The sequence below is a fragment of the Brienomyrus brachyistius genome, unplaced genomic scaffold, assembly GCF_023856365.1.
Source record: "Brienomyrus brachyistius isolate T26 unplaced genomic scaffold, BBRACH_0.4 scaffold44, whole genome shotgun sequence".
In the NCBI taxonomy this organism is placed as follows: Eukaryota; Metazoa; Chordata; class Actinopteri; order Osteoglossiformes; family Mormyridae; genus Brienomyrus; species Brienomyrus brachyistius.
In genome coordinates this window covers 380,130-930,651 of record NW_026042319.1, presented here as the reverse complement: position 1 = coordinate 930,651, position 550,522 = coordinate 380,130, and the positions used below count along the sequence as shown (strand labels likewise).

Here is a 550,522-nt window from a genome sequence, read left to right as displayed (position 1 = left end):
GTTCCTTTATAACTTTGTGCAATGAGCTCAGTGTCTATACATTTGGTCCTTGGAAAATCTGAAAAGGTCACAAAAAGTAGATTATTTCCACGCAGAAACTACTGTTAGCACTAAACTCTAACATCCCTGTTTGGTGCTACATCGTGGTGTACATTTAAGTCTATCCAAGGCAGTAATGTGGATCTTAACCTCTGACCTGAAGGTTGTTGGTTCTAGTCTCCTAAATGCCCCTGCAGTAGCACAGATCATCTGCTGACTTGCTCTAGTACATCAAGCCGACTGCATGGCTTTTGTGAAAAGGGACAGAAACTGTACATCTGTCCCGTCTTGAACTTTGTGGTGGAGAAACCGACCTGACCCCTGGTGTGTCACGGTGAATAACGGCAGATTTCTTAGTCATTAACACATTTTAGACATGTATTTTTGCTCAGAACAGAGAATAAAAACATGTAGCAATTGATGCATTTTTCTTTTGTTTAAGCTAGGTATTGCAATAAGCCAGGTTACACTGGAAAAAAACTACTATGATTGCAGTAATTGTCTGGTGTCAAAGTGACTGTATCAATAAGTAACATGGTATTTAAGGTAGTGCAGTCAGTGCCCGTCGTCAGCCTGAATGCAGGCAAAGCGGCTGTTTGCGCCGGTTCTGAGATACCAGGCAGAAGCATTGTAAAAATGAGATAAAGCGAAACACTCTTGTCAGCTTTGTCGGTCAGATCTGGCCTGATCCTGTCTGTGTAACACAGTGTGCTGTGGCTTTGTCGTCCTTATGAGTCTGTCATGGTGTTTAGCCCTTTTGGAAAAGGGGGCTCGTCATTAACAGTGTCATTCGCAGACGAGGACTAAGGGAACGGTAACAAACCAAGGAGGTTTATCCTCACGCTGCCTGCATTTTGGGGCAATTTCTGGTGACGTGCTAACGCTGCGTTTGTACAGTCCCTGCAGCATCAATGTTCAAACAATGTAGGCAGTCGATATGCAAAACCTATCTAGTGGACAATGTCCCTTACAGTATGTGCTATACATAGCAGCTTCTGCCTTTTCCCTGGTGTTTGATAGCACTAGTCGCTTGAAACATAATGTACTGTATTGCTTGGTGTGTGCAGAATATATGGGTTTGCAGTTTGCATTTGCCTGGAATGGTGAGACTGTAAATAAGGGAGGCTGTGTGAGACAGGTGTGATTGAAGGCATTTACTTGTCAAAAGCAGACTTACCTTCTCTGGTATTTTCCTTCCCGATGCCCATAGCAAGCGTCTCCCATAATTTCTGCCAGTTCCAAACATTCCTCTAAACAGCAACAGCTTAACACCTAAAGATGGTTCTTGTTCCCGGTCTAATCACAACTATGGAGTGAGCAGATGAGCATTTTGTATCTGTGAATCAGATACGGCGACCTGGTGCTCAAATGTCACGTTCCACATGAGCCAGTTTAACTGAGGCCCTGAATTTTTGCATTTGTGCCTTCCAGATAAATAAATATGGTTACACTATCTCACTTGCCAATTGTTAAAAACGTAAAATGAGCTAAGAGTGTGGCCAGGAATGTTTGTGAAAGAGGAATCGGAAGGGGCGTAGAGGGGCTTGAATTAAAGGGGGTGAGCTTGGGTGCGGCCCTGTTAGCAGTGAGGGGGGGCTGACAGTCGCTTATTGATTTTGTTAGAGGCGGAGGATGTTCATTGGATGTCTCACTAATGATCAAGGGAGATTTATTTTTTTTCTTCAGTTTTTGGAAGGTGCCTTCTCTGTCATGCTGGATATAATCACTGTTAAAAAAGAATTGAGGAAAAGCTAATTATGCCTTGAAAGCGCGTGGTACTAATTACCAGAACGCCCACACATGCCTTTCTCGCCATTTACTCTGGGCTGCGTAACTCCGGGTTCATAATTCCGTCACAAAGGAAAGAGAGGACTATAAATCAGCCAAGGCTTTTACACATCACCCATAGTAAACAGTCCACAGCGCTCCGGATACACATCACCCATAGTAAATACTCCAGACAACAGTCCACAGCGCTCCGGATACACATCACCCATAGTAAACACTCCAGACAACAGTCCACAGCGCTCTGGATACACATCACCCATAGTAAACACTCCAGACAACAGTCCACAGCGCTCTGGATACACATCACCCATAGTAAACACTCCAGACAACAGTCCACAGTGCTCCGGATACACATCACCCATAGTAAACACTCCAGACAACAGTCCACAGCGCTCCAAATATGTCTTGCAAGGTTTCCTCGATCTTAATCCACATATCTGTGGCTCTGTCTATGAAGTTGTTAGTTTCGTGCTCGTACTAATTCTCTCTAGATGTAAAAAAAAAAAGACTAAAAATAGAATAATTAAAAAAGAGTTTATGAAATAATTCATTACTGTTGCTGGGGCCCTTAGTACCTGTACACATGCAGTGTGTGCAGATTTCTCTCTTCTGTCTGACACCAATTGGGGAGGCTCATGAACTCTGTTTCTGAAACTCTGGTCTCTCTCAATGCCGTAGCGGTAGAAGAATAGTTAATGTCAGTCATAGTATATTAGCCAACTTAAACTGTACTGCTTAATTTTTAGGAATTTTGAACTGGGCAGAGTAGGAATGTGATTGTTTTTTTGACAGTTCTTGGCAAAAATAAAGTCTGCAGGCTGAATTTCGATTGCTCTTATTGTTAAAGTGTGAGTTTTGTGGAGGAGGGGCAACTAGGGATGTGGTAAAGCGCAGAAAAATCTGAGACGGTTGGGGAATCGCTGGGCACGTATCCACGATTCTTTTCAGCCTATTTTGTTTCTTGCCTGTCCGCCATCAGACTCATTCGTTGCAATTCCAGTCAGCGCTCTTGTTTGTTTTGCCAAGAGGGTGTCCAAGTTACAGCAGAGAAACAAACGAACCCATTCAAACATGGCTAAAGAACACAGCCCTTCTGCTTTTGGACATTTAAGGCCGCGCTGAGCCGTGCTCGCAGCATCTCCGCTGGGGTAGGACCGCTTTCCATCATCAGTCTGGCTTCCCATTTGTATTACCACCCCAAACCATCAGCAATGCTACATTTCGTCTGGTGTGCTCTTCCTCGCCAAGCCAGTGTCCCGGAGAGGACGTGATATGAGCGTTATTAAAATCCCGGACAAGCTGCCCCGCTACTTCCCAGTCACTTAGAAACGGCACAGTGAATTACCTCGGCAACAACAACTGAAATGGCACAATAACAGCTTAATATTTGCATCTTATCTTGGAGAGAAAGCTAATGACACTGTAGGGACAGCATTTAGAGGATATTTCATTTTCCTTGGCTTTTGTTTTGGTTAATTAGCTGATAGATGTTCATTGGGAAAAGGCAATTTCACCAACGATAACAACTTCAGTAATCATCACACTTTGCAATATCCACAAAACATAGCATTTAAACTTTAATTATTGACTTGAGGGATTTTTGCAATGGGTCTAAGTCAGGTTGCTGTGCCCATCATTGCGCACTTGTTCAGTTTATGTATCTTTATTTCACAAATAGTACTACGTTATAGTCTTCTTAATAAATAATTTAATAACTTTGTTACATTTATAGTTTTAGCTACTGTCTACTTTGACTGAAATCTGCCTCCCAAAACAACACAATTGTCTTGTTAACCACTATTGAACAAGCTGGGACGTAAAAGGCGTAATTAAGATTTGGAAAATGTGCTGGGCTCTGGCCTTACAGACACACACCTCTGGTGTCACAACCCTCAGCTTCTGTCCCTGGGAGACATATTAGTCTTCTCTCCAGGTGGCTGAAAAGAGAAGATGAAACTCCACATCATCTCTGGACCCGGACCTCGGGACCACCTGGAACAAGAGAACACACAACACAGCCGCAACCCTGTCAAACACGGGTTGGGGCCGGAGAAGGGGGGGGCGGGAGAAATGCAGCATAACCTTGTAAGAATTTCCGAACTTGTAATTAACAACTTCACGCATCTTTAATTCCTTCTATATTCATGAGCACCTGTTTCAGATGACCTGGGGATGGAGACGGCGCAATGTTGCATGTTAAACACTTGGAGTTAAACTTGCCCTGCTCCTGTGCGAGAGTGAGCTTGCTGGAGATGACTCAGCGCAGAAAGGTGAATCAGCATAGCGGTGCCTCTTCCGTTAGCTGTTTCTGTCCAAGGAGGAACATCAGAGGTCCCACAACGTTCCTGTGAAGTCTTTTGCTGCCAGGTGTCCGATAACAGGTACAAGACTGTCTGCTTCACACTCCGGCTTTAGGTCGGGCCTCTGTGAAGTCGATCTCTGTTCTCAAATTTTTCCGTGATGTCTGCTGTCGTGCTATAAAGGTCAACCTTCTAATCACAACATTAAACATGGCCAAACGGAAAAGAGGTAGAACAGAATAGGCACGGCCGATGGTGGTCAGGAGTGCAGGCTGGCTGTTGGTTTTATGTTGGGAACAATGAAGAGTAAAAGGCATTTCATCTCTGATACTCATGTGAAGCCCAAAACCTTTCATGTCTGTTGAAGAGGGTAACGCTGGTTCTGTTGAGCAGTACGTATCACGCCTGCGTATATGTGGTAAGCGTTTTAGACCATCGATCCCTGTACTTCGAGGCATTTTCAAGTATGCTAGGGGTCTACACAGAACATACAAACCTTGTCAAGCTTTGCTACTTTGACACGGTGTGGACTGCCCAGTTTTGTGTGATTTATTACGGCTGGAAAGCAATTACAGAGCTGAACAAAGGCTGAGCAAACAGATGTTTCTACAAACAAAAGGCCTCAGCAAGCCCCTCAGTTCTTCGTTAGTGGCATCCATTGTGTGGCCTGGCGATCACAACAACCCAACTATACCGCCGAAAGTCAGAACACTGCACCATAATGCTTCTTATCAATAGGTGGGGCTTCTGTCTTTTTTAAACAATTGACAAGGGAATGGCGAGGATGTTCCTACAATGTGTCTGTCTGAGACAGCAACCAGTCTGCAATCAGCTCATTGCACCAAGGGCTCCTTGCTCTGTGCTGCTGTGAGGATTGGGCAGTTTGCTGGCTGAAGGAACCGTCCAGCAGATCTTATCCCTAACAGAACACAATCATTAGCAGACAAACCATGACGTCAGTCTATATCTATACACAAAGAACAGCAGACTGAGATGTCTGCATATGTCTATCAACATGGAATACCATTAGTGAGTCAGCCATGTGCAGAATGACTGCTTCCAACATACATTCTGGCCAATAGGGCAATGAATACAGAAGAAAGGAAATCAAATAAAGCACTGTTATAGTCCTGTGCCGTTGGATCCTAGTTTGAACCTGGAATTGAAAAATATTAATGAGGGGAAATAGCACTGAGAAGCATCTCAATGGACGGAAACGGGTCGCTTGCATTGGAATCTCCTCCAGAAAGTGAGTGTGCTCTGCTATCTGACAGGAACCATACAGCAGGAGATGGGTTCCACAAAATAAGGCGTTAGGCCTCACTGGGTGTATGAAAAAGCGTTAGGCCTCCTGCCCTCCAGGCGCAAAGCTAAGATTGCAAGCGCACATCACTGGGTGTATGAAAAGGCGTTAGGCCTCCTGCCCTCCAGGCGCAAAGCTAAGATTGCAAGCGCACATCGCTGGGTGTATGAAAAGGCGTTAGGCCTCCTGCCCTCCAGGCGCAAAGTTAAGATTGCTAGCACACAACGCTGGGTGTATCAAAAGGCGTTAGGCCTCCTGCCCTCCAGGTGCAAAGCTAAGATTGTTAGCTCACATCGCTGAGTGTATGAAAAGGCGTTAGGCCTCGTGCCCTCCAAGCGCAAAGCTAAGATTGCTAGCGCACAGCGCTGGGTGTATCAAAAGGCGTTAGGCCTCGTGCCCTCCAAGCGCAAAGCTAAGATTGCTAGCGCACATCGCTAGGTGTATGAAAAGGCGTTAGGCCTCCTGCCCTCCAGGTACAAAGCTAAGATTGTTAGCACACATCGCTGGGTGTATGAAAAGGCGTTAGGCCTCATGCCCTCCAGGTACAAAGCTAAGATTGTTAGCACACATCGCTGGGTGTATGAAAAGGCGTTAGGCCTCATGCCCTCCAGGTACAAAGCTAAGATTGTTAGCACACATCGCTAGGTGTATGAAAAGGTGTTAGGCCTCGTGCCCTCCAGGTACAAAGCTAAGATTGTTAGCACACGTCGCTGGGTGTATGAAAAGGCGTTAGGCCTCCTGTCCTCCAGGTACAAAGCTAAGATTGTTAGCACACATCGCTGGGTGTATGAAAAGGCGTTAGGCCTCATGCCCTCCGGGTACAAAGCTAAGATTGCTAGCACACAGTGCTGAGTGTATCATAGTAACACAAAAAAGAGAGAAAGTAACACAGGATATAAATAGAACCTTACGAGACAAATGTGGCTGAGGTCGATGAACGAAAGCCGTTGCGTGTGTCAGGGGCTGACGTGTCTCTAGCTTTACAGTGAAGGCAGAAGTGACTTCACTTGCTGATCTTTCACAGACGGACATGCCTAAGCCAGTCTCATTTGCTTACAATTAATTGCCTTGCCAATAAACCACTAACATTATAGCTCCCTGGAGGATTGTAGATTCCTCTCAATTTTTTTTCCACGGTTACAGAATTACAGCATAGAATGCTGTTTTATTAAGGGCCACTACTTTGTGGATGTCTGTGCCAGAATTTTTTGTATGTGCGCATTTATCAATGAACACAGTTGATTTTGCATTTCTCAGTCTGTATTTCTCTATTTGAACTTTAAAACTCTGAAATCGTGCGCTTGTTTGCTGAGGTCCGTGAATTTGTTTTTACCTGGAGGCCTGTCCTGTCACAGCCTGTTACCGATGGTCTTCTAGCATTATAATATCCAGTATCACGCTGCTCAGTGGGTGAGGAAGAAAAGGGGACACTGCTCCGTCTAGAAACCTCCAGCGAAGATTAAATGTAAGTTATTGCTATTCTTTGGCCAGACTAAAATATTGCTTCGTCGTAAAGCAGAGGGAACTAATTCTTGATTGAATGCAATCCCAGCTGAGTAAAACTGTCATACACATTCATCTTTACCCAGAGTGCCCCACTGTGTGCTTTATGTTGGCTCGTCAATACAGTAATCCTGTTATCGCACTATTTTTATTGGGCCGTTCCATTCCCTTGATAGAGGGGAGATTACCAGGTAGGATACACAAGGTGTTAAACCCAACCAGACAACTTGATGAAAATATCAACCATGGTAAGTAATGAGGCACTTACAAAATTCCTCAGGCTACACATCTCCGCCTGACTATGAAGCTCCAGTTACTTCTTCTGTGACACAAATGTGATTCAGTCGCTCTGTGATTTCTGTGACGTTGAACGACAGAACCATTTTTGTAAAGGGAGCTGTACTGGTTTTGTGAATACCAGAGCATATTTCATTGAAAAATGACATTAAACATTTAATATGGCCCAACAAGCATGCTTCAGCATGTAGCAGCGTTGCCTTACTGGTGTCCGAATCTCCCCATTGCTGTGCTGGATTCCTCTTGCAGTCCAAAGATGCGTCGTTAGGCTAATTGGCGTCTCTGAAATGCTCATGACCCTGTTCAGAAAAAGCGGCTGGAAGATGGAAGGATGAAAGTTAGTTTTCATGGATTAAAAAGGAAATAGATATAGAAAGTGACATCTAGGGATGGAAGAAGAGTCAGTAATTTAAGTGTTAAGGGTTTGAACGCTATGGAATCTGGAAGATTTAAATGAATATTTTAACATAATTATGGTTACATAAGACCTTCTCTGAAGCCCACTGGGCTTTTATATTCGGTAGAGACAAGCTTGATATTTTTGAGGCCTTTCTGCCTCGTGGTTACAGCCAAATGGTACGGTCAGAAACCCGAATACACAGCTCCTTGGAGTAAGGGGAGAGGTTGGCGGGATGGATCCCTCAGATTTCCCCGGTCTGTAAATATCAGCAGGAAAATGGGTCCCTACATCGGTGACTGCCTCTCGGAGACACAGATGGGGGCTGGATGAACCACCGGCTAAGCACAGCGAGGTGCTCATTCCTCAGGGGGAGCTCTCTCCTCAAGACCAACTGGAGAAGATGAGCCGTTGGGGACGAGGGCAGATGCTGTTTTCATCAGAAACCATCGAGGAGGACGGGGAAACCTGCCAGACCGCCGGCAGCTTGCAGCGGATCCCCGTTCGCACGCCTGAGGCTCCCGTGTACGAGCGCGTTTGAGCGAAACGGGTGAGAATCAGGCCTTTCAAATTTGAATGTGAAGGCATCGGAAAGCGGCACACATACAAATCACTTCTTCGGAATCCAAAGTTCATCCAAGTTTACAAGCAAAATAATGTCGTCTTCTGTAATGGTGGAAATTTTTGTACAGTTAAGTGAGGAATAGTGCAGATTGACTCAGTGTCCAAAAGAGATAATTGACTTTTTCACATCGTTCAATTTGATGTGAATTACGAACTTGTAGGGGGTTTCTTTCACAGGAACTGCCGTTTTGCATTGTAGTACTGCTGATAAATCATGCAGTTGGACTGAAAAATTTCACATAATTTCATTATGTGTATCAAGACAACTACATCTTTTACCAGAATGAAATAAAAATACGCCGAGTTGATTATGGCTGAAGGATTCTTCTGTTTGTTATATGGTTACCCTGTGCATGACTGTTTCTGCTTCATCCTGCCGGCGACTGTTTCACGGAGACCTTCTGTAAGCTGACAGAAGAGGTAACCGCAGCCAGAATCCACGCTCCGGTGCGCTGCTGTTGTGGGTGACAGAAAAAACCTAAATAAATATCTTGATACTAAGTTACTATTTCTGTTACTAACTCAAGAAATTCTTTGGTTAAAAAAATAGATTTAATTAGAAACAGGATGTTTCTAGCTGTTGAAAAAAAATCAGGGGCTGAGTCACGTTTACCTGGGGCTTTGGCTGGCATCGGGGCTAAAACACCCGGGGTATAGTCTCCAGTGATTGGACCTAACAGCACCCATGATTATAAACATATTAATAATATTAATATTACTAATTTTCTGTCATCCATCCATCTGCTTATCCTGATCAAGGTCAAACGGGGCTGTGACACGTATTCCAGTCCATCGCAGGGCACAGGGCTGGGGCTCACCTTGGGTATGATGCCAGGCCATCGCGGGGCACAAGGCTGGGGCTCACCTTGAACAGGATGCCAGTCCATCGCAGGGCACAAGGCTGGGGCTCACCTTGGGTAGGATGCCAGGCCATCACAGGGCACAAGGCTGGGGCTCACCTTGGGTAGGATGCCAGGCCATCACAGGACATAAGGCTGGGGCTCACCTTGGGTAGGATGCCAGGCCATCGCAGGGCACAAGGCTGGGGCTCACCTTGGACAGGATGCCAGTCCATCGCAGGGCACAAGGCTGGGGCTCACCTTGGACAGCATGCCAGTCCATCGCAGGGCACAAGGCTGGAGCTCACCTTGGACAGGATGCCAGTCCGTCGCAGGCCACAAGGCTGTGGCTGACCTTGGGTAGGATGCCAGGCCATCACAGGGCACAAGGCTGGGGCTCACCTTGGGTAGGATGCCAGGCCATCACAAGGCATAAGGCTGGGGCTCACCTTGGACAGGATGCCAGTCCATCGCAGGGCACAAGGCTGGGGCTCACCTTGGACAGGATGCCAGGCCATCACAGGGCACAAGGCTGGGGCTCACCTTGGGTAGGATGCCAGGCCATCACAGGGCACAAGGCTGGGGCTCACCTTGGGTAGGATGCCAGGCCATCACAGGGCATAAGGCTGGGGCTCACCTTGGACAGGATGCCAGTCCGTCACAGGCCACAAGGCTGTGGCTGACCTTGGGTAGGATGCCAGGCCATCGCAAGGCACAAGGCTGGGGCTCACCTTGGGTAGGATGCCAGGCCATCGCAGGGCACAAGGCTGGGGCTCACCTTGGGTAGGATGCCAGTCCATCGCAGGGCACAAGGCTGTGGCTGACCTTGGGTAAGATGCCAGTCAATTTTTTGGCACAGACACTCGCGATCACAGTTCAGAGACACCAGTTAGCCTAGTTTTAGTTGTTTTGTAACTTTGTGGGATTGCAATAAAGCAGTGTTTCTCAATTAGGCCCATGGGGACCCCCACACAGTCCACTTTTTAGTCCCTCCCAGATGGGGGGGGGGAGCAAAAATGTGAACTGTTTGGCAGGGAGGTTGGAGGGAGCAAAAATGTGGACTGTCTGAGGCTCCCCGAGGTTGAGAATCACCGCAGTAAAGGATTCTAGTTATGTGTTTTGATTGAAAGCCAATGGGAAGGTAGAGGCCACGCTTATGTAGCATATACAACACGAAGCAAGCCATGCATTTTTATGTTTTGCATAAAAAACTCCATTATTACACATTAGGTGTTGATACATGCAGTAGAAACAAACTGCCTGTAAATGCAAATGATTTTATGGTACCGAGCCTGAAAACCCTTTTCAGAGAGGGCTGCTGCGCATCACCCTTGTGGGTCAGGGGGGGTTATCCCCGTGGCAGCAGCCAGAGATATGTCATTATGGTGATATCACAGCAGAAGAGGGAACCACCAGTTTAAACCACAGCGAACGCCTTGCCACAGAGCATGGACACCGCACTGGGTGGCGTTAGCGTGACTGGGGAGGGGGCCGAGCCTGGGTCACATAGACAAGGCAGGGCTTGCTCAAGCAATTTTTCATTGAGCTTGAAAAAATGAAGGGTCCCCTGCGGGGTGCTGAGGCGAGTCGGGTCACCTCCACATGGTGGGTGGGGGGTGGGGGCATTCAACTGCGCATTTAATAAATATGTTTAAAGGCACAACAGAAATGTCCAAAGGAATGAAAAAGTCCTGCATCAACTGCACGCCTTCTGAAAGAAAAAAAAATACAGTAACTATATGGAATTATATTAAGAAGCAAAATTACTAAATAGACGGACACTGATTCATTCTGTTTATTTTCTCCCTCGACCTCCAAGTGTAAGTGTGTAGTAACAATAATAATTGGCTGGAAGTATTCCTGCTGTGTAAATAATGCGCAGAATGTTCCTATAAAATTTCAGTGTCTTGGGAATTTGATCTTCTAATTTATTCAAATAATTGCATATTGCTGAACATATGAAGCTGAACGACGTTTTGTCCTGAGCTACATCGGGCTTAAATGAGCATGTGGTGCCGATCCATAGAGTTCTGTAGGAATTAAGTGTGTTTTTCCGCCTTTAGAGCTTCTTTTGGCAAAGAACAGGAGTGTCTGCCCATGATATGAAACTGAAGAGCCTGATTTTTGTGGTCAATATCAATATTAAATTTAATCATCGTTTTGTTTGTTTTTTATTGTACTTGTCAAATTTATATGTGCATTATTTTTACTCAGCCTCAGTTCTTAATTTCTATATTGAAGCCACAGTTTGGTCAGTGAGTCTCCTCACTTGGAGATTTATCCGTAAATCCGACTCTAATGAACGTGTCCCATAAAACCCGCTGCACTTGACTTGACTGACCCTGACTGAATGTATTTCCCAGAAAGGTGTTGTTTGGAATTCGGCCATCATCCTGACAAGATCACATGGCCATTTTTACCATACGAGTGATTTAAAAAGCTATACTTTTTTTACACCAGTGTGCCGGCTTCATGCTACTGATATTTGCCGTTAGACTCCCCCCCCCCCCCCCCCCGCGCCCCCCCCCCACTTTGATTTTTCAATAACAAGATATGACCCAGTCAGTATTTTCACAGCTGCCGTTTAAAATGGTGTAGGCAATTATTTCCTGTTTCAGAAGCGTTTGCTGTACGATGTACGTTTTAACAACACACATAAATTTGCACATAAAAAGATTTTTTGAAAGTGAATATTGGGTCACACATTCAAGATTTAAAATACCTCAGTTTTTAACGTTTGACGTTCAGGGTGAGTAACTCTTTTTTTTTTAAGTTGTCTCCCATAATATGGAAAAATCCTCATAGATACTAGGGGCTCCTTTTTCCTCCTCAGGACACGATCAAATTCTCCCTGTTGGTTATCAAATGCTCCCACAAATAATTCACTTCCATCGTTGTTGCTCCTTAAACTTGACTGGCGACAGAAAGTCTATATATTTTCTGCGGGAGGACCAGAACCTTCCAGAAAAGACTAGCTGTAGTTTCTCTGCACAAGCCGCAGGCTTTGAGTAGGCATCCTCAAAGATAAACACTCGAGATTTACAACCGGGCCGAGCGTCTGATTATAAAAATAGGGCACCTCTACAGCACCGAGAAGCGGCAGCGCAGTAACCTCTCTGCACTGCAGATGCACTCAGGGTGGGAGGAGGCAATATAGAAATAATAATCAGGGGAGAGGATTATGTGCCTTGGGGGCCAGCAGTTTATTTCAGACACTCTTAGTGTTGCAAAAGACAAGGGTCCAAAGTTTACAATGGTAACCAACACTGATAGATGCACCACCGCACACCGATGGTTCTTCACAACTTTAGAAATAAAGCAGAGAGGAGACAGTGTCACAACGTGGGATTAAAAAGCACCGTTTAACAAAGGCTCTAAAAACGACCACATGTTCTGTGTATCGATTTTCAAAAAGCTATTCTGCAGAAGCATAAAGCCCCCAGAGCACTGGCTGGCAGGTGTCTTCTGGAATCATTTTCACTGGGCCTAGTGTTTTTGCTTTCGTGGGGGGGGGGGGGGGGGTGTGGGGGGAATGTCAGGCAGACTGCGAGCTCCACAGGTCGAGCGCAGACTTTGCCTTCAGCCGCTTTGCCTGTCACTCTGAGTCGATTCCTAAATGTATGATTCCTAAATCTACCCCCACAAAGTCCCCAAGACCCAAAATGGCACCAAAATCTTGTGGCAGTTGCAGTTTATATTTTAAGGCTGACTAACTATCAAAACAGAGACAAAAGATCAGATTCCAGGGAATACAGACCTTATAGTTTGGTGGCATCCTTTTCCTTGGAAAGGTCTGTAGAACATTCACACTCACCCTGTCCATCACCCCCACAAACTGGTGGTCCAGTTTCCAAGTGAGCAGTCATGCACTCTAATTCATCTTCAAAGCTGTGTTTGAGCCCTCACCCCCACAGCAGGGCTAATTTTCTTTCTGTATTTCACGTTTTCCTTTTTTTTTAAGCCACATACAAAATGCTATTATTATTTTAATAGAGAAAGACACACAGAAAGCTACACAGTTTCTAATTCAATTAACAAAGGATAATTATCGGTTTAATCCCTGTAAAGCATCAGAATGTACCGCCATTGATCATGCAGCGATTTAACAAGAATAGACAGTTCTGTCCGTACTCTTTATGGAAATATGCCATAGTAATTAAGACTTACCCACGCAAAAAAACGTCTAAGAGTTTGACAAGTTTGTCACATGTTTTATTTTTCTTTCCTTGTGATGAAAGCATGTACCCAGAGGGCTGTGTGTTTTTCCGCTCTGCATCTCTTGCCACTGCGGTTGTCCTCTGCTTTGCTTCGCCTTTGTGTGCAGGGTCCTGGGGTTCTGGAAATAAAGCTGTCTATCGGCGAGGTGCCTTAGGGGCCGGACCTGCTGGTGTGTTGAGGGCTTCCCGCGTGGGGCTCCGTAAACTGAATGCGCAACGCAAGACCCAGCCTGAGCCAGCAGCCCGGGAATGTTTGCCAGAGGGTACAGGTGACTCCCACACCATCGGTGAGCTCGGGGACGGGAACCACAGAGTAAACTCCTAGCAGGAAAGAGCTGTCTGCAAATTCCTGGTAGGATAATTCTAATCCAGGCCGAGGTGGACTTGCTGCACCAGTTCAGAACCTGGGACAGCTACAGCAGAGAAACCAGAACCAAGCAGCAGATTCAGGACCCGGAGCTGTCCTGATCACTTACAGTACAGGATGTGGACACTAGCTTGTCTAACATCACATTCTGAAACGAATGGTATTAATATGAAGTTAGTCAGTCTGTTATCACTGCCATAGCCTCTACTGTCAGTGTTTTTATCTTAATTTGTGCTCTTCTCTAAAGAGACCCCTGCAGATGAAAACTGCCGTATTTACAGTAATGTGGTTAATACACTGTATAGTGCCCCTGTCAAATTCACCAATAAACAGAAACAAGCGGCAATATAGTTGCAGGCGGCCATTAACGGGGTCCAAGCACTATGGCCTGAATAGACGCTTTGACCACATTTAACATCAAATGTCCCATTAGAATATCTGTAGATGAATGTGTATTAAGTGTAGGAGCACTTTGTGTTTGAATGACTTTATAACATCTGCATCACTGCATAAAGGCCTATGGACTATGGACACCACAGCGCCACCATAAGCTCAGCCGCCGTCTTTTTGTCTGGCCTGAGTAGTGGATGGAATATTCCACCAAGACCACAAATAAATCTGGTGATAATAGCTTGCTGAAATTTGATTGGCTGTTGCCAGCCATGTTTATTGAGTAGATATACCAATATACCAATGGGAACCCCCCCCCCCCCACCAATTGCAACAAATTATACCAAGTAGCCCTCCATGGTTGCTGCAGAATATACCGAAGCGGATCCCACCAATCACAGCAAAATATACCAAGTGGGCCTCTCCTGATTGCTGCAAAATTTACTAGGAAAAATATAGCACGTGGGTACCCCCCCCCCCCTCCTCAGTTTCAGAAAGATATACCAAGTCCCCCTCCAACATGATTTCCATATTTAATTGCAGGAACTGAATGATTTGACAGAAAATGAAACCAACTGTTTTGATCCACACTCCTAAAAGCAGAGCACCTGGCTTGTTCTTTTGTTTGTTGTTGTTTAAAAGAATAAGTGTTTCCTTTCTATAACCGGCGGGACATGATGATAGCTGGGGGGGGGGGGGGGGGGGGGGGGGGGGGTGCTGCCTTTCCCACTGTCAGGATCCCTCTCTCCTCATCCTTGGCATTATTGTTTGTCAGAAGATAGAGGGCTCCCTGTTCATGTTCCAGGAAATAAATCCAGAGAGCTGCTTTTGTGGCCTCTCCAGATAATCCTCCTGGTTAAGAGGAACAAAATAAACCACCTTCTTTGCTCAAATGGAAAATAAACAATTCTTAGTTGAGAGGAAAATGACGCGTGCCCACCTTTTATGTGTTTGTGGGTATATTTATTTTGCTGCTTGGTGGAGGATGGTGTAAGAACCTTATGTATGCTATCAATAATGTGGTGTAAAGAGCGATATTGGGCATATTTGGGACAGATGTGACAAAGAAGAGGGTTTTATGTTGTGAGAAGCTGGTGTTTGACCTCGAAATGGACTGAAAGGGTCTTCTCTCCGCGAGCACGAACAGCTTAGCGCGCTGCTTGCAGGGACTTAGCAAGCTTCAAGAGCTGCTGGAGTTAATCTCCGAGAGAGAGAGACAAACTCCATTCTCGCTTAGAGTTGCACTGCCATTACCCATAATGCCCTGCAACAACGGTCACTACAATTCACTGGAATTGGAAATTATTTGGGTTAGTAAGAAACTTTTTTGCCTCCTGGAAACACTGCGGTTTTGTGACGTTAAATTTAATTTATACACTTGCCGCTAATTTGTGCAAATTCTACTTCGTGAGAGATGGAAATACAATGAAACCGAGACAATAACTTGGCAAATAACTAAATGTTCCATTAGATTTACATTTATTTAGCTGGCAGTTTTTGTCCAAAGTGATGCACATGAATGAAAATGGTTGTATTTCATTACAGTGAATGAGCTGATTATACTTAGTGAGTTTTCATATAGCTCAGATTATGAAATGTATTAAATTGTTTTCTCACCCATTCGTCTTACTCTGCCTGATCAGCATTACATGTTGGAGCAGTATAACGTCGCCACTAGAGGGCAGTGAGCACCACAAGTGTTATCCGTTTTATGGCAGCTTTTAAGGTTGATAAGTGGGATCCAGTTACCGGTTGGTTTACAAGTTTCTCAGAGTTGTACTTCAGCTTTACATGAACAATAAATCAGCTATTTAAATTTTTACTTTTATTCATTTTTTTGTATTAACTCGTATAATTAAGTTAAACTGCTCTCAGATGACATTCTCTATTCTAATGATCCTCTGGACCAAAAAGTCACTCTTAAAAAAAGTGTAGCTCCAGTTATAAGTAAATGAAGGTTGGTGGGTGGGGTGGAGTAGGTGGGGGTCCACACTGGAGAGTTCTGACAATATCAATGTGCTGATTCTCAAGCACATACTGTAGTTCTCATCTTGTGCCTAAGTGGCCCTGTTTGACAGGTTTTTAAATAATCCTGGACATCTTATTTCTGTAATTAATCCTCCATCTTTCCAAGTGCAATTAAGATTGATGTCTCATTTTCGATTAACCTGATGACAAAGCAGGGCTGGAGATGCCTTTGTGTTGGAAAGCAAACAGTACCAACAGTCTCTCCTAGCTGTTGTTGTAAGCATTCACATTCACCCATGTTGTAACGAATAACGACTGCGGTTATTTGGGAGAGCCGGTGTCTTGGAGCTTGGGGGGACTGCAGTTTGGTGGGAATGGTGGGACGATCCCTGAGCCCCACAGCCTCGAGAGCCCCCTGAATCATCCCTACGTCACACGCCTCTCAGCCTCCGTTTATTTCTTATTCATGATGCGCATAAATTAACAATCTCACTTTTTTTCCCACCATATCATTCTCTAGTTCTGCAGGCACCCTGCTGTAAGTGTGGGTCACGTTTGTTCTTTTCAGTTCAATCTATTTTTATATAGCGCCTTTCACAACAGTCACCCCTGAGCACAATCACAGAATGGGTGTGTTGTGATACATTCCTGCATAATTTGTACAGAATAATTCAAAAACTGGGAAAAGGGAAGAAAAGAAATGAAAGAAAGACAGCCAGATGACAATGGAGGAGAGGAACCAAAAACTCTCAAGTAGGGACGGACATTTTTTTCTTTCTTTCTCCATGGTCCGTTTTGTACAACCCCCTCCAGAATTCCATCTTGGTTTGTTCCAGGGTCAAGCTGCTAGTTTGTTGCATTAGGTATGTATGTATCTAATGATTTTACTGCAGGAGTATTTCCCCCCCAAAAGGATTGGCGTGTCCAGGAGGAACTGAAGAAAACACAGCCAGGGGCTCCCCCCGAGATTTTGAGCCCCATCATCATATTTGCCCTCCAACACCCATCCAATCATGTTCCACATTTTTAGGGCTACATCCAATGTCCTCCTGAACACCGACTGTCCTGATTTCCACACTGGCTTCTATGGGTCATTCTATTTGACTGTGCTCCTTCGGCTGGTTCCGCTGACGGACTGTAGGGGGAGACTCTAACGGCCAGAAATGCAGCTTTCGTCAAAATGGGTGAAGCATTAATTGTTGGAGCCATTCATTATTTAGGAGAAACCTTATGGGGGGGGAGAGGGAGATTCTGGCACCTAAGGACAACAGCAGCAGAATGCAGACAGTGGCACAGAAGTGTAGGACAGAACAGCCCCAAAACTTAGTCTTTGTGTTCTACGTCTGGATCCAGCAGTGCTGGTATCAGTATATTGCTGTTTGTAGGCTATATTGAAGACCATATTGCATATCTCTTATATCTTGCTCTGTGTGTATTTCAAAGCCTTTAGAGATTCTGCTATGCTGTTTTCATTATTTATATTGATGTGTTACATAACATGTAATAATAATAACCTGTCAGGGAGACCAGGGGAGGAAAAATTGTAGCGGCACAGCAACAGGAGGTAATGATTTAAAAAGAGGCACTTTTAGCCTGAATGCTGAAGGAGCGTGGTGCAGGTAGGGTCCTTCACCCTAAAAGCTTATCATGCGCATCCTCGGTAAACATAGCACACCATGTCAATGCATAATGGATCAGATTGTAAAGTCATCTACTGTGGATAAAACACGGGGTGCATAGTGTCCACACAGGCTCAAGGGGCCACTGGCTTCACTGAGGCCACAAAGCTGAACACAAATGAACCTGGACATTTTCAGAGCCAGGAATTAGAGTTACAGTAGAACCTTGGAACTCGGACGCCTCTTAGCTCGACCAGCCCAGACATCAAGTGGGTCTGTCAATTTTTTTTTGACGTGTCCCTAGACTGAAATCTTGGAACTTGACTGTTCCTGCGAAAACTTTGTATGGATCAAGATGCGTTCAACCTCAGCAATTTGGACCTCAAATGGGTCAGTCGACAAAAAGCACCACCAAAACTCATGGCCAAACAAAACAGTCGTTCTAAAATGTGTACAGATGTAGACGCGTCTCCCCTTCGGAACAATAACCCCCCATCCCTCCTCCTCTTCACCTGTCACCTCCAGTAAGCCATCAGCTCGCATCAATACAGTCAAAGTGCTTATAAATGGTCATTCATTTCATGTTTATCATTAGTTAGATATGTAGATTCAGTAAATTGAAATAGGCAATCATTTGGGGATCTTGAACGAATTAAATTCATTTACATTATATCTTAAGGGGAACTTGGACCTCGACCAATTCGCAACTCGACCAGCCTTCTGGAACAAATGAAGTTCGTGTTCCAAGGTACCACTGTATGAGAAACAAAGGTTGGTATCGAGGGAACATGCAGCCCCCCAGAATATTGGGCAAAATAAATCTGTACGTTTTCTTGAATGCCTCACAAGCAGACTGTCAAGTGGTTTTCAAATAGAAAAACGAAAGGTGCCTTTGGAAATGTACTTCGTTATCCAAGCTGCCTATAATTGGCTTATTTTCAGAGCCATCAATATAGTACGTTTGCTGACTTAGTTGTTATTTTGGCTGGCCAGTAAGTCACTATTCTTCTTTAGCAGAAGATATCCAATTAATCTTGCTGCTGTCAAGGCCATTTGTAGTATTTTATTGCCTCCTGTAAGAAACACTATGAAGTTTTTTGTGTTTTTGATATCGACGTATTACGCTAAACACTGGACCTGAATGTGGGATCATTTCAAATTTGCTTTGATTATGTGTTTTATGGGGAAACATTGTAGCAAGTCCTTACGGTGGTCTGAAGTGTCGCCTACGTCAATCTTTTCTCGTTTCTCCTTCCCCTTTCTGGCACTAGATGTTTTTGGAAAGTTGCTGCTACAGGACTGTAGCGGCAGTGGGAAGCGAGAGGGTGTTCTGCTTTCAGCGTCCCTGGTTCCCGGCGTGGTCTTCAGGGATGCTGTTTCTGTTCTGTCTCTGGGGGAGGGAACTGGTCATTGCTGGAAGCGGCACGAGCGTGCGAGATGGTACCTTGTTCAGCTACTGTGCAGTAAGAGACACATAAAATGTGCTTAGCTCACTATGGAGCGGGGGCACGCTGAAATCTCCCGTGCCCAGACTCTGAGGTTCAACTGACAGCCCTTCAGCAGGCAAGGGCATGGGGCTGCTGGCGTTACGAAGTTAGCGCTCAAAGCTAACAGGCGTGACCTCCCCTGTTGGAGGCAAATCGAGTTAGCGGAGAAGCGGCAGCCTGAGAGCCGATTGGCCACGCCATCGGACGCGGCAAATCCAAGCTAGCGACGGGCAGACAGGGGCAATTAACTCCTTTCCCTCTAAAGAACCATGGAAAATCACATCAAATAAACACAGTGGGCTCAGACGCCAGAATCTGGGAAAGACAAAGACACGGGACTCTGCAGCATAGCCCTGTGGCAATGGGCAACCTAGATCCGCATTTCTGTATTACGCAACGTTTGCTTATTCACAATGACAGCTGTGCACTTTTTTGATCAAACCCACCACGGCACCGATGACACAGGTGACCTGAGAGCTGCTACAGGATTCCATTGGAAGTTGAGCCTGAACTTCTCAGGCTCGGCGATTTGACCTTCCTACCACATGTTGGCTTCAGAGGTCTCCTTCCCAGATGGACGCAGCCCCACCCCCCTTCACTGAGCCCTGCTCAACCTTGGGCACAGAATGAATTAGCCTGGCTGTGTGTGCGTGCGTGTGTGTGTGTGTGTGTGTGTGTATGTGTGTGTGTGTGGCTCAACAAAGGGGATGGGGAGGGGGGAATAGAGATTCACTCATATGCCTGTGAGGGCGCGGGGGGCACACAGAGGGTTAACGCTGCCGGTCCTTACAGCTGTCACCGAGACCAATGCCAGAAGCAATAATGTCACCATTTTCACCACAAACACCCTCGAATGTTTTCTTGTGATTATTTTTTGCACAGAGATGCTTGATGATACAGGTTAAATTGTCTCGTCGCTGCCTGCGTCAAACTCACGTGGCGAAGTCCTGTGTGTCTCAGTGCGGAACCAAGGCCGCGTTGAGGTATTTACTATTACATCAGCGGCTAGAGGCACGACACGTAAGAGAATGAAGCCAAACGATGCAAATGCGCTTAAAAGCTATTGTTTCGACATTTAAAGGATGGTACGTCGAAAATGGATTCATTAAAGAAAAAAAAACTGGACATAAGGATCATCCAAAACGTTGCACGAATAAGGTTTTTTTTTGACCATATACAGGTCAAGTAGTGATGCACTGCATCACTGTCCTTGAAGTGCTTCTCCATAATCAGATTTTTGGCCCATGTTTGCTACGCTGAGGCGCCTTATTCACAGCTACGATAGTCTTGGAGCCAGTTAAGCACCCAGACCGTTACTATGCAGTGTTCCACAACATGCAGCAGAGTTCTTTATAACCCCAGGATATGGGGATCTGCTAACTCACTGCGAATCTCGTGCCGCTGCCCTTTTAATTAATTTACCATGGAAACTGTTCCTTCCTGGCGGATATACCAGTGAAAAATGAAGCTCCGCAGTGAAGCTCTGGTGCAGCGGGGTGGGGGGGGGAGCTTAAGCTGATATGTTCCCAGGTGCAGCTCAGGAATGTCTGTGAGTGACGGGGGGGGGGAATTAGGTTGCAAGGTGGATGCATGTCTAAATGAGAATTTACCTGCTCAGTCAGTGCAGTCACCCAGAATGACTTACTGTACAGTGCTTAAAACATTTTTCAGTGGGGAGGGGGGCTAAAAGCCCCTTCAGCAACATGCAGAAACAGAGCGATGCCGGAGATCCCTGTGTTTGCGAAGCTGGAGCCCTGAATTTTTCATTACCCCCCCCCCCCCCAGAAGGGTAATGACAGAAGACAGCACTCAGAGCAAGGAAAGGGGACAAGTGAAGTTTTGCCCAGTGGTCTGAGGTGACCACATTTCATTGAGACAGGATCTTACAAACATGTCTGTTTACCAGAAACTGAAACTGACTGAAGCTATTTCAGTAACACTTTACTTAAGGGATCACAAATAGTAGTAACTCATTTACTACTGAAGTACAAATCATGAACAAATATGGCATCTACTTCAGATAAAAGATGCATCGCTATTCATGAATGATGAACAAACACAATCAGTGTTTCACTTGTGTTCATTCATTCATTACTTGCTCCTTCAATAGTTCTTCAGCAGTTCACAAAGGTTTACAGAATTAATAAATATAGTGACACATATAGTAACTGCTCTGGAGGAAAGATGCATCATGATTCATTAATGATGAACGAACATGAGATCGGTATGTAAGTCATACTTAGTTTGTGGTTAATTAATACATAAATAGTAGCTTAATACTACATTATTTTTGCTCCCCTCAAAGTGATACGTATATGTCTATCAGTGGCTATCAACAGGGACCTTAAAGTGCACCATTATATATAAACACAAATGAGTTCTCCAGCCATTCGTTGCAGGCTGTTTCTGGATCTGATGCCAATGTCAGTGAGCTGAGTTTGGATGATCAGTTGTGTTGCATAGTGATTGATTATTAGCCTACTGCTAACAGGTAACTCAACGAAAGACACCCAGCTGGCCCTGAGGAGATTAATCGTCTTTTTAGGGTTTTTCTTCTTACGGAAGACCTCTGCTCCACTGCATGTTTACATAAAAGATCCGAATAATTCATAGCAGCGTGGGGAAAGGGCTTCTCTTGTGTTCGTTGTTTTGTGTTCAGCCTAACGTGCAGGTATTGGAGCCCAATTTTGCTAAGGAACACCAAACCAAATCAACAAAATTGTTCATTAGAGCATCAAGCTGGAAATAATCACACCCCCTACAGATTTGCTCATTTCTCTGCTGCTAGATTCTGTTTTCTAGTCTTCCTGAATATGATGGGGATTAGGCTTTAAATGTGTAAGCTTTTCAAATATGTGCAGACCTCCCTGCTTCCTGGACCCCATTCCCCCCACCGCCTTAAGGGGGGGGGGGGGGGGAGGGGGTTTGAATCTGTAATTGAAGCATTGTTCTCTGTACTCGAGCCCGGCCTCTTCGTGGAATTCATTACTTGCGGTTCTTCCAGCCTTTAGCCACTGGAACACCTGCATTCAGATTTTCCCGCAAGCATCCCATAAATCAGGAAAGGCAAGGCAAACTGTAGGCTAAGAAGGCTGCACGGGTTACCGTTTCTCCCTGTAGTGCTAAAACATGAATGAGGTGATGCACTATCAGATTAGCGTGGCACTAAGTCTGACCTCAGAGGACCACAACTGGCCAGCCTGCTCCCAAAAGCCCAAGTGCTTCTTAAAAAGAAAAATGGGAGCATGTGTGCCGTCCTGACATGGTGAACCCGGTGTGGGAATGTACCTGTTAATGACTGTAGGGCAGGATGGCAGGGGGCATAGATATAGAGAGAGGCCTAGAGGAGACATTCGTCTATTGCACAGGATTTCAGTCTATTTAACTCTTTTTCAAAGCATGTCTACTCTTTGGGGAAAAAAAGTAAAAAACAATCTGTGTGTTTACTACTAAATGCAGTTAGTGTGTATTTCATAGCCGAATGATTAAGCAAATGATGCTCATCTGTGTTCCATAATGGCTCTTTTGAAATTTTCTCTTTGTCTTGAAGCCTGCTGGGTAAATCTATATCGAGTGCTAATTTCTGCACCGGACCTGCAGAAAGAAAACCGAGACACTGGGAGGGGGGGCATAAGTAGGACATTAAACATTCATATCTGCTGGAGCATCAGCCTAGTAAGTTGGCTGGTTCAGAGTCCAAGGTATGGTGAGTGGCTTCCTTAAGCCAAACGCCTGTGCCATTCCACACAGTCTGTATCCCAGTGTAGGTCCATGTAAGGGCTGTGACTTTGGTGACCCATAAATCTTTGATAATCTCCATGGAAACATGCTAAATAAAGTGTCTTTCCCCTTTCCAATCCCAAACTGCATTCACGTGCTCTTGGTATTCCCCATGCTCATCGACACAGCATCTCAGCTTGGCTCGGGATTACAGCCTGACAGATATCAGACTCAGCATCCCAGCCTCACATCTTTTTATTCGACAGATATTCTGCTTAGTGCCAGCGAGATGCTACTTCCCGCAGTAGGGTTGCTTCATTGTACAGAGATAGGACCACATTACCTCAGCTATTCACTGATGTTATTCACTGGTTGGGTTGATCTGAGTGGCAGTTCCTAACAGGTTCGGAAAAGCCCCCCCCCCCCCCCCCCACAGCCATTTTGGAAAATGGCTGCCATGGACACAATGTGAAAGATTTCCTATAGATTTTTGTATTTGTATTTTGTATAGATTTTTCTTGTGTACCAAATTTGGTGTTTCATCACAAAATGTTTTTTAAGCTGTGCCGCTAGACTACACCTGTTAATTGAAATTTGCCTTAAAATCCACTAGACATTGTGTGCATGTGGGGGAGGGGGGACAGTAGCAGCAGTCACAGCCTTGCTTAGCTTTCAGTCTGACCTTCCCCGCTGACAGTAAACCACAGGGGGTGAGAACCACCTAAAAAAACTAAAATGAGCCCAAAATCCAAGACCCCCAAAGATGACCCAAACCAATTTGATTAAAACACAAAACAAAATAACTAGGGTCACTGGTTCTTATATAGTGCCTTAATGTCGATCGTAGACTCTGAGAAGTCAGCAGAGATTAATCTGTTTGTGCAAAAGGCCAGTGTTAAATCCAGTTGCTCTGATGAAGTGAAACGGCAGGCAGTGCTCTGTTAAAAGCTGCTCTTTGCACATAAACACACACTAGAGCTTTTGAGTGTGCGAGGACAAACATGGCAGTACAAACGCAGTGATGAAGGTACAAAAGGCAGCACCCTGTGAAAGAAGCTTTCTTGTGTAGGGTGGTATTTTGGGATGGTTGCCAGGGGCAGGTAGCAGCAATTACAAAGGGATGCCAATAAGCACACAGACCTGGTCCACCTTGGCTCCCAGCATCCTTAGCGACGCCGAAAGCTCTAGAACTTCAGAGGCGCTCTGGGTGTTTGTGTCAGTTTAAGCACTGTTGACAATGACAATGGATTGATGGAGCATGAAATTGTAGTGCATTGGTTACACACGCACACGTTATTGAACGGTAACGATTTGAGCACTGACTATTCCGGTGGGTAAAGATCAGTCAAGCTATGTTGTATGGAAAAGTTTTTCAACATGTGTGTCTGTTAACACGGCTTTCGAGGTTATGTGTAACACAGTCCATCTCTATTACAACCAATGCCTTCATAATGGAGTCTTACGGAGCCACTTACGTTAGAAAAAGCAGACAACAAACCTTTGAGAGGTTCTTAAACCGGAATATTCTGTTGACTAGTCTGTGGCCTCTAATGCTAATTAAATATAATTGGCTTTAAGGTCAGAGTATTGATTTTGTAAAGCATTCAACAGAGGTAGAAAGTTCAGGTCCAGAAAGTACAAATCCAGACCAAGATCATTTTTCAGCCTATTAGTTGAGTATAAAGAGTCATAATCACAGAGTAACTCAACTGGTTGGTTGGTCTGGACTTTAACTTTCTGGACCTGAAACTTCTACCTCTGGTGTTCAGTACATGCAAAACATTTCATTTTTGTGTTCCATGACTTCTACTATAAAAGCTGATATTATCAGATGTGGCAAATACTTCTATGCCACAAATGAATGCTAGCTTAGTCTGCTTAGTCCTCAAGGCCCAAGACTCATCTCTTTTTTTTTAACTTTACCCTCTTTTCTAAATTGTTTAATTACAGTGATTATTCTGAGAGGAGGTCACCCCACCTGATGTTTTCACTGAGTAAATCAAGCGCTAATTGACAGATTTGTGTATGTTTTCAGTGACTTGCCTGATTGCGAATGCTAATTCATCATGTTCCAGGCTACTGACAATAATTCCTTTCAAACTGGCTGTCAGTGGGGTACTTGTCAGCGTTGTCTTTTCTTTCCAAAGCAGTATAGTCATCTTCAAGAATATTTAAAACCTAGTTTCCACATCCTGTTTCTATTTTGATATTTTGTGATGGATATTTTGTTAATAAATGGGCTGGATTATCATGTGCTATCAGTCAGTTCCTGGCTTAACCCAAATGGAAGTAAGTAGCCAATAGGAAGTGGGTTAAACCATTAAGTGGGTGACACACACAGAAGCCCTGGCTACTCTGGAGAAGGTCGAGCTTTGTGCTGCTTGGAGATCAGTACTGGCTTGCTCTCAGTCTCCACACCTGTCAGCAGATAGATTGACATCTGTTCTGGGCATCGCCAAGCTTAAATTAGTTGAGCTTATGTTCTTTATTAGAGTCTGATGTCCTTAGAGGAGTGTAACTTGCTAAGTGGAACAGACACCAGTTTGAAAGACAGGAGAGGCAGTAAACTGACATAATTGTGCGACATAGGAAAACTATCGACACAGACATAGAAAGAAACTTGTTAGAACTGTAGCCAATTAATACAGCCCATTGCTGCCTTTGCACAAAATTTCTCACAACTGTGACCAGTAATGTTGAGTGAAATAAGCCTTTGGACTTTTTGTCGTGTGATTTTGTTGATAAACAGCTGGTTACTTTAACTCCTTGACTTAAAACCAGGCAAGCCATTCCGCATTTCAAAAACTTTGTTTACTAGATTTGCATGTGTAAAATTTAGATGGGGTACATTCAAGACATGTGAGCCACAACAGTGCAGTTTGGCAAAAATACCACCAGGAGGCGCAGTTCTGATGGGCTGAGAAATTCCATAAGCTGTTCCACAGGTCTGAGTACTGACTCCACATCTTATGCAGCCAAGGAGCTGCCACTGGGGCGATGGTCGTTGAAGGCCGTCCCAATTACATTTTGGCCGCATTCCTTTTCCTGCAAAGGAAGGGGACTGGTCAGGGACTGGTCAGGACATCACACTCATCAGCTTTATGACTCCCCGACTCATCACCATGGAGAAATGAAATCTTCAAAAGCACTTCATGATGTAAAGGCCTTATAGTAAATCGGCAAATGATGTGGCACTGTGCACACACCTGCCCCCATTCGCGTGCTCTAGGGGGTCTGATTGATATCTATCGCTTCAGAATATCAGCTTTTGAGAGTCACCTTTTATCTGGGGGCCTTGTTGTCCTCGTATGACTCATATAAATGCTTGTGGAATTGGGTATATGTCCACTGGTGTTAATTTATTTACTCTGTGGACAACAGATTGTTTTTCATTCCTTGGATGGCTTTTTAAACCCACTACATCGTGGTTTAAATGGAGAAACAAAGTCTAATGCGGTGTAAACATGATCACTTATGGGTTACTGGCATCATACATTTTTTAAATCACTTTAATAAAACAAAGCAATTTAATATTTTTGGAATAATTGTCATAGGACACTGATTGGTTATGAGGTGTGTTTTGTTCATTTTTCTGTAAACATAAATATTTGTAAGCATGGTGGAAAAAAGAAAAAGAGATTATTACCCTGCTGAGAAGATCAGAAGAAGATTCTCTGCCTCTGATGCAGTCTGATAAACACTGTTGTCAAGTACGCATTGTAGTATGTAGCGATATAAATCGATAGCTGTATGATCATGGTTGTATTCATCTGTGATCGCCGCCCATAAGTGTTAATTTTATCACAATGTGTGACCAAAACAAAAACAGGCAAAGCTTGACATTCATTCAAATATTTTTTTTAAATAACCCTTGTGAATTTCTGGAAATGGAACCAAATGAACTTTAATTTTATGCTACAGTAAGTGCAAATTAGTTTCACAAAAATTATTTTTAATCACACCCTGGTGAGTTAATTTGGTATGCAATCACTTTATTTTGCATACTCCGTAACCCTCAAAGTAGCATGTCAAATTTCAAAGTTGATTTTCGTTTATTCAGATCTCTGCGTTTGTCCAACTCGTTTACAGCTAGCTGTGCTCTTCACTTTCCTTTCCACATCCATTCCAGTGCAGGTATTTTGGCTCTGCTGATGCCTATAAATTACCTTTGGTAACATGTTGATATTTCGTCATGGCAACAGTGTTCTGGAATAGAACCCCCAACTGTTCCTCCAGCCTATCAGAGCAGCAGCTGCAGCACCCCACTCCCACTCTAAGACAGTGAAATTATGGAGGAGTCTTTCCTCCGATGCATTGTGAAGAAATTCCCAGAGAAGAAGCCTGTTGGACTGGAATTCCTTATCTAAAAAAAGCAGCTGAAATGATGTATGTTCGAGCAGATTAGTGTGTTTTTATGCAAATGAAATTCTCAGTGGACTAATATACAGTTACTTTGATCTTTATCCTCAGATAAAGATCTCAACCCAGGAAACATTTTGCCATTTCAACAATTGATCATAAATCTCGCATTAAGGGAAAAAAAGGCTTATATATTTCAATAATAAAACATTCCATTAAAAAACATCTAAAGGCTAAATACGGTGCAAGCGTGTTATACTGACACTGCGTGTAATGTACAACAAATGAGCCCGAACTGCATTTCAAATGCATGTTTAATACACAGTAATATGTGACAAATACTAACAGCCAATCATTCGCATGCGCTGCAAAATGCACAAAGTGCATCCTTACAACGTGAGGATAATTCATTATGCAGTCTGCTAATTTAATGCATTGTGACGAGCATTCGTGAGGTAAAAATAAAGCATGGTTATTGGAAATGACTAAATTGGGATGATAAAGATTGTGGGAACAGCATTCTGGTGAGGGCTGTAGTGACAGTGTCCATACAAGTTAAGTTGTGGCCTGGTTCCAGATGATGGGTAAAACAACTCTGAGGGGGGTATAGTTCTTGGTACCTTTCCTTGGGGGTCTCTGCTGGGTCACATTAGATCTGGCTTCTCCACACAGATCTGTTTGTTCCCTACCAAGAACTGAAGCTCTGTGCCCGACCCCCACTGCAAACTGGCGGTTTTCCCTTGTAAAGTATGCGAGCTTTACCTGGGCCATACATGAGTCGTAACTGCGCTGACGTGGTACCGCTTACTATCAGGGCCGAAAGCGTGACCAAACCGAGCGGGATACATCACCGCCGTCTGATTGATCGCAATGCATGAAGATACCGATGTTCAGCGCGTGGATTATCTTTAGGAAAAATATAATATTCTATATATTATTCGTACTAGTCGTACGTCACATCGCGATGTATTGATGCATTCCCTAAAACTCGGGAGTCCTACTTTAAAAAGTATCATAGGAAGGCTGAATGGAAAAGATTTGTAATGCAAATTTACACAAGTGAATGGCAATTCCGCTAGTGTTTGATGCTTGTAGAACACGGCGATACTATAAAATTAGGAAAGTAGTAAACATTAAATAATGGCGCGCACCATGTGAACAGTAAATAAGCGCTTTTTCGGTTTTACGTCACTGTCACTCTCCAAACCCGGTAAAAGTCTTTCCCAAGCCGACCCGAAGGGAGTATAAAACCCTTAGAATGCGAAGGTCATGATCCTCATAGTGGACTGCGGGAAAAAAATAATTTAAGAAGAATACGGTGGAGGGTAAGCATGATCTGTGTGAAAAGTTCTGCTATAATCGTCTTTCTTTTCTTACACCACAGACAGTTATCATTGTACCATCGGCACTTCACAAACTGTGCAGAGTTGTTATAAACGTAATGGCAGTCACGTGGAACGTTTATCTGGGATTAACAGTAGAAACGTTGTAGTTCTCCTGACTATACAGTCGTGATAAACACAGACACCCCCGTGGGGGGGATGGCAAACTTCATAATATACGGACACAAGCGCCCTGTATTAATTACACTTCATTCACGTTGTGTACTCGTTTTATGATGCTTAGTAGAAGCTTTCGGTGACAGCTGCAGACATGTAGCGTTAATGAAAATGGAGTCGCGCAGAATACCGGTTTGGTAACTCACTGTGGAGAAGGCAAAGGGGCCGTGTCGCAGATGCTGAAAAAGCGCCTTCCGGGATCAGGTCTGCTCATCTGCTGCTGAGCTGCGTGGCTGCGAGGACAGCATGTATTGGTGCGCTCATCTTCTCATCATTGCTGTTTGTGATTGGAAAAGTTATCTATTGTTAGGCTTTTGTGATATAATTTTGCAGTTTGCAAGGAGAGCTGTGCAGCTGTGCAGTTGTGATTTTGGTCTCACAATATGCTACGCTCGTGTCCATCCTGAGACTGATGTTTTAGTTCTGCATCTTTAAGAAGCCTTGACCCCCCCCCCCCCCCCCCCCACACACACACACACACACACACACACACACACACACAGCGGCTAGTAGTAGGTGTGGTGAGAAGACAGAATTGTTGTGTCTTATGAAGGTGCTTCCGTCCCTTGTGCTGTCTGTGTCTGTTCTTCATAATCAGAGTATGAGTTTCTCATCGCATGCTTTAGTTTTGCATGACAGTTAGGTGTCAGTTTCCATGAGTTAAAATTCCCATGAAAGAAATAACACTATGTACCAACCCATTATTTGCTAAAAAAAATCTCTGTTTATGTCAATGTCAACACAGTTGGACAATGAGAGTAGTGCTTTATTTCCAAGCACATGCATCTAATTGTACAGTAACGGTGTAAGTGTCAAAGATTCTGCTGGCTAGTGAAGGTGCATTTTGTGCAGAAAACATTAATTATGAATAAACAGTGGCAAGAAACCCGAAGTTATGCTCCCTCATCATAATTATTAAGGCTATATATTTTCTTAGCCCAAAATAAACTAAGGATGAAACACATTTACCAGAAAATGCAAGAACCATGAAGTAAATGGAAGAAAATGTGTTATTATTGTATCATAAAAACCCCCAACTGCACTCTAAGTTTTCTGTGTTAGCCATGCGTTTGTTACCGTTAATGTGCACATTTTTTATAGTTTAATGCAAGGAGGGCCGCCCTCCATCTTCAGGTAATTGATACGGCAAGCTTACTATTGCGTACTTGTAAATGTAATAGTTTTCAAATCACTTTCCAGGGCTTTCTACAGCCGAGTATGAAGGCTACATCCTTTTCAAAGAGAGACAGATGGCTTATTTCAGTGTCCCCGCCCCCCACGGTTTCAGTCATCAGTAAGAAAAACCTAAGTTGTTGCTGATTCGGTCCATTATCACACCACACTTTTAATCTGTATGGGTAACTGTTCCCCTGAGATTTTCAGGGGTGGACTGACAACAAAAGCAGCCTGGATCCCCTTGGTGTAGTTAGCCACTCACCTGGGGGAGGGGGCTTCGTATTTTTTGCCAATCCAGATCAACAAGTTGGCCACCAATGAAATAAAGCATTATGCAACACACCGAGATTAACCGATGGATTGGGAATCCTTGGTATGTAGGTTTTATAATAATGTATAAAAGCTGTCTAACGGGGGGTCACTTATCTAAACAGCCAAGTATCATTAAGTACCATAGCTGTTTGGATAAGTGACCCTTATCCCTGATACTTATGATAGTTACAGTATAGCTATTATTATACAGTGTCACATGATACATTTTAAATACAATGTTACAGTGTAAGTGAAAGGAAAGTAAATGTTCCTCATTGTAGCAAATTCCAGAATCTACACAGGATCAGTTGTGCAAGCTAATGGTCATAAATGCGATACATTTAACTACAGTACCTGCCAATAATCTAGTTATTTGTTTCTGCAGTATCTGCTGAACGTAATTTTGAAGTACACTTAAATATCTTAAATGTACTAATGATTCTCTCCCTGCATGTCACTCTACAGCCACCTAAGTGGTTTGGCTCCTTGTTTCTTATGAAACAATTTTAAAGACTCAGACAAGAGAGCTGACAAGATCAGGCAGTTCTATTACAGCTATTTGAAAATTACATATAATTGCCTTCAAATGCAATGCAATACAAGGATATCGCAGCCGCTAATTAGCGCCTAGCAGCGGGCAGCGTCCTCGCGTGCCTTGACGCCGTGCCCTGAGCAGCTGCATCCTGTGGGATCTTACAGGCAGGCTGAGTCGGCACCTCATCACAGAAATGGTTTGTGTTTCACAGGACGCGTTTGTCAGTTAGTGGAATGGCTTTAGATGAGAGAGCTGGATTAGGCTCTGTACCAGCGCTTGGGGGGGAAAGGCAGAGATTACCTGATGCCTTGAACCTCGCCTGCACGGCCCAAGACAAAGCACTTTGTAGGAACTATTCAGCATGTGACCCGTGCTGGCAAAATGAGTCAGAATGAGGAAATTTTCAAAATGGAGTTATTGTTTTTAGATTCTCCTTTTTAAATCCTTCAAAATGATGTATGGTTTGTTGGAATCGGACGAAAAAATGACCGAGTTACATCCGTTAGAAGTTGTTTACATCAACAGAGCTTTATAAAATCGAGTTCTATTGGTTCAGAGTGATGTCAGTGGAAATTCTCTGCAAATTTTTAGAAAGTAGGCGAGCGTGGCTTCACGGTGATACCAAACAATCGGTGGGGGGGTTCCCAGTCATGCCGCGAGTGAGTGGAGAAAAACACAGAATTTCTAAGAAAATTTAAGATAAAGGACTAATTTCTGAAGACAAAGCCCGTACAAAACATTCAAATTATGATGGTTCAAGGTATTTATTTGCTATTTTGATTATTGGGATGGATAGATCATGACTTAATGGACTCATTTTTTGGGAAAATCTCAATTTCGACGAAAATTAACTTTGACATTTTTGACTCTATCTCATAATTAGCCTGTGCGCATTCCGACTCATTTTGCCAGAACGGGTCACATATTCTTCTGCCAGTGTGTTAATACCAAAAAACATTACGCTTCTGCATAAAATGCCCAGATCACCAATATCCTGCAGCCTTTTATAAAGTAAAACTGACATTGGGCTTCGGTAAACATAGTGTCATGTCACAAAATTACAAGACAATGGATCACATTTAGGGAGCAGTAAAGCTTAGACCTGCTCTTGCATCCTGACCCATTTGGCTTGATGCGGCATCAAGATGAATGAAGTTTGTCTGGAGACTGTGAGGAGCTGTAGAGCTCACTGGGACAAGTCGACAGAAGTCCCGCAGGCACGACACGAGGCCCCGCACAAGCTGCCAGCCGGATTTGGCACATTCTACTGCCCTCTGCTTCCTCAGAGGCTCTGCACATATGCTCCCCGGAGCAGAAGATGCAGGTCGTGTCGGACTGCGACGGGAGAAGGAGACCATCTGCTAGCAGATCCGGGGGTCAGCGCCTCGCCGTCTCAAGCCGAGGTGCTGTGCCACCTTTGGCGGGTATTACTGGAGGCTCCATAGCCACTGGTAACAGGTTTTAAAAAGCATCTTTGCCCTTTTAAACACCCCACCGCAGGATTTGCCGGTGAAAGCCGGTAACAGTGTGGTTGTTGGTTGATGGGGAGGTTCGGCTTGCAATGATCACCTGCCCGTTTTGCCCAAACTATTTAATGTGCATGAGCTTCAAAGGCACTGAGTGCCCCTGTAATAATCTTCAAGCAGCTGCTGTTGAAAAAGTCTGCACAGCCCAGTTGAGAACATTACCCTTCATTTCCATTTTAGAATGTAAAGCTCTATATTAACAATATAAGTCTCAAAACCATCTTGATTTTCTTTAAGGAATATAGAAATTTGCATTAACAATATAGAGGGAGTCTGACACGTGCCAGAAACCATCCCCCAGTGTGCAGTACAACTGATTTTCTTTCTAGAATATATAGCTCTATATTAACAATGTGTGCCAGACACCATTCTGCATGGTCCCTGGCTTGCAGTGTCTTCTGGCCTTCCGGAAGGATGAGCCGCTTCTCATCACACCACAGTGTCACCTCCCCCTTTCCCCGGAACTACCTCTCATGGGGAGGAAGAAAGGAAGCTCTATTTCTCCGTGAGCTGTGAGGCAGCGAGCCCCCCCATCTCCTTTTAGACACATGCAGGACCAGCGCAGGAGAGTCAGCCAAAAGCTGCCCACTGACTCAGGCTGCATTAGTGTGAGTGTGAGCGGAAACGAGGCTGACGACAAGGCGACTGCCTCCTCTGTGGCATCTAACGTCAACATATAATGAAAAAACATATCGATTGTGCTTTGAAAACAACATATTTACAGACGTCAATATTTTAAATAGGACAGTATTATTTCATTCCTGTCACTGGGCCTACTTTTTAAACGTAAAGGTAGATGTTACATTGACATTATGATACAGGTGCAATTGGCATCACATAACTGCTTTATTTAGCAGCTTATTCCTACGTTAACAATTAAAAATCACCATTGTGTGTCTTCTGAGCAGCTGTGGTGCATATTGTGCCATCTGCAGACCGCTAACCCTGAGCCCCAGCGCAGTAATATATAATAGCATTATATAATGCAGCATACTCTCCTAAAGCCACCCAGCTAGTTAGCTTGCAATAGAACTGCGATGGGAAAAGAGGACACTGCACGCAGTGTTACAAATGACACTCCCTGCGACGTCCTACACTGACTGGAGAAGAGAATGCAAAGTCTAAAGACGTTACAGTAACTCCTGCATACAATCGGACAATGTTTTCATGTTATGATTACCACGAATTTATCATCAGACTGCGAATGATTTACCATGGTCCCTGGTTACATGAAAAATGTTTTGTAGTATGGGGAAAAAATACATGAAATTTGAAACTAATTATTTGTAAAACCTTGCAGATGATATATACACTAAAAATGCCAAACATCTTGTTTTTTGTTTGGTTACTTATGGTTAAGGTTAGGGCTGGGTGGGGGTTAAGGTCGTCATTGTAATTGGGGTTAGGGTTATGCCCATAGAAATGAATGGACGGACCTCACTCAGTATAGGTTCATGTGTGGTGTGTGTGTGTCTTGAAGGGAAAGAAAGATCTTACCTAATTTACACAGTGTGTATGTGTATATACTGTATGACGCTGAAAATTACTGATGTGAAGCACAGGGATGCTGTGATTTGCCCTGTAGAGATTTTCCTGCAATGACCTGCCCAGACTGGCGGCCCTCCCGTGATCATCCTCTCCCATGTCAGCTAATTCTGTAGCACCCCCTCATGGCCGGGTAAATTCCTGCCTGATTGCCATTCATGTGAGTGCCTCGTTGGCTTGAAACTTAAAAGAATTTCCAGCTCCTCATTATTCATTTGTGGAGCAGCGACTTTGGGAGGGAAATCCGCGGCAGGAACCGGCAATTAAAACCAGCTTATCTGTCTGCAAAGCACAACCTCGGTTCATGGCACCAGTGGCAGTTGTTATGTATCACCGGGAAATTACACAAGTCAATATCTTGTTATCAATGAAGAGGCTAGATGCACTTTGTTATTCAGTACACGACTGGTTTAATCACAGACCATTGACTTTCATATTTGAGGGCCTGTTTTCGCATTATCTCTCAGTACAGTTTCGTGGCCTCGTGCCGATGGACTCTCGCGGTTTGTCATTTCATACGGCGCGCGCGTGGTGACAGACGCGAGATCGCTATGATTATAAGTCATGCGAAAACTGCAATTTTCTCTGTGAAAAAGAGCGGATCTGCCAGGACTGTGCTGCGCGAGCGATCGCTTTCATTCCCCTTTTATCGGAGGAGAGAGGAGAAGGTGGGAGCTCTGAGAGACACTGGATCTCCTGGCTGTGGAGTGATCGTTGTCTTCGGCGGTACATTTTTGCGAAAGTTTAGCAATATATTTCACTTAAGGTTATTTACGTGACATTTACGTCGTTTTTTGTCAACAGGAGACTCCGATCGGTTAAAATGCTCCTGGGGTTCTTTGTCTTTAGCCTCACACTGTTTCTGAAATAGCATAGTGACTAACTACGGAAAGGGACACCTGTTCTTTTTGGAACGGAAGAATCTTTTAGAGGTTTCTGTGTTTCTTTTCGGGAGTCGCCTTTAACTTTAGTAGTTGTTCGTGGGAAGTAAATGCCATGTGAAACCGACAAGCTGTTAAGTCGCAGTTACTTACAGTTACCAGACAGGCGAGTCGCACAGGTGCAAAGCTCAAGTCGATAAACTACAGATCCAGACTAAGATCTTGTTTCAACTAACCAGTTGAATACTCTATGACTGCGGCTCTTTATAATGAACTGGTTTCTCGAAACAAAATCTTGGTCTAGATTTCTACTTTCTGGACCTGAACTTTCCACCTCTGGTGAGTCGCATCCTCATAGGCAGCAGCAGCCCTGTCATTATCTGGTTTTCCTTCCATAATTCAAAAACTAGGCTATTAAGGTGAGTTGGGGGCTTAACATTGGGATTGTGAGAGTGCCACCTTGCACATTTGGGATAGATTCTAAGGAGGTAGTGGAGCAATTGTTGTTTTTCTGGCATAAGATGACGATAACTAGCATACATTCCATAAGAAGACCATATGAGGTAGGGATGAACAGGGTTTCCAAGGGGTTTCTCCACAATTTGTCTCACATCACGCATTACTTTGACCGATCCAGTTGCACATTCGTTGATCACTCAGTCCTGTATTAATGACTAAGGGTGAGGTTTCTTGAGCAGGCAAGCAGCCCCAGTAATGATGTGCACAGGTGAGTCCGACCTCTCCACACAAAGAGGAACTGATCCGGTGACGATGCAGCAGCCAGAAAAGGGCCTGAGAGAGTGGCTTGCTAAGTCGCTCAGGAGATGGCGACCTGTGCAGCCCGCAGTGTCGCCTAATGGCTTGACTGATACTGGGTGGAAGGCCAACAACTCATAACAAGAACCTCAACTAAAATCAATGCAAGGATTAAAAAGTTCCTCGGCAGAAAGGAACTAAATATATGCATGAATCTGACCTACAATGAGGTATGGGTTTCTCTCGCCTGTTAGATTTAACTGATCGCTGCGTGTTTCCAGTAAGTGCAATACCATACATGTACAGCAAATTGCAAAAATGCTCTAAACAATATTGAAGCAATACTTTATATCTGAGATGCCGCATTGCAAAGCGGCATAAAAAAAAAAATCACATTGGTTACAGTGACTGGCCACAAATGAGTCACACTAAAAAACCTAATTATAAACATGATCCCATTGTGTTAATTCTTGGAGGCAAAACTGCACATAATGAAGTACATGTGCCATAACTAAAGATTTTAAAGTTTCAGCCAAGCACTGTTGGAATGCCTTTCTTTTAAAAAACACTCAGTCCGTATTAATGTTCTCAATCACAAAGCCAGTAAAAGAACAATGGGATCTTGTACAGGCAGAAATGACAGAACGGTCTCATTCCAGACTCTTTCAGGCTGCGGACCGTGACCTGGGAGGGGCTTTCTGAAATGGTGGGGTGTCGAACTATGTAATTTTATGTTCGATTTCTGTCTCACCTGCAGTAAACCTACCCAGACCCCGATGTTCATCATCCCATTCGGTGCATAATTCCCTGAAACTGCCCCTGCTCCCTTCCTGAAATGGGAAACCCCATCCATAGTAAACAAACTTTTTCCACATCTCTCATCTGTTTGCTAATCCATATGGATCAAGTCTCACACTTCCAAGAAGCTTGTTATAATCACCCCTTTACTGACATGAATGGGAATCCATCGTTTTTCATGTGAAGTCGGTGTAAAAGCACCAATGACTTTAAGCAAATTATACAGATGGTCACAGAGTGTTCTCTTGGTTGACAAAAGGACCTCAATATTTTCATTACCATGGGAATTGTGCATTGGAATATATACTCAAGTCTGAAATCAGCTCTGAAAAAATTAGTGTCTATGTCCATGTAGAAGAGTGAAGTGCACTTTTCCTTTTAAATAGGAACATTCTGAGTTGGATAAACCAAACCAACATTAACATTGACTTGTTTCCTTGTTGACTTCAAGGACAGAGTCAAAAGAACATCATTCTGCTTAAAGGAAATCAAACAAACGAACAAGCAAACAAACAAACGAATACATAAATAAAACTCGAGAATAGCTAAAGGCTCCCGTTTCACAGTCCACCTAACAACATTAATTCCGGGTGTAATTTTGTAAGAATGTAGGATCAATCTAAAATACCACTGGTTCCTGCCACTCTAGTTAATTATTCATACAGTAGAACTTATTCCTCGCTAGGCTGGCGACACTACATCAATATTACATGGATGAACTGCAAGCAATAAACTGTTTGAGGGCTTTTCTGTCTTTCCACATACGCTATTAAGTTAATTAGAAAATACCACCACGCTCGCTATAACAAGATGCCTTAGATTCTTAATCAAACAAAACAATCTTGGGTATTTTTTTAAGTTATTTATATACTAAACTATGATTATGGATTCCAGGTAGAAAAGCAGGAGGTCGACATTTAGTTGGTTTGTAGACAGGATAACCTTCATTCACCTTCTGCATCGATGAGTCTCAATCACCTGACACCCACTTGGCGGTTGGTGGTTCTTCCCTCTTCGGACCTCTTGCAGTAGATTCTCACCATGGCGAACTGCAAGAACCACACAAGTCTTGTCGTTTCAGAGATGACATAGAGGAGGTTATCATGACATCGTTCACATAGAGGAGGTTATCATTGTATATATACACCATATGGACAAATGTATGGGGACACCAGACTGTTACAATTTTATAATGTCCCATTCTAAATCCATATACATAAGTATGGAGTTGAACCCCCTTTGCAGCTATAACAGCTGCCACTTTTCAGGGGAGGCGTTCCACAAGATTTTGGAGTTTGTCTGTGAGAATTTTTGCCCATTCATCCAGAAGAGCATTTGTGAGGTCAGGCACTGATGTTGGACGTGAAGGCCTGGCTCACAATGTCCATTAACGTTCACCCCAAAGGTGTTCAATGGGGTTGAGGTCAGAGCTCTACGTGGATCAGTTCTTCCGCACCTCCTCCTCCAAACTTTGCAGTTGGCACAATGCAGACAGACAGGTACCATTTTCCTGACATCTGCCAAATCCAGGCTTGTCCCTCAGACTGCCAGACAGAGAAGCGTGATTCGTCACTCCACAGAACACATTTCCATTGCTCCAGAGTCCAGTGGCAGCATGCACCACTCCATCTGATGCTTGGCACTGTGCTTGGAGATGTGAGGCTTGCATGCAGCTGCTCAGCCATGGAAGCCCATTCCACGAAGCTCCCAGCGCACAGTTTGTATGCTGGAGTTAATGCCAGAGGAAGTCTAGATCTTTCACGCATTATGAGCCTCTGTACACGGTGACCCCGCTCTCATGCTTTACGTGGTCGGCCACTTAGTGGCTGAGTTTCTGTCGATGGGTCTGAATGAAACCTGAATACACCTGAATTTAACAATTAAGGGGTGTGTCCCAGTACTCTCAACCATATAGTGTGTAGTGGTTTAATGATGACGCCTGTCTGCATGTTTGAGGAATCAGATGCTGAAGCTCGTTGTTCCGGCCTGGAAACCAATCAGACACATGTGTGAGGTATCAGTGAGGAGGAGTGTGTCCAAGTGCAAGTGGGTCTGTGTAAATGACAGTCGTCGCCCCTGTATTTATCTCCACTACTGCTATCTGAGCACAGCAATTGCCGGCACATCTGGGGGAGGTGCCGGCTGAATATCGATGGTCACCCACTTCGGTGGCTTTTAATGCGACTGACACCGATGACCCCCAATGCACAGTGTATCCTGTTCTCTGTTATGGAAAACTGCAGGCTGAGCAGAAATGGCACTGCATTAAATCAAAGTATAAAATCTTCAAAAAAAAAAGAAAAGAAATGCTGCTGGTTTACTTTAATCAAACTGGATTAATTAAAGTAAACCGGCTTGCCAGTTCATACTGCCTTCCCATTTCCTCTTTTTTCTCTCACTTTAGTCGGGATTTAATTAACACAATGACTCTGGTAGTGTGTAATGTTAAAATTCAAATGTTTTTTTTCTGTCTTTGTTTACGGCAAGATTGTACAGAATCCCAGATGTTCACAGATTGTGGAATTTTATTTCTGGACCGGCAGCTTGCATATATAATCAGCGTGTTACAATTAAAAAGATTAAATTTATAGTTACGATATTGAAATGTAAGGCTTTTGGACCATGATCAGAAGAAAGCTGTAAAATATGGAGACTTTTATATACAACAATTAAAGTCAATAAAATGAACAACAAACTTTAAACGACATCACAAGGGTGTACATATAATCCCGAGAAACACAGCATAAGGAGCGAAATACGCTGGTATTTGCTCTTCCAGTTCCTGCTAAGATTGCAGAATCTGCTGCTTTTAAACTGAACACAAAAAGTTGTGGCACATTTACCTTTTTATCACCTGGAACAGCAGCTCTCTTGCAGCAGGATTGCACGGGCCGTCCAGGTGCATCTCAGGATGAACACCAGCTGTAATGGTTTTAATCAGCTGACCTCTGCCCTTCTCCAAGCTGTGCAAGACTGGAAAATTTCAATTATGAGGATCAGTGGGAACCATCCAAACCCGCCTTAATTTTCCCTGCGGGGATTAATAAAGTCTGTTGATCAACAACAACAATAATAATAAGAGCTTTGTTAATGCTTCTCTCAGGAGGACTTACATGCTTAAGGGCACAACAGCAGAACCTCAACTGGCAATACTAAAGTTACAAAGTTCTTGCAGAGTCCTTAACTACCTCGCTGCCCCCTGCCATATTTCTGCGGCATGTGCTTCCATCAAGACTAAAGACTAAAGCACCCCAACATGACCTGCTGGATGGCACCTTAAGAACGATGGTTTGCCGTCAGTAGTTTTACTAAAGGACTGCATGCCTGCGATCATTTATTTCCTCAAATGGAATGTCAGGGTGGGAAATAGTCATAATTCTTCATCCAAGGCCAAATACTCACTTTATATCCCCTGGCCGGGTTTTGTATTAAACCTTAGAATGCCATATTTGTGAAGGTAACTCCTGAGCGCAGATGGTCTTCTGGTATGTGAGGCTCAGCTGATAGCCCAGGTAAGGCATCCAGAACATCTCACAATCTGGTTACTGTCCATAATGCCCAAAATGCCAAATTCAGATGAATTACACAAAATACAATTTTAAAAACTGTACAAGACATTATAACTGATATCTGAAATAACCCTCTGAAATAACATATAATATGATTATTATTTATTATTGTTGTGAAGTTCATGTGCTAGGCTGAGCAGATAATCCATGTCTGGGAGGACACGCTGAGGGGCTTCAGTTTTTACGGGCTACTTTATAACTGAAAGGCTCCTGCTCTTGGTTAAACATCTCAGTGCTTCTTAAGTTTTGACTGATATTATTCCTTGATTGAGAGACTCATCCAGCTGTTCCACATTAGCATTAGTGACACACGCATGATTACAGGAGACTGACCAATCAGCACACAGCAAGAACTCGGTGCTTAAGTGAAATCCGGGTCCTTTTGATTGAAAAGGTGGTTTACAAATCCTGTCCGAGCTTACAGTGTCCTCCCTGACATGGATTAGGTGGTCACTGGACCGTGTGCTGAAGTAACAGGACGCAAAACATAAAATCAAATCCATCCATTTTCCAAACCGCTTATCCTACTGGGTCGCGGGGGGTCCGGAGCCTATCCCGGAAGCAATGGGCACGAGTCCAGTTTCATGCAAAACCTTGAAATTCCTAGTTAATGTCATTATAAGGGTTTACTAAATATTATTAGTTATTCAGCTAAGAATAGGTAGCAACAAGCTTCTAGTGGCTGGAGCACAAAAACCAATAACCTAATTTTTGACAATGGGTACAATCCTCCTGCAAGATGCAGTCATGAACTGGAAGAAAAAACATGCATCATTACCCACGCAGGTGGGGTTACAACCCAGCTAGCATTGGTTCGTTGAGCCGACGTCGGCTGTTGGTCGTTATGTCGATGATCAAAAGCGGACGTCGACACAACGTCTGGCCAACATAATGGTCTACATAATGAAAATAAGATTTTTGGATATTGTTGTTTGTTAGATACACTAACTGCCTTTTAATAGGCTAATTTCCTTTCTTTCTGAATCAATGAAATACACTTGATGTCGTCCAAATTTTTCGTCGGTGTAACGTCTGGCAGACGTCTCATAGACCTTTACTCTATGTCCAAGATCGAATTTATACAGATTTCCTTTCAGATCAAGATGAACTGTACAACCCATACCTCCACAGAAAAAGTTTAAAGGATTCCATAACAATCCCTTTTCTTCGTTGGCTTCATGTCCTGACAACGTCGGGTATTGACTAACTCATGGTCAGTCCCGGACGTTGTCCAGACGTGCAGCCAATGTCCAGAATGTACAGTATACCACAACCATGACAGCTTCCCAGCTAACATTTAATGTTGGCCCAACGTTGGTAGAACGTCGGACATAACGTCGGCCCAACGTCATTAGCAGACGTTGGCCGGACGTGCATCTGCACATCGGGTTTACGTCAACTCAACGTCTGCAGCGAACGTCAAATGCACGTTGTCCCAACATGCAGTAAACCAAGTAGTGATAAGCAAATGTGTGCAATTCCCTGTGGCCAACGTAAAACCAACGTCCCACGGACATTATGGGGACCATGTGCCAACCTACTTTCAATGTCTGGGTTACGTCAACTCAACGTCTGCAGCTAACGTAAAATGCACGTTGCGCCAACTCTCAATTGCCAATTAAAGAGTTCATCATAGGTCAATATGCAAACTCTCAAAGGATTATTTAGACACTTAATTATATTGCTATTATCAAGGCGTGTCTAATAAATAAACTTCATCCTGTTGAAAGTTTTCGTCAGCTTACCGACAGACGTTCATCGCGTCTGTAACCCAGGTTACAAATATTGTAAATAATAAGAGGCTGAGACAACGTCACAACCGGCTCGAAGGGACACGGTTTGAACTTTATTTTTCCTACTAGAAGACTATCTCACTGTTATTGTGGTAGGATTGTGCAATTACCTCTCATTGATTAAATGGATGAGGACTGAACGGAACATTGAACTGAATCATATTATAAAAACATCCTATGTAATGTACTGTTCATTATTGAATTCTTTTGCCATGTTGTTCATATGGTTTGAGTTGAATAGTATATTTTCAGCTGTATCCTAAAAGAACACTGATTTAAAAGGTCAGTAATTCAAGAAAGGCGCTATAGTAAGAGTTGCAGACTCTTTCAGATTTAGAGTTACTGAAGGGAAGAAGGTAGTTTATTGAATCTAATTATCAACCCAAGACTAAGTATACAGACCGGTCTTAGAAAAAATAGAAACATCTAGTTGACAAAACTAATGAAAACTACAATAGTAATTACCAAAACCTATCCTAAACCTGTCCTATTTTTTTGAGTGACAAAAGTGATGATGAGATGTAAAGAGCACGTTTATGGGTACTTCCATTAACCAATATTTTACACAATGATTTAGTTTTGTACACAAACAATTTTTCTGCCAAATGAAGTTCTATAATTTTAAAGTTGATGAGAGAGAACTCTGTCTTTACCCTAGAAGATATCTTATTTTACCTTTTGAAAGTACATGTCTGGTTATTCGCTCGCCTCGTGATGAGCCTTTGCTGAGGTGAATAGTTTTGGAGATACAATTATTTCGATATTTCACAAATCTGGAGTTGTTCCTTTTTTTCTATCTATTTTTGGTGCTACTAATAAAGTTAAATTTCAGTAAATTTACATTATGGTAAGCAGGCAATTTGGTTTTGAATCCTTTTCAAGGTTGGAACATTTTTCATCTAATGAAGCATGAAGAATTAATTTTTGCTGATGTATCATATTGGTCATTGGTGCAATTTGTAAAATCACAAGTACTGTTCGAATTTTGTGAGATGAATCTTGTGTTACATACTTTCAGTTTCACTATAAATTATAATCTAGTCTATACTTTATAAATAACTTTTGTATAACTACTGTAGAGATTGGTGCAATATTCTGTCCATCCTTTATTTAAAAATATCATAGTTGCAAATGTTTGAAAAAAAGTTGTCATTTTGGCTGTTGAAACTGTGCCTATTTGCAGATTGTATCTCAAAATGTAGAGCTAGTCACTTACACTTACCTTATTTGTAACCTATCACAGCAAAACCGGTCATAAGTCGTGCTTAACTTGACAGCAATTTGTGAAATCCGAGTTAATCTGTTGCACTCTTATTTCACAATAAGCTTACAAAAGGGAAATGAACGACGAGTCCATATTAACCTGGTCAAGTTCAGAGCGACTTATGACCGGTTTTGTTGTGATGGGTCACATTTATAACTAAAAAAGGCTTTGATACATTATTTGGTCCTGTTGGCATCCACTATTCTAACTAGTCTTAAATGTTCCAATATTTGTTTAAATATCTGCTTCTGTCAAGTAGTTTATAATGGCTTTCATTTTGAAGTGTTCCTGAATATTAGGTTAAAATTGTTTGAATCAATGCCTAACAAGTAACTGATTAAAATAGGTATTTTATAAATGGGCTGTGTGTTAGGTCGGAGTACAGATACTTGTTTAACACATTCCACAGTTGTGACAGGGACCAAAAAACTGATATATAACTGCATATCTTTTAAATCATTTTCTGCATAAACATGTATTGTGTAAGCAGGGCAATGTCATATTAATATTTCTTTATTAAACTGTAGTGTTCGCAATGGACCATGTGTTATGTACATAGAATACAAGTATTACCTGTAGTAAAAGTACAAGAAAATTAACATAATTGGGTACAAATGTTTTAAAATTCAAGGTGATTTTATTATTTGTGATGCAATTTAATGATGTTCATTTTTCATTGTTACTGCTGAGCTGAATTATTTATCAATGTCCTGTTAACATAGCTGTTATCATAACAACTGGAATGTTAAGGGTTACCTGTTACCTGAAATAAATTGTCAAATTTATTTTAAGACAATATAATAAATTTAATTTGGAAAATTTGAGTGTGTCTTTTTGTTCCCTTTTTAGAGAATTTTGATCATTTTCTTCTTCATTATAATTAGTTTACTGAGAGTTGGCACAACGTGCATTTGACGTTCGCTGCAGACGTTGAGTTGACGTAAACCCGATGTGCAGATGCACGTCCGGCCAACGTCTGCTTATGACATTGGGCCGACGTTATGTCCGACGTTCTCCCAACGTTAAATGTTAGCTGAGAAAGGACGTTTTTATCACTTTCAAACGTGAAAACACAAATTAAAGTGATCCTGAGAAAATGCAAATATGTGAAATATCTATTTATCTATGTAAAATAGCTATAAATTCTGCCACACAAAGATAAATGACTAAAGGTAGAAGTACACAGAGGTGTAATAGCAAAGGCTAAAATATAATGATTTAAACTCATTTGCCAATAAGCTCCATAAAAGAGGGAGTTGACGCGACTTGGGGAAGGGAGACTTGCTACTGATGATGAAAGACACTTTATATACTGCGTTTCCATAGTGATTTACAGTCCATTGGCACAACATATCGATTGCATGTATATTTATAACACATATTGAGGTTTTTTTTTTTGGTCTTAAATGTCTATACGAATATCAGTGTGCTGTTTAATAAAACAAATGACAGTGCCCAATGTATGCATTTTAATTACAGGTGGCAGATCCAGGCGGTCGTACTGCGTGCCAATAAAACATGCAGGACCACAGGAACAACAGGTGACCAGCAGGAAGCGGCATGTGGGAAGCTGTGTGTCTCAGCCGCCTGACTCCGCGGGACTCCATCTGGAAACTCCTTTACGTCATGCTGGGCCAGGCCTCCTCCTCAGCAGTGTATATTTGGGAAAAGGAAGGCATCTGCTAACTTCCCTGTGCCTCTTTTTTAATAGTCTAATTCAGTGTTTCCCAATCCGATCCACGGGGGCCTACAGCAGTCCACGTTTTTGCTGCCTCCCAGCTCCCTTGCCACAGCATCCCACCAACCACACATACCACTCATGTTCCTGCCAGAATCCACCCCCCCCCCTCCCAAGCATGTGACAATAAAGAGCATTCACTAGACCCTGTGGACGTAGGCTTCCACTGAGGTGCTTATTTGCTTAACTGATGTTTTTGTATAGAGTGGCTCATGATTTTACCCATTTAGACAGCTGCGTCGTGCTGTTCCCAGAGCTCATACTGCGAGGTTCCCCTGGGACTTAAGCTAGCAAACTTATCCTCCATGATACTCTGTACACATGCCATTCATTTCCCAAAACATTACAGAAACACTGAGCAGGGCTGTGCTGTACGACACTGTTCTAGCTTGGTAAGTAGGGCACTACATAATGATGTCATTATGTCTTAAGATAGTGGCTGCTGTAATGGGTTGTTGTGTAATAAACAGCGGCTCAGGATCATAGCCGACTGGCACCGGGTTTGCGTCTGACCCAGTTCTCCACTGATTAAAAATAGACACTCTGTCAAGTGGATTACCGTCAGCTGTAGGCCGCGATCAAAGTTGGCGGTAAATGAGTGATGCGCTTCGCGAGGAGGAGGAAGGCGGGAACGATTCGGGCCAAGCTCTCTCAGCGGCGACGCACAGGGACGTCCTCCCATAATCCCACCTGCCGGTCGAGTGTGTGTGTGTGTCTGTGTGTGACTATCAGTCCCCTCTTCCACAGAGGGCCCGCATTCTGTGCTTCAGCAGATGCAGTATTCAGCAGTTACTCACAACCAACTCTTACTCATAATAAGCCTGTTGACATTCCCGTGGGGGCTGGCATGGCTGATCACGCTCATCAGGGATGGTACTACGCTACACTCCCGCTCCGCGTGAAACATTCCCTCCTCCAGCATGGCTGCCGTGCACCAGCATTTCCTTTTTGGAAGCGGTTTATACATCTTAATGAGGTTGTCTTGGTTATGTCCCATGCACAGAAGTGTACCGAATCAGCCCCATGGAGTCATAGAGGTCAGGTTTTAATAAGAATATGAGAAGTCCTGGGGGGGGGGGGGCAACATGCACATCACTATCCAGCCTCCTAATCCCTACAGCTTTCTCCTAAATTAAACAAAATATCAGCTTTTAAAATTCAATTTTTATTATGCATTCTAATGATAAATGGTTAATGTATAGCTGAAGGGGTGGGGTCTATTGTATGATAATTCAAGCATAGCGGGGGGGGCCTGCTTTTATATCCCTAAGTTTGAGTTCCATGAAGTGCTCTGCTGTGACCCCCCCTTCTGCAGGCCGGTTAACCTGATTTGCTCCAGTAAGCCGACTTGCATAGCAAGTCGACTTGGAGAAGCCACTCAGCTAAGAGAGTGAATGTATACGATGTGCTGGAATCCAGGAGAGGAGGCTTTGGGGGCCTCAAAGAGGCTGAACACCTATGAACAACGTCGTTAATCCTCAAAAAGAAACCAGGAAACACTTCAGCAAAAAAAGCTATGAAACTGACACCTGTACACAAGATCACAATAACCCGATCTAAACTTATTGTCTGTCATAATGATAAGGCGCATCAACCCAGCCTTTTCTGTAGTGGGTGGTAAGCAATCATCTCATTATCTCTCTTGAAGTTCCTGTGATCAGTCAAACATGTCCAGAGAGTAGAAGTCTAGACAACCTTTCACTGTGATAATTTCAGACCCAGTAATGAAAAGATAATGCACTCAAGGCAGATCTATTAATAACAAGGATGCAATAGCACATTGTAAACTCCTTCCACTATGCTGCAGTTCCATCACCATTCTGCAGAATCTCTATTGTAGTATCAATGGATTAACATGAACTGTAATTAAAGGGGGCAGCGCTTTACGGAAGCAAAAAAATGTGTGAGGGCTGAGACCTGCAGCTAATGTGTATGTGGCTTCTAACCTCTATCAGCCACTTGGAAAGCCATATGAATCAACACAGCGCTACCTGGCTCTAGAAATGCAAAAAAAAGGCTTTAAAACATTCAATGGGCACTGGTGTTAAAAACATGGACACGAATGAGGAAAACTGTCCGCAGGGAGAGATTCTGGGGGTAAAAGGAGGTGGGAATGAGACAGATGCAAAGGGTTATGGGAGAGGAGAGGAAGCATGAAGTTGTGAGGGTGTATGATGAAATCAGGGGCAAACAATGAGGTGCTGCTGTTTAGCTGTGTGTGTGTGTGTGTGGGGGGGGGGGGGGGTTGGAGGCAGACCCACAGCAGATGAAGCTGGATCAGGGTGGGGGAGCATGCTGAGGTGACAGGTTGGACATGGGGGAGATGAAGGTGACACGGCAGGACAGCCAGTGTCCCGTGAGTGACGATGACCGGTCATGGCGTCTGAGATGTGAAGTCCGACGGGCCGGGAGACAGTCAGTCTGCGAGATGGAGAGCGCAGCGGTCCCGTCCCGAGACTGGAATGCGAACACAGCGGGGAGCTGGGCCAGACCTGACAGTGCTAACAGCCAACCCTGCACCCCTGCGCTGAATTTGCCCCCGTCTGTCTGATTGCCACATTATCTCCAGCCAAGTGGCAGCCTTCGCACAGGGCCATGGCTGGCTCCCAACAAGGCCCCGGTCTGGCGCAGTCAGCACAGGGACAGTGTGATAGTGGGCTTTGAGCAAGATGCGTGTCGACCCCCATGACCTCTGGAGCGCGGGGCATTGGCAACATGCACTGGCTGAGCGAGATCAACAGTACGGGGGGGGGGGGGGGGGGGGGGGTAATGTCTGTCCACACTCGACCTCCAGTTAAACCAGAACACAACAGTACCATGCAAATAGTCCATTTTATGGCTGATAACAGCGAAACATTGAAATTGTGAAAAAAAGTAACAAATATAGTAAAGAGCAGCATATATGAAATAATTTCAGTATTTAAGTTTCATCGTTAAGAAAATACAATTCATCCATCTTATATTTGATTCTTTGATCTTGTAAAGTAAGTTGTAAAACAAATCCAGGGTCACAGAGGTCCATCCCAGGCAACACTAAGCGGGTTGCCAGACTGGAATGCCAGATTATTGCATGGCACATGCAGAAGTACTGAGGGAGTATAGAGACCCCGTTGGCCTAGCTGCCAGTCCTTGGACGAGAGACAAATGCGGGTGCAACGTGAGAAGAAAACGATACAGCGGAGGCAAGGTTCAAATCCCTACTCCTGCAGATGTGAGGTAAAAGCATGACCCATTGAGCCACCATGACACCCACTAATGCAGAAGTATGCCACCTAAAGGCGATATGTGGAACTGCGTCCATTAGGTCCTGCTTGTTACTGCAGTTCAATTTCTAGAACAGCATTAAAATTGTTGTGAGTTTAGAGGATTACATTTTCTGAAATGTTGGGGACTGGAGGGGACATGGTAGAGGCGGTCTAAGAATATCCTTCCATCATCATCTCTCAGCCAGATCCTCGATTAATAAAATGCACAAGTCATTTAACAACCTTAAAATAACCATGCAGCAGGGAGCATGACATAGCGTGACAGAGAACCTCTGGGCTGTGTTGCATCTTCTAAACACCATCCTATGTCCTGATTGGTGTTCATCCAGAAAACCTGGCAGCCAATGAGGGCTCGCCATTCCGACCAATGGGGATGCTGGGAGCACTCGCATGTTGGCCTGCTCATTTGAGCGTTTCCGAATTCCTGCCTTCCGCAACAGAGGGGAGGAATTATTTCACACCCAAAGAACAGGCAATAAGAGTAAACTTTCTCATAATTACACTAGCCCTGTCACCGTGTAACAGGATTTGGGGACAGACTCCTAGCCAGAAGCGGAAAACAGTCCTGCATTTTCATTTGACAACCATTTTTAGTCTATTTTTTTTTGGGGGAAAAGAACAGATTTCATTTTTGTGGTTTTGATTCACTTTTATTTTTGGCACAGCCAGAGCTGTAAACTCACGCCTTTGAGGATGCATGTTAAAAAGGGGTTTTATAGCCTAAGGGTTTCATGTTCTTAAAAGAAAACATTGAGAATGTATCACTATAATGGTTACCTGACTTGTATACAAGCAAATCATGGTCATTTGCATATTCCGAATGGTCACTTACTTCTACAGTTATAATGGTTTGCTATTATGACTATCAAACTTTATTTCCTTAAGCTGAGAAAAACATTTTTATTCCTAAGCATTGTCAAACATTTCTCTTGGAGACCTACTGTAACACTGAATGGTTGTGATGTTTCTTGTGATGTGAAAATTATGTTTAAGTTCCCTGTTTGGCCAGCGGGTGTCGCTGGTCATCCTGTTCTGCTTCCTGTGTTCCCCTAGGTTTATCCCCACTCACAGTGCCTACAGTTATCCCTGTTCCCTGGGCTGCTGCATGGCTCAATGGGCTGAGCTTGTGGCTGAGAACCATGTAGCCTAGACTTTACCTCCTACCTCACAGAGGACTCTTTTATTTAATGGACACTGAAGATAAATTCAAGAAACAAAATCAAATAACCCTGTGAACCTGTACTGGATTTACAGTTAGAAGATATATGTATGTTTTAGGTATGGATGGATGGATGGAAAGTCAACCTAATTCTATTGCATAGAATGTATTCAACAAACTGCTCAGAAAACATGAAAATGAGAACATAAGCTGCTGAATCATTTTATTCTCTACTTTTTAGAACATTTGATGTCACCTTCTTCTTCAGAGCATAAATGTGACAACTTTGACATTTGCGTTGTAAGACATCCAAAGACAAAGACTGAGCATTAGATAAGTGCATGAAATCCCCTCAGGAAAAACAAAACTGGGAATGTTTATATAGCTCGTGTGCTTCTGTGGTTTAGTCCTTGACAGTGTCTGTTATATAAGTCACAAGTAGGAATTTCACAGATATCCATGTATGCAAATGTGCATCAATCTTAAAACCCTAGCAAATGACAAATATGATCCTGACTCTCATTTTTGCACCAAGCATCATTATAGGGTGCGATCACCGAGACAACCTTAAACCAGGGCTGAATTTTAAACTATTTAATTGTTTTAAATTATAAATATCAGCATGTCCATTCAGGGGTAGTTAATCATTAGGCTGCCAACTGTTTTTGCAGCGTTTTGGAGCTTCTAAGCCCAGTGCTTAATAGATTTCCTCAGGCTAGAGTTAGCTCATTCATCAATGCCAATAAAACACTGAGATTAGCAGCCCAAACACACAGACAGGGATTGCACTGAGGTGCCTCCTTCTTCTTCAGGAGACCTTTCAGTAAACCAGCGCTTTGTAACACATTTCGAAATTGATTAAAGACCCATTGTGCTGGACAGCATCTTGCAGGAGCCGTTTCAGAAATGCAGGACCTCTACTTAGCGACCTCAGTGTTGTCAACCAGTAATTACCTGTTTAAGTTTACGGGATTCAAGGTATATGCTGGTCATGTTTTGTTTCGTCGTTGAAAGTTCAAACATGTATTTTGCCCTCTAACACACTATTGAAACCTATGAGGCCTTTTCGTATTTGATAAGCAGCTCAAATTTTACATCATGGGGACGGCTACATTATACAAAAATAAATAATGAAATTTTTGAATATATCAGCGAGGCGTTTGTCTTTTGGCAGAAAGTCATTTGCTGCCAGACACATTTTAATGGGGTGCAAAGTTAGTGCTGAAATCAGTCTTTGAAATGCCCTGTTATTCTGGCTGTCAAACATGTCTTGTCTTACCATCTTCAGTGGGATTTTCTCCTTCTAGAGGACATTGAAATCCTTACAACAAGGCTGACCTTCTGATTCAAAAACAGTCAAACAGAACAGGGAATAATCGGAAAAATGGCAACAGAATGGATTAATTTAGATCAGGGAGGCCCGGATCTCTCCGTCATCTATCATCAAGCTGTTCGTTTTTTTAAGCACTTAAATGTTTATCCTGTTGATGTTTATAGTGTCTGTCTTTTTTTTGTCAGTTTATAAAGTTTTATCGATGACGTCAAATTGCTAGACAGCTGCAAACATAGTGGCACCAGTATGAACATACCCAGGGGCGTCGGAAGCATTTTTAATGTGAGGTGGACACGAATAATTAATCGATTACATAATTCGATTGGATAATTATAATCATCCAAACGAATAATTATGAAATGCAAGGCGGACACGTTCCCCTCAGATTTAATGGCGGCAACGCCCATGAACATACCACAGATATAACCTAGAGTATGACAGCAGAATAAAAGAATCAAAAGGAAGATGGAATAATGGATCACCTTAGAAGTGTGTCCATATAACGGCGATTATAGCTACTGGCTACCTGTACTTACAGCTACATATGTGTGCTTATGTTTGAATACTTCAAGCTTCTCATGACTCAAAATTGAAATCCTGATTCTTTTCAGTCAATCGGTTCTCTTGAGTTCATTCAGTTAGCAGATTGTCCAATGATCGCGATGCATCTGCTAGGACAATGTAATGTTAATTTCATTAAGTACATTTGATGTTAAATAAACTATATAAGGCATACTGACTCATTCAGACATCTGTACATAATTTCACCAGTGGGTGGCAAATGTAGGTAGTGAACGACCCGAAAGATGAATCACTCTGAACAAAACGGTGCAGTGATCACAGGCGTCTTGTTCACTTGAATATTTAGTTTCAAAGTGAACAAAACGCTCATAAACCACACAAGCCTAGCGGCGGGAGAGAGGCTGCCCCGTGCCTCACCTCCCCTTGGTCGCTGCTGAAGGGCCGGTCCGCCTCGGCAGGACACCTGGTCTGGGAACAGCGGGTGACAGCAAAGGGCTTGTCACCCACGTAGGTGTGAAGAGGTGACATGGCCGCCGGATGGACCGCATAGCGCAGGTCAGAACTGTTTCCAGCTACTTGTACTGAAGCCTCATCACTGAAGCTACGCTGACCAATGAGAGTAGAGGTTAATGAAGGTGACCGAGGATGTTTTTACCTTTATAAAAAAAAGGCATACAACGCAGCACAACTCTGGGATGTATGAATAATTCATAATAAAACGAACAATGACTCATCTGCCCAAATGAAAGTGCAGGCGACCCTGAACACTTGGAAAAACAGTCTTAAGTTATAATGTTTTGTTCTGCTCTGAAGTACTTGCCGGACTGATTGCCATCATGGAGGTTTGCAGGTGCTGTTCGCGATTTTGCCGTTAGCATCCCTTTAAATAAGGTGGTACCTCAAGTTCGCTCCATTTGGGGGTCAGGCAACAGGTTAATCATAAATGAACACGTGAGAAAATATGGTAATTGAAGAGAATTCACTACAAAACAGAGACAAACTAAATTCCGGGAACTAAGGTTTCCTTAGAAATGGACGTTTGTGTTGTTCTGTGAGGCATCTGCTTGTCCTCAAACAGGGAGGTGGATACATTTGCAGCAGCTTAATTTAAGAAAGTCTTTCCACGGTAACGCTCCTCCCTCAGGGTGTCAGCCGACTGCAATCTCGTTGAAAGGTTTCTTGGCTTTTGTGTCGCTGCCATTTATCAGCGTTAGATTACCGAATAGACGGCAAGTGAGGCATCTTCCCCAGAATGCCTCTCTGTCACCCAGAATGCATTGCTTCACATGGCACTTTGATTGACCTGGTTTATTATGCTTTTGTACAAGGGTGAATGTTGGATTGTTTGTCCTTGGGTTCCATCTTCCTGTGACCCATGTTTTGTGTGTGGAGTAATGTCACACACTGTAAACAGCAGTTTAATAATTAAGCCCTGTAACTCAGGGTTTTATAGTGAGTAAGAGCCTTTTAGTATAATTTGAGAATTGAGAAAAATTTCATTACATATAGATGGGTTGTTGTTTTAGACATTTAAGGTTTCTGGTGAATCCAGAGCAAAAAAATGCACCTCCAGAGGCATCAGGTAGACATGGAAACAAAATGGAATATGGAGTGACACCTCTTCCATACCCACAAATGCTGTAGTAGTCAAGTAACTGAACTTTTCAATCAACATTCAGGATTTGTAGTCTCTTTGTACTCGGTAGTCCATGAGGTAGGCAACCACATTCTTTAAAGTAGTCCTCAGGGACTCTCAGATGGTCCATGTTTTGGCTCCCTCATAGCTCCTGGGAGCAGGTAGGGAGCAAAAACATGGACTGTCTGGAGGTCCCCGAGGACCAGGTTGAGAAACACTGCCTTAAACTCTCATTTAAATATAAAATATATGGAACAAACTGAAGACCAACTCACATTGCAAGAACTAGATTGCAGGTTCAGCGATCAATCAAAACCTTTCCTTGACCACAAGATGTTACAGTTGCAGTAGAAGCATATCTGCTCTGCAAATTCCCCAAACAACTTTCTGTGACATTCCCATATTATTGTGCTGATTAATTCTTCACCTCACACGTGGGAAGTGTACCATGGCTCTCTGCGTTTCTTTGTTTGAATAACTCGTAGTTCATCCCAACAATAACCCCTACAACCCATTTATATAAGGAGTAAGTAATAAACATGACAGGGTTTTACTCCTTTCTGTGGGAGACAGAATCCATTTAAAACATAAAGGCATTTAACAGGAAGGCATTTATCACTATAACACTGACACCAGGGCAGCCTGCTCACAGTATACTCAAGTTGTCTGTTCCTCTCAAAGGAACTGAAAGCTCTCCAAGTGCTCTACAAGACAAATTATAGAATGATTCTCCTTTATGTCCGGCTCATTGCGGCTCCTTTTACGCCGAAAACTGAATCCCTTTACATTTTGACTTCAGAATGATCTGCTGGAAAATCATGACTACTGATTGCTATGGAAAAGGTTAAACATCACAACATCTTCATCAATAGGACCAAAGATTCCACGGTCTAAGGTGATGGAGCTTGGTTGCTGTTTTATGAAATATGATGGCCTTGTGCTGATAACACATTTAAGTGATACTTCCCTAGTAAGTGGATGAAATTTAACTGGTAATTGAGGTCCTTAAATCGACACTGTTGCCTTGGGCAGTGCTATTACATTTCTGTATGAACTTCTCAATATTTTATGCACTGTAGTTCAACTTATACATCAATAAATGTGAATACGGAAACATTTTGCACCAATATTTTAATTGCTTCTCTCAAAGAGAGGGCAAGCCAAATTGCTTTGATACTCTAGAGAATTAAATCTTAATGAGATACTCTACCCTCCCTGCTTTTGTTAGGTCCCTGCCCAAGATTTGTCCATGGGATAATATTTGGGGATCATTTGTTATTTAACAATCAAACATAACTGTTAGTAGGTTTAGTGTTAGTGGGTCCTTGAATGGTTTGCACATTTAAATCCTAGGAGATAAGACCTATGTTGTTCTTCTTTTGTTGCCTTCAGAAAATACCAGTTTGAGTAAAAAAAAAATACTATTAAAGCTGTCATGAATCCAACATAATTTTAAAAATCCTTTGTTGAATGAAAAGTATCGCTCGCTTTTGAAACGTTCAGCTTACGCCACTTGGCTTTTACGGTGGACATACATGAGCACCTGTTTCTGCTAAACCGAAAGAAAGGAGCGAAAGAGTAAGAGCGAAAGAGTATTTTCCCTTTTACGAAAAATGGAGAAAAGTGAAAATAGCATTTCGCATTAGTTTGTCAGTGAGGCGCCACACAACGACATTCCGGTAACGGTCCCTCAAGACCATAATAGAGCTGTGAAAATCCTATCGCCTAGCAACGTCGTAGCTGTCGTGACGTCATATCGCAACGCAGTCCTCTCATGTTTATGGTGATGCTGGTGGAAAGGAAACCTACTGTGCTGGGAGTCTCATAAAAGAATAGCGCATATGATTATGTACAGTTCAGAATATTTGATAGTAATAATAAACAACAATATTACTGGTATATGTATTTACTGTACTATACTCTACTTTTTATCGTTATTTAGGCAGTACCGTATAGCCTAGGTGTACAGCAGGCTATAACATCTAGCTTTGTGTAAGTACACTATATGATGTTCTCACAATGGCGAAAAAGCCTAGCAGAGCATTTCTCAGAACGTATCTATGCATATATGAGCTGTTAATTCCTATATAATTCCTGCTGTTCCTATAGGCCAGTGTCATTTTAGATTGTATTTATTATTTGGTGTTTTATGCTAGCTTCCGAAAGGTTTCACAGGAACGCAAGGACCAAGAATGAAAAATAACCAGATCGTGACATAGACTGGACTCTGATTACACATAAAATGCCTGTAATGGAGTCCGTGTAGATAAATAATTTTCTAAATTATAACAACTACAGGAACAGCAGGAAGATGGCAGGCTTATTGTTCAGGCAGCACATAACCAATGTGAGCTAGACAAACGTATCCCACAGCGTCACATCGTTTCCCGTGCCATATTTTCACTCAATTTGAACTGCAGATGGCTGCAATAACACCTTAAAATGGCTAATAAAACAGTCCCAGTGGAGGTCCCAGTTAATGCTTCGACATTAAAAAATCACCTTTCTTCCCTGTGTGGAGACCCTTTCTATTCCCAGAAGCCTTTTTTTTTTTTTTAAATCTCTGGGCTTCTCCATCTTCAAAGCGTGCCGTGATTATCCTATTAATACAAATGCGATGTTGGTGATAGCGTCAAATCCCTCTCTGCCTGCCGCAACCACACGGGCCCTTTCATATGCTCCTGCGCTAAGCGGCTTAGCAGAAATACATCGCTATACTCCTCTCCTCCCAGAGGACTCTTCTGGAATTAGACAGGGAGACTACAGCCACAGGCCCCGCTTCTGAGCCATTCCTCCTTGTTGACAGTGGGTACAGTCATTGTTTAAAAGCATAATTAGACAGCAGGAGTGTAGCAGAAATGGCTAACCTTTTCATTTAAGCTCAGACTAAGCCACAATTAAAAGGCTGAGTACCTCGTTAGTTTTCTCCTCTGTAATTTCATATGGTCTTAAATAGGTGGTTTAATTTAACTTCTCTATAGCTACAGTACAATGGTAATGTATTTACAAATCTTTTATTCAGAGAACCTTTACTTTGTTCTATAAATGAACGCAGTTTATTCCCGAAAGTCACTTATCATGTGTATTAATTAAAATTTTTTATATCCACTGAAATGTCTATAGGGACCCATGAATGATTGTGATAGAAATACAATTCCCTTATATCTTGACATTTAGTGTAGTAAAATATATAAAAATGTCTGTGATTTGTAGAAGGAATATGTAATGACTAATTCATATAATTCTATACAAACATATCATTCACTGAAAAATGATGGCTTCTGTTCTGTTCAAAACCCAGTTGACTGGTTGATTTCTATACACTTACTCTTTTTGGTCGCTAATAAGGTTACATTTCAATGATATTTGACAATTATTGTAATGTATGAGCTGTGTATTGTGATTAAAGTTGGTTCTGTGCATGTTATACTTCCATCCAGTGGTAGGAGGACTAAATTACAATAACATCTATGACAGAAAATAATAACATCCATGACAGAAAATTATAACTGCAAACTCTAGCAGGACAGCTTATTTTTTTGTGTGATGATAATGGGAGGGGGGGGGGAATTCACATTAATAAAAAATGTAAATGTAAATAAAACACTTTTTGTGTTTTGACTGATAAGTGGATTTTATATACTATCACATATTAGGTCCTGCATGGGAACGCAATATATTCTTTACTGCAAGAGAGCCCTTTTATGTCAAATCTCTATACTTAATTATTTAATCATTGCAGTATTTGTAGAAGTTAGAACATGTTAGAATTGGAAAGGCTGCGTTTATAAAAAAAAAAAAAAATGAGTATGTAAATATGACTGTTAGTGAGGTCGGTCTTCCTTGTGAGATGGTTAATTAAATGGTATTTTGTGCTGATCTTGGCTCCATCCACAACCCAAGAAAGTCTTCGCTGATTTGGAGAAGTGTTCTGAGTTTTACAGCTCAGGCCAGTCAGCCATCAAATTTTTACATCGTTAGCCATCGTTAGCCGTTTCACAATAGTGGAGCCTTATGTAAGGCACATATTAACACTCACTGTAGTGTATTCCCTGAATAAAGCTGCTTCCTCAATATTCAATAGTAATGTACAACATTCAGTACAGTCATTTAAGTAACTTTCACATTACCAAGGAACTTAAAGGCTCTTTTCATTTAAAACTTTTTGATAAGAAGACTCCAAATTGCAGCCTTGTTCAAAAGCTGACCTACATCCCAAATTAAACTATTTTTTTTAATAGTTTTCCGGAAAAAAAAAGTTTTTGCCTGTTGTTATCTTTATTCTGTGTGTTTGAAGTTTTACTTGTGCGAATCCCTTGTGTTTGTGCTAAGTACTAAGCGGAAAAATAACCAGACCAATGAATATGTTTTTGTGACAGTATAAGAATCTAATTAAGCACTAACTGTGGATGGGAAGGAGCTTACTTCTGGATCCAAGTTATTAATTTGTCTCTGATTGTCATGTTCCGAATTTAGTAGGTTGATGTCAGCAAAACATCTGTTAACAAGAGATGGCACTAGAGTTGACCCAGGAAGGCATGATTATGATTGTTAAATATAACTATAATGTTTTGTAGATTTCACTAGTATCCCCAAAGTTCTCTCCATCCATAAAATATCCATCCATCCATCCATCCATCCATCTATTTGCTGTAACCGTCTTGTTCAGGGTCGCGGGCCCATAAAATATAATTAGAGCTTTTTTACAAGTTACCTGACTATCTTTCACACTAAGCTGAATGTTCTGCTTGGCATACAGTGGGACTTAGAGTCACTGGATACGCAGGAAGCCTTTAACTGGTGTGCTAATAGCTGAGGCTGAGCCTTAGCTTACAGTCAGGAGCCCACAGTCAGCTTTACCTGTAATTACCGACAAATGCCGCTGGGACTGGCTTTTTATGGCTGTTACCTGCTTTGGGGACGCGACCGCTGGTGAGTTTACAGCACAGCAAAGGCGAATGATGTGCAAATCATCTGCTCTGGCCTGATTCGTTAATCATATTCCACTGTCTTGTCCTTGTCACAGGTCACAGATTGCCACAAATGATTCTCAGCTGATTCCTTCAGCTTTACAGGAAATTAAACTGACTTAAAAATCAATTAATTTATTAATTAATCTGCCTTAATTAAAGAATTCCAAGTATACTGCTTCCATTAATTATTTATCGAGTAATTAATGGGCTGTAGTAATTAATAACAGCACTGATCTCAATTTTAAGCACATGTACGAATAGCGGGGTGAATGGCTAAGTATCCGCCATTGGCTGCCGGAGCTCAGTCGTCGTGGTCATGTGATGCTTTGCTGCACTGGGATTCTTCAGTAGACTTCATTAGCTTCTTTTTTACGTAGCTTCTGAATAGAAATGCACTGAAAACCATGTACACAACGGGTGAAATCAGCACACAGAAACTCATCTGCCCACTGCATTCCATTCCAGTTTTCTAATATTCTGTAATATATTGTCAACATTCCAGTGTAATAAATGGCATGTTTACATAAATGTAGCTGTTTGCTAAGTCTGTGACATACTTTCGTCTGTCAAATTTTATCTGTCAGCCCGCTGTAGCTGAATGAGCTTAGCACCTCTTCCAAGAATAGTGGATTATTAGTGCTCCAGATGGTCCAGATGGCCAATCAACAAACTGCTTTCACCTTATACAGAACATGAATATAGGTGGGGAAAAATCAGTTCAATTAGACCATTTCTAAGAGACCTCCGTGAGATGTAACTTCTGATCCCACCAAAAGTTCCAGACGGTTTTGAAAGGTCTCTGTGAAGTGATTATTTCATTTTTAACTGAACTGTTTTACGATGTTTCTCCATTTTCCCAAGCATTTTATGTAATTTATTCGAGTTCAGGGTCTCAGGCGAATGTAAAAACAAAGTTTCTTCTTACAAAGTCTTCTGGCGTATAAGATTCTAAAATGATTTTTAAGAATAGTTTCTAAATGTTTATGTGTTGTACAAGGGTAATTCATTTACTTGTGAAAAAGGACAGACAGGCCATAGGGCTAGTGAGATACATGCTGTCATGGTTTCCAAAAATCGGTTGTGTACCAATATTTACTTAAAGATAGACTGGTAGTCCCAATCAGGCTGATTAACCAGCTATAGTATTTTGACATCAATTCAACGAACCTACAAATTTTGTACTGCACTTTTAGAGCTTCCTGGTCTTCCCAGGGAGTGATTAACATATCCCAGGATTCATTGCGGAGGTAGAGTAAGCGTGTCTCAAGCAATAGGAGCATCGCTTCGTCATTCAAGGGCAAGGGTGGGAACAGCTGGTAAGGCAAATCCGAAATTATCCGTAGGCCAGACCATCCCGCCTTCTGTTTGACCTTTGAAGAACGCAGTCTGCAAAGGCTACGGCTTTTTAGCCCATGTCCTTCGAAGGATGCAGTCCTTGAATTCAGACACAGGCCCACTTTACCTCTGTACAATAAATCTTGAGATATGAGACTTAGTAAATGGAGGACGCATTTCTAGACTGCATTTGAAGGAGCCCTCGAAATGGGACAGACTGGTCGCACCGATGTAACACGTTCTGTCTTTGGATGCAGCCTTAGATGGATGCAGCACCAGAATTTGTACACAGCCTATATCTTAATCTAAATGAGCATCTCTGTCCCATGCAAAGAAAAGATGATGCTCGACTGGCTAAACAGTGTAAGTAAATGAACAAATAAAAGGACAACAAGCTCTATTTAAAAATCATGCCAACAAAGTCACCATGTAGTAAAATGTGATGGTTTGGCATAAGGATATGAAATGCAGTAAAACTATTAGTGACTGCATTCAGGGACAAATTATGGGTTGTGTGGGCCCCTGGGCAAAACGTTCGCGAGGCCCCCCCCCCCACCACCACCACCAGCACCAGCACCACAACCACAACCGCCCTTGGCAGCCAAACGCCCTCCCTATAGGGTCAGGGGCCCTTGTAGGAAGAGGATCAAAGAATGTAGGCCCTCTAAAATAGACAAACGAAAATACATTGTTGATAAGCGTTGCAAATTGTTTTGGGCTAGGGGCCCCACGGGCCCCCTGCACCCCAAGGGCCCCTGGGCAGCGGCCCCGCTGGCCCGCTCCGTAATCCGTCCCTGACTGCATTAGTGTTTCATAATTCAACTTTTCACTGTCACGGAGCAAAAGTAAGATGAAAAAGTTCAAAAGAAATCTGATGATGTGTCTCATACCGACTGACAGCATTGTTTATATATTATATACGTTTTAGGTTCTTCTATTGCCTTTGAAAATGTTTACCTTTCAGTAGTTTTAGAAAGAAACTAATTGGGGAAAAATTGTGCAAGCACAGTGTTTGCCAATTCGGTCCTCAGAGACTCACAGACAGTCCACATTTTGCTCCCTCCCAGCTCCCTTCCAGACAGTCCACATTTTGCTCCCTCTATCAAAAACCTGGACTGCTGTGGGTCCCTGAGAACCGGACTGGCAAACAGTGTGCCTGCACAATTTTTCCTCAATTGCATTGCTTAGCTTGTCATGAGTCAAAAGCATCGTGGTAAATTTCATGGTCACATATTCTGTGTGCAGCAGAAGCTTATTAACTTAATTTTTTTGTGGTGAAATTCCAGGAATGAGTTAACAAGCCAAACGAAATCCATCATGCACAGAAGTCCTGACCTCCAAGATGCCTGCAAAAGCTCAGATTTATCAGTAAGTAAAGGAAAACGCCGTTATATTCTAGGGCTGTGCAACAATGGCTGTTTTTGATGAGTGTGCAGTTTCTGCATCTTTAAATAAATAAAGCATAATGATTCTCTCAGAATGCCATGCTCACAGGCACAGTGGGCTGTTTAAAGAACTCACAGGACGAGGCCCCAAGATCCCTATATTGTGTGTGTCTCCAGTGCACAAAGTTTGATGGGTCTTTCAAATTCTGACTTTCAACTGCATATTCACAGAGTTCTTCTTTTCTTATAGGTAACACACAAATATCCCTGTTTTTAATTCCAGTATTTACTGGACAACAAAGAGCCAACTAAGAGTGAGAACTGCAAAAGTACAGTCTGTACTGGTCATCGCGGTAGTTTGGTAGAAAGTCCTTGTAATTGAACGACACTTCAGAAGTTTGAGATACTGGAGCGGAAAAGCTGGATAACATATCAAACTGAACTATCCAGGAAAGAATCCCACTGAATTACTTTTCTTACAATTTACAGGGAGCTAGACTGCTGGGTAGATGAGCTAACGCCTTTTAGCATCTCTATAACATCACTGACTGCCCAAGGTTGGCAGCTTGTGGATGGCTGATGAACAGCTAACCTCGGAGTTTCCAAGGCCGAAACCATGGGAGTCCGTGTTCCGTTACCGTGCTATTCCCGGTCGCAATCCCGAGACGACAGCGCTGTAACTATGACATGTGGTTTGAGCTACAGAGACTCAAGAAGCTCCATCCTGAACCAGCTTGGCATCTGCTGATTTCCCAGTGCATCTTAAAAGCCAGGATCACTGGCTATTCAACCATGTATTTCAACGGAGTTTTTCAGTGATCAGATTATGTTTATAACGTTTATACGTTTATAAAAATAATCTCTCCATTAAATCTACAAAAGAAATCGCCTGAGCTTCCTTTCTAAAATGTTTAAAATACATCTATAAATTAAAGCATACAGTAAACCTTTAATGGCATCGTATTAGAAATGAACAGGTTTAGTATCTTTTTCGGAGGCCTGTCGTGCCTGAATGCAGACGGCAGTATAACATTTGCCTTTCCGAAGGCTTTTGCGGCATCATCCTCAGGTCAAGGTTGTGCCTGGCTCACATGGGAGTGTCCATTTATGCCTATATGTTGACATTTTGCAGTATTTTGTCATAGAAATTTTACATGATCCAGCACAGCCTAAGCATGCGGAAGATGATCAATGGATGGATATTTGACACTGTAAAATAATTTCCATTAAAGTTTCAAGTGTGATTTTTTTCAGAGAGAGATGTTTTCCACTGTAATAACCAAACATATATATGATTAATCAATACATGCCAAGCCAATAAGCAAAGGTGGGTAGTTCAGGTCCAGAGAGTAAAAATCCAGACCAAGATTTTGTTTCAACCAACTAATTGAGTACTCTGTCACTCTTTATATTCAACTGGTTGGTTGAAACAAAATCGTGGTCTGGATTTTTACTCTCTGGGCCTGAATTACCAGCCTCTGCCAATAGCTTTTCATGAATCAATAATCCTGTAGAAAAGTTTGGGGCTTCATGGTGACTCAGCGTGGCTGCAGATGGCTACTGAAATGGTCGCCAATGAAACTAGATTTTTTATTTTGCAACTAGTTTTTTTTTTCATTCAAGTCGCCAATGCCGACTGCCTCTCACAGTCCAAGAAAAAAATCAAATAGGAACTATTAAGGCAAGAAACGTGGCCGCGTTTAATTAAGTGCACTGCTAACCCGCATCTGATTTTCCTGCTACATTATCACGTGGTTACAGTGCGGCTGCAGAGCAGTGTTGATAGACTGCGCAGCTTTTGTCGCTGCGCTGGAAGTGCTTCGCGGCATCTGGAAGCTTGTTACAGGGAATATGGAGCCCCAGAAGGGGCATGGAGGGAAAAAAAAACTGTGGCTGGAAAAAAAGGTGTCCGCAATACTTTACCGTCATCATTAACTGCACTGTGTCCGTTTAAAGTACAAAAGATAGAATTTATTTAAGGACTAATAAGTATAAACCTAAACGAAACGGACATGTCCGGTAACGTGTGTCTTAATCATTAAACTGGAGGGTACGATGCACACCGTGTAACTTGCATATATTACGTGTTTTTATACGTATTTACTAAAGATTGCACTGTGGTCATTCACTGCAAGTGGGTTACTGAACGTGAAATGCATTGAAAAACATTATAAACATTGAAAGATACTACAGTTAGAAAACTGCATACAGAGCTAACTTTGGTTTAAGGTTTAAACTCGAGCCCGCTTTCTAATATATTTCATTATAGATCCGCATATATCCCCACATACGTCACCAAGTAAGAAAAGCAGGAAGGTATGCCCGAAAGTCTTAAGTGTTAACCTTAGCTATGACACCGCGGTAAAGTTTGCTGTATATTCACTTTTCCGGCAGGAGTATATTGCAACAAAATCAAGCAACACCCCTTGGTTTTCCAGATTTTTTTACGGGTGAATTTTAATTAATATATTTCCGTGTTTGTGTGTGCACCGCACGTTCAATAGCCCAGCTGTCTTGCTTACATATTGCATATATTTCTGTGTCATTTATGTTATTATGTATAAAAATGCAGAAGGCAATAGCAGGCAGATCAGAGAGCTCAGACAGGAGAAAGAAAAGGCGGTGTGAGGCAGAGCGGAGACAAAATGTGCAATGTAAGTATTTTTTATTTATTTCACGTTTGGCATGTGATGGAGATTATGGCTCAAAAAAGAATTTGGCTCCTAAATATTTTGGGTTTAGGAGCCAATAGCTTCTAAAGTTTTTTTTTTTTTTCTTTGGAGTCCTGCTCAGTGAGCGCTGTTATTGGTTTGCAGTTTAACGAACGTGGGTTTGAATCGGTCTCTGTTGTAGCTCGATGTGTTTTAAATGTGTCTTTCTTTCTACTACCTGCCTGATTTCTGTTTTTCTGAGACGTGCTGATCAGTCTGTAGTGCCCTTCGTGTATGACTGCGTGAGGTGATATATGTGGGAGAGTTTTGCGATTAATGACTATGCCATCTAGGGCGTACCTCACCTGGCCCTCCTCTTACTCCTGTGTGTTTTGGATCACTGTAACCCTAATTGATTGAGCAAATTGATATTAGATTTGATTAATTTTACTATTGCTAAAATAATTGTTCTAGCAAATTAAATGTATTTGTCTTCATTCATTTTTCCCCATGACAATTTTCTACAATCTGTGCATTAATGCAGTTTAAATGAAGCTTGGGTCCCCGTAGTTGATATCGAAATGCATTTTTCAACTTAATTCAAATGGAAATTGAAGCTGAGCAAACATGTGGGACAACAATGTGGCAATGCTGAAACAAAACACAGATAATTTATTTTGCAGTAACCTGTTTGCTGCATTAATGCAACAATTATGTCTGCTTAATTGCGTCCGCAGGAGCTCGGTACCTGGCGGGCGGTGAGCTGAGACTGGCAGCTTCTCCGCGTAAGCTATTCCCAAACCTGCCGTAAAACCGACTGACCGGAACGTGTTTCCTCTCATCTCTGAAAATGTACAACCGCCCCCCCCCCCCCCCCGCTGCGATACTCTAACAAATGAGTCTAGCCAGAGTCTGAGTGCCTACTGAGTTGGAGGCTTGAACAGGTAACGGCAGGCTACCATATGCTGGGTGTGCGGTGGCCCCCGCCCATGAGCATGCTGGGAGAACATATCCAACAAGTTTGGCGTACACTCTTAGTGATCTGATTGGCTGGGAGATCCAGGGAAACAATTACATCACCCTTGACATGAATATGACAACTGCTAAGTATGAGTGTGGATTTCAAGACAAGTCAGATCCTCAAATTTTTTTGCCTACATCTACAGTTTTCTAATATTTATATGGTATAATAAACATGAATTATCTGAACAAGCTTCAAAGAAACATGTCACAAGCACTTTCTGTCCAACACAAAGCAGATATGCTCAAACTCAGAGGGATTCCTTAGGTACTTCTTGTGTCTTATGTTCCCCTGGCTGCTATTTACCTTTTACCTCCACACCTACTGCCCACCACATGCAGATGCATGCAAAACTGACACAAGCGGTACAATGCAACATGCATGATACACGGTCAGCATTCGGTTAGAGTTGGACTAACCAGCCCTTATGGTTTTACACACCTATGAGTGTAAAAAAGGAAGGAGATATTAGTGTTGATATCCTAGGAATATTAAGTACTGAAGATCTGCTGTACCTGTGAGAAGGTTTAGTCCTCATTTTTGTTTATATACACTGACCTTCATAAAGATAGAGGGAGCATGGTGCAGGGGGCTTATGGGTAATATCCCAGATGCACTGGGCTACTGTAACTGGAACTTCTGCTCAGGTGGGTGTCAGTGGTGTAGTGGGGCTGCTTATTATCTGGACGGATGTTTCTTGCCTCCCTTGGCACCGTACCTGAGTCAGCAGTGCACAGGGGATTCACCGCTGCAGGATAACGTAGCTGGCCAGAGCCGTGGGTAAGTCTTTCAGCCAGATTTCTAAAAGAGGGCTGCGGTTATGAGACTCCCCATCTCACGGGGATGGAATGGCTGCAGTGGCATGCGATCAGAAACAAAGGCAGGATGCGGCGTGGCATGAGCGTGTGTTTTGGGATTAGGCTGGCACGCCGCTCTTCTGGGCTGCGGCCCCCAGTTGAAGCTCTTTTTGGTTGTAGGAGCATAGTTCACGCTTCTGTGGTTTAGGAAGGCTCTGCGGACACCGAGAAGAAGCTGCCCACTCCTGCAGCAGCGATGGCCGCAGCTGAGTGGCAGAGTGCTGGCACCGTCTGAATCTAGGGCTAAAAGGCCCCCCCCCGGGGGGCTGGGGGGAGGGGAGGCGAGTGGCATGTCCCAGCGCTGCTGGACGGATCTGTGTGTTGGCTCCAGGCCTTGATGCTTCTGCCAAATCCAGCTCCACTGGGATGTGCGTGCGTGCGTGTGTGTGTGCGTGTGTGTGTGTGTGCGCATTTGTAGTGGGGGGGCATGCAGAACCAGCTGGAGGTGTGGCACATGCCGGTGATCGGCCTTCCTCCTCTAGTCAGTCGCCTCAGCACCTCTCCATTTCATCCATTGCCGCCTCCCTTCCTATAAGCCGTCAGTAACGACTCAAAATATCTGAGATTTGCTGTGTCGCCCTTCAGTTGACAGCACTTGGAGCTGAATGCATCTCTTGGTCCCGCGGTACTCTTTATTTAGACTTATATCTTACACCCCATCCATGCTTGTCGGCATTTACATTAAGCTACTATTAACGCTGCTGTGGCTAATTAGCAATGCAGCGAATATAATAAGACTCACTGTGTAGAACGGCATTCAAATCAATTTCTTTGCATTCTAGGTCTATTTTTGCACTGTCAACTGGAAGCCAGATGACTTTTTAATATTCTTTTAAAAAGATGTTTAATACAGGGATTAAACAGTTGATAACGTTTGTGTGCTCAAACATGTCAAAAAGATGTGTGCGTGGGTCATGTATATATTACATTGTGGGGACCCCACAATTTGATAGAAGCGTGTTATTTTAACATTGTGGGGACCATTTTTTCAGTCACACACAAACGTGTGTGTGTATTGTAGCTGTCCTTTGAAAATGGATATATTGCCAAAAATCCATTATTTCAGGAATACGAAAAAAAGCATTTTCTCAAAATTCTACTATTCAAAGTAAAAGAACATAATGATACCCTTGGTACCACAAAGACAAACCTACCTTTACACCGCAGTGAGTGAGGTTTGTTTTAAAGGGGTGAATATGAGGTAAATATTTCAGTGTCAACGAGATGCAAACTAATCTCTCTTTATATTTGCAGTTAAAAATGATGTTTGTTAGCTAGCTATTAACACAGATTAATATTAGCGATACAAAGTAATCTGTCCAAAATGACCATCACAAATACAAATCTTAACCAGAACAAACATAAATATCAGATAAATGGGTAACTTCATAAAACATGAGCTTTTCTTTGGTCAGTTAGATCTCAAACACTATCAGTTGCAGAATGGGTGTATCTTATCTATAGTTAAAAGGGTAGTACTTTACTTGAGGGATCACAAATACTTAGTAACTCAGTTACTACTGAAGAACAAATCATGAACAAATATAGTAGCTACTTGAGATTTTTGATGATGAACCAACATGTCAGTATTTTACTTGCGTTATTCATTACTTGTCTCTTCAGTAGTTCCTTCAGTAGCTCACAAATGTTTACAGAATCAACAGATATAGTAAAAAACACAGTGATTGCTTGAGACAAAATATGTCACAATTTGTTAATGATTAATAAACATGAGATAAGTATGGAACTAAGACTTAGTTTGTGATTAATTAATACATAACTCATAACATAATACTACATTATTGTTAATCATTACTGTAAAAGGTCACTATCGCCAAAAAGTTGACTTACATGGTTTTCATCGGACAGTGACGATATGAATGACTGTGAAGAGATATGTAATATCCCACAAATTCACGATTGTGTGTGGGGATGTGTAATATGCCACTAATTCACGACTGTGTGCAGGGATGTGTAATATCCCACAAATTCACGATTGTGTGTGGGGATGTGTAATATGCCACTAATTCACGACTGTGTGTGGGGATGTGTAATATTCCACAAATTTACAACTGTGTGCAGGGATGTGTAATATCCCACAAATTCATGACTGTGTGCAGGGATGTTTAAAATCCCACAAATCCACGACTGTGTATGGTTATGTGTAATATCCCACAAATTCACGACTGTGTGTGGGGATGTGTAGTATCCCACAAATTCACGACTGTGTGTGGGGATGTGTAGTATCCCACAAATTCACGACTGTGTGTGGGGATGTGTAGTATCCCACAAATTCACGACTGTGTGCGGGGATGTGTAATACCCCACAAATTCAGGACTGTGTGCGGGGATGTGTAATGTCCTGCAAATTCACGACTACGTGCGGGGATGTGTAGGATCCCGCAAATTCACGACTGTGTGCGGGGATGTGTAGTATCCCACAAATTCACGACTGTGTGCGGGGATGTGTAATACCCCACAAATTCAGGACTACGTGCAGTGATGTGTAATGTCCGGCAAATTCACGACTACGTGCGGGGATGTGTAGGATCCCACAAATTCATTGCATGGCTTATCTGAAATCAAACCACTGATTAAAATGTGCACTGCTGTGCTGGCTCCCCAAACCCTTTATCGCTCAGATTGCTGGGCATTGCTGGCCAATCTGGTGCCACTCGGATTCCTCGCTTTGCTGTCGTGAATTTATGGGGGCGTGAAAGCACGATTTAACTTCCCTTCAGGCATTGCTGGGCTTTACAGTCTCTTCCCTGTTTTTTTTTTATTTTAAGTTCAACCCAGCACTAATAAATTCAGTCTTCCTATCGCAATACAGCTGCCATCCGTTTAACAAGCCCTAACATGGAAACAAACAGAGCTTTTATGGCGATTAATAAAGCGTCATCGTTTAAAGGAATTAGTCAAGGTTTTTAATTTCACAGAAACGGCCTCACAGTTTGTTTCCTCACAGTGATGACTTTCTTCTCCAGATTTCTTCCCAAAGGTCAAATGAGCTACATTAAATATAAATTGATTTTTAAAAAAGGGAGCGTTTCACTGATGTGAGAAATTATTCACAGGCAATTTTAATATCGTTCTTTAAACCCTCCATTTCTGTTCTGTCGTCTGAAAAAACACAAACCAGAAAGTACAGTCTGACATGATGGCAGAAGATAACTAGTGAGTCCTACAGAACGCCAGATAATTTCTAAACCACAAGAAGTGCATTAGCTTAACCTTATGAATACAGTTTAATCACACTGGCTGAGAGTGACAGGATTACAAAATACCACCAACTGGGCTGGTTCAAAGGGCCCCCTTGGTCATTACCCTTATTGCTATTTGATTTTACAACCCATTCGCTGCCTTTTAATAAACTCCTGCTTACCGCCAGTGCCGTATCTCTGGCCTGCATGGGTAAGTCGTTCCAGTACTTCGTGATGTTTTATATTATGGCACTGTCCTGCTTTATATTCTTACAGAGGGCTTTTATCAAAGATTACAATTTGCATTATGCAGCTACCTTCATCTCGATTAAAAAAGAAAAAAAGACAAAACTTAAGGTTGAAAGTCATAACATTTAATTTTTAAGATGCGATTTGTTTTAAGCGCTGTCTGTTCATTAGCATTTCTGAAAGGCTAATTATAAAAGGAGATTAAAATAATTTAAGGCAAGTTGGGCAGTTTGGGAGTCTTACGGACATCCTAGTAGCAGAGAGCGGTATAATTTATGGGCTTGTGTCTGACTGGTGACATTGGATAGGTGACAGGTCTCCTTGAAGAATTCTTGCTCTAAATACACAATAAGGTCGTAAAAATTTGTGTTTTGGGAAAGTTTTTTTCTTTCCCCGTCTATTGTACTTGAAGTGAAAAACACACAGTATGGCAAATACCATAGCATGAGCTTCCCGTTGGGTACCGACACTGTCCACGTGTTTATCTGAGCACTCATGACCTCCGCAAGATGCCGTTATATATGTTTTTAATTCTTCGTTTTCATTGGGGCAAGGAAACCGATCAGCAGAAATCCAGGTCTCGTCAATTGTGCTTTCGGCACAAGCTTGTGAAGGTATTCACACTGCAACAGGTGGTATCAGAGGCGAGACACGACACTTTCGGGCCCCTGGAAACCTCTGCACTTGACCGTATACAGGGACACCGTATGCGGCTCTATCTAGCTGCAGGTAGAAGTTGCTCCTAAGTATCGGCCTGCTGCTGGCTGAATGCTTTGAACCAGCTGGCCCTGATGCTTGATGCCCCCCCTTCCAGCCACAAATGATATATAACCCACTGAAGCCCTGCTTTTTATTCCTTTCTCTTTTGGTTTAGCGGCAAAGTTGTGCTGCATTATGTCAACTTTATTAGACCGCAAGCGCTAATCTTTTCTCTTTGGCCTTTAGTGTGTCTGACTGTGGGGTTAGAGTGGTGGCTCTGAGGCTAACGGATCTGGAAGGTTGCTGGTTTAAATCCCATGATTGCCTGGAGTGATTCTACTCCGTTGGGCCCTTAACCAAGGCCCTTAACCTGCAATTGCTTCATCCTGAGTATGATGTTAATCTACATCCAGCCCTATAAGGAGGTCCTCCAACTGACAGGGAATAACTTGGGGATTGGTGGAAGGATTGGCACTCCAGCCACTGTAAAAACCTCACACTGGTCCATGTGGACTAGTGTGCTGCTGAGGTATCAATCATTGAACTGCACTCAGGTTCTCATCCCTGAGGTGGTTTGTCATGTGGTGGGTGCAGCAACACACTGTAATCAGTGCATGCACCTTACACACTGTAATCAGTGCATGCACCTTACACACTGTAATCAGTGCATGCACCTTACACACTGTAATCAGTGCATGCACCTTACCTCTTTAGTGTGTCAAGTGAGATGACTTATTGCTATGACACGTGGGGAACGTGTGGTGTACTGTGTTATCGACAGTATTCTTTATTCCTAATAAAGATGAACGGAAATAGCATCCTCTACTTACGAACTTTCAACTTACGAACTTTCTAACATACGAACAAAGAGGACTGTAGGTCCAAATTGCGTTCCTTAGGCTCCTGTTTCCTGTCCGCAAAATCAATAGTTTTTTCTACGCATCAATTCCGCCTAGTACGACCTCTGGCCGCTACTCCCGCCGCGCAGCAGCATAGCAGCATCCTAGTTCTCTGTATTTGCGTATACCGTTAAAATGATGTTGAATAATGACTTACGAAAATTTCAAATTACAAACGGTCTCATTCGTAAGTACTGTAGAGGAGCGTCTGTATAAGCATAGGGGATATCGCTGGGGATAGAGGAATCAAATAGACGGTAATTTGATTAGTTCAGTCGCCTTCTTGTAGTAAATAAGTACAACGCTTTTATTGCTCTGTTGCTCTTGACTAGCATGTCAGCTAATTTTATAAAATTAACAGATGTGCAGATCACTGACCTCAGACCAAAAATAGGATGGTGAGTAGTTATTTTTCTGTGCTTGTTACTGGCTGCATCACATTTTTCACTAACTAAAAGGTGATTTAATGCGTTGTTGCCACCAGCATTACCAGCAGTGATACTTAGTGCTAATTTAGATTGGTCACCTAACAGCACCAATCAAAGGGCTCCATGAGGGAATTATAGTTGAAGAATGGAGGGAAAAATGTCCTGATTTATGGCACAGCATCTGCTGTGATCAAACACGGGAAAAATCAGGGACCATCTGTGAAGGTCGAAAGCTAAGCAAGCCTTCGACTCAGATTAATTAAGTGTCTTACAGCCTGGTAGGGTTAAACGCAGTATGCTACTGAAGAAGACAAAAAAAAAACGGAAGACTTGAGCTGGTCAGAAATGTCTTCAACACTTTAATGATGCATGGAAATCTCTCTTATGGATTGTACATGAATATATCTCTATAATTTACTTCCCTCTAATAAAATTTGCTTAGATGTATTCCCTTTCCTGGTCCCTAATTGACTTTAATTTGTCACTGCTGTGCTCTGTAAAACAGACAAAGAGATTTGCAATTAACTTTCTTTCTCGTACCCCTGTGAGAAATTAAGATCTAAATAACTTCTACTCCGGCAGGTTAAGAAGAACTAAATGACAACATCTGTGTAGTGGGGTTTTGCTGAAGAATCATACTGTGTGATACAGAGGATATTCAGCTACCTCCAGATCTCACTCTGTAATTGATGCCTTTTGCCGCTTAATGATTCCTCAATGACAGGTACCGGTTTTGTCGTATAAAACAAAACGGATGACGGCACCTGTGATGGAAAGTCCGATATAATCGGAGCAGAACCAGACTGTTCTGCGATGGTACTAAGAACCATAATTTAGTCAGCAAATAATCTATTAACCTCTCACTTTGAGCCCAGCCCCCCACTTGGGGGAGACTTTGACGATAATCGGGTACGTCTGTATCGCTAACGGACCGGAACGTGGGAGGTTCTGCAGGTGAGCCGGTCCACAGAGATGAAAAATGACCTGTGCTGGATCATCCGACACCCTCCCACATCTCCACATGCTTCTTCGGAGACAGAGCCAGACTCAGAATGAAACTACATAATTAAAAATGGTATACAGGATGCCCATTTCCAAATACTGGGAACAATCAATAATGCAGTACATATGGGTCGACCTGCTGTCGTGAATGACATTAAATGTAAAAGACATTTAGAATATGTTATGATAACAAATTCATCTTTTTTCGGGAGCAAATGCCATATCATCCTCTCCCTGGGTTACGATGGGGGTAAATATCAGCTAAAGGCTAAAATGCGGTTTAATACGGCACAATACACTTAAAACAGAGAAAAAAATATGCGCTTTAATACCGATACAACTTAACTGCGTGAGTCGTTGGCGAGAGTGAGGCATCACATAAGGTAGGTGATGTGTACATCTTGGCAGCAGCCCAACGAATCGTACCTCATACGCTGTTACGTTGCCTGCCAGCGATGCCTGCCAGCGAATCTTAAGATATTTCACGATTTTTAGCGTATCCGAATCTCCGTCAGAAAAATCACAAGTCGGGCCATCATAACTCGTTGTATTTTCAAACAGTTCATTTATCATCTAGTTTTGGAAGTTGGATAAATTTGATATAATTTATTTCAATGAGAGGGGACGAGTGTGAATATGAGACTGATATTAAAAATGGGTGATCTTTTGTTAGCTATAGTGTAAGGTGCAGTATGCATCTTATGGGCTAAGTTTAAGGTTGTACTGCTTGGTTACTCCAGCCTAAAAAAGAAATCACTTTCTGATTAATAAAAACGTCAGGATCCACCAACTTGCAAAGGCGTGGAATTGAAAGCACTTTAGTAAAAGGGGAATAACCAGATATCGCCGTTTTCTAATCCACAAATGTAAAAGTAACATGGCACCAAAAAAGGGCATTTAGTCTCTATAAAATGACTCACTACTGCCCTTCAATTTGGGGCTGATGGGGTGGGATGTGGTGAGAGTCAGACCCTCCCATGACAGAAATGTCTGCTTAATTAATCGGGATGAAGGCACGAGTAATGGCAGCACTCAATTATGGGGGTTGGGGGGGTGGCAGAGATGTACCCCACCCCCCCATTTTGGGCCATCTCTGCAGGTGCGTGATCAATGTCACAGGGAGTTGTCAGTGCACCAGTAATTGCCATGTGTGGAATGCTGTTTGCTGATTGGACGGTCTCCAAACACAAATTCCAGGTTGTAAACTGGGGCAGCTGCAAATAACTAATTGCATATTTTTAAAGAGCTGAAGGTTCTCTGCATTATAGCAGCTATGGAAAATGATTTTTTTTTTTTTTGGTCTGTGTTTCTTAGTGACTTTGGTTTCTCGTTAAGCCAAATAGAAAGGCAGTGATTGTTTCAAAGCTATGACTGAGCACTTTGCATTATCGTATGAGAGCAAAGATGAATTCAGAGCTTAGTGGGAAAAGTCCTTTGCTTAATGTAATTCCTCTCCAACATTACAATGCAATATGCTTCCTGAATGCAGGTAATTACAAATTCAAGTAGCAGTAAGAACTTTAACAGTGTCCAAAAGGATACTGCAGTTCTGTTTGGTTTTCACTCGTCCTTCACGTGAGACATAGATGCACCAAAAATCCATTATTTCAGTAATGCAAGAAATGCATTATCTCAGAAATTACTTTACCAAATAAGTCTGAAGCAATATGATGCGACTCCCTTAGTATCACAAATAAATCCTGCCTTTCCACAGTCGTCAGTAAACGGTTTAATGTTTTAAATGGACTTAGGTGGATTGTTCTCGGTGAAGGAAGTGTATCAGAAAGAACTAATCTCACTATCAATGCTGTTAACATCAGCAATATAAAGTAATCCATACAAACAACCATCATTAATATAAATGTTAACGGGTACAAGCGGTACAAAAGTAGTAGTTTTATACATGACTTCATAAAACATCTTTGTTTAGGTCAATTAGATGTGTATCGCTCTCAGTATGCGGAGGAGAATAAGCGTAGTCCATCTATAGTAGAAAGTCAGAGTCGTCAAAGAGTGGCCAAATGCAGGCTGTGTCTGAATCCAGGGGCTGCATTCAAAGACCGAGCGCATCACAGCACATGGACGTGGCTGTCCCTTTTTAAGAGCTCCATCAAAGGCGATCTAGAAGTGCGTCCTTCTCTTGCTGAGTCACAATAGATGCACCCGATGGATCCATTGTAGCGCCATCTCTCCCAAGATTCATTGCGGAGGTAAAGTGGGCGTGTCCCAGTTAGGCTATAGGAGCGGCGCTGAGTGACTCAAGGGCAAGTGCAGGGACAGTTGGTGATGCAAACAGGAAAGTATCTGTAGACCAGACCATCCTATTTGTCCGACCTTGGAAGAACGCAGCCTGCAAAGGCTACACATTGGAGGATGCAGCCCCTGAACTCGGGCACAGCCGCGAGTTTCGTTGGATAACGGCGACGTACAGGAGAGCACGTTTTGGGGCCAGAGGATGTCGGGTTGTTGCCTTGCTCAGGGGGCCACTGTCGATATGGCCGCTCTGTTGGCTCTGCTTCTGTTGCATGGGCTCCTCACCACTTTTGGTTCCTTTAATTTCTTTTTTCTTAGTGTCCATGTGTCCTTTCAATGCCTTTTGTCCTTTCTTTCGCTGATTCTGTTTATACTCTGCTCCCATTGCGTTGTGTATTGACCGTTCACAGGATACTGATGCCGTAGTGAGTTTGGCCGAACGCTCTTCTCAGGGATTACCAGTATGACGGACTGGTGTGTTGTGGTCATACTTAAAAGCCATGACTGTCCACGTGTGTTTAATGCCTCGAAGCTTCTTGGGCAGGCAGCATGATTTAAACAGCCAAAATGTGCCAGACTGAAGGAGACGTTCAATGTCCTTGGCCTGCGTTACACGTTTATGGTGCATAAATACATTTTTCAAAGAGAGTCATATTTTTCCGTCTAGATATTTAACTATTCTGCACCACATTCATGTTTTCTAATATAATTTGCAAATTTCCGGAGACTGGGATGCACTGATAGGTTAACTTCGTACTGAAATTTCATAGCAAATGGGTGGTATAATGTCCTAAAGTGCATCTGAGAGGCTTCAGCGGGATTGTTTTAATGCTGCAGACTTGTCTAATGCTGCAGTTTGGTTAAGCATCTCAGATTTCACAAGAGACTTGGTGGCCTTAACCCCTCATTAGGTGTTAGTTTTTAATGGGATTTTTAATGCCGTTCTGTTTGCCGGCACTGATTTTTGTCTCTTTCTCTGTTTTCCCACGTTATTGGGTTGGCAGCAAGGATGAACTCTAATATCATAAAACAACTTCAAAAGGTTTTCAAAAAGAACGCGTTTTTTTAAATGTATTTTTTTGTCCTTGAGTCTTAATGATGAACATAAAAATCTTTTCGTGGTTAAAATTTTTATTGAGTTTCTCTTTCATGCCTTTTTAAACAACTAATTATTTTTATGCTGCGTTGGATTATAGATGTAATAGAAACTATTAAAGAAAAAAAAACATAGTAAATATAATACTTATGTAATGATTTAAGGTAATGGAAAGGCAGGGAAATAAAGGATGTGGAAGGTGCATCAGGAAATGCACCAAATGGGAAAGTTTTATGATTTTATTCTATAGCTGTAGCTGTTTAGCCGTGCTGATGTAATACTGGCACATTTGTCCTCCGGGTCTCAGCATATTTGCTGACTTGCACTATGATGGCAGTTTAGTAGGAAGAACACCCTCCATCACGAAGGCCTTGGCTGATCTGTATGCATCGCCAGGTGCCATTGCCCAGGTTTTTGTTTTTCGCAGGTGTGTTCACATTCGCACCTTTGCATATTCAGCAGGTGTGCGGACCTGTCAAATGAGCGGCCACTGCCCTCCCCCTCCCCCACTGCCCACCTACCCCCACCCAAAAGTGACACTTCCTCCCCTGCAGATGACAGGTTTTCCTGGACCCGGTGACACTGATGCTGTGGGGTCACCTCCCCAGGGCAGACCCCACCTGCGGCGCAGAAGGGCCTCCGGCTGTGCTGGCTCGGAGTCGTGCTTTCGGGTCTCGCTAACAGGACCCGGGGACGGTGCCACCAGCATTTTCCGCTAATACCGACTGCTCTCTGCACTTTGAAGCCCCTGGCTCCTGTTTTCCTGTTGCCTTCAAGATGCCTCTCTTTAGTTTCAACCTTATCTATTTCTTCTTTTCCCAGTGACACCAGTGCGGACGTCGATTTCATAGCGTAAAGCCGTCCATTCAGCCTGACTTGGGGGACTTCAGACCAAAGCAGTAGCCAGCCTCACAAAGGTCTTCGCACTTGATGCAAGGTAAGTTCATGCACGCCCTCATCCTGCAGCACTGGTCATGAACCCTGAGCAGTGAGTAGTAAAAGGAAAACTGTATTGGTTTTAATGATCTTTTCTACTACTTTGGAACATGAGTTTTATAAATCTACTGTAGACATGCTGCGCCATTGTACCAGAGAAACTCAATATGATATGCTGCTCCAAGTTGTAAATAATGAAATGTGTATTTTACACCATATCGTTCCTGTAAGTCACCTGTGAGAAACGGTCAGTAAAACCTACAGTGTGCTTTGGAATTCCAGACACCTAAGTTTTTAGGAGTGTTACGTTGTGAAATTTGTACCTCGCTGGCATGGAGCTGTGTGAGTGGAAGGGGTGAGATGGTGCCATTATGAATCCTAATCTCTGCTCTAGAAGCTCGGTCACACATAAACCTGTAAGAGCCCAACACCCAGAACAGGGTCTGCTTAAAGGAGATGTGTAACAGTTTGCCACCCAGACCGGGGTCTGCTTAGAGGAGATGTGCAACAGTTTGCCACCTAGACTGGGGTCTGCTTAGAGGAGATGTGCAACAGTTTGCCACCCAGACCGGGGTCTGCTTAGAGGAGATGTGCAACAGTTTGTCACCCAGACCGGGGTCTGCTTAGAGGAGATGTGCAACAGTTTGCCACCCAGACCGGGGTCTGCTTAAAGGAGATGTGTAACAGTTTGCCACCCAGACCGGGGTCTGTTGAACAGAAGTGCTCCTTCCTCACATTAGCAAACTGCGTCAAACTGTGTAACATTCTACCACTGTTGTTACAAGTGGTTTTGCCCTTTTAATGGAAGTATATGTGAGAAGTTCTCTTTTGCCTTTTTTTCTCTCGGGTTTTAAAGACTTCCATTCTGCTTCATATTTTTCAACATGTTCAGAAAAGAGAGGCATACACACCCACAATAAGAGCACAATTTCTGACCTCCCTGTCGCTCGTAATTTGCTTTTTTTTTAACGGTGGGATACAGTCTTTGCTCTTAATGTTTTTTAAAATGCAAGGTTCCTCCTGCTGCGTTAATGTGTCTTTCAGTGAAGATACCAGGACCTGTTCTATTGTATCTCGGATGTGATTCTTCATTGTGTACAAAAAGAGACCCTTTATATTAACATGCTCTCCAAATTTATGCTCTCCAAAGAGAGACCCCTTCATCTCTGCTTATCTTCCAGATCTCCAAATATGTTAATTCTTCTCTACCTAGCATAGAAGCTGTGCCTTTGATATAGCAGAGAAAGATGTTTCCGTTTTTTCGTATTTTTCATTTTGTAAGGTTCTCTGATGTAGAAGCACAATGGAAAGTGGCTGGCGAAGGTGGCTGACAATTTATTTGCCAGCAGATGGAAGACTCAGGTCAGCAAGTTCCCGGCTACTGCTGGAGCTGTGGATATCTCTCTGGAGCAATCAAAAGGCCTTCCGCAGGTTGCATGGATAGCGGTCGGCATGGCGATGAAATGGGCTGCACGGTCATGGGCTACTTCTGAGCATGGGCAATGCTTCAGGAGCAAAAGGTTATCGGGTGACTGAAATGCTTTTGGGGGAAAATGATACCTCTCCTTAGCTGGAGTATGAGCAAGAACCTGGGCTCCTCTTAGAATTGGTATTGATGTGTCCCCATGACGATGGGCTGGCCCCCCATCCTGGGTTGTTCCCTGCCTCGTGCCCATTGATTCCGGGATAGGCTCCGGACCCCCCGCGACCCAATAGGATAAGCGGTTTGGAAAATGGATGGATGGATGGGTGTCCCCATGACCACTCTGTCCCAGTGACGCAGGGCATGGAGCTAAAAATGGGAAGAGATTCCATTCCCACCCACCCCCCCCCCACAATGCTGTCAACCAGGGAGCTGTGTACCAAGGCTCCTGGACACCAAGGGGCAAGTTGTACCGTGGGGTTCACAAGCGTTGTTGTCAACTGATCTGAGGGTTCGATCTGAAAATGAGGTGAGGAAGGTGTGTTGTTCTGCCGTGTGGGACATGCATCCTGATACCGGTGCCTGTTCTTGTACCTGGTGGCCAGTGGCAGAGAACATGGCACATAAATCATATCAAATCCTGACACACTAGTGCATCATAGCTGAACTGGGGTGTTTGGTGGTGGTGGGAGGGGGGGGGGAGGTCCATCGGCAGTGGAGCACGTGCTGCGCCGCAGGATCGGACCCGCTCGCGATTCACATATGCGCCTGGCAGCTCTGCTCATCCGCAGCGTCCACATCAATCACTTGGGAACTAGTGATGGGGAGAGTGTCAGCGAGCTCAGGAATAATCATTCAGCAAGGGCCCCAGGCTTGTATGTACGGCTTAAACCAGCGCTAAAAAATGACAGGCGATCTGCAACACTCATCACACCAAGAGGTGCGCAGACTCCGGCGCCCACATTAGGAAAGGCGGACAGCTGCCTTTACACTGTCTTACCCCTTTTTCCTTACTCTTTATGTATTGATCTGTTTACATATTTATTTTCTTACGTCATCACTTGCCAGTCTGAAAAGCTTTTTAGTCGATTGCTCGTATGTTCTGCTTTTAGCTCAAGCAGCCAATTTTTTTTAATTCGTTTTATAAAATGTGCGTTATCCCTCATTCAGGCCATGAGTCGGAGCTTTAATCTTACCTATGAACAATCCTTCATTTGCATTTAAATTTATGATGTGACAAGAGCCGCGAGTCAGCATGGGAGAATTTTTACCCGATAGAGCCCTTGTAATAATTTATTCCCCGGAGACGGCTGCTCCTGCGTCACATGCAGCCTCCCGCTGAGTTCAGTCTCTCGCTTGGTGCCGCATCCCACAATGCACTTCCCGTGGGTGTGTCCTCCGCATTGTCACATCATTTTCCACTAACACAGCCCGCATTTCAGATTAATCACGACGCCCTGGATGTGGGAATGTCTCTGTGATGAGGAAAAAAAAAAAAAAAAAAAATATATATATATATATATATATATATATATATATATATATATATATATATATATATATATATATCAGCGCCTCAGGAATATATAAAAATAAAATAAAAATGCATTGAGGTTTGCCTTGCGGCTCTCAATCTGAGGGATGATTCCATTCCGTAGTTTGTCTGCACCAGCCATGACTAAGATGAAGACTGAATTCAAGAAAACATCCATAGTGGAGAAAGACGCCCCAGTGCCTGAATATGGACAATCAGACTGACGGATGTGAGTTGAGATTTTCCCTACAGTGTGGATCGGTGCAGACCTCTGGGCCTCTTCCCTTTCCGGTTACTGCCATTGGATGTGACGCACGAATACATATTCCTGCTGAGTTATGATCTGCATCGGGATTTTGTGGCTGCGCTGTGCAGTTCCATACGCCCTTAGCACAGGCGTGCTGAATGGGGCAGCGGGTGCTGTTGAAGGTTAACATGGTTCCAGTCCCAGGAGAGGCCCTGCTAGCTACCCTGAATCAATTAATTAACCTGAATTGCTCCACTGAAGAGTGGGAGGGGGAAACAGTGAATTCAGTTTTTTTTCCCCCTGCCGTCCAACTAAATGCATTGAAGACGGTGGGTTTTAAAGGGACAGAAAAAGCTAAATGGGACCCTTACGAAGTGTCTGACAACACGGTTACAGTCCGGAACACGCGTCTAGTTCTGAAGACGGAGAGGGCCGCTGAGCTGTTGCCATCACGTGGATTTCACAGCACCGTGCACTTTTATGAACATACCGTACGTTTGCAGCTTGAGATTTCCCGCGAATGCATTGTTTTGTTTGTCCCGGAAATGCTCCGAAGACACACGCTAAATATTTGCGCGGTTTCTGTTGCACCACTTCGCAGTTTGGAAAACGCCGGCCTCACTTTAACGTTGCTCCACACCTGGAGATGACTGAGCTGTCCATCGCATGGAAGATGGCATCCCGATTTAGTGCAGTGATGGTATTACACTGTTATTTCTGGAGTATTTTCCAGGTTTTGATGATCTGCAGCTGGTTGTTCGCCTTCATATCACCGATTTTCTTTTTTCTACCTAAGCTTCAACTTTTAAAATCACATGTATCACTTTTATCTTTTTAATCAGCAGGGTCCCTGTCATTTTATCACCGACGCAAAACCCAATGGATTTACGAAAATTAAACTAACAAAACACAGGCAGTTAATTTATTCCGTTTTTTTATTGCTATCACACACCAGCATTACGGCGCTTTGTAAATAATGGGAAAAGTGACATTTGCTTAAATTCATTAAGTCGGAGTTTGGAGAAAATGAATTGGCTGTTAGGCTGAATCACGGCCTAATCAAACCTTCCATTCTGCCTGGTACCTTATTCTGTGAGAAGCATCTTAATTCTCAGAAGCAGAATGGCAGAGCAGAGAACAAAAAAGTAAAGAAAAATACCTCTTTATGAAAAGCTTTATTACGAGGGGGTGAGATGGGGGGGGGGGTCACGGCAGCACTGTGCAGTGATTCGTTTGGCACTGTAAATGGCTTCTTTTTTGCTCTTGCCTGCAGTAAACTTGGCCAGAGGTTCTTGCCTGTCCCTGATCTTGCAGATGCTGTCCCTGGCACCTCGACCCAAATTAGTTTTCTTTTTATTGTCACTGAATTGTCAGCTTTTTTATGTCTCTCATCACCGCGTCTTTGTTAACCCCCTTCCTGGCCCATCTCTATAACAATAACTTAATAAAGGCAAAAATAATGACCTGAAACACAAAAGCTTTATGAAAACAGCGACACCATCTTTATAAGAAGGGAGCCACCATTTTTTAAATTCTTGGTTTATTTTTTTTTTTACCATGTTTACTGTGTTATGCTTACCTAAAAAACAAAGTATACAAGAAGATGAGGGTCTGTTAAACCACCAAAATCAAGCAAAGTCATATTTTAGAATAAAATATTTTTGTAACGTATGTAACTTGCAGTGGTATTGCTTTGCTTTTTGAGCAAACTGAATGGCAGCTTTGAGCTTGGCAGACAGCACTGCAGAAAATCAGATTCTTAATGTGGACTAAAGTGAATCCTTGTCTCTTGGGGCACAGTTAGGTTTGGAAACCTGCCCATCAGCTTGACATTTCATAATAATAAGGTTTTAGACTCGCCTTGCATTTGCTTCAACAAATAATGCCCTTAGCAATGAGTCTTTGAATCCTCCGGCCGTCTAAGTTGCTCAGGAAACAAAAAATGTAGAATGAGAAATACATCAAGTCTGCAGAGTCCCTCTCAAATTCAGGAAATGTCGTCTATTGGAGAAACGCCTCAGCTGCCTCATCTAACCACTGACCTGCTCTGTCTTCATGGCTGTCCATGAAGACCTAGGGGGCGTCCCACAAAGCAGGATTTTTCAGTTAGCTGGGTTAAGTTAAGCTAGAGTCATGAATGTCCATTAGGAATGCCTCTTGCCTAAACTATTCTTGGATGATCATGACGTCTAGCTTAAGTTAACCCGACTAACTGAGAAATCCTTTTTCATGGAACACCCCCCCTAGTCCTCACTGTGTTTTGGTTTTAATAGTTGTCCTGTTAGGTTCTTACATTGTGTTGTGTTTATATAGCTCTTGCTCCACTGCTACCTGGCACTTGTACCTGGACAGTTATTGGAATCTCGCTCTGGCGGCACTAAGTTGCCTGCTTGACAGTGCTGTGGTCGTGATGTTTTATCTGCTTCGCTTGTGTGAAGCTTTGGGCAAAAATGTTTGCTGAGTAAATGTGAACGTAAACAGCAAATGTTTTACCACTCAAGAGGCGTGATTGAAATAAAAAATCTGCATTGTTATTTTTTTACATGTAATAATTACACAATTTTAGAGATCAAGAGCATCCAATAATGAATAAATCGGTTTCTCCTTTGTTGTTTAACCAGTGCTCTTTTCAAAGCAACTTGAATTTGTACTGGTTTAGATGCATGGATATTCCAGTGTAGCAATTTAGATTAAGTGCCTTGTTCAAGGGTACTACGGTAAAGCGGCTACGGGGCTTTCATGCCCTTGATGCAGGACTATGAATCTGCAACGAGTTTTAGCCTCATTCGCTTTGTCATTGCATCAAAAGGGAAAAATGTTGTTTACAAATAATCATGGTAATAAACAAACCATAAATTATGTCTTCAAGACAAATATTCATTAAATCCCTGATCTAAAATTCATTTAATTTACATGACGCCATCTTCCTCTCATGCAAAACCATCTAATTTGTAAATTCAGGTAATTTATAACTTATAACTCGTGCTTTTAAATTGAAATTGGGCACTTTCAGTGATTACGCAGTCGGCTGTGACAAGACAGGGTGTACGTAATGAACTGCTTAAACCAAAGTAAGTAAATGGCTGTGGGGGGAAAACAGTTCTAAACATTTAAAATAAATATATGTTGCTGTGAAAATTATACTTGCCAAAAAAGGGAAAGCTGAGCAAATTCGTTATTTGCAGTTTCAAGCAAGACAAAAATCCCTTATAAAACATGCTCCATACTCAGGATCCTTTGTTTTCTCTTGGACATTAGGATGCTTTTCTTCAAATACCTCATCTTGCTCTCTATTTTGAGACATACACACATACAGTTCTGTAAAGCTTGGGGTCTGGCTACTGCCTTGGGAGTATTTCAGTGGGTTAAGGGCCCAGCTCAAGGGCCCACCAGATATGTGACCATTTTATAGAGGCTGGGGCTCAAACCAGCAACCTTCCGATCACAGGCACAGAGGCTTAGCCTGCTGAGCCGCACACTGCATGGAGCCCAAAGTTTTATAGAACTCAGTGTCACCTTTTCCTTCCCTTTCCTTAAACAAGGAATGCTTGTGAACAGAGACACGCATACTTTGTCATGACTTATGTGGTCTTATGTAGTTTACGACATTCAGTTTCATATTTTCAAAAGGGAGTTTTGTTTTATTTTTAAAAATGGTTTGTAAAATATGTTCAAGAAGATAAGGACCAGTTTAACCACTAAAATAAAGCAAAGGCGTCTTAGAACATAATGTTTTTGTAATATATGTAATTTTGTCCAGTAAATGTATACTAAACCAGTTTTTTCAGAGCAAACTGAATGGCAGAGCTGAGCTTGGCGGATAATTCTGCGGAAAATGATTGATGTCAGACTTTAAATGTGGACTAAAGTGTATCTTTGTCTCTTGCAACGCAGTGAGACTTTGAATCCTGCAGTCTGATCTTGTATTTGTAGATTCTGACCAAACTTCATCACTATATCTTATTTTACATTTTGTATAGTTAAATGAACAGGCTACGTTTAACTTGCAATGAATTATATATTAAATATCCAGTTTGTCTTTGAATAACATCTCATAATAATTTTCTTTAGTCTGGGTTTCTTTCACTCAAAATTTAAAACTGACGTCAACTTCAACGCAAATGTGTTTTAAATGCACATCGCTCCTGAAAATGAGAGTTTAATGAAACTTTGCTGCGGTGATGTTCTTGCTGATATGAAGTAGTTTGCACACACAAAAATATCTAACTAGCAGACTTGATTAAAGATTTCTAATTAAAATTAAACTAGTGGATTAGTTGGGAGTTGTACCAAATACATTTGCCATACAAATTTTCTTTGGAATCATTTTCTCATAGAAACAATGGGTTGTAAAGTACTCAGTGTTCCGGGGAACTGACAGAAATGCAGTACAGCTTGAGTATTTGCAGACGACATTTTAAGGATTTAAGGATATTTACTGTCTGGTCTTGTCCTTCTACCTTAAACTTTGTAACAACCAATTGAATCACTTCTTAGATGGTCTCTGTGTATTATAAAGTTAGACCTTTTCTCGTAGATCAGTAATACCGCGAGCTCAGTTGAATCGATGGTTGGTGTAACATGCTGGTGTAGAATAGTTTTCTGAAGACTCTCATTGGTGCTAAATCAATCACTAGATGTCTAATCCATTTATTATATTCTTCCTTTAGCTTCATTTTGTTGAATATAAATCACTAAAAGTGAAATGTTTTTTTTTTTTTTTTTTACGCAATACCACACATATTGTAGCTGCCTGAAGCAAAATCCTCTAACAGCCCACTGAGTAGATTAGAAACAAATACATTTGCTAATATTGAGGCTACGCTGATTTATATTATATCATTTTCGATCCTTGCGGAAATAAAACCCAAAAGACGGCAGAGGACACAGAATCCTGTAGAAGTTCATGGCCAGTTAGGTTCCTGGACACCCTGGGCCCGTTAGCTATGCTGTTTCCGATTCAGTCCCCATATTTCCTAACGCATCATAGAAATGAATGAGAAGGTACAGCACTCCACATAGCATCTTCATAGTAACTGATACAAACTGAGCGTCAAGCACCCTTTACTTGTGGATGCCTTTTTCCACAATTAAAGGAGGTCCACCCTAATCTGTTCTAACAGCTGAGAATTGTTGCATTGTGTTACTTAATGTCATATATAGGGATACATGAATTTGCCTGCAGTGTTGAGGTTACGGTAATAAACGTACGTAGTCAGTTTCCTTGAATTGCAGCTGGTGTCTCTATATTAGGTCAGTATCTCTGCGTTAGACATATCATAAAGACACAACGCTTTAATTACATACATAAGTGAACCGTGTTACAATTAGCTGCAAAACTGGGTGGTTGACTTTCCAGCCAAATAGACCTTTGTGTGGAGAATTTCCTACTGCACATAGTTTAGTTCATACATCTACCTTTCAAAGGACGTGGTGAATTCCCTTGAGTTGTGGCTCACTATAATTACAAGTGCTGTGGAAGGAACGGTCAGAGCGAGCTTCCTAATTATAAACTGAGCATTTTTATTCTGGAGTGCCTTCGCTCTTCACCGAACCTAATACACATAATCAATTACCGGAGAGTTATATAGATGGGTGACACCTAAATGGGCTTCCTGGCTCCTAATTACAGATGTGTTTGGCCACTCTGAACCCATTATTAATAAAGTGGGTGTTTGATTTTTTTTTTCTTTCTTTTTTTGATGAGATGGGAGGAGTGTCTTACACCTCTGCCGTTAGTGTACAGGAACATCATTAAACACTGGGTAGCAGTCCACAGCTAATTACGCCAAGCAACCTGGCAACAAGCTAATTAATTGGGCGACCTGTTATCCAAGCATTTCAGTGCATTAGTTCTTGCTTGACTTTTGGTTATTGTGCCATTGGAACGGAGTGAGGGAAATGTTACGCCGAGCAGAATTTACAAGTGTTATTTGACGATGAGCCCTGTTACTTTTATTGGGGGGGGGGGGGGGGGGGGGTGATGCAGCTGTGCAGAGCTTCCTGTTCCTTCCGCAGACATTCGGCTTGGCAAAAGTTTGCAATTTGGAGAAAACCGTGTGATTCAGGCATTTTTTGGAGAATCGGTGACGGTGTTAGGGGTTAAGTAGCTGGAGTCACAGGGGAAAGATCCCATGTTTGCTCCGAAAGTTTAGTTTCATCTGTCCTGCAAGCCTCACTGTCGACGTTTTGACAGAATAGTCAAACAGAAACATTATCTGGATGCTTCATTTCCCCCGCATTGACTATACAAGCCGATTCACCAGCTTACAATTATGCAATTTTATTAATTAAATGTTAATTGCCAATTAACTATGAGAGACAGCTGTATGTATTTTTTGTTAAGTGGCTGGGAGAAAATGCATGCAGATGAATGTGTGAGCTGGGCTGCTGGAAGGGAGCTCACTTGTTTTTCAATTTTCAAATCGATCAGGGGCTTTTACAGTTATGTTTCCGATGATTAGGGATCTCAGTAAATGCAGGGAATGAAGTAAATGGTACCATGAAGGGGAAACGTCCCAGGGTTGGGCTACTCTCTGAGATTTAGGTGTGTTTTGTAAGGTGCAATTCAGCAATGACCTGTGGAAGTTTCCATCTAGCAGTCATCAAACATTACCTGAAAAATGGTGAATAACAAAATACACAAATGCCCCCCCCCCCAATCACGTGACAGAAATGAGTCAGCCATCTTGTTATTGACGTAGTGACACAATTTCAGGAGTGTCCATTCAGTCCTTTTCAGATCTGCTTCAAAGCCAGTGGAAGGTCACCATATAACCAGTATGTCTCATACACATTGATTTCAAGAGTGATTTAACTAAGCAGCATGTTGTAAAATAGTGCCATCTATCATCTAAGTGTTTTTTTTTCCAGTGGTTGGAGGTGGTCATTCAGGAATTTTCAGGAGTCATGGCATTAAGCTGAAGATGTGTGAAGCAGCTGTTTATTTTGAACGAGAGACAAACACAAATCAGTCTCCCTCCCCATTGCTCCTTATCACACTGTGACAGGTTGTAACGGCTATCTTTGGTTTCCCGCAAATAGCGATTTTACTCACCCTGAGCCCGGGTGACTCATTTTTACTTTTGTATTCCATGGCTTTTTCCGAAAGGTTACTCTGGTACGTCGTTTTTTTGAATAAAGGACAAAAAAAATGAGAAACTTTCCCCATGACCATGATATAACAGTGATGTTGTTAATGTGACGTTAATGTGATTTTATTACTTAATTAATATGGATTAATATAGAATTCAGTAGAGGAGCTGGAAAGTCTAAACGCAGATATATATATATATATATGTAATATTTTTTAAATTATATTATTATATGGTAATGCATATTAATAAATTAGCAGCATAAACAAATCTTAAAAATTGTAATTTTTTCAAATGTATTATTTAATGAGGGAAGAGGCTGCAGGCAGGCATGTAACAAGCTGGGCCTGGTGTTTTTCAGTGAGAATCCCCTCATTCTGTTCTACAGTCAGTGCCGCAGGAGCTAGCGCTGCGTGTGTGGGAGAGTGATCCGGGTGGAAAACGCTGTCTGCTTGTGCACCTGCATGCCTTCATTACCACACAGGGTAACAGCATTATCCTATTCCCTAACAGATAGGTATCCTGACAGGAATCGATAAGCATTACCTGCGAAGGAGACTGTACTTAGAATCAGCTTGCTATCAAACAGAATATTTTCCTTGCCTGTTTACAACCTCAGGCAGAAGTTAGATTTTCACAGTTAAAGTAAAAACACAATCTGAAAACAGAAACTGCAAAGTATTGTCTATTAATGTAATGATCCATCCTGTGTTACATATGACAGCTGTGAAGGATATGCATTTTTATTATTGAAAGTTAAATGGAAACTTATTACAATCTTTTTTTTTAATTACATAATAAAAAAAAAACTTTTTGTACAAGAAGCCACCTCCCTCTGGGTAAATATCCATCTGTAAATGAATGAATTTGAGTTTTTCCTCAGTCAGAATCCCCTCTAAAGCAACATTTTTCATGCTCTTTAAATTCATTATGTTATAACTTGTGGACAGTCTTAAATGGAACCATTTGTCACAGAAAGGAAGACTGTAGTAAAAATCTCAACAGGCAGTCAGATTGAGTTCTGCTCTGCATCGTCTGATGGAGTCTGGTTTCCGCAGTAATCTGGAAGTAAATGATGTCCTTCTGAGAGGTACCAGCTGTTGTACGTCACCGTAAACTGTTGGAGGAGACCAGCGCAGTCAATGCAGCCCATGATTCTGGGGGTAAAGAAAGGTCCCTTTGGAGATGGAGAAGTTGACATTGCAAAAAACGAAGCTGTTACTCTTCATTCAGTCATTCTCATGTTGTGTGTCTATTTCATGTTGTAAATGGTTTCTGAGAGAAGGGGTGGACGCAGTTCCTGGAAAGTTCTGGGTGGTGTTCCACCTCTTCATTAGCCAAATAACTTAAGTCACGGCATCTCTCATGCCTGCTCTCCCATCCCTGCTCAGTGTCGCTGAAAACGAAAATCACTCTCTTCTGAACTCCACTCCTTGAATTATATTTTTGTAAGAAAACCTTCAATTTATGTTTCTCCTTAATATGTGAGAACAGTACTTTGGTCTGTTTCATGCAGAGGTCAAAAGCTTGCTCTGTGTTTCTTCTTCACTTTATGTTAGTTAAGAATCGACAGTGTCACTCTGTTACTCTGGTTCTGTTACTCTGGTTCTGTTACTCTGGATCTGTTACTCTGGATCTGTTACTCTGGATCTGTTACTCTGGTTCTGTTACTCTGGTTCTGTTACTCTGGTTCTGTTACTCTGGATCTGTTACTCTGTCTTGCCAACATGACATCGAAAACCCCAGGAAATACTTGTTTTTTTCTGCAGTTGGCCATTTTTATTTGCGCTACTCCAAAGCAGGAACTATCTCCAAAGCCATTTTTGAAAGTAATTAGAGTGTACGTGGAACGCGTGACCTTAACGCTTAATATCTTCCGATAACTGGGATTTCGTTCCACCCAGCCCAGAAGGGTAAAAAATTGAAAGCGACACACTTAATTAAAAAGTTATAGATGTGGGTAGTATTAGTGGAATAAAAGGACACAGGTCTCCTTGATGATAGAGGAAATGCTATTAAATGTGGCTACATGTGATTATCTATGACGTGTGCATTTGCAACCTCAAAAAGTCTTATTCAGTTAACGTCAGTCACCAATTAGCTGCGGAAATGTGAAAATATTTACTCTGCTATCGGCCAGTCTGACGACGACAGCACTGAACCAGGACTGCAGATGCTTAAGACTGACGAATGATAGTTCAGGTGCCCAGTGTGCATGATCCGTGCGATTTTTGGATGGCTGACGCATCGCCTCGGAAGGTGCTTAGCAGCCTGAACTTCTTCCTGTCCAGTTGTTTCCAGCTGTGCTGCAGAGCAAGAAAGGGTCTCGCTCCCCCGTCCCCCCCCCCAGTTCCCCGGACTTCAATCTCCCTGCTTCTGTATTTCCCCCCCCCCCCCCCCACAGCCACAGGGGAGCATCTCCTTGTCACCTGCTTTCACGCTAAATTAACTTAACTAATGACATGTACCGCAACGTAGCTTAGAAAGACACCACATGTTTGTCAGTTACAGACGGGGGACTCGTTATAAGAGAAACCTTTCTAGTATGACATAATTAAATTTCCATGCCTCATCGACATTGTTATATGTATTATGTCAATTAGAGTATACTTTGGAATTGTTGGCCTCCAAATCTGAAATTGCTTCAGTATCTCAAAGAATAGGTGCTTTGTTTTTTGCATGTATATAAATGTTCCACCCATAGGCCAGTGCAGTGGTGCCTGACGCCTCTGGAGACCCGGGTTCGAGTCTGTGCCCCAGCCCTGCGTGTGTGGCGTTTGCATGTTCTCCCCATGTCGTCATGGTGTTTCCTATGTGCTGTGGTTAATTAGAGATTTCAGATAGCCTGTATGTGTGCATGGATGGTGCGTGTGTGTGACTCAGATATACTTTACATAGTGGGGATGTTATTTTGACGTTGTGGGGACCATTTTGTTGGTCCCCACAAGGGGAAATTCAATTCTATAAAAATCAGTGACTGCAATCAAAAAACTAAAAATGCCAAAAGACGTATATTTTGTTTGGTTACTTACGGTTCAGGTTAGTAAAATTGTCATGCTGAATTTGAGTTTTCCTCACAGAAATGAATGGAGAGTCCCCACAAAGATATAATTAAAAACCCCCGTGTGTGTGTGTGTGTGCCGTGTGATGGATTGGCGCCCCACCCTGGGTTATTCCCTGCATTGCACCTGTAGCCTCCAGTATAGGCTCCAGACCCCCATGTCTCTGCAAAGGATAAGAGGGTATAAAAAATGGATGGAGGGATGGGTGAATGGATGGATGTTTTGGGGAAACGGGGCCCTCTAAAGCATCACAGTGCTGGAGTCTGAGGTACACCCTGGATGGGATGGTTGTAGAGCCCTCATAGACGTGGGGGGGGGGGATTCAGACCCCTTTTCCTGGAGGTGTGAGGCTCAGTGCTGCCACCACAGGCCCTGAATGTAAATGCTCGCTTTGTGCTGTTCTGTAGTGGGATAGTATGGATGTCGCTACTTTGTTTTTCCCTGCGCCTCTCATTCATTAGCATGCAGTACATACAAGGCATGCTGAATATATTATGCAGGCCTTTTTACCATTTTCATTTTCTTATAGGAAGAAGCTAAATTAATTTCATTTGATTATGTGTCAGTTGGTTTTGCTTGAGGTGTAAAGCGCCATTTGCCCGTTCTGGAGGATGCTAATCTCAGACACCCTTTGCTGTTTTATTATTGCTGTCAGCCAGTGAATTAGGCTTTTAAAGCTCATTTAGGGGGACTAATTCATCGTAACCGAAACAAAGCCTGCCATGATCCTCCGATTATCTGCCATTACGTCTCTGCTTCTCTGTCTTTTTTCATTTCTTAAAAACGCATGTATTTTGAAGCCTAAGTAACCATGTCAGAGTCATAGACATGTTTGCTGTTAGACTTCTGACTGTAACACAGCAGACAGGAAATGACATCAAAAGTAGCACAGGAAATATAATCGAAAAAAAAACGGTGCTTAGGGAAGCCACATCCAGTGAGAGGACAGAAATTAAATGTACCAGTCTGTTCTTGTTTTCATAATGTGTTGGTATAAATATGTTTTGTGCTTCATTACTTTGTAACAGAGTGTTTAATAGGCGATTGCATGATGTTCTGAGTATCACCATTGTAATCTGTCCTGCAATGAAATCAAACATTTTTAAAACCAGCGAACACCATGAATGCCAAATTCTGATGTTCTGGTCACACGGGTAGAATGGGACAATGGCGTCCCCTTGACTTCTAAATTTTTTCAAGCTCTCTACGCAAGTCTCCTACATCCTTGCAGTAGGCATTAATTGAAAAAGCTTGTCGTTGCTATGGGAACGTATAAATAAAACATGTGACAGAAGTTTCCTGGCAACAGCTCTGTGTGTAGGTTGGAGAAACTGATGCATGCTTTCCCTGTGTGATTTTTTTTTTTCTTCTGAACTTTCAAGTATCCAGTGAGGATCAGAGAGGTTCTGGCCTTCAGGAATGTGTTATTTGTCCATGTATATACATGGGTATATATAGACATCTCCACTCTCCACTTCACACATTTCGCACACTTGAATATCGAAAAGCCTGAGAACCCACGATTGATTGTAGAGTGCTGTGCTATGTTCAGGAGCAAAACTGAGGCTGCATTTGCGACACTGGATTCCTGCTGGAATTCACAATGCGTTCGGATTGTTTCATTCACCTACTCATGTCTGTGTTACTAGAACATCATCAAGTGTGGGGTCATTAATGTATTTGGCTACTTACCTGATATTCGTCCAAAGTGGCTTTCAGTTTTTTCCTAGTTCTAAAGCTGAATAATTTTACTGGTTTTTCCAGGTGTCTGGGTTACTTGGTTACTACATCAGGATGTTCCTTGGTCTGACCAAGTCAAGCATTTAGTCATTAATTAATTAATCTGTCTTAATTTCCATCCATCCATTTTCCAAACCGCTTATCCTACTGGGTCGCGGGGGGTCCGGAGCCTATCCCGGAAGCAATGGGCACGAGGCAGGGAACAACCCAGGATGGGGGGCCAGCCCATCACAGGGCACACTCACACACCATGCACTCACACATGCACACCTACTGGCAAATTAGTAACTCCAATCAGCCTCAGCATGTTTTTGGACTGTGGGGGGAAACCGGAGTACCCGGAGGAAAACCCACGACGACATGGAGAGAACATGCAAACTCCACACACATGTGACCCAGGCGGAGATTCAAACCCGGGTCCCAGAGGTGTGAGGCAACAGTGCTAACCACTGCACCACCATGCCGCCCCCTGTCTTAATTTATAAATTAATTATTAATTTATAAATTATAAATTAATAATTAACATCATGCTGCCTGCTGCATGGAATTTGTGCTGATTGTCAGTCATCTTCATCAAAATGGAAAAATGTACAAGGCATAATGTGTTTTTATTTGATGTAATAATCGCCAGATACAGTAGAACCTTGGAACTCGAATGCCTCTTGACTTGATCAACTCGGACATTGAATGGGTCTGTAAATTTTTTTTTACTTGTATTGTACCTCGACCGAAATCTTGGAACTCAACCGTTTCTGCAAAAATTATGTGAGTTGAGATGCGTTCAATTCAGACCAATTCAGACCTCAAACGGTTTGATTGAAAAACATGTAGCCGCAACTCGCCCGAAAACTCGGAACACGACCAAACACAGCAGACCTGCCAAAACTCGTAGGGATGGAGTCGCGTCTCTGATGGCCTGAGACAGACAGCCGGACCTGCTGGGATGCTGATGCCCACGAATTGCCCTCAGTCTCATGGTGTCTCTCCACCGAGCCCCACCTGCCAAAGCTCTGTTCCTGTGTTCCGTGTGAATTGCTTGTGCTTTATCAACAGTACATTTAGTGATGCGGTAATCATGGGCCCTAAGAAAGTGAGCAAGTAGTGAAAGTAGCTGTAGAACTTAAAAAGGAAATTATAACAAGATCTGAAGATGGTGCATGTGTGTCTGCTCTCGCTTTGGAGTGTGGGATCATCATTTATTACATGTTTATTGCTTTTGTATGTGTGATTTTTCATGTGTGTATTAGGTTTATATTGATCGTTAATGCTTTTCATCATTATCCAGGTAGGTAAATATGTTTAAATAGGCAATCATTTGGGGGTCTGGAATGGATTAAATGAATTAACATTATTTCATATTGGGAAATTCAACTTGGACCTCAACCAAATCACAACTCGACCAGCCTTCTGGAACAAATTAAGTTTGTGTTCCAAGGTACCGCTGTATAATAATCACCGATATAATAGTCGCCAGAAGATGGTCATCTGCATGAGTTGTCTTGGGTTTATTTTGGTAGATAACTGGGACTTATTCCTCACTGGGGTTGGTTAAAAGATTCAACTGGCAGCAAGCACTGGAACACTAGATTTCCTGGCTGATAAGACTATCACTGCCTATTTTGAACCTCTGCATCACTGACTTCCTAGGAGAGGAGCAGCAGAGTCGACCATGTGGAAGTGATGTTAGCGTGGCTGTGGGCAATCCTACATCAACGGCCGGTGTCAGGGTCTTCGCCACAGCCAAGTCCCTATATATTCATTATATAAAAACCGCTTTGTGTTTTCAGGTAGTCGCTGAAGATAACTCCATCCCCCGCCCCAATTTACCCACGTCGCCTCACAGAGAATGACCTCAGGACAGATCGCCGACAAGAAAAAATATCCAGAATACTTTTTGGTGGCATTGTCATGGTCAAGTAAGAAATGGCTTCAGCTACCACAGCTGTTTGTGTAGTATAAGCTGAAGCTCTTTCTCGCCATTAAGTGTTTTCTTTCTTCTTTTGCAGTATGAAATATAAAATTTTTTTGGACTCGCTGGTGGAAATTTTGCCGTTTATGGGTTTTTTTTTGGCGTGATGTGAAACATAAAATGATGAAAAGTGCAATTTTTTTGGACCGGCTACTGAGATTTTTTACGTTCTGGTGAATGTTTTCTTTCTCTGGGGCAGCAGGAATGATTAGAAATGATGAAATACACAATTGGACCAGTTACTAAGAATATAGTAATTCTATTTAATGTCGTTTTTTTTTTTATTATTGTGGTGTGGTATGAACGAGCCCAGTACCAGAATGGTGCTGAAATCACACAGTTGTCTGCACTTGCTGGTGAGAAGCAGCCTGCTGTGTGGAAACAGGGAGCCGCCGTTCTCCGCCTTTTCCTCCGCCGCTGTAATCCGACAGCGTTCCAGACCGCGGCTGCTGTTGCGGGTGCGACTTCTACCAGCCGGCGTAGAAACCGTGGTCCCACAGAAAGCCATATGGCACAGAGCAGTCAAGGCAGGAGACGACGGGACGAACCGAAGGACCATTGAGGATAACGGCTCCTAAATGGGGCTTATAGATTACGGCACCTCACGTTAAATTACACGTCACGCAAGCATTGTGTGAGAGCTAAGCCGTGTCTTCATCCGCTTAGAGTCCAGTTCAGTTCTGCATTTGTTCTTCATGCCTGAATATCAGGGCTCAAAGAATGTGGAAATCTGACCGAAGAACATAGAAGCACAAAGGAAACACACTTACTGATGGCGTTGGGCAGGTTGCTCAGGAGGTGTCGTAAGTTACTCTATTAAATAGTAATAATCTTACTTTACTAGGGGGTGGCATGGTGGTGCAGTGGTTAGCACTGTTGCCTCACACCTCTGGGATCTGGGTTCGAGTCTCCGCCTGAGTCACATGTGTGTGGAGTTTGCATGTTCTCCCCATGTCGTCGTGGGGTTTCCTCCGGGTACTCCGGTTTCCCCCCACAGTCCAAAAACATTCTGAGGCTGATTGGAGTTGCTAAATTGCCCGTAGGTGTGCATGTGCGAGTGGATGGTGTGTGAGTGTGCCCTGCGATGGGCTGGCCCCCCATCCTGGGTTGTTCCCTGCCTCATGCCCATTGCTTCCGGGATAGGCTCCGGACCCCCGGCGACCCCGGACCCCCTGCGACCCAGTAGGATAAGCGGTTTGGAAAATGGATGGATGGTTGGATTACTTTACTAATTGCTTGGTATGAAAATAAGTCATGGTACGTTATATTACTTTCGTTTCTCCCGAAAAATAATTAACCAACAATCAGCCAGTTTGCATACCTGCAAACACTGAAGCCTCTCAGACCTGATGGGATACAGTATATATTTATACATATAAAAAATAAATCAAGCTTCACATGCCCTCTGAGATGCTATATCAGATGCTTCAGAAAATCAGATGTATTTTTCAAAGTTGAAAGCATTTCACTGCTGGTACAGACTTCGCGATGGATGACAATGTCCTTTGCATCTTTGACTGAGAAATAACCCAAAATAATGATAATACTTCTAGCTGTTGAAAGCAACCCTCGATCTCTCCATCACCCGCTATGCTTCCTTTAGCTTTTTGGCTCGTACCTGATGTGACCTGTCCTGACCTGCCGCATGTACACGTCATCATAAGCCAGCCTACCCAGGAAGTAAGGAGCACATGCTGATTACAGGACGTTGCCCCACCCGCCACACGACAAACCACCTCCGGGGCATATTTGCAGGTCGCACTGTCTCCGAAATCGATCGCAAGGTGCGACTACATATGGTACAGAAGTTCGATACCCTAACTCTAAATGCGTTACTGAGTAACACGTTACTGCCCAAGACTGCTTACTGACTACTTCATTAGGTAGGCAAATCTAATTCCAGGACCTCTCTTGTCTCTAGAACCACTTCACAGTTTGATGGGTTGTACTCACTGTTGTTCTGAGCTGTTTTTTTGTACTTCCTTCCTGTTAGCTTTAGCGAGCCATTCTCCTCTGACCTCCCTCATTAGCAGTGTGTTTCCAGGGACAGAAGGCTGGATGCTTCTTTGTTTATCGCACCTTTCTCTGTAAATGCTAGACACAGTAGCGCATGGAAATCCCAGGAGTCCAGCTATTTCTGAGATGCTGGAACCGACAGGAACTCGCCAGGTTTCAAATCTTTTAGATCAGGCATCCGAGCCAATCAGGCGCTTAGCAGCGTGGTGAGTGAACCTCTTGACCCCGTCTGCTTGCTGTATATATTCTGGTGCTGTTTGGAGTGGAGAAGCAGGCTGTTTGCATTAACAAGCAGGCATACATGAGTATACAGACTGGCTGCGTTCTGCATGGGCCTTCAGAGATCCTCTCTGCTAAGCCCTGCTTTTGCCACCAAACGTTAATGATACGGTGACGCATGTCCAGGTCCAGGCACCAGTTATTAGCCTGAAGCTCCAAGTCCAATTGAAGACCTTATAATTAGGTCAGTATGTGGCATAGTGACAAAAATCACAGCCATCATGCACTTATTTTAATAAAACATCTTGTAAATAGCATGTTTCTCCTAATAAAAAACTCCAAAGTAATAAAGTAATTAAATACGTTTTAATGGCATGACTTTCATGCTCCTTGCTCATACTCATGACCAGTTACCTAATACTGGGATGAATATGGTTCACTGGGATGCTGGGAGCCCTCCCCTGCCCCCGCCTCTGCCCCCAAGCATTTTCACAACCAAATTGCACATTTCAGCTCCCTTGACAAAAGTGAACCACAAAGGTAGTCATTACTGGGCCCTAGACTGTTAAAAAGATATTGTGTTATTAAATGTCATTAAAAGGAATATAATTGCACACTCTAGAAACGAAACTATTTGCTGTGCAGCTTTTGTCCTGCTGCTGAAAAGCGGGGGGGTTTCAATTTTGTCCTATTTCGATCTTTGCACATTTCAAGGAGGAATCGGCAAATTAGTCTCCGTTTTAAAATTCCAGGTTTATTATTTTTTACATAATTTTTTGCATAATTTATATGCATAACTTTAGTGGCTTTCCCGTACGTCGTACATTACTCGGATGTATGTATGTGTGTTTCTTTTCAAAGGAATTAGCTAATCATTTTATCCGATTGGCTCACTTCTCGAAAGAATCAGCGAATTAGTCAGCATTTTAAAAAATCATGTTTTTTTACATGATTGATATGCATAATTTTAGGGGTTTAAAACCTGTTAGGGGTTTTACAGAATCCTATTGTACCTGTTTACATATGTACAGAACACGTTTATATCATTTTTAAGGTTGGGGCTGAGAAAAGATATTGTTTATAATGGACAAGTACAGACCCTAAAAATAATGGCTTATTGTTTATAAGTAGATGTTTTTCCCACTTTGATGTCAGACTTTTGTAAGAGATATGAAGCTGCGACTGTACAGTAGATTCCAATGAGGAGGCCGCTATCTTCAGCACTCCACTTTGCTGGTAGGCTTTGATATGTTGGATGTTTCTGTGAGTAATATATTTGTTGACGGAAACATTAAGTTGTGATAAATGGAGACAAAGGGATTTGTTGAGGCCTGAAACAAGGTTGTGAAAAGGTTTTATTCCGGCCGCGGCACAGCGGCTAAATGCGAAACTCCTGAGAGTCTGGTTATCAGCTTTGCCCTGAGGGACACGGTGCCGGGGCTGATCAGGGATAACAGGAGTGCAGAGCGGCTCTTTCCTCTTCACGGCCGGCAGTGCATGAAAGTGTGACGGTTCAGGGGCAGCCAGTCGGGGATAAGAGCGTGCGGAGCGGGGGTCGGGCCGGGTACACAGACCATGGAGCGAAGGAGCGTCAAAGCCAAGCTGCGAGGCACTGGGACTCTTCACCTACGTGACGGACTGGCTCATGTAACTTCATTTAGGACATCATACCATCCAAAAGTCATAACAGTGTACGACCGGTAAATCACTCGGGGCCAGTCCTAGCCAATGTGCTGCCCTTGGCAAGCATTAACACACCGTATCTGAATAAGCACCCCCTATCTGAGGCAAAATGAAATTGGCTGACAAGTCCGCGGCCTGTCGGACATTGGCACCCGTCTGTGTCACGTATGGAATCGACAGGCCCTGCTCAGGGCAAATGCAGTGCTTATTTTTAACAGTATCTGCCTAATTTATCTTTTTTTTTTTTGGTGTAATATTTTACCATATATTTTTTTGCGTCTGTTTCTCCCTAGTATTGTATTTATTTCATAGCCACCTGCTAGCGTTATTATACTTATGTAATTTTATACTTTTTTTTTGTTAAAGAAATTGTAGCATAGCGTACTGTTTTATTAATTTGTATAGCTGTGTACTGTCCAGTCTGACACTACAAGTCATTTCCTTCTGGATAATAAAAGTATTCTGATCACAATTTATACATGCAGTCTCAGACAAAATAGTTTGCTCATCAAGCGTGTGAAAGATTATTTAAAATGTCTAGAAAGTCCTTCCATACTAAATTATTGATTAATCCTTTCCAGTTCACTAAGATCAGAAGTAATTAGTCATTAATCACATGGGCTGTTAAGTGTCATTATAAGCAAGATACTTTAACCAGGTTTGCTTTTCAGTATTAACAGGAGATTAAACCCCCCCCCCCCCCCCCCCCCCAAAAAAAAAAGAAAAAAACCTTGCAAGTCACATGTTAGTTTTGAAGAGCCAATCAGAATGTCCGGTCTCCTTCAAAGCTGACCTGTGATGCAATCTAAGGTAAAGCGACTGCTGTGAATGACGGACGGTGCATTTTCCAGTGCGGTGTTTCCATGCCGACGTGCTGCCTAGTATGGCCCTGCTACACTGTTCTCAGGCTCTGCTGAAACCTTGAAGGTCAATCAAGGAACTATCACATGGATTGATCCAGGTCCTCCTTACCACATCGAAGGTCTATAAACCCTGTGTTTCTGTCTACAGATTTCAGATATGAAGCACTACACTCCTTTTAATCATTTTAAAGGTTAATCAGCAGTTGCTATTGTTTGATCTCCTCCCTCCACCGCAAATTGACTCAAAATCCCCAAAAGGGAAATGCAGTCCTTGCATTGGAAAAGTAATTTTAAAAGTGAGCTGATTATGTTGATTGTGTTAATGACATTAGCGTAATTCGCTGTATGCCGTAACTGCTCTGTTAGTGCAGTGACCTCAGCACTCAGTTACTTTGCTACAGCGCAGTAACTGTGCACTGCGGTTTCCCGGTTCTCGCTGCGGGACCTCGGCTCTCTCAGGCTTCCATCCCTTCGGTCTGTCTCATCAGGCCACATCTGCAGTTTCATCACATGATTTGAGATTGATCATTACAAACTGGGGCCGGGGAGAATGTGACGTGTCAGTAACATATGGGTCACTTCCTTTTAAATTTTAAGTAGAAAATGAGTATATTTCTCTAAAGGCATGTTTAAATTATACAAAGGTGTTACTAATTTGCTTTCTCTTTCTGAGGGAATCTGAATTATAATAAATGTATATTATGATCAGTAGCAAAGTTTGCCCCCCTCCATCTCTGATTGGTACCAAACTTTGCCCCCTCCCCCACCCCCGCTTTGTAAATGACCTCTTTGCTCTTGGTCTGAATTTGCTCTGAATTGTTTGCTCGAGAATCTGTGTCAGGGGAGGTCACTGCCTTCCTGTGAGGGCGGCAGAGATGTCCTGACCTGAGGAAGACGACAGCCCTTGCTGGTCAGGGTTGGAACTGTGTCCCTAGTAATGGCGTGTCGCTGTGCTCTGTGCTACAGACTCTAGGAAATCAGCCACAATATCAGTGAAGGTTATTAGATGGTCTATCCAGCTCTTACCGCAGCTCAACAAGTCATCTATATGAAAAGGGTAAGGTTAACATAATTTGTTCTCTGTTAACAAATTTAGCGACTCCCTCAGTAGTCCTCAATTTGTGTGTTTCTAGTCCTTATTAAATTTTTATATTTTTATATTTTATTGTTTGTGTGTATGCCTGTGGGGGCGTGTTTGTGTGAGGATGTCCGTGCGATTTTATTCCCCCAATTCCCCCCCAAGTAGTGAACCTACATCCACACCTGCTTGTTTCGACATCCTGCCACTTCCCATGATGCACTGCAGGACTCCCTGCCACTTCAGTATCCCCCGTGTGTGTCAAAAGCAGTTCTCGCGTTTGCCTAGCAACCCTGGTGCTTCATGGAATATTTACTGGTACCCAGTAACCATGGAATGGCAAAACAGCAGGAGTCAAGCAGCCCTACACACACCTTCAGTTCTCCAGGCACCTGGAGGCACTTCTGATATTGTTGCTGTTTCGTGTGTGTGTGTGTGTTTCATTTTTAATAAGTTTGCTGTAATGATTCCAGTAATTTGTGCAGCTGCTGTACCGTGTGCTGTGATTTGCCGCGGTGTATTTGCGTACCATTTGTTTCTACGATTGTGTTTCCAACGTGCCATTTATAGTCAGCGTCTTTTCCATGTTTTACCCAGGAAGTGCTACATGGTGATTCATAAGGTTTGTAATGACAGTGGAATGTCAAACTTGATGCCTCAGTCAATCCATAGAGATTAATTGTAGTTAATAGCCAATTACAGAACTCTTTTTGTGGCATCACTAACGTGAAATGAGGCATTCCCAAGCTTCAGCAATCTAGGCATTATAGCAGAATGCGCTTTTATTTAGCGTTTCATGTTGTTATGAATTCATTTGGGGGGGGGGGGGGGGGGGCTTAGAAGCAGATTGAGCACAATATATTTTGATTTCCCTGGGACTTCAAAGAGTAGGAGGTAGAAGCTTAGCTGGAGAAGCACTTTGTTCTCCACCTCGTGCTTGACAGAACGCTAATGAGGGTGGCTTGCTTTTTTTTTTTGCAACCCTGTGAAATCCAACTAAGGTGAGTGGAGTGGGTCCCCCCAGGGTTGTTGAGTAACCACTTCCACGCGCTTCATCCGACATGCAGATGTGGTCCCTGCAACCCAATTCCGCGACAAAATGCAAAGTGCCGGCGTTCTCGGCAGAAGGATCAGGGGGGAAGTTACTTAAACCGCCCTCAGGCTTCCAATAAATCTAACCAGAGAGCATGAAAAAAACCACACCATCTATTTCCGTCTCGTGTGCGATGCCCCACCCCGTCTCCACCCGTTTCCCTCCAAGCCAAAGATAATGTGCTCCCATTCCCAAAGGTGCCACTGAGGAACCCAAAGCTACAACAGGGTCTAAAATCTCCTCTGTGATAAATGTATGTATAGCAGAAATGCGCCTTATTTATGTCTCTCCATGGCATGTTTGGGGATCAGACGTCTCCGACTACAGACGCGATATGTTTGTAACAGTCATGTTATAAAGTCGATTTAAGATTTCACCGTGTAAATCATAAGTAATGATTTTATGCGTGACATCACACGCCGAGCAGCTCTGTATGCTAAGCCAGCCTTTCCCGGTGTTAACGCCGCGGTCGCTTAGCTGACGGAAGAGGATGCATCCAATCTCAACTTAATGTGGTAACCACATGTTTACGCTTCTCCTCCTTCTTTCTGGTAACCCCCCCCCTGCTCGGCCGCGTCTCTGCTTTCCCCTTTAAATTCTGATGAGTCTCGGTGAAAAGTTAATAGTGCAAAGTAACGGTGAACCAAGCCGTTCAGGATCAGTGGGGGACCTAAGAGCCGTACGAACGCAATGTAATTTAACATTTGGGCTCTAAGGCAGGGGGCACACAGCCATCCACCTACTGAGGGGATGGAAAATAGCTTCACTGTTAAAAACCTTCAGGCACGGACTTCTCAGCTGGGGGGGTTAAGCGCAATCCTCCGAAACCGGTGGAAAAGATGCTGGAATTCCAGCACATGTCAGGCGGCCTTTAGTCTCCATCTCTGTGCTGGTAAACACAGACTATGAACCAACATGGCTTCCAGATCTCGGCAAACTCTTGTCTTTTACGTCAGCTTCTGTAATAAACTCTGCGGCCTATTAATTATTCTGTTGATCTGTGTCATGTTGCTTGAAATCTTGGGAAAAAAGGACAGATTTGACAAATTAAACCTCATTCTCTGCAACCTAGCAAACAAAATACTGTGATCTTAAATGACGTCCTTTCATTTTGACTTTGTTGGTGAGCAGCAGGGTGAGAGAGTGAATGACTGTGATGTCAGGTCTACAGAAAACGCAATCGTAATGTATGAAGTTCCTGTCAGAAAATGGTGTACGCAGTGTGTACATCACTGGTGTCTTGTAAAATTAAGTCACGACCTTTGACCCCATCACTGTGCTGAGAGTCATTGGCCGTTGATGTGATGAGATGCCAAACAAGGCACCACCCCCTAAGGTGATTCATTACTATTCAGGGAGCTTAATGCTGGCTCCATGTTCGTGAATGGCTGCAACCAGCAAGTATACAAATTTTCAGACAAAGCCACTTGCAAATATGAGCACATTTCTTGAAAATCAAACCAAAAGAAGCACAGACTTCAGTAAATGTGACTGGTGTACAATTTGTATATCATCCCATGTGAGTCATTGCATTCAGATTGAGCCCGAAATTGCATTCACATTCACTCAGCACTTCATTCAGATTAAGCCTGCACTGCATTCAGATTGAGCCCGAAATTGCGTTCACATTCACTCAGCACTTCATTCAGATTAAGCCTGCATTGCATTCGGATTGAGCCCGAAATTACATTCACATTCACTCAGCACTTCATTCAGATTAAGCCTGCACTGCATTCGGATTGAACCTGCACTGCATTGATTGAGCTCATATTGTGTTCACGTTCATCCCACACTGCATTCAGATTGAGCCTGTACCGTGTTCATGTTCATTCCACACTGCCTTTCAGCAGACTAGACTATTCTAACATCATGTCTTCTAAGGTTTTGGCAAAAAAAAATCAATGAGACAAGTTCAGCTCACGCAGAATGCTGCCACCAGAGTCCTCACTAACACAGAAGGAAGTAGAGCATATTACACCAGTTTTTAAATCACTGCACTGGCTTCCTGTGCGTCACAGGATTGATTTAAAAATATTATTACTTGTCTGCAAAGCATTAAGTGGTCTGGGGCCTATAAACGTTACTGATTTACTGGAACATTATGAAGAATTCAGAGCCCTGAGGAAAGGTTTAATCAAGCTTCTCAAAATCAAAACCAAGCAAGGTGATGCAGCTTTTAGTTCCTATGATCCCCGTCTGTAGAACATGCTTCCTGAAGACCTGAGGTCTGCAACAACTGTCAACTCATTTAAATCAGGGCTTAAAGCGTCAGGTTGCTGCAGCTTTTCAGTAAATTAAATCAGCAGGAGTTCATTCATACCCTGCCACTGCAACATAACTTCCTTTAAGTTAACTATTTATTTGTTTGTTTTGGCTTCTAGGTTTTTGTCTATTAAATGTGGTTTTTAGTCTTCTGTTTCACGCAAACCCATGCCCCTGTCAAGCACTTTGAATTGCCTTTCGTCTGAATTGTGATATATAAATAGACTTGCCTTAGCTTGCATTCACGTTCATCCTGCACTGCAGTCAGATCGAGCTTGCACTGCATTCACGTTCACCCTGCGCAACCTGCCTGCACAGTGCATCTCCCTGCACTGCTATCTGTGCTCTCCACCTTTGTCTTTCCAGCTGATCGCTGCCTACTTTTACATTGCAGCTGCAGGTCCCGACAGCAGTGCATTACTTAAGGTTAAGTGTTCAGGTTTCACAGTCAGATTTTCTGGCTAAGCGGTCAGCTGCTGCCTCACTGCCGCCAGTCTCCATAGAAGCCTGTAAGTTTTCCATTGCTTTACCACATTTCTCTGAGGTTCAGCAGAGTGCAATTTCATATTTTATATATTCAGTTTTAGCCGAATATTTATAATATTTTAGTAAAAGTTATTTGTCAGAACATTAAGCCAGGTATTTCTTCATTGGCAAATCTGAAAAAAAAATGCTGCTGTCCAACAATTAGGAGGGAAAACGGAAAACATTCTCTATACAAAAACTTAGTATTGATTCTGGATCATTTTCCAGCGCATTTTAAAAGACTCAGATCCAGATAACGAACAACTGAACTGAAATGATGAAAGGATGAATCCATGAGTAGATGAGTCTGAAATGGCACAAAAGAAAAAAACAACAGTAGCCCAGAAAAGCTTGAGGTAGTAAACAGAAGCATTAATGAGCATCTTGCATAGCTTTAGCGTTAGACTGCGCATACTGGCAGTATTTCCAGTACTCCTTTTCGGTGTTATCAAACAGCTGATGCATATGTTTTGTTGCGAGATCCAAAACTGTTATTAGCGGCCTGCTTCCAGTTAGCATAAATCAGTGTCTCTCCCGTTCTGTCCGCCGTTTCCAGACCGGGCTCGAGGTCCATTTTCTGCAGCCCACGTACAACGATATAAGCAGCACATCCTCCCCTCTCTCGTCCCACTGGCTGTCTACCAGGTGTTTCAGAACCGCAGTTAACAAATTTCATTTCAGTTCATGAATGCTTTTTAAGTAATGATGACACTTCATTGATCCCCGTGGTTCATAGGTTTTTGCGTACCTCTGCTCTCCATGACACAAAGGCATATATATATGTATGTATGTAGGTGACAGCAAGCTTGGCAGCAAAGCGCAGCCACTTACCGTGGCGTCCATGAAGCTGAGGGTTAAGGGCCTTAGTCCAGGGCCCACAGACGTGTCCATTCTACTGTGGCCGAGCTGGAACCGGTGACCTTCCGATCACAAGCAGAGAGGCGGAGGCTGCCGAGCCACACGCTGATGCTTTTACACATTATAATGTTTTAATGGGGTATGTGTGCAGTATGATGCGTTTTGTATTGTGGAAAGTCTGCTGCCAGCGATTGAACGTGCTCTATGCTGCCTCGATGCCCCAGCCTCCCTGTGACCTTGTCCGGGCAAGGCAGTTGGTGGGTGGATGGATGGATGGATAGATGGATCATATGTTCCTGATTATCATTACTGTGCAGCTCTGAAGTTTCCCCAGACGTCCACTGATGGCCAGACATCCACCGTCTCCGTGGCGACAGGAAGCCCTGAAAATGTTTGGCTGCCAGGTCAGCCATGCTGGGTTATTATTATGCTTCGAAAGTCGTCCCCTATCTAGACGCCATCAATCACTTTCCCTCTAAACTAATCTCCGTGTTCCCTTTCGTGATTCAGGCATTACGGATGCATTACCTCTTCTAATGCTTAGAGTTTTTCTTTCCGTGTGGTTTGTGTGCCCTTAAAAACTTTAAGGTCTCGAAAAGATCGGCTTTAAGCCGCACAGAAGAGGTGCCCATTTTAAGAATCCTTATTTCCATAACCCTGCTTCCCATTAAGCTTCGTAAACAGAGCATCAAGCCAAAGCAAAAAGAAAAAAACAATCTCACCATTTAGAAATGAGAATTCTCCATTTAGTTTAATGTTGACATTAACGTTGCGTTTCCTCTGTGTTCTGCGCTAGCTGTCATACCTATTGCTAGCTAGGTATCATTTTGCTCAGATTGTAGTGTATAATACAAGTGAGCATACAGAACAAAAACATTTCATAAATATACAAGAAATCCAGAAGTATGGATTTTTCTTACAAAGATCGATCTATGTATTTAGGCAATATTACAGCTGGCTTTCAGGTCCTCATACATACATTGGCAAATATAGTACTTTCAGTCACTTCATTATGGTCCATCTACAGTCCTGCTTTAGAATATCCCTTGGCATTCTGGGATGAATGCACCTTTGGGAGGGTGGTGGTCCAGGCCTTCTCTGGCGGTGACCATCCATAATCAGAGCCGATGGCTGTGTGCACGCAGCTACCATCGTACGGACGGTGGGCTGTGTTTGTGCTTCCGGGTAGCAAGTCAGATTGGGGAGCCTAGTTACCACCCTGCGTTGTAATTTGGTAGCATGAAACTCAAACAGCCAGGTCTTAAAACAGAGGAGAGTGCCTTCAGTCTCCAGCCCACCTTGTAAGGCTCACAGCTTTACATTTCACTCTCTGCGATAGAGGGGGGATGTCAGCAGGTTTTAAAAGCTTTGTGTACTGCAGATGAGGAAAGTATTTGTATCAGTTTAAGTAAATATCTGATGGAGCTACTGTGCCGTTTCAGTGAGCAGCCCAATTAGTGGGATTGTCGCAGTTTTGAAGCCCCTCTAGCATTTCTGGGCCTTGTGGAAGTCAGGACATTTGTGCTTTGAATCTCTGCCTGGCCAGCAGGTCGCTGCTTTGGCAGCAGAATGGAGCTAAGCAGGCCCGAGTCAGACTACATCGGCAAGCAGGTTTTCGCCTAGAGCCGGTAGAAAACACAACAGCGACCCAGAGCTCTCCCCAAGAGGCCTGGCATTCTGCAGGCTGAACTGCAACATGGACAACTGGCATTCAAAGCCAGATCTAGTACAAAACAGTCAATTTTCTACGTGCTCATGAACAAAATAGCCACACTGATTGCTCTTTATAAGGCACATCATAGCCTGTGTCATGTCATGTTGATGAGTGTCTTATATTTACCCACTGAACTCTAATCTAGTTGACCTCTGTCACGGCCTCCTATCAGTTTTTCCTGATATTGACTTTCTCTCTCAATTACAGCCATTCCTGTTTTTTTAACTTGTTCATCACTGTCTCCAGACCGATGACCTCCTACTGAGCTCAGAGACGTCCTGCAGCTGCATATAGATGTGCTAGATGGAAACTGGTCCTTGTCAATGCATGATCACATGAGTCATGTGCATCGGCCCTCTCTGTCTGAACTCTGTGTGTTGTGTGCATGTGGGGGGGGGGGGGTTAGGATGGAGTGATTCAGGGACTGATAATCAGCTGTGTGACACTATTGCGTGTGCGGTGAGGGCACTCTTGAGCATGCGTAAGCAGTCAGACAGACGCAGGCATGAGTAAAAGACAGTTGACCCTAGACAAGCAAAAAGCCCTTTTTCCCCAAAGCCTCTAATATTAAAACCGCAGTTGTTAAATACAGTATAGGCCTATTTCAATTAGGCTCTTGCAATGACAAATTAGAAACTGCTTTTCTCACATATGTGAATTATATTGTCTGTTTATCCGGAGACAAATATTAAAAGTGCATAGTGAGTCTTAGCGCTTCAAAAGAAGATACAAGCATTAAGGATTGATTGCCGACGCAGCCGTGAATGCGAGCGTTTCTCCTGAGAAGTGAGGAATGAAACATTTCCCTTAACATCCTGCAAAACTTTCTTCCCTCTGTTGACTTATGCATTACCTTGAATTATGAACAGCCTGCGTTAATATAGCGTATAATGTGACATTAAATATGCAGATTTGCGCCGCGGCACAGCTGATCTCACATATGAGTGTCAAAGTACCATCTGCCAAGGGTCAGTTCTTAGTGCACTTTGCTGTTGTAGCGTCTCCCGGGCTGTGCTGGGCTGGGGGGGCGCTGGGCTGGGCTGGGGGGTGTGTCTTAATGTTAATCCAAATGACCTGTCTTGTACCTGAAGAGATTCTTTGCATCGCCCCACTGCCCACCTCCCGTTCCACGGGATGGTTAAGGAAAAAACCTGGAATGCTGTCCAAACGGCATCGCTAATGCTCAGCTCATGCAGAAAACAGGAAAATAAAAAAAGGTTTGTTCTGTAAAAGGAATTTATATGTCTTTATAAGAGTGTATGAATACACAATTGATTTATATTTACTTATAAGCAAAACATTACAGCATCCGTAGTTCTGCAGTCTTCATCTGAAGTGTGATTATTCTAGTCATGTGGATTATTTTACTAATTAAGGTTCATCGGTGATTCAGATTACCTGCAGACAATGAGGGAGTGTTCCGTGGAATACGTGCCCTTTCCCAAACGGAACGAGTCCCTTGGGTGATCAGATACTCAGGAAAGTACTCGGGCACCATAGAGAAACTGCAATAGGAGAGAAAGATCACCGAAGCATTTTAGAGGTGAGGAAAAGGTGTTTTACAAATGCCAAAACGACTTGCTCTGTCTCCCATTTGACCTCAAGAGAATGATTTCCTCTGGCAGCAGGTTCGCTACAGTAAACTGGCACTGCATCAATTGATCAATAGGTTATGATTGCACTGATGTATTCGATGGACACCTTTCCCATATTGGCTATAATTTATTATTACGTAACACCAGTCCTGACATAGCTGACCTGTACAAGACCAGCATCATAGATCAACGGTAACACTATGTAAGTTCTTAGCAAGAAGGAGCTGGGAATTATGGGGGATCAACAATAGGATCTTCTGTTGTACTTATAGCAGAAAAACGTTTGAGGGTTCGTAGTCAGTCTTACTCATGCAGGTCAGAAATTACCATGCAGGTGTCATTAGAGCTAAAGTTCAGAATGGAGCGGTCCTTATGTGTCTGTCCCCGGGCGAGTGAAGCCCAGCATGGTGTTGCTACTGTACATCATATGGTGTGAACCCGCTGCAGGGATTCAGAACAACTCCCAGGGACTAACACTCAGGGAGTGTTAGCTGCCAGGTCTACTCTCTCAGCCCACACAAGTCGGACTGCAGTACTGCCACCTGCTGGTGCCTTGGGAGGAACCCACCCACACAAGCCCACCCCAGGAGCTCGGACTTGTAGTCTAGACGCCTCCAGGTGAATTCAACTGCCCCACCTTCATCTTTCTGCCTAATGGCCTCCTTTCATCCACTGCAATAAATCTCCCTAATAAGCATCATACCTGGAAAAGTTACCCTTGATTCTACATTGTTTAAAAAGCAGTTATCATTACAAATAAGGTAATAATATTCAATGTATATACCTAAAGAAGAACTGAGAAAGATGGCTGGACAATAAAACAGGACCTGGCATCCTCAGCTGGCCCATAGCCTCTCATCTCCAGCCCATGGGTCACACATGGCTTGTTTGATTCCCCATGTACTGCTGACCCCCCCCCTGTCCTTCAGCCGCCCTGGGGAGCATGAGAGACCCCTCTCAGGAGCACAGGCAGCTGCCAGAGTTCGCCACCTAATCATGTTGGTACCATGTACCATCTCTGAATTGTTTTATTATTATTATTTTTTTATTTGGTCAGAGGTCTCCTTAGTACATGCCTGTGTTTCATCCTTGCTGTTCTGTTCTGACTTTGGGGGAAAGACAATCACAATTAGCTTCAGCAATTTTTTTCTGTTGTGTATTGAACTGACTAACATAAAGGCTTTGCTGCTGGTATAATAATTGTACATATTTCTGGATTTTTTTTTGATTATTTGTGATTTTGGGGGTTTCACTTGGTTACAGACGTGTGCAAAGGGGTATTGTCTCGGCGGCTGCATGTGACACATGCACTAATGTACTAATGACAGCCCTCACACCTCAGCTAGATCAAATAAACGATAGTCAATAGCCAACATGGGCAGCTGTCAGGAGAGATAATGTGGTCGTCGATTATAAAACCCCCTCAGCTGATCCCACGATGACATTTAGCTAACTGGTCAGTGTTGTTCTTAAGGGACCCTAATGCGGTGTCCGTCAGCCCAGCCCTCAGGGCCCCCCAAACAGTCCACATTTCTGCTGGGACCATCTGAGGGTCCCCAAGGACAGGGTCGAGAGACTCTGCATTAGGAACAGCCCTGATCGTTCAGTAAATGTCTTCGCTGAATCAGCCGAGAGGGTTTGGTAATCGATGCCCTGCCAAGAGCTGGGAGGGAGCATGAACGTGGACCGTCTCGGGGTCCCCGAAGACCAGATTGGGAAACACTACCCTGCTTTGGGTCAACGAAAACTTTTCTTATTGTTGTCATCAGAATGGCATAGGGAAGAAGGGTTTGCAGTTGTCTCTCCTTCCTCTTCTCTCTTCCTGCTTCACTTCCCTGGTAGCTGTTCTTCTCTTGCATTCTCTCAATGCCCTTCACCCACTCTTCTCCGACTTTGTACTTTTCTCTGATTGGGGTAATAATTTATATCTGTATGTCTCATGCAGCAGCTGTAAAAGAAGTTAATTAAAATGCAACAAGATTTGAAGTTTAACTGAAGGCTTTGGTGTAACTTTAAATTAGGGGCATTGGCTCACTCTTTATTCAGGCCTAAGGAGGGGGCTTGCTATCGTACCCCTGAAATAGCCACCCATGGTAGAAGAATGTCCATCTGTTTAAACGGACCTTCTTTTCCATCTTTAAAACCACCGTGAGTCTCATCTCACCGATGCATTGCAAAGAGTGAGAGTCACACGTTTGGTCAGATGGAAATTCGGTTAATAATATGACCGTCATTCTGCCCAGAATGCTTGGAAGGAAATGCTGGACGTGGGGGAGGATTGCGTGGGGAAATAGGACAGTTTCATTCTGAGGTTTCCGTAATCGATGCCCTGCTGCCCAATTATTGCTTCCTGCTCTATCCAGAAGATGAAGGATGCCTTGAGTCGGATGCCATGCTGCGTGTAATTCAGGGAGTGTGACTTTGCGTATCTAACTATGTTATGGGCTCATCCGACACAATGTAATGCATACTAAACATACTGCAGTCGGAAATTAGCCAGACCACCAATTTTTGAGGGATTAAGACTGTAAAAAAATTCATTATTTGTTAATCTTTGTGTATCGTATATCTTGCTGTGTGGAACTGTCATAAGCTTTTAATTACAGGGTAAGCCATACTATTGCATAACAAAATTGTTCTTTCAAAGTAGAGTTTGTTTACTAATTGAAATGAACAAAGTAAATCAGGTATTTTCTCCCATATATGACTGGGAAAGGCTTTTGTCTCCTGAAAGTAGAGAATATCAGTGATTTTGTTCAGTGACGCCTCCGTCACAAATGTGAACATAATCCAGTCTCGTTAAAATATCACCTGAGTGGTCGACTATACGCCAAAGGTTGTACGTAAGTGCATATGTGAAGACGATGGGTTGTTTGCCTTCCAGTGCATGCATAGTCCAATCAGTGAGAATGATGACATTCATTCATTCCCAGCAGGCGGGCTATTCTGTGTTTGTCAGTGGCTCTGTATTTTGGCATCTCGCCACACCTGTGTCTGTGGATATAGTCAGACCTTCGCATCCGCGGATTCAACCAACCGCAGAGAGAAAATATAAAAAATAAAATAATCCAGAAAGTTCCAGAAAGCAGAACTTGCATGTAGAGCGAGGAATCCTACACTGAATCCACTGTAATGGTGCGATGTGTAGAGGTGCCCTACTGGAGCCTGACGTCTCACTGCTTACCTCCAGTGCCACACTGCTTACCTCCAGTGCCACACATCTCGTCACCTCACAACATCGGCACTTTAGGTGCAGACTTTATTTTTTTGGTCAGTGTTCCCTAAACAATATAGTATTACAACTATTTACATAGCATTTACACTGTATTATGTATTTAAGTAATCTACAGATAATTTAAATATTATACAGATATTACGCTATTTTATATAAGGGACTTGAGCATCCGTGGATTTTGGTGTCCCCAGGGGGTCCTGGAACCGATCACCCACGGATACCGAAGGACGACTTTATTTTTAATAGTCGATAGATAGGGACCTGTGCCGGGCTGCAGGGGGTGGCCATTTTTAAAAGCCTGCGTAAAGTGCACGTTAGGAGGAAAATCGCTAAGGTGACATGCGCAAACATGAGTGACGTCTACACGCCCTCTGCCTCATTGTTCTCCGAGGACCGTGAGCATATCAGCTCAGATGCTCTGTGTTGTTAATCACAAGCAACAGGAGAGCATAATTGCGTCCCCATTGTTCCACTTCAGGTGCTGCCAACAGCATCATACTGCTCTATGGATTCTGACTCTGGCTTTAAGATTATATAGAAAGATTCGTTTGTCCTTTGCAGCTCGCAGTGCTTACAACTGGTGCACTTTTCATCTGCATATATACCACTGGATATTTATTGAAATAATTTGACTTAAATATATTGTTCAAAGATTGCAAGCCCGTAGACGGCTTCCCGTGTCCAATATGTCATTTTTTGACGCCCGTGATACCAATTTCAGCGGAAATTCACATTATTAAATGTGACCTTCATCATACTGACATTTATTCAAAAATTTAAAAAGCTCTTCTTTTTGAAAACATTAAAGTGCGGTTTGGCAGATAAGTCATTTTTCAACCAGATAAAGGGGGAAAAAGAAGGAATGTTTTAAATTCGAGTCGGAGTCAGAGTGATTAAATGTCTTTGAGCAAAGAAGTGGATTGTGTATGTTACGGTGCTCGTAGCAAACAGTAGGCGGCATGGAACAGAGGCGTACTTAAACCTGAAAATCAGCCATTCAACTCCCAGAAGAGGTTCAGCTCAGGTACCCTGAAGTTTTTTACATTATCCATCCATCCATCCATCCATCCATCCATCCATCCATCCATCCATCCATCTGTCCATTTTCCATATCTGCATGTCTTATGCAGGGTTGCAAGAGTCCAGAGTCTATCTTGGAGACTACAGGTGCAAGGCAGGAAGCAACTTGGGTGGGGCGCCGACCCACCGCAGGGCTATATGAAATTATATTAACATTTTAATATTTACATTATCTCATAGTTTTTTTTTTTAATATAGCGGAAATTACATCGTTATTCCTATTTCCTGTGTGATATTTCTGCAAACACACATAAGAGCAGAAACAAATACAGAAATGCATAACAAATAAACACACACACACAAGGAGACAGAGCTGATGAGAAACATGGACCTAAATGGTTAGTAGAACAATCCAATTTAGCACTGTACCCACGAGGTATCGCGTCTGTACTCTCGGGAGGCTGTTTTACAGAATACGGAGCTTGTGGAAAGAGCATTTTATCAGGAATGTTAAAGCCTTGTGGCCCATGAGGAAAGTTTTGACAAATAGTCTTTGTAGTTTTAAATTCTTCATAGTGCTTATATAAGGACAATGAACAGTCAGCAGCCTCTGTCTCCATGTAAAAAAAAAGACTGCCAGGATTACGTCTTTTAATATAAGATTAAGCTTTATTGATCCTCCTGGGGGAATTAATGTTGTCCAGTAGTATTGCGAAAGTAAATATCTCCTAGCACGATAGTACCCCTTGATGGATGGATGGACGGACAGACAGACAGTATAGTACAGATAGTATAGTATAGTTGAAGATAACAGGGATGGTGGTGTCTCAGCTGGGGGGTTTAGGGACACGGAGCCCAGAAGCTTTGAGCAGACGAATGCTTGGAGGCTTAAAGGAGAAGCCCTGCACCTCGAGCTGCTCCTCAAGCCACGCTTTCCTGACACAATGGAGTAGAGTTTGGACACCATGCTTCCCTCCACGGGCACTTCCACGGCGCCTCGACTTCGTTCCATGACAGAGGCTTCCTTCACCTTGATATCACCTCCTAGCAAACAGCAGAGCATGACACCGTCTGCTAAAAAACCTGTAGCAGTTTTGCTGAACACACCAAAGGACTTTAGTCTCCTTGGAAAAAAAAAACTGCTCAGTCTGCACATTCTGGTGCTTCCCGCCTTGGCGTTACACCAGACCAGCCAATCACTGATGTTTAAAACCCTGTACTTTTTCTGCAACACTTCCTCGGATGGTGCCTCCATGTTGCTTAGCACCACATCAGATATGCTGTCACTGATGCAATCCCCCGCCCATGATAAAGTAACCCAGGCAACGGCGGGTTGAATGACAGCCATAATAGCCAAACAGCAAAAGGAAATCCCCCGTTTACTGTGGAGGGGTTGAACGCCCTAATACAGGGGTGTCGGAGTCCAGTGCTGGAAGGCTGGAGCCGAGCACATTTTTGGGTTTCCCATCATTTAACGCACCTGATTCAACTCCTGGCAGCTCCTGGTGCTAATTAAGCAGAGGTGGAGATTCCAGGTCCAGAGAGTACAAATCCAGACCAAGATTTTGTTTGAACCAACCAGTTGAGCATAAAGAGTCACAGTCACAGAGAACTCAGCTGGTTGGTTGAAACAAAATCTTGGTCTGGACTTGTACTCTCTGGACCTGGAATCTTCACCTCTGTAATTAAGACACAGCTGAATTATTTGTGGTGGAGCAGGAACAGAACTAAGCTACAAAGGGTTCTGCCCCCCCCAGGACTGGAGTTTAACACCCCTGCTCTAATACATACTAAGTGTACATTATTTTGAGTTGCATATCTAAACGACCCCTTGATTTGTGTACCAGATGATGTATTTGTTTGTTCCTTCAATTTATCCTTCAGATTTTTGGATTAACCAATAAACTATCACTCCCATTTTAACTAACATATCAGTTGTTGAATATTTATTCAAAACCAACTTGCAGGCTGGAGAATAAGGTCACGGCCATTTCAATGATTCTGGGTACAGATGTGTGACGCAGAAAGATCACCGATTAACAGCGTTTCAGCTAAGCTCACATTCAGCCACGGTGTTTAATGACTTGATTTAATGACTAACGACTTGAATAGGAGTAATTGTCTGTGTGCTCAGTGTAGTAGCTGCTCCAAACTTAGAGTTTCCTCAGCTGAGGAGACGAAGCCCAGTGAGTCACTGTTGTTTCTCTTGCAGCTTAGCCGCTGCCTGAGACAGACTGACAACATAATATTATCTGTTATGGTTATACTATTTAATTGTTCAAACTGGACTGAAATTGCTGCGTCTGTATCTGTTATAGTGTGACAGGTGCGCAGGTCACACCGAAGCGTCGCTATCCTGACGCTGTTAGAGGCTTTCAGCTTCTCCGTCTGACATGAGCTGCTTGTAATAAGCGACGGTCGCTGACAGATGTTACAGCCCCGGGAAACTGCGCAGCGCCGTCACTGGTGAGAAGTCAGCCGCCCCCACTGCCCTCCCCGATAGGCGTAATGCAGCCGGCGGCCCCCCAAGAGAGACCGCTGAGATAAGGGCTTAGGGGAAAAGAACAAAGTGGCAAAGGATGCTGTGATGAGCTGCTTCGTAATTCCTTCTAGTATGTTAGGCCAAGGCAACCTTGTCATGGGCACCACTTTCCACTATGGCTCCCTTTTGCCACTTGTAAATGGTAGTAACTCATTAACAAAATGAAAACTGTGTTATAACTAAAATCTGTGTCTATTAATAATTTACAAGTCTTGCAATCTAATAAATAACCATATTATAAACCATTCATAAACTCTTTATATGGGCAGCCTTATTGGAAAGTGGCACATTGTCATGTTACAAGGCAAGCTCCCCGTTGCTACTAATCATTAAAATAATAATAATTATAATGAAACATTTCTTCATTCCCTGTTAACTGAAACTCTGGAAACAGGAAGCCTCACCCTAGTAATCCCCAGTAGATATTTTATTTTATTTTATTTTATTTGCACCAGCTAAGTGACCGATCTCCTCAGTCCTGCATGGGGATGTTTATTCCCCAGATAGCCGATGGTGGTGGACTGCAGTGTTAATGCAGTCATATTTGTGGCACCATATAGTCCCAGCTTTTCAAACCGTTTCTACTGGAAGTGCTGACAGAGTTCAATTCTGTAAGCAAGACTGAGAAGGAGCTTCAAAGGTTTCATTGTGTCAGCAGAGTCTTGGGTTGCTGAGGATTTTAAGGAAAACGTTAGTGCTTTGCTTAACTCACTGTCCTACAGCAACACGGGGCTGTCGAACCTGCACCTCGAAACGGAGCTTTGGGCTCCGCTAACGCAACGTGCCAAGGATTAACTGAAGACACGGACTCCCATTGCATTCACAAGATTAATTCCCAAAAAGGAAGAGGAACTGAACACCTTTTCTTTACTTCCTGTGGCATATTTAGTCATTTGCATCTCGTCATTTCCATTCCAATGTTGGTTACATGCAAGTCTAAAATTCAATGCTCTGTTTTCAATGACCAATTTAAAAAAAAAAAAAAAAAAAAACTATTCATTAGACCTTTGTAGAATCAGAGAGGAGCTATACAGACCTCCGACTGCCAAGAATCAAAGGCCAGCCATTAACATGAGTGATCACGTGTAGGGAAAACTCAAGCCTAATGAAATGATGTTTTAATTGTATGATTCATATTTCATATCCAATTAATCCTATTGTATTAAACTGGGTTATTCATAGAGATGTTTCATTCTACAGTATTAATACTTCTGCTTTGGTGGTAACATAATACATGCGTGTAACAAATACAAAGTTTTAAGTTGTTTGTGAAGCAAGTTTCTCTGGATTCAGTTTTAGTTTACCCTGTGGCAATACAACAAGAGGTTTCCTCTTTCGGGGAATTTTGCGTTTGTCTGCATTTCATGCAGTTGCTTTCTGAGGATTGATCGCTTCCGGTCACGCCACACAGCTAACCCTGACCAATGGGAGAGGCGTCGCAGAGGAGGTCCGTTACGTGGGCACAGGATTCAAGCTGCAGTTGGCCAGACTTGGCTGTACGGCGCGATGTGTGCCACCCAGCCGCAGGGCAAATAGGGGCGGGTAATAGATTGAGATGCGAATTGAACAAATCCAATATCTGGACGACATGCCTTTGAACCTGGATATCCAATTTAACAGGAGATGTCTTGAGTGTTTTGCATTCTGGTACATTGATGGGGCAGGTAGTCAATAAAACTGCTTTCGAAACAAGAGCCAAACCTTGTCTCCACTAACTCCCCCTGTTGTTTCCCTTTTCTCTTCCGCCTTTGTACATGCACCCAGCCAGTGCCGCACGCATCCAATTAGACTCCAGTGCACAACGATGCCAGGCCTGTTTAGTTGATTGACAGGGTGATTTTCGCGAAGACTGAGGAAGAATCCGGACCCAGGGTATTTCCATGCGGTGTCACATTTCTGTAACAGGCATCTATTATTATCTTGTTTAAAAAGCGCTCCATGCGTTATCGAATTTGAAAATAGTTGTTTGTAAGTGAGCATGATTCTGTGGGAGAATGAGCATAGTAGGGGTCATCCCTGCCCAGTGGACATACTGCACTGGGTGCCCATAACTCTATGGAAAGCTCGTCTGAGCTGCTTCAAAAAAAAAGCAGTGAAATACTCAAGCCTTTGTCTCCGTAACCGGGGCGATGTTAACACAGGGCTCTGGCAGGTCAGCATCGCCTCCGACTGCGACGCTGCACGCCGAATTGTTGTCGTGGAAGTCGGAGTCATGTGCTGTGAGGTGCAAATCATTATTGAAAAACACCGTCGGGACTGTTGGCGGGGAGGGAGGAGGGGGGGGGGGCTACCTCTAAGCCCTAGTTTAAAAAGGGGGATCTGGCCGTTAATTATTTAATCTCTGGATGTAGTGCTGGCTGTCTGTGACCTCTCACGGCCAGCAGTCCGCTGGAGGGCGAATAGGCACAGGGAGTCAGGCTGCCATCCAGCCAGACAGCCAGTGCCCACTGCTAACCCATGCCACCTTTCCATTCCTAACCAGTTATTGAAACAGGAAGGAGGTATGGTCTCCGTTTGCTAGTATTTCTAAACAAGGTCCGGAAGAAGCACAGCACCAGGCTGTGGGGTTTTTTCGGTGCTTGTATTGTCTGCTGAGACGATTGGCTGTAAATCGTCAGAGCTGAGAGCTTAGAACCAAATTTAAGTGAACAGGATTTTACATCCCAATCTTTACCGGCAGCACATAACTGCGTTGCTCGACATCTAGGATTCACTCAAGCTGAGAAATTATTCTTTTTGTTAACTGTGAATATAATTGTGTTCCAGCTGCAGATAAAAAGGATAATAAATGTTCATTCTATTATATCTGAATAGTCTCTGTCCTGGTGACCTGTGGTGCTCACATTGTTACATTCGCCGTTGCAGATTTAATGGACTATTTAAGCATGAATAAATGCACAATGAATAAAAGAAAAACGGCACAAACCAAAATTGTAATTCGAACCCAAGCAGTACTGGGATTTAAACAAACAGTCCATTTATGTCCAGATATGTTACCATGGTGTCACGTTACAGTAAGGCTACCCATATAAAGAGTTTATGAATGGCTTATAATCTGGTTATTAATTAAGTTGTAACACTTGTAAATTATTAATAGACAATTTTAAACAAGTTATAACACGGTATTCTGTTTATTAATGAGTTACTACCATTTACAAGTGGGAGCCTTATTGGAAAGTGCTGCCAATACCATAATATATTTCATCTGGGTACGATGGAGAAAAGCCTCCTCTGTCCATGGACTGATCCGTATTTACTGGATATTTGCCCTTGATGGAGTCCCGCATCATTAGTGGAATCACGTTTTTCCTAAACCGAACTCGTCAGCGAGGTTGCAAATCGATCCATGTGCCTTGAGCTTAACCTGACACACGTGCAGCAAACTCCAGACACAGAACAACAGGGGGTCGAAGCAGAGCTGTACATGGACTAATTGGACAATTCAGCTACACGTCTAGCTTTGTTTTGTTTTACATAACTTATGAAACTCTTTTTTGTTCTTGCAGTCCCAATGCATTTGCCGCAACAGCTGAATGTCACTCTTCATAAATGTGTGTAACATGGAAAATAAGTGTCAATTCATTATTTGGAAGAAATGTTATCCTGGTGTTCTCATTAAGCTAAATAAGTTTATTTTAATGTAAATATTATTCATATTATGAACAACATTTATTGTACTAATTTCGTAATTAAAGGTCAACAGCTGCAGCGTTGATGGTCCATCCACTTCACACAATGCTCAGTCTAATTCATGAATCATCTGCCTGGTATATTACATTGAATACCCTTGTTTTCTGTTAATACACATGCAAATGAACTTTGTACAGAATACCTAGAATCTCCATTTAGAGAAATAACATTTCTTCAGATTCTGCTTTTCATAGATGTACACAAACATTGATTTAAGAGAAATTTAAGGTGTTTCAATGATGATTTCCTAATCAATGTACATTAATTAAGTGATATTCTTCTAGAATCCTTATTTTAAAAATCCTTTACATTTCATTCTTTTGGTTATTTCTTACACCTAATATATAAGAGATGATTTTCTGATTCAGTAAAGCATGTTTCATTTGCTAATGCAAACAATGGCTTGTTGCATTGTCTAGACTTTCATATACTGGGTATTTACACTGTGTATCACCTGTGCAAAGTTAAGTTGAAAAACGTGTGCATATCCTAAACTCTTATTAATAATGAATGCAAGGTTTAACCATTCAGCGCCATGAGTGTGAAATGAAAGAATATTTCTATAGATCATGCATACAGAATGCCATTTAAAGTGAGCTATTTGCAGAATCCTGACTTCACAACTGGATTGGAAGTTCTTTATATTTGGATTATTCTGACTTTCATTATTCTGAAGTCTTGGGAAAAAGGCTTTTGATGAATAAATTTTTCAGTTTGCCGACATTCAGAATTATATACTGTACGCAAACGGGGAAAAAAATTGAACAAGGTTTTCCATTGAAATGCCATCTCTGTGTGCTTTTATCTCAACAAAGTGCTTTTGAAAAGTAAGCAATGCGTCAACTGCTCTGTGTAAGAATAAACCCAGATTTAATAAACACAGTCTTTGGAAAATTACTTTGTTATTGATGTGTATTCAATAGCTAAAATGAGATTTCGGAGACGCATGTGCACGTTTTAATTAGAACTTTGATAATATATGTTCTAATATCTCATGTACTTAACCACTCTATAATCATTAGCCATGTTACATGTTGGTGCTGGATGAAGCAAAAAAAAAACATTTCGGGTTAAATAAACAGCAGCGAAGGGTCTCGCCATTTATGATGGTATTATAATATTATTCTTGTCGTAGAATTGAGTTGAGGCGTAGAGTTTGAGGAGACAAACAGCAGTGCAGCCTTCGTACGTAATATTTCTTCTGCAAATAAGAATTCACAACTGATACTTGACTCCTATAACCACCAAGTAGTGAACGACTTCAAGGCAAAAAGAGAGAAAAAGATAGATATAGAGATAAAGACAGAGACAGAGAGGAACTTGTGGCTGCGGGAGAACCTCGGCTTTCTTGCATTCGGGACAATTCATAATCGCAGTTCACACAGGAGTCTGTAATCAACATAATTTATCATCACTGAGAGTTGCTGTTTGATATTACCCAGTTAACTCAAATGGAAAGTGCAATGCATAACACTGCATAAATGGATCCTGTATGTAAATAACTTGGGCCAGTGGGTATAATTCTTACCACACCACCCCGCGTTTTTTGGGAAATCTCTAAAGTGACAGTCTAATTCTTTATGTTGGCGTTATCATTACAAATAGTGTGAATTGCAATTCTCCCTGCCTGGTACCATATTAAATTCTTGTTATCCCCACCAAAGTGCTGTGCCGTGAGTTATTTAAAAATGAAATCATATAAATAGCAGTATTAGCTGAAGCAGCATATGTTTTATGATAAAGTAGATGCTTTATTACAATATGGGAGAATAGAGCACACTGCATGGCCTATTTCTGAATCCAGGGCGATGGTTTTACGTTCTCAAAGTGATGACTGCTGTGTTTTATATGCCACTTAGTGGCCCAATGGAATCAATTTAATAATATGACGTACATGATAACCAGCGAAATGAGGGGTTTTTTTTTTTCCCCCCAAATATTACCGAGAAAGTCTTGTTCGTTTCGGAAGGCAAATTGTTTTCTGCGAGTCTGACGTATTTAAGAATGATTAATGCAGATGGGCAAGGGAGATCCATTGTGTGCACAGAGAAAGCCGAACATCTGCGTTAAGGGGGGAGATGGGCCACGTGCTCCAAGAGTCTCACAAGAGTCTCACAAGAGTCTCATAAGAGTCTCACAACTTGAGACGTGGGGCAAAAGGTAAAAGAGCTGATCTAAAGAGATTATTTTCATGTCTGAGTAATAATGCAGCCCAAAAGCAACAACGATCCCTGAAAATCCCTTTATTTTCTAATAAAAAAAAATTATTTGCATAGATATTTTTTCTAATTCAAATTAAATTCACTTCATTCTCACATTTCGGCTATCCTTAATTTCTAAAATTTATTTTATTTTAATAAAAAAAAAAAAAAGAAAGAACTTGAGGAAGCATCGCGTAATAATTTAAGACATTTGATCTTTAAATGGTGAGATGAGCCCTAAGGCTGAATCTCCAAGCTGGCCGACAGGCACTGGCTCTCACCATATGTAAACTGCCAAGAAGACGTCACCTTACAGCACAAAGGTGACCCTCCAGCAGCACTGAGAAACGCTGTTACAGTCGAATCATCAGCAACCTACGGTAGTTCGGTATGTTGACAGAAGGCAGCATCAATATGGACTCAATGCCAGGCGAATATTCCAGCCCTAAGGATCACAAATGCTCACAGACCACGATAACTGTTATTTCAAGACCAAGATGTCTGTCAGAAGCCTTCATTTTATAAAACTGTCCTTTGGAAGTTCCAAAAATCAACCCACATCTCTTATTGGCTTTATTGGTTCCAGCTGCCCACTGGCTTCCATTTAAAATGCATGAATCCCTTTAGAGATAAATAATGAATGAACATTCTCCACCCTCACTGCCTTGTGTATTTTTGTATTTATTCTGCATTGGTAATGGCCGTAGGTGGAGGATTTGAGGGGCACGGACAGCAGATGTGGGAGGGACAGCTGATGAGGTGAACACTGACCCAACTCGAGTCTGGCTACGGCTCGCTTGTGTGGACGAAGATCTTCACAGACCGTGTTGTTCAACTGTGCAGTTGATGCTTTTTTTTGAAGCTACGTAAGGTTTTGCTCATTTGTGTAACTGGGTATTGTGTTGGACTGACTGAGGGCGCGGGGCTTGCTTGAGGCGACAGTATCGCTGATAATTCTGGGATTTGAACTGGCAACCTCCAGGTTACAAGTCAATGTTCTTAATTATCACGGCACTGGTTGCCCTTAGGCTACATTAAAAAATAAAACGATCAAGGCTTGCATGGCTACACTGTTATTTCAGTAATTAAACTGACTACTATAATACTCGCTAGCAAAATGGCTGTATTATTACAAATAATATTTGCTGCTGCTGTTGTAAATTATCTAGAGTGAAATTAAGGGTCTTGCAGACTCACACTTGCAGGATTTCAGATGACATGCAATAGTTTTGGTTTTGGCACCGTATTTTCCTCCAGGGATCCAAGTGCATGCAGGTCAGGTAAGATTGTGGCTCTAAATTACCATCTGCACCCTATTCTGTGAATAAATAGTAGTTTGTGACAACAGCAGCAAAATGAGAAAAAATCCCCCAAGTTTTCAGACAATTCTCATAAAATATCTAAAGGGTATTAGGTAGAACAAAGATCATTAGTAATCAGCATTTAATGGAATAACTGGAATCCAGAGAAACAAAGAACATTTACAGGTGCATCCCACCAAAACCTAAGCTGCTTTTACCATCTCCTCATTTTATGTGTTTTCAGGCTGCACTGCAAACTTACATTTGTGGATTAATGTCTGTTTTAACAGCGGTTAGTCTGGGAAGTTAACCAAAAAAAGGAACACAGGAGATGGCCATAGGTATTCATGACTCGCTGTTTCTATCTCCTGCAGAGCCTGATCCACCGTAGTCCGGTCAGACGCAACCCTTTCCGGCTTCTTTTTGACACACACGGCTGTTCCGGAAGGGAAGATGGCAACTTTCGCACATGGCTGGTGTATGATGCCAGTGGCCCTTTCAGATTTTAATAGGCTGTGAGTCACACGGAGCCGCAGCTCGGCTTCAGCCCCCGCTATTGATTACTTTAGATAACTCCGTTATTGCATGTTGATCATAAATCCAGCTAGAATATTAAACAACCGTGCTGTGCGTGTCTTTGGGTGATGAAGTAAATGGAAGATTTATAATTGTGAATGTCAGGTGGATTGGAAACGTCTTAAAATCATTTAGGGACGGAGCTTGTGAACGAAAACTATATTATCGCACCGAAATGTATCTAAACCCCATTTAATTCTTTTTGATACTGAATATATGCTAAGAAAATGAGCTTGAAATGTGTTATTAAAGTAACAATTTCTAAAGAAAATGAATGGTTCGTAACGTAAATTTCTTTTTGTTAAATGTTTAAATGAGACCGATTTCCTTATATTAAGCCGTGTCAATCGATTTGCAGAAAGCCGCAGAAAATGACGGAAATTGATATGAATCATGAGAAACTGCTTTCCATTGTAGTCAGCAAGGTCGTTCTGTCGCTACATTAATCCGTAATACTTCTAAGTAAATATAACAAGTAATGAAAATAGCCGATTAAGCTTTTTTTTCCTGCATCGAATTTTTAAAATATTAGTTTGACGGCCATCATGTCTTTATTATAGCAGGTCATCTGCAGTGCTATGCACGTTTTAATTTAGCACGGAAATGTTGCATTTTTAGTGCCCAAAGATCGCAGGAAAAGTTTAAAATATTATTTTTTACATAAGTGAAAAAATGTAGCCCAAAGTTATGAAGATGTTTGCTAATGCCGGCTTGAAGGTACCTGCAAGTTTTAGGGTCACCTAAAGTTCTTGCAATAATCATGAAGTTCTCCTCATGCTGTCTTCAAGTAAGGCGTGCTAAGTTTTGGATAGAAGTTATGAAAGTTTGGGGGCCTTCGTGGTGGAGCATGAGGTGGAGATTGGGCCGTGACTGGGGTGGGATTCGGGTCTACAGAAAGCAGGCCCAGAAATAAATGTAAAAGCTTTTAGTGTATGAAGTCTGTTCTAGTTTATGACACATTTTCCTTTTCGCACTTGCAGGTTTAATTTATTAGAAGATTATGTTCATTGAGGCCTTTTTTTTAAGGCTGCTTGCACTTTGTATCCTTTGCTTGCATGCGCAGCATATTTGCAGTGACATAATTTAGTCGAAGTACCTCCCCAAGGGTCCAACAGCAAAGCCCCTCGTGGGAGTTGAACTTGCTCGCCTCCAGATAAAAGTGCTTTTCTTTAATCACTGAAGATCTTGTGAATAAGGAAGACGATTACCTTTATGGGACAGGGTTTATTCTTAACCCTTCTGCACTGTGTGGTGTACTGGCTGTCCTTTTCAGATCAGCAATTGGGAGATATCTGCGCTTAATTTTCTAAAATAAGGGAATTAAATCTAAGGTCGTACAAGAAGGCTAATTACTGTTGGTTAATCCCTGGAGAGGAGTGAACATTAACCCTGATTTTAACACTTCTCCCTACCTCATGGCTTCCCACATTCTCAGCCCATGCCCCCGACCCCCAGATTAACAGTGCCACAGAGTTGTGACCCCCCAGCCTGGAGGGGGGGCTCGTATATGTCACCTATGGGGGAAGGACACCTTTGTACATTTATCGCAATGGAGCAGTTACGGTTAAAGTTGAACATTCTTCCCGTTTTTAAGATGTTCGAAATATATTGTGGAAATCATCTCACGACTCCCCCCACCAGTGCCTCCTGGCCCCCACTGTGGGAATCCCTGGTCTACCCTGGTGTCAGGGTGGTTAGCCTACACAACGACAGTCAATAACAGACAACAGATCCAAGAATTTGGTTTTGAATCTGTGCATGGCAGCAAACTGTTGCCCCCAGCTCCTGCCCCTGCTGCTGTGATGTATATAACGCAGATCAGCTCACATATCCAGCACTGACTCCACTGCCTTCAGCTGCAAGAAAACCGCCTCCACTCACACATCCCAAAATGTCTCATTAGACAACAGGTGCTACTTGTATATTTTAGTCTTCGTGTCTTTAGAAGTCGACACTTTAAAAAAGGTTATTTTCTATTTTTTTTTTTTAGAATTAGTCTTTGTCATTTTGCTGCAGAGAAAACGTATCAGCTCATACTGTGAGTTATCAAGGTCACAAATTTATGCTAACAGCCCTCGGCTAATAATTAGACACTCCTAAGTGAACGAGGCAGCCAGTGTCAGGCAACGGCGTGTCAGCTAACGGTCTCTGGATCTCAAATGCCTCCCCAGCACCCCAGGCTGTTGCACCAACTCATCAAAGTTGTAAAGCTCTTCTCTTTATCAATTAAACCGTAATTGCCAGCATCTGTTGTGGATGAGTCTGCGTCGCAGAGCGCCACACTGCCATTCGCTGCCGTAGCACTGCAGCCGGCGGGGCAAGTGGTCACGTCAAAGACGAAGCCCTTCCACACCTTATTCTCCTTGGTCATTTAGCTACTTAGAGGTCAATTGTGATGTTTTTCAGTTGGACAACATGAACTTTCTGTACCACTTATGTTCCTTCATCCGCCCCAAAATAGCCTGTTTATTTTTACTCATCTTTTAAACATATTTTTATCATTTTCCATTTAGATTCTATAATTTGCTGTCGTTCTTTTTCATAATCGCTGCCTCTATTGCTGCTGCCTGCAACATTATGTGAGGGAAAAATTGACTAGAGAGAGATATGTTTGTATACAGCTCTAGAAAATATGTTTATATTAATGCAATGGTACCTGTGTGTTACGCAGATAACAACCGAGAATATAAGCTTAAGAGAATTAAGAGTTAGCCTTAGCGCAGCGGTATGTACTTGGCCTTCTTGCAGTTTAGATTTCACAGAAATGCAGGCTAGAGAAGAGAAATGTAAGTTTGGAAAGCACTTATCAGACGGAGCAGGGAAACCACAGGGAGGCTGCATGAGTGGGGGGAGCGTGCAGGTGGGCAGACCCAGGGGACAAAGGGTGTACAAAGTGCATATGCTCCGAGTTTGATACAGACTGTATAAAGTATATGTGTGCCCCACCCTAATCGGTTTGATCCGGTTCTGAGGAGGGGGCGTGAGCTACGAGTATCTGTCTACCACTATAAAGAGCATGTTAACTTTAAGTCCTTTGAGTATTACCACGGAGACATCATCGAAGTGGCTGCTCCCTGAATTCAGTAGTAAAGCGACGTCATACTCTGAAGCACCGACTAAGTGTCATAAATTACAGAACAGTACTTTTTAAGAGAGTGTAGCCTCTCTCCTCCCACCATCTGAGATTTTTAAGTGTTACATAGGAGTTCTGAGGATATTCAAGAGATGTGATATGGGAGAGTGGTTATCTGAGTGGCTGTGTGCCCAGGCCAACAGGACGCCATGGCTTTAACTCTACCTGAGCTCTCGAGACATTGCAGACACTGTGTCCCCCTGCAGAAGGGGGTTCTAGGATGACCAGGAGCTAGATGTGAACTTCACTCTACCGATTCCTGATTTTTCCTGTTCCATTCCTATATTAGTATATAGTGGAACCAAACATCCAAGACTGCAGTGTAACATACATACAAAGAAGGCTGTGAAGAGACCACAATGTGCAGTAAAATGTGACAAGTGCAACAACGCAATAAATACATAGAGTATAAATATAAATAATTCATATGCATGCACTTCTGTACTGCGTCAGTACAGCTCAGTTGCTGCTAGGAGACTGCAGGAGTTTTGAGATTTCAGAAGCAGCACCATTGAGATAATCTGCATGCGATGAACCTCTCAGAGCGCAGAGCTGCAAATGATGGTGCATCAGTTTTCTTTGCACCTTTTAAAGGCCTTTCTGGCTTAACATCTGAGTTGAGCAAGTTGGCTTCTTGACAGCGATATGCTTGTCTGTGCAGGTGACACCTAGTACTTTACATCAAAACAAAGGGAACGGTAATGAAGGTTCTAGTGCTGCAAAACCAAGTGAAATAGTGAAGTTTAGGACCCCCCTCCCCCCCCCCACACACACACACAGACACACACTCTGCAACCCTAATAAGAATAAGGGGTTGGAAGACAGATGGATGGAGTTCATCACACCTCACGTGTATATTGAATAAGCCCACTTTAAATTGTCAATTATATAAAACTGTTGCTTGCACATACAATGACAAGTTTTGGTGTCCAGTAAGTAAATTACTGACTAATCAAATAATTGTAAAGTAAACTCATCTTTATCGCGTTGGAAGAAAGTATTAGCATGTCAGTTATAATATATCCATGACAACATGTGGTATTAGTATGCAGTAGTTATCAGTGAGGCAGAAAAACCCCTCAGCTCATTCCCCAGGAAAAATCATAGGAACCGACTGCTGACTAGAGACATCGGATTCTGTTTGTAACAAAGAAATAACCAGAGAGCATGTTACTGGGAGCAGATGCAAATTTTTATAGCCTGCTGTTTGTGACTGAAGCAGGAATAGGATGTCGGCAGCACAAAGGTAGGGAGAGGAAGTGATCTGGACTAAAAGGGACGTGTAATAAATCAGCTAAGCTGGAAAGGAGAGGGACATTTGCTGAATCATCCACAGAGGCTGATTATTTGGACTGTAATGGTTGTCTTTAAATCGAGGAATAGTGTCCAGCCACTCTCATCCTTCTAGGATGCCATGGTTTCAGCTCTGTGCCAGAGGATGATAAATCTTTCCAAATCTGGCAAATCCCCACCAGTTTTTGTCTTGCCGAGCTCTCCTCATGCACCTCTCTCTCTCCTCCCATATCGGACTTGGGTTGCTAGGAATAGCACACGTTGGGCTGGTTGACCCGGGGGAATGCCTTAGAAAGGAGACCAGCCGACACACTCCACCAGAAGCTGGACCGGTCATTTGCTGCCAGTGTGTGTCATTCTCAGAAGGGCTGAACTGAAATCGTGAACTCGCTAGGTTTGCTCCCGGCCCTTTTAACAGACTCTGGGTTGAGATGCTAATCAGCTAAACTGTCTGACCTGGCCCAGGTTTGCAGATGCCCTCGTGGGCGATTTGCTTGCAGAAAAATGTTCTGAGGCTGGAAGGAAAAATTACTGATCCAGGGAGAACCAATCAGATTGTAGAGGAGGTGGGTCCAAGCAAATTGAGGTGGCAGGACCAACCAATCAGATGTCTTGGTCCTGCCTCCTCTGACCCACCTCTTCTCCACTCTGATTGGTTGTCTCTCAGAACCAGCCATTTTTCCTTCTCACCTCAGAACATTTTTGTATGTTATAAAACTCCCAGGAACTACAGATGCAGATGGTGGTTGCTGTCCATGGTTCTGGACCTTTGCTGACTTCCTTCTCTGTGTCAAATGACTTTGCCGCAAAGCTGCTCTCTCTTTTGCCCTCTTTTTCCTGTATTTTCCTGAGTATCTATTACTGCCAGCAATGCAGCCACACATTTTAATACTCTATTCCTAAATCTAAGCAGTACAGTCTGAGTGTGGTGTAAATAGACTTCATATCTGCTCGAGATCTTCACCCAGGCATGACTGCCACGCAAACTCATCTGACTGTTGTCTGTCACTATTCAGAGCTAAACTCACACTGTCACCCCTACACCCCTTACCCAGAGGCGGATGCACCGCTTGAAGGTGAAGTGCCAACACCTGTCAGGTAGTAATGCCCAAAAACACATAGTTGTCTCAGGTCCAACTTATACGTCTCAAAGAGGTGCTCAAGAGTTAACCTACATTATAGGAGAGCGAGATGTTCAGTTTTAGTTTGTAAATATCGGGAATATGGATGTGTGTCTTCGTATGAATGCGTGCGTGCGTCATCATTGCATGGTTAACTGCTCTACTATTTTTAAGTAAATGTCAGTGGCTGTTAGCCAGTTGTTGTAATACTGCATTTGTATTTGAATTTTGGACGTTAGTCGACTGGCACCGGGGAAACAAAGAAAAGCATCCTTCAGGTATTGAGGAGACGACAAAAATCGACTTGGATAAAGGTTCAAAAGACACCTGCATGGCTTGTCATGAAAATTAGCCGCTTTTTTTGGTTGCTTTTGTTCACTTGCAATTTAATTGTTTTTGTCTTTCATTTTTCAATTCAGCATTATTTTGCTAAAGTATTTTATCAGATCCAGCCATCTGTTACAGGAAAGACACCTTTGGCTGCCCATAGAGACTGAAATGACCATCTGTTAAATAAAACCTCTCTGGTACAGCTGCCTATATACACTTCTGATGGTGAGTTGTCTCATGCTTCAGCATTTTTGATTAGATGAGTTTTGAAAGAGACTGTAGATCTGTGGAGGGGGCCTCACACAAAATTCTTCATCACCAGGGACCCAATCTGTTGGACCAGCATTTCCTTGGTATCGGACATTGCTGGAGCCCACTGGACGGACCACGCAAACGCATGTGGCTGCTGATATTTATGCACCCCTGGGGATGGCCTTTGTCATTAGCCAGCGTCACTTACTGCATCATAGAGTGAGGTGTTCCTGGGTCTGATAGCTGAGAGATCCATAGCAGTATGTGTGTAGTGTATAGGAGGAGCTTGCAAACAAGAGTTGCTGTACGGCGAGCCTTACTGTGGATCGGTCTGCAGACAGGTGATGTATGAGGCTTTGTTTAGCTCTTTAGGCACTATACCAGGGCCTAAGTCAGTGTCACTGTGCGGTAATCTGTCAACTGACAGGACCGGTAATTCTTTGGGTAGAGTCCTGCAGCGTTTACACCAGGCGCCCAGGCTTTGCTGTGAGGGCCAGCAGTCAGATACTCTGCACAGAACAGTTGTTGGAAAAGCTCTTGAATGAGGCAGCCAACAGGGGTATGCTGGGGTCGGTCTGTCTGTCAGTCTGTCTGTGTCTGTCTGTGTGTGTGTGTGAGTCTGTGTGTGTGTCTGTGTCTGTCTGTCTGTGTATCTGTTTGTGTGTCTGTCTGTGTGTGTGTGTGTGAGTCTGTCTGTCTGTCTGTGTCTGTGTGTGTGTGAGTCTGTGTGTGTATGTGAGTCTGTCTGTCTGTGTCTGTGTGTGTGAGTCTGTGTGTGTGTGTCTGTGTATCTGTTTGTGTGTCTGTCTGGCTATATGTGTGAGTCTGTCTGTCTGTCTGTGTCTGTCTGTGTGTCTCTGTCTGTTTTTAACGGTTTAGTTAACTATAGGATAAACAGCAAGACATTTTTTTCATTGAATCTACAAGCTTTTGGAAATGTAGCATGTTCAGCATTTTAAAAAATTAAAATATTTATCCAGTTCATTTTTTTGATGTAATTTCACATAGATTTTTTTTATATATTGCCAAATCTACAGTATGACTACAGATGCTTAATTGCTTGCTAAGTGAGAAAGGTACCATTTTGTTTGTATACGGGGGAACTTGGCTCAGAAAACAAACATGCTTTTTGTCCCATTTGGCACACCATCCCATGGAGTCCCTGCCTCACATCTGTCATTCACCTGCCTTCTTAATCAGTCAGTCCCGGCTCCGACGCCGTTCCGCTCAAAGCAATGTCTCTTTTCAGAAATATCTTCATTAACTTCTCATCTGCTTGCCTTCCTGCCCACAGAGAGCCGTGGTCACTCTCCTGGCCAATCATAAATATCCCAGAGTGATCCATCTCCCTGCCCGCCGCTTTGTCCCCCAGGTCTACTTGTACGCCACCACAGACACTTCGCTGTCCTTTTCTGAGACAGCCAATGTTTTCCCATTTTTGGCATAAGTGCAGCTCCGCCGTTCGTGAGAGCAGACACATCCCTGAATTTTTCATGGAGAACGGAAGTCTCTAGCAAAACACATCTGGTGCAGAATATGTTTTGAGAATGAATTTCTAGATCTTCTTTATATTTTTATAAGAAAACTATCAGAATTTATGCAAAAAAAATCAATCTTTTGAAATCAATCTTTTTAATCAATAATCAAGTCTGTACTCATCCGGAAGGTATGTCTTGCCATCAATATGTATTTTTTATACGATTAAGCTTATTTTCCATGGCAGCCGAAGGAGATTAGGCCTGCAGAACAACGAAAACCCACATGAATTAAAAGAAAAAACCCTGTAAGTCTCTCACACCCAATGGGGCATTAACAGTGCAGATTAAAAGTATCCAGCAGTCCGGATAATGGAAAGGACTTACCAAGGCTGCTCGAATGCCAGTTTCCTGACGAGCTTTTGTTTACTCGCGTGTTCACTCTGCAGAGCAGGAACAGGACGAGAGCTTGTCGGGAATGAAAGGTGCGCGTTAAGGGATTTCTGCTCCGTGCGGATTCACGGGAGTGATAGTCTGAGGAGCAAGCCAAGGAGCTTGGATTCCTTTTGAATTTGCTCCCTGTCTGTTCACAAGCTCTCGAGTACAAGCAAGGAAAATGCTACCAGCTTTTAACACTCAGGGCAGAGCCGAGGAATGAGGAGGATCAGACTTTAACTAAAGGTACGTGACTGCAGAGCTAGCATTTCCAACTACTATGCAGGCCTGAATCGTCTACCGGCCTCGCCCACCTAGTGGGTGATGTATCGAAAGTGGATGTTGGGCGAAGAAAGGATGTAGTGAGAGAATGTGTTCCAAGGAACAGGCCGTGGTATGGAAGCGACGGCAGCCCCTTCCGCCGGGTACAGAGAAGCTTATGTGCGGAAGTGTGAGGAGGTGAATTTGCTGGGCTGGCTGTTAGCTGGCGTTCAGCTCCCTTTCCTGAGAGTCAGAGATCAGTGTTAAGTGAGAGAACTGCGTAACACGTAAGGTTAAGGTTAAGCATCAGGGACGTTGCTGCCGGATACGGAGGGGAATGAATAGTGGCTCACCAGAGAGGGCGCAGTTTGGGAATAAGAGACAAAAGCTTGCCTAGATTAATCCCAATCTGAGCATGAAACCTCCAGTTAATGGGGACAGCTAGTTCCCGTTTGATGATCTGAACAGCCTGTGAGTCTGACACCTAAGCAGGACAAGGGGCATTTTCAGAGCCTGTTGGTCACAAAAAAGTACTACACTCCAAATGATACAATATCAGGTTTACTGAATTTAATGGAGTGGTCATTAAGCATTTGAATGGGCAGTCTGATCATCATATCGCCAGATGACTATAATTAATTCAGCCGAAAGTGACATCAATATTACGCAATGTCAAGTCTCTCTAAGGACTTGGTTAAATTGGATATGCAGTTTAATTCTACTGCTGTAAAGACTCATTATGCTGTTCTGTGAAGCCGGGGAAACAAAAGGCATAAAGGAGAGATGGGCCATTAAATCAGGCTTGGGAAACTCGTGTGTTTTGTTTTCCTTTTTGTTTCATTTCTTCATGCTTCTATTTCTGAGCTCTGGCTCCATTAACGGATGGGAGATGGTGGTGGATGTGCTGCATGTTTACGTCTGACGGAGCCTGCAGATTTTATGAAAGGCCGCACGGTTTTTCACCTGTGCGCAAGGCGTTCCCGGGGGAACGGAAAGCTGAAGTGTTTTCCGGGCGGCGTCTTTGCGGTAGCGTTCCGTGGAATTTTCCTTCAGGAAGTCAGGAATATATGCGATACAACAGAAGAGACTTGAATAATTGAAACGTTTTGTTATGTTAAATATTCCATGGCAGTCCGCCTCCCAGGCGCTGCACATGATCGATGCAGAACACGCCATGGTTAGCAACGTGAGTCACTGTAATCGCTTTAATGATTTGACTCATAATGTTGACATGAACATGCGCGTTAAAATAGCTAAGTTCTGTTACACTTGTAAAGGCGTCGTGCCGCTGTGTGATTTGCGGCACCAGACACTCACATAAATGCATCCGACTCTCCTCCCTGTCGGCTCCTCCTCTTCCCATTGGCTCCACCCTTCGGTGCATCCAGAGGGACATTTATCTTTGACCTTTGTACTTAAGGTGCTTTCTGTGTCAAAGGCCGAGGCTTCCGCAATAAGTCTTTAAACGCGGAGAAAAGGCTTGCATGCCTTGCGCTGATGTATTACCCTTTGCCAGATACCTATGACCTAAAACCTCAGCCGGTTAGTGCCTTTTTTAAAACTGTAAACTGTGACCTAGTAACATTTTCATGGCCCCACATTACATATCTAACACATTATCCCACCTATTATTATATCTCCAAAATATCTTCTGTCTTAAACTATAAATTGACTTTTTATTATAAATTGACTAATTTTTGAAGCTTTCCTGTGGATAAAATCTTGCAGGCTGATTTAACTGTTGTGCACAAAATAATAATAATAATAATAATAATAATAACAACAATAATAATAATAACAATAATAATAATAATAATAACAACAATAATAATAATAATAATAATGACGACGATTGACTTTTCCATTGTTCCTTGTGTTCCCCAGGGAGGTAACACTGTGCCATATTTAAAACCCATCTGGGCACAGTTTTGTTTACTCGGTTTTGCCTGCGTTGTCACAGAAACCCTTGTGCTCTAATGTAGCCAATATTAAACCAGCAGGTATGTGAGCTGCTGAGCAATTTAAAAATCAATTCCTGCCTTGTTGAGCTACTTAAACTTTTATGGAGGAGTTATTTCTGCTGTCGTGCCATCCTTCACGTCTGAAAACGAAGCATGTTTTTACAGTTTTCATTAGTGTAATTAACTGTAACTGTTCCCTTAACCGGGGCGGCATGGTGGTGCAGTGGTTAGCACTGTTGCCTTACACCTCTGGGACCCGGGTTCGAGTCTCCGCCTGGGTCACATGTGTGCGGAGTTTGCATGTTCTCCCCATATCGTCGTGGAGTTTTCTCCGGGTACTCTGGTTTCCCCCCACAGTCCAAAGACATGCTGAGGCTAATTGGAGTTGCTAAATTACCCATAGGTGTGCATGTGTGAGTGACTGGTGTGTGAGTGTGCCCTGCGATGGGCTGGCCCCCCATCCTAGGTTGCTCCCTGCCTCGTGCCCATTGCTTCTGGGATAGGCTCCGGACCCCCCGCGACCCAGTAGGATAAGCAGTTTGGAAAATGGATGAATGGATGGATGTTTCGTTAACCGACATTATTTCTTTTCAGTGTTTTTGCTGGTGGGATGTTTTTCGGGAAGCACTGCTGGTCTGTGTCCCATGAGAAAGTGAACCGGTACGCCAAATGCGGGGATGGGGAACCTCATCCGGTGTGGGCGTGGCTTTTTAAGATGGCCTCTCAATCAGCCAATCACAGTGGGTCCCCTGGACTGGAGTTGAGAATCACTGCTTTATTATTGGCTGATTGAGAGGTCATCCCAAAAACCCACACCGGCTCTCCATGGATCAGGTTCCCCTTTCTCCTAGAAGGAGTGGGTCCTCATGTTTAGACCTTCATTTTTCTCTTTGGATACAGATCACCACCACATAGAGGGCAGCACGCCAAACGGTCACACATACACTACATGGACAAAAGCATGTGGAGCATCTCACTCTGAAACCAAGGGTATTAATATGAAGTTGCTGTTGTTGGCGATCATAGGCTCTGCTCTTCTGGGACGGCTTTCCATCAGGTGCTGGAATGTGACTGGTGGGACTCGCTACCATCCAGGTTGGGTATTGATGTTGCGTGATCAGCTCCCTTTCTGTGAGCTTGTGCAGTGACCACTTCACAGCTGAACTCGCTCCCAGGTGTTTACACTTCACTTGCAGCTGACCAGGGCAGCTTTTGCAGGACAAAAATGTGGCAAACTGACTTGTTGGAAAGGTGGCGTCGTATGTGGGCGTCTAGCAGAGAGTCACTAACCTTGTCCGCATGACCACCCATTCTGCCACCAGCGTTTGATGTTGCAGATTGCATGGCTGTGTGCTTAATTACACACCTGTGTGTCAGCAGTGGGCGTGGCTTACGTGGCCAGTTCCTGTAATTATTAGGAGTGTCCGCGTACTTTTGGCCATGCAGTGCATATGTCACCAGTGACGAGATTATTTTGAGGCCTTCACTGTTCCCAGAAAGGCAGCACCTTTTTCTGGTTAATGAACGCAGTCAGCCAGCTAGACGTCTCTTAAATTTCTGCGGCGAGGTTGTTTTTCTGCTCTGTGAGCTAATTCCTTTCTAGATGGATAATCCAGGATGCGTCTTATCCCCCTCCCAGGGCTGACTCATGTTACGGTAGCAGGGCAGCTTACGCTGACTCTCATTGCCAGCAAATGTCCATACGGCTTCTCCTCTACAGCGAGCAGCACATCTCCAGTGAAGGGAAATGGTGTCTAAATTTATCGTATTCATGGCAGGCAGCTAAATTGCAGAGTGAGATATTGCCATGCACTCGAATTAAACGTCTGAGACGAGCGTACTTTAAAAACAGATTAATCATTTTACCTTTCCTTCAGAGAATACACATTGTCCCTTTTTTTTGCTGCGATGGGTGATCTCAGGAAGGGTGTGTCTGGAATGTGAGGTTGCCATTTCTTAGGAAGCCCTGTAGACTCAGCATTCTTTTATCCCTCATCTGTTTGTCGAGACACTTAGATAAACAATGGGGAACATTGCTGTGATCTTTCTCTCCTCCTGTAATGGCCTTTAATTGTTTCTCTGTACAGGAACGCTTGCTGCAGTCACTCCATGCATTTTCTGTTCCCACGCAGCGATCTGCAGCTTGGACTGTTAATAAGCAAACCCTCCTCTCCCTTGGACTTAGGCTGTAATTACTAATTCTTGGCTGACCTTGCCACCCAAACTTTGCTTGAAAGTATCAATTACGTCTTGTCAATTTATATGATAATGAGCATTTTGGAGGGTGATGGTTTCTTGGAGTTTATGTGGGCTTTATTATGTTAGGCGTCCATAATATTCAATGACTGTCAGTCTTAGTGGGGGGGGAATACCAGTTCACTAAAGGGGCCGGTCCACATTTGACAGATGTCCTGGATCCAGAATGTACCACTAATGTGTTATATATAAAGTTATTTTGCAGCAAGTGCATTAGCTTAAATGGAGCACGCAGGAGACACGCAGCAACCCTAGGCTGAATGATTTAAGCTTAAGATAAAGTGTGTGTGTAGAAGCTGACGCTTTCCCCTTACGTGAATCACAGTATTGCTCGCTGTTGCAGAAGGATTTCAGAAAATTCTTCAAGGTCTCCGCTACATAGTCAGTGTTCCTATTCTCTCCATGTCGCTCCAGCCTCTCAGTTCACGTTATCACACTGTCTGCCTGCTGTCCCTTGAAGGTTTCTGTCAAGCACTGACGAAGTTTATTTTATTATTTTTTTAGACCCCCAGAACTGGGGTGCCTCTGGTTCCCGCTGAGTTTGCTGTGGTGGGTGGGGGTGGGGGGTGGCAGTGGATGATCTGCTTCTGGCCTAATAAGCGCACAGCAGTCCGCATCTTTCTCCCCCTCGCCTCTCGTCACATGTGAGCCTGACGACAGCATCCTGCAAGGACTTCAGCCCACTGTGACTTGGGACCTAAAGTGGTTTCCTAATATCTTATTATGTTTAATGTAACTGCAGTTCATCATTCCCATTATGCATGACTTCATATTTCCAAAATAATGTGACTAGAGTGGTGTTTGAGCAGTTTCCCCCCCCCCCCAAAAAAAAAAACTTCACATGGATCACAGCAGCACGCTTCAAATGCATTTCAGATTGCAGCAGAAAGTTGCTCATGCTCGGAGTCTTGTGAGAGTTGGGAAAATGCAAATAGAGTTTTTAATTCAATTTAAGTTTGAGCTGAGGTCGGAATAAAAGTATCTTAGAACAGCCAGCTGCATTTAATTTGAATCGGTTTTTTTTTCTCCTGACGTTGATTTGTGTTTCCTCCCAGCCTGTCCTCTAGCACAGCCTTGCAGAACAAGACTTGGCCAGAATATTTAAACATCCACGAAATATATATATATATATATATATATATATATATATATTTGTGTGTGACACATAACTCCCGTGACCATTATCAAAATTATCTGCAGTCTGTATCACAGTGACCCTTCTGTTGTTTGTGCCAAATGAGATAACCTTCCTTCACATCCCATATGAGTGAGTCATGGGTGTCCACCACCCTGTTGGTGGTTCATGGTTCTTACCTCCTCGGACCGCGCTCAGCAGGTACTCGCCGCCATGACCGTGAGAACCCCACAAGCCTTGCTGTCATTTCGGTGATGCTCTGACCGAGTCGTCTGGCCATAATGATCTGGCCCTTGACAAAGTCACTCAGATATTTTTAAATGTTGAATTGCTTATTTACCCCGACTTTTGGGGCCCTACAGCTGTGTCAACGTCAAGCATCAGAATCAGGGCTTATTTCCTGGTGATGAGAGAGAATTCAATATTTATGAAATAATATGGACCAAGCAAATGCGTCCTGAGTCAGCCAGCTTGTCACCTGACTTCCCATCTCAGGACATCCTACAAATATTTATATAGTGTTCATAGAAAGTCTTAATTCTGTAATAATCTTTAAATTTATTGGTTTCATATGAAAAGTCCATTGACAAGCAATGTGTAACATATCTGCACATGTCTTCCACACAGACATTTTCTTTTTATTACCTGTCATAACTTGTCGACAGACTCGTTCAGTTCTGTTCTTGCTATTGGCCCCCAATGGGACGCTAAACGCAAACGTTTGGCGTTTTATGTTATTGCAAAGGTGATGCTAATTAAAAAGCAGCCAATGGCGTTTGTCAATTAACTTTTCAACTCAGAGCAGCTCCTTTAGAACTATTTGGGCTTCGGCTTATTACTACTTGGAATGAATGTTTTACTTTTAAACGTTTGGTTGTTTGTAGTGTGATTTTTTTGCAAATGAATAAAACAGTTATAAAACCAATAAATGTACAATATTTTTACTGAATTAAGGAAGCGTCCCAAAAATTTCTGCTAGTATTGTACATTAGTATTTATAGGTTTTGCTAGTATTTGCTAATACTTTGAGTATTAGAACATACTCAGTATGCATATGGGCTGTGTTTGTAATGCTCTGCTTTATGGTCCTCTGTGTTTGTTCATATCATGCTGCTGTCGATTATTACCGTGACCTATTAATGAGGATACATCTTGAAGGCAGTTTACAGTAGGGAATCTCATGCTTGAAGATTGGAACATTTTACATTTTCAAACACCAGGATCAGTATGTTTCTTATTACAGTCTCTCACGGGATTGTTCTGCCGCCTTCTCTTGCTTTGTGCATTTCTGTCACACTTGTGGAAACCAAGAGTCGTGCTTCATATGTTCACCCTGGTCACTGTCCAGTTAAAATGTCCATGTAGTTTGCTGTTCTCTTCGCATTTTGAGGCACCCAGTTCAGAATGAGGAAAAAGTATCCTTTGCGTTCAAGAACCGTACAGAATGGAACAGGAACAAATGAAGACCACTGAAAGCCAGATGAGAACAGGGCGACTCTTACTTTGAATTTCGTTTGTTCCCTGTTTCAGATTCGCAGCGAGAAAAAAAGACCTTTCAGGAAACACATCGACACAGTGACACGAATACATTTTGACTACCGGAACATTGTGGGTTTTTGTGGCTCTCTAATTGCCTTTCTTCTGGGGAATGTCCCTTGCCCTTATAATAAACAGATTGATCTCCTTGTAAAGGAAAGTACTGTGAGTACAGTGAACCTATACGTGTAAAATATAATGGAATGTCATGCTTTCTCTTTTGGTCTGTAACTTGCATTAATATTAATGTCTTCTATCCCAGTTACTGCATCCCTCCAAAGTGGGCACAGTACCACAGTGTTTAAAGGGGGATCTGAATTCTCACTTGGAGTACTGTGGGCCATCTCATGACATAAAGGGACCACTTCAATAGGATTCTCAGTGTATAATTCAGAAGCAATAATACTCACTAATGATGTTTACAGCAGCTTAAAAACCATTTACCTGGTTGGAATTTCAAAAAGGCGGAGATCCTTCCATGCTGTTGTGCTGAAGGTATTTAAGTGGGGAAACCTTCACCCAGGGTGCAAAGCAGAGCTTCTACTAGGATGATCTATAGGGCACGTGAGATTCTTAGTGCCTGTACACTTTTGTGCTGGCCAAAGCTGAGTCTGTTTACATTCTGCTCCATATATCTCTCCCAGTGCTTTCGTGGCTGTCAAGGTTCCCCCAACAGTTCCTGTAGCTGCACTGCCAGTATTGGAGTTTTTAGAAGGTTCCCGAACAAAGGTGTTAGCAGATGAAACCATGTTACAGTATTTAATTACGTAACTTTCTTGGCTAACTGCCCTGTCGCTTCTGTGGTAAACAAGTTACTGATCAATATGTGAAAATTTTACACCCAAGAAACTGGTGGGGGTCGACCCTTGGGCACTAGAAGACACAAGACACCCCCCCCCCCCGGCTCCCCGGGGACGGAGTAGTATAGTTCTGGCTCCCAAACTGACGGCACGAAATAACTTGCATTTCTATTCCGGATTGTTCAGCCCTTAATTCTACACTGAGGTGCTCGCCAGTGTTTTACGTGGTTTACTGTTGCTCGGTAAACAAAAGGTCAGCGAGTGTAAATTTGCATGCTGAAAAGGTGACTACCTTAAGTGAATAGTCCTTCCGATTTTTCTAAATCTAAACTCAGTGGTGATGCTCAGATTATGGTAAACAGTCTATGCATGGAGCCCATGTATTATCAATGTATAATACCTGGACAAAAAAAAAAAAAAAGAACTTGTAAAACTTGGACTTACCGAACACTGCAGTGAAGAATGGGGGGGGGGCTCTGTTCCGCTGCCGGTGAGGAATGCCATCGATTTTAGGGTCTAATTGCTGTTGACGATTACATTCTGTGTTTTTTTTTTTTGTGTATTTCATTGTTTTCATCAGTCTGGCCTTTACACCTAAGTTCGAACCATTAATGAAAGACTGCGATGTTTTGTCGCTTTTGTGGTTTTAGTTTAGTTTCAGTGTGTCAGTTTTGAGGAGCCTAAAACTGCTAAGCGCCAAAAAATATGAGAAGTACCACAGCTCATCCCAATGCTAAATGCTCGCATGGGAATCAGGTCGTCGGCAACATTCAAATGGCAGTTTCTGACACCTCCTGCTCAATATTTTCATCTAGACAATAGGTGTGTGAAAAGGCAGTGTGTGTGAAAAGGAAGAATAAAAAGCCATTCAACGGCAGACACCTGGAGATGTTTTTCATATATATATATATATATATATATATATACTGTATATTTCAGTAATTAGTGGTACGCAAAGTCTTCAACTCCAAATGAGCTGGTCAGAACAGGGGTGTGTGAGTGACATGGGTGGGGATGCATATATCTGCAGTACTCAAGAAACGTCCAGCTGATGTTGAAGGAAACTCTTCGCTCCACAGAAGTGGCGGCCATATTTCGTACACCAAATGAAAGTGCTCCACACACAGACAGAGGAAATCTGCTCCACAAACGCTTAGCAGGCAGCCTCACTAACTAGATCTGAAGTCACTGGGGCAAATTTATGACAGACTGGCTCCCTTGCCCTCCTGAACTCCATTTCTCTGAAAAGCTGCATTCTCCCATCAGCAAATCCGCATAATATTAAGCTTAACTGGTTACGTAGCTCTGCCTTTGAAGTCTATACAAAAAAAATAATAAATCAGGCCTTTAACGCTGACTGTCCTGATCTTTTCTCACTCTTCTCAACCAAACTTCAAAAAGCAGCTGAAAGAAACCTGAAATGTCATGCGTGTTTTTCGTTGTCACCCGAATCAACAGGCCAGAATAACAAGGTCCCACATACAGTACAGAATGCTTGCGATTTACGTAAGTGAAGTTACTGAAATGAACAGGGGAAATAGTTACAGCATTTGGGAATCCCATCTCAGACTCTCTGGATGCCATTTTAGGCCTTAATTTTTTGCCAGATTGATTTAATGCTTGTTCATGGTTTTTAATGACCTGCAGATATCCTGATGTAGGAGAGGAAAGAAATCAAAAGGATATGCTATTGGAAAATTCTCCTTCAAGCCGTTATGCATTATTAAAAAAAAAATAAGGCAATGATCATGTGTAATTGGGCTTTCTCCATAATTATATCAAATTAGCTCTGACCTGAGACAGATAGGAAGCCGCTGATGAGAGGAAAAACCTAAATTAGAAGCCTAACTGGATAACCTTGCTCAGCCTGGCAAGTTTGGGGTGAGTTTTGTAGATTACCATCACTGCCTAGGACAATACAGACTCTGCCCTTTCCTTCTGATGGCAATTCGCAGCAGCAGTTCTCTTAGCAATCTTTACTAGGGATATATACTTTGTTCCATTTTCATTCTTTTGGGAACTGCCGTGTTTCTTTTGATTTCAGTTTCCGTGATCGTTAACAACGACGTTGTTGATAAAGCTGGGCTTGTACTCTATGCCGGACCCTCAGCATGGTCTATGTTCCTTCTAGTTCATTGGGGGCATTTCTCCATACCAAGAATGCAAAGACCGTACTTGTAGTCTTGGCAATGAACTTGGGGAGCAATGAATCATGGGATTGGTCTCATTTGGTGAGGACGCATCCTTGATATTTGGGGAGGAGCAACAACGACATCTGGGGATTTTTACCGTCGCTTGTACTTCTGTTGTTGAGTATTGGACCTGGTCTTCGGGAATGAAAGCACAAGAGAGCACAAGTGCGGCTGAGTAAGCGTGTTGAGATTCACCCTGGGTCTATCAAACTTCTTTATTTGTCACATGCACTTGTGCTCATACAACATACAGTGAAAAGCTTGTTCTGGTAGATTCCCTATGCGTGCTGTATAGATAGGAAATGTATCATGCTAGGTATAATATATCTAACTAAACAAGAGTTTAATAAAATATATTCTAAATATACCAGGGGGACAGAAACAATAACATAACACTGAGTGAGTATCGCAGATGACAGCAGTGTGCTAAAATGCAAGCAAGGTTAACATGTGGGGAGAGAGACCGCTAGTGTGGATGAGTGCAATGGTAGATCGGCACCCCAAAGGAAGCTCTGCTCACAAAAGCAGATCCGCCTCAACTAATGCAAAGGAGAAGTTATTTATTAACCCTTGTCCAGTCCACCATAACTCACACCACGGGGTTAACCACGGGAGCCTTGATGCTCTGCTTTCTCAGCATTTATAACAACATTCTCTTCCTCCTTAATGAACTGTTTCTGTTATTACTTTCCCCCCCAAATATGGGTCCTTTCCACATGTCTGAAGTGCAAGAGGCTGTCAGGATCAGTCCCTGCCTGGCCAGTAGGTGTCACTGGTCACCCCTTTCCTAGTGTTTGATGACAATCACCTGTGTCTTGTTTTTCCCAGCTCTTCTGTTTGATTGTATTTGCCTACACCTGTCCCTCGTTTTACCCTCATCATCTGTGTATATATGCACAGATGTGTATATATTGCCCTTGTTCCTCAGTCGGTCATTGTGTGTGTGTAGCTGTTGTTGCCATGTGATTGCTGCTATTTGCTGCGGTTGTTCCCTGTGTTGCTCCCAGTCTGAGTTTCGCCATTTGCCAATGTCGTTTTCGACCCCTGATGTAACGTTTGCTTCCTGTGTTCTTCTTGAATTCTAATTAAGTCCCGTCTTGTGAGCCACAACGCGGATCGTCCGTCCTTCATCACATACGTCCGTAACAGGGGCTGCACATGTGCAGGGCATTCAGTGTCATCTGGCCCACGTTGGGTGTGCAGGCGTGACCTAACGCCCAGATAACTGCCCGGCATCCATGACCCATATGTTGGATAAACCCATAATTAGAGAGCAGAGATACAATAGCCTATGTTTTCTCTTTCAGACCATCTGTGTCTGCGGTTGGGTTGGCGGGTGTGTTATTGTGCATATGTGTGTGAGAGACTGAGAAAGAGCAAAAAAACAGAGATTTCTCTGCTGAAGATCCAAGCAGTTAATAGATTATCTTTTCAGTTCTGTGGTGCAGATTATTAGGGGGCCAATGAAGTTTAACTCAAATTAACACTTATCTTTAACCTAGTTGGGAGATGTTAAGGCTTGTGTACAGTGTAGGCTGGCCACCTTCGTGTTGCCTGCATGACAGCACCAAAATGTGGTGTATAGCATTCAAACCCCTACCATTTAAGGCATCCCTCAGCGGTATGTCTGACCCTTCGTGACAGGAGGTCAGGCTCCATGCCGCAAGCTGTTTAATCACGTCCTCTAAATCTGCAGGCTTATGCCGCTGATTCATGCTCATTATTCTCGCATAAGCGTGGATGCCCTGGCTGCAGTCCAGGGGACAGCAACAGGAGCATGTTGGGAATTCTGTCCTGCAGTGAGACCCAGTGCGCTCAGGGCATACTAGTGCACATGAAAAGCCATTTGGTTCTCCTGCGACATGCCAGGTGTCGGACGACTCAAAGCTCAGGTATGCACCTCACATAGGCACGCTACCTTTCTATGGGCTCCGTCAGAATCAAGGCGAACAAAAAGGTGCCGGAATAAGCTGTAATGGTGACGTAGTGTTAATGAAGACGTACTTAACACTAAACAGGCAATTGTGGCTCTATTATAGAGAAAACATGCCATATGACAATGCTGGCTGAACTAGACTGTGGGCCTACAGCTGAGCAGCAATGCAGGAGGTGTAGTGAGCACAGGAGGACAGCAGGTGGCATAATGGTTAAGAACACGGATTTGTAACCTGAACATTATGGGGGTGCGTCCCAGGAGGGGGCTCTGCAGTGCTAACCCCCAAAAAAATCTGATGACACACAAGGAGACAGCAACGGTAAGAGTTGTCGATGGGGGGGTGGTGGGGGGCAGCGGTGGGTGCGCAGGCAATCATACGGTCCATAGCAATGCCCCTGGGAGAGGACTGAGGTTGTTCGTTTTAGGATAAATGCCTTTATTAAAAAACATAATTAAAATAAAAGGCAGTGTCCTTGGTGGGTGGCTTTTGGGGGTGGGGCACAATGATTCCTTTGGGGGCATGGCCCGCGAATGACACCCCCCCGCCCCCACCCCTCCATGTTACTGACCCCGGGCTCCAGGAAGAATCACGCTTTCTAAACAGGTAAAATTCTACGTCACTTTGGGGGTGCAAGTAGAGGACGGATTGTTGGCTTTTTGATTAAATAATAATCAAAGAAGTAGAGCAGTATTGAAATAGGATTCTGAGCACTCATCTGGACACCGGTTCTTAACAATACCAGGGACACGATAATCATTCAAAGTTCCGTGCAGCTATTTATGAAGTTGAGTGCCCGATACAGCCGAGTAACGATGAGACGCTATGTCGTTTACGGACGTCGTGCGCATGCGTGCGTGTGCGTACGTGTGAAGAACTAACACACGCGTGAGGGCTCAGTTGACAAACGGCATCCTTGAGCGATACTGTTGACACTGAAACGAGTCATTTGTGTTTTGGGACGCGCACTAAAATGAAATGAACAATTCCCCTCCCTCTGCTGCGACAGCCGTTCTTCACCACCGTGACAGTTTCACATCGCGGCTTGCCAGATGGTTATGTGACAGAAGCATCTGAAATGATTATTTTAAAAGAAGGCAGGAGAAAAATAGAGACACAGAGAAGCAATCACATTCACTCGCCACTGATTTATAAGGGAGAAAAATTATGCTACCATAATATTGTTCATATGAGTGTGAAGTTTCAATTTTTAGCTCAGCCTGAATATTAATTGGGGTTTCTGAACTTATCTTAATGAAAACTCAACTTTCGTGTCTGCTGTGTGCGCAAAAGTATAAATGTTCGAGATTATTAAATGAATCTACTGTCAAATTAAATGCCACAGAAATTTCATTTGACCCTTTACTTACTCATCTATATTTGTACCTTGTTCTAAATGTAATTTCCATATTCCGGTTGTAGCTTATTGGTTACATTTCAAGATTCTGCTATTAATGCCGATCAAAGTGTATTGGCATTGTTGAAAATTTAAAAAAAAATCACTGAAAACCAGAGATAACTTGCCAGTGTTGACAATTTGTATGTTAATTCATTTTTTCAGTGTAGCGAAATATACAGATCCTGTGACAATTCTTGGGCTCCTGGGACGAAGACTATGATTGGCTTCCGGCATTTGCCACGAACCGGTTTGTTACCAAATCGGATTTATAATGAAGTGACACACAGAAAGCATCGCAATCTTTCCGGAGAACTGGCGTAGCGATCTGTCTCAGTATTGTCTGCCCATAGTTTGCCTGCGACGTTTCAGATTCTGCGAGGTAGCAGCACCGGTCCGTTTGCGGCGAAGAAGCGCAGGAATTATATCAGCCAGTAAGCAGGAATGCCAATTTCCGTCCCCCCTCACCTCAGTGGTCGCAAATAACTGCCTAATTTCAACGAAACGTTTAATCTAGGGTGTATGTGCCGTTTTAATATTTAAAAACATATACTAGAGGTTTCAGTTTAGGTTCTGCAGAAAATTTACGGACTGGTAAAACTTGTAAACTGGGAGGTGCGGGGGGGGGGGGGGGATCGATGGATTTAAGTTCAGCCCTTTCCATTTTTTACGATTAGAACGCGTACAGACGTCATGCATCTTTAAAAGAGCGTGGTTTGAATATGTAGACCTAACCTAGTTAAATTTACCAACCAATTAACCAATCTCACGACTAAACCCGTTGCGCCCCGGGGGCTGGTACCCCCTGATGTACATTATGAGGATTGTTTACAAATAGACAAGCAGATGTTTGGACTGGTTCTCCGACATTTCTCATTCGTAGCTAGCGGTGTCGGTGGGGTATGGAGACCCTAGCAAACTGCAGGGCCACCAAAATCTACCGTCCCGTCCCCCCGCTTGCCAACATCTACCAGGAGGGGGGGACCCAGAATGTCTAGCTACGCCCCTGCAGGTAGCCGCGTGTTTCTGAGCTGACATTTTACTTTTATTTTTGTAAATATACGTTGGAGCCCTTCACCCCAAAACAAAAGATATAAAAGTTACGAAAGAAAAGGGAAACTTCTAATAATTGCCATTAATTGGTTGGTGTTGATGTCTTTAAGATGTAGTTTAATAAATTACCTTTTAGAGACCGCAAAACATGTAACTTGTCTATAGTTCATATACCCCCGTAGACTAAATCTACAGTAGCCTATGTACAATGTTTGTAGGTATCGCATCGAGCTATATGATTTTCATTTACAGCATTACAACGTTTATTCTAATCGCTGCAGCTGGAGGAGATGAAGACTTGCACTATGAAACTTGGTGGTTCTCCCTCACGCTATAATTAATACGCTAATAAACAATGTATGTGTCATTCTCCGGTCCTCGGACTTTTTTCCAAGGCTTTTTATTATTCAGATCTGCGAGCTGCCGCGTTGATGAAGCAAAATGTATTTAAACGGGAACCGTGACACCCAACTGAAGCCAATGTGTCACATATTTAACAAATGACCGTAATTCTGCCCCAGCTTTTTATTTTGGCGCATAAGAATAAAAATATGAATAGGTTTATATTTCGTATTACAGTGTGAATTTCGTACATTTATTTATACTTTAATGCCTGCATCAAACGAATCCCCATACAGTAAAGTACAGTATATTGCAAATGTATTCGATGATCTTCCGGTGCTTTAAACCCACGCAGTAAAGTAACCTATCCAGCCCTTCCTGGAAAATCAAAGCGCCGACTGTCAGCGGGTCATTCATTTAAGAGTCACGTTTCACCCATGATTGTGCTACACAGAGTATCTGGCGCCCCTCCCACAAGGAGGGGGCTTTTCTTTCTGTCAATACCCCCTTAATCGAAATGCGAGACACGCGGGAGCGGGTTTGGAAGCTGCCCCTTGACTCTGCCGCGACGTCCCGGGGAAATCAAACGGCGCCATTCACAGGGGCCCCTGCACACCCCATAGACTTTATCCCGAATTCATGAAGTTCCCGCCCGAAAAGACAACCGCCACCAATAATTACCCGAAGCCCAGGTTAGAGCCGCAACACTGTACCGCTGTATGTCTTAATATGCCTGAATGATCATGCTGAATGATCAGAAATGTTTTTTTTTTTTTTTTTACATATCACAGCTGCCAAAAAAAAGACAAACCCAAAAGACTGACAAGGCGTCCTTCATGAAATTTTAACTGTGTGCCGGTGCAATATTATGGTGAAAATTAGACGAGTACTGCATTATACCATATCTCATACATAAGCGTATCATATGTTTAGCCTTTCACTGCTTTATTTTAGTGCAGTTAATTGTTATCAAATATATATATTTAATTTATGATGATATGTTTTCTGTCAGGTTATCCTGAAACATCATGGTCTAGTTAATGTAAATCTGAATGAGCAGAAAGATTATATTTTTTAGTCCGAAGATTATCGGCATGTTGGTTTTACCGGCTTCTTCTTACTGCCTCGCAAAAAGTCGCCGTCCTGGCTAACCGTGAAGGCGGGTCCAGGGAGGCATGAGCGGGGCAGCTGCGGCTTTACAGCGGAGTAGCTGAGTAACCCTCAAATAACTGTAACGTTAGCTATTTACATTTAGTTTCATAACTAACTTTCCCATTTACTGGAATGTAACGATGTATGGAAGTCGTGAGTATTACACAGCTGTTATGACATATCCAGCTGTTACCCCCCTCTCGAGATCTATGTCGGCGCTAGATTGCTTTGGATTGTAGATGGAGGATCAGTGAGAAGTAGGGAAAAAGTTCTCTTTTAGTTTTGCTTAGATTCAAATAAGCTACATAGAACTAATAGTGTTTCGCTGATGATCTTGCTACATTTGCAAGATATTGTATTAAATGGCCACTTTGGGCCGATGACCCACGCAGGTCTCCCCCCCCCCCCCCTCCCCATCTTCTATGTCCTTGGTGCTGCTGAAAAATCCTCGAGTAGGATTCAGTATTCACCTCCCCCCACCCCCCGCCACGCAGCACCCACGCCATAACGACAGAAAGCTACAAACACTTTTGACGTATTTTAGACATTAATATGTAGTATGAATTTTTTGATGAGGGTAGTGCGGAGATGCCGCTTTAAGCCATGAAGTTGGTCCTGAAACGTGCCTCCGGATGGTTTCTGCTGTTTCCATTGGGCGGCGGTAGGAGAACCCTTAAGCTCGACTTCTGCCGCCTTGGGTCCTCACTGAAACACTTGTCTACTGAGGGTGAGAAGGAGGCTGGAGCCTTGGGATTCAAGGTGATAACTTACAGCGTTTGGCGATACCCTTCCATTTGCTTAGAATTTCGCTTATATATGCGTTTCTGCTTTTTAATATGCAACACCTGTTCTCTCATTTTTAACATACGGCCATTCATATATATTGTTATAATCAACCGGCACAATGCGTCTTTTAAGAGGTTTGTTGATAACCCAGGATGCCTCTCTGCGGGCTTTAGGACCACGGAGACGAATTTATAAGCAACGAGGTTTGTGAGTCTTCACATAGCAGCACTGGAGGAAAACCCCGTCGGATCCGGTATTATAGGATACTTGTGAAATATACATAGATTGCCTTCCTGTCTACGGCACAGCCTACCGAAGATTGCTCATGTGCATTGGGATGGTAACGCAGTGCACTTCTTTAAGATTCGTGATCAGCAATCCTTGTCATAGAGAGAGGACTTGTTTGGTGTTTAATCGCCTCTCATTTTATCTCGACATTTATATTTTTTAAATGTATGTCTGTTTTTTCCCTACTCCACGATCAGGTCTAGAAGAAAGCCCAAGCACTTTTTTTCAGTCATTACAGGAAACGCAGAAAAATGCACGGCAAATATTGGATTAATTTCTCCATTGGACAACTTGGCTATTGCATGAATGGGATATGTTGCTGAAATACATCTTTTTCACCTAAACATAACAGACGCGGAAACGTGTTCTTTACGCTGATCCGGCATTGTGATGTTCATAGATTTTTTTTGCCATTGACTGACGGAACTGGACCATTTCGGAAGCTGGTTGTAGGTAAGACAATTTATCTCCACGAATTGCCGCAGCTTCCCTCTTGGAACCATTTGGTAAAGTTGGTGGTTTTAATTTAACGGATACTTCCGTGATTGCGGCTAAGCATTGATCTGTCTGATTTAGTCAATATTGACAGAAAGTGTGAAGTTGATGTAGTTGCACAAAAGCCGTTCTGGTAAACTACGGAAATCATTTAGTATTTTCCCCCGGTTAAATATAAACGCCTGGATGAATTGCGGACTAATCGTCATTGCGCTCTGCGATTGCGTTCAAGTTCATCACCTGCCCGCAGTTTACACATGGAAGAGACGAAAATCTACAACTACGTCTAATCATATGTCTTTCTTTTTATTCACAAACCGATGGCTATACAAACCAGTATTGTCGTGTCGATAAGCAATATACTTGAAGTATGTGCCGTTATATAGCCTAGTACGAAGCCTGGTTGGTACAGGCTACCATTATGGACTGTTGAAGGCACATTGCAGTATAACAGAACCAAATGCTCCTGCTGAAGATCGTGAATGCGCCGTTTATAGTCTATCATACCGACAGAAAGAATACGTGTCTATAGGTATGATTTCGTTCATACAAAAAAAAAATGCATTTTGATAGTAGCCAACATATATTCACATTCGGAATATGGCCCGGCTCTGGATGTCGCACGAATAAAGTATAATTTACTGCTGCATTTATATTTTAATGTACAAAACATGTATAAGATACAGAAGACTACTTTTCTACCCTTTCACATTTTAAAGATTAATATAGCATGAATTAATCTCCCCACATTTGACTGTCCGCCTGGGAGTACGTGAATGGATGCGCTTTGGAGGAAAAAATAACAGGGCAGTTAAGTAGGCTAATGAAGAGCATTTGTTGGTACCAACATATTTTACTATATAATGCAACCGAGGGTTAGAAGAACTGCCGCACACGTTCTGAATTGCAAATTCATTCTGGCAATTATTAATATGATTAACGTCAGCTCAACGTAGGTGCCTCTGGACTACAAAGTTCCAAGTGGACCTATAGGGAGATCGGAGAGTGCCTTGTCTCTCTTTAGCAATAGGTGATGGAGTAAACCTCCCAAAAATCGCTGGAAGCCAGTTGCGTGTGGAGCGATGCAGTGTCCGTCGTGCCCATTTCCATGCAGTCACGGTCTGTCCTATTGCAAGTATGCGTGTGGCATTTACCGCTGCAATGGCTGTGAAAACGAGCTGTCCAGTAAACGAATCTCTGCTAAAAGAAGTGGTCTCGGAGAAACAATAAAAAATATAAATTATAGGCTACCGTCTGAGGCAATCCGTGACGAAAGAATATGTCGGATTTATTCGTGAATATGGGATTACGGGAGATGCTTTCGATTAAAACAAATGAAAACATTTAGGGTAATTTAGGCAATCCCTTCTTATAGCAGAAATGTTTCAATTGTATTTATAAATAATTTGTGGGGAGACTGTGGGGTTCGTGCTATTTATTTGTAGTTTATATGTATCCCGTTACCGCTTCGAATACTTGAGTTTAATCTATCATTAACCTGTCAATGAAATGTAACAAAATGAGTAAATGTAATGTAACTGATATAAATTTCTTGTCAGTATAGGAAACGGCATTAAACAAAGTGCAGAGCTAAGCGATTTGGGGGCATTGCTGATACGCGGCTGCCGCAGGCCATTTGAAGGGCGGATGTGGGCGATGTGCTTTTCCAGTAAATACCAAAATGACGGGATTCAGTTTTATGGCATATATATATATATATATATATATATATATATATATATATATATATATATATATATATATATATATATATAATCTATTTGTGCGTCACCATTACCTTGTTGTGCCACCACTTTAGTGGCTTTGCCTATGCAATTAAAATACTTATTTTGTCTTTACCTTTCTGTTACTCGAGTAACTATAGAATTAGTTGTTTGACATACCTAACCCCACATAGGAATAAAAGATGCGATCATTTAGGAATTGTTCAACCCACCAATTAGTTAATTTTGATGCATCTATATGAAAACGCTTAGAAGTATGATTGATTAATGCACAACATTTACCAAAGATGATTAGCGGATATTTGGGTGACACGACGTAACAATTACAGCGTATTCTTCCCATTGAAAACATCATACTTTCGTGGACTCTGAAAACTACAGAATTATACTTTTATAGAGCAACTGGTTAAACGAAAGCATGATGAAATGGGCCCACGTTTTATTAATGTGTGGTATTAATTGGTCGGCTCTTATTTTAAAAGAATAATCGTTGGCAGAAACAACCAATTAGAGTGCGCCGATAGAGAGGAAACGCTTAATTAGCTGATTATTACGAAATACCCGGTTAATGGGAAATGCGTTTGATCGGCGTCTCTATAATCAGATTCTGTACTTAGTATATTTAGATGGTACATCCTACTGTAAACAATATTAACACCACCGCTAATACTTTTAAAGATCCCGTCGTTTCTGGCGTTGAGAATTAGATCAATGGGCTTTTGGTCGGAACTTAACTTTAAATAAGGCGATTTTTCATTAGCCGGTGAGAAGACCACTCTCCCTTGTTGTATGAACGTTGTCCTTCGAATCAATAATATTTTCTAAGCAACGACGAATCTAATCTCGGGGTGAGTTGAGACTAATGATGATCAGCTGTCCTGTTCTGTTTTTTTCTTTTTAAATTATTATTATTATTTTAACTTGACTCCTGACTTGCTTCTATACAAACATTTGCGTGCAAGAGCGTGCGCTTCTCAGTTCTGACAGTGACCAGCAAGACATAGTAGATGCCGGTATATGCCCCGATGCGTTAATAATGAAGTGCGTCGATTCCCAGAGCTGGGTAAATCGTGAGGTGTGATACATTTTAATTGATATTTCCTCTTTGCGTTAATTAATTTTCATTAAAAAACAGTTGCCTGCGGCGTTTTATCAGAGGCACAGGAACCACGTTAAACATCCACCTATGAAGTGCTGCGTGTAAATTGCCAGTACACAATCTGTACTTTATTTAATAGCCCGTACTTTATTACTGTAGGGGTACCCTTGTGACCTGACAATTCCACTGAAACCCGTTTTAATTGGCTTTTGCCTTATAAAATTGTTGAGAGAAATATAGCAACGAGGTAAATGGGGATTTGCGGAGCAGTGTGTTTTAACTTTAGTCAGGGTATGTGCTAATTAAAAGAGGCGGAGTGTGTGTGTTCTTAGTCTTGCTGTTGGGGTACTGTGTTCCGGGGTGCCATTAGACATTTTGGGCCCCATGAAAGAGCACATTGTATTGGGCCCCCACTTCAGACTGATCCAATTATGCTGTAGTTTTTTTGAGAGGGGCCCTTGGAATCATCAGCCCCCCCACCCCCCCGCCTCCTTTCTGGTGCCCACTGACTGTGCGTCTTATTCGTTTATTAACATATTTTATTAATTAAAAGGACAGCTGCTGCCATTTGCCTTAGCCCTATGAAACGATATCAAGAGAGGCACTGCAGGACATGCGAGAGTTAAAAGGGTGAGATGATGAGGATTTGTGAAGGGAGGGCCCCAGGTTCAAATCATGGACCCCTTTGGCGTCTGACTTTGTGTGTTACGCCCTTAAAGGCACCTGCTTCGAGGTCAGTGCTGCCGCGGCATTGTTATGTTTTAATTGATGCTTGAAGTCCAACTTTAAAAGCATCCATTTTGTTCATTATTTCCTGCTGGGTGGGGGGAATTCCAAGGTCTCAACACCACTGGTGTCCCCTGAGAGGAGGATTCTGCAAACACTTTGCCCAGCTGGTTAAATGGTTTTGTACGCTGGAGCTTTTACAAAACGACTGTAAAGAACTGGGACAATCTGCCGTGATGGTGATCTTGGGACTGCATGGATCAGTGGGGTGACTGCTCTGACCAATGGGGCACCAGATTCTGGGAATGAGGCAACTCTATTGGTGATTTTGTGGTTGTCATGCGGGACATTTGCAAATATTCTCCAGTTTGATATCTCTGCTAGGCTGTGAGTGAGATGCACACTCAGCCTTTTTTTGGTTAGTCTTTCCACAGTCTGTTTGAACTAAGTTAGAACCTGTTTCTAAGGAATAAGTGTGGCAGAAAAAGTATTTTTTGCTCATTAGAAGCTGTGGATCTTGAATGCCTTAGAGATTGTTTTTCCTGTGTTTTTGATGTTAGCACTGTTGCTCACATGACCAAAGCATAGAGATCTGTTTGGCTTTCGTAGTGTGTGATGGACCAGCCTATCGTCCAGGGTCTATCTGGGCTTTGGGGTATTGACCTGCATCTTTTCAACTCGCCTGGACGGTTATTATTTATGTTTTATAGTGGTTGGAATACAATTAGAGAAAGACCTGACTTTCTGTCGCGGGTGATGCGTTTGCCATTCGTTCACCACTGAGGCCTAATTAAACCTTAGGGTTGTGTTTACCTGGGTCTGTCATAGACTGTTTGGTTTGATTTTGTTCCCCCCCCCCCCCCCCCATTGAGGATGTTTGTATTGGACGTGCTGGAGCAGGAGTGACAGCAGCAGCATATGGATGCCCCCCCGTGAAAAATGACCTGGAAGCAGACAGAGAGGAGCATGGAGAATATCAACTCGGCCATCTTCGTTCAGGAAATGCGCGGCAGCAGAACCTGTCTGACAGCGCTAAAGCATTGATCCGACTCTACTGGCAGCACTGAGCGGGCTTACGGTTTCGGGGTGGGCTAGATTTAATTCTCTGCTGGTAAATGGAACCACTGTGAGAACAAGGTACGGGTCCCATGAGATGCCCAAGTTTTTCACCCATGAACCTGATACTTATCCTGAATCATAACAGTAAAATATTCCGCTGTATAAACAGTTGACTGGGGACTGACTGCACATCTCCACGTTTCCGTGGGAACTGTGTTGTTTCCTCCTGCCGTCTCAACACAAGCAGTTTAGGTCAATTTCTGACTTTGAATTGCCCCAAGTGTGTGGTGTGTATGTAAGTGTCTGAGGTTCCCTTAATGCATTGACGCGCTTTCTAAGTTGCTTGTGCCTCATGCTTTCTAGGAAAAACCCAGTATCATGTAACCGTAATTGATTGAGTGTTTGTTGAAGATGGATGGGTTCAGATGGATAGTTGTGCAAACTGGTTTGACCAGACATAAATAATATATTAAGCTAAAGATCCCTCTTCCCAGTGAATCAAGATCACTCTACCAGTTTGCAGGGGATATTTTTTGTATTATTTGTCAATGGTCGATAGGCGATACGCAACATCATTTTGGTACTGGGTGCACAAGTATAAGTCTCCAACCATTTTGCTGTTATGTTGGTTACCACTGAAGATGCTTTGCATTTTACAGGGGTGTGAGATATGTCGCTTGGTGTGTAGAGCACGGGATGCTACATTTCCTGAGGAGGTCGGGAGACAAAGAGAGGCTTAAAATCAGGAGGGTTTTTACAATTAGGCTTATGTGGAGCATCTTCTGAGCCTATGAGCAGCACTTTGTTTGTTTGTCCGTTTGTTTATTTTAGGTGTCAAACAAGTATGTGGTGTGACCTGTTACAAACGAAAAAGGGATAAATTTCCAATTTAATTGACTTTCTCTTCCTTCCCAGGCCTTGTACATGAAGGTAAAGATGTATTACAGAATTTTTGTCTGGCATTTAAAAAGACTTAATGTCAAAGGTTCAAAGTGCCTGTTTGTGCAAACAGATTAGATTCTTTTGCTCTTGTTGGTTAATTTATAGAATCTTTCATCTCTTTATTCAGTGCTAGGTTATGTACCTAGATCATGAGTACTGATTGATTGGTGCCTTGTTGCCAGGGGAACCACAGTAGTATCAGAATGCCACGGCATGCATACTAATGAGCATAACGCCATTTATTCCATTCCACTAACGCGTCACTGGGCGGAGCCTTGAGACATGGGAGCTGTCAGGAATCCTGCCCCCTAGAGATTCACTGGTAGCTGTAGAGATGGTCGTGTGATGAAACGGTCAGGGGTTACAGGAGGAATCCCACGCTCAGCGGTCCCTCTCACAATCCATTCACCTTGCTGTGTTCAAGGCATAGGAGGCAATGGGGAGAGAGCCGTTCAGATCCTGCCTCAAGTTTTCAGCTAAACCCCGTCGGTCCGTGGACACTGTCCTGCGTTAAATTTTATTTCAGATGCTCAGTGTTAATGGTTGTTTGACCAACTTCCTTTGGTTCCATGTTTGGTTCACTGGTCACGGCTGATCTGTAAACAGAATTAATTGAATTCTGGTGTTTCGGCTCATATTAATTGGCCATAAGTAGATTTTTAGTGTGTCATATTTGCACATACAAATCTCCTTTAAAGTTAAACAACTTCTTAAGTAAAGAGAGTGCATTATCTAAGAGGATTGGCTGAAGAGCCAATATGATGGCACTTAAGCAAAGAACTTACTCTCTTGCAAGAGTACTCATTCTGAGTGTTTTCAGTAAATACCCCCGTAAACTACAGTAGTAAAGATGTAAGTTATTTCACTTGGAGCAAAACCTTGTTATTCCGCTTTCCTCATATTTTCTGTACAATCAGTTCCCAGTTACAGAAGAACAATTACCCTCATTCTCCTCCAGTCACAAAGAAGCAATCAGCTGCCTCTTAGTTTCTGTAAGGAAACGGGGTTGCAGGCAGATCTGTGTGTCTTCAGCATAATTGAATTCCATTTCTGGGATGTCACGATTGCACGGTGTCAGGGATTGTACCAGTTAGACCTCCGTGTTTCCATTCCTGGCCGCTCTGTCGATGTCGGAACAAACAGATGCAAAAACAAGAGAGGAGCAACTCTGATTTTCCAGCTGCCCGCTTAAACCGGACGAAAAAACATACGGTCGACTCCCAGCTGGAGCCAGGAGGGTAAAATACTAGTCAGTTGTTGCACACAGAGAAATAAAGATTGAGGCAATGAAATTGCGGCTCTATGCCCTGGCTGAAATTCCATTCAAAGGTGTAATCAGATGTATTATTTTTATACGTTTTTGGCTCAAGGCACACAAAGGCAGGACTGAAGGGATTTCAGTGGTGGTGTGGAGCGACTCTCAGCTGTTCTGTGGAGAAGAGAGCAGGATTGTTGGTTTTCTTCAACGTCTTCCTTTCCTTACTGTAACAGTCTGTTATGAAACTGGAGGTCACATGACCAAGGTTCCGGCTCGTTTGATGACTGGAGCGAGCTTTGCGAGTGGGGGGGGGGGGTCAAAAAAAAACAGCTAAAAATGGAAAACAAGTTCGGAAACCGATTCACTTTCAGAAAGTCGGTCTCTTCCAGAACCACACATGCCACCTTCATCCTAATTTTCGAGAATCTTCTCCTACCAGTAGTAAAAGTTTGAGGTTTTTTGCTTGTACGGGTTGCAAACGGCCAGGAAATACAAATTTTATTTTTATTTTTATGCCTGTGTAGCTGCCATTTGTTTGCTGTGTGAGATCGACAGGCATCCAGTGACTCACCTTTTGAGCTGTGTGTCCGCATTTCCACCCCTGTCATGGGGATAAGCGGTTAAGAGGACCCTATTGTACTTTTCCAAGCCTTCTGCTTTTCCTTAGTGTGTGATATATGAGTGTGTGCATGTAAACAGACTGCAAAGTCTTAAGGGCCAAAGTACAGGCCAAAGGGAGTAACTCTCACCGCAGAAACCATTGTTCTCTAATCTGCCTGAAACGCCTCGTTAAAATTCTAGCCTTTACTTCCGTGACGTGGTGAAGTCATCTCATAACTCGGTCTTTATTGGCCAGCTACCGGCAGGCTTGGCATGCCCTCCCTCAACCAGCAGCCTGGGCAGAAACCTTTTCCAACAGGGGCGGAATGTGCAGGGCATGTTGGTCAATCAAAGCACACTGGGCCGGTGGGGGTGAGGCTTAAATCGCTAGCAGAGCGTTTCAGACAGTTATGGACAGAGTGAATATAGATGTACAGTATGAGAAAAACAATGTGTTTGTAGAACATTGAAGCATGTAAATCTATCCTAATAGACCCCAAAAATAAAACTGTGAACAGTAAAAATGAGCATAATATGGCCCCTTTAAGGAAAATAAGTGAACGGTTTTTACTTTGAGGTGTTCTCTGCTCTGTGAACATGTTGACAGCACTTTCACATGTCATTCATAAAAACATTATTAAAATTATTGAGGTGTAATACCCATCACCATTTTTTGCTAACTGTTCATACTGGAGTCTGGAAGCCCAGGCTACTAGGCCAGAGTCATCACTGTATTAATCAAATGCCATTACAATTAGCTTTATTCAGTAGCTGTACCTTTGATGTCTCTCTTCTGTCTTGTTAATTAGGGTGGACGTCTTTTTTAAGAAAGTGGACCGTGGTATTTCCCTGCCCACTATCGCTGTCAGCCACACACTGTGTAAAACAGCACTTTCTGATTAATGATTCTAGTCCCAATTGATGTTCATAATTTAATTTGCAGCTTGTTTATTTTTCTAATATGTATCCTTGGCAACCACAGGAAAGTTATTTGCTTGCGTGTAATTGCGAGCATCACAATAATTCAGACGCCCGCTGCTTTCGGTCAAGGAAGCCGGAGAGGAACTGGCAGAATAAGAGAGAGAGAGAGAGCGAGCGAGAGCGATAGAGAGAGAGTTCTGTTAGCGATGGCAGCGCCAGCCTCACCGGATGGCACACTTTGTCATGCTGGAACAAAGTGAAATGTCACGTCACTTAAAGATCAGGCAGGAAACCAAATATCCACAAAGCACCTACACCTAGGAGCCTTTGGTTGGCCGATCGTTAAACATGAAAAATACAAACTGCGAAATCAGACATGGTCTATAGCAGCCTCATTTTTGAATCTTCCAGCTTTTTCCAGGGTTATGTTGAATGGATATTTATTCTCACTACAGTGAAAATGAAATGAAAGAGCCTGTCATCAAGCAGAGCATTCCACATCTAGAATAGAGTGCTTTGACCTTATTCTTCTGAGCTTTGGTCCAGCTTACCTTGTATTTCTCCCTACCTATGACGTCTTTTCTTCTGAGTGGTGGCCGAATGGTGTTCACCGACAGTAACTAGCAAGGGCGCACGTTTAAGATGACGATGAACATTCAATCAGTATAACCAGGACACAGTCTCAACAGCTCTGGAGGAGTGTATTACTGACGGGTCACGTAACCTCCGTGATAAAGTCTTCGCAGATTGTAAAGCTCCCTTTTAACAGGATGGGGAATAATTTTTAAATTAAATATAATTAGTGAAATGGGTTTTTGGGATTGGGAAGTATGCAAACAAGGCCAGCCAAACTGAGTACTGGAGACTCTGAGCCAGACCTAATTACACAAATTAAGAGGTTAAGGTGCTGCTGCAGAACTTGTCGGTAAGAGCACAGAGGGAAGGTTTAAACCATTGCTGAGGCTTGTTTTCTCTCATTCAGGGCCGCAAAGTGCTTAGGGCTTTGGCACATATGCAGCCATCCATGCCGGCGGAGAGCATGGTGAGCAGGGAAACAGAGAGGTGAGGGCGGACTTGACAAACTGCCAGCGGCCCGGCGCTGCAATCCACAGACCTGCTCACTGCCATCCTTTCCTTTAGCAGGAAAAGGAAACATCGGCCTTTGGTTAGAGCAGTTTCATTGGGGGTGTTTGCCAGTGCACTTTCAGTTCATTAAAGTGCAAAAAAACAAAACGAGCGAGTTAACTTGCTAATTAGTCGGTGAGGGGGGGGGGGGGGGTGAGGCATGATACGGGTGGGGGGTATGATTTTTTTTTTCCAGTTTTTTTTTTCTTCATATATAGCAGCTTGAGGCGATCCATCGAGTTCCACTTCAAAGCCGACTTTGCTACATAACTTCAGAGAGGCATGTCGCTTGAAGAAGCACGAGGGATGCAGTTTCTGCTACAGCCGCAGTGCCCTTTACCGCGCGTTGTCGTCCTGACAACAGTCCAGTTTGCTGTAGTCCCCATAGGGGTTTTGCGATTGATGGTACAGTCATAAATATTCATACTGCTCATGATAACAGGTATAGGCGATTTGCAGAGGGAACTCTGTAGCTAATAAGATCTGGCTTTGGCTCGGGTGATGGATGCTGGGATAATGGACCAGCACACGGACGGGATGCGATATTAATCATAGGAATTAATCTCCCCTCTGTCTCCATCATTGTCACTCCAGGTGCGTGAGTCAATGAGTGACTTAAGAGACGATAATGTGACATAATGTGCATTTATTGTCATGGCGACTTTAAATTCCTTGTTGTCACTGATGATGGTGCTATTGGTATCATTACACACAGAGTAAATCACAGCAGTATTGTCTGCGTGTGTAGACTTCAGGAAAAAAAAACAAAGCATTTGTAGCTGATTTAGTGAAGGTAAAATGTCCATCTAAAGAGAATTTTTTCTCTCCCTCCTTCCATTTTTTTTTTACTAAGCCTGTGATTTATCATTTTTGACTAAGTGTATTTCGCTCCTTTGCAGAGTTTTTAGAAATCTTTAGTCTCCTGAACTGTATTGTTTAAAATATTTGCCTGTTACATAAACCCCAGTTAGTTTTGTCCACACTATATGGACAAAATTATTGGGACACCTGGCCATTACACCTACAGGACCTTTTGACGTCCCATTCTAAATCTATAGGCGTCAGAATGGAGTTGGTCCCCCTTTGCAGCTATAACAGCTGCCACTCTTCTGGGGAGGCTTTCCACAAGATTTTGAAGCATGTCTGCAAATTTTTGCCCATTCATCCGGAAGATCGTTTGCGAGGTTGGACATGAAGTCAGCTTCGTCCCAAAGGCATTTGATGGTGTTGAGGTCAGGGCTCCGTGTGGGCCAGACACATTCTTCCACACCAGACGTACCCAAACGCGCCTTTATGGACCTTGCTTTGTGCACTAAGGCACAGTCATGCTGGAACAGAAAAGGGCCTTCCTTAAACTGTTCCCACACAGTTTGAAGCATAAAATTGTACAAAATGTCTTGGCCTGCTGAAGCATTAAGAGTTCCCTTCACTGGAACTGAAGGGCCAAGCTCATCCCCACACCATTATCCCTCCTGCACCAAACTTTACAGTTGGCACAATGCAGTCAGGCAGAAGCACAATTCGTCACTCCACAGAATATCTCCACTGCTGCAAAGTCCAGTGGCGGCGTGCTTTCCACCGCTCCATCTGAAGCTTGGTATTGCCTTTGGTGACATGAGGCTTGCATGTAGCTACTCAGCCACGGAAGCCCATTCCATGAAGCTCCTGGTGCACAGCTTGTATGCTGGGGTTAATGGGGGAGGAAGTCTACAACTCTGCAGCTATTGAGTCAACCGAACACTGGCAACCTTTACGTACTATGTGTCTCTGATACCTCATGTGGTCTCTTACTTTGTGGCTGAGTTTGTTCCTAAGTGCTTCCACTTTGTAATAATACCACTTGCAGTTGAAAATGGAATATCTAGCAGGGTAGAAATTTCACAAACTGACTTATTGCAGTGCCACGCTTGAATTCACTGAGCTCTTCAGAACGACCCATATTTTCACGAATATTTGCAAACCTGACCGCATGGCTGGGTGCTTGATTTTATACACCTGTGGCAATAGGACTGAAAGAAAATTCAGTGATTAAGAGGTGTGTCCCAATACCTTTGTCCAAATGGTGTGTGTTTTACAGTTAATTATGTCGACTTTAATTAAATTTCATTAAAAGTCAGTGAACCATAGTGGACGTTTTTTACATATAATCCACAGGTTGCCTTAATTTCCTTGATTAATGGTGACGTTTAAAACTGACTGAGAATCCTGTGAAAAGGATTAGGCTGATCAAAGCTGTCTTCTCCCTATAACTCTGGTTGTAGGTTTCATTTACAGTACATATTTTTCCTTAAAACACCGACAGAGGCATTAATGGCATTTAGAACGAGTTTTTAAACAGAGTTCAGTTCTGTAAGCTGTGTTGTGAAGGATCTGAAAAGCAGTCGGCTATAGTTGATTAAGCGATTAGACAGCGGCCGCCCATGTCTGTTTTGACTATGATTTATATTCTACCATTTTTAAACTAAAACCAGTGCGATATGGCCTTCACTCTGGAATGGCCGAGAGGTCGGCAGACCCTACATGATCTGTCCAATCAGCAAGCTTTCTTGGTGTTTTTTTCCCCCCATAGTTCTCCTCAGCCAATCATTGAGGGAAGGTGCGAAATAATCAGTCTGGGCTGAACTGGGCCAGACTACCTGTTTTACTCTATTTTGTGCCGAATGTACAGAAAGGGAAGGGGTTGGCTGACGAAACCTTTTCTCCCCAAAAACTTTTAGAATTTTCAAGGTTTTTTGGACATTTCTCTGCTATGTGTGTCTATGAGCAAATTCTATAATCTCTCCCCAGTTTTTATATATATATATATATATATATATATATATATATATATATATATATATATATATATATAAATGGGACCTTTATGGCCTAAAGGTAATAATTGCTTTATCATTGACATGTGGATTTAATATAATATAATTTAATATAATTAATATATTAAAATATATTATTTCCTGCTGGTTTCTTTTAAGATAAATGATTAGTAAGAATACAGCCACTCAGCTTAGGGAAGATGTTAGTGTGTTTCTTGAAGGATGTAGTACAGTCCTATCAGGCAGCTTGGCCAATTAGGTTTTGTAAATCAATATAATGTGTTGGAGGCTGATAATGACAGGAATGTTCACAGTAATCAGCAGCAACAGAGAGATTTGTGTTTAATTTGATCCTCTCATTTTAAATACATTTTTTCCCTCTTTTTTACCTCATCACTATCAATAAATGGCTTGTTTTGTTTTGCTATCCCGTTCTTTCTGAAAGGAATTAATTTTACAGTGAGAAATCGGATGACTTTAAAGAGGAACTTTTGTTCTTAAAAAAAAAAATGCACAGTACTGACTATAGACAGGAGAGTGGACTGGTCAGTCTGCTGGATCCCACTGGTGCCTGTTCCTCTGGATGTGCCACATGGCAGCAGTGGAATTACGCGGGTCTTGGGAGGGATTGACCCGGATTGGCCACACTTAAGCAGGTCTGACCAGGACGTCTGTGCCACTCCGAAGTAATGGGTGGATCCCCAAAATCTTCACCATGACCTGCCCCGTCAAGACCAGGGGTAAATGTATCCAGTTTCCAACACCCTGTGCCCTGGGGTAGGGAGGGGAGAATATTTCCCCACTTAAGGATTATGGGCAGTGTGATTTATTGAGGAAAATGAAAACTTATTGTTAGATAGGCAAGATACTTACTTGCGTTTTTTTTATCTTATATGGGAATTTAAGTCTTCATCCTTCAGAAGTCTTTAAATAAATAAAAGGTTAACACTTTAGATGTAGTGGATGATTAGTGTCTTGGGGGTTTTTCTACGATCTCCCTTAATAATTAATTCATAATTGAATAGCTTTTGATTTTTTGGCAATATTCACACAGTGCTGTTTTATTTAAGACGAATATGCACACGCTACATTAAAATGGAGTATTTCTCCTGCAGTAAACTCACACCAAGGAGTGATACTTATTCATTGTCAGGGTGACATAGAGCGACATTTCCTGCAATTAATGTGCTGGGGAAGACCGGAGTGCGTCTCATAAACCGCAGTGAAAATTTTGCTGTAGGAGACGCAGTGATTGGAGAAATCCATCCATGAAGGGGTGTCACAGAGCCTCGCAGCTTAAAGGTTTGCATTCCACAGCTGGAGTAAACACACCAGTTCACTCAGTGTATGTTATTGGTGTCGGGGAACACGGCAGCATGGCTGTTTGTACAGATGATGACCTTCATGGTTGTGACCTTGAAGATGTCAACCTTCAGAGAGACGGTCGAGGTCTGAATCATTCTTCCGAGTTAAGACAGGAAGTCTGATTATGCCCTGAGCTCTAAAGACATCCCCTGTGGTTTACAGGCACCAGTTAGGTTCTGGTCCAACTCAGACAGACATTCCTTTTGTGAACCTGAACGTAGGAGAGGATTCTTCACTAATTAGTGAGTCTCAGCGATTGGTCTTGACTGGTCACACATGGCCTCTGGTGCGTTGAAGTCCTGCGGCTAGAGTTTGGCCAAGCATTGCATTCCTGTCCCACCCCCGCTGTGGCACCTCGCCTCACCTCGCCTCGCCGCACCGTGCCGTGCATGTTGCTGTAATGCAGCGGGCCCGTCTTGGCGGGTTTGCTCGTCCACGCCTGCGGGATCTGTCGGCCGCTGTGTTACTTTCTGCTGGGGTTTGATCGTTTCACGCAGTGGCGAGTGCAGCTCGCCAAGGAAGCTGGGAAATAAGGTGTAAAATCCATACAGGTGTCTCGCGTTCATGAGGAAAGGGCCTCTTGTCCCTTGAAATTCCGGCCGTTGTTGGACCTGCAGTGTTTCAACACCTCCATGATCATGTGTGGGCTGCTGAAGGGTGCAGACCTGCTTCGAAGGCCTGCAGCAAAGTCCAAGTGGAATCTATTTTGGATCCACACAGCGTCCTATGTTCTTCCAGAAACCTTCCCAGAATCCTTTGTGCACATCATAGTGGACAAACTAGTCTGTGTGTGTGGCTGCGATGCCCCACAGAGCTCAGTGCTGTTATGGTACGTTCATGATATGTAGCAGTGGATTCGGAAACTGTTGACACCCGTGTCAGACCAGTTAACCCAGTTAAGAACTGAGCTGGTTTGCCTTTTATGAATTTCACTATATATAAGGAAGCTTCAGTTTATGAGAATTTTTTTTTTACCTTGCTGTTAAACTAGGTCAACTATAGGTTTATAATGATACCAACTGTTTGAGGGCCATTAAATTGTAACAGAGCTGAGCTATTTTTCAGTGCATTGTTTTATGACTGACCATTGCAGACAGGTGTGCATTCAGTATTGCACACTGCGTATCCTGCAGAAGTCGCTGTAATTTAATCAGAAGCTTACCGAGCAAGAATGAATTTGTAATTAATTTTGGCCGACCTTGAGAGTTTAACCTACGTAGAACTCTCTGGCATTTTACGCGTGACAGTGGCTTTAAACCTTTGCTCTGTGGCCCTTGAGGGTCTGCAGAGTAGTTGCAGGGGTTCCGCAGGGATGTAAATGCTGGAGTCAGGTCTCTGTGCATTAGTAGAAACAGGTTCTCAGCTGTGATCTGTTTTCATTGGACGGTTCCTGTTTTAGAACCTCACAGGCTACAGCACTTTCTTCAGTGAGAGAGACCTTCAGGAGCTCTGCGGGAGCTTCCGCACTGCACCACTAGGGGCAGGCTTGTTTAAAATTGTAAATGGGTCGATCAGCTGATTTGTCATCAGTAGTTTTAGTATATTGTGGGTATTTCATGTGCTCCTTTAAACTGCCATTTTACAAATCATAAAATATCTAAGAACGGCTATGTGAAGAGTGGTTTTAGCAATTTTCTCAATTTCTCACTGACCTTCCTACAGATTGTTCTCTACCTGCGTGCCACATCTGCACCTTTAGAGTGTTCCGAAGACTTAATTTATGACCTAAGCTCATGCTCATCGTTGTGCAACATGAATAACAGTATCATACTTTTTTTCCAGTGCAGGAAGAGGCTTTTTGTACAGGTGTAGCTGCCCCCCCCCACATACACACACAAAAATGGTCACCAAGGGGTTGCTGCAGTATAAGTAGCCGTAATGAAACGGATCAAGGAGCAGACCCCAGATTCACGAGGCAGGGAAGGCATGCATTAGGTGTCGGCACTCCGGAGCATTCTTCACAAGCGGGAATTTTAATAACCAGCAGAGGCAGCAGGAATATCAATTTAGTGGTGGCTGTGCTGGCTCGTGGCCAGCATGGAGGTGGGAGCGGAGGGGGGGGGGGGGTCTGGGCTTTTAGGTGCACCTCTTCCTCGGAGTCCTCTCTGACATGCACATTGCCCCCACAGGTTGAATTTCAGTACAGGTGAGAAGGGGGAATGGCGCTCACGGCGGGGGTGAGAAAAATAAATGAAAAAAAATAGGGAATGAGCTGCTGGCGACGACAGTGACGGAAATGATTAATCGAGGAGGGCCTGGTTTTTTTGGAGATGCCGAGAGGTGATGTCGCCCTCTGGTAGTTTTACAGTTATAGTCAATCAGAGAACCGCTTGTTTGCAGCTGTCACGGACCACTGAAGCACAGAGACTGTGCGTCGCCCGCCTGCACCTGCTCCGAGTGCCATTAAGCAAATTAGTCCGGCTCTTTCCTGTTGCTCGCGCCGCTCCTCCTTTGTCGGGGAGCCTCTTGCCGCACGTGTGTGAGCTCAGCCGCCTCTCCTGGAATTACTGCTCGCCAGATGCCGATATACGAAACGAACTGCCCTGGGGTTCAAATCCTCGTGACGTTAGCTAGTGGTTTTCAGTGCTGCAAAAAAAAAAAAAACAATTATATCTGGAAAGTAAGAATAGCTTTTAATTAAAAAAATCCAAAAACCACAGGTGCTATTTCATAGCCCGAATGCCAGTTCACAGCTGTTTATGCTGCTCTGTATTCCAGAACAGTCCATGACCTGAACCTGCAACCTTCTGCTCATTCCAGGTCTGTCATCTGATTGTTTGTCAATACAAATAATACCGAGAATTGTAAAATTATGCAAATGTATGCACGCGTGCACTTAAACTGGTTCTTCACTTGCCGAATCTGTTCACCCATCCGCCCGTACGTTTATAATTATCTGTATGACCCTCGTTTCCCTGGAAACAACAGTCAAGATTTGCATTGTTAAAGCAGCCACATTCTTTCAAAGTCCAATCTAGTTTTAAAATAGTATTATCTCCTGATAGAAGTTATACTCCACCTCTTCTATACGTTTTCGTGTTTTATTTATAAATATAACAGTGATGAATAGATGGCATCATTCCTTTATTAATTAGTCATTTTAACACACTGGGAACACAGTGCATTCATTAAAGCAAAAGATAATCCTCCTAGAGCATGATAAAGACTTTCTTTATTTTTCTATAGAATGGTGTGTAACCTCTCATTGTAATCTGGTGAAATGCACATCTGACCTCGTTTATTCACGGACCGCATGAGACCGAGAGAGAGATTTTCTTTCCGGCTTTGTTGTATAGGTGTTTGTGCTAATTAAACTAAGACCACCCCCTCTCCCCCAACCACCCGAGAGATTTGGACAGCCGAACGGGAAGAAAGGCGATGGTGCAAAGGGTGAGGGACCACACACAGCTTCTTTGTTCTTTTGATGCTCCTTTCCAAGTGGCACCTCTCCCTGCCTATGGGATCTCTACTTCGAGGATGTGCAGTGCCTCCTACTGGCCAACGCACAGCCAGCACGGCGTAGTCAAACACGGGCTGCTTCCTTACTTCCCACCCTCTCACCCTGTTGGCAGTGAGATGGCTGACATCTATTTCTGGACGAAGCTTTTCGAACAGTCCCGCGAGGAGCTTTACCAAACACACCGTGAGTTTCGTTCAATCAGAAATGCAACAGGATTTCATTAGATTAATCTTTTCGAGCTTGAAGCAAAATGGCTGCCCCGTGCAAATAAGCACATTGTGAAGTCGGCCCGGAGAATGATGCATTCTCCTACACGGGGCACCACCTTCCCTGCCTGTGTGGGCGTCCGATAATAAGCCTGCCGAACAAGAACCGGAGCTTGTGGCTCAAAATTTCGAACAAATTCACGAGCTTATCGGTGACTTGTTTCGAAGGCCTTGTGTAGATCAGTGAATCCACAATCCTTGACTTAGCCCTGCCAAATGTTTTTGGCAGTAGACTGGCATTCCTAGAAGAAAGTCTGGAAAAGCAGAAATGGTGATTTCATTGCTGGCTCACAAGTGAATTGTAAGTACACAAATCATGCACCACGACTTAATTGAGAATGCTAATCTTACCTACACATGACTTAACACAGCTCTTCTGCCTCAACGTAGCATTCCACTCTGTGCCAAGGTCTTAGCCTCGCCTTTTCCTTGTTTACAGTATCTGTTCAATGCATGTGCTGTGTTTCCTGTTCTTTCTGCAATGCAGATTTGTCTAAATGAGCCGTGGCATTTGCATATTGGTTGTTTTGCTTCCATTGGTTTCCCATTGGGGCTCGGAGCTCAGGGACCATTGACCTACGTTCCCCTGGCAACAATCAGAATGTTTGTGCTCGAGTCAAAAGGGCAAGGATGAATCGAGACATTTGTATTAATAACACCTTGTACAAACGTGGAATTATGGCATTAATTTGGTTATACGATGGAGAGCGTCTCCCAAGCTAATTAGTTTTTCAACTGTAGAACTTCATGTTGTAGCTGAGGGGTAGATGCCTTCATCAGACTGCACAGAACGTACTCTGGCACCAGTTTGATGATTGAAGTTGGGAGGTTTATTATCCTCTGAGAGACATAGTCCCATTAATAGATGTTCTGGCGTTTTGTACCACATTCAAACACGTTACATTTTTATAGCGCCACTCTTTGTAACGCGTGTGTTTATCTCGAGGTGTGTGTGAGGTTTTACAGAACCCGTTTAATTTAATAGTCCTCGACTTGTGCATGATGCAAGGGGTCTGTCAGGATAATTATTAATATCTCAATATAGTCACTCGTGTTTTAATTAAAGCATAAGCACTGTGCGCCCAGAAAGGAAATTAATATGAAGAGAATTAACTGTTGTAATCATTTTATTTGATCTGCTTTGCAGACATAATGGTTGCGATATTTGCGTGCGCTTCATGCGGAAATGAAATCAAACCCATATCTTGGATTTTTGTTTTTAATGAACACGATGATAAAAAATAGAATCGAGTTTCATCTAAAGGTAATTTTAGCACCTGGTGAAATGCGGTCAGATATAATAATGTGTCTTAATTGGAATCACATATGAATTTGTTAAATGTCATTAAAAGTAAGTTTATAATTCACCTGAGACCCCTGAGTCCATATCATTCTTTTGCCATAAGCTTTTGCCATGTACTTTGCTAAAAATACTGTAAATGTAGCTAAATTTGTGCTTCTAAGATATGAAAATGTAGGACTTTTCACATACAGTCCAATGGTAAAAAAATGATGTGTTTTGATTGTATTCTATGTGAATATCCTATGCACTCTGAATGACCTCTGAATGTGTTTTGAAGATGTGCTGTTTAAATAAACTTGCCTTGCCCTTTGCCACGTCCTAAATAACTTCGAAACATAAACTTAGTTTGGTTTATACTGATCAACTGCCTGTGATTACACTATTAGTAGGGGATCTTCACTGACCCTGCAGCAAAGATGAATTAGCAGCTGACTCCCCTCAGGAATACAGTACAGTATCTATTCCCAAGGCAGTTATATGAATGAAATGCTATGCTAATCCCTCTTCTCCCTCACCAACAGGACGCTAGGCTGGGCGAAAGATGAAAGCGCCGATCCCGCTCCTCTTCCTAATCTATGCTGCGGTTGCCAGGGGCTTGAAGGTGGTTTCCAAGAGGGGCTCAGGTAAGTCTGCTTCAAATTCCGCTTCTGGCTTCTTTGGCTTGTTTGGTAACCAGAACATATATGAACGGCTCAAAGCGAAAAAGGCTAAATTTTCATCTGTATGAAATTACATCTAGGGGCACAAAAGGGCACCTGATGTTCTCAACGTCTGTCAAGCACTATCGGGTTCAGACGTATTTGAAATCGGTCTTTTATTTGAGATTCATGGTGTGGAGCTTTTGGATGGCAAGGTGCCACTGGCCATGACGGTGAGATCGTGATGCACGTGGCAGTGACATGGAAAATGGCAGCAGAGCTGGTCCCTGCATGATGATGTCTGCGGGAGAGGCAGAAGCTACCGGCTGGTGCATGGAAGTCGCGAAGCTCCTCCACCAGGAGCAATGGTAGAAGCTGAGTGGGCGGATTCTGTCCACGTGAGAGCTGATATCTTTTCATAAGCTTGGGTGTAGATCTGCGATCCTCCTGACCAACATGGACGCTTCAGCAACATTACAAACACATTTATATTACCTTTAGTACCATATCAATAACAATGGTTTCAAATTTCTTGTCATCTTCATGCCAGATGCTACAACATTTGTTATCTGATATTAAAATTCATGTTTATTTTTCTTTTCTTGCATGGTAATTTTGGAAATAAGCCTAAAATACTGAAAAGATTTTTAATAAAATAGGGTATCGTAATGACCTACTTAAAACACGATTTTAGTGATTACTATTTTCCTCTTGCTGTCATTACCAGTCAGATGTCTCTCTCCTTTTCCTCCCCCTTATCTGTAAGAGTATCTGGCTTAATTAGGAGGAGATGTGATGTACACAACCCAGCGTGTTTATGTGCTGTTCATTGCAGGAGGCAATCTGTGGCATTATTTATTATTTAGAGAACAAGATGGCCTTGGCGTTTGTCAAGTAAAGCTTTGTCCAAAGTCGAACAGACAGATGGTGCGTTCGAGTAGGACTCCATGTTGCTTTGAGACGTTCGTTTCCCTTGGTTTTCTCCGGTCGTGGTCCGACGCGGAGACTTGCATCAGAGGTACTGGCCAAAGGTTCTTGTCTAAAATCTTCTCTAAGCAGCTGAGATGTTCCTACACCTTTGGAATATGCTGCGCAGTGCACGTGCAGTGCCGGTGTTGTCATGTTCGCGATGGGGATACACAACCGGTTTGTGGGCCCCACATCGGCCACCCTGCGCCCCGCAGGTACCCCTAGGCACGAGAAAGCCTGTTAGGGTCTTCTGGTGTGGTTAGCGTTCTGTTGTGTCCCTGCGCAGGAGCCGAGTTCCTTCTTCCACATGTAGATGAAATAATTTATCTGTGGGCAGACAGCAGCTACGTGCACATGTCGTACCGTGTGCACCGACAAACGCGAAAGCAAAAGCATTCTGTCACGGAAAATCTCTGTCCCCTTCCAGATCTTTTTTTGGGAAGGCTTCAGTTTCTCTACAAAGAATTGCATGCCTCCGACTACAGTATCAGGGGAGATCCGATAAACCCGAACACGTCACAGCTCTGGTTCAGCCCGTGTACGTCAGCAGAGCGGCCAAGATGCACTCTCTCTCGTGAAAAGAGTCAGACAGACCTGCTATAGGCGAGAGGGGAACAGCCCACAGCTTAGTATTGTTAACAGGACTGTCCTGACATGCTAGCAAGCAGGGGTAGGGGCACACTGGAGGATTACCTGGACAACATTTGAACAGGATGTCTGTGTGTTTGGGGGGGGCATACATGTGATCTTGACAGATTATAGATTAGTCCTTGGAATACCCTACGGATGTGTGGGGAGGCGGATAGTCAGTCACTTTCCTAAGAGAATGGAACTGTTTTCCATACTGACAGTACTTGGTGCAGTTTCCAGCTGAAAGGTCTCCGGTTGTGTCTTCACATTAGCAGTGCCAGGGCTGCAGTACTGCAGTTGGTATTTTAGGAACATAGCTCGGAAAATGTGTACAATAAATTTATATTTTCTCCAGGGAAAGCTGCTCCGGGGATGCAGTCCTGGCTTTGCCGCGTTTTTGAGCTTTTCTTAATCCTGCGCGACCATCATCATCATCACCATCATCTGTGTACTGCTTCGTCTGTCAAGCGTTCAGTGGGACCATGCTGCGCAGGACAGACCAGACTTCTTTCCAAAGACCACAGACTCGAACTCCTTCTGGGGAATCCCCACATGTTCCCAAGCCCCCTGGGTTGTAATCCCCTTGGTGCATTGTGGGTCTGCCCCGGGGCCTCCGCCCAGTGGGACGTGCTATGAGCAGCTCCCTGGGTAGCGTATGAGGTGTCATCCTAATGAGACGCCTGAAGAACCTCAACTGACTCCGCTTGATTTTAAGGTCCCTTGTGATTTTCCCAGTTCCTCACCCTGTCATGGAGATTAAGCCTCGCAACCTTGCAAAGAAATCTCATTTCTGCCACTTGTAGCCATCTTCTTTTGCGCTTTGCCCACACTTCATGTCCATAGATAAGGGCGGCACATAGATTGGTCAGCTGATGGCTCCTGCTTACCCCCAATGGACCTGTTCAGTGCCTGTGAATCCCGATCTGTCACATTCACTCCTGCTGACTGCAAGGTCCTGGTTAAATGAGGCACAAAACACAACATCATCTGAAAATAGCAGGACTGTGACCCCAACTCCTCCATACTGGATGCCTATTCATGGGCTAAGTGTCCTGCTTTTTCCTTGGTATCCTTCATGGGTCTCTTTGCTGGGTCACAGTTCGCCTTCCTCCTGCTGATCTTTTCACATGGGGGGGCTGCAAGGAGCTAGCCTGTGGATCACTGCAGCCCAGGAACAGCATGGGGGGGGTGTGATCCTTCAAAGGGCTGCGTGAAAATCAACTTGTTATATTAATAAGAAGTAGGTGATTCCTGTTCGATGATGCTGAAATGATTTTGCCGTTACTGCAGAATTCATGTCTGGATCGGTCCACTCTCGGTCTTTCTCTGTCTCCGGCTGACAGCATGCAGTATACATATATTTCCTAAAAAGGGTGTTCACGTTGTTTATCTGTGGCAAAAGCATTTAACCTGTGGTTGCGGAGCAGAGAGGGTTTCGTTGCTTGGTGCGTGACAAAACATATATCCTTTCCCAGTTCCCAGACTTAATAATGACAGGGCTTCAACATTTCTGGGAATTTCTATGGAGTGCAGTTTTATTCAGGCTTTTTTCATGGACCTTGCTAATTGCACATTTATGCATATTGGATACATACATGGAAACCTTGGAGTTGTGCTGTTCGTGTTGTGTTGTGTTGCTCTGCGCTCACTTTGCTGGAGTCCCCGGAGGGATTTTGACCCTGTGGTCTCTGCCCAGGGATCAGATCGAGAACCTGGCCTGTAACAAATGAGGGCTTTGCTCATTGGCTAGAACTGCTCTCCCTTTATTGTTGTCCACCAATCGGGAGAATACAAGCATTTTTTTTTTCACGGGGGTGGGGGTGGCCAAATATCACACCGTATACCAGGGAGCTGCTTCTAATCTCCTACGAGTTGGGATGAAATCGTCTGTGGAATTAGTCATACTGTTCACCGCACAGCCGTGTGGCTGACCTGCCAAGGCCTCCTCCCCCCTCCCTTTAATCTGTCCCCATGAGCTATTCAGTTGAGCTCCCCCCAACACCACACACACCATACTCAAAACTTTGTGACCCCCTCCCTCCTCTGGAGGCCTGCAAGGGAGGGGTGAGGCATGATCTCCATCACCTTCGTGGAGGACTTTCGTTCACTGTGTGTGTGTGGCTTGTCGTCTCGCAAGGTGAATCCTGCGTCCAGCGTCTGGGTGGACCGGTGGGTGAATCTGGCATTTATGCATGTTAGAGATCAGTGTACCTGCCATCTGTCTTCAGCTGTGCAGAACCTGCGCGTATCTGTTTTCAGGTTGTCCGTCGAAAATAGTGATAGATTCTGAGTGAGTTCTGAATATAAAACAAGAATGTCAGATTAAGAATGGACTGATTTTATTAAATCAATAATATGCAGTCAATGCTGGAAATATGTTTGTAAGATGCACTTCATATCTGTCATCTGATGCCTGGTTTTGTCACCGTGCTTTAAATAAAAATACAGAACAAGCCCTCTGTTAGTTTTGGGGCTTTATCCATCATTATCCATTTTTCAGAAACCCGAGAAAGATGAGTTCTGATCTGCTTTGTCCCTGCTGGTATTGGGGGGGGGGGGGCTTTCTGCTTGTTTCTCTTGCTTCCTGTTTTCTTCTTCCTTAGACACTGGGGTCAGCGGGGGGGGGGGGGGGGGCAAAGCGGCATTTTCCATTCATGTCGACAAACGAACAGCTTTTGTTTCGATGTTGCGATTCATCAGAATCTCCTTACAAAGGGGCCTGGCGGAGCTGTTCTGGAGAAGCATCCTTCTCCCTCGATTTCCATGTTTATGAAATTGTGAGGAGCGGCTCCTTCGCTGGCCCTCCGCGGCCCCGTCGTGCATCGCAGCCATGCCTATCACAATCATTCATTTCACCGGGATCATTTAATTCACTTACGTCACCAAGTAGTACTAATACGATCTCCGGTATGACCTGACCCTGTAGAAGACTATGTTAGCTGTGCACTGCACCTCCCAATCTCCTAGTGCCTCAATCATTTCCACATCCAGCAGGGAATACCTTCCTTCGGCCCTTCTGAGGCTGGCACAATTCTTCCCCGGGGGGAGGGGGGGGGAGGGCCAAGAAACATACATAATTAGGAACAAGCATTCACCCTTCAGGAAAAGCAGTCTTATAGCTGAAGGATTAATAATTACAATGGCGAATAAGTGCCAAAGTGTTACCCACCCTTATAAGAGAAAGTACCGAGCTCTCGGTTAACTTTTAAATACGGGGTTAATGTAAGTAACACTTATACCAGCAAATGCATTAAGAGATTTAACGAGGTCAGAGGGCAGAACAGCCTACAATGTATCCAAGCCTGCTTATCTCAACACTGTAACGTGGGGAAGAAATAACGATTACAAAACTTACCGTGAAAAGTGACCGAACGTTAAAGCTATCTATAATCACTCAAGATGCAGGTCTACGCCATTCGGTTATTTTGCGTCTCCTGCCGTTCCTTCCGTGCTGCCTTTGCGCGCCGTGTCTCCCTCACACGCCGTGTCTCCCTCACCACGCCGTGTCTCCCTCACCACGCCGTGTCTCCCTCACCACGCCGTGTCTCCCTCACCACGCCGTGTCTCCCTCACCACGCCGTGTCTCCCTCACCACACCGTCTCTCTCACCACGCCGTGTCTCCCTCACCACGCCATGTCTCTCTCACCACACCGTCTCCCTCACCACGCCGTGTCTCCCTCACCACACCGTGTCTCCCTCACCACACCATCTCCCTCACCATGCCGTGTCTCCCTCACCACGCCGTGTCTCCCTCACCACGCCGTCTCTCTCACCATGCCGTGTCCCTCACCACGCCGCGTCTCCCTCACCACGCCGTGTCTCCCTCATCACGCCGTCTCCCTCACCACACCGTGTCTCCCTCACCACGCCGTGTCTCCCTCACCACGCCGTGTCTCCCTCACCACGCCGTCTCCCTCACCACGCCGTGTCTCCCTCATCACGCCGTGTCTCCCTCACCACGCCGTGTCCTCCTGCAACATGCACATTCCAATTCCCCATTAGGGTCCTTGTAACGCGCGCGCTAATTTAACAGAATTGATTTTTATTATTTATGACAGAGGTTATTTAGTTTGAAATGGCTTGCAACGGCACCTAAAGATGCAACACTGAAATAAATGCATGCTTAAAGGCTTTTAATTGTGTTCACTTCATAATTTGCAGGATTATGCGGTTTTGACGAAGGGACACATTTTTGCGTTTTGGTGCTACTGTAAAGCAGAGGAAGACGGACACATGTTTTGTGCCGACACAAACAGGTTCCTGAGGGATTAGTGTGCTTTTGCGGCTGTTAATGAGGACATCCACTGTGGTGTGCAATCCATTACTGGGCATCCGTCGCGGAAAAGGGGCTTTTGTGCGCGGCGGGCTGGGTTCGTCGGAGCAGTGTGATTTGGCCTCTGGAGATGGGGGATCCATTGATAATTGCCAGGCTCCAGAGCAGTGATCTCTCTCTTTGTCGCATGCTTCTCAAACACCTGTTATGATGTGATATAGATCTAAGCGCGCAGAAGTGAAATGGCCACGCGTGCAGCCTCATACGGTCCTGTGTGGGTATAACGCGCCTTTGAAGTCCTGTTTCTGTGTCATTGAAAGTGGCGGCATTTGAAATACAAAGTTGACATTGTTGAAAAGGGGAGGAAAAATCTGTGGAGGATCATGCAGAAACTCGTAAAAAAATAATAAAAAAAGGAATGAGCTTGAAAAATGTACTTTTTATGTTTTTAACACAGGATTCATATATATATATATATATATATATATATATATATATATATATATATATATATATATATATATATATATATATATATATTCATTCACCTTACAGCCAAGGTCATCCTGGCAGTCTGTTAAAATTACAGGGCTGGACACAACAGATTTTACTATGGAGAACGATGTCACAATCAATACATCAGTTAAAAATGGATTCAGCTTTGACTCAAAGGGGACTACTTGCAGTTTTCCCGATAAAAAGGTGGTATTAATTGAAAAAGACAGTTATTTTTAACAAGAGACATCAGCACCGCACAAATTCAATTTACGGTTGTGCACTTGTCTTTGTAATTGATATTAAAGGTTGTTAAATATGCTGGTGAGCTGTCATCAATGACAAGGGGGGGTTGTTTCCTGGAGCAGAAGGAAAATACCTTTGGTTTCAGGTTATTAATGAAGCTTTTCGATCCAGAACAGCGAACTAGATGAAGCACTGACATAATACCGGTACTAGGAAACCTGTGGACCCTTTTTGTCCAAGTAAACTCTGCATGGTTTCTACTTTCATTTTATGGGGGGGGATGTATATTGGTGTGTACATCTTGGTGGAAATTATGAGAAAGTTGAAGAAAATTGTAAAATGTTTTTTTTTTTTTTAACAGATGCTGATTTTTTTTTTTTTGCGTGTGAACGTCATACTGTTTCTTGCTTTTTGCATGTCCTATTTAAAGAAAAAATTCAAGGTGGAACTATTAATGAGATTTAACTATATACTGTAGCTGGTGGCTTGTCCAAATAAAAATAAATTGTGTTCTTTTTAACTCTACAAAGGAGTCCAGTTTCACCAGACTGAGAACGAAACTGAATTCTGAATGTCTCTAAAAATGACACTAACCCTCTGTTCCCATTAAATTAAAAAGTGTTTTTCAGCATTGTGTAAATGTAGTAACCTCTTATGTAACTGAGCCGTGGTTTGTGCTGTGATAGAAAACATGCACTTTACTGAATATTCTCCAGCTTCATGTCTCAAGGAGCCCTCTCTAAGGATAAATAAGGCTGCCTCGGACCTGGGGGAATGCAATGGTGCCAGAGAGCACACCGGTCTGTATCCCGCACCCTAGTCCAGACGGGGCAGATTGCGTTCGCCATGCTTGAGGTCTGATCCTGCCAGGGGCGGCGGACATCAAACGGCCGGCCGCTTTTGACCATTAGCCATTTCCTGCTGGCCCGCCTGAGGCGCCACGTGCAGAGCTGCCAACCCAGCAGCAGTGGGCAGCTCCGGGGAGCATGCGTGTGGGCAGTGGGCAGGAGCGGGACCGGCGTCCCTGCCCCGCGTCCGTCCCAACGGCACGATCAATCTGGGACTTGGTTACCCGGGCTGGAACTGCGCTCGCTCTGATCATGGGAATCTGGCAGGAGAGAGAACCGCAGTGGGAATGTCTCTCAAAACACCACCAGCAAAGGCAGACCGGCTGTTTTAGTCATTTTATTTCAGCTGATTCGGTTTTGCCAGCTAAAACGTTTAAAGAAAATGGCAGACTGGCATTTGAATTAGTCTGAATAGGAATGTGGATGGTTATGTATGTTTTCAGAATGGCTGCTCTTGGACAGAAAGACAATACTAAGCGTGCAGAGGGGACCATGTACGATTTGCTGAGGCAGGGAGCGCCAGCCACTCGCTGTTTGATGGATTAATGATTGCGACGGAAAGTGACACAAATACTGCAGCAACGGCACAGATGTCCTGACCTCTTCCTGTTGACCAGTCCCTTCAGAACCAGGCACACTCCTAATACAGTGTTATTTTATTTCATGTCGTGAATGTTATGTCACGGGATCCCTTCGAGACGGGTTCAGAAAAGTAAAAGATGGGTTTAAATTGTCCTCCGGCTTCTTTTCATTTCTTTGTCTTTCCTATTCCATCTTTGTGTTTTCCGCTTTTGTACTACGACACCTTGGGGCGACTCCGTCGTGAAAGGCACTATACAAATGAATTGAATTGAAATGATTAGATTTAAATATATATTTTAAGTCATAGTCCTGAAATAAAACCAATGGATAATTTTCTCATTTTTATTGTCTGCTATGTTAAAGGCTCCTCAAATAAAAGTGATTAATTAGGCAATATTAATATACTGAAAGTGTTAAATATCAGGCTAAATTTCTGTAATTTTAAAAACTCCTTTCCTGGGTCAGCTGGCAGATTTGTGGAGTGAAAACTGCCGGCCACCTGCAAGCTCAAGCAAGTCGTTAAACCCGGCGCTTCCCAGAGACCAAACGCTTGTCGCGCCGCGTCATGTCGCGTGTCCACACGCCCTTCAAAGCACAGTTTTCTTCAAAATCATCCCAGTACTGATTTTAATTGCATTTTCCAGCAAGTGAAAGTCATGAATCTCATTTATTGATAATCATGAGGTATGAGTCCAGGGAAAAGTAATACCTATAGGTCTGTGTTAGATAATTATTTTTAAATAATAAAAATGACTAAGGGGTGGCTCACTTCAGGGTTCGAATCTCCCCACCAATGTGTGTGTGTAGTCTGCGTGATCTCCCCGGAACATTCCAGTTCCCTCGGAGTGCTCCGGTTTCATCAGTTCAAAGGCATACAATTAAGCATCCATAGGTAATGAGTGTTTGTGGCTGTATCCTGTGACGGATTGATATCCAGTCCAGATAACCACAGCGAGTCAATAAGCATTTAGTTTGTTCCTCGGTTAGGGGAAAGCTAGGTTTAGTTCAGTATATTTTTGTATATTATTTAATGCTTTGCATCTTTAGAGCATTTTATATGCTGCCACACTTCTTATAGACCTTGAGACAAAAGCAGAAGCAGCTAAAGGATTCAGAATTAGCTATCATGGATGTCTGTAATTTCACACATTGCCAACTGCTAAACACACCTGCTAATGAACCTCATGTCATGGAATTGCGAATGCATCTTCAGAATAGTATGTGATTTACTGCGTGGCTAGTAGCTGTCAGGCCCTGTTGCAGTTGTTACAGCCCAGACTCAATTTATTTATTTTGGATTTGCGGTGTGGGCAACGAAGTTAACTGCGCTGATGTTTATGACAGAGCTAACAAGGTGCTTCCTCATTGGCGGAAAACTCCAGGAAGTCAGAAGTCTTGCAGATTTTTTATTTTTTTTTCCAAACACGACACACTTATTTTTAAATTTACTTTTTCTCTGGCTCAGTCCTCGAATATGATTCCAGCATTTTAGTAGGAAAAAAAGTGTCTGAGATTTTGCCGTGCTGAAATTCAGGAGGTCTGGGCATGAAATGCTATTTGTACAGCTGGCATGAAACGGGCTGTCAGCGTTAAACTGTACTTTTACTGTCAGGCTGCAGTGACCTATTGAAAATACATGCAAAGAAGGTCCAGCGGTTTAGGAAACTGAACGAGAATCAAATGACAAGGCGCATTGTGTTGTGCACTCTGTACTCCCTGGTTTTCTGGATTACTGATATACTCTGTTGGACTACAAACAAACAGGGTTCTACAGCCAATACACGTCTTAGTAGTCAGACAGAATTAAGTCCCAGAAAAAAAGCAAATCGTCAAGGCCTTCCAAATGTATTCAGGAACATGCTTTATTTCCTCAGTACGGTCAGAACGGGTAGCCAATTTTGAGGGATTATACGAGTGATTGGTAATGAGTCTTCCGCAGGAAGGGGAGATAGACCTTGAAGAGGACGTTACCGATGTGGCTTTCTTCTCCCGAAATTGCGGAGAACGTTCAGCAATTGGGGCCATTCACTCCGCGGAATCCGCAGGCTTCCAAAGGGACCGTTTGTTTTGATGGCAAAACACAAGAGAATATCCACCGACGGCCATAACTCACACACATATTGTTGGCGTTGACCTCAAGCAGTGTGTAATAACATCAGCAGAAATGACTGCCTGGCACACTGCACACTGCACATTCATTTCAGAATCATAAGACTGGCGTCGGGGGCGGGGGGGGGGAGAATATCCTGGGGCTGGGTGACGCTTGCTGGCGAGGCCATTCATTCACCTCGCCTCATTACCAGTAATACAAACTGGATTCCTGTTTTGTCCCTTGGACCCGGAGCGTGTTCCCAGATTCCAGTGTCACCTTTCCCTGATCCCACACACTTCATTTGTCCACTTTTCCGGCTGCGGTTTTGTGTTCATTCCCCATCACCATTTTGTTAAACCCGTCTCCACTGCTGGCCTCAAAAACAGCCCCCATTTTTTCTGCTCACCCCGGCGTCGTGCCGTTTTGTCCGCCTGTCTGCCCGGAGCAAGTTCTTACACGCGCTCTTATTAATTATTATTGTTGATGAGTGCATGAATGGAAGAGACTCTCAACACGTCCCAAGCCTATTTGCTATTAAATTGAGCTATTTTCTAATAATAATAAAATCTAATTTCATTTAAATTTTATCTGTAATGGCACATTTTTCTACCCAAGCTGCAAGAGAGAGAGAGGATTTGAAAATAGTAAGAGAAGGACAGGGATGCAAACCCAGGGCCTGTCGCAGTTTATTATGCTTTGTTTTCTCATGCGTAGGTAAATTTGACTGTGTGTGTCTGTGTGTGGGGGGGCGGAGTTTCATAGATCACGTTTGGGGACCCAAACGTTCCTGAAATGTAGTAAAAACCTGAAACTTCCTTACTTTTGGAGTCATTGAATGTAATCAAAAAAGTAATGTGTGTGTGTGTGTGTGTGTGTGTTTGTTTTGTGCACAGGGAAGACAGATGAAAGCATCCAGAATGGCCTATCTGCATGGGCAAGGGTCACATAGCTGTAAGAAGCAATTTCCACTGACAGGGATCAACGGAGCTCTGTATCCAAGCCCTGCGGCTGAAAGAGAGCGGCAAATGGCACCTAGCATGCTAATCTCAATTAACACTTACTTGTTTGCTTTGTCTAGCTTTTAGCACAAATGACTCATTTGCCTTCCCCGGGACGGATCCATGTTTTCTATCTGCAGCAGAAAATGCCAAGTGTGTTTCTGCGACATTTACAATTAGTACGCCTACAAATGTAATATAACGTGTTGCTTAATGTTTGAATTTGCTTTCCTGGTGCCACTTGTTTAATAGCAATGACCGTAACAGCATTACCCAGATGCATCCAAATAGAAGTTTCTCTTGTAGATACATTATTCCATTTATGTCTGATTACAGACTATATGTATTTACCACTAAAGCTGAACTGCATACCCACATAAATGCTAAATATGTGGAGAGAAAAGCCTTAGAAATCACAGTATTCAGCAGAAAGGATATTTATACCCAAGGCTATTAGTAACCAGCTGTAGGAAGGAGAATGGTACCATACAGATTCTAAATAATTATGTGCCATTAGTGAGAGTAGAAGGAATTCTTCAAATCAGCAGTTGTACTTGTGTGCCATGTGTAATAACAATGGTTCTCAGTCCCAATGCGTGTGTAAACATACGACACGTCGAACTGTTCTAAAAAAGTTTAGTTCACTATTTACTGTTTTATTGAAAAGATGTGACCTTTTCTACATCACTCACGCATCCCTTCCCATTTGAACTGGTGAAGGTTAATGGGTACATATACACAAACAAGCCTGTTTGACTGAATCAGATCCCAAACCCTAAATATGCAGGATATTCCCTTTCACTCCAGTGTCTGTCACTATAACAACAATCTTCAGGCAGAAATCGCTCCTCAAAGTGCATATTTCAATCTTCTGACAAAATGTGAGAGGCAGAGAGCTCCAACAAACGATGACACAGAAACGACTTAACACGTATCTTTTTATACTGGTTTAAAAATTCATATGTTGCATGAAAGGAGTTCCGCCGAAAACTGCTATTAACTCTTGATTAGTTTTGATGATAAACATTTTTTAAAAACATATTTCACGCACTGCCAATAACATGCAAAGTTGCAATTTGCATTTCAAGTCTGTAGAGCATAACATTTACATGCTTACATTTTTTTTTGACCCCTGCATGTTTTTAATTAATCAGTATTTTTGTTTCACCCAAATAGTATTGGTTGCCCATTTTTGGTTACCGGCTGCTGGTTACCGGCTGCTGATTACCGGCTGCTGGTTACTGGCTTTCTGGCACCAGCTGATGACCAGAGATTCACCCTCAAAGAGCTGAAGCATGAAAATGATCATGCGAGTTTTTTGGTATGAAATACTCCAGCTCTAAACACAGGTAGTTTTATATTCATCATCTGCGTACCTATATATGTGTGTTATTGACGTCTGCTTACCACGATCCTTTTTACCTGCTTTAATATGCAGCACTGTGTTACAGGGGGTAATTAAATAAATATCTGCCTGCTTCGTGCATTTTTATTTTTTTTTGCACTTAACAAATAAAGCTGTCTGCTACCCGTAACCGTTTGTGCGTAATAATAGTAATTTACCTGCACATTTAACAGTCTTCAAACGACGTTAAACGAAGTGCATTAAACACTACTTGCTTTTTTTTTTTTGTTTCAACAGTGAACTTCAGAAATTTGATAATACTTGATATTTATGTCAGAACAGTAAAAGTTCCACAGAAACATTTATTCTTGACAGTTACGCAAAAAAAAACTTTTCTCAGTCAGATATGAAAAGGAATATCTCACAGTAACTGCAAAGAAGCTTTAACACTATAACACTTAATCACCCCCTCCTCATTGCACCAGAGCAAATAATCCATCCTGCTATGTTTTTATATAGCGCCTTTCCCAACATGCTTACCCCAAGGCGCTCATCAAAGAGAAGAGTAACTGCCCGAGTACTGAGTATATGAGTACAAAATGAGTATTTAAAGCATTCAAAGTGAGACCAAGTTCAAGGTCATAACAATTAGCATCTTAGTTTTAAAAGGAAGTGTGGAGGAAACCCAGAAGGTTCTAGAAGAGAGGAAATGGAGATTCTGGGCTGAATATAAGAGAAGGAAAGGCGTTTGGGGGGTAGGGCTGACTGGCTGCCCAACCTGCCTTGGCATACGACTCAGATTGCATGGCAGACTCCTGTTGCGGCCTGTGTTAGATAAGCCAGTGGTGTTCAGCAGTTTGCCCAGCTGGGGGGGGGGGTTCTGCGTCTAGCTCGTGGGTCGAGGCAGCGGGGCTCAAATTATCTTCACCCCAGGTGTAGCAGCAGCTAGGGAAACATTCACTGCTCTGTGTCAACGCGACTATCGCCTCGGCTGCTTGTTCAGAAATGCTGTTTACATCCATTTATGCTAAAGGCGCCATGAAGTAAGCATTATGCTGGACTTCCAGGCCTATAGTCTCAGAATCAATCTCGACCAAATCTGACTTGCCCAGATGCCGGATTTTGTTTCCGTTTTTTGAATTCTGCTGTTAGCAGAGACAAATGCTTTGATTAAGTAGCTTCTCTCCATGACTTCTCCATTTCAGTTGGATCACATCAAATGTTCTTGAGTTTGTGATTCGATTAACAAGAAGGAAAAATGCAATTTGTGTTCCTCCTTGATGGCTCGACAACAATGATGGAAGAGGTAAGATGCTTCACAACCAGTACTGCGCCTGATTCTGTGTCCTGTAGATTTGGTGATTTAAAAAGGTCATTTGGCTTTCTTGAGTTCCTGAGTGCAGCTTTTTGCAGCAGCGTCCCAACCATGGGAAACAGGACTGAAATGAATGAGGTGCTTGAATGTTCATCTTAAAGATGCCATACTGACTTTATATGGAAAATGCCAGTCTGAGGAATCAGATTATATGAGATTATAGCTCTTAATAGACCTGTCTCACAATGCATGTCCTTCAGCTTTTTTCTCAAGACTTTTGCTTTATAGCCCACTTACGAGTCTGTTGAATAGCGACTATGATTTCTCTTGTATCCTTGTGCAGTATCTCAGGATTCTAGAGGCTGAAGACGTGTTATGTGGTCGTACAATGACTATCTTTAATAACATATACAGCCCTGACAGCAGAAACAGGAGAATGTGGCAACTCAGAATAGCAAGATAAAACAACTGAGTGATACCTGTGGATCAGCTTCTTGGTTTTTCAGTGTGCAGGCGTTTGTAGGACCATGGTTGATGTTGCCCGGTGATGTTTGTTTGGCTCCGTGTATATGTGGAAGGGCCACTGGCCATTGTGGCCTGCTTTCCAGGCCTTCGCCATATCAGGAATGGTGGATTAGGGTTCCCACAGTGGCTCTAGAACTGGTTGCCAGCACCAAGATGAACAGAATGGGTTTCGTGGGACAGTGCACAATATGAATGAACGCGAGACGTCTTCCGTTTCTGCTTAAAAGGTCTGGAAAGTCTGAATTTAGATACCGAGTTCCAGAACATATTTAATTTGATTTTAGTTTACTTTACTTTAAATGGATATTACTGTGAAAATGTAGACATCATTAAATAGTGGTCCCACTGTTAAAAATACATTTTCTCTCTATAGCACTCATTAAGACATTCAACATAAAAAGGACAATTAAGGAACTAGTTAAGGATTTGGGATAATGACACGTGGGTCAGAGGTACCTTGGGTATAATGTTCCAGGAGAAGAGCTGGTATTTACCCTTGAACAAGGTAATTAACCTGGAGTGATTTAATATCTGTCTATATGAATGTGAGATTGTAAAGTCTTCTAAATGAGTCCTTGGATAAGAGGTTTGCTGGTAAATATTTATACAACAGTATTTAGTTTCATTGTTTTCATCTTTTTTTCCCCACAGTTTAGGGGTAAAATTGAATGAAATTTAAGGTCCTTTGAATCGTCTGAATAGCTTTATTCCAAAGAGCTGGATTTGCATAGATGAACTAGCTAATGTGCCGCTGCCAAGAAAAAGTAGAAAATGCTTTCAATGCGTATTTGTCTTATTGTGACATTTCAATTGCTTCCGCCTAAATGAGGTATACAGGGACGGGGACGGTTTTCAGATACGCTGATGTAAAAATGCGCTGGAGATGGACTTCTGAGGCATTGTGTGTTTGGGCTGCGGCCATGAGTTAACGTAAACACTCTAATGTTGGTGGCTGCTTGTGAACAGCATCCCTGATGTAGGCCAACACATTGCTTAGACCAGGCATTGTATTATGTGACTGTGTGCGCTTTATAATTTTAAGTTTATGCAAACAGTCTACAGTAGTGTTTCCCAATCTGGTCATCGGGGATCCACACACAGTCCAGTCCGAGGAAGCTCGGAGGGAGCAAAAATGTGAAATGTCTGTCAGGGAGCTGGGAGGAAGCAAAAACGTGAACCGTCCGTGGGTCCCCGAGCACCAGGTTGGGAAACACTGGTCCATTGTCATCCAGAATACACAACTATCCACAGTGAATAAGGGGACTGGTCACCCACGGGACTGGTCACACAGGGGACTGGTCACCCTGGGGACTGATCACACAGGGGACTGGCTTGGATCCCTACTGGCTCACCTCTGCGTTACGAACTCAACCTTGAAAGGGTCTAGTACAATATCAGGCTGTGTGAAAAGGTGGAAATTGTAAGGCACAGTTAAGCAGCAGAGAAGAACGCGCTAGAAAGGAGCAAGAATGTCCCATGTAATATATTGACTGTGGTGTCCCACTGTGGGAAGCTAAGTCCAGCATGGTGCGAGAGCCACAGGTTAAAGGTCACAAATGATGGCTGTCAGGCGCACATCCCTTGACTGTAGCCTTAATCTTAATCCACACCCTCCCCCCCCGCTTTTAGGCACATTCATCACACAGCTCAGGAATCACACAACCTGCCTTCAAATGTGCTCACAGCAGATGCACTAAACCCCCCGTCTGCAAAGTAAATGGTCCCAGACAGAAAACTTGGGCATTTCCCACGCAGGGATGTGCTATTGTCAATTACCACCTCGTTTCTTTTTTAACCGAGACTGACGGAGTGTTTTCTCATCAGAACCTTTTTTGGGTGGTCGGGATGGGTTTGTGTGAATGACAGAACACTTAGCTGTCATTTTGCTCGGAGATAACAGTGATCACGCGGATGAGCTGATTTCAATGTCAGTTTTCGAGTTCATGTTCACTAATTCGTCTGAGCTTGGGCTTCTCGTGTGCGTCTCAGATGCGACCCATTTGGGCCAGCAGAAGCGTTAACGTCATTTCGCGTCTATCAGCTGGCTCAGCACCACACCGAATGCATCCTTACATTTGCAGTCACCCCCAACACTCTTGCTGCTGGATTCTAACATCAGTTATTGCCGTAGACAGGCTATGATGTAACTTCTGTGGCGGAGTTCATTACCGCTTTTGCATATACTGAGATTTGGCACAAGGGTGTAATTAATTTAATGTTGTTTAATCAGGAATTAATTATGTAAAAGATTATAAACCATTATTCAAATGAGCGCCGTCTGATACGTGTCATGTCTGGCAGTGGAAATATTGATCTTGGGTCAGAATAATGAAGTTAAAATTGTTTGTCCGAAGACCTTTTTAATTGTTAGTGCAGCTTTAAGTGATCTGTCTTTTACATGTGGCTCCTTATACCACTGAATCCAGCGAATATAATTAAAAATAAAATATAATTTTAAGTTCAAAACCAGGCAGAGAAGGAGACAGGCCCCTGTAATGTTCTTCATTACATCATTACATCTTCTGATTTTTACTTTGAAACTGAAGGCTTTACCCAAATTTGTCTCGGGCAAGTTCTGGCCTGGCCTTAATGGAGCAGCTGAACCTCGCTGGATGCGTAACCGAGGCAGACAGTGGTCAGGTGTCTTGCCTACTTCAGACTCTCACTGAGAATTCTCACTCTCGGTGGACTTTCGGTTTCTCCAAACAGCCATTCTCAAAGTGTCTCGTTCATGCTGTGCCTCTCTCCTCCTCGGAACTATCCATCATATTTTGCTGATTCTCTGTCCATCTCCCCAGGAAAACAAGGCTGTTCAGTCAACATGCAAGGGCAGGTTATTTCTTCAAGAGTTCTCACAAAGCTCCATCTCTCATCTGCTTCTCCCATCATGGGCAGGGACCCAGAGTGATGCTTTGACCGCTGTAGCTGGGTGATGCTGTGAATGATGCTCTGCATGTTCCCCAGTCAGACTTTGCTACAGAAGAACAAAAATGACTGAAGATACCAGTCCAGTAACCAGTAAAGACATGGGGAAACATGTAATGATACCAGATCATTCGCTTATGTGGTGATAATATGTATCCGTTATACTGTAAAATTGCTGAAAATCTGACAAAATTACACAGCATAGGTACAATAAATTGCATGTTGCCTCAACACTGATACAGCAAGAGGTTAGTCAGGAACACAGAGCTAAAACCAAAACCCACCTGGCATCTGCAGGAAAAGGTTGTCAAAACATGGGGATTGGAGAACCAGGTAGCTTCCCCCGGGAGTTCCCTACATCCCGACTGAAAACACTCTCCTTTTACTCAGCACTTGTTAAAGGTTCCTCAGTCTAGTCCAGGGCTTCGGCTTAATAAAATCCCTTTTTGCTTTACTGTCCCTAATAAGTGCTTGTATCTGTGCCCATCATCCTAGTACATGTGTCCCTGACTTATCACAGTTAACAGTTTACTAGCTTGTCATTCGTTTATCAATTGTTTATGTGACACATAGTGATAGAACATTATTGGAACCTGAAAGTGAATTACAACTTGAGTTCCTGCTCCACTGATTTTACAGCAATGAACGCCTTTACGGTCCATTCCAAGGAATGGATATGCCATTAATATGCAATGGAGAATCCTGTTATGATATTATTTATTGAAGGGTATTGATCTTGGAAGCTATTTTTCCTTGAGTCCTTGGGTCCATTTTTCAAGCCCAAACGTGTTTGTCCACAAGATGCAGTAGTAGCTTCTAAGCCATTTTTATTGTATTTTACTGATATATTCTTATAGTACTTGGATTCTGCCATCTACCTATCTAGTATTCATTAGCATCCAAATGGAAGGACATCATAGTGCTTGACTTTTTGATACTGGGTACAGAGCCAAATGGTAACCTGTCATCTCTTGGTATGCTTTACCATCAGTAGGTTGGTGATTAAGGAACCAAATGCGTGACAGAATGTTTGCTGGCCACTTTGCAGCTAAGGTCTCTCTGTTTTGTCCTTGACCAAAGGACAGTCCCGTCAAACACTCGTTAAAATATCTAGCTCCAGAATTTGTTCAAGCTTGTTCAAGTTCTGAGTCAAACAGTTTACTACTTAGACAAAGGATCAAATTGGCTTTTTTATTTTTTTTTGAAGGTTCCATGTAATTCTGAGATGATCCTCAGATGAGAATACAAAAGTCAAATCTTCTCAACATCAATTTTTCCCAATTACCCGCGTCGGCAGACTGAGGCGATATGACCTCTTTTTCTGCTGACAGTCATGGCAGTTGCACATAAAGCCTGATGTTCTGCTCTGTAAATTGAGAATCACTCCAGTAAGATCGTAGTGAACATTCTGACCTGCCATTTCAGATGCAAGTGTTTATGTCAGTCTTCGCGGCAAGGTACGCCACAGCAATCCAGTTTGAGCAAGACGATTTCTCTGCTTCTCGTACTGAGGCGGAAATACTTTGCTCTCCTCAGCGGCTGCTGCTTACACGTTTTTTTCAATCAGGATGTATTCGCCAGCGGGGACTGATATTGATTCCTTGATTAATACAGTGAGGTCACGAGAACCAACCCACTGCTGGTTTTTAACCTGAGATATAAAAGTAGCAATTCATTCTGCATCTTGGCAGACGGAGAAAACAGGGGAACTTATATCACCTTCCCAGCATGCTTCAGCGTTGGCAGGGCCACGGCACAAGAATTAATGATCTTTCCTTGACACATCTCAGCACCGTAGCTAATTGAGGATTGCGAGATTCTGGGAGGTGGCAACAGGGAGGGTCAGAACTTTGGGCTTACGGGGCGCGTAGAAAAAAAATGAAAAGAAAAATGTAAAATCCGGCGCCGTCTTGAGAAGCGGCTCCCAGTGGCTAATTTTCAGTTCAGCATCTGATCGTTTCAGAATGTGATGTTTACATGTCGTCGTTCTGCAGGAGTGATGGAGCACCATCACCCCGACCAGCTGCCTGAAAACAGCGAATATCATGGCCGTGAGGGTAATCCTGGCCTTGCATGGGCCAGGATTCAGGCCTTAGCACTTCTGTGGCCTGCGGTTTAGAATGGATGGAGTGAAAATGGCACATAATGAGATTATTTTGTGAACCCTGGTCTTACTCCGTGCTGCCAGTGCCACTTTGAATGAGGAAGATGCTGTTTTGTGGTGGGCTGTCATTCACCTCCCCGCTGGTTATGATTGAACCAGCAAGCTGGCCAGTAGGTCCCTGGGCCCTGGCCAAACTCAGGGCTCTTAGGACAGTCTCTGCTGCCCTTCTCTTGCCCTATAGGCGGGTCCTTCTACTGTCCCTGTTAGTGTTGTATAAAGTATCGAAAGTACCAAAAGTATTAATGCTATCATGTATGAAACAGCTTTAGTATTCGTCTTTCATGGTACTGATTCTACAGCCTGCACTTCCGGTTTGCTGGAAAGACATCGGCTTTCTGGCAAATGAAGACGGTAAACTGCATGACATAGGCATGTCTGTGTGCACACTGCGCCACTGTCCTGACAAAGGGGGCGAACACCATGCGACAATGCAAAGAGTCCTGCGACACAGGAACCTTATTTTTGAATATGTATGAGCCTGTTGCGGTTGTGAGTAGAGGTGTGACGTCCATTTGTTTCTACAGGTTTTTGTAGTCGGTTAAACATTTCCGCATTAAAAAAGGCCTGCAAATGTAATGTATATCTGTTCTGCTATGCATTATAGTAATAATATAAAGTGGCATCTAAATGTTCATATTTACTGCTTGCAAATATCTCTTTATGCAAGTACGACGCATTATGATGGCTACGCCTGAACTTATTGAATATGAAATATCATTACACTTTGACTAACAATGCAATGCAAAAGTTTATATTTTTAGTGACATGAGTTTACAAAAGGATATAAAATGTTCACCACAAAGAAAATTTTAATTGGAATAAAATTTTTATTGAGTTGCTATCCCTCCATCCATTTCCAAACCACTTATCCTTCTGTGGGGGGTCCAGAGACTATTCCGGAAGCTACTGTATGGGCACGAGGCAGGGAACAACCCAGGACAGGGGGCCAGCCCACCACAGTATTGGGTTACTTGAGTTGTTATATAACTTTGAGTATTGAAAATAGTACAGAATTTCTGTACTTTTCTTGTGACCGTATCAAAGACTGAAATTTTGGTATCGTGACAGTACTGCTCTCTGACTTTCTGGAATGGGACTGAAGCATCTTAGTCCCCCGTCTTGGGTCTCCCCTTTGGTCCTAGGGAGGGTAAAGAGTGGCTTTGAAAATGGAGACTTTAACCGTAGTTCTTGGGCCAGTGGTTTGAAAGCAGGAGGCAGAACAGAGGCAGACAGGATTTCTGTCACTCATAAAACACGACTCAATTTGACTCCGCAGATGAGTTGATATGGAGAAGCTGCACTCTGACATAAACATTTCAGCTAAATCTTTATTTAATCACATGAAGCCTTCTGAGATTTGCAGGGAAGAAAAAGTTGTTTTTCGCCCTATCTTGCTGCATTACATTTTCTCTTTTTTGTGGTATTTATATCCTTAAAAACATCAATCACAAACATGTTAGTGTATATTTTTGAGTCAAGTAAATTATCCCCTTTTCTGCTACTGTTACATTATAACACCTTGTGCAGATTAAATAGAATATGAGAAACGCTCAATTGCAATTCAATGGATTCATACATTTTAATCAGTAAACAAATAATGCCCTATATCTTTATTAATGAGCATTAATTAAATCAGGCGAAAACTTCTGCTAAAAGCTTGTTTGTATCTCAGATCCAGAGCTTGTAGGCATCGTCGGTGTTGTTGAAAGCGGGGCAGGTGGCCCTCTATCTCAGGTCAATGATGCCAGAAAGGAAACCGAAGGAAGCAGCATCCAGCCATGATCTGGTGGCTTTAGTGAGGAGCCGAGTCTAATATGTTCCTGTCTGTATGGCACCTGATTACTGCAGAGGTGATCGCAGTCCTTCAGTAATCAAAATAGCCTTCAAGTGACCTGCAACACACCGCTGTTTAAGTCTGCAGAGTGCGAGCTGTAATCTGCACATCATGTATAATGGTTTACCCATCATAAACAATCGATTTTTCTGGAGAGCCGGTTTGGGAACCACACATCAATTGGCCGGTTAAAGCCCAGTAGGTTAAGGAAGTGGGGAGTCCCACTTCACCAGTTCATTTCGTTTAGCACTTCAGCCGTCCGACGTCTGCGGCTCTCCATCCGCACGTTTGATCTTGCGCGACTATCCTGCTTCCTGCTGTTGTTGTGTTTACAGCATATCTAAGAAGCAGCAGTGGGGAAATGGACAGCAGAGACTCGCGCTCCTCTGGGAGGGGGGGGGGGGTTAATTTCTTTTAACATGCAAATTATTAGCCCAGAATACTTTTGATCTTAGCTGTTTCTGCATTGATGGATGCTAATTACTGTCATCTTTCCTTCATTTCAATATCATCACATACAACCTTCTATGAAGATTTCTGGTCAGCATTAGGTGTGATTTGTTGTTTTTTTTTTTCTAGATACAAATGTTGGTCCTCTTTCGCCCCATTTTTGGTCCAGGAGTCCTGAATGTTGTTTGAACGTCTCATCTTTTCCCACAATGGTTTTCAGAAGACAGAAGAATATATAGGTGAAGTGGGTCAGAGCAGTTGGCTTCGATTAAGGGCACAGTGCTCTGCCACGAGTCGTGGCTGCCAGAATGAGGTTTTGGGCAATCGTGACCTTGCTGTGCCCTTGATTCCACACATTGATACCTCCATGTGGATCTGGAATGAGCTATGTAGGGTCAGGCCACGGTTGGGTCTCACGGAACTTTGGATTATTTGTGCAAAATGTCATGATGAAAGGCGGAAAAACTACGGGACAAGATGAACAACACTTCCAGAGACTCGCATCTGTTGAGACAGCTTGTTGAAAATCCCTCAAGATGGTGGATAACGACTACAGGGTAACAATGTTTCATACTCAGCTACACAGTGAATCATTTGTACTTATGTGAAGTACAGAATAATGAGGAACAGAGTTCATTGAGAACCTCTCAGGGTGACACTCAATCCAATATGTGTAACAATCTGCTTTTGTGTCATATGCATTTTTTGGTGACTGCATTAGATATTAGACCCTCATGCCTTAAATCCTCCTTTTGGCATAAAGCATTTACAGAAATATGTTATGGGTAAAACATTCTTGTATCTAAGTGAAATAAGAATGACCTCTAGAAGGTTCTTTGGCTACACATATGTTCCTGGGAATTGTGGTAAAAAAAAAAACTGTACAAACTGCCCTGCCCAATCCCCATTTATTTTGCTTAGTAAGATATTGTAGGTCGACACTATTGCATCCACAGTATTAAAATATGCAACAATAAAATTAAGTGATTAATAGCAAATCTCTCCAAAATAATACTGCGTATTATACATAGTATTCAGTCTGGTAGTGAGATAGCCGTGTTGGGAATCCATTTTCAGCAGACCCAGGCATCGCAATAACTGGGCAATTAAACCCTATTTCTGAGGCACTTGAGACTATGCTTATCGCATAGATCACTGGCAGGTAATGCGTGACAACGAGAAATGACAACTTGCACCCGCTCCGGTGAACGCGGGAAGTCGTCGCCCCTGTAAATCTCCAAAAATATATGCTTCTAATTAGCGCTGCCGTTGAGCTTGAAATGATAATGACATGGGCTCAGGGGGTCGGCTTATTGGGTTGACCAATGGACCCCTCGCTGGCAAATTTCAGAAGATGAAAGTCTTCCGTTGCCTGGGAAACCAAGCGATGTGGCCGCGGCTCATGCCGGTCTTCCATGGCAACTTGCCATAGGAGTTTTGTGGGTGGTCGGGTTTGTGTTGTGCCGGGTGGTTTTATGGATTCAGTAGAAGCGATGCGTCTTAGAACCAGCATCTGCTGTGTTGACCTTTTAAACAATTCTAGGGCTGGGCAACACGGACTGTAATTTGACAATATGCATTTTGTCACATTGCAGATTGTGCTATAATCTCCCCAGTTGTGCTCCCAGCTTTTCTCAGTCAAAATAACTTTGTAAAAAAAAAAAAAATAGTTACATGCTTTGTGTAATGGTCAAAGGGTCAACACACGTTTCTCTGAATACCATCTTTCCCCCGAAATTGTTTCAGGAGCTAGCGACATGTTTTTTGGAGTGGTAGTGGAGGTGGAGCCATGGGTAAGGAGATATCCAATGAATTGTTTAGTCGACATACTTATTGAGCAGAATATGGTGATGCAATGCAGTGCATCGTTTAAGGTTGCAGCTGCAGTTGTGGTCTGGTCTCAAACACAGCAAACGGGCCCTTCTGGCTACCAGGCCTGATTGAGATTTGTTTGCCCTCTACAAGTTCTCCCTCAAAGATGGGAGGGAGAGAGCCGGGGAAGCCTCAGTTGTCTCGGATGCATGCTTCCAATATGAATAGCCTTGCAATAGATGTAATCATATCCGTGAAGGTGAGCTACATGGTGTTTGGTCTGGAAGTCCTCTTCAGAAGGATCCTGTCACTCCGGGGAATGTGCATAATACATTCTGTTCTCATCTAGTGCCAATATCCCAGAAACTCGTATCAATTATTGAGCAACTATATCTAAGTGAGCTCATCCATTTATTTTTAAGTAGCTGAACGGCTGTTCTTGCCAGTGTGATTATGCAGTTAGGTATACATGGTGCTGTGTTTTTCAGGCTCCCTTTAAATGATAGAATAATGCTGATTTTTGGACTGAGGATTAAAGGCCCTTCATGCATCAAATCCAGAATGTAGTTTTCAGAGGCCCCAGCTCTGCTGGCTTCCCATCCAGGGTGAACTGCTGCCTTTTTTCCTCTGTTGCCTCAGATTTCCAGCCCCCCTCCCTCTGTGGACCTGAACAGGATAAGTGGTTAGAAGGAGGGTGGATGGATGGTGTTACGGCTCAGCTACAAAACAGTTGACTGTACGACAAAAGGCAGATAGAGCAGCAAGTTATAGAAAACGAATATGTTGCCCGGTGCAAATCAGGGAGGCTGTAGCCCAAACGTTAGGTTGTAGCTCTTGTGAGAAGGATACAGAAACGGAAATGTTCCAGCAAATTATCCGGCTGGGAAAATAAGTAACAGTTAAGTGGGTTGGATAAAGCTAAATGTAAAAGTGAACGCTTGTACTAGTAGTGTAATCTAATACACATCCCAAAACGAACTACTAACCAGCACAAAGGACGTGTTTTTTTTTTATTATTATCTGAGCCTCGGCTTCTTCTGCGTGTCCAAGATCAGACATGATCAGTGCCGGTCTGGATGGTGCCGCCGGCGTACAGCCCGTTCCAGCTGCCCGGGGCAGCCAAATGACCAAATCTGCCAGCAGCTGGATTAGGGGTCACCCCGGCCACCAGACCACCACTGACGCAACAAGAAGATTACTACACAGGAAATTGTCTCCCTGAAAGGGAATTGCCACAAAGTGATTTTCCAAGGCAAATGCCTGGGCCTGCAGATTATTTTTTCAGTCAAATTAGCAAAGTAGAATCAGCAATGAATTTGATAAAGGAAATAAATTAGCACGCCCCACAACTGGTCACTCTCTCTTCCCCAGAGGACCATTAATGTGTACAGAATGTGGAACGTGAGGAAACCCCCGGAGTACAGAGGATTACAGAAGAATGCAGAGGATTACAGAGGACTACTGTACAAAAACAGTACAGAGGAGTACAGTAGAGTACAGAGGAGTGAAGTGGAGTACGGAGGAGTACAGAAGAGTAAAGAGGAGTATAGAGGAGTGATATGGAGTATGGAGGAGTATAGAGTCAATCATTTCTGTGTCATCTTTCATAGTTTCCGTTGGGTGTCATTTCCCAGTACGACTCAGTACGAGATCACTGTCCAGTGGGGTTTCACTCTAATAATCTAATTAATTGAAAAGGAGAAATGTAATATACAGTTTCCATAATTATTTTTAAGAGTAATGTGTTCAGTGGTCTGCGCTTTCCTGTATAAATATATGATATATTAAGCATTTTCTGAATTGATTTAGTTCATTTTCCTTAATAACATTGAAATTCTTAGGTGGGGCGATTTCCTGGCGTATGTAGAGGGTCTCAGGACACAGTGAAACTGGACATCTCTACAAGGTGCCCTGTTTACAAGTTGTTCTGCAATCGCTTAATCATTTGAGAATCTCTGTGGGCTGTATCTCATACATTTTGAATGCTGTCCTGGATGAAGCCGTTCATTAACCTAGTGGCAGAGAGTCATGTGCCAGTCAGAGTTGCTCTTGGCTCCTTCAGAGCCGGACTGACACGCTTTGCACATTGTGGTGACGCACTTTACCTCAGAGAACTGCATCTCATGACTGACGGAACTTCCAGAAAAAAAAGATACAAAGTGTCTGGCATGAGAAGATTGAAGGAGGTAGTGACACAGTCATGGCAGGTGACTTTGCATCTAGCATGGCTGGAGCCACACCAGTCAGGTGAACATTTATTTTTGTTTTACTTGCCCTCTTTCCAGGAATGCAAAGTGATGCCATCTAATGAGGGGACACCGTAACTGGGTCAGACTCCTGCTTTTACTGTGTCTATGACACTTTCTGTTTTTCTGAAAGGCAAACAAACCGTGTGTGTTTGAGCAACAGACCCCAAAATACTCTAAATGATTCAGGGTGACAGACCCTCAGAATGGTCCTTCTCCATCTGAGAGTGGCGTTGGCTGATGCCGTTTTCTGATCTTGCTGTGGCTGCAGTGATCCCTCTAGTCCCTAAACCACTGCAGAAGTTCTCGATTTTTTTGGGTCGTAACTGGACAGGCCACAAGGTCAGGACGGTGAGCTCTGCTTCCATGAAGGCCCAGGGCAATTGCAGTGCTGAGTGGAGATACTTAGTGTTCGATCGCAGACTGACGTGACCTCCTGATCCTGCAGGAGACAGCCAGGTGACGTAAGGCCCCAGACAAAGGTTGCGTCATGTGTCAGGTCCTCTCTCAGGTCCTCTCGCAGGTGCCTCTACCCAGCCCTGACCCCATGCTTCTGACGAAGGGGAAATCAAATGTCCTAGTTTATAAGTAAACAATATTAGATCTGGGCAGCAGTGAGCACAATGACATTTAACATGACATTCGTAACATGCCTCTGAACCACTGGCACAGCAGTGAGACCAAAAAAAACTATTATAAAAATATAGTGTGTTTTTTTGTGTTTTTCATTGCTTTAAGTCCCAGTTTAATTTCCTATTTAGTGTCGTTTTAGTCTTCATTCATGATACAAGTTGAATGCTAAGAGGAAAATGCATACTGCTGCAGTGAAACACTGTTCTAGTGAAACATCTCATGAGTATGTCATGACTATACACTAGACCACCCTGCATTGACTGGAAACATCACTGCATTTAGGGTCTAACTGGAGGAAGGCCTATTAGTTACTGCCATTGATCAAAACACTTCTTGCTTGTTACTGGTTGATTGCGCAGTTAAAATATTGAACTTCAATCCTCAATCGAGGATTTTTATTTGTCATTGTGCAAATAGATGACGCAACTGCAGTGAGATTTAGTAGATGCCTGTGAAATGACAATTAACACACAAATATCTATGCATATATGCGTAATTAGTCTAGTATTAAATAAATACTACAGAAAATAGGACATATATGTCTTTACATATGGCAATTCTTTGAGAGATATTTTCAGCATCTAAATGTTGCGCTGTTATTAAGTAAAATGTAAAACATAATGTATGCCAAAAGCGATTGCTCTGAGATGATATGGGAAGCACAGCCTCCCCCATAAAATTGCTAAAAGAATTGAATTAGTCAGTGTATCAATGTAAATTAATTTTATTTGCGATTGAAACTATAATCTATCTAACTAATTGACCCAAAGTGCTGATCATTTCACGGAAGTTGCTTTCGACAGCATATACGTTAATTTTCCCCCTGGAAACCAGGGATCACACAGCCCATACAGTAGATGCTCACTGACGCGGCACTTCACTGGAAGTTTATGGAAGATTCATGTACGCTTTGTATAAATGGAGAATAACTGAGAGCTTATTGCGTGATATGCTCTGGTAATGTGTTTTGGGAGCCTACCCGGATGCTGTGCTTCACCGGGAGTCTATGAGAGCTTCATACTTAGTTCTTGCTTAGGCACGGTCGACTGGACAGATAGACTTGCAATCAGGTATTCTACACCTGCCTGGAAGTCCGGCTTCTCTGCAGAAGGCAGAACTAACTACCAATGGCGTTGATGCTCGCAACTCTCACATGGTGTTGTTGGTGGTGGTCTATGGTATTCATTCGTTCTGTCAGATGCAGGTACTCAAAAGCATTTCGGTGAAACCCAGAGTGTCGTCTCATCCACTTTATCTTCGGCCATTGGCCGAAGATATATATATTGTGAATGAAGTCCTTGTCATCGAGTTTTGAGTTTGACCATTTGTTTAATTTTCAAGTTGAGTGATTTTTAGTAGACTAGCTTGGTAGTTAGCTAGCTAGCTAAGTGTCTTCAAGCTGAGCTGGAGGCATTGAAGTAGCATAGCAGACATTGCAGCTATCGCTGACTTCATTCTGAAGAAGTCCTTTGATGAAGGAGAGCAGAATTTACCAGTAGGGAGCTGGCCTGCTAAAATACCTGCTATTCACAGTGTGCTCACCCTATTTTAAAAATCACCATCCACCACTTATGTACACAGACACGAAGATTTGCATTCTACCAAAGATATTCAACCTGGTGGACGTCGTTGATCCACCATTTAGATAATGATAAACCTGCATCAGGTTCTCCTCTCATATGTACATCTTCCAGTCAAAGTTCTGACAAAGATAAAGTGTAGATGAGCTGAGAGTATGTAACTGTGCTGCTGCACCAACACAATGCTTTGTATAGAAGCTTAATTTAGCAGCGTAGCGTGAGTCTGACAAGATATCATTGGTTGGAAAGGGATAGACTGAGAATGCCCCTCCTGAATCAACATTAGATAAATATAATTAACGTCAGAAGACGTTGCAGGCATGAAAAAGAAAGTAAATTGGAATGAAGACTTCAAGGAGAACTGCGAAGGTGGATTAAGTTTTGCCCTCTGGTACAAGTCTATACTTATTAGATGACTAACAACATATCATCAGTGCTGGAGGCCTTGCCAAAGGCTTGTGCTCACCCATCTCTGTTAATTAATACCTGGTAGAGGGTCCGCGAGACACTGTCCTTAATAAACTTGTTTCACTCTCGTTACTTTGGTTCTGGTGGGGAAGGGGTTAATGGCGCTTAGGTGTTAGAAGGTGAAAATGAGGATGTGGAGCCGTCCTTGTTAGCCTCTCCACTCTTTTTGCTGGACGGGGGGTGACAGGATTGATGGGCAATGTCTGACCCCCTCCCCAGCACTGTGGCCACGGGGACAGCACTAGCAAAGTTTACAGCCTTGGTGTGCGTGAGGTGGGAGGCCACCAGGACTTGCCGGTGATGGCCGGACGCCATCAATTATAAAGCCCAGCGGTTGCTATGGCAACCAAAGCCCAGCCAGGCTGGAGAGTTTTGTCAAAGTGGCTCAAGAAAAAGGAAGGATATAGCGGCAGAATCAGCAACAGTGACAATAATAATAAGACGAAAAACCTCTGTGGCGTAACGTTGCATGGAACAGAAAAACGCACAACAGAGGTCAGTGATCAGAGGGAGCGGCGGGACAGCGAAGACCGGGAGCTCCTGGTTTGGGCCGTTATGGTTCACATGAGTAATTATACCCATTGAGTGGACAGCTCCACCTTCCCGATTGCAGCGAAAGCCGCAGTGCAGTTGGTAAAGTGCTGTAGTTGGGTTAGTGTTGAGCCGGAGAAGAAAAGCATTTCTGTAGTGAATGTCACGTTTCACAATGGGCAAGGCAGACAGCTTTAAACAAAGAGTGACTTTCGGTGAGAGCCAAGATTTTTTGGGAATGAGAAGCTGCAGCTGGGTATGTTATACACATTGTGAACCGAAGGATGCATGACAAGGCCTTTTACGCGGTGTTCACGAGTTCACAGTCCAGGAAGCAGTCCACCGCACAGGCTTGTTAGCGAGTGGAGAATCGGGTGTGTGCTCAAAGGAGGTTATACATCTACAGGGGAGGTTATTCATCTACAGGGGAGATTATACATCTACAGGGAAGATTATACATCTACAGGGGAGGTTATACATCTACAGGGAAGATTATACATCTACAGGGGAGGTTATACATCTACAGGGGAGATTATACATCTACAGGGGAGGTTATACATCTACAGGGGAGGTTATACATCTACAGGGGAGATTATACATCTACAGGAGGAGCAGCCTCACACCACATGGCCTTCCTGTGTAATATTTGTTAATTAGTGGCATATAAGAGATGGCATGGAAAGATGAGGCAGATCACAGGGAGAAACAAGGACTCTTAGGAGACCCACTGACTTGTAGGGAAGCTGGTCTCTGAAAGTACCCAGTCAGCAAGCAGCCGCCTGCTTTTAGGTCTTTCCTCAGGATTGTGACTATATGTTCAGGCAGTGGAGCCTATAGTGATCATTTACATAAAATTCCATTTGACGTATCGTATTTACACGAGCATCCACGCTGACTAATCAGGAAAAGTAATGACGATCAATAGCAATTAAGTTGATTGCTTTGCAATTAACTGTATTAAAACAACAATAAGGACACTCACCGTACACTGTATACCTTATAAGTCGTAACCAGTTCTTAACACTGCCAATTAAATGACATTTTCACATTTTATTGCCTCTTTTGTACCATATCCTTTATCCAAAGGCAGAATCGCCTGCCTCTGTTCTTTCGGAGAGATGATGATCGATTATTTTCTACTTATTTTTGCAACTCCCCTCTTAGAAATACCTTCTCTCACTCCTCCTGGTCAGGCACTATTTTCACTTCCTGTTTGATGTTCACTTCCTCACAGGTGAAGTCGGCCTCCCCCAGTGGGGGCTTATGGATACGGCAGGAACATAATTCCCTAACGGCTATTTTATCACATCCTCAGTGCCGCTTGGCATTCCCGGAGTAGCTCTTTAGAAGAATGCTGCCTTATGAAACCGCACCACTGCTGAGGACCGTGAAGGGCTTCTGAGCACCAGTTCTGGACTGATTGATGTAGCGCCGAGGAGCTGAAGGGGAGATGTCTTGACCAGGTGTGTGTGGGTGTGTGTACGTGAGATACCACTTTATGATCATTCATTTATAGAGCAGTGTGATTTTAGCTAGAGATAGACAAGCTTCTCCCTCTTCTTCCATCTGAAGTGAAGTAGATCAGTTCCCGGTGTTGCTCTCGGAGGTCCTTTTCATCATGGCCACACTCGTAAATGTATGCCGACACACAAAGACCATGAAAAGCAGCCAATGATTTTCATGCACAGGTACTCTGTATAATGTGTAATGTGCATTTTGAGCCTTCTAGGTTTCCATAACAACAGTGATGTCACAATCTCAATACCCATGCCGCTCGTGCAGTTCGGCTGGTGCGGGGTAAGGGGTGGAAAACACCCTATCTCCCCCGGCGATGGCGAGCATGACGGCCGCATCCCGCCCGCCTTCCTTGAGCCCTGAGACCACGATGTCCTCCAGCGTGCTCTGGCTCATTAATAATGGATGAGGGCTTGAAAGAGTGTCCCTGGATGTGACGGGACAGGCTCTCAGTCAGGATGGCTAATCTGAGAGACGGGATCTCCTAATGGCGGCCGGCCTGTACCTCCCCGCTGACAGCACGGCGGCGGGGTCTGTTGAGCGATGGCACTTTGCCCTAGCGTGCTCTGCCAGCGTCCCACGGGAGCTGTCATGGAAAGGGCCTCCACGCATTAAAAATGCTGCCTGACTCGGGCTGTTAGTGCCACGCGGACAATGTATGTACCTATACGTTAGGCTACGTGAGCTGGTGTGGGCGCCTCGTTCCTTATTTATCAAGTTAACAATTTAAACGTCCCCCTTCATCTTGAGGTTAACTCCCAATGTCAGCCCAGTCCTGAGTCCAGTCCCCTGGAAGCAGACCACTTCCTTATGGCTGCAGAGTGGTTTCCTGTCACGGTCACCTACCTGCCTCACTACCTGATGCATGCTGGTAGTCCTGGCTTTTCTGTGTACCCCAGTCTCCGGTGAAGCCCTACCTTCCCTTTCATTCCAGAATTTTCTTTCCTTCAGGCTGTACTTCTTCCCTGATCCCCGTTCTTCGTCTGGATTCAGCCAGCTGGAACTTATTGTTCTCCCGAGAACCAAACTGTACCTTTTGCTTGTCCCAGTCGTGCTTTTATCCTTCGCTAAAACTGAAAATATATGTGTTGCTTGAGAACAGTAGTGGTAAAGTAATGATGGGAACCAAAAGATCATAAGACGTACCATCGGCGTGCAGGATGCCGCTTGTCTAACGTTTTTAACCACGAAGGCCTGGCATGGCAAATCACTCCTGACATGGGTGCAAGCTGAGTGGTTACTGCATGAGGGCGGGGAGGATCTGTGCTGTATTAAACGCACAGGTAAGCACTTTGTGATGTTCAGATGGGCAACGTGTCGTGCGTCTCATAGATCATCCTGCTCGACAGCAGCAGCAGTCGGGGGGGATGGTGCTGGATTCAGAGCAGTGCCGTCATCATGCACCTGCAGGGCTCTGGGTGCGAATGTGGCTCAGGCTGTGTGTGTGTGTGTGTGTGTGTGTGTCGGAGTGGGGGGACATTCGTTCCTGCATGGTAGATTCTCTTACCAAAGCCCTGGTCACTCAGAAGTGTGAGTGATTTTGCTGCATAGGATCATTTAACTCTTACAATGGCAGACGCGTAATGACATTTCAGGGATTGGAGGCTGAAGGTTGTTGGTTCTCGTTCCCTGTAGTGGCCCTCCAGATCCCTACACCATACGTGCCTTCAGTCAGCGAAAACATTCGGACATGGATGTATAAATGTGTAAAAATGAGTATAAAGGTGTCAGCTTGGCGACAACCTGAAACATGAAGTGAATTTAACTGTGAACCATCCGATGAAATGAAAGGGCAGGTGATAGCGTGGGTCGGGGGGGGGGGGGGGGATGTTCAATATCATTTAGAGAAACTTTGGAGGAGGACAGCATTAGCCTGAATGTCAATGTCTTGCAGGAGCCTCAGTCGCTGGTGTACGGGTGTCGCTGCATGGGAGCATCAGACCGAGCCTCCTTTGGCCCGACTTTAGTGTCTCTGGACACAGCGAAGCAGAAACAGGATGCATGATCTGGCCCCCATGCCAAGGCTTGTTGGGAAAAAAACCCCATCCTTTTGGCAAACATGGCAGGACGGCACCCTCCTCGTAAATCTATGTATTTCTCGGTTTTGCTGATGCCAGTCATAAGGGTGCACTTCCACACGCGGCACATGCTCCTGCCGCTTAAACAATTTAAAGAGCCGTCTGCAAATGCCATGTTTGGTTACACACCCAGGCCCACGCTCACTGCTGTTGCTGTGTGATGTACCTGTTGTCCAGGAGGTCAAGCTTTGGGTTCGACTGGATAAAATCGGGACGAGATGCTTTTTAAATGCATCCACTGGCGCAGACAAGCCAGCTAACTCCAGGGCGGAAGCCACCAGCCCCCCTGGCATTCCAGTCACTGACGCGCTCTTTGGACTTCCGTGCGCAAGAAGTGCTTTATCATGTCAGCACGTCTCACTGCGCCGTCTGACTTGGAAGGGAGAGACTGTGACACTCCTTATGGGAGCAGGATTATTACCAGGGTTCTGGATCTTTCTGCTTGCACATCAGTCACTCTGGTGGAGGCCCCGTTGTCAAGAGCCTTGACGATGATCTGGGTCCGGGGGTCCCCTACAAGGGGGCGAGTGACAGGCGACGAGTTCAGACACAAAAGGGCCTCTCTTCTCCTCCTCTGTTTTACTGTCAGGAAGATGGGTTTGCTCCACGCTTAAATGTCTTCTCAATGGTTTCAAATGCGTTTCTAATTATTCCACAGAACAATACCTGCCTCTCTGGATGACAGCCGCTGAGGGATTTTTCATTTAGGCAAATTTATTCGTGCTTTTTCAAACTTCCAGCTTCCTTAAAGGAAGCATGGTCTTGAGAAATGACCCTGGTATGAGTGAAGGGGGTGTCACTCTCATGGACATTCACCCGCCTCTTCCTCCCTCATCTGTATTGTCACAGTGTTGTACTAATTATGCCTACCTATTATTAGACCTCTTTTGTCTTTTGGTACCATTTGCGATTTAGGCTAACACTTTTGGTATGATTGATATTTGCAGGGCATTTTTTACTGGCTAAAATGGGTTAATACCTACAGCACAGGGCTGCTCATTCCAGCTCCTGGAGATCTCCCAGCCTGCAGAGCTTAGGTACAGCCCTGATTTAACACGCCTGATGCAGATAATCAGGCCCTTCGGTAGCATCTCAGTATTAGAGTCAACTATGTCGAAGCTTAGCTGATTATCTGTATCAGGTGTGTTAAATTAGGGCCATAGCTAAGCTCTGCCGGCTGGTAGATCTCCTGGCAAGTATTCCACAAAGCAGGGCATGTTCCACAAGGCTGGATTTCTCAGTTAGGTTGGGTTAACTTAAGTTAGTAATCATGATTGTCCAATAGGAATGCTCCTTGCCTCAACTCTTATTGGACAATCATGACTTCTACACTGTCAGAAAAAGAGTACCAGTTTGTTCCTTTGCTTATCACTGGGGATGTATCCTCAAGGTTCTGCCCACTGTACCCTATTGCTGTACCTTTTAAGGTTCAGAAATGGACCCTGAGAAACATTTCTGTACCATTGGTGGTACATTAATGCTGTTTGTACCTTGGGGAAGTTCCTCAGAGTCCATTTCTGTACCTTAGATTAGACAAAAAGGTACGTTTTCCTACAGCTAAGGGTACAACTGACAGACCCTTGGGTACAGCCCCAGGGACAAGCAAAGGTACATATTAGAACTCTTTTTTTTCTGACAGCTTAGCTAAAGTTAAGTCTGCTAACAGAGAATTCCTGCTTCATGAAACACCCTCCAGGATTTTCCAGTTAGCTGGATAACTTAAGCCAAGTTTGAAAACCAGCCAGTAGGTAGACAGGAAAGTGACATTCCTATTGTACGATTTTTATATTTGGCTTAAGTTCTCTGGCTAATGATGAAATCCTGCTTTGTGAAGGACCAAGAATGAACCGTAACCTACGCTAATGGGGATCTGCTTTTGTCTACATACCGCTGTTCATGGGAGCCGACTTTATTTGAGATTATTGTTGAATGGGTCTTCCTAACTCTTGGCAGGGTCCAGGTCCTTGTAATTAGGGAAATTCATGTTAATCGGTTCTTTGTAATTCTTCTCCTCCACCTGAGTTTATTTGGGCAGCTAGAGTTGATCTGGAGACCAGAAGGGGAGAGGGTGGGCATTTTTATAGGACACTATACCCACTAGGTGAGTAATGTGTTCAGTTAAGATAATTTTTAGCTGGAAAAAATTAAACGGAAAAGAAAGCTGAGGGGCCACTTGGTCCTTGAAGTCAAGGGGTTACGGGCAGCGACAGAGACTGACGGCAATGTCTTACTTATCAGCTCTGCTGTGTAATTAACACCAAAGAGGAGCTGAATTTTGGGAGACTGAGGAGCGACTTGTGTGCCTTTCCCTCGCCAGCCCAAGCACTCAAGCAGTGACCCTTCTGCCTTCAGTAAGTGAGGAACCATGAACGGGCAAACGGAACTCCAGTGCTGAGCTCTCTTACTGCTCAGTGAATTTCTTCTGATAGCGTCTTTGTGATGAGATTGGGTTTGGGACGGGTGGCCTTCAGAGTTGATGGCACAGTCGTCGTCTTTGGTTTTAATGATCATCCCATGACAGCCCACCCAGACTGCAACCTCCCCTCCCCCCTTTTTGCCCCATTCAGTGCTCCCTCTCTCCGTTCCTGCCTGGCGGGAAGACGCGAGGCTCTTGCAGACCGTCAGAAGGCCATGGTTATGTGACATGTTTGGGCCCAGAAAGTGATCAACTCTGAGAACCAATGAAATAATGCCAAGTGATGGGTCTTTCTCAATATGCGTACTTGATCGTACTTGTGTTATCGTGGACCCGTTTTTCATCAACTTCCATTGCCGAAGACCAGTATACTCAAGAACAGAAGTGCGGAGGACGGTAAAAATCCCCGGATGACGTTCTTTCTCTGCCCCAGATATCAAGGATACGTCGGTTGAATCCTCATTCAACGAGACCAATCCCATGATTCATTGCGCCCCAAGTTTGTTGTTGGAACTTAGCAAGTACGGTCTTTGCGTTCTTGGTGTCCTGCTACCTGAATGATTTCACTTTCCTTCACATACGCATTAGTTGTGGAAATAATCAGCGGCCTTGCCTATAGCCAGCCATCGCAGATCCTGCGTCGGCCCGCTGGAAATCTGTTAGGCTCAGATAAGACTCCAAGACATCAAAGATGATTTCGGCTGCCTCTAAAGTCGCAGGTCGGCTCCCCAGGTGCTCCATCCTGTTCTCCAACCCCTTTTGTAATTGCTTTTGTCTTGGTGTTAAACGCCTTTGTGAAACAATCTCCTATTATTAAAGAAAATGGCTTGTGAGGGTTAGGGAGGTATTGTGCGATAGCAGACCCCGCCAAAAGCCTGCTGGGGGTGGGAATCTTTGCTACTTATAAATAATTTTAATTCTAATAATTTTAATATCTTTCATTTAGTCAGTAGATTAAGTCAGTAGATTTTAGTGCATTTTTGAAGTTTTGTTTGGCACTAAAATGAGCTAATTGTGACATTACCTAATGGAATTTAATACTGACCTGCTGTTGCTGTTGCCACGGCTACATGCCCTGCTTCTAATTCACAATAACGGTTGCTTTTCTGTTCTTTCATCATAATTCTGCAGCCTCCATAATTATAACAATAGTATTAGCAACAGTAATTTAACAATAATCTTTAATAATTAGTTGTTTCAATGGCAATAACTTGCATGAGGAGGCCTTGATGTTGCTGGTTGTTGTTATTCTGTTGTTGTTTGCTGTTTATTAATGTGCACTGTGCTGCATTACCAGTCCTTTTATTTCTGCTCTCACATATTGTGCTGCTTCCCATTCGGAGCTGTTGTGCTGCAGTGGGGAATCGCAGTTCCCCCTGTATGTGAGTTAATACCCATCTATCTATGTTCTTCCTGCTCGGGGTCACTTGCAGCCTCTCTTGGGCAGCCCAGGGAACATGGCTGGGGTACAACCCAGACAGGACACCAGTGCATCACAAGGTACATACGCTATGGGCAGTTTAGAGACGCCTAGAATTAGAGTAGGATATCACGCAGTGAGAGCGCCCCCTAGGCTCCGGCAGACGCGAGGACACCTACGGTGGGTGCCTGGCACACAATCTTCTGTCACCATGTCCCGTCACACATGAGATGGCATCACTGAGATGCCCAGGACTTCCCCATGCATTACCGTGGTGATCTCAGTGCCACTGACTTGGAACCCTTTCACCTCTGTGACATCAGGCCAGATGCTGTCAACATCGCACCCTTGCCAGACAAACTATCCTGGACATCTTGGACTCCGATGCCCGATTCTCCTTTCACGGTTCATCAGCAGCTCTTTGTGGAAATCTTCCGCCCAGCTTGTGCTGGGTAACAAAGCTCACGGGACTTTGCCTGTGGGTTTCGGCGAAAAAGGAGACGGCAGACGAACTGATCATTGTTGACACTTGACGTTTTCTTCAGAAGATTCTGGCCATTATTAAACAGGTGCCTGACAAGCGAAGTATAGCAGGCGTATGAAATACATACTTAAAGATCACCTTTAACGTTCTTCACACAGCAAGTCCATCCTGTCCCGAAATAGTGTGGCTAAAGTTCAGAGTTTAGAGGAGCGTTGATCGGGCAGCAAGGCACGAGCAGGAGATTTTGCTTCTTTGTTAAGTAAGATGGGCGTCTGCTGGTTTTATATGGAAACGCACATTTGGTTATAAATATAAAATGCATCGTAAAAACAGTTCAGTGTTTCATCTTAAGAATAAACGTATGTGTGAGCGTATCTGGAGACCCAGACCAAAACAGAGAGCAATAACAGGACAATAGAATAAAAATAGATTCATTAATATACATCTCAAAGAGGACTATAAATCCTCCCAGGGATAAATGACCTACAATTTATAAAAGTGCAGACATAATTCAGTGGCTTTCATGGTTAGATTATCATATCGTATAATTGATTAGGAAGTTCTTAGAAGAGCGAATATTTGTACAAGCCTCATTAAGGTTGCAAGAGCTGAAATTAATGTGAAACGAAGCTGCATTGACTCTGTTTTTCCACTGTTCCAAATTATGTATGCTAATTTTTAGGAAACAATTTTATGGATTATTATTATTAATAATATCACTATTATTGTTTGCATTCCTGTTGCCATTATTCATATATTTCCCTTCTTGACCAATTAATGTACATTTTGGTTTGCAACAGAAATGCAACGAGATGAATCTCTCCTTCCTCGACCCCTGACAGAAGTTAATTGGTCAGATGTGTGTGGAGAAAGCTGACGTGGTCCGTCAACGGCGAGATGTTGATGAGGGGTGAAATTCATCACATTTATTAATTTAAGGGTGACCCTGTGGTCTCCTTTACTGTTTGACATGCCGCATACTGCATGCGAATTGAAGGACCCCATGACAGGCGCCCTTCCCCGTCTCCGCGGGAATGTGTCTAATTGTTTCCCGACGAGACCTTTACTTTGAAAGGTGGCAAACGAGAATGGAGACGAAAACAAGACCGTGCTTCTGACGCGCCATCTACCCGTCGCACAGTTTTGTAAACTTGTCAGAATTACTCTGCCGTGGAAGTTTCTCCGCAAGGTTTCTGTGTCCCTTGGTGCAGTTTATTAATATGCGCATCTGAAACCAAATTAATGCAAAGGCTTCTCTGTGGCAGCAGAATGGAATCAACAACTGTGCACTGGTGTTTTGCGTATCAATAAAAAGGTAATTGGAAAAATGTAAGGAGCAGAATCCTTCTAAATGATTTTTTTTGTACGTTTTCTGGTTGGATTATGTGAGGGATTTTCAATCTCTTATGAACAGGGACCTCAAATGAAAACAGACCAGAGGTAGGGACCCCCCCCCTACCATGAATTTGTGATTGTGTAAGAAACTAAGAACTCAGAACCAGTGGGGGCCTTAACACTTGTTTATCTGGGGAGCAGCCCCCCCCCCCACCCCAGGATGCTTTTAGCTCCAACTGGGGCCATTAGCATTTTTCACAACTGATCTATGGACCCCCAACGGGTCATGGACCCCCAGTTGAATCCCCCTGCATTCTATTATTACTTCTCACATGATCATCCGTGAGTAAGAATATTACATAGCCTTTGTTATTGCTGTTTTTCTATTTTGCTTAGCAACCCTCTGAAGAAGATAAGGTTTGGAATCCCAGTGGCCTAAAATGCAGAAAAAAGTTATGAAAACTCTTTTAAAAAAAAAAAAATATATGGAAATGAAAGTGTTTGCGTTGTAGAGCGCCTCCCCCTGGGCGATGGGAAGCGGGCGATGGGCAGGAGGGGAGGAGCCTCTTATTTGGATGAAGGAGGTGGTTTGTAGTGAGGTGCGCCATGGTGTCTGGCATGGAAATCGTACAGCAAAGCTTCTGCGTTGCCGGTCTGCCGCGCCATCAATATTACATTTTAGTTGCTTCCCTTGGCTGTTACTGCGGCTCGACCGAAACCAACAGACACTCTCCGTCAATCAGCCCCCTTCGCCTTGGGCGGGAGACCCTCACAGTACGGGCACATGTGTGTTATGTTGCAGCATTTCTATGCAGGTGTCATGCATTATGTAGCATTTGTCTCTCTTTCTTTATGTAAAAGCCTCAGCTGAAACTGGGTTGTTTCCCTGTTCTGTTCATGGACACATTTTCGGATGAAGCCAGTAGTTCCGCCACACGGTATCTGGTTCCAGTTCGGCAGCATTCACATTACGTGCCTTTAAGGGAATGCAGTGTCATAGTATAGGATGTCTGCTTGGTTTTTGTTAATTACCCTGACGATGGTTAGAAGAGGAAATGCATAATTTTTTTTCTAACTAAAATGTATCTTTACTTTTCGAAAGCGACTCTTCCTCTGTAATGAGTCACATTCTTTCATGCGGCTCGGGGTGGGGGGTGGGGGGGGGTCAGTCCAGGTGTGATGTGGTGAGGATGGCCCAGTTGGGTGCTTTTTTTAAAGGGACACCGCACGGAAAGCTGTATTCCAATCGGAACATCCTGCCCGTGGTCCAAGCAACACCTTCCTGCTGCAAGGTTTCCTGGTACCATAGGTGAGAAAATAGCACTGCGAGGGAACTGTATCCATCCATTTCAAATGAACTGCAGTTATATCTGCAGGTACAATGTTCTTTCCATCACCTGGAAACCATGACAACTGGAAAAAAATAGTTTCCTCCTAATTGACTTGCACGCTTAATAGTCACAAACTTATCGAGACAATGATTAACACTGCAGTAGTCTTCACCTGTGTTTTACTTAGAAAGATGATCGAATAAGTTCCGTATACTGTTAACGTCACTGTTGTCTTTGCAGTAGAGATTATGTATTCGATAGGCATATAATTAAATACTTCTGTTGTGTATTTCTGACACTTCAACTATTTTTGACACAGCAGCAGAGTCTAATCCCATGACTGCTCTGTCCCTTGATATCTTATTAGTGATATGAGTGTCACACCTGACATAAACTGCACGGATGAATCAAGGTTAAGGAGGCAAGTGGAAAAGCTAATTCTCCGTGCTTTGCGAGAGGAAAAATCTATTCTCGAAGAGTTTGATTAGGGATGTTTGGGTGCCTATCCCATCGTTCACAGCTGCCGTGAGTGATGTCAGAAGCGCAGAGAGTAACTCTGGGAAGGTCATGGTGCTGTTAACGAGCGACGAGCAGAGACCCGTCGGCACCTTCGACCCGCCGTTTTGATGTGGAGAATAACACAGGGCGCTCTGCCGGTTGCAGGCCGGGCGGGCAGGTGCCGGATTTGGCCCGGCCCACCTCTGCTGTGTCAATACTGATCTATTATGGATGACCAAAGCTCATGTGCTTCCTGCCCTGTGAACCTAAGCTGAGCTCAGGAGGGTTATCCCCAGGTGTTAACTTAAAGGATATTTAAAATTTCACCGAAATTGATGTTTGCAGATTCCACTCTAGGGTTCTTACAGTGAATCCACCCACTGATGGGATTCATTTGATCTGAACTAAAAATTTATACAAAAAAATGTTGAATGCTTTATTTTATGACTGTAAAACTTGACTAAACGCTATAAAAATACTTTTTCCGTTCATCGTTTTCAGAGTCACTGTATGTTTGACCTCTACCAAATCGACAAAGAACACACTATTAAGGTGCGTAAAATAAATATCGCTTTTACTGAAGCACCGAGGTTTTGAGGACGACCGACGCCTAACCGTTTGCGGACTACAAAAACGGCGTTGAGTAGAGTCGAACACTGGCCAAATAATTCTCTTTTTACAGACGCTTTCTATGGGACTGAAATTTTTTTTTAAAAAAGGAGAGTTTAAATTAAAAAAAATGCCATTTAATTGGGGAAAAAAATTTAAATGGAAATCGAAAGAAAAAGACTCGTGTTTGTATGTATGTACGTTATATATAATGTATGTTGAATTTTACATGTGACAACAAAAATACTTCTTGGGTGAATAAGATCCAATGAAAAATGCATGTCCCACAGCACTGCAGAAAACAATGCAGCGAGCGCGCATGTCTCTGCGCGAGAGGGGCTTTCCGCAGGGTGGTGGTGGTGGTGATGGTGGGGGGGGGGGTCTTTCTGCAGGACGGCGGGATGCGGAACCGCCAGACCCCGCGAGTATTACTCATGCTAATATATGCATCACGCTGCTAGGTATGGGAAACTGGGCTTTGGCTTCTTTTGATGCCGTTTGGACCAGGAGGGGGGAGAATGTCGCAAGATTCCCGTTTGATCTTTAACGGGATTATTACCCCACCCCACTCGCCTTTTATTTATTTATTGCATTTTATTTATTTATTTTGAGCTTATTTATCTGTTTCTTCCTTTTGAAAAATAAGCCGCTACAGTATGGGGGTCGAGTTATGAAAAACATGTAATAATGAAGTCCGTATTCTTCATATTCTCAGCACTGCACTGACTGTCGAGGAAACAGGAGGAAATGATATTGAAGGAGATTTCATTTCTTATCACCCGGCGTGGTTTAAAATAACATCAATCTGTTTATTTAATAGTTAATATTATTGCTTTAATTTCAAGGTCTGTCAGTTTGTTTCCAGGTACTGTCAGGCACCAGGACTTTATATGTCAGCATGAATATGCCACGTTATTTATATCCCAGAGTCTATGGAAGGTAATTTTGCGATTTAATGTAACTTTTCTGTACAAATATGAGGTTTTTAATTAGCTCAGAGCTGAGACAGGGCGAGGAAGTGATCACCTTCTCACAGTGAATACGGATTCGGAAAATGTCATCCATCTTGCAAGTGCGGACTCCGAAAATAGATGACAGATACAGAAACTTTTTTACAATGGGCCAGAAGCCCAAACATTTATAAGACATGTAATTGGATTCCTACAGCTCTTTTTAATCCACCGGGCCACTTGGGTCATGTGTCCATGGGCAGATGGTACTGAGAAGGAGACTCAACTTATTGTGTCAGTCAGCATTAAACATTGCAGCATTTTGAAACCTCTCCAAACGTAAACTAAAATCTATTTTCCTGAATCCCATCATCTTTTATGAACGTTACCCACCCCACCCTGTAGGGGGCAAGACGTATGAGAGTCACGTGACACTTTGCTTAGTCGTCCCCCAAGCATTAAGGAGCAGAAGCTGATGTCCATGTTTGCAAACCTAACATGGCAAAGTGTGCTGAGGGCAAGTGATAACCGAACGATCCTCTACTGAAGATAGCAAGAAGCTCCGACAATTCACACTCAAGCATCTTTTTACTGAACTCCGGAAAAGTCATGGATTACCAATTAATGCCATTCTGCTGATTTAGTGTGATTTAGTGTAATTGTGATTAGGAGTTAGAATACATAGTCATGGTAACAATAGGTTACAGTTTTGTATTTTTAGTGCTCTCCTGTACTTTAAATCCATCCATCCACTTTCTGACACTGCTGGTCCTTTTCAGGGTCACAGGGGGTCCAGAGCCGATCTTGGAGGCTACGGGCACAAGGCAGGGAAGAACCCAGGAAGGGGTGGCACCCCGGCACAGGGCACACACACACACACACACACACACACACACACACAAATAGGTAACACCAAGCAGCCTTAGCATGTTTTTGGACTGAGAGGGCAAACCGTGGGTACCCAGAGGAAACCCTACAAAGACAAGTGCTAGTTACTATGCCAACGTGGCACCCCCACACTTTAAATCATTTATCTTAAAATACTTCATCTCCTCAAATATAACACCTACCTGAGTCAGGTATGGCAGCCATTTTGAATCAGAACATTAGTGCAATAACAATAGCTTGTTGACATGAAATTATCTGACCTGAAACCAGTGGCAAGACCCCTTCAATCCTGCATCTCCCCTGAAATGTTCAGTTCAGTTCTATTGTTCCCAGACATCAGCAGCTAAGCTTTGCCTTAATAGCCAGACTTTAACTCTGAAATTTCAATGCTGAACATTTCTTATGACAGCAAGAAAATCCAGAGAAAGTCCTGCTGAATCCTTGGACGGAGTTTAGGGGTCACTCTTTATGTAAGGTCACGACTGGTCAGTTTCTGAGATACTCCCTGCAAATCATAAATGTGAAGTGAAAATTCATCTGACATTTACGTTGCACCAAGTGGCAGAGTGGTCAACAAAGCAGGTACATGAAAATATAAAATGTCTTGAGTTTCAAGTCCTTCTTGTTTTAATTTTTTGGAAGAGACTGGAGCTCAAAACTCCTAATATGTCAACATGAGATACGTCTGAATGGTATCTCCCAGCAGAAACTGCAGCGGGAGGTGCTGGTAAGTTCCATCCTGCTGACACCCACAAAATGTTGGGATGGCAAAAGCCACGTAGGGTCGCGATGAACCGCGAAAAAGCCGGAGGGAGATCAGAGCGAAGCGTGCATCTGAAACGCCGACTTCCTGTCCAAATGGCACGCGATTGTCGGCAACTGCAGCAAGCCAGCCAAATCATTCTGGACTAAAATGCTTGTGTTTATAGATTGCAAGGAAGGCTTCATAAAGCATATGTAGTGATGGGAACAAGCTTTTCTGGAATTGGTTTTCAGAGGGCAAGATTGGAATGTCAGTGCGCAGTACTGAACCAATTTCCTCTGGCGCATTGTAGTTGGAAGCACCTTAACTTCTTTGTTTATTATATGTGAGCGTAGCTCCAACGCGTGGAAGAAAAGCATGGAGCAGGCAGCAGAAAGACGATCCAGGGCAGAGAGTCTGTCTCCCTGCGTTCAGCTTCTGCTGGATCTCGCTAGGCGTCCGGCATCAATCACCATGATTGGGGTCCCGGCGAGCGGGCCCTGCGGCTCTCCACCATGGCGCCACCATATGCTCCTCACAGATGTTCCTCTTACCAGTACCCCCGCCCCCCTACCCTCCATCCCACCGCTTCCCCTCACCGCTTCCCATCCGATCGGCCAAAAAAAGCAGATCACCCGCGGCGTAGGATTCCGATCTCTCGGAGAGCTGGCCGGAGCGAATGGGGATCCCCCCCCCGCCCACGGCATCTCCGGAACCCCCGTGGGCACCTGGTGGCACACAGACAGATCTCTCCCCACATTATCGTCCCAGTGGCCGGGAGGTGGGAAGGAGCATGTTGTCAGTGTTTGCACTGGGAGGATAGTTTAAAAAGCAGTAGGTCAGGTGGACGGTGGGCTGATGAAAATATCATTTTTGGAGGGAAATTTCCAGTCACCGGTTCTGCTCCTATCTGGTCCAGAATTTCAGTTGGCAGATTTAGCTACAATGTGCCAGGAATGAAGAGACAGTTCAGTACATAAAACAAATACAAAGACCGTTACAGGTTTGGCAGATATGGTTAAATAAGACCCGTCACTCAGTGAACTGAGCTTAATACTCAGGTACGGGTGGTGGGCAGAGCAGCAGAAGCACTGACAGAAACCCCCGGGGCTGTTTTACGCAGCCAGGATGGCAGGAATTCAACTTGACTTGTACTCAAAAAAAGGGTCTGTTTCCTCCATAAGTGATTCCTCCATTCTGCACCAGTACACTCATGCAGTCGGAACAATCAGTGGATTTGGAGGTTAAGTGGACCGGAGGGCCACAGCAGATCAGTAACTCTATGAGCTGGGCATTGACATTTGTGGGGGGGGAGTTGTGTGCAAGGGCAAAGTCCTGCATTTTCTACATTTTCATGTGGCAGGGTCCTGGTCTGGAATTCCTCTGTTGTTGTTTAACCTTGACAGAAACGCCAGTCAATCCTATGGACGTGGGGCTGTCTGGTGTGAGCTTTGTCTTCCCCAAGTGGGAACTTACTCTAGTTGACTGTACCTGCAAGGACGCCCCTCTCACTGGAGCTTGCCCACTGAGCTCCTGGAACATGGGGCTTATGCTCTGTGAGCCTGGGGAACGAGCACAAGGCTAGCCTGGTAATTAGTGTTCAGTCCAGTAGGGGATTGGGTCCAGTCAGGGATGGGGCTGAGGGAGTGAGGTCGATAGTCCTTGTGCTTTTTGTTCTGGATTCCTGGAGGAAATCTTGTGGGGTGGTGGTGGTGCGGGTGGGGGGGTTGGTTCATTGTCAGGGTGTGGTGTGTATGATAGAGAGAGAGAGAGAGAGAGAGAGACAGATAGACTGGCACCTCACGTTTCCTCATGTGTGCATATCCTGTGACAGAGCCACCTTCAGTTTGAAACGCGCTGCTGATGTCTGTCATTAAGTGTCTTAGGGGTAGCTGATCAAAACAGTCCCTGTGTGCAAGCCGTAAGTGGCACATCAAAGGCCCTGAGGACCGGCTGGGTTAATAGGATGCTAATTTAGCAGACATGTTCCCCTCTTCATAGATAATTCAAACTGAGACAGAACTGCACCCATTTAAACTGTTATTTCAAATTAAAATATTGTTTATACGTATAAATATTGTTTGCAGGCAGCACACAGAGGAATGATGCCTTGGATCGCGAGAGACCAGCCAGCCAATGACATACTAGCAATGTTCTGGGCATAGAAACCTCTGCAGTGTCATTCGCCTGCCGCATCGGGCCATGTGCGTTTGCATGTGTTTGCGTCTGCGCTTGTGTATTAAAACGCTGACCAAGCAAGTAGAAAAGTAAGGATAACAACCATTAGAATCGCATTAGAGTGTGTTTTTTTTTCAGCTGGCTTGCTCAAGGCCACGAATAGCAATTAAATTTAAGCGTAAAAAATAAAATTTGTAGCTAGCGTGCTGTGTAGGAGAGTCCGTTTGGACGTCCGATCCTCGTGAGCAGCTGCTAGGCCACACGGGCAGGTCGGGTACTAAAGAGGATTTGAAAGGGTCCTGACTGGGTCTCAAAAGCCAGTCAAGAGTGTGTAGCAGGAAAAGGTCTGACTGCAAGCTTCATTTACTTACAGCCATTATGTGTATGCACATTTGTGCAGTTTAATGTTCTTCTTTTTCAGTAATTCGGGGGGCTCTACGCTGTAGATAAATGGGTCTATTAAGGCGCTCTCAGGCCTAATAGGATTGATCCCTCTGGCAGGGTGATCGATGAATGCTGTGATGCGCCCTGCCTTGAGGGTCAGGGCGGGCGGGGGGGGGGGGGGGCCTCCTCCAGCCCAATGACCTTTGGCTTCCTTTGAAGCCTCAAGCCTCTTTGTGTAGCTTGGTCCACAATAAAGGCCCCACGCAGGGCGGGTTCAACGAGAGATGTTTGCGAGGCCAGGAAGAGATTCATAGGACGCAAGGGCGTATGTTAGGTTTCAACGTTGGCAGGGACCAACTCAGCCCCGACCCCCCCGCCCCCCTGAACACACACGGTTTGTAGGGATGTGTCCTTGCCATCCGTAGCCAAATACACACCCTTGACAGAACGCCTAACTCATGGGTTGGCGATATAATGGCAATATTGGTGCATTGACTTGTAACATTTTTGCCCACTTTCTTTGCTGACATTCCTCAGCGAACCCCCCTGCTGCAGCCCTTTACATTGACGGTGCATCCAGCCTCCATCACATACTTAAGCTCCCGTGTCATATGGGGGTCTAACCCCCTGCTTGTGGGAAATAGGCCCCAGCTCAGGACAGTGAAACACAGCTCTACCTGACCCTTCCCATCACGGCCGTCATGAGTCAGACCTTCATGCTGATGGTTCATGAGTTCATACATGCAGGTCACGCCTTATCACTTTTGGTCAAGGGTTTCCAGTCTCCCAGACCAGTAACACTGTTGAGGCACAGCCCGCGATGGGAACCAGGATTCCTTTAGCTCAAATAATCAGCCTGCGCTTCCTGCCCTATGTGTAATGAGTGTCTAGGAGCCCAGAGATGGACACATACTGCTTTATTTGTGAGTCATGGGAACACACGAGCAGGGCACCTAGCCTAGTACTCACAGGGGGTGTTTCTCAATACTAAGAACACAAAGATCTTACTTGTGGTCTTACAAGGCACAAGTCTTGCTAACTTGCCTCCCAAGAACGAACTTGGGACGCAATGAATAATTCGATTGGTCTGGTTCCTTCAGGATGTAACTGATGTATTTGGAACAGAGCAAGAAAATATCCAGGGATTTTTAATATCTTCTGTTCTTCTGTTCTTAGTATTGGAACTGGTCTTCAGCAATGGAAGAGGACGATGTAAAAAGGGGACACAAGAACACAAGTACTAAACTGTCAAGTATGCAACTGAGAAACACCCAACGTTTTGCAAGAAGTTATCCATGCTAGTGGTGTGTGCCCCACATAAAGCCTGGTTAGGTGCCTTGAGATGCCTCCAGATTCCACTGGAATCTTGTGATGCTATGGAGCAGTGGTCTCCAACCTTTTTACAGTGATAGTGACAGTCAGGAGGCATTTTGCCGACCGTAACGACTGAAAGGTGATGGTCTGATCGTTGAGATCGGCTAGCAATGTCTTTGAAGATTAAAGATCAGTGAGCACTGTTGGAAAGCAAACGTGAGGGTATTTTGTTAATCGTAGTGTTGGCTTAGCTCTGAATGCCACTATACCGGTGTCCACTGGTTTACTTCCTGCAAGCTTGGTGAAAATCTCTTTCATGAAATGTAAAATGACAGCCCAACACTGGTCACAATGCTATCAGACATGACCTTGTTCTCCATTTCCACGCTTGCCTTGTCCAGCACTGTTTGCCTATTTTCTCATTGTTGTGATGTGTGATATATCTCTCTTTCATCTGGCGGTTGGTGTTAATGATGTTCTGTTTGAGGTGCTCGCATGATTCCTGCTTTGGTGTGTGACTGTGTGCGTGGGTGTCTGCATGCATGTGTATGTAAGCAAGATGAGTAGAGTGAAAAATGGAGATTGTAGGTAAGTTGAAACGGAAATCAATTGTTCCCCCAGAGCAGATGTAAGCAACATTTCATCTTGACTTAGTGTATTTAAGATGGAGCAGTTTAAAGCAATACATTGCCGAACGCAGTGGTAAACTCAGCATTAATCCACGGAGATATTCCTTTAGCGAGATGTACGACATTAACCAAGGGACCAACACAAGAAAATAGAAAAGGAAAACTTTTTTCCTCCTGATCTCAGTCTCTTTTCTTTCTCTTTTATGTACATGTACCTTTTTCTCTCGTAGGTAAACATGCTCACAGTCTCTCACGTACGCAAACTCACACACACGGGTGAAAACTCTTGTCCGCGTTTTTTCTCTGCTGTTCTGGTTGAGGGTGGATTAGCTGCTGCTTGGGGAATTAAGTGAGGGTTTCTCATTAATCTCCAGCTAAGGGAAAACTGCTCTGTTTTTACTGTGCTATGGAACAGAAGTGAGAAGATCCATGTTCTTTATTCTCCTTTGCTTTGTCTTTGCTGTGGTCTGGTTCAGTCTTTGACAGCACTGCCTTGCTACATGTCAGGGTTGCTGGTTCGGGACTTTTCACCCTGTTTTTAGGTTCAGAACTGTTCCTTTGCCTGATTTCTCATCCATAGATCCTACTCATGGTGGTGAAACAATTCCTGTGTTGAAGTAAAGATCTGCATGAGTCTGAATGACCAAAATTATTTAAATGTTGCTTTTGTTTTGTAATTCTCACCTGGTACCTGTATACATATAAACCATTAATATACCTAGACATACACTATCTGATGAAATTAAGGATGTGCAATTAGTTGTGCCATCTTTCCCAAAATGACACCCCTAGCACCCTACCTGTAAGTTCGTCCTCTTCCTGTTATCAATAGGCTGGTCAGAGTCAGAGGGCTAGGACATATAATGACTAGATCAATATGTAATTCTCTAAGTGAAATTAGACCAGCTTCCAGTTCTCTGGGTCTGAAACTGCTCCGCTGTTCTGCCCTGCAAATTAGGCTTATGATTTCCAGATAAAGTAAGGAATTGCTTTTCACTGGGGATGTGATTTATTTGGCACAGTTTACGGTTCGGCAGAGGAATGGCGCCTTGCTTTTGATGTTTCGTAAAATATACTGATGAATAGTGCTTATTATTAAAGTTCTGTTTTGTTGTCGGGAAATTGCTCAGCCAAGTGATTATGATTGGTCATTTCCCCATCAAGGCAGAATGCGGGGGGTCACACGGGGTCTCCCATTAGTCCTCTCTCCTGAATACTAATGAGAATGCTAATGAGGTTTATACCCTAATGAAAAGTGCTTTATAACAGTGTTATAGGCTTTAGTTCTTCGTATCTCACACCCAACATCTCAGCAGGATGCTCTCCTGTGAATACCACGGCAACCATGGACTGTCCTCGCAGGGTTGCCGTGGCGATAACTGGATGCATTGCAGTCTTTAAGCTAAAGAGAACTTCGTGTATCCCAGGGGTGGGATTTGAGCAGAATGAAGGTCTAAAAAGGGGCAGTTTATTTCAGTGGTGTGAAGGAGAGAGGGAAACGTTTTTTTTTTTTATTCCAAAAATGAAACACAAAGTTGGGTTTGGTTTCAGAACTTTTTTTTTCATTCTCCAGCGTTAAGAAGCTGTTTTTGCATTTGCGTGTGTCACGGACTGGAGTTTCTCCTCCGTCACGCCGTAAGCAAGCAGCAGGATTAATTACTGAGGGTGCTAACGTCGCAGACAGCACACAGAAAAGGCAGACGCTTCCAGAAGCAGAGACAGATTGCGGTACAGTGGCTTCCTTTCGACTTTATTAGTCTGACATGAGATGCCGCAGAGAGCTCAGCTCTCCCGCACTGCTGCTCGCGACGCTGCTGCTCCTTGCCGGGGTGGATAATGAACCTGTTCGGTTCGCTCTTTTTCGCGCCAAGGACGGTCTCGCGGTTTGTCTCCCAACGTGCTGCGCTCGGGAAAGGAGGAAGTACCGTCCGACAAGAATCCCCCCCACCCCACCACACCACTGGATAACAATACTGGGAGAGGCAGTGCTTCCAGCGCAGAGACAGCGGCAAGAAGTATGACGAGGTCTATCTCATCCAGCTCCTCTGCCTAATATACACGGGGCCCCTTAATTGATTTTACTCAAGAGCCTGTTTTGCAGCACTTCAGAGGCTCATCGTGCAGGGACGCATAAGGACCCCGCTCTTAGACCCCAGCTCCATGTAAGATCACATTACGATCTGCACGTGATCGTAGCGCTAACATCGTAATTGCTACCATTGCAATTATTTTTAAATACCTGCAGTTCCTTCTCCGTTATACACTTCTATAGTAAGCGGTACAATACAGGGAGCTTAGAAGACAGCTGCATGAAAGACATTCCCTGCGTGCATTTCCTGCGATTCTGGAGAAGCTGTTTTTGCAGATAGAATCGAACAGCCTTGGGCAGTAAATACATTTTGAGTAAATGTAGTATTTAAAAAGCTCGTGGAACACTGCGAGGATAATGTCACCATTTTCGACAGGGATGATTTGCTTTGAAAGGGAAGCCTAACGTCACATGGAGTGAGAGGATGGCATTCGCTCGCTGAGTTTAGACTGTAAACATTAGTGTGCTAATGCAGGTTTCCCAGCAGCCCCAGGGGCACCCGAGGCTGGGAGGGGCAGTTTGGATGGGGGGAGGGGGCGGTTCTGCCGAAATTAAGCTGGACCTCATCGCTGCTCACGGATCAGACACCGAGCCAGTCCTTGTTTCTCTGTAGCCAGTTGAAAGCCCTGAGGATTTTGCTTTATGGAAATAGATTCTCGTTACTTGCCTTAATTTATATGTTTACATACCTTATGGACCTTTGTAGTTTACAGGTATGTGGTAGACAAGCGTAATTTGCATGTAATAGGTTATCGAATTACTGCTCATAAGAAATAAAATTAATCGTTTGTGTGAAATTTGTTCCTATATTAAAGGTACAGGGTATTTTGAAGAGAGAATATGTTAGTTGTAAATTATGTTGTGCTAATGTACTGCTTTACTGATACGGTAAATTATATTCCAGTGAGTTTCATCAGAGTAGCTGGTTGGATGGCAGGTTAAACTTTACATACTCCCTGTAAGAATTTGTATAATACGGCTGCAACTGTTGACAAATAAGAGACACTTGTCAACATGACAGCTGTATAGATGCAGGCCCACGTACCCAGGGTTAACCTGGACTGGCCTCCTGTCCCCAGGCACGACAGGGGGGGGGGGGCACAGATATTCCATACAAAAAGCAGGGAATTAAGGTTGGGTGGCAATAGATAGACGAACAGCCATAAAATGCTGCCTGTACTTCTGAGGACTTCAATGTAAGATTTTTCATTCCATTGATCGCCGGTGTCCTGCAGGTTTTTGGGGAGACTTCAGCTTCAGCTGAGCGGTAGCTGAAAGCGTGCAGCGAGATCTCCACGGCGATGTCCCGCATCGATTAAGCGTGGAGAAAGAAGCCACCTCCCCCCCCCCCCCCCCCCCGAGTGCCCCCCCCCCGCGCCCCAACACTTTCTGAAAGGAGCATAAACGTCTGTATTATTCAGTTTGCTTTGCCGCGCCGTATTAGGCTGCCGGAAATGTGGCGGATCTCGGAATCAGCTGCAGACTTGGCCTGTGAAGCTGCCCGTGATGTTAAATATTTTATTTTGTGTGGTTAAGCAGCAAAATGTGCCTTCGCAGGTCTTTCTGGGCGGCCTACAGTTTGGGGTAAATTGGTGTGATACTGACTCCTGGTCCCAGCTCTCCAACCGCCTGTCCTGTCGATGGCCGCCGTGATTAAATGGCCACTCAGAGCTGAAATTCATGTCTTTGCAGTTTAACACTCAGCGTTTCCATGGCTCTCATTGATAGTAAAACGTTGATTTTTTTTTTCTTTCTTTCCGCCATCACTGAATGTATTTTGTGTGTGTGTGTGTGTGTGTGTGTGTAATCCCTTATACATTTAACTCTTCACTACGCACACACATACCTGTGCCCTCCCCCTCCCCAGAAACCCCCCCCCCCCCCGAGGAATGTCCCAGGCGCTATCATACAATCCACCCTCCCAGAAGGCACTACTGAGCAGTGGTGAGGAGCATAAGCTTCTTTTAGTAAAATCCCTTTTCTCTTTTCCCTCCAGTTCTGCGTGACAGCTTTCCCTAAATAAGCGGCACGAAAGGCCAACCTGCCATTTTGGCTGCTCTCAGTACTTGAACAATGACCACAGGATTATGAGTGTGGAATCACCATGAAACAATTACCACAATGCTGCAGTTGGTGGTGATGCTGTTGGGGGCTGCTGGGTTAGGGTCTCATCACTAGGTGCAAGTTTGATTTAACATCAAAGCGAGCGAGACAGTAAAATGGACATTAAACGTGTTTTTCTCCCTGAATATTCAATAACAGGCATTTACACTTTTCAAATTTTAGTTTGTTCTTTACTGCTGGTGGATCTTTACATTATATGTAAATATATAACCCCCCCCGCAAAAGATTTGCCCTTAGTAAGTGGTATGCCCCTCCCACACAGACACACATAGGGATGGAAATCATGTGACTCAGTCGTGAGTGTGCGTACCGTATATGTCACTCCTGGCCGCCGTGACGGGAGCGCTCAGTGTTTCTGTTACTTTAACAGTTACACGGAGTCCGTGGTCGTGCCAAATGGAAGTCCTTCCCGCTCTGGGAGACGGTGGCGAAGCCTTCTGCTCTCTACAGTGCATTGGATCACATCCTAAAACGCAAGCAAAGCTGTCGGCACCATTAAATACGACTTCAAAGGGTTTCCCTCCTCGCTCGGCCCTTCGCCGCACGCCAAGGGTGTTTGAATGAAGCTCCCCATTCTGAACTTTGCACACTCCGCATACACGGCTGTAATGGACCCTCTGTTTGCGCAGTCAGAGTTCAGACACTGTAGGGTCTTTTTTCGCAATGAGGTTTAAAAAGCAGGCACAACTCAAGGGACGGGCCGTGCCTCACTGTTCGCTGGGGAACGCCACTGTTACCGTGGACGTATAAGCAAACACATACGCCTGCCGTTAACCGCCAGACAGCCACATGGTTATGGGAGCCCCACAGCCTACAGGATGTGATTCTCACATCCTCGGGGGGGGGGACCGTGACCTAAGGGAGCCAGTTTCCAAGACATGCTCAGCCAGCTTTTCCAAGATGGCGGGTGGCTGGACCTGACAGGCCTCCATCCAAAGACTTTTAGTCTTTATTTATGATGCAGGACAGCCCAGTATCAGAGGATCCGGGTTTATTTTACTTTATTTTCATATGTGGCGTCTTCACCAGAGATTCCTCTTTCTGCGCGTCCACTCTGGTCTCGTCCTGTGACCAGGCAAGGAGAGGGAAATAGACCCCAGCCCCCCCCAGCACCCCTGTGTTTGGAGGGAGAGTCCCGTCACAATGGAAAGAGCCATTCTGCATAAACAAGCTCATGTTGACACCGGGGATTAACTCCATTTGGTGCATGGCAGAGGTCAACCCCTCCCCCCACCACCACCACCCAAAAAGCCTTGTGTGGCTGCATAGGCGTCAGATCTTCCAAACAGTGAATATGGGCCCACCCAACAGAAGAAGTGGGGGGGGGGGATTGGCCGTTAGCCGGCATTTTTCCCTGTGATACCAGACACAACAAGGCATTTGAGCTTTAATGTGGCTTTTGTGGCTCTGCATGGGACAGAGTGTCTCCCAAAATAAACATCCCACCTGCATTCACGAGGTCTGTGCTAACAAGAAAAATAGGTGCTTCCTATTGGCTGACCGCCATTGTGTTTCCTCTGTTTTCATTGGTCCAACTGCCACCCACTGACCAGGAAGTCCCTCCCAGAGGAAAAGAGCAGCTAGCGGAGCCAAAGATACCTATGCAGTCTTTTCTTAAATGCCTGGATGGCACATATGAACGTTAGAAATAGAATGGAGAGAGCATAATTATCAGCATTTTCCCATTTAGGAAATTGACAGTATTTTTTTGCTGAGGGCTGTAATTAATTTGAGCCTGTGAAAACTCCAGAAGGGAAAATGATGGTAGAGTCACATTGGATTGGTTCAACTTCACTTAAATATCCAAGTGTGAGCATGGCGGCCATGTTGCGTTACGCAGAGTGCATCTGAGCCAGATGTCTATCTTTGGACAGCGTTCATGCTTTGGGGAGATTATGGAAGACTTACAAACCACAAAAGTAATAAAGTCCTGCACCCTGGGAACTATTTCTAATCTTAATTAAAATTAATTTCAGATAATTCCTAATTAACATATGCATCCCCCCCCCGCCCCCCCGTCAGTAGTTTGCCGGTGCAGTTGCTTGTAATTGGCGTGAGAGTGTTAACCATAGACACATGGTCGCTGTGTTGTTAAGCTAAACGCAAAATTTTATTCTAAGGTTTTTTTTTTGCTGGATAAGAGTCTATTGAAGAGGGAAAATTACGTAATGATTCCGAAAGTGCACTTGGCGGTAAAAAGAGATGGACACCTTTTTTTTTTTTTCTCAATTAACCATGTTATCTGAGAGTAGTGACCTTGTCCTTTTCAGCTTGGCTGTTTCCATCATGCGAGAAAGCTCTGGAAAAAGGCACCGGGGGATGAGAGAAAGCGAGGCCGGCACGTGTGCCGTTCGCTCTAATCGTTGCGTGAAATTCCCTATCCGTGCCGGCGTGCACCACTTCGCAGAATAATTAACCTCCGTGTTCCTCTTCAGGATTACCGCGGCTTTCACTAAAAGTGAGACAGGAAGGGTGTAGCTGGCCCAGTGGGTGGTGGTTAGGGTGGCTTCACACTCGTTACCGCGGAGTGCCCAGCTCTCCAGAGGCAGTGGGGTCAAAGATCATGTAGGGAAATTCCATGTTCTTTTGTTCTCACATTTTGTTCTCGTATTCATATACGATGAACATTCCCGCGTGAACCAACATGGAGGTGCCACGCGATGGTGAAAGCGAAAATGGACACGCGGCGGCACAAATGAGACGCTTCACGCTCTGTCTCCCTCGTGCTTCATGGATAATGGGACAACTCTCGCCCACCAGCAGGGGGCGGACGACCTCAAGCGAGACAGGTTCTGAATCAGAATTTCGCCTTGCTTTGGACTGGCCCGCATCAGGCTGAAGTGTATGACAAATGGGGACGGCAATCTGCGGTAAATAGCTTGTGTAGCGCGATGCCTCTGCAGCCTTCAAAGGCACAGAAAGCAAATGCCTGGGACACATTTAATTAATCCAAGTCTCTCATGTTGGCAAATTCTTCAAGTTGCCACCGGCACCCGGCCACAAACAAGAGACAAATGAAAACTCTCAAGGATGTTAAAGGCACCCAGGGAGGCAAAACAGATTAAATAATTGTGCCGTATGCTAACTGTACCTAGATCAGTTCCCATGCGAACGAAGTCTCTCCTACCAGCTGTGCTCTGAAGTCGTGGATAGGGACTGAGATTTCTGGCCAGAACCTCAGATTTTGGGCCATGCCGTTGCCAGGTTTGTGTGCCACTGAGATCAGTGCTTAACTTAGTACTTCTAGCAGGGGTGACATCACCATTGTGACACGAGAACCGTCCAGCATGCTCACCGATATGTCTACCCCTGAGTTCAAGAATGGCATGGTGCCGTTTCACATTCCTGGACAGCGATGTTGAGAAGGGCTGGCAGGCTGAATTAAGGCAACAATATCTTGATGGTTGGGCCGAACACTACCTCACCACTGAATCATTTCAAGAGGGACACCTTGCTGATGCAGTCAAGAAGCTCGTCTAATTAATTTCAGTTGTTTTCCCCATATGATAGCTAACAGTTGAACAATTTTCTAATTTCCAGAAATGCCATGTAGTTGCGATTCCTCTGCTGTTCATTATCATGAGTTGTTCCCGTGTTAAAAAGTACAACCATGTGCCTTATTCAAGCTGTCCCCTTGAAAACTACAACACCTATCCACCATATTCAAGCTGTCCCTTTAAAAAACTACAACACCCATATGCACATTCAAGTGGTTCCCCCTAAAAACTACAACATCCATGCACCATATTCAGCCATTTGCTTCCGCGTATTCTAGACTTCACTCATCACCATCAAAACGAAAGCAGCGTAGAGATATGAAGTGGTGTGGGCCATCCCTGGTTTAATAGTTTAAATAATCGAGTCAAACTTTAAAATATAATGTTATGTGTACTGCAGTACTGGCTTTCAGGATATTCGCTTTCGGGAAGCTGTAATGACATACAAAATTTTGCTGAGTAAAAAAATTATTGTGAATTTATTATCAAGGTCAATGTTTAAAAAACTTGGGAAATTGATTTTAGGACATATTTCACAACCCTATTAGTATCTAGTATCTTTGTATTCTAAAACTCAAATTGCATTACCAGATAGGCAGTCAGTCATTTACCACACGTCTGCAGAGTTTGCATATATTTTCCAAGGTTGTGGTGGAACTGCAGATATGTTGACGTTGGGTTTTATTTAAACAGAGCCCTGGTTCGGTCTGTCTTACTCACCCAGCCAGGCCCATGAATCAGCCATGATTTCATGGCCTCAGGTGTGAGGGCAAATTGCTGGGATGTATGATGTGGAGGGGAGTCTGGGGTCACATCTAGGGAAATGTTACCCACCCCATTTCAAAAATCTAACAGGTGACCAGCAGGGCGGTGCTGCCTCCTGCCACCCGAAGCCTCCCAATTCAAATCTTAAGAGTGGAGCTACTGTTGTACCTTTGGCTGTATCTCTAGTAAACATTCTTATTTGTAAGTGATTTAAAACAGACAGCTTTGTATGAGCAAGTTGCTGTAGCTACATTTTCAGTTGCTTACCTAACATTTTTGTGCTATGCAGCAATGTCTACGCACGGCTTGGTTTTTGAAGGAACCATTCTAGTTAGTCATTTTTTCCAAAGGTTGAAAATAAATGCTGCACTTTCCAGTTACAAGTCCGCAGAGTTGGGCAATTCAGGTCCAGAGAGTAAAGGTCCAGACCAAAACAGATTTTGTTTCAACCAACTAGTTGAGCATAAAGAGTCACAGTCACAGAGAACTCAACTGGTTGGTTGAAACAAAATCCCGGTATGGACTTTTACTGTCTGGCCATGAATTTCCCAACTCTGCAAGTCCACATCCTTAGCTGCTGTGCCACCTGTTGCAACAGACAAGTCATTGGCACAGCAAATTAATATGAAGTCACATGGTGTTTTATTTACTGTGTTTTTGCCATCCGTGGTTTGCCAGTCACATATATGTCATATTTTATTTAGTTTTCTGGCACATGGATGCAGACTAAACTGGCTTCATCACTTTTCTTTGTGACCCTTACACATTCCACGTCCTTGTTGCCCTATACACACAGGACTTGTTTCGCGTTGTGATTTATCCTGGAAAAATCTGCGGGCCTCGATTTATGTGTCAGCGGGGAATTATGAAAGATGGCTGCTTTGCAAAGCACCAGCAGTTTGCCTTTCAGAGCTCCGTCCCCGGTGGGGGTGTCCCTTCCTACAAGACAATATTGGTATCGGCAAACAAATACATGCTTTAACAAACAGATGAATAAACGTGAACATTTTTCTTCACCTGTCCAGCAGGTTTGTCACCAAGGGTGGCAAGGAACTGAGTCAGGCGGTGCCTTGGGCGGTCCATACGACAACAGGGGGGTTGAATGGGACCACCAGCCAAAGACCCCACAACAGCTCCCTCCCGCTGAAATAGAGAGTGACACAGAGACTAATCAGTCTTAAGGAACATGTTAAATTGGATAACTTATAATCCAGGAGGCTCCGAGTGCATGAATATTTTATGCCTGGTAGAAAATGTTCTTAATAATAGCCGTAAATCTCCCCTTTTCCCCCCTTTTAAATCAAATGCATTATCTGCATGATAGGAAACTGCTTGATGACTCCATGGCCGTGCAAATTTAACTCAACCATTCTTTTGACTAGAGTGTAATAAGGAAGGGGATATTGTCAGCTGAATAATTTAAAAGCTCAACTTGCTTATACTTCCTTTGATTTAAAATGTTCTTTCATCTCTCGCGGCACGGTGGTCATTATGGTCCTCCATCGCATCCCTTCTGTTAAGCACCGTCACCCGACCTCCATCACAGCAAACGGCTGGTGCCCTGTGGACTCAGTTCTGTCCCTGAGAAAGGCTCTCACCAGGCCCCCAGTTAGATTCCAAAATGAGGGGCAGATGACTTTAGGGTGGGGTGGATTTGTTGGTCAGGGTGTTGGGTCTGCACACGGTGGGGAAGTTCCATCCCGCTGCCCTCTCTTCAGCGGGTGCTCAGCTTGTGTCTCCAGTAGATCATCTCCTGGCAAGTAGGGCATGTGTGAATTTTTCATAATGTTATGTAAGGAGCTACACCCGAGAGACCCCTGGCCTCATTCTCATTTTTTTTTCTTTTGTTTTCTTTTCTTTCTTTTTTTTAACTTCCTTTGCAAAAAAAATGCAGAGGGGTGGAGGGCATGCAGGAAGCCCCTGGGGTGGGAATCACAGTTAGGAAGCTGCAACCTCCCGTCGATGTCCTGCGTTGTGATGCCTGACCAGAACACTGTAGGGCGAAACCAAGAGCCACGGTGGGGGGGGGGACTCATCAGTGTGCCATATGTAATGATAATGGGGAGAGAGAGCGAGTGAGAGAGAGAGAGAGAGGCGGAGCCAAAGGAAGGAGAGATGGAGACTGAATGAGGGACATGGTGTGTCCATTAATCACTGACAATTATGCTAAATGGGAGACATTTTGCATTGGAAGAAAGGACAGAAACTATATACATTTTATGAATGGCTTAGGATTTATTAGTATTAATTCACACTTCTGTAACTTTGAAATAGAGCTAAAACTAATTCATTGAAAAATATCCATTGACTAATCAGGAAAGACACTTGGGGCACACTGTGTCAGGTATGTCAGTAAAATGCTGACAACATTGTGCTCATATAGTAAAGTACTCTGCTCTTCAGGTAAATATGTTTATATAGCTTTGTTTTCTGTGAAAAATATGTTTAACTGTAAGGTAGTATCTTAAAATCTCACATAAAAGAACAATTCTGGGAATTGTAATATAACAAGTTACCCGGACTAAAGGATGCAGGGTGCTAATGATTAACTTTCCGGATGAAAAACATCTTCCCTGATTTCCCTGAAGGTTTAACCATGTTTGTGTCTCCAAAGTATATTTTGGACCCAGGTAGTATAGGCAGACATGTAACCACAGTTTGCATTAAGCAGAAGTAGGATCATCCTGAGGATTATTCATAGTGCTGCTGTTCACTGCGTTAGTAATGAGGTTGTGGCACGATCCCCACTGAGCTGCGGGGTCAGCATATCGCTGGAGGCCACACCTGCATCCTCAGACCTGATCCTGTTTTATGCAGGTGTAAGAATTCCAAGGAGTCATGTGAGTTTTTGCTATGGATCAACCAGAGTTTCTGCTCAGTGTTTGTGTCCATGGAAACAAAGAAATACTGGTGCACTGCCATCCATCCATCCATCCATTTTCTGTGATCACATGCCCTATTCAGGGTTACGGGGGGTTGGAACTTCTCCCGCAGGCTACGGTGCAAGGCAGTGGTACATTGCCAGGTAACTGATTCTGAGTGTAATGAATCGTACATGAACACTTCACCGTGGGAGTAGGACCACGTCCAAAGAACATGGATATTTACCTAAGGGTGAGGAATTAGTCATGGGTCTGGGAATTAGAAGGCAGGCAGGACAGTATATCACACAGGGATCTGCTTCATTGTCAGTTATCAGGGTAGTAAACAGCACAGAGATCTGCTCCAGTGTCAGTATGTAACTCAGTGAGTCACAGAGAGATCTGCTCCAGTGTCCGTATGTAACTCAGTGAGTCACAGAGAGATCTGCTCCAGTGTCAGTATGTAACTCAGTGAGTCACAGAGAGATCTGCTCCAGTGTCAATAAGCAACTCCATGAGTCACAGAGAGATCTGCTCCAGTGTCAGTATGTAACTCAGTGAGTTACAGAGAGATCTGCTCCAGTGTCAGTATGTAACTCAGTGAGTCACAGAGAGATCTGCTCCAGTGTCAGTATGTAACTCAGTGAGTCACAGAGAGATCTACTTCAGTGTCAGTGAGCATGTCAGGAAGTCACACAGGTGTCTGTTTCAGTGTCAGTGAGCAGGGTAGTGAATCACACAGATCTGCTGCAATGTCAATGAGCAAGCCAGTGAGTCAAACAGAAAGCTGTAAGGTGAATCATACAGAGATCTGTTCTAGGGTCAGTGAGCAGAGCAGTGAATCACACAGAATTTTTGCGTGTCTGTGAGCAAGACAGGAATTTGAACCGTTTTATAAACAGACATGCAGGCATGTACCTGGACACCCAAGAATGGGACCCATAAAACAAGTAAACGTTAAAGATGAGTTAAGCCAAAATAAGGCTGATCTTCCCAAAGATGACTCTAAGAAACTGTCTCTTGTTGAGATTGAACTAATTTTAATTGGTTTGTGTCATCATGGTAATCCCTCATAGAGCTACAGTCATGAGAATTGTAGCCTAAGTGACCTTACCATTACCTGTTGCATTTCCGTTTGTTTGCACTTAGCAGCTGGCCATTGATTTGAATAGATTTTACCATTAATAAGCTGCTGGATCGACAAGATGGAAATTCAGGTACCCATAACACCTTTTTTGCTTCCTTAGAGGGCTCCCACAACATACAGTGGCACAATGACATCATTGCTGAGCACCACACACATGCATGCCTGCATTATTCTGGCGCAGTGCTCTTTGTCCCTCCTCTTTCTCAAACAGCTCAGTTTATCTCGCGCCATCCAGCGCACCTGTAACATCAAAGTCATCCCCCCCTCGAGCATTTGCAAACCTCGGAAAATGGGTTAGCGACAGACTCGCGGAGCATAACGACGGTTTCGGGGGCAGCAGCCTTTGAAATCCTGTCTGAGGTTAAAGAGCTGCCCAGTTATGTTACAGCACCACATTATGGCGTATATATATAAAAAAATAATGGTGTGGTAAGTTTAAGTATTTGAAAAAGCAGGGGTGGCTTATTTGGCAAGTGTGAGGGTGTGGGAATGGCTGTGTGAGCTGGTTATTTCTGTGGTGATGGAAGTAGAGGAAATCCTCTTTAAACGATATTTGCTTCCCTGACAGCAAGATTAAACATCTCCGACAGTCAGACCACATTACACGATATTGGGTTTTGGGCATGAGGGACTCCATGATAATTTACCTGGTGAGATAGAAGATTGAGTAGATTTGATTTTCTGTTATTTATTGTCTTGCATTTCACTGGAACGGTTCTGACTGTTAATCTTACTTAGGCAATATTTTATGTTAATTTACTGTTGCAGTTTCCTTGAAATGTGAACGTCGACATCCCCCATCTCCCCTCCTCGGCAGCATTGCTTGGGTGCCCCCCCCCCCTTGCTTTTTGCCTGCTTTTTTCCAGCTATTAAAGGCACACAAGCTTTTTTTTTTTTTTCCTTTTGATGTACATGTAGGAGCCCTCATCCCGCACGTGCAGAGCCCAGCCCCTTTTTAAGAAGCAGCACCGTCTCTGCCGGTAAAAGGTCGCCGTGTCTAGCATGTGTAAAACGCAGTGTAAGTTAGCGTGAGTAGGATCGGCGCCTCGGCAGAGCCTCTCTCTCGCTCTCCGGCGTGGACAGCGCCACACCGGCGTAATCGCAGGGCTGCCGGTGACACGAGTGTGGTGGGAGGAGAGAATAGCTGCGTCAGCATCTGCAGCGGTTCTTCACGAAGGGCCTTTTGACGAGTGTTAAGTGCTCGTTTAAAAAATACATGTAACCCGCAGAGGTAACCCGTAATCTTTACGTAACCCTTATGTCTAGCGCGCGGTAACCCAGCCCAGGCAATGACGAGCAGTGAGGGTGGGTAGATGGAGCATGACAGCCCGCTCACAGGAGGCTGCAGGCCTCCTCGTTGCTATTTAATCGTCTTTAACGTCAAAATAAATGGGTCATATTATGCTGATGTCATTGTCAAAGTACGGTTGGATGAAAACAAGGCAGCGGCCATTTTACCAGGGAACGACTCAGATGATCAGGATTTTCGACTGTTGCGTTTAGCTGTAGTAACAGCAGCAAGAAAGAAAGAAATCAAAGCAAAGAAATCGAATAAATAACAGAAAGCCGATGAAACACTTAGCTAAAGGCCATCACGATTACTCGATTAAACTCGATTACTCCATTATTTAAAAGCATTGATTACAATGTTCCTTCTCGATTACTCGCCAATATACCGGAAGGTAGACAGCACATGCAGGATGAGGGCTCAAATAAAGAGGGAAAACGTCATTTGTGTAGAAGCCCTTCACATTAAAAGTGAATGAGAATGCAGTGGTCTGTCAGTACTACAAAGCAGAATTTGAATATCAGCACTACAGTGCAACTGCATCTTAAAATAAGGCTTTTTGGATTTGGATTCACCAAATAATGCAAGATTATTAAATTAACTATATAGCCAAATGTAGAACTTATCTACCTTTAACTTATTACATACCAAGAGTTTGGCAAATAAGTTACTAGTGTTGGCGAGAGCCGCACCAACAGACACGAAGCAGTGCCGACAAATCACTTAATTGCTTTGGCTCATTGTCACTGCAAAATACAAAAATTTGCAGTACAGTGGAATACAAAGGGCTTTACGTGACCAGTTCTTATTTGCCTTTCTCTTCTTCAATCATTTTTGCTTAATTTTTCCCAAATGCACCACACAGTCTACAAATGAGTCCAACAGAGAGGACGGAAATTATATGGTTGTCTTGGAGATCGCATGCAGTGCTCATGCAGAAGCAGCCACGATAAACTTTAGACTGCTTCTTTAAACCCATACTAGATAACGCTGTAAACGAACCATCATGAAAACTGCAAAGCTTGCTAAGTGAATGTTTTAGTGCAATTTATTAATGGCCTGAACCCAGCAGACTGTCGCAGTCCTTGCAATGTGGTGTTGCATGTAACGCATAATGAAATTGTATTATCTATGAACTATTACTCAATGAATCGTCAGATTAATCGATAGATTACTCGATTATTGATATATTCGATAGTGACAGCCCTCCATCAATCGAAAGAACTTAAATGACGGTACTGTCAGGAAGTGTGTTCTGAGCATTTCCTTACAGTACAAGTAGGTTAGATCTACAACAAATTTACTTTCATAAAGGCAGTAAATATATTTCAAACCGCAGTTTATCTTTCGGGAATGCCATGTACGTGAGAAATGGTGGCTTTTGATTATGGACGGCGTAACACATCTGAAAGTGGGGGGGCATGACGTTTCCACTTGTCTGTTTTTGAAAAACTCAGAAATAATCTTATGTTTTAAAAACCACGGATATAATCCGGGCATTTACTAATGACGTTTAACTGTTTGGATTAATTTATTTGTAGGTCTTTTTTTCTGTTTTTATTCATCATTGCATTCTCCGTGATACTCCACAAGTTACCTGTGCCCGGTAGTGATACTCCACAAGGTACCTGTGCCCGGTAGTGATACTCCACAAGGTACCTGTGCCCGGTAGTGATACTCCACAAGGTACCTGTGCCCGGTAGTGATACTCCACAAGGTACCTGTGCCCGGTAGTGATACTCCACAAGGTACCTGTGCCCGGTAGTGATACTCCACAAGGTACCTGTGCCCGGTAGTGATACTCCACAAGGTACCTGTGCCCGGTAGTGATACTCCACAAGGTACCTGTGCCCGGTAGTGATACTCCACAAGTTACCTGTGCCCGGTAATTTTGCCCCCTTCGGGTAATTCTGGGTAATTTTGCCCCCTTCCTCGGTTCCACGGTCCATGTTTTTCATCATTTATTTTTTCGCCAGGCAACCAGGAAAGAAATAGATTTCTTAAAATATTCTGAGGTGGTAGCAGTTTTGCGTTTGAAGTGAATGACTGCTAATCGGAAGCCGCCGCCCCCCCCCCCCCCCCGGTGATGAGGACGGTGTTTTGCCGCATTAACGAGGCCCCGACCCCCCTCCGGTACACTTAGCCAATTTCAGAGCGGAGCCTAACCTGCTGTGAAGTGCTGCCCTTTTTCTCCCTGCCTTACTCTGCCTTACTCTGCCTTACTCTGCTGTGAGCCCCTCTCTTTCTGGGTGAGTCATTACTTGACCCCCCCCCCCCCCCCCCCCGCCATCTCTTCACCTCGAAACTGTACATCACATGACTTTGCCGTTTCGGAAGCTGGAGAATTCATCTGTATGAAGAACATACCGTATGTCTTGCAGCATTTGATGTTAATTGAGTTTAATTGAGGACGTTTTAATAAATGATATGAACAAATAAAAGGAAATGGCTGTTTTTGCTGAATGAATGAATTGTTTTGCTGCTTTGGAAATACCTTGATTCAGAGGCTGTAGTTCAGCGTCTCATGCAGGAGTATCTGGATCCTGTCATACCTCAGTGTCTTCTGCCTGTGACATCACTCACTCAATGATCACTTCTTCGACACACACATTTCTCTTAAAATTTAGTCTTTTTCTTATAATGTTTACAATCTATGTGTCCTATTGTAAAAAAAAAACTCATAGGAATATGATGTCACAGCCGATATGTAATGTCCAGACTGTAAAAGGCCAAAGGTGGATTGGGATTGGCCGAAACACGTAGGTCCAGCCTCACTTTGAACACAGCTTTCTAAGGTCAGGCCGCTGCAGTGGGCACTGCAGTCTCTGTGAAGAAGCTGTGCTCTGGTTCAAAGGCACATTTTGTGTGGCTGCCCCTTGCTGTGCATGCAGACCTATGATGCTTATCAGCCTGTGTGAAGGACAACTGTGCTTAGTGTCCTTAAGCAGAGTAGATGGCGTGTGTTTAGATAAGACAAACCACCATATATCACTATTTTTAGAGACAATATAGAGAAAAGCTTTATGCAGCTTGGCAGCTTTTTTTTGTAAATTTGTATTATTTGTATGGGCTTGTGTCCATATGATCAGCATATTCACTTAATTAACTTACGGCTGTTTTCTTTTCCTTCTTCTCTTGTGCTTCATGGTGATGTGATCCTGGATCTGCCTCGCGCCGCTTCTCATTCTAGGTGAGTCCTGGTTTCATTTCTACTGTCTGCTCCCTCAGCTCCCCGGGGGAGGGGGGAGGGGGGCACAGGTCATGTGACCACACACTTGGGATCTCTGCTCCTCACCCATGGACTAAATGGACCATTTCGGGACACTGCTGGAGTTCCGACTCCTGCCATTCATTTATTTTCCATAAAACATTAACTTACTCTGGATTGATACCACAAATCAGTTAATGAACAAGCCATTTGAAAATGAAAGGAAAATGACAGCTAATTATCTGCCGGAGAGAGCCACAAGGCAGATTAATTGTAATAAGAAAAATAAGTTATTAAAAAATAGGCCTGCTTGTCAAGTGCGGAAGCCATTCTCTGTACTGTCTGCAATATCAGTCATTAGCTGCTACTCACAGTTGCTGCAGAAAAGAGCGGTTTCTGTGCAAGCAGAGCAGGAACCTTCCTGGGAGAAGTTAGCGCTTATGTGCTTTTTCCCCTCCACACTCAGGGATGCAGGATTGCAAGCTGCAGCCTTTAAAATAATTAGGCTTCTTTTTAAAGGGGTCAGCCGCCTGTCGAGATCTTATTTACACAAGGACGTTATTGGCTTGGTTCAAATTTGTGACTGTGTTCTGGGAGTTAATTACCATGCGGATTAAGGACTGTGAACTTGTTCTGGTGAAAGGAAAAATCTCTTTGAGCATTTATTTTCTGCTATTCCCCCTGAAAACTGATTTCCACTGAAGTTCAGACTGCTGGTATATGGTATGTTTTCTCTATGCATGTTTTTATGGGTAATAAGCATGTCACAAAATGTGTTTCATTTTGTGGTGTGCCACAGTGGTGCACTGGTTAGCAGTGCTACCTCGCACCTCTGGGACCCGGGTTCGAGTCTCCGCCTGGGTCACATGTGTGTGGAGTTTGCATGTTCTCCCCATGTCATCGTGGGGTTTCCTCCGGGTACTCCGGTTTCCCCCCACAGTTCAAAAGGTGTACATGTGTATGATGAATGGCGTATGAGTGTGCCCTGCGATGGCTTGGTACTCCATCCTGGGTTGTTCCCTGCCTTGTGTCCATAGGCTGAATAGGACAAGTGGAAGGATGTTTTGAGTGGTTATCAATCAAGGGTCGTGCCGATAGTGCCTTCCATGGTGTGAAATTATTATCACCCCGTGTCTCTATCTAATGCCGTTTAGAGAAGCTCAGTCTGACCAACAACAACAAAAAGTCGTGAAGTGTTTCTTGTACGGCGGATGGAAGTTCCGGTATGTTCCGACGTGATTTCCCAGGTACTAGAGCGGCCACGAGGCCGAGCCCAACGCCAGCATCTCCCGGCTGAAGGTCGTATTTTGCATTCGTCAGCTGTCATGACGGCAGAGATGTGGGTGTGATGGAGGCTCCAGCTCAGCCTCTCGAGCCAGGCTCAAGTGCTCCGCTTTGCATGTCATCCCAGGAAGGAAGACAGCGCGTGCGAGCTGTACTACAGGCATTCCCCGGGAACCAACTTACCTGAGTGCTGCACTTACACTCCCTTCTCTGAACATCACGCTGAACCTCGAGCCATTTCAGAGGAGATGAACTTCTGTCAGGGTGCTGCAGGATCCAGGGAGGGAGGGGATTGCTCTCCATTCTTCCTGCGGTGTGAGCTTCTTACTGCGGCTCTTATATAACGGCATGCCTGTGTTCTGTACTTCACTCTCCATTTTTTTTTTTTTTTTTTGCACAGTGTATTATCCATGATGGACAGTGACACTGAAAGCTGCCACTCCTTCGGATATGCATTTCAGAAGTGTCTTGGGAACCTTCCAGTAGGATGCCTTCCGTCGGCACATTTTTAATGACAGAATTTTACTCTTTTTCTGTACATGTCAGGCTTCTTTCCGCAGAGGTGCTGAGGCATTTAATTGCACCTGGGTGGGTGGCACGTTGGAAATATCCCCCTGTCCTTCTCTCCCCGCACTTGGGCCAATCAGGGAGTGCTGTGTGTTTTCCAGTTGTGACATGGCATGACCCTCCGTCACCCTGCTGACACTGCCATCCTGGTTTGGGGGGGGGGGGGGGGGGGTGGCTGATCATGTGTTTGGGGGCGGCACAGGGTGAACCCCTCTAATGACAGCGTGTCTCTTGATAAATGCTGCCCACCTGCGTCAAGACAAACAGCCAGGAGACAATAAAGAAATGTCTGCCATTAGCAGAGCTTAACTGGCGAACTGAGAGATTTACTAAGCATTATGATAGATTTATAAATGCCATTGGCAGCCCTTAATCTAAATTTTTACTGCTTCCATTAGGATCAGATCAATATGTAAAATTAATAGTGTCGGAGAGGACAGCCGATAGTATATCTAACCCCTGTGCTCTTTCCTGCGTGGAGATTTGCTTGATTTTTGTGGTGGTGTTGGAGGCTCTCTTCGCAGCTCATCCAGATGATGTGGTTTTCGTTCTGTCCTTCCTGGCTCTGCTTACAGTATGTATGACTGGCCATCTGCTCCTGTCTGCAGACCTCCTGCACCATGTGTGCGCTCGTTGGCGTCGCTGTGTGTCTGGCGAGCCGTGGACGTCACTAATGGAACTCGCTCCTTGCCCTATAAAGAAAAATAAATTTAAAAATGGACCATTAACAGCACAGCTTGCTTAAGTGGAAAGAAAGTGTTTGGCACAAATCGGCATTTTAACACAGAGTCACGCAGAGAAGTTGTCCATTTTGTCTTGATGGTAAATGCATGTTATGGTATTAAAATTTCCTTTACCCCTATGGCCATTTCTTGGCTGCATGTTTGAGACATGTACATAGTAGACAGCCACGTAACCCATGACTTCCTTCTGTTATGTAAAGCTGCTCATTGGCAGATTGCTGTGGGCGCTTTGCGTACCGCTCTCTGTAAGCCCCGCCCCCGGGGATCGGCACAGCTCTTTAGGATGTCTCTGCAGCTCTGCGTGCTCCGGGCTGCCCGCACATTTCGCCTTTGCGATGCTTTGCGGGTCAGGCTATTATGCAACAGTGACACAGACCATGATGGAGTTACAACTTAGATCAAAATTAATGTATGCGTATCCCACCCACTCAGAGCCCTTCTGAAAGTATAAGAAAGCGTGTTTACTAGGGCTTGTCTCCTTTCGTCCCTCCCACATCTCCAACGAGGAGGGTCCTCCTCAGTGACTAAGCTCGAGGGATTGTGTGGTGTTTTAAACCCTGCTCCGGATTCTCCGCACACGACCACAACACCCGAACCTCTTCACAACGCCGAGGCACCGTTGACATTCCGCTCTCGGTTTTCCTGGACTTCTGTGCTTCTGTTTCAGGGGCACCGTGCCTGATCATCCCACTATACATACAATGTGGGAAGTCCTGTTTTGAGCAGAATTACACAGAATCCTGGACCCAAAACGATAACAAATGTTTGCTAATTAGAAAGGCAAAGAAAAGTGTGGCGAAGTGGCAAGAAAGCTTTTCTGTTTTCCTTTTTTTTTGCTGGATTAATTACCCTGAGCTTTTGAAGAACAGAAGTGATAATGACTTGTCATATTAGAGGACACTGATCCCGCAGAGGGTGTAAACATGTTCCAAAATGGGAGGACGACGTTTTGGGAGCTCTCTTTCACGGAGAGAGATTAAGGGTATGACAGCTTTGCTAACATCAAACGCAGCGCAGGAACTCTGAGCAAGGCGTCACTGTCAGATGCGGTGGGGCAGGAGACCCAGGTCTGGGGCTGCTTCTTTTTCGGGCACCTGTGGTTTTGCCGTGTGCATTTTTGTAATTATTCCATTGTGGGGACCAGATTTTCCTGTAAAACTTTTTACCTTGTGGTCCCCACAAGGATAACTTGAATTTTATAAAAGTCTGTAACTGCTATCAAGAAACTAAAAACACCAAAAGTGTTGTATTTTGTTGGGTTACCTATGGTTAAGGTTAGGGCTGGGTGGGGGTTTAGGTCGCCATGTTGGGATTAGGGTTATACCCATGGAAATGAATGGAGAGTCCCCACAAAGATGTGAATATATGAACTGTGCGTGGAGGCCTGTGTACGATGTGCCCGTGTGACCTTGAGCTTCAGGAAGTGGTCGTTAGGACCTGTCAGATACTGCCCTAAGGGTATGACAGAGGCCACCCCTGATGGCCTGTAGGACCAGAGGAGGACGCAAACCCACTAATTAAGGAGCCATGACCCAGCTTGGGCGATATGGCGATTTCATTGTGGATATCAGCAGCCTCCACGCCCCAATATCATTCTGCCTTTGAGATGATATGCAAAAATTATTTATCCACCCACCCACCCACCCATTTTCTACACCCGCTAGTTCCCTGCAGAGTCATGGGTAGTGCTGGGCGGTACAGTATATTGAATTTTTACAATATAAATATATTGAGAATATGATATAGGATGACACAGTACTGTTTATATCTATATATACTTTCATCCTTAACATTAGGGCTCTATTACTGATATTTAATACAGAATAATAGATACCTAAAGATATTTATTCTGGTTGTAAACAGTTGAAGGGCTTTGGCCCTGTTGCACAGAATGCCAGAATCTAAAATCAAAATATTCAGTTAGCATCTCAGTAGGCAGATAATGGAGGTGAAAAATGCGAGGAATTATTGTTACTTGGTATATTTCATGGTAAAAAAATTTGCCAAACGGCTCACAGAGTAAAGATACTGCAATTTTACGACATGTGTTTTATTTTGTTGAAGCCTAATACCTTAAAATGGGGATCTTCCCAGCTAATAACTTTAATTCGTGTCAGACTTCTCTTCTTAGAGCCAGTTGCCAAATAGGTTTTAGATTTAGATAGTTTTTTGGTTCCTGAACATTCACCTTCTGCGTTGTGAGTCATGTCTCATGATACTCAGATAATAAAATAAGAGCCTTTTGTGGATTCAGTCCAGCGAAATGCTTTTATGTCGTGGCCTGCTTTATTTGCCCCCTGCCGTAGTCGTAATTAATTCTCTGTTTGGAATAAAGGAAAACAGAGTCTGTACCGAATAGTTTCAGTTTGCTAACAGGGAAGGAAATCCGGTAGTTGCATTTTTAACTCCACTTTTTTGTTAAAATAAAATATCTTAAATACAGCTTTGGCGTAAAATTTAACCTTTTGCCTACTTCAAAGAATATACTGAAATATATATCATGAATTACTATTCTGCCTAAAATGATCGTGAAATGGTATTTAGTTGGGGCAGTGGTTCGCACTGTTGCCTCACACGCTCTGGACCAAGGTTCGAGCCTCTGCCTTGGCTCTGTGTGTTTCGTGGGGTTTTCGCCAGGTACTTTGGTTTCCCCCCCACAGTCCAAAATCATGCTGAGGTTAATTGGTGTTACCAAGTTGCCCATAGGTGTGCGTGTGTGAGTGACTGGTGTGTGAATGTGCCCTGTGATTGGTTGGTGCCCCGTCCTGGGTTGTTCCCTGCTTTGCATGGTGTGTGAATGTGCCCTGTGATTGGTTGGTGCCCCGTCCTGGGTTGTGCCCTGCTTTGCATAGTGTGTGAATGTGTCTTGTGATTGGTTGGTGCCCCATCCTAGGTGGTTCCCTGCCTTGTGCCCATAGTCTCTGGGATAGGCTCCAGCCCCCCCACAACCATGAATATGACTATCAGTTTCCGGAAATGCATGGTATTTGGTCAATATTGCCCAACCATAGTTGTATACCTGATCCATGATTAGAACTTTCGCCAGGAACTTCGGGTCCGGGTTCAGGCACAGTCACACCGCAGGCAGGCAAATATAATCAACTGATCTACGCTTCAGAACCTTATTACTGTCTCTCAGTGTCCAGGGATCACAGTGGGTCCTGAGACTCAGCTGTCATTGGCATTGTGATGAGCCTTCTCTGGGGAGTGGGCAGGACGGGGGGGGGGGGCTGTCACCAACTGTCACTCTACATACACCGGGTGCCCTGACTCATTCGTGGCTCACTCTGAGTGATACAGGAGTGCAAATCTGCCTTGCCTTTAATATCTACCTTCCCTCTCTCCTTTACACAAACACATTGCTCTCCTCATTGGTCGCACCCCGTTAGTTAAAGTGCAGTAGCTGTGCTCCCCACACTCCCTGGGCCCTTTGCTATTGTGAGACAGGATCAGTTGTATTATTAAAAAAGAAATTAATAATCTTTAACTTACAGTATTTCCTTCCACCTCTTTTTGGTTCTGCCCTGCTGCACAGGTCTTTCTAGACCCTATTAATGGAAAAATTATTATTCTAGAACCTTTTATTGATTTGTCCCATGTTTTCACACGTTTCATTGCGCCCCCCAAATTTTGTTGTGTGGGACCCGCCCCCTTGCTCGGTAAATTTTATCATGTGACGCCTTACACTCGGCAAATTAGTAGCGCCTTGGGGGGGTGGCATTCCGTGTTTGTTTAGGGCGTTAAACCCCTCTAATGGGTCAAGTCCTAGAATTGCACCAGTTGTGCCGCTAAAACATTTAAAATGATGGACAAACGCAGACAGCATTCCTCTCCTTTATTCTTGTTTTTCATTTCAGTGTAGAACCACTAAACTGACACAGCTCCATTCCGATGAGAATCGCTGGGTCTTTCACAGTATCTGCATCCTTTGCTAGGAGATTTTGACAAATAGCATCTCTGGGTTTGAAGTGACTCATGCCAACCACACGAACCCTCAGAGGCGCTTCTGCTTGTTCTCAAAACTTCTCTTTTTTTCCCAGGAAGGAGAAAAAAAAATCTAATGCTAATACGAGAATGACACCCTTTCTCTCACAACAGGGAAATATACTTTCTATTATCGGTTTCTATTCATTTGGAGTCAATTGGAAGTTATTAAAAGGATCCAGTGTAACAATGTTAAAATTGGTCAAGGGCATTGCATATTACACTAAAAATCTGCACGAGAATATTAATCTAAACTCCGAGAATGACCTTAAAATGACCTTGTGCCAATCTTAATAACTGGAAGGTGCGCTGTTGCTCAGTGACGGTGTTAGTCAGTATGTTTGCATTAAGCATCTTACATGTAGAAGTATGCAGAATATAGATGTGAGTATGCATATGCAGGAAGCTGTCCGCTCGCCGCCAGCACAACCTGCGCTTTCCCACCCCCCCCCCCCCCGCTTTTATTCCGGCATGCGTTCTTCATCGTGACCCAGTACATATGCATGCATTTACAGCAAATATAAAATGCGCACCTTCGATCGCATCACTTTGAAGCGGATCCCTTGAATGACTCTGCATTGTTACGGTTTCATAGGAGCCAAAATACAGACCCTGGTGCACTACGTCAGAACCCCTTAACTAATGTAACCCTATTAACCATTGGTACTGCTCTCTGCAGAGGCCTCCATTGTTTCTCCATAACTATTAGGCCATGAAATGAGTAACAAATAAGCAACTATTGCCAAGAGAGCAATTTTAATTTCCTTTCATTTATTTTTTATGCTGTCCTTTTTTTTTTACGGGTGGATTTACCGTAAACTCCATTTGCATGGCAGCACTAAGCTCCTGCCATTCTGGATGCACACCTTATTACCTCTGCAGCTGCGGTGACGTGAGACTCACAACGTCCAGCCTCACGGCTGAAGTATCCAATGGTCACTTTGGCGCAACTTGCACTCAGTAGGGATTCGAACTCTGGGTTTTTCATGGTCGGCCCGCCCGGTGTTTTCTGGTTGCTGCATTACTGACATCGGCACAGTACCGAACACTTACTCAGGGACCGGACCCTTGGCAGTCTGGGTCTCATTTTCACCTGCCGAACGGAAACCACACTGCGATTTATCTTTGAAAGGTCCTCTGTTAGCCTGTTGTCACACTTCGACTTTGTCAGAAATGCTTTAATCATTATTATATTATTTATTTGTCTGCCAGATTTTATCCAGAAGGCAACTTAGTTTCACACTTGAGTGTTTTAATACATGTTTTAGTAAAAAAAATTAAATTAAATAAAAAAAACCCAGATAGGGTATGTACTCTGCCCTAGGCTACTTCTGGGATACTGCACAACCAGCCTTAGCACTTGGGATGCAATAAACGGAAGAATGTGTTTGTTAGCACCGTTAAACATTCTACTGCAACCTAGGACTCAGCACGTACGTCATACATAGGGGCGTAACAGAAACCCAAACCATCGGCGGCTGTCTTCCTGCGTTTGACGTGCTATAGGCCCGAATGCCGGCGTGCCCCGATGATGACCGCCGCATCGAACGGCTGGCTCACGTTGCTTCCCCAGTGCCCAGTAATTGAATCGACTTTCATCTGCGATGCAATCAGCTCACCGCAGGTGGCTGGGTTTCAGTGGCCGGCAGTAATGCCCCCTAATTGCCCTCAGCTGTTCCCGAGCGTCCTTACGGAGAGGCTTCCAAAGAGATCGCTGATGAGTCGCACGAGCTGAATTAAAATGACCACTTCCACTTACAGGTTAATATTAGCCTTTCTGTTTAACTCCAAGCTTTTCATATGACCTTATTCATGATACAGTATTTTATTTAGCATTTTTATACTTTGGTATCATTCTAGGGTGTAAGTTAGGCTTCACTATTGGTAGGGCCCAAATCACACCTCCCCCCCCAACATACATGGTACTACCACAGTATTGGCAGGACATGTCCAAACGTCCATATCCAAATCTACGGCCTTAATTTACTTTCAGGTATGAAAGGGTGACGCTTTTTTCAGGGAGACACACTCACCTGTTCAAGCAGAGGTTTTTGAAAACACTGTCAACAGTGATTCAGAGAATGCATCTTGATGCCTTCCTCTTTTCTCCTCCTGGGTCAGCCATAGAGCCACGTGTGGGAGGAGAGCGTTCAGTGGGGGGGGGGTAATGTGAGCTGGACGTGGGCGGCGGGACGGCGTAAGCGTTCGCACATACGGAGGGAAATGAACAGCACGGAAGTTGCATGGCCTCCCAGCAGCTGGACGGGTAAATCTCTCTCTTTCGCTCCTGGTGTCTCACCTCTCTCTCTCTCTCTCTCTCTCTCTCTCTCTCTCTTGCATCTTTCACACATGCAGGTGCATAAAATTGCTTCGTCTTTGGCAGTTAAGTATTTAAATGATTCGTTTGCAGGGAATACGGCTGTAATTAAAACAAGGAGGTCGGGTCCATCGCTGTGGCTCTGAATCTGGCCCCAAACCCAGATTCTAAACTCTGTGTGTATGTCGAGTTGGGGGGGGGGGGGTTCTCCTGGGGTTCCTCTGTGTTCTCCAGTTCCAAAGATGTCCTCTTCTGATGATCTGGAGTCTGTCAATCCCTCCATTTCTGTCCTGTGATGGAGCTGGAGGGGACACCAGTCCCTACATCTAACTGGATGGGTTCAATAATCGTAACTAGATAAGAGTTTATTAAAAATGAATGGATGGAAAGGCATATAATTGGAGTTTCATAAATGTGTGTATTAAAATAACGAGCATGAAAGTAAATGGATCTTATCTGCAGTAAAATAACAGGGCGATAAATTATTTTTGTGACTGCGGCACTGAAATTTTATTGTCATGGCAAATGTAACTTTGGCACCTATTTATACATTTCGGAGGCTGAGGTGCCCTGTTTTAATGTGTGGAGGCTTGTACAGTAAATGCTAAATGTCAGTAGGCGTTTGGCCATTATTGTGCCGAGAAGGTCGGTACATTACTGTTACTGAGCATCATTTTTCAGAACTTTATGACAAAGCCTCACAGAAACAAACAGGAGTTGTGCACAAGGTCTTATGTGAACGCACAGAGGTAATGACGGTTGATTCTAATGCGGGGAATGGCTCTATATAAAGCTTACTGTTCAAGAAGTAGCCAGGATGTGGCCGTATCCTAGCTTCATCATGGCTGCACCTGACTCAAGTTTGAAGGACATACCCAGGAGGGTTTGGATATTGAATTTGGCCCTTGAGGGACTGTGTGCACAGGCGCAGTGCAGGGGACACCTGAGGAATGGAGAAGACAATTGAAATTCAGATGGAATCTGATGCAAAGCGGATCAGCAAAGGAAATGTCAGCATTGTTGATCCTCGTGACAAAATAGCAATAATTGCGGCACATTTGCATGTAAATGATGGTTGTCTGACTAGCACGGGCGGAGATGGACAGGCTGAAATTGAGGATTGAGCGACGGAGTTTAAAGATCAGGGAAAGCCAATGCTCATCCTATTAAGATGGGTTCTTTGTCTGGGGGGTTGGATAAATTCAAACATGATGAGACTAGGTGTGCAGCTGGCTACAGTGAAATTTATTGGTTTCCTTTGGTCTCTTCGACTTGTGGCAGTTAACCTCACCATAATAAGTCAGTCTCATTGCAAGGAAATGTTCTTTGGGGTCATATATAAATCTGTAAAACCTAAAAGGCATCTGTTTATGGGCCTCTTGAGTTATAATCCTGATTAAGTCCCAGTTTTTCAGTCAGTTAATGTCCAGGGACTCGTAGGGTCAGTTTTTGTGCAAGTCATGATCGCCTGCACAGTCGAGTGAAAAGTCCGCTTCTCCTTCTTGCTGGAAAGGTCACGGGGTCTAGTCAGAATATTCTGATTAGCTGTGAGGAAAACAAGCTCGCAGTCGTCTTTCCCCAGGGAGCCGGTGTGTTTTTATAGAGCAGAGGAACGCTGCTGTTTTCGCTGCGCTTTCCCGTGGATGATTGCTTCCAGAGTCTAATACGATGTGACTTTGTCTCCTGACCACCTGAGAGACCTCCAGCTATCCAGGTAATCTCCCACCAGTTGCCAGCAGAAAGCTTCCCTCATCCAACCAATGATTTTTTTATTTTTTTTTGCCTCCTCTAATTTCACTCTGCTGAGGAAGCATTTTTTTTCTCCCCAACGGTGGAAAATGACAAGTGAGAATCAGACAACAACCATCTCATTCAGGAGAACGGTGCTGGGAAAAGTTCTGCCCGGAGTATCGATCCTTCACCGTTTGATCCAGGGTCTGTGTGATGTTCGCTATATTATTGTGTGTGTGTGTGTGTCCATTTGTCCATAATGTTCAATGATTTATCTGTGTAGAACAGGTTGAAACTGGTTTCAAGGCAAACATGCAACAGCCTGTGCCAGGTACAAGCCGTGTCTATTTAAGCCCTTATTAAGCTTATTGAACTTAAAATTCCTGGCTGCCATTCTTGCTAATACCGTTACATTTGGAAACATTGGTAAATATTTTGCAGATCAATGAGTTTTTTTTTCCATGCCCAAATTTCAGAACTGTTGATGATTGTCCTCAAAAAGGTTATTTTCAGTGTCAGTGGTATTTTAACTTAATTACATATTACGCATTTAACTAAAATTACATTAGGCCAAAAATAATTGTTTTAATAGTAGTGTGTGTGAGTGCTTGAAAACCCTCGCAAAAATGTGCGCTATCGCACTCTGTAAGGTGTCGTCTGTACTGTGTGTGGAGGTTAGAGGTAAATAAGTAAACATTGATAGAGGCCCGGCAAAAATAATTTCCGTGGTCTTGTTCATAGTGCTAATGAAATTCTGTATCTCTCATCACATTAGGCACCAAGGGGGTATTGTTTATTTGGAGGAGAAGGAGCTGAGAGAGAGCACAGGAAGAGAGGGAGAGAGCACGGTAACGGAGAATGTGTCTTTCCTGTCTCAATAAAAGTAAACCAGCCGGCCAATAATTACACGGAGTTTGGAAGCGGGCGGGAGGTGATGAGATGCCAGGTTTTATAGGAGTTTGTTGGGAGATGAATTGGTGTGAGAGGCCATAAGAAGGAGGACAGTAAGGGCCAAGGAACTGGAGGGGACCATCTGGAGCTCCCACACCTTACGTCCGGGTTTCGACTGCGCTTAATTTAATTAGTTTGAGCTAAGGGAAGCCCCATGTCCAACAAACATTTTTTTACATTATCTGATGCTTTTAACCAAAATGGTTTACAGCAAAGGGAAGGGTAACCCTGTGTGCGATCCCTGGAAACAAACCCACAATCTTTGTGTTGTTAGCACAATGCTCTACTTGTTCAGCTACAGGAGCTAGAAACACCACACATCCATGCACGTGACACGGCAGTGAAAAGGCCTCACTTAAAAATGAACATATTCTTAATGGACCAGGCGCACTATTAACAGACGAGATCCACCGTCTGTAAGTAAACTGAGCCGTGAACCTGAACCATTTAGCCAGGGAAGGAAGTTTCCGTTTGTATTGGTTCGCTTGGGCAAGATGCAGACTTACAAGCAAGGCTATAATCCGTTCAAATTCTGGGTGGGTTAGCGTTGTATTCCACCTTAGCATGGTACAGTTTTATTCCAGAATTGCCTTCTTTATTCACCCTCAGACTTGCACAAACACACACCTATAAATTATCACCCTATGTTCCATAAGGTGAAAAGAAAATTAACTCTGACTGTGTAGTTGATATCAGTTACGTGTTTGTTTTCGGCCAGGAAGCTGTAGTGAATTTCTGGTGCACACAAACATGAAGCAATATCATTTCTATCACGGTGAGTGATTCAAAGCTCCCAGGAATTGTAAGCCAATCCACTTGCTGCAGACAGAGCTCTATAACGATAACCGCAAACTCGTTATATTTTAAACTCTCCTAAAGCTGTTGTAACTACTCAGCTTAATAGTAGGCATTTTCAACAGCTCACCTCTAATTGAAAAATCAATCGGTCTGCCTTAAGTATATTTTCCCCCATTGCTCTGCTTAATGGAATTAATTTGGGCTTGTGGAGCATAGTTGCAAGTCGATCAGATTCATTGTCATACATCCAGGTGAACCTTCTCCTCAGTATGGGCACCCATCTCCACCAGAACTGTGTCAGACTTTGTCTGCTTGTTCAACCAGACTAAAACCCATCCACACCGGAGGTGCTGTGACAGTTGCGTTATTTGAGAATGTCATTCCACCTCCCTCCTGCGAAAACATAGAAAAAAACAGATATGAATTATTTAATGGAAAACTGGAAACAGGTAAACTAATTAATTTGAAGCTGTCAGGTTTGATTTGCAGTTAAAATGTGATGCAGCGTAACTACCCGGAACGATGAAGGAATGAGGCTATATTCAAACCACGCCGTGTATTTTGAAAAAATTAAATGAGATGGAAGTCTTGGCATGTAGCGTGATGTCTTAGTGAAGTGCTTAAATCCCCTTTTTTTCTACAGTATCTTCTACATTGATTGTGACGATAAAATGAAATAGCGGTCTGTTGTGTTTTCGCATTTAAGCACGTTCCTCCACAGGTATAATTACCGTCCATTCAGTATGAGATGGGAGGTGACACTTTCTGTGCGTTGTAAAGAGTGAAATTAACTGCATGCACAGTATTTAACCGAGATATCAGTCAAAGTATGTCTGACATGCCAGTTATTCTCATTTTCGCCATGATCAGTTTAAAAAAAAAAAAAAAAGAACGTTAAAGTCATTTTGCGAAGGCAAAAAGGAGTTTTATGTACACACCTTTAACGCAATTTTGTGGTAGGCGGTTCCGAATAGGAGCTGGGTGGGTGCATGGGGGAGGAAATGAGACTAAAGATCATCAGCGCTTCTTCGCAGACGTGGAGGTTAATCAGGCCTGTAATCTGGGACGCAGCAGCGGGGAAAATGGCATGAGCTGTTCGGAAACACCGCGCCCGCGGCCCCCAGCCTAATTGGAATACCACCCCGTGGCACGGAGATTTACACTCCTTTTTCGCTCCTAGCGCACTCTGTGCTCGCTTTGAGAAACTTCGTTTTGAAGGGGTTGCCTGGTTTCGCCTGCTGGGCTCCTCGGCAAAGCGCAGGGCCGGCACACTTACCGCGGGGTTCTGCTGTGGTTTATTAACCCTGATAGACCCCCGCCCTGCGCCCGATACGCTGTATCTGCCCGTATCTCTCTGATAGCTTAACGTATCCGCTTCATCCAAGCTCCGTCTTCCCTCATTATCTGGCTTTTTTCTTTTTATCTTACATCTTCCTCCACGTGGCTCTTTCTATTCAATTTCTTCCCTGTATACAATTACCCCTCCCACCAATTCTAGTTCAACATGTACGACTCATATTTTATCAGTATCCAGTAACTGTTTTCAACCCATCTTTCAGATCTTGTATTGATCTGCTGTTGCCCATTACAACACCGTGTGAAAGGTGTAGTCAATCCATTGATCAGTGTCTGAATATCAAGTGAACATTTTATATATTTGGATGTATAATATGTAATCAAACATGTACATCCTTTTTCCGGTCCCACAGGGTTAAAATCGAGGGCCCTGTCAGATGCCCTCAAGGTAATATTGTAGAGTGCCGTTGTGCTTTGCCATCTGCCCGATGAAAGTCATTTTCTTCTGGAGCGTCTCTGTGAAGAACAATAATGTTTTTGGTGCTTGTTGTTATTGGAATTAAGCAAACATACATGAAATGAAGAAAAATTTCATAAGGTTTAAGTGTTTTCCTTGTTTTATTATTGCCTCTGCCCCGTGGTAAACAACTAGGCCGAGTGCTCTATAACAAGTGTCGCAAAACAATTATTTACATTGAATTCTCTTCTGATCCAAAACGTACTTCATTAGACTTGTGCTCTAATAACTGCTCCAACTCGGTTGCGGAATGATTTCCAATATTGCTAATCTGCTGAATAATTAACAGGGGAAGCTCTCTTGACATTAATTGTGAGCAGCCGCTGCAGCAGTCATGCTGTTGATGAATATTTCATATTCATTTTCCGATAACTAATTGCATGTTTTGTCTCCAGTTCCACGCTAGCAGGGACTCCGATCAGTATGTTTTGGGATATCACTTTGTCTTTGGGCATCAAGTGTTGTATTTTCTCTCGTGTGTTGCTGAAATTAACATCTGTGCTCATACAGCACATTGAAAACCTTTGCCTAGCAACAGTCCCCCCACCCTTTAAGTAAACGTCCCATAATTCCTGACATTGACGTGGGATATTCCTCGCTCCGTGTGTTTGTGGCTTGTGACTGTACCCATATATGCTTCTCCCAAAAAGCAGGGAGGTCTAACTCCCATGGTAGAGATGCCTGTACAGATAATTAAGGGTGATAATTACACTAAGCAGTCCTCGTGAGTGCTTGGTTTAGTTACAGATTGCCACACAGCAGTGTAGCATTACTGTACACAAAATGGTGCTTAATTAGTCGATGTCTGATTAACGAGGTTAACCCCCTTGTCACCATGGCAACAGAAGCAGGCATGGTTTCCACAAACTCTTCTATCTTCAGAACTTTGATGGTGTTCAACGTTAACCGTGGACAGGACAACTGCAGCCCTTAAATGAATATGGGGGAGAGATGATACATGGATAATTATAGCTCTCATTCATGTATGAATCATCTTCCATCAGAAATAGACCTTCAGACTTAAAAGTATTTGGACGCTCTCAAAAGTAGGACAGATGGCCGAGGATGACTGAGAGATCTTCCCCATAATTCTGCCCAATATCCATTACAACTTGCTTCAGTAGGAGTCCTCAAAGTCAAATGCAAGTACTCAGTCATCTGCTGATGTGACTGCAGAGCCCTCTTTAATGTCCCATAATGATGAGCTGGGATTCAGTGTCACTGTGTGCTAAAGGTTATATATCGACTGGGAAACTCTTTACGGAATAATAATGGAAAGTTCTTGAAGATGTTGAACCCACCACGGGGTGGTTAGAAGAGAAATAATACTAGACACAGAGTAAGCAACCATGATCTCCCTGACATTGTGCTCACGTACCGCTTGGCTCAATACTGTGTCAGCTATCGACACGTCAAGATGATCAATCAGCCACTCAAATTAAAGGGAGTGCCGCATTTGCGCAGCAGGACGTGGGGTATTCCTAGTCCAGAAGTCCTTCCCCTTACCCTCACATCCATGTTCTCAAGAGTTCCCTAGGTCTGTAAGATTTCGGAGCCCACAGATCACCATAAATGTTTGATTTTTATGGGAAATGAAAACCAAAGAATCTAGTACTACAGGATGAAGATGAAGATGGCAGTCTGAGCAAACAAAACCAAATGCTAAACCGATGAGTTGAACTCAGTGGAACTGAGCGGAATGGCACAGGCCAATTAGATGATGAGTTTTCTTCGACCTTAATTAGCTGCTAAGTTGTTTCTTCTGTAAATGAAATATTTATGGATGCATGATTAGGATTCATCCGTGGAGAACTTGGCAGTTGTGCCCGCCAGCTGTTTTAATGGGATGAACGTAGCGCGGGGTGTAATGAGGGAGGAGAGGAGGACCTGCGGACATTTCCTTGGGCATCGGGGCAGGAGGAAGGAGCTGATGGGCATTTTGAAGGGCAGTGAGAGCAGGAGGCAGAAGTGTTTGGACCTAGTGAAGGACAGACGTGGGATGAGATGGATGGATGATCTGCTGTGGGTGGTTTGCTGTGATGTCGGCTCAGCTGAGGAGGCTGTTTCACTCACTGTTTAGAAACTGCGCTGGAACTGTCTCATTCTCTCCACCCACTTCTCAGGAAGCTGGAAGTTTGACTGAAAAAAAATTGATCTGCATTTATAATCTCCTCTGTGACCTCGATAACCAACTCCCCGCTATTTTAACGTGGCCTTTACCGACCGCGCGCTCAGCTACTTAGAGTGCTCCATCCCACGTCCTAAACCCACAGCACTTAATCTTAATGACACTGCCCTCATTCATATGTGCTTAAAGGCGGACCTGGGGGGGGAAACCGGGCAGCCATGAAGGTTCTGCTTGCAAAATGCTCCAGCTTCAGGATTGCGCTGTGGGTGTTAGTGTTCTGTCTTTTCGTCACTATTCCTGGTTTTGATCTTACTCCCCATATTCTTTCTGTACAAGACCCTCACCCATTACAGGCAATCAGTTTAATAGTATCTTCTATGGTGTCCTGGCCCATTGATGCCAAGGAACCAATCATGATGCAGATTGAGGTGGTGGGGGGCCGGGCTACCATCTAAGCCCCTCCCAGAAATGAAACCCACTCTATCTGAGGCTCCCAAGACAGACAGGTGTCAGCACTGTGCACCCATATAGATTGAATAAAAAAAAAATCAGGCTGAAAATTATTAAACAGTGTAATTACAGCGTAATGGGTAGTGGAAATTTGATTGGTTAGGAGTATATGCAAATGAGGTAGCCCCACCCGGGCCAGCTGTGCCTGCGAGACAGACATCTCTAGTCGAGTGGGGATGAGGATGCCACAGTCAGCCGTGTGTGCTCTCTCTTTTTTAGATACGCGGCGTGACCAGAATAGGTAGCGCGTGTCACGACAGCGCTGGGCGGGAGCCACGCGGTCGCCTCCGTGTCGAGCGGATGCTCACACACATTTCGTGCGCTTCAAGGAGATTTATTTATTTGTTTCCCGAATCGATTTTCACTGTTGTGTGGTCCTCTTGGTAAGATGAGGAGATACCAGAACAAAGAAGGGGGGGAGGGGGGGTTGCAGCTCTAGTTCACATTCCTGACTATTTCTTCCCATTGGAAGCAGCTTGTGGTGTTGCACCTCTGTACACTAATTATTATGCACGTAGATCTGTCAATTAAATTTAAATAAAACAAACACATAAAAGGTTGCCAAAGCGTTTCCCAGAGAGAATAATTACTTTATACAGTAAGGAAGCTTGGGGAAAATTCCTGAATATTTAGGCGTGGTTGCGTGTTTAGTGAGTAGATCTGTAAGTGTATTTGTTAGTGTGTGTGCATCCACAAGTCCTGCTGTCCTCCCGGATGGGGGGTGGGGGGTTTGGTGAGAGCTCTCCTTTCCCATAATGCCGTAGATTTGAAATTCACTCACCCCGAAGCCACCCCCAGAGCAGCAGAAAACAAACTCCGTCAATTAATTTACGATTTCAATTAAACGATTTCAGTAGCACAGGGTAACTGGCTGCTAACTAGCTATCTGGCGTCTGTTTAGCAAGAAAAGTAGTGAAATATAAAAAATAACTGGAATGTAACCAGAGGTGGTTTTTTCATTTGCTCTTTCACGCCCTCTAATCAGACGGTGCCCTAGGCGGTTGCCTATGTTGCCTACAGGGTGGTCGGCCCTGTGTTCAGGTACATGAAGTAAAACAGCTTTAGTACTGTTCAGCCGTGCATCACACCACACCATGGGCTATGTGGCATGAACTTGCAGGTGAAAAGTGTTTGCTTTCCGTTTCGCTGTGATCATGGCAAGACACGTGGTGCTTCACCAGTGCACCTTCACAGTCTGGGAGGAGACAACTGCTGGGGAATCCTTGACACAGGCTGGTTGACCCCATTGATGTTTCACGCCTTTAAACTGGGAGCCTTAAGCAAAAAACGGGCTCATCTAGAGCTGAGGCTCTTCGAATGCTACCGAAATTTTAATCATTCTTCTTCCAAGCCCCCATGTTTTTGCTGTAGACATTTATCAGACCCTAAGGAAATAGGCTTAGACATGACACTTAAAATAGTTGTATTTATGTAATAATGTGCAAACATCAAATAGCAGATGAGTGATACGTTACAAATGCACTAATATTACATTTTTCTTGTTCCATCAGTAACACTGCAAACGAATTATGTTTTTTTTAACACATTGTTAGGTCTTTTTATTAGCTTTGAATTTTTTTTCCACGTAATGTAAAAATTTCCCTATAAAAGTTAATTCTGAAGCCTTTATTTAGTAGCCTGTGAAAACATAATCTCATTATATTAGAAACAACAGATTTAAATGATGGGATGACTGTAGCTCTGACAAAAACGGAACTTGTTAAGCCTAATTAGCGGACGGTACTTTTCCACGAGCAGTGTTTCCATGGCAACACCCTTCACTGACGCGGCACACGTTTTCACACACATCTTTCAACACGGTTTGGTCCATTGAGTTCCGGCCTTGACTTGGTGATATGATTGTCTTTGATGTTGCCCAGTTGACGCTAATTAGCTACCATTTTCTCCCCCCCCCCCCCCCCCCCCGCCCCCCACCCCTTGCTCCTCAGTGGACGGCTGCACAGATTGGTCGGTGGACTACCTGAAGTACAAGGTGCTTCACGGGGAGCCAGTGCGGATTAAATGCGCCCTGTTTTACGGATACATCCGAGCCAACTACACTCACGCGCAGAGTGCGGGACTCAGTCTCATGTGGTACAAGAGCGCAGGCCATGGCGACTTTGAGGAGCCCATCTCCTTCGACGGACTCCGCATGAGCAAGGAGGAAGACGCCATATGGTTCCGACCAGCAGAGCTGCAGGACATCGGACTCTACTCCTGTGTCTTAAGGTGAGTCCCACGCGTTCCCCTGGTGCTTCTTAAGATACGTTTATTTGGTTTGTATATAGACGAGGAAGATGGCATAATTAATTAATCTTGCATTCTGGAGCACGTGAGGGAAACAGTTACTGGGTGGGGTGGGGTGGGGTGGGGGGGGGGGGGTTGTGGATGAGCAGAGTCACAATCCCATCTGGACTGATTCAGATTCTCTTGTATAGCGGATAAGGATTGGAGTCGGCAGACCTCGTAAACAGCAGAGGTTGAAAGACCTCCCATGGTTTCTCTTAATGAATCCGCAGTTCCACAAGACCCAGAGAACACCGGACAACCATCCATGCTGAGCTGGGCGGGTGGGGGGTGGGGGGTGGGGGGGCTCGGTTAGCACAGTAAATTAATTTCCCTTCCATCTCAGGGGAACAGTGAGGTGCCTAGTCGACGTCGTCATAATTCTCGCGCCTCGTATCCCTTGTTATCGCTGGGGGGGGCTGGGACGGACAGAGCCTTCTCTCTGCTCCTGCCGAATTAAAAAAATTAAAGAATAAGAAAAGATCTGCACGTGATTTATGATTTCCATAAAGTGGGAATGTTCCTGCCATCTAGATCATGCCAAGAAAAGGTTTCATTAACACAAAGGTCATTTACACGCTGACGAGCGGCACGACGTGCCCCGAGGTCGGCCGGCCTGCTTCTCCACAGCCACAGCCCTGCAGGGATTACAGAATTACACCTGAAACTCCAGCTGTGGAGACTCACCATTCCAGTAATTACTGGAACTAATTTATGCAATTAAGGCTGACCAACAGGCAACGGCTTGTTGAGGACGAGGCGCTGGGCCTCGAGAGATGATCTTCTAGGGTGGGAAACAGAGTGATTTTAGTAAATGTCACTGTTTTGCTTCTCTGCTTCTCCAAGGTTTGATCACGCCTCATGTCTAATGGCCATGTTCAGTGCTCTGAAACATTAAGCTTTCTTCTCACCCTAATGAAAGCTTCAGGCCCTCGCTATGTTCACCTCTGGTGTCGCATCACTTGTGGGTTGTGGCTGAATAGGAGGAATCTCTCCATGCTCTTCTGAGTATGTACTTTACTTGAAGGCGGGTGGACTGTGTTCCTCATGGTTATTATGGAAGGTTAAATGATTGTAAGAGGGAATTGTCCTCATACAGCAGTTGGCATACAGTACAAGGTATACCTGTACAGACTACTAGGTTACCAGTTCAGGATCTAACCATTCAGCAGCAATTAACCTGAAATCCTCCACTACATACAGTAGTAGCCATATAAATTGGTGAAAGTAACTTTGCAACTACATGTCCAAAATAATGTTATTTTGTTCGTAAGTCCAAAAATGTGCTACGGAACTGAGCACCCGCTTCGGTTCCAGTGGTTCCAGAGAAATCAACTCACTCTTGATTAGGGTGAAATTAGAGACGGTTTAACTCAATTATGGGAAGCAATCAGTCTTCCACAATTGAAAGAAATAACTGCATTTACTCTGCAGTCTTGGCTTGGCGTTGATGCCGTGATGTCAAGAATTCACTTCCAGTGCAAAACAGTTTTGTCAGACCTCAGACTTGTTGACTACCGTGCCCCCCGACCCCCCGTAAACGCGCAGATTATTCATGGTCACTGTGCCAGATGTCTAATTTATAGTCCTCCTGCAATTTCAACATCACCTTCTGAACCTCTTGGGTATGTGACCATTGATTTGTTGTCATCCCAAGGACAGCTTGCATCTCTACAGATATGGAAACAATCCCCCTAGATCATAGTAGTAGGAACTGGACACTGTCTTCAGTTACCGGGGTTTTTCAACATACTGACATATTGACATTTCCTTAATCATAAGACAAATTTAACTGCCAGCTACATTTGCATTTTTAAACAGCACACTGGGTATAAAATGTGAATATGAAATGCCCTGCACTGAAGGCCCTTTAAAGGAAAGATTCCTGACGCTTCATTGCTCTGAATAAAACAGCGGATTCAGCCATATAAAAGTTTAGACATGAATCCTATTCAAATGTTTGTATAAACCCAGACAGTTCAAAGGGAATGTTGCATTTTCTGTCAATTCACAGTATACATTATAGCAATGTGCAGCGACCATATAAATGATTATAAGAAAGGAAAATATATGAATGAAAATCCAGTCTCAGCAACAGTATGAAAAATATACACACTTAAAGAATACATGCTGCATGTCTTGGCTCATATATAAGAGGATAAGTTTGTTTAAATCAGTGTCGATATGCATGATGATATTGTGATAACATATTAACTCTCCAAGCAAAGTGCGACTTTTAATGAAGTAAATGCGTCATTAGTCCAGTTTGTTTTGAAAGGCACTTTTAGACAAAGCCGTAAGTTACACTGAACCTGAAAAAGCAAAAACTTTAACAATAACAGCCTTTTTTCCCCCCCCATAAGTCTGGTAGCCTTCGAACATTTCATTCCCTCAAGGGTGTCTGCATCTGATATGTTTTAAGCGAAGTTTATATTAATCCCATCCCTGGCATTTTCATTTACTGCTCTTATTGTCTGGAGATATCAAATCCATAGCTTCGACATTGTGTAGGACCACGCATTGCATTTCCCCAAAAACAAACTAATGTTGCTGTTTCATTGATTCCTGCCATGGCCTTCTGTGGAGTTAGCATTCTGATAGCGGTGGCTGCATTGTGTCCACCCTGGGGTGCCCGGGAAGCAAACCGCATCTCCCTCGCACCCACAGCGGTTTTTGGTGCAGCCGTATTATGAAAACGTAGCTTTAGGAAGTCAGGTCTAGCTGCTTGACCCTAGTTTGCTAGATGAAATCAGGTCCTGGCCAGATGCTGACAAAGGCTGCCGTCATTCCAGCTTTGAGGGCTTGGCATAGAAACGTGGTTTCTTCTCAAGATGGTGTGGTAATGGGGGATGCTGGAGGAGCTGTCAGGCTCACGTGTGAGATGACACAGAGCCAACATGCTGCCTGTATTCTACAGATACCCATAACCCATAGTTATCTTGTATTCCTTCTTGTCATTGACGTGTGCCCACCTATATGATCGCGTTGGCTGAATTGCTGTCAGTGTGTGGCGCTGCTTGCAGAACATGGAGATGCTTAGCCCACCAAAAAACGGAGCACGTGCAGCGTAGGTCAAAGCGGAACACAAAACGGAGTCCGTTGCTCATTTGAAAGCACCGGTTCATAAGACGAAGCTGACAGCCTCGGCTGTTGAGATTGAAAAGAAGGTGCTAAAACCTGGCATTGCAGTTAATGGCTGAATAATTCAGGTAACCTGGAGATGAGCTCAGCCATCCTGGCCAAACGGCTGGAAGTGAGGCGGCTCATCACCGGCAGGCTTGGTAGGAGCTTGGCAGTGGTTTATCGGCGGCTTTCTTATGCTGTCTGATGTAATATCACATGTATCTGACACAATCGGGAAGTTCATTTAAATATACCATGCGAAATTAAAATTTAATGCTCGCTCCCCTCCGTGCCCATAGTTTGTTTTAGGATTTTATTTCGGATTTATGGACGACCTTGCATGTTTTCACACGTTGAGTTGGGATTGGGTAGAATACACTTTGATTTTGGAATCTCTACCTTCTGTGTTTTTCTTGGCGGCAGCTCATCTATCATCTTTTAATCTTCTTGATGTTTTCGCAAGACAGTGTCCTCTGCCTTTGTCTTACGCATTCCTCGGATTGGTTTTGTGTTTGTCGCTTTCCTCAGGTGCTTTTTCTGTGCCATCAGCGTGTGTTGTGAAGTTTCTGGTACCCTCACTGCTGCAGATTGAAACAGCTGGACAACCAGGTGTTACCCCTGGGAGCGACTGCATTCCGTCAGGGCCAATAATTACCCCAATCCAGTCTTTGTTGAGCTTTGGCAAGGAGGCGGAGTCTGTCGAGTGCCAAAGTGAAGTGGAGCCAAGTTGAGCTTTTTTGGCTCTTATGACGGGACGTCAACAGGAAGTCGCATCCCTTTTCATTCAAGATCTGCTTCCCATCACATCATACCAAAAAGCCAGCTATTATTTAATGCGCGTGTCTGCTTGGACGCTCCCACTCATTACTGTCTCCTTCACTCTTTCTCACCCAATTGTGTCTTGTCTGCTTTTTGATCAGTGCTTCCCTGCTCATTCTTCCCACTGGCACGTCACGTGCGGCATGGTGGTGGAGGTTGACTCAGACCCTCACTCAACTGGCCGCCCCCACCCACCCGACGGTAATGAAGACGAACCCCTCACAGCGCCGCGACTGAAAGAGCCCTTAATTCCACGCCATGCTTCATCTGACAATAAAGGGACGACACAAAAGGCACAGATAGAGATGAGCTATTCTTGGTGTCAGATTCAAGCCTTTATTTATTTAGTCATTCCCCTGTTTAGCCTGCAGGGAATGGATTTGTCTGAATACAAAGCTATTTGGGTTTGTCATTTACGGTTTTCGCTTCTCCTTGTCTGAGGATAAAGACAGGTGGCAGAATTCTGTGGGAGAACATCAAGGTCGCATGGAGAAAGTAATGTGCAGAAGTAGCAAACAGTGCAGCCATATACGGTGTCTGTTCCCATAATTCCATGCAGAGTAAAACAGAGAATGTTCATGGTCAGCAGGTGATTTTGATGCTCTTGTTGCTCGCGGGTTTTTCAGGGTGATTTTGCAGAATTGTTGTTATTTTCTGTGAGTGGAGGAAGCCGTCTACAACGAATTCTGGTTTTATAATGATCTATACGGTTTAAGACTGGTATATCCATGCCCAGGAAATCCATTCCTGACTCAGAGATGGAGTAGCTTGGGTCAGCTTCCGGTCAGACCTGACATCTCATTCAAGGTGGGGAGATCCCTGTGTTGCTGAATGACTGTTCTTGTATGCATCTGTATGCACACCTTCACAGTCAAATGTTCTCCACAAAATGTTCTCTTAATTGCATTAGTTGAACACCAAACGGCATTACTGGTTCTTGCGCAGTGCACTGATGACCTCTTGTACCTGACAGAGATATGAACCTGTGAACATACACTCTCACACCTTATACCTCGTCACATCTCCTTCCCATGTTTTTTTTTTCACACGCCCAGGTGTCATACGTGTATTATATAGACTCAGAACTCTATGGCTGTGCTCAGCCTGTGCTGGCATCCCAGAAAAGAGTAGTGGAAGGTGGATGTGTAGATGCACCTGCCTGCCATGGTTTATGGAATTGCAGGGGAACTTAATCACATTAGAGAATGCTACTTCTTTAAAAGGCAGATGAAGTGTTTTGTTAAGGGAGGAATGGTAATCTGATTTAATTGGAAGTGGCAGCAAACAGATTGCACGTGTGACACAGGGGCTTTCGTGTTATTTGTGTTGTTGTGTGAGTGTCGGTGCTTTCCAGCTTCTGCCGCTCATCTGTCTCTGGTCTAAGAGGGACCACCCCAGAGACCGATGGGTGTTTCTCAATGCCATGAACGCAAAGATCATACTTGTGGTCTTAGCGAGACCGGTCTCGCTAACTGGCCTCCCAAGGGCAAACTTGGGGCGCCATGAATCATGGGATTGATCTCGTTTGGTGAGGATGCAGCCCTTGTGTCCTTCATATCTGGGATGGAGCAAGACCAACATCCAGGGATTTTTTTCCATCCTCTGTACTTCTGTTATTGAGTAACTTAGGCAGTGGAAAATGACATAAAACGGGCACACAAGTGCACATTAACGGTCAAGCACGCATATTGAGACAATTGAGAGTTGTACCACTTCCAGGGTGCTGGAGGTTCTAGTCTAAGGAGCAATGTTTGTAATGTACAAACGAAACAAAATCTGCAACTACCGCTAAAATGAAATTCTGCTTCAAAGTTTTGTATAAACTATAGTGCTATTTGCTTTTCAATGAAAATGGAACTAGTTCAGACTTCTGGCAATCTGTAATTTTAACATACTAAGTTCCACGCAAAGCCCCACCCCTACATGGAGGAGCAGAGTGACAGGGAGCCTGGAGACTCCCAAGATAAAAGTTTTCCGTTGAGCGTTTTGTGGGAAATGGAAAGCCCGGACAGCCAACGAGGAATCGGCTGACATAGATTTCCAAATCTCTTCAGTATCAACTCTATTTATATGTATGGCATAAATATAGTTTTTCTGTAACATTGGTGGTCATTCCTCACATTGTCCTCAATAAAAGAGCTAAAGACATTTTATCTTAACCCAAAAGAAGCCTCTTAGGTGAATGTAGGCTACAAGTGATGTTGAACGGCACCTTGAAGGTACTCCATTTTTATCTTGTTGCGAAATGTGTCAGTGTTGCTTGGCGTAGGAAGTAAAGTGTTTGTAAAGGTTACTCCCATTCAGATGCGGTCTGACTGATATCCCTTTGCAGCATATTGATGATTTTATTATTCTGTATAAAAGGGCCGATCATACCTCAGAGGCTCTCTGTCAACTTAGCAGCATCATTATGAGTAAAATATCCGTTTCCAAAATGTCAACATTTTATAGAGATTATGACATTATGGAAATATCTCTGTAGTGATTATGCATAATTCATTTTTTTTTTACCGTCTGTTGAATAATTCAGCTGTAACGTTAAACCCCGAGAATTTGTTTCTCAGCAGTATATTTAGGGGGCTGAATCGTAAACATGAGTGTATGTGCCTGTCAAACTCATAAGCGGTACTCATGACTGCAACAAGGCACATCTTGATGCCAGCTATGGCCTTTCAGCGCGGAGACAGGCTCTCTGCGGGGCAGGTCTGTGGATGAAGGCCGGAGCCGCTCGATTTGACGGTTAGCACAGCGGGTGGGGGGGGCGTGCATCAGTGCACTCATCCCAGGCTCCTCTTCTGAAGGCACCGATCACACTTAGCTGCCAAGAGATCAGTTCCTTGGGATGAACTGAGAAATTCGGTTTCTCAGGTTGTGTCCTGTCAGACAGGCACTGGCTCCAGATGGACAGGGAGTCTGTTTTGTACGCCAAATACCGCTAAATGGGCCACAAGGTGGCGTCATAGTTAAAGAGGTGGGAAAAAATCCTTCTGTTTTGCTTCATTCGATCAGTGTCTGTTCTTTATCTAAATATATCCATTCAGTGTCTAAATATATAACGGATGAAGCTGTGAATTGCTTTGGATGAATGTGTCCACTAAGCAGAGAATGTATAAATGCACCAATGGCGGTCAAAGCCCTTGTGGGCCAGCTTCACTGCCCACGGTGTCTCGGACGGTGCACTGTGTGCAGTGCTCTGTGTACCAGGCGAGCGGCACCCCTTAAAACCTGGCACCGTAGGCCAGAAATGAATTTAGGAGTTTGGAGGGGGTCCTGGCCTAAATTTATTGTTGGGGCCCTACCTACAGTGTAAAATGCTGTTGGAACAACTAGAAAAAAATGTTGGGTCCCCCCCTACAATTCAGGGCCCAGGCAAGCCCATGCATATCCACTGGCCTTGCCAATGTTGGCCACCTATGGGTGATTTGCATTGAAGTACACACTTTATATACTCATCGCAGTCTGGGTAACACTGGAGATCATCATGATTGCTGCAAATGCCATTCCTGCCCAAGGTTACATGTTGTAAAAACGTTGACAGTGTCAGTATATGTATGAAATCTTTTGCTCTTTGCATTATCATAAGAATAATTGGCTGATGTCATAAATTTCCGTATAAATTATATATATTTTTGCAAGCTAACATATCAAGTCAAACTCTGTACCAAGAAAGTGACAATAAATTAGGGATTATGGGGCACTGTGTCCAAAACTGTGCCATTAAATTATTATATACATTTTTTTTCTGGCTTCATCAGGCTATAAAGTGATTCCAATCCATCATTTCTGCACAAATTTAGCATTTTTGCTGCTAGGTGTGAATGCTCTTCTGCCGCTATGTACAGTTCAGTGTGATAAATCTTTTCTCAGCATCTCTCACTCAACACAGTGAGAATATAGAGCATCCATCCCATCCGTCAGGCTCGGCGGTATCCACGGAGATGTGTCTTTGACTGTGTCTCTGCGTCACTGCCAAGCAGATGGCTTCCATCACCACAGTGACACTCCCGAGTTCCCGAGAGCGTTGGAAAGTTGCGGCCGCCCGGTTTCTTGCCCGTTCCGCTGAAATCCAGCCGCGCTGAAAACACCACGGCACGGTAGCCCGCGGAGGCGGTGAGAAGGAGCGGCGGGAAGAAGGGATGGTGGGAGATCTGTGAAAAAACGCGGACAGAGCCGCGGAACAGAAAGGAGACGTGCGACTTTGAAGCATTTGGTCTGCAGAAGATGAGGACTGGGAGGAGGAACAGAGGAAAGACATATGACTCGGGAACAGTTGACGGTAAAAAAAAAAAATGCGGATGGAGAGCTGGAGGAGGTGTAAAAATGTGGAAGAGAGCAGACAGGACTGCCTACAACTCAGATCATCAACTCCGGAGCACCGAAGATGAAAAGGGGGGCGAGGGGACTGTAATGCTGGAAGTGTCTTAGAAACGTATGGCAGCTTTTACATCACAAGGCTTCAGAGGAGCAGAGGGCACAGAGGAGGCAGGAAGGAGCTGCCTCCACCGCATCTTTTGCGGATCGGACTTGCAGGTCATCCTCTGTGTTGCTGCCGCTCTCGTCGTCATCGTCCCCGCATGCCTGATCCTGTTTCAGTTGCGACAGAAGATGGCCAGCTTCATGAATGCGTTTTCAAATATGCCTGACCTGTAAAGCATCACTCCTAGTGTAGGAAACGGAGCTGTCTGTTCAGCAGAGCTACAGCTTTCTGAGGTCACATGACCCGTGTCTCCTGGTTGGGCCCCATAAAGCAGCTGGAGGTAGAAAAAAATAACCACACCCATGTCTTGTCAGTGATATCAGTCAATATTATTTTAAGCGGCACCTTAAGTGAGTTTGTTACAGTATCTGGTCCTTCCTCATCGGTGTCCTCCCCAGTAATATGTCTCCCTTATCCACTAGCCAGGAGAACCACTGTTCAGCCAGTCTGGCTGCAAGCGCTTCCAGCGTTATGTCCTTTTAAACCCTGCTTGGCTGGACGTGTGCAGACGGAGCCTGGCCACCAGGGCGGCGAGAACTGAGAGCGGAGACACTGACCTTCTTTCCTGGTGTGTCGTTGGGCTTTATCGCTCAAACGAAATGTCAGAATCAAATTGCTTGAGAAAATCAAATTGGCCCCATCTCCTCTGCCAAGCCCCCACCCCATCCATTAATAATAAAAAAATAAAAAAAAACCTCGCTTGATTCCAGACACATGTCTCAGCTGCCACTCAAGGGATAAGTGACCCAATTGGAGAAACAACATCAACTTTTTTTTTAATGTAAAGTCATAACTTCAAGCTGTAGGGTTTGCTGAAAATGTGAAACTGCTTCTGGTAAACGATGGGTCCTGTTTTTGAGCTTATTCTGGGGGAACACAAAAAAAAAAAGAATCCGTTAAAGGCTCTTTGGGATTATCGCGAAAAGGCCCGTTAAGGACGTACGTGACAGAAAACGCATTAAAAGTTACGAGGAAGGCTCGCTGTTTAAGGTTAAGAGAATCCTGGAGCCTGCGCTGCTCATGCGGGAGGTTAGGTATGTATGAATATGATACGACTTGTCAAAGAGGTTTAAAAGTCTGTCGATATGGAGTAAGCTCAGTGTTGCATCACTCTTTCTTTGAAATCCACTCCCTCTTCACATGAAAACATCCCTGTAAGGCCTTTGCGGTGCGTCTCTCTGTGAGATCCTGCAAATCTCTGCTTTCCGCACTATCGATTATTGCCCCATGCTGTCGCAGTCATTTTTCATACCCTAAGAGCATTTTACTGGAGCGGTAGTTGTTTTGTTTTTTTTTCCTTTGCATATTATGCGCTCACTGGCGACTTTCCTAAGTCCACCTGCTTGTGTCTGCCCCTCCAAACAGTGAACCACGTGGCTGCAAGTGAATGCATACAGATATAGACACGGTCAAGGGGTCCACATGCTGTACGGTCTGGCTGAGCATTTCTAAGAATGCTCTGAGAATTTCTAGGAGGCGTGATCTTAGAAGGGATTTTGAATATGGCGTGACTATTGGTGGTTCTAGTATCTCAGAGCCGCCTTCATGGGATCTTCACGCACTACCGTGTCTGCGGTTTACGGAGAATGATGTCGGTGAACAAAAAACAACCAATCAGAGCCATTTCTGTGGCGGAAAACGCCAACTTAATACAATAGGTCTAAGGAGAATGTCCAGACAAATGAAACCTAACAAGAACAGTGCAAACCGGCAAACCAAAAACATGCAAAAGTAACAGCTCAGAACGACAGCTTCTCTAAAGGCTTCTCTAAGTGCAGGACTCGTCTTTCGTGTAAGCAGTTCTAGTGGGATGCTTCCAGAAAAGTGACTATATATGGTGTGTGTTACATAAAAGCTAGTTAAATGTACCATGAAAGCGAAGCTCTGATTAAATTAATCACTGCGTGAATTTCCTGGCGATGGCTGACTGAACCCACTGATCAGGGTCTGTTCTCTAAAAAGTGAAGTGGAAAGATTAGTTTATAAATCTCTGTGTCGTTCTCACGGCCTCTTCACACTGTGTCCCGCTGGCAAGGGGCCTTGGGAATGTGCACATCCCCTGATGTCTGCGTACAGGTACAGCCTGTGTTGGTTTTCACAAGGCAGAGTCTTGGCGGTAGGGGTATATCGTCATCGTGACATGCACACTAATCACGTTGCAGGATGTGCAATGCCATTTAAGCCAGTTTACATCTCATCATGCTGCAACTTTTTTGCCACTTGATACAAAAGGAAATCTCACATGGTTCTCGTTTTCCATGATTAATCTATAAGAGAAGTCTAACATAATTTACTCTGATTTAAGGGGTTTTGGATACAGTTTCGCTAGTGAGTAACATGCAGGCTCTGCTTGCACAGCGAACCACCAATCGCAATTATGGCTGTGTGACATGCGATATTAATATCAACATTGCATGTTATGCACATGCAATTCTCACATCGCAAGGACTCTGACACCCAGGTTAAGATCAGGCTTTTTCATACCATCATACTATCCGGACTTATACTGTACAGAAGTGTATGGTATTTTTAAAACATAATTTTTCGCAATTTAGTTCCAGTATTTTGCATTCTTGGTGAAAGATTCAACGAGTGTGGGGCAGGGTGGGGGGGGTGGTTAATTTCACTAAAACATTTTTACTTTGTCATAGGAAACAACGTAAACGTTTCAATTTTAACGATTGTTCCTTTTTTTAAGATTATCTATCTTATGTATAAAAAATAGTTTTAAAGAGAAATGTACTTATTTTTAGCTCTATTTCTGGTTCATAAATATCGCGATATTTATTGCAAAAAAAAAAAAATTCAAATCACATGGTAATACCTGAAGTTTTCCAATATCGCGCAGCCTGTCGTGGCCTTTTTGCTGATGTCGTTACCTTATGCACTCACAGATCCAAAATGTGCTCATAATGATCAGCATGTCACAGTGCGGTTACAGGAAGTCACACTGCATGTCTTAGCTACGGCAATGTGCAGAAGTCTTTGACAGTCAAACAAAAGTTATTTAGGTGTGAATAGATCAGCCCATGAGTGATGTCACCCCAGGTTGGGTCGTTCCCCGCCTTCTGCCTGTAGCTTCCAGGATAGCCTCCGGAACCCCCTTAACCCTGCATTTCACAGGCGTGTATAGCAAATAAATGAATGGATAGTTAGCCAAAGATGCTATGTTAGTGGTGAAATCAACAAACACATGGACGCGTTGGATAGTTACTGTAAATGCTGACGTGACTTTCCCGACAGGCCTACAGTCGTAGTTTTACACCAGCAGGAAGATCATTTAAGCATCATTTTCTTTGACTGCCTAAGACCTTTGCACTGTACTGTAAGTTAGTGAATTAAGTAATATGGTTTGTAGTCTGCAGAAGCCTGTAATTTCAGTCAGTAATGAAATCAAAGTGTCGCCTAATGCACCTGGTTTGCCACTAGAATTCAGAATTCACTTCCTGCTTTTTTGTGTCCCATATTCTTAGTCACACAGGTAGGGCCGATTACCCAGAATTGTTTGCATGAACTGGCTCTAAGGTTGTCATTTTTCTCTCCTTTGACCCACCATCAGACCATGAACTCCTATTTCTAACCGTTCTCCCAGATGTCGTGAAACACGAGTAGACACACACACACACACACACACACACACTCGAAAGGTCTGCCAGCTGGAAAAGCATAAAATCCATCCTGCAGCTTCTTTCGCCCTGTTGCTGCAAAATATTTGAAGTAGTTGACATGCCTTGCATATTTATTTAGAAAATCCTTCCCATGATGCACTTGGGGCCGGTCACTGTGTGAATGCGTTGTGACTCAGCATTTGCCAGAGGATCCTGTGCGTATGGAGGTCTCCCATGTTGCCGGCCTCTGCCTGTCACGGTGTGCGGCCGCATTTTCCACTCAGTGGAACGCAGATGAGATTTCAGCAGACACCGGCCTCTGAAAAACACAGCGTCCCCTTCTGGCACCGTCCACCCACGTCAGTATGCGCTGCTACACCCCTCTGCCTCCCCCCCCCCCACACACACACACACACACACACATGCTTAATCCGCCCACGCTGCATGCTGACTTGGCCAGCTTTACGGGAGGAGGAGTTTCGGAGGGGGAGAGACGATTGATAGCGGACTCTACCTTTTTAAATGGATGGAAAGCATTGGGAGTGGGCTGGGGGGGGCAGTGAGGGGCGTGTGTGCTTGGCCCACAGTCCAGCTAATGGCGTGGCCCGTTAATCACCTGGCCTCGCACGATGGCAGGTGAGTTACGAGCCGCCCGCAGGTGGGCCTCCTCCCCGGCTGCCATACTGCCTGACCTTCGTAAATAACTCACCTGTTGCCTGAAGATTGATTCGAGTCCGTCGGTGGCCTTGGTCCCGTTGGGGGACAGAGTCCTGAGTGCGTGGCGAGGTTCCCGTATTTACAGGGGGGAGACGCATTCCCAGTCTTGTTTACGGTTTCCTTGGATTTAACCTCTAGGCCACCAGACTCATCATCATATTTTCCTTATGTTGTCGATAAATTAAGCACCAGGTCAAGTGAGCATTTAGATTCCCCGCTTGTTTAATTTACTGTTTTGTCTGCTCCCAGTATTACAGCACCTCTTACTATGCCGGTTATCAGTTTCCCATCAGGCCTATTCAGGTTTGCAGAGCATTATCACTGCTTTCGGTCTTCTGCGGAGAGTCCGCAATAGAAGAAATCCAGGGACAGGCATAGCAGTGGCACTGAAAACAGACTCTAGGCTCACATATGTGCAGCTGCCCCCCCCCCCCCCCCCCCCCCCCCCGCACATCCTCTCACAGTGAACCTATTAATTATGGAACGGACAAATCATTAGCCTGTGTTTTCTTTCCCCAGAACTGCGAGAGGGAGCATTGAGAAATTCACTGGGGCTCTTTGTGTGGTTTGGAAACCAAGACTGACTGCGAAAAGGGACTCTCTCTCTCTATCCCTCTCTCTCTCTATCTCTCTCTCTCCCTCCCTCTCTCTCTTTCTCTCACTCTGCCTCTCTCTATCTCTCCCTCTCTCTCTTTCTCTCACTCTGCCTCTCTCTATCTCTCCCTCTCTCTCCCTCTCTCTCCCTCTCTCTCTTTCTCTCACTCTGCCTCTCTCTTTCAATCTGTCTCAAAATGTGCTGCACTGGCACAAAGGAAATCTTTTTCGGTTTTTCCCAGGGCATCTAGATGATATTATATAAATTAGCCAAACAGTCCACCATATACACACAGAATAAATGAAACATGGCCAGTAAATAAAGCAGTTACAACAATCCTGCTGTCTGTCTGTCTGAGTCTCAGACTGGGGCTGGACCGCAGTCGGAGCATATGTGACCCAATGTGGAAAGGATTAATAAAACGCGCTTAAAGGCTTAGCTGAGTGGAAAACGTCTGCGTGGTCCTGGAACCACCTAATCTGGACGGGGCAGCTGCTCCCATCCGACAAACGAAACAGAACGAGACCTTATATCAGAAGGAGCAACATATCAAAGCACTAATCTAATGGCGGATCAAAGCAGCCTCTATAGGCATTATTAAGGAACATTAATAATAAGCACCGTCTTCACATGTTTTTAATTCTGTTTATATTTTGTTTGTACTGTGTTTAGGTTCGGTCTGTATTCGGTTTTTATTCCATCCATATTTAGGTTGCACTGTGTTTAGGTTCGGTCTGTATTCGGTTTTTATTCCATCCATATTTAGTTTGCACTGTGTTTAGGTTCGGTCTTTATTCGGTTTTTATTCCATCCATATTTAGTTTGCACTGTGTTTAGGTTCGGTCTGTATTCGGTTTTTATTCCATCCATATTTTGTTTGTACTGTGTTTAGGTTCGGTCTGTATTCGGTTTTTATTCCATCCATATTTTGTTTGTACTGTGTTTAGGTTCGGTCTGTATTCGGTTTTTATTCCATCCATATTTTGTTTGTACTGTGTTTAAGTTCGGTCTGTATTCGGTTTTTATTCCATCCATATTTTGTTTGTATTGTGTTTAGGTTCGGTCTTTATTCGGTTTTTATTCCATCCATATTTAGTTTGCACTGTGTTTAGGTTCGGTCTGTATTCGGTTTTTATTCCATCCATATTTCCTTTGTACTGTGTTTAGGTTCGGTCTGTATTCGGTTTTTATTCCATCCATATTTTGTTTGTACTGTGTTTAGGTTCGGTTTTTATTCGGTTTTTATTCCATCCATATTTAGTGTGCACTGTGTTTAGGTTCGGTCTGTATTCGGTTATTATTCTGCCTATATTTCCTTTGTACTGTGTTTAGGTTCGGTCTGTATTCATTCTGTATTCAGTTTTTTTAGTTTTTATGTTGCATCTATAACGATTGAAATTTCAAAATCTATTCTGCTCAAATTTCAGAATCTATTGTTTATTCTGCTCAAAGTAGAATAAACAATGAATTCAGGTAGTTCCCAAAACCGCAAAACATTTACTGAAGATTACTGTTTTTATTGTACAAGTTGTTTTAATAATATTTTCATTGAGGATAGTTGATTGAGTTGCTCTGGGCAACAAATAGATTATCCATATTTTTAACAAGAAGAAGCAGCTGATCTTTTACAATTTAAGAAATACTTTTACGAAACATCCAAATACGAGAAATAGTGATGGCATGTCAGGCTTTGTACTACTTCATAATTCATATTTTGCTTGTCCTCGTTTTAGATTAATAAGGTCTCCTGGCTCCCTTATCTTTTATATTCTCTGCAAAGCAATTAAACAAAGATGAAGATGTAATATTTTTATACTTCTAAAAGTTATCAAGGGTATTTTTTTATCTGTCTTTTCCCTGGTCCTTTTGCCCTCTGCAATGTAAACCACTTCCAGTGTTAGTGCTATCCTGTAATTAAGCTTTGTCAGAATTCAGAAGAGATTTATATAATGCCAAATTAATGTTCCAATTGGCTCGTGTGCTGAAACGTTTCTATTGGTAGTCCGTGTGCTGTGAAGAAGGTTGTGATTGGCCAGTTATGAAGCATAAAGGTCTTTCACCTCCACATGTATGAACTTTTACAGTATTTCTCTGTGGCTGGATCCCAAGTAGCTCTGGCCTGACCCTGGATATGCCGAAAGCGCTTCACGCAAAATGGGTGAAAGATGCCGATGCGAATATCCAGGACTTGCCGTCGTCTTGGCGTCTAGCTAGCTGTGAACATTCTGAGGGAACTACAGCTTTATTCAGTTCAATTCTCAAGAAAAAAATATGAAATATAATTAAAATGTAAAAAAAGGAACATAATTTATTTAGTAGGTACAGTACCTACATACATGATACCTATATGACTGTTGTTGTTTTTTTCTATACTGTTAAGTACATCTATATTATAGACATAAATAATATGCCACATATCCAGTGATCTTTTGCATATATATTACTAAGCTGTGAAAAATATATAGTTTAATGCATAAATTATCATTTGTAAAGCAGATATTGAAGCTTATCCCTCTGGACGCTGAACTGAGAAGGATGGCTGGGGGGCATTTTGTACTAAACTGTGTAAAGGATTTGAGCATGTGACCTTGGAGATACCTGATGTTTTAGGTCACGGCAGCTTCCCCATATACACCTGCCTTCCGCCCACTTCCCAGTCCTCCCAGGTAGTGCTGTATTTCCAGCAGCCTGTCCACTGTAATGAGATGGTCCCCGGCAACTTCTCAAGTCTTACTCTGCAAACTGTCAGCCAGGATTTCTGTCTTTATATATTTATTTTCCTCTTTAAAATCTTATTGCATTTGAAGTATGACAGTTCCATGAAATGATACAAGATGGTTTTTTTTTTTATACCCCCCCCAGCACAGGAAGGCATGGCATTAAAACGCTATAAATATTACATTTCCACCTTGACGCGAGATTGTCACTGGATTTAGCAACAACGCTGCACCCTAAAACCACGCACAGCCGATGACCTAGGCGTGTTACAGTAGCGACGCGGGTGTATTGTGTGGCTGACAGCCACTTTGAAAATATGGAAGCTCTAAGCAATGCCTCAGATCTTCTGTGTTCAGCCTAAATATCTCCCTCTTTGATGTCTAAATTTGAAAAGTGAATAAACAAGCGGATATTTCCGTATGTTTTCATTCATTTTCAAAATTAGCATGGAAGCCTTGAAATTATGCCGGTTCTCTATAGATATCTGACATACTTTATAGCAGATGTGCATTTTGATGTATTTAAATTCAAAATCCTCAGGTAATTAAAAAAAAAAATGTGATGGATGTGTTTGACCTCATCTATTGATCACTTGGGGACAACAGATGAAATCCCGCAATCCCTCGCTGCAGGTTTATTTGCTCTGGCCGGAATATTTAGCAGGGATGGGACTTGGGGATCTCATTTGCTCAGGTGTCCATCTGGTGGAAGGTGTCTCCGATAATCTCCATATCATGTCATATTTGCAGCAGTTGTTTAATTAAACTGCACGAGAGATCATCGCTTACAAGTGCACTTCCGCTTCGGCGTAGTGTTCCGCTAATCCGCTGCATTACTCTATCCACATATTTGCAGTCTATTATTTTCTGTTTATTTGGGGCCTTTAAGTGAGTCTGTGGGACAGATTTCTACTTGGATTACCTGGACTGGAGAGATCTGTGAACACGACATGCATCCATCCCAAAACCTGCAGGCTGATTGTGTCCTGCTGGTTCCTCATTCTGTCTCAGCAAAGAACAGCCCCTCCTGACCTTGGCATCATTAGTGACTCTTAAACAGGTACTGGGACATATTGGGATCAAACCCATTGATCGCTTCCGCTTTGTGCTTCGGGACTCTGCGTAGCCTGTGGTTCCTCTCCGTACTGTCCATCGATTTCTGCTCTCCACATTCCTCTGATTCCGGTCCAAGGTTTACTTGACCGTGTTCTGAGGCAAATATTGACGAGCTCTCTAATCACAAGGCTGCGAGTTCCATGTCGAGCTTTGGGCAAATCAGGATCACTCCCCCGGGGGGAGGGATTTTGATTTGTCGTATCCAATGTGGAGACCGCTGACGTATTTACAGTCCCGGCCCATGCCGACTTCGACTGATCTGACAGATTAGACATTGTTGTTTATCGGTTGCACAGATAAGGTATACGGTTTGGGGACCAGCTTAAAACTGCTGACTTAAACGGCTCTGATAACTTCCACCTGGGGAGTAATGGACGTTGAGTATGCAACCACACCCAGCAAATTACTGTGTGATACTAAAGCGTCCTACAACAAAAACAGTTCCAATGAAGTGCTTTCATCGAAACCTATACCAGGGATTATGAGTTGGAAACCCCCCTCTGAAACGGAGCATCAGTCGAAAGCCATGTGATGAGGAATCATTCCATTGACGGCCATTTTGGTTTCTTGTGTGCATTTTCCCTGCCTTTCTGCTCTAATCAGTTTCCCTAAATAAAGTTTTTTTTTGCTTCCGTCTATCTCCATTCTCCTCCCAGAGAGATTCTAACACTCAATATGGTGAGTCAGGAACCTGAACCACAGCACCACCTATAGGTTAAATGCTGAAACATTCCCACCACAAAGTCCCACGATTTATTATTCCAGGTCACACCTGATATCCGCCATCAGTTCCTGCGTGCTGTCGCCTGACCGCATGCACTGAATCAGCACGGAGTGTGAAAAACAGTGTCAATCAGTCTTCAGAAGTTCCAGTTGCCGCTGCTGATTCGGTGCCTCTTCTCGTTTTTTTGTCACTGACAATTTGTGACTCTGCCCTGTTTTTCTCCACCAAATCATTCACATTGATGGTTGAATGGATCAGGAAGCTCCGTACGTGTCTGCTACCCAGCTTTGGCCCTGGGATCCATCCTTACGTCTTGTGTCCTTCACGCTTGATGCACTGAAAGATTCACAAGGGGTTTCTCCTCAGAAATCTTTCCCATTATTCACTGAAAATCTCTGAAGTAAGAAGTAAACAGGATGAATCTTATTGCTGGGGGGGGGTTAGATTGTAGAGTGAACTTGACACACCCCCCGTCTTAATGTTACTCTGGGGTATTGCACTAATTAGCAGAAATTGACCAACAAAATCACATTCTTTAATGAAAGGAGGCAAAACTGTTACCCTGATAAGCAGAGACAGGTGAATGCAGTCAGGTTAATGTAGCGTAGATGATGGAATATGCTAATTCCATCGCTGTAATATAATTACTGTGCATTATATACTTCTTTAGCTGAAGCTCATACCCGGAGCCTGTTGCCATTTTTAAACTTCAGGAGCTGGGCGTTGCGCTGTAAATTATCAGGAAGCTCGGGTTCGATGCCTCTCTCCACAGTCGTCTCTGGTCTGGGATCTCAGCCAGGACTCCTCACCAGTCCAGCTCACCAGTACGGCTGCCTAACTGCCAAGCCAGCTGCTGCTCCAGTTACAGGAGCCGCAGTGAAAGGGAAATCGTCCCTTGACTTCTGCTGTAGGAAGCTCTCGGCCCAGCACCACGGGGGAAGTCGCACCTGTGCCGCATGCTCCCGGATTCAGCTCATTAGGCTCCTTGCTTCCCGTCTGAGTCAGGCAGCGCTCCGTCAGCCTCACCGCGGAGGCGCAGTGCTGCTCCTCAACCGGAGGGCGGCTGAGCGTTCCCCGCCGCCGTCGCATTAACATTCTGCGGCGCCCTCCCCAATAAATTCAGCCGCCGCCGTAATTGCATCCAGCGGCACTGTAAACCGACTCGGCACATTATTACTGCTAAAGTGGGGAGTGGCTCATGTACCGCTGGTTTCTAAAAAGAGAGGGAAGGGAAAAAAACCGGAAAGGACGCAGACTGTAAAATATTACGTTGCTAGACCGAGAAGCGGGTGTGAATGTGAGGAGGAGATATGTGAGATGGGGTGGGTGGCGGGGGGATGACTGAGGACTGTGACTGTGGGCCAAAGCCTGGCTGATTGTCACCTCTATCCCCAGCCCTTTCGCTTTCAGTTTCGAAAGATCGTCGTAATTGATTCGCCCCCAACGGGGCTAAAACTTACTACCAATAGCAGAAGCGGAGGGAATTGTAATAGCAATTAAATAGATAGCCGCCCCACCCCCCAACCCCATCACGGGTTGATCCACAGGGCAGTAGTGAGCAGGGAGGTCAGCAGAATAGTGGAATTCTGAGAAACGTCCAGCTACATGTTGTTATATCAGGCTAATCTTGCTAAATGCCATTTCATATTGCACATTTCTCTCACAAAGTGCTTTATGGAAATTCTCCAGAGGGAATTAAACAAAAGAAGGAAAAAAGCTAAACCAGTGTTGGAAAATCTGAAAATGATTCCCTGACTCCTTGCTGGAAGGCAATCAGGAGAGATTTGGTTAGTAAATGCTCTTATCAAAGCGGGAGTGTGTCATGCTCACAGCTACAGTGTCATAGCGACTTCTGACTTGTCAGCTGAACTGTATGAATCACATTTCAGTGGTGAAATGGGGGACATCTGTAATGTTTGTCTGTAATCTTATTCAACCACGCTGGCAGGCCTTTTGAAACCACTGATTAATAAAATGCCTCTGTCCGTTTGTGTTTTGCAGGAATTCCACGTACTGTATGAAGGTGTCGATGTCTTTGACCGTAGCGGAAAATGACACAGACCTGTGCTACAATTCCAAAATGAGGTACTTTGAGAAGGCCGAATTGAGTAAAAGCAAGGAGATCACCTGCCCAGATATCGAGGACTACGTACAGGCCGGAAAGGATCCCGTCATTGTTTGGTACAAGGTAAGAGTCACACTAGGGGCATCACTATTACCATAGTTTGGTATTTGTCTAAACTCGCCACCACCACCGTTACCATTGTACTAAGGGTCTAAACTCACACCACCATTACATTGTACTAAGTCTATAAACTCACCGTAGCCATTACCATAGCACTACATAAGGGTCTAAACTCACACCACCATCACCATAGTACTAAGTAAGGGTCTAAACTCACACCACCATCACCATAGTACTAAGTAAGGGACTAAACTCACACCACCGTAACCGTAATCCTACACGTAGGTTTAAACTCAACTCTATTACCACAGTATCAAGTATGGGTCCAAACCCTTTATTAAATACCTAAAAAGTACATGTGCAAGGTTTTGTATTTGTGGCCCTTTTTTACCTTAAAACCACTGATGCCTTTACGCCCCACTTGTTAATATTGGTCTGACTGTACCAACCTAACAGACTTACACAGGTAACCTGTATGTGGGCGAGGATCTATGAGGCTCCCTTTGTTGTACGTCTGACTGAATGTGTCTCTGTGCCAGGATCATGTTCTGTTTGCCATTTCCCAGTGGACCCAGGGGTTTGGGTCGTTCACTGGGCATGCATGCCCGGCCTTATCCTTTCCCCAGCTCACCGTATGACAAAGCCCAATGTGCTCTGTAGGACCCGGGCCATGTGTCGCCTAATGGCTTTGTCCCATTTAACAGGCAGGAATTCTTCTGCGCACCATGTTTACTGTACTTTATAAACGGTGCAGTGCACTGAAAGCCCGAAGGCCAGCAAAAAGGCTAAGTGCCAGTGGATTTCAGTGTAAACAGAAATGAAAATGAAACGGCGGGGACTTTCCTCACCTTTAACATACTTGGCACTGTCGTAATATCCAGCTCTTCTCGGCTCTGCGTCTCCGGGGCTGTGAGTCTGGGGAGGCTGGAAGCGTGGGGAGATAATGTTCATTGTTTTGGAAAAGCAGATTCCACGAATGGCATATGCAGACTGTGAAGCGACTGCAGAGGAAAAGATTAGTTCAGCGGGGGAGGCGGTAGGTCTCCGAAGGATAAGTCGGCGACGTGAGATGATCAGATGAGTAAAGCTACCTGCCTTCCCCTCTGCTCTGCTGGGGATGGACCCCACCAGCGGGGCCGCCCCCTCCAATGAACCGACAGTGGGGAGCTGAGACCGGCTCGTTTCCAGCAGATCGGGGCAGGATTATGTGGCCCCATTTGTCCTCCGGTTTCACTGTAAATGAAATTAAAAGCTAGCAAGGGCCTGCAGGTCTGCTACCCGGAGTGTTTTGGACTGTGCCGGGGGAGAACAGACAGCTCTTTTTTGCCGTGCGCGCGGGCGGACTGGAGAGAGGCGAGTTCTTGTCTTTTATCTTCGCACGGGCTCTTCTGCTGGAGAGCGGAACCCGCGATGCTTCTTCCCTCACGATTCCCGCCATGTGCTGGCTGAGCAGAATGCCGCCACGCTAAATGGTTACTTAAGGAGTCGCTGATGATGTCATTATCTAATGCAATTTTATGTGGGAAGCATGACCTTTACAGGAGTGAACTCCCAGTTCTTCCCAAAACTCGCATCATGCAAAAAATTAAAAGATTCCTGTTCACACTGCTGGATGGTCTAGTGGATTTTGCATTTAGCATTGAGGGGCTTTACAACTGCCACCAAGTACCGAGCCGTACCCGAGCTGTACCGTCCACTGGAAGATTTCCATCGTGAAGTATGTTAGCCGTACCCAAGCTGTAACGAGTCAAAAGTGTGACCAAACTGAGCTGGTTGGGTCACCACTATCTGATTGAGATTCTGGTGTTCTGCATCAGTACTGTATGCATGAAAAGGAAGAAAATATTCTAATTATTAGTAGCAGTAGTATTGCACATCTCGATGTATTAATACATTTATAATCAGAACCTGAAAATTTCCAACCACCTACTGAAAAAAGTACTATAGACCAGTTGAACGGAATAGATTCGTAATGCAAATTTACGCAAGCAAATGCTTATTCTACTAGCATTTCATGCTAACATAATCACTGTCGCTCTCCAAACCTAGCAATGCTTTTGCAGAGCTGACCCTTGTGGAGTGGAAAAGCGAATTGAACTGGAACCACGGTTCCTGTATGTCAGTGGAAAAGTGCCATAGATAATTATGGTATTTATTTATTTAAATAGCTTTTCTGATGCTTGATGTTTGTTACTGGTCACTCATTGGAGGAATCTCAGCTCAGCAGTGCCTTGTTGGCTCCTTGACATGTGTATAGTTGTGATGTTTAATCTGCCTCACCTGTATATCACCATGGACAAAAGTGTCTGCTTAATATATAAATGTAAAGGTAAGAAGCGTTACAGCCTGTCGATGTTAGTGTATATGCAAGAGCCATCATAATACATATATATAATGTTCACATTCTGGTCAGAGTAGGGAATTAGGCTACTGGGTTCCACCGCAACACTTGCTAACGCCCACAGGTCTGTGGGTGGAATTAAGTGAATATCGCTGTACTACAAGGGCGTCACGTTACAGGACAAAACCGCAGCACATATGGCAAAAGGAAGAATGTAGCTGATAGGACACACACTGCATCAGGCTCCGCCCCTCTCTGTTAGGTGCCGGGCATTGTCCATGACGGGGAGATTTGTAATTGCATAATGGTTTGTTTCAAATAGGGAGAAAATGAGGAAATAAGAAATAAATTAAAACTCATTATGGTTTGTTTGTATGTAAGATTGTTCCAGAATCATACAATGCATTTCCTACAATGGGATCTATAAATGGTGTCTGTACTCTATTGTGTCAGAGCTGAATACCATGTCAGCGCTAAAGATTAAATATCGATGCTGCGCAGTGTGCCACAGTGTTGGGTTTGTCTTTGTCTTCCCAAGGAGTGTCAACCCAAGCAGTGGAGGCAGAACATTCTGCGTCAACGGGACATCCTGGCCATACGGGAAGTCCGCGAGGACGACATGGGGAATTACACCTGCGAGCTGCAGTTCGGAGCCTTCGTTGTCCGTCGCACCACCGAGCTCAAGGTCACTGGTGAGTTTCTGAGCCGTGACAGTGTTTTGTGGGCCACGACACCAGGCTGCAGCTGGCCTTTATGAACCACCACATGCTTAACTGGATCTTGAGGGTCATGTATTTAACTCTAGTCCATTATTGCATTTCTAAATCGGATTCCGCAGTTCCCACTTGGTTTTGGAAGGTCAGATTCCTATGTTTGGTCTTGGTATTCTTGCTGTTAAAAAAGTTTAGTGGCTCTTATTTGTTCTCACTTATTAATTTAAGTTTCTGAGTGTTTGTAGAGTAAGAGCGGAATCAGGAAACCCCTATAATGGCAGTTTATTTTCCTCTTTCCTTTTATTTATTCTTCCCTTGCTTTGTGCCTACGCACACTCTGATGCTGTTTTAAGTTAAATGTACAGTAAGCATTACTGTCAGAGGAAGGCAGTCGATATGGTTTAGTCTGGACTGACCTCCAGCGTCTTTAATTGCTGTGAGTAGCAGAAAGTTTCAGATAGGAATAAATTTGAGCTGGACTGCTTCAGCACTTTTTAACTAACAAGGAACGTTGAAATATTCAAGGCCGGACCTGAAGGTACCGATCCGAAAGCAAGGGCCGGACAGGACCAAGGCTGCGCTCCTCAGGTCTCACCCCAGATGTGCAGCATGCAGCTGCTGATGGGATATGGGGTTGGGGGGGGGGAGCATTCGTGGAATCGCTGAAGGCTAATTAACTGAGCAGTGGGCAAGAACGGGGAAAGTTAACTCACAGACATCAGTCTGTAAAAAGCAGCACCTAAATTATTCTCTCTTCAACAGCTCCTTCTCCAACATGGTTGATTTTAAGGAGAACTCAGCCAGTCCAAATGGTTCCTTAATGAGTCACCAGTGATTTCGTTATTTAGCAGAATTTCAAACAGGTCATGTCAAAATAAATAGTGCAAACGCTTTCTTATTGCTGTCATGCGCAGCACACTTCAGAAAGTCTCCCTATGGAGGGAAGAGCGTTAAAAGAAGCCTGACAGTCTTCACATTATTAGCATGGTTCCAAGTCCTTATCAAGTGACACGCAGTTTTCCATGTGTTATTGTCGCGTTGCACACCTACGCCATAGAGCTGGTTCCAAGTCATACATGAATCTGCTTGCCTTCCATGTCATCCTGAGCGAAGCAGTCATGTCCAGCTGTTAACACGCTTAAAATGGCTGACTGCCACTTCATTGCCGTAGGACTGCAATGCCAGTTTGGATCACCTTACAACTTCCCCATTATTGGTGGCCCTTCTGGTCAGCACAGCACACGTCAGTCTGAATGAACCGGCACGCAGGCAGCTCTGTGGGCTCCGTTGAACCTGAAATGACATTAATGGGTGAATCTTTCTTGCCCTAGCCTTTCCTGGGAACTTGCATAAAACAATTGGCTGTTCACTGAACCAACCAGAGGTTCCTGTTAAGTGTGCTCATCCTTGTCTGTGATGTAAACACTCACACTGCCAGCCCAAAGAAAAGGATGTGGCTCATTATAAGAGAGCTATATTTTAAAAGCATCAGTCGAACCACTGATAAGGGAAGGGTCAAATGCACTCTTTGTAATTTACTGCTATCTGATTATGGTTTATTATCCAGTGGAAAACAGTGCCAGATTTTGTTAAAATCCAGTTTCAGTAATCAGTCAGGTTCTTAACAGCATCTCAGCTTATCTTTATTTTTTTCCCACTCTACAGACTCATTTATTTTGTGCAAAGGGGGGAGGTAATTGCAGTTTGGTGATAATGCTAAATGGTAAATATCAGTATACTATATTCATAAATCCAGTTATTTTTTTTGCCTCATTTATACTTTCTGGACGGGCGATAATCAGTGTTGATTTTCTTACATACTTCTGTGTATCACAGATTTCTCAAGGTTATATGTTAAGTGTTCAGTGACCAGCATGTTACGTCCTGTGTGTGACATACACTTAGAGGCCACTATTTTAGGTACACCCAGCAAGTAGGACCCATGTTTACCTCTGGAACTGCTCGGGGTTTATGAGTTGTGCATTTAGAGTATTTGTGCACCTGTGGCCTTCCTGTTATCTCTAATGAGCCTGGTCATTCTCTTCTGACCTCCCTTATTGACACATTGTGATCAGATGACCTCCCTCATTAACACGGTGTGATCAGCTGACCTCCCTCATTAACACGGTGTGATCAGCCACAGGAAAGTCATCCAGTGGTGTGTTTTTTGCTCGTCACACCTCTGCAGGCTCTCGACACTGTGCTGTGTGAAAATTAGGTTTCGGAAATGCTGGAACAGCCACAATACCGGTACTTTCTAAATCGCTTGGATCAGATATCTTAGCCATTCATATGCTCAGTTGAGCAGTGAGTGAACCTGTTGACCTGTTTGAGTGCTGCGCTCATTGGGTTGTAGGCAGCCATACATACTGTAGTAAACTGGCAATTGAGTATATGCCACACTAATGATATCTAATGATCAGAGTGACATCACCAAGCCCAGTATTTCAGTGGTGTGATACCCAATTAAGTTCCAGCTGTGTGTCTGCTTTTCCTTACGGTTTTTCCCATCTTGTGTGTACTTATCCAGATTGTTAACCTCAGCCACAGTTAAACACACCTGTTCCTGTGGCTTTAATAGTCCTTGCTTTTACAGAAAATTAGTTTTTGAAAAAAGGTCAGTTTCAGTCTGGTTGTCCTAAAGACCTATTAAATTTAATAACCTGATCATCCATTGTGGCCTGTTAAAAATATGCAGTGGTCCCAACTGAATCTGGGCATTTTATTTTTCTGCTGTCACGGGAATGGATTTCGCTCGATTGTTTAAAACCAGCCGGGTGAAATTTCTACCGCTAGTAACTACCTGGGTCCCATTGTGGTTTCAGCACTGTTATCAATCTGTTCCCTATATCTTTTCAGAAGTGCATTTCTAAGGTTTTGTGATATAGAAGCAGGGGGAGAATGGTGCAGAACCATGTGACACAAGACCGTGTGACACAGAACCGTGTGACACAGAACCATGTGACACAGAACCATGTGACACAGAACCACGTGATACAGGAGCTTGACTGCCAGACATAGTTTTATTCTAAAGTTTCCATTTTCAGGGATGATGACATTGAGACAAACACAGCATGAAATACAACAAAGTAATCGAAAATATCACTGACATTTCGGTAAGTGGAGAAAAAGGACAAGAATAATTATTGCAGCCCAGCCATGACACTGTGGCACCTCCCTGTGAGAAAGGCTCCAGATCCGGGTGTCGCATATTTGACTGCCACGATGCACTCTGACCATTTAAAGGGGCAGCGCCTGCCATGTGACAAATGACAGGGACGAAAGGCTGAACGTGCAGGTAGCGATGCCGTTAGCCACACGCTCAGTTACCTGGTATTTTGTGTTTGTTCAGCTTCCCCAATTGACTTCTGCTCAGAAAGTGATGCCATTTGCTTTTCCGTATTGATACTTTCTCCCGCGCAAAGGGAGGAGGCGCCCTCTGTCCGGCGGGCTGAACGACTTTAGATGAGGTACCGACACGGCGAAAAAGGTCGGTGGGGATCCACGGTGGCTCACACTGGCCCATGAGCACGGTACTTAGCGTGAATGGGTTTGTTAAATATCTGTGTGTGGGAATGAGTACAGGGAGAATTGTAAACTGCGCTCTGGACTAATAATCCAAATGGCACCATATTCATTTAAATATTTCATCTAACCTGTAGTTAGGGAAATGGCGAAGGGCCTTGAACCAAGCTTATCTGTTGTTAAGGAAACCACACACGTGAAAAACACAGCAGTGAACAGCAGTGGAGTATGAGGTCCCGTTGCATAGTACAAAAGCACGACGGCAGGCATGTCCCCGACACATCCACTCCGGCTTTAAGAACATGGCGGAAGCGGAGGTGTCACTCCTGCTCGGTACGCACTTTCAAGGGCGTCGCTGCGTCTGCACTCCTACCCGGGCCTGCGGCCTTCATCGCTTTCTTGTCTTAATGCATTTCCTCAGGCCAGAGTATCAAAAAGATGTAATCTAATCCAATTTATTTTCAAAGCATCAAGTGGAGAGCTCTGCTAAAATCCCCCACCCAACCATCAACGAGCGCAGTGAACACCCCCCCCCCCTCCCTTCTCGTTTGCGTCTTTTCTGCCGTCCAAAGACCTGACCGTGTTACATTTTACACTGAATTTGTAATCAGGACCAAACTCCATGTGTGAAGAGGGACACATGGTCATCAAATAAATATGAGCTTCTCATGCGCAGTGAGTTTTCTGCACCTACATCCTCATTTCACTGCTTTTCTGGGCTTTCGGCGCTGCTGTGTAATTTTAGTTTTTTTCATCAGATGAAGGGAGAAAGCGTACAAAGTAAGAGGGCAAAGTCTCAGGGCCGGGGAAGGATTGAGGTTCGATGGAGGCCAATTATATCAAGCACAGGGGTAGGATGTGGTAGCTAATCTCAAGTTGAGAAAATAGGGTAATGAGTCCCTCGTGAGGCATGTCATTTTCGGCTCTCGTTACAGATACATGAGGTATTAAGTCTCTTGAGTTTGAAACCAAAATTCAAGCCCAGAAACACCATCCCAGCAGGTGTGTTGAGAGTCTGATTGATTTCGGTACATGGGGGGGGGGGGGGGGGTCTAAATTTCTCCTCTAATGTCATTGCAGGTATGGTTCATATCATTCGACTCATCCTATCATCAGCCACAGGCTATGATGTCTTATAAGGCGTTTCAGATGTTATAAGGTGGCGTATGAGTATGACGGGAACAGGAGTCTGGCAGATACCTGTTAGTTCAGTATTTTTCCCCTAAAATGTTCCCTATATCCTCGAAATAAATTTTTACCCCATATATATTCATACAGTTTATATATGATGAAAAGTACTGTATGTGGTCACCAGCTTGTCTAACATCTCGTTCCGAAAGCAAGGATATTAGCATGAAGTTGGTCGGTCCAGTTTTGCTCTGCCCTTCTGGGACGGCTCTCCATTAAATGTTGCGACATTGCTGGTGGGACTCACTGCCATTCGGGTTGAGTATTGACGCTGGGTGGCCCTGTCCCTTTCGGTGAGCTGGAGTGGCTGATCACTGCTCCCAGATGTTCTGACCTTCACAATCACTTCACTTACACTTGCCCAGGGAAGCTCAAGCAGAGCAGAATGTTGTGAACTGACTTGTTGGAAACACGGTGTCCCATGATGGTGCCAAGTGCTAAGTCGCTAACCTCTTCTGTACGACCAGCCTTTCTGCTACGAATGTTTACTTTAGGAAGGTTGTGTCACTGTGTGCTTTTAATTATACACCTGCATCAACAATTCTGGTTACTTTCCAGTGTTTTCGGCTCAGGAAACGTACATTTATAAACGACATTGTCAAAGTGAGAAGTATAACAGGTGTGGCTTCGCAAAGCCCCGTGCGCTGAGGTAAATCCGCACGCCAAAGTCGACCCAAGAGATACTCCTGGAGTTAATCTCTCCTTCTGCCACGGACCGGAAGCCTCCTGAGATGGACAGCCCTGCCACAGATATGGCCGCCAGCTTCCTCGCGTGAAAAGTGGTAATTTCCTGTCTCCTCAATAAGGGCACACTCTCGCAGTGAAAGGTCCCATCTCCACCGCTGCCTTTGCCTGATACGCCGCTACGCACGAGCTCTCCGGAGAGACGTCAATCGATAGACTGCCGACTGGGATCTGTATCTCGGATTAGATAGAGACGCGTCACATTGAAGCTAACACTCTAGAGCTCCTCCAGAAGGGAGACTCAGGCGCAGTTTGGCTACATGATAGCTTTTCAATCCTATCTTGGCTTCTGAAATACACAACGCCTGCATTTGAGAGCCTGAAATAGTTTTATTGCGTAGATTTCCACCATGACTTAAGTGGCAATGTAAAATCCTTGCCCTACCATGCAGTTTAGCATGCGACCAAAGTACAGTCACTCATCCTTATTATCTTAACTGCATGTACAAGACACACATGTATTTCCCGATTAGGCTTGTCCACACATTACTATAACTACAAGTCAAACATGGGACCTGTCACAAGGCAGGACAATACAGCTGGACAGCCAGGTTTAACCAGAGGCTTCATTATGGATAAAAACAAGCGTAGAATGAGGCCAAACCCCCTAAAGAAAAGCTAACGGAAGAATAAGCATCCCAGCTACAGAAAGTAGAAACAAGAACTTTAATCAAACAGTGTGTCTCACATCATTTTCCCCAAGAGCAAACATCAGACTCCCTAATTCCCCACGACCCACCCAGCTGACCCTATTTAAACCCTAACAAGGTTATCAGCCTTATCAGGCTCATGCGGGTTTCATTACCCGAGGCCTTTGCAGGCATGGGGCTAGTGATGAATTGCCATGGAAACACAAGAGATCGGCCAAACCTAGCCCTGTCTCCAGCCAGCCAAAAGATGCAGAGGATCAGCCCATAACAGGGTTACCTTAATACCTTACTATCTTATCGGGTTTTATCAGTAATTATTTACAGTAGGGTAAGAACTGCAGAGGAGCCCCTTCTCCCCCAAAACCACATCACAGGTTACTGAGGTGCACATTCAGAGAACCCTATCTTCACGTCCCTGTTGTAGTGAGCTGTTATTTCTGCACTTGGAGCCCTTCTGTCAGTTTTAACGAGTCTGCTCATTCTCCTCTGACCTCTCGTACCAACATGGTGTTTTCAACTACAGAAATGCAGCCGATTGAATGTTTTTTTTTGTCACATAATTCTCTGTATTCTCTACACATTGTAGTTTGTGAAAATCCCAGGAAGGTATCTAGTTCAGAGATTCTGGCACCGACAGTTATGCCATGTTTAACATCGATTACACCATGCAATGTAGGCTTTAGCAGTTTAACAGCAATTTTACTTCTGCATACTGTATACATTCAGCTGTACCTACAGGTGTACCTAATAAAGTGGCCTCAATAGTATGAGCAAAGATTTTCAGTAGAGACCTACAGCATTCAATGCTAAAAAAAACACAAGCTTTGGGGCTTCAGTCATGACACTGCGCAGAATCCCAAAATTCACAGCTAAACATTCAGTCCGTGTCTCATTGGGGAAGTCGATAAAGGGGATAGGCGAAGAAACATTGTGACTTGGTTCATTTCATTAAAATAATTGCCAGACATTTCAACACACAAAAAAAACTGTGATTTGCAATATTTGTCTTATTTTATTGAAGGATAATACCTTAAATTGAGGATCTTTCCAGTTAAGTGCACTGCTCATTATGCTTCTGTTTCTAGTGCCATTTGCCCGATAGTTTTTAGATGTAGGTTTTTTGGTGCTTAATCAGTTACCTTCTGCATTGAGAGCAATGATAAAAGAGCCTGTTGGTGGCCGTATTGGATGAAACACATCTGTCATAGCGGCTTTATTTCACAAATGCAGCACTGATATTGGCATAATTCATTTGGGTTACACTTAAAGCCATCATGTAAATTGCATTATATATGCCTTCATAATGCATTATAATGCATTCATAGAGTACTACAAACATGCCTCTAACTATAAAAAGGCATAGCCATGTTTATTATGCATTATGAATGCTCTATGAAGTTCTCATCTATAAATACCTTCATAATGCATTAGAATGGATTATACTGACCATTCATTGTGCAAATATGACTTTTAATATTTGGTGTGGTTAATTGTGATTAATTCACCGCGGTGATATTTTCCATCATATTTGTAGCATAGTGAAGGAAACCAAGAGCACACACACATGCACACACACACACGTGCACACACACACATGCACACACACACGTGCACACACATGCACTCTCTCTTGGATGTGTCCAATGATAGAGGGGATATTTCCCACGTGCCTGCAGAACACGCTCTATATGAACCTGCCTCACTAGGAATCTATCTTCATTGTGATCTGGTTGTGATGCAGACCATCGATCTTTGTGTGAACCAGTCAGGGCTGCAGTTGGTAAACCCGCTTACTCGAGGTGCGGCAGCTGCATATTTCTGTGTTTGGCGTGGGCGTGGGGGGGGGAATCCAAACACTGAACTAAAATGAGCATCAGCCTGTAGTGGGTGATCAATGGGTGTTTGTCACCTGCATGTGTAGTACTTTCTGTAGAGCTTTTCAGACAAGAGCATCTCCATAGAATGAAAGTGTTGGGATGTCACTTAGGAAGATGGTGGCTATGCTTTCACTAATATACCATTCAGGGCAATAGTTAGACACGCCAGGCCTTTTGAGAAAATGCCACCTCGGGCCCCCTGCTCGGCTTGGCACTTTCAGTCGCTCAGTTGATGTTGAGGCCCCATTAAAGTGCTGCCCCCCCCGAATATGTAATGATCTCCATTAATGCATCAGAAATAAGCAGCTTGAGCACGCAGAAAATACAAAACGTGAGGCTGAACCAGCCAGTCAGCGCAGGTCTGTGACCCCCACTGTGCCTTGGCCATCTCTGCCAGGTTTAAATACCCCCCCACCCGCCCCAGCAAACAGTTTCCCAAAGTACCAGTAGCCCTCAGTTGCAAGCAAATTTATTTAGTTTTATTGGCGGGGGTATTAAACGTTTACCACCATCTGTAAGCGTTATTTTCCCACATGCCGATGTCTCGGATCCATCAGCCCTTCATCGGCTGCTGGCAGCACCATGTTTGTCTGGCCGTAATGGCCGTCGATCGAGGCCCCGTGAAGCTGCCTCATTAGCATATGCAGGCTGCTGAGAAATAGTAAGAGCTAATTGTGCTTTTAACAGATAGTGTATAATTAGGCTGTCCAGAGCAAGCATCAAGAAAAAAGCCCTATATATTCATACTTTTTTACCTCTGGAAAGGGGGTGGGGTTATCCGCTAAACGTAAACATTTTCCTGATGCCGTGGCTCATTAGCACAAAAGCTAACCCATGTTTGTTTACCTTTTTAAGAGGTTGAGTGTGAAAGGTCAGAGGTGACACATCTACAAAGTCTGCCTCCAGGGACCTTGAGTCTTGTCCATGTAAAAATCAATATTTAATGTGCAGTTTTCTTTCTAACCTACTTTTAGCTGAGTTTGTGAATATTACTGGGTGATAATTAGCTTTGATATTCCTCCAGGATTATATCGTAAAAAAGTGAGGAATGTAAGTTCTGTGATAGGAAGGCCAGCCTTCCTTCACCGTGCAGCTGCGGTTGCACGTATGCGTGTGTGTGTGTGTGTGTGGGATGTGCTTCTTGGCAATGAAGATGATATTGGCTGAAAGGGTATTTATTTCTGCAGTAGTCAGAAACTACTTGCAGTAAATGTGTTTGCCCGGATCTTGATCTGAAGCTCAAATCTGTTCACCTGACAGAAGGATGCCAGCACTCATAGTGGGGGGGGGGGATACCCAAGTTCGGCTCAGTGCCAGGGAAACCCACGTGCCAAAATCCTGCCTGCTTCACCACACGTCTGTAACTCCTTGATGGATGCGTGAACATGGTGAGACAGAACAGGCTGGTCTGGGGAACAGCCTCGCTCGTGACGCCTGACATCCCACACACTCTGACCGCCTTCTTAGGTCAGCCGCAGGCATTGTTAGGAGATCCGTCGTGCAGTTGAGAAAACCGCGACGGAGAGCATTACCCCGTGCCCATGTGCGTCGGCCCACGGTCTGAGGCGGAGGCACACAGCCGTGCGATGTGTCATACAGCGAGCGCTCGTGAGGCAAACAAGCGAGAGTACTTGGGCACTAAGAGAGCTCAGCGATAATGTCTGCCATTCGCTGAGAGAAGAGTCCCCAGCTGGTGGAAATGCAAAGGTCTCCCCAGACACCTCTCCAGGCCCCCCACCACCACCACCACCACCACCACCCCCTGGTGCAGCCCACACGCCCTTAGGGAACAACAGCACAAACCGCTAGCACCTAAAGCTTCATAAAGCAATGACCAAGCAAAATGTGTAGAGGTGTGAGAGCTTGAGGAGCCCCCCCCCCCCAGATACCCTGTGCACCAGGATGCCAGGCTACCTTCACATCTGCTCCACCCTGTCTGTAGGCTACTACCCAGAATCCCCTGCTGCTGTTCCATTGTTAAACAGAACTCCTGCCTGATCTTGTACTCTATTTGTTTAATTATTTTACAAAGCGTTTTTTTTTTTTTCAATTCACTATAAAATTGATTTTATCTTTACCTTTTTTTTACGAAAAATGAGGAACAAAACAGGCTTTCTTTTCCATTTAGTGCAGCTTTCGGAGATTTGAGATGAAGAGATACCAAATTTTATGTTGTGCTGTAATTACAGCTTCCTGCATGACTAAGAAACACGGCGGTGAGTGATGGCGTCCAGACACCATAACAATTAATAGGTAATATTTGCCCAAGATACACATTTAATTAATTAAAGGAGAACTGTTGCAAATATACACGCAACCCGATCAAAATTAGTTTTGCCTGTGTGTCCCCTTGACTTAGTTTATATTTTGTCCCAGGTTGGAAATAAAGTGAAATTAAAATCATTAATCAGGTGTGACGTTAGGTCAATAATTAAATATTCATTTCTCCTTGTAGTGCAGTTTCCGTCCCAGTATATTTGCCATTCCCAGGACATTCTGCACAAACACGTAAGCTCTGGTGATATTTAATGGGAATGTTTTTGAGGCAATTGCAACTTTAGTGTCTAATTCTGTATTTGTTTCTTCTGTTCATAAACATTTATAGACAGCAGAATTGTATCTACCCTTACTATAACTGTTAGCTGTTCATCAATGGATTGGAGTCCCGAAAGGCGAGTTGTATGTGGTAAATAGCTATAAAGCTAAATGGAACTGGTAACAAAAGTCATATTGATTCTTGTTTTGATTGCCTGTTACTGCCTGGTATCTTTATTAAGACTCACCATAAGATTTTAGTACTGTGCTGCAGGTTGGATATCAGATGTTCATGACCACCATTTAAAGGGACACTGCTCATTTTTCAGTTGCGGTATCACAAGCTGTGGTGAATCATGCAGTCTCCTTGGGAACATAATCCTCGGTGCTCAGCGCTAATTTCTCTCTCAGGCTGCGTCTTTAAACTCACCGTTATCGCTCTGTGTGGAAATGCTACCGCCCTGCTACATCCTGTTCTGGATTACAGCACTTGAGTCACCTTCTTAATGAAACGGATTCTGTTAGAAGCTGTTTACAACTACAGACACAGTCCTCTTCTGAATATTATAACCCATATTTATTTATTTATTTGTTTGTTTGTTTTGACCACTAGACTTCTGCCAGTGTGGAAGACAGGATTGGCGTGTGCAAAGAGACATCCTGTCCACTGCCCAAAAAGATTCCGGAAGATTCATTGTGTGCCGGTTTCCTGTTCTTCTGCATTATCTTGCCATCATTCCACTTGTCACTGTGTTTCCCACAAAATCCCCTTTTAACAAACTACAGACACAGCCCTCTTCCGAATATTAGTACCCCTATTTATTTATTTGTTTGTTTGTTATGACCACTATACTTCTGCCAGTGTGGAAGACAGGATTGGCGTGTGCAAAGAGACTGTCCACTGCCCAAAAAGATTCCGGAAGATTCATTGTGTGCCGGTTTCCTGTTCTTCATTCCACTTGTCACTGTCTGTTTCCCACAAAAACAGTGTAACGTGATATTCATATTTTTCCCTTTTAGCAAACTTTTTTGGCTTTTCTAAGGCAATGAGTGCGCGTACCACCAGTGACGATGTACATATTCTGTTAGGGGAGTCTTCTACAAGTTCTGTGAAGGGTCTTGCTCTTTTTCAAGGAGAGACACTAGAACGAGGTGGCCTTAGCACGGTGAAGTTCGGTGATCAATCTGCCACCTCTGTCACCTTAATCAGGGACAGCTGATGTGAAAAAGGTCTTTATATTTAATTTGTCTAGGCTCTGCTTTGCTGCCCGTACATCTGCTTGAAAATAAGGTTATGTCAGGTCTCTACCATCCAATAAAGGATGATGAAGTTGTGAAACATTTATGGCGTTATAAAGGGCTTTGTGATGGAGCGGACATGTGGTTTTGAGAGGACGGACAACGACGAAAAAGCCTGAATTTAATCAACTTGGCCGTAGTCTGAAATCTGAACACAAACAGTTATTTTCAGCTTCTTATGCAGCAGGACGATCCGTCGTCTCCTGAAGGCTTTGAATTTGGATGGCTCACTGTTCAGAAGTTTATTTTGGATGACATTGACATTTTCACGCACCAGTCATCCAAGATGGCATTGTCACATGGGTTTGACGTGCAGGAGAGTGGAGAGCAAGCTTTTGGCTGAAAAGAGGTGTGATGGAAGAGAGGTTTCCACTCTCAGAATGCATTTAAGTAAATGAACTTCATCTCTGACGGACCCAGCATGAGATAAGGGCCACAGCCCACGTCGATGGAGATATTTAATGTACTCCAGTTGCTAAGTGACACAACTCTAAAGCTGTTATATATAGATATCATTAGCAAAGCATGACAGAATTACTTGGTTTAAAATGTCACTGGCATTAATTACAAAAGCAAGTCTCCCTTTTTTTAGTGTCTCTGTCTATGCAGTTCAGTTGAAGCTATTTTAGAAACTCTAAGTCAAACCAACTTTGAAAGCTACATTTAGAGAATTGTTTCTCAAACCTGGGCTCCTCACTGAGAAGTGTACATGTAAAGTTTTTTAACCTTGTTTGATGATCACCCATCCCTTTAATTTCTATAGTCCTGGAGAGTCAAGGATTAATGCCAAGAAGGCAGGACAAGTGCAAGTGGACCACATATTTGTGATTGTGAGAGGAAACCACATGTAGAAAGTCGAAACATGGAAGCACCACGCACACACACACACACACACACACACAGCACAGCACACTGAACCCGCTTGATGGTACTGCAGACAGGTGTGGTGTTTTGGGTCAGTTTGTAATCCCAGCCTTAGCTTTTTTGTGTTGCACTGGTTGTCCACATCTAGATGGCTGTCCACATCTTGCCCCTTGTATGTGTCACATGGACGATTTCATCCTGTTCCTTCGATCAGTGGAAATGCTTAGATGGGGGAACGCCTCCCTGGGTCGCTTCTGTCCTTGCTGGGGGTGTATTAACTCAGCAAGTCTTTTGTCATTATAAGCGAAGATATTTCCAGATGATCGCACCTTGGAGTTTCACACTTTACAAATATATAAGTTCCTTGAGGCCAGAGAGGCACATTGCAGTGGGGCATGATGCTGCATCTGTTCTGTCACAGCGATGGATGACTGTAGCGTTTTTGCAGCTCATTTATAATCATCATTTAATAACAAGGCTACAGAAATTTCCTTTGAAGTAGTCTTGTTTGAGCTGAAGATACATTTTCTGATTAGAGCACAGCTGAATTTAATAGAGCTGATTTCTGGGGGATTTTATCTGGCGTGGGGATGACATCAATGCATCTATTCTAAGAGCTGTTTTGTAGCTTTATGTACAATGTACCCAAGAAGAACCACTTATCAATGTTTAATATATAGTATAATTTATAATAGTGTGGTTCGTCTTGAAATAGCACTCACTGTATAGCGGTTTCTAATCTTTGTGTTTCTGCAGTTGCGATGCAGCTTATTCCTGTTTGTAAAGGTTGACTTTCCTACCTACACTGAGCACAAACATTGATGGCAAACACTGATAGGAATGTGGTCTCGCTGTAAATCTATAACCTGAGACTCTTTTCGGTTTTTTAGCCAGGCTTCCGGTACATCTGGAGATACCGTAACATAAGAGAAGCAGTTTGAAATTTTTTAAATGCTACGTTTTGCAGCTGTCCAGTTCAAAGGCTCTGGAAAACTTATGTTGTTTTATTTGTGATTGTTCTTAAATAAATTTCACAGTTAATTAAAAGCTAGTGTGGACCAGGAATCGAAGTGTGAGCCGGGGTTGAGGTAGAGACATACAGATGCACTGTGGAGCAGAAGATTCTTCCACAATAACAGCAATGACAGCGAGAATCACAGAAAGACCCTCCGTATAAAGCTGCTTTTATAATAATTGGTAATGCACCATAATGGACATTCAGGAAGACAAACACCATTGAAATTGTGCCAGATTCAATAGACTGTCTCCATACATCTGCTAAACATCTGAATGCTCAAGAGAGCCAAGAAAACAAGGGTATTATGGGATGTCGATACTGATTTCCATATACCGCACAAGGTATAAATCATACAGCTACCTGATGTGGTAGACTTGTATATTCCACAGATTCGTCTGTTGTGTCATTAGAGCTGAGCTTTACAGCTGCTTGATGGGCTTGGACAAGGAAATAGCATGATGCAGCATGCTACCTGCAGGCCAGTCATAAGTGTGATTGAAAGTCCGTTTCATTTATCGATCTTAGATCTCATTTGGTTAACTTGAGGTGCCAAGCTACAACATTAATCATGGCATTGCATCACTTTGTCCTACCTTTTCATTCCAGTAGTGGACCTGTCATCTTTACCGTCAGACAAAAGCTCACTGATCAGGTCTTGTTACTATGTTAAGAAAAACAATAATTATTTTTTACTTTTCTCAGCAGTTCCTGTTACTTTTGCACGCTTATTTTGTCTTTTCTTTCACCCCTTGTGTTGCACCTGCCCTTTTCCTCGGAGTCTCCAGGTTTCATAAATCCAGTCTAATCCGCAGCTCTTGAAATTTTTCACTGTCACCCGGATATGAATGTCCGACGTGGCTCCCACCTCTCGTCCCACGAGGTACGGACCGAAAACTAATAATAAAAATAATAATGTTCAATAAGAAATAAAAAGCAAAATGAAAAACAAAAGAAGATCCTATATAAAAGATAGGCTTCTCACTCTGCCATCGAGTGGGTAGGAGCAATAAGAACCTGGGTGGGAATGTGGAGGCTTTGGGTGCCGAGTCCTTAACCCTTCGAGATGCCTCCTCCTGGTATGCTTGATAATGCTCAGTCACTGAACACTGGCAGAAGGCGTGTGACTATATGCTGAGGTGCATATCTTGCTAACAGACATCCATTTTCTATACCGGCTTGACCAGTGCAGGGTCATGGGGCTCTGGAGTTCATCCCAGAAGCTATGGAGACAAAGCAGGAAGTAACCCAGGATGGGGCATCAACCCAGTTTGCCTGGGCATGTTTTGAACCGTGGAGGGAGACCATTTGTCCAAGCCCAAGACAACATGAGATCGCCGCACACATAGGGCAGAGATTCAAAGCTAACCACCTCGGCACCATCTTAACACCCTTTTTTCCGATTTCCAGGTGTATCTATGCATGTTTTAACAAGCATATGCAAATTGACTTTCTCATTCCGGAACTTTCTGTTGTGATGAAGCGGCCTCTTTCCCCGCGATCGTCCCATTGTACCCATGATAACCCTTTAAAATGCCCCACAGAATGGACCTTTGCTGCCGTTCTTTTGCTTTCCGGCTGATAACCAGGGCTTCACCCAGAGTGCCGAGAGTGCTTTTGGGGACTTCTGATGCTTTCATCTGCAGGATGGGAAGATTCCTTACTGATGTTCTTCATCTCCAGAGCCAAAGCCAGAAAGGGGGGCACGTCATTCGCAGATTATCTGCAAGTCGCCATGATCCTGCTCCATCACTTGCTGCACGTCAACCATTGCAGGAGGCTCTCCTTAGAACCAAAACGCTACTGGGCTTTTTCCTGTTGTTTTTTTTTTAGTTTGCCGTTGTGTGGATCCAACCCTGGAAATTAGCGTTGGTTTCGAGATGGGCCTGCATGAATACCGTTGACTACATTAATCTGACCGAAAGTCATTAATACAATACAGATTCTAGGCTCCTTTGAAATGCCGTTCAGCTTTATTTGTATAAGATTTCAGTGCGTTAAATTAGCCCCAAACTTTTTCAAAACTTTTGTACATTTTTTTCTGCTGAAATTTATTCTGTTTAATGAAAGCTCTCAGCTGAAATAAGCTCATATTGTTGAATACACAAGCTTGCTTTCGTAAAGTGGTCTCTGCAAATAATACCAACTGAGAAACATAATTTACATGAAGTTAGTCAGAAGCACATAATAATATCTAATAATAATCAGGGGTAATAGATCAGATAATATCTTTTTGCTCCAGTGCTCAGTTTTAACAGTGTGTGACTTTTGCCTGCAACCAAACTTCTCTTTCTTTTAAAATATTTCAGATAAGCTCTTCTGTCCTTCACATCTTCACTGTCTACACTGATCCATCTTTCTAAAGGAGATTAATCCCAGTTATTTGTCTGTGGGTACAACTGTTTCATTTTAAAAGTCACAACTATTTTATTTAAGAGAACGTAGTCATTTATTCACCATTATTACATCGCATTTGTTAGACAATTTCCTGCTTACAAAATACAAAATAGTCCATAATGATGTTTTACTGAATATAGCAATAGTTAAGTGATTCTTTAAAGAAATATCGGCTTTATGGAGATTGAAAAGCCGTGTTGTATAGCAGTTATATGAATAGGACAGGCTGTTACCCTGGGGGGGTTGGATTTGTGGTGCAGCTGCTGAGAGTTTCCGGGTATGGGCCTGCCGTTCATACCCGATGTGCTTACTGGACCGAGTCTCCAGGGTAAAGGGATAACGGACCAACAACAGCAGGGTCGAGGGATAGGGGTGTCTGCAGAACCAGCCTCGGGTCCGCATAATGACAGTGTCAAGAGGTAGACTCCGGCGGCCATCGTCACGGTTATCTGGTGGGGAACATTGCATTGTTGCTGGAGGAGTTAGATGCGGAGATGTGAAAACTGCAGACACACACACACACGCGCATACAGTCACGCATGCGCCATGCGGATGGGGGCCAATTCTGCTTAAACGATAAGTCCGGCGCTGCTATCGCAGGGCTACATGCTGCCATCCGAGTTCAGGGATCCTCTGCAGAAAAAGTCTGAGTTAAACAGGCCTCAGAGCAGAGTTCTTAAATACGAATGGCTGGGCTTTATTTAGGATGGGAGTGCTGAAGCGACGAGTCAGAAGCACAGCCCCTCCCACCACTATGTCTGTAGCAGACAAGGAGCACTTACCCATAAGTGCGGTTCCTCCGCTGCGAGACAGTAGCTGAGCGACATGGGGTTTAATGCGATTACCACATTCCCACAGCAGAGGGCCTCCTGGAGCACGTACAGCCAAATGCATAGTGTCATATTTACCACTCACATTGACTTTTGTGTTCTTTGTGGGAATAATTCGCTCAATCCTCACAGCCGGGGGTGTGTGTGTGTGTGGGGAGGGGGGGGAAGGGTTCTTTTGTTGCTCAAATCTCCCACAGTTGTTTTTTTCCGACCTCTTTTGACTTTAGGTCCAATTCAGTGTTTTTTTCCACAAAATTAATATTTAATATTTATCTTGCTCTTTTTTACCCCTATCTCAGATGCTAAAAGGAAATTAGCTTGGTTATCTGAAGATTGCATCACAGAACAATTAAGATTAAGCCGAACGATGAGTGTTACGGTTTACCCCGATCCATTATCAGTATGTCTGCCTGTGTATGTTAGTACATAAACACAACTTTAGAAACATTCAGAATGAAAACTACAGGTGTTATCTTTGGGAGGCTTTTACTAATCAGTTTTCTTATTAATATCGCAGAGATATTTCAAATATTGAATAATGAATATGTCATCAACATCAGCTCATCATTATTAAGTTTGGTTGTGACCCTAAAATATACACCCCCCCCCACCACCACCACCACTACCTAGCAGAAATAATGGACTGATGCATCTCTGAGTGTGATTCTTCTGTGATAATTAATGCTGTGTACTCACACACGTTCACAACTGCATACATCTGGGAAGACAAATTAGGAAGACTTATCACATAATCAATGCCCATGCTTGTCAAATTAACACATAATTAACGCCACCTTGTTGCAAGTGTGGAAAGTGGTGTTAAACACTCCACAGCAGGAGGAGAATCCCGTAAGGTTTCGGCAACTTCTGTCTCATCTGGACGGAAAGAGAAAGTTGGAGGGAGGCTTTTTGTTTAATTATGCATATGCTGCGATCTGTGTGTGTGACGAGCAAGGCCAGTGGCAAGGCGTAATATCTGACTTCTCAACATCTGCTCGCATTGTATGCGTAGATCGGAGCAGATGGAACAGAGTGAAACTTTAGATGGAAGAGAGAGACGCTAAAACAGAATTATCTGTGGCTGCAGCTTGTAGATAATTGCTTGTGATAGTGTGCACTGCGCGGAGCTCTGGTGATGCGATTGTGAAACTCTGCCTGTCTCCGTTATCCTGGCAAGGACACCGAACCGGCCTCTCCCAGCCAAGCGTCCTGGCACCTGTGAATTCCGTCCGCGCCGCGCCCTTCGTCTCCGTCCTCCTCGCCTCCCCGGCTCCGATGAATGTCACCGCAAGGACAAGTCAGGCTGGGGGGAGATGTGTAATTAATTTGCAAGTCATGCTCATTAAGCGTGCTTTTTGAAATCAGTTTATTGCTTTTAAGCACACATGAAGTGCCATCCCATTCCAGAGGGCATTTCCGTCTTTAAGATGTGCCTCTCTCATGGTCTGCATTCGGTTTATTATTGCATTAGCAGTGACACGTGGACAAACTCATTACAGGATCCTTCAGTTTGAGGGCAGTCAGCTGTAAAACGCTAATGCAAAGAACCAATTTTAATTCGCCCCCCACCTTCCCCCCAACATTTAATAAAGATTTATTTAAAATAATTTCTGGGCTACCAGTCCATTTAACAAGTGTGAGAAATGCAAGGGCGTAGGTTTGGTTTCAACGTTTTTAGGGACCAAATCAGCCCCAAACCCCTCTGACCTTGTAAACACGCACGGTTTGTAGGGACATGTGCTTGTCATCCATAAGCAAATCTGTGCCCTTGGAGAAATACTTACATTTGGGTCCTGTGTGCTGACAGGTAAATTGTGCTGCCGTATATAACACCTTCAAAACTGGGGCCGTTAAGACTCTTGAGTCTTGCGATGGGCTTTAATGCCATCTTATTGAGTCGATTAAAGAGTGGAAGATGGGCTCAGATGGTAGTGCTGTTGTTTCGTACCTGGGGGCTCGAATCCCGCGCGCACGTGTTGTGTGTGTGTGTGTGTGTGTGTGTGTGTGTGTGTGTGTGTGTGTGTGTGTGTGTGTGTGTGATGTGTATATTACATGTGTATATCACATTGTTTTTCAATACCCACAAGGGGAACCTCAATTTTATAAAAATCTGTGACTGCAATCAAAAAAACTAAAAATGCCAAAAGACTTGTATATTGTTGTTTACTTATGGTTTAGGTTAGGGCTGGGTGGGGGTTAAGGTCGTCATAATTGGGATTAGAGTTTTACCCATAGAAATGAATGGACGTTCCCCATAAAGATGTGAATACAAATGTGTGAGTGTGTGTGTGTGTGTGTGTGTGTGTGTGTGTGTGTGTGTGTGTGTGAGTTTACACGATCTCCCTGTCGCACATGTTTGCAGGAGCCATTTTTTCCAAGTGTCAGTATACTGTTTGACATGAGTTCTGGCCAAAGTGCATGATGGGAATGGAAGAGATGTGTAGCAGCTTCTTGTGACTCCAGCTATACGTCAGCATCAGAATCTGCGAGTGCTGTAAAAGCCACACATTAACACAGAGCTTGGTACGTGAGCTTGGTACGCCTCTGTATGGAGTAGTGTCCCTAGCGCAGATCAAGCTTCTTGAATAATGAATATCAGCAAAAATAAACCAGCCCCTTTCTGCCTACTACTGGGCCTTTCATGTAGACTCCACACCGCACCCTGCTGGTCTAACTAAAGGCTGGCAAAGTTACCGTCTAAGTGAGCATTGCTCTGAGACGAATCACAATTACAGACCCGGCAGGAAAGCAGCCGTTTTTCTGTCAAAAGATGCACACACAGTTTGGGCATCTGGGCTTTGACCTTGTCAGACAGTGATGTCACTGGGTCCTTAAGTGTAATTTAAAGTCTCAAAAAAATCCCCAACAAAGGCACGTCTCTGCTTCACACTTATGAAAAAACGTCCTGAGGATGATGCCTCATAATCCCGAGATGGTTATCAGAGTGGCTGCCGGACAGCAGCGGGAATCCTTGGTGCTTCATAGGTGTTAACGTCAACATTGACGCACGAAGGCCCTGTGACAGGGATGTCGAAAAATAGGGGGTATGTCAGCCCCTGAAGTCATGCTTACCACAAGTCTGCTGGAAGTGTCACTTGGAACGGGCAGGGGTCACTGGAGCACTGGAGAAGGAGCCAAGCCTGAACCGGTCAGTATGACGAATCTCCATGTGACTTTCTTTTAGTGACGTTCACCTCCGTCAGTTGATTGTGCATAATTGCGCGCATGTGTTTGCCTGCGCATGGACAGAACGATTAGGCGTTTAACGGCACTCGTGGCGCGTATGTGTATGTATGTGTGTCACGGCAAGGGTTGCCATGGCGACACGAGTCCCCCTGAACGTCATCTCCGCGGTTACGTAACATCGCGCTGCCTGTGCTGTGGGGGTGATATTATTCTGCTGCATTGCAATTCCTGTCTAGTCATCATCTCAGGTTGGGATTGGGCTGGAGAGAGGTGGGGTGTGAGCAGAATGATGATGGGATGGCAGACGCGCAGTGGAGTTCGGGGGGGGGGAGGGTGAGTAAGGTTTCTCACCTCGTGTAGGTGTATCAGTCTGTGAGTCTTGTGTGGATCATACCACTAATGATTTCGTCTCTGGCATCTGCGAGATTCCTGCAGTCACTTTTTCTGTTTCGCTCCTCCTTGCTATAATTTGTCACATTTTAGAGGAAGAGAAAGGGCTTGTGAAATGTATGTACATGAACTATCCCTGCTGTTCAGGGGTCTCATTTTGTGTGTTAGGTAGCCTCCGAGCGCAAAGCACAAAACAGTCACAAGTGTATCTCTATCACATGGCACTGCTGCTAGAGGACAGGAAATCCAATCAGACAAGACAGGAAGTCCAATCAGACAGGACAGGAAGTCCAATCAGACAGCACAGGAAGTCCAATCAGACAGGACAGGAAGTCCAATCAGACAGCACAGGAAGTCCAATCAGACAGGACAGGAAGTCCAATTCGAAGCCCCCAAATATTTATTGTTTGGGGGGGGGCACTCAGAGGCATCCTACACACCCCAGTAAGGACCTAGGGCAGAAACCTGGCCACTGCATAACAGGTATCTTGGGGCAAAATGAAAGGATGAAACAAAAGGGGTGAGGTGGGGCCTGGGGGGGGGGGGGCAGGTGTATTTATGAAACTCCATGACGCTCCATTCCTTTAATGGAACCGGCGCACAGGTGATGCTTCTTGCCCAGAACCTTTCATTTCGTCACTCTGACTTCCATTTCATTGTGGAATAATTGCTTTTTACTGCCTCGCACCCCCGCCGGTGCTCTGCCGCCAGGGGATCCAGCTGGCCTGGACCAGCGGCTTTTAAAGTTATAATTGCAGGTTGATTTCTAGTCTTCTGGGGTCATTGTTCTGCGGGTAACATGGCAGCTTCTAAAGTCTCTAACAAAGAGAGCAAGAAAAAGCTCGGTTTCTCCACGAAACTTATCGGCCTTCCGCAGCCTCGGGGGACCACAGGCCTCTGAGGGAGCGGCAAAGCTATTTTCGGTACATGTTTCTGTGCGCGCGTGTATATATAAAACTTTCCTTTATAAGCTGTGTCTATAAATAAAGGCACACCGGCATCACTGCGTCCGAATGTGAAAGATGAGCATCCCTAGACCTGGAGAGTGTCAGCCACCCTGGGACTTTGGTAATGCTCGATAAAAGGCGGCCTCGGCCTCCACAGGGCCGTCACCGGCCCCAGGCTGCGGCCTGCTCTGCCTGGATCTCAGCTACCAAAATAGGCCTACACCACAGTTTACATCCGACAGCAGGATGCTGACAGCGGTTGTACTAATTCTATACTTTTTCCAAATTATTACTATCCATCATAGCTCCTGTCCTTATACATATTTATTATTCCGTTAGTTTAGAAAGATTTTCTTGTTGTGCAAACCGAGGCCACGACTGAGACGTGCTCTGTGGGGTCATCATGGCTTCCCCAGCTTATGGTGCTTTCCCACTGCTGCCCGAAACCCAGCCGACGGTCCTCCTTTGCAAAGCACAGCATGCCAGCTGTGCCCGAGCCACAGTCATGCTGGCCCTGCTGTGCCAGATGTGTCATCACCATTTACACAGGGACAAAAAGGAAACTATGATCTGTGTCGATAAGCACAGATCATGTGGAAAAAAAAAATGGATGTCCTCACTATTGGTAGTATCGCACATCGAAGCATGTCGAAACATTCCCAATAACTCAGGACTTGAAAATTTCCAGCCTCTTGCTTAAAAAGTACTACAGAAGAGCTGAACGGAATAGACTCGTAATGCAAAATTTATGGAAGCGAACACTAATGACATTAGAGTTTGATGCTAACATGAAACGGCGATTCCCACAGACGTACTAGCAGACATTAGCACGCATGAAAAGAATAAAGAATAATAATACTAATAATTGCGCATCGTAAATCATCATGTACACCATATGAATGGGAAATAAGCAGATCTTCAGTTTTGTGTCGGTGTTGCTCTCCAAACTCTGAAGCTGAACTTTTTGCAGTGGAAAACTGAAGCAGGCTGGAGCTGCGCTGTAACTGGGCTCTCGTTGTGGTACGATTCAGGTACGGGTGGTTCCTCTATGCCAGTGGAAAAGTGGCGCAAGAGCCTACTACCTAAACCATGGCACAGCAGGTATACGGCACAGGATTCGCTGGGAAAATAAGTGATATAATGCAATATGCCTCTTATAAAGAATGTAAGAACATAAATGTCAATACCTATGTAGCAGTGATGGATATATACTGTGATTCCTCTCTCACTAAATGGCAGGTCTGCCATGTAGGGAAGTGTGTGTATTTGTGTAGGAGAGAGAGTGTTCTCTGGTGAGGAAGTTCACTCCGGTCGATAAAATCCGGACTCCTCCTCTATGATGAGAGCGAAGGGGATAAAGGAGGTTAATGTCAAGCAGCAGGTCAGGCCACTGAAGCATTTGGACCTTAAGACATTTTTCATTTTGACATTTCGAGCAAAGAACCGCTGGTAGAGCCTAAAGAGGAACAGGGGAAGCAGTGGGGGTGGGGTTTATAAAGCAGCCCGAGCTCAGCCCAGACGACTGTGAACAGCACAGAAGAGCAAATGGATTCCAGCAAGATGGGAGCACACTCTGGATTAGCCTTTGGATAAGATTAGCTCCTTCTTTGCAAAACTCTGCCTGCAAAAGTCACACAGCCACATGGACACGCACTGAGCGCGTGCGAGACTGTCCTGAAGCAGGTCAGCCACCTTCGAAGCGGCAGCGGCAGGAAATTACCTACTGCTGATAGCTGACGTGATCCCAGCGGGGAGGCGATTGCTAACAATGTGGAATGAAGTAGATGGTTCCATGATGGATTAATCGCTGCTGCTTCCTGGTCACCCACCTCCCTGGGGAGGCTCCGTTAAGCACTGATCAACTCTGATGATATGCTCAGTAGCCTTGCACTTCTGTCAAGGCCAGACCGTTTTCGGTTGGGCTGCCGTAGCAGCAAGTCCATTCTTCCATCCGTTTTCTATTCCCGCTCCTCCTGTGCAGGGTCACAGGGGTCCAAAGCCTATCCCAGAAGCAACTGGCACAAGGGAATAACCCAGGACAAGGCACCAACCCATCACAGGGCGCATATACGCATTTACATCTACAGGCAATTCGGTAACTTCAGTTCAGTTTAGTGTGTTTTTGGACTCCAGAGCACCCAGAGGAAACCCCACAATGACATGGAAAAAACATGCAAACTCCATATATGTAAAGCCAGGGTGGAGACTTGAGGAGTGAGGTAACTGGACTAACCATTGCACCACTGTGTTCACCTGTTGCGGTGTATATTCCAATATGGCGGCCGCCAGTGCTCTACGCAATCTGCCTAGGAACCGCACAAGGTCGCAGGGGATTTATGATCAGTGGCAATGCAGTTGCCGGTCTTCGCCTCTGAAGGTTCTGCTTGAAGGCGCCGTTCATCTCCAGTCAACATCTATGCGCGCATCTGTGATTTATTCCCTTGCATAACGATCAGTATCATTAACGATAAGCGTCTTGCGCGCAGATAACTGCGCTGAATAATCGGCATTCGGATGATGCACTACTGCGGGAACTTTTACATGGCGGGTGAAATGACATCCAGCGTGTCAGAGTCTAACCAATAGCATGTTCCTCGCACCCCCCCGACGGCCCCCCTCCTTCCAGTTCTAGGCTGCGGTGCCGCGAGTGGCGGGTTCATCCGAACGCGACTGGGGAGGGATGACAGAGGCCGAGATGAAGAGGATTTCCTCCACCTGTCCCTCAAGTGCCGGAAAAAGCCCTCATTAGCCCTCCGTGTCAGCGGCAATGGTGGAGGGAGGGGAGGGAGCCGCTCAGCCCCTCATTATCATATTCATAATGGTGGAGGAGGGTGGAGCATAAAGCCTCTTGCTCTAACCCGATGGCGGGATTAATGTGTGTGTCTCTAGGCTGGCTGTTTCCTTTCCCCACATTCCCCATTAGTGTAGCTTTCTGCCTCTCAGCTCCTTGGGTCAGATGCCGGTGGTCTAATGCGAGCAGGTCTGCAGGGACTGACTGCTTCACGCGGTCATTCTGACCATTTCTCTTCCTCATTCAGAACGCCAGGCGCAAGCCTCACTGCACTAATTGTCTAGGAGGATATCAGGTCGTTTTACGAATGTTTCTGCAAAAGAATGTTGACGCAGAGCATGTGAATATTGACAGTGAATCGGTCTCCTGGTCGTGCTACGATATATTCAACAGAGATCTTAGGTCTGGCAGTACCTAATGGTGCTAGTTAAGGCGAGATGTTAGTTATGGATTCAGTAATTGTGCATTTTCTGCTTGTAGGGGTGACTCACAGGCATCATATCGGTCTCAGAATGCGTGTGTCTCATTGCCCGGTTTGACTGTTTGATGGCGTATTTTTTTTTGAGAAGCTAGTAAAAGGAGTAGGGAACATGAAATATCCCGATGGAAATCCACACGCAGCCAGCTCAGTGACACTGCTTGCTGCAGTGTTTCCTCCAGCAGTGGGTGTGCTGTCTGGCAGGCCGCAGGGCACACGAGGAGCCGAAAATGAGCTCGGGTTGATTTGACGTGAGGCCGACGCTCGGTGCCCGTGTAAGACACAAGGCCAACAAGCTGAATGTCAAACGGCGAGTGGGCCGCGTTTTGTAAGACCTGTGTGCGGTGCGACCGGAAGACAAGGCTTGTCGAGCTTCATGTCGAGTTTCATTTGTTCTTCTGCCTATCACAGTCCAGGCGTTTTAATTATTCATGATGTACCCGCTGATGTTTGTGCACTCCCGAGCTTAATGGAAAAACACTGCACTTTTATTCTTTTCCGTTAAGGGGCATCTATGCATATGACATTGAATAATTTAATGAGTGATAACTAATCCTTGAGTGGAAAGAATAAATGAAAAGTTCTGTTTTCTTTTGTTTTCTCTTTTGTTTTGCAAGGATTATATTCCTTTTCGGGAAATTATTGACATTTTCTTGCTGTTGGATGAGTCAGATATGTAGATTTGTGATGTACCCTTCTGTGGATTTCTTAAAAAGTTATTTTCAGACTACCAGACGTCCTTTTTGAACACTGTGTCTCCCTAATATTCACCAACTGTACCTTTGAACCTAATGGGGTCCTCTGTTGCCATGGAAATCTTCCCACAATAGTCCAGACACCCAGACAACCCCGAGGCCCTTAGGGATACGTCTCTCTGACTCTTAAGGCCCCTGGTGTTCAGCTCACTGATCAGAGTCTCACTGGCTCTTTCAGGGACAGTGGAATCACTTTCACTGACCGCCTCATCACTGTATGATAATCCGCCATTGTTTTCCTAGCTTTTTCTCGCCGTAGCCACAGACAGAGTTCTGCCATTTTATTTTTCCCTTTGTTGCATTCTATTTAAATATGTAGGACAGTCTCTTCACACAGAGAAGGGGGCACACAGAGAGGTGGAGCATTAGAGCCGCAGCAGTTGAGAGGGAAACCAATAGCATCGTGATTGGCACAGAGCCCCTCCTCCTATCACAGCCTCCGTCCACATGCCTGGCCCCTCCCCCACCCTCCAATGACACGTGACTTTAGTATTGGCCACACCCAGCACAGGAAAGGCTCTCTCACCTGTCTCTGTCCTCCTACTGTAGCTTGTTCAGGGCTGCTGTAGCTTTTCCTCCAGTTATTCATGAAAAGGGGAATGACAATAAATATGGATGATCTAATTCTGCCTTCTCCGTACAAACTGAGAACATTGACAGAATATACATAAGCACCATCGTAAGACTTGCCTGTGCCCTTTTGTTGAAGTCGTGATCTAGGTTCCCAGGCGCTGCCTACAGGAGTGTCTTTTGCATTACTGGAGTAGCGGAACAGAATAATGAACAGAGATATGCGTGATTCCATTAGGTTTAAAAGCCTTTTTCTTTATTCCTATAGCAGCGTGTGGTTGCCATAGAAATGTACTGGTAAAACCTGCTTTTGCAGGTGAGACCCCCGAGGTGGGGGGGGTTCCAAAACTTAATCTCAAGTTGGAAATGCATACTGGTGTCAGTGCCGGTTGGGCTTCAATGCCTGACATGGAAACAGATGAATGTGCACCTGCCCAGTCTGGTGTCACCCCAGGTGTGTCACCAGTGAGACCAAGAAGGCACACAATGACTCTCTGTTGATTAGAATGGGAATAGGAGGTTTGGGAGTCGTTAACCCCCCGCTACCCCCCCCCCCCCCACCCCCAGTGTTGCATCTAAATCCCCATTTCTCATCGCCAGCTGTACACATACTTTATCACCATCAGATACACCAGTGACTGTATAGATAAATACTGAAACACTGAACAAACACATAATTCACTACGCATAATTCATGTCCCTGGAAAATGTGTTTAATCTTGGCATATATTCACGTAAATCGTCCAATTAATGACCAAACTAAATCGTAAACTTTTAAAAATCGTACGTTAAAACCACATTTTACCTCTTTCCTAGCTATACAATATGCAAAGAATGACATGACTCAGCATGTGATGTATAGTATATGACGGGTGAACTCATGCAGGAAGGAGGTGGCTTTGCAGGAGAGGAACAAACATTGGACTCAAGATACCTGTTCTGTGTTTTTTTATTTAATTATTGTTTAATAAAAAATAAATGCTTTTGTTGGCCCCGGCAATATAATTTGTGGATGTTTCTTTGCAGTTCAGAGGAAGCCCTCGTTTCCTGATTAACGGGCCTTTTATTTCTGGGTATTGCGTGACGAATGCTATTGAAATTGACTCCACGAGACACAGACAGTGCCATGAAATATTTTTAGTGGTCTAAAACGGGTAACTGGGAAGGAAGAGAAAGATTTCCACGTCAGTAAGATTGACGTTTTTAATAACCACTGTGCCAAACACACAGATTTGGACGGCGATGTCAGTGTCGGTGCCCATGCAGAGGAGCGTTGCTTTCTGTTTTCTTTCCTTCAGCCTATTTTCGTCCTTCTTATTGTTCAAACAATGCATAATTATAATAATCACGACTAATTACTCCAGTGTTGCGTTTACACATCTGTGTAATTGCAGTTTGCAGAAAAAAAAAAATAATAATAATCTGTTAAGTTTTAATATCGATGCTGATTTTTTTTTTTTCTCACAAAAATAATTGAAGAGCTATAATCACTTTGTAGTTAATGCATCCCAGTATCGGGGGGGAGGAAGTGGGGAGGGAATCCTATATACGTATGTTAATGCGTTATGTTAATTAAAGAATTTTAATGTGAATGCTTGCAGTATGGCAGAACATGTAACAGGTCACCTGGTGTTCCTCCATCTGAAATGCCATGACCCAAAGAGCCCATGTGGGCCCACAGGGTCCTGACTTAGTCTGCCTGCTTCTGGAAATGGCCAGATATGTTGGTGCTGGAGCCATTTGCATGCTGACGGAACATGTTTGTGACGCTGAGCTTTCCCACGACTGTAACTTGGCGCAAGGGCAAAGTGTAACATAGCAGATGGCCTGACGGCAATGATGGCCGCTTTGTTAGTTTGGTTCATTTCTAATTGAGAAAACCGAAATCAGCAGAGCCTGCAGCCCTCACGGAATAGTGCTCGCCACCCGCCCATATCCAGACCTCGAATATGAAAGCGTTCGGTTAGTTTGGTTGATACATTGAATCAACCATGTTTTCTGTTGAACTTCTAAGCTGTTGAACATCCACATTATTTATGAGAATGCAAGCGAACCTGAAGGCAATTTGTAGAAAACTGTGATGCTTAAATGTTTATTGATTGGTTTTTTTTCTATTGCATGTTGTACAGCACAGTATAGGAAGGGTGACTACATTCTCCTTGAGTCTGTATCCAACCAGAAACTATTAACTTTGCACTATGCAGCTCGGACACTGGAGATGAAGATACCAGCCTGTGCTTTGCTAGGCTGGCGATTTGTGGTAAAAAGGCTGTTAATGTGAGACCTATGAAGAACTTCAAGTGAAGATCATGTTAGCTACAGAGGAGAGGGAAATGGCATCCTTACCCTCCAGCACATGTGGAGACAGACCAGAGAACACCTTAATCATCATTACACTATGTGCTCATCCTCTGTTAAACTTCACTCTTAACCTTTTAAGCAATCTGAAAGTCTTGTTCTTGATTCTGGCCTTTAAACGGCTCCTTGAGTGCTATCTTCAAGCCAATAAACTGCTCTTTGTGCTTCACAAAGATCTCGGACTCCAGTACCTGGCAAAGCCTGACCCCAATTATATCTCCAGCTGGAAGGATTGAAGTAAACTCCTTCATTTCAGGTTTTTGGGGATGGGGCAGCATCGTAAATAAAATTAGCTGCTCTTAACAAACCTCATTACCTGTCACCCTGTCAGCACCTAAAGGTTTTTTTTGCTGATATTGGCTCCATCCCCCCCCCCCCCAGAGTGTAATTCTGTAGTTACTTACTGCTACCTGCCTAGACTGCAGCAACATGGACACTGTCGCATTTCCATCTCCTTTATTGTTAATAACTCTGTAAACATTTATTAAAAAAATACCTTGTTGAAAAAATAGTTTAATAAAACATACATCAAGATTAATACACTTTTTAATTACGGAACACTTTATAGGTTAGTCTGCCAAGGGACCCGATTAAAGGTTTAGTTGCTTTGAAAGCAAAACTGGCAGTGCTGAAAAATTCGATAGCACGTTTTCCCTCCGCTTTGGGAAGTGAAACAAGAGCAGCCACATTCGCATCATAACGCGCAAACAGCACAGGGAGAAGCCTATACACACTCTTTCTTGTGGACCAGCACCTCTCTGTGGTTCAGCCTCACGGAAACAGGTGTTCTTACTAAGGCATGCCCCTAGGATTGTTTAAGGGCTACACCTGCGATTGCAGATCATGTCGGCTGCAGGAAGGATGCGGTAATGGTCACCTAGAGCTACAGAGCCATGGCAGATAATTAGAGGGTCTTTGAACAGCGAGCTGGGCAAGAAAGAAATGGATGCCCCGAAAAGTGAGAATGTTTTGTGTTTCCTGTCAAAGCTTTCTGCCTCCTCTTTCAAAGGTAACTGAACATGGTTGTGTAAAATACACCCTGATCTTTACGATCATGTGTTCTCAAATCATTTCAGAATATATATTTTTTTAATAATAATAATAATAATAATAATAATAATAATAATGATTTTTTATGGTACAATTTCTTATTGATTCGCCTTATTGAAAGTGATATCACGACAAAGACCACGGATTGAGCATGGGTGTTGTTCTGCGGGGGCGTCGTCCTTGGGCAGAAATGCCAGAGCGATGGGTGCATGGTCAAGGAACAGCCAGAGTGGTCAAGGAGCAGCCAGAGAGGGAGAACGGCTGCTCCTGAATCATTCTTTCATCTCGAGCCTGTGAGCGTACATAATCATGCATGCCTAAGAAAGGTTTGCCTTTTAATTAAGCGGGTCTGCTCTCCTTGTTTACCATCTCTTCAAAGGAGCCTCGTTAAAGTAGGGCTGCTGCACGCGGGCGAGGAACCACCTGGGCAACACTGCTAGCGAGATGAGAGCGGCGACACACCCAGGAGGGTGTCGGTTACAGGAGCGAACAGCAACTGATTAAAACACACTCTGGGAGGAGATGTGCAGATTCATCCCACGTGGGTTACAATAAGGCAGGGATTTGTGAGGAGGTAGAATTAAGTATCTGGGGTAGTGTGTGTGTGTGTGTTTCAGGGGAACACACGTAGATGCTTTATCATGTAAATACCACATGGTTACTTGCAGACAATTTTCAGATCCTCTGTTTCCTATCATACAACATAAGAATTGCTGATTTTTTTTTCTGCGTTTTATCATATATGCCATCTTCTGAACCCATCATTAACTATAGTCAGAGGATTATTATTTTGGTTGCTCATCAGAAGAGTTTCCAAGCAAACTGAAAGATGATTGGCTCTTGCTGTCAGGCCCAGGGGCTCCCGATTGGTCCTGGAGAGAACGTGGACTTGACAAGGTTAAGTGGCTACGGGCTACACTGATTCAGCATTATGTGGCTAATTGAATTTTGGCCCCCTTGTGGTGTCTGTGAAGGATACAGCTGAAGGCTGTATTTGTGTGTGATCACGGAGAACATGAAAGCACTCCCTGAAACACAGATTTTAAAAAAAGATTAGAAGCGTATAAATTTCACACTTTTCGGGAATACTGGGATCCAATCAGTGATCCTGTTTTGTGTGCAGTCGATTCTATACCTCAATGTACTTGCCTGTGTTTCTCTTTGAGCTTCTTCGTAATCTTTTAATTACTTCATTCGTTACTAGAGGTCAAATAAAAAGGTATGACATTAATTATGATGAAATTGAATGAAGGTGTTTATCAGTAACAATAGAGGCTTTATATGCCCCTATTAAAAAGCCATCCATAGATACTGTACAGTATGTGTAGAACTTATAACGCTTATTACAGTAGGTAGCAGTTTGGGGCAGAAGGTATCGCAAGTGGGCACAGCGACACAGGACTCGGGTGTGGTGGGTCACCTCGGATAATGACACTTAGCTGGATGTAACTGGAAAGATTAGCTCAGTGGGGTTAAGGGTTAGGAAGGGAATCTTGGGGGCTATGGAGAGCTGCTTTATAGGGACAGCAACTTCGGTTTCAGTAATAGGCTTTCGGTTATCTTTGATTGAGCCTGGAGTTATGTTTCCGTGCTGCCCCTTCTGTCAGACCTCCTGTCAGAGTTTAATGAGTTTACACCATAAAGATGTGTTTAATATTGTTTGAGGAGTCAATGGAGTAAATCGCTGTAAGGGACACCTGAGACGCACATAGAGGTTCTAAGTGGTCGGCCATATTTCAGTTGAATAGTTGCTGACATGCAAAGACTCTGTTTCATGTTCGACCAACTGCCAATAGTAATATAGCACGTTCAGTTTTACAGATCCATCCATCCATCCATCCATTTCCTGCGCCCGCTGAACCGTAGCGGAGATGCGGGGGTCTGGAGCTAATCCCGGAGGCTACAGGCACAAGGCAGGGAATAACCCAGGGTGGGGCGCCAACCCATTGCAGTAGCTGCATTTCTAAAGGCAAATGGATTTTTTATTGCTTAACGTAGATAAAAACTGGTGGGTAACAATCTTTAAAAACACGTTTAACTGGCATAGTGTAAATTTAACAGCTAGAACACAGTATCCTCGGCCTTTTTCTAGGAGTTTGTTAATGAAGAGTTACACTTACAGAGTACTCAGCTCATTGGCTGAAACCAAACCTTAGCCTGGATTTGTACTTTCTGTGCTTGAACTTTCCATCTCTGATTGCTGCAAAGATGAACCAGTCACTAGATTGGCTTTGACAAACGGGGCACTAAAAATGAAGTATATTTCGGCATGTTATAAGGAGGTCCTCATTCTGCCCGCGCGTCCTCATAATTGTCCTGTTACTCAAGTACAGTGCTCTCCATATTTGGGGTAAGCACTTTCAGCAGAATTGACAGCTTTGATCATTTTGGGAAAAGTGGCTACCAGTTTTCTATGCAGTTTTCTGTCCATTCTTGTTGGAAAATCTGTTGATGCTGCTTGCAGGTCACTTGTGGAGAGCAGTCTTCAACCTTTTCCACAGATTCTCAATTGGATTCAGATAAGGATATTATCTGGACCACTCTAGGACACTGACTTCCTTCTTCTGAAGCCACTCCAGGGTAGCCTTGTGATTGAGATCGTTGTCCTGCAGAAAGATGAAGTCTTAACAGACTGAAATGGGGTTTCCTCCATTATTTGCTTATATTTTACATTATCCATTCTTCCTTCAGCCTTCAAAAGCTTCCGGGTCCCTGGTGAGAAAAAGTAACGCCATATCATTACACTGCCAGCCCCGTGTTTTACTGCGGGGATGCTGTTACCTGGGTGATTTGCCGCGTTCACTCTGTGCCAAACATAACTCTTTGCATGAAGCCCAAAAGTTCGATTTCTGCTTAATCTGACCAGAGGACCTTTCGCCTTTTTCCTTTTCCTGGATGACTAAAGGGCTTTGTCTCAAACTCTAGCTGAACTTTTTCAAAACTAAAGCTTTTTTAAGCAAGCTGCCTTTTTTCCACTCTGCCATACAGGGCTGTTACTGGAACAATTGCAGTTAAGTATCTTGCTCAAGGCTTTTGTAACTGCGCTTCTCAAGGGATTTCAACTAGTAACCTTCAAATTACAAGTTCATGTACTTAACCACAATGCTACTGCTGTGCCAGGAATACCGTGTCTCTCTATAAATACAGCACACATGCAGCAAGCGGCTTCTAAATGTTGTGGGAAGCTTTCAAGACAAGGAAGGTTTTTCACTGGGCTTGTGCAGTTGGCGTGGGCTGGGCTGCCTGCCACTGTTGCGTGCATGAAATTTAGTCAGACCCAAATTATGTGCACAAGTCAGGCTTTAATTATTTGGTTTGCCCCCGTCATGGATTTCATCAGAGAAACAGCCCCGTTATGAAAGTCCAGTGATCCGAACTCTGAAGCCTCGCAGTGTCATCAGTTTGCTATTCACACGCAGTCTCTCACCTTAAATAATCTGCGTGAATAATCCACAAGGCCTCAGCTCCAAAACAGAAATTGGATTTCGGATGAATGATCACATAGCTCATCAGAAGTCTGACACATTCAGCAAAATATATTATACCTCACATTGCATGAGTCTTATGAAGGGAAGTTGAGCCACATTCAAAAGAGCATTTTGCTACATAGTAACATTCAAACAAATAATTCTACCTACAGTTAAATTAACACTTTATAAACTACCTTGACATTCTAATGAACGCTTACTTGTGCGCTGTTATATCTCCAGCGGTTTTCATACAGCCCACCCTCACCCAGTATTTGCTAAAATACTGCTGATTTATGCAGCTAAACAAATACTTTGTTGTATCATTAGTGTGATATCATGTGGATGTCAGAAGTGCTGGACTTAAAGCTAAGTCTGTTATGATAGTGGCTCCCTGGAAAATAAGATGTGGGCGGATTCACGAAGCCTTAAATGAAATGCAGTCAATGAACATTAAATTCACTGCTACACTAAAGGCTACCACACGTGCTGCGCTCCGGGAGGATTTGATATCCAACCGTCCAAACCACAGAAAACCTTTTCTGCTGGGGTGCTTGTGACCTGATTCGTGTGTGTGTCTGTGTGTGTGTGTGTGAGAGAGAGAGCGAGAGAGAGAGAGAGAGAGAGATAACTGCCCTCTCACCTCTGGACTCCAGACCTCTCCTTTGTGGGTCAGCAGAACAGTGCTGACGGAGGTTTGCTCCTTCTCCTCCATTGCCCTCTTTCCTGCTTTCAGTCTGTAATTGGGTTTTGTGAAGGACTTTGAAGGCCAGACTCGTACCTTTGCGGGGGGAGCCAGGCCCCATGCTGTCACTTCCCGTTACTGATTATCCCTTCAGCCACATGACGCAGTTAATCGTGATTAATTTTGCAACCATTAAAAATGACTCTTTATTAATATTCGTCATTGTGATTTATTTTCTGCCCCATCGGATTCCTGTTACCCCTAAAACAAGGCACGGCCCCAAATAAACCTGCAGTCTCCTGCCAAACCCCCAGTCATGTGATGCGTTCTGATGACCCTGCAAAGGAGTCTCTGAGCCACCAGAACAGGAGGCATGGAATTAGCCGCAGAAGACAAGACAGATTGCGTGGGGAGCCAATATCCAATAAGCAACTGCTCACAAATACGGCATTACAATAAAAATAATTACCGTGGGACTTCCTGTCCTGCAGAGGGGTTGAAACTGCGCTTCCTTGTATCAAGGTTGTCGGTGTTGACGCTAATGGCACAGCAATTGTCGACAGTTTGTCCTCACGAAAGGCTGATTTCCAGGTGGGTGTGTGTCACAATCCTTCACACAGAGCCCCAAATGTCTCAGCAGATACCTGGCAAAACGTTCAGTCTCTGAGGACAATGGCCCTCCACTTAGCAGACAAATAAGTCTGCTGTTCTGCACTGGACAGAACAGCTCCATATTTTTCTGTAGAGTTTACCCAGAACTGTTGGTCTCTTTGCATCAGCGTGTGCCTTTCAGTTCTCTCTGTGACATTTTACAAGCTTCTCTCTAAATTCCAGTTTTCTCATTTATTCTACCATTTGTAGTTTTTCTGCTCCGAATCACATCTGTCTCTGATTGAAATCTCCGCTTGTCAGAAACTGCCACGAAGCTTTTTGCAAAGCATATTTCGGCCTTTTTTTGTTCCTGTTCAGCAACAGCATATACAGTATGGAGCGGATCACTTTGGTGGATGGTTACATGTCACGTAGTTCTTTTAACACCTCTGGGTTGCAATAATTAATGATTAATGGTGATTAACATAATGCCGTCTTCTAAGTGAGTCGCTTCTTGCTAACAGGAATGCTTACTGAGCCTTCCGCTGAGTTTTTATGACGTCGGCCATATTGCTTCTCTCTCCTTCCTTACTCAGTGTGTTGCTCCAGTTTGTATGCCGATCGCCCTGCGTAGGACATGCAAATACCTTTTCCTCTTTGTTTTCTTTTAGATATTGGTTATCTGCTAGGCCTCTCGTTATCCTTCCCCAGCCGTGTCTGAGGTGCCCCCTACTGGCATCTGTCAGCTTTGACCCACTGTTCACAGATTTGCTTGTCTCTTATGCAGAGGTGGGCAGTTCAGGTCCACAGAGTAAAAGTCTAGGCCAAGATTTTATTTCGGTTGAGTACTCTGTCACTGTGACCCTTTATGACTCTCTGGACCTGAATTAGCCGCCTCTTCTCTTGCGGACAGAAGATTCAGTATTAAGTTCCCCATTAGGCTGGGCCCACGCTGCACACCCCCATTCTCTCAGCCGATTAGAATCTCCCTTTCATTTTTACAATGATTCATATTCAAAACTAGTACATATTAATTAGAAAATGTCAGGAAGCAGCCGCCCCACACACACCAATCGGGCAGCAATTAAAACGATTGCATCGGCTCTGTTCTGGCAGATTCTTGTCCTTCTTCATGATTGAGGGATTGGCAGGGCGGGGGTTGTGGGAGATTAATTGCCTTCTGGTTTGAGGTGGTGGCATGTGGGGGTGCGACTGACCACAAATCGGGCCCTTGACTGGAACATGACAGGGTGTCTCTCCTCCACCCAGAACCCAGGAAGATGGATGGCTCTGCTAACCACTGGCCTTCGCCTCCATCACCCGCCTGACGCACACGTAGCCAGGAAGAATGGGAAAGCCTCTCAGAAATGACTTTGGCAGCCGCCATGATTGATCTTTATTCTATTCCATGTCATGGCTGAAGATGTATCCATAATCCAAACTGCACTGACCTGGAAAAAAAAACACTAGATGTCCACAGGACGTCATTCATCAGTATTCTTAATATCTGCAGATTTACAGTATTCAATTATGCAGTAATTCAGGTGAGATGCCCTCAAGAAGGGTGTGTATCAAACATCTTCCATGCATCTTAAGCCTACAGTTGTGTTTCTTTAAAAGTACAGGCGGAGATACATAAGAGCCCAGTTACAGTTACAGACATGTGTCCTTTCTAATGACATGTTAAAGAAAAATTAATGGCTTGACTGAGAGCTTCTCTATACTGTAAATACCTGCCATTTGTTATGGATGATGCTTAATCAGTATTGATGTACAGCGCAGACGAGGAGAAAGGGTGGTGTGAGTGAATTCTTTTCGTCTGTAAGTGCAATGCAAATATTACCAAGTGGCCTAGAGTCCATTTTTCAAAGCAACGTGCGGACTGCACTCTCCAAAACTCAGCTGCCGTTCCTGGAACGTAATAGGACTGTCCTCATCCTAATCAACCCTCTGTGATGGGCACTAGGCATTCTTTTTAATCCCGAGAAGCCCACCAGGCTCCTAAATGAGCAGCAGGTTTGACACAAATATGGCCGAAAGTGTGGTGCCCCACCTTCTACATCAGAGGAACCGCTGGCTCCGCGTTTAAAAAGACACCAAACCGTTCATGCAATCTTCTTTTCAACCTCCACCTCCAAGCGAACACTGGTCTTTGATATTACATCCATTCCCATTGCTTCCACACTGAATATTTCACATGTACTGCATCCCACCTGAAACCGTGGACGAAGATGTATCGCCGGCCTTGTTGCGGCGGCTAGCCGATGGCATTCGATCTCACTTCAGGTTTTATTATTTCCAGAACACAAGCAGCTTGCGCATTGCGCAGATTGTTTACTTCATAAATTTTTAACGACGCACTTTTTCTCGGGCATAAGTGCCGCAAAGGACCGAGAGAATTTCCGCGGCAGGGGTAGATTTTTTTTTTTGTGCACATTTCACATTTTGATGACTGAGAAAGGAGGGGAAGGCTTTGTTCTGCCGTGGTAATATAGAGAAAAAAATACAGTCAGTCCTTCAGGCTGTTCACTGCCTTAAAAAATCAGGTGACACCAATTTACCACAGAGAATGAAGAACAAGGACGAATTTGTGGGGTTTGTTTCCCACTTGACTCTCCACATTTACTTCGGAAAGGGGAAAAACAATTGTGTCCCCTTGTCATCAACACTCCTGCTGCGTGTTAAAATAGGGCTCGGTTAATGGAACGGCAGTGAGGTCGACAGATGATTGCTTATTAAATAGGAACTCTCGCATCTTCCATGTGAAACACTGGTTTCCATTCTGGGAGGCTCTCCGTGACTTTGTGGTCGCTCCCGATGATTCACTCGCTCTCCTCGCTGCATGTTGACGCTTCTCTGATGTTGAGCGCGTCTTTGGGTCCAGGAGCTCTTTCACTTTCTCTTCCTCACTCCACTGGGTTAAAAAGCAGGAGACTGCAATGCACAATCATCCTTGAAAGGTTGCGCTCCAGTACTATAAAGGGACCTGAACTGTCCCGAGCATAAAATAACAGACGGGCCATTAATAAGGCTGCATGCACATGCAGTGCAGTGACTTTCACACACACATGCACCCATTTTAACTTGAGCTCTTAGTGTATTCCTAGTGACGGAGGAGTCAGACTACAGCTACAGTATGTGGAAATGTGCCTCTCGGTGCTGTGATTGTGCCAAATGCCACCTGGCTTTCATCTCCACTCCCCGCCTGTTCAAGGGCTCCTTCTTAATTGCCGAGGCACCCGGTCCGGCCCAAGTTTCTGTGCCAAAATGGCTCTTCTGTGAAGTTCTCAGGCACTCTAGTGCCTCAGCTTAGGAGCAACGTTCTGCAGGTGCCTGCAGGCCCCGTGCCTGTGTGTTCATCTCGCCTCTCGCCTTCTTGCTTCTCCACAGGCCCAATTTTGCAGTCAGTGGGTCAGAACTGTGCTAGAATGTTCTGGAACCCGAATGTTCCTGACTTATTTTTCCGATGGCTGGTGTCCATGGAGCTGACGGTGGCAGATGCCCTCATGCAAAAAAAAAGAAAGACAAAAATGTTTTCATTTCACAGGTTAGGAGATAGCACTGCTCCCGAAATCTGTTCATGCTCTGAATTATTAGTATACGTCTCTCGCTGGAACAGAGACAAAACCCTCTCCTAGGGTCCGCACATTCATTTTTGCAGTATGTTGTTGTTCTCTCGCAGCTGAAATGGGACCATGTGCATATATATGCTTAAGGGTGGTCGGCTAACATTTGCTTGTCTGTTGTCTCTCCGCAGCCCCTTTGACAGACAAGCCCCCGAAGATTCTGTTTCCTTCAGAAAACAAGATAATCACCATGGAGATGCAGATAGGTAAGATACGGGGTTGTCTATTTATCATCAACTTCAAAAGGCTGTTAGTAGATCTGAGGCAGGTAAGGGTTAAACTGTTTATATCCTGGAAATCTAACCTGTAGACAAAGAATTATTGAGATATTTAAAATCAAACCAGTGGGGGATATTCCTTGAATGTGTGTTTAAACATGCATTTAGGGAAGCGGCTTTCTCTGCAACTTTGCCTTCTGTAAAGAATCGATTCACAATTTCCGGGCTCACAAATGAGCTCTTTTTTTTTTTTTGCAAATGCAAATCTTTTATGTTAATTTGCACAAGTTTTGTATTTTTTTTCCTTTCTCTTCCCAAAGAAAAAAAAAAACTGCCCATATGGTGTTTAAGTTCCATACCATTTGTTTTGTGAGGGGAGATGATTGTTTATGCGCGTGCCGATGGGAACCGGGTCAGTTTGGACACTCTGAGCGTTTGCGCATATTGTCGCTTTGGCAGGAGAGCCGTCTGCGTTGCGATGTGCTGTGAATGGCAAGTAATTGCAGCTCCATGTAGCTGCTTGCCTGTCTAATCGTAGCGTGTGAGATCCTCACAGGGCCGGGGTCCTCTGTGTTCGAGACGTCTGATCAGACAAGCCTTCCGGAGCATGATGACTGGGGCTCAGTTCACGAGCCGCCAGCCGCCTGCTGTGATTCACTTGCTGCTCTAAATGGCGGCTTCTGGCCCAGCATGGCTTCCAAAACTGAGCTGCTGTGAGTCAATTGATCAGGAGCTGTTCGCCAGGGTCGTAGGGGCACGCGGGGGGGGCATGCAGGGGGTCATGCAGGCAGTCACGCGGCCACATCGCGATCGGCCCGTCGGAGATCCAGCCCTCCGACAGAATGTTCTAGGCAGGCCATGATTTACAAAAAAAAAAAAACCTTAAATGTCAGCGACTGTGTGCTTGAGATAATGACAGATTAGTGAGACGGCTTATTCACCAATTTACGATGATTTATTTTTTTAATTGAAAGATGGGAACATGCAGGAATTTGCCTCCTGCTACTTTATGAAGGAAATTAAGGGAGAAGTTTGGACTTACGGAGATGCTGTTCCTTCCCTCTGTATCTGTGGTGTGTGTAATGGGAATGCGTAATCCTCCTAGAACACTTCATGTGTTTTATTTCAACCATTGTCCAATGCCAGACAGTTTTGAAATAAGATTCTGGTAATAAACAAAAAGGAAAACAAGATGCGTACATGCAGCCATCCATCTATCTTGTGCCTATTTATCCTGGTCATAAGGGCCAGTCCATCCCAGAAATGAAAAGACGAAAGGAATGGCAGCAATTTAGTGTGTTCATTAAGTATGAGTTAATGCACATCAAGCCTCGCAAAATTCGTTTTTAAATGCACAGCTGGAGGTGAACAAGCAGCCTCCGTGGAGTGCACTTAAAAACATATCATTCACAGCTAGAAGTGCATTAACCTGCTTATGCCGCAGTAACTATACGTTTGGCCTACACGTTTGTACCTAAAGACATCATATTTTCATTTGTGAACCAAGAGCACATTTATTAATAGAACTTATTTCCTCCTGCCAATTAAACGTTTTGCTTCGATGTGACCCAAGTCACCATTGTTAATTCAAAAATTGTCCATTGCTAAGCCCATAAACCAGCCGTTAGTTCAATATACTTTTTTAAACAGACATTGTGGAAGTAAAGAAGTCCGTGTGTGTGTGTATGTGTGTGTGTGTGTGTGTGTGTGTGTGTGTGTCTGGGTTTGCATAGATCACATTTGGGGACCAAAATGTCCCCAAACTTTGGTAAAACCTGAAGCCTCCTTACTCTTGGGGACACTTCTTCAGGTCCCCATTTGGATAAACCTCAGTTTTATAAAAAATCTGTGAATGCAATCAAATAGTAAAAGTGCCAAAATTCTTGTATTTTGGTTGCTTACTTATGGTTAAGGTTAGGGCTGGTGGGGGTTAAGGGTGTCGTGATTGGGATTAGGATTTTTCCCACAAAAGTGAATGGACAGTCCCCATTTAGATAAGAAGACCAACTAGAATTAAACATTGTAATCAAGTATTAAAAATTCACAGACAGAACTGATAAAGTGTGTCTGATGGAGGGGGTCCAAGTTCTGCTGGGGGAGATGGGCAAAAATACCAGCAGCATATTGTGAGGAGCATAGAAAGCTACCTGAAGTGTTTGATTCAAGTTAAGCAATAAAAAGGGCAATGTCACTAAATACTAACAAGATAAATATCAATGCCGTAGTCTGACATTGGTGCAGTGGTCAGCACTGTTGCCTCACACCTCTGGGATCCAGGTTCGAGTCTCCGCCTGGGTCACATGTGTGTGGAGTTTGCAGGCCCCATGTCGTCGTGGGGTTTCCTCCGGGTACTCCGGTTTCCCCCCACAGTCCAAAAACATGCTGAGGCTGATTGGAGTTGCTAAATTGCCCGTAGGTGTGCATGTGTGAGTGAATGGTGTGTGAGTGTGCCCTGCGATGGGCTGGCCCCCCATCCTGGGTTGTTCCCTACCTCGTGCCCATTGCTTCCGGGATAGGCTCCGGACCCCCCGTGACCCAGTAGGATAAGCGGTTTGGAAAATGGATGGATGGATAGATGGGTTGTCTGACATTTATTGTAAATACATGCTGCAATAAATATGTCTCTTAGTTATTATTTTGGCATTACCTCGTTTGTAAATGAAATAGATACCCTGACTGTATGACCTGTGAGGGGTTATGAAACATTGGGTCTGAAAGCCTAACTGAGCTGTATGTAAACTGTTGGCCTCCACTGTACTTTAATATATCACTGTTCTTTGGACAGAATCACACACATTTTTTTTAACCAGACAAGTTAATTGAGTCAAATTTTAATTAGCGACAATGTGTTTTTTGACAACAGTGATTCTTTGGCATATCAGATGCATTGATTCAGTGTCAGCTGTAACAATGTTTAACTGGAAGTATGTCTTACTGAGATCAACACAGATAAAGATACACTGTATGACCAAAAGTTTGTGGACACCAACTTGTCCAGCATCGTATTCTGAAACAGGTATTACCCTTTGAAAAGGTTATTAATGTGAATTTGATCAGCCTTTTCCATGATAGGCTCTGTTCCTCTGGAAAGCTTTTCCATTAGATGTTGCAACATCCTGCCATTCAGATTCTTTTGTCAGTTTCTGTAAAATACCGCTTCACAAGTAAAATAGCTCCTAAATCTTTCCACTTCACAATCAATTGTAGTTGACCAGGGAAGCTCTTGCAGGACATAAACACAGCAGACTTCAGTGTCTCTGTGTGTGTGTGTGTGTGTGTGTGTGTGTGTGTGTGTGTGTGTGTGTGTGTGTGTGTGTGTGTGTACAGTATGAAAGACTTTTGCCTGCATATTTTTTTACACACAATCTCCCTGATTTTTCTAGCATTTGCACTGTACAATGTACAGTCTGCCAGTGGCAGTGTTGGTTTATGTTATCGGTTATTGAAGTCGCTGTGTGTCAGGCACTTGTTTTGGGCAGGAGAAACCTGGCAATCAGTAATGTGGACAAATTAGGGTCCGTGACTCCCCCTTAAAACCGCAGTGGTGCGTAGAAAATGGCACCTTCTGCTTGGTTTGTTAGTTTCAGGCAGGCACGGGCCACGGCCATCTGTGTGAGAAATGATTAACCTCCAGCAACACTGATTTCATACGAGTCTTTGACCAGCCTCCTGCCAGCCTCAGATAATCATGACCTTGGCCTCTTAAATAGCAGGGGTGTAATTCTGCTCTCTCCAGCTTCCTGAATTTGACATGATCTAAAGTTTTATCTACAAAGGTTTATGTCGGGTTCCTGGTTTTATGTCAGGTTCCTGGTATTATGTCAGGTTCCTGGTTTTATGTCAGGTTTCTGGTTTTTTGTCAGGTTCCTGGTATTATGTCAGGTTCCTGGTATTATGTCAGGTTCCTGGTTTTATGTCAGGTTCCTGGTATTATATTAGGTTCCTGGTTTTATGTCAGGTTCCATGTCTATCAAACCCAGTAAAACAGGGGATTTTCCAAAAGATTTGCTTGTTTCCTGGAGAACAGACACCCCCCTGTGCATTCCTCTGCTTTTGTCTTCCCTCCCCCGCTCTTAATATTTGTAGAGTCATGCATGGATTTGTTTTATGGACCAATATAGCTGATTTATAGTGCAATGAACGCTGGCAGCAGCGACGCTACATTCCTCTGGAAAGTGCGGGACACCATTAAGGCCCAGAAAGATAGACGTAAAACGCACTGTGGAAAGAGACGAGTAAATCCAGGCTGTTGCTCAGAGGTGAGAACCACATTGATATCAGCCCCAAGTCCACGGTAAGTGCTGCATCGTGGTTGGCTGACAGAGAGTACATGGGAGAATATGAGCATTTTGGGGAGGGGGGGGGAATTCCCTTAAGCTTCTCACTCTATCTATCGGCATTTAATGATGCCTGTGATGTTTAGAGAACAGATCTTGTCCAATAGATTCTCTTTCCACCGATTCTCCTTTCGTTTTACTTTCATACTTGATTGGTCATGCAGGGGTTACTGTAGGGGCACAAAAAACTGAATACTGTATGGATGTTTAATTCAGAAGGAAATATAGATGGTCTTCCAACAATTGAATCTTTTTTTACAAGGACGTCAAATATATAGAAATTTTGATTGAGTGTATTTGCCCTTTGTAAGATGCAGCGTTTGGTGCAACTGTGTAGACTTGCTGGGATTTTTAACCAGGAGTTCAAATGTTCGTGTTAGTACATAAAAATTAGCTCAGATGAAGACAAATGAGATTTGCACGGAATTGCAGTACTTGACACCTGCCTAACGAAGACCATGAGTGCTGCGGGGAATGTCAGAATGAGATGCTGCCAGCTGTTTTTAATGCTCTGTAACGTCACAGACAGTCAGAGGCACAACAGCCAGAAGGCAAATGGACCTTTAAGCCAGCACACACTTGTACTCAGTACATGGAGGTTTGCATGTTTGGATTGATTTACTGCTTGCCATTATGTTCATAAAGAAGAAGGAAAGAAGATCTGTATTGTAGCATAATGCATCGTGGACCAAGGAACTACCAAGGGTGCTTGTCATCGGCGAACACAGAAGCTCTGTGAGTATTTAATTCTGAGCAGTTTGTTGTCCTTCAGTCATGGAGAGGTGAGCATGTGACCATCAGCATACAATAGAACTGGGGTCCATTCAGAGGAATGTTAGGAAGGTGGCGCACCAGCATGTTGGAAATGAAGATGATGCGGAGGCCCACTTCATGCACTTATGGAGAAGTGACCTCCCACACCCCCTTCCCAGAGCCCTTTCCCACTGCTCAAGTGGCTTGATGGCTGGATTAGGGGTCCACAAGTCATGAAGGATCTTGCCAGCTCTCCACATTCTTGCTTCCCTTCGATCTCCACCTGTCATTCTCCCTCACAACCATCTCCACTACTTCCTCCCACCAATAATTTCCTGTAGTCCCTTGAGTAAGGAGAAAATAGACCCTTTCTGCCTCACTTTAACAAACCTGCTACAGGAACCAGTAAAAATGCCTTTCCACCGGAGGAAACTGTGTTGCACATGAACAAAAGGAAATAACTCTAATGGCAGAGTGTTGTGGTTACGTCTTTAATCTAACTGGCATAAAGAATATAATAAAACTCAATACCTACAGACAAGAGACAGTTTAAACCTACTGCAAACTCAACAGCAGTCTCAAAGTAATTTTTCCAATGGATTTATACCTGTGAAAACCAGTTATAAAAATGACTAACCAGATCTGAATGGGCAGGTCAGCTGTTCTGTTTCGTCTTTGTTTTCGATTGAAGGTTTCTGGCTCCGCCTTTTCCGAAGCCTTTTGAAGCAGCCGAGCTCACAATGAGCGACCTGGAGACCTCGGAGCCGGACTTTCTAATCTTTATCTTTCTCTTACCGGTCTCATCTAAAAAGTAGGTTAAACCTTTAGTTTTACTCTTGATTAGTTCAACTATGCTAAGACTGCAGTGGAAATCTCTTTGCAATTCAGAGGGACAGGCTGACGAAGGTTGAACGTTATGCCCAGAGGCATTGAAGTCAAAAGGGCACTTGGGGTTTTTGATATTTTTTTTTAAGGAAGATTGATGCAGGAGCATGGATATGTTCTGCATGTTAAAGTAACGTCTCGTGAATCCATAATCATTCCTGACAAGACTTTTGGATGCTTTGTTGGTTTATAATTGTAAATTGGAAGTGTGAAGAAGGTTTACCGTGATGTTTTGAGGAGCCTGTAGTATTTTGACGCTGTGTTTCGGCATTATGGTTCTCCTGGGCCCATTATCCAGAGCTATTAGCCTTTTGGGAAAATGCAGAGATGAGATGCTCCATTGTGAGAACAATCCCCCATGGCGACAGAGCAGTAAGTATGAGCCAGTCTTGACGCTGCAGGCTGGGAGTGTGAAGGTTTATCACTAATGGCGATGTAGCTGCATAGTCAGGCCTGTCTCTAAGAGGGGGCGAGGCCTGGAGCCAGTCAAATTATTCCAGGCCCCAACTGAGGCCAACATAAACCAAGTAATGGAACAATTGTGTCTGCTATTGCTCGGTCATTGTAATAAAGATGAAATTACAATGACGAATAATGGCTGAACGGTTGCTAACAGTCTGCTGCGTGACCTTTTTAGACTAGTTAGCACCAAAGGCTAGTATGGCCACGCAGGCTGCATTAGCCGAGGTTATGGTGAGATTTAGATTATGTGAATTTCCAGTGTGTCTGTAGTAGGCAGGCAATGGAGCACGAAATTCACAGTTTCTTACAAACCTCGGTTTCGGGTTCGTGGGTTCGGTGCAAATTCGGTGCAACGAGTGAAACAGAATCGGTTTTGAAATTAGGTGAGAGGTGGGAGGTGGGTCTGGAATTAAGGGGTTTCGGTGGAATTTGCAGAAGATTTAATCAACATGCTACAAAAATCATGGATGCCAGGCAATTTAAATGAGCCATCGGTGGAGGTCAAAGTCTGTTAACCTTGGTTCTGTCCCCAAAACTGACATCCTATTATGTTACCCATGAAGCAGAACAAAGGCGATTTGTCCTGCACGGGCACGCAAATGGTCGCTTTCCAATGGAGAATGGCAGGAACACCAGGATGCAGGCAGGGAGTTTTACAGACCAAGCATTCTGTCGCTATTTCCCAGTACTTCTGGGTCCTGGAATTTAAATCAATAGCCTTTGCAAGGTGGTTATCCAATCACTGCTTCCACACTGCAATGTAAGTCATTAATATGGGGCGTTTTTGGTCTATGCTACCAGCTGGTAGTGGTCAGGGATCCCACTTGCAACCTAAAGGTTGTTCTGGGAGACGTTCAACTGTCCTTGAGTAAGATTCTTAACCTAAAGTACTCATTACTCTACAGATGCTTCTCGGCTAATGATGGGGTTACACTCCAATGAACTCATCATAAGCTGAAAGAGTCGAACATGAGGACTGCACGATGTGATACACTTAGGCGAGGGAACACTTAGTAGATATAGTTGTACTTGGGAGACTTTAGTTAAACAGGAAAAAAATCACTGTACAATATGTTGTTAAGCACTGTATGATATGTTTATGCTTACGGTCGCTACAGAGATTATAAGCGTGGCTGTGTGGATGCTGCCCTTGCCCAGCCTCAGGTGAAAGCATCGTACAGCACACCGCTGACCCGGGAATAGGACGACATGATGACCACTGAATGTGCATCGCTGTCACAGCATGTTGAAGTCGAAATATCGTCATTCGAACCATCGTAAAACGAGAAGCATCTGTATCGTGATATACCCAGATGTATCCCGATTTTTCACACACGCACGCTCACACACACAGACACACACACACACACATTCGGACACAGGTGAATGTGGTATGTTTAACGCTGCTTGTAGGTAGCTTGAAGGATTGTTTTTAATTTCTCCAAACGTGCTGCCTTCTCACCGTACTTGTTTCTGGCTTCTTTCTGTGTGTACCTGTAAGACGCTTTTAAAAAGCAGTTTGAATCAAAAAGTAGTGCGGGATGAATGCTGTAGCCTTAAAAAACAGAAGAAGAGGGTCATCTTCGAAAGTCCCATGGCTGGCTTGTCTCTGGAAGGCAAGGAGACGTGGTGAATATCCGACGTGTGCACAGCACTCTGCCAGATCAGTCCCGCTGATGGACGGAGGTTATGGGCGAAGCTGGAGATCAATTTTACATCATTTCTCACAATTATGGGTGTCTGTACCTTCCATCTTCTCGCTGCATGTTACAGTATCTGCATTTCTATTCTGTAGAGTCTCAGAAGATGAGTTAAGAAAAAAATTCAATTTGATTCCAGAGGCTGGATGAAATATTAATGTTTTACCTTGGGTTATTACAGACGAAAGTGGATATGAAAATGCAGACTATCGCCAGTGCTTAATTCTCACTGCAAGATACTGATGTAAATCATACCTTGCCAAGTGCAGACATTTTCACAGAAATGGGATTTTAGTTTTCTTCACCATTAATGTAATTCTGCAGAAATCACAGAACATGTTAATAAGAGTAAAAGGGTATAGCGTAAATCATCAACTCCATATTCGTACAAGAGAAGAATTGCATTAATGAGTGGATTAATTAATAGTTACTTCCTTCCTCAATTACTTCATGAGCTATTTCGTTTCATATTTTCCAGGTGCCTTTAAATGGTTCTGTAGGTTTTTACACAGCTTTCACATTTTGTAATGAATCTGTCTCTCTTTTGTCAACTTGAGAGAGATTATAGTATATCATATCATAGAGGCATATGAGGGTATTGCCTCATCAAGCCAGTGAAGGGCATGTGAAGGTCATTTTCTTCCTCTGTCACCACTAAATCCCCCAAATCCTGCTTACGCGTGGAAACAGCAGGTCTACGCCTTCAGCAGAATCGTTGGCCGTTTCGCTGTTACTGCTCCTTTGGGTTGCAGGTTGAGCTTATCGATATTCACATGAATTTCACCTCTGCACGTATTCAGCCGCAAAGCTGGACGCTTTTGTGAAGCTTGCCAGTTAAAGGTTATGCTGAGAGGTGCAGCACGTGGACTGAGAGGAGCACCATGGGGACTGAGAGGAGCACCATGGTGACTGAGAGGAGCACCATGGTGACTGAGAGGTGCACCATGAATCTATATCCAACACTTTGAGGGGTTTTAAATTCATGCAGTAGAATTGCTGTGCAGTTTATAATTTGCCTTTAGGGGAAAATACAGTACATGCAGGTAGGGACTGTCCATGTCTAGTTTTGATCAGTGTTGTATATACTGTACAGGTTTTGGATCTGCTTCACATGAGTTAGTCTTGCCTTTGGGTATTACCTGCAGCTCCTCACTTGTGTATTATGTCCTTGTTTCATGAAAGCTAATGTGGCCGGGTTTGACCGTGTGATCCAGGGCTGTGCAGGCCCAGAAATCCAGGTCTGTGGAGTAGGCTGATTATAGTTGGCATCAGTGTCCCTGATGAGAGGGCTAAGAGTTGAGGTAACTGAGCGACCGTGGGTCTTGTCCCCACATGGGATCGTAGTTGGAGTCGGAGAAGGCTGTGGTCACCCAAGAGCGGGATACAAAAATCCAGCCCATAAAGCTGAAAGCAGGCACCAGTGAAATGGATCCCAGTGGATTCACGTCACAAAATCCCAAGGGATGCAGCTTTGGGAAGGCATAGATCTCGTTTGTCCTGTTTGCATCGCAGCAGCAAGCTGAACCTTCACAGACCGAGTGATTTACGCCAGCATTTTATCACCGAGGCCCCACAGACCCTAGAGGCTCAAGACTAATTGAGACGGTAGATGATGCTTATCTCCATTTAAGGTCCTTTCATTATTTATCCTTCCTCCTTTTTAAAAGGTTGGCTTAGATTTAGTCTGTTTTGGCTTTTCTGTACAGGTGAATGATTCATATTTGTTTCTTGCACGATAGAAAAAATAACAAATGCAATTTGCATGATTTATTGTCTGTGATAAGAATTATCACCTCCTGACTCCCATCTAGCCCGCAGCTTTAGGAAAGGAGACAAATTGTGGAAACACAGGGAAATGGCACGTCTGCGATCCTGCCGCAAGATCACATGTGGGATTGAATTGAGCGGGACGTCTCTGCTGAAAAATACGGCATTAATCATGCAGACGCCCGTGCCTCTGTCGGTATTGGGAGAGATTCCTCCTATCCATGTTTCTTCCGTGAAGTGCATGTGTCCGGGACTGTCCGCTTAGCAGAGGCAGACAGATGACAACGTGGCGGCAGGCGGGGGGGGCGGGGGGGGGGGGGGGCTGATGGCAGTGGCTGGCATCTGTGGCGTGAAGATATCAGCCTTCTGCGAGTCGCATTGTACGCCATCCATGTCAGCGCTGCTGCGAAAATCCTTTTGAGTTTCCCCTAGACGAGTCGTGTTCTGTTTTCCGCACAAACCCATGCTTATGGGAGCCCCCTCCACCCCCCCCTATTCAGGATCAATGCGTGTCAGGGGCGGGAGCCCCGTGGGCGGGCCTTTGTTACCTTCCAGTGGCTCTCCTGGCAGTGCGATGAAGCTGCAGCTTTGCCCGTTCTCTCTTATACTCTATAATTGTAGCTGGAGATGCTTGAATTGATCAAGGGAGGGACATAAGTGGAATGTGCTGTGGGGAGGAGCGCTGAGGAGCCGAGGGCTGCCAGCACGCACACACGCGCCAGCACTCCCCCAGGATCCCTCCCTCCTCTCGTTTAAACGTCCAGCTGTCAGGATTGTTTCTCAAACTGAGCCACTCGCCCAGAGTAGCCATGTTGCACAAGTGTACAGGAGTCTCCATTCATATTATTGTGCAAATACTCGAAGCGACATACGGCCGGTCCCTTTATTCATAGCTAGAACATCGGAGCATCCCTGAGCACTTTACGCCTGTCTTGTGGTCCTTCTGCTTCCGTCGTCTCCTCCCATGGCCTGTCCCAACATCACAGCACGCTCCCCATTCAGCTTCACGGAAAGACGAACTGGCAAAGTGCTATAAACTTGACAAACACGGGGAGCTTTGCTTTTTTTTTTTTTGTCATTTGCTTGGCTGTCAGATACACTCCACTGGATTGACTTTGCGCTTGGACTACCACATCTCTTACCTTATAGGGGGGGTGCAGAAATACAGCAGAACCTGAAGTGAAAAGCTCCTATCAATTTCTGTTACTGTCGTCCCTGTCTGGGTGCTGTGCCAGAAAGTCTTTTTACGCAAAACCCCTTTAATAAACTTCAGAGCCTGTTTTTTTTGTGGCATCTTCTCTGTTTAGCTGAATGGTTGCAGATATAACAACGCAACCTGGGTAAACAGCGCGGAACCCCTATGAGAAGCTTGGGCTGAAGGGCTGCTTCACTGCTCCTGCTTTGAAGGTCACTTCACTCCTACTCCTCTCACACGATGAAAGTGAAACGAAATAGCCCTCAACAAAGGCGACACGCGCAAAAACTTTTCAGAGGATCTGGTTTGGCCTAGGGACACTTTTAAGATGTGGCCGCAGAAAGGAACAGAGTTCTTTGGACCATCTGCGAAGCTGGAGCCTATCAGAAATACTCTGTTGGCCAATTTATTGTTGATATATCAATGTAACGTACACCAGAGATAGCGACTGTGCCCACACCCCTTCCTTTCCTCTTCTGCAAAGAAATACCATGTATGGCAAACCTCGTTAAGTGTCAGGTTGCTGTCCCACAGCTCCTCTTTGGGGACTGTGGGTGTAGTATTAGTTCTCACTGCATCCTGGGAAGATTTACACTTTAGTCCAGCCCATCCTACCCCCTAATGCGCAGTGTAATTGATGATAATCCCCAGCCATAATGCTGGGTCATTCTCAGCTGAAATGCTCCTGGACATTAGCAGATTTTCATTACCCATTTAATAGCATTGTAAGTCCCTCGTTGGCTGATCTGAGATTCTCATTGCCACAGTACCACTGCCGCCAAACCCCCATTGGCTGATCAGAGATTGCCTTTGCCACATTACCACTGCCGCCAAGCCCCGATTGGCTGATCGGAGATTCCCATTGCCACATTGCCAGTGCCACCAAGCCCCCACTGGCTGATATGAGATTTCCATTGCCATTTTTTCACTATTGCAGAGTCCTCATTGGCTGATCGGAGATTCCCATTGCCATTTTTTCACTATTGCAGAGTCCTCATTGGCTAATCGGAGATTCCCATTGCCATTTCATCACTATTGCACTGACTTCTAGATGAAACAGCAGAGATGGTGGCTACAACGAGTGGATGTTGACGAGCAAGAACCTTGCTGCTGAGCCTTGTCCTCCACATTGGCGTTTTCCTAACAGCATTCCCGCTCTGACTTTCCACTTTGTGTTCTTTCTCCTTTTGGCGGTACCGTTCCTCCCAGTATGAAATACAATAAAAAGCAGGAAGCAATCAAAATATGGTCCAGTTGAATTTTCCAAAGGCATTTCGGATCTCCAGTAGTCAATCAGCACCAGGTGCTGAGGCTGTGCAGAGCTCTGAAGCTGGTGATGTGGTGCGTCTTCAGGGATCCCGTTACTCTGCAACACTCCAAAGCTTTATCGAGCTCTTAACCTGCAATTTTTTTTGGTTTGGGTAGCTCAGAACCCAAATAATATCCAGGGTGTCCTCGAAATCGTTGGCCAGAGTCGCAGTCCATCAGAAAGTGTGAACCTTAAGCACTCCAGTCATAAGATAAGCAGATTTAAGCAGATTAGCAGAACACCCTGTGTGTCTAACCCTTCACTCATACATTCAGCTTTAAGAACCTTCCTGGAGAAATACAGAATCGGCTTCACAATGATTCAGTTTCCTCTCCCCTTAGCACACATGTCATACAGCTGGACCTCCCGGCCTTCAGACTCTCTCACACTAAGCGTATTTATAGCTTCAGTCAATGCTGCATCCTTCTGCCATTCTGGTAGAGCCAGGATCACATCAAGCCAACCCATCGCTGTAACGTCAACCAGCACCGTGTTTATCTTGATCAAATCACACAAACCCCTGGAGGAGTTTGCGAAGAGTCCGCTTGGTACATGCAGCTGCCTCTTTGTTCTCCGTTTCACCTTGAACCTCAATCGTTTTCTTGCATCAATAGACACCTTCAACACCGGCTGTAACTGGCTGTGGTCCTGGAGAGCCTGAGTTGGGTTTAGAAGAAGGACGGAGGCGGGCAACATATTTTAATGGATATAGACAAGTGATTCGCATACTCATATGGTAGAGGTCAGTTCTGACTATGAAGGATAATAATTTCTGACTATTGCAGATGAAGTAACCCAACATATATTTACGTGGACATTTGAGTCCTGATGAAAAATAATTACATCAGATGAGAATGGCCAAGATATGGCTCTAGGTGGCCATATAAAGCTCATATAGGGTCTTATGTAGACGTGCCCCAATTGTACTGGTCAACTATCGGCATCGGCTATCAGCTACAGTCGGCTATCAGTCAGTGATTAAAAATTAGCTGATATTTACTCTTTAAAATGGTGACCCATATTGCTTTGCACACCCGCATACTAAACAGTTAGAAAAATGTCAGGCGTGTGGAATTATATTGACGTATATCTACGTATTTTGGCGTTAGAAATGCATTTCGCAAACATGGCTCCGCTAAAATTTCTCCTAATAAACATTTCAACACAACACAACACATTTGATCGTTCACTTTAAGGTGAGACTGTGAAGGAGTATGGAGTGTTTCTGAAAAATAAATCCGTTCCGATAAAGAAGGTTGCAGCACTGCAGTATAATGCTGGTCCGTCAGTAATGCAAGCGTTTGATAGCAAAAGAGAATTCAGTGCAGACAGTGTAAAATCAAAATATATTACTCGGAAAATTCCGGAGTTTATCACACTTGATGATCAGCCTTTCTATGTCATAAATGTTCTAAATCTATAAAATGTACACAGCTCTGGGACCGTTGTATGCTAGAAAATCTGGGATATTCAAAGGACTGTTGTATGCCAATGTTTTCTTACCAAAAATTTTCATATTTTTGGAATTGGTAATGAATTCATTTTCTCATTTATTTGGGTGGAATGCCCCTTTAAGCTTATTTAAGCAGAACCTCCCAAGCAATCGGTTTTGGTATCAGTTTTCTAAATGATCGGCTTTCAGTATTGGGCACAAATTTCCTAATCGGCACATCACTACCTTGGGGGTCCTGACTGACCTGGGCAATTCAGGGACTTTGGGACACCTGAGTTTTAGAGCTTCCATTTGTGCATCCATTGCTTCCAGATTGGCAGCAAACATAACGTCGCTTTAATGGGTCCAGCGTGGTTTTGGGAAGAGGGAAGATGGCCCTAGGCACAATTGTAGGAGCCAGTGTACAGTAGCAAACCTAAATAACACGCAGCCTGTACGCTTTTTTGAAACTGAGCCTTGAATATCAGTTTCATGATAGTTGGGTGGGAATTTGAATTATATATTCTGCCTGTCAAGGAAGGAATTATATTCCCTCGCCAGAACAACAGATATTTACAGATGCTTTAATAATGCAGTATTGGACGTGGAAGTAATTTTTCTCTCCATTCTCGTCTGAAACACACATAAGCGGAATTTTCAACTATGATGCCGTTTGTAGGGAACACAAGATTTTCTGAGGAACAGTTAATATAATTTCAGGTCCAGTACATCGCTCCTGATTCAACACTTTGATTTGTGCGGATCATGATGTTGTGAAGTTCAGCCGGGTCTCAGTCAAGAGGCAAAAGGCTTCAAAGATTAGGGTTACATGTTTATGGAGGAGTTTGCAGTATGAGGTTTTCACGGGGCTGTTCTCCGTGCTGTAAGGCTGTGGGCCACGCATGATATGCCGATGGAACGATAATGTTGCTGCTGATCCTGCAGAAGCATCCAAGGATATTTCCAAAGACCTGAGACTTTGTGCCCTGTGTCTCAGACATTTTATATTCTTTCTGTTAAAACTGCTTAATCACAAAAGCATAGAAGAAAGTGTAGAAAAAAGATTTTGTACAAAACAAGGATTTTCTCCATAAGTCTTTAAAAGGGAGGGTTGGTGTACTGCAGCACAAGGCAAAACCCCACCAATGTAAGGTATCCTCTGGGAATGACAACGCGGAAATTCTACTCACATTCAGTTTGGGGATTAAAACGTGCATTTGGAGCTGCATACCTAAATCCTGAGGCTGCCACAAAGTTAGCAAACTGTTCTTATGCATAGCTTGGCTCATTTACTCCAATTGATTCATCTGGGATTACCCAGGAGCTTGGGGGTTAATTATGGGTTAATGGCTTTTTCTCATAGTAACTCAAAGACCATCAGAAGGTGGTTCTCAGATGGGTTAGACTTGATAGCCTGTCATGAAAAGAAAAGAAAATGCGTATACAAGTGTCACAAATACACATATTTTAAGGCAGAAAAGTACAAATATTTACAGTGGCAGCCTTTGTAAGGAGGCTGCTCTGTTTTCCCATGATGCAGCTCTACACAAGTTAGACTCACTCAGATGGTGGCTGGGGAAAACTAGCAAACAAGGGAGGTTTGTCTTTTTATTAATCAACTGTGCTGTCAAGCCTGGTTTCTTGCTTCGCGATTATTGACAGAAGTGTCACAGGAAATAGTTACCCTCTGTGCCGACATGTAAGTGGAGGTGGGACTGACAGCCACCTCATTGACCCAACACATGCAGGTCACCTGTAGCAGGCAGTGGCTTTCCTGTTGCCCCCGTTGCTTCTTCCCGCGGTCCTATAAGGAGGTACAGGAAGGATATTTTCCTGGTGAAAATTAACCGGCTGTCAGTCATTCCATGCGGTGGGTGCATGGGATAGCTGCAGGGTTTGGTGCACTACACACACAAATGGCATCGGCCTGGCAACCGAAGCCCATGCAGGTAGATGTCTGAAGCTAAGGGAGATACTAGCAGGTGACTATTAGGCGAGTTCATGATGATGAAATGCGCTAAGCAGGAAGCTTCCCATGATAAAATATTAGCCAAATCATGGGGGGGGGGGGGGGTCATGCACATATTTATCAAATTATGTTACATATTGTAATTCTTTTATGTTACTCATACATGGAAAATATGAGAGGAATCGCTAAATCGGTTTCGAAAAATAGTTTTCCAGGGGGGCTGAGACAAAAAAAAAAATTAGGGCATAGAAATGTCTGAAATGTCTTAGAAACTCCACCCCCAAGGTGACATCACACACAGGCCATGTGGACAGCAGGTGGCGTGATGGTCAAGGACGCTGAACTCCGTGATGTCCTGCCTGCTGTCGTACCTTTTGGCACCTTAAATTAATCCAGCTGTAGTGATAAAGTGGACTGTTAGCGGGTTTCGGTCGAAAATCGCCAGCTGGAGACTGAAGCAACTAGAAACGCTCACTTGGTGACGTGATGAAGGCGATGGGGTCAACTGCAGCTTCGACATTCCAGCTCGGAACGCAGGTGGCGCGACACGGACCCTCAGCGCGTTAAATAACATACACGCAATGTCACCGGCTCTGCCCCAGACACACGTGCCCGCACTAAGTGGGCTGCAATATAATATACGCTGCCAATCAGATGGGGAGTGAAGGAGGGATTTTAGAGGGCACCGCTGTGTTCCCTGGCTTATAGTGCCCCCTAATGGTGATGCCGTTAATCTTTTTTTTTTTAATCCCCCAGGGAAGAGACTGAGAGCTAATTTTTATAAGAGGAGCTATCAGCACTGTAGGGTTAGGAGGGAGCTTGGAGAGGTCGTTACGGGAACGGGGAGTTTTTATGTGGTTCTGGTGCACGTAACTTTCTCCTTTTATGATGCCGCGAAAGCCGGTGAGTTTCGCGGTGACAGAAAGATGAAGGTTCTGTGACATCACGCGCACTCAAAATGCCTGGAATTGGCTCCGGCACCATCCTTTCACCGCATCCCCCGGCGTCAGCTCCTGCACAGAGACGAGATGAATCAGGCGGCGATTAGTGTCAGGCGCTCGTGGTCGCGGGGAGCCCCGGTTTGGTGCCGCGAGGCTGGGATGCCAGGCAGACGATGTAAACGACGCAGCCGGCGCCCCCTGCTGACAGCCGAGGGCCCCTGCACGCACAGGGGCGGCAGCGGCAGCAGAGGCAGCAAGCTGGGCAAAGCTGTTCGCCATTAATCACCAGATTCAGTGGCCTATTGTATGGGTACAGAGGCAGTCGAAATTAGCCTCCAAGCGTAGTGGTCCTCAAAGCTGCACCTGACAGGGGAGGGACGCAGGAGTCAGCATGACAAGGCGTGTCGACCCCGTTTGGAAAGATTCCCTCGTGTCTTACCCTCTCCTGGAAACTGTCGAAATTCAGATTAATTAATGGGAGTGACTACTGTCTGTATGTGCATCAGAAGTGTGTATTGCACACGTCCAACACCCCAAATACAGCAAGCATATAAACCCGTCACAGTGCCCTCAGTTTACTGCTCCCTTTTTTATTGCTGTAATGTAAGAACCTATAATCTTATATACCAAGGAAGCAACTAGGCTGACATTTTTATTTTGTGGGAAAACAAAGAATCAGGCAGAATAATTCTCATTATTTGCTGAAAATCGGGTTACTTTTCGCATCTAAATTTGCCATTGTGTGTGAGTGCATGTGTGTGTGTGTCTGTCTGTCTGTCTGTCTGTGGTACGGTGTCCTGTCCACAATATGCCCCTGTGTACCAGTGACAACCTTGCAAACATGCTCACAATAATCAGGTGGTTGGATGGATGGATGGATGGATGGATGGATGGATGGATGGATGAATAAAAGGACAATGTTAAGGCAGTATTTGCCACAATCAGATGTGCTGTGTAGGAGATTTGATAATGAGGTACAGTTCAGGGCATGTGGTGACCCCGTCCATGTATGTCAGGACAGTGTCCCCTCGCGCTCGTGGGGCCTCGATGGCTTACAGAAAAGACCTTGGAAGCCTTAGGACTTTTCCCTCCACCCTGAACTTTCTGACTGTGTGGAATTTCTGCCCAATACAGAGAACAGCCTCAGCTCCCTCTCTGTCCCTCTGCGTCGCTCTCTCTGGTTCACTCCACCTCTAACTTTTTGCACGCCCCCAGATCCCTCTCTCTGTCCCGTCTTCTATCTCTTTCTCTCTCTCACTGTATCTCTCTCTTTCTGTGTTCCCCCCCCATGATCTTAAACACCTGCATCCTGTTTTCTGCACACAGTTTTGTGGATTTGCACACCAGGCTTTTCTCTTTTTTGCTTTATTGCTAAGAGTCAATGAGAAAGTCCCCGTGTCCATTTATTGTGGCCTGCAGGCACGTCCTCCACCCCACGACCAGTTTCTGTTGGGACATCAGCACCCCCCCCCCCTAGTGAATCATCAGAGAGCCCTTTATCAAATATTATATATATATATATTTGGCAACCTGTGTTTTTTTATAGTTACGAAGTCCAGTTTATTCAGATGTATAAGTACCTTCACCCAGGAAAGAAGGAACTAGCTTTCAAAACTTATGTTATTCATTCAGCTGAGAAGAATCCATTGATTGTCTAAACATGGTTTAAGGACCAATCTGCCACCGCCGCAGACACTTTTCTCTTTAGTGCAATAACCCGAGAAGTACTTGCCAGACCTTTCTCAAATTTTTGCAGACAAATTGTGTTGGTGATTTTCTGGAACCGTTCAAATCTTGAGACAAATTGCACCACAATTGAAGCAACACCACTTAGTGGCAACAAAGGGAAATGTGACTGCAGAAGACACCTTACGAACGCGATGAGGAGGTTTTGATAGCTATTCCTACCACGTCACAGAAATGTGATATGGATGAAGAAAACACCTGATTTTATTTTGAGACAAATTGCACCAAAATTGAAGTAGCAGCCCTAAGCAGTTGATCTTGTGAGAAGAGTGACTTTACCGGGATTCGATGGGTCCTTTACAAACTTTATTGGAACATTGTAAGGGTGATGATGTGGGATCCATTTCATTTTTGAGTCAAATCTCACCAAAAGTGAAGCAATACCACAACAAAGGGTTGTACAGGGGGGAGTGTGCAGGGGGCCTAGAGATTGTACAGTCTGAGGGGTGTGGGAGGAGTTTGATGGGTGAGGGGTGACAGGGCCATCCGGATCGATTGCTGTCGTTCCAGCAGCCTCCACAGATCGTACCCAAGGTCAGTTTGAGCTTAAATCAGCCACAGAATGAAAGGAACAGACATAATCGTTCAGGGCTCCTCTGCAGCTAAATATATTACTAAATGTGCAGTCAAAACTTTGGACACACCTGCCCATAGAAATGATTATCTCCACTATGCTCTACATTTTTTAATCGTTATAGACTTCCAAATTATCGAATAACATATATGGAATTATGCACTGACCTAAAAAGTATTTTAAAAAAATAATCGGTTGGTGAGGTAGGACAGCTCCATAGGTTGAGGCCCAGAAGGTTGCCAGTTTGAATCCTTTGGTCACCATTGGGCCCTTGAGCAAGGCTCTTAACCCCAATTCCTCCAGGCACTGGCTGCCCCTACAGTCTCCTCTACGCCAGTTTCATGGCGCGGCCTCCTGGGCTGCTTTTCCAGCTGTGCTGAAGGAGGTCCCACGTTTGTGCTTAGCTCGCATTGGCTGCTTTTTCTTCAGTCTCTAGTCAAACTCCTCCCAAACCATTTCTACTGTGTTTAGGTCAGGTGGCCAGATCATGCGATGTGACGCTGTTACTCTCCTTTGTAGGCGGCTTGGTGTGTCCTTTTCACTGGTACTGCGTATGCGTGTTTATGACCAGGATGAACAGATAGATGATGGATGGATGAATATATAGTGTTTCTTCAACAAACCAAGCAGCATAACTTTCACTGCACACTTGATGATTGCTTTGCATTGCAAATACAGTCTGCTAATTAAAGAGCCAGCTTCCTGCAGCTATGTTTGTAAAATTTGTATGGTTTTCTAGTTACTTGCTTTAAACGTCACTCTCAATCCTTCCAGTTTATTCTGGAATGAAATACGAGCTTAATGTACTGATTGTTGCAGAAATCCAGAGAAATATTACGATTTTTGGGCCTTCCTCATTAGAGTCTTTTAGTTTGGTTTTGGTTTGTAATTGTGTTGCATCTGTCCCACTGGAATCTCTCCCTCAATGTCGATCGTGACGCTTCCCTGCGCCCTCTGGTTCTCTGTCTGCTCTCGCACAGCTCTCTCTGTCCTGCTGACACAGAGTTCCAGGGCCAGCTCTCTCCAAAATTACTGGCGACTGTCCTAACACTGAATGAGTCAGTGCAACCAGCACGACTTGGGATTTGGCCGCTCAGGGTTAAACTAATTAACAAACTAAGTTCAGGTGGGGCATCAGGTGACCGGCATGTGCTTGGTGCCTGTTCTTTACAGTCAGGGCTATAAAACCCCCACCCTTTGATTAACAGAGTAAGGTCTGCCAGTCATGTTCCAGTCAGTCGTCCTCAAACGTGCAGAGAAAGACCTAGATGGTTCCGTACAGAGGGGGGTGTTGGGGGTCCTGCTCCAGGACGGGTCTGGGCTTCACTGGCCTCTCTGAGCTTTGCTGTATAGCAGGACGCTGAGTTTATCACCTGCCTTCGTACGGAGCATCACGCTGTGCTTCCCCCTGATGCCAAAGTGCAATTAGTTTCACTTCCATCAGTCTTTCTGGACGAGAGAAAACGTCGAGTTGGCAAAATGGCGGCTGGCAGGGCTGCGAGGGGGTGGTCACCATGGTGCGCTAAGAAACCGTCCATCACCTCTCAATCCGATATTCCTGCGTGACGGGTAATTAAATCAAACGTAATTTTCCAGCAAGAACAAGCTGGCTCGCCTCTGTTTCTTTCTGTTTCTGTCAAATTATGATGTGTGTAAAGCAGTGTTTCCCAATCCGGTCCTTGGGGACCCAGAGGCAGTCCACATTTCTGCTCCCTCCCAGCTCCCTGCCAGACAGTCCACATTTTTGCTCCCTCCCAGCTCCCGTTAAGAAAGACCAGGGTTTGTATGGTCATGAAAATCCTGGAAAAATCATGGAATTAAGAAATCACGTTTTCCAGACATGGAAAAGTTATGGAAAATAAAAATATGAGAAAGTTTTGGAAAGGTCATGGGGTTTTTGTCTGTCTCACTTGTTACCATATGATATTTCGACCTTTAATCATAACCACTGATACTCAAAATTTGTAAAAATTTCAACAGAGGCTCATTGTTTTGTCTGATTTACTGAATAATATAAATTGGAACAAGGGAAATAAAAGGTAACGATCTGTGTAAATTTATCATTAAGTTGTAAAAGTTTGTGCTAAAAGACAAATTGTTTATGCATGAAATTAAAACAACCCTGACGTGACATAAGCGCGATATATGCGTTATAAATGTGCGACAAAAGGAGGAAATAAAATATTATCTTGAAGTGAATCCAACGTTATAAAGTTGAAATATTACATTTATAAACAAAAAAAGGTGTGTGTGTGTGTGTGTGTGTGTGTGCGTGTGTGTGTGTGTGTGTGTGCGTGCAAGTAAGAGAGAGAGAGTCGGTGTCATTCAAGTGGTTACTGGAAGGAATTTATTTACTATATAAAATAAACACGTTTACAATGGGTATAAAGTCATTATTATCTTATACTTCCACGCAAATGTTAGCAGCTGCAACACACACCCACCCAAGGACTTCCCTTCATGCATGTTTACATGCATGGTGCACTGTGGCAACTGTTTATGGCATTATTATTATTATTATTATTATTATTATTATTATTCTGTCTGATATTTCAGCCTTATATATTCTATAACATGTTGGTTATAATTCGTTAACATTAATTATTTTGTGACACGTTTATGGTGCTTATTGTATGTCACATTAGGGTAATTGGAGGCACTAACTGTTACAACTCAGTATTTATTGCAGATTTCAATGGAAGGTACATCCATATCCAAAGGATGAATGCAAGATCATAGCAGCTTATTCCTCTGCACAATGTACATGTTTGTTATGGTGTCATGTGATAACAACACCTTCCCTGAATGAGTTGCACAAAAATATGTTTCTTTGAAATTTACCTTGAAGTCTTGGAGAAGTCATGGAAATTCAGGAAAATCTGTCGATCGAAAAGTGTACGAACCCTGAAAAACATGGATTGTCTGCCAGACCCGATTGGGAAATACTGATTTTAAGGACTGAAATCATCTGTTAAATGAGGGGATTTCTAAAGGGGGTGGAAGGGGTGACAGTTTGTAATAAGGCTTTGCTTGGGGAAAATAAATGCCTTAGGAAGGGGTCAGGTCACTATATTTTCAGCCTTGTCCTCCATAAGTCAATAATGGAGTGAAAGCCGCATCGGTGGGGCTGCCATATCTCATACACTGTGTCCCCTCCATCGATCTGCGAAATGCACTTTTACATCAGTCAGGGCGTCATATTCGAGGACGCTGCACAGTGACAGCTTCGTCTGCTCTGACCTGCTGTGACAGAAGTTCCCTCGATCAGACGGGCGTGAGCTTCGGGACTCGGGTGCGAGCACCACCTGTAAGAGCGGGACCTGCAACCAGCACCGTCTCCCCACCCCTCTCCGTTGCGATGTATAAGCCAGTGGGCAACTTCAACCTGATGCAGCAGTCATTGCTATGGAAATCAAAGGTGTTGTGTAGGACAGCAACCAGACTCATGAATAATTGTTTTTTCCTGGTTTTTCTACTATCTTTTATTGCGTGCCTTGCCATGTTTTGTTTTGTAAGCGTAGCTCATTTGGAATCGCCGTTACATATTTTATGAGGCATCCAGCAGCCTGGTAGCTAAGGGATGCAGATTGCAGGCTGGGGATCCGATTCCAGCAGCACCCTGCTGCTAAATTCTTGAGCAAGTTTGCTACGCAGAAGTAGGCAAAGGACACCCACTGAATTTATATAAGTTCATCTAGTGAGTAAGCAAGCCAAACAGGTGCTTGTGTTCGGAAATGACAGCTTTTACGGACAGAACACCGGGTCCTGACGTGAGCCCGAGCAGGCGGGCCAGCATGACGCGCGAACCTGTCACGTACCGGGGGGCCCGAAAGGACGACTCCACAAAAGGTGACCTTCACAAAGCCACCAGGCAGGTGTAACTGTCAGCTTCGGCACTAGGGAGCCATCCTCACTTTCTGGGAGCCCCCACCTTGGAAATCCCCAATAGCCCAAGCCGAGTTCACTATGCCACCCCCTCCTCCCCTCCAGGGAGCAGCAGTGTCTCTTGGCTTAATAGATTCCCCTGCAAGAGCAAGATTAAACAGTCATTTGTGGGGCCACTTGGGGGCCTGAGTTTGCCTGCGATTGCTCTGCTGCTGGCAGTGATTACATCATAGGGTTTCTCTTCAAACTGAGCCTTTATGGCCAAAGTCGCTTTGCTTTTTGTAAGTGGGAGCATAACATTCAATTTATCAGCGGCCCGACCGGGATGCCACAGACTGTTGGCATTTGGAGGCGAAGGCGTCCGGCGAGCAGCGTTAAATACCTCCAGCAGCATTGTCATTCCTGTCGTTCGCCCTCGTACCCCAAGACGGGTGAGGTGCTGCCGTTAGTGTCCGAGCTGCTGCTTTCTTTCGGGGGTGGGGATTGGTGGTGATTTCAGTGCATCCCTGCTCTGATCCAGCCGCCTGAAGCTACCAGCTGGGATAATTCATGCCCCGAATTGCAGGGAAGATTCACAACTCGGGAGCAGTAATTGTTGGTCTTGTCTGGCAGAATGCGGTACTCCGCAGCCAAACGGTCCTGAGCCACACTGTAATAGTCAGATTGCATCTTATTTGCTGACATTTGTGCAGGAAATGGAGGCTCAAATAGCGCCCCCCCCCCCCCCAAAGCTCACCCATTTATTCCACTACAGAAAAAATGGTCCCCACAACATCAAAATAACAGGTTTTTCTTACATTGTGGGGACATTTGGCACCAAGCCAGACCACGCGGCTGTGTCTGAGTCACATGAAGGAGACTCTGCGGTCGCAGGCCAGAGCCGGATCTGCTTCTGCGACCTGCCGATTCCTGCGGCTTTTAGCATCCATGAAAAACCTCCCCGCTAAACGCTTTGTGTCATCAAGTGGGTTTTTAGCAACCAAAGGAACCAATACGAAGACTCCAGTCAGCCTGAAACTGATTGAATTGCGATACATTTTTGCAACATTTAACATTTCTTTAAATGTACATATCTCCCAAAACATTTGTAATAGCATTTGAGATCTGACTCCCAAATACAATACAAAGGATACGAAAGTCAATATTTATTGTTTGAATGGATGGCATTGGGACGCGCAGTATGAGCACCTGACTGTTCCCACTTCCATGCCATGAGGAGTGATGTAGCAGCATCACCAGTAAAGCGACAACATGAGACCATTGTTGCCAGTAATGAATGTATACGATCCCTCAACCGCATTTTCCCAGCAGTGCTTACTGGAACGTGTTATTAGCTACGAAGAAAAAGGTCGATCCTTAAAGATATCAAATATAGGGCTAATAATGGCCCTTATAGACAATAATTATAGCCCCCAAAACAGAGGTTGCTAGGCAACCTGTCTTCGGATTGGGTGTTCCAAAATGAAGCACATGTGTGTCAGAGACGGTCATCAATCGATGGGATTAAACCTGCCGGAAGCTTCTCAGGTGGTCACAAACATGTGAGAAAACAGAGTCCAAGAGTCCCTTCCTGCAAGAGCAAGTGATCAGTTCCACAAATCAGCACCACCTGCCACTGCTCCCTATCTTACAGCCAAGGAATATATCCTAACGTGTCTTCTGATGCCCGATCCGAGAAGTCTGACTCTATGTCTGCTAGATACACCTTCCATGGTCCCATTTTCCAGCTGAATGCAAGTTATCATGACTAATAAGCAGTGGCCCATATCCACTCTGTCGCTCACACTTCGTCATGTGATAATTCATGTCATGTGGCCCTTTGACCTGTGACCTTTTTCTCTTTTTTTTTTTTTTCTCTGTAAGGGACTCAGATTACAATGTAACAAAGTACAATTCCTGCATCTAATGATGCTTAAATAAAAGTGCTGTTATTTAAAATCCCTTAAGAAGTACGATTTCACAAAAAAATGATTCCCTTGCAGTAATGAGTATATTTGCCCCACTGCTTTCGAGCACGGCTCCATTCCCCGTTCAGCCAGCTGAATGTATGAGATGGCACCAGGCTACTGTACATGACTGTACATGCAGTCGTTTGCATGCCTTCCCAGTTCCGTGTGTTCAGTCACCTCAGCAGGGGTGGGGTCCTCCTCCGCTGTCTCATGGCCCCTTGCTCTTCCTAAGCGAGGGATGTCTACCTCAGTCTGACTTGAAACATCAGTGTTGGTTTCCACAGCGCCAGTGAAAGTGTGACCTCCGTCTTGGTGCCAACCAAGGGCAGTTCACAGATGCAGTGACCTGTGCCATCGAGGTGTCTGCGGCAGCCCGTCAGTGTCTAAATGAGGCCACACAGGGCATTAGAGTTCCTGTCGTGTGATTGATGATTGGTGAGGCGTTCTCATTACCGCCCCTCCCCCCACCTGCCCAAGTGTTCTCCAGGCCTGATGGAAGCAGCAGAGGACAGCAGTATCGTTACTCAGAGATGGATCTCCACCATCACTCTCTTCTGAGAATCCCCAGTGAGCGTCCCTGTACCGCGAGAAAAATAAAACAGCTTGTCCCTCTGGGATTACAGTTACTCGGTTACTTATCACTGTGCTGTACCCTCAAGGATCTGCCAATTATACCCTAGCTGTAGGTAGATGAACCTTGGATTCTGATGAACATTTTTGTACCATTGGGAGTACATTAATGTTGTTTGTACCAGGGCTGTGCCAAAGGCACGTTCCTGCTGCTTGTCACAGCGGAGAAGCAGAGCCTTTGTTCAAGGTAGCGATGCTGTTTCTTCTTATTTTTGTCCCTTGTGTTCTCACCTGCATGTTTTCTGCGAAGGCCGGCATCTCAATCCATTTATTCTCATTCCTGAAATAAAGTGTTGTATATATGGGGGGGGTGGATGGTGGGCTAATTTATATGATCAACAGACTATGAAAATTATTACTTTTTGTTCACACAACTGTAATTTACATGTGAACCTCAGCCGTATAAACTATTGGTGGTGGTGTTAGATTTCCTTGGGTTAAAAGGCCTTGCATCTGTAATATAGGTGTTTTTTCAGGGGTGGATCCATTAAGTATTGCAATGAGGATCGGTTATACATTCGCACAGATAAATTATTATATACCCAGTGGCTGCTGGTACAAACTGGACCATGACCTCTCTACTTGCTGTTTCAAGCTTTTAAAGAGTAATTAGGTGGAGGCTCTCGGCAATGGGTGTTCATTCAACAAATCGCTCTGGTTTATTTCAGGTTTGATTCTGATAAATTGCAAACTTGACAAGCTGATGCCACTCTGCCGAGATCAAGTAGCAAAAAGAGTAGCGTGCCGCAATACATTGATGATATAAATGACAATATTACGATAATGTTATGAAAGATGATCACTTGCACTGAATTCCAGGCACAAGCTGCTGGACATGAAGTTTTTGCAGCTGTGTATAAATGGATTGAGTCCACAGCCCTGGGCGATGATGTTTCACCAGGGATTAGAACATTATTTTTGGATCTATAGATATTTACATTGATGAGTGACATACTGTAAATAAAGCATAGATAATGTAACCTAATGTCATTACATTTAAACTCTGATTATCTAAAGTTCAAAACAAGGACAACGTCACGTTGGGCATAGTGGTTTTTTGTTGTGGGTTTATTTTCCAGAACATTTTTCTTTTCTTTTTTTTTGCTTAGAAATGCGGAAAAAGTCAGTAAAAAAGACACATTAACTGAGATGTGGGCTGAGTTGCGTTTCAGCTGGGATCTGCCTTGTTTAATATGCATCAGGCCACAGTCGTGTTATAATTTATTAATGGCTTCTTGATGTGTCCTTATAAAACTGGCGAAACATTTCTTTTGCTTAATATTTGTTTGAAAAATACTGGTGGAGTCCTAATCTGGGAGTTATATAACCCCCACATAGGCGAGCATGAATTGAACAGGCAGATACACATTTTAAACAGATAATGTCCTTCCTTTTCCTGAGGGAGAAGCTGCTCAGCTTATGAGAAGAAGTAAGCTGGTGTGCAGTAACTCCAGGAAGTCTTCAAAGATCAACCACGTTATTATTCCGGTCTGATTTTTTTTTTATTTATTTATTTTTTGAGTCTCCTTAGTCTTTTTTGAAATGCATCATCATTTTGGGAAGAGTGTCCCACGTTAGCAGCATATAAACCATGCTGTTGAAGCATCACGTTAATATGGAGCAACACAAAGTAAATTTTACATAAGACTGTGTTCCGATATATGGAAACATTGTAAGCAAACCGTTTCGATATGATTCAGCCGTGTCTTCTGCGCGCAACATATTTATCGTACTTTCTGTGCCTTCTAAAGAACTCCTGCTGCATTTAAAATATTTAAAATTAGCCTTAAAAGGAAACATAACTCAGTTTTATCTGTTCCTCAGTCAGCATATTTTAACATTTCAGTGTGAAAGTAGAAATCTGAAATTCTCCCAGTGCAATAAAGCAGCCCAAGAAAAATTTAATGGGGAGGGTATTTTTAGGTAGGAGGCAGCTTCCTGATTAAATGTCATTAGTTTCCTTTGGAATAAAACTTTATTACCTGCATCACGAACTACATCAATGGCAATTCGGCGAAAATGAAGACGATCCCATTCCGTGAGATCTTTAAAGAATGATAGTTCCTCGTATATTAGCACATGCATTATGAATGAAATATTGTTAGAACTCCATATGCACAGTATAGATCCCTTTTTCCAGTTTGTTACAGGTGCTGTCTCTAGTTATTAATGCAGGCAAAGTCATTTTGTTTAATATTCCCCTCTTTATCATTTTAATATCTAGAGTAGCGGATTACTTTCTTGCTAATGAGGGAATGAGTAGCGGCTGCAGTTGCTCATGCCCTCCAGCAGGGCGAGCCCCACTCAGCACTGACATTTTCGTTCTGGAAGGGTCTCTCTTAACACCACAGAAAGCCCTACAAAGAGCACCACCCTGTCCGTTTTCAGTAGGTGGGAATTAGAGTATCTCTAGGTTTTTGTGTATTTAAAATCCATTAACCTACAATCAGTTTAAATTTTTTCATGTTAATTAACACTGTTGTTTTGCTATGGTTCTTTAAAACTGGTTTATTTTATTGCCAGGACACTTATGTAGGGACATGCTTTAAATGAGTATTTCTGGACAAAAAGCATGCATTTTATTACCATATGTGAATTATAGCATAATTAGCTTTGCTTAATTAGTATAATTAGTACAGGTTTGCCAAGCAGATGTTCTTATTCAGAATGTCTAAGCAAATAAGTAATAGTTTAACACAGCTACTTAGTCTCTGGAGCCTTCTTATGTGGAGACGCATGCCCTCGGTGTTCCTCATAGTGTAGGTGTCACAGCCACACCTATACTGTATAAGTCATGGGCCTGGGTCTTCCACCCCATTAGTGGGCTATAGCATGAGTAGCTTGTTCATACTTGAAGGCAGAAATCCCCCCCCCCCCCACCCCCGTCACTAGATGGACGATTATGATATCTATCTAGTTTCTTCTAAAAGTAGGTCTGCTTAGAGATGCATTGTGTCTCACTGTTCCAAAGTGTAGGGGGAATAGGCGTCTCTTTTTAAACGCCCACCCTTAATTGATTTTAATTGAATTGTCGTATTTGAAGGTTTTTTTCTGGGGGAGCGGAAACAGAAGGGGTGCATGTGATGGGGATGCTTGGTTTCAAGTGGCAGCGTTGGATCGGTATTCCGCTTTGGCCCAAGTTGAATGGATGCGTTTGATGTCCCAGGCTGATGAGGCGGAGACCCCGTATGACTGTGCTTTGCCCACCAGGCCGCTGACCCATTTCCCCTCAAGAGATGCTCTGTTTGAGGCTCTTTGCCTTTTGAAGTGAGCTTTGAGTTTCTGGCTAATTTTATACTGATAATAGTAATGATACAAGTCTAGTTACTCCATCCCACTAGACATAAAACACACCCTAATTGCAGTAAGTGCGATCAGCGTGGCACCAGACAACTGAGAGAAGTGGAAAAGTTAGAAGTGCAGCGCTCTACTATTACGTAAACAAACGGGGGGAGGTGCTCAGAAGCCACCGCCAAGAGCCCTCAGAATGTCACGCTCAATCCAGCTCTGCTTGTGTAAATGGACTTGGTTTCTCTACAGTCTTTCCCATTAAACATCGTGCAGGTAGCTGTAGGCCGTATCCAGCCAGTCATCTTGCCATTTTGTTCCCATTTTCCACCGAAATTCTCCTTAATGAGGGACATTCTGAAAGTGTACGTCAAAGCTGAAAACCTCCCGTACAAGCAGGCCAAAGCTCGCTTTGAACACCCTTGGCCAGCTTCTCACATATGTCGCTCACACTTTTAATAACACTTCTTGTTTATGAGGATGGTGAATCAGACTGATTGGAGGGCACAGGATGCCTGTTTGATCTACTTCCTGTTTAAGCCCCGCCCACGCCCACATGACCTCTTCCTCATTGGCCGCTACCTCCAATGACTTTTCAAGCTATGGCAGTTGTCCTCATGGCTGTGATGATATTGTAGATACTGTTTCATGGCTTCATATTCATCTGATGGTCTAAACCTGTCATTTTACATTATACTTTGCTTTTAGCAGTTCCTCTTTCTCTCATCTCTCTCTTACTTGCTTCTCCTCACACCAGTAAACGTCCAAAGCTTGTTCATCACAACAGGGTTCATAGCAGCTCAGAGATAGCAATGTGAGATGGATGAGCCCCGTCCCTTCAGTGCCTGGTCACAGTTATTCACAGGCACGCGGTCAGAGACGACATCTTCCCCTAAACCGCCATGCTGCTGCTGCTTTCTGGTCCAAATTAATCAGGCTTAACCGGGCTATTGATCACACGAATCACACAATTAAAATCGCATTTCATCAAATTCATTAACTGAAGCTGGATCGGACGTAAACTGAATTGTTGCTGGGTATAATGATGAAAAATTACGAGAAGTTTATATATTTCTAAGGATTTGGCCCTTTAAATGACCAAAACAGTGCTCGTGGCTGCCGTTTTATAGCCATAAATTTCATGACAGATAATTCTAAATACAATTACCGTAATTACGAAATAGCTTTTTTTATGAACACATATGTCAAGGCATAGGGTTTTTAGTTTGACTGAATGTGATTGGAGTTGTAGCAAATTCCCAACCAGCATATTCTGTAGGGTGATTGAGATACAGATAACTGAACTAACATCTCATGTCGCACATAATGAAGATCTTACCTGGACTGAAACCCCAGAATGGAAGATGGGTCACATGACCAAGAGGAACAGCACTATAGGCCAAAGCATCATCCTGTAAGAGACTTAGGACTGGAAGAGTGACCTCACACTGAGGGCTGTTGCGTCGGCTCTCATACCATGCTGTAGCACAGCTTTAGTGACGGCCGTAAGCTCTACAGCAAACTATTAACATTTTGCCATCTTGTTCATTTGACGTCCTCTGCCGGCCCCTGGAGGATGGGCTCCCCCTTTGAGTCTGGCTCCTCCCAAGGTTTCTGCCTTCTCTGGAGTTTTTCCTTGCCATTGTCGCCTCTGGCTTGCTCACTGGGGGTTTTGGGCGGTGATAATGTAAAGCGCTTTGATACAATGTTAAGTTGTGAAAATGCATTATGCAGGTAAAATTGAATCGAATTGAACTGACTGCACCTATGTACCTTCTGTAAATAGCTAAGTCATATACAGCACAGACCGCATTATCGCACAGTTATAAAACACATTTTATACGATGTTTTGTGGTCGAGCATGAATATACATTTGGATGCTGTGGTTTGTAGCCCTTTACGGCATTATCTAAATAAGTACTGTAAAATTAAAGAAGTTTATTGGGCGTGATCTAAATCCTCACAGTAGGAAGTAGCTGAAGAGTGCAATTTTTCTGCAGCTTTTGCCGATTCTGATTTCATGAAGGGTTTTGTATGTTGGCTGCCCTGGTTCTTGATATGGTGGAAGGTTCTGGATTCCCACGCTATATTCTTGAATTAATGTCATCCTGCTGACGCCTCTCTCCGTTTTCTCCAGCGTTTCCAGTTTTTTTCCTGATAACCAGGACGCTCCTCACGCGTCCCTGAGAGTCGCCGTGATGCTGCACTGATAATGCTGCAGTCATGCTGCCCAAGTAACGCCGCAAAACGTGATGAAATTCAATTAGGGGCAGACTTTATAAGTGAATGTTTGGGGAAGGAGCTGACTGTAGGGATGAAACTTTCATTCCAAGTAGTGCAGTAATTCTGAGTTTCTGAATGAAGATTACTGTTTAATGAAGAAAAAAGGTTACATTTTTTTGTCAGTACTAGTTTGGTAGGGTGGTAGGTTGAATTTGTAACTGCACTTTTGCAACCTAGTGTCCAAATGCGGGCTGTACACGCAGTCAGTGTGTATGGGGAGAGGCGGGAGGTTTGAGGAAGGCAACCACTCAGCAGTCCGTCTTCGGCCTCGCAGGGACTCTGGACAGCGTGGATTTAATAGCGCATTCCTGAGATTCCTGACAGGCGAAGCCGCGAAACCGGCAGCACCGGTTTTAAAGTTTTACTCTCCTTGTTGTCTGGCAAGCAGACAATTCCCCCGCCAGGGACCGTGAACAAACTACCCTCTTTGGCATCAATCTCCTTTCTCTCGAAGAGTGTGGTATCTCACAGCAGGTGTTATGACTGTGGATAAGACCTTATCTGAGCACCCCTGGGCGCGTCAGAGGAGCGCAGCCTGGATAGCTCGTGCAGCATTCCCGAGAGGGCGGGGAGGGGGGTTGCGCGATTTGCTGCAGCCGCAGATTCAGCGTCCGCGTTCAAGTGCCGTCCTGTCACTTCAACCTTCCCCGCGCTGCTGTCTCTATTCAAATTGCGTATTTGAATTATTGCGTATTATATGGCATCTGCTAAGTGACATTTTTCTGCACATGCTCCATTTCAAAGCGGGGTGTTTCATCCAACGGACACTCCCCACCGCCCCCGCAGCCCCCTGCCGGGCCGCGTTCAGGGGTAGATATGCCACGTTTCAGACGCTCGATATCTCACATTAACAATGCGCGCAGAGTACGTATGTTTCAGGCTGAGACCCTCGTATGTAATTTCAGAGTATGACATGAGAGCATTTTATCCCCAAATCACGTAATAAGAAGGACATAATCAAAATCACAGATATTACTCCCAGTATTCTGAATTTTGTGCAGTGATATGTAATACGATATTTGTCTTACGTAAACAGGTGCAGTAATGCGACAGTCGTCTTTCTGTACGTTTAATTGTGACTTTATTGTAACACTTTAACAAACACGGGGAAATTCCCTTCCACGGCATGGAACAAATCACATGAATTATAAATTGACTCATCTCTTCTCTCCTGACCTTCTCAGATCTTTATTTCTCGCCCGGAGCAGTTTGCGCTTAAGACCTCAAATTGCTCTTTAGAGTCTCGTAGCAGCCTGTACTTTTTTGCTGTTCGTTTTTTTTTTTAAAGGATGTAATTAAAACAAACGATGGCGCTCGAGTGTGCACGGGATTGTTTGCTGCCCTTTTCTCCCCCCTCTCTCTGGTGAGTGTCAGGTGTGCGCCTTGCGGGAGCACGTGCTTTAATTCGAAGTCCTTGCAGGGGCTCATGGGACGTTAGCGAGTTAGCTAGCCAGAGAAAAACCCAGATCCTCTTGATCGGGCCAATTACCCAGCGTCCCCTGCTGCTGGTGGAACGGAACCACTGAATAATGAGAAGCGACAATAGGGAGGGGTCCTAGGGTTAGCCCGCAAGGCGGCAGAACGCATCAGGTAGGGACGGCTCCATGAGCTGTGACCCCACCGGTCATTTCCTACCAATTTGCTCCGATCTGCTCTTAATCGGCCCTTTCGTCTCCGGCCTGGGGCCCAAATTGCTTTCCCCAGCTTCCTGGCCACTGTACGGGTGGAGCTGTCAGTCTCACATGCAGCAGAGAGTGTGAAGGGTGATCTCCCTGGCCATACGCCTCTCTCTGTGTTTCGCGTCCGTCACAGCAGCAGTGACACACCTCAGCCGCGGGCTCCCTGCAGCAGGAAATCTGCGGTGCTGTTCGAGGAATACCAGCTAACATGCTTTACATGTGTTTGATTTCATGTGAAGAATCCACTGCTGGTATTTTACAGTGTAGATACTGTTTGTTTATTTGTGAGCTGAAGGATACGGAGTCTTTAACCTCAGTGAGTAGCAGTACTGCCTCACGTCTCCTTGGTCCGGGGTTCAAACCTTAGCCCTGTACTGTCTGTGTGGAATTTGTAACCCCCCCCCCCCCCCCCCCCCCGCCCCCTGTTGCGGTCTGGGAATCCTTTGAATATTGAATATCCGTTGTTAATGTGTCTCTCCTGTGTTGGACTGCCATCCAGAATGTGCGCTGAATTCCCTGTGGAAGACTTCCTCACCTCCCCGCAACCCTGACCAGTACTGCGATCTTTATTATCTCTTACGGGCTCTTTTTCGGTACGTTTGCTTTTTACTTTGGCATAACTGAACGCTGAACTTCTTGAGATACGGTTACAGTTATTGGTTTTTCTTCTGTAATGTGTTTTCATGACTCATATGAAAATATCCTGAACAGTGAGTTATATCTCCAGGAAGTCCGTGCTGCAGGAACCTCACCACCTATTTCTGCACAGCTTCATGTTCAACCATGTATAAAATGTTCATAAATTAGTCAGGCCGCCTTTTTTTTTGCTAGACAGAAGCGCGTCCGGCGTTCAGGGACTTGACAGTTCAGGAGTGAGCTTTGTTTAAAACTGTATGCTTCGTTCTGAGGACCCGTGAGATGGACGGTCGAGATCACGTAGAGCGCTCCAAATCCCACATAACAGACTGCATCACGGTTCAGGATCAATTACCTGCGTTAATTAGGGTAATTAGGCCTGACTTCATTAGCTGCTTTACCACTTTGGCTGGTGACGAACGGCTAACGATATTCCTGCGGAGTGCTTGTTTGTGTTTACTAATTACGTTTGTTGTATAAAGTGGCGCTAGATGAATGTCTTCAAAATCTCTCGAAAAATATGCTAAGCTGACGCCATCGCACTGTCGCCTCCTTAATCTTCCACCCGTCGTGACGAATTTGCACCACTCCTAACGAGCATGGCGCGCTAATTATACGGCTGTCAGGGTTCAGCCCCTGCACCTTATGAAGAAAGAGGCAGCGTAATGGCGAGTTGTTCTACAGGACGTGTGGTGCCTTCTGTGTGTTTGAAATCCCTACCATCCAATGGTCTCTCATATCCTGACCGTTTATTCCGTGTCGCTTAACCTGAGAGAAGCATCCTCAATTAAATAAACACATATATTCCTGTAAAGACTCCCCGCAGCCCCCCTCCCCCAGCCTTGGAAATGAAGGGCGACTCCACCAGCTGTACCAGAGTCTGAATCGCCCCTCCACCGTGCAAACAGGGGCTGCCAGCATCCAAATCTATGTTTGCGGTCCGGATGTAATCATCTCCAGCCGTGATCCTGGACCACTACAGCGGCCAAAGCGGAGCTGCTTTCATGAGGCTTGCTGAGTGCTTGAAAGAGCTCGGTTCCTGTCCGCTCTTTCGCTGCTTGGACTGACTGTAAAACCCACAGCTGTCCTTTAAACGTAGTCATATCATGCCATATGTTGTGCGATAGGTTGCTAATTTGGGTCTTGCCCAGGCGTTCAGCCTTGAGCCGCCAGGCCTGCAGAAGTTACAGCGGTGCTGTTGCATTGACGGCAGGTGTATCATAAAGGCAAATGCCTTAGTACTGGAATCAAGCCCCTGTCATTGGCCAGTGCTGGTGGGAGGTGGGTCTTCAGAGTCCACAATGGATGGAATTTAACTGACTTCCTACTGGGATAAATCAGGCGGTGATTTGGCGGGGTGTAGTAGGGGTGTAGTTTCCGGGCCTCATTTCCCCCCATCACCAGAAAACATAGAATTTCCGAACAGCCGAAGGGCCTGCTATTGGGCAGCAGTTAATCACACACCCCCCCCCCCCCCCTCGACAAGTCCAGGAATATCGCAGTGCCTGTACGCTGTCAACGGTAACTGGCGAAGTTTCTCTCTTTCGGCACAATCAGACAGCGTTCCTTTGCCGTCAGCCCGCCTGCCCTTTTCACTGGAACCGCAGTGGGTGATTTGGATGTCATTGTGGCTTTTTTGCTACATCCATTGTAATGATTTCTTGAGGCCTACATTTGAATCTCTGTTGTTGAAAACGCTTTTATCTTCCTCTTCAAAGCTAAAGGTCAGACAAGGTCCCACAGCACCGAGTCGCTGATCTCCGCAAAGCAGCCACGCGCACCTACGTTGTTCAGCAGTGTCGTGCTGATGCTCGTCTTCTTACTCTAATCCTTTTTTGTTGCTCTGCTGTATCTTTTCCCAACATACATTTTATACAGTGAACATCCACAACAACCTCTTATTTAAAACCACTTATTAAATAGAAAATAGGAAAAACAACAGAAGATTGTGAGAATATGAATACCTCTGCTTTACTGTTAGGACAGGCGATGCACGTGGAGATGTATGTGATAGGCACGCAAAAGCGTTAATTTGTTAAAGCTGCGTATAAAAATGCCTACCGAGCGACGCTCGCCACAGACGAGGCACAGACACATGGTAGAACATGCCGCCTATTTGCATGTGATGATTCTTCCTAATAATTTGCTTACCAGTACATTTCACACATTATCTCAGCACATTTTATAACTGAGCTAAGTTGCGGTTCGCACTGTGTGGAGGGGCTAGCTTTAATTGTTTTATTCTTAGCGATCAAGACAACGCTGCTGCATTGTAAACAACAAGGTATAATTTAAAGTTTAACAACAAAACGATTTCCCTTATTCTTCTTTATTGTCTTTTACACTTTATTGCACTTTTAGTATTTTGTTTACCCATAGTTATTCCTTTAGCTGGTATTATTGCGATACGTATTGACATCGTATAAACATCCTTCTTTACACCGAAGCTTTTGGATGAAATAAAAATGACAGTCTCAACATATAATCACAGGAAATGCAGTTGGCAGACAAATCAGCATGTACCTTCTATTCATATTGCCTCTGGATTCCCAAGTTCAAGCTTATTACTGTGATCATGGAAGTTATGTGGTTAAGTGGAGTCCCTCACCAGGACAATATGACTTCATCGCACTCTGTGTGCTGCAGATGAAAATGTTTTAAACCCCAGATAGACAGCCATTGTCAACTGAAAAGGAGGAAAGGAAAGAAAAATCTTTGGGTTATTAGCGGTATTTTTAATCCAGAAGACCAGACACTCATCTCCCTTCCTTACTTCATGAGGATTTCATGTGCTGAACTCTACCACCATGTCACATTCTCCCAAACTGTCAGGATTCCCAGCTCTTATGCATCTGACATGACACTCGTACTTTCAGACTGTCACGCTCACGCAAGAAATCTTACGCCGAATATATATTATTCCATCATAAACCCCAAATTAGCGACATGAAAAGCTCTGGGGTAATTCCCAAATCTTACAGAGGTTAATAAAACTGTTACATACATGTAGATGTGTTTGCTTGTGCATGCAGACTTGTCTCAAATTGAAGATCAGCCAGCCAGCTGACCCGAGTTGGCAATCTGGACTGTTAACATGGCTCTGTGTATTATCCTTTTCTGAATGTTCATCAATACATCCTAATTAATTCCTAATTAAGGAAGAGCCTGTCTGAGCTACCCTTACAGGACCTGACCGTGTATCGCCAAGCTGACTGACCCATGTGAGAGTGGTATCTCGGCATGCTAACGAGCAGGTAGCAAGACGAACGAGGAGAGGCCATGGTTAATGACAGGCAGAGCCCAGCGAAAGCCTGCTCTCTCTCTCTCTCTCTCTCTCTCTCTCTCCCCCCCTCTCCCTCCCCCTTTCTCGTTAGCGCTCCTGTGTTAATTATAAATCCGTCCTGGCGTACCCCGTACCGGAGCAGATGGAGGAATGGAAGGGAATTTAAGTGAACCTTTTCATGTTTCTATAGAAACCCGCTCTGGAGTGAATTAGCCCCAATCTATCAATTCCGCACTGCGTGCGTAAAACTCATCGCAGAGAGTCTGCCGCTGTTTTCACGTGAACTGCATGCCTGCTCGCTGTGGAAGCGCTTAATGTATGATAACTGTGAGACGAAACTGATTAAGACTGGATTTTAGACTTTTTATGTTGTATTTTATGTCTTGATTATCCCCTTCATTCATGGCCAGTGAAACTACAGTATCATCGCAGAGGTAGCTACCGTCTTAAAATCATGAAATTCTGAATATGCATACTGTGTTCAGGCAGTGTACGTCTCATGTCAGATTATGTCAGCAGAATGTGTTTCATGTGAATAAATTAGCCGTGTATGAAATAGGGGATTTTTATATTGAATTAAAGTTAAAAATCTTCATCTGACATGCAGCCTTGGGTTCAGAATACAGTTGATGCTGCACCCGAAGTATTGCAGAAGTTCAGAGCCGTCGTCGGTGCTGAGATTTGCTGAAGAGCTTGTATTTAAATGCACTTGAACACGGCAGAGTGGAAGCAGCCCCCCCCCCCCCCCCCACACAGCCACCCCCAGCCCTCCCCATTTCGCTTGTGTTGCAAATCTGCAATTAAACGATGCTCTCCCAGTCCCCAGTCGCCACGGCAGCACAAACCCAGAGCTTCTAGCCGTGCCGTCGAACCCATCCCCCATACTCCTGCTGAATGTGCCAGACGCCCAGGGAAGTTACTCTAGTTTTTTTCTCTCTTTTTTTTTTGCAGAAGTTAGCGTTTTTGGAGAAAGCGTGGCTGGAGTGACAGGACACTTTTCCGGTACCTCGCTTGATTGGCCCACAGGGCCATCTGGGGTTTCGTCCTAGCAGGTGTCGTGCCCCAGCACGACTGTGGAGTGTTAGCTTTCTGGTGATTCTCACTCCTGCGCTGCTCATTACTTTCCAGTCTCCTAGCCAGTTTGGTCAGCAAAGGTTTATCGCCCCCTTGTGGGGGTTGTCATTGGCCCTCCCCTTCTTTCTGTTGGCTTGGGTGTTATGCAGCGGGCCAACGCTGCAGGTCATGTTATGCAGGTCAAGAGACTGAGTGTTTTGTGCTCCTCAGTTGCTGTGTGCACATGGGACAAAAACAGCTGTATGAAATATCATCCCATTGTTTTGAGTAAAGCTAGGTGTATAAAAAAAACTGTCACCAACAAAGGGCGATGAACGATCAGCTCCCATCCTCTCTCGTCGACTGTGAAAATTTGCACAGGACCACACCGGCACGGTTGACATGCACCCCAAACAGAGGGCTTCATTTCGCCAAGTAGCTTCGATGCCGATTCAACATGCTCAATCAGGCGAAACAGCGGAAACAGGGCCAACCGTGTTCAGCCGTGCCGCTCATGCTGGCGCGACGGGCAGCCACCGACTCTCACCGGTGGCCCGACTGCTTTCGCTGGCCAAAAATCAGCTTGCTGTGTTCCGGGCATCAAAGTGCTGGTCAGCCCAGGTCAGTTGCTGCTGCTGCAACAGGAACTTTCGCAGAACAGTATCTCGCCATTGTGTGAATATCCGAGGAATATCCGCGAGAACCGCTGTAAACGCGGTGGCGTATGCATCCTCGACTGTTCTACTAGCCTGATTATTAGGCCTAATTCATTTGTTTGTCAGGATTTGACGTATCAGGCATTTTGGTCCTGTTCAGTGAAGCTGAAACTGTGTTCTGCTGCGTATGCAAACAACCAAAGAATAAGAGAGGAAGAGAAACAACAAAAGAGAAAATGGGAGGCAGCGCTCGCGAAAGAACAAGAGTTTTATAGATATAATAGTGAAAACTTTGGTTTTGGCTTGGAGAGGAACATGGGGTGCTGAGTAAGGAGCTAAGTGCAGAGCAAAGTGGCTGGTCCAACCTTTTTTGGGGCCCCAAGCAAAATCTGATAAATCTACTTGTCATTTTTCACCATCCTTTCCATTCTGACAGGTTGATGAGATGGGACGCCCCCTGGTGGCCGCTGGACCCTAAGCAGCCACTTAGTTCGCTTATGCCTTAGGCCAGCCACTGGTGTGATGCCCCGGAGTGTAAGGGAGAAGGAGGCAGGTGGAGAAGCAATGAGAAACGTGTGGTTGCTCCATCAACCTGTCCTGCTGCTATTTGCCAGTGAGCTTCTTACCACCACAGCATTTAACTGCTCAGCGGACATTTTCATCCAAAGTGACTCACGCAGAAGACTTTCTTACCATTTCACACAGTCCGATGTTTAACGGTGTCATTGGCATTACTGATCTTAGTCACCAATCCCCGTCTGGAAGATGGTCTAGGTCACAAATGCAGTCCCTTAACTTCTTTTTGGCCCAGAGGCAGATTATACAGTGACATCCTCAGAATTACAGAGTGGAGTGTGTCGCTGTACAGAAGTTACAAGGCCTCTGTGATCAGGCCTGTTGTGGTTTATCTGAAAAAAATCTAGTTCTTTTGGTCACAGCAAGAGCACCAGGATTCGTTGTCATCTTCAAATGCTCTCGGGTCTCGGCGAGCAGCGCCCTCTTCATTCAGTAGCTGTCAGTGCAGGTCCACAGTGGGAAAAATGCCACACTGTACAAAAGGGGCTATAGGTCTCTGATAAAGAAGAAGGAAATGCAGACACAGTGGGCATGAGGCATCAGGAAGCCTGGTGGTGGTGGGGGGGGCTGAAGGTCATGCTATGCTGAGACGATGTTCGATAGTGGCAGCGTCTGTAAGTCAGTCCCTAACCCACTGGCTGCACTGCCACAAAAATGACCTCAAGCTCAAACAACTGTGCTCATTTAAAAACTGAGCCCCCTGCTGGCAGGTCGCAGTGCACAAACCTCTCCGTTCGGCGTCCCCAGTGGTCGACGCCCCTGAGTGTGCATCCATAACTCCCACCCATATCAGCGGCCAGCAGGAGGCGCCGCGCGGCATTTTAAGCGGCTCAGCTTTGTAGCTCTGCTTTTCTTTTATTCTGTATTCTTTTGCCATTGGTCAGAAATATTCAGTATCAGCTTCTTCCAAATGAGTGATGTGATTTGATTTGTCCCTCTAAACTCAGTATAAACTCCAGACTATTGGAATCAAAGACACGTCTCCAGTGAAAACTGAATATAAGGCTTTTCTTCACATGAGCTGTAATCTGTTTGAAAACACTGTATTTTTACATCAGCTCATCAGCAACTTTCAGGCAGATAACTATAATTAATAACTCCCATAAAAACCTCTTACGTGACGGAGCCGGGGCCAGGAGGCCCATCGCCCCCCCCCCCACCCTAACTACAGACAGCTGTGCAGGGGAATTAAAGGACAAGCTGTCATAACACGGGGAGCACAGACCAGTGAAGCAGGAGAAGGAGACGAAGGATTGGGGAATGAGGGATTTAGGAATGAAGAAGAGGCACACGGGGCAAAACAGGTAGCGACTTCACAACACTTCAGTAACAGGACTGGGGAATGACTAACAGGGAAGTACTTAAATACGGGAACTTAATGAGATAGGACTAGGAACAGCTTGTAACATGGGGATTCTATAGGAGGTTAACGAGGGGGCGTGGCTCACTGGAGGAGCGGCACGATCGCAGTGTGACACAAGCATCTGGCCAGGAAAGCGGTTCTGTCTGAGATGTTGCAGCAACTAAACCTGCTGTTGTCTTCATATGCATTTTTCTTGTTGCAAAATGACAAGGATGCCCCCCCACACACACACACAAATGAGTAAGAAGGAAAGAGTGTTAAAGCTACTTTTCTAAAGATCATACGCATAATTGGCAGCACAGTACTTTAAGTGGGTAATACTGTTGCCTCATATCTCCATGGTTAGTGTTCGACTTCAACAAAAGGAGCTTCCTCTTTGTGAGTTGGCATGTTCTCCCCTGCCAGGTGGGTATCTACAAGAATGTGCCCTACTATGGACTGGCATCTCATCCAGGGCGTACCCAGGGTGCCTCGTGCAGTTTGGGTAGATTCCAGGAACCCTGAGATCCTGACCAGAATAAGTGGTTAGAAGATGGGCAGATGTTCATGAAAGAAGTTAATCTCCATCACCATGTTCGCCCAGCCACATAACCAGGGTGTTGCTGAGTCACCCAAGGTGCATTGATATTTCTTAGGCGGGCTTTATCATGCAAAAAAAAAAAATCTTTGTTGTCCATGCAGGAGTTCAGAGGTCCACAGGAACGCCAGGGGATTTCGCGATCAGTCACCAGTCCTTGCAGGTTTTGCTCTGTACAGGCTCTGGCACATTGAAGGGCCACTGCGGCAGGCGTCCTGCATAGCATATCCTCGGCACCACTCACTTCTCAAAGCCTTTAGTCTCATCTAAAGAGAAGTCGCTTAAGGTTTTGACAGGAGCCAAAAAGAGCAGAAACAGTGAAGCCAGCTGTGTGTCTCCATCCCATGGGTAGCTTAATTGTCTGCTTCTCACATATTGTGCAACATTTCACACATCATTTTTACACCATTGTTTATAGACACATGGTGTGATTCACTTACTGTTAAGCAGTCTGCAAGCAAAGTAGCTTCTCATTCTGAGATATTTTAATTACACCCCTTGACACAGGCCTTCTGCTTGGTGTGACATATTTACCTGTGGCTAGCAGTAAACTGGTGATTTGCATCACCATCATATGACAGTTTTTCAGAATCAATACAGGCACCAAACTTCTCCACTTCAGTACTGAAGTTAAGGACCTCCACAGGGTTGAACTGCCTTCATTGTTTGAGCTGCCCTTGGTGAAAAGACCCTACCCCCACCCTTCTGGTCTTGTAAAAACAGTGCAGAAAGACTGGAAATATTGATTCAGATGATGAATCTTAATAGAGGAAAACTACCTCCTTTCTCTGAATGTTGAGTTTGTGGCATTGTGAGATAGGGTTAGTGCAGGGCTAGGCAGCATCCAGCAGGTTTTCTGTCCTACCTGTTGAGATACTATCTGCCTGAGATCTGGTGTGGCTCCACAGAGACCAGGTAGGATGCAAAACCTGCTGGATCCTGGCACTCCGGGATCAGGGTTGCCTGCCCCTAAAAGAAAGAATAGCCAGTGTTGCTCGTTTTGGAGGCATTTCTGGGGCCTCTGTTTATCAAGACTGATTTTATGTGGTTAGGGACCTAATAAACTTTCTGTACCTCCTGCGACCTCCTCTAATCTCTCCTTATCCTTGTTTAAGGAGAACAGTCAGTTCTTTTATGTAAGGAAATTGATAAGGACAAGGTTTTGTGTTCAGCCCCAGCTCAACCTGTGCAGGGTTGCCTTGGCAACCTCTGCAACGAAGAAATCTGGCATAGTAAGGGGACATGCGAGTGTAAACCAGGAAAGATGGCAAGCGGACAGAGGGCAGGGGTGCTTAGGTACTCGGAGAACCATTTGGCTGGACTGGACATCTTGGCCAACAGACCGATGAATTTTGCACAACCTGACTCCTCCATTTTTGCAAGCTATAACACATTTGTGATGTCACAAGCAAAGCATTCATTTATATTCTGTATGGATACAACATTCAGTTACAGTGGAAATCAAGAGCCATGTTTGATTACAAATGGCTGTATTTCCTGGGCTTATTCGGGTATGTGAGATGCAGAGCCTTCTGCTCAGAAATGTGAACCAGTCTTTGTGCATGACCTCATTTCTTCTTTAAGAACCTGCTCACAGATCCTCATCCATCTGCCTGTCTCGCCTTCCCTGCCTTTTAAAGTGCTGTTGATCCCATTTCTCAATCTCGTGAACATAAAGCAATCTTACAGCACGCAGGTGATGAGGTCGGCCCATCTACTGTCCCCTCGGCATGCGGAGCCTGTTTAGAAAAAACATACTGATGGATGATTTGGGCGTCTCTCCGAACGCTGAGCTTTGCGGAAAAAAGCGAGGGGGAAACAGGGAGTGATTTACTAGCGATTTAAGTCCCGTGAGAGGTGTCGGCCCCCAGTCCGGGCCTCAGCTCGCCGCGCTGACGGAAACAGTATTTGAGAGAAAAATGACACATTTGATTCCATGAAGATATGTGGTTGCTGTCTGGTCACAGCTTCGCTGGGTTTTATCAGCCTGAAGCTCCCTGTCTGTGCATCACTGCTCTTCTTTCACTAAATGCGTCTGTGTGACTCTTTTGTTTTCTGTGTTTGTTTTTCTTTATATTTTTATTTTTCCTAATTTTTAGGATGTTCATGTTGTGTTTTCTTTTATTTTTAATTGTGTTTTTTATATAGTGCAAAATATTTATAAAGCTAGAAAGAAAGAGAAAAACTAGCTGAATTTTCCTAGCAGTGACTCCAAACACCTCGGAGACGGACGAAGTTGGTCATCGTTAGAAATAATGAGGTAGTGCTGAGAGACAGACATCTTTCTGCATCTTTCTGAGAGAGTAATTATGAGAAGTCTTGAAGACAGGAGAGAATGTATAATGCTGAGTAGCTATGCATGTAGCCATTTTGTTAGTCAGATCCTTGCTGTGATATGAGACAGACCCCTAATCACCCTTAGAGTCAGACCTGAAAATGTTTAGCCTGTCCCACTTTGCAGTCTCCCAATCTGCCCACCGCCCTGAAATTCTTCACCAAAGGTGCTTGGCGTTCACGGCCGCACTGGCAAATGGGTAAGCAGGGTGGGGCTAAAGAGGAGATTAGTGAGCATGTATTTTCTGGCTGAACTGCTGCTCCTAAGCCGGAAAAGCGGCCGGATAAGCTACGCCGGCTTCTCGACAGGCAGTGGAAACTCTTTGTGATAAGAGTAAATGGGGGCCAATTCCAGGCTCTTTTAATCAATTAGCCACAAGCTCTAGGCTACCTGTCCAGCAAGCTGAGGTTCATATTCTGAAGCACATCATTGCTATTGTTATTATTATTACTCTTACTGGATTATTTTGTAGATTCACAGACAAAATCCAGTAGACAATAACTGTATCTGTGGGGATTCTCTTGTCCTTCATTCATAGGGTCCAAGAGTTTGACCTCTGTAGAGATCTCTGTCACTATACACTTATATACCTTTCGGTTCTGCAGTCTTCCCATTTCTTATGGATATTTAACTTGCTGAAACCGTTTCAGGAGCTATGCTGGTGTCCCGTCCACAAAACCAAGGTATGAGTGTCTGCCCGTATAAACAAACCCTCGTACATCAAAAAATGATCCATACTGAGTCCCCTCTAGGAGTTATTGTGTTTCACAGGCAGGTTTTGGTTGGCCAGCGCAGACCTTGCATGTCACTGTGTAGCCAGTCACTGTGATTTGACCCATAAAAATGTGTCTGGCCTTGAGACAGGTGCTGCTTTGTGTCGTTTTGCCAGCTTGGAACCGGGCCTGGCCCATCCAGATAGCACCAGCAAAACTCCATCCGGAAAGCCAAGGGCAAAAGTGCACGTTTGGGGATTTGGACACCACTCAGAGGAGGCAAAGGGGCATGCCCCCCCTCCCCCATTCCTGGTCATGCCCCCGGAAACCAGGGTAACTTCCTCCTGGCAAAGTACAGCCCTGGAGCGTTAGGCATGTGGAGCTGTCTGTGTGAAACCCGCCCGGGCCTACTGACACTCCATTCCAGTCAGCCTCTTTATCAGCTGCTGTCTCCTGAGCAGGAGGACAACACAGAGGGCAAGGATAAGACGTCCCTCTCTTATTAAACTATAATCTGCAGGTGTCACTCCCAGCAGCCTGTTGATAAAAGTGGTGTGTCCCAGCAGGCCGGACTGAGCCGGGCGGTGGAGCAGCTTGCGGCCTCTCGCTTCTGAGGCATCTTAGACCCTGGGTCCACTTGAGCCCACGAGGTGACAGACAGCTCCCTCAACGCTCATCTCAGGCCTCAGCCTGGCTGACACATGTCGATGCCGCCCCTCCTTCGCTCTCCCCTTGCTGGGTTTCAATGTGACCCCCCCCCCCCCCACCCCCCGCCCCGCAGTTTTGTGCAGCTAAATCCTAAAGGCTTAATGTAGGAAAATAATCCAGCTCTCACACATCTGGCGTGACAACTCACGCTTTCAGACTCTCACGCTCAGGCAAGAAATCTTACACCAAATCTGTATTATTCCATTATAAGCTTAAAATTAGCTACATCAAAAGCACTAGGGTAGTTTGCAAAACCTACAGACTATTTACAAGGCAATACAAGTGTTGTATACATGTAAGTGCGTGTGCATGTGTGTGCAGACTTGTCTGAAATTTAAAATCTCACTTTGACCAACTGACCAATTGAGTCGGCAGCCCAGATAATCAGTTGAATGAGCGGAGCCTGCGGATAGAGGAAAGATGTCAGGCAACCTGAGAGAGATTTAGTGAGCACGAACGATGGAGAGAAGGCAGGGAGAGAAAACAAGTGAGGTTTGATTTAATGGGACAACGTAAACTCCTGTCATTCATTGCTGTGTTTGTTCTTGTGGTCAGACAAAGACTTAAAGATCCTGAAGATTTCAGAGAAGGACAGAAACTGCATCCCATAGAAGCGCTAATGGCTCACGCACCCGAAAGCTAGTCAGGAACCAGAGAAATACCCACTGGTGTAATTACTTATTGGGCACCGCGTTTGTCGCCACTAGCTCGGTTGCTGTTGAGGATTAACAGGCCTGCATAACTGTCTCCAGAAATGAAAAGCGAGGAAGATAAACCTCAAAGCTGCCACGAAGAAGCTCCAGTGGAGCAGTGGGAGAGGGAAAACGTCTGGGCTAGAAGGGAGAAAAGTAAAGAATCTCTACCAAAGTGAGTGGTCTTGAGGAGCCAGCAGCTTCAGGGAGCCAGTCAACTCATGCTTCTTCAAGAGTACCCATCCATCTCATCCTGTCCAGGGTCTCAGGAGGTCCGGAGCCTATCCCGGGGGCTACAAACGCAAGGCAGGGAACAGCCTAGGATGGGGGGCCAACCTATTGCAAGGCACACTCACACACCAGTCACTCACAGATGCACACCTATGGGCAACTCCAATCAACCTCAGCATGTTTTTGGACTGTGGAGGGAAACCGGAGTATCCAGGGGTAACCCCATAACAACATGGGGAGAATATACAGACTCCGCACACATGGGGCCACAGCGGAGACTCGAACCCGGGTCCCGGAGGTGTGAGGCAACAGTGCTAACCACCATGCTGCTCCTCTTCTGGAGTACCATTTCCAGAAAATATATTTCTTAGAAATGAGCATGACAGATTCTTTTTTCAATGGATACAAATATATAACGGTATCTAGACTAGATATTGATATTAGTACAGACGTTTCATGCCAGTTGGACTAAGTTGTGTGTCAGTGTTGCTATGCTATATATCTGAAAGCTTATGACCGAAACTATTTTAAATGTAGATATTTTGGGCAGATGGAGGAAGACAGATTCCTGTGATCATGCGGGTTTAATATGGTTATAGAATATAAGTTGAGACAGTTGGTGCAAACTTTCAGAGAGACCTCATAAGCTGCCTGATATTCAATTTAAAGTGTTAAAGTAGGCAATCTGTGGATTATTCTCCAAATGGGCAGTAGATTGTACAGTAGGTGCAAAGTCAGTCCCAGAAGTTGTTTTATACTTGAGCACATCAAGGTACCAGCGTCTGCTTCAGTGAAAATCCACTAATTTGTCTTTCATCAGACTGTAAGCCATAAATCACGACTGGCATAAAAGCTCCGGACAGGTGAAGTTTTTGCTTTTCGAACATGAGAAGCTTTTATTTCTCGGTGTTTGGCAGGTCTTTCTTCTGCTCCCCAGTAGATGGATATGACCCGTAATTACCATTCAGCGAGCTCAGTGTCATTAAATAAGAAAAGCGCAGAGACACTGAGAATATTAAAGAGCTGCTGCTGTTTACCTCTGGTTGTGCGCTGAAGGAGGCCAAATCGAAAGGGTCTCTTCCGCATTTTGGGGCACAAATTAGAATGAGAAGTTATATATCAGACAGACAGGTAGCGAGGCACAATCCAAGGCTCCGGCCGAGGATTTACATAACCCTTGTGCATTTTGTAAGACTTGATTGGTGTTGTTTGTTTTTTTACTACCAACTGAGTGAGAGCTTTTCTCTGCAATCAGAGGCTGAAGATTGTCTCAGCGGAGTTGATGAGAGCTCAATTAGCTAGAATAACATAATCTACCGGGTAAACGAAGATGCCGCCAAAGTGTCAGCGAGGATAATTAAGACCGCTCTCGCTCACTGCTGAGAACATTTTCTTGGTACACACGCATGTGCGAGATGCGATCACCACTGGTTACCATGACCGTCCAATCGAACAGTGTTAGCTACAGCTGCTTCCAGCAGTCCATAAAATTACATATCTGTAAAGAAAGAAAGAAACCTTCTTATGCCATGAAAGTTATCTTCTGCGCAGTGGAACATTATGGGCCACTCTGACTCGTGTGTAACAGCTCGACAGTTATACACACTTATTCAGAGTCGGCCTGTACGTGCCTCTTCCCATCCTGCAATGCTGGGTTTTATCGCGCCACGCTTTGGCTGACATCATGTGGAAAGTGTCTCTTGTTCCACTGCTGTCTGTCATGTTGTCCCCCACACACCTGTCCCCTCCCCTGCCACTGGGGCACAAGAATTTGCATTGTGTTTCTCGGACCTCACGTGACAAATAATCTTGATACCTGAATAGAGAAGCGAACAGATTAGCCATCATGTAATACTTACCATAGTTGCTCTGCTCTCACAGATATAACAGCTTCGTATTAAGTCCTTCCCGATTGAAAAAACCCATCAACCCATGAAACAGGAAATGGACGGTATCACCTGTCATTTATCAGAGCCAATCATTTCAAGCCTTCAGCTTGGCTAAGCCTTATGGGATGCTAACAGCTTCTCCAGAAAACCTTCAATGTCCCTCACAGGGAAGGATGTTCTCTGCATCGCCATCCCGCCCCACATTATCCCAGGGATGATGCCTTCCTCAGACTAACATTCCCAGTGACACAGAGCGAGGTTCTGCTGGCGCCAGAAGATTCTCGTCGCTCCGAAGCTTCATGACTAAGACGTATTTATTTATATCTCTAATTGAAAATACCAGGCAGTCAAGATCCTTTCACAGTTTATCTATGCAGTTTGAATTTGTCAGTCAGATGTCAAAAGGTACATTTTATTTGACAAATTATAACAAATATAATCTTGTCGCTGTATTACCATAGGGGCCTTGCCTGTTTTTGTGTGACAGGAATAATAATTATCTTAGACTGGAATGGTTTTCGAAGGCAGATAAAAGGCAGCAGTTTCTTGATTGTTGCAACCAAATAGCTGAAAAGGTGTAAACATTAACGCATCCAGCACCAAATGCGTGTGTTAGTATATAAAAAGTCCTGCTGACATTGTACCCGAGGCTGTGTGACATCACCAGCCAACTGGCATGCAAACTCCAGGTCCAGTCCAGCAGTGCTGGATTTCACATCGGACAGGCCTGCTTCTTCAATTCGGTTTATTTTTATATACTGTCCTTCCCTACAGTTTTCCCAAAGCACTTAGCAAATAAGGACTATAGCATGACAGACGCACAGAACAGTTACACCGAGTTGGTGTTAAGAGGCTCTGGGAGCCAAAGGCTGTTTCTAGGGGACAGTCATCGTGACAGCAGAGTGATAAACAGCTAACCCAGCTAAAATGTGCTGTGGAGTTTTTTAAAAGCTGAGCTGATGCTGTGAGCTTTTTCCAGGGAACGCTGAATCTAACCGAGCAGTGGATATTATCGATCTGTTGATTCGAGGGGGGAAGCTTCAAGAGTGACAACAAGATTGCAGAACTGTCTTCCTCGGGCAGCGTCTGTTGTGTCCAATGTCACTGGCCAGCCCTGGGCAGTGTTTAGACAGAGACGTGTGTCACTGGTGGAGGGTTTCCCGCGGGCGGGCGGCTCTGTTTATTTAATTGTTTATTAATGAGTCCCGCTTGCGAGGTGAGAACGCATCGCTTCACTCAGCGTGGCTATTGATTCTATGTTAATGTGGAAAGTAAAACATGCAGCACTTAGAGCCACGTGGAAAACTACAGCTGTACCTCTCATTGCTAACATTAATACTGATAATACTCTGTTGAAAAGGATCGTCTGCCTAGGAAATGTGTTTGCCTACGTTCACAAATCTGAGGGTGCAGTGCGTGGCTCCACGGGTTTGGACACTGTGACTGTGATCAATTAAATTCAGTTCAATTCAATTTTATTTGTATAGCGCGTTTTCACAACATTACATCGTCTCAAAGCGCTTTACAGCATCCCCTCCCAAAGCCCCCAGTGAGTAAGCCATAGGCGACAGTGGCAAGCAAAAGCTCCCTAGATGGAAGAAACCTTGGGAGGCACCAGACTCAAAGCGGGAGCCCATCCTCCAGGGGCTGACAGAGGAAGTCAGAAGAGCAAGTTGGCAAGTCCCAATTCACACCGTTCCAATTAGACTTTCCCAATCTGAAGGTTGTTAGTTCAAATCCCAGGGTTGGCAGAGTGATGTCGGCATTGGGCCCCTGAGCAAGGCCCTTAACCCCAATTACTCCAGAGACTGGCTGACTCTGCTGTTGTTAAAAAATGTATGTCGCTTTGGATGAAAGTATCTGATCAATATGTCCGATGAATATGAGAAGCCAGCTATACATTTCTGTAGTTTCATTTCTAATAATAGCCAAATATTGGTACACCGATGGACGGATACCCACACCGTCTCTAAGCTGCTTTTTAAAGGCATTTAAACGGATAGCGGGTTCTGTACAGGCACACACTCAAAATTCCTGAGTAAGCGTAACTCCATCCTGAATTACTATGGTGGTTTTATGTTGGCAAACCTTTCAGCTACTGTGAATGGGCTTCCCTCTGTTTAAAAAACATTTAAGCCATGCAAAGTCAATATGTGTTACGCGCAGCAAGAAAAAAAATAACATACAGCTATTAAAGTGCTATTTTTAAATTGAGAAAGTGCACAGCCCCGCTTAGTACGGCAGAAGCGCCGACCCTGAATCCGCGCCGTTAACGAGGCCTCGTCTCCGTCATTGAATGGTAGGTTAGGTAGCATGTTCATGAGCCTCCAATGCCACAGTGAGACCAGTGTAATGCACTTGAGACAGAGGGGGTTGTCAGTGTTCCTCCGCACTGCCATCCTCATAAAGCCCTCACTTCACATAGCTCCCAACCGCCCCCTATCAACCACAAAATTCATTTAATAAAACTGCGAAGGGGGAATCTGGTCTTCTGAGCTGAAACCTGCTTCTCCGTGGGTGTGTGGGTGATGATTCCTCCCCTCCTTTCAATGGCAGAGCAGATCGCAGACAGGTCACCAGTCATGGAGATGATGGCGAAGTTCTCGCGGACCTTTAATGCACTGCACCCTTGGCTAGTTAACTCTGTGCTTTCCGGGTTCCAGTCTGGTTAGTGCTGGTTATCCCGCTCAGCTCTGTGACTGTAGTCTGAAGACACCAGCTGTTGTTTTTCTCTACTGGTGTTTACTGGCCTTCCTCAGCTCTTCTGCTTCCATAAGTCGCAACTGGAATTTGAATTTAAACAGCCAAATAACAGGGATTTTTTTTTTATAGGAACGTCGTGTGGACACTACAAACCCCATTCCGATATCTTTATTGAGAAATGAATGGTCTTTGGCTATAAATTGCACAGCTATTCTTTCCAGTTTGAATGACGGAAATGTGAGTGACCACAATTTGTTTGCCGCTCGTCTGCACTTAGTTGAATTCCTGCTACACGAAGTCCTCGAAAACGCTCCCAGCGGCACAAGCTCATAATTGAACTCACTTTTGTTTATTCATTTCCCTCCCTGATTCCGTGGGCCTTTCAATTGTTTTAATTAAATGGATTCGGGGGGCTTAAGTGTCCCGGCTCTGAGACGTATGCTATTTTTTTTCAGGAATCACCAAGGTTATCTCGATTCAGGCGTGCCACACGGCACATCTGTTATGTTAAATAGCCCCTTAACCGCAGCCCTAGTCGGGTGAATTTAAGCAGTACACAAATGAAAGAGATGGCAAACCCAGCTGAGAGAGTGAGGGACTCTGGCCATTTAAATATGAATACGTATGGAGGCTTTCAGGGAATAGCGGGGATCAAACCGCGCTTTGACATAAGTGCCCAGTAAGTGCTGATAAATCTCTTTAAAATCTGCCTGCACAGACAGCCATGTCTACAACATTTTTTTTTTCTCCGATGGGCAAAGTGCAGGTACCTGTATCCATTAAAGGCTCTACTCTGTATCCATGTCAACTCTTCAGAGAGCAGCTGCGACGGAGCGGCGGACATGTGTCACAGAACCGGACGGATATTTACCCCCAGGGGCCAACCATGAGCTTTCCTGGGTGAAAAATGAATTTTGTTTGGCAAAAGTCATCCAGGGTGATATCTGACAGTCGCCAAGCCTGAAGGTTAGGGAGCCATGCTTGTTACCCAGAAGGGGACCTACTGTTGTTCTGCTATATCTGAAATCGTTTCATGAAAACATGTACAAGCTTTATAAATGGCTGGGATATAGGACTGCAGTTAATGTGAGTGGTTTTCATAAGAGCTTCTGAAAAGGGGGAGACCCCCACTGCTTCACCGCATCGCAGAGCCTGATGAAGTGCATCTTGGTCCAAAGCTGGAGATGATGTATGTGTGTCTTAACTTCATACAACTGAAAACAAGAGGTTTTGTCAAGTGCTTGTTTCCAATGTTGTTACAGCTGTGGTTTGAACCCACAGCCCTTGGGTCACCTCCCAGCTCCCTAGCCAGCACTTCTGAGAGCCATTTAGCCCAATCTTGTGTCAACAGCTCCTCTGGGATCAATTTAAGACCCCGCCCCCCCCATCTCCAGCAAGACCAGCTGTCAAATCAATAAGCCTGACGAGGATTCAGTGTTGCTGCCAGTGTGGCGAGAGTGGACCAGTGGGATATAGGATCTAGACCCACTACTGAGGCTTGATGTCATAAGTGAGGCAAAGATGTAGCAAGTTTACTTTTGCAAAGAACAGAAAACCAAACACTATTTCCAAAAATCTTTGCTCTCCAAGAGTAGCTGTTTTCCCAGAAACCTCTGGTGCATTGATCAGTAAAAAGGACAGATTCTGCATTGTTTTCTTCATTGTTTTGCGCAGGAAGACTGGGGCAAGAGAGAGACTTTTCTTAAAAAGCCATAAAGGCAACAGCACAATAGACTGTAAGTGTGAATGCCAAAATGATGAATGAATAAATGAAAAGTTTTCTGAACAGAAGAAGCCTTTGGATGTGATGGACGTTTGATTTTTCAACCACAGGCTTGTTGATTGTGAATTCTGCTGTTGTGTGCAGTGGGTTAGTGACGATGCTGGTTTAGAGGCAGAGACAGACAAGGAGACAGAGAGAATGACACAGAGATGGAGAGCGATAGCGTGGAAGAGAAACCCAGCTATGTATCAGTGGCTGCTGACTGTATGTAGTGCTTCTGGTGAGTACAGTGACAGGAGTGACATAAATGCTCCTTCCAGCACTACATTTCCCAGAAGACCTGAGAAGGGACTCAGCCAGCAGACCAATTAGCATGCAGTTGGTCAGGTGACAAAACAGGAGCAAGGGGGCGGTTACGGGAGCCAGGCTGCAGAGATGGCGCCTACAGTGCTTGAGCAATTCAAGGATGATGAATAAAAGACGATGATATTACTAGGACAGTAACAAGCATTATTTATATCACCACACCCATAATATGAACTGGTCAGTCTCGTTGATGAAGGCTAACTGACTGCATTCTGTACTTCATATCATGACTGAGTCATGATAATTCAATATTGTCATGTTCCCAGTTCCTTCCATAATTAAGTTGTCAGAAAACAATGTCTAGATCAGGCAATTATAACCCCTTCAGATGCAAAGGCAGTACCGTCATACTGTGCAGTTTGGGCGACCCGGAAAGGAGCAGAAACATTATTTTAAATGTTATAAGTGGCAAATCCTTTGCCTCACTTGTTTTATGGAAGGATGAGTGTTACCAGGGATTCTACTGTGTGTGTAGGTGTTAATCAGAACCTTAATGGGTAAGAGTTCAGGTGTTTCGCAGGCAACCTCTTAGTTCCTGCAGTGCAAGGGGCTGGGGCCCAGGATGGGGCAGGACACACCCACACATCTGTCACTCGCACACGCACACCTACGGGCAGTTTCGGAGCTCCAATTAATCTCAGCATGCTTTTGGACTGTAAAGGGAAACCGGAGTACTTGGAGGAAACCCCACGACGACATGGGGAGAACATGCAAGCTCCACAGTTGGAGCCATGGCAGAGACTCGAACCCTGGTCCCAGAGGTGTGAGGCAAACAGTGCTGGGTCACGCTCATATCCTCTTAAAATTTTCAGAACCGTGGGAGAGGTTTTCGTGAGAAAGAATCCAGCTGATGTCTCGGGTTCCAGGCTGACGCCGCTGCTGGTCGAATGCTGCAGCTTTCTGGCAGTATGACTAAGACGGGCTTTAGAAAACACCGGTGAAGCAGGGAGGGAGAGAGCGGGAGAGAGCGGGACAGCGACTTGTGTTTGAATTGATTTTAGAAAATTCGCATGTGCGGGTGTAAATAACATAAAATGCAGCTTCTTCCCAACCAATGTGAGCGTGATATGCAGAAAGCACAGCACTTACTGGGAGTTTAATGCGCAGCGTTTTAATCCCGTTTCCAAAGCCGTGAGCGAGAAAAAGGAAGAAAGTCCCGAACCTGCTTGTATAATCAATTAGACGCATGTTGCCTATGGACAGCGGCGACAGTGCACCATGTGCCCGGGGGAGAGGTGTGACCAGCAGGAATGGCAGAGTCTCAACCTAACTGTGCAAATGTGATACTCAGAGGGAGAGCAGGCAGGACTCCTTTCTACTGTACACGTCTCCCCGCCGCTGCCGCCATAATCTTTCGACCGGATGTTGCCTTTGTAAATCTACAGTGACCCCTTGTGGAAGGGAGTGGTATTGTTTAAACATGGAACCCTAATTTTGTTTTATTGGTTACGTTAAGTGTATGTTGGCATCAATACCAAAACGTGAGATGAATGACTGATAAAGTTGCGTGTTGTTTTGTGTATGTGTGTGTGTGTGTGTGTGTGTTTCAACTTGGAACAATGCTTGTAATGCTGAATTCTTTTGTTTGTAGTTTTTCCATTTTAAGCTTTATAGATGGATGAAAGTTGGATTCAGGCAGTCAGAGCTGTCTGTCAGATGGGTGTCACTTTGAACAGGAACAACTTCCTGCTTGAGAAACGGTTTCCCCAGTGAGGTTTTTTTTTTTTTTTTGACAAACTGTATCAATACCTATTTGTCCTCAGCGATGCAGCAGGATGATTAATTAACCTCGACTGATCTCCATGTACGATTGCCTCGTGTTAGCAGGCGCGGCTACGGGATGCTTAGCGCAGCATGTCCTGCTCAGACGTGCATGTAAGCATGGTGTAAGAATCTCCCCCCCCCCCCCCCCCCCCCCCCCCGTAGGCTTGAGAGGCGCGATCAGCACCCATTTCTGTCACTTCCCTCCCCCGATGTCACAAACATGGCACAGAGATATGATTGAGTGTCACTCAGCAATAATTAGAATTACAGTTTAGACCGAGCCGTGTGTCTCTTCCCACTCGTTTCATACACAAGCACCAATTTGTGCCCCAGCAGTGCTGCTAAAACCACTGCCAGTGCACATATCTGGCTGTCGAGTGTTTAACAGGCTGTAGGTTCTGAACCAGCATCTCTGGATAAAATGCATCGATTTGTTTGCGATTATCATTGCAAGATATAATTGATGTGGACAGTGCGTGCGTGCCGTGCAGTGCTTTCCCCACTGCGAGTGCCGTAGGCTGTCCGTTTTCTTGATCTTCTCCTATGATTCAGTGCAGGATGGCAGTGGCCCAAGCTCAGCGTGGGTGACTTGTAAAGCGTACCGTGTTCTGCATCTCTTACAGGAAGCCCCATCAACCTGACCTGCCGGGCCTTCTTCGGTTACAGCGGCGGAGTCAGCCCCCTCGTCTACTGGATGAAAGGAGAGAAGTTCATCGAGGACCTGGACAACAGCCGGATCCGGGAGAGCGACATCAAGTAAGTGGGGTTGCCAGCGCGTGATATGGGGATTGAAACGTGAGGGTGTTTCCGGGTAAAGCCGCCTCACGATACTGCTGAGGCGGTGAAGGCGATGCCCGTAACACGTGAACTTATTTGCTGGCGCCCTCATTAGCTTTATGCAGCTGAACCAGGGAGCCTGGTTCTGTCGTCAGCAGGAAAGTTCCTCGTCGGTGGGGGTGGATGGGGGCGGCTTTAATGCTTCTTGAGTGAGGCAGTTGCAATGTCTCGATCTTGTCTATAGGGCCATAGTCTTTTCGCTGGATGATACTGGAGATTACCGTGGAGACGGACCCAGCGGGCAGGCACAGGGTCGTCCACAGTGCTGCCCACGGATTGAGGGCCACCCGTGCAGGAACAAAAGAGCCCATTGGTCTAAGAACCAGACAAAACAGCATTTGTTATCAAAAGGGCCTTTTCTGTTTAATAGGCTGGCCTTTGTTCTGCTTAACCTGGGTTTGTGTGTGTGTGTGTGTGTGTGTGTTCATGCACACCATGAGCATGATGGACAGAGGCCCTGTTCCAGATGACAGCTCACATAACACAGGCAGCCCCTGCAGTCGTGGCCCACGGTTCACCGGGCCAACAGGAAACTCCATTAGTCATGGTATCGTGGGAGAGCAGGGCGTCACTGCGAAGCAGACACCTGGCCCACCTCCATGTGGAAGAATCTAGTTTTAGCTGAGCCATCTGATCTTTTCATCTTTTATCAGTGTTTCATCCTCCATATTACATCCCAAAATACCTAAGTAAGCACACACATTACACGCTAGTCCTCTCTCCACACCCCCTGCCCCCCCAGAAAACTCAGGTACCACTCACTGCACTCTGCAAATTGAAGTTAATATGCAGGTTAACACCACTATGGGTGCAGTCAACCGGAGGAGAACAAAATTAGCCATTCAGTGCCGTGACATTTAAAATGTCTTTGTTGGCTGTGTGCGGTTCAGCGCGGCCCAGTATATTCACCTCGCAGCATTCCCAGCAAAGAGGCAAACAGAATTACACAAATTAGATGTCAAATCTGGAAGAATGAGAGGGAGTGAGTGGGGTTAGGTTTTTCTGGTCGCCCAGTCGCAGGGATATTTTTGGCGCTGAGTATCTAGTCATCTTGCAGGCCTCCCTCAGGCCAGAGTCAGGACCTGCCCCCTGGAGGCTAAGGAGAGCCACTGCAGCGCCCTTCACAAAAGTACCTACAGCAGAGTGCAGAGGCTGACAGCTGTGTGAGAGGAGCGCGAGCTGACACAGGCCTCAGGAATTTCACATCAAGTCAATGATGACACAAGTCACCAGGCCTCTCCTAGGAGTAATGAGATGGTCCTGCAAACCTCACTGCCTCTCTCACCTGACCCTGGCTGACTATGAAGCTGGGAGTGATGGTATAGCAGAGGACAATGGCGTAAATTTCAGAGCTGGGGACTCAAGTCACTGACCTGTGACTTGACTGTGACCTGTGACTCCGATTCAAATCGCAAATTTGATGACTTGTGACTCAACTCTGCAAAACTGATGGGAAGTCTTGGACTCGACTTGGACTCAAGGTCAAATGACTCAAGACTTAACTCAGACTCCATTGTTTTGACTAGAGACTTGACTTGGACTTGCCAAGGTAAATTCTACCTGAAAAGACCCAAAACATGACCAAAGTGGTGCCGTCACTGACAGAGCAAGCCTGAATGCATTCTGTGGTCTCCTCTCTTTCACACAAGAAACTGCAGAGTTTCACTAATGATGGACTCTGTACCCACTAGCATCTCAAATGCTATCTCAGTTCTGCCACTGTGGGAAGTAAGTAGACCGAACACAATGTTCAGTAGAATACAACTCTGAATCTTGACGTTCATCCAAGCCCACTTCTGACATTAATATATATCATATAAGAAACAGAAAGAAAGTGTCGGAAAAATTATCTTCAATGTCAGGAGCAGTCAGTCCAAAAATGATTTTAAAAGCATCATCATTTAGTTTAATCTAATTAAGTCATTTTTAATATCCATTTTTTTTCTGTTGGCAGTGCGGACGAAGTTTAAATATCCATATTTAACCTAATAAATGCTTTCAGTTTTTATGGGGAAAAAAACATGTTTTCTTTTTATGTTCATTTTGTGTTTCACGGAAATCACTTGTGGTTCTATGGGATGTGAGGGAATCGCCGCATAAGACGAGGAACAGAAGAGCGTAACACGGAGATGCGAGGGAGGAAGAGGGATCTCGTCTGAGTGCAAGAGGGAGACGGGTTCAACGGATAGCCGGGGAGGGATTAAAATGCAAAACAAACCGTTGGGGAAGGCTGGAGGGCGGGGCTGGGATCTGGCTGGGGGGTTTGGGTTCGTGATCTAGAGCTTTGCAGAAAACACACTGAAATGATACCATCTGTCATGCAGTACAGGTGATGCGAATGAACACGCTTGTCCTCGCTCTGCCCCTGTATGTCACACCCCCGGCTTACAGCATGTTGCCCCATTTTTCTGACACTGTAAGAGCAGCGATTCCGTTTTCGTCTCCGTTTCCTCCAGCGACACAAAGCCCTGATGCCTCATTACAGCACAGAGGCGAAAGGTCACCAGTGATGGTTATGAATTGCATTTCAGCCCTTGGGCAAAGAAATAACCTAATAAAATAAACCCTTTTAAACTTTAATGCTGCTTTTATTATGAGCCAGGGTATCGTAAAGCGAGCACAACAACATCGACACTGGCAAATGTAAAGAAAGAGAGACCTTCTTCTTTTTTCACCGTGCTTGTTCAGTATGTCCCCTGCAGGAGAGATTTGTCTGATATATGGAGCATCATTTCCCACCATTTCGTGGTTTCTATGGCAGCGGTTATAAAAAATTGTATTTTTCTTTATTATTTGGTTTCCTCCCTACAGTGATAGCAAAGGAAGCCTCTGTTATTGAATTTCCATGCATTCGAAATCCCAGACTCATTAGCATAAACTGGCAGCAGGCCCTCTCAGCCGCCGTGGCAAAAAGGTCGCTTGTACGCAGCCTGTGGGTTTATGCCCTTACCAGCATTCCGTGTCTCCAGTCCTTAGCCAAGTCGTCCCAAGTCAGAGGTCTGGATTCCCTCTCTTTTATTTCTCTTGAATAATAGCGTCATTATAAACGAGGTGAAATCTGGTAACTACCAATAATGGCCCGGACTCTCATTGAGAATTTTCCTCGCAGAATCATCCGAGAGCACCTGGGGGAGCTGGAGGTGTCAATCTCCTTGACCATCGATTCCGTGGAGGAGGCCGACCTGGGTAATTATTCCTGCTATGTGGAGAATGGCAACGGCAGAAGGCAGGCCAGCATCCAGCTCAGCAAACGAGGTAAGGGCCCGATCTCCCCACACCCTGCGGGCAGCCCAGTGTCCTAATCCATACCCTGCCATGTTTGTTTTGTTTTGGTCGCACCTCACAGCTAAAAATGTTTGCTTTCCACTGGCGCCTGGACTGAACAGATATCACTGATGTCTGTCTGCATGGTGCCACACAGAGGATCACGCCAGACAGAGATGGCATCGCACACCTCTTCACGCGCTTTGCTCCGGGTCTTTCCACAGTGGAAATAAAAGCCGTGATGACTGTGACACTCACAGAGGACATCGGGAGCACATTTGGATATCTGAGAAGTCACAAAAGCACACAGGGATGTCAGTCGAACCTTGGAGTCACAACCTTTTAATGTTCAGACGCTAAGCCAAAGGAAAGTCTCCGTAGCCCGAGAATAGGCGATAGGAAGAGGGACAAAGAAACATAAGACTGACAAAACTGCCAGTAGTGACAATGATTAGGGATAATAATGATGAAAGGTGAGGTAGTAAGAATACTAATCACTACAGAGTAACTATTTAGTGACACAGTATTTGCCAGTGGATGCAGTGGTACTGCAAGTGCAAGGGAATGCGCGAGAAAGATACTGTAAATATAGATGTTATAATGCAATAATACTAAAAATACTCCAAGTACCATAAATTCTATATTGTAAATATAATAAATACCATAGCACTTAAAGGTCCATGGAAGAGAGCGATGAAAGGTGTTTATGTATTTATGAATCGGAGTCTGTTTCCTCAGACTAAGGACAGACACCAGCAGTGTGACCAGGGCAGCATTAAAGTAGAGCCCCAGTTACCTGAGGGCCAGACCCAAGGCCAGTGTGGTACGACGGCACCGAGGGAAGCCGGCTGTGGGACTAGGAGGCTGTGGGCGGGGCTTAACCTTATATGGCTGAGCCTGCTGTTTGGCCATGTGCCTGTGGGATGGCATCGTGAAGCTCCGCCCTCTGATGTAGATGTACAGTGACAAGCACCACTATTCAGCCGCCTACACTGTCATATTACTGCATAAAAGAAACCGCCCGTGTTAACGTGTCTGAGCAATAGCCCCACAGGTGCCCCCGCCCTTTCCCTTCTTGCTGGCCTGACATTTTAGCATGTAGCCCTGTGTAATCAGAAGATGATGCGTTTTCAGTTGCTTAAACACACTCCCTTGATTTAATATAAATATTATATCACCTCTGATTGATATAATTACCTTCATTTATCTTCTGAAGCAGTGCTTTCATCCAAGGTGACTGCTAAAGCGGTCTGTCTCATAGCTTGGCAGTCTGCCGGAATTCGGGATAATGCAACAGCAGTCAGTCCTCTAGCGTAAAAAGAGAAGCCCTCATGGATGTGGATATATTCCACATCAGATTGATGGAGGCCGAGGTAGGGCTGTGAGGAGAGGAGCCCTGACACATCCATCAGTGCCTGCATCTTATGCATTATATTCCAGCCGACCATCCATCTTTAAAAGCCGCTTCTCCAAAGGCGTCTCATCTTCACTCCGATTTACAGTCGCCGAATCTCTTGACGTGAATGTCGGGAAGGGAGTAGGGAAACGCACAGGAACACGGGGAGAACATGCAAATTCCACCCAGGGCATAGCCGTGCGCCCAAATGAAAATGTCAGAGGAAATTAGATTGTTTACTAGGCGGCATTAATACTAAATATTCCTCAGGGACCATGTGATAGTTGGCAGTCTGCTAATTCACAGGCCGCTCCCCAGTGCACTGACTGCGCAGGGGAATGTCCGGCACGTTAGCTGGCATGTGGCTTCCTTCACGCTAAAACGCTTCACGCTGTGTTTAGCCTTTTAGGAGATTGTGTGCTGTTTACGGTCCCAGCGTGTGAGGCAAGTGAGGCATTGTTGTCAACACAAGGTCTGTCAAGACGCAGAAACATCTGCTGTCTGCAAAACCACCATTCTGAGAGTTCAGCGTCTGCGCGTCACTGAAAACGGCTACGTTGATAAATGCCACCGGAACAACACTGACGGTTCCCTTCACTGAAGTTCTTAAATGTGATAAAATACAGTATCATCCGATCAAAGGCCACTTTCTCTTTAATGTACTCTGCCTTTCAGTGCTTACATACGAGTGTGAATTCAGCACAGTTGTTCTGGTTATTGTGCCAGTGTTTGGTAAACATTTATGGGTTTATGTTTCTGCACATTGCTCTTGTTTATTTCTCTCAGTGTTCTGTGAAGATCGGTAATTAGCTCATGGAAATGATTTGGTGGCTGTGTAAGGACGTTTTTTCCAGTCCCCAAAAGTTGTCAAGTTGTGCATATATTTGCATAGTAAATCTCTTGGCTTTTAAACTTACAGTTTTTGAGAGAGCTTTGAAGGCACCCCAGTTCCATTTCATTTAGTTTATGAAAATATTTATGCTGTGTAAAATATCCTAGTGAGAAAAAACATACAGATTTTGTTGGCCTCTTCATTTGAAGCTTTTCAAAAGCCATAACCCCCCCCCCCCCCACCCCCCTGTTCAACCATGGAGATCGACATATATTAGTGATGTTTATTTTATGGATTTACAATGCAATATTGATGAGTTATGCACAATTGGGGCCGCGTTGCAGCTTCATGAAAAGGAGACGCTGTGTTTTCCTTCCTGAGCTGAGCAGAACAGCCAAAACTAAATCGCTTTTGAGCTCCATTCTTTTTAAAAAAAATAAAAAAACAAAGGCAGACGACATCGATTTAACCCCATAACATTAAACCTTATAGTTTGTTCACATATCTGTCAATCTACCTTGGGAGTAGGGAGGTGGGCTAATCGCAGGAAAACTGACACTTCATCCAAGATTACACATTTCCAGGGTGACAACAGACTGTGTTATAGGTGAGCCAGACAGCACTCTGTTTTCTCATCGCTAATGGAGGGATTTCAGGGGGAGAAACGCATTGGGCTTGAATTGGCTCTGTGTTCGGCCACCCGAACTGGCAGAGAAGGGGAACTGAAATGTTTTGTGCTGCGTTCCTTTAAATGGCACTGGACTCTATGATGTTTCAGGGGCGTCGGACCGCAGGCAATGGTGGACCTGACTAACTGGGGCCCTCCCCAGAAGTGGCCCTCACCCCCCCCCCCCCAAAGACTCAGAAATATTCGATTTTGGTTTCACTTCTGCTTATCTGCCTGCTTCCTGCTCCCATGCCCCCCCCCCCCCCCCCCCCCACCTCCTTGTCCACCTTTGCTGCCTCAGAAGTAAAAGTGGTTCGATCCTCTGGTGCACAAATCAATCATGTGAATGCAAAATGAAAACGAAAGTAAAACGAGGGTCTCAGAAGCGCAAGAACGGGGGAGAAACTTAAGGGGGCAGGCAACTGCTGACAGATTTCTTTCAGAAAACAGGTGAGCATTAAGTGCCAAACAGTAAATACATTGCAATAACGTAAGTTAGCTTGCAAACAGGCAAAATATGAACAGATAGCAAGTGTAAAATCTCCATTTAACCAGAGTATGATTGATGAGGCATGCTTACATTGTTGATTACTAGCTGTCTATATTGTACTTTAGTTTATTTTTCTCTTGAATTCCTCTCTACTGTGAGGGGCTGGCGCTCCATCCTGGGTTGTTCCCTGCCAGGTTGTTCCCTGCCCATAGCCTCCGGGATAGGCTCCAGACCCCCCACGACCCTGAATAGAATATGCGGTTTCCAAAAATGGATGGATGGATGGAATTCCTCTCTAATTACATAGCTTTGAAATGAGACTGAAGTCTAATCCTTATATAGCAAGATATATGTTTCAAAGCAACTTCTCTTAGTGACTGTCAGCTAATTAAGCTTTAGATGCATACCAACTGACCTAATTATTAAATATCGTAAAATACATGATATATTTTTCCCTACCCTAATTTTCTTGGCAGGGATTTGGGGGGTGAGACAAGGGACACAGGCATACTACAGTGTCCAGGGCCCAAAATCAGGTGCTACAGCCCTGGGCATCCAGTTTTGGGGGCATCCAGTTTTGCAGATATGCAGACTTTATCTAGAGCCAACTCAGAAAAATAAAGAAAAGACATCTAATGATTGAAAGCACATGTGTTTGACGTCCACTCGTGCTACAAATAAGAGGCGGAGACACGAAAATCAGTCAAACATTTATTCCAACGAGATTTAAATACGTTGCAGTGTGAATAGAAAACACATTAATATACGTTTTCAGTTAATTTCTTTATTTACTCATCCATGTCATTATTGGGTTTAACAAGCTCTATAGGGTTATCGAGACGCTCCAGATCTCCACGACAGTGACTGAGAACGGCACCTGGTCCAGTTGAAGCAATAAGGCACATTTACGGTTTAGTTCTCAGAATAATTTATGCTCGCGAGGCATGGGGTTCTGGCCTTTCCCTATGAGGTAAGTAGCTGGAACATTAGTGGCATACCCGGGAGCCAAAACGCGAGTCATGCCAGTCCAAGAGCATGGAGAATCTTGCAGTTCATCAGCCCCATCCAACATTCACACGTAAAGACAGGCCACCCTGAACGGCTTCGTCACGCTAATGCGCTAATTAGCATCACCAGCCAAAGCCAAGGTCTCATTGTACAATTCCCATATCCGTGCTCTCCCATGTAAGTTGTCTGGGGAGTTGCCTGCCTTGGAGTAATTGTTTTCTTTATTGCATATTCTGGACTCATCACCCCCCGCCCCACCACCCCTTGCCACACCCCCCATAAGTTATTAATGAGGTTCCCATGCCTGATGACGAGCACACTGGAGTTGTACTGCATGGCTGACTTCAGTGGCAAGGTCCAGCGGAAGCCCTGTGTTTTTAAATACTGCTGAATTTTGGTTCCACGAGGTGATAATAATTTACTCTGGTAAATTGTAGCAGCAGCTGCACAAAACACAGCGGAAATTATAGCTTGGCCAGAGTGAACCATGAAGGAGACGATACCCCAGACGGGCGGTTTAATGGGCCATGTTTTCATTGCTGTTCGCTCTGCCAAGGCCTGACCAGTGGCGTGGGACACAGACACTCCCCCCGTTCATCCGTTCTTAGTCCCTCAGGTTACCTGAAGCAGACGAATCAAGTGCGATATTCTCCGTAAAACGCATTGGAATTTTTCATTCTTTGCAAATGGAACAAATGAATTAGAGCGGTCAGGAAGATGTGTCATACTGGATTATTCATCAAATCAAAAACAAGGAAGACATCATTTTATACCAGTCGATAATTCTTCGCAATAGGGCACAAAATGTTGATTTTCTCGTAGAGGAGCACAGAATGTATCAATAAATATGCGGACCGACCTATGGACCATGAGCACATGTCAGTGTAAATAGTCAAACCTGGAGCCAAGCACAGCTTGAAAGATCATCAACACAAGGTGGCCTCTTCTGCCTCATTGAGTTCCCTCGGATTGCCCCCCTGTCAGGCAGACAAATTAGGCTGCATTCATTCCGTCAGCATCTCGATGGCTCCTCCGATTCATCATCACCCTCCAGCCCCGAAGGTGAGGCCGTGCCGGTGGCGAGGGCCACCCTGAAGCGGGCGGGTGAGCCAGCATTCAGCACGTCTCCCGAATCAAAATGCCAACGCTGACGGATAGCATGGGCATTTCCAAACATGAAGCTAGCTCTGGTTAGGAGGAGAAGGAAGAAAATGATGAATCGCAAACAGGCAAGCAGCTCTGTCAGATGTATTGGCACATAAGTGAGGCCTCCTCTCCAAAAGCAGAAGATAATTTGTCTTAATCTCCCAACGTTAATTGCAATTGGGTGCCACGGTGGGAGAAATCCAGCTAATTGGTGTGATTTTATAAAAGTGGAAAAACTCATTGGATGAGAACGTGAACATGCCCTTTTGTGAAGTGAAGACACCTATGAGCACAAAGGAAGGGAATCTACAAGCAGGGCATATAGGAAAAGTCCATCCATCAGGGTAGGGGCTAGACTCTTCAGAACGTAGCAAGGAAAACATTAAGGAGTTCATGGGTGGTCTTCCAATGGGAAGAGCAGGGATGGAGCAGGTGCTGTGCAAGTAGTTTTTCCTAACAGAACAACACCAATGGAGTCCAGTGTCAGCTGGTCTGAACTTGTCTCTTATTGGCTTATTTTGATAGCGCTAACATGCTGCATCGTCTGATTCATTGGACAGAAATGACTGTACTTATTTCCTTAACTTGCGTACGGGAACCTTGAGTTACTTGACGGCGTGACTCATGGTCTGTAGCTGACATGAACATGTTGGTTTCAATGTTATAACTTTTAGATCATTCATCACACACCGTCCACGTTAGTAAGAACATGGATGGATGCTATGGATGATCAAAGGTTTGATGGCTTGACCCTTCACCCCCTTGGAAGAGCGCTCCGTGACTAGTGGAGGGTACAGATTCTGCAGTGACCCCCTCCTCATCATCTCCCCTGACAGATTGATCAGTGTCAAGCTGCAGCAGCTGCTGAATTGGCCTCCAAAGAACAATCCCACTGCATCTTATGAAAATGCAACACAAAATCAAGACTTCTTTCTCTGTAATCTCTACTAGTGCAGTGTCCTTTCAGGGAGGCCTTCGGTATGTCTGCATCTGGGTATGTGGAGCCCCTGAATACATTTGAAGCCACCTGTCATGCTATGTCTCTCAGCAGAGCTTATGTACACGGTGGAGCTGGCCGGGGGGCTGGGCGCCATCTTCCTGCTTCTCGTCTGCTTGGTGACCCTCTACAAGTGCTACAGGATCGAGCTCATGCTTTTCTACAGAAATCACTTTGGCAGCGACGATGTGGACGGTGGTAAGTCCCCGTCACCCACTACGGGCCCGATGAGCACCACCCAACATTGTCATGTTGAGCTTCCTCGAGAAGGTTCAGATTGGAGTATCTGTAGAGAGTATTTATTGGGATTCAGTAGCTTAGCCTATGCGGTTGTCCCAGAGGACTTCAGCTTTTACCAAACACCCCCCCCCCCTCCCTCCCCCCCCCCCGGGGCTTGAACCATCAGTCATCATACAGCTGGATATTTTCAAGTATGACCCCTAACGATATGGAACAATTCAGGGTGGGACTGGACCACGTTTTTACTCCCTCTCAGCTCCCGATAGTAAAAAGTGATTACTCCCAGGAGTAAAAATGTATACTGTCTGCCAGGGCACTGGGAGAAAGCAAAAATGTGGACCGTCTGTAGGTTGGGAAACATTGGCTAAGAGGTTTAGGGGGTCTCATGATGTACAGTGGCATGGCAGCCAATCAGAATGCACAACAGACAGCTTCTGCTTACCCTCACAGTTCAAGGATGACTAGAGCCACATCACAAGGCATGGAGTGAAAATTCATTTCAAAGCCAGTTTGATTCTAAAACACTTTATTGGTTTAACTTCTTTAATTCAACAGCTGCTATCAGAGTCCAAGTAGCTGCCCATACACAAGGGGAGCAGCAGGGATCACCGACTGATTCACAAAGAACAGTGATCTTCAGACTAGGCTTCTGAATCCTGTTTGTTTTCCATTTTGTGAATTTGGGACACGTCGTAATCTCTGTTCTTCCCTTGTTACATTTGAACTCCGTAGTACAGAGATTTTCTTTGATTCCGTCAGCAAAGGAGGCCCATGAAAGCTGAATGCACATTAAGGAATCTGAAACTGAAATTTATGTGTAACACTTTAAAATTCAGGGCCGGCATGAAAATGAGAAGACCGACTATTCCAGGAGTCACAGCAAGACTCAAAAAAAAATAAATAAATAAACCTTTGATGAGGCTACAGTGACGTAAACCTGTTTCGAGAGAAATATGAGGAAGGTATATTTCAAGAGGCCTTTCGGCAGACGCGGCATGGCATGGGGGCAGTGCCATCTGAGTGGCGGATAAGCCAAGCATTCTAATTACTAGCTGCTTCAGACAGAGGCTCAGCAGCAGATATATAAAATAATTGATGATTCCCAGGCATATTAAAAACAAGAAGGGGAGAGCACTTCTGGGTACTGGATTCTGGACCCTCCACTTAACAGGGACAAGCCTTTGTCTCCTTTAATTGCAGCGAATGAGTAAGCAAAGGCTGACATAAATGGGATTTCAGTTTGCCTCCTCTGTAAAGCAACAGCTTCCAAGTCCTCGGGGAAAGGGGACCCTCAGACGTCCACGTTTCTGCTCCCTCCCAGCTCCCTGCCGGGAGCAAAAATGTTGACCGTCTGGCATGGAGCTGGGAGGGAGCAAAAACGTGGACCGTCTGCCCTAAGGGGATCGGTTCCAATAAGCTACCTGGTGTAGCCAGGGCACCAGTAGGTTGTTTATGCTGCACTGAAGCCTAGTATTGACTTGCAGTCACCCTCCCTTTAAACCTTCCCCTTAAGGCCTGGCTTGAGCCTGGCTCCCATTGGCTCTCTCCTTCCATTCCTAAAAAACAGGGATTTCAGTTCAGGTTGTGGATGTTGAGAAGGTTCAGTGGATACATCTCTCTATTATTTTATATTGTATACTACAACGGAGCAGATTATGGAGGACAACAACAGACATTATAAGCTTTATTGTAGGATTAGAGACACCTGAGATGCTGAGATCTGTACAGGCCGCAGCTTTGGGCACTGAGCCGTCCTGTTACATGTAGACACTGACTGTGGATATCGCCCCTCTTTTATATTAGATAAGATAAATGTAGAAGTTTAACACTGAAGCCAACTAATGGGCCCCCAAACTGCCCAATTCTGCAAGGGCCATGAATCCTCAGGGGCCCGAGGTTCTAGAAGATAATACTGATGTTACATATTACATTTCATCTCCTCTGAAACCAAGCCTACCTCACAGATCAGTGATTCATCGCCGCGGTAACAGTTTTCTCTCTGCCCACGTCTCTTTTCCGCTTAACTGAACAGGAGTGTGATTTCTCGCCCGAGCAGGCGATAAGGCGGACACTCTGCACCAGCTCCCGGTTCGACTTTCTTTCGGGTCACGGAGGACCGAGGCGTTGTCATTCTGTCAGAACCCAGGGCTAATGGTGTGAGCGGTTTGTTTCATTTTCAGTCAGCCTTTCTGTAATCATACTAGATTGAAGGCTTGCCCGTAATTTGCCACAGAGGAAATAAGTTTCTAAATTTCGTTTCAAGGTTATCAAGCTTCACATCGTCTGTGCACTTTACTGCTTTCTGAAGAACCATGTACTTCTTTTGAAATCATTTATGTAAAACTAAAATATAGAGACCACTCTATATTTTTAAACAAATCTGCATTTTTAAATCCTGGTTTAATCATGGTTCTGCTGGCAGAAGGCTACACTAAGCAGTATGTTGCTTCCAGGTTCACAGTTTCTAAGACAGCAGTACACATGAATAAGGTGAAACAGGAGACACTGGGAATGACCCGAAACCTGCCAGGTAAAGGGCAGAAGAGAGATTATTGTTAACTTGTCCAAGAATTTCTCATGAATCGTAGGATGACATCAAGTGACCTTCAAAAGGAATAGGAAACATTAAGTGCAGGTGTGAGGTGCACTGCTGGGGCAGTTTGTATCAGACTCCTAGAAGCAGGACTGAAGTCCCATAAAGCAAGGAAGAAATCCTTCATCAATGACAAACGGAGAAGAACCAGGCTGCAGTTAGCAAAAAAAAATAAAAATAAAAATTATATATATATATATATATATATATAAAACTTCACTATATAACTTTGTTTCATGGAATTTTCCTTTGGAAACACATGTTGGCCGTCTCATCAGAGCTGGAGCGATCTTCAGTTTAATCCATTAAGAGCCGGCATCTATCACACCGTTCCGCGCAGTAATGGATGCCAGCCATCCTCTGACAGTAGTGTTAATTTTTCTTCCGGCCTGCAAGAGGGGAGTTTATGATTTGCTTTTCTCACTCTGGGTGATGGTGTCTAGAAACATGGAGCTTAGACAGGGACGAAATGCAGAAATCACTGACACAGGTACATGTAGTTCGAGTACGACTGCAGTCCCAATGGAGGATGAACAAAGTGAGGTAATCATCGAAGGCCACACTGAGGTCCCCGCAGTAATGAAGATGAGCGATGTGAGGTCATAACTTAGGGCCACGGTGAGGCCATCACCAAAGGCCACAGTGAGGTCATCACCAAGGGCTATAGTGAGGTCATCACCAAGAACTATAGTGAGGTCATCACCAAGGGATATAGTGAGGTCATCACCAAGGGCCACAGTGAGGTCCCAACAGTGATGATGATGTTTCAGCCCCCACACACGCTACCCTGCTGGACATCACCAGCCACCCTAATGCACCACAGAGCTCACACTTCTGATTACTTTCAGCAAGACCGTCTATACGGGGGCGGTATGGTGGTGCAGTGGTTAGCACTGTTGCCTCACACCTCTGGGACCCGAGTTCAAGTCTCCGCCTGGGTCACATGTGTGCGGAGTTTGCATGTTCTCCCCATGTCGTCGTGGGGTTTCCTCCGGGTACTCCGGTTTCCCCCCACAGTCCAAAGACATGCTGAGGCTAATTGGAGTCGCTAAATTGCCCGTAGGTGTGCATGTGTGAGTGCATGGTGTGTGAGTGTGCCCTGCGATGGGCTGGCCCCCCATCCTGGGTTGTTCCCTGCCTCGTGCCCATTGCTTCCGGGATAGGCTCCGGACCCCCCGCGACCCAATAGGATAAGCGGTTTGGAAAATGGATGGATGGAAGACCGTCTATACAGCATAACCAGCTCTGTCCCCACACTTTAATTTATTTACTTAATTTTTTTTTTTTAGATTTTTCCGAATCTTTCCTTACAGTTTTGGGAAATGTTGGGATGAGCACTGAAAATTAACTGAGATTAATTACCATCTGAGTGCCGCCTTCGTTACGCACTGCTACCCTGCTCACCTCAGAAAATAAACTCCAATCACATTATTCACTATGCAGCACATAATCAATTAAGCTTTAACTGTGAATAACACAGCATGCTTATGCCTTAGACGATCCTCAGCTACGCCTGCCTAAGGGCAGGATGCTTCCCGCCCAGTCATTAAAATAAAGATGTTCCCTTCATGTAAAATGTCTGAATCAAATCTGAAAGTGGAGGCCTTAGGAGACTGGGGGTGCAGCTGGACCGCTGACTTCATCCCCACTCGAATAGTGCCCTGTCTCGCTCTGCTGTGATTGGCTGCGCCTTCCACTCGTTACCTTTCGAGTGCCACAAACCGAAGTCTTAGCCATAATGACTGATTAGATGCCAGATAATACCATTTACTGCTGCCCCACCCTGTCCTTGATGGTTAAAACACTTCAGAAATTAGAATATTCATTAATGGGCTCAGAATGGTATTGGAACGCGTGTCTCGCCTCATGATCCACGCAGACGTGGCTCTCGGAGTTTGGCCCGCGGAGCCGGTGGGCCGCATGTATGGCAGTGCTGATGGTGTTGACAGGACAGCTTACAGCACCGCTGGCCTTCAGAAAGGCTCCAGGATCAACATCTCACGCTGAGCCCTCTCCATACCACCCTTTCAGCAACACCCCCCCCCACACACACACACACACAGTATTATTGAATACTGTGACTCTTACGACCTTGAGACTCTTAGTTGCTCTACTGAATGCACTTGATGCCTGTTAAAAATGTTTGTCTCCAGTTTAGTCGATTAAATTGCACCTCGGCCTGAACATAGGATAAGGTGTGGCCTATATCAAGGGGACAGGAGAGGTAGAATTGCTCATGGTCTGTGTTCTTCATGATGAGCCTCTTATCTTGTTAGCGCTGATTTTAAAGGGGCAGTTCCCCCCAGAACCTTGGTGCTATTTATCCATCCAAGATGTTCTTCTGGGTGTTGCCTAGTTTTGGAGATATCGGCCATAAGGATTTGTTCTACTAGATGGGTAGATAGCACTAAAGCCCCTCTGAAACGTATATTTTTTCAATTTTGGGATGAACTGCCTCTTTAAATGCAGAAACAGACTCTGAATTAATATTTTTACTGAGTAATGGTTAAAGTCATGGCCATATGGCCGGCAGTATGATCTTACAGGGGACTGTGTTGTCGTACCCTTGAGCGATGTGCTTGACCTGAATTGCTTCATTTATCGCTTTAACAGCTGAAGAGTAAGGCTGTTATGTAGTTATGTACCTCTGTCATTATCCTATAATCTGGTTTATTAAAGGCCTGGTTTATGGAATCTGAAGAGAGGAAATTGCGAGAGAATCACCGTGGGTCCATTTTTGTTTGAGTGGCATTAAATGAGATGTTTACAATCTCATTTAATGCCACTCAAATGATGAGTGCGGTGATGTTAGTCCTCATGGTGTTTTGGTTTGAATAGCTCTCCTGTTAGGTTCTTACAGTATTTAGTGATGTATAGCATAGCTCTCGCTCCAGTCCTAACTGGTCTCTCATTGGAGGCTTAGCCTAGCAGGCCTAGCATGAAAGCTAGCATCTTGACAGCCGTGTGCTTATCTATCTCGCTTGTGCCTTGAACAGCAGCATCTGCTGAATGAATAAATATGAATGATCAATGGCAAATTGGACGCAACTCTGCCATATTAGATGACATCTGTAGTGCCGCTGTTCCCAGAAAACGTAACAGATTCAGGTGTCTTCTGTGCACACTGTAATGACGGAAGGTGTTATGGTTATTCCCGTCAGAAAACAAGGACTACGACGCATATCTATCCTACACCAAAGTGGACCCTGATCAGTGGAACCAGGAGACTCAGGAAGAGGAGCGCTTTGCACTAGAGATTCTGCCCGACGTCCTGGAAAAGCATTATGGGTATAAACTCTTCATTCCAGACAGGGACTTGATCCCAACAGGAAGTAAGTACCGGCCGGATGCCTGCGGAACGTGTCTTGTGGCTGTTAACTTTCGTCTGAAAACAGAGGTTACTGTACGTCCAGCGTGCATTGTTGATGTTGACGCAGCTACCTTGCAACTTCACAACTTGCCATAGTGCGATGTGTCGTCATTTGCGGCAAGTTAGCTAAGCTGCGCAGCTCTACAATTACCAAGCAAGTCTGTGTTCCACTGTACTGTTATGTTAGATGAGCTAGGCATCTGTTAAGAAACATGTTCACTGTTCAAGGGAAGCCTCCTAGAGCAGAGTGAAATTTAGTGATTGTGAGCATGTTGACGTTTGTGACATCACAGTTTTAAATATCCAATAGCCTTTGAGTACCAGTGTATATCCATTTTGGATGAAGTGATGTCGGCGATTGAGCTCTTTGCAATATGAATGGTGCTCGTGTTGCATTGTAATGTGTAGCCCTGTCCGGCATGCTGTCTCCGTGCTCTGAGCATGCGTCAGTTGATGTGCACCCGCATGTTACACATCCCTAGCATCCCTTTCATCATCTCTATGACCTCAGCTGCACTTGGCATGAAAGCTCAATATGTGTTAATCGCCTCATCGCCCACTCCCTGGTTGTGGCATTAAGAGGTATAATCTGACGTAAAATAGTAAATCTATAATCAGGATGTGGTCATTTGTCAGTCTGCACATTCTGCTGCATTATTTCTCTTATGAATAAATACAGATCAATTCACAGATGCTGAAATATAAACTGCAGGTTTCTGTAGTGATGCATAGATGTTCCTTGCAAAGAACCAGAACCCTCATTTCTTTGTATTCAATTACCATATGCATTTTGTGTTTTAATAGAGAGTGTTTTACCTCCCGTAAGAAGATATTTGGCAAAAATAGAATACAGGATAGGGAGGTTCATAAGTCTTTCCACTTTTAAACTTTGTGATAAACCCAAGGTGACCGTAGGAGTGAGCGCTCCATTCTGACTGATGTTTTGCCATCTGCTACCATGACGGGTGCCTCTTTCCGCCCTCGTTACCCTGCCTGTTGATGTTCTTCTGTCCTCTTTCACTTTCCAAACCACCCACTGCAATGTAAATCATCATTTTTTTGTGGCCGTTCACTGTTGTTTTTTTTTTAATCTTCAGGGAACCGTTAGGTTATAATATGGGACGTGGTGCTGGTGATGTAAAATATCACCATCACAGGTCATAGTGTATTTGTTGCACTACAGCTTTCATTTGCATAAACTGCCCAGAGTTACGCGGCGCAGTTATTTCTGATTTTGCAGCATTATCTCACCCAGAAGACCTACAAGATGGGAATAATTAGGATTCCTAATTGGCCAAATTCGTAATTACATTTTTGTCATGAATTCAAGCATTGCGTGCCACTTATTACAGTGTAACAAAGCTTCTGTAGCTCCAGGTCCCATATTAAACTGGAATAACCTGGTCATGTTGAAAAAGAGGGCGAAGGCGGGGAGAAACTGGGGAGGAGAAACGCCATGTTTATGCTGGTGTTCTGCGCCCCCTGGCTTCTTCCCTGATGCCATCCTGCAACCTCCTGATAAGAGTTTGAATGTTGAAATATTTATGTTTAGGTTTCACCAATGATCATTTCCAGGATGACACAGGACTCGTGAGAGGTACTCATTCCAAACCTTCTCCGCTTGTGTCAGCAACCACAATGTCCTCCATCCACAGACAATTTCCCTCAATAAATAGTCCGCTCTACTTAAAGGGAGTTGGGTGGGTCCTTCCATTCATCCTGTACAGAAGTAAGTCCTATTAGACGGCCAGTGAGAACATTAGCCTTCTGTTACCGTGATGGCATTGTTCTCTGGGTCTCCTGCTGACAGAGTCCTTATGTGCAAAAGGCAGGTACCTCCATCTACGGAGCTCAGGCACCACCTAATCTCAGCAGACAGAGAGGGTGCAGATATAGCGAGCAATAGAGAGGGGGGCTCTGATGGCATTACGCGCAGTGGCGAGACAGGGTGCCGTTCCCGGAGCAGGCTGCCTGTATTTGATGTCCTCTTTGAAAGCGAAGTTCAGCCGCCGTGGTTTTAGCCCCATTAAAGAGGAAGCGAAATGCCTTTGTGTTCGGCATGGCACCGGTTCAGCAAGCGCTAAAAGTCTCCTGAGAGTGCCAGGCTTGGCCTACTCGAGGAAGAGTGTGCCGGTCAGTAGAGCTGTTTCAGTAAGATGCGCAGTATTTCTGTAGAGCCATTTCAGTCAGACGCTGAATACATCTTTCTTGCTGTTCGACTGAAATACTACGTGTATTAGTTACATGGTAAGTATTTTAGTACAACCATGTCAGTGATGTTTTTGTTACTCGCTGATTCTTCAATGGAGGTATTTTAGTTAGATGCTGAGATTTCAGTTGGGAGTGTTTCAGTTCAGGTGCTATTTCAGTGCACAACTACAGGGGTTATCCTTTCTCTCCCTACCAGAAATCTGATGTGTTGGAGAGCAGGTAGAGTGATTTCCCCCTGCCTCGTTAGTTTCAGAAATTGCTTTTGTTTAGTTTTTACTGTAAATACTTGTTTAAATAGTCTTGGATCAGTTTTTTACTAGCCGTTTGACTTTCTGTTCGTCTGTCTGTGTCATGCCCCCTGCTTTAACCATTCTCTGCTTTTCAACCTGGGCTTTTATATGGAAAGTTGGGAGAAACCAAATCTAACCGCCACATTTGCATTTTCAAGCACTGAAGAATATCAACACATGCCGATTTGTTAGAGAAATCGTGTAAAGTGGTAGTTTCTGAATTAATATTTACAGCAGAAACTTGTCATATTAACCGTCAAGTAAAGAGCTGTTTAGATCTGAGGAACATGAAAAGGTTCTCCGTGTTGATCAGTGATTCTCAAGCCTGGTCATACTGGGACTCAGTGTGAAGCTTTGTTGTTTCACTGACAACCAGTGTACTGACAACGGGTCAGTATATTTTGTAAACTGGTTCAGTGGGTCGTTTAAGCACTCAACTGGGCTGAAAATCTGCACACACTTCAGCTCACCAGAGCCAGTGTTGAGAACCACAGGTCTTGAGAAACATTGGGTGGAGGTTTGGGGCGGAGCCTTTCTCACCCGTCACCTCCGTCTCTGTTTGACGGCCGATCCATAGCCTACATCGAGGACGTGGCGCGCTACGTCGACCAGAGCAAGCGGCTCATCATCGTCATGACGCCAACCTACGTGCTCCGGCGCGGCTGGAGCATCTTCGAGCTGGAGACGCGCCTGAGGAACATGCTGGCGACAGGCGAGGTCAAGGTGATCCTCATCGAGTGCGCCGAGCTGCGCGGCATCATGAACTATCAGGAGGTGGAGGCCCTCAAACACACCATCAAGATGCTCTCCGTCATCAAGTGGCGGGGTCCCCAGAGCAGCAAGCTCAGCTCCAAGTTCTGGAAACACTTGCGGTACGAGATGCCCTTCAAACGTCCCCAGCCTGTCGCCTCTCACGAGCAGGTCCTGGATGTCAGCGAGCCGGGCCCCTTCAGCGAGCTCCAGACAGTCTCCGCCATCTCCATGGCGGCCGCCACCTCTACCGCCATGGCGACGGCGCACCCAGAGCTGCGCTCCACCTTCCACAACACCTACCACACTCAGATGCGGCAGAAACATTACTACCGTAGCTACGAATACGACGTTCCCGCGGGCGGCACCCTGCCAGCGCTGTCTTCGCTGGGCAGCCAGCACACCTACTGCAACATCCCCATGACTCTACTGAACGGGCAGCGGCCACAGAACAAGTCGCCGCGCAAGCCCAGCCTGGAGGAGGCGCACACCAACAACGCCATGCTCCCACTGTTGCCACGGGAGACCAGCATATCGAGTGTCATCTGGTGACGTAGACTGAGGGATAGCGGCCAGGGCAACTGACTCGGCCCATTCACCAGGACCGTGGCCTGGGCGACAGTCTCGGTCAGACTGGCTCCACAGGGATTAAAACGAAACAAAATGAAAAAAAATAAAGTGAACAAAAAAAAAATAAAACAGCAAAAATAAATGGCGATCGAAAAAAAAAATGAGGAATGAGAGAACACCCACATGTTTTTTTCCACACACATTCACCTACACAAAATGAGGAAAACAGGGTCTTGTATATATTTCCAGTTTCTTTGTAGCATCTGTGTCTTCCTGTTCCTTTTGCGTTTCCGCTGCCTCCTGCTGTCCATTATGACTTCGTTTGTTCTCCTCACCCAATCTTCCGAACAGATCTTTGCCTTTTGTGTTTGATTTCACCCCGAGAAACAGAAAGCAGGTTTGTGGAGTCATGGACTGGACTGTAGTCTTTATTTTTCCATATATCTTGACTTAGTGTAGTTTAAATGATTTTTTTTTTTTGTTAACATTTTTGGAGAATACTTGGACATGGCGAAGTTTTATTTGAAGGAGCAACATCCTTTTTTGTTGGCCTGTGTAAAGGGTGTGACACTCGTTTTCAGTGGGTATTAAAAAACTATAGATTATGCAAAAAGTTCAGACACTTGTCAGTAATATTTCCTCCTGGAAGAACAAGGAGAGGCGATTAGTGAGTGGTGCTAGATTTTCTCAAACTGATGGTGTGTATTTGAGCTGTAGCTCTCTAAAAAACTTAATATTTTCTATTTTAAAAAAAAAAACAACAGCCTTGCTGTTTAGGTTGATAGTGAAATGTCTCACCTTAAAATATTCTGTAGATTATTTTAAAAAAGGAGTATATTTTTGTAACAAAAAGAATTCGCTTGGTCAGTCATACTTAACATCTCATTCCACGTGAGTGAGCAGGCCGCAGAGGTGTGTACATCAGAGTTCTGTACTACATGGTTCCTGGGTTGTGAAGCCAACAAAGTGGATTTTGAATCCTTCACTAAATATTTTCATTATTATTTATGATAAAAGGAAATATTGCATTTTTGTTGGTTTTGTCAAGTTCTTGAGATTTTGGTCCTAAGGATGACTTCTCCACATGTTAAATCATGTTTAGGGGACAAAAAAAAAGTTAATTTATGTGTTGAAAGACATTTTTAATCACCTATGAAGGTGTAATTTCTGAGTATGCATAGCAACTAGATATGTATTCTATATATAAATATATATATAAAACGCAATTCACACTTGGAAAGAAAATGGCTATCTTTACAGAGACACAGTCATGATAAATTACCCACCATTTCTTACTCTACGTCCTTGATGTCTCCTTAGTGCCTCCCTATTCCATCTACAACATATCTTGTCTGTAAAGTGTTTTAATGCACTCTCTCGCCTCCTGCCTGTTTGGGGTGGTACTACAGCTACCTGAGTGCTTTGAAAAGTCCCTATTTAGTCGTGTGGCTGTTCGCTACATAACTCCCAGGTAAGAAGAGGTTGCATTTACCTCAGTTTGTCCAAAAAAAGTAGAGTAACCCCTTGCACATCTGACCGCCTCAGGACTGGTTAAATGAAAAGTCTGGTTATTGAATCATGTTCTGCTTGTAAGATGGAGGAAGGTCACAAATGCACATACATTGCCTTGATCTCACTTTTCCAAAATTTCTACCTTTCAATTTCCAGATTAAACTAACTTTTTATGATTTATATTACATGTAAATAAAACATAACACCATCAATGCAGTTAGAAGAAATCAAAGATGATGTTGCTAATCAGACATATACCGCTATGTTTTAATTTTGACAGATTTGTAGAAAGGTCCCTTTTACTGTAGATGAAAGTCCCTTCATAGCCCAAAATCATCCACTGTAACATCATAGTTTTTAAATACAGTATTTCTGGGGCATGAAATTACATGCCAGTCCCCTAATTTGTACTGATAAATGCAATAACTGAAGATAAACAGCTGGGGAAGAGACAGGCAGTGATTTTTAATGTGAGGGATAACTGCTATGTTTAAGTAACAGAGTTGCTTCAGTGCTTTTAGCAAGCCTGAACCTTAGTTCCAACACGACCTATGGATTTTTGAACTGTGCGATTCTTTTTTTCCAAACATCAGTTTTCAAAGAACAAATGTATCTGATCTTACAACGCCACTGGGTCACAGGTGTTGTTCCACAAAACTTTGGTTCTTTCAAGCCTGAAGATGTTCTGCTTTCCTTCTGTTGCATCACGGGTAAGTATTAAGGGCACAAACTGAAACAAGAGGTTGCAAACCCTCCCCAGATTTATTTCCTGTTTATTTTGTAACATAAACAGCATTTTTAATTAGGATGGCTGGGTTTTATGTAAGAGACTGGTTAAATTAACTGAATGTAAGATACGGACAAGAATTATGCAACATAATCAATCAACGGGATAGGTAAGAGTAGGGGCCATGCAAGTTTTCTCAGTCTAAAGACAAATGAATCTTCTCCTAATGTCTATCTTTAATAAATGTAATGATTCGAACAGTCAGTGCTGGTTTTTGTCGATCGTCTGGAGGCTGGGTTAAGCTTCGGGAGCTGTGGAGATTTCATAATCTACACCGAAAATTCGCAGCAGATCAGTCTACGGGCTTGAGGGAAAAGACCAACAAAACGTTTCTTTTCACTGTATTTGTTTTCTAAGACATTGTACGTGTATATATATATATATATATAAATGAAAGTGGAAAATACTATGAAGACAATCTTGCCATGTTCATAAAACCAATGTTTGCATTTTCCAAGTGAGTGGCGAATTGTTTTATGAACATTTGTATTAAATAACACATAGCACAGACCTACAACAGGCACTTTCGCGGTTCTGAGACTAAAGGTTAAGATTCTCTTTGTCTCTCGTTTTTATGTTTGTTTTTTTTCTTTGATTATTTTTTTTCTTTTTTTACTCTGTACTTGCAATGTTAATTGAAGAAATACTATTATTAATAATAATAATAATAAAAACCAAATTTAATAATTGGTTTATTCATTGGTTGATTTAATCTCCCCTAAATGAATGTGAAGCCAGGAAGGAGAATACAGTAGAAGTACATAACCAAGCCCGTTTGGTTTTTAGATTTTTATGCGAGGTACCCTGTCTGAAATGACGACGCAAGGCGACGTTTTGTGTCAGTGTGGTGAAATGCAAGAAATAACAAATTATGTGTATTTAACTTCTGATTAATACTAAGCGCTCAAATGTGAATGAGGGTCCGACGAGAGCATCAGCCACAGAGCACCATAGGCCAGCATATGGGCATGAATATGAATTGACGTGGTAATGTCAGACCTACAGAGCAATATACCGAACTGGGTGTTACGTAAGTCATGCAGTGAAGTAGGAGTCAAAGGCATGGGTGAGGTTTGAAGAGAATCGCCATGAATAAAGAAGAAGAGGCAGTGCGGTGATTACATATCTGCTGTCGAGTAAGTAAAGCCTGAGTTTTAGGGTTAGAATTACAATACGGACATTTTTCCAGCACCGGTGGGTTATTGGTCATGATATAAATGCAAGAAAGCACCAATTACCAGCTGCAGTCCACAAAAAAAACACACACAGGTATCAACTGAGCAGCGCATGATCTCGTTCCCATTCCCCCTAGGGCAGGCCGTGTTCATCGTTGGTCACTTGAGTAACGTTCAATAAGAAAGCAGCTTCTCCGTTTCCGTCTGTCCTGAAGGAGAACCTCACAAGGAGTCGACTAAGATAAACATGATAAACAAAATGTGTGAAATATTCTAACAAGCGAGTAGCTGTTACCAGTTACAGTCCACTGTCTTTTCAGTGTAATAAACTGTATTTCTGAAGCGACACTGAGGAAAGGAACCTAAAGCAAAACCAAGTATGCTGCTGTAATGAGCTGCACGTCAAATCCAGAAAAAAACTATGGATAAAAATACTTCTGTCTCTTAATAATAATCTCTTAATCAGCATATAAGCAGGACTCTGTCTGCACGGTCTTCTTGTCCTCATCTTGTTCATCTTTAATATCGATGCAGTGCTGTGTGCTGCGTTATGAATGTAGAACTCGGAGGGTGATTTTATAGAATTTTCCTCACATTAAGGCATCACCAGTCTGGCAAGAAACTGGATCCAGTTGCTGTACAGAAAAAAAAATAAGTGTTTTTGACCCGGAGGTCTGTAATGTTGCCACAAATGTTGAAAGGCAACAGCAGTTTAATAGTGTCTGTTGCTTCAGAGAGCTTTAATGCCTGTGAACCTGTACCATCTCTCCTTCTGTTATACACTCCTGCCGTGCCCAGCACTCCCCCTGTTGGTGACCTCCTCTCACATCCATTTAAGGTGAATTTAATTCCTTGCTCTCACATGTGCATTGTCACAGTCATTTTTAATAATGTGACTGCAGCTACCTGAAAATACACTGGCGAAAAATACTGAAGGCTGAACATTCAATATACCTTCAAATCAGTGTTTGAATTTTCTAGCTTTAGACCTTAGTTTGTGTTCTGAACACTTTAATAATATTATATCATGGAGTTTTATATCGTTCCACACCCAGCTAACCTTGAAGTTACCATTCACCTCATATCTGCAGTAAGATGCCTTTCGGCGATCTCCCGGCATTGTAGGACCCCTGTACAAGCGACACCACAGGCAGCTTCTGTGTTGAGCTTTGTGCCTGTTGCCATGACGACCTATTTCTTGCATCAGCACCGAAGAAATCTAAAGGAGCAACTGCAGTGTGTGGCTCTACTGCTTAGTAACTTGTGCCCAGGTCCAGAAGGTTGCTAGTTTGAATCCCGTAGCCAGCAGAGTAATCATATCATTGCCGGGCCCTTGAACGAAGCTCTTAACACTAACTGATCCAGGGGCAATAGCTGCCCCCTCCTCTCTAACCCTAAGCTTCTTACCTGTATACATGGGTTTCAAAGCAGAGCAACATGGGATATGCAAATATTGAAGTTGGTTGTAATTGCCATTTATACCTCGTATAAAGGGCAATGCATTCAAAATGTGGTAGCAGCATAATTTATTTTCAAACTGTGGCACAGAATGTCTGTTCTGATTGGTTCTTCTGTTTGTAATTGTAATTCGTAATTGTGTTGTTAAAGTACAGACCGTTATGTTTCAAAAGGATTTCATATTCACAGTTACTGCCTGTAGCAAATGGACCACGAATAAGCCATATTAGACCCAGGTAAGCCAGAAAAGTGAGGTTACGTCTCATCAGCTATACGTGATCCAGAGAAGAAACCTTCGTTTTCAGGTAAACATTGTCATCCTCAAAATTAAGCATTCTGCTGGTACGTTAAGGGTCTGACTAGTTCTAGTCATAAAGTCATTCATAAAGCGTAAGCGTGCGCTGCAAACACCCAGGACACCAGCAGCCTTGTAGCTCACAAGCGGCACGCTGCTGGTAAATGGCAGCCTGTACACATTTAGAGACAGTCATCTGTCTTCATATAGTGCCGCGATCAGACCGGCTGTAAGACCCAAACGCAGGCGGAAACGATCCGACGGCTCCAATTAGCTCGGTGGCAGGATGAGCTGCCCACCTGCCGCAGCGTTCAGCCCCTGTGTCCATCCATTCCGTACGGAGTGAGCGATCAGGTGACAATCGGGGGACACGAGGAAGAGGATCCGCGACGCGATCGGAGCACATGGTGCCGGTTCTCTCACTGCAATTCCACGCATCTGCTAGGAGCAGCGATTTATTTTCACAGCTACCAATGTTACCAAAGTACTACGTGTGAGTAGGAAGGACAGCTGGCGCGGTTTGTTTGTAGGTGTGTGGCAGATGCCAGCCAGTCTTCTCTGTCTCCCAGATCATCGTCCTTACTGAGATTGCTATAAAACCAGTGAGCCGCCTTCTTCTGCCGTGAATCTGGGGGCCGAATTATCCCTGAGGCCGGCTGTGCTCCAGCTCAAAGACGGAGGGGCGGGGAGATGTTTGAGTCCAAGTAAAAAAAAAGAGAACTCAATATCTCACCGAATGCCTTTGTAGAACAGAAGAAACAGCATTGCTTTGTATTCTGACAAACGCTGTTGTGAAATGCCGCCGCGGATGGTGGCATGGCAACGGTTTGCATGAATACAGTAATGAACTGGTACTGGGTGGCAAATTGTGGAATCTTTGAAAGGTCTTCTTTAAGTTGTTTTTTTATTATCAACTTCAATATGACAAACTATGGGCAGCTCTCTACGTAATTCTCAGCTGGATTCTATTATTCTTTTACTGTAGAATGCAGTTGTGTAAAAAAAAAAAAAAAAAAAAACATCTGAAAGCCACGATGATTCAGCTTAAAAGTTTTCCTCTGAGAAGAAAAGATCGCCTCTTGGTTGTCTTTATTTGTGACTGCTCACTGCGTGTTCCAGCCCAGTGAGCTGCTTTCTCTGCTCACAGGCCAGCTCACCAGCCTCTCACTGCACATCCTCCGCAGTGCTGAGCACACAGTTACAGCTGCCTATTTGGTGTGCTCGCATATCACTGGTGCCGAGCGCTCGAGCCATGTGCTGGCCTCATTGTTTATTGGTCAGATGACAATTCTGTCTTAATTCCAACCCTTCAACCACTCGCTGCCTGTTCTGCTTCAATGTTTACTTGTGGTTCTTCCAAAATAAACTTTTAAAAAGTGCTGAAACTGTGAATACACTATTATTATAACAAGCACATGACACCTTGCCAGCACATTGCAAACCAAGTGCTCTTTAAAATACACCCAGCTGGTCCTGCTAAGTTTCATTGGGGCCAGGTGGATTTCATCGTCTTTGGCTGGTGATTACTGCTTTACCGATGCAAAATCCACTCTGGTATGCTGCCAGTTGCCTATCACTGGTCCAAAATGCCTTTTTGTGACATTGACTATATGTTGAATGTACTGACTTTGTATAAGTGTCTATTCATTCTGAAGATAACACGATTTTTTTTGTAATGCAATTATTTGATTTGGCAATTCAGAATTTTCAGTCCCAGTGTTAGATGGTATCTAAATTCGCAGTCTCTTATGACTTAGCCTGTCGTATCACTTGACATTGTAATTCTGTAATTCTTCCTGGCTCTGTATTGTGTAAACCCCATTTACTTAAGAAAGGGCAGTAATGGAGGCTCATGGGATTTTGGAAGTTTGCAGATTGTTCGTGTCGTTAAACAGCTTTTGCTTCAGCCCTGAATTTCTGTATATTTTCTGCAAACAGAACATGATGGTAGGTATCCTACAGCGTGTGGGAGTTCTGTGTGCTGTCAGTCATCGCAGGGTTCAAAGGCTGCTCTCTCACATCGCGAAAATTGTGACTTCACAAGAAGGAATTAATCTAACACATGGTTCAGTGATATGAATTATTCTTATTTGACAAGAAACAAATCCTATGCCAACAGGTCCTTTAAGAAGAGCAGAAAAACGGATGGATGGTTGAAGCTACACTAGGCAAAAGTACGTTTATTTTTTTGTGGTTCCATTTTCATCGCATTGTACAGTCTTGACTGGTCACTCAGTGTCTGCTTCAGATAAGTGCTCTAGTTCCACACAGTTGTGAACAATTACAGACAAGATCTGCAGAGTGATCAGTCAGAAGCTGGGCAGCCGTCCTGCTGCTGCTCAAATACTTCTCCAGTAATTATATTTATTAGCAACAGTTTAATACCAATGGCATCCTTCCTGCGTCCTTCTAAGAGAAACATGCTTGTAAAACAGTGCCATCTTCTGGCCACTCATAGGTACTGTCCATGTTGCCGTGGTCTGGGTAATGAAGAGGTTGAATGTTATCCATTACGGAGGTACAAAGCGATGCTTTATAATTATTAGTATTATTATCTTCATGTCTCAAGGCAAGTGGGTTCACAGTAGTTGGAGGGGAGAGAGAGCGTTTATTAATCGTCTCGTTTCAATTAACCCAGCGAAACACGGTCAACAAAATGTCTGGTTCTGAATGTCAAATGGAAATACAGCAACAGATGTCTGAGAACCCAGAAGTGCTTTTTGTTTCAGTGGGGGGGGTCCTCTTTATGGTTAGCTCTCCCCTGTGTTCAAAGATACTGCATGAAAGAGTGCCACATATTTTCCTTCTCTTCAACTAACCCCATCAATTACAGAAACCCAGTCAAATCTGTTTTTATAATGATACATTCATCATCCCATCCGAGAACAGTGTAGCTGAATGTCTGGCTACTTCAAACTGCATCAGTCAGTTTTCAGAATTAAACTCGTCAATAATCGGCGGCATGCTGTTTTGGAGTTTCGGAGCTAAGAAACATCAAAGCAGCACTATCGTAATCGTCACCCACCTGCTGTGACTCTCCCGGAAAACAGTATTCCTGTGCTTAGCATTCTGCTTCAGTCGGAACACTCTCAATGGTGCTGTGTCCATAGAGAAGCATATTTGATGTGAAGCACTCTGTCGGCAGATATGCACATGATTTTGGAATCGTAGCGTCCTCTGTTGTGTATTTAGAAAATATTCCGGATAAGGGTGGGTGGGCAGCTGAGCATTAAGGGGTATCTGAGTCTCTGAGTGCTCAGTAATGAACTGGCATTGGTATTTTCACATAGAACCCTTAATCAAAATCTGTCATGAATTATTTTCCGTTGACGTTAAGACTGCATGTGATCTCTTGTCATGGCTAAGTTTGAGGATTCGGAGCCAAAATGTTCTTGATGGTGTAGGCCAGTGTGTGGTCACCTTGTTCACACCCAGCAGAGTGTAGCTGAGGCTGGTCTAAGGATTGCTAAGGAAGACTCACGGAGGAATGGCCCTGTCAGGTTTGGCCTAAATCTCACTTCAGAACCAGTTCATGCAAGGCCCATAGCGATGTCTGGTGATGGCAAACGAGGTCATGTTGATTTATGTGGACGTGGAAGGCAGAATGAACCACTGCTGGTTAGTCTGCCCATCTAAGCTCACAACTTGCTGAGTAAGCAAAACATTCCCGAGGCGGTCAATGCCAGTGCTTGGCTTTATTTTGGTAGTACAGGCCATCTCTGTCCCATCTGACGGGTCATTAAGTGCTCAATTAAACAGCCTAAATAATTTGTGCATCAAAGACCTCCGTCTAATGACTGCTTTGATCAATGAAGCATAATGATGATTCATTTGTGAAATATCGCGGGTAACTGTTCGGCTGAATTATTGACTGATTAATTTGCCTGCAGATCTCTGCACCTTCAGGGTTTCGAAGAAGCACTTCTGGTCTTCTATTAGTTTTAATGATGAGTTTGAAGTCGTAGGTCAGTTGCAGCTGATCCTGCAGGTCTCTCACTCTCTCCACCTTGGGAGTCCTGATCTTCATCTTTGCCTCAAGCCTCGATGTCATGCCTGTTGTTGCCAGAACGGTGTAATCTGACCACAGAGGTCAGTAGGGTGCGTTGTTGTTTGTTGGGGTAGAAGGGGACGGTCCTCGGTGCTCGCAGTCCTCACGTGAGTGATGCTGTCTCACGGAAACGCAATGATCTCCAGCGGCAAGTGGCCGTGGTCCGTCGTCGGCCTTCATGCCACGTCATCTTCATTAGCGCTAACAGCTTTACCCTGTTCAATATTGTCTTTGCAATTAAGCGCTTGATTGGAGATAAAGCAGGGCCAGGCAGTGTGATAAATACAAGAATAAGCAGATGAATAAATGACGAAGGATGAGGGGATTAAGGTGTTTTGTCTTTGCGGAAGTGTCTCTGCGGGGGGGCGTCTGGGAAACAAAGCGCTGGATCATTAGCGTGCAGTATGGTCGCTTAAATTTGCCTGTATTTGCATAAGTCCTGCTGTACTTTTCATTTCATCTCACTTAATTCCCAGGAAGGGGTCCACAGGTACACGTGCTGCACACACGCAAAAATAGCCCCTCGCAGAGTGGAAGGGGAATCTGGGCAGTATCCAGGAGGTATTAAAGAGATTAAGCAGAAAGACAGTCCTGAACATATTTGAATATCAGACCAAGGCACGGCCCCACATTACTCAACATAGCTGTATTTAATTAACATGAAAAATACATCTCATGCGTGCTGCAGAGAAAACCCCTGGCTGTGACCAGCATCTCCATGTGGGAAACATTAGCTAATATGTGACAAACTGCTAAGGTATAACCGAATTATATTCTGGAAAAATATGTCCAGCAGTCAGTCTCATGCGGCGATGCCTTCTTTCATAAAGCAGCACTTCGATATCCGCTTACCTGATAGTAAATTCCGTTCTGCAAACTTTGTGCGTCTGTCTGCAGGGGTTCATGCAAGTTCACAATCAGTGAGTTTTGGCGAAAGTGCCGCGTCTAAGCCATCATCCACTGGCTTGTCGTTTTTTTTGCTCCGACGTTCAGAGGATGTTGGACTCGGGGTCTGCCTTAACGTTGGCGTGCCACTTTCTCTGAATATCATAGTATGTGGACCATGAGCAACAAGGTCACGTGATCTTTAAAGCAGAACTTTCTAAGAACATCAGATGTTCATTGCTGGAAGATGGACAAGTAAATTATTTAAGCACTTTGTCTACCAAGTTCTCTACAGCTGGTGGAAGTGATTATTCCAGGCTCACAGCTATAGCTCAATGTGAGCATTGATCTGTATGAGCCCAAATAACGAGTACCTGCACACAAATGCATAGAAAGCCTGAATTCCCTGGACACTCTCAACCTTACTGCAAACCTTGAGTTGTCACATTGTATTGCTGGCTTGTTTCCAGGGGCAAAAAAGAAGCCTGGAGCATGCTGGGAAGCCTGTTTGCTAGCTGACAGCAGCTCAGCACTGCCTTTATTTTCCATCACTCTGACACAATCTGACCCTGATTCTAATTGAGGGCTAGAGGTGTATAGAAGCAAACAGACCATCACTCACCTTTCTGAAAATCACAGGGGTTTGTTTCTCCGTGGTTTAATCACGCCATAATTTATGCATTGCATCTCTACTGACGTGAACCAAGGGAGACTGCGGCAAGGATGTGATGTTGATTAAAGAAATGGGAGATTAAGTGCAGGAGTGCTCCGTACCCCTTGTTGACACATGCTGTTGAGCTCTAAGACACCCGGTGCGATGTCTCTGCTGTTACACCCTTTGAGAGACTCTTAAACAGAATCGCTTTGGTGAAATTGGATAGCTGAGTAAGTACCTAAATTGTAAGATATATCCAGGGATGGACATCACTGGTACACAAGTACACATTCACCTTTAAAAACGATACGTACGACAATCGACTGTGGTAACAGTGTAAACGCATGCTTATTTTATGTGCCTTTGCGTTGATCTTAATCTTTATATGCTAACTCTACTTCATTTGTGGTATACATGTTAAAATGCAAGATATTTTCTTGTCATAGCAGTGCAAATGCACATACAATAAGTACGCATTTCCTCTTTTACAATCGATTGTCGCACGTATCGTTTTTGAAGGTGAATGCATACTTGCGTACCACTTACGTCCATCGCTGGATATAAACTTACCGCATTTTTACCGCCTAGAGCTTCTTAGGGTGACACTGTAAAGGAAGACAGCTTCCCTCAGTCACAGAGGTCGGAACTGTCTCAGCTCAGAATACCTTCTGGAGAGTATGAGCGTGACGCTCACCAGTCAGGCACGAGGAGCGGGGTCTTGCAATAAGGGAAGGAAATCCCTTTCCGTACTGCTGTTCCGTCCAGAGATGTCCTTCTGAGATCATGTTAAATTAATTCTTTAAGTGAAGTACTAATGAAAAATTGATGAGGGCCTAGAGATAATCTCACTGCCATAAAATATGATCCATATCTCCTCTGTTGAGCAGTTAATCTTACATAGTCTGTATTTTATATTTTAACTGCAATTTATTAGATTTCAGGCACAGAGTGAAGTACATTATAAACTGATTGCACTAATTAAGATGTGTGGCTGGATCAGAAGTTTGGAAACACCAGCACATTTCTCCAGTTCTCTGTGACCTGCACTGCCCCCCCCCCCCCCACCTGTGAAATTCCACATCCAAAAAATTTTTTCTCCTCATCTACAAGGCCCTCAGTAATCTAGCTCTCCCTATCTGTTTGATCTTCTCCTGCTCTGCCATCGTTCTCGTGCTCTTAAATCCTCATCTCCTGCCCTTCTTCACTGCTCCTCCTTCCAAACACCACAGCTTTGGTGACCAAGCCTTCTCCAGGGAAGCCCCTTGTCTTTGAAATCCCCTTCCCTCTGACATCCGTAAGTCACCCTCTCTGCCAGTCTTCAAATCTCATCTTAAACCATTCTGGCTCGCCCAAGCCTTCCTGCTCTCTTAGTTCCATCCATTTCTATGTTTTTCTTTCCTAAAATATTGCTTGCATCTTTGGGTTTAGAAAAGTGCTATACAGATCTAATGTAGCGATTATTTATCATTTATCATCATCCTGGGATTCCAGAATGCACTTACCTTTCACCCTAGCACACCTCAGAATGTCTTGTTTTTCCCAGAATACCTCACCACCTCCACCCCACATGCCGGAAAGAATATGCTCATTTTCTGGCTGAGCTGCTGCATAAATCCTCTGCGCTGACGGGGTACAGCAAGAAGCTTTTTGTCTTAAGGTCATTTAATGCTTCGGGCCGCCAGCAACTCGGTCATAAGCTCGACAGACAGAATTAGTTTGATTCATTTATTTCATTTTGCATGGTCTAGCAGAGGAGCCTTTAAAAGGTGTTTGAAGCATGTGTGACTGTTCTTTAGACGTCGTGCTAAGGGCCATTGTGCATATAGTTGTCTCCATTGCCCCCCAGCAAAACAGCTGTCCCACCCTCGGCCCCAATCAACCAATACGATTCTTGTTACTGAAAACACCTGCTGTCCGAGGTAATCATCTCATGTGAAATACCGAGATCTTTTGTTTTCTTCTATTTTTGATCGATTGTTTCTCGGTGTTGCCGCAGTAAGTACTGCAATTGCTTGACATGCATTTCAGCAAAAAAATTAATCTGTGGGTTTTTTTCACTGTCACCCATCATTTAGAAACGCTAATCTGGGGAGTCATATAGCAGTTTGGAATCAGAGGCGGAGCCCAGTAGGATTTATAAGTCACTGTGACTCGGCGTACGGCTGCGAGATGACGACATGGGTCATGTTTGCATCCTGACTGCGTTTCCACTTCACACCCATTTCATGTCTCTGCTCAGGTTATGAAATTGTGCGTTAAAACATACATTCTTAAAAAACACACTGAAAATTCAAGTAGGAGTCAACACATGCGTCCCACTAAAGGAACGTCACCATATCACACTGCTTATTTGTAAAACTGCTATTCTAGCAGCAAAATATAGAAAAACCTCATTGTAGACAAACCTTAAATTAAAAGTCTTCGCATCTAGCTGACGGTCATCCTCCTCCCACATATACTCTTCATCGGGTATAGTAAAACTTCCAGGACCAGATGGCCTGCTTGTTTTATCTGCTCTTTGTTTGACAGACTTCTTTAGAATTGTTTACACGTACCCCCCCCCCCCCCCCCCCACAGAGGCATGCAAAGCCTTAAAGATAAACGGGCAGATTGTGGTTAGTCAGACAGCAAACACAACAGTCAAGAAAAAAATAAATCCGCAGAAATGTACTGATTCTGTACGCTCGTCCTGTAAGTATTTATCTGTCTGTCCAGGTCTCACCTAGAACCTCTTCCAGGGTCTTAGTCCTGTGCTTTTTTTGTCAGCTGTAAGTCCTTAGTTTGTAAACTTCCTGCGAAACCAAAGAATTCCAGATCCTTCAGAAATGCTGATTATGATCCTTTCTCGTCTGCTTGGCCTTTTGTGTTCCACTCATGTCCTCCTTGTTTCTCAACTGACTTCCTCCACCAGTCTGCACTGGTTTACACCGTATTAATTGGTGAGAGCCTTTGCTCCCTGTGCTCCCTCTTTCCAGCAATTGGCCCCATTGGGGGCCGGGGGTGGTGGGGGGGTTGCTATATGTAGCATATCAGATGTGGCACAGTGCCAGGATTCAGGCCTGGTTACCAGAGGGGCATCTGCCTTGCCGAGCACTTTGTCACGAATCCCTGTGTCAGCAGAGTCCTTTGCAGATTAAAGCTCGCACAGCAAGAACTTACTATCTTAACAGCTGTTGTACACATGCAGGGCGCAGTCATCGGGCCACTTGTTAATGCACTTTCACCTGCTACATTAGCTTGTTCTCGTACATTAATGACCGACAGCGCTGCCCCTATAACCAAACACGCTTCCAGGTGAGCTAGGAGGCCCTGCCGAGAATGCCAGGCCATTACAAATCAATGTGGAGGAGTCTAGCTAATTAGCAAATAAATTTAATGTTCATCTAATTATGGTAAGTGGATTGTAAACTCTTGGGGCTTTAGGAATAAACTGGTATTTACTTCCCTTATTAGCTGTCTGTATACAGAAGCCTGCATTCCAGGTATGGAAAATCTTTAGGTGTCTCTTCTTTCAGCCACAAACTGGAGTCGATCATGGTTTCCCAGAAACACACGATGTCAGGCTCTGTGACAACAGGAGCTACATTTGACGTGCTCATGGATAAATATGCCTTTAGGCTGTTTAATGTTTGTGCCTAATTTGTGACAATTAAAAACTGCTTGCAGAAATGCTTTAATACAGGCTAACAAGGCTTGTGAGAGCTGATGCCTGGAAGTAAATACTGTCTGATTAGCATAGCAGAGATCAATATGTGCTTCCCGCAGCAATGAGAAGTGTCTAACATACTGATGTGTTCTGAAGAGTAAAGTTAATCCACACTGACGGCTGGTTGTGGAGTGGAAACCTGTGGTGCTGCTCCTGCAAACATGAAGTTGTTGGGTCAGGGTTCAAATGTATTTCAGCATTATTACTGTTAACTCTCCATATACAGTACCAGTCAAAGGTCTGGACACATCTATCCAGAGAAAGGTTTAATTGTAATATGCTCTATATTTTAGAATAATTTTAAAGACATAAAAAGTATACAATAACGTGCATGAAATTATGCACTGACAAAAAAAGGATTAAACAAAAAAAAATTGTTGGTGGGGGAAGGCAGCTCTGTGGGTTGGGACCCGGAAGGTTGCTGGTTCAAATCCCATGGTCAGTAGAGCGATGCCTCCATTGGGCCCTTGAGCAAGGCCTTTAACCCCAATTCCTCCAGGCACTGGCTGCCCCTACAGTCTCCTCTACGCCAGTTTCATTAGGCGGCCTCCTGGGCTGCTTTTCCAGCTGTGCTGAAGGAGGTCCCACGTTTGTGCTGAGCTCGCATTGGCTGCTTTTTCTTCACTCTCTAGTCAAACTCCTCCCAAACCATTTCTACTGTGTTTAGGTCAGGTCATGTGATGGGATAATATTCTCCTTTGTAGGTGGCTTGGTGTGTCCAAACTTTTGACTGATACTGTATGAAATGTTTCAGTGAAATAGCCAGCATCTGGAACATCATTTCATTGCAACAATATTTGTTTTATGAAACAAAGTGTTTATGATAATATTGCAAACTCTTTGTTGGATCAGTACTATTCATATTTTTTATATTACGCGTGTATGCATTCCTACATTTTTTTTTTTTTTTTACCTCATCTTGTTTTAAAAGAGACAAGTTGAGATTTATTGTCGCTAATGTAATGCAGATTCCCAGTTTTGACAGCAGGGGGCGTCTAGCCAATGGCATCATTATTTTATGAGAAGATTCATTCAGTTTGAATATTGTTGGAATTTATTACCTCCTGCTGGTTTAGGCAAAACTGTTCAAGTACGATAATTACTTGGTAGCCTGCAGATTAAAGGCAGTGTTTCCTCTAGGTTCTGTAGAGGTTGCTTTTGCCTCTAAATTCATGGACTCCGCATAACATTAGGAGTTACTACGTAATCTGCCAGGTCTTGTGTCCCTCTTGCTTCATGCAGCATGCGGTCTTTGAGGCCTCATATCAAAACATAAGTACAAAACTTTGAAATTCTTAAGAAGGTTATTATCTGCAGCGCTGTGCTACAGCCTAATGCCGTGTGAATCCACTGAGTTCTGGCTGTAAAATTTAAGAGAGGAATCTCTCTGTAGTCCGTCTGCCTGGAGCGGCTTACAGAGGTTTGCCTTTGCCTTCAGGAAGGCCGTCGTCCCTCTAGGTGAAAGTTAACCACACTGCGTGAAGAATATTTACTTTGCTCTCCCTTCCTCCTTCAGATTCCCTGTCAGATGTACATTGTCAGTCACTGACAGTGGCTTGCCATCTTTGGGTTGGGAACTGGTCGGAACCGGTTCCCTTTCTACCTCTTCCAATGGAGGTCAAAGCAAATCTTTCAGTGATGAGTGGCTGAGCATTGTCATGGAGATTCCACCGATTACAGCAGCCAGCCTCCCACCACACACCACTAACTTGTTAAAAAAAAAAAAAGTCAAAATGCGAGTGAGAAATTTCTGATCTTTAAGTTCCCTATGAAGCTTTGCAGTTTAGTATTAAGTGTGCAGCAGTCTGCTATGTAGCTAAACACTGCCCTCTGTCGGCCAAAAAAAAAAAGAAGTTTGCTTTATTTTTCTCACTCGGCTTTATTCGTCAGCTGTGCAGAAGTACACAGAAATGACAGAATTATTCTGACAAGTAATTGCCTCTCTTCACTTGATATCATTATAATTACTGCATGACATATCGACTCAGATTCATTAACTTCATGCGCTTGATATCAAACCAGCTGAGTTCCCAGTGTAGCAAGTTTTAAAAGAGAAATAGGCATCTTCATGATTACGTCTGGGATTTGGCCCCAGAACGCTGACAAGGGTAAATGTTTGGATGTTTAATGGATGGATAGATGGGTGGATGGATTGATGGATAGATAAAAACATGGGCTCTTGGCTGTTGTTTACAGTTTATATTATAGTAATATTTTTATGAGACAGGGTCCAAAGATCTCGGATTCAATCAAGTGCCGTTTACAGGTGGAGCTGAGTTTCATTCATTCTACGAAAATAGTTGTCATACGTCATGAAATTTCTAGACACAAATTTATAGAATGGTAACATTAAATGTATTATTGGCAGACGAAACAATACTTTATTTTCAATATGAAACGATAATTGCTGCATTCGCATCTTAACGTCAACAAAACATCTGGTATTAAACAAAAAAAAAGCTTGCAGTACTTAAACTTTAAAATGCGTGTCCACATGTCGCAACAGCACGCTCACAGAAAAAAAGAGTAAAAATCTGCAGCTTTGCTTGTCACTGGGGCTGCACCCTCAAGGGTCCGCCGATTGTACTCTTAGCTGTAGATGATTGGACTTTTAAGGTAAAGAAATGGACTCTGAGGAAAATTCTTGCACCATTTGGGGTACATTATTGCTTTTACCTTGGTGATGAGGGTATAGCCTCAGTGACAAGCAAAGGTACAATTTTTACGCTTATTTCTGAGTGTAGCCCACCCCATATTTCATTTCTTAATGATGCGAGTAACTGTTTTTCAACGGGAAGTCTTCACAGTATGACTTTTTACAATATTTAGTTGCCACATCGTACTTTACTCTGCTATTCTGACCAGGGAAAACGCTTAGAAGACAGAGGTACGTATGTTCAAACTTTATTTTACAGAACTATATGGTTCCTTTGCAGCCATTATTGTTTTTTTTTCTTCCTTCAATTATCCGAGTATATCTTTTCCATACTGAATTAATATAGACTCTTCAGAATTTCGGGTGCAGTTCAAATTAATTTGAGTGACATTATTATTGGAATTGTATTAGCCTAGTAAAATAAAGTCACAGGTGTTTAAATGCTGGTTTTTATTTTGCGAATTTCGACCGGTACAGTTCAGGGAATATTTCACTGTGCAAAAATAAAATGTAAACAATTTAAAGTCGAGCAACTCTGTCACCACAGGTCACTTCTTCCCAGTAAGTCACTTCTATCCGGTTGGATAACTTCGCTCCGCTATTTCCCGTAGAACATCTCGATCAAAAGCTCATCCATACTGACCGTCCCAATGATGGGTCTGAAAAACAGCTCGGCGACCACGTCGGCGTGGACGGACCTCAGCAGGGAGAGGGTGCCGGAGAGCTTGGCGAACCTGGCCGCGTCCTCCCGGTGGATCATGCCGACGTGCTCATCCAGCGCTCGCTGCGCTTCGCTTTGCAGCCCGCAGATGTAGTGCGGACATTGGAGGCCCGCTAGATCTAACGTGGCAAAACACAACATCGTTACTGCGAAAGTGTCATCTACCTTTAACCAGTTAATAAGCGAATTATATCCATTATTTCATTATTGCTGCTACTGCCAGTAATGAATATTTATTATTAATGCTGTTTTCGATCTGCCCTATTTAGTCATATTTCAGGATGACGTGTATTACCATAAGGAGTCGATTGATAATATCGCTAAAGCAGAAGTTGTGGCACGTCCAAGGCGTCAAACTAACCTGGGTCGAACAGGACGGCTCCCTTCAAATAGGCGTACTCCTTGGTACTGATATCCAGTCCCCAGCATTTATTCAGAAAGGCTTTAATGCGCTGGATGTCTGCTAGGGACACTTTGTCGCCCGTGTGCTGCGGATGCTCCCGCTTCTCCCGTCCGCCGGTCAGGATCCTTTGCAGCATGCTGGGCTCGGCCGTCTCCGTCGTCTCGAAGTCGACTCTGTCCTGCGCCATGCCCAGCACCAGCAGGGGAGCCCAGCTGTTTCGGACCAGCAGCACCTGATCGTCGCCTGGCAGTTCACAAAAGCAAGGCACATTCTTGACAAACCTCAGCGTCTTGACCAGCACCGCGGACGCCGCTTTGCACGTTACTTGCGGATACCGAAGCGCCACTTTCGTATTGGATGCACAAGCGCAAGCCTGTTGCGGGACGAGACCCGCCGCTCGCTGTGACTGCCGCTCCGGCTGGGTGCCGTTTTTTAAAATGCTGTAGAGGATACTGCTGCCCCTTTTGTGGCTGAAGCAGTGGCAGCCGTCAAAGCAAGCCATGGCGCTCTACATCGGCCCCGTCCCGTCCTGTGGACCCGCAGCCCCGTTATTCTTCTCACTGCTCACATAAACACGGCTATTTCTGTGCATATAGTCCTTTGCAGAACTTGTTTTTAACAGTCCCAGACACCTCCCACAATGTTTACCTGAGATCGCCTAGAGGGAGCCAACTGCAAGGAAATGGATAAACCTATGACTGGCGGGGCAGTATAAAATCCCCCTTATGGGGAAACGCTATGGTGTAAATTCGGATTACTTTGCGCATTTTTAGTGCATTTGGTGTACTCTGTGTACGAACTTACATCTTTTAATGAATACACACGAATTAATAGTAGATTTACTTAAGACACGCTGCCCAGTCAGCACATGACCGACCCTCAACGTTGAAAAGTGGGCGATATAACGTTAGTTGTTCAAAGCTGAAAAGACGTTGAAAAAACGTTCAATAGATACTTGTAAATCAGCGTTGACGTTTTAACAAGATCTGTACGTCTACATAAATGTCTTCAACGAAATAATTTTCTGCCTTTTAAATTATTATTATGATAATTGTCGTTGTTATTTTGTTGGCATTTTATTACAGCATGATGTCGTCGCGATATAAAACTTTTTTCTATTTTCAGAATTCAACGGTGACGCAGCATCTGTAAAAAAAAACAATTGAGATGCCGGTTGGGTGTAGTATTACAATTTTGCGGTGGCCAAAATTGTAGCTTACGATTTAAACAAGCCTTTAAAATCGTCTAGCTCGGACTTTTATGATAGTAGATTCTATAAAGTGTGAGAGAACCTGTGGATTTGCAGTAATCGTTGTATGAGGCTGTAGGACGCCCCTCTCGAGTGGTGAGAAAGGCAGGTATACCCAACCTTCATGCTGAAGTAAAACTACAGATACCACACCAAAATGCTACTCAGGTGAAAGTCACCCAGTAAAATACTACTCAAGTAATCTCATGCATCTGATAAAAGAAAACGTGGTTTTGAAAGTAGGCCTACTTAAGTATCAAATGTAAAATTAGGCCAACTACTGTGCATGTTCTATTGATCTTACAAAAAGCAACCTATCGTTTTAAATTCACTCAGGACTTTGGGTTTGTGAGAGTTGCTGTAAATGTAAGATATTACTATGTTGTGCATCACAATAAGGACTCAGTCACAAAAGGATATAGGGGATATTTACTCTTTATTCTGAAAATATGCCATTTTTCTACAGCATGGTCACAGTTAGAAGCATTGTCTATTAAGAAACCAACATTTGAAAAATCAAAACAAACATAAAGCTACCAAGTGTACAGAATAAAGCAGAACCACACATCATAACCCATAACTTTAGTGACACTACGCTTTTGTCCAAATGTTCATGTCAGGGCTGTCAGCTGTCCCTCATCTGGCGTGACACTCACACTTTCAGACTCAGGCAAGAAATCTTACGGCGAATATATATAATTCCATTATAAACATAAAATTAGCTGCATCAAAAGTGTTGGGGTAGTTTGCAAAACCTACAGACTATTTACAAGGTAATAAAACTGTTACGTACGTCTGCATGTGTGTGCAGACTTGTCTGGAAATGAGAATCACACCGGCCAGCCGACCAAGGCTGGCACCTCTGTTATACTGCACTCACAATAAATCTTTTCAATATTGTAAGAGACGAAAAGTGGTTCTTTTTACAGCTGCTCGGGTAAACTTCTTTAATTGGGTGAGTGGCGATGGTCTCCTGCGTGACGTATCATAGTGAAAAGTCATTATTTGGCTCATAAATGTAACGAAGTGAAAATACAAAGAACACCAACATAAAATACTAAAGTAAAGTATAAATCCGGAAAAAATACCTACTTAAGCACAGTGATGAAATATTACTTTATGCCTCTACTGTTTTCACACCAGGCTGGCACAGCGCTTAGCACTGCTGCCTCCCAGCATGAAAGTCCTGGTTTGGTCCCAGGTCCTTTCCGTGTGCAGTTTGCACGCTCTCCACATGTTCATGTGGCTTTTTGCCGGGGGCTCCTCTCTCCTCCCAAAGTCCAAAAGCGTGCAGGATTGGTTACTCCTAGATGGCCCTATACTTGTGAGTGTGTGCCCTGTGGTATGTTGGTGACTGCCCTGGGTTGGTTCCCACCTGCGCCCATTGTTCCCGGGATAGGACCCCCCCCCCCTCGAGACCCCAGTTGGGATTAAGTGGTTTCAGGAAATGGATGGATGGATTGTCTTACAGATGGTCTGCGAATCAGCCTTTATATCTCACTTCATTATTCTGACATTCCTGGCCCCAGGAACATTCTTCTGAAACCTTAGGCAGAAGAGGGGCTTCCCTCCCCCTGAGGAGCAGCTTCTGCTGACTTCACTAGCTATCAAAGCCCCAGGGACTCTTCAGAACATCCCCTGTTCCATCAGCAAGCCCCTTTGAGGACACTTTACAGATGTGCACCGGTAGGGGTTGCAGTTCAGAGACTTGTGTTTAGAGCTGACCGCTTAGTCCAGGTTAGGCCTAAATGGTGTCATGGTTTGTTTATTTTTAGTTTCATCTCTCGTATTTGCATTATATTGCAGCCTCACTGGAGTCTGTATTTTATGAGGCGCTAGTAGACTTGCATTCATCGGGATTGCTTGAATGATGTCTAGGGTCAAGAGACCTTGTGCTAAATTAGTTGTGCTGCTTTGGGTATTATTTTCCTGATGTTTCATGAACAAATGCAACTCTAAAGCTAAATATAGTTCTGTTGCCCTTATTGGGTTGGCTTTTTTCCCCCCATGTCCCAGATAACTGCACATCTGGTTGTAATCCATGCGTTTTGGCTTTTCTCTGGTCCTCTGTACAAACTCCTGCTGTCATCTGAGTCAGCACTAGGGTCTAGTGCAGCAAACCCATGGTGGCTCCTTCCCCCACTGGCCCACAACCTTCTACTGCTTTTGTTTTCCTTTTAGTTGTTTTTTTCTTCTTTCTTTTTCAATTCTCCACAGCTGCAGTAGCACGACTTTTAAAATGAACCAACTGAAAACGTCCCTTTGCCCACAAGCTGGCATCAGCAAATATATTTGTCATATTTTTTGGCTCTTGCTATTTGACGATTCTCACAAAACATCTGCTAACTTCTGTCTGTGTGGGATTTTTAATTTGTTCACCATCGCACACCATCTGATCCAACTCTTGTTCTGTTCTTAACCTTTGCCTTGAGTCTGTCACAGAGCAGTTCATCAACCATTGTCCAGGGAAAACCAGGTACATGAAGGACTGATAGCTTAATTATCCATGTACAATTTATATTTTTTTTTCAAAAAGAAAAAAAATGGCAAGCCAAGCAGTGAATTGGGTCTGGACTTGTAACCTTGATACGGTCCCTGTCTGTGATTTAGCGGCGAAAGCATGACCCGGTGAATTATGACGTTGAGCGCAGTCCTATCGAATGTCATGAGTTTGCTGCGGAATCTCACATTGGGACGCCATTAAAAAGCATCGGATTTCTGTGTTTCGTTGTAGAACACCATGGGCATTTCTGGAGGGTATGATATGACAGATGCATAATTTTTCATTTTCAAAACAAATTAGAATGAAACGAAAAAGCAGAAAGACCTCCTGCGACCCTCGGTGCAAAAACCATGTCTCTCTTTGCCTTATTATCAGTACTTTCTGAATTAATTTGTGCTGGTTTTATTTTTCATAATACAGAATGTTCAGATTCTAAAAGTAGGTATTTGCTGTTTTGTTATTCATCCGTCTTTAATTCCTTCGTTTGTTTTTCTTTTTAAAACTTGGTTTAACTCGTGTTTCAGTTCAATAGCAGTAGTTAAATTATGCATGTTGAAAACTAATTGAAAGACCATCTGAGACAGTGGATCCTTGGTTCCCGGTGATTCAGGAAGTATCTGACTTAGAGTTCCCCATGGCGTCAGTGAACTGAGTCCTTGGACATGTTTGTTCATCAATACTGTTATGAAGCTTGTGGGATTAACCGAGTGGCCCTCAAGGATCAGAGGTGTCCTCATGAATGGACCGCTTCTTCAGGCAGCAGAGTGCTGGAGGTTTTACAAAGCTCAGCTTACGTCGCCCTTGCCTTTAATTAATACTGTGTTCTCATGTTACGAGAAACTGTACTGAGCTGCAGAGCTGAGCTGCGTATTGTCTTGTCTCTGATTCTATGGGTTTACGTGCATAGCCTGGCATGCATCAAGATTAGTCAGGTTTGTGGCCGGATTTTCCACTGTCTTTAGAACTTCATACTCAGACGATGTTTTATCCTTAGACCTCAGTCACCGATACCTTCAGATTGTGAGCGATTTCAGAATATTCTCTAGCGTAATATAAAATCTGCTCACTTCTTGGTGTGTAAAATCATATTAGCGTCTCAGTTTTTTTATTAAGATCTTTAATGTGTTGAAGGAGCACCATCGGATTAAATCACTGATAGAATCTTTGCTATGGGGGTCTTTTCGGCAACTTGCGACCTATTACTTTTGGTCATTACCCGCAACTGACGGTAGGGTCAGGGGAGCAAAGCTTAGAACTTGTAACCAGCAAATCTACAGTGGACATCTTGTATCAAACTCCGTTTATATGTTCATATGCATTAAACACATTATTAAATGGATTGCTCTTTTAAGGTGAAGGGGTGTAAAATTATTGCGCATGTTAATGCCAGCTAATTAAAAGTCTATTCATCCTCTTCAGTAAATATAATCAGTATTTAAGTGATTAAATATTTTACAGTTAATATAGTCACTGCCAGCACTTTTAAACGAAATAGACAAGGAAAACATTCCGGAGTTATTACAAAATCGGTTCTCATTACTGTATAATGTATCCGTTTGCAAATTGTGTTGTACTGCAATTAATTGCACTGTATAATTCACACAAATGAAAAACTGCCTTATTTTCTTGCCTTCCTTAATTGGGATTACGGACATTGGACTAAAATTAGTCAAAAGAATTTTTGTAACTGGGATCACGGCATCCGTACTGGTCTGAAGCCTAGTCCGTTCCCAGTTCACAGCATCATTTGCTAGAATGAGGCTTCCAGAAGTCCCAGTGCTGACTGGGAAGCCAAACTCATGTTTGATGACCACATGCATTTAGTTGAATACAGTTCAGTCCAGTTTCTATCCAGTTCGGTTTCTGTCAATATGGTGCTGTTTCAGGGCCATTCCAGTTAACAATATAAATGTGTGTGGAATGCATTGTGAATAAACAAAAATCACAAACATATCCCGTGCTAGATGCTAGATGTATGTATGTAATTAGGCAAGCAAAAATGATCTATTTGCCCATTTTTCAATTCTTTCAATTTCCAGGTTGCGACAGACACATGGAAGTGCAAACTGTATATGTCCGTCGTGTCTTTTTGCCGTTGATCAGCAAGTCTGGGCACAACTGCCAGGGAAAATGACAGCAGGTAGGTAGAGCATCTGCAGCAGGAGCCAAGCAGAAGGTCAGACTGCCACTTAAAAACGAGACAGAGAGACACGGCGGGAAGCCTGCAATGATCTATTCAAAGTACTTTTCATCGTTCATGAGGATTTATGGTCCTTGAAGAAGATGAGTCTGGAGCATAACTACTCTGTCTGTGTGCCGAAGAAAAAACTTTGCTGATTTTCAGAAACCAAACCTAGATTTGTCTTTTGAGACGAGAATCACAGTCGTAAATCTGTAGTCTTAAATACCTTAAGCTTGTTTATATTCCTTAAGTACTGCCTTTGGATATTTTCATTGTTCACTTCATTTTCCACTTATACGGATCTGGAAAAAATTAAGCCACTGCAGCAAAATGTTCTGTTTCACTTATTACTAAGTTTATGGAAATGCACCTGTGTAAAATACACATTTTCTGCAAACTCCAGTATGGCTCTTCCGGCTCTTCCTTGCTTCTCATTGATGAAGGACGTCTTGCTTTCTGAAGCTTCAGTCCTGCTTCTAGGAGCCTGATATGAACTGTCCCAGCAGTTCACTTCACCCCATTTAATATTTCCCGTTCCTTTTTGAAGGTCACTCCATGTCATCCTCCAGCTCATGAGGCACGGCTGGATAAGTTGACGGTCATCTCTGGCATTAGAAAGTCACTTCCGCCCTCTATCTGGCTGGTTTCTGGTTATTCTCAGAGTCTCCAGCTTCACCTCGTTCTTGTCTACTGCTGTCTTAGAAACTTTGAGTCTGGAAGCAGCCTGTCTCGCAGTGTAACCTTCTGCCACCAGGATTAAGCCAGGATTTTAAAATGCAGATTTAAAAAAAAAAAATTATATAGAGTGGTGTCTTCATTTTTTCCAGAGCTGTATATATGAATTCTAGTAGCAGCAGACAGTGAGCCTTTTCAATGAATTATGGTGCCCATCTAATTTCTGATGATCAATTTAGAGTAGAATAGAATAGAATAGAATACAATAGAATACAATAGAATAGAATACAATAGAATAGAATGTCTTTATTATCGTTGTGCACAATAGGTACAACACAATGCAATTTGGAGCTCCTTGAGTGATACTTCAGAAAAACAGCAGGCATATATGACACATTTTAAAACAATTCTAATGTTTAACTTGCAATTATCGTCTAGCATCTCTCTGATTTTTCTCTGCACACTAGTTTGCCTAGTGATCTCATCTCATAATGCCACGTTTCTCCTCGTGTGGGTCACGGTGGCAGCGTGTGGAGCAGAGCAGGCTTCAGCTTATTCTGGGGATCTGAAGGTCCTGGACTTTCAGCATGTTCTGGAGCCTCTTCCCTGTGGGGCTGCCTAGAACATCTCCTATCCAAGCCATCTAAGTAGCATCCTTAAGAGATGCCCAAATCACGTCAACTGGCTCTTCTTGAAGGTGCAACTGCTCTGTTTCAAGTCAGTAACCCTGCGGAGGAACGTCCTTTCAACCATTAGTACTCACAACCTTATTTTTTACGACATTACCTACGGCTCATGTCTGTAGGAAAGGAGAGGACATAGACTGAACTGTGAAATGTGAACCTCACCTTAAAACTTAACTCCTTCACCACCACAGACCTCTTCAGTGCCTGCAGAACTGCAGTCTCTGAACCAATCCATCCATCAACCTCAAGTTCTCTCTTACTACTACTCATGAACAAGATCCCAAGGTACTCAAAGTTCTTCCTAGACCTGCCCCAATGACAGCACAGACTACAGCCTGGGACTGCGTGTTCCTACAGATGTACCACCTAAGATGTTTCTCCATGGGGGACTCCAGAGTGGGAGACTGACCACTGCAATCCAGAGGTTTGGTAAAGATCCACTGTGCGTGAAGGTTATGCTGACTGTATCTAGGCCAACATATCTCCCACACTTGCTCATGTTCCTTCCCCACCAGAGAAGAAACATTCCATGTTCTCAAAGCGAAGGTCTGATCCATCTGGGACCTTCCCAGGTCTGCTGCCCAAATGGCTCAACACCTGAACCCACGTTTATCTTGACAGTGATGATTCAACACAATGACTCCATGTGGGCATTTTGGTGTGAACCTGGCCCAGTTACATGGGTGGCCTGGTCATCAGCTCCTGCCAGGGAGCACCATCCTTAGGCCCGGCTCCAAAGGTCAGTCTTGATAACACAGTTCCAGGCATGGTCCACTTGCTATTCTAGGTACATTTCACTGGGGGGTCTTTGATGGATTGTACGTTGTCTGGCTCCTCCCCACAGACCTGTTTGGCAGGAGAGGCCCTACCAGTAGATCTAGCACCAGAAGGTACTAAGGTACTCCACCCACCACACAAAGGTCACAATCCTCAGAGGGATGTCTGCATGTTACTAACTTTCAAAAATGGTGTTACTGTCAAAAAAGATGAAATCGCGACTAAAATTATTGTTACTATATTGTTTGGTACTCAGGGAATTGTTTCTTGAAATTACCTCATTTTGTAATTCAGGCTGCTGCTGTGGTACTTTGGTTACTGTGGTTACTGGGTTACCATGGTTACCATCTCAATTCCTCTCCCTCATCCTTCTGTCACTCCCCATAAAGAGACGTGGCCTTGGTCCTCCAGAGAGTTACAAATTGAATATTGCTCTTTTCAAGGGCTTCTGTCATCCTCTCTGCAACTTCCAGAGCTATGGGAGAGGAAATCAATAGAAAAGTATTTTTGTGTGTATGAATGCTTTTGCACGTGTGTTTGTGTGCTCTTATGCCTGTGTTTTCTTTTTGAGAAATAAATAATGCAAAAACTTTTCTTTTGTTCTCTTCTTATTTTTTTAGGTTGGGGGACATTATTTTACTTTAAATGAAATTAAATGAAAAGTCCCAAGGAACAGTTAAATATGTCCTGTGGTGTGTGTATGTGTGTGTGTGTTTGCGTGTGTGTGCGTGTGTGTGTGTGTGTGTGTGTGTGTGTGTGTGTGTGCGTGTGTGTGTTTGCGTGTGTGTGCGTGTGTGTGTTTGCGTGCATGCATAGGATTAGTATACAGCCGAAGTATTAATGCAGTACAAACTCTCCCAGTCTCACCTGCACTCCACATAAATCCACTTTACAAGCCGGAATTTGCTCACGATGCTGCCGAAGTGCTGCTGCCCATGAAGCCACTTCTCCAAGAAGTGTGTGGTGACCCTGAGGCTTCCCTAGGAAGCACTGCCCATTGCCACGTGGCCCCTGTGCAGACTGTGCCCCTATCTGCAAATCTGCCTGAGGCGGTAGTCGCCTTACTCCACTAGACGCAAGGGCTGAGTCCCCGCTCCAATACTGTGTGTTTGCACGGTCTCCACGTGCCATTGTGAGGTTTCCTTTGGGTTCTTTGGTTTCCTCCAGTACAAAAACATGTCGCGATGAATTGGAGTTGCAATATTGTCACCCCATCCTGTTTTGTTCCCTACTTTCTCCCTGTACCTTCCAGGACAGTCTCCAGGCCTCCGTGACCCTGAATAAGGCTGGCGGGTGTGGAGGAAGGATGGATGGATTTTGCAACAAAAAAAAAAATTGATCCACCCATCACCCATCCGTCCATTTTCTTAAAATGCCTCCCACCCCCCCCCCCCCCCGCCACCCCCTTATGGTATATCATTTTTTTCCCGTTACGTTCATGAGGTCACCACTTTCCCTGTTGCTGACGTGTGGTGATTTTGAATGACAGAGTGGCCCTTTCACGGCTGACCCTGAGCAGAAGGTCAGCCACATCCCGAGCCATAGTCTTTCTCAGCTCCTCTTAGTCCTGGGGGGGGGGGGGGAGTAAATGGATGGAGGAGGGTCATAAATCCCCAGGTAATGCTGACAGGACCCAGGTACCTACACCCTCACCATCCTGTGCTGCTGTTCTCCACTGCAACACCATTTAATTTCTGTGGAAAACTAAAACAAACACATTTTCCTTTTCCGCTGCCAGCTTTCTAACATGGTGTCTTTAATAGTGTGAACTTCAACCAAAAAACAAATTTCTTCCTGACTCATGTTCAGATCGTAATGCGCGCAATAACCAGTGAAGAGACTGGTGCCTGCATCCAGGTTTTATGTTCCCATGATGCCTCTTGCCACGTCCCTCCGTCCAGCTCTCTCGTGGACCCGGCCTACCTCATTAACCCTGTGTGGAATCCTTCCGTTTGCCAACTGTTGTACGTTTCCTGCCATTTTAGTCTTGTGTATTTTAGTCCGCGTTCAGGCCTGTTGCCCCCGCTCTGTCATTAACGCTGTGTAGTCCTGACATGAGCTCTGCTGCCCGCATCTGTTGCTTTCCCCTTTAAGAATCCTCGTCTTTCCCGAATCATGGACTCGCGTATCTCCCTGCCTGCTGCGCCTGCACCCGAACATTACACCTCTCCTCACTCCCAGGTCATTCAGGCGGTGTGACATAATTATAAACGTTTCTCTGTGGCCAGAACACTTCCCGGTCTTCTTCCACAAATCTGAGAACTCTCGGAAAGTATGTTTCAACATAATTTAACTTGTGGCATTTTCACATGGTCACTTGCTGATTGATTGTAATATACCCTACTTGTTCTGAAGAAATTTTTTTTTTTCATCTTGCTTGTGTCTAAAACTGTATCTGATTGGTCATAAGAGCTAGTAGCCTGTCATTAAATCATACATAATACTTTTCTGTGTGGCTTGGCCCTTCTGTCAGTGTTTCTTAAACAGACTTCAGTGTTGCTTTCACGGGTAAGTGCAAGTCCCGTCTTTCCTGCTCTGTGAATTAGGTCATTCAGACCCTGATTGTGGGTGTTTGGACGTTTCTAACCCCAATGTGTGAGCACATTGAAAACTGAACTGCATTGTTAGGGGTGTCTCCTGGAAGCGTTCGGACAATAGGTGAACTGAGAGTAACGGTGTGTGAGAACACCGCGACAAAGCCCACGAAGTCGTGTCCTTGCCGCACAACACTCCATAATTAAGAGGCGCCCCGAGTGACGGATCGCAGAGGAGATTTTCGCGAAGGCCGAGCTGGTGAGTCATGACGTGACCTTACATTGCTTTATGGCCTGTTGGGAGCACCCTTCAAAATTAGGCACAAGTGCTTAATTCCCCCCACCCCCAACACGGTGACGCAGACTGTGAAGAGAGCAGAGGATGCCTTCCTGTTAAGTGGACGCGTTCCGGCAGGTGTAGCATCAACGCACAATGAGAAATCTGCCCGTCCCATAAAAATGATGGAGGAAACACCTGTTGCGATGTGCACTGGCAGTTTCCCGTGCCGATTTATGTCCCGTGAAGTTGCTTTTGAGACGATGGGTGAACCTGGGCACTCATTGGAAAATTAAATGGAATATCACTGTAATTTATGTCCTGTTTATTAGCTTTTTATAAAATGCAGTGTGAATATATTGCCTTCGCAAGTCGAGAGTCTAGGGTCATGTTTACTTAAAAGAACTAAGTTATGGATCTATAGCAGTGTCTTGACAAAAAAGGCCGTGGGATCCGATGGACTCCTGTCAGTTATTGCCCTTAACAACATATTTTACATCACACAACCCCCCCCCCCCCCCCCCAAACAAGGGCGTAGGTTTGGTTTCGACATTGGTAGGGAACAAATCAGCCCCGAATCCGCCCCCCTGAACACACACAGTATTCCCACAGTAATGGTTTCTGGTACCTCAAGAAATATGAAATACATGCAAATTTAAAGTGTGACGTGTTTTGATTGACTGCTGGGAAATACTAGTAAAATATTTGTAGTGGTCACTGAGAGGTGAAAAAATACATTGTGTTTTACAAGTGAAATGGACAGCAGCCCTGGTGTCCGCCGCAGCTGTGCCATAACGCCAACCGGCCATTTGTGCTTCCGCATTGTTTGGCCATCAGTCACATTGGGGCTTAAAATGCGCAGGTTTATTATTTAGCACTGGACCTGGTGTTTCGGTGGCCAACCTTCAAGAATCGCAGGAGAGCAAGTCTTGGGATCGTTCTCTGTAGGTTCTCTGAGCGAGGTCACCCGGTAGGTGGCTGGGCGAAGGAGTGGAGCTGGGCCTTGAGGCTCTCACCGACTGAACGGGGCCTCTTTGTTCCCCTGTCCCTCAATGTCGATTCGTCCGTCATAGCAAGCGAGAGACACAGCAGCCGGAGCCTGAGAGCGAGCCGGCCGCTGTGTCTCTCGCTGACATGATTACAAACAGCCGTCTCGCTCAAGGCCCCCATAAAACCCATGGAACTAGGATGCAAATGAATGTGCAATTAAATGGCACGTCCTTGCAGCTTGTGCATGTACCTGGATGAGTCCGGATACATCTTTTCACATTCAAGGAGAAAGAAGAGAAGGGTATTATAAAACCAGACCTTCGGAAAGCAGGGCACAGACATGAAGGAGTCCTTCGTCGTCACCCCCCCACTCCCCCCCCCCGACTGCTCTCCTGCTGTCTGGTATATGCTTCCACACGTCGCCATTAGGTTTTCTGTGTTCACGTGCATGTGATCCCCACACTATCAGAAAAAAAGAGAACTTAGCTTGTCACTAGGACTGCACTCTAAAGGGTCTGCCAATTGTACCCTCAGCTGTAGGTAAATGTACCTTTTATAGTCAAATTAAGGTACAGAAATGGACTTTGAGGAACATCCCTAAGGTACAACCAACATTATCCCAGTGGTACAAAAATGTTCCTCATAGTCCATTTCTGTACCTTCCAAGGTACAACTATGTACAGCTAAGGGTACAATTAGCAGACCCGTGAGGGGTGCAGCACCAGCATCGAGAAAAAGTACAAATTGGTTTTTCTGACAGCGCATAAAACTCTCAGGCAGGGTGGGCGGAGCCACAAATAATGTAAGTAAGGGATAATGGACTCCCAGTGAAGCTCTAAAACCCGTGGAGGTTTCCAGTGCTTAGTACCAGTGCTCTTACTGTTTCAGGTGCACGCAGTGGCTGTGACGGACTGGCACTGAAGCTGAGTACTTGACATGCCTGGGATTATTTACTGTGAAGTGGACCATGAGGAAGGGGGCTGGCCCATAAGAATGATAAGGTCATGATGATCAATTGACTGCAGGACAGTATGGATGTTGGGGGGGGGGGGGGGGGAGTCTCGTTAGGCCTCTTTCTATCTCACATATCCTGCCCCACCCCCACCCCCCTTTCCCTTTCACCTGAACCTTACTGATGTTGCAGACAGAATTTAAGAGCTTCGTCTGAATGCTACCGATGCAGAAATAAACACAAGCTGACAAAAGCTCAGCAGCCTTGAGGGTCACAAAACGCAGAAATGAACTGGGGAAAAAAAATCTTTTTTAAAAGGAAGGTTTAGGCCTTGTTGGAAAATACGCCGAGTCACTAAGGACCTGACATCGATTTGATGGTGAGGTGGGGAGGGGGAGAGTGGAAGCTGAATATCCAGTGTCTGCTAGACTGACTTGAGGTGTTCTGTCCTTGCTCTTTCAGCTTCTCCGTTAATGGCATTTGGTACCAGGGAAATTACTTTATGAACTCATAAAAGACACTTATGTGTTCTGTTGATGACTGCCTTCTGTTGCTAGGTATTGAGGAGCTGGAGTTGTTTTTGACTCGATTGTTTTCCGTCTGTCCTTGGGCTTCTTCCCCACTGCTCTAACTTTCTTCTCTGAGGCCTCTATCTGTCTCTGTTTAGATCATTTCAAATATGGAATAAATAAGGCGAAGAAGAATGTCTTAAGTGCAATATTGTCATAAATGTCACACAAATAACCACAAGACTTTGCTTAATCTAATTGGGAAGGAAAAAGAATATTGATTTACGTGCAAACATTTTGTGCATGGGCAGTTCAGTAATACTCTTTGTTTTGTTTGTTTGTTCTACTGACTCAAAACATCTGTTAAAGACCATGGGCTGTGCTGAGAAGCCAAGATTAATGTTGCAACAAAATAACCGATGATTCTGAATCTCACCTACAACTATGGTGCCCAAAACTCTCCATCACAACTATATATATTTTCTATTACACTTCCTGCACAGCTAAATTGACTTTTACATTTTTGCCTTAGAATATGACTGAGAAATTGGTGACATTAAATGTGTGATGACACATTGGAATATTTCATTATTATGCAGGTAACATAAATTCATCATGAAAGTGTCTCTGGTCTGATTCCAGCTCACCGAAACCGTGTGTGAAAAGTTACAAAACTAAGGAATGAGGCGTTGTTGCCAAACTAAGGAATGAGGCGTTGTGGCCAAACTAAGGAATGAGGCGTTGTGGCCAAACTAAGGAATGCGGCGTGGTTCTCAAACTAAGGAATGAGGCGTTGTTGCCAAACTAAGGAATGAGGCGTTGTGGCCAAACTAAGGAATGAGGCGTTGTTGCCAAACTAAGGAATGCGGCGTTGTTCTCAAACTAAGGAATGAGGCGTTGTTGCCAAACTAAGGAATGAGGCGTTGTTGCCAAACTAAGGAATGAGGCGTTGTGGCCAAAGTAAGGAATGAGGCGTTGTTGCCAAACTAAGGAATGAGGCGTTGTTGCCAAACTAAGGAATGAGGCGTTGTGGCCAAACTAAAGAATGAGGCGTTGTTGCCAAACTAAGGAATGAGGCGTTGTGGCCAAACTAAGGAATGAGGCGTTGTGGCCAAACTAAGGAATGAGGCGTTGTGGCCAAACTAAAGAATGAGGCGTTGTTGCCAAACTAAGGAATGAGGCGTTGTGGCCAAACTAAGGAATGAGGCGTTGTGGCCAAACTAAGGAATGAGGCGTTGTGGCCAAACTAAAGAATGAGGCGTTGTTGCCAAACTAAGGAATGAGGAGTTGCTGCTGCAGTGGTCCAATAGAAGTGGCTACAAGCAGGAGCTTGTTTTGCAGTGGAGCCCTTGGTACAGTAATCGGCCTTGATCAGGAGCGAAACACACAAGAATCCTTAAGACCTTGAGTTAGGTTTGAGGTGATTTTATTCAGCACGAAGGCCTTAGCATATATAAATGCAAGTCTCTGATCTACAGGTGCTGGTGAAATTCAGTGGTGACATTCAGTAATAATCCTCTGTAATTAGTGTATATATAAGGCCAGCAAGTGCAAGGCACAAGGACACAGGGGCTCCCAAGGACATTATGCAGGGGAATGCTTGAAAAGCTTTGTTCCAGTCATCCAGAGTTAGTATGCAACCCCCTCCCCCCCTTTCCATTTGGGCTCCCCATGTCCTCAGTTCCTTTTTAATGATCCATCTCTATAATTAAGTTTCCATAAAATATAAGCCTTAAAATCAATAACCATTTGGGAATATATTGATTGATTTTGTGCAGTTCATTAGCTAGTTTCTTTGGTATATAATTAATGAGGCCCCAATATTAGGGCACAGGCTGTGGAGCTGCCCACGTTTGCATTGCCTCCAGCATGTTTTCTTCACAACACGGTCTGAGACAGACCTTAAAGTCTGGTGCTGGTTGCTTGAGCCTGCAGTGTGCTGATTCTCCCACTGGAGGGCAGGATGTTCCTCATTTTATGCTGAAAAGGCTTCCATCCCAGCACGCCAAAACATGTATGAGTTTCTTTTTCTTTCTTGAATCATTTACTTGAATCTTGCTATAATAATGAAACCAGCTATGGGAATATGTATATGAGTGGAAAATACAATATTTTTCAAAGAAATGTTTCTATATCCTGCCTGCCTTAAGATGGTGTTTCTGAACCCGGTCCACGTTCAGAGCCCGGCTGGCTTGGTTAGAATAAAGTGAAAATTATCATTATGGTAAAGAGCATAATGAAAGAAGAGAAGCCTCTAAACTTGGCGCTCTTTCTGTATCTATATCCTGTTTATTCAAAGTGACAGCACAGTTTACACTTCCGTATTTGCAAAACTGGAACTGACGAAACTACGGTTTATTCAAAACTGCAATTTCTCCTCACTCAGATAACAAAATAAAACACGATATTTGCAAAAGAGTGTTATTCATATTCACGAAAAAGTTTAATTGATTAAAAATTCAAAATGATAAAAATTATAATTAATAATAAGCATTCGGCAGTGTGGTGGTATGGGTGCCCATCTAGAAAATGAGTTAGCTGACAGATGTTATGTGGGCTAACAGTTTCCGTCATTAAAGGGGGATTATAGAATGTATTTTTACAATTAGGAAGTGAAAGATGAAAGAACTGAAAGATTTATTTTCTGCACCTAAGGAGGGGAGGACTGCTGAGGGTGATTGTACTTATTCATTGATTAATGTTATTTCTCATTACTGTCCTTCCAGACTCCTAGTTATTATAGAATTAGGAAAGTAGCAATTAAAACCATGGTAAATGAAAAATGTCATTTTCATTAAACCTTCCGATAACCCCTTAAAAAAGAGCTGAGAAAATAAGGTAACACGAGCAGCGGCGGTCACCACAGAAATGAAACACGGAAGCAAAAGGAGAACCAAAACTTAACCAGGCTTGGTTTGGCTTTAAATGGAAAGTACATTGTTTTTACAATCTAGCCATGTGTTCCACTTCTTCAGGGCCTCCCTTTTTTCCAGGCGTACTTTGCCCTCCGTAATATCGCATTTAAACCACATTTATAGTCTGCTGCCATATCTGTTTACATTTTCCCATAAATCAGAGCTGTTCCCCTGCTTATTTTCAGGGTTCAGAACTGTAGTCACGGCGGGCAGATCACCCACTAATGTCAAAATACATTTTTACTTGGCAGTGAGCTTCAGGTGATTCACCCTGCAAAAAAAACCCAAGGTGGATCTATCTGAGAGGGAAGCAGGATTGCCCCTTGACCCAGGAGCACCAGAGCTGTGCCGCCCATTACATCACTCCAGCATCTGCAGAGATCTGCAGCTGCGGTGTACTGATCTCACTGGACACTAGACCACTGGCCACCCTCAGCAGACAGCTGAGAACCATGTCCTTGGCCTTTGCCGTCTCCAGGTTCTGTTCGCGAGACAGCTGTTGGGTGATCTGGTCCACGCTGGTGAGGACATGCTGAGAGGCCAGGATTGTGGTGGGCGAGCTGCCCCGGACCATGCTCTCCACCATGTGCTGCTGGTACAAGTCCAGCAGTTTCTGCTCCAGGTAGCGGTTCAGCTGCGAGTTGGAGAGGGGCTGGCTGCCCTGCAGCAGGAGGCTGCGTTCTTTGGTGCTACTCTTCCTTAAGGCGGAGGAGCGCTGTAGAGGTCGCGGGGGGTACTCCAGCGAGGGTTGGGGTGAGGATTCCAGCGCCGGGGGGATCTCGCATGACTGAAGGAAGGGGCCGTCAGCCAGATCAATGCTACCTCCCGCTGCCAGGTCACCTGTGCTGGCACTGAGAGGAAGTACTTGATCACCACCGATGTGCAGATCACTGTAGTTCTCGCAGATGCTCTGACAGGACGAGGGCACCAGGAACGCCTCTCCAGCAGATTTGACTGGACTAGGGATGTCTACACCAGAGGAGAAGTTTCTCCACAGTGGAGCAGCATCTGCCTGGACTGGGGTCCAGTGCCAATCCTTCCTTGAGGGCCACTGTCCATTACAGCCTCCGGGACCACGCCTCCTCATTTCCGGGGACGACTCTGCACGCGTGCGGGTACTGGAAGGCTGTGATGGAAAGCTAGAGGGAGCCAGCATCTCTGCAGGCATCCTCCTATGCTGCCAGAGATCGGGGAGGACGGACAGTGTGTCTCCGCTCTCCCAGTCTTGTGAGTAGGTCATTCTCCATAGTATGCTCTCACAGAACATCCCTGCAGAAGAGCACACACATGGCAAACCCGATAAAAAGCACGGCAGAGCAGGCCCACACGCAGTAAACCGTCAAAAATATGTGTCGATTTATCAAACTGCCCAGCATATTATTGACGCACCATCAGTGTGGTTACTAATGGTTAATGTTAGAGCTGGGTAGGGTTCTCATTGATGGGATTACTGTTTCGCCCAAGAAATAAAAGAAATAACAGTCCCCACAAAGATATGACTACAAACGTGTGTGTCAGTTTGTGTGTGTGTGTGTGTGTGTGTGTGTGTGTGTGTGTGTGTGCGTGTGTGGTGCATGAATGAGGGCACCCGGAGGTTGCTTCAGTGATCTTGCTGAAGCAACCCCCCATTAACCGTCGAAAGCGTGACATGAGGAAACGCCTCCTTGCGTGATTTTAAACTGTCCTGAAATACTTGAGTGCAAGACATTGTCATTAAAATTATTCAAATCTGTAAAAAAAAACAACCCTACATTTATCATCTCAAAATCACGCCTAGAAAACATTGATTAAACAGCGCGACAACGTAACACGAATAATGATAATACATTTATAAATTATAAACAAATCCGCTTTCTTATGTTACACCGGATATTTATAACGGAATCTGCAGTAATGCATTGCCATTAAAGCCTCGAAAATGGAACTATACGAAAATGTTCTGCACTAAAATAACTACTTAACAGTATAATAATGCCGTACTGTGTGGCTGAATATCGTCTATTAAAATCGCTCACCTTTACTTATATCGCCGCAATTTGCGCATGTAAGAGGACGTGTAAGATTCCCACCTCAGATCACCTTGTGTCTCGTGTACAAGGAAGTGAGACACAAGAAATAAAGCAACCCCCCCCCCCACACACACACACACACACACACACACACACACACACACTTCCCAACGTTTGCCTTTCGGTTTTTTATACAGTAGCTACAGGCTGCTTTCAGGTTGCTACCCGGCATAATTATAATTTGGTTAAAATTTTACTTTGCGTATCTTAAGTTTATCTTGTTTCTCTATGATTCATTTGCACCCTAAACTGGCGCTCTTTTTCCAGTGTTTTGCTTCCAGGTTATATAGTAGTTTTTAGTATATCGTGCATACATGAAGCATCGCTTATCGCAATAATAAACTAAATCTGTGTTTGACGTCTTAACAGTTAATAAGAGGCATTCATTACACGGCCATGCCGTCCAGCACCGTCATTTTTAAAATCTATTACCATCTAAAGGGCCGGATACATTTTTTTTTACCCAGTATATTGGACACATCTAGCCATGTAGGATCCAACCTTTCCTCCAGTTTCTGAGTTAATAAAAACTTAGAAATTTGCACGAAGTATGCGAGCAGTTTACGCGGAAACGCACAAACTGTATTACAGCTGGGGCTGAAAAGTGGAAGCAGGTTTACTGTAGCCGAAAAGACAAAGCGTAACTTAAATAGTATGACTATATTTTTTCCCTCAAGTGCAACAACGTATCTCCATGCAAACCGGAGTAAGCGAAGGACAACATCAGTCTTCCTCTTCGGCCCCATCAATGACCGAACCGCAAACACAAAAGTACGACTTAGCTTGATAGCTGCGCTTACTTAGCTTCTATAACTGGAAGTTTTAAGTTATAGAACAAAATTTATTGTGGATGAAATGTTTTTTCTCATCAAATGTATTATATGATCCTGTTTACTGACAGCTTCAGTCTATTTCTGTGACATAAAACAAAGGGGATTTCCATCCGTGTTTCATGTGAAATTTCACTTCCTTATCAAGTATAATAATGACAGAAATTGGTCCAAGTCTTGTTGCGAAGCAAAATGGTATTTTCTGATGTATGTCTTATACTTTGGAGTTCAGTTCTTGCATATAAGCCTAATGAAATGCTGATCGTTAAACCGAGGTAGATGACAGACAGCAATTAGTCAACCTTATATTACTGTGACTGACTGGCCGTTGTCTTTATGTGACCTGTACACAAATCGCATTTTCTTTTATGCAGCAATCGCCAGCATCACCACCGCATTCCCTGGACTTTAAACCCTTTGTTATTCTATGTCTTGGCTGAAAACTACTTAACTGCACCAGTGTCATTCATTTATCACTGCTGGAGGTCTGTGTGCCATTGAAAAGTATGAGTCATATCCAACCTGCCCACCATGCATGTGGGTGACATATGGCTGTTAGTGGAAGCCACTTACGATGAACTTGTCAGTCACCTAATGCACCAGCTGGCTATGCTACCTCAACAAATCCACCTTGGCTCAATAGACATCTGCTGCGGTTTCTCTCCATGCACTTGCTGCTGTTTGAATAAAAGTTTAGCGATTGCTGCAGTGTGGACCAAATCCTGAAGGTTATGTTTTTCTGACGGACGTTTTATTCACTCAACAAGCATCCCCTGCAAGGACATATACCGAGAAAGTTTAAACATTTTAAAATGGATATTTTTCAGTGAAGTGAGTTTATATCCGCAGAGTGCTGTAGTAGTAAATCTATTAGGCCTGACTTGACACCCGAGATGGAGCTCTCATGAATAGTAATGACCCAAAGGCATATAGGATTTCCGCGCTGTGTTGCCATAGAACGATCTCTAGATTGTTTGCGAAGAGGTTCTGAGTTGGTGGAAGTGCATATTACAAGGGACACTCATAACAGGAGCAGCACCATGGAGAGACATGGAGAATTTCAGCTTGTAAAAGTGGGTAAAGGGATCGGTATACATGCGTTCAGTTGTTCGTTCATCTAGGAGCCAATTATGCGTTTGTAATCATATGTGAAATGCAATCACTCAGATCGGAGTTATGTTCAAAAGGATCAACGCCGTTTTCCGCCCGAACCATGAGCAAAAAAGTGAGGATGGTCTCAGGTCCAAGGATTATCACACCGCCTGCACGGTGAAGTTGGTGCGTAGCACCTCCATGCTCATAGTGGGCGGAAGTCGGCAGAGAACGGCAGATTCCACCTTAAAACGCAGCAAAAGCACGCTGTCTATAGAGTCGAGCACGACGCTATGCTACTACCAAAGGCAAGAGGACCGCGTCTGGTTGCACTGTCAGAATCAGGGGTGTCTGCAGTATTTGGAGGACCTGGTTGCTTTGAGGAGACAGTACACGAACTGCGTTAACAACCTGAGGAGCAACGAGGAGAAAACCACTGTCTTGCAGAAGAAGCAGCCTCCTCCACCTCCGCCAACCGCAAACGACAAGCAGGTATCATCGGTGGTAAATACCGGCCTTTAAATGTACACGACGTGTATTGGGTTTGACTATTAAACATGCCAGTAAATATGTTGAATATGTATAATTCTAAAAATTTCAATGATCCAGTGGTCATAGGTTGGTACCACAGCTGAACACATTAACAAAGGAGCAGCAGTGGTCCCACCTGGGTGAAGGGGGATTGTAAAATGTGGCAACTGTACTCTGGTCTGCAGACGTCAAGAACAAAAGGCAGGGCACCTGGGGCCCCCAGTGAGACGGACGCCCTGCAGTACTTTGATTCTGTCATTGCAAGCTGTGACCCAGAACCGAAGCCTAAGCCACATATAGATGATGGCAATGCTGATGTTGACTTCATTGGTAGGTTCAACTTTCTGTCACCTAAGATCCTTGATCCACATGAAAGAACTTTCACCTGTGCTTGGTTTATGTAGAACAATACCTAAAGTGATCCGTTTTTAAATCATTCTAGAACAAGAGTCTTCACAGGAAATAACATATTCAAACATCAACAGTATAGTTTTCAGATGCTGTCTGAAAATGTCCACACTGCAGTTTGATCCAATGTGCATGGAAAACTGTTCTACAGCCTTAGGGCGACAACAGCAAAAGTTCTGTCACCCCTGGTCTTAAATTTGGGATAAGATAATGTAACTGAGTGTGATGATGTCTGCATGTCAGGAGGTGGACAGCTGCATTCCAGTATTCTTTTTCATCTGCTTCCCCATGGTCCAGTTGCCACCAGCACTAGCGAGCATGACATCCACTCCAACTGGACGCTACGTGACCCCCGGAGGTTCTCCATGGACGAGAGCAGGCTGAAGCAGCGGGAGGCGGGGAGCAAACATGAGGCCAGGGGACGAGGGCTGGATGGGACTCTGGGTACTCGCAGACATCTTCAGAGGAACCCCATCCACCTGCCGAAGGTGGTGGAGAGCGCCTTTCAGACAATGCGCTTCAAGCCCAAGCTGAAGAAGAAGGACTAGATTGGCCAGATGCTGGTCCATAGCTATGCTCCTCGTCAAGTATGCAAGAGAACCTCTGCAGAGGGAAACCAAGACCAGTCTAGGGCCGGAGTCATGACTTCTCAGACACTCATCTAGCTGAGCTCATGAAGATTACCATTCTTGTTGTAACAGTGTGATTATCAGTGATACCTTTTCCAGTAAATGTTGTCCCAGTATCTAAAGGAACGCAGAGTGTATTAAAAAAGGATACTAATTTAAAAAATTGTGCTGCAGTGAATTAAGGCAGGGATAATTCGATGTATTTTATTTAACTCGTAGTTTTCTTTTGGAATAACACGACCAGTTGAGTTAAATGAAGCAGACACACAGTGTGTTGTTACGCGTACCTGATTGTCCGGAAGTGCTCAGGCCCGAGGCGGCGGGATTTTCTGGCCCATCCTGCAGCTGTCTCCTGGGTGTTCGCGCGAGGACTGGCTCGCCCCGACACGCTCATGAATAATGGAGACAGCTCTGGAGCTCAGGTGTATCTGATCCTCAGCCCGTCTGTCTATGGTCTATTCCTGAGACATGATAGACTCCAGCCGTCTTGTTTACCAAAGAGACGAGTAAGACGCTCAGCAGAAACACATGGCAGCCGTGATGTCGCAGTGAAGGCATGATGTGTTCGGGCAGAAGGAAGTGTTGAGATTATTGTGTTTAGGTCTCTGCCACTGTATGCTGATATAATTAACCTCAGTCATCAAACAGCTAGTCATATACTGTAAGTCTGTTAAGGATCAAGTTTTGAGCTATCAGAGTTACTTTGGATAAAATTATTCATAATAAATGAATGAGGGGCGGCATGGTGGTGCAGTGGTTAGCACTGTTGCCTCACACCTCTGGGACCCGGGTTCGAGTCTCCGCCTGGCTCACATGTGTGTGGAGTTCGCATGTTCTCCCCATGTCGTCGTGGGGTTTCCTCCGGGTACTCCGGTTTCCCCCCACAGTCCAAAAACATGCTGAGGCTAATTGGAGTTGCTAAATTGCCCATAGGTGTGCATGTGTGAGTGACTGGTGTGTGAGTGTGCCCTGCGATGGGCTGGCCCCCCATCCTGGGTTGTTCCCTGCCTTGTGCCCATTGCTTCCGGGATAGGTTCTGGACCCCCCACGACCCAATAGGATAAGCGGTTTGTAAAATGGATGGATGGATGGATGGATGTATTATTGAATGAGATATTTTAATTAATTTCAAAACAGCTCATGCCTCGAGGAAGCCAATATTTGGGCTAGAGGTTTTATTTGTTTTCAAGGTCTTGGAGCATCTTAATCCCTCACTGACAGTGGCTACGTCTGCAGCAGCTGAACAGACAACATTTCTTCAGAGAAAATTGCCATAGACGTGCATCACCTGTCATTAATGACAGCTGATAAAAGCCAAGTGTTCTTCGGTGCATGGATTTGACAATGATCTGATCATAAGGTTTGCTGCTGCACTTGTATGGGGGACCTCTGTGTTGTGGGACTCAGAACTGGGCAAATTGTTACAGATTGTTTTGTATATATATTGGCATTATTTAATGGGTAGTATGGTGGTCTAGTTGGTAACAGTGTTGCCGCCAGGGTTGGGTGCTTGAGTCTCACCTCTGCTGTGTGTGTGTGTGTGTGTGTGTGTGTGTGTGTGTGTGTGTGTATGTGTGTGTGTGTGTGTATGTGTGTGTGTGTGTATGTGTGTGAGTGTATGTGTGTGTGTATGTGTGTGAGTGTGTGTGTATGTGTGTGAGTGTATGTGTGTGTGTATGTATGTGTGTGTGTGTATGTGTGTGTGTGTGTGTGTGTGTATGTGTGTATGTGTGTGTGTGTGTGATGGATGATATCTTGTCCATCCTTGTGCTCTACGCCACCTGGAATAGGCAGCAGACCCCCTCGCAGCCCTGACCATGACAGACAGTTATAAGACTGTTGGATTAAAATGTTTTAATTGTGTATAATTTACCGACTGGTGCGTGTAGATAACGGATGCAAAAGAAACATGCAAGTAAAAAATTTGCTACAATAAAATTTTCAACTTCTTCACTGGTGTTTGTCTTCAAAACTCTTTGAATTTCTTTATTGAGAGATGCGTTTGTGATATCTGTCATGATGTAAAAAAGAAATGTATAATTGGTAAAATCTTATTGTGACAACTCTTTCACTTTTGCAAATATGTGTGCAATTGTTTACACATTAGGTATCCTTTCAGTCTTGAATACTGGATGTTACTGGAGGAAAACGTTAGACATTAAAAAGTAATGTCTAATATTCACCACAAGGTGGCAAAAGAAACCGTCTTTCACATTTTAAATGTCGTGATTTCGTAATTAGATTTTAATCATTTTTTCATGACAAACAGAATGGCTCCGTTTATTTCTTATGAAGACGTGGCCTCCAAATCTGTAAACACACAGATACTGACCCACACCAGACTAAGAAGATTAATGATCAAACTTTCTTCTTGCGTGAGGTTTTTAAAATGTGTGGGAGACAGCAATTATATTGTGTGTGTGTGTGTGTGTGTCTGAGGGGGGGGATTATGTTGTATGTATATATGTTTATATTACATTGTGGGGACCAACAATGTGATAAAAACCTGTTGTTTTGACGTCGTGGGCACCATTTCTCAGGTCCCCACAAAGATCCAAAAACTAAAAATGTCAAAACTCTCATATTTTATGGTTAAGGTTAGAGCTGGGTAGGACTTAAGGTCATAAGAGCTTTCCCCATAGAAATGAATGGAGAGTCCCCACAAAGATATAATTGCAAACCTGTGTGTGTCTGTGTCTGTCTGTCTGTCTGTGTGTTTGTCTGTCTGTCTGTCTGTGTGTGTATTTGTTAGGGAGGTGGCCATCTGCCCTCATGGGATGAGAGACGTCCCTTAATGAAGAGCCATCACCAGTCTGGTCCAGGCACTGAAGAGCAAACACAAAGTGGGATAAAGACCGTGCAAGACAAACAGCTGAGAAAATGGTAAGAAGTCCTTTGCGTGCATTTCAGGGCAGTGATATAGAGCCAGCAAATTATAAATGTGCAGCTGTTTCCAGCCTTTAACCATGTGCTGTTAATCAGTCCCTCATTTTCATTTCGATGGGGTAACACTTTACGACTTGGCACGAACAATACAGCATTATGCTATTACTTACGTATTAATTAACCACAAACTAAGTCTTAGTTGCATACTCATCTCATGTTAATTCCTTATTAATGAACCATGACATGTTTTATTTCAAGCAGTTACTATATTTACTATATCTGTTAATTCTGTAAACCTTTGTGAATTACTGAAGGAACTACTGAAGAGACAAGTAATGAATAACACAAGTGAAATACTGATCATGTTTGTTCATCAGCAACTATATTTGTTCATCATTTGTTCCTAATTTGTACTTGAATAGTAACTGAATTATTACTGAGCATTTGGCCCCATTAAGTAAAGTGGTTACCCTTTGCGGAAAATTGTCAATTATGACTTAGAGCCAGATTTATCAAGTTGTTGCATGTGTGCAAAGTGTCCGTACATCTCAGCTAAAGATAATAAGTGAAAAATCAGGTGCCAAAAAAGTCTTGCTGTTTCGTCAGTGAAACTGATATTATGGTGTTTGAAGATACTTTGAAGTAAGATTTAGGAGGCTAAAATTGACCATGGTATCGACAATATGATTATTCATGAGATTCAGGAAAGCTCGTTTTCTGTGTGTACAATGTCCTCTGCTCTGTCGTCTGTCTCTGCAGTACGGATTCATAAACACTTGCCTGAAATCTCTAGTCATTGAGAAATTTGGTGAAGAAACGTGGGAAACATTAAGGTTTGGTTTGTTTTATCTGCATGGATTTGAGGCTGTAGGAGTGTCATGCGATAATTTAAATGAATTATGTCAATGCATTTTTATTCATCGGGAATTCCTCAAAGGAACAAATGTCCTAAATTGCCGGTATTTTTCCACACCATTCCCTTACCACCCCCCCACCCCCCCAGGACAAAGGCAGAGGTCCAGGAATCATTTATGACTTATGAGATTTATGATGACACGCTGACCCTGCGCCTGGTGCAGGAGGCCTGTAAAATGTTGGGTGAGTCTCGTCTAGGGTCCCAGCCTTGGGATTTTCCAACACGCAGAGCGGTAACTGAAGTCGGCAGACCGACATGCATTTTGCCGGAGCTGAAAAACTATGGTAAAACTCGCTCAGCTGAAGCATCACAGACAGGGCTGCATCATTTCGGCAGGAAAACGTTAAATATGTCATATGCTACATGCACCTGAGATGGAATGAAAACAAACATAAAGCAATAATAGTCAATATTTCCAACTGCACCAACCGACACTGTAAGGGACCATGTTGTTTGTGGTCAGTGTCAGATTGGAAAGCCTCCGTGATATAGGGCACTGGAGAGCTCCAGCAGGTGCTAACAACGTCCCCTATGAGGTCTTCATTGGTGCCATAGACCCATTTGACCACAGAAGCTGTTGTATGGTTCTCTTGGCCATTGGTAGGTGTGAACCTTGGTCCCATCCGTACACTTTGTCCTTCCACAGGGATGCTGCTTTCTGATTGGGGTTTGTCAACAGCAAGCTCCTTGTTTTTCCACCATGGGGAGAGATTTTAATTAACGTTTCTGGTTTCTTTTCTCAGTAGACATTTAGGTAGAATATATAAATATACAAGTAACCGAAACAGGAGAGCTGTGCCTGGGTGCTGAAATGGCTGAAATGATTTTACAGCAGAGATGTACTGACACGGGATTTGATTTGTACTGGGGGTGGGGAGATGTACTGGTTGTCATGGAACCTCTTAGCAATATATGGTTCTCTAATTATGCGCTCAATTTCATCCAGAGGTTTCCTCTGAGGTGGTCCTCAAGCTGTTCGGCGAGTACTTCTTCAGCTTCTGCAAGATGTCTGGCTATGACACCATGCTGCGCACCTTGGGGGGCAATCTTGTGGACTTCATTGAGAACCTGGATGCCCTCCACAGCTACTTGGCCCTCTCTTATGAGGTGAGGAGCTATTTCCATGCTACCTGGATTAACAGGTGTGCCCACTCCTAAACTTTACTGCCATTCGCATCGAGTATTCTGCAGCAGTTTTTATATACACAATTTATGCTTTATGCTACCTCACAGTCCAAGAATTAGGAAAAAAAAAAAGATTACAAATGTAGCAGGGTCTGAAATTGCCCGTGGTATCTAGGGTGTAAACCTGAGTATCCTGCCTTATTTTAAAAAATATTATTAAAAATGGCATCTATCTGTTCAACAAGTAAAAATTAAAAACATCCCAAAAACTTTCCCCTCTTTTAGCAAATGAATGCCCCTTCTTTTCGGGTGGAGAAGACAGAAGATGGAAAGATGCTGTTACATTACTACTCAGATCGGAGGGGACTCTACCATATTGTTCCAGGCAAGGAATTCGACAATCAATCTGCCTCCATTTCTGCTGCTGTTATTTCACTTCAAAGCTGCTGCTATAGTTAACTGTAAGAACGGAAACCAGATTTCCACTAGGCTTTCAGGAAAAGGTTTCATTATCTGTGGACTTTATCTCTCTTGAGGCATTACGGTATTCATGGATGCATTCCCACGCTCCACAGGCATCATAGAAGCTGTAGCCAAGGATTTCTTTGACAGCCAGGTCCACATGACCATCCTCAACCAATCAGAGGAGAACGAGCACACTGGAAAGAAAGAGCACGTGGTCTTCTTGGTTGTGCAGATGACGAACAAACCAAAGAAGCGATCTCAGCAGACTGGCAGTGACGACAGCGCTGACATTGAGGACAGGAAGGTTTGTGGGCAGTTTGTATTTCCCTCATGTTAACTGTGGTTTGGACATTCCTGTATAAATACTTTTGACACATTCATGTGTTGATTCCATCTTCAAATAATGAAATAAGTACTGACAGAATATGAATATTCCTCCGATTTCCATCCCATTAATAACTGCCCGTGTGAGAAGTCTGTCCACTGCAGCTTCAGGCTCATGCACGTTAGAGACACAGCACTCTGCATGTTTTTCTCTGAGAATTTTTCTAGATTCCCTTTGAATGTAGTTCTTCTGAAGGTTTTGTGATATATGTAGTTTACTTTAGAGTTTATGATATACTATACTCATATCTGCGATTTGTTACTTAGTATCACCATCCATCCATCCATTTTCCAAACCGCTTATCCTACTGGGTCGCGGGGGGTCCGGAGCCTATCCCGGAAGCAATGGGCACAAGGCAGGGAACAACCCAGGATGGGGGCCAGCCCATCGCAGGGCACACTCACACACCATTCACTCACACATGCACTCCTACTGGCAATTTAGCAACTCCAATTAGCCTCAGCATGTTTTTGGACTGTGGGGGGAAACCGGAGTACCCGGAGGAAACCCCACAATGACATGGGGAGAACATGCAGACTCCACACACATTTGACCCAGGCGGAGACTCGAACCTGGGTCCCAGAGGTGTGAGGCAACAGTGCTAACCACTGCACCACCACGCCACCCCTACTTAGTATCATATTGGACAAAAAAAAAAAAGAACATTTTTTTTTCTGTTAGCAAAGGGATGAAAACTTTGTGAAGATGAAGTCCAGGTATGCCACCTTACCACCATGTCCTGGAAGAAGGGCACCTTGGGAAATCGTGAGGAGCATTGTCAAGTTTGGGCAAGGTCGGTCTTTCTGTTGTCTTGCCCAGATGTACTTAAATATGTTTTATCCTCAAACAATATTTCAACACTAAGAAAAATCTCATGAACACATTTGTTTAATTAGTATATCAGTGCCTGGATCGATTTCTTTGGATTGGTGGTTTAATTCCCTCGAGGGATTTTGCTATTGTAAATTTACAAAAGATGGTTAGATGTACTTGACCTGATTAGCTTCATCCATCTATCTTCTGATCTAGTGTTTCCCAAACCAGTTCTTGGGGACCCCTCCGGACAGCCCACATTTTTGCTTCCTACATACTGAGAGCTGGCTGGGAGCAAAAATGTGGACTGTCTGGGGGTCCCAGAGGACCGATTTGGGAAACACTGGGCTAACTAAATTCCCTGGTCAGAGTTATGGAGGTGCCTTGGGCCTATCCCAGACATCATAGGGCAAAAGGATGGGGCACACACTGGACAGGATCACAGAGCGCATGCACAAAGAACACAATCATATTTTACAGGCAATTTTAGAGGCATCGGTTCTTTGGACTGCAGAAGGAATCCCACGTGACACAGGAAGAACCTGCAAACTCCACACACGCAGTGCGTCAGATTTAAACCACGAACCGTATACACCACTGCTGTCACTGAACCACTCTGCCACTACGACATCCTGATCAAGCTACAAGGTCACATTGGATACAAATGTTTTCTAGAAAGTAACTGTGATGCAAAAATAAGAACATGAAGTTTCAGGAGGAGTCACTTCTCTTCGCAGTTTAACAGTGATTCCAACCTGACTGTGTGTGTGAGTTCACCGTCCCCTGCAGACTGCAGAAATGGGACCACCAGGGCACCTAAGCCATGATGATTAATTTGGGGACAGCATGAATGTTAGTTAACATTATTCAATTGAAGGAGAATCGAAGGAAAATGTATGTATTTTTATAAGGAATACTGAAGATTTTGCCACGTTTCCTGAATGCTGGGGTTTATGTCATGTGCTACAGTATGTGACTACCACTGTAACTGTCCGCCAGAAAATAAACTGCCATGCACTGTTTTCCCAGGCAAACTCATGAACTCGTTCACCCCCTGCTATCCCAAAAAGCTGTGGATTGAGGAGCAGACCTTCTGTAATGCCTTTCCTTTCCACATTGTCTTTGACGAGAATGTAAGACATTCGCTGCTTTTGATTCCTAAGTATATGAGGCAGACTGACGTTTTCAGTATGGAGTGCAGACACTCAGGGCCATGCAACAAAGGAGCAAATTTGTGCTAAATGTTGTCAGAGTGAATTGCCATTCGCTCTGTCACCCAAGATTACTGGTTTTGATGGTTGACAAGCAATTTGAGCTGATTGCAGTGCTGCATACAGTATTTCCCAGTTCTCTGGCTAGTGTCCTTAAGTGCTTAAAACCACTTAAACCCTGGTACCAAAACCTGACTTATTGTGGCACACAGCTCAAGGTGAAACAGACTGGGATCAACATCCAGAAATTCGTCCCAGGACTGCAGACAATGGACATCAGGCTGGATGAGTACTTCAGCATTGTCCACCCTGAGGTCACCTTCAACATTGAGAGCATCAGGAAATTCATCAATAGTCAGTTTGTGCTGAAGACCAGGAGGGAGATGCTTCCAGAGTCCTATCAGCAACAGTCAATGCTCAAACTCCGAGGTGCCACTATAGCGTCGTTATAGATAGGTTAGCCCCAATAGCCAATCATGCTTTCAATTGCATAGTATATATCATTTAATGTATATATCGCTGTTTATGATTTGTTACTGTCTTACTTGGTTCAGGAAGACTAAAAGTCATTCTCAAAATTATGGCAGGGTATCTGAGAAATGTTACTTTTATTTTATAAAAAGATATAGTTATGCTACTGTGGTGGGCAGTAGTGATGGCCAAATTAAGCTCCATGAACCGTTTGCTGTATTTTCTGACCCCACTAGGTGGTGCTCACTGTTCATAAAACGGCTCAAAGCATGCCCCAAAGCAGAGCAAGAGCACCATCTAGTGGGGTCAGAAAATACAGCAAATGGTTCATGAAGCTTTACTTGGTCATCTCTAGTGGGCAGTCATAATGCAATACATCTCCCTTAGCTAATGAGAGTAACTGAACTGTTATCATCCTAGGTCAAATGGTGTGGATGACTTCATTGAACTGCATGGTGTACTTGTGCTCACCAAAGCTGCGCAGCCTTCAAGAGCTGGAGAAACGAGGCCTGTACATCTCTGACATTGCACCTCATGACACGACGCGTGACCTCATCCTGCTCAACCAGCAGCGGCTGGCTGAGATTGAGCTCTCCAACCAGCTGGAGCGCAAGAAGGAGGAGCTGCGGGTTCTCTCCCGTAACCTGGAGGTAGAGAAGAAGAAGACAGAGACTCTATTGTATGCCATGCTGCCCCGCCATGTGGCCAACCGACTCAAGGAAGGCAAGAAGGTTGAAGCAGGTGTGGCATCCTCTGAAGAACAGAAAGGACTGACTGCTGATTCCTGATCCGTTTCTTTATTAACTGTTTCTTTTGAAATATATAGGTCCCAGGGGTATGTAGTTGCCTAGACTTCTGTCTAAAACAATATGTAGCTTAAAATTTTTTATTTAATTATGTTCTATACATAATATGATTTACAACCATGCCCTGGCACTCAATTTATTACATAATCAGATTTGCAACATTTGCAAATGCTCTCCACTCTCCCAGGTGAGTTCAAGGTGTGCACAATTCTGTTCAGCGATGTGGTGACCTTCACCAACATCTGCGCTGCCTGTGAGCCCATCCAGATAGTCAACATGCTCAACTCCATGTACTCCAGGTTTGACCGACTGACCAACGTTCACGATGTTTACAAGGTAACGTAGCTTTTCGGTATCATGCCAAGCACCTGGTTACCAAGGTTTGTGGAGGCATCCCATACGTCCTTGTAGCACCTATCCATTCATCTTCTGACCATTTATCCATGTCAAGCTCACGGGGGGCCTGGAGCCTGTCCCACTCAACATATGGCACACGACTGGGGTATACCCTAAATGGGATGTTGGTCCATCGCTGAGCACATACTCTCCTCATGGGCAGATTATGATGTCTCAGAGACTCCAATTAGCCATTTCAGTAGCACAGCTGAAAATTGCACCTGAAACAAAGGGATATGCTACTATTGGGCCATAGCTGGGATTGTAATTTAGGTAGGGTCACATTTCCATAATTTTCATTCACTTACAGGCCATGTTCCCGAGCAAGCTATGACAAAGCAATACCGCCTTTTTATTTCAACACAATCACGTGTAGTGCCTGAATCACATGTTTGGCCCTGCAGGTGGAAACCATTGGAGATGCTTACATGGTGGTGGGAGGAGTTCCTGTTCCAACCAGCAGCCATGCTGAGCGTGTGGCAAACTTTGCCTTGGGTATGCGGATTGCTGCCCGAGAAGTGACAAACCCCATTACCGCAAACCCAATCCAGGTCAGCCCGGTTTAGTACTCCGGTTTCCATTTAGTCAGGGGTATTGTTGTGAGTATATTTGTATCCTATTGTAGTATTGTATACTATTTATAGTATGTATATCATTATAGTATTTTTAGTATTATTGAATTATAACATTTACATTTCTAGTATGCAGTAATTCACAGTGCCTTGCTTGCACATTCCTTTCCACTTGCAGTACCACTGCATCCACTGGCAAATAAACTGCATCCACTGGCCACTGCATCCACTGGCCATTAAATAGTTACTCTGTAGTGATTAGTATTCTTACTACTTTACATTTCATCATTATTATTATTGTCACTACTGGCAGTTTTGTCAGTCTTATCATTCTTCCTGTTATTATTTTGAATAGTGGTCTTTTGTATGTGTTAGGCACTGGATGCCTAAATTTGCTTTGGGATCAATAAAGTATCTGTCTATCAATAATTACATTTCAGCTGCTTCCCTTTTAGATAACTTCCTAAAACTTTGATTATGGTAGAGATTGAATCTAGCTAACATTATGTTGTGGGTTGTTGTGTGCTTCTCGCAGATCCGGGTGGGTCTCCACACTGGGCCGGTGTTGGCCGGAGTGGTTGGGGAGAAGATGCCACGATACTGCCTTTTTGGGGACACAGTCAATACAGCTTCTCGCATGGAGAGTCATGGAGTCCCGGACCATATACACCTCAGCCCCACCACATACAGGTGCTCATGCCTTTATGTTACAACCAGCTTGGGGACGTATAACAAGTCTTACATTTCATTTATATGGAAACAAAATCCCATGTGATTGATGTAGCACATAAAGATTTTCACATATTAACGTGATTACATTGATTCCCACAGAGAACTTGAGAATAAAGGCTTTGAAATCACAGAGAGAGGGGAGATCCAGGTCAAAGGAAAAGGCCTGATGACCACATACTTCCTCCTGCAGAATCTCGGCCTTTCTGAGGACAGAATTATGGGCAGAGGAACAGAAGAGCCTTACGTGTACAGTGATGGCCAACAGGAGATCACTGAGAATAGACCAGGTGAGCAGGCATGGGGAAAAAAGTCTATCGTGGCTGAAAATGCTGATTTTACTAAACTGGGAATATCCATCTTTCCATCAATAGACAGAAGAATATTGTAGGCATACAATACACATTGGTGTAGACATGTCTTTTAAGTGCAAATCTGCTCATGGATAACGAAATTTGAGTCCCCAGCTAGAATGCTGCATGCAGAAAATTGAAACCTGTACCCATCTCTTCACCTCAAACAGGTACTCAACAATCAACTGGTACAGGAACAGAAAAGGATTTGGAGAAGGGAGGGAGTCAGGAGTCATCGCCGTCTTTGCAGGGTGACTTAAGCAATGATGCACTTAGCTCTAGATTCTGCCGACTGTTCTAGTTTAAACACCACTGCTGTCTCGTCCAGGAATATGTTTTATAGAATAAATGGCAAAATCCCTCAGCAGTTTATTACGTTGATTAGCTACCTTTTTACATTTGAATATGACAAGGCAGGCGGATAGTAAGTCGACAGTTAAAAATGCATAGTTTCACTATTAATTCTGTGGAAATCGTACCTGTGATCGTATCTGTCACATCCTACTGTGATAAATTGACATCTTGATGTTTGTTTTCAGCAAAGAGCAGTTACTGTCAGGGTCGGCGTCCATCTGGTCCTGTCCCAAATGCTTTGTCCCCATTCAGCCAGCGATTTTCACTGGCCATCCTGTTTCCTCCTCTGTCTTCATCCTAAGTCCTTAGTGCGTTTCCCTCCTCCATGGACTGCTGTATAGCTCAATGGGTTGATCATCCAGCCTCTGGTCATAAGTTCTCACTGGGCCTCGACTGTTTTTCGTCCATAGTTTCTTCTGTTTATTAATCGTATTCCACCTGTTTCATGTTGTCCTGTGCCTTCTTGATCCATTGATTTGGTTATAGTCCACACCTGCCCTTTGTTAGTCCTTGTTGTCTATGTATTTCAGTGCCTGCCTTGGTTCATTTTCCCAATCAGTCATTGTTCATGTCACTGCACGTTTGCAGCTCTGCTTGTTTGCTAGTCCTGCTCCCTCACTTGCTCTGTTCCATAGCTGTTTGTACTTAGTGGTTTCTTTAGTTTGTTTTTATTTTTCCTGTTTGCTTTTGACCCCTCACGGTCCCTTTCTTTTGTCCTGTTCCCTGGTGTGTGCAGTTTGTGTAATAATGCAGTTGGTTCTCAGAGCTTCTCCGTGGATTGTCACCTTCTTCCATCTTCACCATGCCCTGTCATAACACTTACTTCTGCTGTGCCTGTGCAAAATCACCATTTAAATAACTGTTCAAGTACAGTACAGAAGATATGTACGACATAACATGATCTGTGTGACTGCAGTACCAGTCGTAGCTGATATGGCGCCCTAGGTGGGCAACACCAGTGCCCCTCCACCTCCCTCAAATGGTGGCAATGTCCACCTATGTTGCTTATAGCAGTGTTTGTCAAACCAGTCCTCGTGCATCCCCAGACAGTGCACATTTTTGTTCCCTCTCAACTCCCAGGGAAGTGGGAGAGAGCAGATATGTGGACCATCTGGAGATCCACGAGGACTGGTCTGAGAAACACTGGCCTACAGGACTGACCGGCCCTGTGTGTGAGATTCTTTTGGGATTTAAGGACTTAAATTGATAGTGTTGGTTTATGTTTGAAGAATTTACTAGTCTGCTGAATAAAACAAAATAGTTTAATCTATCTACTTTATTAATTGTTAAAATGTAACAATTTCTCATTGCCTCTGAAGAAATACTAATGGACGTGACATACAGCGAAATGCCGTCGGTAGTGTGATTTAAGCAGTCCGGCTTTGAGAACGAAGGACATGCATTACATCACTGCCCTCTGTTTTTAGAAGGAGCGAATTGTGTCGCTGAACAATATAAATCTGATTGTTTAAAATTACAAAGCACTCAGATAGGCAGATTATAAATATGTTGCTATGTAGCATCAAGTATTTGAAAACATATGCGAATGTCATGGAATGTTTTTTTTCTGTTGACTTACAATACAAAACAATGTAGAGCTGTCGGGATCTGGGGCGGGCAGTGCGACGTGTTGCACCGGTCCCAGTCCTGTAATGCTGTGTGTAATGCGTTAATGTAAATAGCTTTGCGCAGTCGTCGTCTCTCGTGTTGTAGGTGTGTTGTAAAGTAATGTCACGTGTGGCATTTAATGTTTAGTGCTGTAAATAGTGGTTTGTGTGGGCCCACTGTACGTGGTGTGGGTAGTCGGGCTGACCCGCCGGGTGGGCAGTGTGTGCGAGTTAGAGCGAATGAATGTACGAGTGCAATAAACGCCACCTTGTGGCTCATTTATACTGTCTTCTGTCTTATTCTTTTATAATATTACGCCCTGGCCAAATTTTACACCTCATAGTTACTATTAACCTACGCTGTCCCTAGTTGTTTGTCATAGAGGCTTTTTGGCATTTACAGTTTCATTTATTTGGAAATATTAGTTCAGCCACAATTTATTTTACTGGATGCACATTTTATGGATGAAAAAAAACACCATTTCTTATTATACGACATCGTTCACAGTCTTGTGTAAAAATAATTATGTAGAGCTGAACTACTCTTCTGAAAGATTAAAGTGAAAGAAAGTTTTCAAAAATCTGGTGAAATGTAATTCTTGACGATACATTGTTCCTTTAAAATACTTTGGAAAGAAAAAAAATCTATATTCCAAGCACATTTCTTCTCAACTGTATATTCGTGCTAAAATGAACATATAAAGTTTCTTATAGGCCTATAAGTGTTTTTTGCATAAATTCTCACAGTGCGTCATGGCTGTCCCGTTATTGCAGTTTCACATGTAGGTGCTTGCTTTATGTCTAATAAAACAGCGAAGGGAAATATAATATACACAAAAATAAGTTGGTTTGTAATTGACTGCATACATGCATATTTATACGATAAACAAAAAAACGTTGAAATTGTTTATACAAGTGTCAGTAAGTGACTGCGCGTATTTTGGATTCAAAATTACAAAGCACAAAGCAAAATAAAATAAAATGTTAATTAAATAAATAATACGTTTAGCCTTAGTAATACATATTTATAGCGTTCAGCAGTGTTACGAGTTTTGGCACCCTCTGTTGGTTAAACCAAAACAGAAAATGACGCGAGTTTTGCTCATGGCAAATATTTTCATAAGTTTCCCAAATAAAACACTCCCTACATCAATATATGGCATATTTATCGTTTTGTGCACTAAGTAGCAAAGAATTAATTATATAAATTAGCCGCTGTTAATTCTGTGGGGGGGGGGGGGGGGGTTATATACGCTAGTAGTGGAGGGGAGCGGTATGAATGACTATTAAATATGTGCATATTGGGTAGAACAGACCTTAGCAAGGTCAAATGGAAAAAGACTAAGGCTGGGGACTATAATGGCTACAATGTATTTGTTCTTTGAACCTGAATTGGTCTTATAAATGAATAAATAAACAAATGTGCAAAACTGAAACTTCAGAGGGGCATTACGCTGTATATTCTGACGTGTTTTTGGGTAAATTTCTATCCCATATAGGAAAAGTTTGACAGAGTTCTCTTTTCTTTTTCCTACAGGGAAATTTATGCGCACATGGTCAATTGCGTACATACCCCATCTGCTCGTATTTCATTTCAAATGTTTCCTTTTCATATTCAAATTAAGAATGAACTGCGCATAAGTAGATTTTTTTAAACGTGTAATAGGTACAACTTTCTACCGTTGTAATTAAGAAATATTTCCCTTAATATTCACCTCCGTTAATTTAAGGCGGCAAAAAATATTTTTTTTGTGAAAAGCCTTTGATCCACAATGTGAAAAGCGAGTAGGCACATATAACAAATAATCCGGAGTAAGTGTATTCAGCTGCGAATATAATCGAGAAAACGCGGAACTACAAATAAAGTGTGCCGACTGTAATGTATCGGTTTGGCGCAGTTCACCATGAGAGGACTTGCATATCGTCCAGTTGCATTGTCGTTGTCACCATTATTCGAGCATTGCATTATTCTAAAAATACATTTTAAATTAAATATTCCAAGATTCCCGACTGAAGAGTAACAAAATGAAAAAGTGAGCAAAATGGCGGTAAATTATTTATATCTGGTGACTGCACGTTTGATCGTCGCAGAGATATTCTTTGTTGGGATATGAACAGGAGATGTCATTTTGGTGCTTGTTTAGGGAATTCGTCGCAGAAATAAAAGGGGACGTTCCGTCACGTGCCAGAACGCGACCGCTTCGCGAGCGCCAATGTTTAAAATGCGACCGTTAACGGTCCTCGCGAACGGCACTGTGCTGGAACTGCCCCCTCCGCTTAATACAATTGGAGCCAGCCTGTGTTTTCATTTAAAAACTAAATTTTTAGTTAAGCGTATAAATTATTGACAAATTTTAGTGCTTTCTGGAGGATTTCTGAGGTAAAGTCGGGTTTCGACGCGAGCAAAGGACAATCGCTTCTGTTCAGTCCCGACGCTGAAGACGCAGATGGGTACTTTAAAATATTTCGAAGTCATTGCGGTTAGAGAAATGTATAAATGTGCAAACTTCTACTTATTGTGTTGCTGTAAACTTATTGACTTAATATTTGTTACATCAACTTTTGCGAGATTTAAAATGTTAATCAGCTACACAAAATTGTCCTCAGTGGGTAAGAATTGTAATGCAGGGATACTTTTTATTGATTTCCGTGGGGAGATGATGATGTAAGAATAAGTAGACGTTTCACTAATTTGTTGTTTCTGAAAGTTGTGGGGGGTGGGCATTTATTGTACGTGTTATTCTGGTTAGTTAACATTTCATTTTGAACTTGCAAGCTTTGGTTTTCAGCTTCTTAGCCGTGTACCTCACAGGTGAGCCAGAATATGAAACTATTTCGAGTATTTTAAATTTGTTTGGAGTTTATAAATTACGGCTATATAGTAGGCAGTGTAAGAATCAAATGTGCCTTCGTATCTATTTGAAGATGAATTACAGTGTTTTTTTTCTTATTTAAAAAAAATGTATAACCGAAGGCGAGTGCTGTGGTGATGATACGCATAGGCATTTTGCAGTTTTGTATTTTGTTTGCTTTTAGTCCTTGTATTAAAATACAACGTAATTTTAATACTAAGAAAATTCACGACATTGTAATCACCGTTGTTTTATGGCTGAATTTACCTTTTAAGCTGGCAGCTACCGAATAATTTGGTTTGTATCTGGAACATGGCTAGCGTTGAGCGTGGGATATGGCTCAGGCGGTTTCAAACTTTCATAATCCAGAGACCCCCAAATGAAAATGTGCTAGAGCTAGGGATCCCCTACCACGAATACGTGATCACGCACCAACGTAAGGCAAGTGAAAATCGTTTTGGGGTACGTTTCCCTTAAATATATTGGCATCGCGTAAAACGGATAGTAATATCTTGAATTTACTGTACGTGTAAACTGTTCTGTGGCCATCCAATGGCTTGTGGACGCACGGCCGAAAACCCCTGATCTAAGCTTCTACAAAGAGTGTGGAGTATTGTAAAAGCGAGTCGGGCCATTCATTTTCATCGTGATCAAAGGGGAGAAATTGGCCCGACGAAGTGACTGCTATTTCTTTGTGATTTGCGCTGTTAAACGATGATACATCATCAGGGGGTGGGTTCATACGATACGCTTGATATTATATCCTCAGAAATTAAAGTAGTTCACACAACTTGTTTCTGCCCTTTGCTACAGTATCTCAAAACGCCCTAAAATTATTGCGTTGAAATTATGCATGACCACGATTGATATGTTTTGTCAGAAATTTGGTAATCTGAAAAAATAGCTTTATCTAAACAGACAATTATTGGAATGTGGTCTGTGGCATTTTCTAAGAAACCGCATTGAATGACTTCATCGTCATCGGTGTTAATTCAGGGATAGTGGCAAATATTTTTTCTGTGTTTTGTCACTAGGTGGCGCCAAACAGTTGAAAGACGAAGGGAAAATACAGAAATACAGTAGTTGTAAGTTTACGTATTTATATATAGCAAAATATGTTGTCAGCGGGAAAACTAGCAATAAAAAATCTATTTCAGTGCTTTGGCTCATTTGGTGTTTATTGGTGTGGCATGGTAGAGATTATTTAGTCTGCAGGTCGAAGACCTCCCTGCTGTGATTTATTTCCCTGGTTATCCCATGCATATGTTAATAGACTCATTTGTACGTTGTTGAACAGAAGTGTCTGCTAAATATGTAAAATGTAAATGTTTTGTGTATTGTGTGTCTAGGCTCAACAGGAACGACACATTACGTAAGTCCTTGCAGTTGCAATAATGCCCATAGGGGGGCTGTAATGTTTAATATTCAAGGGTTTTAGCTTTTGTGGATCTTAAGAGAAGACGCAATGTTTTCAGATGACGTGTTGTTATGTGCGTTACAAGTTTGTTTTGTAATTTGTTTAACTGGCCATATTTACCGTTGTAGTGATTTCTGTGCCACATTTTACTACATTTTACTCCTGTTATCCTTTCATGATGTAGTGTTTGTGAAGTTTATACCACAAAATGTACAACTAAAAGAAATATCATTGACAGGTGCAAATGATTGCTTATGCATAATATCAGAGTATTTTGTCTTTATGTGAAATCAGTGGTCTAATTTAGTTGACACAATGATAATTATTGTAGAATTCACATGAAGCAAGAAGATAACTTAATCTGAAGGTCGCCTGCGTGTGTCTCATAATGATTAGCCATATTATTGATTGGAACAGCTGAAGATTGTAAAGAGCAGTGGAAATTCCACACAGAGCACTCTGGAATTTGAAGTATTAGGTTGCAAACAGAATGCGGTTGTTGTTGAACATATGTTTGTTTATTTGTGTTTTTTTATTTTTTTACATTCTTAGTTCTTGATCAACTGAACTGGTCAGTCTTTTTGTTGCTGGTGTCCTCGAATGACCAAGTGTAGTACTGCACCAGGCATCTCGTCTGACACGCAGTTTTCTTATTGTCTGGAGCTTTCTGTGATTAAAAACCCACATCCATGAGTTTTGCACCCCACACTTTCCTCTGAATTTGCAAGAGGCAGGGTGCCTCGCTGGCCCCCGATGTTTCAGATGTTGTTCTGTTAATTAAGAAAGTTCATGTGATTACTCACTGGTGTGCTCAGGCTGGAACCTAAAGCAGTGGGGATTGAAGCTGGGGGATTTCCTGGATGATTGGTGGGAGAAACAGCAGACTGGGCTCTTAGCTTAAATTAAGAAACTTGTCTAAGCACCATACATTATAGTACAATTTTAAGGAATTACTGTTTAGATTCTCTAATACAGAGCATTATATTAAAACGTGTGGTATGTTTAGTCTTTTGACTAATTTTTTTGGTCTCTACATATATTCTTTCATTTGCCCAAGCAAGAATGTTAATTATCGGATTGCTTAACACCTGCTCCATGCTCAGTGCAACAAAAACAGAAACACTGGGTGGGACACAATAAGTTAATGATGTCGTTATTGTTCCCTGCCTCTTACTAGGCATTTGGGGGCTGTCACTGGGTTGCGCATGTTGCAGAGCCACACACTTTACCCACTTGGCTGCATGCCTCTATTGGAGATGCTAAAATACATCTGTCATGCTGCTGCCTTTCATTGCCACAGACTTTCAACATAGTGTGCAATGGACAGTGGTTTGTTCAATGTCAGATCATGTATGACTGAACTGCTTCCAGATAACTGCACTTGTTGACATATATGCTGCCCTCTTGCTTCTGTGTGCTTGTGTCCGGAGGGTGGGGTGACTTGACAGCGAGTGGGTGCAGCGCACTGTAATTACCCAGGTTAAAGTGAATCGTGATTTTCATTTTTGCACCCTGTGCTAAACCAAAAATGTAAATTGATTAATAAAATTTACCCAGCTCTACCTTTCAGGTATTGCATAACATTAAGGCTTGGAGATATGGAGTTTTTAAGCTATATTGATATATTTTCATATGAGATATAGGATGACACAATGTATCGATTTATGTTGCTTTAAAATTACGCTCGTAGTACCGCCAGTTCGCCTTCTTCTACTCTTTATCTCTGTCTGTCTCTCACACAACTGCACCTTGCCCCACCCCTCCCCCTTATTCACAAGTTCTGGATGCCGCAATAACATGGAGACAGATACATGAGGCAAGCTAGCAAAGAGGAGCTGGTTGGTAAAACTATATATGCCCATAGTTTATTTTTGAGGCATTTTTTCATGTACATGTACAGCTGTATGTTAATAAAAGTGCCTGTGTGACATTGAGAACATTTGGTTCTGACTTGGAACTGTCTTTTGGTTGTTAGTTTATGGGAAAATTATTGAGATATGTATTGGATATCACCATCAGCTAAACAATACAGATATATGATTTTTGGTTCGTATCGGCCAGCCTTACATGGCGTCATGGGCTTAAAGTAAGATTGTGCAGCAAGAGATTATTGTAATATTTGTTACAAGTCAGTGAAAAGGTCCACATATTACTTCACTCATTGAGCAGAACCCATGGCGGGTTGGGTGGATAATGAAGCACAGGAAACGCAAGCAGAGTTCATCTCAGTTTAATTGAAAATAAGCATGGCCAGTGAAAAAAGAGTTTCAAAGACATAAAATATATTGTTCTGATTGCTGTTATGTTTCTCCCTGGTCTCCTACCAGAAATATTAATGATTGTGATTCTTCCTTTTTGTCATATAGTTACCAAGAACAATTATATGAATTGGACTGATAACCTAAGGTTCAAATTAGCTCTCTCTAGTGTTTTGGAAAGGTAAAACTGGAAAAAAAAAAAAAAACAGAAAATGTGGATTTATAACCCTTCACTTGGACAAGCTGTGCATGAAGATTAGCAGTTGCGTATTAACTTTTGAACACCATAGACCTATATTGATCTAGAGATGTTATAAGTCCTCTCACCACCATTAAGGCAGTAAGCAGCAATGCTACTCTTTGGATAACATCAGCAGTCCCTCACATCTTTGTCCAACAGGTCATCCTGTGCAATAGTTCCCCGTCCACAGCACACCGTTGACACAGAGCCAAGTGCCACATCTGTGTTTTCAAAACTGTGTTTTCAAAACTTTTTCCCCGCACTCTGCAAATGGTCTTATCTGTTGGTCCTAGTGGGACAATGCTCATTGGCCAAGGAATAGACAGTATTTGTGGCCCTACTACATTGAAACAGAAGAACAAGGTAGATTTGCAGTCGGCAGCCACTTTCAGAAAGTAATATGGTTTCAAAAACCAGAAGGGGAAAGGAAAGGGTGAACAGGAAGTGGGACCAAAGGGAAATGAAGCATAAACTGTCTCAGACAAAAATGGAGTCCTGGGGGAATTGTTGACGTTTGTTACAGAAGTGGGGGAGCATACAGTTTGGGCAGCTTGTATTCACTTAAAATTTGCTGATTTTCATTCTAGTGTGTAGAGGTCTGAGAAAATCTACTTCAGTGGTACCGTCATACCACCAAAGCAGTTGAGTCATAAAGGATTTTGTTTCAAGTTGCTCAGCAAAACTATAGTTCAACTAGAGCAACAGGCACCTTTGGTCCCTCAGTGGGTTTTCTACAGTTCACTAGATGTTCTGGAAAGGCATGGGTCCAATGGCCCCTCTATTCTGTCACTATGAAGTGTGATATCATGATTTGGATGTTGCACTGGTGTTACACTTAGTCCATATGAAATACTTAGTCCGTATTTGTTTGTTTTTAATTTATTTTAATCATTTTAATTGCTTTGTGTCCCAATGCTACATAAAAATACCTATTCAAATGATTCCCTTTATAAACAATCACAACTTAATCGTGTAAAGTTAAAGGTTCAATCTTCAGTGAGGTAATAGTTTAAATATACTCATAAGACCTTTCTTCCAGCAGCAAAAGTTTTAATAACCACAGCCTTCCCAATGTAAGTGATTTTTGTCCATTATATAATTAAGAGAGCACACTGACTTTCTGCAGTCCATTTCCCTCTTTTTCTTTATCTGGGCAGCCAGAGTCAATAGGGTTTTTGAAGATCAACGCTTACATTGCGAGGTTTGTGAGTCACGGCTATTGATGTGCTTGTGTAAAGCATTAGATAAAGTATAAGGGTCAGTATGCCTCTGAATCTGTGAAGGTGCACCGTTAAAGGTCATAATGAAAGATTGCTTCCTCCTATGCTCCGCTCCATCCAGTCTCAGGCAAGTTAGTTTACAGTATCCCCAGGGAATAAATTGGAACATAAAAATGAAAATACACAGTTTAAAGCTGTGTTTTTAATTTGCTGCCACATGGTTCAAATTAAGTATGTATTTATTGGGGCTGGTAAGTCGCCATATTACTTGAGGGAAAATGGACAGATCTCTAGAAGACTGGTGAGAGAATAAGGGGCCCTACATTTGCAAGACAGGTTCTCTGTGTCTTAAATGTTGCTCAGAATTTTTAAGAAACTTTAAGTGGTTATGCTTGTTTTATGCTGTAGTAAATTAGTGGAGAAATTACAGATGGTAAATTATTTCTGATGACTATTTTAACTGTAGCTGAATAGAAAGGTCTCTGAATAGAAGGTAAATATTAAAAACTGGTGGTTTTAAAGGTTAATTGTATTCTTAATTGTATTCAACTCAATAATTCAAAAAGTATCAAATCTTTTTCAAACTGACTTGAACTGAATTTCAGTTGAATCAGCAGCATTAGGTGGGATAAAGGAAGGAAAGTGCGGCTGCAGAAGTCATTCAGTTTTATTAATGTTTTCTATGTTTCTTTTGGTGATTTCTGGTATAAGTTGTAGTGCCATTTACTGCTTAAATGAAAATCGAAAATGTGTATTACTGTGATATTCTGTGTATAGTTCTTTTAATTCACTTTAAATTAAGCTACTTTTACACGATCCTTAATCAAGGTGATAAATCTTAAAAACTTTTAAATGTATGTTTACTAGATCTTATATTTTTTGAGGTCATCAGCATATTTTATTCTGATGTTCAAAAACATTTCATTTATGTTTAAATGTGACTGACTCTAAAGGGGTACACTATGAAGTCGGTTTATCCGGATTACGTGGTTTTTAACACCAAATTTTGGTTATGGTTAAGAACAGGGAACTGACTGCACAAAAAGACATTGATGTGAGTAACTTACTTATTTGTTTGTTTGTTTATTTATTATTTACACACCAATTGTTGGACCTTTTAAATACAAACGAATGAAAAGTGTGTGTAGTCACTGTGGTATAAATATACAGTTATTGATTCTGGTAAAGCATATTTTTGCTTACAGTTTGGTCTTAACTTTGGCTTGTATTAAAAGGTCTTAAAAGTCTTAAATATCACATCAGGAGGCAGGCACCCTGTTAATTGTGTTTTTAGGGTCCATTTGCATTTCTATAGTAGAAAAAAAATCTGTGTTTGTAGTATACTCTTTATAAATTAAAATGATAAAAGGGTAGTTAGGGAAATGTTCCCATGTTATAAGGAGAGTAATGTTCAAGACTGTAAGAAGCCATTCTGGTGGGGTTACAGACAGGCTGAAAGCTAGACGTAAGTGGGTTGGCCTGCTTTATGTGTCACAGGTCCAATTTGTACAGTAATTGTGAAAATAATCCTGATGACTAAGGTCAGCTGGAACTAATGAAGATAATTGAAATGTGTTCCAGGAGCATGAACTGAAAACAGGAACAATGAGAGGTTTTTAGCTGGAATACCCATTCCTGTCTTTGTGCTTATATATCATGCTAAATACTGTGTATATGATGCATCATAGATCACATGACTTTGTGCTGGGCTTTGCTAGTTTGACAGTTCCAATAATGTTCTTAGCCAAAATCCTAAATAAAATAAGATAGTTGTGTTAGTACATTAGCTGTATTTGTTTCTGTGTTGGTATTCATTTATCTGTCCATCCATTTTCCATAACTGCTTTTCCTATTCAGGGTTGTGTGGGGGGGGGGGTCAAGAGCTTATGGGTACATAGCAGGGAACAACCCAAGATGGGGTACCAACTCATCACAGGGTGCACTCACACAAGCACACCTATGGACAATTTAATAACTCCAGTTAACCTCAGCTTTCTCATGCAGGGTCAGCAGCCGTCCATCCCTGCCCTTCATGTCTCTTCCCTACTTGGCCAGCAGGAGTTGCTAGCCATCCTGTTCCCTCTTCTGTCTTCATACTAGACCCTTGTGTGTTTTCCCTGTTCCCCGGACTGCTGCATGCCTCAATGGGTTGAGCATGTGGCATACGCTGTAACTTTCTGGTCATGGGTTCAAAGCCAGTCTCCCACATTTATATTTATTGTTTTTCTGTTCCCTAGTGTTTATTACTAGCTATCTTTGTTTCCCTGTTTTATTTCGCCCTACTTGTGTCCTGTTTGATTTTGCTTATACTTGCTCCTAATCTTTTTCTAGTGCTGTTAGCCCTTTTTGTTAATGTTATCTAGTTCCTGCTCTTGTTAATCCTAAATTATTCCACCTGGGTTTTGTTGTTCTGCTTCTTTTCTGATTGGATTTTTGTGTTGGTCCACACTTGATCTTTGTTAGCCTTCATTATCTGAGTGTATATTTGTACCTGCCTTTGTTCTGTTCTTGTCAGTTATTGTGAATGTTACTGTGTGTTTGTTGTGCTGTTCCATTGCCCAGTCCTGGGGGGTAGTTTTCCGTACGTTGCTTAAATCATCTGAGATCAGATGCCTCATCTTGGATGAGTTAATACCGGTGAAACTCATCCGGGAAAAGTTGGTTTTTTAAACGCATCTATGTAGTAGATTAGTCTAGCGGGATCCGTGCATCCGAGATGATTGCGTGCGTCCGCGCTGCTTGAAAAGCCCATATATATTGAGTCTAGAAAACTCGATTGGCAAGTCTCTCATTGGCTTCCACAAAATGTCAAAAAACATGGCGCAATTTTTCACGTAATCCGAGCAGGACCTTTAATTAGAGGGATATGATGAATTCAAAGGTTCAATATGTACTAAAGGAAACACATCAAAAGCGGCCCAAACCAGAAAAGACAGCTGGCAAAAAGTGTCCGACAAATTAAATGTGCAAGTAGTTTTTAGTTATTGTATTTATCATGCACTTGAATGTAGTATCAGGTTTCCAATTTTTCATGATTATTTTATTGCCATAATTACAGATCGAATACAAGCATAATCGTGCAGGACATGGGAACAAGTTAGTGAAGTACAAAAAATATACTTCAAACTGGTAAACACATGTCATTGATATATATATGTGTGTGTGTAAGTGTTTGTTAATTTTATGTATATGAAATGTAGGAAATCTTTAACATTTATAAAACATTCCTTTTGAATCTAATAAGAAGGCAGACAAAATCTTTGCAAATTCTTGGTAATGAGATTATTACCCATATGTGATTTTTAAATACTTTATAGAACTGTAACTTTATTGCATATACATTACCTGCAATGGCATAAAACGCCTCTTTACTTGCCTGCACTCGCAGGTGTCCAGGAAAAACAATGAAAACCCGAAAGAAATATTTCAGGCCCAAACAGACTTTGCGAATTGCCTGGCATACTGTATTCTTTGATATATTTTCCGCATCACCTACAGTATACAAAAACGTGCCGCTTGCAAAATATCTCAAGGCAATGATTGCCTTGTCTGTGTGGCTGTGAGAGCCCGACTTCGCCTAGTTGGACTTCTACTATACAGAGCTAATAAATCTTTAAGATATAACATTCCATCTCGACTGAAGCATCTTTCGAAAAGAATATCCAGCAACAATATAGGATCTTGCCTATCGCGCAAAATCCTCTCAATTTGAAATTCCCTTATTTGTGCACTAATTGCAATTGGTCGTTCATCCATGAATGGCGAGGCCATGACTGAACGGATTTCCATGCACGGACACTGATAAAGTGTGTGAGCGAATCTTTGTTTACATAGAACAAACCTGCTTCGAGCAGTGGCCTGTACTACGAAGCGGGGTTACTGACTTATCAGGGTAACTTGCCGAATTTAAGGTACCACAGTTTAAATGGACTTAATTTTCGCTCACTTACATTTTGCCAGAGGTGGAAATTTCAGGTCCAGAAAGTATAAATCCAGACCATGATTTTGTTTCAACCTTACAGTTGAGTACTCTGTGACAGTGACTCTTCATATTCAGTTGGTTGGTTGAAGCAAAATCCTGGTCTGGATTTTTACTATCTGGACCTGAAATTTCCACCTCTGCATTTTGCCTAGACTACCTTAAATCCAACAAGTTATCCCGATAAACCAGTAACCCCGCTTCGTAGTACAGGCCACAGGTTTGAATATTTGGATGTGCTGCTATGACAACACATCAGCAAGAGTTAAAAAAAACTGACAGATCCAGGATCATGCAAAATCGTCAGCAGTTACATCCGGCTAAACAAGCAATCCACGTTCGAAAAACACACCCCTGTTCTGTGTTTTGCTTAGTTCCATAGTTGCGTTTATTTTATGACTCTTAGTTTATTCCTTAGTTCTTCCCCTGTTTGTTTCTAATACATCGTAGTCATTTATTTTGTGTCTTCCCTGTTTTGTTAATAAACCCCTTTTGTCTCGGAACCATCACTGGATCGTCCACCTTTTTCCCCACGTACACCATGCCATGACAAGGTTTTTTTTTTTAAGTGTGTGTGTGAAAACTGGAGTAAACCCCACAATTGCTGGCACAGGGAGAACATGCACACTCCACACACGGAGCCATGGTGAAGGTTTAAACCCTGGTCCCAGAGGTGTGAGACAACAGTGCTAACCACTGTACCACCCCAATATTAATTTATCCTTGGGGAAAAATAAGATGTTAGGTGTGAGTGTATAACATACATCTTATTTATGTGTCAAAGGTGTGTGAAATGTAGATGTGGCACTGAAGTTAGTTTGGTTTGTAGCATATGGTAATGCTGTGGGAAGCAACACATCACAAATTGCCATTTACCTTTTGTGAACAGTTCATAAGTGAATAATGTGTAGTTACCTTATTTCTAGGTGCGTAAAATTTTCTGTGTTTTTTTAAGTAACATTCTTTGCGTTCTTTGTTTTTAATCATAACACAATCCAAATTACTGTACTGGACGTTTGCTGAGTCTGAAAATAGATGGGGAGAAGTCCTAGGATTACATCATTATCCATGATGTCATCCTGTGGAGTGACTCTGGCACGTATGTGCAACAGAATGAAGTCACACTTGGTTGTCTTGCTTTAACTTGCTGTGTATAATTAACAGCAATACTATTCTCAAACCACTATATTCCACTTGCAATGTAATCTATTCTCTGATGGAAGGGTGATGGGGTTGTGTTGAAAATGAAGTGGTATGGGCCAGCTTTTTTTGTAAGAACCCTGGCAGCACAATTCTGAAGAAGTAGCCTAAATTAAAAAAAAAATTACAAGGAGAGACCACAGTACATTATCATAGTCCAGGTACCCCCAAATGTGTAGCAGAGCTTTGGACTGCTGCCACATGCACAGTCACACAAGAAATAAAGGACCAGGGGGTTTCCTTGAATATTTTTATAACTGTGTAAATGTCTCTGCGGACTCCCAGTTGGAAATCCCAAACTTATTTTATTAACAGGTCATGAAGCGTTTAGCGAAAATAATTTATAAAGTGATGTCAAACTAACAAGATTAGAGTCTTCGGACTAGGGGCTACATTAGGATGGTGATAGAGAAGAACACGAATGGTTCTTAGTTTAGCAGTAGGAGAAATAGGATTCCAGCCTGAAATACAGGTAAAGTTGAGTAGGACATATTTCTTTACTGCCAAAAGCATGTTTTATTGAGTCTGTTAATGCTTTCAAGTTGCTGGCTGCAGGTGTTGAGTTGTGCTACTCTTCCTGCAAACACTTTCTTTAATATGGCTCCTGATTCATAAATTTGAAAGTCTTTTTGTGGAAGCTCAGGTAAAATCCTGCTGTTCACTGGGTAGAGGGATCAGGCAAGGTGTGTGATTGTTGGATAAAATCATTTATTTGTCATAGGTCCAAAACAGCACCGTGGAACAGCTACTGACTGTAAGAATGCATCCAAGCCCTATTCCCACATCGATGACATGTGCTTGCTCCCAGATAGAATGGTGCACTCATAACTGGACATTTACAAGTGTAAGTCTAAGAATGGGTTCATGATTTGCTTTTAAATCCTGTAGATTTTGACATATCTGCATTATTTGCAGTTTCAAAAATTAAAACGCACCGCCTAAAGCTCCTCCAATGGACATATGAGCATGAGAACTGGGCCATGGAGCAATAGAGGAAAGTGGTCTGGCCTGATCAGTTGTGTTTTCTGTTACATCATGTGGACAGCCTGTCTTGTGTGCATCACTTACCTTTGGAGGAGTTAGCACCATGATGCAGTATGCGATGAAGACAAGCCGGCAGAGGCAGTGTGATGCTCTGGTCAATATTCTGCTAGGAAACCTTGCCTCCCTGCATTCGTGTGGATGTTATTTTGACAAGTACCACTTATCTAAGCATTTGGTCAGATTGAGTAGGGGAAGCAGAGAATGATTGTAATATGGGTTAGTTGTAACAAAGTCTGTTTCTCAAATCAGCAATGAGGTACAAATCACAAAACTCACTCTGCACAGGCTCAGTTTAGTTTTTAATCAAGGAGGACCCTGCAACAAACATACTCAGATTTGTAAGGAAAAAAGTATTTTAATTTTTTATTATGTGTCTATATAAATATCTTTTTAGTTCTGAGTGCTAATATTGTTTCTCTTAGCTGCAAGATAAACTTGTTCACGGCTACTGCGTAATGGTATTTCTCCAGTTGCCCACCAGGGTACTTCACAAGCTGAGAAGACTTCTGTATTGTGTGGATGGAACATTTCCAAGTCAAAGGAGAATTGGATGAAATGCATAGTCTGTCCAAGGTGGACCCATCATCCTGGATACCAGGAGGATTTCAATACACCTGCCACATGGTGATTCTGATGGTGACTAACACCACACACGCATGCACACCAGGAGCATCCCTAGAGATTTATGAAAGGGGGTGCTAAGCCGTTATTGGGGAGGTCTGATGGAAATGACCCCCATCATTTATACTAATTAGTGTATCTGAGGGGGATTAAAAAACATTTAGGGGGCTAAAGCCTAACAATGCCCTTGATGCACGCTATTATTCAGTTATTAAAACTGGTGCATAGTTGCACATTTTGTTTGCTTTTATTATGCCACCCTGCGAAAAATTTTCAAGAATGGTTTGAGAGTTCAAGGTGTTGACTCAGTTCTCCAGATCTCAATCCACTCAAGCATCTGTGGGATGTGCTGGACAAACCAGTCAAATCCATGGAATTCCCACCTCACAACTTGCAGGATCTGCCGCTAATGTCTTGTTGCCAGATACCACAGGACACCTTCAGAGGTTTTGTGGAGTCCGTGCCTCAGTTAGTCAGAGCTGTTTTGGCAGCACGAGTGGGATCTGCACAATATTAGGCAGGTGGTTTTAATGTGATGGTTGGTTGGTGTCACACAACCCTGAATAGGACAAGCAGTAACAGAAAATGGATGGATAGTTGACGTAATGGTATAACAGTTACTTTTCTGTTTAATGACACACTTTCAGCTTTGTCACTGTTTCAAAGAATATGTTTACCACAAAGAATGGTGGTCTGTAGGAGTAGAGTGAATTCCCTTTTTTCCATATGGAATTATTCTGAATTTAATCTGTGTATTTGCTTGGTACACCATACATTATTAAATATTACACTCTCTATGGCATATTATCCAATAGTAGTAAAGGTCAGCTGAATGAAGGCCTTCCACAACAAAACACCAGACTTTGCCATGATATTTGTTTTCTGTTCTTAAACAGTGTTGTGCTTGCAGGTCTTTAATTTTCCCTTGCTGCATGTTATACAAGCTAGTGATTGACATTTGGATTAGCTGGTTGGCAGACATAATTGCTATTGTTGCAATAGTTGGGGGACAGGACTGTCTGCATAACAGTAGATGAGAATGGTGTTATTGAGAAACAGTGTACTGGCTCTAAAGTGTGAGACAGGTCATTGACAGCAAACACCTTTGAAACTTTAACGAACAGACTGCCATAAGGTCTACTATATTAGAAATGCAGGCTAAATACAATGGTTCCTAATAACGAATGAATGTGCTACTTTGTGACACTCATGCAAACATTGTGTGGCTTCAGCTATTCATCAGCTCTAGGTACAGTACGGCATTATATGTAATTAGCCTACTTTTACTGTTATGTATAATCATTGGTATTATGATCTGTATTATTATTTTTCCGACTTAAGTACAAATTCTACGTATAGACAGACTTATTTATACCTCTTTCACACCAATCCCTCGCTGCTGGTGCCAGTGTTCTGTCAAATTGAGCTACTTTGTCAAGTTAGGCTACCATAGTGCTAATCGATAGCCCTAACTCTAACCCCAAAAAAACCCCTAACACCCTAACCCAAACCCCTAATCCTATTTTGGGATTAGGGTTTAGTTTTAGGGGTTAGGGTTTGGGTTTTAGGGTTTGCTTGGGGTTAGCGTAAGGGTTTTAAGAGTTTTTTTGTGGGTTAGGGTTATCAATTAGCACCATGGTAGCCTAACTCGACATAGTAGCTCAACTCATCAGAACACCGGTGCTCGGCCGAAGCTGGGTTGGAGCTCACATCGGCCCCACCAAAAACCATCTCGCATTTATACTGCACTTGGTGCTGAAAGCATAGAACAATGATGTCAATGTGTGCGTGTTGCTGCAGGAGGGGTACAGTTTTGGAAGTGAAGACAAAAAGGAGAACTGTGTGAGGTGCAATGAACTGAAGACTTTTTTGAATTTACTGTAAATGTTTACACTATTTTCAGCTTTATGTGTTTATATGTTATTGTTCCTGGGCTTAACCCAACACAGTTGATTCAAAATTTCTGAGCGTCCTGCATTCACCTTCCTTCTCCTTCTTTACAACAAAACATAGTCTAATTAGCGAATTGTTAATGAGCTGTGCTTTTTCTGTGTCTGGGAGTGGCATGCCTGCAGTGTTTAGCAAATGCAGTGGCACAATCATCACCAAGGCTGCATCCCATTGGACCACTTCTGGATGTTACTGTGAATAGTGATACTGGTTTATGATAGTGACTTAAAAAGTAACAGTTTTCTCTCTGCCCAGTGTCTGTCGTTGACTACAGGGGCACCAAGAAAGTGTTTATCCCATATCAAGAGTCAGTGTGTCAGTCCAAATAAGTGCTAGGGAATAAGAATCGTTACATTCTCCTTCATTTTCCTGATGATTATCCTCATTGTTCGTGTTCATCTCAACAGACAACCTGACTTTCATTTGGAACAGGTGAAGACATGTCATGTGCTGTCTGGTTTGCTCAATGGTCACTTTGGATAAAAGCACTGTATAAATAAATAAATGTTAAGACTATACAATTAAACTCAATCACCTGATTAAAAAAAAACATGGATTCAAATTTGCCTTCTTGATTACCTGGCAATACGACAGAAGGAAGACAGAGCATAGCGGATCAGGGTCTAAATATAAAAGTGAAAGCCTCTGTTGTGGGTGACAAATATCTAGGCAGTGGTGGCTTGATGTTTAGGGAATCGCACTTGTAGTAGAAAGATTGCAGGTTCAAATCCCCAACCAGCAAGATACTGCTCCCTGGGCACTGAATTAGCTGCCCCATGCTATGTCACGAAAGTCACATATGGGTTAAAAGCATTTTGGTGTTGTGGTGAGTTAACACTGATCACTTAATTCTAATCTTAAAAAAACATCCAGTAGCCTAGTTTATTACCGGTATGTAGCTTGATTTACTTTCCACAATCTCGTGCCACTTGCTGAATATATCATTTAAATTATTGCTAGACATATTCCTCCGTTATTAATATAATCAGCAGTGACAACCCTTGTTAAAATCGACACTTTGAAATGTGTTCTGTCAGGCCCCAGTTTCTTGTCACTATACGGTTTAAGCATCACTGAGTCACCTAGCAAACATAATAAAATTAATCCACCCTATGGAATGCAAGCTAATTTGAATGTTCTGGGTCTCCTTAGCACAGAAGGCTGTAGCATGCTGGACTCATAGCTGATGTAGTGTAAACTTTAACTAGTGTATTGCTGGTTTTCCCAGATACAAAAATAATCCTGTCTATTAATCACCTATTTATTCCTCCATCTCCATTTTAACAGCTTTCCAAACATAAGATGACATGGATAAGAATTGTAATTTTTGCTTTACTATTTGATGTCACACTTTGGAATTTGAGCAGTATGTATTGTTTTTCAAGTGAGATCTCTTTTTAAGCACTTAGAACCAGTGCACATAAATGAATAATAGCAATGATGAAAAGAAGCTATCAGAACGGTGGACTTTATCTAGTGGGAAGCTGTAGGCTGTGGGCATGCTCCCCTGGTGCATGGCGCTTCCCTCCTCTGGGCCTGTCCCACAGACAATGATGAAGACAGATGCGGAGGTGGAGGGGCGGTGTTCTGGCGGAGTTCCCCCGATGCTCCACCCCCATTCCCGTCCTACCTACTGCAGTTTGGAGCTGGTTATTGTAGTCTCAATCCTGGAGCTAATTTTAGAGTGCGTCCCTCAGGAGGCACTGGGGTGGCTAGGGAAAAGCCCAACAGGGCCATGGCGTGAGCTGCAGGACAGATGCAGGGACTGGCAAGAACGAAGCCCCTAACCCTCACATGCTAATTATAGACTGTACATCCGCTGTCACGTCTCACCTGCTAACAGTCCTCTCTATGACGGACCCTGTAAGTCAGTAACACAGTCCTTGGAACACAGTACAATTCCTTGGCATTATGTGTTCAATCCAAAATGAAACAAAACCAGTAGCAGAGCACAATCTCCAAAGATCGTCATTGTGGATCTCATTCAGTCATTTTCCAGATGGACAGTATAGAAACCTTGATCATGCATATTTCTCTGGTGTAACAGTGACTGATTCCTCAGTCTCTCCAGGATGGAACCAGGAGCATGAGGAAGTCACTTTATCTGAGGAAGATCCTAGTGAAATTATTGTTTATTGTTAAGCCTTTGTGGCGTAATGGTGGCAGCAGAGAACTGCAATTAAATTGCCCCCTCCCACCTCCTTACACTGCCTCATCCTCTCCTCCCTTCCTTAAAATAGTAACAGGAGCAGGCGGACGATAGCCTAAGCTTGTGTTCTGGCGTGTGCTTGTGAAGCAGCACGTTCTCCCTGAGGGTAGGTAGGGGGAGCGTCTGGTAGGGAGTTGGTGATGACACCACACGGTGAAGTCATTCTCCATGACATCATCTCTTGGACCGCAGCCAGATGATCTAGTCAACTTGCACCCCCTCTAGAGAGAAAGAGAGGAATGCTCGGGCATATGTCTCTCTATCACTGCAGAGTTTTGTGTGTGAGTATGGGGTGGAAGATGATCTGTACAGTCAGCTTCTTCAAAATATAGCAAAGCCAAGAAACATAAACCTGTTCTCACCCTGCAGTTTTCTTCCTTCTGTTCAGCAAACATGCACATAGAACACAGCTTGTTTGGGCTGGACTGGATGGCCTGAATTGAATTCCAAATAATACACCTTACTGCCTTTGGGCAGTTCACAGGCTTAGCAAAGTCAGCAGGTTCTTATGCACAGATTCACATAAATGGGAATTTATTGCAGCGGATACATGTTTATTTATTGTAATTTCCTTACAATTGTTGTATTTAATTAGTGGAATGAAAAATGTATCATATTTTGTTTAGATTTGCTAAGGATATAGGCTTTGACCAATTCCTCAGACTGTGAAGTTCACAGTATCTCCAGCCTGTCCAGGCAAAACAGAACAAAGGGCATATATGTGGTCATGGTGTCATGGTGCAGTGCTAAAGAGAGAATGTGTTGGGTCCTCAGCAGGAGACCACTGCTCAGGTGGAGCCTCGTTTGACAGGGATTAATTTTTGTAGCCTCTTTCTCTCAAGAAGTGTTTTGCCAAAAATGAGGAACACTGCTTTAAAATAGAGGGCTTGGTGGATTATGCTGTCTGGTGGGGAGGGGTGTGAAGGTGTTGGGCCTGCTCCAATTATTATGAGTGTCTTAAAAAATAAACTTATTTATTGCAATTCACTGGTTGGCAACCCCTGGTCTAAGAGATAATTATATTAGTGACACTTTGTCTTGATTCTTGGTTAGTCTCTTTGTTCTTAGGTATAAAGCACAACTGTGTTGGTATAAAAAAAATGAGTGCAGGCATAATGTTTTTCTCAAACAGAAAGCAATCATGTGCGACATCTCCATAAATAAACACACACACCATTCCTGACAGATTGATTGCGGGTAAATATTTATGAACGAGAAATAGGCTGGGTCTGAAAATGGCTGTCTCAGTTCCTAATTTTTTCTAAGGATATGTTGTCTAAAAATAACTATTCTGGGCAGTCTATGGGCCCTATTTTAACGATCTGAAGCGCACAAGTTCTCTTTTTCGCTCGTAATTAACCATGGGTGTGTTTGGGGCGTAACATGCCATAAACCAATCAGAGAGTCATTTCCCACGACATAAGGCGGGTAGCTGAAATCGCGAACCACGGATATCATATATAACGCCAGCTCTCATGCGTTCAGACTGTATGGCAAATGTATATAATTTAGTTATAAACCTAAAATTACCCGCATCAAAAGCGAGAGTATTTACAATGTAATAACTCGTATATACATGTAAATGCGTGTCAAATTGAAAATATCATGCCAACAAGCTGACCAAAGTTGCCAACCCTGGTGTACATCCATATGGTAAAGTTCAATCGATAAATTACGCACAGTGAGACATTATTAAATAGAGGTAAACATAAAGCACATTGTGCATTAATGAAAAGAATTCTGACGTTTTAATTCTCAAAATACGAAATGGCTGAAAAAATATGCATCAAGGGATTACGGAGCAATGCAAAGCATGCTTTTTATACCACACAAAAGGACGAAGGAACAATGAAAAATATTGTATCGTAAATATAGCCTACCTAACCGTTAATGATAAGCATAAAATATCTATTATAGGTACACACCGGCAATGTTGTGCATGAACGCGCTAAAGGAGCGCCGTTCATTGAACGTGCTCATTTTTTTGGTGGATGGTGAACTGAACGAATCAGTTTGCAACTAGTGAAGGTGAGCGTCAGTTACTCTGACTTACACTCCAGAAGCAGCAATAATAGGGAAGAAGGTAACTTTCATGTAGTGATATGAAATACTGTGTATTACGACGCCTCAGAATCGGGCCTGGGAAAATGATTACCCGATGATGTTGATTTTCTCACGTGATGAGATGCTCCATTACGCTGGTAGTTAAACTAATGATTTGTTTATGCTAATAAATCGGACTCCAAGACCTTTTTAATGGTTGGTCAGGCTACTGATATTTTAAATGCTAATCAGAAGTTTCACTTTGGATTCAGAGTAGCTCATAAAAAATCGGAAGGCACGAATGTAAGCTAGTTCATTTTTGGTACTTGAACTATGGAGATAGATTTATGTCTAAAGTAATCGTATTTACTTGTTACTATGATATCGACATTCTGTGAAACCCAAATTCATATTCAGAGTTATCTTTATATACCCACGACTTCATGCCTCAAATACATTTGCTGTGAATTTTATTGTCGCATTAACATCGTTGATCAGAGTTATTATAGAATCCAAACAATTTGTGGTAGCAATTCCAAGCTTAACATTAGCACAGTGAAATATACAGACAATTGTATTTGTGTATGACATGAAATTGTATGTTGCATCGATAGAGTTATGTACGTGCATATACTTTATATTTCAGTGAGGATTTTTTTTTTTACCTTTGGTTATTTTAATATTGGTAAACATGACAGGAATTACACGTTTTATTTTAAACACTATTACTTTCATAATTATTAAAGCTCTTTCATGGCCTCTCTGTTTAGCCTCGGAAACTTTCACTTTCCAAAATTAAGAAAAAAATTATTTAAACTATTTAACAATAAGAGTCTGCTAATTCACCAGTGCAGTGTCTTTCTATGTAAATTCCACTGCAGACTAACATTATGGATAAATCTTATACAAAAAAAAATAATCATACTATATGCTGTTGAACAGTGTTCAGCGATTTTTAATGTCTGGATATTTTATAAATCCTCTGCAGTTATACTGCACTCAACACGTTTTTAAGTGTGATGCTCTGGGTCTTTGACTCCCTTGTAAAAATGACTAAAGCACCTGAAAATGATGGCTTTTCATGAAGTCTGGTAGAATGCAGTCGCATAAATCAGAACGGCCTGACTCTGCTGAGACAAGGGATAGCCATTTACCCATGATGCCTGGACATGGTTCAAGTATTTTATTTCATATTCACATGCTGCACAATATCACTGTGATGTCTTTCATTCTCTCTCTCCCTCGGTCCCTCTCTCTTTCTCTCTCTCCCCCTCTCTGTGTCTCTCTTTGTCACTTTCTCCCTCCTTTTCCTTTCAGGGTTCTGTCTTGGCAGGCCCTGAGCCTTTGTCTTTAATCCTTATCCTTGGTTCTGATCCAAAAAAGTCCAACAGGGAGGACTTTGCCTGGATCCATGTAGATGTTCTGATTTGCTGAATCTCACTCCAGAATTTGTAAATATCAATTTCTTCCAAAACACAGTATTTATTTGTGACCATGTGCATACAAGTTTTCTGGTCCCCGCTTATTATGTCTGACCACTGCAAATATTCCTCTTCCAGTCCCTGAAGCAGGGCCCTAGCATGTGATCCTCCCTTCACTGACCTGTATGGCAGCAGAACATGGCTGCAGAAAGTTATTGTCCACAGCTGTCATTTACCCAGTTTTCTGCTTCTTTCCTATGGCATAAGCCCTTTGAACTTGAGTGGGCTGTGCTTTTGACCTGCTCATTATCGGCATCTGGACTGTAAGCATGTTTATCTGCAGAAACTATAAATGCTAATGGATGAATGGGAAACCATGGTTCATCAAGCCTGGTTACACTTGCCTCAATGTTTTCATCATGCTAATGCTTTCTGATAGGTCACTGAAAAGGCTGTGCATACTAGGATTCCATGACTTTAAGCTAGAATACAAACATCTTTCTTTGGTCTGCTGGGATCACAGCCATTTTAGCAAGAACCCTAAAGTAGAGGATTCCGTATTCATTTTTTTGCAGCAGATTCTCCATGTGGGTGCAATGGTGGCTTTGTGGCTAGGAATCTGTGCCAGCAATCGGAATGTTGCTGGTTTGAATCCTGTGGATTTCTGCAGTGATTCTATACAGTCGGGTTCTTGAGCAAGGCCCTTAATCTGCAATTGCTTTGTCCTGGGTATGATGTTAATCTACATCCAGCCCTGCAAGCAGGTCCTGCAACTTAGAGGGATTTTTGGGGGGTTGGTGGCAGGATTGGCACTCCAGCCACTGGAAAAAACTCACGCTAGTCCATTTGGACTGGTGTTGTGCTGAGGTGTCACCGCCCACATGGCTGCACTCAGGTTCTCTTCCCTGAGGTGGAGGGTTCTGCAGTGCATGCTCCTTACCCCTCTCTCCCACCTTGTATTTTGGAACTCTTGTTGCTTCTCTTGCCTAATAAGTTTTAGAAATCACACTGAGTGGTTCGTAAAACATAGGTATATTTCTGAGGGTTCACCTAGATCAGTGGTTCTCAAACCCGGTCCTCGGGTCCCACTGCCCTGCTTGTTTTCCTGCTATCCCTGCCACATACACAAGTCCCAGCTGTCTTTCAGCTTCTGATTGACTGAACACACCTGATCCAGGTAATCAGCAGTGTGTGGGGCAGGGATATCTGGGAAACAAGCAAGGCAGTGGGTTCCGAGGAACAAGTTTGAGAACCACTGACCTAGATAAATAAAGCAGGAATGCTTCTCTAGTACATCACATTAACTTAATTAGTCCTGCTTGTAATTTAACAAAATTTTTTTGCTGTTTTACAAAAGGTATGGGAAACAAACACAGTTATTGAAATTGTCTTTGTATATGCTGCTTCTACTTCATCAACTTGTCAGGGTAAAGGACAAACCTAGAAAATAAAAGGTGCCATTCTAAAAGTGTCAGAAATGCTCTGATGCGATACTTCAGCAAAAGAGGTAGCAGGACCGTGGTATGCAGTCTCTCTTCATAAACCGAGCATGATATCCTCCTCACTAACTGTATGTGATAAATGTTTGGCATCCTGCTACTAAATAATAATAGCTATGTGTAATAAAAATAACCCATGGTCTCTGGCGGTTCTTTCCTCTTGGTGCTCATCGTGTGTGAAGTTATGAGTGATACCTCTGCTTCCCACATGGCTGTGCTGTGGGCTACTGCGTTAAAAAAGGAATATGACCCAAGTGCATATCTGCTTTTTTCTCCTTGTAGAAGTAAAGCTATAAGATTCTTCCTTCTCTCTTCTTCATTGTTATTTGTCTGCTTTATTGTCTAGTGTTTTTTTTACATATTGTATACTTTATTAATTATATTATGGCAGTCAGTGTTTGTTTCTTCACAAATTGAATCTCTGCAATATTGATATTTTTATGCATTCACTTGCATAACACTCGTAGCCAAAGTAGACTTTTATATATTAATATATTAGATTAATATATCTGGATGTTTTTCTTGAAAAAGCAGGTTCTCCTTGACCTATGATGACACCTAGAACTAAACAACCATTGACTTGTAGGGGCATGTCTTTAACTACTATTCTGCCAGATACCTTAGCCTTATTAGCTATTGGCTGTGAAATGATAGGACTGAAAGGTATAAGATATGATAAATGTGACAAGGAGGTATTATAAACAGTAGAGAATGCAAGACTCAGAAAATGTAAGGAATTTGTTTTTGTTACAAAAGGTTTAGGTCATGCGAAAGCAAGACTGTTCATTTCAGAAGGAGTTTAATATACATAGTGTAATATCCTGCAATGATGTTTATCATTTGCTGTGTTTAATATTTTTCTTGGTCTCTGTTGGTCACTCATCAGGGAACATGTTTTACTATCAAATTATGCAAAATATCAATATGTAGACCATTTCACCAGTGGAAATCAGTATTTTGTCCATTCCCCCGATAAACCTGAATTGTATTCCACTGATGTCAACGTGTGGGTCTTCCACCCTTCCACCAATGCTATTTTGAGCTGTATTCATTTGCTGCTTGCCCATGACTTTGTTACCATGCACAGTTTTTATATTGCGAAATGACCTCCCACGTGACCTGGGTCTTAGTCACCATCCTCCCTCATATGGCTGACTTAGAGCTCTCTTGCCTGAGCGTTTGCTCCTCCCACTAACTGGCAGGTTCCTCGCAGACCTGATGGCGAGGAGAGAGAAGCTTTGATGTGACAAATTGCTACCACTTCGCAAAGGCCTCAGGGACTGGTGAGTGTGAGTGAAATAAGGATGTCAGTGTGTGTTTGTGTGTGTATTTCTTATAGTGGTTATTGCAGATCTGGACTGAGAAATAACTGAAAAAAGAAAGACCACAAAGATTACTGGAGTCAGACATAGTTGTTGTTCATGTACTGCACTTTTTTATTTGGTTTAGAAAAAGATAGATTTCTTTCAGGGGCAAAAAATTTAATTCAGTGTTACTTTAAAAAGTGACTTTTTGAATGTGTGTAGTATAACTTCAAATCATAATTTGTCAGCCCGTGAACTTTCGTGCTAGTTTTTCATTCATATCTACTGGTGTTTTTTCGCCATCATTGGGAAATTATGCTGCATCTTCCTACAATTTAATAATTGGAGGATGGAAAATGACTTTGTACTGTTTACATGATTAGGGAACCACCTATTCTGTGGTTCCTCTGGATCCCCAAACACTAACATATCCATTTCTGGGCTTAGGATTTTTTATGTTATATATTATAGTATTGCTCTAATTTTGTTTGTGCGAAGACTCTATAAAATCACCAGTTACTTAATTTTATTCATCATCAGTTGTTTTCACATTGGTAATTGCCTGGTAAAGGATTCATAATATAAAATGTTTTTTTCCTTTTAATTCAAAGTAGTTCAGGCATGTTAATTTCATAAGGCAGAATTTTTACTTTATGTAAATTAAATTCAGGCTGTAAAATACAATTGTAATTACGTATCACATGAACATGTGAGGATAAGTCGTGATACTTTCCATTTCCTCTGTAACCTCATTAATATGTTTGTTATGACAGAATAACTAGACCTGTATCTAAAGTGCTTCCTGCTGGATCTTCTGGTGGTGCACAAATTTAGCATCATTCAATTGGTCAAGGGCAGTGTGCCACCGGCGCCACTCAAAAACCTGCCAGGGCAAGAACCACACCACTCAGCTCAGCTGTACTGGGAACAAGAGAGTGTGGCAGAGGAAATGTTACAGAAGTCAGCATTCAAATCATTTGCTGTCGTCTGCTGTGGCACCTTAATGTAACCAATTAACAATCAACGCTGTTGCAGACATCATGCATGTGCCCCTGTCAGCAAGCTGCACAGCTTTCCCTGCCTGCTGGACGACTCGTGCAGTTATGAAAAAGTATAATATTTTATAATAACTGAATTTAAGTGTTTTATTACAATGCCTACCTGCCACCCCCTTAAAGAGTTGAAGCATGGATTATTGGATTAATGTCCTACTTTTTAATGACAGGAAAACCTGATTCTAATGTGAAAATGGACCTTGGGTGAAATGCTGTATCATGCCAGTATTTTTCAAAATGCCACAATGGAAGCCATCGGGAACTAAGCTGATATGCCTGTGCTTAGATTCAGGGCTGGACTGGCCATATGGCATTCAGTCCCACACCCCCACCCCCAATTCAGGAAAAAAACATATCGCTCTACAAAAGTTATCATGGGACACCCCCACCCCCCACTTGCCAAAATTTATTGTAGGGACCCCAAAGTCCAGGGCTGAAATTTAATCCCAATTCATTTATCCTTGCATTGATTAAATGTACTTTATTAATATAGCTGATGCTTTTACCCTAATTAATTAGGACTGGGCAATATCTAAGAAAAATATACAATATTTTAATATAAAATTATCAGGATTAACGGTAATATCAAGTCGTCCAAAACACGCACAATCACAGAAGCAGGAACGATCAATAGTCATAGTTCTACATTAATTTAGGTGTTTCTATTGTTCGTGTATGAGAATATGGGACAAATCACATAGTTTCATGGATCAATATTGGACATAGAATTTTTATGGTTTTAAGAGGACAGTGAATATCAAGTCAAGTAATTAATAGCCTAGACTATCCATCCATCCATTTTCCAAACCGCTTATCCTACTGGGTCGCGGGGGGTCCGGAGCCTATCCTGGAAGCAATGGGGGCAGGGAACAACCCTGGATGGGGGGCCAGCCCATTGTAGGGCTAGCCTAGACTAATTCATCTAAATATTGTCAGTGGTTCCTCATTTTCTTTTTTATCTCAACTGTTAACTGCCTGTCAATGCTGTGACCTCCTATTGATGTACTGAGCTGCAAAGAAGGAATTCATAGCTAAGGCCCTCAAGGCTGTCTGATATCGTCCGTTACTGCTAATGTTGTCATACTCCCCTGCCCTACGGGGCACATAACAGTGCAACATTGTATGTTGGAAAATATTGTTATATTATTCATATGCAACTATAGAAACTGTTTTGGTTTCTCCATATGAAACTTACAGTTGCTTAGTCTTGATATGAGTCAGAGAGGTTTTTTGGTTCTCAGATGAAGGTGCTTTTCAAATGATAAATTTATTTCTCTACGTTGAGGTTTAATGATGCAGGGAGTGTTCATTGGCAATAAGACCAGCCTTAATTGTATTACACATAGTGAAATTTGACATTTAGTTGATTTTCTGAGTACATATTTGCGTCTAGTCAGTTTTTTATTTATCTATCCAATCCTATCCAGTTCTACTGTGATGTTAGCATTGTTTCTCACTTTTTTTATTGAGTGATGCTTAGCGTGGTACCCCAAGCCTCAGAACCAGGTCTCAGAGATGTGACCACTGCCCCTTGCTGCTGTCCCTTATGCTCACGTTTGGCGACTTGTCAGAATCTCAAGTCACTGCCCCCTCACCGTCCCGGTTGCCATGATAGCATGCAGAGCGACATGGAAGCATGAAACCTGGGCACAGCACAGATGAAAAGCAGTCTGCAGATTATCCATTTATCACAAACCTTGTGTTAGTATAAGAATAAATGTCATGGGGAAATGTTATGGTTTACAGGGACAGAGGACAGGAAATGGCAATCACATCAGCTCTTGAGCAGCCTGTGGTGCGTTGGTCATGTGGCTGCTGTCTAGAGAGGCATGCTGGGAAGCTCAAAGGAGTTGTGCACATGGTCCCAAATGTTCCCTCACTCCAGGTTATGGCTCTCAAAGCTTCTGTGCTTGGATTTAAAGCTTCAGTTCAGTGGGTATACAACAGCACTATGACAAGATGTGTATTTTAATCATGTTGACTTAGAGTGTAAAAAATAAAAGGTTTTTTTTTTTTACCTTGCTACTACTTACAGATTGGCACAGAATGATCTTGCTGTTGGGTTGGCACGTAAACAGAAGATAGCACATGCTAACCTCCACATGGCATAAGGATGAGTGAGGGGGGAGCTGCAGACGACAGCTACAGATCTGATTTCAGTTGACAGGTTGTTGTGTTGCGACCCTGTGCACTGATAACAGTGTTGGAAAATGGCTGAATGGGTGCATTGAATTTCCTGCGGTGTTTTTGATTTTGCAACAAATCCACAGCAGTGCCAAATGCATTGCTTTCCCTGCTTGTAGTGTCACCACAAGTAAAAAGATTTGTTGGATGGACAAGTGGGTCATCCAGTGTGACTAATGATTATTTCAAACTTGAGCAGTTTTCCAAGAGGCCGGCCGCAGTCTTGACCTAGTTCTCTTCAAGGAAGTAGAGGTTTTACTGCTGTTGCTTAATAAGTAAAATATAGTCATTGTGGCTATTAGAATGCAAGCTTAGTTATGTTCATCTTTGGGAGGAACAATGAAGACATGACAGTTGTACATAAAACCGTGATCAGTATAAAGTATACAAACCTTAAAGGTTTGAGGTATGCTAAGATTCAGAATCATGTCATTGCTCAATTTTCCTGTAACATATTTGCAATGTGTGTGTGTGTGTGTATCAGAGTTTTAGGCATCCTGCAACCCTTGGGTGGGTCTGCAATGTCGCGCTGATGCTGGAGATCTGGGGTCTGTATAGACTGAGTTCACAGGAATGGAAAGGAACCATGTAATCGAAGAGGGTAGCAACTCTTTAAAAATAGGCAGGAGGCGCACTTGGGTGGATGTCTCAGAAATGCAGACGAGTCTTTCACTTGATAGGACATGAAGATGGATATAGATAGAGCCTAGGCGATAGACGGAATGACACAAGAACCCTTGAGTCTCTTCTTCAAACTGAATATACCTCTCAGTGACTCAGGGGCACTCTTCACCTAAACAAACTTCACGAAGATACAGTTCCTGTAGCGAACAGAGATTTTTGTTTTCCAAATTTAGATTATTGCGTTTTGTTTTCTGCAGCACGGATAGTAGTATTGTGCAGTTTCATACAATTGCCAGTGACATGTTCTTTAATGATTAAAGGGGTGTGTGTATAAGCTAGGGGTGGGTATACTGTAAAGCATACTTCAAGGCATGGCAATACAGAATTAATCAGATGAATGTCAAGCTGCAGCATCCATAAATTTCACTTTACACATCTAATATCAGCAATACCGTGAATTTTTACTGAATACGTTAGCAGTTTGTTGTGTATGGTTCTGATATCCCTTTGAATGTGTAGTACTCTTGATCATATTCTTTAGGGAAGCTTATTTACAGAGAATGTTCATCATATACATAGTTGTGAAGATAATGAAGATACTTCTAGGTTTTCGACTTGGCATTAATCCATGGCTAAATGCTTTTTAAATTAAATATTACATGTTGATGACTTATAGTTAACCCTAAATTTGCACTATACATTTGCATTGTAATCCTGATAAAGACATTGTCTTAGGTTTATAGATAACCCGTGGTATTTTAAGTTAACCAGCAATGCAGATGGGATGCAAGTTTAAAATCATAATTTAATTTACAATGTCAATTAAAAATTGACATTGTCTTATTGTAATTACCAGACATTTTGATTGACTTTGACTGATTGTATAGATGCAGATTAAGAAAAGGGAATGCATATTTTTGTCTCAGATTTTTATTTCAAGCTTGGTGTATTAAACATGTACCACATCCGTCACATGTGATGTTCAGCATATACCCTTAGCTTGTACTTGTGATCACAGCGTGAAGTGAATTTAATAAATGCTGTACAGATGTTGTTATGTGAAATATACAGAAGTTATATTTTATTTGAATGTAGTTATCAGCACAAGAAGTTCTCTTGCCATAATCAAAGACCAAATTTCCAAAGCTTAGTGTTTAGCTGTTTTTAAGATGGATCCACCAATGTCAGACTTACCATGTGCTACAGTACAGAGCAACAAAACACACTCAGACCTCATGTAGTCCTTGTTAAACTTCCAAAACTCACTACGTCCACAGTAATGGTACTTACTTATGAACTTATTCCATCAATATATCCAGTCTGGGAAATTAGCTCTTCAGTTACCAGATGGATGTTTCCCTCCAAAATCTTGGAACCGTGGATTGATGTTTTCATATCATGGTGTTATTAGACATGAAGTTATTGCTGTCAGTAGTACAGTACACAGAGGTGAGCTCAGAAGGACAGCTGACACTTTTTGCAGTAGCTGCAAACAGCAAATCAGTGACGTCCAACATTCTGGGTTGGGATACTGTATGTAGGTTACAGAAGGCAGGGCCTCTCAGCAAATTCCTGGCTTCTCTTTGAAGATATCACTGTCATGCCTTGCGCTCAAATACTCTTCATCCAGAGGTGAAGATAAGCGTTTGATACTATCACCCGAAAAAGGTGAAGTTAGATAAGATGCTGAACAAGAAGCACCAATGAGAACTGGCTGCTGGTTCTTCTTAGACATGCTGTGGCCTGGCAGGGTACCGTATCAGACTGTGACCTTTAGAAAAGAAGATGCAGGATCAGATAGGTCACTTTGAATGTTTAACATTTCTGCTACAAGGCCTGCCTACACAGACGCATATGAGTAAATGAAATGGAGAAACGTGTAACAATCAGAGAAAGGGGGACACACAGAGAAGTACAGAAGGGTGTGCCGAGCGGCAGTCCTTCAGCAAGTAAAAATAACTGTTTGTTGTCCTGTGGTACTCTTGCAGAAACAAACGAAACACACTAAGGGCTAGAATTAAGGAAAGGCAATCATTTGAAGTTACTGTTATATTAATCTGCTGTACACCACAAAGCATCATGGTGTTTGTAGCTATGCATGAAATTCTAGACATGCATGCCTACTGGGCACTTGTTGATTTCCAAAACATTCAGCCCCTAGAAATTTCATGGGAGTTTTGTGCAAGATTTAAGTGCTTATTAAAGGTTAGCACTTACAATTCCTAGAAGAAAACGTACACGGTAGTTTGCAATTCCTCTTGATTATTTTCTATTTACTTTATAAGATTTAAGAGGTGTTCCTGACAGACGATTTTGGTTCAAGAAAAAATCCGACAGAGGATTACAGCAAACTTTTTCAAGTTAAAAACAATTCAACTCGCAATTTTATAATGCCTACGTTTTCAAATTTCACGTTGATTTTCCTTGAAGGAAAAGTATCGCTTTTGATGTCGTTGCCCTCATTTTTGTATATTATCTGTTCCAGCGGAGGATTTCTGATACTAATATTGTTTCAACTGATACCCGTGGTTTTGAGTTCGTAAATATGGATCTGATATACTCGGTTCTTCGATATCAATTTTTGTTTCAATTGTGTTTCAAGAAGTGCAGTTTCAAAATGAGCATACGCTATAACTTTTCTTACTGATATAATTCACAGTGAAAATTTTACCAATCTTGCATGAAGGGAAACTAACTTTTGTACATTCTTTGAATACTATAATTATGCAAATGTGTAACATTTCGGAATATTCGAAATATTTGTATGGTTTATCTTATTCAGAATTCTGACCCTTCTCGAAATGACCTGAAAATGAGCTACAACTTCAATGGATTTTTATTTTTTTCTTGCACCCGTCATAGCAAACCTTCCTGAAATTACCAGCTACAACGATAGTTTATAGATTTTCATTAAAATAACATCCATGTCTCCTGCAATCTCATTCGTTTTATTTATCCACGTAATATTCATTCAAATCAGTACAGCGATTGCTTGGATTAAAACACAAACCTACCCAAGGCCGTTTTGCAAAACGTTTTGCATTCTGATAAAAAAGAAAATAATACAATTCCGACATGTTTAAAGTTTCGGATCCACACTTTTTCGAAATTTCGTAAGGAGAAATATTTGTCTATTGATTTTTTTCGCTGCTGTATTTTATAATTTGCACTTATTTCGGTTTACACATGCTTAAAAGTATTTTTTTGGGTGGTGGGATAAAATACACCACATTATCTTGTGTAGCAATTTACTGACAATATTATTAGTGTCAGCAATATGATATGACTATTCTGTAGAATTTGTGCAAGGAGGTTGATTGAAGAGTGAGTTCAGCTTTTTTCTGTAGTTACCCTGCATTAAAATGTCGTGCATACGCAGCAGTTGCATTTATACAGATGCAACTGAAGTAATGAGAATATTTGTTTTTTATATACCGTTGTGTTTATGGCAGATTCGTAGAACATAGTTGCTATTATGAAATAGTCCCTTTTCAACGTTCTTGATTTAAAAATACATCCTTATAGTTTTCTGGATTATTTTCGTTTTTAAATGTAATTTTCCAAAGGTAGCAAATATTCATTCCACTAAGAAAAACGAAATTAGAGTTTTTTTCCAGACATTTCTGAATAAGTCTACTTGAAATGTTCTCTTTCAAAACGAATTAGTTTATTTTTTACTTAAGTACGAGAAAATATGCAGCCTCTGTGGATTTGAAATATTTACAGTCGATGACATATAAGACACAATACACTATATCAAATGTAATATATGTAATCAAAAATGTTTCCTTTTTTGGGTAGTCTTGAAACATCCTTCTTTCAAATCATAAATTGAACTGAAAACAACATGCTGCATGTTTGAACGTTTGTATCCGTGCAGTATGAATTAATTGTCCCTTTGTTATTGAGAGGAACAAGCAATGTGAAGATAGAGATCAGAAAAAAACACAATACATTGTAAAACTAGTCACACAAATGCACTATATCACTGTGAATTGGTTTCATAATATAATTGCGGTAGTAACTGAACTTGGCTTACAGACTGCATCAGTGTTTTTTATACACCGCTATACTGGAAAGAACTTTTCTTACAAACGCGAAGTTTGCATCACGTGGTTTTATGCCAATTCAAAACACACTCCTAGAACGACGCCATTAAGTTTCTTTTGATAAAAAAATTCTGTCATTTTTTTATACAATAATAATTATACAACCATACAAATGCCCGTATAATAACAGCCAATGAAAAATCAAGGAAACGTTATCGTTGATAAAGTATTTTAGTCGATGGTGTAGGGGTATATTAAGCATGTTTACATATTATATATGTAATGTGTGTATATATAGACCCAATGAATACGAACACTATTACATGAATGCATGAAAAAATACGCTTAGTAAAATGTTTTTGTTAATATGTCGGTTGTTCAAGTTGTTCAAATAGCAATGTTTAAGTTGATTGCTTTAGAGCTAAATATGAATAATTTACTGTCTATAATATAAACATACCGGTGAAATATATTGCTAATTACAGTATTGCATCGGAAATCACTTTTACAAAAAGACAAGTTTTGGTTTAGATTCAAGCCTACTTTACGTCGCATTTAAGTCTCATATAAATACAAGTTCCTTATTTACGCGGATACGTTCTGTAGGCATTTGATTACTCTGACACGGGAAACTGTAAAAGTGAGGGTAAGCTTTGAAAGAGCTGACGATTTTAGAGAATGGGCGATGAAACTGGTTTAAGGTATAGATATCGGCACAATGGCATTAGGTTTACAGCGTCAATATTTTTCTCTTATCTAAAAGGTGATTTAAATGGGTTCTTCCATAGCGTGAGAGGATTACATTACATGATCAAATGTCGACTTAAAGCAATCACAATTTAAAGCACACTAAAAACTTCAAGACATCACCGGGAAGAAGTTTAAAAAGTATTCTGAACAGACAGGGACAAGAATATAGTGGCGCATATAAATGAACAGATTCGGTTACCTATAGGATATGTGCCCATTTATCCTTGTCATTTATTTGTTTGTATCCGTCTATCCACCCAAAACGTGGAAGATGCTTTTAATGGCCGTTTGCATTCGTTCAGACAAATAGCTTGTAACCCTCACCCTAAAATGTCTTTTGGTTGTGTCAGCACAGAAATAGTTCATTGCTGGAAAGTATCGACCGCTCACCTCAGCTGTGCAAACAGCAATGTGCAAGGGCAATATTTTTCTCCTCCACGCATTGCCAACTTCTTAAGCTAACTTCCTAAATGTTTTGCTACATGAAAAGTATAAGTTTCTACAACTTTAAAGTAACTGGGTGGCGAAAATATAAATAATGTCTTTGTTCTTATTTTACCATCTTAGGTTTTAAGTTGAGAATCTAAAATTCAAACTGCAGAATTATGTATGTATGACAGGTATTGCAGAAAATTTGAACGATGTGAATAATGAGTAAGTGCACATTCACAGACCTAACAACACTATTTTGTGAAGCGAGCCAAAATTGTCTTCTTTTGATTATTGTAAACTATAGAGGGTGCACTTCTTAAATTGCCGTAAACATTGCGGATATTACTTGGTTGTATTCTGCGTGTTATGGGCGTTACGTCACAGCCCCTATATATACATCTACATAGATGATGGCGTCAATCGAGGATATAAAGTTGAAATATTAACGTTGCCTATATTACAAGCAGAGCACCACAGCATACTGCACGCCAAGGCCCGATGCGGTTGTGAGATACATTAACCAGTTATTTGTCCAACACTCAAATACCAAGTGGAATTGGGTCAAGAGTTTTTGAAGGGAAAAGTTCCACCTCCTTATCAATTAACTTAGGAGTATTTTACTTACGGTTTCATTACTATATGCTACTTCGCAGTATTGTGTGAATTTAACGTGATGTTATATTAAGAAACTGACGAGTTATATGACATGAAATAGATTTTTATTTTTTACCTTTATTATTAAAATAAAATTATTTTCACAGCTGTAAATAATACATATGTACATATACTTCTATACATTTTCAACTGTATTTGAAGTTCAAGTCAACATTGTAATAGTGTTATGACGACTAATCACAGCACGAAGTACTTGTTTTAAGCACGAAAGCGCTATGTTTTAATGTTAAAATACCATCACAGATATTTTTGAATTTAATGGATTCGTAACCTAGACCTGGCTCAGTTTACGAATTCATTACCCATTTCCTATCCATGTAGGACAAATAGCCTATTCATAAATAATTTAGTCCGAACCGGCATTTCCAAGTATTAACGAACACAATTCATCAAATCTTCCATGTACAATACTGAAAAGGCTGTGGCGGGCTGTAAACGACAAGTTGTTGAAAGACTACACGGACAATTTAGTTGCACCGCTAAAAAAACGGCACTTAGGCCTCAAGCGAAGAGCATGGTCGACTGGCACCTCACCAAGCGTCCAAGAAAGACGCCAGTGAGGGAAAGGCACGGGTCCGTTCCGCGCCAAGTACAGAATTAATAATATGCCGTGGTAGAACAGTAAACAGGTGAAATCGTAGAAATTCTCTTCAAGCTTTAAAAAGCACTTTTTCAGTTGGATATATACGGTGTCATTTTATAGTATGGGTTTGCACGGATACAATGAACACAGAATATAACTAGGAATACGTTCTTTCGGCGGAAGGAAATCAATAAACTTTCTGATGCAACTACTCTGTAACCACGACAAAAGGCTGCTTCACCTCCCTTTAACATTACACTGTGTCAATCATTTAAGTGGAATCCACAGAAACGGCCATCCTACTCTATATTACGTAGTGAGATAAGGAACACCCTCGTACTTATAGAATGACGGTGTCTGGTTTGTGCGTGAAAGGGCTTCCTCAATCTACCTAACATTTCGGCGCTAAAATAAACTCACACACTTGCTCTCTATACGCCGACCTCGTAGCTAATTGCGGCGCTCGGCGAGGACGCGGTTGACACTTCGCGTTTCCTTCCAAATCCACAAGCGCATCTTTTCCCCGGTCTCTTCCCTAGCGTGTGCCCTACGCCTCCTAGTTGAAGTGTCGCCGTGTGAATAGATGGTGGACATTCCAGGACACGTGATCTAATCCGATCCGGCGATTTTGGCAGGGTGGAGGGTTTAGTTTTTGTGTACATAAGGTTGTGTGCGCGGATTTTTTGTCGAAGTGCCGCCGCTCCGCCTCTTTTCGCAACATTGACGCAATGTATAAATACTGGAACAAAAGGACAACTTCCTTGAAGCTTGGTGAAACTGCATTTTAAAACAAGCATTAGCCTTTATTTCCGAACAGATGGAAATGTCGAATTGGAATAAAATTTTGCCATTAAAAGCAACGCGTCGACTTGCACATTTGGACGGACTCCGCTTTCCAGCTTTCACCGGCGCTCAAGTAAGTGGCATTAAGCAAGGTTTTCTTTTCGTATTTGCTTCTCATACTATTTCCAAGTATATGAATAGAGTTTTAGATAAGCACTTCATTTGCTTATTAAAATGATGTATAGACCAATGCGGGTTTTAATATCTAAACACTGAAGTTGGTTAGCAACGCCTGGCAATAGGAAACACGAGGTTCATTGATTAAAAATCCTGTAGCTTTAAAAGAGGTAAACATCCAACCCACTGTACATACAGTTGTAGCGGATGGAAAAACAAGATGACGTAATTAAATTGATTCATAGTAAGGTGAACAGGACTTAGTTTACAAACGAAGCTGTCTTTTTGAATTAAGACGATTTAGCTTTTCGCTACTGTTTGGTGGTTAATGACTGATGTTTGTTCTGATAATTTAGAAATTACATTTATATCGCGATATGAGGACGAATCTCATTGAAACGCCGATGTGTGGGTTAAGACATTTGTTAATTTGAACATTACATTAAAATAGTTTTCGAAGGCGCTTGATGCCGGCGCGATATCATATTAGATTAGCTATGATGTGTTTACTTTTACATTAATTACAATCTCCGGTTAAGTTACAAAAACCAACAGTCCTCATTTACTGCACGTGTTCTACATGTGTTATCGTGCTGTCTTTCCACAGAGGAATACCTCCTATCTATAAAGGTTCCTCCTGTAGATATTTTCGCAAGCCTATTTGAACAAAGGACTACAGACACTTAGGCTTGGTGGAGCACGACAGTGGAAAGCAGGCGGACTGTTTACAATAATAACAGGATTGTTATGACGTCGCGTAACAGACAGCAGCTCCGACCAGCGGAGAAACTTCTGAGGCATCGGCAACACGCTAAATTTGGAAAGTGGTTACATCATCGCGGTGCGAGAAGGCGCAAGGGGCGGGACATCCGCTGGAGCCGGAGCGCCGAGCTCACCGCTGAGCGTCCGCTGCTGATCTATAAAACTCCGCCGTTCGCAAATTTAGGGGGATCACGGGCGCTTACTCACTGTGCTTTGTTGGAAAGAATGGCGCTCTTTTCAAATTCAGAATTTTTCTACTTTTGATTTTGTTTGCTTTTATGGTTCAAGGGTTCTATGCATTGCAGTTAAGAGAAAGGTCATTATTATAATTGCCAGAAATAATGAGATGTAGTGAGGATGTAAAAAATGGTCGTTAATATTAAAAATGCCAAATTCGACCCCGCGATTGTCAAAAATGTGCTTTCAAGATATTCAGTTACATTTAATACAGCCATTTTTGTGGCGTCTGGTTGTGTTCTTTATTGTCACTGTCTGAGTTGTCTCAAAATACACCATGTATCCGTGGCGTACATTCGAACAGCAAAACAAAGTCATTACATTAATGTTTTCAGATTCAGTGTGTTTAAGTACTCATATTTACACCCGTAAATAGGCCTACATATGTTTTATAGTGCAAACCTAGGAATTTCAAATATATTAAGCGAATGCTGGAGGATATAGTTGCACAACGCGTAAAGAACCCCGTATATAAGCTTATTTTGGAAGGCATGTAGATTTATTTATTAATTCGGGATAAACTAAATTGAGAACAAACCGTCTACTTGGCATTTTTTTTCGGGGGTCGCGTGAAGTGCTGACATATAGATAATACATTTTAAGCCTTTATGTGGAAATGCTAACTCCAGAAATAGGTATAGTAGTTTGTTGAAAACGACCTTGCCGTAGTAAAACGACGCAGGGCTTTACGCTGTCTCAGGAATATTTAATTTAGAACAATTTTGGCAGAGCAACATTTAGTTTCTTGTTCACAGAACTTTCTGGCCTGTACAGCATATGCTCATCTAACCCGCAGTTTCATTTGTTGCTTCACTAGGCCTATTGGTTATTACCCGTTCGAGTTTTTGTATTTGGCTTTTCGATCCCTTGTACTTTAAAGTTATTTAAAAATAATATATATTAATGTTTAATAAATGATTGGTTATATTTCTTGTAATAACATTATACTTTGAAATCAATTACGCACACGACGTAGACCTCATGAAAGCCACCGGCATACAGGCCAACTGTATGCGACGTAACCTTTAATTTCAACAGATTTCAACTTGTTTTTTCTTCCGAATAACTAAATTTTAGTTTTTGAATCCATATTACGTTTGAGGAAAGCAACCGGACGTTTTGTCTTATAATTTATATGTATTTAAGTAATGTACCTGTGGAATTATTCACTTGTTATATTACCCGCATAGATTGGTAATATAAAGACGTTTGTTTTTTTTTGTTTTTTTTTTTTTAAGATAAACCTGCAGTGAATGTGCCTCATCGACAATCGAAATGAACCGTCGAGCAATTTTATGCGTAAAATACGAATCGTTTAGTGCTTTTACACAGGCCTTGTGGTGTCCTCCAAAACAATCAAGCACAACAAAGCCGACATCGCGCTTTCCACTGTAATATCATGCATAACTCACTGCTGGAAGCTCGGCTGCGCAGTTTCCTGCTTTCGGTTTTAAATTGTATCCATATATTTTTCTGGTAACCCAACCAAAGCTCAGTCTGTAGCCGTGGCAGTATTTACAATATGAGGTTATTGTTATTTCTGTATTGTGCACTTCTGTACTTCTAGATTTCATAGTTTTACACAAGTGTGTTGGATTCATTTTCTACAGTCGTCATTAACATCCATTTATAGGCAACAGGATCCTCATACTGGTTAACTGTAGGTCAAATTGTGATTTATTTCTCTACAAAGGAAAGTGTGTTTTTAATTAACTATTCTGATTTTGTGACAAGTTGTTTGTATTGAGTTATGAACCTGGATCCTTTAACAAAGGCTGTTACTTTCACCGTTGAATATATAAATGAAGATGCCATTGTCTTTTTCAGACTGTAATTGGTCTTTATTCACATGAAATGTACACAAAATTCACACGGGTGAAGTAGTCGCTAAAGCCATTGGTCCAGCAGGGTGTCTCTTTAGGGAGGGGTGTCCCTGAGACCCTTAGCAGGGAACTCGTGGTGTGACTGAGGAACTTCACTTCTTTTTGGTTAAGAGGTCAAAGGTCACTGTTGTGTTTTCAGGGTGAATTGCTGGCAACTATTGGCTGTTGATGGATGTGTTGTCACTGAAGTGTGCTGGCCCGAGCTACAATAGGAGATGCAGCCTTCCATACGTGCACGCACACTCCCCCCTCCTGCACCCTCCACCCCTGAGCCCCTCTCTTGCTGTTACGACATGGTTAAGGGGTCCAGCTGCTACTGATGTCTTTGACAAGGGGAACAAGAGGAAGGAGGGGAATCCCCCAGTGCATCAATGGGAGAAAAAGACCCATGACCCGCCCCATCTCCCCCCACCCCTGCAGCCACCGCACACTCTCAGATTGTGGGGTATCACTGTATTGTTCAAGCAGTGATGGAGATGCACTGGAAGGCTCCAAAGTGTGCCCTTTATCTGGCTGTGCGTAGTTATGCAAACGGTCTATGGCCTCCATTGTTTCTTATTTTTAACAGCTTATAATAATAATATGGCAGTAAGCACAAGTGATTTGAGTGCAGGGAAAGTGCGCTTAGATCACACTGGATAAAATATCTGACATTAATCTCATCATATTTAAGAAGCATTATGAGATCTTGCTAAATAATTAAGTTGAGTAGTTATTTTTTTATGTATTGGGAACATCGTATATGACATAATATATTGTTAATAGGTAAATCTCAAATGATGGGGAAACAGATTCAGTCTGTATGATATCAATATTTCTTTGGTGTTCAGCTACAGGTATGTTTGACATTAGTAGATTTGTTTTTTTTTCAGAGCTCTTTGCCCTCTGCAAAAATACTAGTGGCATCTGGAAGTATAAATGTTTTGTGACTTGGCTGGTCTAAAATGCAGGTTTTACCCATGGCTTTATTTCTGGGAGAATGTCATGTCTGTAAGATGTACTTTAACCTAAACTTTGTTTGCTTTTGGTGGGAACGTTTTGTCCTGTCGCTGTCAGTGTGACCCAGAAGCAAATGGGCATCATTCATATCCGGAGTGTCATCCCAAAGACAGGTTGCTGAGCGACTTTGGGAATTTTTATGTTCTCCACAGAGACCTAGATGCATTGATGAATAACAAACCTTTATTTTGTTGCTGTCATTCAGGGTTCCTACAATAACTAAGATTAATGTATTTACTCAATCTGTGACTTTTTATTCACATCCTTAAACTCAATCCCAAGCAGGCAGCTATGCAATTTTAATGTACCCTAACAATATAATTGTCATATTCAGCTTTGAACATTAGAAATTAGCAGAAATGGGAGACCATATCATAACATAATATAAGCTATAGTAATTGGAGGAATTTAAATGGATATGATACGAACTTTACATGATTTGGTAGGCTTGAATTATGAAGAATTCATAAGTACCTGAAACACTTCTATGAAAGGCTTTGGGAAATAGCAAAAATATTATTCTTTTTTTAATCAATTCTTGTCAGCAAGGTGCCACTCCGGCCTTTTTTCTCATCCCATCGTCATGCTGTAAGATTTTCAGAAAGTCCCACGTCGTTCCTCTGACTAATATTCTAGTTAATCCTTTCTCATGGATATATTCAGTGTTTTGAGTTTGTAACCCTAAATGCGTTCATAACGTGCAGTTTTCTGTAACACGGTTCTGCAGGTATCTCATTATGTATTTCTGCCCCATGGCACGCACCCAGTAACCATCTGTGTTCTTAACGGTCATGCTGCTGGCTACTGCACCTGTGGTATGACTGTGCGTTTAGGACAACACTGTCTAAACACACTGGAGAGGGCAGGCGAGTCATGCAGTACTGTGACCTGGACAAAACTTTGTTTGTTCGAGAGTTTTAAATTAGTTACTCCCATAAAGATTTTTTTTTATAACATTCAACATTCTAACAATAAGCTGACAAAAAAGCAAAAAGGGATATTTAAACATTCACACTTTTATTGTAAACAGATATTTGATAGAAAGTCTGCAGATTATTGCTAAGTTCCTATGTCTCTGTATCACTTTAAAATGCAAAATTTGGCTATAAAAGTCGTATAAAATCAACAGAATTCAAAGGATGCTGGCTGCTAATCTCTCAAAACAAAGCACTCTGTATTCTGTGTATTCCTCGGGAATAAGCGGCAGCAGTTACTGAGCCATCATAAAGCAATTGCTTTTGAATACTTTCTCCATCGTAACGAATGCTGGGAGCCTTGGTATTGGCTCTCTGTGACTGGCCAGGTCATCTGGGTTTAATGTGTCCATCAGATAGTGTATTACAGTGAGTCTGTACTCGCATGGGTGTGCATTTCCCTCCAAAAAGCAAGGCCAGCGTGAGAGAGACAGACTGTACAGCCTGGAATGCATTGTAATCACGCCGGAAACTCAGGTGTGCATTTAGGAAATGTACCCTCTTGCAGACAGGGAATTCCCTGGGTATTTCCGAAGTATTTATGTGCAGCTTCAGAGGACATTAGTTTTACTGTCACTATGAACATTTGACAAGTTTCAGAGACTTCACTTTTCCAGACACCACAAAAATGCAGTCTTATAATCCAAACTGGTGCTTCTCTCACTGTATAGTTTAAACTGAGGCATGTTATACACTTAATAGCATACCCTTCATACACAGCGAGGAAATGTATCTGTTTCTTCCTTGCTCTGTTACTTTGCACACCACTGACCACATTACCATAGCCATATTCAGGACTGTCAAATTAAACAGTGCAAGTCAGTAGAGGCTGACTTTTACCGAATACTCATTACTCCTGCATCTTGTAATATTCTGAAAGGAATTCGATAAGGTCCAGACGGAAATTATACATGGCTATACTATAATACTAACTTCAGATGTCGAACATCGATACCTATACGCACATTTGAAGTGAAACAGAGAAGAATCGCTGTTGACTCCCTAGTAACAGTACGGAAGGCTGATCTTAGTAAGGAGCGGAACTGGTGTTTTCGTTACTTATTCCCCTGCATACAGGCATCACGAGCTTCGTGCGGTGTTTTGTTGCAAGATATTCGAAACGTATGGAAATCCATACGTATGGCATACGACAACGCATTTGCCTACATTTACACGCTAAGGAACTAGCTGCCAATGGAATGACACAAGGAGAGATGTGTTAACCTATAAGCACACTTAGTGTCTTTTATGGGTGTGAAAACAATGGGAATCGGTCCAGAATGTAGATCGTCGTCCCGCTGTCACTGTGCGGATGCGCTCTAACCTCCACCAGCGCTCCCGTATTTTCAGACATGATACTGCCATCTGCCTCTAATTCCTCACATACGCGACTTCGGGCGAATTGAACACAAACAAGCGAACCAAACGTTTACAAGTAAATACGACTGACGTGGGAACACGATACATACAAACATTAACCAGTTTTTACGTGGGCAAGTAAAAGGACAATTCCAGCTAATGTAATAAACCGGTCTCATTGCAACCGGAGCGTATCCTTGCAATTCAGGTAGAGAGAAACAATGCTGCTAGCGTCCAGCGTTGCTCCTGACATGAGCAGTTCCGTTCTTCTTTGAAGCGTGTAAAAGCCATTTGCGGTAGAACTCCCCGGATAACAAAGGCTTAAAAAAAGTCTCAGGTGAACTCATGGGATCGGTGTCGGTTGGAGTGCGAATTCGGCTAGGGTTTCTTTTCACTGTTTTCCCAATCACTACACGTAGCATCAGCGGGGCGGAGTGCCGCTGTACCGATGCAGACCACCATACGATCCACTTCAAGTTATCTCCTGCCTTAACACTCCTTGCAATGAAATGGTGGTGCAAACATTTACGTACGATCGTCAAAAAAGTAGCATTCAGACAGAACAAATGAAATATCTTTTAGCCGCAACTGATACGTTGTGTCTTTTCGGGTAGGATTCTCTAAATAATTTTATGGTAACAACTTGTCGCGGTACTCTCGGGAAGCGCGCTCCCCTGCTGCTCCAGCAAAACCCGTCTGATACCGAACACGGAATACATAACGACACAGGTTAGTGTACTGCCAAATAAAACCCATCATAGTTACTGCATCAAAATGCATTCAGAGCAGACATATATGCTTATTTAGAATCACACAGCGTTAACTTGCGTACTCCCCTTATTTGGCGGAGGAGGAGAGGGGGTGGGGATGGAAAAAATCGGGTTAATACCAGTTCGCTTCGTTAGGAAGACTTGATATAGGTACTGTGCTCTTCGCTGTGTGTATTCGACCTGGAAGACATTACATTTCTGTTAGACATTTTCACTTATATGAGGTAGTTATGCATCTAGGTAACAATAGTCATACATTGTCTTTAATTATACGATTTAATTTTCTCTTTATATGTGTTTTTATGATTAACAGAAGAGGCTGACATTGTGCTTTGGCACTCAAGGAGTTAACGCAATCTCGCAGTTACCCGGCTGAGGGGGATGTGGGTGGGTGGTGAGCCCGTCCGAGAGCGCGTTTCTCCCTCAGCCAATCAGCGAGAGAGGGCCGATTCCCGGCATGCCCGTCCGGCGAGGGGAGGGGGGGCGGCCCCACCGAATTTGAATGAAGAGAGTCGTTTTCGGCGCCATTTTCGAGTGGAGAGCGATTACATCAACAGCAGCGGGGTAGAGAGCGGCAGTGTGCGGGGGAACGGTCCCGCTGATCGAAACCGCCTTATTTCTTAGGAAAATACAGGCTGAAAAATCACGGCAATATATTTCTGAAAGCTTTTTGCGAGCGACACCATGACTAAAGGAATCGGAAATGATCAAGCAGCAGAAAGAAAACGTTAGAAAGATGAAAGCGGGTCCTGGCTGGCTTCGCCTGTTACGTTGGAAATCCGGCGTTGATTTTTTTTTCGGAAAAAAAAATCTGACTGCTGCTAAAAATTATTTTAAAATTCTTGAAAAATATTTCCATGGCGGACGAGTCGGCTGCAGCGACCGGGGCGCTGGACTTGGGCCAGTCGGGGGGGTTTTTACCGTTAAATTTGAGCGGGAGCGGAGGCTGTGCGGTCGGTAGGGCTGTCATCGCGGACCCCAGTACCGCACCATCACCGCTTCACTGCCAGCCTCGCATCGCCTGCCTTATCCATTATTAATTTTAAACTAAAATGCCAAACGTTCGCTTGTTCTTTTTTATGTGATACTTTTATTTCCTTTTTTGGGATTTGTTACTGGGAATTGATGCTTTTCGGGGAGCACATTTTTGTGTATTTTGAAGTAACTTTGTTGTGGGATTGGTCTACTGGCTATCAAGCGGACCGTACGGTTTTAAAAAGGGCACTTTGACCCCATTTTTAAGGTAAGTTGCCTGGGCTGCATCTCTCTTGCGTTTTAAATATTGCCGTCCAGTCGCCTTTGTTTTTGCTTGTCCTCTTTCGTCGTGTAACCAGTTAGCTGCTTATTATGTTAAATAGCGGTAGTTCATGTGGCGTTGAGCGATGTCCATTTGCTGTCAGCTCTTGCCAACGCACAGTAGGTTATCTTCGATGTTGGCTCGCTTTTTGTTCCAAGAAAAAAAAAATATTGCACATTGGATAGTTCACTGCTACGGCTGGTCATTTATATTAATGTGGTCGACAAAGTGACCAGCGTGGCAAGCTTGAAGCTGATGTTATTGGTGGTTAGTCTGGGTGGATGGTCACTCTGTGATGTTAGTCATAGCTAGACTACTAATATGTATATTAGCCCTCGTAATCTACCCTTCGTGGTACAACTAGCTAAGTAAACCTGGCGTGCAGGTTTTCATGGGTAAAGTCAAATACCGCTGCAGAAGACTTATGAGAAATAAGTGTACGCTTCACACTTTCAATAAAGTTTTTTTTTTTTTTTTTTTGCGGGGAAACGTCTGACTAGGGGGTTATATTTAGTTGTTAATATTACCCAGGAAGATGTGCGAGGCAAAAAGTGCAATCCACAGACCCTAACATGGTAGGGAGTTGGTCAGAGTGCTCCATAAACACTATAATGTGACCCCACGCCCGCCCCCCCGTCGCAGTAAATTGAGTGACTCGAAAAGTCCCCCCCCCCGTTTTGGGACTGGGCTCTTTTTTACTGCTTTGTGATTACTGACAATCTTATGCATAAGTCTGGGTCTCGTTACCAGTTTGAGTTATACCCATTTTGAACACGAGCGGCATTTCAGGCTCCGTGGGGCTGATGTTCCGTTGCCGGCGTGTCGGCCGAAATGTTATCTGCGGAGTCCTTGTGCTTGCAATTAGTCAGTCGGTTCGATGGCGACCCGAAAGCGATGCGCGGCTCCTCCTGTGCGGAAGAGCAGAAGTGATATTTTGAGGACGCTGCTAAATTGCTGTTTCTTATAGGTTTTTGAGCACTAGCTGACTACTAAATACGTTTGTTTCTGACTTTGAAAAGTTCCACGTTTGGTGATGCTTGTGCAACATTTATTATTCGTGTGGTTTTTTAAAATTTATTAAAAGACGCATTGACGGAGGTCAGCGTAAATCTAGGTTATCGCTCTCTTAGCTGCAGTTGCTGGGAGTGTGTTTGCATGGAATTATACGATAACAGACAATTTTTGGTTTTAATTAATACTCTTCTGATTTGAATGGTACTCTACTATTGCTTAGAAAATGAACTTGAGAGGCTTATTTTTGTTTATTTTTGTATGAGATACCAGCCTTCACGAAAAAGAGAACTTTGATTGTACTCCATATACAAATAATGAATCAAATACTTTTCTGCGCGTAATTGATCTCCATTAACACCTGAAAGTTTATTTTTTGTTTTCTTACTTTTAATAGATTGATATAATTATTTTATATTGAGATGGGGATATTGGTTTTGTAAGCTCTGTATTGTTAATTTAAGCAATACTCCATTTTATTTAAAGCTGAGTCAATTAATGGCAATATTTACCTTTGTAAAACAACTCTAAAGCAGCCTTGTTTAGTTGACTTGTACTGTAACCTTTCTAAATTACGTTTGAAGGATGCGAGTTCTGTCAGAAATTATTTGGATGTGAAACTCTAAATGATTCATCTTTTGGTAATTTGTGCCCTTGTAACTACTCTAAAACAACCTGAAAGGGGAATTCCCTTTGAGAAATCCTAGTTTTGTAAAAGATTTAGTTGTCTTGATGGAGACGAGAGACCCAGGAAATTAATATATCAATATAATCGTTTTGTTGGGTATATTTGGTTTTATTTTGGTGCATTTGTGTTTTATTGGTCCATTGGTCTCAAGTTTTAAGTACTCTCAATTATGCCATTATATCATGAATTATATTATGCTAGACACTGGACTTAATGAGGAAAATTATTTGCCGTCTTTTAATGGGTACTTGGTTTATCTTGAGGGAAATAGGCTTTGTCTAATATGAATGATTTTGTAGCGATTGTGAACCTGTCAGCTCAGTATAGAATTTTTTTCCATGACATGCAATTAAACAAAAGTGCGTTATTCATAGGTCTTTAAACATTTTAAAGTAATCAAAATAAGCATGTTTTATGAGGGCATGCTGTGTAAAACAGGGGAATTTGTATAGCTAAGTTGTAGCATGCGTTGATAAGAGTTAAATGTTTTAGTGATGGTGGTCAATACTGGAGGGGAACAGCAGTGGTTAAGTTGGTGCTAAATTATTCATTTTTTGTGACGTAACCAGCACCTGTATTTTGTCATGTGGTAAAGGCTGCCAGCTTGAGTTTTTATTAACTGGACCATTTGTTTGCTGCTGTCATAACTTTTGTTTGTAGACATTACCTGTGAAGGAAGAGTATTGTAACTTTTTTTGTTTTATTTATGGCTGTAATACTGGCATATTCAACCATCACTCCTAGGCTGAGTTTTGTGTGTGTCTGAGTCACTAAATTGTACATGTATATGTTTAGTTATACTAAGGTTTATTTTGGTGTATTTATTTTCTTTAACTAGTTGAATAGCCATTGTAAATCTAAAGTCATATTGAGCTGTAATTTTTATATATTTTATGGATGTGGTTACATTTTGTTTCTTGAAGGAAGTATCGTCTTCCGAAAATTAAGCATATAAGCAATGTCCACCATGAGGTTTTTTTTTTTTTTGCATAATGGGTGGTCAGTCTTACTTTTGCCCTGGTCAAGTTTAGACGTCAGTCACAGAACAATCGGCAGTGTAAGTTTTAGCAGTTTCTTGTTCAGCCCTTGTTAGATATCATGCAGCACTGCAAATTCTAAAATGCATTTGGCTTATAATATACAAATATGACAGCTGATAACATTATTTCAGATAATGCTTTAAAAATATTTTTATGCTGTAATTGCAGTGTATTGACAATTGGCCAGTTTTTGATTATGTTGACCATGTGTCCAGTGTTTATAGGTGGTGGGAAAATAGTTGGAAGATTTGATGTTAAATTGTCAAATGTTAAAGCACTTGGCTCAGTTTGTCATAGTGCGGCAAGTTTATTGTCCCACACAGTATGAAGTGTGGTGGCTTTTTTTTTTTTTGGTGATACTAGGCAATATCTTGGTTATCGTGCACAAAAATACTTGCATTTTTAGGAATAATAACAATTGCATACAAACCATAGTGTTTCAAACAAAATGACATTAAAATACTGAATGAATCAAAGCAAATATGTGTAATATATTTACTACTGACAGTATTTAGGTGGTTTGCTGAATTTTATGTTGGGCAACATTTTGGTAGAATGGTAGCCAGTTTTATTTCTGGAAGTTTCTGTTTCACTGGCAGTTGAACTGGTTGGTGTTTTTATTTTTCTCTTTCCTCCTTCCCACCTTCCCAGGACAGCTTTTGAATATTGTATTAGACATTTAACAGCCCTGTTAAAACTCAGTTTTCTGGTTAAATACTAGACAGACTGTCCAGTATTTTACCCCAAAAGTACTGGGGCTGTGGGTGGGTGTTTTGTGCATGTGTCGTAGAGTTGCATAAAATAGTTCCCTTTCATCTGTTTAATATGTGAGCAGAGAGCTTCAACTTGAATGTCCCCATGGGGATTTCAGTCCAGATTTTGTGGAATCCTATGGATTTCTCACAAAAAACATTTTAATCTAATGTTTGGTTTTATATAAACCTTTAGAGTTTGTTATTGAGAAGCAAGCTGGTATATGCTTCCCTGATTGTAACTGTTAGCTCTTTAATGCTTGACATTCAGTAAGTTGCTCTTCTGGACCATAACTTGAGTGTATAATTTGAGTGTTTGTGTGGAATTTTGTTGGATAAATGTATGAAACATGACTTCTCCTCTGTGGAGGAAACATTTTTAATTATCTTAAATTGATTTTTTAAATTAGCATTTCTTTTTTTTTAAGGAGTGTTGTAAGTCCAAATTGGCCATTGTGGTGTTTCCTAATTTTATATAGGATAGCAATTGTGAAGGTAAGGCTGTCCAGTTTCAGTTATATTGGTTGTATTTGTTTTAGTGTGTTCCTTAGCTTTTGTAGACCCTTGTGTGTACTGCTTGCAGCATTTGTTCTGCATTCTAAGATAGGTGGTGTTTGTACATTTTCTGTACTGAATGCATCTGTTTAGACATATTTTAGGGACACCGCCCAGAGATACAGGAATTGAGTATTGACAGAAGCCTGCTCAGAATAGGAGTCAGTTCAGACGGCAAGTGAGGGGAATGCGGAGTTATTGATGACCAGATGTCAGTCTAGAGCCAAACGTGTACCATAAACAATTAGTCCTGCTGCAGTCCGAGGTCGGGGAACTTACATTCTTAATATCCGGGTCCCTGGGAAGTTGTTGTAGTAGTAATAATTGGGGTGATGGTGGTGATATTAATAATAATAAACGTATGCTTGATGCTTGCTATGTGGTGTGGGTATTATATACCACGTTAAATAGCCTTTGCACTTACTCGATCACTGCCTATAATAAATACTTTTGCTTCTCTTTTTGATTTGGTTCTTGTCACTGTCTTATTTGCAGTAAACAATCAATGGCATTAAACTTTTCGGGGATTTTGCATTTAGTTCTCTAGCTTAATAGTGGATAAATGTTTTGTCAGTAGTTATGCTCAGAGCAACTTTTATTTCTGTAAATTTACTTATGTGTTAGATTTATTAAATATTAGTTACCGAATTAACATTGTACTATTCTTACTTTCCCAAATTTCAGAGAGAACCTTTAGCTTAGTATTGTAAGTTTTACTGCTTTAATAGTCATTGAATGGTTAGTGCTATGCGGTTGTGTCTGACAGTAAAATAGACTACTTGGGGATTGAAAAATTAGGTACTCAACACTATTCAATTATTGAACCAATCCATTTATTTGTATACGTTGCCTGTACTGTAAAATGATACTGACATTTTATAACTTGTTTTGCTCATTGCTAAAAATTGTTGTAAAGCTATATTTATGACAAAGTATTTGAGATGTCCCAGAGGTTTTCTCCTCCGATACTTATCAGTTTGTTTCAGTGTAGTGTACTCCATTGGTACTTGGGGATCAGTAAAATTATATTGGTGGGTCTTATGAAATTTATGTATTTTAGCCACCAGTAATTAACATATGTGAAAACTATTCGTCTGTTCTTGTGAAAGCTGTGTTTACTCATAACTGATTGCATCTTAGTCGTTACTGAACTTTGGAGGCAGTAAACAGTTCACACTGCATATGTGCTGAAATTAGTGCAAAGTGGTTCTGTCTTATGTCCTGGATGGAAAGTGTTTTTTTTTTTTTTCTACGAAGCAGTGCATACTGAATTGAAGGATTTTGTTTTATTTTACTCTTAAATCACAGCTAGCTGATTAGAATAATTAGGAATAACACTTGCTCTAATTTCTTACACACTTGTTCTTGTATAAATATTGCATTTCACATGGATTGTCTGGATAGGTTTTTAATTTCACTTGATTTTCTGAACTGCATTGTCAGCTTGGCTATGGAATACAATTTGAATCAAAAGCAGTGATTTTTGTTGTTAATACTTTTCTTTTAGTACAAACTCTTAAGTTACATTGGTGTAGCTGGAAAGTATAGATCAGGCTTAATGAAAAGTAGCCTAATGTGCCCTACTTTTGGTTATGTCAAACTGTTATCTGACGCTTGGATGCAAAAATTCTCTGTCGGTAGTGATGAGTCAAAGCTTGTGCGTTTTAGTCTTTTTTTTTTTTATTATTTTTTTAATTGTATTAGGCTTCAGGGGAAATTTCTCAGCTTATTTATGAATTATTATTAATAATAATATTTAAAGTTGTATATGCTTTAATGAAGAGGGCTGACTCCTGGATGTATATGGTACCTGTCTTGTTGGTGCTCCCTTTTATATTTATATATTGTTTCATTTATATCTTTTTGCCTTTTGAAGCTCATTTCTATGTGCAATAATAGTATTTGTGATTGTGCTGAAGCGATGTATCCTATCGCAAGTCCATTGTTTTACTGATGAGTTACAGTACAATTTTATTTTGTTCTAATGACAGCACTTCAGGGTAGCACTGAGAAATATTGGGTCTTTGTATTTTTGTAGTTTTTAATCACCTGAATGATTATTTTAGCATTTTGTTGCTTTTACACTGTGTATCAAACTGCTTTGTGTTAAATCAATGAGAATTTGCTGTTACCGTAAGCAAGTGAAATGTCACAAATGTGAAAACAAGCTTCAGTCATTTAGTGAGTTCAATGGAAAATAACATCTGTAAAGGATATTAATTTTCAAATGCCTTGATTTAATTTGTCAAAGTTGCAGTAAGTGCACCTTTCTGGTTTTCACGACATTTCTTCATTTAGATTTATTTTTATACATTATGTAGTCTAGGTCCTACAGCAGTCGAACTTTTCTACAGCTTAAAGTTATATTTTGTGGAGTCTTTTGCATTCCATATGGAATACTTAAATGTAGTTATGTAATGTGAGAGTCTCTAGTAGCTATGGTGTGATAAAAGCCTTAAGAAATATTGTCAGTGTGATTTGTGATTTTATGCCTAAACCCTTTTTGTGTGTGTGTGTGTTTTGTGGGGGAGGGGCATAGGAGCAAAGTAGTGTTTTGTGATTGTTTCAGTTTTCCAGATGTGTAATTATATCATTTCGACGGTTGTTTGATTTGTATGACATGGCTACAGTGCAGGAGGAAGTGTGCTTCAGTGTGTGAGTTTTATGAGCAAATGTAAAGGTAGCTCTTCGTGCGTGTGTGTGTGTGTGTTTGTGTATATGTATGTAGGCCTGACACCCACACGTAAGAATTTTTTTTTTCTTTCTATAGGGGAGAAAATGTATTTTTAGAAACACAGCCCAGTAGTAATTACAAGAAACACACCCTTCTACCTCTCCACTTGGTCTAAATAGCCATTCTGTGCATTCTTTCACATAAAATGGACATTGGGCCCTCATGGTCAGCATAGTATAGATTTAAAGATTTAAATAAGGCATGAAAAATATTTGTTTGCAATTTATACATATTTTAATGTATCTGGTTGATTTTGTTTTTTTGTGTTTTGTTTAATGCGGTGGATATCAAGTGTAAGTACTTTGTAAATGCATTTCTTTTTGTTTTTAAACATGATTACAAGTAAAAGCCTCCATTTAATTTTGTTTTTGTCAGTGTTTTTTAAAGGAACTATGATTTGCAGTGTAGTAGTTTTGAAAAAGCTTTAAGCATTTTGATTAGGGGGTGTATGTGTTCTCATTTGGCTGTCATTGGCATATCACGGATATCACTGTTACTGTATTGGCATATTGTTTAACAAATTTTGGTTTCATTAGTAATTGCTTATTGGGTTGAAATTTAGATGCGCATGTAAGAAAACTAGGTCTAATTTACCTCTCCTAATTTAGTTGTTTCCGGCTTGCAGTGGTGGTTCTAATACCTATAGCAAGATTTCTGTAACCAGCATTCAAATAAATCAAGGTCAGATGTCAAATCACTTGTAAATTCTGCATCTGTCTACTATGTTTCACTGTGGTATTGAATCAGATGCAGTCAGGTTTTACAAAAGGATAAATGTGCACTTATAAAGTTTAACATTTGTTAAGCGCTTGGTTTCAGTTTTTTGTACAATATCAAGTTTCAATATGGGATTACAGTTTCAATATGGGATTAAATTGGCATTCTGCAAAATTTCAGTACATTTCTGTTTTGTCTATAGGATTAAAACAACGTCTTCCCCTCGCTGCTTGTGGGTTGATTATAGTTTGTTTGCACTCCTGCAGACATTTTGAAATGTGACCTTTTTGTCTTTCCCATAGATTCATTCATTTAATTAACTTGACAGTATTCTGAGAGGACTTTCTTGAAGCAGTGTAACGATTTTTGTTTTCAAGCCTTTTTATGTGATGCTTTATGAAGCACTATCTAGCCTAGACCTGATGAAACTGTGGATCCAGCTTCACCCCCTAACATACCCTTTTTGTCTGTCTAGCACAGGACCTTGTTCATTGTAGATGATACCTGATAAATATTGAGTCGTCATAGAGAATCCCTTCCTCCCTTTTCTGGTTGGTTTTTAACAAACTGGGGAAAAAATGTTTTGTTAGCTAAATGCACTACGTTTAAGAGAAATGTCATGGAGACATGGCAGCTTATAACAGATTTTTATGACTCTGAGATCTGCTGTAATTTTATAAGTCCTATGGTAACATCTGGACCTAATAAATGCTTTACACCTTATGACAGTCCAACACACTGACAGCTGATCATATCAAATATACTTACACATGTGTTCCGTTACTTGTATTTTCCCTGTGTCTATGCATTATGTTCATTATTGTGGTTGGTCATTTGTCCTGTAGTTTGCTGCCCCACTCACAAGGTTCATTTTTACTGATTATGTGAAAATGGAGGTTCTTATTCTCAAAAACAAGAACTTTTTGAACATTTTAAAGTAGTTTGAATGGCTTGTATTGCAAAGGGATGGGGAATCCAATTGTTCCTGAGATCAAATTAACCTTGGTGAATCCATTTGGGTGCTGGCTTTCTTTACCTGTCAGCTGTGTTTCACCTAAATTAGTTATGTAAATTATAAATTTGAATTTCTTACCCCTATTTTTAGTTGAGTTGTGCCTCTTAGGATCTAAAATATCTAACATATAACACTTTTGAATGGTCACTTACCATATAGGACAAAATACAAACTTCTATGCATGTAGCAGGTGCTACTGTCTACATATTCATAGCATGTGGTGAGCATGACTATAAATGCATTTCTTACAGTTTTGAGATCCTACAATTGGTGTTTGTAAATTCCCATCTGAGAACTGACATTGCACAAGACATTGCAGAGTTTTAGCTGTTAATTTGAGGCAATCAGTTCTACAGTGATTAAACAAAAAGTAAAACCTCTGACTAGTAGGTTATACAGAATTTCCTGGCAGACTCAATTTACTTGAGCCTCGTAAGCTTTTCTTTAATGACTTGGAAATGAAATACTTTTTAACAGAAGCCAGGTTTCAGTGGCTACCCAATTTTAGTTGCTTATTTTTATGCTTTTAGGAATGAACAAGAGTGTTTCTTATTTTTGGGCTTTAGCTAAATACATTAAAATACCTTATTCTGTGTAAAGGTGCTTCCACCGAGGGTGTGAAATATTTTTCAACTTGTGCCTAGTTATTTTGAACCAAAATACTTGCAGCCTCTTGGCAGAATCTTTTACTTAAATTTCTGCATTATTTGGGCAAATTAAAATTGCGCTTATTGTATTTGAACAGAGATGAGGGTTCTGATGCATTAGGTTTCATTTCGTAAGCATGATTTGGGTCTAACCTCATAACAGTTTTGCTAGATAGGTAGTTTGGATTGTATCAGCTTCCACTGCGTCTGCCTAGTGGATGGCACTAATTGCAGATTCTCATGTTACAATAACCATTCATTATACCAAAGGCATTGGCCATCCTCTGTTTCATTGTCTTTAGCCAGCATGCAGCGGGGTTGGCTGGGAGTGTGCACACAAAGGGGTGTGTCTATGTATTTTTGTCAGGATGGGAATTGGTTCAGGGAACAGTTTTGGATGAGTTGGAGTCCTTAACATAGGCAAGGATGTTGGCTGACACTAAGCAGCAGCTCAGTCAATAGCTTTGTTGCATAACCAGTAAAGTATGTACATGCTTGCAACACTAACGGTTGTAATTGGTGTGCTAAAGTTGGTTTTCTACAATTTTCTGTCAAATGATTGCTATAATAGATAGCTCTCATTCGTTTATTTTAATGCATAATTGTTCTGTATAGGCTGGTGTATAACCTTTTTATTCGTGCAATTCTGTGGTTGCTTTCACTGTTGTCTAAACTTATATTACCTATATTTTAAATATAGTTTTAAAGTTGAAATGTCCCATTTTGACTTGGTAAAGCTAATACTGAATTAAAATGTTAAAAATATGGTTTAGGAATTATAATACGTTGGCTAAAATGTAATTGGGATGTGGTGATGTGCTGCATTGCAGGATGTACCGGCTTTGCTACATAATGAGCAGCAGGAGCAGTTTATTTAACCAACTGGTACAAATGTGAAGTTTATGTTTATTTTTCATGTAGAGGTTGTGCTCATTCATGTCATTCTTGTTCTTGTATTTCAGATGTCGTCAGACCCTGGCTTCTGGTGTGCGTATGTGTGTGACAGAGCGAGCAAGAGAGAGAGAGCAAGTGAGCGAGCACGCGCGTGCCTGTGGGGGGGGGGGGGGGGGGCAAGAGAAAGACTAAGAGGAGACGACGAAAGGGAGAGCGGGAGAGAAGAGGGAAGTGCATGGGCCAGGCCTGGCGGTGCTGTAGCAGCACAGAATGGTTTGTGGGTCATACGGGGATGCAGGCCATGCTGTGCTGCAGCAATAACACCGGGCAGACAGGCCCTGGCAAGCAGGTTGCGGGAAATAAGACTGCAAGCTGACAAGCAGCACATAAGTGGACCAGGCCCAGGAGAGAGAGACTGGGGATGTCGTCACCCCCCTCCCTACCCCCCCACCAGCACCCCACACACATACACACTGGCCGCCTCGCTCTAGCAGCACGTAAATATTGGAGTTAAACCACTTCTGATGCCTCCAGTATTGATCGTGCTGCTGAAGTGAAGCCAGCCGATCCATCAGCTGCTGCCTCAACGTTGTCACTGTCGTCTCCGCTGAGGGCTGCTGGGCTGAGATCAGGAGTCTTACACGTTACAGGGATCAGCAGGACGGGGTGAGGTGATGGCAAGAAAGTGCTGCTGTCGGTTTGCTTAAGGTAAATACATTTCTGTTGCTGTCATTTGATTGCAGTTTCTGCATAGAGTAGCAAAATTAACACTTGCTGATGTTTGCTATTCTCTACAAAAGTTTCACAATTCAGTAATTTAAGCTGACTTTTAAACTATTATATATTATCTACTGGGCTATACATGCTTTATACCTGTAATGTAAACTGTATTTAAATGTGCATTTTTGTACTGATCTGTGCTGTCATAATAAACAATTGATTCACAAATTTGGGCTTTCATTTTCATTAACATTTTGGAATGACATAAACAGTGAATTACATTTCTGGAGACATTGGGTGAAACTGAAAAACTAGCTGGACACCTGCAAATAAAATAAGCTTTTAAATGAGAAAATGAAAAGGTGATTTACTTTCCGACTAAATGTTTTTTTTTTTTTTACTGTACATTTATTTGGAGGCTTATTTCTTTCTCTGTGTGTGTAAGCTGTGTTAAGTGCTTTCTGTGCTTTCTTTGCGGAGTTTACTCTTGCAAAGCTGGGCCCTTCCTCTGTCATCTCCCACTCGTAAGCAGTCTGATCATGTTGGTGCCGTTCTGCGACTTGTGGTCATCTCACTTTATGAGCCATTTGCATGCTTTGGATTTAAAATGTTTAACTGTCAAGGAAGTTCGGTCATAAGTTGGTATTTCCTGAAGAATGTCATTTGTGTTGCGTGATTATGTAAATTCACGACTAGTGTGTATATGTATTATCCTCACCTTGCAAATCCATCCTCAGCAGAATAATCAGTGCCACACTGGAACGCCAAGCGGTGGTGTGCAGGCCTCTGCAGAGGCATTGGTGCCGTGGATTTTCATGGCAGTAGGCCCAGCGTGGACATCGATGTGGCCGGCATCTGGATGGCGCTGCTGTGAGAGCAGAGCATTCTGAAGAGTGTGCATCCTTGGACAGCAGCTGTCTGGCGAGGTATCTCGCCGACGCTGAACTTTGAAAAATCAGACAAGCTAATTTTCAAAGACTTCTGCAGGTTCTGAAATTCACTGGTCATAAAACACTGACACGGATTGAACAGAACTATCTCTGAATACCTGTCTATTCTGAACAGTAAAATACCTATGAAAACAGGACAAATTATTGCTCATTGGCTTAAGTTTTGAATTTTATGTGATGAGTATTGTGATGTGTGTGTGTATATATCTTTTTAATCGGTGTGTAATATTTATCTGTGCGTGTACGTATCAGAGCGTCAGTTTTAAATCGGCACGTAACACCTCCGACCTTTGAAACGCTGGGCTACAGTAAAACTAGCATGGAGTGTACCTTCACCATTCGTGAACCTGATTTGCAAAGGTGCCAATATTTTGCAAACTATTTTTCAGTGCCACTGGTTACATGAGTATCAAACTTCTGTGAATTTAATAGGAGAACTCATTTGATCGCGGACCTTACGATATTTCGCCACATATGCAGTCCTTATATACATAACAGAATTAAAATGTTAGTGTTAAAATACGTTAATTGAAATATCAAATCATCCTCATTTATGCAGAACATAAACTCGAGCTAAGAGTTAAAGTGACTTTGTGGTTGAAAACGGGCACAAAAGTTTCGAGAAAAAACCCGAACCTCTTATTCCCCTACATTTAAATAGGTTCAATTGATGCAGCCCTTATGAAAATATTTAATGTAATTAATTTTATTATACACATTCTCAGATTGAAATCGAACTACTTGTGACTGCTATATACTCGCTGTTAAACTTCACACTATTATATAAGATAATAGCGGTTTATCGAGGTTCATCGTCCTAAATAGGACGGAGGGCGTGTTTTACTGTATAGTTTGGGTGAAATACGAACGTGAACGCTTAAATTACAGGTAATTAAGTATTTTGATGTACATTAATCTACTTTTGAAACGGCTTATCCAAGTGGTATTTGTGGTGATGCTTTTTTATATTTAAAACCCTAAAATGACTGAATCGGTCTTGTTCTGGAGTAACGGACTTGTAACATTCTATTGTGGACAACCGCCGCAATATTTTTTTATTTTAAATTCTTGAAATGATGCATTTTTATTTTATGCAGAATACTCGCGGCTGTATGGATCGAACGCCTTACAGGACAGAGATTTAAGTATTTTATTTTGCCGTTTAAGGATTATGGAATTGTGATTTCCCAAGTATTTAGTATATTTGTCTTTGGAGTGAAACTCAATCAATTAAACCAAATTCAAATGGTTACTTTAAATAACTGAAGTCTCCCTTTTAGACTATATTCGAGCAGTGCTTAGACTTGATTAAATGAATTGCGTGAATGTCCACAAATAGAGAGTTGTGCAACGATGCAGCAAGACGAAATAATCTGAGTCACGGGCGACGGCAATTTTGCGTCGACGAGGTCCTTTAACATGGAACACAAGCAAAGAAGAGTAGTAATATTTAATGGTTGATTTTATGCGGGTATTCTGGGGCAACGCTGACAGGGAAACATTAGCAAAACAAATATCCTCGTTGAATTAAAAAAAATCTACCGGTCTTAATGCTTGAAAAGCGTCCGATATTCATTTTAACTGAAATTCATGGAAGAAAAAAGCTTGTAATAAATTTAACTTGCACGCCTTAATCATGAGGCTTCCTTAAAGAGAGGGTTTTACATTTTAAATTACAAACTTAATCAAAGTTTCTTTTTAAATGTAGAGAGCACGACACGGCCGAAAGCATAGTACGCAAATCCTTATGAGTAATATGTTTTTACATAAATTAGTACGAACTGGTCACCAATTAATACTGCCGTGCGTAATGTAACTATAAGCGTGTACCTGTATTTGCACGGTTGCAATGCAGTTTTTTGTTTTGACACTGAATTGCGAGAAAATCTATTTGTTACTACTTCATCAGTGATTTGCCTGGCAACAGTAGGCTATATATACTTTCACTGATATGGCTGTGTTGGTTATTAACATGTAGTTACTGCTCTCTAGTTGAACATGGTACCTGGAGTGAAACTTGAGTTTTTATTTAAGGATTTCCTGTGTTTGAAACATTTTAGCTGAAACTAAGCCACTGTCCGTATCGGTGTCGTAACAAAAAATCACTCCGTGGTAAAAGTTTTCGTTATTTCCATCTTCCCCCCCGTGGTAATTTTGTTACGGTAAACCTCACTTGGGCAGAATATAACATGTACGTCAAATTTACACTTAAAATGAGGATTATTAGCAAGATGGACATAGTGGTACAAAGTTTCATTCAAATAACGTTTGTACTAAAATTGTATTTTACAAATTTCAAAGATTGCATTATTCATAATGTTAATAATGATAATATTTGTAATTATTATGTTATGCAAACATGCGGTATAGCACAGTTTGCGATTTCTGCGCGACTCGTTATCCAGGACCCAGCTCAGTTATGCAATACATCTCCTTGAACTGTTATTGTGTGAGCTGAATCACCAGCCTTTGTTGACTCAAAAACGTTACTGTTGATGACTACCAAAATAATTAAATGAATAAACCCTCTGAATGAGTTTACATATTCATTAAGACTACGTGATGGGTTGTAGTACAAGAGCTCAAAATATCGAGCCTATTAATTAACGTCATTGCTGACGTTGAGAAGGGAAGGTGCGTTGTGCATGACAAAAATCGAATTCCAACCGGGCCCCGCCACTTCAGAAACGGCCAATTCATTAGTTTTATTAAACAACAACATAACCTTAATGTTATTACTCGGGCTTTCAACCACAGCAAACTATTCACTGACTATTTGTAAGCATGTTTACTTATTGTAATTGCCGATTATTATCTGGTACCAAAATGTATTTAACACTACCGAAAAGTTACGTTTAGTGATATGTTGAGATTTACTTCACTTAATTGGCTTTCAATTGCACATCAAAGGGTTGTTTTATTTCGTCTAACATGACAATCATATAACCCTAAACAAGACTACTTCATTACATTAATCTATGAGAAGCAAATATAGTGTGGTAAAAAAACTAAGTGGGCCATTATAATTATTTATTTCAAAGGTACATTTTCTGACGTCATTCACAAGCCCGAAGCTTTTAAGAGCAAATAAAATCTGCTACTGTATTAAGCAGAGTGGGGTCAAACGTACCACAATACTTTAAAAAGAAACATCGAAAGCAAAAAAAAAAAGACTGCACTTCGCTCCAGCAGCGTGTGGGATCTCCACGCATGCATGTATGTAGGGGTGGCCGCGTGTAGAGAGATGTGCAAAAGCAATACTAAAATAAACACAGGATTGGCGACTCCAAGAAACACATTACTAATAAAATGAGGCGAATGAAAACAGCGAGTCCACACAGCGCCGCGGACAAGTCGAGTCGTACATATCTTGTCTACATTTGAATCTCACTGTGTTCCAATTGTTGACGTCAGGGTTTTGCTCATCGTGGGACCTACGAGACTGCGGCGATGTTTCCTTAACCCCCAACTTTTTCCCCCTGAACTCCTGTATCTGCTGGAGAAACCAGAGAGTGTCGACGCAACCCTTGATGGTTTCATCGACAATGAGGGTTCATCTCTGTTCCTCCAGCACTGCATTCGGATACTGCTGCTTCATCTGCGCATCACCGGCATCACCCAGTCTCAAAATCGAAGAAAAACGTATTTTTTTTCTGATGCGCTAACCAGCCAGAGATTGAATACTCTTCTTTTTTTTTACCTTTTTGGCGTCTCCGTAAAGCTTTCTTCTTGTTGGATTCCAGTGACTCCAATCGGGACATGCACAGCGCCGCGTCAGTTCCCAAACCCTAAGAGCTCTTCATAAGCGTTTTTCTCCCCTTGCTGCTAGTCTTAGGAAATGCAAAACTTGTCAGTCTCCATCTTCTAAGGATGAGTTTCTGACTTAAAATATATCAAGATACCGATGGTTGCGTGATCTGCCGAGGGGAACATCTCGGTGAGACTTTATTTCAAAAGTACCGCATCTCTGCACATCGAGTAGTCTATCTGCAAACATTTAACAGCATCGTGGGACGTCTTAAACAGCGAGCTCAAGCAGGGCTTTCTGCTGGTTTCCAAAACGCACTCTAATCATTTCCTGCAAAGCCTGCGTAAACTGGCGACCTGCCGGTGACATCCTCCTCACGGCGCTCCATCTTTCTGAAAATGCAGTTAACAACACTTGAGTGATGGTGAAAATAACAAACATACATCCATTTTATCAAATCTACTCTCGGTCACTAACACAGACAGAAAAATGGCAAGTTTCGTATGTATTACGTTCAATAATCCTTAATTCTTCCTCACTTCAACCAAGCATTTCCACTTCATGTGACCGTAACAATCTGTTAGCCTCGGATAACGCCAACCATCCTTCAAAAACGCATGCAGTGACGACATCCATACAATAAAAGTATTACATAGTTATACGCGCTCAGCTTTTCAGTTTTCCTGGTCGACCTACTTTTCAAACTAGCGGGAATTAGTCGAACTACTCAAACAACGATTTCAATTCGGGAATAAGGGCGCCACTTCTATTCCCGGATAATAACAAACAGGAAATAAAGTTAACGCAGAGAAGTACAGTTTCAGTTTTAGTCTTAGGAGGGATGAATGAGTATGAATACAAGTCAAGCCACGATTCCGAAAATGTAATACGCCACTGAAAGACTTGCTAGAAATTATCTGTTGTTAATAGTTCGCTTGACTGCCTATGCTGGTTACTCGGTATGAATTGGAAAAGATTATGCAGAAAGAGAGAAACATGCAATTGGACTGAAGTCGTACTTACCAGCGCCTGAGACGCAGAGTGCAACGCAATCATGGCGCTTGTTGCTGTGCAGACTTCACCGTTTTGTGAGAAAAAAAAATTAACTAGTTCAGGGTTTTTTCTCTTCATATTAGAAAACCATTATATTAAGTGTCTAAGACCCAATATAATATGTTTCTGGAAACAGCCGTCAAAACAAACTTCGTTGAGTGGTTTCATAAATACGGCTCGCAATTTAGCGTACTTTTACATGCTCTATGAACACGTTCGTTTTTTTTCCAGAGCCACAAATGTAGATGATCCCTAGAAGGCCTGTGGAGGAGGAGGTTGGATGGGGGCTGTTGCTATGCAAAACATCAGGAATTGAAACTGTCCACAAGACCGCTAGATACTTCGTCACCACTACTACTTATCAACTCTTACGTGGTCGTGTTTTTTTATTAATTTTTTTTAAACATAGGAAGCTTAATTCCCAGTACCTTTGTGAATTTAGTACTGGTGTTGATGTAATCGATTATGAAATCTTTAACGAGACCATAATACGTGTTAGTATTAATCAAGTTTTTGTCAATCAAGTTCTTTTTAGACACTTAGAATTAACAGCAACTTATAATGCGCTTCTTATTCTCTAAGGCGTTCATGACCAGTAACACAACCCTTTCTAATGAATTTGCTAAATATGCTATGTTTTCCCAGCGAGTGATTTCTTCATACATTCAGTGTTAAGCACAGGCAGTCAGACAAATCTAGGTAAGCGTCTAGTGATTAAGTGTATTCTACCGTCGGATTTATTTTATTTTGCACTGCTATCCAGTGAACTATTTAGGTTGTCATAGATACGTACTCAAATATGATTGCGTTGAGTAACTAATCTAGCATCTAAGTTTTTTTATTAGTGTAAAACTTTCACTAATGATGCATATCTTTATCGATTATTATTAAATTTGTTGCTGAGAATTACAACAGAATTACCCACGGTTTTGGGAAATGCAACACATTCTGATTTAACTTGGAAGCGCGGATACGGTGTTTACCAATAATAAGTCACGTGTAAAACATATTTCTGACCTTGATTTTCTACCCTTGTTTCCATGCCATTTGGAACGGGGACTGCTCGATCGTACTAGGGGATTGGAGGGCTCCGCAAGAGGAGCGGACGTTCCGCGTTCGATTCCCGGAGGTTTCAACTCTAGGGGTCGCTGTTTAACGACGTGTGCGTTTTGTGTGGAGTTTTCGACGATCGATATCCATGTCCTTCCGTGAACTAGCCGTCTATGGTCTCCGTGGGTACGACCCTCGTTGCTCGGCTTCCGGAAAGGCGAGGAGTAACGCTGCTTGTTTACGGATCGTTCGTTCCATATCAGCGATGGCCTCGATGTTTTCTTGCTGCCTGGGATGCTGTGGGGAAGGATCATCGGGACACATCCCTATGAAGGAGATGCCCTCGGTCCAGTTGGACACCCACCATATGGGTGAGCGGTGTTTAGCTCTCACGACACAGTGACATTTCTGACTTGTGCTTGTAACATGGACGGCGTTCGTTACGCCGTGTATCAGCTAGCTATGCATTTTACGATTTTACTAAAAGCTGTATACTTAAAATGTTGACAGCACGATTAATAGACTTCGGCAATGACATCGTTTGATAGAATCAGTATTAACGCCGTGCTGCGTTCGTCATCACTGGTGATGGTTCCCTAGGCTTGCTTTAGATCTGTTTCCACGATGCCGTCTTGTGTTTCTTTTTGCTGCTACAGATCTAAGCCCAATTAACAATCCGTTTCGATTGTTTGCGCGCAGTATATGCATTGACTCGTGTGAAATTAAGCTGCCCCAACAGCAGGGGTTCGTAAACTGGTCTGGCACACGACTGCCGGTAGTTGACCGTGTTACCCAAACGTGCCCGACAGGTACCGATGTGGTCATCGTTAAGAGTGGGAGAAGGATATGTGGAACTGGCGGTTGCCTTGCCAATGCTCCGCTTCACCAGAACAAGAGTTATTTTGAATTCAAGGTTCAGTCTACAGGTGAGCCCCTCGCTGACTGACAAAAGATGGAAATGAGGTATCGCGACTGCGCATTTCTGAGTTTTCCTGCGATTTAAAAAATTTAGATTTTTTTTAAATTATTATTATTATTATTATTATTATTGTTACTTTGCATATTGTTCATACAGGCACCATAGAAACCTCACTCTGGTGACTCTTGGACGGATCGGAGTACACCTGAAGTAAACCTGTGCTGCATTTAATTTGTAGCTCTAAGCATATCAGCGTATCTGTCATGTTTTAAAATGGGGGATGTCTAAAAGAATAAAAACTTATAAGTTGTGTTCGGGGAAACGAAAGGAAAATGTTGCATAAGTAGAGTGTTAATTGGTACCAGAACTAGCCACTCGCCTGTGTTTCCTCATTGGAATGATGTTTAGTGTAGGTCGGTCGTCAGGGGTTTCTGTCCTACCTCCAGGTGTGTGGGGAATTGGTGTGGCTACCCAGAAGGCCAACCTGAATCAAATACCGTTGGGGAGGGATATTCACAGCCTGGTGTTGAGACACGATGGGTCAGTCTTCCACAACAATGAAGAAAAGAACAGGCTCCCTGCCAACAGTCTTCCACAGGAAGGCGATATCGTGGTGAGTAGTTGAAAATGGACTGAAGACCAGCTCTGAAACTAAAATTAGGCTGTAGATGGCATAGTGCTTAAATGGCTTTAATTGTGATGTTGTTTCAAGTTACAGGTTTTACAGTTACAATAATTTTTAGTAGTTAGTAGAACGGATTTCATTAGAACATAACCAGCTGTATAGATGTAAGTAAATTGGGAAACTTGGTATTCTATATTTCCAGGGTTCCCACAAGTCAGGGAATATCAGGGAACTTTGTAGCTTCATCAAAATGCAATGTTTTCCATGCAGTATTTTTCCTTGAGTTATTACACACATAGGTTAGGTGCTAAGAGTAGATTACAGAAAAGATAAATTTATCTAATTTATCTATCAAATGTGGGAGAGGGAGCCCTTTACACACAGTAATTGGTGGGCTTACCATGACTGATTCTTGTCTGCTCAGCACAAAGGTGGTCTGTATTTCTGTTCTTTATAGGTCATGGAAATTCTGCGTTTTAGTCAGTGAAAGTCAAGGAAAAGAGAGTTTCACTTTTGACTTAGTGGGAACACTGTATTTATATCTGCCGATTCATAGTCCCAATCCATTCTTTTAATACATTTTTAAATATATCTTAAATACACACACAGACAAACACAGTGAGGCATTTTTCATCTGAGTAAGCCTTGCAATGTTGAAGTATTCTTCTTCCTTATGATGTTTCTGGAAACGCCTGAGATTAGATTCATTGCATTAAACAACGCTGTTTCTCCCTGCTAATAAAAGTATGGCATTGCAAATATGGCTGCGGCTTACTGCTGCATGTGACAGAACTTTACAATCCACGCAGCTAGCGCAAGTTAGGCGGATGCGGGAAGCTAAATGGATCGGGTATTGGATCAGGCTGTGGTAGCTGGTGCCTATCAATTAAAAAAATGCCTGGATCAACCCCAGTTCCAATCTTTGTCAGCTTGAGACATCCTTACCAAACACTTATTCTAGTGAAATAACTCATTTTCCAGAGAAGAATGGTTAAAGCTGTTAATTAAAACAGAAGACTGGACTTCCAAATATCACTTTGCGATGTATGAATGTTGGTGTTTAGTTGTTTTAATCAAATTAAATTTATTATTCTGTTTTTCCTTTTTAGGGTGTCACGTATGACCATGTAGAGCTGAATTTATATTTAAATGGAAAAAATATGCACTGCCCAGCCTCAGGAATTCGTGGGACGGTTTACCCAGTGGTTTACGGTAAAGAGCTGCTCCCGAATTTAATACACAATTTTAAGAAAATACACTTTCTTCACCCCTTGTGAGTCCAAAACGTCCTCCAGGGGCGCCGGATAAATGTCTGTTCTTGTATTCACCTCTTTCCTGATGTGTGTATTGCATCGGAGCGCAAGATGAGGGATGTAAAAACAGGGCTGTATATTACATAGCGACCGGGGGGGTGGTGGGGGTGTTCCACAAAGCAAGATCTTCCAGTTTGTTGAATACCTTAAGCCAAATGTGCAAACTGTCCAATAAAAGGAGAGATAAGTGGCATTTGTAAGTTATCTGGCTAATGGAGAATTTCTGCTTTGTGGGATTCCCCCCCCAGAGCTTTAGATGATGAGCGTGAAAATTTGTCTCGATGCCATATTTTTGGTACTTAATGGACATTTTCTTGCGCCCACAATTTAAGCAGATTAGTAGTAAACCTACAATATTAATGAGAGGTGTGTTGTGATGGCCAAAAATGAGTAATCCGTGTAAATTCGGTGTAAACATGTCAGACTTTAAATTACCAAACCACCTTTTTAAAAATAAATAAAAAAAAAAACTTTCACCCACAAATCTCTGTAAAAGTTGTTTGCCTCTGGCTGCTGATCTATCTCGACTCCAGTGCTTATTGCTTCCATGATTCACCAAAACAGTAGCGTGTGTCGCGCCGCTAACCGAATTAAATAAACATAAGGATGTGCCTAATTTATACAGACTACTAACTTTTTTGAGCATCACTATACACCTCTCATTAATATTTTAGGTATACTACTAATCTGCCTATTGAATTGTGGGTACAAACATCTGTATAGTACTGAAATCCTGGCGGCCGGACAAATTTTAAGCCCATCATCTAACAGCCTAGTGAGTATTGCACATGCACAATATAATCGTGACGTGATTTCGTGCAGCCCTATGCGAAAACCTAAGAATTTCGACTAAAGGTGTTATTCTTCGTTAACTGGTGTTGCCACTAGAGGGCAGGATACATTCATAGTTGATGCCTTTGCTTCACTTTTTTAAATAATGGACAATGTGAAAGCAAGCATGTCTTGTTTAAAGCCAGTTTTGCCCAACCTTCTGCTTTGCCCTGCAGAAAATGTACTTGTTTGGACCTTAATTTTTTTCTACTTTCTCTTGCAGTGGACGACAGCGCTATAATTGACTGCCAGTTCAGTGACTTCTACCACACTCCCCCTCAAGGTTTTGAAAAGATCTTATTTGAGCAGCAGATCTTCTGATCTGTGGGCCATGTCTCTATAGGAGCCTGCAGCCAGTCGACCCTGTTGCTTCCCCCCCCGTCTCTGAGCTGGAACTGCAGATTTCTATGACCCACAAATTCTTGCCCAGTCTGGCTTGAGTGTCCTCTGTGAGTGTTGTATATTCAGGCTGTTCCACGTCCCTTTGTCAGGCGAAAGTATCGCTTTCAGATATTACACTTGCCTCTGATTGCCTCATGTATTTGCTGCTGCCGTTGGTGTTGCTTTGTTTTAAAGAATAACTAACAGTTGTTAACACAAGTCCTCAAGAGCCGAAGGCTTCGTGTCTGCTGGCTGCGATTGTAAACACTTTCACCGTCGAAAGGCCATTATTTAAGTTTATTTTGTGGATATACAGTGACACTAACATTGCAAAATGGTGATACTGGCAGTCAGTGGGTCCTCCCAAAGAGGAGATGCTGCATCCATAATCTGTATTTTTTATTTATTTTATTTTAATTTTTTTTCCCTACCAGTGTGTTTGTGCACACATGTGGATTTGTGTTGTCCATCATTGTCATGTAGCTTTCCAGGCCTCGGCTCGCCATGGGGAAAATGGCAAGTGGTTTAAAAGCCATGATTTTCATTTACTTCTTACAGATGTGTACATCAGGTGGGTTTTTGTTAGTAGCTTTTTGCTTAATGTGAGCTTTATCTGTTTGGAAATATTTAATCTCCTGGAGGATTGGCATAAACATGCCTATTGTAATGTCTGTCAATTTAATAGTAGTTCTTAAAATATTTTATATATGTAAATGTAATGATTGCAGACAGTTTTACTTCATAAGTTTAAATTTTATTTTAAATGTTTTTTTATTTTTTACTTGGTATCACATGGAAGGACCCAGCTAAATGAATGAGTTTGGTTTGTTTACAGATTCAGGGAGTATTAAAAAATAAATAAATAAACATTTAAATATTAAGTTTTTGCACTGAAGGGATCTGAGTGTTCAAAACCAAATCTTTGATTCTGCACTAATAAACTTTTTTTTCCTCCCCAGTGACATGGTGTCTATCTTTAATCACAACTTGTCCCGAATTTAATTAATTCTAGTTGTCAGACACAGTTAAAATATCCTTAGGCATCTGGATGCTGCCCTGATGACTTCAAGCCTGAAGGTATGGAAGGAGAGATTTCTGCTCACTCGGAACTAGTTTAATGGATTGTGTGTGAATGTATCTGTAACAAAATGAGACGAAACGTCTACCCTCGGCCTCCATTCGCCAAGTATATGGTCTCGAGTTAAAACGTGACTTTTGGGCATTGTTTTGTCTGCGGTGAAGGAATTAATTTGATACCTGCTCAGTACAATTAGTTTGATATCCCCTTCACATGCTTTTATACGCAATGTCTTAGAAGCAGTTACGATCCTGAAGCTCTTCCCACCCCCCGGCGCCCCCGGAGCGACATTAGTCGCCCGGCGTAAATGATTCTTATGTAACAGCCGCGAACGAACGCAGCCTACGCAAAAGGGCCGGTGCTCGAAACCCCATTGAATAGTGTTTTTGCTGCCGGGGGTGCGGCAGAGGACCGACTGGCTGTCCCTCCCCGGCGAAGCCTGCACACGTTACGACCTCCTGGCGTCAGAGGCTGCGCTTGGCTCCTCCTCTCCACGCCCTCCCCCCCCCGGCCGGACGCGCTCCGCTGCGCCTCGCCGCCCCCCTTTCCTCTCCGCTCAGCAGCGGGACAGTCTCCCGTCTTTCACTGGAGCTCCGAGCGCCGGACTGCACTCCCCCCCTCCCCCCCCGAGCACACAGCCATGGCAGACAGCGCCGGCTTGGAGAACCACCGCATCAAAAGCTTCAAAAATAAAGGGCGCGATGTCGAGGTGAGGCGATGGCCGGCAGAGGCGGCCCGACGCTCGTGGTGCCTCCCCGGGATTATGACAGTCTTGGCGGCGGTGTGACTGGATGCTCGGGGTGTACGGTGCAGTCTGCTCCGGAACATCTTCCACCCCCTATGCCGCCATCAGGCGCGGCGGGCGCGGCCTATTAGAAGGCCTCACCTGCCGAGCCGCACCGTAAACACGGATCCATGTCGCCGCCCGGCTAGCCGGCGTCCCGGGCCTGCCATGAGGATCTCATTTCTGGCTTTATTCCTGAGGCCTGCCGCGGGGCCGCGCACCGCTTAGCCGGGGCTGTATTGTCGGCATTGGCTTAACAATGGCGTTTAAGTAGCCGCCTGTTTCTGCGCGGAATAAGGCGGACGCCTGTATGTTTCTTCGTACCCACCGGCTCACCTCGGTTACAGTTCGGAGATTAACTGTCTGATTATCAGCCGGAATTATTACTACGCAGCAGCGCCGACAGGCGCGCCGCCCGGAGGGGTTAGCATGCTAGCGCGTTAGCCGTTAGCGCGCTAGCCCGTTAGCAGGCGCAGCTTAACGGCCGGCAGACCGGAGGATGGCGGCTCACCGGACCTGGGAAGGCGGCTGGGAGCAAGGGAGCAAGGGATACGGATAACTGGAAACGAGCTGCTGATGGATGCGCTCTCTGGCCGGGGGCTCGGTAACGGACGGCGGGATGTGCCGTCCGGATGCTGCCTCAGCCGCCTTCCATTCATTTATTTAAAACGCAGAGCGCACTGCCGGCCGGCTCCCCGATCTCCCACGTTTAACGTTTTAATCCGCCTCCTCTTTGTGGTTCTGTGCCCCTTCATCCGAACTGCACGTCGCAGATTCACACCAGGCGGCTTTCGGCTTCCTTATCTGTGGCATTTCCATCATTTTCGTCGGTCCATTCCCTTTGTTTTCACCGTAAAAACGATGGACGCAGGCAATGAGATATAATCTATTAGAATATAATTATTATTAACAATTCTATGAGATGCCCAGCGTTTGTCTGTGCTGCACTTTCCTCCACATGAGTTTTGATAATCCTGCCCAGTTATTCCGTTATATTTACTGTTTATGGCTCCAAAAACTGATGAAATTTGCTGTAGTATTTTTCCTCCTTGATCAGTACTTGTCTGTCTGTTAGTCTTATACAGAAACCACTTCATATAGAAGATGGTTTTGTCATAGTTTATCCGATTTAACCGTTTTTTGAGTGTTGTAAAGTTTTAAGTGAGAATTGTGCAATGAATTAATCTGCATTGTGTGATTTTTATTTTTTTTTTCTATAACGGAGGACCGGATTTCAGCACTATATGAACAGTAAGCATATTGGTGTTAGTAACCATCACACATTATATTTTTGTTATTTTGTAATTTTGGTGTAGTTCGCGTGTGTGAGGAATGTTTTCAGGAGTTCATAACTCTGAGGATACTTTTAAATTATTATTTCTGTCATCTTTTGCTATCTGTGAATAGAAAGATGCATCAACAAAATTAGTATCAAATGAAACTTGGTTTTCCCCATTTTTAAAAATTTTGGTCGCATTTATCTGGCATGGTTATGTGAATATATCATCTTGAACTTTAATGACAATTCAAATTTTTTTGGAAATTGAGAATATTTTTGAGCTTGTTTTTTTCTTTTCCTTCATATGTTTCGGACAGCAAGTAACTTATATTCGTGTAGCTCTTGTCTGGCTTGCATGTTGTAGGTCGACATTCTTTGGCCATGAACCGAAGCTCTGGGACTGCAATGTAGCGCCAAGCCAGTATCAGCCATGATTACTGGTATGAGGCCATGTGGTGTTTGGTGGTGAAAGTGCTTCAGTAGTGATGGGTTTGGGCTTGCTGGCTTCAGGGTGCTTTGTAAAATAAGGTTTGGTCAGCGAGAGCCGTGCCTATTTTCTGGCTGGATTGCCTTGGTGTCCATGTCCACCGTGGTGATGCAATGTGAACTCCTGGTGATGGAAGCAATAATTGTGTCTCCTGGTTCTCATGGTAAAGCTGGATGTTTGTGTAGCTAATGCTAAAACTGTGGGGGTGTTTGCCCAGAGGCAGGGATTCCCCTCAGGGTTTTCAGGGATGCCCATGTGTGCTCTGGGTGGTCTTCTCAGTTCTCTTAAGGTTTTATGGACTGGCAATATTCATGATCTTGATCTCACCTCTACTAGCATCTGGGAAGTGAATTTGTGTGAATGAGGTTCACTGTGATCCTTTGTTTTGCTTCATTTGTGGACTTTGAGAGTTTAGTGTTTATTTGAAGTTCACTTAGATCTGTGACTCCTGAATTCAAGAAATATTTATACAGTTTTTTGATGGCTTAAAAGCATTGACAATTGTAATTCAAGATTAGAATCACAAGTGCTTCATTTTTGAAGAACTTTTTGCAGTATTTTTCTATAATGTGCGAAGTCGCATGTAATCATTATCAGCAAGAGTTAATCTGAAATGACTGCCAGCATGCACTGGGGCTAGGCTGCACAGTCCTCGATTTGTGAGGAAGCTCGAATCCAATGAGACTGAATATGGAAGACTTAGTCTTTTCCATCCAGCAGTTAAAGCAATTGATTACTGAATTCTGTGAATATTTGTAGTAGCAAAGTTCCAGTTGTAGGTTTTCATCAAAACATGTCGCAGAATTTAGCCCCGTATAGCATGGTGGAAATGAGGTTTCCTGAGGGCCAGCGAGCGGTAGTGCCTGCCAAACTCTCAGTGCTATGGGGCTGTCCCACTTCCTGGTCCCCCCCCCCCCACAGAGGGTCAGGGTCGCCAAAGCAACTGAATGAACAATCAGGATTCCTATGAGCAGTTTAACAAGGTGGAGAAGCGTGATGAGCTTTGCCTGTGTGTGACATTCAGGTGTGTTTTGGCTCTTAAGCACAGCGGGGATGCCATAGGCTGAGCACGGGGGGGGGGGGGGGGTCGTTGATCATGGTCATTTTTAGAATGTTCATGTTAGTGGATTTGGTGCAGAGGATTAATCCTCCTTGCTGGCTATGGACAAAAGCGTCTGTTAAATCAATAAATGTAAATGTGATTTTTTTTGTTGGCAGAAAACTCATTAAAGTTGGTGGCCCTGGTGTGAAAGTAAAGCCTGAACACAAACGAAAAATATTACTGCCATCTGCACTTGGTGCTTACATGCCTGACCCAGTCTGTGCATGTGACTGTTTGCGATGGTAACACTAGCTGGGAAGCTGCATCACAAGGTCTAATATGATCTAACAGCAGGGCCCCCCCTCCCGGCTCGAATCCTGGGCTAAATGGGTGATCCCCGCGCGGGGCGTACCACTCTGGGTTTTGGCACGGGATGGTGGACAGCTCGTGATTTGTGAGCCTTGTAGTGTGTTCCCCTGTGTGTGACCAAAGCCAGCTAGTCGTTCGCTCTACTCTGCGCCGTTCTCCGGAGCCTCAGCTGTTGTTTATGTCCTGCAGTTTTTAAATTCTTAAATGCAGAAGGTCTCTCTGTGGAGAGCAGAAATAACCCAAGCGTAAAAGGTTGCCCCCCGGGGACTAGGCCGGTGACTTATGAGCTGGGGTGTGTAATCCAGATCAGTGGTTCTCTATCCCTGGTTTTTAAGAGAGAACTCTGTTGCAGTGGTTCCCAGTATGGTCCTCAGGGACCCCCCCCCCCCAGACAGTCCTTATTTTCCTCCCACCAGCCGTTCGGAAGCTGGGAGGGAGCAAAAATATGGACTGTCTGGAGGGGAGCTCGTAGGGGAGCAAAAACATGGACGCTGCCCTATTGGATTAATTACATCAATCAGACAGATCTATATTCTCTCTCAGAACTCTGGCTATTGGCAGGACCCCCCAGGACAGGGCCTAAGAACCTGACAGACATCTGTGATGACCCCCGGAAGTGGTGTTAGATATGTGTTGTTTTTGCAGCATGTGACCTGATGGGGGAGGGACTTCACTCCTGGGCAATGATTTATGTAAAATACAGGCATTCCCCAGGTCTGTCTTGAAGTCGAATTTGTTGACAGGTCAGAATAATAAAAATACATAACATAAGGCATTAATAATATAAGTAACTGCATAGTACTACACTGTACTGTATGTCCTGCAATATTTTCACGAGCATTACAAAGTCATGCGTGCATTCCTCCTTAGGAACCATTATATTCTTATATGACTCAATATATAACTCTAATTCTTGTTATATAATAGGATTCATGGCCATTTCTTCGTAAGTACAGGTGGTGTCGAACGTTCTTACTGCCCGTATATAAATACATATGAACAATAACATGTATACGGGTTTTTAGTTTGATGAATCTCCACCCTCTTTGCAAAACTGGAACTTTAGGCGTCACATTGTTTTCAGAAGGTGGAGGTGAGTGACTCTTTGTGTCACCATAGTTACAGTGCTCTGGCCTGTTCCCAAGGTTACACTGCTTTGGTTGGTCATTAATCCCGCTGAGTGCCAGTGGCAGAACCTGAATGGAGTGGTCAGCTTGGGGGCCGGGATCCCCACCGGCCGCGTTCTGTCGGCATTGCTGCGACCACCTGACCGGCAGCAGACGTGGAGTCGTGTGAACCGTGAACCTTCTGGGTGGTTGCTGCCTGACGAGTGACCCTCTCTCCATCTCTTTCAGACGATGCGGAGACACAGGAACGAGGTGACAGTGGAGCTGCGGAAGGTAAGATGAAGATTTTACCCTGTTGTCTAAAGCGCGTCATGGGGTCTGTTGGATATTTAAATGGGAACTCCCCAGACAGAAAGCCAAGCTGTCCCGGGGGCTGTGCGTTCACCCGCCCCTCCCGTCTGCATGCCCGAAAATGCATCCTGTGGCAAGCCGTGTGCCCTCAGTCCTTCTGTTCTACTGTTGGGGCTCAGCAGTGCCACTCTATCCCACGTCGTTCCTTATTCCGCAGCTCCTGGACTGACTGTTAACCTTCAGGTTCTCTGGTGTCCCGGTTCCCGTGGCGCGATCCGTGCGCGGGGTTTGTTGGATCTGAGAGACGCTGACTCGCTGGGGTCAGAGGTGGAATGCGCGAGTCACGGCAGGGGCTGCGAGTTGGTGCAAGGCAAAACACATCCCGCTGCCTGCTGGGGGCGCCGTCCTCACCCTGGGAAACAGCCCGTCCTGCTTTCCCATGCATTTCTTCACGCACGTATCACCTGGGGGGTAAAACTGTGCTGCCAGTACCGGGTTTGTCACAGAAATCCTGTCCTCCCACCTGGCCGGACTTTGTGTTCCTTCACTGAAATAGAAGAATGTTTCGTGCATGTGTGTTTAGGGCTTAGTGTTTGCTCACTGCGTGCTTTGGCTTGGGGGCTCGTTTTCCTCGTGCAGTCATACACACATGCGCCTCCTCCAGGCTACAGCACATCCATAACAACGTGACCAGCCCGTCTGGTCTGTGTGTGATTCTGACTGCGTCAGACGCTTCGCTCTTCGGAGAGCAGGGATGCTGCCTAACTGAAGGCTGTCATGCTGGTCACATGACTTAGATTATGTTGCATAACGGGTTGACAGTTCTCTAGTCTATTGCAGACCGGCTTCATTAACCTATCAGAGGGTCATACAGTGCATGCAGTGGGTCTCTGCGGGCGGCGGTGTGCTGTAAACCCCTCTGGTGGACCCCTGCTGAGGTTACTGCACTTGCCCAGCCCCCCCCCCCCCCCTCCAGGCCGGTTCTCATACCTGGAGAATTTCAGGCTCTGCCTTTGTTTCCTGCACTCTGTGACCCCAGGGCTGCGGGCACCGAGTTGAGCTGCTGTAAGCACAGGCGGTTCATCTCCAGCCTCCAGCAGGAAGGGCTTTTAACCAGGATGGCAGCCTTCAGCAGCTGCTCGGGCCGGGAGGGCCTCTGCGGGGGCCGGGCGCTCTGAAGCCTCTGTTCTGGCCCAGCCGCCGCTCCCACAGAGCAGCTCCTTTTGGAGGAGGTGACCACAGAATATGTTCTTTGCACCGTGGTTGCCTGGCATACTACGCTCAGAACTGTTCGCCGCGATTACATTTATAAACAACGTCACGGTCGAATCTCGCTTGTTGACGTGGAGCCGATGCTGACAGGGCGAGGGGACCTGTGTGCCGAGCGTAGTGTAGAGCGCCAGGCTGTGGGTCGCTGTGAAGGGCAGAGTCGCATTCCCTCTCGGGGGGGGGGGGGGGGGGGATTACGCTGGAGGACCCAGTGCATTCCTCCCTACCATAATCAGCCGGTTCCAGCATTGTTATTTAGCTGGGAGGGGGGCCGTGTGCATCCCACCCCCATTACATCACTCAGGAGAAAGCACTTTTCCAAAAGCACATTTCCAAAGGTTTCTGCTACCTTCAGAGAATTTCCGCTGCAGCTTTTGCTGATGTTAAGTTATAGTGGCACCAGCTGCTTCTCTGTAACCGTGTCTACTGGGTGTTTAGTACCTTCTGTTGGGGTTTGGCGGGAGGGTGGGGTGTCAAACTGCCTGTGATTCACATGCCTGTAAATGACATTTACAACATGGTTTTTTATTTCTTATTTGGTAGGGAAAACTCGGAACCGGCAGTGAAGATTATTTTTATTGTTGGCTTTGTCAGAATTTATTTGCCGAGTACAGAAAGTGTAAGGAACTTGTTTTGGTGCCGGTGGTGGCAGGACGTATCAATCAAACATACAAGCAGGGCAATAAAAAACTAAATATAGGATAAAATAGAGGCAGCAGTTGGGAATAAGATGTGCAAATAAGCAATAAACTTGTAAATGAACAAATGAACAAAGCAGACAGCTGCTTTATGCACCAAATGTCTGCATAGTGGGGGCCCTTGAGCTGTGGGTAACACTTATGAGCCTTTGTCGTCATCACCCCCCCCCAGAACAAAAGAGATGAGCACTTGCTGAAGAAACGCAACGTCCCACAGGAAGAAAGCCTCGAAGACTCTGACATAGATGCAGATTTCAAAGGAGTAAGTGTCCTTGCACCGCATTCCCTGGGTCGTCTGGCAGGTTTAGTTGTGTTGTCGTTATCCCTCGTCTGTATGTCAAAGCCGATTGGGTCATTCAGCCCCGAGCCCGTCCATCTCGCATGCTGTCACACTCGTAGACCAATGGTAGGAGATTTAAGCTGCCAGGTGGAGAGGGATGTGATATGATTTGTTTTCAGTGTCTCTCTTCTTCCCTCCTCCTAGCAAAATGTAACACTAGATGCGATCCTACAGGTAAGGCTCAATAAGCATGCATAATTGGTGTGCACTTTTGAGCAAAACCGCCCTGTGGGATTGTGGGAATTGCTAATATGCCCGTGTTTTGTCTGCCTCTGAAGAACGCCACTAGTGACAACCCCGTCGTGCAGCTCAGCGCGGTGCAGGCAGCCAGGTGAGTGTGTGTGTGTGTGTGTGTGTGTGTGTGTGTGTGTGTGTGTGTGTGTGTGTGTGTGTGTGTGTGTGTGTGTGTGTGTGTGTGTGTGTGTGTGTGAGAGACAGATACTGCCTGGGAGCAAAGTCTGTTTGTTGTCCCTGGCAGCTGCAGTGTAGATGAATCCCCACCAGGGGCTCCCTTTCCTTGCCTCGTCCTGCGCTCTGACACTCCACCTCATCCTCTCTTGCAGAAAACTGCTCTCGAGCGACAGAAACCCCCCCATCGACGACTTGATAAAGTCGGGAATTCTCCCCATCCTGGTCAAATGCCTGGAAAGGGATGACAAGTGAGTATGTAGTCTGCTTGAGGGTGGGGTGCGTGTGTGTGCGTGCTGGAGTGCCGCAGCGTCCATGTGTGCCTTGTCCTTTACTTCTGCCCTTTAACTGGTTCCCAGTCACCCAGTTAGGAGGCATTCACTTCCTATGTCCCTTAGGGGAGGGTGGTGGGTGTGGGCTGGGGCAGGGGGCACCCTGCCACGGCGAGCCTGTTGTCAGGCTTCACCCTCCCTGACAGCCATTGGTGGGCCTGGTGCCAGGGAGGCGGGACCTAAGTAATGGGGGTGGAACTATTGCAGAGACAGATGGTGCAGGGTGACACAGCACCGTGGACGATGTAACATAAATGCAGTGACATGTCCGGGTGATGGGGGCACTGAGGGCTCCTTCTGAGAGAATCTGGTCTCAGCCGCTTAGGAACTGGGATCTTTTGCATGCCTGCATCTTAGTTTTTTTTGTATCTGAAACCCCCCCGTTTCCTGGATTTTTGGAGATTTGCGCACCATGGTATTTTGACTCCCTGTGCGCAGTAACGTCTGGCCAGATTGTGGAGGTCAGAGGTCGTGGGGGGAGGCAGCGTGTGGGAGCGCACTGTGTTGGCTCGGTCTGGGGCCGGTGGCTCGGCCCCCGCGTGCCAATAGAAACAGATCTGCTTTCCTGGCCATCAGTGTTCGCCGTTCCCATGCTCTGGAGTCTGACCTGAGTGGTCCATGCCGGTCGCTGCGTCGCCATCTGGGTGCCGGGGAAACGGGGTGGGGGGTTTCTGTGGAGAAGGATGTTTGTCATATTCAGCCGCAGAGGTCTTAAGCTGCCGTGACCTGAAAGGCGGGAGCGGCCTGTGCAGTTTCGGCGCCCCGCCCGCCGCTGTCTGTGAGCTAACAGTCCCGCCTGTTCCCGCAGCCCATCCTTGCAGTTCGAGGCAGCCTGGGCTCTAACAAACATTGCATCCGGCACCTCCGCTCAGACTCAGGCTGTGGTCAAATCCAGTAAGTCGCCCAGCTGACGTGTCTTTTGCCAGCTGTAATCTGTGTGCCATTGAGGGTCTGGACTGTGCCCCTGACCGCTGTCTGATCGCGCCCGCAGATGCAGTCCCGCTCTTCCTGCGGCTGTTGCTCTCCCCCCACCAGAACGTGTGCGAGCAGGCTGTCTGGGCACTGGGCAACATCATCGGTGAGTCGCCCCTTCGGAGGAAGTCCCGCCCACACCGGGCCGCCTTCCCGCAGCCTGACCCCGCCTTCCCGCAGCCTGACCCCGCCTTCCCGCAGCCTGACCCCGCCTTCCCGTGCCCGCAGGCGACGGGCCACAGTGCCGAGATTACGTCATCTCGCTGGGTGTGGTCAAACCACTGCTGTCCTTCATCAACCCCTCCATCCCCATTACCTTCCTGCGGAACGTCACCTGGGTCATCGTGAACTTGTGTAGGAACAAGGACCCTCCTCCTCCAATAGAGACAGTGCAGGAGGTAAGGAGTGCGTGCATGTAACCCCTGTGTGTGTGTGTGTGTGTGTGTGTGTGTGTGTGTTTTCTCCATCCCGGTTTGTGTCATCCATTCACTGCTGAGTGGAAGATAATCCAGTAATCGGTGAGTGTGAGAGTTCGGGGGGGCGTGGTCGGTCCTGTAGGGTAGCAGCAGCTTACTGCTGGACGCCTCTGATGCTGGGGAGTGGATATGGAGGCATAGCCCCCCCCCCCCCCCGTTTTGCGGCCAAGTACTGATCCAGCGTTTGCCTCCTCTGATTCCGATGGTAGCATCTGATAAAATGCCTGCCTGTAAGACTGCTGAGTCATCTGTTTGCTGCACACTCAGCCTTTCTCTCTCTCTCCCTCCCTCCCTCCGTATCAGATCCTGCCCGCCCTATGCGTTCTGATCTATCACACCGATATTAATGTAAGTGCTGCCTCTTATCTGTTTTGAGTTCATGCCTCCTGTAAACACAGCTGCTGCCACCAAGCTTTGTCAGGCTTCCTCTCGGCAGTGACAGACAGGCGTAGGGCTGAAGGAGGCCTTGATGAGAGGCTCCCTTCTTGCGGCCTGTGAGATTCGCTTGCGAATGGCAATTGCGAAAGTCTTAAAAAAATAAAACGCCCGAGTAATCTTATAACTTGAGCTCTCGTAACGTTCAACAGCAAGATCTTTTCGTTTATTTTACCTACTCAGTTTAAAAGCTCACACATGAACTGCATTCACACACAAAAAGACAAAAGTTTCCAGTCCTGATGCTTTTACATGGCAATAATACAAGTTAGTGATTAGTTGTCATTGTTGACGCACCACAGCCCACAACAATGAAACGTGTCCTCTGCAGTTAACCCATATGTGACAATGTGACACAGCAGGGGGCAGCTAATTCAGCGCCCGGGGAGCAGTGCGTGGGGGTGGTACCTTCCTCAGGGTACCTCAGTGGTGCCTTGCTGATTGGGGATTTGAACCTGCAATCTTTCAATTATAAGTGCGCTTCCCTAAACATCAAGCCACCACTGAATATTCCCTCTACCCAACATTTACCAGAATAATAAACCAAGGCTAAGGGTGGTAAATTATAATCCCGGTAGTATAGCTTCTCAGTGTTTTCTCATCGTAAACATTATAGATGTGTGTGGTTTGTTGCCTATGCCAGAAAATCCATAGAGTCTTAAAATCATCCAGTTTGTAAGCCAACCATTATCTACTGGACTTTCTTGTGCCTGAGCGGACCTGTGCCTCCCTCTGGTGTTAGATTCTGGTCGACACGGTGTGGGCTTTGTCCTACCTGACTGATGGAGGAAACGAACAGATCCAAATGGTCATCGACTCGGGCGTGGTCCCCTTCCTGGTGCCTCTGCTAAGTCACCAAGAGGTCAAAGTTCAGGTGAGTTGGCATGAGTTTTTTTTTTTCTTTTGCTTGCTGGAATACTGACTGTTGGGTGTGGCACAGTGGGGCTAATGTGTCACTTCCTGTTAAGACTGCAGCCTTGAGGGCTGTGGGCAACATAGTGACGGGGACGGATGAGCAGACGCAGGTTGTGCTGAACTGCGACGTTCTGTCCCACTTCCCCAACCTGCTCACGCACCACAAAGAGAAGATCAACAAGGTAAGAGCAACACCAGCCTAGTGATCAGCCTGTAGCCTGATTATTTTTCTCCCAGTTATATTTTCTTGATTTTTATTTGTGACTTATTTGTCACCACCGTATGTTCCTTTACCTGCCTTCTTAATGCTTGCTTGGCCCCTGGTAGGCTTTTGTTAGCTTGCTTGGCCCCTGGTAGGCTTTTGTTAGCTTGCTTGGCCCCTGGTAGGCTTTTGTTAGCTTGCTTGGCCCCTGGTAGGCTTTTGTTAGCTTGCTTGGCCCCTGGTAGGCTTTTGTTAGCTTGCTTGGCCCCTGGTTGGCTTTTGTTAGCTTGCTTGGCCCCTGGTTGGCTTTTGTTATCAAGAGAGTCAAGCTCTTATCGGCTACTGCAGTTGCATCACTGGGAACTGGCAGGTCAGCTGCAGACTAACAGGACTGCAGAGAACTTGGACAGCCAAGACAACCTAACCCTCCAAGAAAATGGCCAAGATCTGTTTCGTGGGACCCTCGCTGTGTTTGACATCATCACAAATTGCCCTGTTGCTGCCCCGCATGTATTGCCTTCCCACAGTAGTCAGTAGTATTTTTCTGCATGTTTGTTGTGCACTGCGGCAGACATTCGCTCACCTACTTGAATTCCTGAATCACTTTGCATCTTCGGCACAGGTTTTGCCTTCGACACGTACGCATTATCTCGCTGTCACCAGCAAACACGATGAATTACAAGTTGAGGACATATTGAGCCTGTGGTTTGTGAGTGTTTGTGAAAGTGAAACCAAAGTTAATGCGTCTGTCGTCTTGCCTTTCCAGGAGGCAGTGTGGTTCTTGTCTAACATTACAGCTGGGAACCAGCAGCAAGTCCAGGCTGTTATCGACGCTGGTCTCATTCCCATGATCATCCAGCAGCTGGCCAAGGTCGGTCCACCATCACCACCAACTTGTACACATCCCTGATTCCCAGATATTGCAGTGTGGCAGGAAACCCCAGTCTGCAAGTGCAATCACTATATGAATGTCAAATGGCAATATTCCTAAATGGAATGTCATCAGTCCCCCCAGAGGGGGGTAGCTTAATGTAAATGGTCTGCTGCCTAGCTACCTTTGTGCAGGTCATTCACAGTGTGGTGATGGTAGTCACAGAGAAGCGATGCTCTGTGATGCACACCCCCCTCTCTCTCTCCACAGGGTGACTTTGGCACGCAGAAGGAGGCTGCCTGGGCAATAAGCAACTTGACGATAAGTGGAAGGAAAGATCAGGTGAGTGAATTTCAATTTTTTTTTAAGCCCCTCCCCCCACAGAGAAAAAAATGCAGTTTATGCACTAAGATTCAGCTCGGTCAGTCACAGCTTTGATTTTTTTTTTCCACAGGTGGAGTTCCTAGTCCAGCAGAACGTCGTCCCGCCCTTCTGCAGCCTGCTGTCTGTGAAGGACTCTCAGGTGGTTCAGGTTGTCCTGGATGGGCTCAAGAACATTCTGATCATGGCAGGCGAGGAGGCCAGCACTATCGCGGAGATCATTGAAGAATGCGGCGGTAAGACCGTTCACGTTAGATTAGATTAGATTCGGCTTTGTCACTGCGCCCAGTGCAGGTGCGCAGTCAGTGAAATGCAGTTAGACGAGTTTTGTTCTCAAAAGTCAGCATCCTGTCTTTATCATAGGTTTGGAGAAAATTGAGAATCTGCAACAGCACGAGAATGAGGAGATCTACAAGCTGGCGTTTGAAATCATCGACCAGTATTTTTCAGGAGATGATGTAGGTGCACCGGTTAAACGTGGAAGTTAGTCACTGACCTGTATGATACTGGTTTTGTATGTGAAATGAAAATGGTTTAGTTTAGTTTGGTTTAGTTGTGGCTCATCACAGTTGGAATATCGGCCTTTTGGTTCAGTGTGTGGTTACTCTCCTTTAAGCAATCTGAGCAGTGACTCATTGCAAGGAAAATCTGCAGACCTCATTCATGACGCTGACCTTTATTTTTTTTGTTTTGCTGCCCCCCCCGTCCCCCCGCCCCCAAGATCGATGAAGACCCAAGTCTGATCCCTGAAGCCACTCAAGGCGGGACGTTCAACTTTGACCCAGCCTCCAACCTGCAGACCAAGGAGTTCAAATTTTAAAGCGAAGTCCTGCCTCGTATCCATCCTCAGCACCCCGTCACCTTCAAGAGACCTGAGTAGATCTACTAACCAGAAGCTCGCACCGCGACCACGCACTGAAGGATCGGAGACGATTCGAGACGATCCTCTCCAATGCCCCCCGCCCCACCCCCGCCACCCCTGAAGACTCTTGGTTACAGAGGCATTGTGACAGAAAAGGCCTCCTCTCTGTCACTCTGCAGTTGCCAAACGTCCCTCTTGCTGAAACACACGCGGACAGGAGCTGCTTGTGCATGATCCTAAAAACGTATCGTATGGACAAGAAAGAAGGAGAAATCCCAACATCAGTATGATAGGATTTTTCTTTCTTGCCATCCTCCCCGCCTCCGCCACCCTGTCGTTCTTTTTTTTTTTTCTTTTTTTTTACTTCCCTGGAATCATCCCAGGCTCAGTAAGCGATTGCAGAGCCCACCAGCTTCTGGACTGAGGCTCCGCATCTGGGCCGGGCAGGACAGACCGAGGCTATTTGGTGCCAGCCTGGCTTCTGAGGAGGAGGGCAGAGGCCGGGGAGCAGCGATGGACTGAGCAAACCCTTGTTTATCTTTATTTGTTTCGGGAGTTATCATTGGAATGTTTTTATGTGTTAAAATGGCACCATTTACAAAAATGACTGTGAACGCAACTGAAGGCGCAACACATGGTGAGATGGGGGGGGGGGGGGGGGGAGGAATTATTTTTACTACGATTCTGAGAAGAATGAGAGGTTTAAAAAATATTTTGCAGCACTGATCTCTAAGTGTGGAACCCGGAAAATGAGAAGAAAAAAGTGAACATGGAGATTTAAGCTCTGCTTGAGCTCAGACCGAAGGATTTGCAATCTCTCCCGCAAGATTGAACTCCGCAGCTGTGACATCGTTGCCTGAATCCCTTCTGACTGACCAGGCTGTAGGCGCTACGTGATGCGGGGATTCCCAATCTTCCATCAGTTTGAGCTGGTGTGGTTGGAACCTCCTCACCCCCTCAATCTTAATCCTAATTTCTCCCTTCCTCCTACCACGTGACAAATAGACACAAACGCACTGCAAACACTGGTTTTTGCTTTGGGCTTTTTTTTTCTAAACTTTTTGTCTAATTTACATTTTTTTTAGTTTGAAGGACAAGTAGTAGACTTGTTTAAACTGTGGAGCTTCCGTGTGTTTGGTTTCTCAGTCTTATACTTACTTTCCGAGTAGTGACCCGCGCTTACTGTTTGTGGAAAGTGCCAGTTGTTCGAACACGTGACGATGGGATTGTTCTCACTGCGTCTCTGCAATACTTTTTGTTCCGGTATATATACACAAGTTTTTTTTTTTTTTTTTTATTAGATTTACTGCATCAGACCCTAATTGTACAAACGAGAACATCTCTTTGGAAATGTTTCCCGCTTGAGGGTCGTGTAGAGCTGCTCCGGATTCCCGCGTCATATTAATGGTCTGATTTTGGTCTCCAACCTCCGTGACACGCTGACGGAAGGTACTGCTTTCAGAAATGGGTTTTCTCGCTGTCGTGACTGGACGTTTAACCATCTTTTTTTAATTATTTTTTTAAAATAAATTTCCTTGTGCGTTTTACCTGTAAAGGGATGGAAAGCAGAACCATTTTTTTTTGCTTTTGGACTAATGTAGTTATGTTTTTGGCTGCTAACTACTGAAGAAACCTGTGTTCAGGAAGAGCAGTCGGAGCCATGAAAAAATTTGAACAAAACTAGCAGGTGTACAGACATGCACTATTTACACGCCTCGAAAGAGCCACTTTAAAGATTAGAGTTTTTGCCTTGTATCTCCGACAGATACAAGCTCGTTTGTTGCAAGATTTTTACTTGCTGAGGAAAAAAAAACTTGTATTAAATAATAGAAACGACAGATAGCATTTTGGCCTCTGATTGTTTATATCTTTTTATAAATTTTAGATTGAATTTCTCTTTAAGGTGGCTCGTTGTTTCAACTCTTGTGCATATTAAAGGTGAGTTGAAAATCATTGTGCCTTTTGGTTTTTCATTTCTAAGCAGCACAACCTTTTTCAAAACAAAAAAAAAAAAACTTACCGATGTTTGGATTTATTTTTATTTTTTTGGTGCGGGCTTTTCCTCCTCGCTGGAATATAACCGTGAAACTTCTCAGGCAGGGGCTGGGACTCTCACCGCGTGTCAGAACGTGTCTTGGCCGTAGTATCCCAGTGGACGCACCGCCCTACTCGGCCGTGCCCGCTCACCGCGTCTGCCTGCATTGCTCTACCCGCAGCCATACACGTCACCATCGGGATTCTCAGGGATCCCCTTGGCGACATTGCTGTTTTCATCGCTCCCTCAGGACATGGCCTGTGTATTACTGATCCTAACCAAAATAAACTTGCTGTTAGCCATTGCTTCCTTACTGTTCCAAGTGTGATGATTGTGTGTGTATGGGTGTCTATGGGCGCGGGGGTTAAAATTGATACGTTTTAGGCATAATAGAATGCAAGAACAATGTAAATATAGATTACATGGTAATTTCAGTGTGTGTATTCTGCTAAAATACTGGATTTGCATCATCCTTCATGTTAGGGAAACACACTGGAGGTGTAAGTAGGACGAAGTGTCGTCTGTGGGTAAAGGTGCCTGGTGATCGTCGCTGTCCGAGGTCCTGGGCGAAACCTCATGATTAACTCTGTGTTTTCCCTTGGTATTTATCGTCGTCTGGCTCCTAGATATTCCGTTAGCGCTTACTAAAGGGAAACGGTGGTAAAGAAAAGGTGCTTCGCATTCATGTTGACTATACAAATTCATGTGGTTGTTGAATAACACGTAGGTTGGGTTCGCGTATGTATATAAACGTACGACACCCAGGCCGGTCTCCGAGGGGGGGGGGCAGTTGAGGCCAACATGTAAATGATCGTGCCTGCTACTGGTTGATCATTGTGATACAGGGGAAATTATAGTTAAAAATAACTGACCGATCGTTGTGTGCAGGGTGACCATTCTGGACTTGCTAGCACCAAATTGTAGTGTGACCACGCAGGTTATGTTACGTCAGGCTACCTGATCTTGTCCAAGGTAAGATTTAGAGAACGTGTAGGCCTATTTCCAGTGTATATTTAGTAGGGATGTAACGATACACAAAATTCACGGTTCAGTACCATATTAGTACAAGAAAAAAATTATTTGTTTTGAGGTCATTTATTCAATCTGCAAACACATAATTAGGGTCCGCTGCAATCCGCCCTGTCGACGCGTCTGACTAACATGCAGCGATAAACAGCTATGTAGCGCATGGTTAAGACAAACAGTCCTGGTCTTAGCTATCCCGTACTGGTGTACTTTGTTGGCAAACCTAAATGTTCCCAAACCGCCAATTATGACTGACTATAACCATTAGCCATAAACAACTCACAACCACAATTACCATGAAATCTCTTGTTCAACATCTACTTCTGAATTTCGATTTCGTGTCAAACGGAAGAAGGTGCACTGACGAATGCGAGCATTTGGCAGTAATTTTATTTATTTGATAACTTATTTAGCCTATCATTATCTAATCAAGTTTCCGTTTTGGATATCGGTCACACCATCCTAATCACGGCTCTGCATAGAGGGACTGTTCATTCCAAAAATTCTGGAGACGATTCCAGGTCCGATTCCAAGAACTGGGAATCGATGTAGCCCATTCCAGACAGCAGTTTATTCAGATTCTCGATTCCAAAGACCTAAAAACATGGGAGGAAAAGGGGCTAGTAAAAAGATCAAGACGGAGTAGTATAACTGACAAGAGATCTTGATATTTTCCAATTAATTTCATTTTTTGACAGGTGCACAGAAAACTTAAAACTGAAAAAAATATACTGAACTGGAGTGGATTCCAAAGCTTTGGAGTCGACTCTGGATAGCTGGCCTCCTGAAATCGAGGAGTCGATTCTTTTGCAATCGACTCCCAGCCCTACTCCATACACCGTATGCATGGGTTTAGAGGTGATTTATCGTTCCTCCACGATGTAGTCGTAAATGCACCGCTAAGATTGAAAACAGATTGCAGGTTACTTGCACATGTTGGGCCGATATGTTCGGCTAAAGTGGGAAGGCCTAAAAGTGGTGAGATGCCCCTCACGCGCCGATAGGTGCGTGTGAAATCTCGGACGGCTCAGGGGAGGGGCAGAGACAGCAAAACTAACGGCGGGTCTGAACTGTCGCCAAGCCGATCAAAGACAGTGCAAGTCTCCGGTGTGATGGCGGACAGCCCCAGCCTGCTCACGCCCGTCGCCGTGTACTCGCTCTCGGCTTGCGCCGCACAGTTTGCGGCGGGGTACCTGCTGGCGCTGCTATGGGGCAGAAAGTGTTCCACGGTGGACAGATGGGTCCTGGTGTGGCTCTTCTACGATGCGATCGTACACATCACCCTGGTAAAGCGGTTTATTGTTTTGCTACGGTTGATCACATGTTAAGTTACACGTGGCTTGAATCGAAACCAAAATCATAATATTCACTTGATCAGTGTTTTTTGTACATTGCATTTGGTTTTTATTGGCCTACATATCCCAGAATGATGCCGTATTTTTGCGTACGTTGTAGACGCTCAGCATGTTTGCCACGCTTTTTTTTTAGGAAGGCCCGTTCGTCTACATGTCACTAGTTGGCACCGTCGAGACCTCGGACAACCTCATTGCCGAACTGTGCAAGTATTCACTTGTAGTTTATATTTTATCTGTATGTGCAGGCCGTTGGAAGTCATGTAATAACTAGGACAGCAGCTGTGCGGGGACCCCTGCTGGAGACACGCTGTTCTGGTGTTGGGAGAATGTGAACGTTATACAGTCAATTCTGTAAAGGTGCCGTAACTTACGATTTGTATTACAAATACATCTTTTTAAAAACAGGGAAGGAGTATGGCAAGGCAGACCGGCGCTGGCTTCACTCGGACCCAAACATCGTGTCCCTAGAGCTGCTGACGGTGGTGCTGGGTGGCTTGCTAGCCTTGGTGCTCGCCTATGCCATCATCAAAGACAAACACTACAGGTGAACAGAAATGTCACACTTGTATTTTCAGAAATAAAACATAAAATAAGTAGTTAAAATTATTGTGCTTTTGTTGAGGAATGAATCTGTCTGACCATAGCTAGAGGCATTTAATTACTTAAAATATCTACGAGGTAGAATAGTACAGAGCTGGGTGTTACGAGCTAGTACCTTGTTATCTATCTTTCTGTAAATCATTCCTGAAGTCAAGCTGGGAGCTCAAGTGCCAAAAGGACAGTGTTCCTCATTCTGGAGCCAGGATTAAACTTTGACTCTCTCTGTCCCTTCCCTGCTTGCAGGCACTTTGTCCAGATTACCCTGTGTGTGTGCGAGCTGTATGGAGGCTGGATGACATTCTGTCCGGACTGGCTGACCGGTAGCCCCAGCCTTAACACCAGCAACTGGCTTTACTTGTGGATCTACCTCGTGTTCTTCAACGGCGTGTGGGTGGTCGTTCCGGGACTATTACTCTGGCAGTCGTGGATTTGGCTGAAGGAAATGCACAAACCACAGAGAAGTTTGTCTTCGAAGAAAACTGAATAAAATGTCATTTATATGGAAGCAGTCGGTGGATGGAGTGGTGACTCTGCAGTTAGGGATCTGTGTCAGCAACCGAAAGGTTGCTGGTTCAAATCCCATGAATACCCGGAGTGATTCTACTCCGTTGGGCCCTTGAACAAGTCCCTTAACCTGTAATAGCTTCATCCTGGGTATGACGTTAATCTACATCCAGCCCTGCAAGCAGGTCCTCATTCACTCCAGCCACTGGAAAAAAAACCTCACACTGGTCCATTTGGACTAGTGTGGTGCTGAGGTATCAACCGCCGCATGGCTGCACTCAGGTTCTCATCCCTGGGGTGGTTTGTCTTGTGGTGGATGCGGAAATGCACTAATCAGTGCATGTGCCTTACCTTTATGGAAGTCTATGCAGGTGTAGTGAATGTTTCAAGGTGACAAGTGATTTACCACCTTAAACATGTGCCAGACACAGTTGATGTGCAGATAGAAAATGAAGTCGTCTCAATGGTCTAGAAAGCTCGAGACAAAAAGCTGTGATCTTACTAGATAATGATGATTGTCTATAAGGATGAAGGTGCAAGTAAGCAGGAACTTGTGTGTGGAGAAACATGCTTGGGCTTTCATCCAGGACGGTTCTTCCCTTCACACACTTCTACTACAAACCTGTCCAGACACGAGACTGGATTTTCTAAACAGGTCTTTCAATTTCACATTAAAATAACGACTGTAGCCACATTTTAATGGTAGTTCATGGCTTTTTTTATTTTTACTGTCTCATTTTGTTTCAACTGTTATTTTACTACATAGAGTATTGGCTTTGAGAAATGTGCATTACAAATAAAATGTATTATTATTAGTAGTTTCTCCTTCTCTCAAAAAACAGGACCATAAGAGAATAGTGTTGTAACAAATAGCAACGTTAATATCTCTTATCTCGTGACTCTACCTCCGACTTTCCCAGCCGCCTGTCACTCACATGTTGCCAAGTCTTTTCCGTCATATATACTTAAATATATAGTTAAAATGTCATATATACTAGGGTGCAAAAATATGCGTGAAACATGTCTCACCCATTCTCTCTCACTGTGGTGTGTATCCTGACAGTGGGCGGAAGCGCAGTGGATGCAGTGGCAGTGTAGTAGTCCTAAAGCATCAGCATCCAGACTGATGACGACGGGTGAAAACCGATAGGCCCCATGCTAGAGGCACCAATTCGATGTTTTTTTGTCCTTGATCAGCTCGGCGATGGATTGAAAGGCTTGCTGGAGCCCCTTGCCATTCAGGCCGCTGCACGACTGTATCACCCAGTCACGATCTGTGCAGTTGTTCAGGCCCAGGGTGTCGGCCACCTCGCTGAGGTTCATGATGTTGGGGAGGTCACACTTGTTGGCCAGCACTATCAAGGGGATGTTTTTCACACTGTCCTTGGCAAGGACGTGCCTGAGGGCCCTCGCTGCCTCACGAATGCGTCCGCGATCGCTGCTGTCCACCACAAACACCAATGCGCGGCAGTCTTCTAGGTAGTGCTTCCAGTAAAGGCGCATCCTGTCCTGGCCGCCCACATCCCAGAGGGTCAAGATGACGTTCTTTGCCACCTGCTGCATGCCCACATTGAAGCCGACGGTAGGTTGGGTCTTGAGGTCGTCGTTCCAGCGCAGCCTGTAGAAGATTGTGGATTTTCCGGCATGGTCCAGACCCAGCAACACCACGTGGAGCGGCTTCTGATAGCCAGAGCAGGATTGGACGAGCCCCATGGCGCCCAGAAACCACTGACGCTGTCCCGTTTATCCTTTGGAGGAGTGAATGAAAGCGAGCCTGCAGTGACAGCGATGTGTGTATATAGAAAACTGAACAGAATGGATCTCTGTCATGGGTTTGTAGAACCAGCTTTTCCACATTCCTGTAACGCAGCAGTCCGGCAGCGGTATTATGACACACCCACCGAAAGTATAAAAAGCGCTAAACCGCACCTGACAATGTTTTGTGATTTATTCCTTTTAAGATCATTACATTTTTAATCAAATAAAACGTACTTACGAAGGGGGTCGTAAGTAGGGGTGATAAGTGTGAGAAAGGAATGATTCTGGACCCAGGAAAATTTGCGAAGAAAGAGCGGAAAACAGCATAGTGGTATGGGAGGGGGCGCCAGTCGGCTAATGAGCGGCTGCCGGAGCAGAATCCCATACGCTTCTCACCACACATCAAGCTCAAGTGATCTGTTAGCACAGTTGTGGAAATAATCAGTCTAGCCAAATTAATAGCTCCCATCCCCCAGTACACCCCACAATGTGGTTTTTTTTTAAAGGTTTGGTTTTTTAAAGGGATACGATGCGCACATATTCAGATAACGAAATATTACTATTCTATAATTCAGAGCTTTACAACATACAGCACTCACTGATGTTAAAAAGAAAGAAAAAGAATTATTTAAATAATCTTAAAAATAAACATACTGATAAGGACGCAAGACTTTTTTTCTATTTGGATTCTTGCGGGTATTACAATATCGTTAATCAGCAATTCAACCTTATTATTGGTCATAAAAATATATGGAGTCTTACGTCGAGTTACAGCTCATCGAGGCTCGTCCGATCACGTTTACGTCCGAGGTCCATATTATTCGTGACACACACTGACCGAGAAACACCCGAAAGCGGAGGTAGCAGGACATTAGGGGGGTGTTGCTTAGGTGCAAGGGAATGGGCAGCGCTACCGGCCGTATCATATCAGATATGCAGCCCATAGATGGTTCTTTGTCAGTTTGACAGAAAGTATATGTATTTAAGTCCATTTTAAATCATCAGCTTAGAAATGTATCGTATACCTTTACATTATTTAGGGATAATATCAAATTTAAATTTTAACTCGTATATCCGTTTTCGATGCAATATCAGCTAAAAGAACATTATTTTGACACATAGCTCAAAATGCACACTTAGTACCACCAAACACCTTAAAACCTTCCAAGAAACACTGAGACAATGATGGTGGAAAGTGATTTGTGGAACGACTGGCTGTAGTGCGGTGCGGCTTTAATACGGATGCATTACACAAAGCACCGCTGGATTCTAGATATTTAAAAGAAATAAACACAGGGAAAGGGCTTATGTTTTATTCGGTTTCTGTTCGGCCTATTCCGCATTCCAGAGCATTTACTTTTAAGACGAGCACGTATGTCAGTGCAATGTCACAATTACACACCCCACGATAACTTTTTCCCTTCCAAGCTAACAGGTGTCACATTGTTTTCCAGGTGAACGTCATTCGTCGGCTGGACGGTAAAAAGAAGTAAAAAAAAGTAAAAAAGAAAAAAAAGGAGTGCGCACGTCGGGAAGTATTCTATGCCGTATGTGCAATTTTGGCTTATGTCTTTGGAGGGGGGGGTCACACACTCACATACATGTACAGCAAGACATACAGCGTTTAACCCTCATATTCGTGGTCTGAACGCACCAACACTGCAGCCTTCTCTGTCACGCTGCAGTTGCGCATGTGACCGTACCGTGATGCGGAAGCTTTTCTGAGTTTGCTTGCTCAGGTCTGGCCACCCCCGCATCACGTGACCCACTTCCTCCCTCGCGCAGCTCGCGGAGTAACTGCAAAGCACTGAACGGCTGGAATACAGTAGTTTGGGAAAGTGCACCGGAGAGGTGAGCCTTGTTCCTCCGGTAAAGAATTTCCCCGCTGTATTCGGTGTCTTGTAGGAAGGTTGTGTGACGTACCGACTAGGTAAAATGTCTCATTTTCTCTTCCCAGGAATATCTTACCCGTTGAAAATGGAGCGCCGCTGCAGGTCAGTGGATGTGCGCCTGTCGTAGATAAGTGTTTCTGCTGGTTGTCGTCCAGCGATTTTGTTCATTTCTGTAAGCCCAGGCTAGTTACATCGCGTGAAAATCTACTATTGTATTATAATTTTTCACAGGTGAGCTCCGGTCGGGCGCTCGATAAATTCGCCTCAGAGGAAATCGAAATCTTTCCTTCTAACGGTTCTGCATCTACGGTTGTGATGGTCATGGTCACTCGCTGGAATGACAGTCGGTCTTCTGTTTGACTCGTCGAGAAAAGCCCGCCTTTCGTCTCCGAAAATCGATTTGCCCAATAGCTTATCGTTTCCACTCAAATCATATCTAATTTATATTTCGCACGATGTCTGTTTTTAAGGACATTGTTCATTGTTGTGAAGGAGCATGACATTAGCTGTGGTGTTAGCTGTCGACAGGGCTTATAGCTTAAGCAGGCTTTAGCGTGACCCGTCTGACACTACTGAAACGACGGCATTCACATGAGGTGAACTTTATTGACCCCAAGGAGAAATGTTGCTGCAGCAAGTTATGCGAAGTGCAGAACATATAGTGCAAAAGAGCTACATAAAACATCCTAAAGGGGCCACTATGAAATGAATATAAATAATAATGTGTGGAAGAGTTGGAGATCTGCCGGCATGGAGTGAGAAGAGTGAAGCACTTGTGTATTGGATGCTGGCATGTGTAAATGTATGTGCACGCCCATGTCTCGGTGTGATTCCCGCCCCCCCCCCCCCCCCAGCAGCCAGGTGGTATTTCATCATGGGTGTACCTCTGTCTGGTATACTCCTGTGATGAGCTTCCTCTCGTGAGAGCTGTGTTTGTGTCTAGTGACGGCAGCATAAAGAGTGACGAGAGTGCACCCACCGTCCTTGCTTCAAGCTGCGCCACCGCCTTGCCCTGCGTGGTTTCTGTGAGGTCCCCCGGCATGGCAGATGTCAGCAAGTGGCCCCTGTTCACCTTGCTGGGACCTCAGGAGATTGCATCAATCAGCTTAGCCTGTGTCTTTGGTGCCTCTGGCAATGAGGCAATCTACTGCACCCATGACGATGAGGTTGGTGCTGTGATGAGTGGAGATGTCTTGCCCCCGTCCCAGTTGGGGTAACCTTTCAGTGTGTGTGTGTGTGTGTGTGTGTGTGTGTGTGTGTGTGTGTGTGTGTGTGTGTGTGTGTGTGTGTGTGTGCGTGCGCGCGCGCGCGCGCGTGCGTGCTGCCGACGTTGGCTGAAGGCTTGAACTGATTTTCATGTGTAGGGGGATGGGACGCTTTCTGTTCTAGGGATGTTGATGAGATCTTCCCGGTGGCAGCAAATCAGTAAGTCTGGTGCTGCCCCATGCAGGTGTATGCGTTTGGTCTGAACTGCAGCAACTGCCTGGGAACCGGAGACAGCCAGAGCACCATTTTCCCCAAGAAGGTGGAGTGTCTGAGTGGGAAGAAGGTGGTCAGTTTGAGCTACGGCAGTGGACCTCATGTCCTGCTGGCAACTGCAGGTACGGTTGGGTGCCCTCCTTTAAATAAATGGAAGCACCTATGTCTACTGTGATTCAGAGTAGTTAGTGTGCTTCTGGAATCTGGCTTGACTCTGCATTCTTCCCATAGGTGGTGAGCTGTTTGCCTGGGGTCACAATGGCTACAGCCAGCTTGGCAATGGGACTACCAACCAAGGACTGTCACCCATCCTGGTGACCAACAATGTCATAAACAAGAAGGTGACTGAAGTGGCCTGTGGATCTCATCATTCCATGGCTCTCACATCTGACGGGGAGGTAAGGGGTTCACGTGGGTCAATCGAATGTGGGTAGTGGTCCAAATGCTGGCTTGTTTAAGACCTGGGATGCCTTTCCCAATAATGATTGATCTTGGTGAATAATGAACAAGATGAAGAATGACCTTGGTAAAGAATGAATGGGATTTCAGTTTCCTGAAACCATTAATTTACTCCAGATTCAACTAACAAATTTAAATTAGTTATTTGTTTGTACACTGCATCTGCAAGCCAGGTATGCCTGCAGTGGCATGAAAACCAATTTGTCATGCAAGGCATCCCCTCCTGCTGGAAACTGTGTGTAGGTCGCAGGGAGTCTATCTCTGTGATCAAGATACGGGCAGGAGGCGGGGAACAACCATCGCAGGGCACACTCAAACACCATTTACTCACACATGCACCCCTATGGGCAATTTAGTAACTACAATTAGCCTCAGCATGTCTTTGCACTGTGGGGGGGAAACCGGAGTACCCAGAGGAAACACCACGACGACATGGGGAGAACATGCAAGCTCCACACACGTGACCCAGGTAGAGACTCGAACCCTGGTCCCAGAGGGGCGAGACAACAGTGCTAACCACTGCACCACCATGCCACCCCTACCAGCCTGTATTTAGTTGTTTATTACTGAGATGGTCCAATGGGTTCATGTCTGCCGACAAAACAGCATTTGAACCAGTAACTTGGCTTTTTGGATGGTGCTATCAAGTGGCGTGTCTGGTTGAGTTGCACGATTCTCTGGATAATTCGTGTTATCGTTGCTGGTAGTAAGGGGTGATTAACCTTTCGACTTTAAAGAATGTGACTGAAAACATGCCAAGTTTGATAGGTTAACTCATTAAGCACCTGGGTTGCGCAAAATTCAGTGTTTATGAGTTGCTTCCTGTTCCAAAGTATAACCCCAAGTTTTTTTTTTATTATTCTTTATAAATGGAGCCCCAATCAAATTTACCATCCCCTTTGAAAGGCTAAGCTGTCTCTCATGCTTCTGTTGCCCAGATCTGCCCATTCAGCCCCATCTCAGCTAATTCAGTGCCCAGGGAGCAGTGCTTGGGGGCGGTACGTTGCTCAGGGTACCTCAGTGGTGCCTTGCTGGTTGGGGATTCGAACCTGCAATCTTTCAATTACCAGTGCGCTTTCCTAACCCTCAAGCCATCACTGCCCACATTTTTATTTTTTTAAAAAAAGTAATTGTCTACACCGAAAACAAAATGACATTCTGGATAAATTTCAGCCAGGCTTTGCTATGTAGATGACACTCAGCTCTTCCCTGAAGTCAAATGTTTGGCCTACTGGGAGCAGGGAGGGAGCAAATTCATGGACTGTCTCTGGGTCTCCGTGGGCTGGATTGGGACGCACTGGCTTAGAGGGTGTTGTTATGATGCCTTTTATTGTGAGTTTGTTGATGATGCCGTGACATGATTTCCTGAATTGTACGTAATATGGTTTAATGCTGTGCTGAGGTACTGATACTGATTTTTGGTTTTGCTGAAAAGAGCAAGAGTGTTACTAGTCCAGTGTTGGATGGATCCGGAGTACCTGTGCCTGCAGCAGAGAGGTTGTTTACCAAATGAGCTGTGTGTCTTGTCTACCACATAAAGTTTCCACGCATCATAATCCATGCATACAAATAAGGGTATCTTCTAAGCACATGATCTAGATGTGTAGATTGTGCTGGCTGCTATTTCACATCAACTAGCTTTTGCTTGAGTTAGTCAAGTGAGATGCCAGTGGCTATAGCTGGCTTTTAGTGATGGTATAACACTGTTCTACATATGAGCCTCCGTAGATGGTTAAAGAATTTGTGGAGATTGGTGTTTGTCATTTGTTCTGTTTGGCATCCAGGTATTTGCGTGGGGCTACAACAATTGTGGCCAGGTGGGCTCTGGATCGACGGCCAACCAGCCCACGCCGCGCAGGGTGTCCAGCTGCCTGCAGAACAGGGTGGCGACCGGCATCTCCTGTGGCCAGACGTCCTCTATGGCAGTGCTGGACAATGGGGAGGTGAGCTGACGTCTATCTCAAAAGCAGTGTTTTTCTGCTGTGGTTGAGGTGCAGCTGGAAACTCTGCCGACAAGGGAAACTCTGTGATTTGCATGGGCATCCTGCATTTCCGTCAAAGCAGACTGTGCCCTGCTCAGTTATGTTCCATAGTGGGTATAATTGTTTTTGCAGAGGTTCTTGTGAATTCTTTCTCTTGATGATGAGTAGGCTTGTATGCCATAACTACAATGTGGAGTAACGAAGTATGAAGGTGACGTTTTGCAGGTTTCATGACGGGATGTGGGATTAAATGACCGTGTCCCTAATATCTTTCAGGTGTACGGCTGGGGTTATAATGGAAGTGGGCAGCTGGGACTGGGCAACAATGGGAACCAGCTGACTCCGTGCCGTTTGGTAGGCCTGCAGGGCCTCTGTGTGCTGCAGGTGATGGCCGCTTGTTTGTCTTGGTTCGGCTATGTCAAGGGTAGTGAATATCAGGTTGGGGCAGCATGTGGCTCAGCAGGCTAAGCCTCGGTGCCGGTGATCAGAAAGTCACTGGTTCGAGCCCCGTTAAATTTCTGGGTTAGATGTGTGGCCTTGAGTGACCGTCCCGCCTTTTGGCTGAAGGGCATGGTGCTGTCTCACTTTCCCTGGCAGATTGCCTGTGGCTACTCCCACACGCTGGCACTAACGGACCAGGGCTGTCTGTACGCCTGGGGCGCTAACACGTATGGCCAACTGGGCACGGGCAGCAAGAGCAACCATCTGAGTCCAGTGCAGGTGATCGTAGAGAAGAGGTAAGGATGGTTGTCATATGGCAGCTGCCCGCTAAATCTCATTGGCTGAGGTGAACGAGTGGCTGGGCGTCTGAGCCTGATAATGGAGAATGGATTGCAGAGTTGTGTGTGCTATGTCTTGTGTGGTATTGGTGTCAGTCGTAACATGCTGAAGGGGTGCCATCCCGTTCTCCAGCCGGATTGTGGAGATCGCCGCCTGCCACTCGACGCACATGTCTGCAGCGAAGACCCAGGGCGGCCAGGTGTACATGTGGGGGCAGTGCCGCGGTCAGGCAGTGGCGGTACCGCAGCTGACATACCTGAACAGTACAGATGACGTGTTTGCCTGCTTCGCTATGCCTGCTATCATGTGGCGCATGGTGGCTGTGGGTAATGAGGTTTCCTTCCAGTGAAGCGCAGGTGGATGTTGTCGTGGCGTGCGAGTGCAAATGGAAATGCTGTGTGGTGTGTGCAGAGCACGATGATTATCTAACGGTGGCCCAGTGCTTGAAGAAGGAGTTTGACAGCCCGGAGACGTCGGACTTGAAGTTCAGCGTCGAGGGAAAGCACATCTGTGTACATAAAGCAGTACTGAAGATGAGGTGAGTTGGGGGAGACGGGTGACGGGAGAGCGAGTGTCGGTGAGCATCATGATAGCAGCACTGAGAAACGATCTTCCCTCAGGTGTCAGCACTTCCGCTCCATGTTCCAGTCACATTGGGATGAGGACCTCAAGGAGGTCATAGAGGTGGACCAATTCTCATACCCTGTCTACAGAGCTTTCCTCCAGTTCCTCTACACCGATAGTGTCGACTTGCCTCCCGAAGATGCCATTGGTTGGTTTACTTACAAATGACACAAGGCTCACTTATCACTATGATCACTTGACCTTTATATCTACCCTCCTGTGCAGGGTTGTTGGACTTGGCGACCTCATACTGTGAGAACAGACTGAAGCGTCTCTGTCAGCACATCATCAAAAGGGGGATCACGGTTGAAAATGCCTTCTGCCTGCTCTCCGCCGCCGTGCGTTATGATGCCGAGGTGGGTCGTAGCAAAAAATGGAAATCTACCTACCTTGGCGTAGTTGCATTTGGGGAGTTTGTTACGGAACTGAAATGTTGAATCTCAAACACTTCCATCTCTCAAATATAAATCCCGCATATGTATAAAGGTGGTAAAACAAGCTCGTTCAGAATTTCTACTGTTATGTGACAGTCTTAACTACGCCCCCCAAGCCTAGCATACACCAGCTCACTTTCAGCCTCATTTAACCTACACAATCTGTAACATATTCAGAGGTATGCATGCAGTTTCCACAAGTGCACCAGCAGTGGAAAGACCTGTATGTACTGATTTTTACTGTCCTTTTAACTCCTTTAGGTGGAGTGACAGATTTACTGACTTAAGTACCGTTTTGGTTCTTTACTGCTTTAATAAACGTTTACTCTCCCCATGAAAATAGCTCCTCAATTGCTGGCATTGCATTAACAATCAACTTAATCAATGTATTACAGCGGATGTATTGTAAAATTATTTTTATTTAAAAAAAAGTAATTGTATTGTAAATACTACCTTTACAAAATGTAATGGGACCTAAATACAGACACTTCATCTTGTATTTTCAGCAAGAGCTGCGGTTATTCTGTGGCACCTTTAAATAATCTTCACTTCCGAACCAAACCTACTTTCTTCTCCCAGGATCTGGAGGAGTTCTGCTTCAGGTTTTGTGTGAACCACCTGACGGCTGTTACGCAGACAACAGCTTTCTGGCAGATGGATGGGAATCTCCTCAAGGATTTCATCTGTAGAGCTGGCCGCTGCGGGGCCTTCAAAAACTGACTTTGGTGGAGTTCCCAAAGATGTGGCAGAGACTTGGAGGTAGCCCAACTGACAGTAGATGCTTGCATCTGAGTCATGATGATGACTGCACTTAATCAGTGGCCAGTGAAATGACGTACCGCATCCCACAAACTCACTATTTCTATTCCTCTCCATCTGGTAACCCCCCCTCCATACCCTCAGAGCACTGAGCAGAACTTGCTTTGGGAACAAATGCATGCCAGAATAGACTGGCCCTTTGTGGCAGTCCTTGACATTCCTTGGCTTCTGTTGTTGGGATATGGAAAGTGATTGCACTGTCACTAAACTGCACTTCCACTAGTGTGCAAATTTTACAGATTCGACGTTGGTACTTATTTCTTCCACAGCTGCTTAAAGCTGTCTGTTTGGCGTTTGGCAGATTTTGCTAATGTTGGCATACTTCTGATATGACTAGGCCAGATTCTTAACATAGCAGTTTCTTAACCTTAGACTTATGTAAAAGGCTACATTTTTTGTGACTACGCCCTTCTACTTTTGAACACATGAAAATGTGTTGCACTATTGCCATGTGCTCTTGTATACATTCAAGAACCACTGCGATCAATCTTTGCACAAATTTTACTTTTGTGACATTTCAAGTTTTATGGTCTCGTTGGATAAGCATAATGTACTGGCACTGCCTATGGCTGACAATGCCATCTGCAGGGATTCCGTTTCTTCACGAACTGTTTTCAGTTTCCCATTCATATCTGTGGAGGGCAAAGTGATGCATTATGGGGGGGCATGCGATGTCAGCATTTTCCACGGCGGGCTTCCAATACTCACCTTGTTTTATCTGGGCCAGTATGTCAGGTAACATTCCTGAAGCTTTCAGCACTTTGAAAGACAGGATACAATCTGTGGAGGAACACTGATCAAACTGGTTTCCAGTGGAAGCCCAGTGTTAAGCTTCTGTTCTTTTACAGTGTGTCCTGTACAAATAAACCACCCAAATGTATACCCTGCTTTTGATTCATTTGTGAGCTCAACATACAACTGCCAGTTGCTTTGACCTTCCTTAAGGCATGCTAGGGTTGTAACCTCACCTTCCTCACTGGCCTGCTGGGAGACCATTCTCTCTGACAGTTCCTTCATTGATGAGATGAAGGTGGAGAAGACAGACTCGATGCAGCCAGCCTCCAGGCACTTGGCCCAAAATGAAGACTCCACACTTGATACTTGGGTATTGTGGCTGCAGTCTGGAATAAAAGCCATTCATTCACTTTCTATAACTGCTTGTCTTATTCTGGGGTGGGGGACAACCCAAGACGGTACCAAGCCATCAGAGGGTGTGCACACACATACACACGGGCAATTTGGTAACTCCAATTAGGCTCAGCATGTTTTTGGATTATGGGGGGAAACTGGAGTATCCAGAAGAGGCCGGGAATAAACCATGAGGAACCTTGAATACATGATATTCCCAAGTATAAACTTAAGTGGGTCTGGGTTAAAGAATTCAGCTGAGGTGCCTGAGTACCTGGAATGGGTGGAAATAGAGACTGGACCTGTGCGATCTTCAATGGCAAAAGGCTCTCTGAGCACTGGTCCTGAGCAAAGAGATGTGAATTAATCACTTCAATACCTCTCAGTAAGACACTTCCTGCAATACCGGCATTTAGAGCTCAGTACTCACAGAATCCGAGTCATTGGACCTTCCATTTGAGGTCACCTGATTTCCTGTTGAATGAAGAAAGAACAAGGATGAGCTTTGCATAGAGTCCTCCTCAAACTTGGGAGAAGCTCTCATGGTCAAGTTACCTGATGTGCTTGGTCGCGGTTCATCGGCATCAGCATTCATGTCCAACTGAGTGCAATCCAAGTCATCATCGCTGTTCATACGGAACACAGCTGATAAATTATACCTCAAGCCTGACCACCATCTGGCCACAGTTTCATCATTCTGCACAGATGAACGTGGACATCCATACCTGTTATTGTCTGCCTCAGAAGTTACCTATGGAAAATGTTTATAGAGTATAGCATCATATTCAACCATCTGAGTATTATTTCTCTACAAAATACACCTTTAATGGCTTTTTAAAAAGATATTTAAACCGTCAAATTCTTGTTTCTCACATTATGTCCAGGGTTCGCGCCGTCTTCAGAATCTGTATCCACTGGTCCTTGCTCAGAGGTAAACTCTTCCCTTCCATCTGCAGTGAAGGTCCCAGATTTCCATTCGACACATCTGCCCTCGTCAATCCATGTACCTTACACCCCCCCCCCCCCACAACAGCTACATAATGGCTGTTCTGTGTTGTCTCTCACCAAACTTATGTAGGGGAGGTGAAGAAATAAATTTTGACACCAGAATCTGTGCAATCTGGCTATTTGACACTATGAGGGAAAACGTCGATCAGAACCGCAAACACAGACGAACCTGAATCGGAGTCCAACTGAGCACTTCTTCTCTTGGTGTAGCTGCAACACATTTAGCGGGCTGGGGTAAAGTGCTCCATCGACAGGCCAACACAAAAGCCCTATTTAAATTGGAGATCGATATCTGTGTCGCCTTACCTCTTTGGAGTGCTAATTTTTGTCCGCTGAATCAGGAGAGAATGAGGGGGGGGGGGGGGCAACGTCATTTTAAACTACAATTTCTGGAAAATATTTCACATCTGTCAAAACACTAGCAAAACACGATAATATTTACTATACTAATCTGGTGATTTACCATGATGAAACTGCACCGCTTTTACCTGCCGGATTAGACTAAATGCTGTTTTTCAGGCAGTAACATCTTGCTTACACACCTTTGAAGGAATTTCCTCCATGCCGTCTTCAATTTGATGAATATTTGTTGATATTTCGGCATCGGAAGTACCTGTTGAAGCACATTGTATGACAGAACCATCATCAAATTCTTTGAACACGAGTTTTCGGTCAAGAATGGCCTTCCCTTACGGTCCTGATTTCGGCACTTAAGTCATCTCGGTATCTGGCTTGACAATAAGTTATCTTTTGGAATCCATATAAACATTTTTTCTTAAAAAACTTCGCCCAAAACTAGGCTTCTATTTCCAATTAAAGAAACGTTTTCCCTTTATTGCTAGAAAAAGACCAGTACACCTTCCTATCAGTATTAGATTAAGGTGATGTAATATACATGCATGCACCGTCATCTTATTTGAAGAAACTAGATGTTATATATCATGGAGCATTGAGGTTTATAACTGGTGCAATAGCAGGAACACATCATTGTAAGGTATATGCGATGGTGGAGTGGACATCATTACATCTTAGAAGGAAAATGCATTGCCTGGTTCTTATTGCAAAGGCTTTAATTAATGGGCAAATTACCTCAGTACACATGTAGTTTGCTGACATTTCACAGTAATACATACAGAACCCGCTCATCAGTTAAGCTTCTCCTTCAACCTCCCACCACACGCACAGAACTGAGCAAATCCAGCTTTTGTTCTTATGCACCACAAGAGTGGAATATATTACAAAGTATAGTGAATTTAAACTCCTTGCCTTCTCCTACTGTGTTTAAAAATCTCAAACTCTGAGCTTAAAGATCAGTGTCATTGTTTCATATAAATTTTATTCTATGTATTTTTGGAGAGTTTTGAGTATTTGTATGTGTTTTAGTTTGTGTTCATATTAATCATCTCTGTGTGTATGTATATGAAACATTGGTCTTATGTTTCTTATTGGCTGCCATCTTGGCCAGGACTTCCTGGAGGAAGAGATACGGGATCTCGGTGGAACATTCCTGGTAAAATAAGGTATAAATAAATAAATCTGCATCTCGCCTCTCAGTGTGTTGTTTTTAAAATTTGATGCAATTTCTTTGTTTCCATTTTTCCAGCCACCTAGCAGACGCTTTAAAATCTGTTCGCTCCATCTCTTTAGCTGATCACTAAACGTTCCCTCCAGACTTTCCTAAACAACCTCTGTAGAACATCTCCGCATCCTCTGCTTTACCCGCTCGCTTTCACTTTCGGTCAGGGTATTAATTATTTCTCTGTATTCATCCCCGATCTCGTCTTTGGTTGTTTTTTTTTTTTTTTAATCCTGGAAATTAGTCTATCTAGTACGAAACCCTCTTTATCGTCTATTATTTCATGACATTAATGCGCTCTGGTAGTATGTATTGCTGCTTTTCTTAAACATTTTATTGGTTTGCTTACGAGGTCAGCATGCAAAGCAAAAAAAGTTTTATATTGTGATCGGGACCGGGTTTATCCGAATTGTGCAGATTTCATTAGTGAGCTTAACAGGAGCATATTGCCATAGCGGCCTTTTCATTTGAACAGGAACTAGCTGTGCAATAAAGCGGAGTTTGCGCTGCAGTAATTCTACACTTCATCATAAGTTTTAAAACTATGTAAATCCCACATCCGGGTTAGATGCACATGGGGCGGGATGTGCCGCTTCGATGCGACAACGAGACCAAGTGACAGTTCAGCAGACACAGTGGTTTACAACATTTAAACAGGCTTATACCACAAGTAGAATTATATCCAATGGCGTTTCCCATTAGACACGACTTACCCGGGTCTGATGACCGTTGGTGTGCTCTGCAGTATATCCTAATAACATATAAAAACCAGTTAGGAGTCAGTACGAATGCCTTTTTTTCTTCTCGAAAAGCCCCCCCCCCCCCGTTTACCTAAAATCGCCATTCGAAATGTTTTCAATTGTCTGAGCTTCGTCTTCCAAGGCGCAGAGGAAATGGTAGGATTTCTTACATTTCCGCAATTCGCACCCAATGGTCGCTCCGCTTTTCTTACATTTGTGACATTTCTAACAAAAAGACAAGAAACGTAAAAAAAAGTCTAATAAAAGGTGGTAGTTGTTTTCTTGTGATTTATGCATGCTAACCAATTCTAAGCCACTCTGAACAAAAGCGACAGCTTCACAGTACCAGTTTTCGGCCTCTCTTTATTTCTTTGATTATATCTTGCTCATCGATGCCGAGATCGTCGACATCAGGCGTGTTCTTGCTGTAAATACCCGACGAGTACAGCTTTGGGGAAAGAAATGCAAATAATAAAACCACAGAAACGAACAAATAAATAAAATTATAAGTACAAAAATGCATCGATCATGTATACGCGGGTTGTGTTAACCCACACCACGTATCTTACCAGACAGTTCTCATGTGCCACCGCTGTATTTTTCTTTATCAGAGGCCCGGTTTTCCGGTTCTCCTGGGACAAATTACAAAAGTCGCAGACCGGTTGTCGCCGCTCCATCTCGAAGCGCTAGGGCCAGCAATATGCAAAAGAGAGCCGCGTTTCCAGTCGTGGTTTCAATTTTTTTCCCTCCAATTCGTCTCCCTAGTTTCGTTTCGATCGTTTTTCGTCACATGAACACGTGACGAGATTCTCTTAATTATGTGCACGGAAATCCGCTTATACATATTTGCCTTATACCAGGCGGATTCAGGTGCATATCAATAATCAGATATTAGAAAGGACGACGAATATTGACAAATAGTCCCCAGATATTTACATAACCGATAAGAAAAAAAATCAACCCCGGCTTTGTAGGATTAAAATCTTGCTGGAATAACCGCACAGACCAGCATGATTTCTATGCTAGTTTACCTGTTGGAGCATCTTAACTGTGCTGGTTTAACTGCGCATAAAGCTGGTTCACGAACAATATTGTATTAATGATGAGGGTCCACCAGCACATGCATTATATTGGTCATGCTGGTAATCATGTTGTTTCCTTTGATAATTGATAAATTTGCTTTTTTTCAAAAAAATAAAATCATTATTAACAGCATAATAATTTTAATGTAATTAATATGTATTAAAATAATATAAATAATTAATGTGTATTAATATGCATAATTTCTTAACACCTTCAATAGTTGGAGTTAAGAATTCCACGGCAGACATTTGGAGAATTTATCCTTTATTTTCCTTTGCGGGTGACATATACTACAGTAGCATCGAGGGGAATCGTACAACCGCCTCGTACAATTGTCTCATCATTACATTCCCAGCCCAAAACGGGGAATTACCTGTCGCTTCTGATGGTGCCTAACAGAGGACTTCCTCAGTGTTGCAGCGGTTGCCGAATAATCTGCCTCGGGTTACGATCAGTCATTTTTACCGCTCGTGCTTGGACGCGGTTTCGCCGATTATATTGACAGGCAAACTGCCGGATCGCGTCTAAAGCTTTACGACGCCAAATGGGTTTCAAAGTTCGCCGTTATTCGTTTTTATATGACCGATCGAGCTTCGTCTAACAGTTCTTACTGAAACCTAAATCCAAATATATTCATAATTTCTCTTATATGGAAGCAGATGAGGAAACATGCTCCTGGTCCCGAATAACCTCGATTTCAAGAAATTTTGTTTGACCACACCGTCGGCATACGAGTCTGTGTCTATTCAAATTTCAGCTACAAATATTGTTTTAAATAGCAGCGTTACCTGCTTGAAGGGGTTCATCGCTTCACCGCAGCTCCCCCTAAAAATCTCGTCAAAACGCAGGAAAAAACAGCAAAAACACCAAAGCAAAAGGAATCTCTCGTGGTGTTTCACAGGCCCACAGTGCAATTCTCCCGATTGCGAATAATGAATGAAAGCTAAATAATAAATCATTACATTACAAATCACACATGTATAAATACCAGGCATAAAATACCAACCTCCGTTCTTATGTTTACTTGAGAAGGAGCAACTGAAAAAGTACAAAGTGTCAGGCCACTGTAAATGCCCCGCTACGGTTTAAAATCAGCCTTTATACATGACCAAAAATACACGATTAAAGAAAAATTCGATAAAGCCCTGTTTATCAAGAAAATAGAATAAAAATATTTTAAAAATATTAGAATACAGCTATACGGAATAAAGTAATACTAGTAGCACTGAATCAAAGAAATCAATATTTCACTTTCTTCCACTTTCACCCACAATCATGTCAATCAAGACAGCTACCGTTCAAATACTGATTATATCGGTATGAAATGTGGAACTTCGTTTACAGCCGATGTTCCCCAAAATGTTCGGAGGCTAAGCAGAAAGCATCCGATTTTTTTTGTCAGATTAATCGCAAGTGCTTTTCACCTCCCGTTTTTAATCGTTTCCTCGCAATTGCACCGGTGCAGGCGTCATCACAGCAGCTGCCCCGGCATGAATGAAAGCCCATGCGGCGCCTCGGTAAGGAAAACTATAGGAATGCAGGTGGACGGGGCCTCTGGATCGTACTGCCGCCGCATTCACGCCAGGAAAGAAGCCCGTGTGACGAATATGGACTTTTCACAAATAACTCATGAAAGACATCCTTCTTATAGTAAAACCCAGGTTGGCAAATTAACGCAGACAGAAAGAAAACAGTAGGTATTCACAAACACCAGGAGCCGCACCGGACTCGGACCGCCTAGGAGCGCTGCTCTTTGCAAAGACTTCACCCTCCGCTTCGGCTTCCTGTAACCTTCGATTCTCCCTCGACAAGAAATTAAATTAGCATTGAAAAGAAAAAAGGGGGAAAAAAACCTTGCAATAAAATCCAAATGTGGTACTACGCTAAAAATAAAAGAACGTCGTTAAAGTGATGTGGAATTTCAGATTGAGAACTATTTTTCTCCTTTTCTGCAAACTGTAAGCGAACTAATAAAAACGTTTCTTTTCATTTTTTTTTTAAATAGAATTATTATTGGTACTATTCTCGTTGTCGCTTTCTCAATAGAAAAAAAGACCCCGCGGTCGGCAGGATCTAAGAGGCTGGTTTTTTCAGGTCCCGGATCTGTTTGATCAGGTAGGTCTTCTCGTCGTTGAACTGCTCGTCATCCGTGCGATCCTTCTGGAAGTTACTGAGGAAATCGATTAGCTTGGTCTGGTTCTTCAGGAGGATGTCCACGATGGGCTGTGTCTTGTTGGGGTTGGCCACGAACACCTGAGCGAGACAGAGACACCGAGCTCTCCGTGAATTGACTTCCGTAAAGTTATTCGTGTTTCATCAGAGCATAGAAACACGCACAACACACCATGTCCCTCTCTGGAAGTTCAATACAAAAATAAAAAGCAATATATAAGAGGCAGAAAAGGATATATGTAAACGCAAATCGGCGTGTTTGTATTTTATGGTAGTTAATTGTACCGGCATATTTGCTTACTCCCCGTCCTGACAACCTGTGCACCATGTCTTACTGGCACTATGGATACACTGTGGATCCTCAGCTTTACCATTTTGTCTCTGCATGCTGGTATAATGGGAAGGTGACACAGTTCACTTTAACTCTGAAATGTAGTTATCGGTGAAAAAAATCATAGCAGCAGTTATACAACCAACAGAACCGAAATTAGTCTGAAACAAAATGGCAGAATGAAGCTAGTGCCAAAATGTCACAATTTTGTAGCTTCCTTACAGCTGTGTGTGAGTCTGCATTACAGGGGGTTGGTTGGTGAGTTGGGAGACTCAGTCCAGCCATGAAGTAGAGCACCTCCTTGTGGGCTTTTACCTTGAAGACGTGGAAGGCCTCAAACTGGATGTTTGGACTCTTGTCCCTTAGCAGGTTCATCATGAGCTTCAGGTTCTCTGGCTTGCTGATGTAACGCGTCATCACTGTGAAGTTGTGTCTGTCCAGGAGCAGCTCCCCCAGCAGCTGTCACAGACAAAACGCCCGGGGAGGGGGCACCGGGGGTCAGCAGGTTTCGTCTTAATGCACAACGTGTGGGACAATGCGACGGTGCTGTTGCACTCGTTTGTCTTTTAGAAGGCATTGTTACGGACGAACGTGCGGGCAGGGACACGCCATGGGCGTCTCACGTCTCGGAGTCCGGACAATGAATGACATGGACACAGAGCGGTGCAGGAGGGGGCTGGTGGCGGTTCACCTTGAGAGACTGCCTCTTGGTGACGTAGTTCTCAGAGTGCAGCAGCTTCTCATAATCGGCAAATACCTGTGACATCACAAAGGCACAGTTACTGGCTCCTCCCCTTTCACCAGCATGTCTTATTAATATATTAATGATCAGACATAAATCTCCTTCTGTTACACCTTTTCCTGTTCCATAATGCACACGTCAAGACATTTCACCCCATGCCTTAGGTACAACTACCTCGTGGCATGTTATCCATCTCCTTTGAGACATACACATGCATAGCCGACAGCAAAGCTTTGGGTCCGAGCGCAGGGTTGGCCATTTAGCTGGTGCCTCTGGAGTATTTTGGGGGTTAAGGGCCTTGTTCAAGGGCCCAACAAGCATGGTACTATTCTGCTGTGGAAGGGATTCGAACCAGCAACCTTCCGATCACTGGCACAGAGGCCAAACTCACACACTGCTCCCTTGTTACACTACCCCATATAAATGTGATTTAAGTGATCTATTTCGCTAAATTGCGTTTCCGGTACACAATCGAGTAAATTTTCCACCAGGTATCGGAGAACCCGCCTCCCCCCCAAAAACGATGGTGGCACTTACAGCATCGTAGTTCTGTTCTAAATATTCAGCTACCAGAACCTTGTGTCTTGTGAGCAAGTCCTAGAGAGGGGAGAACAAGGCCTAAAAATCAACATTTTTGGGGGTTTATTTAAGCAGAAATCAGACTGGATCAAGAGGTGGGGGTTGAGCAAGCAGGAGGTGTCTTTGCAGGTCTGGCTGACCTTGAAGGTGGCGAAGGCGTCAGAGGCGATGTCGAAGGTGGACATCTCTACATAGCTGAAGAAATCTCGGAACTGCTCTGAGTGCAGGACGATCTTGGCTAGGGGGTCGTGTCGAATGCATTCTCTCAGCATGATGCCACAGTTCAGAGCTACCTGGGGTGTCTCATACCTGTGGAGTGGGGAGGGCGCAGGCCGTCACCGAGGGACCTCAGCCACTCCTGTTAAAATCCAGGCTATCAGTGGGACTCTTTGCAATAGAGGGCAGGGCTATGGGTTGTCATGGTAACCCCGGCTGTTGCGGATGCGGTGTAGAGTCAAGTCGCAAGCCTCACCCCTTTAGGAGGACAAAGAGCACCTCCTGGTGAGAGCAGAAGTACTCCACCGTTGGGCTCCTGGTGCCAATCTGCCTCCTCAGGATGTTGTTGAAGATCTGACATACGTCCTTCTTGCCCTGTTGGGGTTCAGTTGGGGGGGGGGGGGGTAGGTATCAAAAAAAGTCCAGCTTTCAAACTCTTGCACCCTAGAATGAAAGAACACAGCCCACTGGACCGTTCTGGGCATGTAAATCTCGGGATAGACGGCCTCCATGCTTGGAAGGTGGTGGTGGCTTTGGGTTACCTCATGTGGCCTTGGTGCAGGAAGGTTCAGGCCTCACCTCAAAGTCGATCACCTGCAGATTCTGGACCAGGGAGATGAGTAGGCCACTGTTGTACAGTTCTTGGGCCAGCTGGGCCACGGTCTCTGTGTGCGGCTCCTTGTCGTTGGTCCCATAGAGAATCTCCTTCATGGCCACCAGACACTTGGACACCTCCTCAGATGCCTGGGAGACATGGAAAACGCATCTTCAGACATGGGTCTTCATGGTTAATGAACCTCAGCACACACACATTAGAAAACTGCCATAATCAGTAGGCACCACTAGAGGGCGATAAACCACTTGATAACATGCAGAAAAATTATTCTGTACCGATACGAAGACGTCAGCAAGGGCCCTTTGTCCATGTTCATATGCTAACATGAGCATGACAGCAACCACCTTCGCAGGCACCTGCTTACGCTGCTTTCACAGCCAATCAGGGGCCCTGAAAAGTAACCTGACAAGCAAACAGGAACGGCATCAAATCAGTCGTGACTCCCTGGCCCCTACCTTCTCCGTCTTCTTGTCCTGCTTCACCAGGATGGCCATGTTCTCCTTCAGTGTCCGGACGATGTCTGCCGGGCTCTTGTGAGATTTTCCGAACAGTGGCATGCTGGTGGTACGTCAAGCCTGAAAGCGGGGAAGACCTTTTAGGAACAGACACGGACAGCATAACCTAAACCCAGTACTGATTCCTGCTTTGATGTTGGTTCTTGTGCATGAGCTTCCACAGAGCTCCCAAAAGCACCTGTTGGTCATTGACGACAGAAAATAAAAAATAAAAGCCAGATTTAGCGCCTAGTGGCCTGAAGGTTTCATGGCAGTTAACATGAACCTGAAGCACCTACGGTCACATTTTTTTACTGTCCTGAGTAGGACTGGAATCATGGACTGTGAAAAGCTGTAGAATGAAAAAGTGAAAAAGTTCATTTCTCAAAAGCCAGACAGTCGGTCTGAGAGCCGATCAGTTAACAGCTCACCAGATGAAATAAAGCGAAACCAAACGCAAAATAATAGTCATTTGTATAGTTTCGACTTCTCAAAGTCAGAGCATGTATCGACACTCCACTTTTGATGTGTTCAGTCCACAGATAAATACAGGTCTATCGGAAACAATGGAGAGCCCCTTAATGAATGGGGGACGAATAACACAGAATACAAAGGCAGGGATGCAAGTGCAGTACACAGCCGTCCCAAATGTGCAAGCTACAGTAATACAGTTCGCGTAAATATTTTGCGAGAGAGGGCCCAGGTCAGAGGTCACACACAAACACTGGTGCTACTCTGGTACTGAATTCAAGCAGAACAAAAAACAAATCAATAGCAGTAACATCTCAACCTCGCAGAGGTGCACAGCTTATCCATGCAGAAATAAAATCACAGAACTGAAACCAGAATGGAGGACTTCAAGCTGGTAGTACTGGTGCAATACTGGAAGCTCAGTTTTACCAAATAAACACACATACAATGTATATCACTGAACCACTATACAAATATACCCCAAACAGAACTTTTCTCTGGAAGCTGGGACATTCAAAACACATGTGGAATAGCCTCATAGTTGGGACACACACACACACCTCCTATATTCCTATTATGTGGGAATTCTCAATTCATTTCTATAGGCATAACCCTAACCCTAACTGTGACGTCCTTAACCCCCACCCAGGCCTAACTTTAACCATAAGTAACCAAACAAAATACAAGACGTTGGGCATTTTTAGTTATTTGATTGCATTCACAGATTTTTATAAATCTGAGGTTTAAGGTTTGGTGATCTGTAAAATACCCCCGCAAGCTAAAGAGTATGAGATTTTATCACAAAGTGGGGACATCTGGTCCCCACAATGTGGTAAATGCAAACCCACACGCCCTGTCATATCCGTGCTGGTCACACCCTCAGCTGTTGCTGTGTGGGAGATTAAACACTTATTTTCACACGCGGCCATAGGTCAGTTTGGGAGGCGGCCGAGATCCTCTGAGGGTTATAGGAAAGATGGCTTCACCTCGCAAGTATTAACACCTGATTCTCCTCAAAGGAAACGCAGTGGAGAGGAAATGAGCATTTTATCCTGAGCCTAATGAGCTTTGGGGCTCAGCATATAGAATGACACTGTTCCAAAATTTGACTCGACCCAAGCTTCAGTCATCACCAACATTTCATTCATTTGCTTAATTTTGCCAAAATGATATTGCTGTCCATCCAGTTCCTATTATGCCGACGTCTATTCCAGGTTGCAAAGGTGACAAAGTGATGCACATGCCAGAGAGTCCATCGCAGGGTATACTCACAGACACAGCACGCCCTGAAGGAAGGCCTCACCAACACTAGGAATACATGGCAACCCTACATGCAGGAATCACACCCACAAGCCTCTGTTAGACCACGGCGCTACCAACTGGGCCACCAGAACTCGAGCCTGCAGAGGCTACACGGTCACATGGCCCAGGTCTGACCTTACAGCTCACAGAACATGGGTGTCCATGCCCTGACCTGACTTGATCTCCACCCCAAGGCCTTGGGTGACCTTATAGCTAAATCGTCGACAGCTAGCGGCCAGAAAACAGCAGCACTGACTGTAACTAAGTGTGTCTAACAGTGGGTGGCTTGTCTGTGGTCTCGGGGACATACACAAACAAAAATGTCCAAAGGAACAGCAGCAGAGACATTAACTGTCTGTAAGATAACGAAACTTCAGACATACTTAAGCTGTGTAACATGGTCTGCACTTAGGAACTCAGAACTCAGATGCTCCATCGGATGGAAAAAAAAAACTTAAAAGGAAACCGAGCCATTTAAAGCATGGCAAATATATAATGTCACAGATGCATATTTTTTACACAAGACAGAAGTGAATTACTGAAACTGGCAAATGTGATTCAGCGGTACCATATACAACTCGCACCCAGACCTGTTCTCCGGTCACTGGGTCGAATGCTACGTCCACATGATGAAGGGCAGGATAAAAGTGCAACATTAAACGTCTCGGTCTGTTTTCTGTGACCTAGCGTTTTAAATCAAGGTGGATCAAGTGTTCCCGTTGCACAATCCCACATTATGACTGCAGTGCATGAGAAGGCGGTCACCCAATTCAGAAACATTTCAGGAGCACATCAAAGTGCCGAACTTTAAGTATTTACTGTTCAGCATATTTACTTAGCAAACTGCGGGGTACACAGTAACTATGAATGCACGAACTAACTACTTGTTTGTTTTCGCACGAGCCGCAAACAAATACGGGTGACTCCGGCGAAGCTGACCACATTCCTCTTCGGCTAACTCTGTCGCATCGATCTCTCTAACACATTTGCACAAAATCGGGATGCATGGAGGGATCAGAGGAATGCACTGGCCCGCGCGCACGGCCCCTTTGTAAGTGCAGTTACAGCACGGCGCGTGGCACCGCTGCCTCATCACTGCACCATGAAACATGCAAGGCGGCGCGAGCGTAAGCAGACAGGCGACATTTACAGGACAGCCGAGCGGCCGATGGCCATTTCCTCCTACGGGACGGTCGCCCAACATGTGCAAATCACCCGCTACCTTACTACTGTGTGGAAAAAACCCACAAAGACGGTCGAGCAGATTGGTAGATTAGCTTGTATCATGGCTTCATAGACCAGAAAATGTGCCCCTTTCGACGTAAGTTTCAAAGCGCGTACAAAGACAGATCAATCACAGCAAGAGGCGACCGCCAAGCCGCGGCCTACCCCGCCAGCGCCCCGTAACGCCTGCTACTCACGGATCGGATTATATTTAGTACCTTTTGGTCACTCAGATTCGTCGCTAGCTGGCTCGTCTCTCAATGCACCCGAGCTGCCTTTTCTTTTTTGGGCTGAACGTCACGGGAATGTGCGTATGAAGCCCCGGCGCTGCGGACGCGTTTCGGGGGCGGTGCCGCGATGACACTGCGGCTCGGCGCTGCTACCCCCTAGCGGCGCCGCCTCGCATTACACCAGCTCTACAGCCTCCGTCCGCCCGAGAAGCGTCTTTAACGATACTAAGAAGCGTCTTTAACGATACAACAAGTATGACAGTGCGACGACACAGCAAGCAGACAGTCATTATATATATAATGTATATATAACAACAACAACAACAACAACAATAATAATAATAATAATAATAATAATTGTTGTTATTATTAAGCAATAATGTTGTCGAAGAAAAATGCCAGTAATAAAGCCAGCATTGAATAAACAGTCGTTAATATGAGGAAGCTTAATTTTAATGTATTACTTATTCTAGGAAGTACACAATAGGACAATGTCTTTTGAAAGTGTATGAAAATCTGCGTGATTCTGCTCTGAACCCTGCATAATCAGCATGTACGTATTTCAAGGAAAGCAAGTCCACTGGGGGCGATCAAACCGAGTCATCGCCCGGAATGACGACGCCTGTGTTTTTGCGGGGAGCCAGTTGATGAAATTTGGGATGTTTGCCAGTGTTTGGCATTTTTGCTGGTAGCATTTATGTGAAGCGTATTGTTTTTTCCTCCCAAACCGGGCATAACCAGAAGCGTAATTTTCCAAAGCTTTACTAAAGATCCGGCAGATTTCTTT

At 43.7% G+C, this 550,522-nt stretch overlaps 12 protein-coding genes and 3 long non-coding RNA genes across 24 annotated transcripts; 9 read left to right on the top strand and 6 right to left on the bottom strand.

The window, feature by feature from the left end:
• The first annotated feature begins 62,682 nt into the window (after positions 1–62,682).
• On the top strand, positions 62,683–92,725 carry LOC125723006 (uncharacterized). The gene is made up of 4 exons (XR_007386704.1): positions 62,683–62,728; positions 62,851–62,932; positions 75,459–75,573; positions 92,460–92,725. It is a non-coding gene; the product is annotated as an uncharacterized LOC125723006 (long non-coding RNA).
• Positions 92,726–145,862: 53,137 nt separating this feature from the next.
• On the top strand, positions 145,863–388,689 carry LOC125722941 (interleukin-1 receptor accessory protein-like 1). 4 transcript variants are annotated; one of them, XM_048999237.1, is made up of 12 exons: positions 145,863–145,928; positions 165,942–166,043; positions 249,546–249,825; positions 269,780–269,966; positions 272,843–272,996; positions 310,967–311,041; positions 365,729–365,861; positions 369,052–369,197; positions 375,794–375,940; positions 381,737–381,907; positions 383,498–383,542; positions 385,024–388,689. In XM_048999237.1, exons 2-12 carry the CDS (start codon positions 165,962–165,964, stop codon positions 385,746–385,748), a joined length of 2,145 nt encoding a protein of 714 aa, XP_048855194.1. In that variant the 5' UTR covers positions 145,863–145,928; positions 165,942–165,961; the 3' UTR covers positions 385,749–388,689. The 4 variants fall into 4 exon arrangements, with proteins under 4 accessions (XP_048855194.1, XP_048855196.1, XP_048855192.1 ...); XM_048999235.1 differs by lacking the exon at positions 145,863–145,928 and adding an exon at positions 146,027–146,696; XM_048999239.1 differs by lacking the exons at positions 145,863–145,928; positions 383,498–383,542 and adding an exon at positions 146,024–146,696 and having other exon boundaries at positions 375,797–375,940.
• A 13,803-nt stretch (positions 388,690–402,492) lies between these two features.
• LOC125722949 (nuclear receptor subfamily 0 group B member 1-like) lies at positions 402,493–404,636 on the bottom strand. Its single transcript, XM_048999250.1, has 2 exons — positions 404,026–404,636; positions 402,493–403,783 (listed from the first exon to the last, which is right to left on the bottom strand). Exons 1-2 carry the CDS (start codon positions 404,567–404,569, stop codon positions 403,542–403,544), a joined length of 786 nt encoding a protein of 261 aa, XP_048855207.1. The 5' UTR covers positions 404,570–404,636; the 3' UTR covers positions 402,493–403,541.
• Positions 404,637–419,667: 15,031 nt separating this feature from the next.
• LOC125722947 (TLR adapter interacting with SLC15A4 on the lysosome) lies at positions 419,668–422,437 on the bottom strand. Its single transcript, XM_048999248.1, has 2 exons — positions 422,332–422,437; positions 419,668–421,585 (listed from the first exon to the last, which is right to left on the bottom strand). The coding sequence occupies exon 2, from the start codon at positions 421,581–421,583 to the stop codon at positions 420,672–420,674; it is 912 nt and encodes a 303-aa protein (XP_048855205.1). The 5' UTR covers positions 421,584–421,585; positions 422,332–422,437; the 3' UTR covers positions 419,668–420,671.
• Positions 422,438–424,365: 1,928 nt separating this feature from the next.
• On the top strand, positions 424,366–425,839 carry LOC125722948 (uncharacterized protein C13orf42). The gene is made up of 3 exons (XM_048999249.1): positions 424,366–424,799; positions 425,024–425,168; positions 425,544–425,839. The coding sequence occupies exons 1-3, from the start codon at positions 424,392–424,394 to the stop codon at positions 425,792–425,794; spliced, it is 804 nt and encodes a 267-aa protein (XP_048855206.1). The 5' UTR covers positions 424,366–424,391; the 3' UTR covers positions 425,795–425,839.
• Positions 425,840–428,690: 2,851 nt separating this feature from the next.
• Positions 428,691–439,222, top strand: gucy1b2 (guanylate cyclase 1, soluble, beta 2). The gene is made up of 15 exons (XM_048999234.1): positions 428,691–428,758; positions 429,521–429,594; positions 429,765–429,859; positions 430,624–430,784; positions 431,088–431,187; positions 431,378–431,571; positions 432,334–432,445; positions 433,495–433,598; positions 433,889–434,105; positions 434,568–434,888; positions 435,141–435,289; positions 435,754–435,900; positions 436,457–436,611; positions 436,753–436,940; positions 437,174–439,222. Exons 1-15 carry the CDS (start codon positions 428,756–428,758, stop codon positions 437,302–437,304), a joined length of 2,151 nt encoding a protein of 716 aa, XP_048855191.1. The 5' UTR covers positions 428,691–428,755; the 3' UTR covers positions 437,305–439,222.
• Positions 439,223–441,181: 1,959 nt separating this feature from the next.
• Positions 441,182–445,043, top strand: LOC125722955 (uncharacterized). The gene is made up of 3 exons (XR_007386693.1): positions 441,182–442,901; positions 443,166–443,188; positions 443,565–445,043. It is a non-coding gene; the product is annotated as an uncharacterized LOC125722955 (long non-coding RNA).
• Positions 445,044–488,672: 43,629 nt separating this feature from the next.
• Positions 488,673–501,476, bottom strand: LOC125722954 (uncharacterized). 2 transcript variants are annotated; one of them, XR_007386691.1, is made up of 4 exons: positions 501,357–501,476; positions 500,310–500,362; positions 499,239–499,678; positions 488,673–495,456 (listed from the first exon to the last, which is right to left on the bottom strand). It is a non-coding gene; the product is annotated as an uncharacterized LOC125722954 (long non-coding RNA). The 2 variants fall into 2 exon arrangements; XR_007386692.1 differs by lacking the exon at positions 501,357–501,476 and having other exon boundaries at positions 488,673–495,182; positions 495,307–495,456; positions 500,310–500,562.
• Positions 501,477–501,530: 54 nt separating this feature from the next.
• LOC125722950 (SPRY domain-containing protein 7) lies at positions 501,531–506,418 on the top strand. The gene is made up of 5 exons (XM_048999251.1): positions 501,531–501,760; positions 502,199–502,315; positions 502,755–502,921; positions 504,043–504,145; positions 505,301–506,418. Exons 1-5 carry the CDS (start codon positions 501,538–501,540, stop codon positions 505,396–505,398), a joined length of 708 nt encoding a protein of 235 aa, XP_048855208.1. The 5' UTR covers positions 501,531–501,537; the 3' UTR covers positions 505,399–506,418.
• A 3-nt stretch (positions 506,419–506,421) lies between these two features.
• On the top strand, positions 506,422–522,029 carry LOC125722943 (importin subunit alpha-4-like). Of its 3 annotated transcripts, none has more exons than XM_048999242.1 (17): positions 506,422–506,535; positions 511,853–511,897; positions 514,055–514,144; positions 514,367–514,396; positions 514,501–514,553; positions 514,786–514,881; positions 515,771–515,856; positions 515,954–516,040; positions 516,163–516,332; positions 516,714–516,758; positions 517,588–517,719; positions 517,814–517,942; positions 518,729–518,833; positions 519,104–519,175; positions 519,288–519,450; positions 519,578–519,672; positions 519,936–522,029. In XM_048999242.1, exons 1-17 carry the CDS (start codon positions 506,518–506,520, stop codon positions 520,032–520,034), a joined length of 1,515 nt encoding a protein of 504 aa, XP_048855199.1. In that variant the 5' UTR covers positions 506,422–506,517; the 3' UTR covers positions 520,035–522,029. The 3 variants fall into 3 exon arrangements, with proteins under 3 accessions (XP_048855199.1, XP_048855198.1, XP_048855200.1); XM_048999241.1 differs by lacking the exon at positions 506,422–506,535 and adding an exon at positions 507,059–507,245; XM_048999243.1 differs by lacking the exon at positions 506,422–506,535 and adding an exon at positions 507,312–508,571.
• A 2,105-nt stretch (positions 522,030–524,134) lies between these two features.
• Positions 524,135–525,597, top strand: ebpl (EBP like). Its single transcript, XM_048999252.1, has 4 exons — positions 524,135–524,423; positions 524,626–524,695; positions 524,898–525,036; positions 525,336–525,597. Exons 1-4 carry the CDS (start codon positions 524,250–524,252, stop codon positions 525,577–525,579), a joined length of 627 nt encoding a protein of 208 aa, XP_048855209.1. The 5' UTR covers positions 524,135–524,249; the 3' UTR covers positions 525,580–525,597.
• Positions 525,598–526,290: 693 nt separating this feature from the next.
• On the bottom strand, positions 526,291–528,227 carry arl11 (ADP-ribosylation factor-like 11). Of its 4 annotated transcripts, XM_048999254.1 has the most exons (3): positions 528,117–528,194; positions 527,593–527,771; positions 526,291–527,455 (listed from the first exon to the last, which is right to left on the bottom strand). In XM_048999254.1, exon 3 carries the CDS (start codon positions 527,307–527,309, stop codon positions 526,755–526,757), a length of 555 nt encoding a protein of 184 aa, XP_048855211.1. In that variant the 5' UTR covers positions 527,310–527,455; positions 527,593–527,771; positions 528,117–528,194; the 3' UTR covers positions 526,291–526,754. The 4 variants fall into 4 exon arrangements, with proteins under 4 accessions (XP_048855211.1, XP_048855213.1, XP_048855214.1 ...); XM_048999256.1 differs by lacking the exon at positions 527,593–527,771 and having other exon boundaries at positions 526,291–527,370; positions 528,117–528,227; XM_048999257.1 differs by lacking the exon at positions 527,593–527,771 and having other exon boundaries at positions 526,291–527,402; positions 528,117–528,214.
• Positions 528,228–529,071: 844 nt separating this feature from the next.
• Positions 529,072–536,703, top strand: LOC125722942 (RCC1 and BTB domain-containing protein 1-like). Its single transcript, XM_048999240.1, has 13 exons — positions 529,072–529,205; positions 529,312–529,348; positions 530,190–530,412; positions 530,697–530,847; positions 530,957–531,123; positions 532,969–533,127; positions 533,443–533,550; positions 533,764–533,903; positions 534,079–534,272; positions 534,358–534,484; positions 534,567–534,718; positions 534,796–534,926; positions 535,584–536,703. The coding sequence occupies exons 2-13, from the start codon at positions 529,332–529,334 to the stop codon at positions 535,722–535,724; spliced, it is 1,710 nt and encodes a 569-aa protein (XP_048855197.1). The 5' UTR covers positions 529,072–529,205; positions 529,312–529,331; the 3' UTR covers positions 535,725–536,703.
• Positions 535,406–541,121, bottom strand: phf11 (PHD finger protein 11). Its single transcript, XM_048999244.1, has 15 exons — positions 540,845–541,121; positions 540,622–540,723; positions 540,367–540,500; positions 540,249–540,286; positions 538,502–538,572; positions 538,266–538,291; positions 538,129–538,169; positions 537,825–537,901; positions 537,677–537,702; positions 537,507–537,577; positions 537,382–537,425; positions 537,226–537,295; positions 536,792–536,944; positions 536,532–536,603; positions 535,406–536,455 (listed from the first exon to the last, which is right to left on the bottom strand). The coding sequence occupies exons 1-15, from the start codon at positions 540,950–540,952 to the stop codon at positions 536,325–536,327; spliced, it is 1,164 nt and encodes a 387-aa protein (XP_048855201.1). The 5' UTR covers positions 540,953–541,121; the 3' UTR covers positions 535,406–536,324.
• A 484-nt stretch (positions 541,122–541,605) lies between these two features.
• On the bottom strand, positions 541,606–549,883 carry cab39l (calcium binding protein 39-like). Its single transcript, XM_048999247.1, has 9 exons — positions 549,724–549,883; positions 546,470–546,589; positions 545,978–546,142; positions 545,655–545,773; positions 545,323–545,491; positions 545,141–545,200; positions 544,553–544,618; positions 544,177–544,320; positions 541,606–543,611 (listed from the first exon to the last, which is right to left on the bottom strand). Exons 2-9 carry the CDS (start codon positions 546,569–546,571, stop codon positions 543,432–543,434), a joined length of 1,005 nt encoding a protein of 334 aa, XP_048855204.1. The 5' UTR covers positions 546,572–546,589; positions 549,724–549,883; the 3' UTR covers positions 541,606–543,431.
• Between the last annotated feature and the right edge of the window lie 639 nt (positions 549,884–550,522).

Bases quoted from the DNA above. Each gene is read 5' to 3' on its own strand.
- LOC125722941 (XM_048999237.1), top strand. From the start codon at position 165,962: ATGAAAGCGCCGATCCCGCTCCTCTTCCTAATCTATGCTGCGGTTGCC. The intron at 369,198-375,793 runs GTAAGGGCCCGA...TATGTCTCTCAG, and splicing joins CATCCAGCTCAGCAAACGAG to CAGAGCTTATGTACACGGTG. The intron at 383,543-385,023 runs GTACTCATTCCA...GCCGATCCATAG, and splicing joins TGACACAGGACTCGTGAGAG to CCTACATCGAGGACGTGGCG.
- LOC125722949 (XM_048999250.1), bottom strand. From the start codon at position 404,569: ATGGCTTGCTTTGACGGCTGCCACTGCTTCAGCCACAAAAGGGGCAGC. The intron at 403,784-404,025 runs GTTAGTTTGACG...TTGCCACGTTAG, and splicing joins AGCCGTCCTGTTCGACCCAG to ATCTAGCGGGCCTCCAATGT.
- LOC125722947 (XM_048999248.1), bottom strand. From the start codon at position 421,583: ATGTTCTGTGAGAGCATACTATGGAGAATGACCTACTCACAAGACTGG.
- LOC125722948 (XM_048999249.1), top strand. From the start codon at position 424,392: ATGTTCAAAAGGATCAACGCCGTTTTCCGCCCGAACCATGAGCAAAAA. The intron at 424,800-425,023 runs GTATCATCGGTG...TCTGGTCTGCAG, and splicing joins CAACCGCAAACGACAAGCAG to ACGTCAAGAACAAAAGGCAG. The intron at 425,169-425,543 runs GTAGGTTCAACT...CCCATGGTCCAG, and splicing joins TGCTGATGTTGACTTCATTG to TTGCCACCAGCACTAGCGAG.
- gucy1b2 (XM_048999234.1), top strand. The intron at 429,595-429,764 runs GTTTGGTTTGTT...CCACCCCCCCAG, and splicing joins GAAACGTGGGAAACATTAAG to GACAAAGGCAGAGGTCCAGG. The intron at 434,106-434,567 runs GTGCCACTATAG...TTATCATCCTAG, and splicing joins GTCAATGCTCAAACTCCGAG to GTCAAATGGTGTGGATGACT.
- LOC125722950 (XM_048999251.1), top strand. From the start codon at position 501,538: ATGTCCTTCCGTGAACTAGCCGTCTATGGTCTCCGTGGGTACGACCCT. The intron at 501,761-502,198 runs GTGAGCGGTGTT...CGTGCCCGACAG, and splicing joins GTTGGACACCCACCATATGG to GTACCGATGTGGTCATCGTT. The intron at 502,922-504,042 runs GTGAGTAGTTGA...TTTCCTTTTTAG, and splicing joins CACAGGAAGGCGATATCGTG to GGTGTCACGTATGACCATGT.
- LOC125722943 (XM_048999241.1), top strand. From the start codon at position 507,177: ATGGCAGACAGCGCCGGCTTGGAGAACCACCGCATCAAAAGCTTCAAA. The intron at 516,041-516,162 runs GTGAGTCGCCCC...CCGTGCCCGCAG, and splicing joins GGCACTGGGCAACATCATCG to GCGACGGGCCACAGTGCCGA. The intron at 519,176-519,287 runs GTGAGTGAATTT...TTTTTTCCACAG, and splicing joins TAAGTGGAAGGAAAGATCAG to GTGGAGTTCCTAGTCCAGCA.
- ebpl (XM_048999252.1), top strand. From the start codon at position 524,250: ATGGCGGACAGCCCCAGCCTGCTCACGCCCGTCGCCGTGTACTCGCTC. The intron at 524,424-524,625 runs GTAAAGCGGTTT...CTTTTTTTTTAG, and splicing joins CGATCGTACACATCACCCTG to GAAGGCCCGTTCGTCTACAT. The intron at 525,037-525,335 runs GTGAACAGAAAT...CCCTGCTTGCAG, and splicing joins ATCAAAGACAAACACTACAG to GCACTTTGTCCAGATTACCC.
- arl11 (XM_048999256.1), bottom strand. From the start codon at position 527,309: ATGGGGCTCGTCCAATCCTGCTCTGGCTATCAGAAGCCGCTCCACGTG.
- LOC125722942 (XM_048999240.1), top strand. The intron at 530,413-530,696 runs GTTGGTGCTGTG...TGCCCCATGCAG, and splicing joins ACTGCACCCATGACGATGAG to GTGTATGCGTTTGGTCTGAA. The intron at 530,848-530,956 runs GTACGGTTGGGT...TTCTTCCCATAG, and splicing joins TGTCCTGCTGGCAACTGCAG to GTGGTGAGCTGTTTGCCTGG.
- phf11 (XM_048999244.1), bottom strand. From the start codon at position 540,952: ATGGAGCGGCGACAACCGGTCTGCGACTTTTGTAATTTGTCCCAGGAG. The intron at 537,578-537,676 runs GTATGGATGTCC...CCGTATGAACAG, and splicing joins TCTGAGGCAGACAATAACAG to CGATGATGACTTGGATTGCA. The intron at 536,456-536,531 runs GTGAGTATTGGA...TGCCCTCCACAG, and splicing joins ACTGGCCCAGATAAAACAAG to ATATGAATGGGAAACTGAAA.
- cab39l (XM_048999247.1), bottom strand. From the start codon at position 546,571: ATGCCACTGTTCGGAAAATCTCACAAGAGCCCGGCAGACATCGTCCGG. The intron at 545,774-545,977 runs GTGAGGCCTGAA...GAACCCCAACAG, and splicing joins TGCAGGTGATCGACTTTGAG to GGCAAGAAGGACGTATGTCA. The intron at 545,492-545,654 runs GTGAGGCTTGCG...CCCACTCCACAG, and splicing joins CTCTTTGTCCTCCTAAAGGG to GTATGAGACACCCCAGGTAG.